We start from the raw sequence: 534,722 nt of genomic DNA, 5'->3' as shown, positions 1-534,722 counted from the left end.
GAGCACTCTATCCTAAGTTCTAGTCCCAACTCCTACAACTATTTTTGTACTTATCCAGGACTGAATATTTCTCTATTTTCTGTAAAATTTGACAACAGTTCCTCTTTCTCACCGATTTGCCACAACCGCGACACTTAAATGCTGACGGTGAATAGTGAATATCTTCTTTGGAAAGTGAAATTGAAGATGGGAGAATCCTTCCTACATTCTGAAAAGTCTGCTGCCTGCTGAATAAAGCATGGTCCAAAGGAGGACTTGAGTTCTTTCAGACAGACAAGGGAATTGAACCTGGATCTCATCCACATTTCTGTCCGTTCTAAGCACTGAGCTACAGTCTGAAGGGAAACAGATTTTTCCACTGTGGGGCCAGCTGTTGCTGCAGGGTCCTGGCCTACCACGCGTTTTCAGAGCTCACCTACTGGACTGAACTCTCGAGGGAGACATGCAGAGGAATGCTTCATTTCTGGACACCTACTGGGCATTAGCCTGAGTTAATTACTAGGCTGTTCAGTCCTATTAAGCCTTAAGTACCTTTGAGAGCACAAAAGAGCGATGCTGGAGTACTTTATGCACCTCGTAATAAAAAAACACCTGAGCTTCCAACCAAACGTAGGTACCTCCAGGGTTACGTGGCAGATGTGTTAACATTTTTAGGACTGCAATTTTGACCCAGGGCATCTAAATTCCACCTGACTTGAGCATCAGGTGTTTATGTCCTTTTCTGGGCCTCATCCCAGATTAGAATCAACTCCTCAGAAATAATCATAATATCTGCATAATGCTGATTTTCAGAACGATTTATAAATATTAAGTAATTAATCTTCATACTGCCCCTGGACAAATATTTCCATTTTCCATATATAAAAAATTGTGATAAATTGCCATAGGCTACAACTGAGTCAGTATCAGAATTAGAATGGAGGAATTCCTGGCTCTCAGACTAGAACTCAGTTCACGCCTCTCAGAAGAAAGAAAAGAGAGAAAATCTTACTCTTCGGAAGAAAGAGTTGTTATGCTGACATGTTTTAACTGACCATGGACTTTTTCTTTTGAAGTGGTTTATGTTGTGGGGTTTTTTTGTTCAAAGAATACACAAAACCTTACAGCACTACCTTTCAATTCTGGTAGACTATTAGCAACACTGATAGGTAAATAACTGACAAAGCATGATCAAAACTTATCTTTAGTAAACCTCAGTTTTTGAGTGGTGTTAGGAGGAATGATTGGAAATACTATATTTAATATTATGCAAGCTTGATGCATCAGTTAGACAATCACTCAAATTAAAGAAAAGGCTTATTAGATCACTTAATCACTACCAGTAGCAGGACTTTCTATACTACATAAACATCGAAGTATTTTAGGAATCTTTAACATTTTATGCTTCTGCTAAGTTTTTTAAGATGGAAAATCCAGAAGAAAAAACAAAAAAACAAAAGTAGGATGCTTTCTCCCTTCCTTGCTGAAGGAATTCTGTAATTCTGGATGCCTGCAAGAGTTGTTGCTGACTTGAAAGGATTGCCAGTTACCAATCCCTTCACATCATATTCTTGGCTTGAACAGTTAAAACACATCCTTCCCTAAGTTCTCTTGCATAGCTTATCAATCTACTTTCTGCATACACAACTGTCCTGGTTTCAGCTAGGACAGAGTTAATTTTCTTCCTAGTAGCTGGTATAGTGCTGTGTTTTGGATTTAGTAGGAAAATAATGTTGCTAACACACTGATGTTTTTAGTTGTTGCTAAGTAGTGTTTATACTAAGTCAAGGATTTTTCAGCTTCTCATGGCCAGCCAGCAAGAAGGCTGGAGGGGGCACAAGAAGCTGGGAGGGGACACCGCCAGGACAGCTGACCCAAACTGGCCAAAGAGCTATTCCATACCATATGACATCATGCCCAGTATATAAACTGGGGGAGTTGGCTGGGAGGGGCGGATCGCAGCTTGGGAACTAGCTGGGCATCGGTCAACGAGTGGTGAGCAATTGCATTGTGCACCACTTGCTTTGTACAGTTTAGTTCTTTTAGTATTACTATTGTCATATTATTATTATCATTATCATTGTTTTTCATTCCTTTCTGTCCTATTAAACTGTCTTTATCTCAACTCATGAGGTCTTTTTTTCCTGATTCTCTCCCCCATCCCAGGGGTGGGGGGGGAGTGAGCGAGCGGCTGCGTGGTGCTTAGCTGCCGGCTGGGGTTAAACCACGACAACAACTTAAGAGTATGTTAGCCACTATAAAGTGGCAAGTGCTGGAAAATCCTAACACATGAAAGAATTTCTAGGCTAAAGTATCAAAACTGACAAAACCTGTCAGTATTACTGAAATGACGAATTGCAAACTTTAACAACCATGCTTCAAGTGTTTCCATCATAACAATTTTCAGAACTCTACATCTTGATAAATGTACATTGTTTTACAACCAGTAATTCAGTATAACAGTTTAAATCCACAAATCTTAGTTGAGCATTGTTTGATACATGTTTACATTTACAACAAGCAACAGAAGACCAAGAGCACAAGTATTTCGTTACAGAACACATTTAATTTTTTTTGTGTAAAGATGTTGCATGTATTGCACATGATATGCACATGAAGTCTTACCACAGAGATCACACCTTGCAACAATGTGCATAATTTCCAGCAATAAAAGTTCTAATGTTAGATATTCAATAAATTCAATATGGTCATGGCTCTGACACTCCTTTAGTAAACTCTCACTTTAAGTATGCCTGCTAAGGATATTTGCATGATAGGAAAATTTTCCTATAATTCAAATACCCCATTCCTTTCCTTACAAAAACCTATATTTTGTACTTCTTTCCTGAAACCTCCAAATGAGAATACTAGGGTTTTATGTTTACATCACACTTGAGAATTTTGAAACTTCAGTCTCTTAAATATCAGGGCTTCAATTTTAGGTCGGCAGCACATCCTAGTGGTTAGTCACACTATTCTATGGCATTTGGTTTACACAATACCTCAGTCATAGCTGCATAAATATTCTTCCAGTATCCTTCAGTGAATGTACTTTTCTTCTTTCCCTTTATGGAACAACTAAGAATGAAGTTGGGATTTTGGAAGGAAGTATCAATTAATAAAACTGAGATAATTCAGGAACATGGAAGATTTTAAAATTGGTTCTATACATCTTTTAAGGAAAAACATGCTTCTGAATATGTATCATTTTAGCTATTTTTAGGCAGAACATACAATGAACAGTAGTGCAGTTTGTCCTTTTGTTTTCATTTTCCAACAGGAAAAAACAACATCTCTGTTTTTACTTCAGTTTCATCTGGGCAGCTTTACCTGGGAAATATGAGTAAAGGGCTATACACGTTACCAAGTATTTAGCTGGTCAATAAAACTATAAATTTAGTCATCAAAAATGCATCTATTACAGCATTTTAATGTGTTTTTTTGCCAGTCAAGTATGCAGCACAATCAGATAGCTGTCTGTTGAAGCAGGCAGCAATCAAGAGAAAATGGAAATAAAATGCTGCTTAACTATGTTAAAACAACATTTTGTAACAGCCCCATTCAGAGATTTTTAAATGACTTCTTATGTGGAGGGCTGTGAAATATGGGATGCTTATATGGAAAATCTTGAAGATATTTTTCCCCAGGTAAATTCACAATTTTGTGTGGCTGCAAAACCTTTCACACTCTCTGATATCATCATATTTATAATGTATATCTTCTCAGTAGTAAATATCAGGTAACATGTTTGTCTCTTAATGGAACAGATGTATAAACAGAGTACTATATCCCTGGCAGGCTGTATAGGCTGAATTGCTGCTGAAAGGGCTGGAAGGAATGTCCTATGAGGAGCAGCTAAGGACTTTGGGCTTGTCTAGTTTGGAGAAAAGGAGGCTGAGGGGCGACCTCATTGCTCTCTACAGCTTCCTGAGGAGGGAAAGTGGAGAGGGAGGTGCTGATGTCTTCTCCCTGGTATCCAGCGACAGGACGCGTGGGCATGGTTCAAAGCTGCACCAGGGGAGGTTTAGACTGGACATTAGGAACCATTTCTCTACCGAGAGGGTGGTCAAACACTGGAACAGGCTTCCTAGAGAGGTAGTCGATGCCCCAAGCCTGTCAGTGTTTAAGAGGCATTTTCACAATGCCCGTAATAACATGCTTTAACTTTTGGTCAGCCCTGAAGTGGTCAGGCAGTTGGACTAGATGATCATTGTAGGTCCCTTCCAAATGAAATATTCTATTCTGTTCTGTTCTGTTCTGTTCTATTCTATTCTATTCTATTCTACCATTTGCCCGCTGAATATCTGCTTCTTGCTGTGGCAGTATTAATCAGAAGGAAGCACACTTTTGCAGCAGAAGCTGATACCGTGAAGGAAGGAAGGTAATGATCATGGAGTTGACCCTTCTGCGTTGTTCTTCCCTCATATTTGGGTTCACATATTTCTTTCCCCTTCTTGAATCAGTTTCAGTTATTCTAGGGTAATGTTCTTGCCTGATATATTTTTGGTGTTTTGTTCATGGTTAAAAAGTTTAAAATCATATTATATGGGAGAAAAACATTTTCTGCTACTAATATACAGGTTTTCCAAAGGCTCAAAAATCAGAACTCAGTTAAAAGGATCCCCAGTTTTTAGTTTAGCTTCATGGTCTTCTGCTGCCTGACTCATGTTCAATATGTTACTGGCAATGCTAATGTCTTAATTTGGCTGAGATGAAAACTTGCCCAGAAATAGTCCCTATGCCCCATCTACAGGAGAGTCCATCCTTCCCGATAATGCTGAGGAACACATGCAGGTCCCACATATTCTCTTCTAAGAAGGGGAGTGAAAGAAGAGAGAGGTTCCAGCAGTCGAAACTCTGTTAACAATCCCAGATGGGTATGTATACTGTGTTTTAAAGCTGTAGATGCAAGGTAGGAGATGACAGAGAGTTTTTTTGATCACAGTTCACAAATATTTTCTGAATGAGCATTGACAGTGGCTGTAACAGCAGGTACAACCTAAGCAACAGTACCGCCTGCTTCTCTACCAGGCCAGATCATTTCCTGGCATAACTTACATACCAGAGTTCGGGGATCCTTGTCGTAAACAAAACCTCAACAGTAACAAAGGGAGTTCTCAATAAAAATCTGCTAACTTCTTAACAGAAAGGCACATAACAGGTAAAGGAGAAAAGATGATTTGCAGGTAATGCTATTTTCTATAAATTAATATATTTTTATGCTTAATGAAAAAAGTTGTGGTTGGAAGCGATCTCTTGTCATGGTCTGCATGACAGTTTTCTTTCTTCACAGGTGATGGGGTATGGGAGTGATTTGTTTATATGAACTTTGTCAGAGTTGAAACATTTTGTTGTAGAGAAGGTGTTGAGCAGCATCTTTTCTGCCATATTATGCCACCATATTATTCTGGCATAGATATTATTCCTATGAATGCCATAATCAAAATGGATGAGGTTGGAAGGGACCTATGGAAGTCATCTTGTCCAACCCTCCTGCTCAAGCAGGGCTACCTACAGCTGGTTGCCCGGGACCATGTCCAGTTAGGTCTTGAGTATCTCCAAGGATGGAGACTCCACAATATCTCTGGGCAACCTATTCCAGTGCTCAGTCACTCTCAGATTAAATAAGTGCTTCCTTAACAAATCATACCAAACAGTCCTCTTTCTTTCTAACAGAAAACAACCCCAAAAGTCTGTGAATTTTAATTTGTCCTTCATCTGGAGTGTGGACTTTTAGCAAAGAGGTATACTGGCTCATTTAAAACTGACCCTAAATGTTGTTTGTTCTTTACTGCAAGAATCAGTAAAGAACATACAACTTACGTATCTCATACATATCTGATAAAATTTTGGAAAAGTTTTTGTATTACAGAATTCTACAGGGAAATCCTTCCTTTGAGAACCAAATGGCACGAAGACTTCATAATAATCTTGCTGAATTTCCAAACATTTGGCAAGCATTCTTTCCATTCTTTCACAGGAATGATAAATGTGCCCTTCTGAAGAGTTGTGTTGAGGGTTATTTACACTTGAATATTTCATGTTCACTACTTCCTTTTACACAGCCTGTACTGTTACATTGCATAATATATTTTGAGGTATCATATATAAAATAAATGAATAAAACTCTATCAGTGCTTTGCCAAGCAAAGACAGATGTCCATTAACTCCATTCACTGCAATAGGAGCTCATGTTTTAAAATGCCGAACAGCCTAGTGATAGTAGGTAGCTAACAATTTCCTGGCTAGCTAACATGCAAAAATCTAAGTAACGATGAAAACAAAGAAGCCGCATCTTAAGTTACCACCCAAACTGCTGGTTACAGATGCTTCTGGATCTAAACAACAGCCATTTCCTTCGATGGTCACCCACAAAAGAAACAAGGAAGTAATCAGAATGTGATGGCAGCATTTCCATAACAAAGATCAATTTCTTAGAACAGATGACAGCCCTCTGACAGAAAACTGATGATGGAAAGAAAAAAAGAAATTAAATTGAGTTTTTAACTCTCATTAAGTTTTAATAAAATGAAATAAAAATGCACTAGAAAGGTTGCCGGTGTGAGTAAGCACCAGAGTGGAGTGTGAACTGATCAGCTGTATGCTATTGGATGCGCACCTCAAAGAGCTGACAGTAATACCATTATAATACGAGAGGGGAAATCTGTAATTTTCACTGTATGAGAATTTGAGTTTAATCCTTACTGTCCACCCCACAGTGAAATTCTGATCAGGCAAGATGAACAGCCCAGTTATCACTAAGGGTCTGCACTTGCATAATACAAAGAAGGAAAAATGAGGAAACCTATAAAACTAATGGCATATAAATAAAAATATAATTCATGAATAATATATACCACATAGTTTTCCAACCGCAATTATAAAATAGTCTATTTTCTTTGCCATTTTAATTTAGTAAATTATTTATAGGGTTCCATATACTAAGGAATAATCCCAGTTTATTATGTTTTGACATAACTCTCTTTTAAATAAATTTGAAATTCATGAGAGCAGAATGTACATAATGATTGACATCAACAATAATTCACATCAGTCTTTCCAGTAGTGGAGAATGATGCTAGTACAGCTGTTATCTCCAAGTTCTGGGGAGTAGCTTTGTTACTCTTTTCTCTAATATTAGAAGCCTTAATAGTTAGTGAAGATGAACTCTGTCGGTTTGGTTTTTAGCAATATTTCACATGTAGCCTCTTGCTGAAAACAAGGAAGCTTGTGTGTGTTCTGGAGATAGAATTAGTCCCACACAGTGGTGCTAGTTCACTGACAACCCATACAACACTTGGGAAAATGATCCCTCCTCTTATGTGTCAATTATGACTTTTTTACTGCACAATACTTTGAAAAATTATAAATTCATGAACATGAATCTATGTGCGAGGATGAGATTTCATACAGTTGTTTCCTGTGTTACTGAAACACGACTAAGGAACAAGAATATTTTTAACTATCAGCTCACAAGAATGCTATGTTTTGAGGGCCATATTGTTATTAACTCATATTCATTTCTGTTATAAAATCATTTTGGTCTATGAAGTTATTTTAGAAGCAGAATTGGTTCTTTACAATGGAAGCTTGGCACAACAAAGACAGAACATGCTCGCAGTTCTCTTAAAAGACAAGAGCAGTGAAAAGGGGATTTCCTAACAAAAGATTTCCTAACAAAAGACTAGAACCTCACAGATCAGAACAGTTCCTCTCCAGTTATTCTGATCAAAACCCAGAATAATTTCTGGGACATGAAGTGGAAGATTTCCAGTAAGAACCTTCAATGGTGGAGATCACTGAAACTAATATGTTTCAGTGCTTAAATATACACAATTCCTCTTGCTGTAGTTTCAGCACACTTGCGCTATCTACATCAAAAATAACAGAAAATAATTCTTATTATTGTAGCAAATATGTACACATTTATCATGTTTCCTTTAAGTCTTCTCTAAACACAATTATTTTAGTCTTTCCTGAAAGTGTCTGCATTTTTAACCTCTGATCATGCTGGTTGCTTCTCAGCAGACACACCTTTCCCTTTTTTTTCCTTTTTTTTTTTTTTAACATAATGCAAAATTTTCCAGTGAAGCCCTTACCAATGCTAAATAGAACAGAATGATTGTTTCACCTCTCCTATGAAAGATACTTTTATTTACGTATTCTAGTACAGTGCTAGCATTTTCCAAAGTTGTTTGAGCATTACTTGCTCACATATTTTGACTTGAATTAGTGGAAAACCTGCTTTCCTTCTAGACTGCTACAATATCCTAAAGCCTCGGATTTATAGTAAAACAGCAATCTACTTTTGATTTGTTTTCTAGAAAAATGTTCTGAAGGTATTCAAAACAATCTACTCGCAGAAATGCATTCCTTTAACCTTTTTTGGGGATTTATATTTACTTACATATTTACAACATGGCTTTATGCAACAACTGCCACTGGAGAAGGGCATCCAATTTAATAACCTTATTACCCCAGGGGGGAGCGAGTGAGCGGCTGTGCGGTGCTTAGTCGCCGGCTGGGGTTAAACCACGACAGTCCTTTTTGGCGCCCAATGTGGGGCTCGAAGGGTTCAAGATAATGACAGATTTGATTGGAATGTGCTAGATCGAATTTATAGCTGTTATTGCTGTTTAGCTATTAATTGACAGGCTTCTGTGCATGACATGGGGCTTGCTTGCCTCACTGTATATTAGAGTCTAGCGCTCGTTAGTGGCTGCTTTTTGCTTTCACTGCTTGCTGTACTGCTGTACTGCTGATCATCTTACTCTGCTGGTCCTGGGAACGTTTTGATAACAGCAATGGCGATGTGCCTGGGCTGGCAGATGGCCGGGGCATCAACGCTGTTTCTGTGCTGCTCTACTGGACAGGCTGGAACTCCAGTGTGAACTTCAGTCGATGGGACTGTGACGTGTGGATGAGTCCGCATGGGAGCAGGACACCCTGAAGCATCTGTGGCCGTGGTTATGTCTGTGCCGCAACAGGTATACCTCTGAACGGATTGTGGCCCAAGGATAAGTCCATGTTGGAGAAGGTACACCTCAAAGCATCTGTGGCTGTGGATAAGTCCATGCTGCAGCAGGTACACCTTCAAGCATTAGTGGCTGTGCATGAGGTCATGCTGGAGCACCTCAAAGTGTGTGGCCATGGCTAAGCCCACGACAGAGCAGGCACGCCGCTGGAGGGACTGCAGCCATGGGTAAGGCCATGTTGGAGCAGGTTTACTTCTGAAGGGACTATGGCTGTGGGTAAGGCCACGCTGGAACAGGTACATCTCTGAAGGCTTTGTGGCCCATGGAGGCGGCCATGATGGAACAGGTGCACCTGAAAGCGACTGTGGCTGTGGATAAGTCCATACTGCAGCAGGTATACCCCTGAAGAAACTGTGGCTCATAGATAATGCTCCACTTGGAGCAGGTACACCCCTAAGGGACTGCAGTCTGTGGATAAGTCCAAGCCGGAGCAGGGGAAAGGGGAGGAGTTCATTGCAACGTTAAACCCGATGGTCTGGTCCAAAGGGACCAGGGGTAGAGATTGTGATGGAAATACCTTTAAATTGTTGTAACCTGGGACTTGAGTTGCATGTTATGGGAATTACTATAGCAGGAACCACCCAAACCAATGGAGGACAAGCCTTACAAGAAGCAGTGCAAGTCCAGCAGTGACCCTACCTGAGCTGGCTTTGGTGCCCAGTAACTCCACGCAACACACCACCTCTCCTGTCCTGAGTGACCACCATAACAGATGGAGCCCAAAGTCATGGACTAAATGAACTCAGTGGACATTTGTGGGCATTTTATGGGCAATTTACGGGCATTTTACAGACATTTTACAGTGGTGGTCCATAGACTAGGGAATGATATCTGTGTATTATATCAAAGGATGGGAAGAGGGGTAGTGGGTAATGTGGGACCTGAGCATGATGTAAATGGCATGGAATAAGCGGTGGAGAATGTGCTGGTTTTGGCTGGAATAGAGTTAATTTTCTTCATAGTAGCTAGCATGGGGCTATGTTGTGGATTTGTGCTGAAAACAGTGTTGATAATACAGGGATGTTTTTGTCATTGCTGAGCAGTGCTTACACAGAGCCAAGGCCTTTCCTGCTTCTCACACTGTCCCACCAGCGAGACGGCTGAGGGTGCACAAGAAGTTGGGAGGGGACACAGCTGGGACAGCTGACCCCAACTGACCAAAGGGATATTCCATACCATAGGACGTCATGCTCAGCATATAAAGCTGGGGGAAGAAGGTGAAAGCAGGGGACGTTTGGAGTGATGGCATTTGTCTTCCCAAGTAACCGTTACGCATGACGGAGCCCTGCTTTCCTGGAGATGGCTGAATACCTGCCTGCTGATGGGAAGTGGTGAATGAATTCCTTGTTTTGCTTTGCTTGCGTGCACAGCTTTTGCTTTGCCTATGAAACTGTCTTAATCTCAAGCCACGAGTTTTCTCACTTTTACTCTTCTGATTCTCTCCCCCATCCCAACTGGGAGGAGCGAGCGAGTGGCTGTGTGGTGCTTAGTTGCCAGCTGGGGTTAAACCATGACATTAGGGCTGCTGCTGAGATGACTAACTCAGATCACTCTTCTAAGCTCTAGATAACGGTGGAAAAGGGCAGTACTAGACTAAATGAAATAGATTATATCCAGGTGGAAAAGAAAGGACCTCATAACTCGCCCTCTATTGTAGAGGAACCTACCAGTTACTGAGGATATCAATAACACCTCAGGTTGCTTTGCCTCCTAAGACATTGGATGGAGAAGGAAAATGTAACAGCCCGTTATCACAATCTCAATTTCTGGCTAAGCCAGCATAGTTCAGCTGTTGGCTTGTGGGCTGAGTTCAGCCTCATTGACGTTTCCTTGGAGGAGACAGGGAAGAGTTGCTTCAGCAGTTCATAGTAGCCAAACAACTGAACACTTCCTTCCGAGATGAACTGCTGCCTCATCCACGCATGTAGCCATGTGAACTATTAGATGCCACATCAATGCAGCATGTGAAGGGCAAAAGAGGTCTCACAAACAGGAATCTGGCCTCACACTGCTGATTATGGCAGCTCTGGGATAAGCGGTCTAACAAGTTTTGAGGTTTTGCATACTGAGTAGGAAATTTCCTTTCACCGTGCATACACCCAAGAAAGTATGTTTCTAGTCATTTCCACAATACAGAGACAGCAACTATTCAAAAAAACATGTAGCTTCATTATTTGAATAAAGGTCTGCACCACTGGTTAGTTAATAGTGGAAAGCCTGGGGAAACAATTGCAATGCAGAGAAAAAAAAAAAGGGGGGGGGGGGAAGTCAGGAATTTAGCTAGTGAGGGAAAAAAGAGAGACCCCAGTTCCTTAGTACCTCTTACTCCATGTGGCTTCTCCCAGTATACACTTTCCAGTCACGCCTCAAACCAAAATCTGCCTTTGCCTCCTTCCAAGAATTTACAGCTGCAGTTTCTTGGATATTTGGCAGAGTATCACCAATGGTCCTAATTTGGTTCAGCACCTGAGGTCTTGTGTTTTCTCAGTGACTACTATGGAGTTAACTGGCATTTTAGCAGTTTTTACAAGGCACTTCTAAAGCAAAAAAAAAAAATGTCCAACAAATACTTGAAATTTAATACATATTTTGCATTATTCATATGTCCACTGGAGTCTTCATGTCACAACCTGTCATCCATTCTTGGAATTGTTAAGTACCTCTCTACATCAGATTGCTCACTCTGCCCTGCTCTCAGGTGAGCATCCATGGAGGCGTTTTAGACAGGACCCTGTTACAGAGGCTTTGTCCAGCTGTGAAGTTAGTTGTCTCTGTTAACTTCAATTCCCGCAATTTCTCCCTGTCCGCACACTTCCTAACATAAATCTCATTAGCTCCAGCTCTCCTTAGCGTCCACAGGCCTTGCATCACCCAGTGTTTCCACGCTCCTCCGCTGTGACACACACCTGCTACCCGCGTAGGCGGCAAGCATGCTATGGTACCTGAGGAAACGCCACCTGCTTCCTCCCTGAATGGCTCGTTACTTGGTCACTTTTGCCAGGAAAGAAAAAGGGGGGGCGGGGGGGTGGAGGGGAGACTCTCCCTCCGCCGTCAGCAAGGCACGGCTCAGGAAGAGCAACGGAGCTGAAGCGCACCAGCCGCGCGACCAACGGCTGGGCGCGCACGGAGCCGTTACCACAGCCGAAATAACGGTCCCCACCGCCAGCCAGGCACACGCTGCGCGAGCGCGAGCGCGAGCCCGAACGCCCCTGCCCTCCCGCTCCGCGGCGGCCGCCAACCCCGCCTCTGCGCGGGAGAGACCATTGCCGGCCGGGGGGGGGGGGGGGGGGGGGAGGAGGGGAGACAGGCGGAAGAGACCACCCTTCCGGGGAGGGCACGGCCACGCCGTTAGCGGCCATTGTCCCAGGCGCTGGCCGCGCTCTCAGCGGCCCGCGGTGGGCGGGGCAGCCACGATAGGCAGGGCGAGAAGCCAATCGGCATGGCTACTAGGGTTGGGGCGGGGCAGCCGGAAGCGCTGCCAGGCGGAAGTGCTGCGGGGGCGTGTGCGCGGGGCGGTGCCGCGCCGAGCCGGGCCAGGGCAGCGCCGGGCGCCCTGCGGCGCGTAGGGGCGGGCCGGGACGAGCCGGGCTGAGGAGGGCGGTAGGGCGCCGAGCCGAGCCGAGCCGAGCCGAGCCGGCGGCTGATGTGAGCCGGCGGGGTGTGCGGGCGGCCCCACCGGTGATGCGCGCCCCGCGGGGGCTGCCGGGCCCGGCGCCGGCCCGCTGAGGCGCCGCGGGCACCCGGGTCGGTGTAGGGGGTGTCGGTGCCGGTGTGGCCGGCGGGGCGGCGTCGCCGCGGCCATGCCGTGCACCTGCGGGAACTGGCGGCGGTGGATCCGGCCGCTGGTGGTGCTGCTGTACATCGTGGGGCTGCTGGTGGTGGTGCCGCTCTGCGTCTGGGAGCTGCAGAAGCTGGAGGTGAGGGAGCGGGGGCGGTGGGGAGCCCCGCGGCTGGGCCTGGGGCGGGGGGGCTGTCAGCCCGGGCTCATCCGCCCGGCCGCTGCGGGGCGGCTTCGCTCCTCTGAGGTAGTTGGCAGCGCCCTTCAGCCCCGGGTAGAGACGCAACGAGGAAAAGGGAAGCCGGAGGAGTTCCGCGGTGTGTGGCTGCTGTGTGCCTTTATCGTGCTGTTAAAGCGCAAACGAAGCAAGATGGGACAGAACAAGATTTCTTTTCTCCTTCCGGATCAATAATAGTTGGTGTTTAAACAGTTCGTACGATGCTGAAGAAATTTGGAGTCGGTCTCTGTTAGGAGCACGGCTGGAGCTCTGCCGCTGCCCTGCCCAGAACTTAGGTTTTGACACTTAGTAGTAATCCTGGCATTGATAACCTAATATTTCAGGTAATTCTGTCTGATCAGGGAGAATTGAAGTAGTAGACAGAGAAGCTTCTCTTTCATGCTGGTGGTACTGTAGTATGTCATAACAGTAGCATATGAATTACACACACACGTGATAGCGTTACTTTTCTAACAAGTAAAATTTTAACCTTAAAATATATCTTGTCCAATTTAATACAGGCTTGTTCCACTGGAGGTAAGTTTTTTCATGGTATAATTTTAAGCACTTAATGACAGTAAAATCTGTCTTGCGTGTATTTTAAATTTCCGATTTTGAAACCCTGTTCTGATGCCGTCTTGCGTGTATTTTAAATTTCCGATTTTGAAACCCTGTTCTGATGCCTTTGTATGTTCAGCATAATGGATGTTTATATTGAAGTGGTATCTGACATTTCAAAATCATTAAATCTGATACTGGTAGAGAAACTACTCAGAAGTGCTCTTTGAACTGGAAAGCAACAGAAGACGTGGGATGTTGATGTACAGTAGAGCATCAGAGAAGAAATTCGCAACAAAAAAACCTGAGAAGAGTCTACTATGTTTCTCAGTTTTTGGTACTTAGGATTATTAATATAGTTATTTTTCAGAGAGCTTTGGTTTAAAATCGTAGCCCTGTGTTTTAGCAGGCATTACATATTTATATATATACATACATATCTATTTCAGGTTGTTAAATGAAACTAGTTGAACTTGATTACTAGTCGGGACTTGATTTTAAAGCTAAAAATACTTTAAATCCACAAGCTTTCAGAAACGTTATAATGAAGCACTGAACTGAAACAAGTTCCAGACCTAAAGCAAGGAATCCGTGTGGCTTTCATTAAATTAAATAGTGAGAATTACTGTGTTTTTGTAGAATGTTTTGTGTTTATTGGTGATGTTTTTGTTTGGTTGTCCATGATTTCTCATCTTTGTCTTTTGAGTTTTTAAGTTTTACTCTAAGCCACATCAACAGATTGCAGGGGAGACTTTGGGATTTTGTGTATTTGAAAACAAGAGTTAGAAAAACTAAACTTAATATTGAGATATGTACTTAATGTCCATCTTAAAACTTTATTCACAGTAAAAAAAAGGAAGATAAATTATTTTTCTTGCTATACTACTAAAACTTTATTAATACTGAAACTTTGATCTTGCATCCTTCTTTTTCTTTGCAAGGTTGGAATTCATACCAAGGCATGGTTTATCGCTGGGATATTTCTACTAATGACTATACCAATATCTCTATGGGGAATACTACAACACTTAGTCCATTATACTCAACCTGAGTTACAGAAACCAATAATAAGGTAACATTTCATGTTTTACCTGTGCTACAAATGTTGAATTTAATTCAGACTAAAAATACTTCTAGTAATATTAAATGTTCTTTTGTTATTGTAACAGGATTCTATGGATGGTGCCGATTTACAGTTTAGACAGTGTAAGTGTTCTCTTACTGTTAACAGCTCAATAAAATTCTGTTTGCTGTGGGAGTGAGGGAAAACAGTGTCACAGTTAGCAGAAACTATGCTGCATGGAAAGTCGTAGTCCTAGAAACTTCTGGGCATTCCTATTTATGGAGTACGTCAGAAGCATGGTTCTAGCGATACTACGTTCTTCTTGTGGAGCTTGTGGGATTGCTTTTGCTAACCCTTCTTAACCCTGTCCTTGAGTATCCTTTATGACAGATGTGGAAAGGGGTATGACAAGAGCCTGCTTTTGTCCTTCCATCTTCAGTAACAGCTGAACTGGAAACCAGACTGATTCAAGTACTGTCTCAAAATTCAGTGCCTTACCTTTCTTTCCCGAGTTAGGCTTAGTACTAAAATTCTTTCCTGAGTTATGCTTAGTGCTAAAATTCTTCCTTTTTGCTTCAGGGGGCAAAGGGTAAGACCCCACAAAAAATGCACTTCTGAATACTTTTATGCGATAGATTCTATTGGCCATACCAGATATGGTTCATGTAAATATGTTACCTGTGGAGATGATTTCAGCCAGAGCTAAGCAACATACTAAATCTGTGGACTGTACAGGATGTGCGTTTACGTGTTGTCATCACCTCTTGATATTGCAAATACTTCTCTCTCCCCCATAAAAGACAGCTTTCCAGGAACTTTTCCTTTGATTTTTCTCCCATCTCTCGAGTGTTTATGAAGTGTCACCCTTATGTATGTTCTCCTTTTTTTTTTTTTTTTTTGGTAAGACTAGGATTTAGATTATCTGAGAGTGAAGGAGAGTGGGGAAGAAAACAACATTATCTGTTTCCTATGGGGAATATCAACTACCTCAGGCTGATACTTCAATTTCAAGTACAGAATTTTCCTTTGGAAGAAAATTACCTGCTAATTAAATGAGCTCTAGCCAGGCATTCAGGGACATTTCTGACAGTGAAATCTTTCCACAGACTCCTGGATCTTATGGCCTTTGCTGCATATACGGTATCCTCCTAGAGTGCTTAATCTGAGCTGAACGTAAAGTTCTCTTGTCAGACTCAAATACTGTATTCTTGGTTTACTAGATGCAGTATTACATCTTCCACAAAGGTGTTGCAGCATCTGTCATCTCTAGTATTTCTTAACTATGATGAGGATGTGAAGCATCTTCCTGTAGTTCTAATGAGAAGGTCAGAGAAGGCACAACATTTGCTCTACTACAACCTAGGGAAGCAAAGTAAACTCAAAAGACCTGCCTCTATTTAACACACACCCTCCCTCCCCCCCTAAAAAAAAAAAAATAAGTAGGACAGGTTGCACTGAACAGTGCAACAGCAGTGTGATACTCAGCATTAAAAATTGAAAGATCTGACAGCTGATCCATAATCACAGTTTTGCAAAAAAATCACTTTCCTGTCTGAAATTCTGGTTTAGAGGGATGACTACCACATTAAGGCTAATCTGCTGCTTTTTTCTATATTTTGCAAACATGCCAGAACAAACATTTACACATTAGATACCAAAATAAATCAACTTTATACTGATGGACTAAAACCTTAGTTCTCAAACCCATATTGACAATGAATATGTGAATTTCAGGAAGCAGTTTTATCTTGTCTCCTCCTAACAGGTGCAGGTTATGTGTAGGGAACCATCTCTGTAGTTACTTTTAAATGAAAGACTGAATTGTGTGGTCAAAGATACAGAGCATCTGCTGCGCAGTGCTTTAAGCATGCTTCCATTTGAAGCAGCAGAGGTGCAATCTGAAGTTCTGCTTGTATTTTTTACAGAACGTTATCTTCTAGCTGTAGCGTCACACTCTTACTAGCCAAATGCTTCAAGCCCTGTTTAATTAGTGCCTGCTGTCTAATGAAGTATTGCTGGCTGAACTAGCCAGCCAGTGTTGTCATTGGAATCACTTTTGTCTTTCTTGCGTGTAACCTTTTGTGTCCCTCTCTTCTTACAGTGGATAGCTTTGAAATACCCCAACATTGCAATATATGTGGATACATGTCGAGAATGCTATGAAGCTTATGTCATCTATAATTTTATGGTTTTTCTTTCAAATTATCTTACCAACCGGTATCCAAACCTCGTATTAATAATAGAAGCGAAAGATCAGCAGAGACATCTGCCGCCTCTATGTTGTTGTCCGTCGTGGGCTATGGGAGAGTGAGTATATGATGACATCTTAAAATTTTAAGCTGTGTAATCAGATACAAACATTTTGTTTTCATATTTAGTAGTATAACTGTTGTTGCTTGGCAGAGTCAGTTTATGGTTTGCACACATTTTGTTTATCAGCTATGAATCCCTACTGAAAGCAGCTGTGAACTTGTTTTCATCTAGCTGTAAAACATCCTATAAATTGCACTTAGTTACTAACGTGCATTGACTCGGGTGGTGCTGAAGGAAAATTCCTTATTTTTCAAAAATATTGGAAAAAGGTCTCCTTGAATTTGCTTCCTTTGCTATCATATAATATTTGCCAAAACCCTCATGTAGAATTGCTGGTAGACCAGATAGCCTATTGCTTTTACTTCCACAGGTGAAGGATGAAAGGCCATGTGCTCCTGAACTGTTTGTTTCTGCATGCATATTAATCTGATAAGCGTCTCTCTTAAGAGAGATTTTGATAAAGCTGTTTAAAATGTTACAGACAACTATGAATGTAAGTCATTCTTAAACATCTTCAAACACAGTGAAAATTGCATTCTCTTTGTTTAGCCCAGCCAGAAGCTTTCCATGGCTAAAAGAAGTGAATCATCAAGTATTTCCTGTTATGCATCTATAAAAGTCTAGGTCTTTTGTGTATTGTGTATATACACACTATATACTGTAGCATCTGAAGTCCTGGAAGCAGAAGTTGAGATTACTATGAAATAAAAATTTAGTTTAGTGAAACTACTGAGAACAGGAAACTTCCATAAGTGAATTGTCTTTAAATTCTTGTACAATGAATTTTGTGTTTCTCTTGCAGAGTTTTATTATTTAGATGTAAACTGGGTGTTTTGCAGTACACTGTTGTCAGACCATTTACTACCATTATTGCTTTGTAAGTACGTTCATAAATAATTAATATTGATCTTCAGGATGTAATTTTGAGTTACACTGGAAAGAATTTTCATGCCCTTTGTATTGAATCAAGGCAGTTTGAAAGTAGACTCTTCGTGTTACATGCTAAATGGGTCCTGGCAATTTGAATCAACCTATGATTTCTTTATGACTTCTCTATAGCAAATGACTATTTGCAGAATTGAAATAATAAATACTTAATGCCTGCTGCTGAAAGCAGTGGGAGAGAATGTGAAGTACTGTTTATGTGGGAAAGACATTTCTATGATCTCTTAATTTTTAGAGTCTTTTTTTCCTCCTTCTCCATTTTCTCACTGGCTTCAACAATCGGGTATTTTTAAAGTCAGGTTTCATGTAACTTTTTAAATTTTATTCAACTTTGCATGTGACAGGCCTGACTGCGTGCCTTCATACATATATCACCTGTTGTTGTAAAGGAATAGCAGGTAGTTACGCATGTTGATGCTGAAAGCTTAATTTCAGGAACTTTGTATTGATGGTCATTACTGTTAATTCTGTGGGACTGTGGAAAAAGTTGCTACTCACAAAGAATATCCACATAAATATTTATATTAGCTGTATGTGTTCTAACAGTTAAAAGCAAAACAGCTAAAAAAAAAAGTTTAATTTTTGAATTCATTCAGCAATGGGATATGTTAACCCTGCATTCAAACACTGTTTCTTCTATGGAAAATACAATACGAACTTCCTATGCCATATGCTGTTGGAAACTGATTCTTGTGCAGACCCCCCAATGCCCATATTTGAGTACCAAAAAAGATTTTGGATTCTAACAGTTGATTGATGTAATGAAGATTTAGCACTTCAAGAAAGCGATCTTTTACTACATAGTGATTAACTCTAAAAATTCTTTCAGAATTTGTGAACTAGTGGGAGTGTATGATGAAGGAAACTTCAGCTTCGACAATGCTTGGACTTACTTGGTTATACTTAACAACATGTCACAGCTAGTGAGTATCAAAAGTACATTTTTCTGCTCTTTTAAGTCATCGTATTAGTATTATGTGAATCTTCTATGTGAACTATTGACAGTAATTGTGTTAATGTCTGGTAATTCTTATGGGTAGAATATTTCCCACTGTAAGTCAAAGTTACTATCTGTTAAATACTATATATGCAAAATACTAGGAAAACAGATAATCTAAAACTTTTATTATTTTTACTACAAAGCTCCACAAAGCAATAAAGTGTCCCACCTCTCTACCCCAAACTATTTGATGGGTGAAATGGTATGGCCCAGGCGTGTTAGAGCTGCAGACTCACCTCTGCAGAAGAGATGACTTCACTCACCCCTGTAGCTTCCTTCCAGCACACGTACAAAGAATCACCAGTGGCTATGTTAAAAATACTGTGTTACAAAGCTGGTGGTAACAACATTGACAGGAAAAAACGGAAACGGTGCATGCGGTGCTGAGATTCTGGCCTGCCTAACACCTTGTCTTGTTGGTTCAGCTGCCAGACAATGTCAGGGTAAGGGTAAGATGTCAGCCCCTAGACTTGAAAGTTTCATTTTGGAGGTCAGGGATTGCATTTCGTGGCTTGCTGGGAATGCAGAGGAATCATTTTCTGCTTCACCCAGAGCACATTACACATGAGCTGTTGCAAGAGGAGAGAGCAGCAGCTCTGGCTCCTTGCTGCTTAGCCTTCTAGCCTCCAAGCTTCTTGCTTCTCTTGGCAACAGCAGCAGGAGTCAGAACAGCATGACATCCCATCCGGAAAGGGTGTCCTCCTCTTACTGCCACCCCTGTGTTTGATGGGTGACTGTTACGGAAGGAGCTGTAACTGCTTTCTGCTGTGACAACAGTCCCAGCAGCAGCACATGCTTCTGCATGTCCTGGTTGACATGATTGCTTAAAGAAATGTAGTAGTAAGAGGCTAGGAGAACGTGTGTGAAAAGGGGAGATCAATTCCTTAGGTTTGGCTGTATGTCAGTTTGGTTGCTTGCAGTTGTCATTAACAGGAAACTTGTTCAGATTTGCAGTGAAGATTGCATTCATTGCCTCATCTCTCATGAAGAGGCAACATTTGAGGTGTTCTTAACAGAAGCCTGAAAGAACATGTGCTTTTTATGCCATTTTTCCTAGAGATGTGCTTGGCATTGAAAGGATTTTATGGGACCTTCCTATGCTTTGCTTTAGTATGTAGATAGATGACCTCAGTCTCTGTCTGCCAATAGTGTGCGTTTCAGAAATACAATTTCAGGCGAAAAAAAAGTCTGCTTTAAAACAGTAAGGCAAAGATTCCATAAATCCAGAGCCTCTTTTCTAAAATAGATAGCTTTTTAAGTTTGTATCATACTGTGATATATATTTTTAACTGAACAGATGCTGTAAAACAACTCCCTCACAAAATAAACAAGGATTTGAAAGCTTTTCTTCATTTTCTTTTCCTTGTTAGTTTGCTATGTATTGTCTGGTGCTGTTTTATAAAGTACTACGTGAAGAACTGAACCCTATCCAACCTGTTGGCAAGTTCCTTTGTGTGAAGATGGTAGTTTTTGTTTCTTTCTGGTAAGTGAATTATTTACTCATTACTTCTTGCTCTCGGGGTGAATCATAAAGGAGCTAAAAAGGCTGGATTTGTTACTGAGGTTAGAGGCCTCAAAAAACCTACCCATAATCTTAGTGAAGTACTGTGAGGGGAGAAGGGTACTGGTACGTTGGACAGAGCAGTCTTGCTCACTTGAGATTATTTTTTATACTTGCTATTTTGTAAGGTGATTCTCAGGAACGTAAGTTATTTTAGAATGTTCACTTGCAGTTATTTCAAAACAAAAAATGTTGGGTTTTTTTTTACTTTAAAAAAAAAATTAACTTTTTCAAAATAAGTTACTATAAGTTAACTATAAATTACTATTTAAGCATTGCTCACGCTTAGCTGCTAATGAGTGAGTGCATTTGACTACCTGAACATTACTCTGTGGGCTGCAGTAATACCCTGAATCAACTTGTTCTAATAACTAACTGGAACAACAAACTCTTCTTTGGTTGTGTTCTCTCTTGGTCTTTAGGCCCATGGATGAATGACATCTCTTTTTAAGTCTGTTTTCCTCCTCTTAAAATCTAAATATATAAACAGTAAGTTTTTTGTAAGATTCTTCCTATGTACACATACAAACAGGACTTGTTTACCAGATTTGCTTGCAGGTTTTTTGGCACTGCTGTTACAATAATAATAAAAAATAATCTTTATAGGCAAGCTGTGCTTATTGCATTGTTGGTGAAAGTTGGCGTTATTTCTGAGAAACACACCTGGGAATGGCAAAGTGTGGAAGCTGTGGCTACAGGCCTTCAGGTAGGAGCAGACTTCTTAGGAAGAACGGCTATATGTGCGACGTCATAGCTGATCTCAAGCAAATATTGTCATACTCACTTTAATTAACACCAGCTAGATTAGTACTGTATTTATTATAAGTTGGGCTAAGTTTCAGCCAGTCACCCCAAGTGAGTTTTATGCTCAACACTTCTATATCCATGTGTTGGGCAGAAGGAATGTGCCCCAGTTAAATACTTCTGTTGGATATCCTTGCATTTCTTCTTGCAAGAATTCATTGTAGAGCTGCTGCTTGTTGAATATCCGCTTCCAGCAAGTCAGTCCGTCAGGCAAGGACTGATTCCAATATGTATATAGTACACGTGGCGCTCTGAAGCCTGCCAAGAATATCCTACCTCTGGTGGAAAAGTAGCTGATGCCAGTATCCCAAGGCAGTTGCAGTCTTTCAACTGTAGAAGAAACCCAGGAACTATTTTTCTCCAGTTATGAATGATTAAGTCAATATCTCTCTCACTGCAGGATTTCATCATTTGTGTTGAGATGTTCCTGGCTGCTATTGCACATCACTACAGTTTTTCCTATAAACCTTATGTTCAAGAAGCTGAAGAAGGGTCCTGCTTCGACTCTTTTCTTGCCATGTGGGATATTTCTGATATAAGGGCAGATATATCAGAACAGGTTCGAAATGTTGGTAAGTAACAGACAGATTTGTATGATCTGTTAACAGCACATGTATTTCCAGCTTCGTTTTACGCTATTATCCATGTCTACAGTACCTTGAGAACGTTCCATACCAAATCAGTGGTAGCTGCATCCCTAGAGGATTTCATGGTTTAGCTGGCACTTTGCTCTTTCCAGTACTCCTGACTGATTTAGAGTCTAGCTTTTAATTTTTCTTTTAAATAGATAGATCTCAGGGTAAGTTTGAGGTGTGTTAGGTAGAAGAGAGGGATGTCCTTTTTGTTTTGTGTGTTTGGTTTTTTTTTAATGGAAAGACTTCCTTTTATTTATTAAAGCTAAGAATGCCCATGTAAAACTGTTGTAAAACAAAGACTCATCTTCTAATTTAACATGCCTATTTTAGAGTTGATGTGTTCAAAGACCTTGGTATAGTGCTTGAATTATTAAAAAGTATTTTCATTTGGCATAATTCTAGGAAGGACAGTTTTGGGCCAGCCACGGAAAATGTTTTTTGCTGAGGATCATGAACAAAACGAACATACAAGTTTACTGTCTTCATCTACTCAAGACCCAATTTCTGATGCTTCTTCAATGCCATCTTCACCCATGGGTCATTATCAGGGGTTTGGACACACTGTGACACCTCTCACAACACCAACGACAGCCCCTGCAGTTGATGGCATTTGTAACACTTCTGCTATTCGAGATGCTGAAGAGTCACCCGAACTAGAGCACAATTTATCAGAGAAAGCTTTGGATAAAAATTAGACTCACCTTTTCTTTGAATGTGTCAAGGAGTCTGTTATGTACTTGCCACACATGTTCTGTTAACATGTACTATTAATGACGAAAGTTGAAAAGCTTGGAAAAGCTGCTGCACAGACAGAAAGAGGATATGGCTGTAAACTGACATCCGAATTCTGAATCTGTAATGGATGTGAGTATCTGCAAGTACCCCATGAATATAAAACACGCACACAGTAAAGTTTTCTGTATAACTCCTTAAACTGCTAAACACACATCATGTCAGAATTACGCTGACTTTTATTAATACAAAAGAAACATTTGGAAAAAATACTCTGCTCTTCTAAAGATGAAGCGTAAGTACTACTAGCAGTGGGAAAACTTAATTTCAAGAATGTAATTTAAGGAGGGCAGTAGGAAAAAGTGTTTGTATTAGCTTTGGTTGTCCTCTTAATGATGGTAACTTCCATACCCCAATGCTGAATGGAGTGTGGACAAAATGGTAATTTCTGTACAGATGCCATCTTCTTCCCTTTCCTGCATAGCTAAATAAAACCCCTTCGTGAAGGTAAATATTACAGAGCATCAGCAAAGAATCTATACAAAGAAAGCATTCCCTACAGGCCTTGCTATAAAATTCCATGCCCAGAACATACGGTTGGCATATCTGTTGTCCTTGTAGCTCATAATTTATAAGTCTTTTACATTCAGAAGAGACAGCCAGGATGGTAGGTTTTGGATTAATACCTTACACTTGACTACTTTTTTCCTATCCTTCTAAAATAAGAATAATGGTTACTACCTTAAAATACATGGAGGGGGGGAATAAAGGATGTCAAAAAGGAAGTAGAAAACACAACTGATTTCTTTATTTTGGGCTGCAATAAATTCTTTAACACTTAAGGTTTTTTTAAGCTGTTAAAGCAGGATATCTTGACAATGTGTCTGTAGTAATCTGTATTCATAAATTTGTGTCTGTGTGTGATTATTGTATTATGCTTCTAGTATAGCCTGGATTCAAATGTAATAGTTGATTTTTCCCACCACCACCCCAGAAAAGACCTTTGCTAAGGTAAAACTAAGTAGCTAGTCAATACTGGAGTTACTAGCATTAGATTTCAGACCAAGAAGTACACTTGTATCAAAATGTTATTTTGCAAAAACTGACAAAATCAGAGGGGTATTGTTTTTATCCCATTACCAGATTTTTACTACTATTGCATGTTTTCAATCTGACAAAAAAACCCCTAGAGCACTGACCTTTTAAGTGACATCTGAAGTTTCTTTTTCAACATTGTTAGCGTTTACAGGATAAATGTTTAACTTCTGGCTGTCACCGTAAATTCATCTTAAGTGCTTTTTTTGCAGTACTAGTGTGATGTAAATATTGCGCCTTACTCACTAGGCTGCATATTTTATAGTTGACTATGTACTTGCTGTATCTGAAGTTAGTGGGAAAGTGTAAATCATAATTTTCAATTTGCCAAGTCATTGCCTTTGTTGTAAATAATCAATTAAAGATTTTATTTAAACTGTTCACCTTCTTTCAATTTGAATTACTGCTACAGTAATTTAAGAGTGTGAATGACACATGAATACAACTGTCCTCTTCATGGAAGAAGGGGATCTTAAGTATAACTAGTACAAGAGTTTGTGCTTTCAGTATTTTAAGGCTTGTACTGGAAAGGGAATTCTTGTTTGAGCTTACGAAGAATCAGAATCTACTTGCTTATGCTTGATTCCAGGTATCTTTTTATCCATGTAATAGCAATGTTCTAACAGGAAACAACTTGTAAAAGCTCACACCACCTGCGACTTCAGTGCCCACTGTAGCCACTATTAGAAATAATCTGATTTCTTGCATGTATACAGGTAAAAAGGGGCATTGGTAGAAATAATATGTGAAGGATCAGAGCTGCTGGAGGCTAAGTAGCTACTGTGCTCTAGGTTTTCAAAAACCTCACACTGAAGAATTTTTTTTAATACTTGAAGTAATACTTGTTTGGTGTAAAACTTAGTTAAGGTACAGAGAGGGGACTTCGATAGGAGAACAGCTAGTTAAGTGTCTTGGTTGCTTCTTTCACAGAATTTCTGGAAAGCTACTAAGTTATTTTATTATTACTCAGTTATTCCATGTGCACAGTATTCCTCCATTTTTTTTTCTGGGAGAAAAGCTATTTTTTCATTGCAGTAGCTTATAGGATCATACCTTTCCATTAAAGATTGCTGCTGAATTTCCAAAATAGATAGAAATCTTTCAATGACACCTACCCTGTCTTTTGAAAACTACAATGACAGTACTCCACAGCAAGTTTATATAAAAAGTTCATTTGCAAATAGTCCTTCATCTTTATATTAACCATATTTGTTCCTCCATTGTTTTATGCCTAATCTTCTCCCAGCTTTTAATCACAAGTCTTAAAGATTGCTCTTGCCTTAACACACTGCTTGAAAACTCCATAATAGTCATTTTCAGCCCTTTACTTAGTCTCATTGAGTAAGGGTAGACTATGTCCTTAATTTTTCTTGATGGGCAAGAAATGATGGGTGTTCAGCAACTCATTTTGCTGTCTTATTAATTGCTAAAAAGCTTAATAAATATGCCTACCCTGGTTTTGCTTTTATCAGAGGTCTTCCAACATGAGAAGCCTAAACACTTCTCTATCAAACTGCACTTTGGTGAAAATATCCTGCACCTACTAGGTTTAGTTGTGTCAGACAGTAACTTAGATTTTATGGATCATGGTTTTGTTTGGGTTTGGGGGGGCAGGTTTTGTTTGGTTTTTTAAGAAAAGCTGTTTTCTATATAGTATGAAAAGCCTCTGTCCTACTCTAATTCACTTAGATTTTGTTATGCATTGTACCCCTTGGATAAAGGATGGTATCCACTTACTTTATCTTCAGAAAACTTGACTTAGTGATTACCTCTGTTTTGGAAAAACAGAAAAAAAAAAATTTGAGACCTTTCCTCCACCCTTCTAGGAGGAGCTTTATTACAGCAATCTATCAGGTGCAGGTTCAGCTGCAGGCTGGGACAACCACAGCTCCAACAGTCCCTGAAGTTAAACTGAGCATGCCTATCTATCGGAAACATTTGACCTAATGAAGAGTACATATGGATCTTGCATGCAGTAAGATTCCAGAAAAATTATTTGTGGATGGCTCTTTATACAGGCTCCTGTTAAGGAAAGATCACAGAAATGTCTCTTCTACCTTGAATAGACAGCACAGTATAAAGAAACTTAGCTACAGAAATACCTTGCTAACAGTCTTCCTCGTATCTCTGAGGTAGAATCAATGCTGAGTTAGATGCTTTTGCTAGTCTTCCATTTGGATATAAATTTAATAGAAGGAACTTGTTACCTGCATTATACCAAAATGTAATGCTGTAGAAGAGATGCAGGAGTACTGTGGTGACTGATGTAATATTTTATACAACTTTCATATAGACAAGAGTTCAGGCCCATTATATTACCAGAAATGATTCTCTGAGGGATTCTAAAAAGTTTACTAGCTTTACCTTCCACTATACCACTTGAGTTATTCAACAGCACTCCTTTACAACTTTTTATAATTGTCTATGTGCAACACTAACTTGTGATACTGCAACAGGAATGGCGTTACAGTCCCTACTACAAGGCTAACATCTCAATACACTTAAGTAGGATGCTTTGGCAACTGAGATGCGGAACTACAGTTTGAGAAACAAGGACTATCCTGAACAGCCACAGCTGTTTATTTCTGGTACAGGCATCTGGATGCTTTTTTTCTTACTACAAACAATATGGTAGCAAGAGAAGTCTGTCCCACTGTTGTAGTCGCTGCAATAGCTAGCAATCAGGTTTTTGCTGCAGTGAAGACAGTACCTCCCCTAACTGCTTGGTAAGATACCCTTACAGTGCAAGTTTTAGTCCATCAGTGGAACCTAAGTATCTACTATTAAAGCAACAAAATAGCCTTTTTGATCAGTAGATAAAATTTAGACTTTAATATAAATTAACATCAGTGATGTTATCAACAGTCAATTTATCCATAGGTAATTATCCATAAATCAGTTTACACATGACATTCTTCACTGTTTAACTGTAATGCTAATATTGCTTTTATGGTGTTGAACATCAAGCACAAGTTCATCTCCAACCTGAACTTGGATGGGCTCATCGAGAACAACTGCAGCTTGTTTCCAGTGTGAGGACGCATCAGATGTATTCAAGCTATGGTCTTCATCTAGATGTATGTGATACCAGAAGGGAATTGCAGTGACTTTGCCAGACTTACAAATTTGTACCTAAAAATATTTAAAATATTAGTTTAATCAGTTACACCCTTTTCAAAGAAGAAAGAAAATATAGTAGTTCAAACCATTTCAATCCATTTCAGAAATACCTGCAGACAAGTAAATTTTGTATTGAAATTTTCAGCCAAGGTGAGCAATTAATGAGCAGCTCTGCAGAACAGCAGTTAAGCGCACTTCTAACTTTATGTATACACCACTCACCTTCACTTCTCTGCTGGAGCTGTTCAACAGAGGGTTCATGAGATCTAGCCTTAAAAGCTCTGCTGGCTTGCTCAAGGGTAGACACGGTAACGTAGAGAGATCCAAATACACGCGAACAGGTACCTAAGAGTATATACCATAACTTCAGGCATCAATAGCCATTAAAAAGTGAAAAGTTAAAAGACTCAATCATAATGCAGAAGTTTCTAGGAATTACTGTAATGCCTGTAAGAGACAGCCAAAATGCAAAATACACCCTTCTAATCCCTTTTGAAACATGGCTCGGGATACAAGGTGAAGGAGATAGTAATAGCACAGTCACTCTTCTGTACAGTAACATTGCATCTTTCATTACTCAGACAAAACTTCTCCCACGCCAGTTCTGAAACAAATGTTACCCGTTTTAGTTTATCTCAAGGTCCCTGTCTGGTCACATAAACCTCTCAATAACAATATGAAAAAGTTTCAGCTCTTCAGTTTTCTTGCAGTTTACACCAAAACTAAACAGCTAGACAGCTGCAGGCTTTGGAACTGTGCCTGGAAGACACCCACCAACTTCATACCTTGAACTGGTTGATAAAAGGGGCTATATTAAACCCAAGAGTTGGTTCTGTTCCTTGAACAGCGCTCTCCAGTAACAGAGACTCTGATTCTACAAGCATCCCATATACCAACACATACTGTGGGAAAATCTTCCCTCCACTGTGAAGTAAACATCTGTAAAATGAGAAAGATTTCACCTCTAAAGCATATCATTCAACAGTAATGAAAGAACATTAACTACATTTAAGAAAGGGACACTAGTTCTTCCTCTGAAGTCAAGTGCTGATAATCATTTGAGTTTGATCCCATTTGACCAGACAGCTGTATCACACAAAAAAGGAAAACTTGTCACATTAATATTAAAACTATGGAACTAAGTAATCTTTTCTCAGTGTCAGTATTGGAAACTGATATTTCAAGATGAAGATAGTGGGATTTATTCATAGCACCAGCATCTAATACTGAAGGACTGGCAGAAAGGCTTAATAAAACTGAAGTCAGGAAGTACATACTGTTGGGGGGCACTGGTTAAGGAGGCAGCATAACCATAGGGAAACAAAACCTGGTGGGAATTTAAGTCATCCTTCTTTAAGTGTTTAAATAAAGCTGACAGCAATACAGAAGACAGCATTTTTTTCCTGAAAAAAAACACACCTGAGCCTTGCTTGGTCTCTTGCTACAGAGTATCACACTGCTGAGAGCAGCAACATGATAGAAGCTTTCATTCAGCATAATATCAAACACCTCCAATTCAATACAGATTGTTTTAGGTTTCCTTTTCCTATAGCAGGCCTCTTTTCATAGGAAATGGGTAGCTAAGTAGTGTGCTATTGGATGTATTTTCATGCCAACAGATTTGAGTCTGCATATGACAGAAGTCAGAGTAATTTCCCATTTATTCTTACAGCAAAAAATCCTTCAAGTCATACAAAGATTCAAAATTTAGAAAGAGGTAATGAACATAAATCATCTGGAATATTCTGCCATCACTAAACATGAAGATGAACAGAGAAGATTCCCTAGCACCACAAAAGGTGATAAACCTGTTTCACATTTACTTTTTTTGCTACCTATTTCCATTATTTTATTTCTCTTGCTCTGCGTTCCTTCCCACCCCTCCTGCTGTGGGTTACAGCTAGCTTTGTTGCTGCCTCCCTGGCTGTTCTAACACCGTGTGTTTGTCTTTTAGGAATACCACGTTGTTCCAACAACAGTTTGACATGTACATGAATCTGGGCTTTTCTAACCTTGCACTAAAAGCTACCTCAGTTATTACTAAGATGCTGGCTATCCTGCGAACTTCTGACACACCAAGCAATAATATCTTCCATTTATATTCTTGCATACAAAATATAAAGAAGTCTATGAAAGTGAAATCTTGACACTTTTTTTAAAAGATACATGTATACAATGGTCACATCAGAAACACTCTGGGAGGTTCAATCCATTCAGAAAACAAGCTTTTCCTGCTCTACAGAACCAACATGACAGTAATTTTGTAGTTAGAAGGAATATTTTCAAAACTTTTTAGATAATTACAGATTCCTAGGAATACTTTTGTCCATTTATACTGTACCTGGATATTGCAGCCTTTTCCATCACCTCCTGCTGGATTAAACCTGATGTCTCTATAACATCCAAGATAATAATACTCCACAATTTGTCTGATTTGGGTCTCTGTAGCACCACACTTTCATCTTCTAAGTGGCTGAGCCAAAACTCTAATGTTTCCTTAGGGAAATGGTTAGCTTCTGAAATTACATTAAGTGCTGCCTGATGCTGTTCTTTCTCAATAGAACTGTAGGCTCTAACCGGTCCAAGTTTGCCAGCTATAATTGGCAGGATGGAGAAGCCTTCAGATACATCTAAAATGTACAAAGGATCAGGAGCCACATCTAGAGAGCTCTTGTTTTGACTCTCTTGGAGGTTCATCCCAGTGCCATGTCCATCAACATCCATGGACTGCAAGTCCTTACTTGGATTTAATGACAACAGCACTTTGCCCATGGCAGCTTTAAAGCATTCGTGGTATCGTACGTTGTTCAGCAGGGCTATTTCTGTGGATTCCAACACACATACTTGACCACTGCCATCCTGTTTGCTAGTTGTCTGAAGACCAGCCAGAGCATTACATAATTCAGCCTCATTGCCCAAACTCAGTGTGTCGTCTCTGTCACTGAAGTCCATCCCACACTCTGAAGTCAAAGAAGAAATCTTCTGGATCTTCAAGTAGCAATCTTGGCAGCAAACTTCCATGATCACAGTATCTCCAGTCTTCACAGAATAATCTTGGCAAAACAGCACAAAAAAGTCATGTCAGTTACTTTACAGCAAACATCAGTGAAGCAACCATACAGTGCTTAAAAAAAAAAAAAGCATTATCTCATTTCTTCATTAGTTGTTACTAGTGTGTATGAAAGAATTGTTCTAGTCTGTAGCCCACAAGCTGAAATCTGTGACTGTGCATTAACATTTACCTTAAACTGTCCCACACTAGGCAAAATCCATTTATTCTCAAAATAAGCCTTCCTATGATAAGCAGATATTAAAGTGTTCTGTCAACAGCAGAGCGGAACAGAAATATACTGGTAAAGAAACTGCTTTTGCTTTAAAATGCTAAATATTAAATATTTACATTTTAATACCTCCTGTAGACAAAGGTAAATTTGTAGTTACATAGAAAACACATCTACAGTTTAGAAAGGGTAATTTATTCAAAATAAATTTTACTGGAACATTTACGGCGTACAGCTCAAGATGGTCTTTAGATACTCTCTGTGTATGTTCTAGGAAAGTAAATCCACTGATACAGACCAGAATTTCAAAACAAAAATGCTATAGTTTGACAAACATTTCTTTCAATGGCAGTGTACGCTAGGAACCAGTCTATGGCACAGCTGCCCCTACTGTCCATCGATACTAAATTAGGAGGAGCGGCGGACTACTCCGAGGGTAGAGAGGCCTTACAGAGAGATCTGGATAGACTAGAGGACTGGGCAAATAACAACTGTATGAAATTTAACAAGAGCAAATGCCAGATTCTCCACCTGGGACAGGGTAATCCTGGTTATACATACAATTTGGGGGATGAGAGACTGGAGAGCAGCCCTGCGAAAAGAGAGCTGGGGGTGTGGGTGGACAGCAAATTGAGTATGAGTCAGCATGCCCTGACAGCAAAAAGGGCCAACCGTGTCCTGGGGTGCATCAAACACAGCATAGCTAGCTGGTCAAGGGAGGTGATTGTCCCACTCTACACTGCACTGGTGTGACCCCACCTCGAGTACTGTGTGCAGTTTTGGGCGCCTCAATATAAGAAGGACATCAAATTATTAGAGTGCATCCAGAGGAGGGTGACCAAGATGGTAAAAGGCCTCAAGGGCAAGACTTATGAGGAGTGGCTGAGGTCACTTGGCTTGTTCATCTTGGAGAAGAGAAGGCTGAGGGGTGACCTCATTGCAGTCTACAACTTCATCAAGGGGGGCAGCGGAGGGGGAGGTGCTGATCTCCTCTCTGTGGTGACCAGTGACAGGACACGTGGAAATGGAATGAAGCTGTGTCAGGAGAAGTTCAGATTGGACATTAGGAAAAGGTTCTTCACTGAGAGGGTGGTCAGTCACTGGACCAGGCTCCCCAGGGAAGTGGTCTCAGCACCAAGCCTGTCAGAGTTCAAGGAGCATCTGGACAACGCTCTTAGTCATGTGAGTGAGTTTTCGGTAGTCCTGCGAGGAGCAGGGAGTTGGACTCGATGATCCTTATGGGTTCCTTCCAACTCAAGGTATTCTAAGATTCTATGAGACAGGAGAATGGAAAATGGGTGAATGGAGAGTAGAGGCTGCTGGAAATGTGTCCTGGTTTCAGCTGGGACAGAGTTAATTTTCTTCTTAGTAGCTGCTACAGTGCTGTGTTTTGGATTTAGTGTGAGAATGATGTTGATAACACTCCGATGTTTTAGTTGTTGCTAAGTAGCACTTATCTTCAGCCAAGGACCTTCCAGTTTCCCGTGCTCTGCCAGTAAGCAGGTGTGCAAGAAGCTGGGAGGGAGCAGAGCCGGGGCAGCTGACTTGAACTAGCCAAAGGGGTATTCCATACCATGGAACGTCATGCCCAGTATATAAACAGGGGGAGTTGGCCGAGCGGCGCGGATCGCGGCTCGGGAACTAACTGGGCATCGGTCAACGAGTGGTGAGCAATTGCATTGTGCACCACTTGCTTTGTATAGTTTAATTCTTTTAGTATTGCTATTGTCATATTATTATTATTATCATTATCATTGTTTTTCATTCCTTTCTGTCCTATTAAACTGTCTTTATCTCAACTCACGAGTTTTTTTTTTCCTGATTCTCTCCCCCATCCCAGGGGTGGGGGGGCAGTGAGCGAGCGGCTGCGTGGTGCTTAGCTGCTGGCTGGGGTTAAACCACGACAAAATGTCACTGCCACTCTGTGTGTGTGTGTGGAACAGTATTCAAGTTGAGTCCAAAATGGGGGTGAGGGGTAAGCGGCAATGTTTAGTTTTGTTTTTGTGGCAGTAGCAGCTAGCAATTCCTACCTCACCTCCCCCACCTCCCTTTCACAAGTCACATCTTGACTAAGTAGAGCCAGTCAGGAGCCCCACTTTTTGGAGTTGCTCCACAATGCGTTTAATTCAGTATAGAAAAAAAACAACTTAATGAAAAGCATTCTCCCAGATCTTAAGCAGGTCCCTCATCTGCTTCATAGAGTCCCACGAACAAGCCCTGATGTAGGGACTGTGCACTGTAGTCCAGAGACATGATCAGGAACCACCTCACAGCTACTTGCTGTTGAACTTCTCCTAAACCTATTTGCTGCCACTTCCTAATCTCTGAAATAACCTAACTAGCTCAAAACCAAAACAAAACCAAGTTAATGTACCGCAACAATAAAATCCACAGGACGTACCAAGGAGACCCTGCACAGGATAGACTGCCTGTTCCCAGCAAGTTTCCTCACTGGGACTTGTAGATAGAGCATGCTTATCATCAAGCTGTAGTACAAACCACACCACAATAGCATCTAGTACTCCTCCTTCAGTGACTGGCAGGCTGAGCTTCCAGGGCTTTCTAGCTGCAAGGCTTTTCAGCTCCTGACCAAAGTGGAAAGAGAGAAAAAGTGTCAGAGTTTCTTTCCATAAATGAAAAATGTTCTTTATTACACTAAGTCACCCAAATTTCTGCACCAATCCATGAGGGCACCCAACAGAAACCTGAAGTTAATAAGCTGCTACAATACCAATTATCATCGTTAGTACTCACTAGCATAGGAACTGTCTTCCCACATGCAAGTGCAATTATCCACGTGACCAACCTGCATCCATCAGCCATTAAAGCAAACATGCCTACATCTAAGAATATACATATTTAAAAACACTGAAAACTGCAAGAAAGGCTTTAGACTAGCAAGGCTTGCCTTATAAGAAGTAATAAAAACGGAGCCAGTCTTTTGGGCTGGATTCAAGCCAATGCTTAGGCACATGCTTCACTTAAAACCTGTGTTCAATCAGTTCTAGAAATACTGTATGTGAGCACTGAATTCACTCGAACAGAAGTTCAGCAAAATCATTACAAAAACACTAAGTTGAACATCTTTGAGGATATTTTCTCTGCTACCTGGGCTATAGGCTTTGTGTAAAAGCTCAGGCATGTACAATTTCACTACTGGGAAGAACTAAGATCTCCCCTAAAGGGATCAGGTTATAAATTCTCCAATACTCGTAAAAAGTTTTGAATATGTAACAGGAATTAAGTCTTCTTCCATGTACAATTTATTTTCCACAGTAATTACCTTCTGCTACCAACATTCACACACATAAAAGGCCCAGCTCTAATGGCTTAGACAGTTCTGGCATAAACCAATTAACAGGAGGTCAAGCACAAGGGACCAAAGATTCTCTTAGTCACAACCATTCTGCTTAGTAACAGCCTTTCCTAAACATTTATCAGCTTCCTGATCTGCTTATGTTAACATTTGTCCTCTCTAAGTTTCAATCTTAAAACACACAGGGCAAAAGAGAATTTCCACTCTAAGAACAAGAGTAGCTCTCACATGCTGCATTTTTTATTTTTCCCTCTTTATTCTCATTCTGTGTTCTTCAAGAGTTGGTCTACCTCTCTTCTCACAATTGAGAGATGGCTGAACAATGCACGTGTTAAAATTACTGGATGCTAATAAAGTTCATAATAAGATCTCACTGCTCTTCAACAGAAGTGCTTTGCTGCTAGTAATTTTCTCTGTACATCCTCAACTGGAGAGGAAAAGAGTAGTAAGTTGAAGCTTTGCTGGCAGTAAGCCCCTTGAAGCAAGACAGCAAGAACACAAGCATGCATCTGTTTCTCAGTTTCTGGGAAGCTATAGCTGTTTAGAAGTGTATTTGATATTAAAAATATTCTTCCTGATTATTCCTCAAAAGCAGCAGGCCCAAGGTTCTCATCCACTGGTTCTAGTAACTGTAGTGTTACATCCCTATCTTGTGGCACACAACACTTAAAAACCCACCTGAAGGCAGTTATTGCAGCTTTCCCCACTCTCTACCATGCTGCTTATCCCATATTTATTCCTCACATTTGTCCACTGTATAAACCTTTTTCTATTATTTATGACAATTACAGACTTGAACAGCTCTAGCACATCAGGATGGCAATTTATCAACTCATGTAGTTAGAGACAGCAAAGAAAATAAAGCAATGATGCAGGAATAGGCAGTAAAAAAACAAAATGATGCTATGCCACATATATCCTCTGAATGAGAAAAAGATAATTTGCATTAAAAAAAAGTAAATGGGACTAAAAATAGAAGGAAAACCTACAGAAAGAATGCAGTTATCAAGTTTCCTATATCTTGATCCAGAATTTCTCAAATATTCCACACAGTAACTTCCCATGAAGACTAGAAAGAGCCAGTATCTGTAATTGTTGGCAAGAGCACAGTTCCTTCAGGGCCTGAAAGTGAGACTGAGCTTTAATTACTGGCTGCTGAGGTAAACACTCACTTCCACTCCCAGTGGCACTGATGTGCTGCCAGCAAATATGCACACAGGTAGTACCTAGCTAGGTGCTAGTGTCTGCAGCCTATAATTATAGCCACATCTCATTCCCCTGCCTGGGAGGAACCAAGCTGCTGCTAATAACAGCAGTAATGAAGTAATCAGCATAACTCAGCTGCTTTTTTTTTTTTTTTAATTTTTACTTATTATTTCTCTGATCTGTACTGATGTCTTTGAAGCCTCCTACAACTCAGTTTGAGAAACACTGAGGTACCGTATTTTAAGTCTTTTTCTCAGTTCTGTCAATTTAGGTCTGGACGGTTAGTACAAGCAGAATAAATGCAACATCCCTCTCATTCTTTGAAAGACAAGTTTAGAAAATGGGTCTTTGAAATTACCTTACTAGTGCTAAGTGATTTCTTATCTGAATCTCAATCTTTAGTAGGTAATTCTGCTACTGTTTGTAAGTATAGCAGGTTTTTTTAGTCCAATAGCAGCACCGACAATTTTTTATTATTATTTTTTAGCTGCACTGATTGAACATCCAAGTGTGGCCATGACAAAACAAACAAACAAAAAAACCCCACCCAAACAAAAAACCCCAGGTTGAAAGTCAGCTACCAGTGTTTGGAACTGCCATATTTGCCCAGTGACAAAGTAACAACAAACAGTAACCAATGATTCCAAATAAATTAATTGCATTTCTTCCTTTTACCTTTACTTATGATATCTTGCCATTTCATGACAGGAACACTCCATTAGTCTAACTGAAACTTCAAAGGAGCAGTTCTGAAACACTGTTTAAAGAATAACACTGCTCTTTACTCTTTACAATTATCTTTACATGTCTGCCAGCAGGCAGATGCTTAAGAGTAGGCATCTCTCAGATAAGAGTAATAGTTTCTTATTGATGCTAGAAGCAGAAGCAACATTAGGTCACAGAGAGATCGCTCCCAGTGGTATACTGAAGAGCCTTGTCTTATTTCATTTTTAATCTCAGGATGTCAGACAAGCCAACTAGGAAAAGCTATTGATTCAGAAACACTGCAATTTCTGGCCAAGCAGTAGCCAAGAATAATTTCATTTATATAACAGAATCTATTTTAAGCTCTGACTCAATGCTAACTCCTCACCACAGGTCAATGAGCAAGAAACACACCAGAGATCAGATGTACCATCTTTTTAGCATGCTGGCTGTGAGTGACTGAGGTCCTTGCCTTACAGTTCAGGCCTATTTAGCATATGCATACAAACATATTTTGTGCAAAATACACAAAATAATGCTACCATATTTTAGAATGCCATATTACAGAAATACCATAAGATACCAAAGGAGCCTAAGGATGGGATCAAACTGGTTGAATAGGATAATTTCTTCATTTCCCCTTTCTTTTACCCATCAACACTTACAGACATTTTTATGCCAAATGTAAAATACATCCTTTCTCTTTTGTCTTCAAGAGTTTCTTGAAGACTCTAACTTTAGAGGAATAAACTAAGTCAGCTCCACAACTGCATAAATAATTTAAGATGGGTCTATTGCATTCTCCCTCCCCCTCCCTGTACTGAGGCTGGCAGTTGTTTGATCCTATAGTGAGCTGGTTTAGCTCCCTAAACTATGCCAAACAAACAAAAACCTCCACCTTCAAAAATTCATAGACTGTTTTCAGGATTTCAGTGCAGCCCTGCCAACTTTGCACTTGTGAACTGTTCTGAACTTGAACCCAGAAAGCCAGTAAGATATGGGGCGCTCATTACTCATAAATAGATTACTTATAAAGGACATTAAAAAAAAAAATCATTACCTGCAGATCGTTGAAATCTACTGTCATCACTTGACAGGGTTCTGTCAGAGGTATGTAACCTCCAGGAATACGACTGAGCTTCTCAGTGGTGTAAGGTTCGACAGTTTCCTCTGAACCAGCAGAAGCATATGTTGGACTAAAGAACTGCACTGAATTTGACAAGTGCACACCAGCAACTTCTTGCGTTCCCACTCTGGGAATAAAAGAAAAAAAGGGAAGAAATGAAACTTCATATAATTTGACCACAAAACCCAAAGGAAATTCTTCCCAGGCTGGCTAAGTATTTTTAAATGCACAGAGTGTAAGAATAGAAAAACTAAAAAACAATAAAACAATTCTGTGGGGTTTTTGTTACGTTCAGAGCAGCTCTAAAGCATGGAAAATGCACATCACTTTCAAGAATCAGAACTGAATGCTGTCACTAGAAACTGAGAAAAAGCCCAATATGTCCTTTGTCAAAGGCCATAGACTTTTGCCCCCTTAAGTACAACCCATTGAGTCTTGACAGAGAACTAGAAAGAAGAATATACCCTGTGATAATAAGAACAAATTTTTTCTTTTCTTCTGCTGCTGCATTAGACAGATAATGAAGATGTTTCTTTCAGGTGAACAGAACAGTCAGACCAAAGATAGATAGATATGCAATAGGAAAATGCATTTTTTGAGTCTCTGACATAAAACTTCCATTTTGCAGTACCTTTATATATTTATCAAGCACAATCTATGCAGAATAAGGCATTTTTCACAGTTACATAGCTGCAAAGAAAGTCTCAGCATTGATTTCTTGGTGGAAAAGGCTTTGACAACTCAGAATACACATATCCTCTCTTGTAAGACAGAAGATCAATTAGGTTTCTAGAAACAATCTTACACGAAAAGCTTCAAAGAAGAAAGAATGCTATAACTACTTTAAAACAATTACTTACATACACTGTCCATCTCTTAGGTTTGAGGACTTAAGATATATTCTCATTTTCAAAGTACGAATCAGGAAGTTATATGAGACAAGTCTTGCACAAGCTACACTTTAGATTATTCTGAAAAAGTACATTTGTCTGTGAAGGACTTAGTGCTTCCCATTTAAGCGACAGCTATCAAGCAAACCTACATTCTTATAGTGAGATCTAGCACTCAGAAATTCAAATGACAACCAGTTAAATTTCTATTTCTAGAACTATTTTTAATTCTGAATCACTTTCTCAGGAACCTGCTCTCCCTGCAGAAGATCTCCCTACAACTAAGTATGACTAGACAGGCTGTCTGATAATATTCTCATCAGATACAGTCATCTCCTTGAAGCTCCCAATTGCAGAATTGGGTAAGTTGCCTTTTGTCATAACCTGGATTCTTAGGCAAATATACTTTGACCATTATGCATAGCTAAAATACAAAAATGAATCAAGACTCCATCTTTGGAGCAGATTCCCTAGCAATAGAAGTACAAGTGACATACAGAAAGCACAAAGTAGTAAAGTACTTCACAATAAATACTAAAAAATACAGCAACATTATCAACAATTACAATCTCACCTGCTCAGTGAAGTAACTTAGATATTTTAACAACAAGGATGAAAATGTTTTCTCATTCATTTGAAATTAAATCCATGTATTATTTTAAAAGAAATACTACAACTAAAACAGAACAGCTGCTGTACGGGGCCTATATTGTGGAAGAGGTCAGCAGGTTATTATATTATCATGAACCCTTCTGGCTTCAATACATAAGCACAGAAGTAGAGCCACTTTATTGCCTCTCTTTCTGGGTCCTAATCAACTAAAAATTAAAACATTGAAAAACCTGAAAACTGTAATTCTTCCAGTGACTGAAATTAGTAAATTAACCCATATTCTAGCATATTTTATTCAAAATGATTAAATGTAGATGCACTAACGTAGCAGACCTATGTTCTCCTACAATATTGTTTTACTGTTACATATGACTTTTGAAAGGTATCTAGTTCAAATTTGAAAAACAATATGTAGTATGCTCTGGTATCTTAAAAGTTTTGTGGAAATCTAAATTTATTCTTAGTAGAACTCAAGTCTTCTCACAAGTTTGTCAGTTCATTTGTTCTCCTGGAAGTAAACACATTTCACATGGATGTGAAGCAACCACTTCAAAGCGAGAGCAATGACTTCAGGAGAAAATTAAAGCTAACCATAAAAAAAAAAATTTAAAAAATTACGTAACACCGCAGCAGAGTTAGGCCCTACAGTCATTGTAGGGAACACAAGCAATGGGTACAAGCAGCACCAGCTATAGTAAAGAAACATTACAATTATCACTGAAACATCAAGTAATAAAGCTACAATAAGGGGTAAACCAGCACAAAACTTTTTGTAAAGTTGGCTTAAGTGCACCAAAAATAGAACTGCAAGAAAACTGGTATGATTTATCTAGATTTTCACTATATTCTAGGAAAAAAAAAACTAAAAAACAATCAGAGCACAAGAAACACAGCCTAACTTAAAATTGCTAAAACAAAGAGACAGAATACAAAGCAGAAGATCAGATCAGACACAGACAGATGACTTCATTATGCAAGATTATCAACAATCGGAGTGAAAGGGGATTCCCTCTCTCAGCAAGATGAATCAGTGTTTGACGATAGATTAAACACACTTTTAAATGTACTTCAGAAAAAACCCTCAGGTATTCATAGATTTCTGGGCTCTGCATCTACTTATAACCACTCAAAAAAAATTAAATCATGAGGAAAAGCTCAAAAAAAGTTGTATTAGTTGTACACGACAGAAACTGTGCTAGATGATATAAAAAGCATGAGAAAAGAGACACTTTCACACTGCTATTTCATTAGGCATCCTGCTCAGAAAAGAACATCCAAAACCCAAAGTTTTGCTGTAGATCATGAAAACACTTAAGGAAATGTGGAGACATGCATATCAGAATAATTCAAAGAGATCTGGATAGTTTAAATCCCAGAATAGGCAAGTGTTTTACATAAAGCTTAATAGCACTTGTTAAAATAGACTTAAGACAGGTATTCTTACTGGAGCAAAAAGGGATCTCAAACTACAAAGGCAGGAAATTTAAAAGTGAAATTTTTCTTCTTCCTACAGCATATAATTAATTTGTTGCAATCATTTCATCCTGCTAGCCACCTGACCTTAAGCTATACTGTTAGAATGGATTGTTAATTCAACAATCCAAAGTGACAGTACATTAACTTCTGTCCTGTTTAAATTTTGTAAGGAACACTCAATGCCATGTTTCAAGGCAAAAACCTATCTTCTAATTGATGAATAGTTAACTTCGCCTAAAAGAAAGTTCTTCTATGACCATCTACTATGGGTACTTCTGCCTCTTTCTGGCCATTGTCCAGGTCTACTGCATTAGAAAAATCACCGATGCAAGCTGGCTATTTTTCATCCAGTACACTGAAGCTCCTGTAAAAGTTAAGTGTTTTCTTTAACCTGCAACAAGATTAATCCTAAACAAAATACATCAAGTCCAAACCTCTGAGACAGAGACTGTCTCCATACAGCAATACTGCTCTAGAAGATGAGAATAAAAATTAATATGAAAGTAATTGATACACAGTCAGAACTGGTCTCAGTAAAGAAACTGTACTGTATGCTAGCTCTGAATCAGGCAAGGTACATATTCAGAAAGATAGTGTTCGGTGGGGTTATTAACACAGGCTTTGCAAAATCCTGTCCTCATCTTCTGAAAGGGTTAGATCCAGCAGCGAGGTATGGATCAGATTATAAAGAGAGTAAAATGAGGATAAAGGCCAAGTGTTAATCCAAGAATCTCCACTACAGAAATTGAGAAGTAGTTTTACTATTAAGGAATTAAATTTCTTTAGTATGTGTTAAATGCATGTATTTCAGCATAACTGAAAATCAAGAGTTTCTGATGAAGTGATTCAGGAAGTCTGAACCACGGGGGGTGGAGGGGGGCAGGAAGAGCCTGGAAAAGGGGTGGGAAGGGCGAGAGCAGAAATCTGTTTAGTGAAACAGATAATCAGCCATTCAAAAAATGAGAACAGTAAATGAAAAATCCTCAATAAAAACTACTGGTGTCTCTTCCCAAGTAATAAATATGGGTTCAAACTGTACTAGACTAAACATACCTGTGATGTCTACGTATCTCTTTGCATTCCACTGCCATCCCAAATATCGTAGCACTTGCAGGAATAACTCTGCCATAGTCTCCAGTACTGACATCTTGATTTTTAGGCTGTGAAAACATGAATAACAATATGCAATGAGACAGTGACCTATTTCTACCATTACTGCAAAGCCTAGGTTACATATTAATGAGCCATTCAAGATTACAGTCAAAACATCAGTAAATTCTTAGTGACTACTAAAGTTTCTGGTCTTTATCATTGCAGTTGACCGTTAAAGGAGTTTCTTAAATACTGTGTTTCGATATCTCCACGCATCAGGTTTACTTTTCAGTCTGCTACTTCCTCTGTGTAATTCTAAAAGTGTTCTTTAATTTGTATTCTGTTAGAATATATTGAAGCATTTGAGGACCTTTCCTTTATGCATCATTCCTTTACTTAACACTAGAGGTCATCAGTTTCACTTCAATACAATACAAAATCTTTCAGCCAGATAAGGCTTTTTTTTGAATTAGCTGGAATCATGGCAACATCAAAATAAAAGAGAAGTCCTTCTATTTCGTAAGACCTAACAGAGGTTAACCCATATAAGACTCCTTGTCATTTTACTTTGCTTAATGTATGCTAGCTAAAATGCAAAATACATAAAGTAAAATCCGAGACCCAGTGGAATTGTTCGGTCTTCCAATAAAGTTCAGTCAGCAAAAAATAAATTAAGAGCATAAGCATATGGCATATTTACTAAATTACAATTGACTATTCCCTAGTGTTATGATAAGAAATAATTCTACCATAATTCAGCATTTTCTGCTTAGACTGATACAACTTTCTGCTACTAGTTGGTATCTCAAAAAGAGCAGGTTGTAATCAAACTTGCAGGAAAATAGTGCCTTTGAAACACACACAAACTCCTTTGGTGTTACTTACAAAGAGGGGGGAAAAAGAAGCAAAAAAAAAAAAGGAATGAACAGTGATCAAGAGTGAATCATCTCTGTATGATGGAAGGTTACATCAGGGAAACATGCATTGCAAGTACCTGTCCACTCAGAACACGAGCTCACAGAAGTACAATGTATGCAGCTGCCTCATTGCCCTTCACCAAAATCAAATTCATAGAACAAACCCACATCACTCATTTTTAAAATGTAAATATTTCATGCCTATTGATAAGACAGTTGTTCCTCATTCACATATGTCTGTGAATGTGCGCACACGCATACATATATATGCACGAATATATATCAAACAAAACAGGAATCCCATTTATATGTATGTAACCACATCACCTACCTTTGGTTGTAAAAGTAGATGTTCCCAAGCATGGATCAAGCTCTCCACAATTCCTTCTCCAAATAAACCAGCATCAACCGTTTCTGTGACAACCAAGGAAACTCTAGATAAGAAAAAGAGCACCATGAAATATAATGTATAACACACATTCCTGTTAACAGTCATTCTTTTAAAGAAAAACACCCCACCATACCAATGTGAGCTTAGAGCAAAACTTTTCCCAGTGTTCTGAAGTTTCAATGCAGATGGGCAATTTAATTCTTCCAACAAATGACGTGTTTTGAATTGTTGTTAGAAGGTATTCAAGATGCAGATAAAAGAGAATAAATATTGCGCAAGAGTTTACCATAAAACTTCTTGTTCAGCATTTATAAATAAATTGTGTGGGAAGAATCTAGCCAAAAGAGGAAGATGTTTCAGCCTGGGCACACAGCCAGTGATACTGCAGAATATGTATTTTGTCTGAATCTTGTGCAAAAATATGCATCCATGCATGTGTGTTAAAAAGGAATTAAAAAACCCCTATAATCAAAGCACAATAATATTCCTACGCAGACTAATGGACCCTAAAATCCTAAATCCTTTGGATTTCAACCAAAAAACATACAGCATGATAAGACCAGACATTTCCAGAACAGTAACAATTTATTCCTGACAGATGACATCCAGTAACTCATCATATACACTAAGAGGATACATATGATCAGTTTCTGTAGCTCAGCTGACACAATTAGACAAGGCTTGACTGGCATGCTAAACCATGGGAGCTTCATCATTTCAGATTATGAGCCTGTACCATCACCAGACACTTTATTAAATATTAGTAATTAAAAGTAAAATGGATTATTTCCTTCCCACGTTTAATCTGCATCCCTAGTAACGGTGAGCTGAAGTGATAAACCGGTCCTTCACATATACCAAAACAAATAAAAATCCCCTCAGATTTCTACCTGCTAGAAATTTACAGATCCTCCTGAAGAACCCCTGCTGAATGGGACAGGGAGCAAGGAGGAGCAGGGTAGCACAAAAAGCCTAGATCACATACACTGAAAGCTGTAATGCTGATCAAATTGTAATTTGCCAAGAGCAATTCCAAGCTGCTGATTTGTCCCAGTAGCTCTTACTATGCTTTAGAAGAAATTACTTAATATTGGAAAAATAAGCTACTTAATTTTCCAAAGCACATGGATCTCTGCTATACAGACAGGTGGGCAGATGTGTATATACAAACAAAAAGCTCAATACAAACACAAAAACCTATTCTCACAGGACAAATTGCAACGCTCTTCCACTGAATTTTACTCCCATATTTAAAGCGACACTCAAAGCCCTGTGGATCCCTCCCATGGCAGGGTGCTGACATTCACAGCTAGAGTCAGCCCAGCCACCACCAGCCTTCCAGATGCAAACAACCAGGAACCCATGTGCACCACGTGGCACGTTCTCGCCTCCACACACAGCAGCACTCTCCTTAGGGGACAGAGGTGAGGGGAGGTTTTCCCTCGCTCCCTGATCAGAAGAGGCAGACAATCTGCAATTTCTGATCTGACAAATACAGAAGTTGACGTGGAGTTGCAGGGGTGTGGTATGTTCCAAAAACAGTCTTCCTTTGCAGGCCCTATTACATACCTCCATCCTATTCATTGGCTGCAGAAGTGAGCCACAAGCTGTTAAGTATAAAAGTGTGTTAAAATGACTTTTATGATGTAGTAACCTAATTTCTCTTTTCCTATTGCTGCAATATAATTGCATACGCCCCATAGCTCCCACCATCAAAGAACTAAACTCCTTAATTTATGACATTGTTGATCTACCATATAAAGTAGTATGATCTAAAGAACATGTCATTATTTCTGCACTGCTCTGTAAAAACATAAAACATACAGAGAACCGTCTCACCTTATGGGTAGTATCATAGGCAAAGTTACTTCCTGTTTAGGTCACAGGGTATTTTCTATTTTCTTGAAATGAAGAGCAAATTAAAAATAATATCACAACAGAGCGCAACAACGTACCTTTCAGGTATGTGCTTTGGAATTTCTATATCAAGTGACTTCAAATGCAGAAGTTTGATCTCTCTTTCCATATTATTTGCTGCCACCACATCACGGGCAAGTTCATACATGGTTTTTGATAATTCACAGGCATAGACAAAAGATGCTCCTGCCTTTTTTGCAAACATACTGAAAAACAAGAATCAGGACTTTTCCCCTCCAGTTTAAATCGTTTTAGGTGAAGAATGACAAGATACTGAGTTTTCTTAAGTTCTATTTCCGTATCTGCTTCATATTTCTAAGAAAACAGCTCAAGTCTAAAAATCATCATTAAGTGAACTACTATCTCTTGTGTGAACAATGATATCGCACAAATTGGTATCCTCTTGATATGCTATCACCAAAAAAAAAAAAAAAATATATATACAGGCAGCGTAAGGATACTCCCCTAGCTATGCTAAATCCACTCTTTATACTAGAGTCAATACTTAGAGACAAGACACATGACATTACAACTCCAAACCCAACATGAGTAATTCAATTTATACAGCAGTTATTGGCGCACAAAGCATCTGCAACAAATAATTAAAAAACCAAAGGGTTCAAATACTACTACTAGACACTAATTTCTAGACTGATTCCTGAAAGCTTTGTTTCCCTTCTTAAGTTCTGTCTCAATAAATGCACGAAAGCAAATTATTTTTTTCAATAGCAACCAAACTTTGTTAGACAACAAATATGTTTCTATTAAGTGCATATTTAACATGAACTTACGACACACCTCAAAATTCCTGTTCCTGTTCCAATATCAAGGACAGATTTGCACCCTGAGTGGACAGCATTCTCAATTGCTTTTAGGTAAGTAAGGTTCCTCTTGGTATCGTTGAGCATGATGAAGTGCCAGCGTTCCACAAGCCAGTTTGCAACGCGGTAAAAATTCTCCTTTGCATCAGCAAAATCTGGGTTAAGTTTCACTGCTTTATGAAAATATCCAGCTGCTTCATCTCTAAAGCCCATTCTAATAGTAAAAATGACAAATAAATACAAAGCATGCATTCAGCTGCCAAGTACCTGTAAATATCTGTGGGTCTGTAAAGAGGTCTTACATCAATTAAAAGACAATGGAAATATTTTGCATTAGTTAGAAAAATTATCTTTAGAAACAATGATATTACCTTATGAAAAAGAATGATTTACAGCGCTACATCAAATCACTTTGAAATGCAAAGGTAGTCCAAAAATACCATTGTGTGCACCAGTCTTCATCCACTACTACATCCTCTGACAGACTAGAACAGGTTTTACAAGAACTTGCTGCAACAATATGACAGCACGAACTCTGCAATCCAGTCTCACAGATTTCAAGTAAAGAGAATGTTACAAACCCCAAAACCGCTCTACCGTATTTAACTGAAATGTACCGTAAAACAACCAAATTTTGAGTTGCCAGTGCTTGCATTAAGTGGCAATTTTGAAACTAAATTGTTTTTATACCTATAGCAGACAGCACTGAAAAAAAACAAAATCTATGAAATGCACGAAACATGGACATTTTAATACAATGCTGGGAGAGTTGTTCCTTAAAACAAACAAAGTAATCACAAAAAGCAAACCTAATTAAAACTATCTGGATCCACGACCTATGATTTCAATCTTAAAATTCCAGTCTCAGAAGGCCTTATAACCCTGAGCAACAGCAAAGCATCATGTTTTGCACTGTTTGGCGAAAGCAGGAAAAGAATGCTTTACACTAATAAATAAAAGCATAAGCTCCAATCATTTAAGAACAGCCCTACACAGTACAGTATACACAACCAGCTTCTTCACTTCAAAGGTCTGTCATATGTGACCTCAAGAAGGACCAGAATTAAAAGACAGTATTCAAAGGCATTAGCTCTCAGGGATCTAACAGGAAAGAAAGGAAGAACTTCAAAAATTGTAGGTTAACCACAACAATAGTTAACACCGTGACTCTGAACAAGTTCGCTCTCTTTTTTGTTCAGCAATTCCTTAATAAATTGTTAGAAAAATATCTGAAGGCAGTGCTTTTACTTTTGAGTTTTTACTTTAGTAAAAGTGCTTTTACTTTTTTTTTTTTTTAACTTTTGCTGTGACTATCAACATTTATTTTAGCACTGGCTACTCTATTTTAAGCTGACAAACAGATCTGAAGTTCAACAGTATACACTATACAGCATTAAGCATATGCTTGCATTTACTTTTTTTAAGCACATTTTATGTGCTCTGCTGAATTGGGCCTTGTTTATCAACATACAATACTAAATGTGAACCTTACAAAAACTGAATATACATTACTACAAACCTGAAAAGATGTTCTCCCATACTATTACATATCACTTCATCATTTGGATACAGTTCAAGTGCTTGTTCGTAACAGTTAAACAGATCTTGAATCCGTGCCAGAGAATCTAGCTCTTCTGCCCATTTAAAGAGCGTAAACTGAAACGTTTCCTAGAAAATAAAACATATACCACTGAGTTGCTAGTAGTTACCAGAAGTAGGGAACTGAGCCCTGAAAACATTTAGAGGTATCCCGACACGCACCTGAACACCCTCATTTCCCTAAGCAGCAGCATACAATTGTTTGCTATCATCCCAAGTTAGCTGGCTCACTTGAAGAAGCAGAAATAAGCTCTCAAATATCCACACAGAGTATCATCACCCAGAAGTGTATACTAAGAGCCTGCCTGTATATTAATGCATGCTATACTACAAGCCAATACTAACAAGGCCCTATTTTTATTAAACTTAGTTGACACACACAGACTAAGAGTGTATCAATTCCCTTCCCGTAGGCATACAGAGCTTTAAACAAGTTACTGGCTGTCTCCATTATTACTGTTTTCTGCTTTTATTTTGAAGACTGAACAGGAAAATCAGTTACATACAACAAATCACAAGCACAAAACATGTCACAAAGCCTCAAGAGGAATACAGTAAATAAAATTGTTTCAAGCAATTCAAAGAGCACTTACTTTGACACTAGTTTTTAACTCAGGAGCTAGATTTAGTACCAGTAGATAGTGAGCATACGCAGTTCCAAAATCCTGGTCCTCCAGGCAATGCTGAGCACTCTGCAAAGACCTGGAAACCAACTCCCGCCTGCCAGCTTCCTGACCACCTCTATGGTTACAACGAAATTTAGCGTTGGAGTTGGGCATTCTGAAGGATGCAAATACCCGCTCTTCCTAAAAAAAAAAAAAAAAAAAAAGTTGTGTATACTGTAGGCCAAAAAGGTTGCACACAAAGCTGACACATCAAACAATATTTTAATTTTCACTGGCATTAGTAAAGACATCCTCCCTTGCCCCAAATCCTGAGCATTCAAAAACATGCTCATCTCTATGCCATTGATAATTCCATCAACTTTTAAATGAGTATTCACCATTCAATCAAGCGCGCATCACATTTATGTTAGACCAGGTCCTGGAAACAGGTTATACTTCTTTGCTTTTTAAAATTAATATTTGTAATACATAGTTTAGCATGTCTCTGACCAAATAGCTTTCCACACTGGAAGTTCATGCACTCATAAGTTTCATAATCAACCACAAGATGTGCAGGTTAAAACTCCTCCACTTCAACAACAGTATCTTCATAAAGGAAAGACTCCCAGAAAAAAAGCTAACGAGCTCAGTTTACTTTACACAAGGCAACATGACTACTTTTCCCCTTAATAAAACGTTAAGAGTTAACAGAATCAATATGCACATTTTTATAACTGCCTTGGCTACCACTTTAACTTTTAATGCTTACTTACATATGAGGGTCTAATACCGCCTTCAGGATTTTCAGATGTATCCTAAAGCTGAAGAAAGTGAACATTACATGGAGAGGGACTGCAAGAAACACAGCGCCATCACAACTAGCCTATTTTTTTTTTTTTTTTTGCTTTTTTCTTAAAAAAACCCACCAAACATCGGCCACGTCTCAACTGAGCACCAGTAATTTACAGAGGGGCATGCAAAACCAGGGAGGGTCGTGCAAACTCGCCTGCCGTGCGGATTTGGGGGCGCGGGGGCAGAGAGGACGAGAAGGCCAGCTCCGACCGGCGGGGACCCCGGCGCCACCGGAAAGCCTCGCAGGCCGCACTACCTCCAGACACTGCCCCACTCGCGGGGCGAGCCCCAGGGCCGCTGCCCCGGCGCAAGAAAAGCAGTGGGGTAGGGTGAGGGGGCTTCCCCTGCAGCCGGGCCAGGGCGCCGGGCGCTCCCGGGGCCATCACCTGCTCGGCACGGAACAGGACTCCCCAACAGCCGACTCGCACGCTACGGACCGCCGCCATCTTAGGGCCGGGCAGAAGCCATCACGCATGCGCAGGGCCGCATGCGCGGAGTGGGGCGTGAGCGAGCTGCCGCGGATGCTTTCCCGCGCTGTCGGCGGTCGGCTGCTGAGGGGGCGGCCCGCAGCCTGGCTGCCGGCTCTGCGGCCTCGGAGGTGCCCTGAGGCGGGGGCGGTCAGCGCCGGCTCTCCGGCAGTCACGGAGCCCTGTGGCCTCGCCGAGGAATCGCTCCCTCAAGCTGCTGCCGGCAGCTCCGGGCCCCGCTCGCCTTCGCCCCAGGGGTGGGAGGTGTGCGTCTCAACGGACGCCTAGCAATCAAATTATTTTGCTTAATCTTTATTTCTGTTCAATTTGCGACAAGAGGTTCCACCCCCACAAGCTTTTTTCTACAATTTTAAGGTGTAGACGTTCAGTTGTTTTACTTGCTTAAAGGAACAGCTGAGATTTACATGTTTAAGAACCAAGAAAAAAAAAAATGCCAGAAACTAGTATTACAGAAAAGTTAATGCTTTGAAAGGTGACAAGAAGGAGGCACTATGTGACTAAAAGAAAATTCATAACTTTATTGGTAAGTAAAAGGTTTGAGAAAAGTACAGACAAAACTCTGTAAACAATTTTTTAAATGCTACTTTAGCTTGTTACTTTTCAGGTGAAACATGGTGAATTGACTAGAAACTGTCTTCATATCTACACATGTGGAATAAAGGTATTTTCATTGTCCATGTTCTTTCTCCATCCACATCCAATCTTTTAAAGTTGGTAATTCAGCTCATATGAACACAGGACTAGAAGTGACCCACAGCAATGGTAAATGCAGTCCCTTGCCGTTCGATGCTGTTCAGGCCTGCTCTACAGATTAAGAACTACCACCTTAAATGTTTACCAGATGTCTAAGAACTGCGTGCTGTGCAGGCACTGCCTATGACTGCCCTGGAGTTATGGTGTTCCTAAACTTTAATTCCACTGTTGGTAAGTCCCAAGAATAACAGTTGAAGACAACATTCACACCACCTAGTTTTAAGTCATAAAGAAGTCCTAGTTGTCTTGGGCCTTTGACTAACAACTCTGCTCTGCAGCAACAGAGATTGCAAGGAGCAAAATTCAGAGGTTTGCTCCACATCTCCAGTCCCTTATCTTGCTCCCTCCCATGCCTATGACACCACTCTACCTTCTTTCTCTGTGGAGCCTGGCAGGCTGCCTGCTGCAGGGAACAACCACATGCAGGGCCCTGGAGTGCAGATCTTTTCTGAAGAAGGCAGAGTTAATTTGGTCTTGTCCTACTTCTGGGACAAGAACAGGCCATGGCATTGTTTACTAATTATGAAATGTTTCGAAGCTGTTCATCTTTACTTTCCTTCTCTAAAGCATGAATGCAGCTCTTCCAGGCCTTTAGAGCTGTGGATATTGTACATGCCTTCACTTTTGAGAAACAAATGAATACCACTTAAAAATGGCCAACATTTTGAACAAGATGAAAATAGCACATATGGAGGGGAAACATGAGTCTAAATGAAACACAGTGGCAACTAAACTGTAATCCATGGCAAACTTAATTACTACTCTATAATATATAAAAGGGGGGAAGTCTACAAACGTTTTGAGAGAAGTGACCCAAAGGAAAAAATTGAGAACAGGCAACCTGAATGACACCATAATCAGCTTCTGATAGAGGAAAGACATGCTACAAAAACATAAAATAAGAACTGGTAAAGCACTTGGGCTGGATGAAGTCCATGAGGATGTGCAAATATTAGTGTCAGAAAGTATTAAATATTTTATATGTGCACTGAGCTCTAAAGGAGGATGTAGTATCTTATTAAATCAACTGTTATCAACAAGCACCCAAGCCTTCCTTCAGTTTTGAAAGAAAAGCTACAAACTTTAAATTACTTACAGATGGGGAACAAGTTTCTCTGATTTTAGCTTAATTATGCTTCCCAGCTAGAGGATGATAGTATGGGGAAAATGAAATATTAGCACCTGTGGGATGGGGCGGGGGGGGGCAGATAGAGAAAAAGTACAGGCAATTATCACCTGTGGACAGTGAGGTGTCACAGGAGCTGGACTGTACCAAATACTGTCATGAGCCAGTATATCTGTAGCTCCATGATTCTCCAAACTTGTTCAGCTGTATTTTTTTTTAAGTCAGAGCAAATGCCAGATGGATAGCATAAATGCCTATTTGTAAGCATAAATTAAGTAGTACTGTGTGCTAATTTGACCCATTTGTGGGAGAAGATTACTAAAAAGTCTCAGTGTAAAATCCTTGCAATTCGCAAGAGTCAGTTCAGTTCAAAGGCTGGAGAGGATATTTGTTAATCTCATACTCACAACTTTTTAATGGAACACTTCAGAAAAAAGAAAGGCCACAGAATATAATGTTTGCAACACTGAAAAAGCATACAGCTGCATACTTAAAATAATTTGTTGGATAAAGCTTGTGCTTTAAAGGAGTGCCAGAAAGGAATGCCCATCTTATCAGATATATACATGATTGCCATAATAGTCATCAAATTGGTTGACAGTAGAATAAACAATGTTGGTCTGCATCATGGGTGGTCAGAGATCAGTCTATTTCTATTTGCACTCTTGATGGATGAGAGCAGAGGGAGCATGCAGCCTAGTGGTACCTCACATACACATAAGGCCCCTAACATCTCCCATCCAACAGTGATGACACAGTCATGAGCAAGATGGGAGTTAGAAGGAAACTCTATCAACCTTCTATAAACCCGTGACAGGACTTTCCTCCTAACGGAGGTAAAAGTGCTTAGACAAGAGAAGAAACTACAATACCTTGGAAGGATGCTGCTGCTAATGATGTTTTCAACAACTCAACACAGCTGCGTGTTGCAAATGGTGGGAGCCGCTATCAATGCTCTGTAATAAAATGTCAGTAAAACTAAGAGTTAAATTCACTAATTTCTAACCCATCTCTCCATAACATACAGACTGGAGACACAATCAGCCGCAGATCAGAACACTGTCTTTCATGAAAATCAGGATGTTGAAGTGATCAGACAAGAGCCTAAGGAAGGTAAGATGGAACAAAACATACGCTATGCTGGTGTATGCGTATTGCATAAAATGGCTTGAAGAGGTTATTTCCTGAAACCATGCTTGCCATGAATGTCGAGGGAAACTAACCAAAGCAAAGATAAATACACGATCTATGGACAGGATGTTGCCAGAGCTTCACATAGGCAATCTATGTCATAGTCTCTTAAAAGAGGCTACAAGAAGGCTGTAAAATTTCATGACCTTAAGTAGGGAATGGCAGAAAAGAGAAGAATTTTCTAAACTGCTGATATAAAAACACTTCTAGCCTTAATTAGTGAAGAAAGCACAACTCCTTTTTATTGCTTATTAGATAGGTAATTTTTGTCCATTTAAATTAATGGGTTATTATTTTTCCTCAGTCTTCCATCTCTTTTTTTTTTTTTTTTTAAATCACAACTTTCCATTTCAAGGTCTGACAATGTTTTGAACTGGTGGGTCAGGTTTAGGAAAAGATATATTTAATAATTTCGGTGGCAGGAATCCAGTATGTTGTCTGGATACCAATACTGGCTAAACAGTGTAGAATATCAACATAATAGTGAATTTGCTTTCTTGCTTTATTATGTAAATACAAGTTAACTCTTTTTATTCTGGGAAAAATGTGTTATGTGTATGTATGCATTTCTGTTGGGACTACCACTGCTCCTTTTAGCTGCAACTAGAATGGAATACATTTTTACTTCACATGATTGAGGTAGGTGGACCAATTTCCCCTAATGGGCCTGTCATGGTAGGACAAATCTAAATTTTAGACCTAGTGGTTTTTTGCCAGCTAAAAAACTCAGGGCTAAGCTAAACATTCAAATTTTTTTCTTCCTTTTTTTTTTTTTTTTAAATTTGAATGCAAGCAACTCCACACAATGCATGCAACCCAATTACTTTACAACACTTCAGTGGAATTGTAATAGGGAAATTACAGTAACTATAAACAAGCATGAAAAATATTATTCTAATTTTAATCCTGAAGACAACTACAGGACGAAGTAAACAAACTATTAATGAAGGCATACTTACTTTTGAGATGCTGCTCTAGTAATCTAAACAGAGGTAAGGATTTTTTGTTATTTCTTTAAGGTTTTTTTTTTAAATTCTTTTTAAATGGAGTTTTGAGTAGCATAGTAACTTGTCAGTTAAATAATATTACAAAATAAATATCACAGCAGACAATGTGATCTAGCAGGTGGGACACTTGGCTGAAAGGCTGAATGTTCAGGGTCTGCTCTCAATAGCACCTCCTGGCCTGCTGTGATTTCAGACAAACCATCCGCACTTTTAAGTAGCAGCTGATTTGGAGAGGCCACACTCTCTTTCCGGAACTATGATTACTCATCAGCCTCCATGCCAAGCCCCCTCTCCCCCCCCTTTCTTTACACAACTGTGTTTTCTTATTTTCCTCATCTACATGAACCATGAGGATATTATCTTTGCCTTTGATCATGAAATTCTGTGCTTACTCACTTGAGTTCAGTGACCGCTGTCAGGTGGGTAACACACACCCTCAGTCTGGTTTCTGAAGCACACTCTCAAGTGGATAGTTATTAAAAAGCTTAAGTGTTTGCAAAATTGAATCCTACCTGATACACTGATTCTACAAACAGGAGTAATTTTAAATGAGATTCCTGAAGTGCCCACCTATTTCCATACATGACTTCTGCAGGTCAGTGCCTGGGGTCATACAGAGGAAGGCTGATAGTAACACTGCCAGCTATCTTCATCTCAGTCATTTACAGAAATCTTAGGTGCAACTTTTTAAAAGAAAGGTAGCTTTTTTTTTTTTTAGTGCAAGTCTTGAAAATGTAGGTTATATCCAAAAAAGGCAGCTCTATCTTGTTTCTCTGGCCAATGCAAACTAGGCTTAACTGTGGGCCCAACAGTAATACATTTAAATTAATACCAAAGCTCATTGCTTCAAAAAGAGCTGGAATTAACACTGAATTTGCCAAAATACAGAAAATGAAATAGATTGAAGTTACTCCCAAAGAAGACATCCAGACATACATTCATGACTAAAATCTATACCGCCAATCATCTAAAAAAGTCCCACCAAATCACTATGAATTGCACTACTGTTAAACCATTAAACCCATGAAATTATAGCTGTATTATAAATACAAGTATAATTATAAGCCTTTTCTGTTTTCTTCAGGAGTTTCCTAACATTCTTAACCAAAACAATTCAGCATTGAGCGGTCTTCTCAAGGTCTTGCTCTTGCTGCAGTACTTGTTCATGAGAACTGTTTGTATTAGGTTATTAAATGAAGACATAAAGGTGAGGCTGTCTCTACTCAGTATTTCATGGCCGGACACACGAGCAGGACAGGGACAGGCGAGCAATGCCAGCCTGCTCTGCGGGCAGACCACCACCACAAAGCAGACACCGACACCACGACTGATTGTGGGTGCAGCAGCCGGTGTGCTGCTCTATGCTTCCTTCCACTGAGAGCCTGCTCTGCCCCTTCCTAAAGCCCACGGACGTTTCCGCGAGGTGAATCACCCACCCGCGGCAGCTCAAACCCGGCAGCCTCCCCACCCTGCCAGACGGGGACAGGCAACCCGCGGCCTGCTGCGACAAGCCGCTGCATTTGCGGTGCGGGCTCTCCCGCCCAGGCCCTGCCGGGCCCCCTCGAGCAAGCGGGACTTCGCCCGGGGGACCCGCCGGTGTCCGCCACACGGGGACGGCCGAGCGGGCGGCCCTCCCGCGGACTACGAGCCCAGCCGTGCCCCCTGCGCCCGGCCTTGTGTAACCGCCGCCGCGGGGCGGGAGGCGGGCCCCGGCGCGGCAGGCCGCCCCGCTCGGCTAGGGCGTGGCCCGGCGGTGGCGGCGGGGCTGCCGGCAGGGGGGCGCCCCCGGGCCGCGCCGAGCTGGGCCGCGCCGCCCCTCGCAGCGTGGAGGGCGGCTCCGCTCCGCTCGCCTCGCCTGTGCCCGCGCCTAGCCCTGCGCGGGGGGAGCCGCCGCCGCCGCCGCCGCCGCTGCTCTTTGTGGCTGCGGCTCCCGCTTACCGCCGCGGCGGCGCCCGCTGAGCCTCGACTGCCGAGGAGGTCGCTGCTGCTGTGGTGTAGCCGGGAGAGGTTCGCGGGGAGGCGAGCCCCGGCGCAGCGGCAGCCATGGGGCTGCAGCCTTTGGAGTTCAGCGACTGCTACCTGGACAGCCCCTGGTTCAGGGAGCGGGTGCGAGCCCACGAGGCCGAGCTGGAGAAGACCAATAAGTTTATCAAGGAGTTGCTCAAGGACGGGAAAAACCTGATCGCCGCGACCAAAAGTGAGTGGAGGGGTGCAGGGGGAGACGCCGGGTCGCTGCGGGGGCGGCTCCCGGCGGCTCGGGGCCCGGCGCTTGCAGCCGCTCGCCCGACGCCGAGAGGTTTCGCCTTTGAGCCGGCGGCACTTGCTTTTGTTGCAGTGAGTTTTGCACTGGCTTTCTCCAGCCTCTCCCTTGGGTCCCCCACCAGCCACTTAGGGGACGTAGGTCCTCTCCAGCCCTTCGCCGTGGAGAGGGGAATAAGGGATAGCGGCGGTAGCAGCGCCGGGTAACTCCGCTTCTTGTAGCGCCGGTTGCATCTGCCCGGTCTCTTGGCCGGGCCTGGCTTATGTGTTTGGCCGTGCCGAGTCCGAAGTGAGCTACGATGTTAAATCCGCTGAGAGGACTCGTTTTCAAGTTTTACCGGTGCGTTGCAAGCTGAGCGTCTGTGAATTGCGTATCTCAACATAACGATGTATGTGTATATGCATTTGTAGTCCGTGAAGAGGCTGCTGAAAATACACCTTTGTCAAAATTTTAAGTATGTTCAGGAATTACCAGACTTACGGTTCTGTGGTGACAGCACTAGTTACCAGTTCTATGTTTTTAGCCTTGTAAAACGTGACGGTGTCTTTTAACTTTGCATTTTACTCGTTGAATATATATATTTTTTATATATATATGGTTTGCTATGCTGTGGTTTTTGTGGGAATCGTTATTTTCCTTGAATGACCATGTTAACGCATATTCTTAATGTAGTATTGTAGTAATATTTCTTACATTTAACTTAAGATACAGTAGTGTAGTCCCATAAATATCTAGTAGGATGACGGACTATATCAATTATTCAACTGAAATACTAATGCAGCACTCTGGCACTGTGTTCTCAAAAGTGTACTGCATCTTTGGTATCATGGAAAACTTCTGAAGGCAGGGAACCAGGCTTTCAAGATATTTCGCTGAAAGTAAACTGAGAGGGATTTGGCCAATGGTTTTAGCAGTGCAGTTGCCTGTATATGGTGAGGGTTTTAAAAACTGAGATAATTAATTTTGTGCAAATAAAGAAACATTCTTTCCTGGTTTTTGTGTCTGATGTTTTGCCTGGGTAAAAAAAGGTAGAAAATGCCATATCAAATTTCACCTGTTTGTAACTCTTATTCTTTGGCCAGTTAATATTCAGTTATTGTAAATAGTGTTCCGTGAGGATTATTTGAAATCTGTGACTTGAAGTGTCAGTATAAATCATCTTAACTTGGAGTGCGAAGTAAAAAAGTGTCCCTAAACTTGGATAAGAACGATAGAGGGAATGCATTCCATTCACTTCTCTTCCTCAAGCATCTAGATAGTATTTTGGCAACTGCCCCAAACCCTCAGTTTCTCATGTACGGTTACATATACAGAACTTAATTTGAAAGTGTGGAGCTGATGGTGATGAGGAAAGCCCTAACTTGTATGAGCCTCCTATCCACAGCAGAATCCTGTGCTGTTAACTTTGGCTTGGTGTGCAGCGCTCGGCGCGCTTAGCTGTGTGTGGTGGGAGCCAAGGGAGTCAATGTGCCAAGCAGAGCCACCTGGCCTAGAGAGTGCTTGATGAAATACTTAGGGCTAGCCCATGAGAAATATTTAGAGAAGCTATCTGAGATCCTGCCTGGTCTTCAGGTCTAAGCAATTCCTTCCTTTCTGAGATGACAGTCAGAAATTTTCTTCTTGAGTTTAGGGGCTGTACCATATTTTAACAAACGTCTGTGCTTCAGCATACTTGTTTGAGAAGTGGAAACAGAGGTTAGATCCTTCCTTACACATTTCAGGTTTCTGCAGTTGTCTCTCCCCTTCAGAGTGCCCTGCATGACAGGTTTGAAGCTGAGTCGTCTTCCTGTGCCGCTGATGAAGCAGTGCCACTGTTCAACAGATACTAAAAGACAAATTGAACCGGAGGAAACACAAGGAGGAGTTAAAACCCATTAAAACTCCAGTGGTTAGGGTACTGGTTCTCCTTGTGTTTTCAGAAGAAAACATTGGCATCTAAATTCTTTGAGGAACCTGATTCATTCGGTGTTAGGAAGCCAAATGGGATTAATGTCTGTTCCAAAAACCAAGCTCAAGAAGTGGTCTAGACACAGAGCTAGCTATTCACCTCTGACAAAACTGCATTTTCTGCGCAAAGAGTGGCTTGCCACAATCTAGAGAATGTGATAATAAAGCAGGGCCTTTTGAGAGCTTAGATGACTGCCTCTTAGACAACAGTTGATTATAATTTTTGGAAAATTGTTTTAGTATTTTGAACAAAAAATGTCATCTTAATGATAGCTAAAGTATTTCTCTGTTTCTAGAACCAGGTAAATTACAAAATTTACATCTGTTTTAATTGATATGTGAGCATAATAAGCTTTTCTGAATGGGCTATAAAATATTAAATGTAGTGGGCACGCTATTGTTCTTAAAGTTGTGGGAAATGAAGTGAATGCAATAGAGAGCGCCTGCATTTCCCTCCCTTAGTGCTTTCCTTATTTCACTTGTAATGCTGCAACTTACAAGAAATGTTGTGAGGATTCTTTAGGTGTGAATAACTGATATGATTGAATAGTTCCCACTTCCTGCTTGACAGACAGCCTTGTAAATGACTTTGATGCTGCCTGCACTGGGTTACATCTTGAGAGGTGGGAAGCAGATACTGCTACCACTCCCTCTAATCATGGGAGTCGTCAGTGTCTTGCAGGACAAACCAGTAACATGATGTGGATCCTCTCTTTCTCTCCTTTCCATTTGTGTCCTCAGTTGTATGGGAGTGTATTTTCCACCTAAAACTCAGAAGAATTGATTTTGTATTAGTACAGGACTATGCTGCTTAAAAAAAAAAAGACTATAAAAAAGGAGGACCTTTTGCATTCTTAAATTGTTGAGTTTCCAGTATGAAGCATACTTCAAGTGTATCTTTACCCTTTAAGTTTCAGTTGTTTCAAGAATCTGATAGAAAGATAAACAAGACTGACTCAAAGCTGTCTCGTTTCCTGCGTAATGGTTTGAATCACTGAGTTGTCTAGTTCAAGCTAAATATTGGAAGAATGAATAAACAATAGGTGGCTCTTCCTTCTCTTATGACGATTAAATATGTTTAAAAGGAGTACAAAAGACAATTTATTTCCACTGTTAGTGATCGGTAAATACAAGCAGTATACACATAAGCCTTTTAAAATAGAAATGGAGTATTTCTCAGGGGATTCCAGTTCAGTTAAACAAGTGAGGATCAAAATAGTTTATAAATAACTTCTGGATGGAGTTAGTTGTTCTTCTGTTGAGAGAAACTGAATTTAAAGGTGCCTGATCGGAGAATCCTTATTCAGAAACATGAAAGGAACTTGAGAGGTTTAGTTCTGAGCTCTTAACATTTCTGAGATGCAAATTGTTGGAAGCTAAAGAATACACTGGATAAATACTACGTACTTGCTTCCGAATTCTCTCCCTATGTTGGTCAAACTCTTGGTCTCTTGAAATGAGAGTGAGATTTGTTTGGGGTTTTTGAAGATATTTTTTTGGAGGCAAGACTTTTCCCTAAACTTAAGACAGGAGCTACCACTTTTTATGAGACCTCAGGGTAGAGTAGGAAGAGTCAGCGTGAGTGTAGGTTTTGGCCCTGGGCGTCTCATGGGGCGTTTGCAAAGGATACTTGTGAGTGCGTGCTCACAGCTATTCCACGTGTGTGAAAGCAGAACCTCCCCATTCTTGGATTTAGGCTCAGATCAGAGCAGCATTCAGTTTGGGTCAACTGCAGTGACTTTGTAACGGGCTGATGAAGACAGAAGATGGAGAAGCCAGGAAAACAGGAAAGTTGAGTTCCGTAGGAGGCTTTCAAGGGGTGGTCTGTATGCAGTGCCCATCTAAGGGAAGCCTAGACAAAGTTTGATAGGGAAGGGTGCCCCACATGGGCCTCTCAGATAAAATGCGTCATAAAGCCTTTCATCAAGCCAGGACCATCTACTGCCACGTGGGCACCACAGTATGCAAATACTCTTATCACTTGTGCTAGAATGCAGAGCAGCCACTTTCCTCCACTTGCACCCTGAGAAACTTGCTACCCAGCGGCCCCATTGTGCAGTTTTCACTGGGGTAGGCCTGTCCCTCATTACGTTGCTGTCTCTGTTTCGGCTGAGAGCAGGATAATTCCTCCTGTACCCTGAGGTTTTGGGTTGTGAGCTCAGTTCTGTGAGGTCTTGGCCGTTGTATTTGGTGCAGCAGAGGAGGAAAACAGACATCCTTGCTACCCAGTGCTGGTCTCTGCAGGCAGCTCAGTGTGCTCAGGCTTCTGGTGACTATTTTTTTATTGCTATTTTTGTTTTATGTTTTTCACAGAAGAGTTATTCCTTGCATTCTTCCGGACAGAATACAAAACAAGAACCAGATTTCTTTTATCTGTAGAAAGAGTTTGTTGGAATATGAAGAGTTACTGATAATTGTTATTGAAGAATGCTGGTTTACTCCAGGGAGTATTTCTGCATTCGTGAGAAAAAAAATAGTGAATTCTCTTTCCTTCCCTCTGAGGTGTTATTAATCACTGGTCATTTACAAGTTTGCCATCAAGAAGTTAAGCAGACAGGAAATCTTCTCGGCAAAGGGAATAAGGCCGTTCCCAATCCTGTCTCTGACCTAGTAGAATAGGCTGAGTCTTTCTTTTAACGAAGTCAACTGAAGAACCTAATCCAAACCCAAGACCCAGTCTGATGTCTGAGTTGGCCAAACCCTTATTCTTTTTCTTGGCCAGTTCTCTTAGTGTGTGGTGCTGGTGGTTGACCTCTCAGATACTGGTCTAGGTAGTAGGCTTTTGGTCTGACCTGGTGTGGATGATATTATGTAACCGTAAAGGCCGTTGTAATCCACATAATAACACAGTATAAAAGCCACTCAGATCACTTGAGCCACGGTGCTTTTTTTTCTTAAGCACTAATTGTCCATTTTTTAAAGCTTTTCTTAGTATAATCTGCACTTATGAAACCACTTAGCTGAATGTATAATGTGTGCCAGCTCTCAAAGTCTTAGGAATTTTCTGCAGCAAAAATGTTGTTCTACTGGCACTCCAGTATGTGTCAAAGTAGTAAGGTAAAACTGTTAATATAGGACTCATTAATAACTTTTAGAAAAGAAATGGACATTCACTAAAGATTTAGAAAGAACCCAAAGACCAAGTAAAAACTAATGTCATTCTTACTTAACAAGGGAGGGGAGCAGGGCATACTGCGAGAGGGCCTCAGTTGAACTCGTGTGCAAAGTTTCCTAAATCAGCAGTGATTAGTTAGGACTCTATCTTTCATTAATTCACCTTGAATTCAGTGAGAGCTGTGGATTAATAAATCTTCACATTTAGCATTTTAGAAAGCCATTTTAGTTTTCAATTACTACCTCAAAAATGAGCTTTATTTCTGTTATAAGGCATGCTTTAGGTGTGATAACAGTAAGCAAATAAATGCTCTAAGTGAACACTCTGAGATTTAAATTTGAAATATACTCTGCTAGGGCAGTGTTAGATCCTGTATCATAAAGGCTACTGAGCAGTATATACCTTTAAAAAAAAAAAACTTTCTAGTGGAATTCAGTTCAATAATGGAAACATTAGAAAACTAAGGCAAACAGGTGCTTTGGGGCCCATCTGATACAGCTTTTGCTTAAGAAAGAACTGCTTATAAAAACATAATAGAATGTTGCTTTTCCCTTCCCTTCAAGATAATTGCCACAGCTAGGGCCTAATTAACTAAGACAGTACCTTTTTTTCTGCTTGTAGATAAAGTTGCTTCTGTATAAGGATCAGGGAAGTGCTTTCTTTTAAGAAAATACTCTGCAGAACATTGCGTGTAGCTCCACCCAAAGTAAAGCATTCATTACTGTGTCAGTAGCTATAAAAAGTGTCAAGCTCATTCTGTAGAGGATGCCAGTTTGTCATCTTGAATCATGTCTTTTCAGCTTGGATTACTAACTAGCTCCATTACCTTCTTTGTCCTGTAGATGTTCCACTGTTCATTTTTTTTCTGTATTAAAAGTAGAGCATTGTGCTAGTGAACTAGACGATGTGATTTCAGAAAATATGAATTTTCATGAATTTAAATGGATTTTCTCAGTGATAAGAGATGTGACAGGCTGTTGTTGAAGTGATTCTGTCTTTTAATTGTTTGGGGGAAATATGTAATTTTTCAGCTTAGATAAACTATGTAAGCGGTCATTAAAGAGGATGTCAGTGATTAGTGTCATTGTCAGTCTTCAGGACAAAAACAATAGAAATAAGTAGAGTGGTTTGTAATTTTTAGAGAAGTTGTCTGGTAGATTATGCTGGAAGGTTTTTTCCCCTGATATTCTTCTTTTTTAATGACAAGCCTTTTAGAAACCTAATATTGAATTTTATGGAATCTGAATCCATCTTAAGGAGTTGGAAAAAAGGATGGATTTGCCCTACAGCCTGTAAAGTGCAAACACCTGCTTGCAATTAAATAAAGAAAAACAGACCGACTGCTAAGGCTGCAGGTGTATGCTGTTCCTAAAATTATCCTATGCTTGCCAGCTCTGTATTGCAAAAATGTTGCAAATTTTAACAAGCAGAGTTTATGACACGGGTATCAGTTCTCAAGTCAGTCTAAAATCAACTTCATAGTCTTTAGTGAGGCAGAATGTCTCTTTCTGATCGGTATAGGTTTTTTTCTAAGGAGGCAAGGAGGGGAGACGACCTGCTCCAGAGTGTTATGGTTTTTTTTCCTGATGTACAGCAAGGGGAGTAGTGTACAGGCCAGGTGCTCTGCCCTCGCTTTGGACAGGGAGTGCCTGGAAACATGTTTTGGAACGGCACAGAAGAGCTGCATCCCAGTACTTCTCTCCTCCTCCTCGGCTGTTTTTTAACATTACATAATTAATGAATATAGTTTACATTGACTTTAGTGCTTTTGTTTTATAATACCAACTTCAGTCACTACTGCAGCACTTAACATGTTAACTTAAAAAACAGAGGCTTGGCTGTTTGAGGGAGATAGTCCACAGTGTGTGAATCTTGGCAATATGCCTAATGTTTTGATAGGGTGGGTTGTGGCTTTTTGAGATAATTTTTATGACTTGCTTATGTTTGATGGGGTTTCCTTTTGGGTCTAATGCCACTTTTCTGAGTTTCCAGACCAGATTTGCTGTTGTTCTATGACAGTCGTTCTTGAGATATTACGACATGCTCAGTGTTTTGATCATCTTTTAAAAGTCTTCATGTTTTTGAGGTGGCAGATTTAGACACTTTGAGCAGTTGAATGCTTTCCTGGAATATCTAGTGAATGTTAAATATATGATCAAATGAGCTTGGGCACATATTGGCAGAATAGTTTAAGAAACTACTGTTCAGGGAATTTAACATCTCTATCTGCTGGTGGTTGCTGCCACCCACTGTAGTTGTCAGTTTTAATCAGCAACCAAAATCTGTCTTGTTGCTAAGTCAAACCCATCTTCTTTGCCAAGTTTAAACTAAGCCATCACATTTTGCAATTAGTTGAGGTAGGCACATGTGCTCCATCCAAGCAGCTCCTGTGGAGGTTGTGCCCTCTGGGTGTAACTTTGATAGAAGAGAGGGCAGCTACAGTGGCTGCAATTTAAAACGCCTCATGTTATACATCTGTGATAGATGTATGCCTGCTATCCAAAGTGCATTTTTAGGTATCTCACTGGGAAAGAAGATACTGGAAAGGGAAGTCTATGGCTGGCTTTATGCTATCCTCTAATTCTTTTTCTAAACAGACGTTTTTGGCAATTTTCGGCAGACAACCTGAATGTCATGCTGTCGTTTTTCCATACCTGCTTGCACCTATGGACAGAGCTTCTTGTGGCCACCCTATTCTTTGTGAATGCCTTTTACTCCTTCTGCTCTGTTTTTGTTTCCTCCCCTTGTTGTTCTTTTCCCTCCTGTGTGTTTGCTCGTCTTTCAGGATAAAAATAGAGAGAAAACATCCAGGCCCTCAGAAGCAATGTGGCCATTGCAGGCCAAGGCCAAATCAGAAGTTCCTGTAAATCATTCATGCTGGGGTTATCCTCTGTGGGAAAGGAGCAGTGGGAGGGAAAAATTATCTACAGAGATGGAAAATCACAGTGTTATTAAACAGATTGTGATTTTACTACTACCCACAACTTTGAATAAACGTCCTGTTGTTGCCTTTTTAGTTGAGAGGGCTGGGCAGGTGGGGGTTATCAGCTCTTTAGCTAGGTCAGAGAGAAGGCTTTGCCTCTCAGTAGATCTGGTTGTTACAGCTTCCCTAGTTCTCTCCAGCTTTTGTATATACACCTGGCTGGTCGGGACTGCATGTCCTTGAAGAGGAAAAAAAAAATGCTTTATTTAATTTGGCAAGGAAAATTGAGTATCCAGGATGAAACTGAGCAGGACTGTGTATCAGACCTGGGCCTTGGAGGAGGATGTAGTGTGTGTGGTGTCCAGGAGTAGGTTCTCAGCCACTTTGTTGCTGGTGAGTGTTTTTTAGCTTTGAAATTTGTCCATTTCCTCCATTAGGCTGATGCGTGCGGCTTAGAAGTGATGAATGAATTCATGGTGAAGAGTCTGAAGCTTGTGTTGCACTTGCAGCGTTTCAACCTTAAGAAAAATTAGACTGTAATGTATCAAATCTCAAAAATTGGGCTCTCTTCCCAGGCAGAGGGAGAGCACCTTATTTTTGCTTGTTTGTCTTAATCTGTGATTTTGTCTGTCATTAGAAAGAGCTACATGCTTTGAAAAATATTAGTAATATTTGAATGTAGGTATGATGGAACAAAAAAAAAATTGATAAGGAAGCTTGTAGCAGATTTAAATGAAAGTATGATTGTGTAGAAAATGCTTCTTCAAAACAAATCCCACCGTCTTGCAAACAGGTGGAGGGAGCATGCTGCCAGGTTACCGAAGACTTGAGAAAAACTTTTCGAAATATCATTTTGGCAGTGGATCACTGTTCTTAGAAATCCATCATGGGGCTGAGTTTGTAGCTTGTGTGTATTAACAGACTGTGAATGCTGTGTAGTTTCAGCCTTTGAAACACATCAGTGCTCTGAGAACAAAACAGTATAATTTACATTGTCAATACTTTTTTCCTGTTAAAATATCGGGTTGTATGCTCTCTCTGTCAAAAAGGCCTGGTCCAATTGACAAGCTCAGTTACAAGCCGAAAGACTGTTTCTCTGAAGCTTTTGTCCGTTCAACTCTTCAGCCTGCAAGCTTTTCTGGAACAAAGCTGAGTTTCTTCCAGTCTGCTCTTAAACACTCTTGCTCTGTGGTAATATTACTGTACTTTTATTGTGCCTCATTTTCCTTTATGCTTTCAGTCGTTTCAAAACGCACAGTTTCAAATTTCTGTTGTGCCTCTTGCCTAGCTGTTCCCCTGTTCCAGCAGATTCAGCACCTTTGCTAAAAGAAATAAAACTACCTGGATGTATTGCATCCTTTGTTATTTCTTTTACTTTTAGAAGTAAAAGAATCTAAGGTTAAGAAGAATCTGCAAATACTCCTCTGTCCCATGGCCAATTTTTTTTTTTTTTTTTTTTTTTACAAAACACATCTGTGTGTCTACCAACACCATTACTGCTCTTCCTGTGGGGTTCTGTAGGGTTGCACCTGAGGGGGAAGGCTGCCCTCCTTAAGGGATAGGGAACTAGCTAGTCAAGCATGAAAATTTATTGTTGGCACCTGTTTCTCTCCTCTTACTGCAGTCTTTTGCTATGTTTTATGGAGGAATGGGGCTAAGCTCCAAACATTCAGATCAAGTTTTTATGTAGTTAATATCATGAACTAAGGAAATGTCTATCTGACACCCTTGAATCTCACGTGTAGCAACTTGGTCCTCTGTTCAGATGAACTTTGCTGAGGGCCTAGAGCAAAACTGAAGGAGGTAAGACAGTATACTATGGTTTAAGAAGAGCTGAAATGTGTTCTCTGTCTTGGAAAGACTCATCCATCTGTTGCAGAGCCCAAGCACCTGAGAACTGGTGGCTGTTATCTCTAGGTAGTGCTCAAGCAGTGTAACCTGCTCTGAGGGAATTGACGACTGGAAATGCCCTCCTGGAGGGTTGAGATCTAATGACTGGCAGCTTGGAAGACCCATGAGAAGGGTTGTGTCTGTATCTGGCCTAGTAATCATGATGATTGACCTAGCAGAAAATGAGTTTTAATATGTGTATTTAAGAAGTAGAATTCCTTCAAGCTACTGTCCTAGATGCAAATATTATTTTGAAAATGTAGCTTTGAGACTCAACAGAAATGATTCTTTGTGTTCACTTACCTGGAAATTTTATTTCCCTTCCTGCCTCCATTAACCACTTTCATATGTCTGTAATTGGAATGTGTCTTAGGTATGAATTCCTCTTTTTTAGTTACAAAAATACCTTATATTTTAGTGCAACATAATTTGTATTGTGTATAGGGCTTTGTTTTTTAATCGCTGCTATAGATTGCTATCAGTGCTGAGGATCTTTCTATAGTGGACATGGTTCATGTCTGCAAGGTTAGTGAAATTGGGTGAAATTTTCATCTTTTATATGACTAGATTTTTATCTGGAGGCAAGCACAATACAGTTTACATTTCCCCTCCACATCTTGCCTGTATAGATCGCTACTTACTCCTCTTGTAACTGATTTGAGTCTTTCATAATATAACATGAAAAAAAAGAACATGTAGTGATAGAGATTTTTATTGGCATGGTTCTGACCAGACATTAAGCAGCAAACAAGTGAATTAAATTAATGGAATAATGACATGTCTTCATCCCAATCTTCTTCCCTTAAAGCCAAAAATGTTTTGTCTTTTCATATACATGGATAACTTTATGGTATGAACAGAAGAGCAAGCTTTGTCTAGAGAAGTGACTTTGGGAGCAGCTTTGAGCGAGCCCTTCACCTTTTTATATTCTTCTTTCTGTCGCTATTTAAGCTATTGCCTCAAACTTGGGGACATTTATCTAGAAAGATTTCACAAATATTGAAATGTTGTAGAGAAGTGTTGTGTATCAGTCCCTTCTGCATCATGTGAGACTCACCCACTTCTTTTTTTTCTGTAGTCATTATTTGAAATGAGCAGTAGTTACAAACTTCTTTTTTATTCTCTTCAAGTAAATTAGCTTAATATAGAATCTGATAGGAGAATGTGCCATATTCTCCTACAGTCATGTTTTAGACATCTCAGTATGGAGGGCATGGTAGTGTGAACTCAGAAAGCAGCTGTTCTGCCCTTGCCATGCAGATTATTCAAGTGGAAATTTAAGTCAGCAGTTTGGCTTTTCTAGGGTTTATAGCATATCATCATTCACTTTTTTATAGAAAGTATCCATATGTGAAGAAAAACTTAGGTATGCTAACCTTGTTATAATGCTCCATGGACATACTGAAATCCACTTCAGATTTGTAAAGTTATTGCAAAGCTTGCTTCATTGAGAAGTTTTTTTTTCCTTATTGTACCTTTTGTTTGTAGTTCTTGAAGTGTTTACAAGGAAAATGGCTTTGATACCTTCTTGAAAATTGGTTTGGTATTATTGCTATCGATGCATTTTAAAATAAAATTAGGAATTAAGGTGTCAATCAAGAAAAGCAGCAGTCTTGTTTTGGATGGAGCAAGCAACTGGACCACATTAGCAATTAATCTGATAGCCCCCGCCCCCGGTACAGAGAAAAGTTTCTCTAAATGTAACTTGACAGTGTTTGTAAGCAACATGTAACAGAAACAAACAAGCAAAGCCCCTCCTGAAAGAAAAACCTCTGATGCCGCAAAAGCATCAAACAAAGCCCAAACAATTCTGTCAACATTTGTTTCAATTTCGGTCCTTTTATAGATAAAACTTTCTGTATATGTTTTCTGTTCCTGTTGTAATAGCTATGATTTGCTTGCATTTAGGATCTTGAAGGCTTGTGAGCAGACAAAAGGGATTGTATGCTTTTGATGTCTCAGATTTGAAAGTAAATCCTTGTGAAGAGAATTTGTGTCTTTAAGTGTAAAGAGAGTTATCTTTTGAGTAAGGATGCCGTTCTTCATCATAGAAATTCTTTTCCTGAGGCCCGCTCCTTCAGTTTCTCTTTTAAATATGGAAAAGTCCTATATTTTAATAGTGGTCAGGAGCTGATCTCACATTTCATGAGGACATTATTGAATGGCCTTATTGGAACATTGCTTCCTAGACACTATTATTAGTGTAGTAGCTGAGAGAGATATGAGCAGCTGCTGAGTTTCATTCTGAGTGCCTGGATGGGTGGGTTGGGGTGGCATTTCCTGAGTGACAAGCAGAGGCACGGGGGGATGCTGGGAGGGAATTTTGCTTGGAAAATAGTTGACGTTAGCTCAGTGGTTTGTGCTTCTGTCTCTTCTCTCTCCATCTCCCTTCTGAGAGGTCTTAGTAGCGTGACTTTTTAGATGATTCTTGCCATAGCCTCCCAGAGATTGCTGCTTCCTTCACCTCATCTGATGTCTTTAGCTGCCTGTTCTGGTGAAAATTTATAGAGCAAACTTATGTGAATGTTCTAGTTTGAATATTAAGGAAGAGCGGGAAAGGTCCAATAGCATGGGTTTTAGCACATGCTAGCATGGAGACATGCTCAGGGTTCCTAAGAGAGTTTGGGATAGAGCTACTAGGACAGAATAAAGGCTGAATCAAGTCCTCTCTGAAGTATGTACCTCTAATCCCTTGCTAGGCTTTGGAAAAGGTATGGTTTAGATTTTTAAAATATTTTTTCCTTTGCTTCCATGCATCTGCCATTGCTCTTTCCTACTTAGTAGCAATTTATTGAGTAGGAGTAATTTACTCAAAGAGCGAGAACAGAACGAATGCTGTGTGGTGATGGCATTGCCACAGGCCACTGATGTGACAGAGGAGAGGATTCTCTGCTGGCAAATTCATGACAAAACCAATAGGAATGTTGTTCCTAGGCTTTTTTTCTTCCTTTTCTTTCCCCAGAGTAAACTGCCATCTCTCCTAGTTGCATCCCTCCCTTACAAAACCTCCAGCGTTGCCAATGTCCGTTGAATTTTTACTCACAGGAGGACAATTAGGGGGGAAAAACCAGGGCTTTTGTAGCTCTAAAAAATAGCAGATGGAATACATTGATGTCAATAATTAGTAATGTCAGAGAAAGACAGCACGTCAGTTCTCTTCTGAGGAGGGGCATGGTGGGTTTTCTTGCTTGCTTGTTATTTGAAGTTACTTGCTTATTCGCAGTTGCTTTGCTTCCAGAGAGAGACCCATTATAATGCTCTCTCCAGTGCAGTTTTCTTCAGCCTTTTCGGTTGAAGGATTCTCTAACCTTTTCCAGGAAAAAAAAATCCATACTGTTTTGTACAAAGTTGTAATATTGCTGTGATAGCTTTCATTTATTGAACATTATTGAGTAAATTTACGCATTTGTTTTCCTTTTCCCCTGAGGTTTTTGTTTGCTTAAACCTGTTGAGTTTGGTTTCTGGCAGTCACTTCACAAATTGTCTTTTGATGCTTTATGGACTTTTGATGCTTTCTGGATCAAAGCCCCCAGGAACGTTTTAGTGGTATGTGCAGTACAGGGAACTGAGAATTCCTTGGTGTCAGTAAACAGTTTAATTTTTGTTTGTTTTAAGTTATAATTATGTTTGTCTGTTTTTTGGAATGGTTTCGATTTCAACAAGATACATAGTTACCATTGTAAGTGGGTAATGAATGCGATGGGGAGAATTGAGAGTTGTTGCTCTGTGTCTAAGTAAAATGAAGCATGTCTGTCTGGCAATGACTAATCCTTCTGCATACTGTTAGTGATATGAAATAATTAAGTAATTTCCCTTCTACTTGAATTCCTGCTTTGCCCTATAATCATGCAGTGAACGGCTTGATGTGGTAGGGATTCTTGATAGCAAGAAGTTCCTTGTTTAGGGCTGCTGCTAGAAAAACCCAGTAGAAGGAGCTATGTGCAGGAAATGTCATCAGGAAGATTAAAGGTGAGTTTGGTTACTTATGATCAGCCAAGTCACAACCTATTTTAAATTCTTGGTAATGTTTTCCAGTGTTCTGTTTGTAGCATTGTTTTTTCCTGTCATGTAAAGTATGTACACTGTAAAATGCATAAATACGAGATTAATCTGAAAAATAAACAAACAAACCTCTTAACCTATATAGCGCTTAAAAAACAAAAAATCCAAAGTGCGTAAAGCATTTTAGATGCTAGCCTTTCAACATCCCATGAAGTAGGTTGGGCTGCTAGTTCTGTTTACAGATGAGTGAAGTGAGACACCAAGGGATTAGATAAGATTGCTCATCAAGTCTTTATTGGAGTTAGTAATTAGGAGGCCCTGACATTTAACCTTATTACCCGTGCATTAGAATATTCTGTTTTGTAAGACAGCTTGCAGATGTTGGGATTGTATTGTGAATTGTACGACAGTTTCAGACTACCCGTTCAATTCCTGAAGCAGTGATCAGAACTGTTTTGGTGTAGGTGCTTGCAGATTTGAAGATGATGTGTTGGATTTTAAATGCTCGGTTTTAGCACGCCATTATGTTAAATGTTCCAGCGAGGTGGTGACTGCATCTGTTTGACTCTTTCTACTTTCTGGAATATGAAGGACCTGGGACTGTGCTTACCTTGGTGCCCTGTTAGAATCGGGAACGTGTGGGCTTCTGCTGGCTGGAAATGTACCCCAAATCCAGCAGTCAATTCCAGAACTACATCTAGTCAGGCAATAATCTACAGATGCTGTACTAGTTGTAGTACAGTGGCTCTGGTTTATCCAAACCTTGCCTTGTGCCTAGCAGTCCTTCCCGGCCGAAGGCGCAGGTGGCTGTCGCACCCTGTGCACATGCTAACCCTGCTGCTGGTGGTGGTCCCCTGACTTAGTCCTGCCTCTCTGCTCCTACTTGCTTCAGTCTGCCTCAGATGCAGGCATAGCCAGCTGCACCCTTCCAAGCTCACTGCCAGTTTTGGCTCACTTTTTTCCTTTTCCTATCTCAGTGACCCTACCAACTTAGTCTCTGTCCTAACAGACGGTTACTACTGAGACCAGTCCTAAATTTAGCCCTAAATTGTTCCTTCTGGACCCATCCTTAGTCCTAATTTGGTGACTGCAGCCTTTAGCAGATACAAGCCAAGAAAGGAAATTTTCCCTGCCGAAGCTAACATCTCTCATCATTTGGCAAACCCTCGCTGAACCCAGCAATAAGTATTCCTGCTGGCTGCTACCCAGCCCTAAAAGTAATTGACTGAATTTTTGGATCCTTCTCTTTCTGTGTCTTAACAGTGGTAACTAAAAACAAATAAAAATTATCTGAAAACCCTGCAAGTGAATCCTAACTCAAGTCTTGCCCTAACACAAAACAGGTGGCTCCCACTGAACTGAAATCTAAATCTTACTTGCTTAGTTCCAGTGTTTTAAATTGATTAATTATGGACAAATGTCTTAAATTAGAGTAGCATGAATCTTTGGAAACCAGGAGTGAAGATTATAAATTGTATGTAAAACCAGTGTGGCTTTTGTTTACGCCAATGGGAAAGAAGATGACAAAATGAGAATCAGAAGTGAGTTGGGGTTTTTCATGGGCAACAGTCAGCAAGCCAGCTTAATTGTAAGTTGCCGATAGTCACAAAGTTTTCAATTTATAAGGTAATTTGGTATTAGTAATATCACTTGCCTTATAAAGCACTTTCTTAATCTCTGTTACTAATAAGGAGAAGAGGATGATTGTGCTCTGGGTTGACATCAGACCAAGACCGCAAGAGGACTGTTTATGCAGAGGTTCCCATTTGCAGATGCCTGCTTTGGGATTTGGTCTCTGAATTGTGACAGATAGCTGGGTAAGATTCCACTCGCCTCCTCTTGCTAACCTTATATGAGAAAGAAAACATGAGCGCTTTTCCTTTCCTTATGTATCCATATAGCTAATTGTACGTGAACGATTTGTCTCATCTGTCTTGATGACACTTTGTTTAAAGTTTTAAATACAGAAGGAGTAGATAATGATTTTATGTATCTTTTACTGAGAGAAATTAATTTCTGTGGGGAAAACTCTGTTCATTTACCAGACTGTAATTAGGAAATCACCATCTATTTTCTGCCCTCAGTTGTATATAATCTGTGCAACTGTGAACATTGTTCAAAACTTACGTTACTACTTTTGTCCAAGGTTCCCAGGCTGGTCTTTAGTATGTTTTACCTTGTTTTGGTATAGGTTGTTGTGATATAGAAATAGGAAGGATCAGCTTGTGATACTCGGGTTTGTTTTTGATTTGCTTCTGTTATTGCTAACTCCATACTCTAAACAAATATGAGATCAAATCACTTATTTTGAAAGAGTGGGCTATGCTGGAGAAAAGGTGCAACGTTGTGCTGTGGGTTTTGGCCACAGTTACAGAGAGGTCTTGGCAAAGGAGTGAATCTGACCTTCTTTCTATTTTTCTTTAGAGGTTTCTTTCCCTTCAAACTTCTGCCTTTTTGACATTCCAGTGCATCTCTTCTTTCTCTTGCATCACCTCACAGTTGTACAGTAGTTTTGTGAGCATTCTTGTGATCAGTAACATATATTAGTAGAAGTTGCACTTCCAGCTTTAAATGTGCCTCTAAAGAAGTAAAGATGAAAAAACAAACAAATATTTGAGATGTACCGAGGGCCTATGTTCACTTAGACACACATTTGTATTCTGAGCCTTGCACACACTAGGTGCAAAACTGTGATGGTAGAAGGTAGAAGAATGCTGCTGGAGCTTCCAGAGGAAAAGCTAATGATGCTTTGCAGCACTGTGCCTGGGGTTAGATGTTATCTTTTGCTGTCAGTGCAAACTCTCTAGTCCCCTGTTAATACAACTTCTGTAAGGGCCAGAGCCTGTCGGTGAGAGACTTTGTCCTGTGCTGAAGCTTTTGGTGCAAAGTGGCAGGCACTGGAACTCCCTCCTCCTTCTCGACCTTTTTTCCATCCCCATCCCCCTCCTTGGCTTTCAGGACTTCCGTCTGTGGTTTAGTGACATAGTATCTTGGGTGTGATGGTAGTTTGTATGTTTAAATGGCTTTCATGCTGTATACAGTTGAATTTTAGTGTTACCATGCTATTGGTATGTCACCTGTCGTTAGCACAAATTGGTTTGCTATTAGACCCTGGATGTCTCACACAGGGAGTCTCTCACAACCTGTACGTGACTAACGATTTCAGAGCCATGCTTCCCAGTGTTTGCTCTCGCGTGTCCTTGCAGAACATTTGCTTTCCCTGCCTGCTCTGCCTCTTCTCCTGGAAGATGTAGCTGTCATTTCTATTTAAACAATTATTTTTATAATCTCTCCTTTCTGTGCACTGAAGCAAAGGAGTTGAAGTATAAATTATAGCAGAACTTTTATTGTAAGGTCTCCGGGGAAAGTGAATATTGTGCTTTCCTGTCTTGCACGTATGAGGCTGCAGCATGTATCCACTATACTGACTCTTGCTTAATCAGATGTGCCAATATGCTTCCCCTTGAATAATTTTCCTTGTACTCTTAAGTTAGACGCTTATGCTTGAAACATTGCCTGAACATTTAATCACTTTGGATGGGTATTTCTGCCTGAAAACAGTGGTAATATGAATAACGTTCATATTGTGATCCTATGAGCTCCTGCTGGGATTTGTATATGTGCTTAAGTGTTGTATCCTGATATCTGTGTCCCCCTCTTCCACAACAGGAAACGAAGGGAAGAAAAATTTACTAACCAGAAAAACTTGTAATTCAGTCCATATACTTTCTTTGATATGCTGTCCTTTCCTAAACAGGGTTGTTATTTGAATTGCAGGATTTAAAGTTGAGGGCACAATAGCCTGGAGCACTCTGTCAAACTAACAGAGAAACCTTCACAAGTGGTACAATTAAAAACAGTGTCATTTCTGTAGCAGTCGTCATGTAGAAAGAAAACCTCATGCATTTGATTGTGAACATGACGGGCAGTATTTCTTACACATCGTGGGTCACTGAATTCCTGACAGTGCTCTTACAGGCTTGCTAGCCAGCAATTATTTATGTAGAGTAATTTATGGAGAAAAACTGTCAGCAAAACTACAAGCCTCGACTGAGCTGGGTGAGATTTGTTATACACCGTGGCCTCCGCTAGGGCTTTGGCCAGTGCGCCTTTTTTGAATAATGTGAAAGACCTTGTCAAGCTGTCTCTGATAATTAAGTCTGACATAGCTAATATCTGAAATACAGGCAGGACAGTCATGTGGCCAAATCATGGCTTGTCAGCAGTGAATGTGTTTGTATTGAGTTGCCTGTGTTGTTTTTGGGAAGGGAGCATTGCATAAAGAACTTCTAGAAAAGTTTTGTAGATACTTTGTCCATTCTGTGCTGAAATAAAAGATTATCGTTCTATGCCAAACGGTTATTTATATATTTAATTAGAGTATAAGTGAGTTCCTTATTTGATAGGAAGAGATTGGTAGATGTGCAGACATTGTCAAATACTGCAAGCAGGTTGATTTTTCATATCTGATAGTCACAGGAAGTGCCTGTATTGTCAGTCCTTCCTAGTGCTGAGGGAATTCAGGCGCAGCAACATTTAACCATGTATCTTTTTTCTTTACTATTGACCTCCAGTGTTTCCCCTCTTTTTTTTTAATGGATTATAATGTTGGATTAAGTAACGCTGTCATGCAGTGCATTAGGTGCTGCTGTTGCTTTCTTTAATGGCAAGGGAAGCAATTTAGAAAAAGAAAGCAACTAAAGCATAAATGTGCAGAAATGTCCCTGTACTTGATAGCTGAAACTGCAGATAACATGACCAAGATCATTTAACTGTTGCATTAGATAAAAGAATCCTCTAGGAACCGAAGATTTCTACTGGCATTGTTTCTGCAGAAGAAATATACAATGCACAAATGCTGGCTTTTAAGAAAAAGCACAAAGAATTATTTTTTGTTCCCTTATTGCTTTCCTGTGTTCTGAATATCAAAATTTTCTCGTTTATATTAAGAAATGAAAATATATTTAGCTTACTAATAAATGAAAGAGAGCTGCTTTAAAGCAGTGCAGATGGAAATTATTCATATTGTAAGTAAATTCCTGAGAGAGACGCTAGGAAGATAAGTACATGATGCAATCTGGAGTAAAGAGTCTTTTCTCCTTTCCTTTAAAAGAGCTTTGCATGGGTATGTTTTGTTGCTTTCTAGCTTTAAGACTTTCTTAATTTCAATTTCCCACTATCAGAGGAAAAGTCTTTGTGCATTACTGTGGCAAAAAGGCTAAATGGATATAGTCGGAAACAGTTGTGGTTGCTTTCAACCAAATGTGGCCATTTGCTCGGTTATCTTCATGATTCTTTCCTCCGCTTTTTAATTTGGTTGGCCATGTCTTCTTTTCTTTTCTAGCTCAAAAAAAAAGTGTACAATTAAAGGAAAGAAGGGATTGGAACAGTCTTTGATATTTTTCTGAATTACACATTCCTGTAGGTAGCAGGAGTTGCACAAGTTGAGCAAAACAACTTTGCCTATTAATGTTTTTTCTTGGAGCCACAGAATGGATTATGAAATTCCTGCAGTCGAATAAACGTCAAATATAGAAAACACAAATAAGAAAAAAATGTGGTAAGCTTGTGACTTGCGTTATATGTAGTTTCCTTTTTTTCTTTGGTATTTCCAGTTTTCTCAAACTCCTTCAAGCCTTGGACACAAAGAGAACTTGAATGTCTGTGACTGAAACCCCTTTGAAAGCACAAAGAATGCCAAAGAAAAGCTAGGTTTGCAGCTGTCTAAAGCAACTTCCAGCTGATAACCTGGCTCTCTCACACCCTATTCTTTATTGTACAAATCTGGCTGCTAGATTGCTTCGGTGCAGTGCTGTGCTATGAGCAGCCAGAAGTTCCTTTGGTCCAGCCGATAGGAGGTTATTCAAGCTTCACTGAAGAAGTGTTAATTCTGGTTTATTGAGTCATCAACCCCATTACTGTTTCAAATAAATAGAAGATAAACTGGAACAAATGTGTGCATCTTATTCTTATTTGGTCTGTTTGGCTGTATCACAGCATATTATTTAAGTTGTATCACAGGAACTGGTACTGTGATTTCCCGCCCTGCCCCCCCCCCCCAGTGTATTGCTAGCTCTTTTGGTTTTTCCTTTTGTCGTCTTTTTGTTTCTCTCTGATTTCTGTGATGTTGTTAGACTTTTTTTTTTTTTAAAAACCAAGTGTAAATCAAACTTGTCAGGGAAAGGGAATTTCTTACTAGTATGTAAATACTAGGTACAGGAATGAAGACATGATCCATGAGAGAATTAGTGCTATAAAAATGTTAGAATATTATTTGTACAAGCTTCAACACTTTTTCCTGAAGATGGCTGGATATCCTGGAAAGTGCTATAATGCCTTCTGGTTTTGCCAGTTCATGTCTAGCTAATCTCTGCACTGTGAAGAGGGTGAGCAGAATGGATAGGGAAGCGTATTGCCTGATGCCTAGTGAAATTTCCTTCCCCTCAATTAGTTGAATCGTATCAGTACTGCAGAAGAGGATACCAACACTTGTAGAAGTTCCATATGTAGTTTAACTGTCAAAAAGGATATAGTGAACTTGTGACACAACATAGTGTGCAAGAGTGGAAACTGTGACAACAACTTCTTTCTCTAATTAAAGACTAATACTTAGAAAATGCCGGAGGAACTTCAGGAGTAGCTATGAGCAAATTAAACTGTTGCCAGCTTTCATGAGCCCTAAGTTACTAAAATAAGCCCCTTAATTGCTAACTTTTAGAAATTTTTAATGAATATTGACTTACTAGTCTCACATAATTGCACAATGTGAATGTGACTTGATGGGCATGCCTTCATAGCATGATGAAGAATTTGGCAGCTGGAGGATTAAACATCTGCTTAGTTGCTTGTGATCTAGGTCAGATAGGAATCTGGTGATCTGGATAATAAACCCCCAAACTGTTGGCAGTTACCACTCAGTAGACCTTCACTGTAAATTACAGCTTAGTTCATTTGTCTAACATTATGTAGAAGGGAGTGTAGAGTTGCAGCTTCATCTGTTTTTGTTCCGTTGTAGTATTAAAAAGAACTTTTTAACAGAATTCTTGAAAAATGTTGTTGTGAAATACAGCCAGGAAATGAAACAAAATTATACGTGAAGACACTTGCCTTAATATGAGGTTATAAGTTTGGTTCGTTTGACATTTAAAATGAATGAGGAGTAGTGATGAGGATACTAAATTTTTTATATGTAGTTGAAGCTACTGCTTCTTTAACCTTGCTATATTGAGTCATCAGGGTTAAGATTTGTAGCAGCTATCTATTTATTACAATGCAAGATCTGATTAAATATTTGTTATAGTTCTGCCTCCAAGTTGCACTGGGATTATGCCAGTACCTGTAGACTGATTTGCCTGAAAAGATAGATCCTTCAGTCCTGAAAGTGCTATTTTTTAATAATATAGATGTCTTTTTGAAAGGTTTTAATTGTGGTTTTGTGTATCTTTTTTCCTGAAGAATAACTAATGCTCTGTTTAACATATAGCCAGCGTAAGTTCTACCCATTGTTTTAGAAACCAGATATTTAAGATTCATAGGTATACTCTAGTGAAATAGCTGTAAGCTGTTTCATTACCAATGTACCTGTAGCAGAAGTGGTGAGAGTAAGACTTAGCGAACTGAATAGCTGGGTATGTTGTTCAGTAATAGATTTCAGCCTGCCGATACCCTAGAGGCTGAGGTACCTTCCTGTGTAATAGCTGGGGCAGTGTGAGTCAGTGACTTTGTTGAAGTCTATACATGGGCTGGAACGTAAAACAAAGTCTCGAGTCCTGTTCTTTCGCTTTGTGCACGAAGCCAGCTTTCCTAATTCAATATATTTATTTCTACTTCTAAACACAATTTATGCCAAGGTGCTTGCGTACTGGTAGACATGCATTGCTTTCATTTTTTAAAATTTTCTCAGGGCGTTTCACTAGCATGAAATCATTGCTCCCTGCTCCTTCAAAATTCCTGCCTAACCACAGCTGTTTTGAGCTTGGGATGCTCAAACCATGACACGTGTATGGAAGCTAGGCAGCTAGTTTGCAGCTGGAAGTATGCTGAGAGACCTTTGCAATGTGAAGTGTGCAGATACCTTTTTTTATTTGGGAAGAAGGTATGGCCCAGTGCTGTGGCAAGGCTGCAGCCAGCCAAGGGACTCTCAGCCACGCGGTGTGTGCACAGGACACCGACGTGCGCAGCATTTGCCAGCTGCTGAGCCACTATAAATGATGTCACCAGAGTCATCCTTTGTGTGTGTCTTGCTGTGGGTTCATGACTTACCTTTAACCAACAGCAGATTAGACTTGCTTCATGTCTGAATCCGGTTTTCCTTGCAATACTGCTACATCAGTTTGCTCTTGTGGCTTTTAAAAGAATGCGCACGGTGGGTCGCTTCCTCCATGTGCACTGCATGTCCTTGGCGGCCCTTTTCCCATGGGGGCAGGATTTGCACAAGCCCAGGGATGGCCGTTCACATCTTGGTCCCATGTTGAGTTCTGGAGTTACGTTTGCACGTGGGGGAAGTAGCAGAAACAAAGGCAGTGCTGCACGTTGATCAGGGATTTCAGGTATGTCTGTTGAATGTTCTATTTTGCTTAAATTACCAACTCACTGTTTCGAATACACAGTCTTTCTTGGAAAATAAATCCTGTTGGTGTTATGTGTACATGCTTTATGTCACAAAATAATGTCTAAGTTCTGTCGGTGTTTAAAAAAAATAAAAATATATTCTTTTGTTTTTTTAAATCTATTTGCACACATCTCCATGTTACTAGCGGGGATGGGAGTAATTGATACAAAGACTTCTAGAGATGCCTTATGAAATATTGGTTTGGGGCACTAACTGAATAACAGCTTTTCTGCATGTATTTCTGCGAGTTATACCCTTTGAGAAATGAATTCTGTGTTTCAGACTGCTTTTTTTGTTTGCACTATCATGTTTTCCCTGATCTACTTTTGGAAATACTTGGTGAACTGGTGCAGAGAGGTTTTCTTTCTGTGTGTAGGCCTTTCCCCAGCTCAAATACTCAGCAGTCACATGTGCAGGGGTTATCAACCTGGTTTGAACTTTGTTCTGGCTTCTGAATGTGTTAAATGCTCCAGGATCAACAAGACAGCAGTTAATGAAAGTATAGGTCATCAGTGTTTAGTTTTCAAGTGGAAACTGGCTGTGCGAGGGGAGGTGTATTTCATGTTACTTCATAATGTGGAAGCAAGGGAGCTGGCTGGACTTTTGTATGCTGCTCTTCAGAGCTGCTAGCCTGCTTTCACCTGAATGAACTGGTGGAGGAAGGGGGGGTTACATGGTCTTTCATGTTTTGTGGTGCAAGCTTAGTTCAAGATGCCGTTCAGTGCAACACTTGAGTGCAGTATCTCTCCAAATGCCTTATGTGAGTTATTCTCCTCATGTTTGGATCATGGTTAGGTGACATCTTCCAGTGTCATGAAAATAAAATTAAAAAAAAAAATTTCCATTCTTTAGCCCACAAGCACTTTGTTGGGCTGCGTGCTTATGACTGAAGTATAATGCTGTGATACTGACATAAAGTGTAACTCATCCTGGTACTCTAGAGTGCATAATGAAACAAAGAGATTATAGAATTGGAAAAAGTGCGATTACTAAGTGTTCTACGATAATCTCGTTCCAGTCTTTTGAACTATGCGTTGATTATTTCAGTTTGGGTCATAAAGGTCTGCTTTAAGCATGTTTACATAATGAATAGATTACACTGTTTATCCAGCAATACATTTTTATATATAATTAAAACTAGCCATGTATATATTGAGTCAGACAGATACTGTCCAAATTTGTGACCGTGTCCTGCCTTCATTTTTCTTTATTATTCCCTATTCCTCTTGTATTAATTTTGAAATTTCTTCAGGTAGTCAAAACAGACAAGACTATTTTTCTATTCAGTGAAAGGCTCTGGTCCTGTCTCTACCTTTGTTGATAACTAAAAAATCCTTGTAGACATGTATCATAGAATCATAGAATGGTTTGGGTTGGAAGGGACCTTAAAGATCATCTAGTTCCAACCCCCCTGCCATGGGCAGGGACACCTTCCACTAGGCCAGGTTGCTCAAAGCCCCATCCAACCTGGCCTTGAATACTTCCAGGGAGGGGGCATCCACAACCTCTCTGGGCAAACTGTTCCAGTGCCTCATCACCACCCTCACAGTGAAGAACTTCTTCCTTACATCTAATCTAAATCTACCCTCTTTCAGTTTAAAGCCATTACCCCTTGTCCTATCACTACATGCCCTTGTAAAAAGTCCCTCTCTGGCTTTCTTGTTAGGCCCCCTTTAGGTACTGGAAGGCTGCTATAAGGTCTCCCTGGAGCCTTCTCTTCTCCAGGCTGAACAACCCCAACTCTCTCAGCCTGTCTTCATAGGAGAGGTGCTCCAGCCCCCTGATCATCTTTGTGGCCCCCCTCTGGACTCGCTCCAACAGATCCATGCCCTTCTTATGTTGGGGGCCCCAGAGCTGAACGCAGTACTCCAGGTGGGGTCTCACCAGGGTGGAGTAGAGGGGGAGAATCACCTCCCTCGACCTGCTTGTCACGCTTCTTTTGACGCAGCCCAGGATGCGATTGGCTTTCTGGGCTGCACACGCACATTGCCGGGTCATGTTGAGCTTCTTGTCAACCAACACCCCCATGTCCTTCTCCTCAGGGCTGCTCTCAATCCACTCATCGCCCAGCCTATATTTGTGCTTGGGATTGCCCCGACCCATGTGCAGGACCTTCCACTTGGCCTTGTTGAACTTCATGAGGTTCGCATGGGCCCACCTCTCAAGCCTGTCCAGGTCCCTCTGGATGGCATCCCTTCCCTCCAGCGTGTCAACCGCACCACACAGCTTGGTGTCATCGGCAAACTTGCTGAGGGTGCACTCCATCCCGCTGTCCATGTTGCCCACAAACATGTTAAACGGTCCCAATACCGACCGCTGAGGAATGCCACTTGTCACTGGTCTCCACTTGGACATCAAGCCGTTGACTGCAACACTTTGAGTGCGACTATCCAGCCAATTTCTTATCCACTGAGTGGTCCATCCGTCAAATCCATGTCTCTCCAATTTAGAGACAAGGATGTCAGGCGGGACAGTGTCAAATGCTTTGCACGAGTCCAGGTAGATGACATCAGCTGCTCTTCCCTTATCCACCAACGCTGTAACTATGTAATGATGTAAGCTAGAAGATTCAAACAAAATATCCATGTCTTAGCTATGCATCTTACTAATTATTTCTGGTATAGCTGCAAATATCTTGACTTCAGTGGAATGAATTTGGGGAAAAAAAAAACCAACACAACAATTTACAGTCAGTTTTCTCAGTAGATCTCTTGCTTCTGGAGAGCTGGAGTAGTAATGCTGGTATGGAGAGTTTTATTAATGACCAGCAAAGACCCTTGATACCTGTTCTCCAGCAGTCGTGTATTTTCTCATCTTGCTCTCAGTCAACACAAATAAGGTAAAGAGGAGTCAGTGAGTCTGTGTAGAACTGGGGTTGTTGCATTTCTCTTAGTTGGACACTTCTGCTCTTGAAATAGCATTGCAAAACACCTCTGTCATAAGATGAAATGAAGTGGCACTTACAGGTCTGTGCATACTATTTTTTTTTCCCCATGGAGTTTGTACCATATGCAACTACTCAAAAAACCCCCCACATTTGTTTTGGCTGGTGTCAGCCCTCAAAATTTCTCATGGACCTTGGTCTTTTGGATAGAAAGGTAGGGGAGTTTATAATTTTATGGAGTCACAATGAACCACATCTAACAGGTTTTGTAGGTTACTAGAGGTCCAGTGGACTGCAATTGGAGATTCACAAGCATAGGGTAGGCGTACAGCTCTAAAGCTTTATCAACAGAGTGAATCCTGACCAAAAGCACCAATTCAAAAGTAAAGCAGCCTTAGTTGCTGAAGCTAATCATCATTAAAGGCTTAATGTTCTTTGTTTCATAGCTTCTGACTGATCCCGCCTGAGATTTTCATGCCAGCATGGCCTTCATCTGTGCAGGACAGTGAGAAACAATACTACCATGGTATTGTAATTTTTTTAAAATGCAGGTAACCCTAAATCATCATGATACTAGTAAGAGCAAATACAAACCAACTGTGGCTATATTAGTGGCCTGGCCTGTGCTACTGAGACCCACTGAGCTGCTTCATCCGCCTCTCATCTCCCTCCCCAGAGTCTGGAAGGTGCTACTTGTGTGACTGCACATCCCATCCCAAAAAAGAGGTTCTTTTTTGCCTACCTGCAAACTTTCCCCAGCAAAGTGTCTGACAGAAGCAGAGGTGTTGTATGTAGACGATCTGTGAAGCAGGCAAGGTACCATGGTCTGTGACTCTTGATACTGTTTCGTACTGGACGTACTCAGAACAGCAATGGAACAGGTTGGAACAGCCTAGACCTTGAACGAGTGCTTTTCATTGAGTTGTGTTTGTAGATTGTGTACGTGTATCGCATTTTGTTCTTGTAAGTCACAGAAAAGTTTAAATGGGCAGAGTAGAAAATGGTAGTCTGAGTTTGACTAATGAATGTAGAGCCTAATGCTGCTTAAGAATCCAATTTATCTTGGAATATCACAGCTGATGTGTTAAAATGGGGGTTCTTTTCCCCTGCTTCAGCAATACTTTTAGCATAAAACCTGGACATGAGAAGAAGCATTAGTAAATGAAGGAAGAAATGCATTGAGGAACTTTTAGTGTAGGAACTATTTTTTGGTGCTAACTGGGACTAGAAAATGATATTAACAAGGAATTTTAAAGCAAATGTATTAGTTGGCCATGGGATCTTTCACATAAAGAGCTTTTGTTTGTGAGGAGCAGAAGAAAAAGCAAGAAGCCACCTTGTCTTAAATTTTTATTTCAAATTGTATTTCTTCAGGGGAGCTGAGCATGCTTGACTTTTGAATGCATCTCTCATTTATTCATCCTAACATAAAAATGTTGCATTAGATGATGTGACCTAGTAGGATAGTTGCTACTACCAGTACAGTGCATTAGGTTGTTCACTGTGGTTCTGAGGACCAGCTGCAGACCACTTCTGTCTGCAGTCTGCCAGCAGTTCATGGACCGCAATTTTTTAGAAACTGTTCTCATTTACATCATTAGGACTAGGTTGGAAGCTCCTGCTTCCTACAGAAATCAACAAATATCTTTTCCAGCTGTCATTGGCAAATGCATTCACTGAACACTTTAGGGTTTCCAGTATTTTGCTGCCTTATTTCCATATGTGGTAGATTGAATGAGGCTAGCTCCTTTGTTGTACAGACTTTTTATTGACTTTTATGTTTTTTTATGGACATTTTATTGATAGCGTAGTCCCACAACTACAAAGCAGCAGTGCAGCACAAGTGAGATACAAAACTGGGATTCTTGACCCCTTTCTTTTGGGCTGTATCACCTTTCATGGCAAATGAGCTGTGAATTATCCAAAATAAGGTTTGAGCAAATGAAAGTGTACTTGATTTGTCTTGTGATAGACTCTTTCATCAGAAAACTACTGCCAGCTTTTCGAAAGCTTGCCGTGGGATACCTGCTTCACAATATTCTACTAATTATGTTTGGGTTTTAAATACATGCGTGTTGAGTAGCTCTTGAGCATGTTGTTGTTGCAGGACTGAACTTGATGTGGCAGAGCATCCGTGTTACTGCTCTGTAACGGCAATGTATAGTTGTTGTTCCAAGTTCTTGGAAGTTTTCTCATAAAGGTGGTGCTCCAGACACAAAGTAAACTGTTCCCAAAGCTAAAAATGTTCTTCACAGATTCTTCCAGTTAGCCGTCTGAAACTGCCTGTGCGAAATAGCAGTTTCCCTAGAAGAATTTCGGGAACAGGCTTTGTCAGTTGAAGAGCGGAGGCTGCCATGAGTTGTGGCTGGATCAAGGATGCTGCATTCATTCACGGTGGTTTTTCAGAGGAAAGAACAGACTTTTCAAGTATGCTAGTAGATGGTTATCTTGCATTAAGGAGACCAGCTGTGAGATATTTGCAGTCTCCTGGTGGATTTTTCTTTTTTTGTTGTTTCATTTTGGTTTTGTTTTTTAATGTAGAAAGAGTAGCAGGATGTCCAACCAGAATAACTGTCTATGTAGCTGTGCATACAACACATGCCTCTCTTGTGTGTGTATTTAAAATGAAGGTGTTTAGATTACAGTGACACTTGGAAAGGCAGGGTGGAATTAAATCCCTAGTTTGTATTCTGCATCCCACGTGGTCACCTTGATAGCTGTGTCTGCTGAGCAAGACTGGGCATGGTTGTGGTGAGACAGGAGACGAAAACATGAGGGAACACTTTTATGCCTGGTGTTACGGTTGCTGTTTCTCTAGCTACAGAACTTGTTCAAGTAGTTCTAGTAATGCTTTCTTTTGGGTTTTATCTTAGGGAGGGAGGAGAGGAGGAGAATACCATTATTTCAGTTCTGTAGGACAAGAAATGTGTTTTCCATTGGAAAAGTAACTTTTGATATTGCATCTTTTTTAATACTATGTTAGGTACTTAAAGAAGGGGGGAAATACTGCATTATAGCTAAAAGCCGTGCTGTCCTGTGACTTGATTTAGCTGAGTAATCACTGCACTGGCAGTCAGTCTGTCTTTCACTCTGTTGCTTTCAGCTTATGACTTCGAATATATGGAAAGTCTGTGCCTTTTTCATGTTAGCCTGAGTTGTAGGTTTTCTTTTCCCCTTGAGTGTGGGAAGGAACAGGCTACTGAAGGAGCCAGATTGAAAGGTCTAATTTAGGGAAATACATATCTTACATTGCCCAATAACTATGCCACTCCCATACCTGTTGAAATGTGGAGTTAATTTTATTACCCAGGTTAATTTTAGGGTGTTCTTCACTGCTCAAGTGCCTCTTAAGTCACAGTTAATTTCTGTGTTTTGATAAGGAACTTTGATAGGTATTTGTTAAAGGCTTTGGTTTTGCAGCTGGAATCAATGTAATATAAAGCTTATGAGAAATCAAGGGGTATTGTATTAGGAAAGACAGGTTTGTTTTTTTCACTTAAAGGAAAAAGTCAAAGAGAAGGGAGAGGACTAAAAAAAAAAAAAAAATACCCCCATCACCAGGATCAGATTCTTTTTAATGTTTGTAAGTAACTCTGTAGCAACGTTAACCAGTCTTCCTTATGTACATGCTACATGCTTTCAGGAATGTATATCCCGCTATGCCTCTATGACCATTCTTGTCACTTGTGCTAATTAGCTTTAAAAAAGGAGAAAGGGGTTTCTTCTACCATCCAGGGTAATTCCTAGTTTATTTTACATTATATTCTCCCATCTAATTTTTTTTTCTCCTTGAAAGAAAGTACTAAAAATAGAGAAAAAACCCCAATCTCCCTGAAATAGAGAGGCTGCAAATTGTTATAGAAGCATGCAATAAACAGAGTGTCCCAGCATGGCTGTTGTGATTCAAGTCCCTGAAGTTTGTCTTAAATGTGTCTTTGCTAGGTTAGGATTTTCTGCTGCGCCTCTCTTTTGCACAGAGTGCCCCATGATCCTACTGCTGTTATACCAAGATTTATGGGTTGTAGGTTCCTGGTATATGGTCAATTTATCCCGCTAATCCTTTCTCCTCTGGAGACCTGAGAATCTGTGACTCAGAGTGACTTTGCTTTCAAAACCAAAATGTTTATTTTTCTGAAGGCCTGTGATACACTGAAAAAAAGGTGGTTTAAAAAAAAAAAAAAAAAGACTTAAATGCATATTTTTCCTTAACAGCCTATGATTTTTTTTCTTTGCAGAGATCAGTAGTTTCCATGTAGCAGTCTTGTCACCTACATTTCAGTTTCAAAAGACACAGGCTTGGTCACTTGAGACTGAAAGTCTATTGATTTGCCTCAAACCAGAGATTGAGAGAGTATTTAAGCACCATCTCTTTAGTGGGATCCACAGAAAACTGTTTAAACCTAGTTATTATTTTTAAGACAGTTTACAAAAGAGCCCTTTTCACTGAAATGTCTGCCAAACAAATTGCTTTCTTGTTGATTTGTACTCTAAATGCATGAGCTGAGGTCAACCACATGGCAATTGGGTGGAGTTGAATGACGATTTTAACTGGCAACATTTTTTATTTTTTTGGTAATGTGTGTGGGGGCAGAGGGTGGGACAAACGGAGGACGAGTACTTAGTCTTCCCTATCAGCCTGATAAAATTTAGACCTAGTCAGGCAATTATACCCCACAGTTGTCAGAATATTTCACATTTGGTGCCTTTTTTCAAATTTTGTTGTTTGGTGTCAGAGATTGTTAGTTAATTACTTTCCTTTCTTCCATCATCTTAGTTGTTTTCTGCTTGCTTCCAAGCTTGATGTATGAATAAATAATCTGATTTAGAAGGCATGCACATGTAAAGTTTTGTGAGCAGCCAGGACAGTTTGTACCAGTGAGTGCTAAAGCTTGAGCTATAAAGCCAGTACAGCTGGAGTGCAGAACGCAGTGTTTGTTTTTTTTTTTTCTCCGTAGAACAATTCTGTGTATGTAGGTGTACATGCTGTGCCTAACTCCCTTCCTGTGTTGTACAGATACTATATCTTCACTGGTGAAAGCTGAAGCATTTGCTTCAGATCATTGCATAATTTATCATCCCTTACTTGTATTGTAGTAATTTCAGGCAACATCCTTGAAATTTGGGGTTCTTCAGTGAGTATTGTACATGTAACTGCCCAGGTAGCCAAGAAGGCCAATAGCATCCTGGCTTGTATCAGAAATAGTGTGGCCAGCAGGACTTAGGGAAGTGATTATCGCCCTGTACCCGGCACTAGTGAGGCCGCACCTTGAATACTGTGTTCAGTTTTGGGCCCCTCACTACGAGAAAGACATTGAGGTGCTGGAGCATGTCCGGAGAAGAGCAGCAAAGCTGGTGAAGGGTCTAGAACACAAGTCCTATGAGGAGCGGCTGAGGGAACTGGGGTTGTTCAGCCTGGAGAAAAGGAGGCTGAGGGGAGGCCTTATCGCTCTCTACAACTACCTGAAAGCAGGTTGTAGCGAGGTGGGTGTTGGTCTCTTTTCCCAAGTAACAAGCAATAGGATGAGAGGGAATGGCCTCAAGTTGCGCCAGGGGAGGTTTTGATTGGATATTAGGAAAAATTTCTTCACAGAAAGGGTTGTCAAGCACTGGAACAGGCTGCCCAGGGACGTGGTTGAGTGGTCACCCCTGGAGGTATTTAAAGACGAGTAGATGTGGCGCTTAGGGACATAGTTTAGTGGTGGACTTGGCAGTGCTAGGTTAACTGTTGGACTTGATGATCTTAAAGGTCTTTTCCAACTTAAATGATTCTATGATTCTATAACATAGATTGTCACTGTCCAAACAGCTCCTCATTTGAGCTATTAGGCTGGTAGAATGGATTTTTTTCATTTTGTCTTGTTTTAGAGAAGGGAACCCATGCTTAGATTTTTAATTTGACAATTGTGGTCAGTTGTGAGTCAGCTTTAGTCTTCTGCTCCTCTTTTGTCCACTTCTCACTCGCTCTGACACGTGCAGTTAAAGCTCTGAGTATGCTGAATATGTCTGGGCTTGCAAGGCAGAGTTGTGGATCCTTTGGCTGATGATAAGCAGGGACAGTACTTGAATATAAACTGTTGTTGGTGGGTCCAGGGAAGAGAGGCAAAGCAAAAATCAATACTTCCTGTTTTATAAACAAATTCTCCGAAGCTTAGTAACGCCTCAGCCCCAGAAACGGTGATAGAAACTTCACAAATCCAAACATTTTGTAAAACAAGTTTCTCTTTGGAAATGCTGGCTCACTCTTTTTTCCTCAGCTTCCATCAGTGAAACTCAAACACTACTGAATCAAGTACTGAACTTCTGTACTCCTACTCTATTATATAAAGCGTTCGTCATATCATCAAAGTGGTGAGAATAGTCACTTCCAGTGCAGGAAATACATAATAGTTTCTAAGGGAGGTTGTGAATACTTCTGTGGTATTGCTCGACTTATGCAAGAAACTGCATTATCTTCTCTCTCGTGAGAACACCTTATGTCTGAAATGCAGAGTGCATAGTAATGCAGCTGAAACAGTTAAGTTATGGAAAAAATCAAAAAAGTTATGTAGGCTAGTATTTTCACTCTCAAATTATACATGTTATGCTCACTTAGAAACAAAACCAGTTTGACTTTTCTCTAAAACCGAGATAGTAAATTTAAGCTAATTCTTGTGTCAAAGCATAAAGGATGTAAGTAATCTAAAAAAGATTCTTACTATGTTATATACTGTAAGTCTTCCTTTTGTTTGAAAATAGAATGAAATATGAAAGTTGCATTAGAAGACTAAACAAATGGCTTTGTTTCCTGCTTATAAATTATGTTGGTATAGCTGTGTAGGACTGCAAGATATTTCTTTCATGCCTTGTGCTTCTCGTGAGGATATTATAGTTGCTCTTGACTATCCTAAATTGCTTTTGCTCAATTGTTTTGTTTTATTTTTTGATCATTTAGTGATCTTTGATTAGGGAACCAATTGCCACTGATATCCAGATTGGAAACTCATTTTGGAGTAATGTACTGAAATCCCAGAGCAGTGAGGCTTTCACATGCTTGTGTGCCAGTAACTTTAAGGTCAGTCAGAGTTAGTAAGTTTGACTGTGTGTCTCTTTTACATATATAGTAATATCCTACAATTGATTTATTGGCCTCTTGTAAAATTTCTAATCTGAAACTGACAGAAGGATTACAGGATTTCTTTGCACATAGAGTTCAAATATTGCACAACTATCCAGACCAGAGATGAATAAAGCTTCTCTTTTGGCATATGCCATACTACATAGTTGAATATTTAAATAAGTATGTCGTGGCAAGCTCTGTTAGTGGTTATTGATGGCAGGAGCAATAACTTTATTGTTCTGCCCAGGCAAATAAGTTGCAATAATCGGAGAAGCTGGCAGGTGAAATGATGCTGGAGCATCAGGGCTTCCTCTAGCAGCCACTTTAAAAGAGCAACAGTGAGAGCAGTGAAAGGGGAGTGGGAGGCTCATCCTTTACTTTCACTTTTCATGTATTTCAGTGCTTTCTGCTGTTTTTATTTATTTAAAGGAATCCTGTATTCAGTATATGGATGTTGAAATACCCTGTGGTGTATGTATATGGTTTTGGTCTGACCTAATTAGAAGCTTCGGTTTTAATATGGTTTAGCCAGATACAGCTCAAGTGAGAGCTATCAGAAAAATTTTGACACACAACTGTTGTGTTGCCTTACTCGTAAGATCCCCATTTGACAGTTTTGGAAAAGTGTGTAGTAAAACCTTTTTTTAATTTGGGCATCTAGTTTAGCTACTCACTGCTATGCCGTCCAGTGCTTTTTCTGGAAACTATATATGACGTAAGTACAGGCTGTCCTCTGCACCACAGTTGCTGCCAGCTGTTTTCTCTGTCAAAACTTGGATTCATTTCACTTCTGTGTCTAGCTACAGCAAAGTTATTCTTGAACTCTTCCCTCTTCGGGGGCCTGTTGTGGTCATCCCATCCTTCTTGATGCTGAAGATTCACACCAGCTTGCCTACCATGGACAAAAAATTCTATACCTCAATAAAAGGAGTTTAATGCAAATCTTGCCAGAATATCTATCCTCTGCATTTTGAATTTGGATTTTAATTTTTTTTTTTCCTGTAGAAATGCACTAAATTGTCAAGTATTTTCCAAAATGCACTCATAGTCTCACCTTTTAATAACTAAATAAGTAAATAAATAGCCCGAAGGTTGGGCACTTGGCCATTACTTGTTGAATTACAGATCTCAGCTGCTCATTTGTCCGATTCTTCATTGTGTTTTCCTCCATCCTCTTCCACTTGAATCCTATTGCACTTGGAAAAATAAAGCTGTACTATCTAAGGTCTTTCTCAGGCCACTGGAACAATTTTGCTGAATTTTCATGACTCATGAGCAGAGGAACTGGTGAAAATGTAACTTTATTTTCTGAACCTTTTATGCTCTTACTGATGACAAGGTATTTGGTAGCCATTTCATATAGCACTCTAATTATACGTGTGCAGGTGAGCTGAGTGTGTGTTTGGACATGTTTTGTTGTGGAAAAATCACAGTATCTTGCAAGTTTGATCTCCTTGTGGGTTTTTGTCTACATATGCAAATGTTCAGACAGGCAGTAATTCCATACAAGTGACAATGTTTGGAGATATCTGCCATTTTGCAGAGAGAAAATATTGTGAATGATGCTTTTTTTTTTCCCCAAAGGTTTTCATGTTTAATGTTGACATTTCTGCAGACTTGATATACAGCTTCATAAAATATTTCAAACCGTCAGATGAACAGTATGTGCTTTTAAAGATGATAAAAATACTTGCTCTAGTCGTTCATTAGGGAGGTGGCTACCAGCTCTGCTCGTGTTTTGGCTGCCCACTTCCCATTATGGAGTTGTCTTCTGACTTCTTGTGAAAAGCACTAACACTTGCATCGTTTGCAGATGGCTGGAACTAAGCAGGCAGAGAGCTCTGTCTGGAAAAAGGCCTTTGTTGTGTGAAATCCTATTCAGGATTCATTTAGCTACAAACTGTGGGGAAAGGTGGTTTCTTTTTTTTTTTTTTTTTCTTCCCTCCCTTGCTTGCTGCTGTGGAGGAAAAAAAGATCTTGCTGAAACTATTTATTGGAAGTAAACTCTCTGAGATGATGTTCATGCTCAACGGCAGCAGATGCGGCATGTGAAAAACCTGCAAGCTGGCATGTTTGCTGTGACCTTCCCATCCCAGGCTGAGCTGCGCTCCCCCTCCAACTTTCTCAGCTGCATCAAGTTTTGGTTGCATGTGTGCTTCTAAGACAATAGACTTCAAATAATGAAGTCAGCCCTGTTTCTTGGAAGGGAGGAATCTCTGTGCCCTGGTGATGGGTCGGGTCCTCCTGCTGTGTTGATGTAACTTTACCTGACTGCCATGAGCGAATTTTAATGACTGAAGAAATCAGGTAGACATGTCCTGTTAGTTATCTGGATTTTGAAAAGTAAAGTGCTCTGAATTCAGAGAATATTTCATTTAAGATGAGCTGTGAGGGGTTAGTGTTTCATTGTCCATATTCAGAGTATAGATTTGATTATGTGGGGTTGTCCCCCAACCACAAAACTCTTTTATAAGTTGGAGAATATAATGGCAAAATTGAGTGAATTGGTCTTTTCTTTTGCAATAAAAATAATGTTTCAACACAGTATATTCTGTTTTACGTAAACATTATAGTTATTGTCTGGGAAATAATTCTGGGAAAGAAAGCAATACTCCAGAATTAAAACATTCAGAATGCTGATGTTGGATAAGTATCTGTACAATAAACACATTTTTTCCTGTAACTACTTTATTTCTTTTACAGAGTTTCCCAGTTGAGGAGAATGTTTTCAGTTATCTAGCACAATTTTTCATCCTTAAGCAGTATGGTCTTCTGATTTACTTGCTACTGAACACCCTTACTTGTTTGCAAATTGTCCTTGAGACATCAGTAGCTTCATTTAGGATATAAATGGTTTGTGAAACAGGAACGTAGTCATCCTACAGAATAAATATGAGTAAAGAAACGATGAATAAATGCAGGAGGGCCTTCAAATCTGTGGTGTTTGACAAGAATTTGAATTGAAGAATACAACATCTGGAAATTTATGTTCCATTTAGTGATCAGAGTTGTCTTATAAAAGACTTCAGTCAGTGTTAAATTTCTGCTAGAAAATTCACTACTAGAATGGTAATCTCACTTTCTGAATTCATACATCTTTACATTAATAATAGTAAAATCCTGATCTCTGAAAAGGAATGTTTTCATCTCACTTTTTCTAATTCAGTCACTTTTGGAAGACAGTCCCCAGATCTGTGCTGCTTATAGAGCTGAAGGTATCGTAGAGAGTTTTACCAGTGAAAGCTTTGATGGTACAACTGTTTCGGTGTTGTGTATTCAAACTGTTGCTTCTGGATTGATGCAGAGTTTTCTTTTGGGAACAGATTATATACATAACATTGGTGTCCATCGTGCTGCCATTTGGTGCAGTATGATATAGGGAAACCTTTGCAGCAAATCCTGAACTGCTTGTTTTTATCTTTGGGAACTGTGTGAATTTGCTGGAACGCTCTCATAGTTTTCTGCATTGCAAATTTGTTTTTCTTAGTCCTTGCTTTCTAATTTACTACTCCTTTTGGTCTGTTTTGTTGTCAGAGACATGGAGGTTGTAAGGATCAGGAAGATGGTTATGATTCCTTTGAAGACAAAATTATCTTTGTGGTACTCCACAGTTACTTCCATCACAGTTGCCTGACCCTTCAGCAGAGTCTTTAGGATACAGGTCGTATGTCAGGGTGGTTGCAGCAATGTTTCTCCACCCCTGAAACAGTGAATTTATTGGCAGGGTTGTAGGACCAGGGATGCAGCTTGTCTTTTTCTTTCATGAATTGTAACTTACGCTGTGTTCCTGAAGAGCAGAATTGAAAGATTTAGTCACCATCTGAGCTGGCAGAGGGGTGCACTTTTTTGTAAGAGCTGTTGGAGATGCTTTAGGAGAGCCTTAATCTGCGCTGAGATACTAAATGTGCTGTTTTGCCTAATGCCTGTGATGCAAAAAGGAAAATCCCCTTGGCAGGGTGGAGTAGGGCTGGCTTGCTGATTTCAAAGATGCAGCTAAAAAGGCAAATAACCAGAGCCCAAGAAGATGTGGTGCAGCTGAGGGACAATACCAGCATGATTTGGCAGTATGCCCATACTTGCATAAGATGCTACTTTGTGATATTTCATATATGGTAATTAACATGTTAATTAGTTGTTTCTTGATATGTTTCTTGATAGTTTGTACCCTTGTACTTGCAAGGGTAGAAAGAGGAGAAATGAGTTAAGTCTGTTTTCACTGGTGAAAGTTGGAGAACTAGAGAAGGTAGATAAGATGATAAGTGTTTTATGTTATTATGCGGCGTACTTTCTATAGGAGAAAACAATGGTTGGAGATTATGGCATCTAAAATATTTTGCATGTCTAGGAAAAGAAGTCTACACTGCTTAAATCTGAAAGCTTTCTTAACTTGCCTGTTTTGATCAGTGTGGAGAATAGTGGCATTTAGACTATGGGATTATGCATTTGAAAGAAGGAAAATCATAAAATATGACAAGTAACCTATGAAATAGAAATTTTGCAAAAATTGGGTTGTTCTCTTAAGAAGTGGGGAGAAGGTTAGAATATCTCTGTCATGCCATTTACATGTGGCTTGTTCAGGCTAAATAGCCTGTTTTTACTTGTCACTTAATTATGCCACAATTAATGACACCAGCATGCACTAAAACTGGTAATAGGGAATGTCAAACACTGTGGAAGAAACATTTAAGACCAATCAGTTCCTAACAGAGGCACTGTTCTGAAGTACACTGCCAGTGCCACTGTACTGGCACTGAATGATATTCATTGCCCCAATATTCAGTTTTCTCTCTTTTTATTAGATTGGACAATAAAAACATGCCTTTCTTTTTTGGCTTCTAGGCGGACTTTCAATGTAACAGAACAACAACATCAATTCCTATCTGTGACGAGTTAAAAAGAAAAATTCCATTAGAGATTAAGATTCCTAAAATTGTTACTCATTTCTTTAATTTGTATTACCTTAGGGTTGTTTGTTTTTCATTTTATTCTTGCAATTTCCTTTTTCTGTTTGATGCTAAAATGCAAAGCTTTTTTTTTAATTTGGTAACTAAAACCCTTCCATGTTAAAATTTGAAAGACTTTTCCTAAAATATTGCTGCTGCTGTTTGCTAGCTCTTCTTATTTTTGTTGTATTTTGAAAATTTAAGCTCTCATTTGTGTGTGCATGTGAGCGTGTAAACTTGACCTAGAGTAACATCATTCTGACACCAAATTTCTGAGGGTTTTTAGTAAATAATAAAACGCATCGTAACTTTGGTACAATTGGTGTAGATTTGTCTTGGACCTGAGCATATGAATGTGGAGGGTGTGAAGCTGTCAACTGCTGGATGCTTGGGAGCTGCGGCTGGAAAGGTGCTGTTGGGCCGGCAGGACCAGAATGCTGTGTCACTAGTTGAATTAAACTGAAATGGCGAGAGGTTGCGGTTTTTCTTTTTTGTTTTAAAGGTGTGGGATGGTCCAAATACGCTTACACTGTATTATGCTGGGGGGTGGGGGAAGTTGAGCTACTTGACGAGTCATTAATGAGTTGATTTTTAATCCTCATACCTGAATTTGCTAAGCTTTCAGAAACTTGTGAGTTGCTGTGGGTAACATGACATTGTCAAAATGGGACTCCAGAAACCTTTTAGTCTTTGAACTTGATTTTCATTCTGGTTTTAGAGGGGAATGAATAACTTTGTATTTTAGCTTTATTGTAATTTTCTTCTGTTTTGATCATTCTTTCAATATACTTAGCAGATAAAAATGAGTATTAAAAAGTTTATTTTTAGGGAGTTGGAACATGTTACTGCTCTTAAGAATCTGCCACATGGCTTGCATCTGCTAAGTTGATAAGTAAATCCTGTTTAGCCACCTTACTCAGGTAATAACTAAATCCTGTTCATGTTCTCAGTGTTGTGGATTATATTAGATTCATTGTTCACCTTGCTAAAGGGGACACACAAGAGAAACATGGAGTCACTTTTGTAAGCGTTGAGATGGCGCCTGTTTTGTACAAAACGTCATACAAGTCCATATTGCAGCTCTTGGACAAACTATTTTAAGTACTCTGTTCCTCTGAAGCTGCTTCGTTAGCTCTTGCAAGTGAGATTGATGCCTGGGAAGAAGAGGGGAGAGGCCGACTCTCGCTCAGCTTGTCCTTGCCTGTTTCACGACAGTGTGTAGCTTGCCTGATCTTGGCCTACTGCGAGGAAAATAGAATGAGAAGTCTAATATTAGTCCTTAATGTAGTAATGTAGCTTGAAGACGAGCTTGGTAGTTAAATCTAAGTATTTGTTAACCTTTTTAGCTTTTTGAGGAGAATGTTGTTGAATGAGACCAGAGCAATTTTAACCCATGTTAAAGCAAGCCGCTGGAGCGTATCTGTTAGTGTCAGTGAGATTTGTAGTTAGGGATGAGGAATGGCATTGTAATTCCACTCCTTCTTAATCATCATGATACAGTAAAAGTGAAGCTTGATGTAGAAATCTGTATTTTGCTGTAGAAAAATATTAACACTAATACAAAAGGCTGTTACAAGCAGGTAATTCTCCTGCCATGTAAAAGAGATCTAGGATAGCCTTAGGAAGCAATATTGTCTTGCTTCGTGCAAGAGTTTTAGTTCAGGTGGCTAACACTGAAGTTAGTACTAATCTTAAAGGGACTGATTGGAGTCTGGTGCTGTGAAGGCTGGCCACCGCCTAGCAACTAATGGTGTCGTGTCGGCTCGACAACTCAGATAAGGAACAAAAATATTTTCCTCCAAATCCAAATGGAAAAGTATAAAGGTATGTGTGTGGGGCACTGGCAGTGCGTTTGGCACAGGACAAACTGACAGGAGTGCTTGTTACCGAAGCATTTCAGAGCAAAGTAGGGGATCTGGCAGCTGCTCCTGTTTCTTCTGGTGTGTTTTTAAGTAGTTACATCAAACATGAAAAAATACAGTGTACTGATATGCACATTAACAAAGAGAGAAAATTAAAAGCCCTGGTGTCCTTATGTCCCTCCCTTCTCTCTTTGGAAATGTGTCTGTCTTTCTCTTCAGTCTTTTGGTCAAAACATTTAGCAGATGCTTGGTTTCTTTTCGTGTTTTAAGAAAGTGAGTCTTTGAAATGACTCTGCCTTAAGGGTTTGCTAGGATTATATTTTATTCTGGAAAGAGTGTTAGTGTTTGGTTCCTCCCTTTAAATGATAGCAGCAGCTTTCAACAAGCAACAACCCTATTACTGCTTCCTATATCTTTCTAGTTGGTGTTACTGTGTAGCATGTGGAGATTAAAGGGAATGAAAGAATTACTTTCTGGCCCCCTAAATTCTCACTGTGTATTTTCAGCAGGCTACAGCATTATTTGGATAATCAGTGTAACTGGCCATGCTGTTTGATACATACCATACTCATGTACTGTCTTATTCTAATATATGTAGTGGAATCCATATATGCTTACAGTCTGTTATATAGCACATACTGGTCTTGCAAGCTCTAATGCTGATGTGGAACAATACCGGGATGTATCTGTCAGTGCTACCTGAATAATTTTGCTGTAGTAAAGGTCTTCTGACACAGGATGAAAGAAAGCCAAGTTACATTTATGAAATTTCTAACTTAAGCAACAATGCTTAGCATTTAAATCGTAACACAATAGTAAGAGAGTGTAGTACTTATGATGATATCAGCATCTAGTTTGTTTTTATAGAGTTTTATAAATGCTTATAATTATGTGAACATCTGTGTATGTACTGTAGGATATATGGAATTTATCAGGGTAAAGGCTGGAGCAGTTTCATGCTGTTTGCCCCACAGTGGAAGGTTTGACTGCAGGCGGCCTCAAGTGTCTCCCTCTGGCCTTGGTTTGTCAGGCGACAAGAAAATCTAACACAGGGACATGTTATCTTTTTGAGCCTAGCCACCATCCTTGTAATTTTTCCTGTACTGTGGCAAAACGAGTTCAGTATTCTTGCTCTGACCTTTTAAGAAAGTTTTCCTCCATCTCTACTTGATACTTAGTTTTGTTTCTTTTAGTGTAGGCAAAGGCAGACCAGAGACTCTTCCATTCCTGTGAATAGCTGGGCCCCAGTGGTTCTGCCCAGCAAGGTACTAGTTTTATGTTAGACCAGTGCTATTTTGGCGTAGGGAATGAAAACAGAATGTGACCTTAAATGTAAATTTAGCTAAAATAAAACAAGACTGATGGATGATATATAAACATTGGAGGATGAATCTTGTAGTTAACATCTGCTGACTAAGCAGGATTAAAAATCTCTTTATTTTGGCAACAGTTAGGACTCTGATCATTGCAGCAGTCTGTTGAACCAAATGACTGGAGTGTTCTTCCCCCAGTCAGGAGGTTTGTTTCTTCCCAGTTACATTTTGCAACATGCGATTGGTTTTTATTTTGCTCCAGTGACTTCTCACTTTTGTTGAAAGTGCCAAGTTCTTAAAATCTGTCAGAAAATCTCTTCCTATTTCATTGTCTTTTCTTCTAGGTGTTGGTTCAAGAGCCAGGTATCTGTGGCTTTTCTTGACCCATCAGGTCATTCTTCTGTGTCCCAAACCCCCAGCCTCCCCCCACCTCCAGATGCTTTCCAAAATTTTCTGGAACAGTTCTTAAACATTTCAGAGATGATTTGTGGAAAGACATTGCAAAAATTTAATGTGTCTTCATGACTTTAATACAGGAACTCTGCAAATCTAGCTTTGGTGTGTTAAAAGGTTACTGCTTCCAACCACCTACTCAGCTCTTTGGTCAGTAATTTCCAATCCCTTAGCAGATTCAGTAAAGAGAAATGCATGAATGTGGCTTTCTGATCCTGTGAGAAGCTCAGTGTTTTGCTTCAGTCCCTTCTCAACTTGACAGAAGATGTTGGACTTTGCAGTGAAAGAGTCAGGGCGTGGGCACAGATTCTGTCTGCTGTCACTGTCACCAGAGAGGTGGCTTTTGGTGGAGAGGTGGGATATGCAGCCATGCAGGAGGCGGTTTCACACCACTCTAGAAAGGCTCATCAAAGCCCATAGCCCACTTCAATATTTTAGTAGCCTTTCAGTCTGTGAAGGGGAAAGGGGGGTGGTGCGTGCATGTGGTGCTGCATGCCTTCTCTTAACATGTACCTTGCTCAAGATTATTTGAATGCTTCACCTCTACAAGTGGGAGAAAACGTAATAAACAATTCCTTCCTCTAGCATGGGGCTGGGTCTCATGTGACAGGGCTTTGGTAGGGGATTATTGGATTCAAGAAAATTAAGTAAGTTTGGGAGAGTGTGTGGTGTTGGACCCATTCTCCCATAAATAAACTCTTTTCAGCCTTGTGTTGTGACCTGGCTCGCAAATAAGCGTAACATTAGATGTTTAAGAAACTTTTCCATATTTAAGCCTTTCACAGCTGGCAGAACTTGTTTCTTTTGCTGTCTGCTTTATGAACAGCCTTTTAGCCCACAAGACATTTGAGTTAAAATACCCATGTTTCCTTTCGCATGGGAATTATGTTACTTTTTCCTTCAACCTTCTTATCCTTCTTCCTTCAACCCTGTGCAGCATCCTGCTGCTTCATGTGTTGAAGGGTACATGTACAGGATTTAGAAGCAGTTGCAAAGGGGAGGTGAGTACCTGGCAACATGGCATCACAGGGAACAGCGTTGTTACACAGTAGGTGAGGAAAGGACTAATGAGAAATGGGTGAAAAGAAAGGAATGTGAAATGGCAAGGAACAGAAAACATTTTTTTTCATTTTGGGTTGTGCTTGCTGTTTGTAGAGTATTTGTGACATCCTTTTAAGTGGTTGAACTGAACTTTCAGTGCAGCATTGTATGTCGAAGTTGTGCTTGACTATGACACATGATAAAACATATGATGTGTTGGATGCAGGACCTATCAGAAAGTTGGTTTTTTTAAAAAAAAAAAAAACAAACAAAACAAGAACATCAAAAAACCCCCAAGTTTATAGTCTTTTAGCTCCAGTTAATATTAAAGAACAAAATGCTTAGCTGGTCTGTTAAAAGAGTTGTTCTTAGCCCTTCAGAACTGCATGTGATAAGAAAAAGATTATAGATTAACTAAATATTTCAAATTGTCCTTAACCTTGGCTGACAACAAATATGTGAATAAAACCTTTACTACTGGGTAGGAGTGTGCCAGGACATGCATCCTTTTTTTCCATTGAGCGATTCCATCCTTCCAGAACTTGTGACGTTCCCAATCTGCACATATCAGCACAACAGAAAAGTGTGTGTACACTGCTTATTTACAGCTGTATAAATCTTAATAAGGGTTTATAATGATGATATTGTGGCTGAATGTAGAGTCTGATTACTTCCTGAGGGATGTAAGAGTGCAGCCCTCTGACCCCAAATTGTCAAACACTAATAGGCAAAAATTGGGTTGAAGAAAATGTTTTAAGAATATTACAAAACAGTTACTATACAAAATTAATGCTGTGCATTTAACTTAACTAACCTTTGGCATAGTTTAACTCCATGGAATTTCTAGTTCCAGTGCAACAGTTCTTTTAAATTTGGTTTATGTATAACTGTTTCACTAGCAGAGCTATCTATGTAAAGTATATAGAAAATCCTAAGATGCATAGGTGTGCTGACAAATATATTAGTGAATTTAGGTTAACAGAGTAAGACAATCAGCACAACTTACTCTGGGTGTTGTGCCTTAAACTTCTGTAGTTACAGATCTGTTTGTATGGCCCGTGCCCTAAATTGTGGTATAGTGAAGCATAAGAATAGGTCTAATACTGTACACATGATCACACTTACTTTCTACTATATAGCCTTGTATAAAGAAATCTGTGCGACAAATTCCCAGATGAGATCGGAAGAGGGTTAGACAATATTGGATGTCTTGTAATGTCCTTAGGCAGACCTGTGTTAAGAGTTTCTTGTAAAAGTTGATTATTCTAGGGGTAGAGGGATCTTCCAGCCTTCTTAAAATGATTCCCTAACCTTCAATCTGTGCTTTTTTTCCCTTGCAGACCTTTCAGCAGCCCAGAGAAAATTTGCCCATTCTCTGAGAGACTTTAAATTTGAATTCATTGGTGATGCAGAGACAGATGATGAAAGATACATAGGTACGTAAGAAGTGACTATAAGTGGCTATATTTTGCCTTGCCATCCTGCAACATGATTAAACTTTGTTTCTGGTTTTGTATTACAGATGCATCACTTCATGAGTTTTCAAACTTTTTAAAAAATCTGGAAGAACAAAGAGAAATTTTGGTGAGTTGCAATAAAAATTTTAAAAAGCTGTACATATAGCAGAGAGTAAGATGAAAGTCAGTTAAAGTTGCTTACTGCTTTGTTAACCACCAAGATGTTGATATGAATAACTTAACAGTGAAACCTCTCATTGTGCAGCCTCTGATTCTGTAGTCTGGAGTTACAGACAGCAGCTAGTTCTCATTAAAGAAGAAAGCCGTTATGGTAAGGACAGATAAGTGTGAGTTGTTTTAAAATGTTAGTGCCCTGATAAATTATGGCTGGGGTGAATGGAAAAACCATCATAAGGTTGTTTACCTTTTACAGTAAAAAGCAAGATGAAAGACTTAATACTGCAGCAGGACACTCAAGGTTGGGAAGCTGGCCAAATGTGGATCCAGGATCTCTGTGGCTCCAGCTTCAACACTTATGTGGATTTGGGATGCAATCTGTTGGCTGGATGCAGTAGCAGACTTACAAACCTTTTCTTTGTAGGTGAGCTTTCTGGTGGAGGGTTGTATCTGCAAACATTTAGTTGCTCTGTTGTATAGACGGGAGTGTTCTTCATTCACGTGCCTGTGATTGCTTAGGGTTTTAGTGTAATACAGGTCAGTTAGGCTGCACGTAGACTGTGAGCTGAGAGCTCTGCAATACACCTTGCTATCTTGATTTCCTAAGTTGTCCAGAAGATGAGGGGTTTCTTTCTGAATGGTACCATGGTTCTCCTCTGCAGTTGCATGCCCAGCTTTTGTTTCCGAGTGGGGATTCACAGAGCAGATGATGTGTACCTGGTTTTCTTCTGAGTGTGGTCAGACCCTGCATCTAGGAAATGCTCTTAGATCTGCGTAGATAGCAATTACGTTCATCAGTATTTGCCATGTGATTATATCTTTATCTTCCTGGAAGTCAGTGACCACTTGGCATCGCTGAGAGGAAACTGAGACTAATCTGTGTTCTGTGCTTGTCTCTGCCAGAAGCTGTGCCTGCAGTGTAGGACTATGTAGATAAGTGAGAAAAGAACTCATGAACAATTTTTTTTTTAACATTTCTCTCTCTGGCAGTCCTGAGCCCGGTAATAGTCATGGTTCCTTGAGCGTGCTGTGTTATGTCCTGGTATGTTCTGATCTGGAACCACATTTGGGTCAGAATTAGGGTCTATGTGGTTCCTTCCACATTCCTGAAGAATACTGTCTTTACACAGTAGGGACAATTTTCCAGTATCTTGAGTTATTTTGCCAAGTTGTAGGGATTTGCTCAAGTGTGTTTGAATGCTTCTTTTGTTTTTTGTAATTCTGAAGTGTAGTCTTTACTCTGATTTTTCCTGCCATCCATAGCTGTATTTTATTTTAATGAAGTTCCATACATCTAATTAGTGAAAGTCTTTGGGAAGTTTTACAATGAAAAATACTTTATAGCCGGTCACATTATTTTCCACACTATTTTGATAGCAGGTTTTTGAGAGATGTCAGCTTCAGGACTTCAGAATTATGTGGCACGTTTCAGTGACTGTATCAATAGATCTTCAGCAGTGATAGGTTACCAACACAGTAGGCTGTGCAGAATCCAGTGCTGTCCATCAGTATAGTAAAACACTTCCGTTTTTCAGACTGGATGCCACAAAACAGTATTACTTTTTTTTTTTTTTGTATGATGCCCGTGCTTACACAGAAGGCATTATCACACTAAAAGCTAATTCATGTCAGGTTCTCTGTAAGAAAAGGATGAAATGCAGTATTTGTTAGAACAGTGACAGTTTCTTGAAGAACTGGGGAGTATAAAATATTGTGGGGCAAATATTTAATTCCGAATAGAAACAGAATATATTCTCTGAGTTACCAGATGTGTGGCCTTTTCATTGCATCTGTAGTCTAGCAAATGTTATGTATCATTTCTAGAGTGAGTTAATATAACAGTGGCCATAAGTCTCTGAGAAAATGATTGTGTGGTGACTGGTAAAGATCATTTTCAGTGGCTGCTGCTCTTGACTTTTTTTTTGACTTCTCAGTGCATGTTTTAACAGTGGCATGAGCTCTAGAGATACTCCCATGGAGAATATTAGGGCATGTTGCACTCACAGATGTTTGGAATCAGGTCAGGGATCCAAAGACTTTCCATTAAGATGCAAAGTATATAGCAAGATTTTTTCCAAAAGCGTTCAGTCTTCTTTGTTAAGAATGCTCTTTATTGAGCACTTTTCCCCTTACCATTTTGAAGATGATCAGAAGGTTTCTGACTGCTCACTTCAGTTTCAGTGCAGAATTGGAGATAAATTTCAGTCACATAAAGTAAAATTAAAGAAATCAATGAATAATTATAGAACTAAAGGCATTTCAGATACTGCTGTGCATTTTAATTTTAAAATATTTGAGAAGAGGGTTATTTTTTTCACAACCTTATTGTAAATGAAACAAATTTGCACTTAAAATACATTCTAAACTGAAATTAAATACTCATCACCTACACTTCTCATGGTTTTCTGAAAGTATGGTTTGTGGTGAATCCAGAGTCCATAAAACTTTCTGTTAGTTTACCATAAATTTACTTGTTTGGTTATCATTTGTCTGGTGAATATTTATTTGGTGGATATTTAATAATTTCATTCAGATGTTGGAGTCTTGCACTTCATGGTTTTACCATTTCTCCCATCTCCTTCAAAGGCTGCTGGAATTGTATCCCTGTCAAAGGATTTAGTTGCTTGTGAAAAGGGAAGTTGGCATTAATCCAAACATTTCACTGAAATTATTATGGAGTGGCCGATACAAAAACAAGTTACGTTTTTCCATAGCACCGTAGTTTGGTGACATTCCCCAGGGCAGATAGGAAATAGGTCACTTTGTCCCTGAGAATATTCTGGAAATGTTAAGGATGAATGGAGTTGCAGGACTTACATTCTGGTCCTTTGACATTACAAAAGTGTTGTGGAAGTGCAGGGATGAAAGGAAACTTCACAAGGCTAGTAGGAAAAGGTTGGCGACGAACAAGCACCAACATGGAGATGCTAAGATGCTCTGTCCCTACCGGGTGTGGCTGCACTACTGGTGTGTGACACACTACCGGTGCGGTCACCCTGATGTGCTGGCTGTGCATGCTTCCCCTCCTGGAGGTCCTCCGTCCTGCCCTTTAGCTGCTTCTAGAGTTCACCTGTTTCTCACATAACTCTCCCTTAATCACGCTGGAAGTTCAGTCAGCCCTCATGGCACTGTCTGTAACTTTTGTCAGTGTCTCTCATGGTTACGAGCTGTGTCCAGCAATCTCTCCGGTCCTGTCTAGTAGCGTTTCATGTCCTATTTGGTTAGTTTACTCCCATGCCAGGATTGAGTGAGTTGGTTGCATTTGCCTGCAGCCCTGCCAGAGATGTGACTTGCGGCATGTATACCTAGATGATCCCTGACGAGTGCTGGTCTAACCTATTCTTTAAAAAAGTTCCAGGAACAAGGATTTCTCTAGGTTTACTCCAATGTTTATTCTTCTATTTTTTCACCTGATAGCCATCCTAAGTCTCCTTTACTGCAAGTTAAGCTGGGAACTTCTTGGGAACTTTTCTACAGTAGTCATAGAGTGAAACTGATAACTTTTCCTTCATAGTAGTATTTTCATTGTTACCCTTTCAAAGTGGTGTTTTACATCTGTATTTTTCCTTATTCAATTTAATTACACTGACTTTAGACCATCTCTCTTTTATGTCAAAGTTATTTTTAATCCTGCTTTCTGAAAACACTGACATTTTCTCTTGGATTTATGTAACTCCACACGCATGTTAGTGTGGTGGAGTTATTGATAAGTCACTCCATAAATTGCTACTGAAAATTGGATCATGCAGGAAACTTGGCTGTAGTTTCCTATATGATGCTTGAAATGTCCTCTTAGCTGAACATGTATTTCTCAGGGTAGTTTTGCAACCAGGATGTTGTTTTCTCATTCTTCCTGTGGTTTATTTGTTAAGACCAGGTCACCACCTTTGCTTTTGAGAACGTTGTGTGGGTCAGCATTGAAGACTTTGTTGACGAGATCAGCTGACCTCAAAAAGGAAACTAGATATTGTTCTTAACAAATTCAAAGTAGCTTTTAACCTTCTATAGTGTGTTCCAGGACTTACTGAGTATCAGAGTTGCTACGTCTGGTCTGTAACTTTCTCTGTTCCTGCTTTTTCCTCCTCTTCTCACTTTTAAGTTGCTGCTGTGTTTGCTCTTCTACCATCCTCGGGGACCTTGCTGCCTCTCCCTTTGCTTTGCTTTGCTGAGTTCCTAAACTACTCTGAAGCAAAGCCCCTTCTGACTTGAATGCAATTAATTCTTCAGTTACATAATGTAGGAATATATCTAATTGTTCTTAAAAAATCCTTACTCTCCTTAACATCCAGTTTTTTTCCCACTTTGTTAGATGCTTTGCTATAATTAACTGAGATTTTTTTCCTTTGTGAAGATTATTAAAATCTGCTGTTGTCTTACAGTCAAATGTTGGTTTGTTTTAACTCTCTTTCCAGTTAAATAATAGTTTTATAGGTTCATTCCTCTCTGTTTTCTGAAATACATATGAAGAACCCCTTTTCTTTAGGGTTTTCTTTGCCTCTTGCCAAATAAAACATGTTTTTGCCTTAGTCTTTCTAACTTTGTCCCTAAGTACTTGTGCATTTCCTTTTTACTCCATCACATTTCTCTTTGTATAGGATTTATGATACAATTATATTCACCTTACTATGTTTCCTGTAATTTCCCAAGGCAATATAAACTCGCTGTTTTACTTTGATATGGTCTCTTCTATTTCCTGCTACAGTTTTGGCACACTTCTGTTCCTTCGGATATCTTCGAAGGAAAGGTGCTACATAGTTATTTTTTGAACTTTTTTCCCCCCTTTTTTTTTCCTTTTTGCAAAAAAGAAAGACTGTTGTTCTTATGCCATAGGTATCTTTGCAGTCCTGGCCTCTCAAAAATCCTTTTGCATTCTTTGTCAGTTTTACCAGGTTGTCGGAATCAAATTCAAAATAGCATCTCTTGCAAAAGCAGAATTATTCCCAGCATGTATCAGGAACGTGAGAAACTGTTTCTCTATGGATTTTTAAGGAAATATCTCAGTGAAGTCACTATTTTATTCTTTCTTCTTCTTCTTCCTCTCAAAAAAAAAAAAAAAAGAAAAAAAGAAGGGGAGAGGTTTCCCAGTTGTTGTTTCCCAAGTTAAAAGAAGTTGTTAAGGTTCAAAGGCATACACTCAAAAGGTTAAAGGTAGAATTTAAATCATCTGTGCAAATATGTACATATTATACTTACTTATACTTACCTCTTATGAAGTATTTAAGTGCATGAGTATTTATTTCACAGGTTAAGTGCTCACTTAACATACAGTGTTCATGAATAGCTTACTATTACCTTTTGTTCAGTGACTCTTTGTATTTAGTTTACACTGGTTTACCCTGCTGTTGAAGATGGTGGTATTAATTTTTCTGAGCTTTTCTTTCGTCCTCTGCACATGGGTATTTAAGGGTTCATGAATCTAATCTATCTTCACAGTAATCTGAAGAGATTGGTGTGAAGGAGCAATCAGTTTACTCACGGATTTAGGGTAAAAAAAAAAAAAAGTCCAGTAGTTTTGTATGTAAGATGCATTCAAGATCTGTTTGATAAGAGTTCAAGGCATTATATAGTACTCTGTATGTTCAGATCCTTTTAAGTTCACTGACAGTGCAGACTACTAAATAGATCTGCCAAGACAGTGGAAAAGACATAATTGGTGACCACTTCTGAAAAATTAGGCTGCCAACAGCATATTGAACATCTCAGATGCAGAGATAGAGGCACAGATAAAACGGAATTTCTCAGGAACAGCATTTGACTACCTTAATCACAGGACCTAGATCCTTTTTTTTCTTTGTGCAAATTGTCCAATTTAATAAAACATTTTCCAGTTTTAGAAACATGCAGAACAATTGCTGCCATATCTCGTTGCCCAGCCTTCACTTTTCTTCTGCGTGGCATGAGGCCAGATGGCAATCATATAATTATTGGAATATGGAACATGGATGCGGAACTATGACTATTTCAGGCACATCTCTCTATGTTTTGGTGATTCCTGACATTGAATGTTTGATTTTATTTATATATTTATTTTTGAATGTTATATACAGTCTTCTGAAATTGTTTTGCGAGTTACATAGGAACTTGTGCATGTTAATCTATAAAATAAAGATGACTGTTGTCCATACAACAGAAAAAACCGTACAAAGCCAGTTCTGGTTGCGTTCCTCCCACCTCTGAGTGAATATGGCTGAAAAGTTCTGTTACCACTAGCTTCCTCTTCCAGATAACTTTGTGGTCTCACATGCATCAACATAACTCACTAGAGAATTTTCATTCTGTTATTTCATCAATGGGAAATGTTTGGCATTTGCATTGTAAAGCTGTCACCAGTTTGGATTTTGCTGGTTGTTAATAACACCACTGTTTCTTGTGGAGGACAGTGCTGACAATAATCGAGCAGTTCATTCTTGACCGAACATTGAAGCCGTTGTTCACTGTTGGATTCCTTGCCTTTCAGTGGCATCTTTTTGCTCAGCAGTGAGCTTTGCCATGTACGAAGAAAATGAGCATTATGCTATTTCTTTTTCCTGAGCAGCCTTTTCACTTTGTCAAGATCTTTATACAACTGCTGATTTCAAAGCATGGACTGGAAGTGATTCTCTGGTCATACGAGAACCACACCGATGTTCTGGTGTGTCATGCTGTTCAGCTCTCGTGTATTGGGTTTGCTAAGGCAAGGTCTTTCTTTGGAGGAGTTATCCACAGCTTTCCTCCACTTCAGATGGGGCAAAGCTGATTTGTTGCTGTTTGTGAAACTCTGTCTCTCTTTATTTCTTTTCCTGTTTGTTATGTTTATGGCTTTGTAGTATTTTTCTCTTTATAGTGGAATGTATTTCATAAGAATAAACTTACTCAAAAGCCAGGACTATTAAATAGCTTTTATTAAGTAATCTTTACTAAAAACCACTGTCTTCATTTAATTCTCTTTTTCTAAAAAATGAAATAATTTTTTGTTTGTATTGTTTGTTTATGATACCAATTTAATTTTTGAGGCCAGTAGTTTCACGGCAAGTGAATCAATGCGAACAGTCTTTCAGAGCAGAGCACAGTATAGCAGATAGGTCGTAGGAGGCATTTTTAGCTGTCTGTCCTTTAGATCAGTCATAAACTTCTACTGAACGGGAAATAACCTTTGACTAAAAGGGGGGACTCAGGAGTCCTGCTATTACATTCTCTGTAAGCCAAGGCTGCTGCTTTTTAAAGAGCTAGAAAGTGCAGAGCACAGGAGTCTGCCTGTATTGCGGCTTGAGGGGCAGTGGACCAATGATCTAGGAAATTCTCCCTGGAACAACTTGAGAAAGTTGTCATCTTACCAAACCCCAGGGGTAGTTTTCTGGAACACCTAAGAGGAAGGTGGTTTGGTTTGTTAAGGGTGTCTCCTGGCATCTCAGAAATGTACAAAACAGATTGTCTCCAAGACAGATATATCTGTCTGCCTGACTCTTTTGTTACCAGATGGCTTCCTCCACAGCAAATGAATCCAGAGGAATGGACGTCACTTCTTTTTTATAGCTTCTGCACACATGCAAAGATACACAAGTATTAATGTGCTATGAGACCCCCTTAAAAATCCTTTAGTCTATACACTCCAGTCCTTCTAAAACCCAAAAAACTCAAACACCCATGTTTGTAGTTCCAGTGTGTGGCTGAGGGCCTTTCATTATTTAAGATCGTAAAGCTACAGGGAAAGCTCTAGAGTAGTGAGAAAATCCAGACACTTTTACAAGAAAACTTGCATTTGAAAACAAACGAGTTTTGGGTGTGGGTTGCACTGACTGCAATCATCAGTGCTCCAATTAAATACAAAACCAGTGCTGAGAAGTGGTTAGAGAAATATACCACTCTGTCTGCAGGGCATACTGGCAGGAGAGTTGGCTGTGCAACTAACCGGGAGCACATTCGTGTAACTGTAAGAGCAAATCATGTTCTCATGGGAAAAGAAAGAATAGAGATTAAGGCTTCGCAAGTAACATCTGATGTCCTCAGTAGTGGAATTGTATCTACAAAGTTACATAATACAGGGTTTCAGGCGTATATCTTAATGCTTTGAGAAATTTCAGTAACAAAGCAGGAAAGCTTTTTGGAGGAAAAAATAATTTTTATATATTTCCCTCTCCTCCAACACTGGAGGTATCAGAATCAGCTTTTTTATTAGGCTGAATGTTGCAATTTCTTAGGAAAAACACAGGCAGGCTATATCCTCTGTAAGCAGAAGTGCAGCTGTAGGTAGTAAATTTCTTTATTAAAAGTAATGTCTTTATTTAGCAGCAGTGTTAACTACTTTGTTATTGAATCACTGCTAGGTATGTCTTCCTTTCTGCATTCTCTTGCACTCAGTAGGGCAAAACTTCCTTCCCAGATCTAGTTTCATTGGCACTTGCTCAGTTTCATGAGCTCTGCCCTACTGACTGGCGGCCTCCCTCTTTGCTTTGTTGAGGGGAGAAACAATTCTGCCCCTGTCTGCAAGTAAATCTTTCCAGTTGGTGAGCTGAGAAACTTAAAACCCTCTTTTCTCTTTGGCATCTAATCTGCATTCCAGTTCCTGGGATGAGAATTGGGAACTCGGCACTCCTGTGTCGCTGTGCAGTCTGCAGCAAGGTGTATGTTTATGGCTTCTTTTTTTTCTTTCTCAGTAAACCTGTCTTGTACGGGAGAATGCTTAAATTCAGAATGGAGCAGAGTCAGCGTACATATTTACCTGACCACCAGAGTGGTTGATGAGCAATGTGTAATTTCCAGTTCTCCCAGTAAAGGCTGAGTTCTAAGGACGTTTTTAGGATGAAAGCTGGGAGGCTACTGCTGCATTTGTCTAATAAGCAAAACGAATTTTGATTAACTAAGGTTGGTCTAGCCTTTTTAGCCACAGGGGCTGGACTGAGCTTCTGGGACAGCTCTTGTGGATTGATACTCCTTTACAGCCCACGCAAGCAGCCTTCCTCCTCCACAAGACAAGCCTGGTTGTGCCTGCAAGGGAAGCGGGAACTTAGACTGCTCCTGCCTACTGCAGGAGGGTGAGAAAGCATGAGGAGCATTGAATGCTGGTGGATGGTGCTGTCTGTCAGGTTACAGTGCATAGGAGGAGGTGTTTGGGGAAGCAATTTCTCCCTAAGCAGCTATGCTCCCACCTTCTCTGAGAAGGGAATAAGTGACAGGCTAAAGGGAGTCATCTTGTGGACTGGCATTGACTGGTAAGTTACCTGTTGGATCTTGTTGACTTGACTGATGAAGTAGCAAACAGCTGTAAATGCACTTGCTAATGGCTTTAGTCTGTGCCTTTGTGGGCTGCTCTAGGAAATGTTGGTTTGGGCCCCTTAATCTACGACCTGTTACTTCTTTTGAAGAACAGGGAGCTGGAAAAGTCAGGATTATCACCATTCTGTACAATTTCTCTGCCTGAGCAGGTGGAGTTTTGTAAAGGCATATGAAATTAGGAGGTATACACAAAGCTGAAAGCCTGCTTTAAGATGTTGTTGGAAATGTTGGATACAGTGATCTTCTGAGGTGATGATGGCAATGATGATTTTATTGCTGCTATTGCCAGGTTTATGTTCAAGTTAAGTTAATTCTTTGACCTTTCCATAGGTGCAGCAAATAGAACAGGAATAGCATAAGCAGTTTCAGACTGTCTGCCCGAGGCACGTGTGCACATTGGGTTAAACATTTCTTAAAGCATTCCTGAGACTTTGACATTCATAAAGCTGGTTAAGATACTGTTACCTGAGACATGACCTCTTTGTATTGATTCATTTACGACTTACACTTTCCATAGTTTGCCTGCCAGATTTTAAAATTGAGTATATATTCCTTTCAGTTAGGTTTGGATAGATCAGAGATATAAAGAAAAGAAAGGATTTTTTTTTTTTCTGCCCTTTAAGTAGTACATTCCTATCATCATAATCTGCCAGGATTAGAGGAGCAGAGTGATGAAAATTAATTTAATAGTTAAGAAAGAAGTTGAAAGAGGAAGGAACGTGTAATTTTATATTACTGAATGTTTAACTTAAATGCCTAATATAACTTTTCTTGGAAATTTTACATTTTAACATGGTCCTAGCTCTTAAGGAAGGTGCAAGTGGTAATGACGAATATATTCAAGTGATCCTTAGCTTATTTCCTTATACTGGGAGAATTTTACTTTTTTTGTCTACTGATCTGTTATCCATGGTTTAAAAAAAGAAAAAGAGAAAAGTGTTGTTTTGAGTTCCCAAGTTATAAATAAACTAAGTTAACAATAAATAGCAGTGTAAATAATGTTTTTGTTCTATAAATAAGTGCACATCTTTTTGTAGCTTTTCATGACAAGCACTGGATTCTAAGTACTGGAAAACAGTGCGAATGCCTCCCTATTTAATCTAGTATTGTGCATATTTTAATTATGAACTTCATTTTTATTTCTGCCAGTCAGAAGAACAGCTCTGTAATTCACTGTTAAATTTACCAGTCATGTCTTTGTCGACAGTTTCCATTTATACACATATAAACTCACATACATGCTCATTTCAGTGAGGAGGAAATATTCCTCTCATATTTTTATGTATGGCCCTGGTATGAAGCTTCATGAGAATAACCAAAGATCTACAAAATCCCACTTCACCAAGAAATACTCAAGAGCCCCATTGTTTAACCCAGACACAGAAAGCAAAGGGGGTGACAAATCATAAACAGCTGTATGGCAGGCAAAATTCTGCTGGAGAGGCATCTGTTAACAAAAGTTTAAGTTGCGCAAAATGAGAAATGTCTTTTTTGGAAGGAGGGGGGGCTTGTTTTTCTTTTAATGAAAGAGTTACTGGCATATCATACCACTGGCAGCAGTGGAATCTGTTTGGCAGTCGCTGAGGGAACATCCCATTTTGATTTAAAGATTATTTTCTGCTTCAAACAAATTCCTGTAGTGGTTCCCATGGTTAATGCTGCACAGGAGTGTAGCAGACCAAGTGATTTGCAGCCAGCCCTGCTGGTTTATAAACCACAGCCTTTTCTGCGTGTGGATTTCCCCCCCCCCCCTTTTTTTTTTTCCTTTCTGTTACGTCAAGGTGCTATGGTTTTCTTTGACTTAGACTTCATGTTCAGCATACCTTCACTGCCTGTTGATCTTACACTTTTTTTGTGTAAAAGTTCAAACGACCAATAAGCAACTTGTTGTTAGATACTTATTTTCAACCTTCTAACCATTTCAGTGCTCAGTTGCTACCTTTAAATGCTTTTAAATGATTCCACCAACCTTGGTGCTCTTACCTCCTGGCAGCTAGTGTCATCCTCTCTGAGTTTTGCTCTGAGGAGGTGTCATAGCTTTCTCCCTCATTTTGTCAATATAGAGGAAACTGGCAGAAACAATTGAAACTTCTTAAAGTTTTCCAATATAGAAGGACTATCTGTGATTTCAGTGAGCAGTTCTCCACTCTGAGTTGTGAGAATCCTTGCGGTCAGCAAGGAGAGATCCTTCAGTCCTCAGGCACTTCTGCTGCATCCCAGGAAGCTGTTTCTGGTGCTTGATCAAATTATAAATCCAAATTACTGTTTCCTTTCAGCCCCAAAGAATTTCCAGGAAAGTTTTGGGAGCCTGACAAAATTTGAAAAACCTGAGTGTCCTAAAAACTACCCTGGAGACTCCTGGTAACTGCTTGAGTAGTTAGGATATGTGTGGACAGGCTGCCAGGTGGGCTAAATCCTTCCTAGAACCACAGTTCAGCTCCTGTTTTGGGCATTTGACTGCCCTGGCTCTCTTTTGGTGGGAGCGGAGGAAGCTCAGGGAACAAATGGTTCTCCAGCTGCCGAGAGCATTCCCAAAGCCTTGGGATGAGCTCTTCAGGATATCTCTTTGCTGGGCTGGAGACGTGGCAGAAGTTGCTCTGTTGTCCTTCCCCCCACCCTCCAGCTCAACGCAAGGGTGTCCTGTGTGGTGGTTAGCCTGGTGCTGCTGTACACTTTTGAAAGGCAAAATTGTCAGGTTTCCTTTTTCTTTTGTTCCCACCAAGGGTGGACTGAAGGGTGCTTTAAGTGTTTTTGACAAAATCAGGAAACAGATGCAGAAAGAAAAAGTTTGGGCCACGAGAAGAAGTGCTCTGAAGTTAGGAAGTATCTGTTGTATGGATGACTGTGCAACATGCAGTTTGGCCCAGACTTGCCAGATATTTGTGTTTCCAGTTAGCTACATAGGTTAGCATGCTGCCGTGGCTGTTTAAAAATCTGGGTTGCTCTGGTTACAGTGAATTGGCTGGATGACTCCCACAGTAATCCCTGCATGGCTCCGGGGGTGGGTGGGAGCAGACAGTGCTGTTCAGATTTGTGTTGTGCCAGATCTCTAATACATCCCTCTTGTGTTTTATGATAAGAGCTTTTCAGAAGTGTTCCAGAAGGCTGCTTTAAGCCTGCAGTGTTTTATCTGAAACTTTTCACATTTGAAGGGGGGGAAAAAACGAGAGAAAGCCTTCTGTTGTATTTAAGGTGGGCTTCCAGGGAGCTCTGCCTGGACTCCTGGCAACTCAGCCCTGTGGCTGTGCTAAGCCCAGTTCTGGGCGTGATTTACTCTGTGGGTCTGCCTTGGGACTGAGACCAAAATGATCCCACCTGCTCCTCCACACCTCTGACGCTCTTGCTATCTTTTTGTGTGCTGCTGTTGCATTCAAGAAGTTCCAACCTTTGCTGATATTTCAAACATTTTTTTAAATTTTAAGCCTTGTTTGCGCCAAACCCAACCCCGCTCCATCTCTGGTGAAATTTCATGTGAACTAGAAACTGTTTGCTGGCCAGATCTAATAAGCTACAGTTTTCTGTCTTATAATGCCATATCGTGTCCTTTTTCTTTCTCTTTAGTATGGCTATGAGGCCATTTATCGTAAGTACACCAGTGGATGCTTGCCCAGTCAACTAAACCTATTGTTTCTTGACTTTACACCTCTTGATTTTATAACTTAGGTTAACTTAAGGTTTTCTTAATGTACTTAAATATAAATATTTGGAAATATGTATATCAATGCCTAATGGCTTTAACTGTGTGTTAAAAGATTATTATTTGCTACTCAGTAGTCTATTCTGCAGTTGTTTGTAGTGTTTTTTGTTGCAGAAATTTTTGTGTCCCCAAATGAAAATCATTTGTCCTGTGTCTCATTCTGGTGTTCAGTCATTGAGACCGTCAACCTGATCTGCAAGACTGGCACAAGTAAAACAGTTGCAGTTTGGCTGCAGCCTGTAAATTTCTGAAATTTCTGCATTTGTTTTAGATTTAATTTTCCTGACAGTGGATTGAAATAAAGGATAGAAATTTTGAAAACTTGAATGAACTCAGAGATGTGATTTTTTTGAGTTAGGACTTAAGACTCCTAACTTGCATGCTTCTCCTTTATTTTACCCCAGAGCTTACTTGCTTTTTTCTTTTTATTGCTGATGCTAAAGTGACTTGTCAGTCCAGCTACAGAAACCTAACCCATGCTTTTTTTTCTTTAGGCACTCAGTGTTACTGAAACTCTGATCAAACCTTTGGAAAGATTTAGGAAAGAGCAGCTAGGAGCTGTAAAGGTTTGTCCCTCATTGCCTTTATGATAAGTTTGTTTAATTTCTCTATTTGGATTGCATTGCAGTAATGACATGTATTTGGCAGAGAGATACTGTTGTTTATATTTCATGTATTCACACTTACTTTTTTTCTACTTTGAGAACTTGCTTCAGAAACAAATGGAAAGTATGTTTCAAGAAGAGAAGAATGTGTCCTTTCCCTTCCTTCTCTCCTCCCCCTCCCTTATCTCTTGTGTCTGGAATAGGAGCAATCCTGTTAACAGCATGCCCGCCTTCCTAATGGGTAACTCTATTCTGCTTTGTATTTGCTTGCAGTTGCACAATCAAAGGCTGAAAAATATTAACTATCCAAAGGAGCTTGCTCATCCATATGCTTTTAACTGTATTTTTGCAACCTGCAAAGTGAAAATTGCCTTTTTTTTTTTTTTTGAATAAATAACTCATTGCCTCTGTATGAGTGGAAAAAAATAGGGATGGAGAGGCTAAAGACAAGTTCTCATTCAAAGTTTTTTTTTTTTGTAGTGAAAATGTTCAGTAATTTTTTTTAAATTGTCACTATGTTGTGTATATTTAAAAAAAAGGCAAAGTAAACTTCCTGTATTAAATACAGACTAGCTTTGGATAACAGTAACAAGGACAAGTTTGACCTCTTTCTACCTGTCTACCTTCCTTCTTCCAGTGAGAAATTTAAATGCTTATTCAAAAAAAAAAAAAAAAAAGGAAAGAAAAGGAAAAAAACCAGCTATTTAACACAGTTTTCTGTTGCAAAACTCAATTCATACATTTTTAAACTATCACTCTGCAGATGTTTTATTTTATAATTTCATGACTTCATCAGCAGTGATATTTAATAGCTAAGATAATGTTTCAGTTACGAGAGCGCTATACATTTGGACTTTAGCAGGAAGGATTAACATGTTCTGAATATGATTTCAGTGTTCATTAATGGAAAATGCTCTGTTGATAATAAATCATTACAGTTCAATAGTACAGTGAGCTTTGTGTAATTTAATGGACTTCTGAGAAGTATATCAGACATCCCAACGAACATACAGTAAAAACTTGATCTGTAATATAGGGAGTCTTCCAAGGAAAAAGAGAATTTGTTCTAAATGTAATCTATTGTCATAGAAGCAGCTGTAATGAATGAATTATTTCAACGGTAATTTTGGTGTTAAAGAACATTGCCGGTTTTGGGGTGAGAACTCCTAATGCTTTAAATTATCTCATGAACTTCACTCATTTCCTAGTCAGAATTCTGCCCCTGATGTTTCTAACATGACAAGTTAGGTTCACACAGTCTACATCTCGCATTCTGTTTGGATGGATGTTTCTTCCCTTGTGTCCCTGCATACTGTCTCTGTGAAGCTGAAGCTCTTATTTGTGATTTAGCCATTTTTTTTGGACAGAATTCTCAGTGACCTTAAATAGAACAGACTTGCATAACTGTGTAACATTTAAATAAAAATCCTCTAAAAATATTTAACTCTTTGAATATTCTTAACTGAAAATTTGTTCAATATAATCAAAGTACTGACACTGGAAATATAATACTGCTTAGCTCCGAAAACCAAGTTATGGCATCTAGTAGTGAAATATATCTGGAACATTGTGTAGTATTTGCTTTAGCAAAAACTTACACTCTACCATTACAAAATAAAAGTTGAATCTGCTGCCTCAGTTTTCCTGTATCTTACATCCCCTGCTGATGAAATGTTCTGAGTTAGGCTTAAGAAGAAAAAGAAAAGAAAAAAAGTTTAGCTCCGTAGTGCTGGAAGCTGAGACCCTTATTGAATTACCCCTTAGTAAAAGGTGTTGCTGCTCTCATCCCAGACTACATGGGTAAAGTTTCTGGCTTTGCCTATTTAGAAGTCAGTAGCACTCTTTTTTTCTGGCAGCTCTCAAATGTTGACCAGATCAATGGAAATTTTGCTAATATAAACACAAAGATTCTCCCCCCCCCCCCCCCAATTTCCCATATGCTAGTATGTTATCTCTAATTACACTAATACCATATGCATATCTTAATGTTTCTCAGTTGGTAATGAATATTGTGGCAGCTTTTTTAGAGGAAGTTGTTAGACTCATAATGGAGAAAAAACTAGCATTTTTGGTAAAAGCACTTGCTGAGAAGCAATCCTAAACAGCTTAGATCCCCTCTTTAATAGAATGCTATCTTCTGAATCCAATCATTCAGTGAACAAAAATGTGTATCACTTATAATGTATTATATATTGTATTATTAAAAATGAAAGGTTAAGAGAAAAAAAAGAGCTAGTACGTCTGTAGAGTCTAACCAGTACGTTGGGTAGAATACATTTAAATGAAATTCCAAATTGACAGATGATGGGAAAATATTTTAATTAAATTGGTGTCTTTCTGATGAGTAAATCTTGAATATGTAATTAAATACTCGATTTTACTTATTTTAGATTATTTTCAGCTGCAATTAGTTACACTAAAGATAGCTTCAAAACTGGTTGGTTGATTTCATCAATACTGATTTCTGTGTTAACACACAGAGTTAGGAAACTAAAACTGAGGAAGCAAAAGGGTTGTTTTGCAACCCTTTGCAATGTCTTCTACTAAATTAGATCTAAGAACTCAGATTTCCTAGAAACATTTAATGGCGGTCCCTCTTCCAATACGTTGCTTTTGATGGTCAGAGAAATGGATTTGCATGTGCAAATGATATTCATATGTGTCTGTGAGAGTTTCTCTTTTGCTAGCATGATTTTAGGTTTTATGAAGATTTTTCTTTATTTTAAAAAGTCTTTTTTTTTTCCACGGGCGCAGCAACAGTTTGGTAGAAGCAGGAATTCAGCACAGAGGTCTTTGTATGGCTTTAAAATCAAGAAAACCTATGGAATATGGAGCTGTATTCACTTTGGGTTTTGAACTGTGGAACTATTGGAACTTTTCCCCTGTCGATTCTAGAAAGTTCTTTTTTTCAGTGAAACTGATATTTCCCTTGAAGTCCTCTATTCAAGAACAAGATGATGTGGATGATCCCTGAAAATAATGAAAAATGCAATAAATCAAGAAGAGGTGGTTTTTTTGGCTTTTTTAACTTAGAAGATGTAAGCATTTGTGTGATAAGCTTCACCATAATGATGCAGTGGGATTTCATTTCAAGTTAGCCTTTAAATTAATTTAAAAAATGAGTGGGAAACATACTTTTCCGTAGTTATTGGAGCTACAATAGTTTGTTTCTCTTTGTTTCTGATTAAGTAGAATTTTAAAAGAAGAAAGAAGGCAGCTTTTCTTACATTTTTATATATAAACGAATGTTACTTTGTTTCTCTGTCTAGGAGGAAAAGAAGAAGTTTGATAAAGAGACAGAGAAGAACTACAGTTTGTTAGAAAAGCATTTGAATTTATCAGCTAAGAAGAAAGAGCTACAATTACAAGAGGTATCGTTGCCTCTCTTTTTTTATGCAAGCTAAAGGCTTTTGAATAGGTAAATATATTTTATGCAAATGCAAAAACAGCATTCATAGTGGTAAAAGAAAAATTTCTGTCAACTGGAAAGGTTGGTGAGCAAATCAGTATTTGCTAAACTTAGTGGTATACCCCTACTGTTTTCTGAATTGAAGGCTTTACTTAGCATGTGCATGAAGCACTGAATATCATGTTAATTTTTTTGTATAATTAAGAGAATAACAAAGAGCAAGTATATTGTGAAAAATTCTGCATTTCTTATGAGGCTTTACCATATATGTTATTTGCATTGCATTGTATGTATTGACTAAGTGTCCTGTGTTTAATGCTTAATGCAAAGTATAGCAAGACTTGTATTCCTGAGGGAAGTGTTTCTGTGCTTTTTTTTTTCTTTCCTTATGTTTTGAAGATATGTTTTTTTCAAGTAATGCTACAAAAAAGTTTGTTGACAATTTATAACTTAAAAACAGATCTGTTTTGCCTGGCATTCCTTTTGTCCCTGTGGGTTTATTATCATCATCCTTATTTGTAATAGCTTTTATTTCTGGAGCAACAGCAAATAGTATGTGAGAAGACAGCAGAGAAGTCTTGCAGAGACTTGCTGTAGGCAGAATGATTTTTTTTTTTTTTTCCCAGAGAAATGTAATTATGTCAGAATTATTAATGCTTAGTCTATTAATACTTTGTATCATTACACACTTAATGTTTTCCTCAGAGATAACTCTTCTTCCTACCCTCTACCCCACCCCAAATAATCTATGCCATTTTTCATAAAAATGGTTGATGTAACTGGCAAGTTAGCTAGGAACTTAAGAACTCTAATTGTTCTTGAGTTTCACTAGGATGTTACTTCTCCATACTGTATTTGCAACATAGGCCCTCATATGCATAAACAAGTGTCTTTTGGGGAGTTGAGTTGTCCCGGTGAAGTTAATGGGTGTGGCTCATGTGTCAGGACCTGTACTTTTATCAAATTGATCAGCTGCTAAAGAACCTGATGCAGAAAAAATGAAAAAGTATTAATTAGGATCTCTTACTTGATGATATTGAGAACCATATTTCAAAGTCTGAAATGAGACCTAACCCCAATGGAAAAACACAAAATGCCCACAAGAGGCATTTTGAAGCTATATCAAATATAGTCTGAAATTCTAAAGCATGTGTGATGACTAGAATGAGCGAATAGACTTGTTTTAAATGTCCTTCAAAGTTTCATGAAAAAAATTCTGAAATTCTTCAGTCAGGCTCTTTCATTTGTGCATTTAATTTTGGAATATAGATGTATAAGCAATTTAAAAAAAAAAGGCCTTGCAGCATGTTGTCAGAGTGCTAAATAGGAAAAACTTTCTTGCACAAGCTTAGAAAATAGGTGTATCTAATTGCACGGGAGCTTCCTAATATAGTTTTATACATGGCTAGTTGTGTCAGTTCCTGACCAGAGCAAATGAAGGATGTAGGTTTAAATTTGACAAAAATTTGATGAAAAACATGCCATGTTGTGGAGCGTGTGTCTTACATTAACATAGCCTTTGACTCTCTTAGTGGAGGGATAGTCCTGAAAATTCACTGAGGCACAGCGTGTGTCTTATTTCTGTATTTCTTCAGCAGTACACAAAGTACAATGCAACAGTGAGCAAACTTGCTGGGTGCATGGGGAGGCTCATGCATCAAAAAACTGAGGAGGAATGTGATAATTTATTTACAGGGGAATTGAGAGGAATTAATAAAATGTCTGTGTTGGGTATTGTATTCTTGGGGGGGGGGGGAGGGGAAGGCAACCAAAACAATAAACAATCAAAAAACAAAGAAGAGAGATCAAAACAGGCTTATGTGCAGCTTTGGTATATATAGGGCAGTCTTACCATCGATTAGCCAGATGTCCTAGTAGACCCACTTGATAGTCTTTTTCTATGGCTACTCTTCAGTCCATGTATATGTCATTAGAAGCTTTGCTGACAACTCAGACAATTCCTATGTTGCATTGTTTATAAGATACATTGAAATGGAAACATTTTCTTACTGATGTGCATATCAGTGCTTTATTTTTTTAATGGCATTTGTTGTTATGCCCCTTTAACTACTGACGGATTTCTAGCACAGAGCAGTAAAGCAAAGCACGTCTTAAGGCAAAACTGTGTTAAAGCTGATTTGACTTATCCTCTTAAAGCATAGCAGTCACTGTTCTGCCTGAAGGATATAGTCTCAGTATTTAAGAGAGAGTGTATGGTAGTAAGTCTGATCCTTTCACCTAACCCTTTCTCCATTCCCTTTTGTAATTTAGTGTAGAAGTGTTTGGTCTAATCACATGGGCAAAGACTAAGTGTTAATCACTTAGAGTATCCCTTTGTAGCCTTTCTTTAATGTATTTTAACAAAGGTTTCTGTTACCCAGTTCTTGAAGTTTTACAGTTTAATGAGGGCACATGTACCTTAAATAATAACTTAATGAAATAATACATCTATGCTAGAACTTTAAATATTTATGTACAGATAAATGGCAGCTGAAATATAACTGTTCACCATCAATATGGTGTTGGCATTTCAGCAAAGCTGAGCTGAAAATCAGCTGCAGATAATAAGGCTGCATTTTTAAATATTTGATGCTCTGTGGAAACTTGTGAAGTGTCTTACCGATAAGTGAACTTTTTTTAATTGCTTTTCTTGCCAGTCAGAGTGAGCACAGGTGTGGGATGGGTACAATAGCATTCTGGCTATTTACAGCAGTTATTGGGTTATAGAGGAAAGCTTACAGTACCAGCAATGTGGTTTTCAACAGTAACATTTTCTTCCTTAGTTTGACTGGAGAGATGATTTCCCCCTTTTCTAATGGAAGATGCTGCTAGCCCCCTCTCTCTGTTTGGGCAGGCACCTTTTCAATGCTATTAAAGCAGTGCACAGATACCTACTCTGATGTATTTGGCTTGGATTCCATACAAAAAGCTTGAAGAAGTGTTATTGGAATGTTTCTAAAAATTTAGCCTCATGATTCAAAACAACATACATTATCTAGTAAAAGGGAATTGCTGCTGCCATTTAAAAGTAAATGAATGAGCTGTGTTGTAAAGGAACAAATCCCAGTCTGGAGAAAATTATCTTATCGCTTGCCACTTGTATGCTATACATGTATCATTTTGAAGCTGTCTGCAAAATGTCTTTGAAACTTCACTAGCTGTATTCTGTGTGCAGGCAGATAACCAAGTGGAGCAGAATAGAAAACACTTCTATGAGCTGTCCCTCGAGTATGTATGCAAGTTGCAAGAGATACAGGAGCGGAAGAAATTTGAGTGTGTGGAACCTGTAAGTACCAGCGAATTCAGCCTACCCTGTCGTTCATAAGGGACGGAGAAGGAATGCAATTGGACAAAAGCCAAGGAGCTCTGTTTTCTGGGAAAACATATGCAATTGTGGGACTTAATAGAATTTAAAGCTCTGTTACATCTGTGCAAATTCCTAGTACAGATACACTTAACCAGGCATCTCAAAGCTTACCTCAGTAATTACAGTTGATTGGATCCATTGATGTTGATTTTCAGAAAAAGTGTGAAACCTTGTGCTGTACTGCAAAAACCTCAATTTATGGTGTGAGTTAGAATAGAGGATTCAAGATGATGATGTTGGGGTCAGACTTTTTGCATTTGTTTTTTTAACCACTGAAATGTTATTCCTGACTAATGTAAGGAATTTTGTTTTCAATGTGAAGGTTGCACTTGGAGGCCTGATAGTGATGAATTGCAGATATAAATTAATTAAGAGGGTGCTGCTGGCTAAAAAGCTCATTATCACGTAGTCTAATATATTTGATTTCAATTGCAGTTGAATCTGTGCAGAAATCAAGAGATTCCAGTGAATTTCAGTGAAAATCATACATGTACTGACCAGACTTAATTAAATCTCTGAGAAGAGCTTATTCTAAAATTTTCTGGAATGTGCATTAGCTTTGTAGTATAAATGCAACTTTATGAAACAAGAAAACAGTAAGTGTAATACTGAGATAAAGGGAGGATGGATTGTAGGTGGGACTTCCATTCACTCATGCTCTGAAGTCTGTGTTTTTGGGCCAAGTCTGTCCTTTTGTTCTGATACAATTATTTTAATGTAATAATGAAAAAAAGTCCCAAATGATCCTAATCAAAGTAGTTGGTCATTATGGAGTTAATGAGAGCTGTATATTTTAATATAGCTTATTCCTCTATGAAAAAATTGCTAAAATCCTTAAGTGGGAATAAGTTGCTTTAAATATATTAGCGTTGTTCAAGGAATGGGAAAATGTTGTGAAAAATGGTTGTGTGGGATTTTTTTTGTTGTTGTTGATGTGTTGGTGGGTTTTGTTTGGTTTTGGTTTTTTTTTTTTTTTTTAATTTTCTCATTTTTAGGTTTGGGGTTTTTTTTAAATCCTAAATAGTTTTTTGATTCATTTCTTGTGTTTCAAGCCATTTGAAGTTTCCTCAGAGCCAGACTAGAGTTATGAATCTTCGAATTATGTTTTTGAAACATGTCCCTTTCTCTTTTCTGAAAGCTCCCTCTGGATGGGGCTGAACTTTATGTTGCTCATTTGTATTTGAAGTTTACACTAGGGTAGTAAACTGAAATTATTTAGTACCAAATTCTTAACCCCTTTCCCCTTCATAATACTTTAAATTTATGTGGGTTTTGCATTTTTGAAAATGATTTATTTGCATATGACTTCAGACTTTATTAAATGCATTCTTTGGTTTGTTCTCTTTAATAAGGAGAGTTGTTCTTTCCTGTGTCACTCTCTTCTTTCCAACAACCTGAGCCAAACAGGAGAGGTAGGCAGTACTGCACCTCACTCTGTTTCCAATATAACTCGTTCATTCTTTTAAATTGAAACCCTGGAGTCAGAAACTGCAACCTGGATCATTTGCTGGTTCTGATAGAAGGTCAGATCTGCATACAAAAAGCAGTGATGGCTAAAGTTACTGGAGGGAAAACTTCCTTCTTCGAACAAACCAATTGACTCTTATGAAAGTCATCTCAGCGTGGTCATTAGCAGGGAGGGGAATGACCAGGGAAATGATGACTAAAAGACGGAATGATCATTACTTCCTTGTGCACAAATATTTGTTCCAGACATCATTGGTATCAGAGCAGCTGTAGGAAAACATTACATAGGAAAGTTTGGGAGATAGGCAATGTTGCCTATGGTCAAATTTAAAGTAGAGATCAGTTGTGAAATTCCAGAGACAGGACCACCCAAAAATGTCTATATACGTAGCTGATCATTTGGATCTAAATAGTTATTCATAAATTGTAGGCATTAGTGGAAATTTGTTTAAAAATAATCATTTTGTCATCTCTGCTCTTTCCAAAAAAGGCTACGTGCAGCAATCATATTCTGGTAAATGGAGTTTTTCATTCTAACAAGTCTTTTGTTTGTATTTCAGGTGCTATCATTTTTTCAGGGTTTGTTCACTTTCTATCATCAGGGATATGAACTTGCTAAAGACTTCAATCATTACAAAATGGCCCTGCAGATAAATATACAAAATGTAAGTTGAGATTGATATCTATGCCTTTTCTAATTTTTTTACTAAACCCACACACTTAAGTTACTGTATATACAGTATCTGTATTGCCGATACTTTCCTCGATGTTAGTGCATTGCCTGTGAACTTTGGGGATATAGTGCCATCTCCTGGCTAACCAGCCACATCACTGAACAAATCGTCGCTAATTCCAGTGAATTCTTCGTCATTTCTAATAGTCCTCTAAAAACCAAACACCAGGTAAAAGGCTCCCACTCCTTTTTCCAGTTTTTTATAGAGATATAACACAAGAATTATCATGGAAGAGTTTAAAAACGAATGAAGTCTGTTAAAATGACTACAACAGTGGAGAATTCAGAGCACGGGTAATGAAATGCCAAGGTTCTCAGTGGTTTAGGTGTGTTTGAAATCAAGTACGTGGTGGTCATGTCTGAGGGTCATTGCTTGATAGGGCTATATTATCCGTAACTAAGAAAAGGAAAGAAAACCAGCTGGGCTTATCAGCTTTTTTTTTGGCATCTCTGCGAGCAGAATGACTTGGAGTTTCTGTTTGTCTTGAAGCAGCCCTTTCAGACAAGAACATCCCTGTTGGTTTGGGATGCAGAACTGTATAAGGAGGCTTGGTGTTAGCACCGATGGCGTATTTGATGAAATGATGTGTTCCTTCAAGGGCAGGCTAACCGAGGCACACCACTAGTTAGCGTACCCTCACACCAAATTGCCCAGTGTGATCTACTTGGGACTGGGAGAGCAGCAAGCAACGTGACAGGCTGAAGCAGTGGGACTGACGGAGTCACTAGTCAGATGGTCTCTTTGCTTCCTTGAGATTTGCTGAAGAATAAAACTCGCTCAGAGGAACTTGGATGTGCCAGAGGCCTCTTGGTAGGGAATAAACTGTGTACCTTACTGCGAACAAGCAATTCATGATGGTGCATCTGTTTTGTTGACCTCTAAGGGCACCTGGAATTAAGACACAGAAACTACTTCTCAGAGGTTGCAATCTATTTTTAGAAATGGCTTAACTAGCAGGCAGTAGCAGGGAGACGGAAAGGCGTAAGAGAGGATTACAGTTGCTGTAATACATTAGTGACATGATTCATGTGTCATGATACCATTCCTTTAATTTTCTTCCCATATGTTTAAGTGTCAAGTTTCCTCTTGAGCTGTTGTTTGGTTTGGGTAGGGGAACTGAGTAGTGCTAACTTCATAAGCAGACTTCCATGGCAGAAGTCAGTGCTTCTGGAGGAAATTTCAGGACAGACTTGCTTCTTCTGCATGCTTAGCTTAACAGAATGAGGAGCAGCATGGAGCTGCTGTGGATAAAGGGGAGCTGATGCAAGACGAGCAAGAAATGAAACGTGAGAGGGAAGCTACGATACAGTTTTGAAGAGCTGGATTTCAGATTACAGATGGAAAAGAGCAAGTGAAGTGGTCTGAAGAAGTGATGAGCAATAAGAAAGCAAGCTAATCTCAACAGCTGCATTTTCAATTGACTGAATGGTGTTATAGTGTCCCCCAGGAAATCCAAAAGAGATTGAGCATTACAGCTCAAATTTTATGAATAGATAGAAAGAATGACCTGGATTTCAAAAAGCTGTAGAGAGAAAGGAGGCAAGGCTTAACAGCTATCTGAGGTAAGAGGAGAAGAGAAGGAAGCATCTGAAAAGATCATGAGAGGACATGACATTCTCCACTATGTAATGAACAAAACATCGCAAAGGCAAAATGAACTAGGGCTTGGCTGTGGTACAGCTGAACTGCTGGTAGAACACTGAGTTGACATGTTAGAAATTGAAGGGTACAAGATTCAGTACAGAGAGCCTAGGTGGCTATGGAGAGTGATTTGAGAGTTGCCAGCATAGCTGTAGTAATTGCCTTCCTTTTCATTCAGGTTGTCTTTACTTTGAGAATTATGCTGTGGATTGCCTCTCCACACCCTGCCCCAGACCCTGCCTTCCCCTCACTCCCCCTTAAAATGAAAGAAAGAAAAAAAAAAAAAAAAAAAAAAATCCCAGCCTTGTAGTCCAAGCTCCAGTAGGCTGATTCTTCCAACAAGTCTTATTCTCTTCTAAAAATCCTACGTCTCCAACTAGATTCCCCCGCACTCCCAGGACTTTTCGCTTGTTATCTCAGTTCTGTACCCAACCCCGTACAAGGATCCTTGTAGCCTTGACCATGCTCTCCTGCCCTGCAAGCAGACCTGGCCTTGCCTGGGAAGAGGAGGCATAGCCACGCTGGTGCAGCGGCTGTGGTCGGCCCCTGGTTAAGCTCAGCTTTGTCACAGCACAAAGGGAGATAAATGTTTTCTTGAGGTTTTTGGAGCCCGTGGTGCTCCATCCCACCATTCCCAGGGTGCATTTCACACACTCGGATTTGTGATCACTGCATGACCAAGACAAAGATCCTGGTAGGATCATTTAAAGCATCTAACCTCAGAGTGATCAGTGCTCAGGCAGGAAGGTTTAGGTATGAGCAGTCTGTCACTATCAATTTTTTTGCCTTTGTCCTCAGTACAGAGTATATTTTTTTTAATGCAGCTCTTCTAGGAAATTATGAAAAGGAGCTTAGAAAATTGTTTGGAGCCTTGGAAATGAGTTTATGTGCAGGGTCTAACTCCAAAATTTGCAAGCAGATGTGACCTGAAATTGAGATGATGGATATGGGGAGGGTTCAGAGCAGTTGTTTTGCCTGGAGGTAAGAAGGCAGTTGTTCTTAGTCACCACCTAAAGAATATCTTCAGCTTTCCTCTATAAAACATACGGGTATGGGTGGCTGCTCTGACCAGCTTGCATGGACTGTGTTTGTGCCCATGAATAAACTCCTTCCAAGCATAAATCTGGAATTTGCATGTACAGATGGCCACTCAGGAGCATAGTGTTAACTGTCTGTGTACAAGAATGGATACTTGCTTATATTCATTATATATTTGTCAGTGTATGCAACTGTGTGCTTGTCCTGGGGGGGGAGGGGGGAAGTGAGGCAGCATTTTCAGAAAAATAAAGGTGCTCTCAAAAAGCAACACGACACATAAGCATGCTGGAAGTGTGTGCTTTCCTCAAAACACATGTACCAACTGGGGAAAATACCAGCTTGGAATTTAAATGTATGTTTTCAGTTTGTGCAATTTGGGCAAGTGGGTATGTGGAGAAAACTAGGTATTGCCATGGTCGTTTTCGTTTTGTTATTTGCTCATTGGCCAATTGCCAGTGTTTTCAGACCAAGCTGAAGAGTTTCTTGTGTCAGGTGTGAGCTGCTCTGTTATTTTGTGTAGTCCTATCGTATAATTTGTGGATGGTGTGGTTACTTTCTGATTGTTTTTACTAATATTCTAATAACTATTTCTCTTACGGCTGCTTGCAACCTTTGGAATGAGTGACATTCAGGAATAATAATCAACTGGACTTTGGTTTGTTGTGGGGTTTTTTTTGTTTGTTTGGTTTTTTTTTTTTAATGCTTCTGCTTGTGTGTGATCAAAACATTTGGCATGTGTATAGTCTCAACGTGTATACATTGTTGGTGACCTTCCTGTCACTTTTTTCTCAATAACCACAGAAAATCCTCTCCTTCCTGACAACTAGCAAGAATCTAATGAATTAAGCCAATGTCTGTAGTAATATTTTTCTAAGGAAACTTGAATATTCAAATCCAAAGTAATTTTGCACTCAGTATTTCGCTTCTTTCTGAACAGGTCAGCGCATTGTTTTAGAAATCTACTCTGGCAATCTTTGTGTGCTTTCCACAGTTAGAGCAGCTAATATCTAAACCACACTTCAATTTTGAAGTATATCAGAAAACTTGAAGAGTAAACGTATATGGAAATTGTGCACTGACTGTCCTAAAATGGCCTGAATCATTCTCTCATTTTATAAATAATTATTATAACTCCTATCTGCCAGGAAGAGTAAGTCTTTCTTCCACCCTCTTTACTAATGGGTTTTTGCTGTCTTGTTTTAGACACGAAATCGTTTTGAAGGAACAAGGTCAGAGGTAGAGGAGCTCATGAACAAGATTAGAAGAAATCCTCAGGAACATAAAAGAGCAAATCACTTCACGATGGAAGGCTATCTCTATGTACAGGAAAAAAGTAAGATGTATTTCTGTATTGCTATAGTGCCCATATTGTGCATACAGGGAAGTCTTATTTCTACAGGTAACATGAAGACGCAAAGAGTTTACATTTTATTAAACAGAGTAATCTGAGTAAATGTTCAAAGTCTCTAATGGCAGTGTTACCGTGGCTCATAAAAAGAGCATGGTGCTGAAAATGTGACAGTTCTTAGCAAAGGTGACTGAATTCAAGGAAGTTTTATTTGACCAAAGGATGTATTTCATGTTATTTTTAATCCCTGACTAATGACCTCCCCTAGAACTGTCAAACATTTGTTGTCAGACAACAACATGAGTTGTCAAATTAGCCTCTGAAAATTGGGCTAGTTTAGTATGATGAAATTGACTGTCATTTCCTTGGTTCAGTGATACGCTTTCGTTACCTAATTGTGGTCATAGGGTCAAATAAAGCAGGGTATATGCTAGGTAGCTAGTGTTGAAAATCTTGCTGTGAAGGTGCATCTCACACAAATCATATCCTGTCAATACTTTGAACAATTATAAATCTTCCTCACTCTAGTAAAAAAGCTGAATAAGATGCAGAGCTCTTACCGCTCAAGGAATGACCACAAAGTAATTTATTTTTGTTTTTCTAAAAAACATTTTGCATAAATCATATTTTCAGATGTGTGCCCTTATGGAAAGTTTGTTTGCTTATTCTGATGAGAGATTTTACTTTTATGATATTTAATTGATTACTGTTTAAGTAAAGACTTCTGTAAAATGTTTCACAAATTGAAGACTCTACAACATTCTTGATGGAAACATCGGTATTACAGTGTTCAGAAATAAGTTTTAAGAGAACTAGCAGTAAAAAATAAGAAAAATGGTTATTCTGTGAGATCAGTTCACTGGTCTTGGTCATCATGAGCTTTAGAATCAGCTGAAAGGATTCAGAAGAGGTGGGTATGCCTGAAGCTGACTTGGAGAGGAGCAGGGCAGTGAGACCTTCCAGGTTAGGAGCACTGAAATCCTCTGTCAGCTTGAGCCACTCATGAAGGGCTTCCCCGATACTCTGGGGCAGAGTCCTTCAAAAGAGAAGATTCCTTTGCAGACTTTTTTAAAAAAAAAAGTAAATTAATAGAAGTGAGGTACAGAGTGTCAGAATCCAAGTTTTAACAGTTAACGTTATGGTGCAAATCTCAATAATACTGTATGCAGTAGGCTGGGCTCTTAAGTAAGTGTATTCTATGTAGGGTGTGCACTGATGAATAGTTAGGAGTGAGTTTTAGTGTCAGAAAATGTGATCAGACCTTAATCAGTAGATAATGTAGAGCTTGCAACACAGGTGCGTTAATCTGCAGTTATTTAGCTTCCAGTTACCAAGTGTAAAACTAAATTTCCATGTTCTGCTTAAATAAAGTTCCAAGGGATATAGGGAAAAATTATTTTGTATGTAGTAGTGAGACAAAGATAAGTTAATAATTCTTTCTATTTGTCATTAAGCATAAATGTGAAATACTGCATGTATCAGTTTTTAGAATAGTAAGTACTGGTTAACATTTGTATTACTTTGTATAATGTTCTTAATTCTACCTTTGTTTTAAATACTGCATTATTAGGGATTAAGTAGGACTCTTAAGTATCATTTTGGAAAGCAGGAGAAGAAAACACACAAACTGGAAGAAGTGCATACTATTTAATGCTTCCGTTTTATGCAGGGCCTGCTCCCTTTGGTTCCAGTTGGGTGAAGCACTATTGCACGTATAGGAAGGAGACAAAGAAGTTCACCATGATCCCATTTGAACACAGATCAGGAGGGAAAGTTGTAAGTATATTTTTATATTCTACTCTTATACTTACCCTGTATCAAGATCAGAGGATGTGTCAGATAAGATGTGTCAAGTACTTTCCCTCTCTACCTCCTTGCCCCTTTTTTTCTTCTTTCTTCATGCAATTCAGTCTGCCATTTAAGGACATTAACCTAAAGTAACGGATGGATTCATAGATAAGAATTCTGCAGACTTTTCAGTTGCTTCCTTTTAGAAGACCAGAGAACATGGTACAGATAACATGCAGTGTTTCACCATTTAGAATCTGATTTATCCATGAGGCATTTAACTTGTTAAAGTATAAATCAGGAAAATATAATAGACTGAGAAATTTCTTTCTTACATGCTCCAGTCAGGTTATTCTTTCAGAGATGTAAATACTAGAATAGGGACTAGAAAAGAGGATTTTAATAGGAGTATAATTTGTACTGACAACTGAATGTAATTTCAGGTATCTTTGATAGCATCTGAAATATTCAAGACCCAAGACTGTTGATCTTTAAATGGCTTTAATTCCTACTGAAATAGTTGGGAACTGAGGGCACTCAGCACCTTCAGAGATGATGCATTAAATGAATGCGTTAATATGGATGAAATGCATTTTGTTGCAAGGAAAAAGGATATCTGAAGCTGGAAAACAATGCTTGAGTCAGTGTTGCTGTAAATGCAGCACCCTGCCCTATCTTCAAATTTGGTTAGAAAATCATGTTGTTGGAATTTTATCAGGGTATTATATCCCATTAGTCTGAGCAGAGGGGAGATGGCTTTCATCATTTTGAGGGCTGTGTATATTTAGAAATATATTGAATTTGGAAGAATCTTTCAAAAGCTCTGGAAAACCTGCCATACTGAAAATTAGTGGCATTTGGCTTCCTTAATCATTTCAGTACTTCTATGAATTTTTTTATCCTGTTTTACTCTAATTGTAATAAGCCATTTTAGTTAATATAGTATGTGTGTAACCATTCGGCATTCTAAAACACTTATGAAGCCATTTTTGCTGTATTAAAAGATCTCCCATTTTGAAACCTACAATGCAATTACTCCTTCAGTGACAAGCTCCTGTGTCTGGAGATGTTGAGTAAGACAAGAAATAATTAAAATGCGCAGTTAGTCCTGATTAGATCTGGTACAAGTCATGCAGCATTCACAGATGAGTTTATTTGATTTCTGAATACTTAAGGGTAAAATATGGTCCTAGTATTGGTTGGTCTTGAAGAAAGGTCTGGTTCTGTAAGACAAATTACAGATAGTAAAGAACTTTTTTCTAGTTACTGTAGCAATAGCCCTTACTACAGAAATCGCTGTGTGTGACATAAAATGGGAGAAGTCTCTTACACTCATTGTGTGCTTATATTGTAACGTGCAAAATCTTTATAGCAAAATATTTTTGTTAGTTTAAATTACTGTGGTACTGTGTCATGCTGCAAAGTACCAGCTAAAATGGACTCAATATTTTTGCATTTATGTCCCGTCAATGACCATGGAATTTATGTGCTATTGTACAGAGACCTCAATGGCAACCACGAGTGAATTTTGCAAGTGTCAGTTTTCAACATAGCTTTTGCCATTATTTTAATGTAAATTTACCTTACTTGGTTTGTATAGCTGGCTTACTAAAGCTTTCAGTTACTGAGTCAAGCATATAAAAACTTTTCTTTTCACAGGGTGATGAGGAACTCTTTGTCCTTACGTATTGTACCAAAAGAAATATAGATACTATAGACAGGCGATTCTGTTTTGACTTAGAAACTTCAGACAGGTAAGCTCATGAAACACACTAGAAAAGACTCTTTCTGCCTAGTAGTTAACCTTACTGTAATATTACTGTTGTGTTTTCTTCTTATTTTTTCAATGCTTGTTCAGACTGCCAGTGGGAAATAGTCCCTGGAGGAGCAGGCAAACACTGCCATGGCTCACTGGATTTTACCTCAGTTGTGTGTAGCAGAAGCAGGGAGGATCTAAACTGAAACGCAGACATTGTCTGAGCTCACATAAAAGAAAAGCATAGATAAAGTTAGAGAAACTATTATGAATTGCTGTTATCGTAGTGAAGAAACGTGGCTTAAATTGAAGTATCTATAGCTATAGTGAAACACTACGATCACAGTAATAATTCATACAGCCATGATGATACTGTATCATAAGCCTGCTTTCCAAAATGACATGTTACTGAGTGTTTATGCTGGATTCTGAGATTGAAAATAAGATCATTGGGATTTTGAGGCTTTTTGTGGCTGGTGTTAATCATCCAGTACATCTTGAACATTGTTGCCACTGCCTTTTTGAAACACCACCATTTTGTTGCTTTATTTCAAAAGAGAAGAATTGCTTATTTATTTCGCTAAAAGGATCTTAAAATATGATAAATATTGCTTTTCGTCAGCATTGTAGTCTTCCTTCATTTATGAAGGTGAGAGAATCCAACTTAATAGGGTACTGCAAGTAAATACAGCTGTTGTAATGCTGTGTTCTTTTGGTGCAGATTGTATCTGTGCAGAACAGGATCATATCTAGCATTAAATGCTAGATATAAATTAGTGGACTGTTGCTGAGTTTTTGCATCCACCCCTTCTGAGCTGTTTTTAACCAATACATTTGTTCCTTACTTATACCAATTAATTACATTCTAATTTATCATGTAGTAGGTCTTCAAGTTTTATAGGTTCTTGTTTTTTTCCAAATTCATAGTGCCCTTCACTTTAAATGCAGTGTGGCCAATGCTGTCAGGCCCCTCTGTCCTGTGATTGCTAGTGGTCTGCAAATATGTCCGTGATAAGGATTGTGTGCACGTGCACAGTCTTAGGTCAGAGGCTATGCCTAGCTTGCATGGCCAGTTAGACTGGTGTGCCTGAGGCATGCCCGTTTCTGTAACAAGCAATGGGTAAAGGAATGTGAAACTACCACTGCATCTGAAGACTTCCAGCTCACATGGCAGATGACAAGATACTCATTTAGAGCTCAGGTGGCATTTGTCACAAGTCTACAGCATGGTTTGAACTTGCATTTTTGGTTTGAGGATGTGGCTTAGCTATTCTAGCACTGTGTTCCAACAGTAGGAAAGGGAGTAGAGATTTAAACTCTTGACATCAGCTCCTCATGGGTCAGTGTATTGGTCAGTATGAATAACAGATTTCAAACTGAGTCTGATACAGTTGCTAAAAAAGTACTGTGAGAAATGTCGGTCTACCCCCCTCTGTGTGTCATCTCTCCTCAATAGGGTATCTGGAGTTTGAACAGAAATGGATGGAGAGCAGTGCTTCCTTGATCCTGCAAAAATTTTTTTCATTCTCTTCTCTGGTAAAAGTGGGAAAAATCTAATCCATCTTTCTGTCCAGATATAATAGACACAACTGGTCCACTGTGACCTTGATATCAGACATTTTTCTTTTAATAATATATGTGTGTAGTACTGAGATGTTCCCATGGAGATTAGTTCTGCGCTGCAGGCCATTAGCTTGTTTCCTTGGTATCAGTTCAGGGCACACTTATCCCTCAGCTTGTCCAAGTTAAAAAATAACATACAGATTGATGGCTGGCCATGGGGTTTTCTTTGTTCCTGTGCTGTGGAAGGAGGCAAGATTGTAAAGTTTTAGGAAGGACTTTTCAGTAGCAAACGTTCAGCCTTGCATGTGACTTGAGCATAGTTTGGAGCTAGCTGAATATTTACAGATTTTTCTTTTAAAAAGAAAGCCGAGATGATTCTTTTTTCTTTAAATTCTGATACTTATGACTATAAGCTCTGAGGGTGCTAGGATCCTGGCTAAATTTCTGGAAAGGGATGTTTTTTCTGTTTCTAGTACTCCATCATGTTTACTTGGAGGTGACTGGTGGTAAATGTAGATAAATTTAAATCTTAAGGAGACAGCAGAGGTCTTTTGGGGTAGGAAAAAGACTTTCTATTGATAAAGAGCATTATCGTTCTGAAATACTACTTAGATTTTAATTTTACCAATACAGGACGAGGAGGAGGGAGGGCTTTGTCTCTTTTGACTTTAAATTGAAGACAAATAATAATGTTTCATGCAGCATATACTGAGTTTGATGCTGTCATGGTTTAACCCCAGTCAGCAGCCAAGCACCACGCAGCTGCTCCCTCACTGCCCCCATGCTCCCAGTGGCATGGGGAGGAGAATCGGGAAAGAAGGTAGAGATTGAAGGTAGATCTCGTGGGTTGAGATAAGAACAGTTTAATAACTAAAGTAAAATATAATACTAACAATAATAATAATGAAATATAATAATAATAATAGTAATGAAAAGGAATATAACAAAAAAAGAAGAGGGCAAAAAAAAAAAAGGGAAAAAACCAGTGAGGCACAATGCAATTGCTCACCACCTGCTGACCAATGCCTAAGCAGTGATCCACCCCTCTTGGCCAGCTCCCCCCTGTTTATATACTGGGCATGACGTTCCATGGTATGGAATACCCCTTTGGCTAGTTCAGGTCAGCTGCCCCGGCTCTGCTCCCTCCCAGCTTCTTGCACACCTGCTTGCTGGCAGAGCATGGGAAACTGAAAAGTCCTTAACTTAGGATAAGTGCTACTTAGCAACAACTAAAACATCAGTGTGTTATCAACATTATTCTCACACTAAATCCAAAACCCAGCACTGTACCAGCTACTAAGAAGAGAGTTAACTCTGTCCCAGCCAAAACCAGGACAGATGTATTGCCTCTAGGTGATGCTCTTTGATACCCTGACAGTTATAATTTTAGTGAAAGAAGGAAAGTTTGCCCTGCATAAAAGTAACTCGTTTGATTTTAGTTTTAACTAGTAAAAGAAAGTAGACAAGAAAAAAACAAATCAGCATGTGGGTTTTTTTAGTTAATTTAGCTAATTACTTAGGGTATTTTTTCCTACCGAGTGATTAAGTTTGCATGTTTATGATGGTTGCAGCTCTGTGCTACTGGCAAACCAGTTTGTATTGATAAAAGCTGGTATGGCTTGAGAAGCTGCTTTGCTTACTGTTATTACCAATACCAATATTAGCTTGTTTTAGTCACAAAGGTTAGTAGTTGCAGAAATCAAGGCAAGGCTTCCCTCACCCACTCTAAGAGCTCAATGTCTATCACTGAGAATAGTAAGCGATTCCATTTTTATGGCTTAATAGTCTCTTTGCTTTAACTAATCAAAAGAGAATGACTTGCTTGATTGCTGCCATTTTCCAAAGTTATAGTTGGGTCTCCTGAGTTTAGATTGGTTTGCTAGAGGGTGTGTTCATGCCTTGTCCTCACATGTTGTCTGAAAAGAGATTTTGAGCAGGAGGTATTTGTACCTATAGAGTTTTATGCTGCAATTAAATTGTGTGGTTTGATAAAATTTATGGCAAGGTGAAAACGAACTAGAAATGTCTCTAGCTGTAAAAATATGAACGTGTTGTGTAGACTGTTACAGTTTTAAGTAAAAGTGGGATTTGTGCTGGTTTTCTCTGTGCTGTTGTTTTTAGATAACATTTTCCCCTACAGCTATTTTGCTACTTGAACATAGATTTAATACGAGAGAGAGAGAGAGAAAGAGAGAGAATGTTATGAATTAGTTCTCTATTTCTATCCATCTCTATATAATGAGATTTACAAATTCGCCAAAAGTATTGGCAGACTGAATATAATGATTTTTTTTAAATTGGCAGAAAAATAATTACCCAAATAACCTGTTCTGCTTTTAATTCTTCTTGCTTTGTACATTATGCTGAACCACACAATTACTCTTTTTAGTTTCCCATTATATAAACACAAAAGTAGATTTGTGTTAATCTCTGTTCACTAATCCCTATGTCCCACAGTTGTCCATCATTGCTTTTTAGGAAAGTTATAATAGTGGAGTTTTGTAATGAGATAATGCATTAAGACTTGATTATTTTTATAAGATACTTACTGGAAAACTGTAATCATTGTCGCTGCTCTAAAGCTGAAGACTACACATCGAATAAGTTGACAAAAGCCATTTTTTATGTAACAGCACAGCAATGCAAGAGCAAGTTTATTTAGAATTCAGAAAACTCAGTAACTCCCAGCAAGTGTTGGAATCAACAAGCTATCAACAATGAGCTATTTCAAATAAATAGTTTGCAGATTACATTCACTTTCCTTTTTCCTCCCTATCCTCCCTATTTCCTACTGTGTGTATCAGTTCTATACCTTTTATTTTAAAGATGAGCAGTGTTTGGTAATTAAGCAAAAAAGCCAACCCTGACTTTTAGGACAATGGGCTTTTGCTTGTAGTTGGAAGTAGAATTTGACAAGACTTTTGTAGTTGCTGATGAATGCAGTTACTCTGTGTGTTGGTACATTTGCAGGCCTGGAGTTCCTGTGACTGTGCAGGCGTTTTCTGAGGAAGACAGGAAGCTGTGGATGGAAGCCTTGGATGGAAAAGAAGCTGTAAGCGTCATTTTTTTTTTTTCATATTCATTTGTAGCGTAATGGAGAAATTCTCTCACCTCCTGCTTCCTGATCCCATTTATACTTTAATAAACTGAGATTATGTAGTTTGCAAAATGATAGATTCAATGAAGAAAGAATAAAAGTGAAATAAAACTCAGGAGAGATGAGTAACTGTAAAGCTCAGCGTAGATAACTGCTACTGCTGCTATGAGATATTTTTCGTTGTAATGACAGCATTGATTTTTATAAATGGTTTCCCATCACAATGATGATATTGGTATTCTAGAAAATGTCTAGTATAAACATGTCCACTTAGCCTTATGCTGACATACTGCATTCCAGTGGCAAGACTTGGGTGAGTTAGTTATATGGTATTATTATTTTTTTTTTTAAACTAGATAAAAAAAATCCTTGTTAATGGGAATGAGGTTGTACTTGAATTTGCTTAATTTCTGGTTTGCATCAGGAAATGGGTCTGAACTGCAGAATTGAAACATCCTGCTGATTATTCTTACAATGATAAATATTATATTGGTCTTGTAGGCCAAAAATAATGGGGTTTTCTAGTCCATGACACAACTGTGTGTCTGTCCCCAGTAGCCAGCTACTGGGGATTTTAGCAGTAGGTTTTATTGACATCATTGTTGTAAAAATCTTGTTTCATCTGCAGAGGGGTTTATTACCATCACATGTTGTCGGAGCTGGACTCCCCAGTAAGCTTACAACTTCTGGGAACGCTGAGCTGGGATATAACTCCCAGGATTCATCAAAGCAGTTCACAACGATTTGAGTGAACTTGAACTGTGGGAAATTAACCTGTAGAGAAACATAGGAACATGGAGCAAGTAAATCACAGTTAATTTCAGTGGCTATAACTAACATTGTTCTGCTCCCCAAGGAACTGTATCTGTTGAGAATTTTTTAAAAACTTCACCCCTTAAAAAGTGCAATTATGTACTTTCTGAGGGGGCATGGACTTCTGGTCCTGCTGTTAGAGCTGTTGAAGTTAGAGGTGGTATGTTCTAGCTGTAAACAGCTGTATTTGTGCCTTCTGGGCATTAAGATTTGGGGTGTCTTGTTTCTGGTTTCATAAAATTCTTTAAAATAATTTGTGTCTTTTTACTCTTTTTGCGTTAGCTGTTCATCAATTTGAATAGAGCAAATGCAAAACGAGAGGGAAGTAAGTATTTGAATTACTATTAAAGCTGATGTTTATTAACATTTTACAATTGAGAAACGCAAAAGTAAATTTTTTTCTGTGGCTCCAATGTAATTAAATATTTTATTTTTAATCTCGAGTTCTGAATATAATTTGTGGATTTTATAACTAATGGGTTTTCACAGTAGTGCAGTTTAGTACATACGTAAGAATTGTAGGACTGGACATAAGCTAGAGAAACAGTCTGATTGTTTTTGCCAATTTACTTCAGGCTTGAAATTGACTCAAAAAAGGGCTAAATTGTATGTAAATGCATCACAATTTCTTAATCCAGCTTGTGTGTACACATCTGTTAGAATGCGTAAGTATGGTTTTAAAAGCAATCACAGCTGAACATAAAGGTCAGCAAAAAACCTGAATGCATGTATTTAAAATGTAAACCATAATACGGAAGTAGAAGAGATGGCTTTCTTTAAACGATGTTAGCTTTCTTCTGTTAGCAAAGTGTATAAGTGAAAACAGTTATCCTCTTTGCATTATCAGGCAATTTATGCTTGCTTTTTTTTTTTTTTTAATTAAGTTGTTGGTTAAAGCTGGATCCTGGTGTTATTAATAGAAGTTTTTCCACAGATTTTTATTTTTGTGGTGCAAGACCGAGTCCCCAGGAGCAAGAAGGCCAGATGTTCGGGGGAAGGGCAGTTTTGCAATATAAGCTTTTAAATGAAGTTTTGATGTGAAGAAAAAGAATAAGATAGGAAGAACAAAGGAATACTGGATCTCAGCTGTTGTCCTGTTAATGCATCTGCTTTTATGTAGTCAGATCATTAACTGCTGTGAAATGATATACATGTGTCCTGTATCTTTAGTGTGGGAATTTCTTTGGCTTAGGGTAGTACTCAGTAAAAGCCCTGCTGTTGATGATTATGTTTTTTCATCATAAGTACTTCCTTATCCCATTTGATTAACTCTCTCAGATGTTGTCGATGTTGCAGTGAGTACTGTTAAATTCCATTTTGCATCTGCCAACATATGTACCTAATCAGAGATCCCATTCTTCAAAGGCTGCTGCTGTGAACACATTCATTGAAGCCACTACCACCAGAATGAGCCTTTACTTGAGCTAGACAGGGTTGTGAAGGAGAAAAGGGGAATTTCTCTAGAAAAAGTGATGAAGTATTCCCGTTCCAGAATATTTACAGTTTTGCCTGAGAAGTACTAGCTATGTGATTAAGTGCAGCCTTATTTTTCAGTGAAAGACATAATTGTGATTGTGCTTTAAAACTTTTGAAACTTTTTTTTTCCTTGTAGGTGCACAATTGGATAAGATAGGGTTCACCATCATCAAAAAGTGCATCAGTGCTGTTGAAACACGAGGTAATGAGCAACCTAACATGTTTGTGGAGGGGGTGGAGCAGCTGGCCTGCTTGTCAAAGAAGGCCCGTGTGATCTAGTCTCCTGTAGATCCCTGGGAAAGACTTAACGTGGTAGATATTACACTGACCAGGGCAGGAGCTTCCTTCTGTCCGGTCCCAGCCTTTTATGTAAGGCTTTCCCTCAAGAAATGTATTTTCAAGAAGTGCTCAGAAGGGGGTAATAGCCTCTCTCTTGCCAAAGGAAACCAATGTTTGTGTGCAACAGCTGAGGAAAAAAGTGCGCCTTGTAGGCAATTCCTGTACCTTTGCTTTGCTGTTGGAACAGACTAATTATAGTATTCCATTTGTGGACTTTGAACAGAGGTTTTCTGTTTAGTCGCTTAAGACAGAAGAACAGGAACTGAGCAGGCAAGTGAATAACAAAAAGTATTGAAGTACTTCTGGTGGAGTTAGTCTCATACCAGAGACAAGGATGCTGTCAGGCTTACTGTTGCATATACTCATTGTTGTACCTCCAAAATTGGAGGCAGAAGAGAAAGGTCAGTATGCAGACAGTATTCAAGAGACAGTTGGGATTATGATTGTGGAGAGGCTCTGTGTCACAGACCCTGTGTAACTTGGGCACTGGATAATATAAACTTTTGATATTGCTGCCATGTGAGGAGACAACAATCCTTGTATGGACAGGCTGAAATGTGAGGTGACTAGCCACTCTGAGGCTCACTGCATTGTATGTGGCATTGCGTGGAGAACCTGCTTGTTTGGTTGTGTCTTTTTAAAAAAGAGGTGAAGAGATGAAAATAGGTGATTGCTTATGGTGTATTTCTTAGTTTGTTTAAAGAGATGTTGAAATTTCTCTCTGTGAATTTTGTTTTTCTCCTAAATTGTTGACCTTCCTTCCTGCTCCCAAAGGGGAGATTTACGATTTTTCAGGAGTTGTATCTTTTTTTCTAGAGATTAAGCATTGCACAGGGCAGAATATTTATATCTTTGTTTGTATCACAGTCCAGCTTAAATAAGATAGCTGAACAGAAGAATGGGTTGGTCACACTTCTGTCAATGCAGGGTCTTACTTAAAAGCAGTGTCTTCTGTGTATGCACTTACTATACAATATTATTAGTAAGACCAAGCAGCCTTTGTGATATTGAAAATTTAGCATTTAAACAGCAAGAAGTATCTGAAATCCTTTTTCTCTTGAACTTTTTTGTATCAGTCCTGTCTGATGCATTAAAGATGTTATTCCGAATTAGACCATATTCTATCCGGTGTTATTTTTGTTCATTCTGTTCTTTTGAATATTTTTCAAATAAGGTTTGCCTGTCTCATCACTTTAAAAATTTCAGTTACTGGCATTTACAGTCTGAATATTTCAGCTGGGAAACACTGCAGATAAAGCTGGCATCCTACAGGTAAGTTGCCTTCACTGCAAAACCCTGCTTCAATATAGAATGGATCTTCTCTTTGCACTGGATGAGGCACGTTTTATGAAAAGGGTAGCATGTGGTCATGTAATGAAAGGCTGTTTTTGGTCTACAGCACAGTGACTGGTTACCTTACAATACCTTATGAATCATGCTTACTGTAAGCAGTGTGGAGTACACTATATTTTGGTTTATTATCTATAGGTGCATTTAAATAGTTTTCTTCAAGTAGTCTTTTTTTTTTTTTTTTCTTTTTTTCTTTGATACCCTGCAAGAAAAGTGAAACAAGAACATAACTATGGAAAAAGTGTGAACACTTTCTTCATGAAGTGGCTACTTGGAAAAATGGGTTAGATATGGGGTTTCTTCTCATGGCTGTGGGTGGATAGGTTAAACTCAGTGGTGGTCAAGTCCACTCTGTTCTTTATGCCTTGATTTAGGGGCATGTAAGAAGGTGCAAAATGTATGTGTAACCCCACCTAATATTGTTGTTCAAGACAGATGATAAGCTTGCATAGATTAGAAGCATGTTTCCCCTTAGTGGGATCTGCCCTGAAGCATGCTTGGAAGAGAATTAAAGTTACCAAAGTTAGCTGCAGTATTTCCTGTCTTTGGAGACCTTGCACCTTCACTGTCCCTTGTACACAGCCTTTGTAAGACCTGCGGTCAATAGAGTGCTTTGTGGTAATTACTACCAATGAAAATGACTTTTATCTATTAATTTTGTTTTGGGCAGTACTTAAGAAAAAAAAAATCAGTATTCAATAAATATTTCTTTTACCAGAGTTTCAAGAATGGGTTTAGGTGAGGTACTACCTTCCAGGAACTCAGCAATCCATGTAGCTCTGTTTCAATGAACTTGATTCGTCCATTGCATTTCAAGCAGTTGTTGATGATTTTCTGTTTACCGATTCTGAACTTAACATCAACTGCATTTAAAAAAACAAAAAAAAAAAGCCTAACAAGCAAAATCCTGACTTCATCCATGAGACTAACTGAAGCATTCCTAAAGGATCAGTTTCTGTTTTCTGCAGAAGCTGCAGGACCTTCTGCTGATGTCTGCCGAGCTAAATGAATGGAGGGCCAGGAGAATATTCAGTTGTTTGCCTCAGAAGGGTTTGACCAAATAGTTGTATGATGAAGAAAATCCATCTTTCAGGCTGCAGATTTTATACCTATACTTGTTCTTAAAACAATTTTTACTTGATTATTTAATGATAACACATCAAAGGCAAGTTATGTTCGGCAGAAGAAAACAGGACAGATGCCTCTTCAGAGACTGTGCTTGTGTGCCATGTTTTTATCTCTTTTAATCATAATGGGTGTGAGATTGGCGTGGGTGGAAAGAGAGGACAGTCTAGTGTGGGTGGAAACTGAGAATAGTCTTGTCATGTCATAGCAGAAAAAGTCTGGTATTCAGAGAGAGAAGAGCATAACAGAGGTATTGAACATAAACTTGTCAATGGCTGGATAATTTTTTCTCAGTTACGTTCCCTTTTATAAAGCCAAGAAGGAAATTATTTGCTCTGAATGAATAGAAGAATCAAAGGCAGTGTCTTGGTTAAAACACATGTAAGCTGATTCAGCATTGCCTTATAAGACATTGGCTGTGCTTGACCTGGTAGGAGAGGCTGAGGCATCAAGATATGCAGCCTGTCTCTCACATACTGAGCATGATGCTGGTTGGATGCGCACCCGTGTTTTGTCTCTGAGAGAACATTTTGAGATTCTGTTTGGAGTATTTTATTTATAATTCTGTGCTGAGAATAATACAACAGGGTAAAAGTTTATAGAAACATCAAAGAGCTGTTTGCTCCGGTAGTAAAGAGACTGTGCATGTTTTTGTGTGGAAGTAGTTGGTTGTACCTTCTGGGAGGATGTGGTAGGTAAGTGTTTGCCAGAGCAGTGTTTGTCTTGATTTTAGAACTACTGGAGCTGCTAATCTGAGCTGCGGAGAGAGATGGCAGCATTGAGCTGTCTGTCCAGTCTGTCTGCTCATGAGACAGAAAGAAGATGGTGAGGAGGAAGTAGAAAACCTTTTCACGTAACAAAAAAAATCTGGCATTAGCTCGAATTTAGAGTGTCACTTGTATGTCTGTTTCTGTACTATGAAGTTTGATATAAAAAGTTGCATTTGCAGCTATATTACTAGTCTGTGTCAGCCACATGTGCAATGCCAGCCACAAAGTAAACTTGCCTACATACTTTGCTTACAATAGTATAAATTACTATTTTACTTAAATACCTTATTTTTCTAAGCATGTTTCACAAATTGTGTACCTGTGCCAAATTCTGGTATCAGACAGCCAAACGTCTTGAGATAATGTAAATATGAAGGAAATTATGCTGTGGGGCTTTACAGCTCAAAGTTGCCAATAGTGACTGGTTGAGCCGGCAGACACAGTGTCTCAGCCCTTCAACATTTTAGTCAGTGGTAAGCTATTCCTTGCAATGAGTCATCTTGTCAATTGTGTTCTGTAAATGCCAAGCATTATCAGTCTTGGATGTGCTGAAGATCTGAAATGTGCAGATTAAATCAGAAATAGTACTGTTTCAAACCAGGTTTGTGTATTTTAAATTAAAAATCATTTAAAGGTATGTTTAAAGGTATCATTTAAAACTATGTTGAAATATTAATTCCTCTTTGCATTTCTTGATGTCTGCTAGCAATTAACTGTGCTCTTCAGGTTGATGAATTTGAAACTGATCAATTATCTGATAATTGCTATCACAGGCTCATGATTATTGCTGGAGGATTGTCTTAGTTTCAATACTGCCATAATTTCAGAGACTTTTGCATATCACATCTGTTTTACTATTGAGCAGTAGTTTCTGTGGTTTGACCTTAATTATTTTTAAGCCCATAAATCTGTGTTTGGGGTCAGCACAGTTTGGTTCCCCCTAGTTTTAATGTTAGAAGTACAGGAGGTCACAAAACAACTTCTGAGATAAGCAAAAACTGAGCTGTATTTGACTGTGACAGTATTTCTTCAGCTTTTTAGCTTCTTGCATACAATGCAGGAGGCTTGTTCTGTGGTACTAAAAGTAGTGGAGGACATTGTATTAAAAAAGTGTGATGCATTTTGGCAGAGCATTAAAAAACTTGGTGTCACTTTTGTACCAGAATTTTCCTGGACACCTCTGAGAAATTTGAAGTAAAAAATAATTGCTGCTCTCAGGACAGATTCCTCGTGCATACTTGTTTGGAGTGAATCAAGGACTATGTTTATTTTTTGTTTTTTAGTGTTGGCAGTCTTTAAGTGGTGTATAGTATGCTATTGCACTGTTGTTCTGGGGATCATTGGAAAACTTACTTGGTTGGGTGGATAACTTCATATTTTGAGAAGAATAGTATTGTGGCCACATAGGTGTTTTTTGTGGTTCTTTCTTTTGTGCACAGCTAAACTGCGAGCATACTCTAGAGTTGTGGTTTTTGATGACCACAGATGAAATACTGGAGATCTGGCTTATTCTGTTAATTTGAGCCAGCTCTGAACATGACATCTAGCTTAAGACTCAGCGTTATTACAGTGGTGCCTGCATCCCAGGGAAAGAAAAGGGCCAGTTTTGCCCAGGTGGAGCAACCGAGAGAAGTAGCAGCTGCTGCCGTAGCCCATCAGCTCCCTGCTGGGACAGAGGATGGAGCAGTGCTAACAGGGAGGAGTTCAGCAGGCTCTCAAAGATCTGGGATGGCTGAGGAGGCTGCAGACTGTCTGAGGAAGAGGAGAGGGTGCAAGAAGAAGGAAAAGATCTAGCAAGGCTAGGCAGGAGGAGGAGGTAGAAAATGCGAAGTTCTCTCCACCGTATTGAGAATTATTGCTCTGTATTGTGGTTGTGTCTGACAGTAATTCATTAAAAGGCTAATGATTTTTACATACTTCGTCTAATATTTATTTGGGAAGAAACTTTTTCTCATATGACTGGTTTTAATTTTCCTTCTCTGGGTTGGAACGGTTTGGTATTGAAACTGGGAATTCTCCACAAGTCTTCCTTTGTTGAAGGATATTTTGAATAAGAATACCGCATAATCTGTTATTTGAAAAGATTTCCTTGGAGTAGAAACACAGGTATTTTGCGGCATTTCTGCTCTTCCAGGCCAATGTGAATGTAGAGATAGAGTGTGGTGGTGTTTGCAGATGGCTGCTTATTATGTGGCCTCTCAAACATCTGTGTCAGCTTCAGGACTGTAATATTTTACCTCGCACTATATGGGCTCTGAAACAATGCAGCAAAGACATACCTTATTTTGCCCTTTTCCTTCCCTGCCCCTTCTCTCCCTCCCATTTTCCTTCAATTTATATTCATAGTTTTACTTCCCTGGGGATAAAACTGGGTGTGGTGAAGGAAGGCAAAAGCAGGGGAAGAAAAGAGGTAGAGAAGTGAACGTGTGAGAGGATGGAAGGGCACAGAGGAATGACAGGAAAGTGGTCCAGGGTCCACATGAAATGAGAGTAGGGGACTGAAAATATTATGCCGGTTATGGCTACTCTGTTTATCCCAAGTAAAACCAGAAGTACCGATTTCAGTAACCTGTGGTGGTGCCTCTGGACGTGTAACTAGTATGTGGACCACAGTGGGTTGGAATGAGGCCTCGTATCTTAAATGAAAAGCATTTACAAACTTGAAAAAGCATTGGTTTTGAGGACTGGGAATAGGCTCAAGTTTTTCTTTATTTTATCCAAGCTCTTTTTTGTCAGCCACATATTTGGAAAAAAGCAAAATTACGTTTATTAAAGAAATCTTAATTTAGCATTTGTTGGTTCAGTTCTTGCGTTATTAGAATGTCAATGCTGATGTATCCAAAATGTCATTTAAAAAATCTGAAAACAGCCAGTGATTTCTTTTCAAGCAAAGGTTTGTCCCTGTTTGCTTCTACGCCCAGTTTCTGAAGTGGAATTGAGGTACATGAAACCTTTATCAAAACATAACATGAACTTGTCTTCAAAACACAGAAGAACAAAAGGATTCTTGCAATGCTTTATTTATAATGTTGTTCTCATGACTGTGTTAATACTATGTAGTCTGTCTGTCTTTGAGGAGAATTTGTTGCCTGGGGAAGAGTTTTAATGCTAAATTTGACTGTGGTTGATCTTCTGCCCTTTTTTTTTTTTTTCCCCTTCTCCTTTTGCATAATAGGTATAAATGACCAAGGACTGTACAGAGTTGTGGGGGTGAGTTCAAAGGTCCAGAGACTTCTGAGTTTGTTGATGGGTATGCCTCTATTTTACAATCATTTTTTCAATATTTTATTTCATGTTGTTTTACTGTCAATATTTAATTTTAAAAGCGTCTGCCTGTAGTTGTTCTTTATATGGGCCAAATCTAGTTTGCTTTAGTCCATGGAAATAATCCCCATATCATTGTAAATTCCCCTGATTTAGCAAGACCAAGATTAGTTGGTAGGAATAAACTAAGAGAACTGCTATGGGACATGTAGCAGCAAATCATGGGCTTTGTGAAAGGTTGATGTAAGTGGGATTAAAGCAGCCTAAGTTGAAGGGTCTGATCAGAAAATTCAAAATACCAAATTCAAGCAAGTTTGAAGCTTATTGCTTCATTGTTTGAAGTTTCCACCTTTCTTCTCCCTTGTCTGAGGTGTGCAGGTGTACACACCCATGTGTGTCTTCAGTTAATCACTGTGCAAAGTAAGACATTTAGTTTAAGCCTACTGGCAAAGAGCTCTTTGGTTTAAGAGGAGGAATATGATATACGTATTAATAATAACTATGTGCCAAGGCGGGAGACAGATGGAGAAAGGATTTGTTTTTATAAACTTAGTAGTATGGCTCTTATATGTGGGTAACATCTTAGACTCTCTTATACCTAGTTAGCCATGTGTAGCTTTTAAGATTTTTTGATTCATAAAATTATTCTCAGAAACTTTTTTCTCCCTTTTCTTTCTGGAAATTTTGATGCATCTTTAATCCCAGTGACTGTAGTTCTCTCTTGCCACTCTGCTGTCCCATGGGGGGGTGGGGGGGGGAAGCATTGGCACCTGGATGAAATCCCTCATCTGCCTGATACCTCTCACTAAAGTAGTAGCCATGACTGCAAGATGCGCCATGTTTCTCAATTTCTTGTCCTGAGCACTGACAGTACAAGCAGTCAGACAAGACCACTGGGATTAGTTCATTTTTATAGAGCTTCCAAACCTGTCACTTGACAGCAAAGGTCTGATTCTCAGGGATTCATTGGTATGCAAAGAAGCTTGTTTGCAGTTTGCACCAGGCTCTTCTCCAGAACCATGCATGCTCCATCTGTGCTGATAACACAGTGTTCTTTGGCACTGCAAACTGGAGGAAGCCAGAAAGTGAATTCATTTCATTACCCCAGACATTATGTGAATGACAAAGCGCTTTTATATTATATGCTGCTGTCAGTTCAGTGCCACCTGTAAGACTTTTTCTTTTCCTTCCTTTATTTTTTCAAACAGGCTGTCTCTTCAGAAATGATAAGACATCAGGCTTGAGGACCTGCATGTCATATCAATCTGTCATAATGACCTTGCTAAATATTAATTTATGATATCTTACTTTAATCAATATTAACAGCACCCTGAAGTTCTCCATTAGTGCACATAAACCTGCCTGTATCTTTGAAGTGTTGTAGCAAAAGACTCTTTTTGGAAATACAAACTGGGATTAATAAAATTGACTGATCTATAACAGATACTCATGGTTGTTTATCTGTGTTGGAGTTAGCCTCAATAAACAATAACCATCTTTAGCCATTGACCATAGGAAGAATGATGTGTTATCACTCAGAGTCTCGATTAAATGCATTTGATATCATAAGATGTTTTTCAGTTTTGTACTTACTGGCTTAGCTTGGGTGTGCAGGTCTGGCAGGCAAATTTTCCTCTCTGCCATTAGTGGTATCCAAATTAAATAGACTCAGGTTGCCAGTGGTTCAGTAGCAGCTGGAAGAGTTTACTGGGGATTCCAGCATCTGCTTTTAGTTATTTTTTAAAATTAGAAACATTTTTTGTCATTCCCAAGATTCATATATTTATTTGAAGTAGGAAGAATACAGTGGTATCAAGATGAGGCAAAATACTGAACAGAAAAAAGTTAGGGTGCAAGCAGGTGCTCTTTTTCTGATGATTTGTTGAAAGCGATCCTATCTGTGCTCTTTATCTGTCTGTCCTCAGAGAAGAATAAAGAGGGTTTCTTTTTGATATACAGTGGTACAGAGAATTTAAAATGACTGATTAATCTTTAATCCTTTGTCTCTGGGTATACTCTTAGATACCCTTTTATATGAAAGATATTTTCAGAATTATAAAAACCTCATATTAACTTTCTGTATTTTAAAATGTTTGATAAGATTTCAAAGCATTTTAAGCTACCTATCATTGACCATGAGATTCACAGTCTGAAAGGCCCAAAGTGCAACAGAAGTCTTTCAAATGGTAACCAGGGACATAATAGCATGTAGTTTTGTCTCTTTTTCAAAATATTTTCTATAAAATTTGGGAAGGTACATTGAGAGTCAAGAGAGTATGAGAAGACCAATATATGCTTTTCTAATACTGTCAACGCACAGATTTTAATCTTTAATGTAAAAATCTGGTGAAACTAAGTCTTCTGTAAAATGAGGCTCAGCAATTAAATATACAATTCTGCTTCTTAAAAAAAAGTTAATTTTGCAATTAACTTAGTATTTGAAGTTACTTGTAACTAGCATTGTGCTATGGTGATCTATTTTGCAGCAAAAATCTTGTCTAAATTTAAATGAGGCGTTTGGTAAGGAAAACACTCATTACATTTCAAGGGAAAATGTTAAATTAATCTGATATATCATTGTAAACAGAGATACAGAGTTAGGACTTCCAATGTTATGGGAATCTGTTATAAGCAATTCAGAATGCGTTGTCAGCCGTCAGGAGAATCAGTTCTTGAAGTGCGTCAGGGACCAATTCCTGTTTCATCTATGATCTATGTTATAGATATGATGTGGCTTATTTCATACAAGCTGCCTACATAGATTTCATACAAACTGCTACATAGATCAGCTTTCATACAGACCCTTGCTCGTGGTGAAGTGACTGCTAAGGACTTAGAGTTTCTACTGATGAGTTCAGTTTTGATTTGTGATACTGCCTGGTGTGAAAAATGCCAGACATTACATGTTGTAGAAGAACACTTTCAGGTACCTCTGCTTTTTCAAAACCAGCAGCTTTCAAAACAATTACACTGAATTCCTTATTATTTTATATACAGTAAATGACAGTATGCATACAACCCTACAGTGGGCATATTGCATATGAAAGCAGCGAGTCTCCTCCTAACCTAGTTTAGTGAACTGGACTGTTTTTATAAACTCTAGCTCCCTTATTGTCAGAAAGATTTGCATAAAATTTAGAGCTGATCTGTCAAAGGCTGTTCCATAAATGTGCACAGTTATTTTTATACTTGTAAAGTTGCCATTCGGTGCACAGTGGCTGCTATGTGAACAAGTAGCATGAAAACTAGTAGAGTCATTTTGAAATCCCGGTTGAAGTTCCAGTCCATATAATGGCCTGGGATGTTTGAAGTAGAGGGGGAAATGGAGCAGGAACAGTCAAGTATGTGGGGTGGTGGGGCACAGAGCTATGTAGGGCAACTGTCAAACCAAAAGTGAAGAAAATGTCTTTAAGTCTTGATGGCTTCTACAGTCAAACTAGAGATTGTTTGGAGTTGGTAGCAGGGCCAAATTTTGTTGGTTTTGGTTTTTTTTTCCCTGAGAGATAATGAAATATTTCAGCAATACCTTCTATTCTTTATTTTAAGAGGCTCGCTTTGGAGTTCAGATGCTTGTTATTTTCCTTCCCAAATTCATCAACAAATTTCACATAACTGAGTGCATCCTTTGACTGTAAACGAGGTTGATGATTATGAAGCAGTTATTTAAAACCTGGATATTACATAGTGGTTTAGTAACAAAGTCCCCATAGATTTCACTAGTTTCTGATGTAATGGCAGTTTTTATTTAATTGATTCAGTAGCAAGGTTTTCTTCTCAAAAAAGAGAATTTGAACACAGAAACAGCTAGCATGCTAAAAAGAAGAAAAAAGAAACTTTGTCCTGAGACAATCTTGAGTATTTTGGGTGGTGGTTGGCTAGTAACAATTTGGTAGAAAATGTTATCTGACTTGTATTTTAAAATGAGATATAAATAATTGATATAATGAGGGAGAATATTCAGTTACAGAAATAATTGCTTGGCACAGCCTTTAGAACAGAATTATTTAGTCCCAGTAAAAGGACTGCACCTTTAATCAGGGATCCTAATTTGATTTTTTAAATGTGTCTGTCGTTTGTCTGACAAGCAAAGTAACGAATGAATTCTGAATTGTATGAACTGGTCAACACGTAATCTGTGTCAGCTACTGCTGTAGTTTACCGTAGTGACTGACGGAAACATGTAGCAGTAATAATAACAGAAGCTCAAGCACTTGAAGTTACCAAATGTATTGGGCTAGTTTGGCCATATACATGTGATCTTGTGTCAACTAGCTATTGCTTCCTGTTTTGAGGCCAAAAGGGTTTTTTTGATTGCAAAACATTCCACATGCACAACACAGTGTGCTGTGTTGTTTTCTATGTTCTGGCAAAAAATCTTTCACCTGATGGGTCATTCAGGCATGCGACTGTTCAATTTGATCTGTCTTGTTATAAGACTCTACCAACTAACCTGGTAAAAAATGGAGGAGTTCTGTGAACCTGACAAATGGCCAAGCAAGCAAGTATTTTTTCCCTTTCGCTAAAACTGATCAAGTAAGGGAAACATTCAGGCCATCTTGTAGAGGAAACTTACTGATAAAGAAGAGTGCTTTTGCTACTTTTGAAGCACCTCTTAAAGGTTTTCACACAGTAAGGAGGGTCATACTGTACTTTGTTGGCTATTTTCATCAGCAGTCCAAAATAAGAGTTTACAAGCAAAACTATGGAAAGAATTTGAAAAGATTTCTCAGTGTACTTGCATTTTAAATAATGAAAGAAAAGAGGAAAAGGTAAGTTATGCTTAGTGGGTCTTTTTTCTAAACTGTTTTTGTACATCTTTCTGTTTAATGAAAGGTGTGAAAATATCAATTGCTATAGAGATCTTTTTACATGAAAGTGATTTTTAATCCAAAGGAAAAAACAGCAGTAAATACTTTTTAAAACAAAATATGGAAATAGACTTTATAAAGAGGTTTGGATATTAAGTCTTCTTAGTATTAACTAATAGTAAGAAAGACATATTACTTCTCTGAGCAAATACATAATGATCAAATTCAATGTGTTGCTGTTCATGTAGGGCATACTGATTTAGAATTCCCTTTTTTCATGTCCCTCTTCTCTTTCTGATTATTTTTCAGACGCAAAAACCTGCAATGAAGTTGACCTGGAAAACTCTGTAGACTGGGAAGTGAAGACAATTACTAGTGCTATGAAGCAATATCTGCGGTAAGCCTGTCTCTCATTTATTTATTTATTTTTTAGACTATGAATTCTGTATTCTAATTCTCCTATGCAGTGTGTTAAGCTACGTTACTTACTTTTCCTATATTTTGGAATAGAAGTTCATTTTGTGCAAATACTGTGTTTGTTATTTGTCTTGAGGGAAGCAAAATAATTTAGCAACACTAATACTCATGTTCGTATGAGACAAGCCCCCAAACATTTTTGTGTTAGATACAGAAGCATTTCACTGACGGTTCAGAAACCTGAATTGTTAGTAAACTTGCTGAGAGTCATTACTGAAAGTCAGCTAAGATTGTTAAAGAGTTTTTTGCCTTTTTGTGTTTTAATGTGGTAGAATGAAAAGGGAAAAGGTTATGAAATTTTTAATATTTTCTTCTTTTCCTTCTGGCCCTTGCTCTGATGTTCCAGGTGCAATAGTAATAATATTTTGAGTGTTAAGAGTAAGAATTTTAGATGTGTTCTCTGTTTAAATGGCTCAGCCAGTTCCTGATCAAGATATTTTACTACATTGCCTAAAAACATAGAACGTAGAACTTTTGTGTATCTCTTGTAGTGTAACACGAATACAGTATTCTTAATCTGCTGCTTTTATTAAATAAGGTATTACTGCAACCACTATCAAAGAACGCTGAAGAACTGTTAGCAAGATAAGTCTCTCTTACGGAGTGTAGTAAAGAATAAAAAAAATAAAGTAGGAAAGAAAAAGAAAAAGTGCACATGATGAAGTGTTTCCCGCCTACAGTATTTCCCATCTGAGTGTTTACTCCAATATTTCATAAGCATCAGTAAAGTCAACTTAATGAATGAAGGTTTTAACTCTGATATTTTAACTCTGATTTTCATTATTCAGTACGTTTTTCATTGATGACTAAGGTTTTCAATTTCAATTTTTCCATTTGAAATGCTTTAGAATTTTGATTTGTGGATGGCTACTGTTCAGCAAACTTAACTGGTTTAGGACCTTTATTTTTTTGCAGTAAGGCATTGACTTCTGATTCTTTGTATTTTAAAAACACTAATGAAGAATTAATTACATAGTGTATGTGTACAATCTTCTTCTGAGGAACAGTCTCAGTGTTGTAATTTAGAAAGGTGCCTTATGATAGACTGGAGGCATCACTTCAGCTCATGGAAGGTGAATGGATGTATTTAGTCTTATTTTCCTGATAATACCAAGTTTTCCATTCGTGCTGGAAATCATTGAATTCAAGGGCCACCGTAACAATGGTTGCCTCCAGTGTGAGGATTATACTACTGAATGTTAAAAAGGTTTCCTGCTTAGAGTAAATACAAATAGAAAAGAATATAGCTAAATTTATTATGTCATCCTTGTTTTGCAGAAGCCTTCCAGAGCCACTGATGACATACGAGTTGCATGGAGAATTCATTGTTCCCGCCAGTAAATATATATGACTGTAGTTCAAATAGAAGTCTTTTCTTATAGTACTGTTGTGGCCTTCGGAGTGTGCTGCAAATGCAATTTCAGAAAAATTCTTCAACCCAGTAAAAATATAGGAATAAGAAAAAGTAAATGTTGTAAAAATATGTAGGTTTTAACCAGTGTTCAGTTCTAGTATGTGTCATATATGACGTATCTATTGACAGACAAGCTTGTGACAGACTTAGCATCGCGCAATTTTTACTTTTATGGAAAAACTTTTGGATAGACATTGTAAACATTCATTCTTATTATCTTAATTATATAATGATAAACATCTACTTAGATTGTGATTTTTTTTTTTCTTCCATTTATAAAGACTATGAAGCTTAGTAAAAGAAAATACACTAATTTGGGCTCATTTGAATCCTTAAAGCACAGCTGCCTGACCCTTGTTTTCAGTGCCTTGTTAGCTCTGTATCCAGGCTGGCTTGAATGTTCCTCATATATTAGTAGAAGAAAGGAAAGAGCAGGCCAGATTACACTATGGCAGTTCAAATACAGACTTGGAGAAGACACAACAGCATTTGTAGTTCAGCTGTATGGTATCTAATGTACATGGAATTTTTTGGAAGAGGGTGGAGGGAAACTGTGTAAGAAAATTTTTGGCAAAGTATCAAACAGATATTTAGCTGATTTTCTTTCCAGCCTGTAGCACTTCTGGCAAACTGTGGAAAGCAAAATTAAAATAAACTTTGAGACAATTGCTTTATCTTCTTTGGATTGCTGTAATGACTTTCCAGGACTGCAAAATGTGTTCACTTGCGGTCCTTAATTCAAAATGAGAATTAGCCTATGAAATTCATTGCCAAAGCACATCTTAGAGGCCACGTGCTTAAACAAAATTCAACATACTTACCTAGATGGTGAGTCTGCCCGTTTGTATTGGAAAGTGTTAAAATAATTTCTTGACCTATGAAGTTTTGCCAGCAGTTTCTCACTTTATTTTCCTTTCTCTATTTTATAGTCTCTTTCAATAAAGGAATTCAGTTGAAATTACATGTTTTAAATAGTACAGTGTTCATAAGTAGTAAACAATTTTGTAGAGGGGTTGATTCTATGTAGTGGGGAGGGAAATTTAATCAACATTGCAGATTTGAGTTACGGTATACTTAAAAACAGGTAGTCAGTGTTGTTTCCTATGTTGGCTATAAAAAACCAACAACACCGTGAATAGTAAGGAATATCCTTTTCTCTGAAGCTATTGGGAGGGGAAAAAAAAAAAGAAAAAGCCAAAATTAAAAGGTTCTCCTTTCAATTTTCTTTATACATATCAGTGTAGATTGAAACTATATAAGCCTTGACTGTATCTTGTAATTAAGTTGCTTAGCCATTCTTTAATTAGAGTTTGTGATTTCACATATATGTAAAATAGTCTTGCTTTAAAGAAGGCTTATGTTCTTCTGGCTGTCTGAATTTTGATTAGCTGACTAGAAGCTAAACATTTTGCATTTTGGTAGCCTTTTTTCTTGCAATCTGTGCAGGGGTGTTCACTGCAAAAGAATAAAAAAACCAACCCTAAAATCTGTAGCAATATGCAGAGAAAAAAAAAAAGAAAAATCTGTAGCAATATGCACTGAAGAAATGTGGTGGTATTTTATATGAAATACACTTAACAATCAAAGTTGCCTTAGAGTAAATTGGGACCTGATGAGTGGTCCTGGTGTCAAAACTTCTTGCATTCAGAGTGGGTTCTAAATTTTTCTCTTTATGTACCTTGTACTAAGTATTATTATATACAAGAGAAATACTTCCACTCCTCTCATTGTAACCACTACTGAGATGTAATTTTGTGATTTAATACAACTTTGAGAAATAGGAAGAGGGATTATTTTCATCTTTTACAGATTCTTGTTTTCATCTGTGTACTAGTGAAACCTGTAGGGGCCAAAATTACTCAATTCAACACGCAACACACAAAAATAAAAAGCTCCTTGCTTATTTTTCCTTTATTTCTGTACTGTACTAGAGAGGGATGCCGTTGTTATTCAGGGCCCTTTATCGTAGTAATATCACTCAGTAGGTTTTTTGCATGATTATTCTTCTGTGTCTTCAGAGGTCATTAGATTTTCTGAGCGTATGAATCTTCTGCATGCATTGTCTTATGCAGTTTCCAATAGAAGGTAGCATAAATGCAGTATCATTAGCTGCATAGTACCAACGAAACTGAATTCTAATGATGAGGACAATCAATTAATGATGCTAAAATGTAAAGTAGTACAATTCCAGTCTGTGGCACCCAGTAACGTCGCTTCTCACCTTGCAGTATATTCGTAAGCAGATGAGTCCAATGCAGCAAAACAATAACTACATCTGTTGGTTTTTAAAAATAGATGAACAAAGGCATCCTTTTGCAGGTGGATTGAAAGACGAGTTCACAAAATAAGCACATAAATTGATAATTCTAGAACAAGATTACTTGTGAAAACAAAGCACATATGTTCAATATTGCTATGTTTGGAGATACGTAAGTGGTGAAGCAAAGTGTGTGCAGTATGTTTCTGTGCAAGGGTGGGAGAAGCTTTGTGTTTCTGTGGATTATATTTTATTTTTATTTTTTGAGATAGTTATTTATTTCTATGTCCCATAGAAAGTGGGAGTCCTGAATCTCGAGTTAATGCTGTTCACTTCTTGGTCCATAAACTCCCAGAAAAGAACAAAGAGATGCTGGAAATTTTGGTGAAACATTTAGCGAAGTAAGTGTTATGACCTGCTTTCCTACCTTTTCAGAACTCTTGTCCTTACCTTCGTTTAACTACAAAGGGCCTTAGTTAAGTGTGGCTGGAGCTGAAGCCCATCTCGATGCTGTCATACACAATACCAAGAACCAAACGTGCAAAAGCAGACAAGACGTTTGACTCATGCTGTGTATATTTTGGCGGGAAAGGCAGAAATCTAATCTGTTAATGAAGCCATATAAGTATTTACTTTAGCAGTCCTGCCAGCAGTTGAGGGTTTGATTGAAGTGAGAAAGGGAACATTATACTTTCTTTTTGCAAATTCTGGCAAAGTGAATAGTGGAGATCTGTTAGCAAATTTAAGTTGGTTTCACACTTGCCCTGGTCCAAGGCTAAGTGCATTTTATATATTTAAGTTCAGTAAGAGACTGCTTTTGTTTTTAAATTGCCAGTGGAAGAATGGCTTTTTTGTTTTCCAGAATTCAGTAAGACTTTATTTGAAGAAACTTTGCACAAAACAAACTTCTAAAACATAGATTAAGGAAATGTAATGTTTTCATTTGTAGACTGCAGTTTCCAACAGTAATGGAAATTTTTCATAACCTATTTCCTGTTTTTTCCTTCAATTCTTTTCAAAAAGTGTTTCAAAGCATGCCAAGAGGAATCTAATGACTGTGGCAAATCTAGGGGTAGTATTTGGACCAACCTTAATGAGGCCACAGGAAGAAACTGTAGCAGCCATCATGGACCTGAAGTTTCAGAATATCGTCGTCGAAATCCTGATAGAAAATCACGAGAAGGTTAGCTTTGATACATCTCTGCATTTCTGAGCGTTGTCTAAAATGATCTGCTAGGCTTAATGGGTAGTGTGGAGTTAAGTATGATGTTACAAATAGCTTAATTCTAAAGAATATCCTCTATACGCTGTATGCTTTTGGCTATTTATACTCAATAAGTATTCCTGTTCATAGGTAAACTGACATTTCAGAATGCATACTTCCTGGCAATAGCAGTGCTTCTGTGTGTATAATACACAAATAGATTTTCATTATGGTATTTGCACATGTTTTTTTCTGAGCAAAAGTGATACAAGACTGGAAAAGAGAAAGCCCAGGCTCAGTTTTTAGCTCTTCCGCTAAGTATTTTGACCAGGGTCTGAATGAATTGTTCTATGTCTTCATTTTTCTCAGAGTTTCACAGTGTAAAAAGAAGACTTTACTATACTCTGAATTTTCTGGGTAAAAAGCATTATGAGAGCGCCAGGTATTAACAGTTCCTTTGTTTTCAGCTGAATGTGTGTTATTTTAAGCCTTTGCATTTGAGGTAATACTGAAAATAGAAGTTGTTGCTGCTGCTGTGGCAGCTACCAGTTACTAACGTGCCTTACACGTACAAGGTACTGTCCAGAATATCACCGCATGTAATCTGGGATCTGAAATTAAAAAAAAAAAAAAAAAAAAAAAAAAAAAGAAAGAAAGAAAAAAAAAGTCCTTTACTGGTCTCTTTGTTTGCGTACTCCTTTGGGAGTTCCTTATGTCTAAGCTGACTTCTGGAATTGGATGTTTGAGGTGCTTTGCTTGTATTGGGAGGATGGGCAGCATCTCCCTTGCTCTTATTGTCAAAAAAAGTGCTTTGGAAAAATTCCAGGATGCGCTTTTTCCTCTCTTCTTTCTTAAGCACTCCGAGCGTTGAAATAGTTATTTCTTTTAAAGGTTAACAGTGTTGAAATTGGCTATCTAAGTCAAGTCTTATCAACTCTAAATAATATCTGTCTCAAGTTTTTCTGACACTGTAATTATGCTACCTCCCTGAATGATACAGGCTGGGCAAAGCTGCTGTTGGCATAGCTGTTGCCACATGGTGGGTTTTGTTGGCTTAGTTGACTTAGTTGTGTAATGCTGCCCTCACACATTGAGCAGATACGATATTGTTCTGTTGGAAAAATATCGTGCTGCAGATGTGGCTCAAGTTCTAAGTGATAAATATTCCAAGAGCTGTAAGCCATGCTGTTCATTTTGGACCTTATAAATGAAGGTAAACCTTGCAGTAAGCTCATGATTTTGAAGCTATTGCAGTGACCACACAAATTTAAGAAAGTGGAGAGAGTGAGCAAGCAGAGCCAGGGTGTTTTAATAACATATGGAGGTTGAGGTTGAGTTATGCTTATTCAAATCACCAGAGCATCACAGATTAGCACCATCTTATTCTTATGCCAGCTCAGTCACATGTCTTTAAAAACTGGACATCAGTTTCACGTTTGAAACATTAGTTGTAGTGGCCTTTCGTGTTCCTCTGAAAATGTAGAGAAGCAGGGAATGGAAAGTACATCAAAATGCTACTGCATCATTTTCCATAATTCCTTGTTTTTATGCCTTCTTTAGAACTAGAAGACTATAATTTTTTTTACGGGATTTCTGTCATTTCACTGTCGTTTCTAACTGAACTTGCCATCAGTGGTCTGCCTGCAGCAACCTCTCCCACGCTAGAGCTGCTTCCAAGATGGAAGGAAGCCCCAAGTGTGACCTCTTTGTATTTATAGCAAGGGCAATGGAGAGGTGTGCGTTAAGGCATTACAAAAATTTTATAGTTGAATTGAATATGTTGCTTTTACAAGTGAGCCTTCTTCATTTAGGGCAGACCAAGGACCTACTTTTAATGGCAAGCAGGCTTATTGTCAGTCTAATGTTCATTTTACATTGTTGTTTTGAATTTCTATGCATTTCAGACTTTCTAAGAGTCTTGCATTAGGTATTTTTATTTATAGCTCTGGTGAAGTCCTAGGAAAAGTCACCAGCTGTGGGTTAAAATACTTTCAAATATTTCATTCAGCCACTGTTCCGCCTCTGCTAATTTTTAGCAGCTTCTGCTAATAGAAGCGAAGTTTGGAAATATAGAAGAGTGGTGGAGTCGAGATGGAGGTACACTGACACAAACAATCTTGAAGCAACACTTCACACTTCATGCATATGTAATTTATGGCTCTGGCAGGCTGCAGAGAGGCTTTTCCCCTGTAGCAAATGAAATGACTAACAAAATTCCAAACTGTAGAAGCAATAGCCATCAATGTTTGTGGTTTAAATACAGTAACTTGTATTTAACTAGTAGGCAAAATGGTAAAAAATTGTTATGATTCCTCAAATACTTTTAAATTCCGTCAATGTTCATTATGTCTTGTGTGGATAGCTTTATTGAAGAAGTTCCACAATTTTTTAGGAGGAGACATAATTAATTGGGTTACTAGCTTTGAAATCCTGGTGCAGCCATTCCACTATCCTCACTCTGCTGAGTCCTAATTAGAGAATTTCTGTGCAATTTATGTGTGGAAACCTGGGTATGGGGACTTGCCCTGAGATAAGAATATCATGCTTAGTGCATAAGCTGGGTTTTTTTTTTTTTCCTAAAGCTTTGTTGATATGTACATTTATTTCCTGCTAGCTAGAAACCAGTCAGTACCACTTTCACTTTGTTTACAGGCTGCATATGTACTTCCAAACCATGACTGTGAACCAATTATAGTCGGTTAAGGAGGGGATGTTTTGCAAAATCAGACCAATGCTGAGACTTGAATGCTGGAACTAGACTGTGCAGCCTGATGTGTTGCTTAACTGGCATTAGAATTGCACAATCATTGAGACTAGAAGGGGAATAGAAGAGCATTAGTAAAATAATTGTTTAGCTTTTGTTCTTGTCAGTTATGGATAAGTCTCTTCCAGGCAGAGTATTTCTCAGTGTCCAGTCAGAAGATGAGCTGTAGAAGCAGATCTCTATTTTGAAAGAAAAAATAAAAACCAGACCCAAGCTGAGACAATATTTTACCTGGGACCCTCAGAACCACCTGCTGTGGAAGGGAGGCCAGTCCAGAGGAAAATGAGACCTGTGAATTGCCTTGCTTGTTTCTGTCATATGGCTCTAGGGGAAGGCCAGCCAGATATGCCAGGCAAAGTGGGAGCGTGTTCAGGTTTGATATTAAATGACCTCTCTATAGTTTTGCCTGGAATTGCCATGTTCTGTGCTGACTGGGCTGTGTGCACCAGCACTCTTATTTCCCTTCGCTTTGCAGGTCTTTAAGGTCAGTGTCATTTCATACTTGGCTGTCTTGTCCCCTTCTCCCTTGCCGTATCTGTCTGGTCGCCCTTGATCTCCATGTCTCATATCCTTCCCTTCACTAAAAAAGCATCAAGAAATTCATGTTTGTGCCTCATCATGTTCATTTTGCTTTGAAGCTATACCTTTCCTTGGTGTTCCTTTTCTTGAGGTAACGAACTCAGGGGCTGGCTGCAGCTGTGCTTGTACAATGCCTGGAACGGTCTTTGCTTGGCCTTTAGGTAACCCTCTGATGAAAAGTGGTAGTCAACTTGGACCCAAAAAAAAGGTTTTGATTTCTCTTCTCCTCTTCCCCCAAATGAGTTTCAAGGGTATAAATTAATTTTTCTTCTCAAGGGTTTCACAGCCTGGAAATCTTGGATGTCTCAGCTCTTCTGGTCTGTCTTTCTGACTTGTGGTGAGGAAGAAGGGCAGTCCACTCCATGGCAGCATGAAGAGCATGCACGTGTTCATCTTGCTGTTTGTTATAATGTTTTGGCATCTCGTTGGAATGAATGTCACTATTCAAAGGGCTTATTTATTTGCCATTTAGAGATGCCTCAGTGGTAATGTGAGCCATTTTGGTTTCTCAATTCCCTGAACATTATTTTAAGAGGGGAAAAAAAAAACCCAGGATAAAAAAAGAAGTCTAAGAAATGAAAGAAGATGAGGGAGGAGGTTGGAATAAAAATCTCAGTGGGACTGGAATATTTAAACCAGCATATGGGGGAGGAAAGAATAGTGAGTACAAATAGCAAGATTGCAAAAACAGAAAGAAGATGAAAATTACAGTGAAGGAAAATTAAGAGAAGAAAAGAGAGGGGCTAGACAGAAGTCCTTTATGAAGACTGGGAAGCTAGAGTCTGCTGAAAGGGAATAAGCATGGTAAAAGATACCTTTTTCTAGAATTCAGACAACCTATGGGCAAAATTATCTCAACAACGTTAATTCTGAAAAACTCAGTGGTTCCTATATGTAAGGCAGATACTGTTTTCCCTTGTGTTCTGTATTAATCTTTTTATAAAGGGCAAAGATTTTACATACTCTAGACAAAATATGTCTTTGTTTTAGCTTTGTTTTGTTCAAAACAGTTTTATGTAGAAATCTTTTTTTAATGAAATATAAATGTTTTAAGTTTTCTTACTTTAGGCACTTTTATGATTTTCTTTTTTTTTTTTTTTAAACTAAAGGGAAGAGAAGACTTTAATACTACTGAGCTCTTAAGCCAACATGAACTTCATGTAGTAATACTTGGAAAATCTTTAGCCTTAAAACATATTACAGTGCATAATACGTGCAATATTCGTAAGACAGAAGACATGGAAGCAGGTGAAGTCAGTTGTTTGTTTGAGAGTATGAAGTGGCACAGTCAGGTGTGGCACGTGTCTCCACTTAACAATCACTGCATGTTTAAAGCAATTCTGTTGCAGGTAAATGCTTTAGGGTACAGTGGCACTGCCATCATCTAAACTAAGGCTATTTTTTGACAACACAGCAGATCTTTTGAAGTCCTGGTAAAGGGACATATGAGAATACTAAAGAGGGCTTGTTTCATCTTTCATGTTGCTTTGCCTTTGGCTGCAACGGAGGACCAAGAAGCAATGCATTGTAATTGTGGTGGTTTGCTGTGGTGTAGCAATTTGAAACCTCCCCAAGCTGAATGTTTCTCAAGTCAAGAAGCGTTTGACTTGGAGGGGGAAAAAAATTACACTGAGGTATCTCCATTAGGGCAGAGTTTGCGAAGAAACACATGAGCGTCAGTTCAGGAAGGTATTCAGCACGTGCTTAACTTTAAGCATGTGACTAATCAGAAGTGTCATTGAAACTATTCGTGAACTTAGTTCAAATTACGTGCCTTGATGATTGGCTGAGTCTAAAGCAGAAAGGGCAGCAGGCACAACAAAGAAATTAATCATAGTTTCTGGTAGAAGTCACAGCAGCTTTTTCGTTCCACTATAGTGTGTGCAAACTCTTTAAACCCTTTCTCTGCCCTGTGGATAACAGAAGGCCCTTCCATGTGAGACACGCACACATGGTGTGGTAAATTGACTGCAGATCTTTTTGTTCGTTTGTTTGTTTAAAAGACTACAGTTTTCTAAATCTTAATGTAGTTCATGCATAGTAAGATGACTGTATATCAAATCTCCACTCACGTTTGTGACTGCAGTTGATGACATTAAAAGGAACTGAGTCTGGATCAATACCTGGATTGGTATGCTGTTAGACTGCTCCAAAAGAAACGAAACATGTACTGTGAGTAACCATGTTAGATTAAAAAAGAAAATCAAAACAAAAGTCATGTTCTCAGTGATAGAAGTGGTCTGCTGAGATGCTGCGCTATAAATACACGGCACGTACAAATAATACAGACACAGACTTCTGCCTTCTTGATTTGCCTACATTATTTCCAGTTAATTTTGGGAAACTTCCCTCAACTTTATATGAAATTTCCAAGTGATACAGATCTCATCTTCCACTGCCCACAGGCAGTGTTCCTGAGTAAGTAAACAGGAATGATGATAAGGGAGTGGAATTCAGTTAACTAATATTTGCTTCAGTCTTGATGGTCAGGGTGCTGTGCTTGCATGTGTGGAGGAGGAGGCAAGGGGGAAGTCCTTATGGAGAATGCTAAAATGGATGTTCTTAAATAAAATTTTGTTAGTCAAAGAAGATATTCTGTGAAATGCTGCAGGGGGCACATTGCACTCCTGAAGAGTTTAAAAAGTAAATTCTTATGCAGAAGCTGTGTGACGTAAGAATTATACTTTATTGCAGCTTTCAATGGTGAGTGAAGTACTGAATTTACAAACTTTTTTTTTCTTTATATTGGCTAAACTGACCTGAATGCCATCCTGTCTGATCAATGCGAATGGATAATAGTGCAATATGTGCTTGTGTTTTTGTACGTACTCTTCAGAATTCTAGTAAGCTTTTGCCTTACCAGAGAGATTAGTGTATTTCAAACCATTTAACAGATTTTTGCATAAACAAGATGTGGCAGTCAGCTGATAAGACTTTGTTTCCAATATTTTCGTGTGCATGCCATTTGCACTAATGAAGCATCAGTACTTCATTGCAGAGGGTGCTGGACACACAAATGAAAAATATGTCCTTTGCCTCCAAAGACCCTGCAGTCATAATGTAAGATAAAAGATGTATTTTAAGAGCAGAAAATATTGTACAAAGCAATGATGATATAAATCCTTGTAATGGCAGCAGGGAGATCTGTGGAGAAGAAAATACTGGTGAGGCTGCGTGGTTGGCTACAGTTGGAACAGTGTCATTTGCAAAGATCTTGACATTTCATTCTGATGCTTTGTGCAATGACAATGTGGTAGGGGGGTCAAATGTAGGTTTTTATTCTCAATATATAATTATTTATATTTCTGTTCATAAATTTTGTAGAAAACTGGGTGTGACATTTATTTGTATTTGTGTGTGTGTATAAATGTTTATATATGTATATTTATTACAAGTGAAGGGGAGATCATGTTTACCTGTGATGTGTTTGGCCATGGTTGCTTTTACTGGCTCTTGACTTAGGTTTGTAAGTGCCGCCTTTTATCTTCTCAGGACTTCTCACGCTCTTTTCAAGAGAAAATACATGCAAACATTCTCCTCCTGCATTATTTTCCATTTATTAACTAGGAGTATGTTATGTTTTAGAAAGGTAGGTAATTAGATTGAGTATTTAATCTTTTAATTTGAAGGCTTTTTTTTGTTATTGTAAGTGTTTCCTGTAACTAAACAAGATCCACAAAGCTATTACGTGTAGCTGTAATAGGGAAGGACAACCTTTTTAAAATATTCTCCTTGGTGTGAGTTACAGTAGGTGAGCATAGGAGAGAAGGTGAGTCTGCTGTTTCTGCTGGTGCAGTGGACAAATGTGTAGGTGTTTCAAGCCTGGTATATGGTTAACTCTCTCATTTCCTTCAATGAATAAAATGGATTGCTTGATAGCAGTGAATGGGCTGCTATCAGGAGCGTTCGTCTCATGAATTGTTAAAAGGTGGAGTGAGATGTGATATGGTGGAAGCTGCAGTCTTTGTATCAGGAGTGCTACTTTTAGAAAGGCTGAGTCAACAAACTCATAATTTGCAAGCGATCAAAGGACACACGTTTTTAACCTTGGTATGTTTTTTTTTTTTTTTTTTTTTTTTTTGTTTGTTTCATCCTTTCACAGCTGTCCTCCAGACTGTAATGTCATGTTTTATAGGCTATGTTTAGTTTCTTCATTAAAGCTCAAACGTGAACTACATGGTTCAAGGTAGTCAGGCCAAATGAGTGGCTATTAGGGTCTACAGATACATCAGGTTTGTCTGAAAATTCCCTTGGTTCTTTTGTCACTCTCGTAGTTTGCAGTTTGTCCAGAGCTCTAGTTCCTTTTGTATCAAAAGAAGCAGATAGCAGATATTCCAATTTTAGTATGAAATTGAGACTCACAGTGTCCGCAAATCCCTAAAAGCAGTGCTTCATTTAGTTATGGGTAGTCAGGCTGCTAGGCAGATGGTGTCGACAAATGATATCTTTGCAATGAAGAAAAGGCTGTCTTGGTTTTATTGTTTTATTTATTTATTTATTTGTAGGGCTTGGTGGTTTGGCTCACAGCCAAGGATGTTTTCTGTTTCTAGTTTTGACTTATACCTGGTTACTTTTCAGGCTGCATCCTCTGTTGCACTGTAACTAAATAGAGTGTGCCAGGCAACATCAAGAGCATTATTGATGCTTTCTGGTTGGTGGCCCTCTAGAGGCTTAGCTTCAGGTGTCTTTCAACTCTTGATCTGATTTCCACCCCCGCCCTGCCAAATACAATGATTGTGAATATTGTATAAAGGTGTTGTGTGGTTTGTAGTGGGATTTAAGCCTCAAAATCCAAAGTCTCACAAAATCTGCATCCTGTGCAATCTCATAGAAGCCAGCGCACAGCAAATCATATTTTACAGTGTATAGATGCTGAAGCACAAAAGTCAGGATAACTGCTTCGAGGCAGGCACACCTGTATTGGAGTGGACGCGATGGTAACCTTGGGGAGGTAAGTTACTTAAGGATTCTAATTAAGTTGTTGATAATTTTTATTGAAGATTTTGTAAACCTTTTTCAAAAATATTTAATATGATTTTTAGAAATAATCAATTTTATCACATTTTGTACACTGAACACAGATTCTATTTAGATGTCAAGAATTTCTAGTGCATGTATTTTATATTTATTGAATCATGTGTTTGAGAACTAGAAGAAGAAATGGATCATGTTGACTAAAACCAGAAATGAAACAGGTTGATCTAACATTGTCCATAGTAAAGTAAAATGCAAAAAAGTAAGAAACTACAGTACAAAGGATCATTTTTTAAAGATTTCAGTACACTAGAAATTTTATAAAAATGTTAGAATTGGTGCAGAAATCAGTTTTGAAACAAAAATTTTGTCCTAGCTCTCAAGAAGGTGATCTTTTGTAATTCCTATTATTATTAAACTTTTAATAGCTCCAGTTAGCTCCTGCAATCCCTTCAAATAGGACAAAAGAATAATAATTTAGAACTGTTCATCTTATCGAATGTGTTTTACTGTTAAAAATGGATTACAATTAGTGTACAATTAGTGGCTAGTGGTTACAATTAGTGGCTGAGCTACCGCAATGTATTTTAAGATGCTTATTTTCACCTTGCACTTCCTGAAATCTACAGTAAAATTATAACTTGACATAAAAGACATTGTTGCTTTATGTTTCAAGAAAATGGCAAAAAGAATGGCACAACCACTGTCTTCATTATCTTAAGAGGGGAAAAAAAGCTTAGAAAGTCTATCAGGGTAAGAGCACACTGTGAACTACTAAGACAGTTGGTCTCTTTTTGAGCATTTTTGTCTCTAATATAAATACATGTTTTTTGGTTTTGTACAGGTTGCTGGATCTAACCTGAATTGGGTTTGCATTACACTGAAAAGAAGCTAAGTCAAGGAAGACCATGGTGATGATAAGTTTCTCTTGCACTATCCCACTAGCTGCTAATTTATAAAATACTCTTTGATCGGCATATATTATAGCCAATTGTCATGGAAATGCAAGGAGTACCATAGCCATAAAATGTATAAGGGCAGAGCAGTATATGTGGTCTAGGTGGATGGTGTTTTATATTGTTCAATAAACATTAGTTGAAGTGTCTGTGTGTGTTTCTTTTATTTACCAACTGCAAATCAAGTATGTGTTGAAGGGAAATTACCCAAATAAAAACTTGTACTGATGTTGTTCTTGTCTTGAGAAATACTGTCCTCTAAAAAATATGATTGTAGTAGTGGCGGCTATACCACTAGCCGAATTTCAAAGAATTTGGAATGACCTTGCAGATTCTAGCCTCCTTGGCATTAGACAGCAACTTCTGGTACTCTAATTCTTGTTCATGTATTCAAAGGAAATAGATGCATGTTCTGTGTGGTTGGTGTTATGAGAGTGAATGGGGGTTTTGTCTTGCAACAAAATCATGGCACAGCTTTAAGCTGTTAATGATTTTTTATAAGTTTATCCTCATTAGCTCTATTACTAAGTCTCCATTTTTTTCTCCCCTCTTTTTCATCCCACTCTGTCCTTGCTGTTTGCCTCCCACTGATTTTTAGAGGAAATTTTAATTACCCCAGTGATACAAAGCAGACAGAGATGACCTGATGTCTGGGTCTTTTCCGAAAGTGATTCCTGGCAAACACACTGAAATTCATTAATTAGTTCTGCTTGAGACCAGAAAGAACAGATCAGTATTCTCTTGTAGCAGCAGAATCTAATCTACATTTCCATGTACAACTATACGTCTGGTCATAAACTTGTGGAATAGGCCAAGTTAAATCCTCCCAGCCATGGGTTTTTTGAATTTCTGAAATTGGCTCTAGTAAGAGCTTGGGATCTAGAGTCCAACACTGTTGTTGCAGATTAAGGGGAATCTGGCAAAATTCCTTGGGCTGCTGCCATGTGGATCTGCTGGTAGAATACAGTATGATAATATGTTGAATTTGGCTCATTACTCTCAAGAAATGCTTCCATAGACTTTGTGGGACACAGGTTTAGGAATTGGAATGGTTGTATGTAGGGATGGTCTTGAGCTCACTGCTCTAGACAGAGCTGTTATTAGCGGTGTATATCCGAGATGGTTTGTGGTTTGTTTAGCCTTGTAAAGCATCCATTTTGTACTATTGCATAGAGAGAAATAGGTCAAACATACCAGTGTTTTAAATTGCTCGACAAGAGTCTCATCTTTTTTGTTGTAACTTTTACACTGCAGGCTTGAAGACTGATCCATAACTTAAGTCAGTGTGCACTTTTAAATTCTGCTTTCATGTAATGTCAGACCTAAACAACCATTTAAAATACTGGACTAACTGGGACAGGACTGACTAACAGTCGGATTTGTTGCTTGATAAAATTTTGAGTGCTACATGCGTTAGTCTTCTCCCATATGTAAATTGTTTCACTTAGCTTCCGAGTTTGCCCCCAAGTAGGTCAACAGCAGGATGCCAGTGCTTTTGAGAACTAAATTGTAGAGAACTGATATTTTATAACTCTAATGCAGTTTGGCCACAGTCTCAAAAACTGTGTAACACTGGATCTGACTGTGAAGTCCTTAAATTTTGAGGTTGGTTTAGTACATTTTTATTGCTTCTTGAATGAGGTAATTCAATGAACGGACTTCATTCTTGTCTTTATACAGACATTAGTCTAAGCTGTGGTAACTTCTGCAATCCAGATGAGTGATGGTGGTAGATCTGACTTTTACTTGAAGGGAGGCTTTTTTGGAGTAGCAAAGAGATCTTCTATTAAATAGCAGGTTCCATTCCTGTTCTTCCATGGGAGGGTTTCCATCCGATTGGATATGTGTGGTTGCCTTGCCATGCATCCGATAGCAACAGCTTGCAGTGCAAGAAGATATGCTGAAACTTAGTCAGGTGTGGTCCCGTGCTGTTGTGCAAGTCAGTCAAAACACAACAATGTTAGTACCATTTCAGGTGCTCGCATTGTGTGCGTATGATTTTGAATTCTATCTTCTGTGCATACACAGTGTGCTTCTGACAACAGGTCACTCACAGCAGGCATCTTTTATTAGCTGTGAAACATTTATACTTCGATGGCATTTAAATAATTAGTAGGGCTAGAAGCAGATTACAATAAAACCAAAACCAAAAAACTTTTCTCCCCACAACTGAAATAAAGCATGCCTCCATCCCCCCATTCTCAGGCAGACATTAGAATGCTTCTGTCAGTGCAGCAGACAAATATCCATTAAGGCATGATGAAAAGTACTTGTCTATTTAAGTGACAATAAAGCAAGAAGGAGAAGCTGAATGCTCTATTTGCACTTCTTAGCGCAGAGGTTGACCTTCTGCTTGCTTTTCAGATGCTCACCTTTGCAAAACTGTGGTATGAGCTGTAGCTTTGGCCTGCAACAGAAAGAGATTTCTGCTGCTGAAAAAGCAGGTCCAGTTATGGATGGGCTGTACTGGATTTTATTTTCCTACTGAAAAGACAAAAAGAAAATACCAAAGTAGGGATGAACAGAAATAAGAGCTGCTTGAAAGAGCAAAAATGACCCCAAATACACTTTTTCATGCAACATATGAGGGCAGGATGTTTCCTGTTTCTTTTATATAAAAAAAACCCTAGTGATCTTTCTAGTTGTGGTTGTGTGTGTGGTTTTTTGAGGTTGGTTTTTTTTGTTGTTGTTGTTCGGTTTTGTGTGTCTCAGAATCCTGCAGGGCAACTCATGATACTTGGTGATTTCATTGCTGAATATGACAATTAATCGCAATTTGCTCTACATGGGTAAATTTGCTCCTCAGATAGTCAAGAGGTTGCATTCTCTAGTTCATATCCAAATACTTCTTTCAGGAATCCCTTTCTTCTCTGTGGAGACAGATATTGAATGTGAGCACAAGGAAAAAAGTGCTACAGCTTGTAACGTTGCGTCAGAGAAACGTAGGAGTGAGAGGAAGGAGTTTGTGTGGACCCTTGCCCTGGTCCCAGTGAGTGTGGAGAACAGGTGGCCTCGTGCTACCCAGGAGCTCTCTGCTCCCTAGAAAGCAATACACTACTTACTGACCTTATCCCAGAAATGAAACTTCCCTGCCAATCTGTTACAACAAGAAGTTGAGAGCAGAGTGAGGTAAAATAGGGGACGGGCCTGATGCCCGCCTGAGTGTCTTGTCTGCAGAAGGGAACTTAGACTGCCTGCCGTCAGCCCGGCGCTGTGACTGGGTAGCACTGGGTTGTTCTGAGCAGCGCTGTTGGGAAACATTCATGCACAGCTCTGCCACTAAAAAAATTAAAAGTAGAGATGATATGCTTATCCTGACAGTGAAAGAGAGGACTCAATACCCCTAACTTTTGTTTTATTAGGGGAGAGAGAACTATTCTGGGCAGCTCATGACTACCTGCCACTGGTATCACTATGAAGTTAGCTAGCATGTGCTGGACTGCCACTGTTTGAAGTGTGACTTCACTGTTTTCTTGTTATTTCTCCTGTTTATTGTACAGAGGTTTTTCCCCCATAAAACAGAACAAACCACCAACCGTTTTTTTCACATTACAATAGCTACTTGCAATTAGAAATCTACTTGGATTCATACCTGTCTCCAGTTCATTGTCCTGTTGCCTGTCTAGCGCTGAGTGTGATTGAGTAAGGATTGCCTTTGTGGTTTTCTTGATTGTGTTTTGCTTCTGTGACTCTCTTAGTTTCTCATGCTAATAGTTTAGAAGAGTATATTGAAATATTTGTGAGAGGCGAGGAAAAAACACTTAGGAACTTTACTGCAACCTGTGCAAGTCACCTAAATGCATACAAGAAAGCTCATCTCTTATTAAGTACTCCTGGGGAATACTTGTTCTTCTCACCATCATTAATTTCAGTGGAGAAGCATGGATAAGGCTGCACAAATAAACACAGCTGTGGAATGTGACATAGTAAACAACATGCTGAAACCTCTTGGCAGAGAGTTATTTATCAGAGAGCCCAAATGCAACACTTAGTCCGTGGAAAAGATGGCATTTAAAGTTTTGGTACTTTTGAATTTTTCAGAAGCAAATATTTATCCCTAAAACTGCTCAATCTAGCCTTGTATTTACACATAAGGGGGCAGTGTGGTACTGTTAGCCAAATGCCATGTAGGTGCACATTAGATTTCATTATTATATATTGCATCATGTTTTAAGAAATGGCTTTAGCACTCTGAGCACAATTAGAGCTTTGTCACTGTCTGAGAGTGCTGCTGTCTGTACTGGGGAGAACCAGGTTGGACTGTTTCCTTTCTTCTTTATAAACATTTTGTTTTTAGAGAGTTCCTTTCACTATTTTGGCGCTCTCTCGTAATCCCTTGTTCATAGGCATGTGAAGGAGTGAGAGCCAGTTTTCTTAACACTGGTATGGGGAAGTTCAAATTACATCATTTTACCTCCCCCACAGCAACATTCACTTATTGGGAAGGAAGGTAATATTTCCACTGGAGCTTTCCTTTGCACACCGTAGATAGGCTTCCAGCCCATTGCTCCCCAGTTTTGGCAATATGATCATTCTTCCAGAGTTTTCATGGCAAATGTGTTTCTAATTATTTTGTACCAGCACAGTCTTCTACCTGCCAGTACAAGAGTGATGATTAAGTGGCTATAAGCCAGTGTATATGTGGGTTCTTGCGTTATCTTATTCCTGCAAGTGTTAATATTCAGGGTTAACAGGGCAGGATGTGACGGAATGTAGAGTTTCTTATACTTTTAACAGGATGTCTTGAGTGCCTTGCCGCAGGATGCTTATGGTGTTTTTCTCACCTGTAGAGTAGCCTGGCTGGCTTTTAGCTTCATGCTGCACCTGACATGTGCTGTAATAATCAAAAAATGTGTTATCTGTGGTGTCTCTTTATACTTTCCGCATGAATTTCTACTTCATAAAAAACTTCTCCTTCGAAGATTCATTCCGAGTCTCCTCTTTATAATATTTCCTGTACAGATATGTGACAATGTAAAGTTGCAGAGTAAAAGAACACCATATACTGTTTCATTATATCTTGTTATATTACTGTGTTGCGTTGCTGTAAGGTGCCGTACAGACACAGGGCTTTTCTTGTACAGCTGCTGTTTGTGTTTTTCTTTATCTGCTAGTTTGTCTTGGATGAAATACATATTAAGCTGATTTGTTCATGTGACTCTGTCATGATCACTTGTAAAAGGTTGCTGTTAAATTGTACATCAGCATACTGATAATTTTCTAGAAGTAAATCAGCATCATTAGACTGTACCCTGTATGTGACAGTTAAACTAGAAATGCTATCAGGTTAAGCAAATCTGCGTTGCTGGTTAATCCAGAGAGAAATGACATGGTATTTTGTATGAGTGGTGATATGCTAATGGTCATGACTCAAAAGATAAAATGATGACAAGAAATGCAATCCTTTTTATATGCGTCTTTGTGAATATCATCATTTAATATAAATGTGACTCAATATGCAATAGTTAACTGAAAAAATTCTCGCATGGTATGTTACTATGGTATCTCTCACTAAAAACCCCTCCCTCAAAATTTTGCCCTTGCTGTTTTCAAAAGTATTGATTTTTTTAATTAAAATGGCTGATATTATAATGATATCACAAGTTCTGAAAATTAAAATAGGTATTCTGGCAAAATTATAGGTCCTAGCTAAAGCTATAAAGCTTTTTGGTTACTGGTTCATAAAGTTAGTATCCCCCTTTTTCCCCTTCTGCTCCATCCTAGCTGGCAAGTGTGGCTGCAAATATTTTGTCTTTGGATTAACTGATTTGCAGCTTGGTTAATGTGTAGACAGTGCTCTTGCTTATTTTCATACTATTATTTATTTATTTATTTATTTATTTTAAAAGCACTCATTAAAAACCCACAGCATACTCCCAAACTTGAAGGAATGGATTTTTGGCTCCTGCCTGCTTTGAATGAAATCCAAAACAAATGTTGTTTGATAATGGTTTACAGTTGCATTACACAGGTTGCTCTTCATGATAAATAATTAACACCCTTTGTGTTCTTGATTGCAGATTTTCAAAACCCTGCCTGATGCCACTTTCCCTGAGCCAATCTCTATGTCAGTATCTCCTCCAAATGCCCCACCAAGGCAATCAAGAAGACAAGGACAACGTATTAAGAGGCCTCTGGCTGTTTACAATCTCTGTCTTGAGCTGGATGATGGTAAGATGTTAGTAATAATTTCAGTCTTTGCAGCAGATGGGCTGTGTATCCTATCTTCAGCAGGTGTTTTCATGTGTCATTTGTATACATGTGTGCATGCACATGCATGCTTGTTTAATTGCTTTGGAACATGTAAAGAAGCAAGGAGAGCTATAGAGAAAGGAGAGTATAGAGAGTACTGTCCTGTGACATATGTTTAAAAGTAGGACAAGATGTCTTAAATATGCTTTTCCCCTCTAAAAAAGAAGCAGCTCCTGTTTCTTTGGGGAAATCTCTTTGACCTCTGCTGAAGATTACACAGCCATAAGATAAATGGAGAGAGAACTAAAATTAAAGCAAATCTTTTATGAGAAGAGCCAATGCACTCTACAGTTAAATTCATCTGGATTAAAGGCTCAAGTCACCACTGCACTAGAGAATACTACTACTTCACTTGAATCTTTAATACCTTGATGTAACTAGCAGTAAATACTTGTAAACTTGCCTTGCTGTTGAGAAGCAAATTAAAAAAAAAAAAAATCTTGCTTTTGCATGGAGTCTGCAGTAGCAACATACAGTGAGGCAAAGGGTGTATAACATCTTATATATTCTGACTCTTGGCCAGAAACATAATCATTTTCCTGAAATTTCATTGCTTGGGGGTACGTACAGTACTGAGAAGGCAAGTCAGGGCTCATTTTGTGTTACAGGTTTTCTCCACCCTATTCCCTTTCTCCCTCCTAATGTTGTTAGTCAATTGTCTTTTCACATGAAGAATCATGGGATCAGGGCACAAAGTCCAATTACCAGCAAGTGAAAATAAACAGGAAGATTTTGAACTCATGCAGTAGTATGAGATTCACTGATGAACTGTCATTAAATCAGTGGTCAACAGTGGTTGATTTCTTAAGGAAAGAGCACAAACACCTACGACAGCTTTTTAAGTGCAGGTTTTAGAAATAAACTCAGGACTGTTTATTGTCTCAAAGTCTGTTTTACAAAGTGTCTGCAAGAAATTCAGCATGCCTGCCATCAGATTTAATTCACTAGAGAGATACGTAATCTCTGTGCCTTTCTTTTCTTGCATCAAATATGAAACTAAATGCCTTGACTAGAAGGTGTTTAAGGTGCATCTACTTAAAAAGCTTAAGCTGTGTTAATTTGAATAATATGCTACCAAAAGCTAAGAAAGCTCTTGAGCTATATCTGCAATAATAAATGTATCCTCATTTGAAAAACAAAACAAAATTGAAGCCACTCACAGAGTTGTTTACATCTAATTTTGAATGTGAATCCCAGCAGGTTGCAAGAATTACCACAACTTCTCCAATTCCATGCTGCAAGGTGTGCCCTGAAGACCTGACTTTGACCCTAACACAGTAGACAGAAAGTATTTGATGGATTATTTTTATTGTAACATCCAAAAATACAGTATTACTGTTGAAAACTGTTATAAACATTCAGTTTCTCCTAAACACAGTTCATATTTTTGTTTAATTCAGGCATCTCAACAAAGAGAAGAACTGGTATTGTTAAAGGCTGTAATTGTTATATATTATACAGAAATTTGGTACTTGTCTGGGAGTTCTAGTGTGGTGAATTGCAGAATAACCTAATAAGTCATTATGTGTGGTAGAACTGTGATGAAGGCTGAATTGCTGCAGGTGAAGTCACAGTTCCAGGATGGATGGCACTGAGTTTCAGTGGGATCTGAAAATATTTCCCCTTGTAATTTCTAAAAAAAAATCCTCTGTAGTGTCTCCAGCCACTGCTGAAGGTAGTGATATTCTCAATCTGTTGTTGCTAGAAACTAGCTATTGGTAGGTCCTGACTACATGCTAGTGTTTATTTTATTTGTGTTTAGCCAGATAGTTGTGTCAGTAAGGTAGTCAGTAGTTGGTACAACGGTTGGTTGGCATGTGTGCAGTATACATGGCAATACAGTACCTTGAGCCCAACTGCGTCATTGCATTATCTGAGGAACTACCCCAATGGATACAGGGTGTGTAAATCAGCCAGGCTGATTAATTATCTTGTCACTGAGTAGAGCTCAGTGCCTCCAAATACGCGCCGTGGCCTTCAGTTACTTTGTTCTTCGGAGAGGGGGGGAAGGAATAAAAGTGAGCCTGGGCTTCGTTCCATATTTACCTAGTTTCTTGGCTAACAAATGCATGTTTTATAACTGCTCTTTGGAAGATTTTATCCTGTGTGTGTTTTTAACAGGAAATTAAACATTAAACCCCTTCCCTCCCCCCTCTTTATTCACAATGGCATGAGTTAAGCACCAGGCATAAGCCAGTGTTTTGTATTTCCTGGATATGGCAAAATTATCATAATCTTGTTTTAAACGAAGTAGCTGATACATATTTATATGTAAATATATTTGTAGACAAATATATCTCTAAAGTTATTGTAATTATATATAAATATTTTCTATGCCTTGAAACTAGAAGTATGTTGGAGACAAAATCTCTCTGTGCTGGAAAACTTCTTGAGTGTGTTTCTTTTAGGATTGTTATGCAAACCAGGAAATTGTTAGAAAAGCGGAAAAAAGTCTTTAACTATCAACTGCTCCAGGGAGTTAACAGGCTTCAGAATCCACTGCTTGAATTAGAAATGCAGGGTTTGGGCCAGCTTTTCTTTTTAAAAGCACGTTTGCAGTCAGGAAGCTTCTTGACTGCACACAAAATATATGCAGCAACCACCAAGAAAGGGCTGTAAGTGACATAAATATTGATAGATATAATAGCTGAAGAACACACACTATGTTTGATAAAAATCTTTATTTTGCCTTCTAGTAATTAGCTGTACTGAGTTCTGATAGCACATAGATTTTCCTTGTACATGATAATTAGATGATTAAACCTATTTGCAAACAATTCAAGTATTGTATTTACTACCGTAAGGATCTTCATTTCCTGAAAGACAAACTTAAGTCACAGATGATTCTGTTTTTCGTTCAACTTCTTTCCTCTGTGGTAAGCCAGTTACTAAATTTTCACTCTGAAGTTTTTCGACATCACAGTGTCTCAAGTAGAACTAGACTTAATGGGGAACTCTGAGCTACTTTCATATGTGGCCTAAACCCGAAATTCTTGTTTCAGCGAAATGCAGATTTGTCTGAGATTTACATTAGGATCATTTCCAGAGTTTTCCTGCCTTTTAAAATGAAAACTCCTGTGGCTTACAGTCTCAGCTATGTACAAATGACTTTGCATTCTCTCTCTGTCTCTCTATGCAGAGAGAGAAACACTGTTAGCTAGAACAGGGAGTTGTTTATCCTGTTCTTCTAAAACTGTCATTGGGTCTTTATTTTCCATTTGGACAGTCAGTATATATCAGAAGAGAGCTCTGTTTGTATTTCTTCTGGAGGGCAATGCAGAGTTACAGTTTTGTTCCCTCCCAATTTTATTTTAATTTTTATATACTTTTCTTGTAGCAAAATAAAACAGTGTTTTAATCTTTTTCTGTGCCAGAGACTTAGAGATTATGAAACTATTTTGCAGGGCTACTAGAGCAACATGGCAAGGAAAGTCCTGTGTAAGGTAGGCAGTATAATGCAGTCCATCCAAGATGAACAGAGAGTCAGCATGAGTTGCATAAATCACACCTGGAGTCAAGAAATGGGTCTTGCATGGCAATTTGTCGAACTACAGAACAACTTGTTTTCTAAACAGACCAAAATATACTACTTAAGCCACAGTGCTTGCTGATGCCTTATTCTATTTGATTACCCTCTAGGTGTCAGAATTTCTCATTGGTCCATACATGGACATAGCACACTAGTATCATATGGGGAGCTTCTTTGTTTTGTTTTTAAGGTGTTTGTCTCCTATCCTCCCACTCTGGAACTCAGGAGGCATATGGGGTGTTTGCGATAGCTTTCTGCTGCTGCTCTAAACTAAATATTATATTTATAGTGCTTTGGAAAACAGATTCTTGTGTAGAATTCTAAAAGAAATAAAAATTAGAACTGCTATTTAACCCTTTAAAACTTTATGCTAACTTGTACTACCCTCTGAAGTATTTAGGGAAACCAAAGTATGAATGGTATATTAGTGTTGAATAGGAGTAGCTCTTCTTGATTTTTTTTGTGGGAATTGGAGTGAGACAGTGTCTTAAATTGGGTGATAAATTAATTTGCATGAACTACTGTGGCATTCAGTTAAATTACTTCATCCAAGTAAAATGTGATACATGTAATGGTTACATAGCTTCCATGCAGTATTCCCTCTCCCTCCTCCTCCCATCCCTTCCTGCTCCAAACAAATAAGTAAAAAACCATGAACTTAATTTGGAATTACTGAACATAAAACCTGGATGTTAGAGGAAGCCTTGGATTTATAAGGAGACTGGTCTTCAGGGCTGAAACAGCCCAGAGCTGCAAGGTTGCAGGTGTGAAACCTGGCCTTGAACTCTTTCTATTTCTGAGGCTGCTGCTTGGAAGTGTTTCTGTAACCTGGCACATAGTAGGGGAAACGGAAAGAAAAGCAGCTACATAGGCATATCAAAAAGCCATAAGGGCTTGCAACGCTTGCTTACAAAGCTATTGTTAACAGCTGAGCAGAACACACAGCTATGCTGTTACAAAATAGGGGTACCAATATTAGTTGTGAGGGGAAGATCAGGATGATTGCTGTTTGCCATGTAGAATTTAAGATAGTTTGTATTTCACCTTGCTGCAAGAATAGTTCCTGCAATTCTGTGCGATCTATCACAGCTTTTTACATCTGATGGCTCTGAGTAGGATGAGTGTATACAAAGTAAAAGTCTTTTTGAGCTACTGCCAGCAAAGGTGAAGCTTTTTCTTAGGTAATAGTGGGTATATATAGGGTCCCGGTTTCTTGTCAGATAATCAACTTCTGCTTGGAAAGCTTTGGGTCCATAGAAGGTACTTATTTTCTTGGAGGTATGGAATAATTTTGTTCCTTGCCTTGTATACATAATATACATTGCCTGGCCATTGTTATACCTGTGAGTAATCTACTTGCTACAGCCTACTTGCTGCACAGTTATCTGAAATCAAATTTAACTGTCATAATGTAGTAAACATCTCCTAACTTTTACTTCTTTTCAAATGATGTGTGTCAAATCTTTATGGTTGGTGTGAGAATTGCCTTAGTATCATCGCCAGTGCTTGTCCGCTTTCAGTATATGAAATCTAGAGGCTGAAATGTTCAAAGTAAACACATCCACATGTGCACGCACACGCACAAAACAGGAGCCAGGTGTAGGGAAAGGGAATTTGAATAGACGTAAAACTAAAATCTGAATTTAAAGAAGGAATGGGGAGTTCAGGAGAAAGGGTCAGTCTTTCCTTGAAGCCAGGCATTATTAAAAATCTCTGATCTCCTGTAGTAATCCTTCATCTCTTTAATTCTCTACCTTCTGCACACAGACATGCAAGGGCACATAATACTGTAAGAAGGCCAGTTTGGCATGCTAAAAGCCATTAATCCCAGGCATGGAAGTCACTGACGTATCTTTGCTACATGCCAGCTGTGCCCTGGCCAACCTCTGTTGGTTGAAAGTTAAATGCTCTCACTCAGCACATGAGAGTACAAGTAGAATGAAGACTTGAAGCTGTTCAGCTCTTCAGTCAGTTTTCTATGGATGAGAGTGTGCATTTCACTGAATAAGGTGTTTCCTCACATGGGGTGCTCTTGCTTCCCTTCACTGGTGACAAGGGTAGGAGAGAAGATCTTGGAGGGGGGAGGTGGTGAACTTTCTGAAAGGCTGATAGGCAAGTTAGAAAATATGATTCCTCTTCCTGTTTTGCTCCCACTCCGTCAGTGTTTTTCATTTGGTCAGGAAAAAAAATGTATTCTTGTTCTTCCATTAGCTTCTGGAAGTCTTTGTCCTATTTGCTCTTCTTTTTCCCTTTTATTTTCTTTTTTCTTCTTTTGAAAGTTGCACTTAGTGCAAGATGAATTACATTACTATCACTTCTTTCCTTCCCAGCTGTACTTGCAACTTGCTGAACCAACAGGGAGATTGAAGGAGTACTTGGGGGATATCATGGAGGAGTAATAGTGGTGGGACTAGCTTGGCTAGGATTGCAGTCTCATCTAAGATTACTTGACTGGGGCCAAGCGAATTAGCCTCAGAGATCATGTTAACGGGAATCTGCAAGCAAGAAGATGCATGATGCCTGGCAACTTTGGTTATCCCACTGAGCAAGGGTTTTCGTTGTTCTGTAACGGGTGCAAATTCACTGATGACGAGTGTGTTCACTTCTTCTGTCTCCCCGGCCATTAACACTGCTTGGTGCTGCCTGTGTGCTGCACAGCCTCCTTGATCCATCTCTGCAGCGCAGGTGAGTCCAACCTGGAGCCCCTGCCAGATGTGGTAAAAAAAAAAAAAAAAAAAAAAAAAAATTGCACTTGCAGACTTCTAACCCTGGAGCGTCAGAGGCGTGGATAGTGGTAGAAGAATCCAGGCATGGAAGAAAATGTTGACCTAACTACATTGAGGTAGTAAAATCTGTCTCCCTAGTTGCTGCATTTTAAATCATCAGCTGGGAGAGTAGGAGGTTCAACAAACGTGTCACCTGGATGTTCAGTTAAAACTGCTGACAAAACTTCCTTAAGGGCTGCTTAGCTTGTTTTCAGTTGTCTTTTTAATAAGTCATGGGCGTCCTGCTTCATCCATCCCTCCATTGAAGTCACTGTTATGGCAAAAGGAGAGAGGTGAACAAAATGAGGAAGGAGGCACAGCTAAGTGTCAGCAGGATACTGAAAATGTTACAGAGTGGCTTTCTTATGAGAGACCTGTCACATACGCAATGTGAGAGCAGTTAGTCTTTGTCATTATCCAAGTACCACCATGGGTTGTGGAATTAATTGGTAAGAAACTTCTCCTTTTAATAAGTCATGGGAAGTAATTGCAAGTGAAGTAAGATAAATAGCAAGAGAAAAGGAGACAACAGGATGATATTATCTCTGTTTGACAGCTCAGGAAAAGAGGTTTTGAACACCTTACCTTTTTGGGGGTGGAAGGACCCTTACACAGACATTTTCCAGCTGATCAGTGGCTGAATTGCCAACACAACAGAAAAGGAAACATGGAAGAATATTTTCATGGAATTAGGAGTTTTTGATGCCATTTAAGAAGTGCTGCTGAATTAGGGAACTTTTAGCCCTGATTATAGTATTGTACCCCTTTTTGATCCGCTTTGGTTTTTCACAGTTCTCATTCTCATTGATTAGACTAGAGCTGTTCTGTTGGTAGGTTTCAATACAGGTCTGGACCCATAGGTAAGTGTTGCCTGGACTTATGGAAACCCAAACCACTCAGTGCTACCAAAAAACCATGAAAGCTGTGGGACCATCCATTTATCTTACTATTTGTCAGAGTTTTCAGGAAGTAGCTTCAGTTTGTCATTGCATTTTTCAGCCATCAAATTAATGTGTGGCATCTGGCCAGACTGGTAAGGCTGGAGGTTGTGTGTGGTTTCCTGCCAAGCAAGCTCTGGTAAAAAATGAGTAATCTTTGAGTTTAGATACTGCTCTTGTTATCATAGTATACACAAATCAAAAGAGGAACCCCTCTGCATGCTTGTATCTGATTTCTGTTGTGTTTCAAAATTTAATTATGTGATTTAAATTAACACCCCAACCTTGTATCCACGACTCTGTCTTGAACTGTTTTTCCACAGCTTGAGGAATAAATTGGAATTCTTTACCCATTTTAGTTTTAGCTTGCTCAGCGAAAGCCTTACCTACAATTCTATGTGTCTTTGGGATTTTATTGACGTAAAGAAGTAATCCAAGCAATATTTCTCCTGAATTTCGAGAGAGGACCTACAGTGAGGGAGATATTTATTGAAATAATTGCTTGCTATTACAGGTTAAGTGTATGTCTAGAAAGATGCTTGTTTAAAATTGCACTTTGCATTTTAGAAATAAACAAAAAAGTATCAAAAAGGAGGAGGGCAAGGGCATGGTCCCAAAGCCCCACTTGCCCCTAAGTAACTTGCAGATGAGCGCATTTCTTTCCCTTTCCTAGCCCCAACTCAGACACCCACCTTTCTGGCTACAATTCTTGAGTTGCATCAGCCAGTCTTGAGGCAAATTCTGTCTAGTGCAGCTTCCTCCTTTTTCTGACGTATCTGAATCATAATGGAGTTGGGAAAAACAATCTTTCTACAGGAAAGCTACTTTGTGCCTAAGATACACATGCTTGTACATGCACACATTTGAAAAATATATCAAAGTTGGTCTTTATCTAGGAAAAAACTGTAGTCAACTCTAATAGTTGTGTTAATTATTGTGTCTGAGAGAAAAAAATAGCTGGCGTAGAGATCTAATTCTTACTGTGTGTGTTTTGAAAGATAGCATGAAACTGATGGATATGTGGGCTGTCTGCTGTCCGTTTGCTCCATGAAAGCTCTATTCGTTTTAGGACGTATGAGTCTATGATGTCTAAATTTATGTAAGAACTAACTGCATAGTAAGGCAGTACTGCAGTGTATAGGATTTGCTACACAATGAGGATAATGGATACTTTTTGATAATGAAATGCGGTAATATAAAGCTATTTTTCTGAGTGTTTACAGGAATCTGACCTCCAATACCCATTATTCGGGAACAGTGAAATAACTCTCTTGTTTTAGCATTTTCTATGATTATTTTTAACCAAATAATAGATCATTATTAGCTTGCTTTTATGTGATTTCACCTTAGTTTGGAAACTTAGGTGTTTAAATAGCACAATTTCTGTATTCTGGAGGTGAGTAATAATTCTGTTGATCTGTTTCAGTGGTGTAATAAACAAAAGTACGTAGTTTCTTAATTTACTCAGAAACAGATGACTTAATTCAGAAAACTTTAAAAATTTGAAGAGGTAGAAGAATGTCTGAGTTCACCTGGTGCTTGGCGTGATTACCACAGGATGATTTGTACTGTAAATAGTGAACAAAGGATGCAGCCCTGCATCTGGAAAAGGCCGTTCTTGACTGCAGAGTCCTCTGATCACTGTGACTATCACATTAAGTTTTCTCCACTAGAGTTACTTCTAGCTTTCCAGGAATGGCTGAATTCTATCTGGAGTGATTGGTACTTTGTATCATGGGATCACTTCAAGTTTTATTAACTGTGTGAGACAACTTATCTTTGGTTATGTTTTTCATACCTGTTTTCTGTGGATGCTGAAGCTGTAGCACATGGAACTAAGTTCTCGCTTGGCAGAGGATATTTATGATACTCATATTTCTTTTCTATCCCTGATCTATGAGATTCCTATTAAAATGAAAACATAGTACATACCCACAAATTAACATAAGAGCAAAGCTAGTTTCTACTTGGTTAAACTTCTGTATTACTGTGGGAAGTTAGCTATTTACGGTGAATGGATGTTTGTTATCTCAGAGCTGGATGCAGCTGTGATGCTGATGGGGGAGGATAGGTGGCTGCACAGCAGTACAGCTGCTGCTTCCCCATCTCGTGATGCAGAAAATGTCAGACTTGAAAGTGGTAATAGGGATTTTGCAGCATCTTTAATTTACTCTCCTCAGTAATTCTCCCCATCACCCTTTGTCTACGACTACACCTGTGTGACTGTGTCAAAGTGGAATAAGATATGTCTTTTATCCTCTTATTTTGCCACGATTTGTGTATCCATTGAGCACTTAAAACATATACGACAGTTCTGTTCTGCCCATTCTGTGTATCTCAATAGAAACTGTCATACATTCCTCATTTACTCCAGAAACATTCATTTTCATAAACTGTTTTCATCCTCTGGCTACCCTCAAACTGTAGACATTGGTTGCAATGTTGATGTTAAAGATTAGTCTTTCTTTTAATAGTAAAGTATGTAATTCTTTAGTTTACTTAAGCTGAAGTTGGAAGAAAACTCTGTCACTCAAGCAAGTAACTGTGATAGTGTTAGCTCTCTGGTTTTCGTAGTTTTTATTACAAATGTTTTTTTCTTATTTAGAATTCTTGGAGTAAAGTAAGGATCTGATTATTGACACTGCCAAAGTATTTCAGTTTTTTTCAACTTTGGATGCCAACAAAAAATATTCTTAGACTAGCCAGATGGAAAAAGGAGAAAAAAAGGCAACTGGGAGGCATGTCATACTCAGTTAGGTAGAAGCTGAGTTCAGATTTCTGGTATGGAGGGTCTGAGAGCCTTTACTATCTGAGGCTCGTCCAGACAAAAGGGAGAAGGAATTGAGGGTTACATATTTGCTAGAGAGAAGCTAGATGAGGTAAGTCTTGGTCTATATAGGTACTTTTTTACCTCGTGGGGATTTTTCATTATGAGAAAGGGTGACACGAGGCGGGGGGGAAGGAGGAAGGATATTTGGGTTAGAAACCGAATGGTAAGTAGTACTAGCTAGACACAACCAGTAAATGGTTAGGATCAACCTAAGCTATCCTAGATAGGGCTGGTCTGAACTATGAACAGCCATAAAGGCAAAGCAAGGGTATCTGTTGCAGACGCACAGTGAAAGCTCTAAGGTTTGGATGAGTGTTGTGATTAGAACAGTGAAACAAGAAGATAATTTAGATGACAGTTTAAAAGGATCTGAGCAGTCAAAAAATTTAAAAACTATGCAAGAGGTGGTGAGAATGTGAAACCAGTTTTAACTCTGTTGAGAGTAAAATTGGATCTTACACCTGTTTGTGTAGGATGGAGGAGATGAATCGTAGAAGCAGCTTGGTGGCAACTCTAGAAAGATGGCCAAGCTGAAAGCCGAAGGCACTCAGAGGCTTCCCACAAATATAAAGAAGAAAAGGTGAAGAGTTGATGGCTGGAGTGTTGACAAAAAATTATGAGACATCATACAGACCTACTGCTTTTATACTGAGAACCCTCATGTCCTTCATCTGTTCTGGCACTCTTAGGCACCCAAAGATAACAGTGTAATGGGAGAGAAAAGGGAAGGGGGATTGGCATTTTTAGGGAGAGAAAACGAAGGCACCAAGAACACCAAACTGTATGCTTAAAGAATGATATAAATGAGCTTTAAAAGAAATCACATCTTCCCTATTTTATAGTGTAAGAGCTCATTAGAATTCAAGTGGTAGAAAAGAAGAATAGGAAGTTTCTGGAGGTCCTCTTCGAAAGGACCTGTCAGTCCATTGTGGCAGTCAGCCTTTTCATAGAAGTGGGAAACCTGGCAATGCTGCTCACTGGAGAACAATGTTGGAGGTAAAGAGGAGTGAGAGGAGGGAAACAGTAAAAATATCAGACTATCAATATTAGGGAGCCCCTGAATTCTGAGGTAAAATGAAAACCATAAAGCTGATTCAATTCCAGCAATGTCCTTAACACACTCTTTAACAAACAAACCATGCCAAAACTTTAAAGGCTTTTTAATCTCCAGCAGCTTAGGATCTTTACTGGCTCCACAAAGCAAAATATAGCAAAAGGGTAGGGGGGAAAAAGAGGAAATAGCTAGCAGTCAATATATGTTACAAGTTTTGAAGAATTGTTAAAAAGAACTTAACTATGAAAATCGATGTGGGATTTATAATCAGCAGGATCAAGCAGAAATCTTCACAGGTAGGCCTGTTGCAAGGTGAATATTTTGAATAATGTGAAGCCATCTAACTTGTCCCAAAAAAGTTCTCTGGTCATGGGGTTGTATGGCTTGGCAATGTTAATTTTTAAAACATCTTGTAGCATGCTGAAGAAGTCTGAAGGAACTGGAGGAATGCTAAGGTAGTAGCAGTATTTAGAAAGGTAAATACAAATCCTTGATGATACATTTACGTATGGGACAAAGTTAGGAACAATTGCAAATAATGACAATGGCAGTTATGTAGGAGTTGTGGACATGTGCTAAGCTGCACCCGTTCAAACAAAATAAGCTTGGTTGTATTGAGAAACTAATTTACAGATTTTAGAGGAAAAATGTAGCCCGTAGCTACAGAATGGAGGACTACATCCGTAAAAATGGTGTCTCTGCTAAGTCTGTTAGTCACTGTGGGCAATCAGCTCATCATAAACTATCAATTTAAAGCCATGGCAAAAATGTGGCGGCCTTGGATGTACAAATGGGATTGATGAGTAGGAGTAAGTGGTGGAATTAATGCTCAACATGGTACTCGTGGGACCACAACAAAAAATCATGAATTCAGATCCGATGTACACTCTTCAGAAAGAACTTTGGGAAATTGTAACAGGTTTATAAAACAGATGCATGATTCCAAAACTGCAAAATCCCTTCCAGTGAGAGATTTAGTGTTAAACTTAGAAAGGCGATGGTTTAAATACCTTCACACAGCACAAAAAACGGATATGAGAGATAGTATAATTATTAGCAATGCAAATTACATGGGTCATGCCTGAAAATAAAGCCTAACAAAGTGAAGGTACATGCATTAATCAGTGAGTATGTTAATTAGCAGCCAATTGATTCTCCATTACCTTTATCATCTGCTGATGTCTTCAGACAAAGACTCTTTGAAAGATACAGTTTGGCCCAACATGAGATGGGCATAAATCAAATGCAGGTTATTAAGCTTAATAGAGAGATACTAGATACAATTCTATGGCCTCTGCCATGTACAGGAGTTACTATAATTTCTGAAGTTAGCAGAACTTTTTGTCACCGACATACAGGGTGAAATCTTTGTACTGGTGAAATTAGAGCAATGATGCTGTATTTCGAAGACTTAGGTTTTGAGCATATATTGTTTTTAATCATGAAAATGTGCTAGATGATCATTAGTCATCTGTTTTTGCCATTATACAGAATTGCCTTTCCTGAATAAAAGTGTTGTTTTACTTTACAAAAGCACATAATTGAAAACATCAGAAAAGTAAAGTATCTTTGAACATGTTTTTAGAGCGTGTTCACTTAATCCCATAGAATTTACCAGGTATTTTCCTGTTTAAATACCTCATTTGTTTTTAGTGTTCAAAACCCAATCTTGTTCTTGAGAGTGCAACGCAGTATTGACTGTGAGAAAACACTGGCTCAGGAAAGAAGGGAAGGAAGAAGTAAAATTTGAGGAAAGATTTAACACACAGTTTCATTTATGATAATGTCAAATGCAATTGCCTGTATACTGCAGTCTCCAACGTAGACTCTAATGTGCGTGACTGACGTGTTTAGTATTTTTTTACTTTTTCTATGTGCTCCGAGAAATGATTCAACAGAAAAACCTCTGCTTTCTTTAGGGAGGTGCGGTGAATTGGTCATATTCATAATATTAAAGAACAGATTAATATTCCTTTCTACTTCTGTTTTAGTAATGTTAAGTGAAGGGTTGAGGTAAATATGTTCTTCTAATATGGCATATGTAGTTTGATAATCTGGGTTGCATTAATACTACTGCTTTGAAATGAAATTGTGATGAATTAAAAGGACTTAAGTCTGTTTAGTTTTAAGGAGTTCAGTTTCTTTATAAAGTAAAATTGCAGTATTACTGTCTAATCTCTCAGATCTTTATCATTGTGACACATACGTCTGGAAATGAAATGTAATTAATTAGTTTTTACCTGACACTCCTACAGTTCTCATGTCATGTCATGTAAGCGTGAGCGGCAGCATCGTGGCCTGGGTGCAGCGAGGAGGTGTGAGGTGAGCAGGATTGGGCTGGAGTGTGAGTGACTCACTTTCCCAGGTTAACGTTCTCCTCCTCAGAGCTTATCATACTTTGTTACTATGGGCTAATTTAGAACCTTAAATTAGCAGCTGCTTTAGGGAGAAATTTCCAGATGATCACTTTTATCATTTCGGTGTTTTTAGTTGTATGTCATTTTACTCTCTAGGGAAGTTGTTCTCTGAGCGTTGCTGGGAGGGAGTGAGGACGAGATGGCTGGGGAACCTGGCGAGTGCTTTGTTAGTTTTCTGCTTTTGAAGCAGAAGGAATTGAACTGGTTGAGGCAGTAATAAAGTTGTGAGAAGGATTTTATCCAGTGAAGGTGGCTTTTCATTGTCCACATTTCATTGTTGTTGCATTTTTAATTAAGAAAAAAATAATAAATGAAAGGAATCATTGCAACAGTACTGCTTAGCTTGACGGAGTAGAATTAAGCTCAGTTGTTCGCTGTGCAGGTGCTAATTCATTTAGAATTAGAAAGTAATATTGTACAGGACTTTGTCTTGTATAGTACTGTATATAGGAGATACAGCTTGTCAAGCAAGCACAATATTTTAACAGCTTTGGATCGTATTATTATGATGCTGTGTTAGGACTTCGTTGTTCATTTTTTCCCCAAAGCTTTTGGCCTCAAAAGAGCAGAACTCTTTTACCAAGACTGTGGGGTCAGTGGTATCTAATCCACTCTAGAGGGACTTTTGTGGTGATGTTATTTAGCAGGGCTGTGGGCCATGTTCACGAGTGCTAGTGGGAGTAGGATAGACAGAGGAGGAAAGGAAAGGATGCAGGGAGCCTTGTAAAGGATGGCTGGAGATGACCCTTATTACTGTTAAATATTAATACTCTGAAAACAGCCACAGGCCCCATTTGAGACTGTGGGCTTAGCTGTGCTGGACACTTTAATGTTTGCAGTCATCCTCATTTCATACACCTCCTTTAGAATTTATAAACTGTACAGCTGATGTTTAAATAAAAATTTAAAAGGGAAAAGCTATGTGGGTGAAGGTTAGCTTTTCAGTGAAGAATGTGCTGCTTGGCTAGATGTGTCAGCATAGTTTGCAGTGAGTGCTGTTGACACATTGGTAACTTTTTCTTACTGTCCATGGGATAGGAATGGTGTTCCTTTTATGTTTTCTTAAGCAATCATATCTGAATGTGTTGCCTCCTGAGTGATATTCTAAGGGTAGCCTATGAAAACAAATAGTAGACCAGAATACAATGAGTCCTCTTAAAAGTAACACTGTTAAAAAGGAGTAATAAAAGTAACATTCTTGGGTATTGCGTGTTTGTTAGAGATCTCCTGCTTATTCTGACCTTTCTAAATTTCATTGTTTCATGTTTGGTAGGATTGTGCTTATGGTACTTGAGAGCAATCATTTCCTCAAATGTGTATTAAATTATTTTTAGAGACTGTGTTTTTAGACAGACGTGCAAATATGTGTGGCTTAAATTATTTTGTTGTCTGAAGTGATGCATTTGTCTAAAAATAACCCCCCAAAATCTAGCATTTCATCTACGTAGAACACATGTTGAAAAGGAGACCGGGAATACGTTGTGTTGTAAAGATAGCCTGGTGATAATGATGGGGGAAATTGTGCAATGGTACCTTTTGGGGAAATGCTGGGGGATTGCTTGTCCTCCAAAATATCCTGTGAAGATGGGACAGTAAGGTTTCTTCTCATATATATTTCAGGACATTGTTACCAAAGCAGCTTCTTTGGCTTATGAGAAGATTCTTTTAGTAACCTTCTCACTTGTGCTCTCTTTTCTAGCTGACAGTCACAGCTCTCCCAGAGAAGACACCCCAACTGGGAGCATGGATTCTCTTTCTTCCCAGTCTCCGACACCTGCCTTCTGTAGTAGCCCCCCCGGGCTTCCAGACGGAAATCACCTTATTATGGACAGCGGCGATCTTGCAGGCTGGACAACAAATCTGTAAGTAACCTGAATATTAAGTAACAATTTTTCCACTAGTATGGTTGTGCTCATGAAACACATTTCCCTTTTCAGTTTGGTGGTGAGTGATTTTTAGAAATTATATATAATTGTGTTTGTTTTCTTCTGCTACAAAAAGATATGTGTTTATACGTTGTGGTGGAGCTTAGAGGCTACGTGAATGTTTGCAGTAAAGAAATGTTCTTTTTCTACAGAAACCTAGTGCATTTTACTGTAACCTGTTACAAAATTTTAAATGTTTTTTATTTAGGCAATGAATATGTAAATTATTCTCTGTATGATGTATTACCCTAGTTTTATTTCAAGACAGTCTTAAGCTACACTTAGATGCAGGGCTAATAAGATTTAGGGCCAAATTTTGGGTTTGGATAAATACACTGTAATGAGTGTGTGCTCAGATGCTGTTGTCTAAGAACATTATTTTGTTATTGTCTTCTTAACAAATTAAATGCCTGTTTTCCAATGAAAGTGCAGTCTGTCACTTTCAGTAGACTCTGTAGATGTTCAGTTTTTGAGCATGACTTCAGTTTAGCAAAAATTGACATTACAATGTTAGTCCTATCTCTGTAACAAACATATTCAGGTTTGATACACAAAAAGCTGAACATAACTTGTTTTTTAAATCAGAAGTTGAACTTGAATTGAATTCTCTGGTTTGCTATTCATACAAACTTTAGCATATCAAGACAAACTTTTCCAGCCTTCAGTGCCAAGAAGATGGAAGGAGCAAGTCTGGAGAAAAGATTTGTTACAAATATTTTCCATAATGGCATTCTGAGTAGCCTGTTCTGTTGATGAAGCAAGTGTGTGAAATATATGTGTAGGTGTATGTAACACATGAGAATATATAGATAGCCATATGATGGGTTTATATTTCTATATGCACACACATATAATTAACTGCTGATTAGAGTACTTATTAGCTAGAACAGTATTTTCTCATATGTATTGAAAGAATTCCAGATTTATAGGTATTTTACATAAATGTAATTTCTTCAGTAGAGGACTGAAGTTACTCTTTCCTTATCCTCTTGTACTGTCCACTAGTAGTGGGTAGGATTAACAATAAGTTGTATTCGATGAAAAGAGGTGCACATGTGGAAAACATGCTGTAGATGGTATAAAACTGGAATGTCTATTAAAGCAAGCATAGCTAATTAAGGAACACAGGGTTAGCAGAACATTGATAATGTCACTTCAGAGAATAAAAGAAGGAAGCGTTCGTTTTATTCAGAGGGTTCAGGAACTTCAGGTGTTTGAAAGAACATCGCATTTTTTGCATTTGTTAATTTTCATTGAAAATTATACTGTACTGCTGTTTTGGAAACTTTGTTTGATGGCTTGAGGTTTTGTGCTCAGTTGGAAACAGTACTTAAACAGTTCTGTTTGGAAGGGAAAAAAAAAAAGTGCATGGTATGTGCATCTAGATTATTTGTCAGAAGCAGTTTCTTTCTTCCACTCATCTGTCTGTGAAGTTTGCTTAAGAGCTACCTCTGTAACAAGCCTGGACAGTGACAGAGAGTAGTCTGTGAACGGTACATTCCTTCTTTCCTCTACTTTCTCACCCCAAATTGGCTTCTCTTCCCCTTCTGGTTCTGATGACTCAGAGGGCCTTGCCTTAACAAAAAAAAAACCCAAAACAAAACCCAAAACAGCCCCACTGTATTAATGGCAGAGGTAGATGTCAGCAACGGAGAATGTACTTGGTGGACTTCAGCAGTCATTGTGCATCATGGGGTCCTGTGGGCAGGGAAAGGCGGTGGTTGACTTGCCATTGTGTAGCTGTGGTAGCTCTCATAGCTCCAGGAAATGTAGCATTGGCTGTTGAGCTCTGCTTTGGTCGTAGAGTATTCTCATAAATTGGACTATCCCAGAATTAGGTGGAGAACAATCCTTTCTGTTTGTGCAGGATTTCAAAATGTTTTGCATTTTGTGCCAAATTGGAACAAAACCAATTCTTAAAGTCTCAGTATCCTCTCTAAAATGGTATTGCAGGTCTTCACTGAGGTACAGTAAATACCATACTGAGTCTAGGGGAGATGGAAATACAAGAGGAACCGGTTTCTCAAGTTTCTGCCGATGTTTATAACACATGGGTGTTACTTGTAAGAGATTGATCACTATGGAGTTATGTAGTCAACAAGGTGATGGTGACTTCTTTGTGGTAGAAGAGTTGCTTGCATTGTTTCCCGGGGGAGGGATGTTGCATTGTGGGTCAAGATAGGTCAGATATTCCAAGGTTGATTTATCTCAGTAGTTTGCTTTAAGCAAGAACACGTGATGGATAGCAAGAATACTTTTTGTGGTATTTGTTTTCAAGAAAGGAAAAGCTTTTTTTTTCCTGAATGATAGCTGTTGTCACCATGATGTTTCCTGGCAGAGTTTTTTGTGATGTGTGCCCTTTCCTTGTCCCACCTTTAACAACAAAAGGAGCTACAGCTTCCAGCATGGTGAGAGGAGCACCAAATGAAGGCAAATACACCCTCACCTCCTGGCTGGCCCTAGAAGGGGACTGCATGGCCAGAGTGGTGAAAGAAGCTAAGAGAGCAAGGGCTATACCACCGATTTGCAATGTCTCACAAAGCCCTGACTGCTCAATTGTTATGTCAGTATTTAAAGATGTACTATGCATACGGTGTAACTGGAAGGTGATGTTTCACATATGTGCCATTTTGAAGCCCTGCTAAGCTGTTGGTTTTCATGTCTGTAAGTGTGTGTCTGCCTGATGCTAGATTTTCTTTGAAAGCTCTGTGTGGTTCAGACATATGCCCTGTGTTGTCATGTACTGCTGTAGGGGTGAGTAGAGAGTTGGGTGATGGTTGACTCTTACTGCCCACGGCAGGGGTGGTTCTCTGTGGAGACCCAAGTTTGCTGTTTTAAGATTATCTTGCACCCTAAACTTTTTTTCAACCTTTTCCCTGAAGATATTTTTAACTTCACACTTCCATCTAGAGCCAAATACTATAAATAAATACATTTTATTTTTACATATGCTCTATGGTAGAGTGTAGAGTGTTTTTTTCCCCTGTCAATCACAAAGTTACAGAGTAGTTTATGTAGACATAGTATTCAAACTCCAAATAGCCCAGAATGGGCAAATACTTTTCTACTTGATGGAGCACCGTGTCATAAACAGGTATTGTTTGAAAATCCCTTCTGTCTAAGGATGCTTAGCACAAGCTGATCTCAGACATAATTATGGTAGTGAGCTGGATAGAGTATTCCTCCCTTGTATGTACCACTGGTATGGGCATTTTTTTCCCTTTAAGGCAGAACAGCAGTAGCAATCTCAGTTTAATGTTAACCAAAGCATTTGCATTCTTTCTTTTTCCTCTCTGCTTTAAGTGTCCGTACACACTTGCCCTCAAGCTTCAGAATTAACATTGTACAGCCATCTATCTTCCTCAGGTTCCACTGGAACCGCTGTTAAAGTCCACTTTGCTCAGACAGAGCTCCAGGTGGTTACTGTTTCTGTAAGGACAGCGTGTTTCAGACTGTTTTGGGACTGATGTTGGTACAGTTTCACCAGCAGTACATTCTTAAAATGCTCATTGTTTCCCTCAAAGCCACAGTTGGTTCTGGGTCAAAAAAAAGAGTTTCCATGTTAGCTGCACCCACTTCCTTGCACATTCCTTCTAATTCAGACTGCCACCATAGCTGGCATTCTGAAGGTAAGCAGTGTCTTCTAGATGAAATGTGGTTATCCATATAGGCATTCTTTAGCAGCTTTCTTTGATCTGTATCTTCTGCTATTTGAGACACTGGAAAACAGGCAATATTCCCTGTTTCAGGAATTTGCCAGTATAAAAGTTTGTAAAGTAGAATGTACAAATACAGTGATATTTGCCATGTTGTGCCTTGGATTCAACAAGTAGGTCATGTATTGTAACATGTTATTCCCTCCATACAGAACAGATATATTTTGTGGGTTGCCTATAATATAATTCTGACCTGGATTTAAACAAAAAACCCCAACCCTAACCAAGTGTCGTGGTTTAACCCCAGCTGGCAACTAAGCCCTACACAGCTGCTCACTCACTCCCCCCTGGTGTCATGGGGGAGAGAATCAGAAGAGTAAAAGTGAGAAAACTCATGGCTTGAGATAAAGACAGTTTAATAGGTAAAGCAAAAGCCGTGTGTGCAAGCAAAGCAAAACAAGGAATTCATTCACTGCTTCTCATGGGCAGGCAGGTGTTCAGCCATCTCCAGAAAAGCAGGGCTCCGTCATGCGTAATGGTTACTTGGGAAGACAAATGCCAGCACTCCGAATGTGTCCCCCCACCTCCTCCTTCCCCCAGCTTTATATCCTGAGCATGACATCATATGGTATGGAATATCCCTTTGGTCAGTTGGGGTCAGCTGTCCCAGCTGTGTCCCCTCCCAGCTTCTTGTGCACCCCCAGCCTACTCGCTGGTGGGGTGGTGTGAGAAGCAGAAAAGGCCTTGGCTCTGTGCAAGCACTGCTCAGCAATAATGAAACCATCTCTGTATTATCAACATTATTCTCATCCTAAATCCAAAACACAGCACTATACCAGCTACTATGAAGAAAATTAACTCTATCCCAGCTGAAACCAGGACACCAAGCAAACTTCCAACCATCTTTTATCTATAGCCATCAGTTTCCCCCAAACTGTTGTCTACCCTACAATTGCAAATTACCTGGGGAGTTCAGAACCCACAATCCACCCTTTGCTTCTTCCTTCAGAGCTGCTTCAAACCCTGGTTGATCTGAGGAAGGATTATTGCTAATCTCTCATGGTGAATGAATTTGTGTTTTCTTCCTCTCTCCTTCTTTCCTAGTAATATTTTTGCTATTTCTTCTGTTCTGGAAGCTGCTGCAGGTTGCTGCTCCCTGCAGATTCTGTGGCAACAGGCAGTTGGCAGTGTTGGTAAGGAAAAGTATTCATATAAAGGTGTCACCAGAAGCACCAGGAATCTGCTGACAATAGATGAGGGGAAGACATAGAGTAGAAAGGGGAAGGGTGACTAACGAAAAACACCATGCTGGAAATTCAGGAAATAAAATGAGTTGACATACAAAATTGAGCCATCAAACCAAGAGCGAGGGGAGCAGGAGGACAAAAATACAAACATGTGGCCAATAGCCCGCAGTAGTAGTAGTAAGAGGGAAATTTGAATTTATTCCCAAATTTCATGGAGGAGGGAAAAAAAAAAAGGCAGTAGGAGAGGACAGGGCTTAACAAGAATAAAAGGTCGGGAATGAATTACTTAGGATTTGCCTATAAAGGAAAGTGGGTGCTCAGTAAGCTATAGTGTGAGTTTATAGCATATAAGACGCTGTACGCTCCCTGTGTGAATACTTAGTACTGTGTCTGCTTTAAAAGTGGAGGAAGCCTGAACTTCTGTGTAAGGATGCACCTAATGCAGTGTGAGCTTTATAGTGGTGTTGCAAACTGTTTGGTGATTTTTGCTTAAGATATTGATGTTGCTACTTGATCCTCTTTCTCACTTCCCCAGTTAGTGCATGTGGATCTGGTTTGTGGGGTGGTGGTATTTGTTTCTAACTCTTTTTTGGTGAAGACCGTAAACCAGCTTAATTAGTTCCCTTTATCCAGCTCATAGTTGAGCCACACAGAGTTATGCAATGTTTCTGTGAAATACCTTATAGCGTCACATCACGGCGCAGAAGACTACACACAGGATATTAGTGTGAAGCATGTAATGTAGTGAAACTCATCCTTTGGCTTAATTTCTCTGTCCTACACAGCTTCTGGTTTTCCTATTGCATTTGCCCAAAAAGTAAATAAATCTGCCACATCTTTTTTGCAAGAGGCTTGATAGCTCTTTGCTGGAGGATGTGACCCTGACATTACTTTCTGCCTTCCTGATTGGCATTGAAAAATACGCACTTTAATCACTCAGATTTTTATTCCTATGGTGTATGAAACTCAAACTTTTAATAATTCAAAATATGTAGTTTCCAAAAAGGAGTTCAGGATTTCTGATACTAAGCAGCTGACTAGCTTTTCTAAGCTAGTCCCCAAGCTGTTTTGATAATAGTGATGGTCTTGGTTTTGGAGATATGTATTAGAAGCAGTTATGAATAGCTCTTAAAGTGCAATTGAACTATGGAACAATAGTTGATCTTCCCTTTTACATGCAGTTGAAAGCCAGTGATACATGGTTTGACTTTTACCCTATTATATTATAGCTTTACACATGCAAACAATATTAGATACAGTGATAGCTAAACTAGGTATATAAATCTGTCTAATAAATATATCTAAACAAGTAAAGGTACAGTGTTAGAGTCTGTAAAAGACAACAAATTTTTTCATTAATGTCCTCTTGTCGTGAAGTAGGTGATAGTGCAAAAGATGCAATATCAGATATGAAGTGATATAATTCAATTAAAAAAGGGCGAGGGGAACTTTTTTTGCGGCTGTTGTAGTTTGGTTATAGACTTTACTACATGGCTTTGGTTACCTATATCAAAATTGTTTTCAGTCTTCAGCCTGTTTTATATTGTTTAGGTACTATTAAAATACTTTTTTCCCAATCCTGTTTTATTATGTATTAGAAACTATTACTTTTGAGCATAGTTTTGGGCTTTTTAACATTTATAACTAACCTACTGTATGCCAAAACAGGTAATTATGGTAACTGATGTCTCCTCTTTGAGAAATAGAAGCATATCGTGTCTTAAACCATAGGACCTTGTATTTGAATCCGTCTGAAGTTCCAGGTCCTGCAACAGAGTTTCTTCAGAGAAAACATTACTTACTCTGTTTTGGTTGTAGGGACTGCGCACACTCAGTTCCCAATGCATTTTGATTCTCTGAATCTGTGTAAGGCTCAGGCATGCCCTACTTCCATCTCCTTCCAATTTCTGCACCTCCTATGACTCTTCTGACTGAGGTGTTACCTTTTCACGTCTAGGTTAGGTATCAGACTCTCTTGCTCCCATGTCTGGTCTCGTACGTGTCTGCATGCTCACATCACTAACCGTTCTTTTTTCTGGGGTGCTGCTTTGACAAGAGGTCCTTCCCTGCAGCTGTAGAGCCTGTTTCCTCTAATCCTAGCAGAAGGGGTCATAAGGCAGCTACTTCCTATTCTCTTAGAAGGAAAGGAGATCATGCCTAATACTGGTCTTGAGGATATTAAATTGTCTTAATTCACAAACTTAGGCTACCTGCAGTAATTCCAGAATTTCAGAGTAAGGACTAGTTTCGCTCGTCTTGACCTTCAGTAACCAGGATGGTGGCGTTCATCAAGCTCTTCACTGACTTCCCAGTGGGCCAGAACCATTTATTGATATGAGGTCTGTCTTACTCAGCCTTTCCTGGAGTGCTGGCTATAATGGCAGCTCACTTCCGATGGATTAGTGTAGGTTTCCCTTATCGTGATGACTGATTCGTTGAAAGGTGGATTACGAGACATGTCCTAAACCACTGTGGACTGCCATATGTCTGCGTTCACTTGACCTTGAAATGAACCAAAAAAGCTGAACACTTGGTATTCCCTGGACTCGGTATGTGTTGTAATTAATCTTTCTGAGGATCTTTTTCTGATAAGGACAGATTTGTTACTGTAAGCGGCCCATTGTTGTCATGAGATCTGTTTGTGCTTACAGTACAATGCCCTATGCCAGGGCTTATCTACAGAGCTTACAGACTCACCTGTGCTCCGTGCAGGCTTTGGGATTTTGCAGTTGGAGGGGATGGAAAGCATCCTGTCCCTCAAACCTCTTCACTGAGCATGTATATGAGTGAGAGTGCATGGCTTGTTAAAGCAGTTACATTTTGGGGCTCAGAATAGTAAGATTCATAGTTTTCAAACTGAATCCCGCCTTGGATGCTGCTGTAGGAGCATGTAAGATACAGTCCTGACAGTTCAAATACTGAAGATACTCAAAACCCAGAGGAGAAATAGAAGCACCAATGTAAATGGCTTTTCAGGAATATGCAAGGGACCAGTGGCAGAGGAAATAATCCAGTCTTTCTTTCATTTCTTTTGCAGTTTTTCTTTATAGGTTCTCCTGACACTAAAATATTCTGTTACCCAGCTCAGTGGTGTATACGTGCTACACTATGGGCATCGTTTTTAGGTTTTTAATATCTACAGAGGCTTTCAAAGTGGTGATGAGAGCCGTGCTGCGCAGCATCCTGAGTGCTTTCAGGGTCTTTGTGACCAGACTGGGAAGAAGCTACTTGTTCTTTGTGAAATCTCAGGCTGTTCAAATACCCAGTGAGAAAACTGATGCTAAAAGAGCCATCAGATGGCAAGGGAGGGCAGAAATAGTGGTGTTCTGCACATAACAGAAGCCTTGGAGGTAGTTATTAATTTTGTTTGACTGCTGAATGAATTCCCATCAGCCTTGTTATATCTACATCAGTAGACTGCATCTATAGTCTCCTTAAAATTCGAATAGTTTCTTTTTGTACTTTCTGGCAGTGATGTGAATTTGCAATTTTACATAAATGATGAGTGACTTCAGTTTCAGTGTCTTGAAAACTTTTTATAATATCTAATGTCATCATCTTAAAAGAAGATGCTTTAACAGCTGCAGAAGGCACAGTACAGGTATGTAGCAGTGCTCTTCGCTCATTGTGCTTATTTTGCAGTTTGTTTTTCTTTCACCTGCCACCTCTTCAGTGACTCAGCAGTTTGAGAGCAGGTTTAGCGGAGCAGGCACTTCTTTTTGTACCCTTTTGTTATGCAAGCAGAGCAATAGCCCTCATTTTGCAGCTCCTTTGAAACAGGCATGATATAACTTAGTCATGTGGTTTATACAAAATAGACTTTGCCATCTCCTTGTCTTCCAGTGGGCTAGGCAGCTGGGCTTGACAGCAGCAGGGCTGTGTGAGCACAGGGTAAGTGGTATGTGTGCTCAGAGCAGGGAGAGATGTGGATGCAACCATTGTGATGAGCTGAAGTTTCTTTTTTTTTTTTTCCTCCTCTTTTTCTTTTCTCTTTTTTTCTTTGCATGATTCCAGGGAACACAGCCCCCTCATTTTTTTCTAAAAGGAACAGCAGTGTGTTATAAGCTTATAGATATACATACTTCATTTTTGCTTTGTCTGAATTATCATTTAAAAAATCTTTAACTTAGGACAGCTGCTGTAGACGTTAGCTTCAGACTTACCAGACTGGCGTGAAAGATCATTTCACTAATGTGTTAGCTGCTTCACTGAGACTTCACAATCCAAGTTTAACAAAACCTCTATTTCAGTGCTGGCTGATGTGTTTTGTGTAAATGAGGGTTCAGGAATGTTGTGTGCATGTTACATACTTTAAATTTTGGGAGTGGAGTTTCTTTTCAGAGGGAACATGGATGAGGAAATTCTGTCCTGTCTCCAGCTTTGCTGCAACTATGACAATTTGTAGAATTTTGTCCATGTATTTTTCTGCTCCTCAGCCTCACCAAAGCATAGAGGTTTTAACATGCGAGAAGATGTGGTGGAGAGTATTGGAGGTGGTGGAGAGTATTGGATTGCATATCGAATCAGAAATAGCCGACACCTTTTGATATACTGTGTCATCTTATAACGAAACCTTTTAAGAACACTTTCATTGAGTTTGTCAGCCAGACACTGTGATACGACAGCCATGGGGCTGTGAAAGTCGTCTATGAAACAACCCTTTTTTTCTCAAGAGTTGCAGTGTAGATTCTTTTCACAGAATCTCTTCCTCGCTCTCAAGATAAGAGGCTGCTCTTTAGCTGTGTTACCTTAGGAACCAGCCAGATAAACATCCAATAAAATCTTGTTTTCAGGAGTTTGTTTCTGAATATCAGTACAAAATCTCTAGCTTATTTTCAGTAAGGCCATTTCCCTTTGCTCCCTTCTCCCAACGTTCACTATGCCAGAAAATAGCATTTTTTTCTCAAAGAGAGATGGTTATGTCAGGCTTCCCCCCCCCCCCAGGAAATGCATTGACTGCGTTTTAGCCGTTAGGAGAAAGGATTTCTTCAACATACTTTCTTAAAGTTGAAATGCTTATATGATAAGATATGCAATACTTTCTAATATATCATCATCTTGATAAACAAGGTGTGCAAAGCTTTATAGCAAGGTAAGTTTGCTATCACAGGAATCTTTTCAAGAAAAAAAAAATCCAGCAGTTTATTGCTTACACACAACAACATTGGAACTGATTTTTCCTATTGAGTAAAACCTTCTGTTTTAATAATAAAATTAAGTGGTTCCTGAGATAGCCAAGTACAGTAAATAAAAAAACCCCTGAAATTCTAGATTGTGCTTAATATTTCAAGCTATTTTTTTTTTCTTAACATGGTGAAGCTATTGCTATTGAAAAATGTTTTTTTGTTCCCCCCCCCCCCCCCCGCTGGATCCTAGAGCATGATCTTTTGCTCGGTAACCAGGAGCTGAAAGTGACAGGCAAATTCAGGAGCCGTGCTGCAGTGCTTTTGCTACAGCTGAAATGTATTAAGGGAATTCATCAAAAAGTGGGGGAGAGAACAGCCCAGCGCTCCACGTACCTGCACTTCTGGAGCGTTTTTCCATTAGAACTGTTGGAGTGGCTCAGAATTCGTAGAAAACCTGCCAGTTTTACATGCTTTTATATAATGCTGCCTGGTAAAGGGCAGTGTAGTCTTACTAGTTGATAGATTACCCTTCTTGTTGAGTCTCTGTAACTTGAGAAAAAGGCATGCCATGACGTGGATCTGAACATTTTATTTCATCTTCTATTCCTTTATTTGCACACCTTTCCTCTTTTTTTCTTTTTGTTTCCTCTCCAAGTCTCAGCAAGAAACCATCTGGTATTTATTCCAAGTATTCTTATGAATGACCGTTGCTTTCCTGGGTCAGAGGGTATCTTTTGTGTCTTCTCTGTTCTGAGTATTGTTTTGAAATCCTTAATCCCGTGTCTTACACACGGGCGGTGTGTGTTGTTCTAGAGCTGATCAAGTAAGTTGCATAGATTAATATAATGCATGTTTCAATGAAACATTTAACAAATGGAAGATTTTATTATTGACTTCTTGAAAACCAAACAGCACACATCTGAGGTATGCACTAGAGAAGACCTCTTCGTAGAATATTCTTGAATGGTGATTAGTTTGCAGTAGAGACATTTTAATACTCTTCTGGCAATATACTTGGAATATTATTTTTCTATTTTCTGTAGTTTTACAGGTTTCAGAAATGAGCCTGACACCAATCTTAATGTAGGAATTGATTTGAATTGAATAAATGAGAGCACAAGGAAAATGTTTTTTTTCTTTAACTATCAGGATTATTTTAACTATAGTAGTTTAGTCTATGCAAGTAGGATACTTTTTTAAATACACTTTTGAAAAACTTTTGTCTTAGTTTCACCTTTTGTTACTGAGTTAAAATTCTGCACGTATACATTATGTGCGGAATGGGGGCGAAATAATCTACTTTCTAGCAAACTTTATAAACTTTACAGTACCATTGAGAAATTTTTTATCCTCAGTATTTAGAGAAAATAATACAAATGCTGGTGCTCAGTTTTTCTTTTTCTTCTCCGAATGAAGTCACTTTTAGCTGAAGGTTTTTGTCTTACCTGAGGAAAATTTTTCAATGTTTACATAAAAATGGGAGGAAGAGGACAAGCTTAAGTAAAAGTAAAACCCAAAATTATGTAGGTGCTGGTCTTCAAAGGTATGTAATTATTGGAAGATGTAAATAATTGTGTAGTGGAAGATTCAGAAGTGGTGAAGCAGACTAGATGTCCTCTTCCCAAAGTTAAGCACGAAATATGTTTCTAGTCAGCACAATCCAGCTTTTCATTCAGTTTACTACATACGATTCCTTCCTTTATTTGGTAAATCTGATAGTTTTAAAAGCAGAGCATGTTTTGATAAACCCTTCTGGTTATGATTCCAGCACATTTAAGTTTCATTTTTATTAGTGGAATTAACTGTAGAATGCTGTTTTCATACACTGTGAATTCCAGTTTTCATCCAAATGCTGCTTGACACAGATCCAAAGGAAAAACTATTGTCTTGTTAAATAAGGAATGTGTCATTCACCATTTTATAATGTACTAAATTTAAAAATTAATAATAAAAATAAATGTCTGCTTAACTATGTAATTACTAGAATGACTATGAGATATATTGGCTAGGAAAATCAGTTTGTAAAAGTTGAATTTGGTTGTAAACCATGTTATGCAAACCAACAGTAGTGATCCTTTCTTCTAGAAATTAAATACCCCAGTGCACAAGATGATTAAAATCAGCTATATAAGTTAGGTTTCCTGCTTTCTTTTATTCATTTACAATTATAACTGGGGTGATTGTTGATCCCTTTTTTGCTTTTGGTCAATCCACCTTGATTAGGTGTGCATTTACACCCCCACAAAAACCTTCTTGACTAGATTCCTAGATTTTGGTGGTACTTTGCAGATTTATGCTATCTAAGAGGTTAATCTTGGAATAAGACAAACTGATAAATGCTGTACTGTGAAGTCTGTACTTCTGAGTGATGATTCCTGTGTGAAAGCTGTGTGCGAATGATTTTAATTCTGTTTCTGCTTAGAAACTGCTTGAAGTCCGTATCTTTGTTCCAAAGATATGCTGACATTAAATGTTTGGACTATTTGTTGTTTTGTCCATGCAGTGAAAGAAAGCCTTCCAGTGCTGGAACGCTTTAGTTCTTTAAGGTGTAAAATTAGGAACATCCTTTATGTTGGGGAGGACTTTGTATGTTTTTCAATGACTAATAAAAGTTTTAACTTTGGCTGCTATTTCTTCTCCTCTTGTGGCAACTATGTGTTCAGCCATTAATATAATACATACTTGAACAGTGTGTTTGTCAGGGCAGCCACTGAGGCAGTATCTATGCAGTTATGCGAATGAGATCTCAGTCCAGAGCCAGCATCGTGATCCCAATGTTGTAATAGCTGCAGCCTCTTTTGAAATCTTCCCAGTCATACATGCCTTAGTACAGCACTGAGATTTTTAAATAGATTCATCAAAACTTGTAAAGGCAAAGTGGCAGCTCAAATAATAGCCTGCTATATGCAGTTTCATTGTATCTGTCTTTATTAGATGAGGGATGTGGAATTTTGTCTTTTTATTGGTTATGTCATACATCTCAGGTAATTCGTCTTAGCTTAGGATGTAGGGCATCCTAAGGAGAAATACTTCCAAGGAGGAAGTGCAGAATCATACGATGGCCATGTCTCCAAAATCAGCTTGACATTATTATTGGTTTTGACTTTGAGGATCTAACTAGTTAGCTAGTTATAAAGATTCAAACATTTTGGTATGAAAAGAAATTTGATTCACCTTCTTAATTCTGCCTTGAATATATTTCCTCTTAGTCCTGGTCAAAGCCGCCCATCGATGGTCTCGTGGATGAATACTCCGTCTGCTAACCCAGCTGCCACAAATACTGCACCATCCGCTTTCTTGTTCCCTAACCCTGCCATTGGCAGTGACAGAGCAGTGGAAAGGTATGATGTACACTCAACTTTTGCTGGTTATTTATTTGCCTCCTTTTTTCTGTATCTTTTTAAAAATAGCTAATTCATGTCTTCTGCAGTATGTGAGTGATTATCTCAAATCAAGAAATTGAACCTTAGCGATTTTGACAGAATAAAATAACTGTCTACTTTGTCTTATTTTTCCTTTGAACACTTTCCTTGTAGAAGGCACTCAGATTGAGCTAGCTCTCTATTGCAGTGATTCTCTTACAGTGTCTTTTAAAACACAGATTCTTTTTTTTCCATAGCCACCCCTGTCAAATATAAGTTTCTCTACCTAGCCTTGTTGCCTCTGAAAGACTTTCCCTTGTCTTTACCTGTCTCTGCAGTTTCATTCTTTTCTTTCACTCTTTTGGCCTGCTTTCCTTCCATCCTGTTTCTGCTTCCTTCCATCCTGTTTCTGCTTCCTTCCATGTTGTCCATCTTTTGAAGTATTTTCACTTTTTTCTTTGAAGGTCTTCACCATCTTGGCTTTTTCCTTCAAGTTTCATAATATTTGCTTTTCTAATTAAAGTAGTTGGGTATATTCATAAATTCTTTCCAATGCTTGGTAACAAAATTCCATTTCTCGTTACTGGTCGCATTTTGCACCAGAACTGCATTGTCAGTCTGACTGCAAGTTCCTTGGGGCAGGGAGAATCTTTCCCAATGTTTTATGTGTAGTTGTTGCCTGGGCTCAACAAAAGATGATTTAATGTTGTGGGTGCTGTGTCTATACAAAGCATCATTGGGCAGCAGCAAACTGTCAGTTCGCAAAGGCGTGATTAAATAAGACATGCCAAAAATACTTATATATTCCAAGATCTCTGCTTATGGTACTTGGAGAAATGAGTACTTTGGACAAATTCAGATTGATGGCTTATTACTGAGCATCCTGAGAACACCTCTAAAAGACTGCCCGAAATGGTAGAAATCTTACTGCGTTTAGGACAAAACAGCATCTTCAGTAGTCTAGTAATGTCGTATTTTAAACAAATATAAAAAGCGAATTCTGTACGGTGATAGTGAAAAGCTGAATTGCAAGATTCATGAAGAAATGTTTCAGAAGTTATAATAATGATTAGTCTATAAATTAAGTATAGTATGCTTTGCCTACTATTGATTTCATTGCTGATTAGCACTTGGCAAAATTTTAACTGTAGTTGAAAGTTGAGTTTAACTATCATAAAAATAAGTGTGCTTAAAGTTGGCAGTATAATATTCAGAAATGCCAACAGTAAGCTGTGAAGCTTCAGCTTTGGCATTTGTGTGTATGAATTATAAGCCTGTAATGATGCATGTGAGATTGTGTTTAAAGTTTTAGTCATCTCCAAAGGAGAATGGAGAGAGAATGGTTGAGAGAGTGTCTTCATAATAGTAAAAAATTACTATAATTCATAATTTCATTTTTCAGCATTGCCCACCGAAAAGCAAGAGCAGTTTATCCATGTGAAGCAGAACATAGCTCTGAATTATCATTTCAGATAGGAGCAATTTTTGAAGATGGTAAGTACTGCTTGAGTAAATATAAAGCAATGAAAAACAAATTGACAAAACTGCTAAAATGGCTGTGGATAAAAATACAAGCCTAACTGCTATTCTGCCAACGTTGCTGATGGCACGCAGTTGGTGACGTAGAAGATTTCTGGTACGCAGAAGCTACTTAGCATATACTTAGCACTGTGAGGCAATGCCTTTGATTTCTGGTGAGTAGACACTTTCAATTGGTCTAATTTTTCAGCAGCATTTAAATGTGTTGCAGTACCAAAAAAGGTTATTCAGCAATAGAGAAAAACATCTTGGCCTATGAAACTGTATTTTTTTAAATGTGAACTATCGTTGTAAAATAACATACGGGCTTTCATTTAAAGAAAAAAAAAAAATCTGTTTAAGGATTTTCAAGCAAGCAGAGCTCCACGTAAATCAAGTGATCACTGGAGAGAAAAGGGAGTGTTTACTTTTTGGATCAAGGAGTGCCTTAGTGTGTGTATGTACTTGTAGAAAAAGGAATATTCACTGAGGTGCAGAATGAAGGCCTGTGTTTAAAGATTTCTATGGACCCAAATGTAGTGTTACATATGAACATCCAGAAGGTGATTCCTGTGGCTCTACGCTTCAGCAACTGCACAGGGCCTTCAAACTGATAGGAACGGTTTTAGTTTTTAAACCTTATGCCAATGACTACTGTAATACAAACTCTGACGATGCAGAAGATGACATTAGAGCATAGTTTCTTCCTATTGCAAGGAAATGCCTATTATAAGAAAGAGATGGTATGGAACGGCTCAACAGGGCCTGGACAAATTCAGCAATTCTTCTTACTTGAACGCAATTTAATAATAATTCTAAGCAGAAATTCATTCATAGCAGCAGCACGGTAAGACCATTGTTTGTTACAAGACCCTGATAAAAAATTACATTCATACTGAAAACCAGGAGACTCTTAAGTTTGGCCAAATCTTCCTCCAAGTTTTGTGCAGACCGGGGGATTCAAAGTGATCTGAGAATTACATCCCTAATAACCTTGTGAGTACTGAGACCAGTATTTCAGTCTTTCAGTCTGTCTAGAGGCGGGGGGTAGTAAGAGGCATACTGGCCTCTAAAGAATCTGGGAATTCTGCAGTGATGCCTGTTTTCTTCTCATCCATTGTCAGCTTTTAGCTTGCTACCAGGTCAGAAATCTGATATGTGCTTTCCAGAGGGAAAGTGGTATTTAATTCTGCATGACCAAACGCACTTAGGGGATGTACTGCCCAGTCATTCAAATACCACATGTGAGAATCTTTGGTTGGATATCCAATAAAAGAGGAGTATTCCAAATTCCCAGTTTACATCCAGCAGGAAAAAGAGAAAACTACACAGTCTAAAACAGCTGGAAAACATCAACCTGCAGGCATTAAAAAGCTAACTAAATATGTCTTATATTTCCCAAAATGCACCCTGTTAGCTCTGTTAGCACTGGATCAAAAGTGTGTGTGGGAAAGTTTTTCTCATAAATGAAAATCCTTTCGTCCTGTCCTCCCCAGCCCCAGCAGAACGTTCCTAATTTGTTTAACAAGCTGAAACAAATGGGAAGCTCAGCAGAATCTTTTTTTTTTTTTTTTAGCATGTATAACAACAACAACAAAATAATCACACATAGACATCTCCTTCCCCTTCTTTGTGATGCTTATTTTAAAGCAGACAGAGCATAGGACATTCCTGTCCTCTGCCTCCTCCCAAACAAGTAAATAGTAAGCTTGGTCCAGACTTCAGTTCTGCTTTTTTTGCAGTGTAAGGTGGTCTGCGGTCCCCACTAGTTTCCTCCCTACTAGCACCCACTTTACAACATCATACTTGATGTTTCCTATTAGAGCTGCCTTGCAGGCAAGTCACGTCTGAATCAAGTTAGGTGGGAAACCTTTTAAAGATGAATTAGCTAAATGATTGCTCTTTTAAAAGTCTCTAACACCAGTTATTTTAATTTAAGTTTTTTAAAACATGACTGATAGGGATCTTCAGCAGACATAAAACTGTGTACAGGAAAAAAAAATCTAGCGCATGGGGGAAAAGATCTGATGCATAGAAGAGAGGCATTTCTGACGCAGAACAGCAAGGGTTGCCCACCTGTTGTGTTGGCATGGGATAAGAAAGTCTTTCAAGAAGCAGTTGCTTCTGTGTCGCGCATTTGTGTGAGAGCAATGTTAAGATTCTTTTCTTGTGCAAAGGGATCGCTAGAAGTTATGGCAAAGCTACCATGGTTTTGGTGCGTTACAGCCTCAGTTGAGTTTTTCAACTAGAGTGTTGAATTATCTGAGAACAAGTACGGAATTTGACTCTTTGGCAGCTGCGGAGAAGTGTTTCAACTGTAAGACTCTTTTTCCATATCATCATACAAATAAGGTTGGAAGCTTGGGAGAAGGTTACGTGGATTGCATTTTGAAAACCTAATTGCAGATTTCCAATGGGAAAGATCACATTTCCTTAAATACATTTGTTTTGATTTATTCCACTGTATCCTGGTTATTTTATAGGCATTGTCCGTGCCCTGCAGGGCTTTCAGCCTAACGTAGGCTGTGGATTGGCAGAAAAAAGGAGGAGAGCATGCAAGTAATAAGGCAGTAACTGGACGTATGTAATAACTTAATGGTCATTCCATAATGGTTCCCAATTGGTTATGTCATGGATGGCTCTGTCAGTATAGAAGGATATTCTCATTAAAAGTGCAGACCAGTCTCCATATTTGAAACCTCTGAAATGCCTTCACATAGGCCTTTTCTTTTTGCGCTAGGCACCCTTGTGTCTATGCTGGGATCAGATTCCAGTGAATCAATTCAGGTTCTTTAGTTACTCAATTTAAATTCCCATATGCCCTAATAAAGCCCCCAAATGAAGAATTAAAGTAATAATACATCAATTCTGCAGCTCTACCAATAACCCCTAACTATCAAAGTGACAATGCATCAATCAAGTTGACATACAGCTAGTATCAACCATTAAAGTAACTCTTAAATTAATGTCTACTAAAAAGTGCTGCTTCCATTAGTGAAGGTTTTATCCATCTCTCCTTTCTCCACCCTGCCTGTCTCACTTTTCTAATGCTGTCTCTTTCACCTCTCACTGTTTGTTTGTTGTGTTTTTTTCCTTTCTCTTCCCTCTCTTTTCTGCTTTGTTTCCTTCTCTTTTTTGTTTCCCTTCCCTGTTCTTCTGTTTTGTCTCTCTTGGTCCATAGATGTTCTGCAGCAGTTCTTTCTTACCTGTTATTATCCTGGATGAATCTTTCTGGCTGCTCTAGCCTGAGACAGGATGACGGCATTTAGTGAAGTACAGTCTTGCACCTGTCATAGCTGCTAAATGTAATATTGGTGCAAGAAGGTAAGAGTTTCACCTTTGCTCCTGTCTCCATTTCCTGCTTCCAAATGGGGAAAAAAATATCTGCTTGTGTCTCAGACTGTGAAGGTTAGATTTACTAATATTTTAAATTAACCTTTACACACCTAATAGGAATCTGTATAGAATCTGAACATTTGCATATTCAGATGTTTTCAGTATTGCATCTACGTTGTGCTACCCTGAATCCCACAGTCTTTCCATTAAAGTGTCATAGAATATAAACGCTAAGGTGCCATCTGGTAAGTTAAAAAGAAAAGGCAAAGTTTTCTATTTAATTGAATTGTGTAAGAAAATGAATAATGTAATCTGAACAATATCCACTGGATTTTTTTTTTTTTAATTTTCAATTCAATTTACCTTAGGCTGTGCCAATATTTTTATTTCCCAGTTGTTACAGGCTATATTATTGACAGCACATAACAATATAATTCAAGTGGTTAGAGGCAAAGCTTGAAGAGTTTGCAGCTGGATAAGGGCACATATGGGAAGAAGCAGAGTATGATCTGAGATTGTGAGAGACATATGCTGGCTGTATATTTTTGTTGTTGTTGTTGTTGTTGAAGCAGATATTCCCAATAATCATGGAAAGAATAATCACGACTTCCTGGCATTGAAACCTTGCCAGCCTTGGAGCCAAGTGTTATTAAATTTCTGGTTCTTGAAAGAGACTGCTTAGAAGTCAGTAAATGGGAATTTCACTAGGGAGAAGTGTTTTAGATAGGGTAAATGGTGTTTACACAACAAAATTCCTTGGCAGTATTGCTAGCAGGAAGGCTTCCTGAAAACTTGTCAAGATAGCTCTCATCGAGGCTTTTTACAATTTTTAAAATCAGGTTTTAGGGGAGAGAAAATATGAGGAAAACTGAGAAGGTGTTTTGTTATAGTAATTTTCCTCAGGAAAGGTGTGGCACCCATCATCCCTACCAAGCATAGAAGGAACACAAAAAGCCATGTTCACACAGCCGTTGTCATCCCCCTCTATCTTTCCTACTGTAACAAAGTGCCAGCCTTAGTTAATGTCCCTGGTTTTGACTCCAAGGCACTCTCTTCCCTCTTACTCATGCTGTGGCTTCTGGACTGTCTGTCTTTATGGGACTGACAAATGAAGGATTTACATCAAAGAGAAATAGTACTCCCAAAATACTATATTGCACTATATGTGCAAATAATTCTTTTGTTGAGGCAAAAATGAGGATAAAGCTACTTCTTTGTGCACCTTTCATCTGTGGATTTCAAAGCACTTGGAAACATTCATGTGCGTTAATTATCTCCATTTTACATCTGGAGAAACTGAGTGTACAGGCTGTGGACAGATGTTGTCCTTTTCAGATACCTCCATGCCATTTGGAGGTAGTTACCTCAAACTGCTGCTGAAAGTTACTTCACCAATAAAAAGTACCAGATGAGCGCTACCAAATTCCTACTGACTTTGCTAGAAGTTTTAAAAAGTCACTGAAGGTAGTTTGACCTTAACCAGTCTCACTTTGCTCCTGCCAACAGTGTTGTGGAAGCAGGGGAACATTTCCGAAAGAGAAATGTTAAAATGGAAGGTGTTTAAACTGATGCGTTTTACCTTGTAGTTGGTGTGTGTGCGGGACTGTCAGAGATGTTCAGCTGTCAGGTGGGATGGGAATCAACTCAGGGGAAAGACCCCAAGTCTCAATGCCTACACACGGGTCACCAAGTTACAGCACAGGGAACTCGGCAGCAACTCAGCTGACTAACCACTTGCCTCTGTTTTAGAGTGAGCCAAATTATTCTTTGGGCGCTCTCTCTATTCATTGTATTGACTAGATCTCCACCAGCTGTAAGAGGAGCTTAGACACTTCTATATAGGGAAGTGTCGTGGTTTAGGCCCAGCCGGCAACAAAGCGTCACGCGGCCGCTTGCTCACTCCTCCCTGCCGGTGGGATGGGGAGGAGAAAATACAACGAAAGGCTCGTGAGTCGAGACGAGGACAGGGAGGGATCACTCGCCAATTATGGTCACAGGCAAAACAGACTCGACTTGGGGAAAAATAAATCAATTTAATTTGTTACCAATCAAATCAGAGTAGGATAATGAGGAATAGAACCATATCTCAAAAAACACGCCTTCCCCCATGCCTCCCTTCTTCCCGGGCTCGGCTTTGCTCCCGATTCCTCTACCTCCTCCCTGCCAGCGGCACAGGGGACGGGGAATGGGGGTTGCGGTCAGTTCATCACACGTTGTTTCTGCCGCTTCTTCCTCCTCTGAGGGAGGACTCCTCATACTCTTCCCCTGCTCCAGAGTGGGGTTCCTCTCACGGGGGACAGCCCTCCATGAGCTTCTCCAATGCCAGTCCTTTCCACGCGCTGCAGCCCTCCATGAACTGCTCCAGCGTGGGCTTTCCCACAGAGTCACAGCCTTTTCCAGGCCCAGCCACCTGCTCCACCGTGGGGTCCTCCATGGGCTGCAGGGGAATCTCTGCTCTGCCGTTAACCTCCCTGGGCTGCAGGGGGACAGCCTGCCGTCTCACCAGGGGCTGCAGGGGAATCTCTACTCCAGCGCACCTCCTCCCTCTCCTTCTTCACTGACCTCGGTGTCTGCATGGTTGTTTCTCTCACATTCCACTCCTCTCTCTGCTGCAGCTCCTTTTTTTTTTTTTTCCCCCAGCAGTCTTTTTCCTTTCTTAAATACGCTATCACAGAGGCACTACCACTGTCGCTGACTGGCTTGGCCTTGGCCAGAGGCAGGTCCAAGTTGGAGCCAGGGAAGCTTCTAGCAGCTTCTGACAGGAGCCACCCCTGTAGCCCCTCCCTGGCTACCAAACCCCGCCACACAAACCCAGCGCAGGAGGTCTCACTCTGCAAGCTGAATTCCACCTTCACTAATTTGTCATGGTGTTATCAGTGTGCTTGCTTTTGTTCACAGGCCTGAGCTCTTATAGGCAGACCGTTTTATTTCTGATCACACAGTAAATCTCTAGCAAAGTCAGGAAGAAGGCTCCTTGACTCCTAGCCCTGTGTCCTGTCCACAAGATAATTCTGCTTCTCACACCACACTTAAGGGAAACAGCAAGTTTTTAAATTTCAAATTCCACGCTAACTCTAAGCATGCTAAATGTTTGTGTATTTCTGTGGTCAACTTTACCCATAGGGACTGTTTCAAAAACCCATAGGGATTTCTAAACACAGAGGGCTTGCAAGCACATTTTGTTGCTTTAATTTAATTTCTTGGTGAAAAATTGGCCAGCGTGATTGAATTCTATGGAATTGTATTCTGGTGTTGTAGTGGTTTTAGCAGTGAGATTTCTGTTGCCCACAAAATGCAATCCTCATTTATATAGCTTGTTGGGGTCATTACTTTGTTTGGCAAAGTAGTCCATCAGAAAGGGAGGCCCTCTTGTGCCAGGCACCATGCATGTTAGATTTCCTCCCCCGTTTCTGTGTCCTCCCAAAACAGCTAGTTTCCACAAAGGTGTGGAAGTCAGTGTGAATCAGCGTCTGATTCAGTCCTGCTAAAGTTAGTGGCACCTAGGCAATGAACTAATACCACTGTGGAAATGAGTCTTGCTCTCATTTGTAGTCCAGACCCGTGAAACTTTTGAGCTGCCAAAGCAGAGCAAGGTCTGCTTATAGCATTGGGTCTCTGGGAAGAGCTGCTTGCAAATTCTATGTATTTGCAGTTAGATGACCATAACATTGGCAATATTGAAGCTATTTCCTATGGAGAATACAGAAAAGTAAGAAGAAATGCTGCAAACGCCAAGTTGACCTATTGTGTTTCTTGATTAGATGAAATCAGAAAAGCTTTTACTTAGAGATCTCATTGCAAGTTGAAAGTCTGTTGATTTTGTTTGCCCATTTGAGTTGGGGTGATTGTTCTGCAGCACTTGCCGTCACACTGATGGTCAGCCATCCTCCTCCTCTACACTTTGCCTCCACTGGAGTGAGGCTGCTGAAATGGCCTTGCAGCAGGTATTGAGGAAGCCGCCGTCCCACTCTGGGCTCTCAACTTTGCTGCTATTTCCACTGTCCTAAGAGGCGATGGCTTTTGGTGGTGGTTCTTTGGTTGGTCTGGTTGTGCAGTCTTGCTATACACTTGCTAAACCGTGCTGAAAATATTTAATTTTTAATTCTCTGCTCTGTATCTTTTATACTACAAGTATTTTCCCCTCCTGTGCCTAGCCAACATAAGACTCAGTCATATGGGATGATTGGTCCAATAATGAGTTGTAGTTTTAAGGCCAAATGTGTAGTTTCTGCAGCAAGGTATTTTTAAATGAGGCAGGCCTGAGAAAGTGCTAAGAACTGTAATTGTCGTTGATGGAGAAGAAATGACAGAAAGGGGACACTACGGAACATCTTCTCTGGAGCAGGGTATTTTTTCAGAACTAGCCTGTGTCCTGGGTTTAAGAAGAGCCGTGCACGATAGCAAAATATCTTTTGTAAGGTAAAGTGATTTTTATGTTAAATGAATGCTGTTGTACACTAAGCAGCTTTACATTTGGACAGCTTCCTCATTAATATGATTTGCCTACAGAAGTCGTCAGTGATGTACGTGGGTGTCTTAACCCTTCTTGCGCAAGGTGATTTGAATGGGGGCAGAAGTCTTACCCAACGTGACAGTCGCCACTGCTGCTGAATATTAAGAATTACTGCTTGGTGTGTTTTTTAAAAAAAGACTGATCTCTAGAAATGGTGATCTGACGTGTAATCTGAGCGCTAATTCTTTCTTCAGTCTTCATAGAGTCTACAAGAAACTTCCACTAACAAACAACGAGGCCCTGAGCTGTGTTACGTACATGTACGATATTTAATTTCCCAAGCACAGAGCTCAGTTGTACCGTCCATGTCTGGTCTTCTGGGGTGAAAATGGTATTTGTCACTCAAGTCCAATTGCTCGGCCATATTGCATTATCTCTGAACGTGCTGCTGTTTGCAGAGTTCAGGATTATGTTATCAGACTTGTTCAGAAAATATTTCTTTTGTAATTTGCTGTTGTGTTGAGCCAAGTGATTCAGCATAGTTTGAGCATTTCCTCCCCGGGTAAATTTTAAGTAAATTTAAATTTCAGTGTGATCTCGTCAGATGAGGGCTACCCTCATTTTAAACAGGCCTTTGATTTAGAGACATTCACATGCCAGTAATATTTATCCTCTCTCTAATGTAAATTGAGGTTGCGCTCCAGAGGACAAGTAGAAATTTCCTACTTCCAGTTTTTCTAGTTGTTTTTCTTCCTAATCTGTCATTTTTTGGAGTTTGTTTCCTGTAATACAGATGTGCTCCGTAGGCATGGGAGACTTCAGGGAGAGGTTTGGCTGCCCGCTAGAGCTGCTGGCGTATTTGCTGGAAAGGGTAGAATTACAGCCGCTGCGGTGGAGCTTCTGGAGGGAGGTTTGTGGTGGTGTCAGCGATGCAGTTTCAAATGCATGTGTACTCTGTAACTGTGGAATAAAAATGACAAAGGGAGAGGAGGGCCTGCTAATTACTAATAGTAATGTAAGTTACTGTGTGCGCAGAGATCCTAAAAGGTAATTTTCTATGTATTTTTTTCCTTTGGAATCTTTCTGTCAAACATATTCATTATAAATATAAGCCCACACTTTTGATCTGGATCTAAACCATCAGTATCATTTGAAAGCAGTTTTGTTTTCTGGATTCCTTGGAGGTGTAGCTGTTGTTTAAACCATGGTTTCTCGGCACAGCTGCTAGCTTTGCTGTCTGACAATAATAGGACACAAGGAAAAAACTAGGGGAGAGTATGTTTTAAGTGCTCAAATTTAGAAGCTTACAATGCTTTTGAAAGTGAGACTTAACATGTTGCTCTCTCTTAAGTGTTATTTCCCTGATTTGTAGAAGGCTACAAATAGCACATTCCCCAATGTGTTAATGTGTTTTAAATACAGCACTGACATGGCTGGCAGCATGTTTCGGCATTTGTCTGATCTCTTCGCTAAATAATGTCTGTTTCAGAAGCACTGTGAGGATAAATTAATATGGTAGAGAATATCATAGGTTGCTAAAAGTGTGGGATTTTACAGTTACATAGGTAAGCGGGTACCTGTATGATATTCTTTAAAGAAATTTGATAGGGGAACTTGAGGACTTTTTAGTCTGTTTTCCAAAGAAATGAGGCTTATGCTTCTTTTTCAACTTCCTGTCAAATCTGGTCAAAATATATATAGGAAGCCAGATTTCATTAGTTCTGTTGCTCACAGAATAACTTGTGGGGCATTTAGAGTCTGAGCTGAATTTTTTCTTACTTTAAATTCACAGATACTCTTGCAAAAACTTTGGGATCAGCAGCGGTAAACACTTAGGATGGCAATAAGGAACAAGGCGTATCATTCAAGCCTTTCCTTCATGTTTTGTGAATAGCGCTATGTATTTGAATTTGAGAGAGAGGATTTAACCAGAAGAATGATTCAGATTTTGTCCATTGGTCTCTTTCAATAGCAGCTCTACTCTGTGAAGAGATGAGAACTTGGAGGGAGACCTGGCTTGTTTCTATTTCCCCTATAATCCTTTACACGCTTACTTTTCATGCAGAGTAAGGTCCTGTGCCATTTTCCTGTGGCTCTGAGCTTCCAGATTCATCACCTCTGCTCAAGACAAGTTTTTGGTCTTGCTTTGCCCCCAGCTACTGAAATTGTTTCCCACTGTTTGATTTGAATTCTAACTTTTTCCCAAAGGCGTCTAGATTTTCTATTTTATAAACCCACCCTAAGTTCCATTAACTGTTTCTTTACTGAAGTCTCCGGCACCTAAAAGCTATTTCACCATGTATACTTTGCAGAAGATAGTTCAAGCACCTATATTATGCAAGTATTTAAGTTAAGTTAATCATCCTCTTCACCTTTCCTAGCCAGATTCTTAAACTGGTCATTGCCAAAGACTGGATGTTTTTATGGATGCTTTGCCTGGTGTCATGGAGTTAAAGCTAAAAGTACTAATTCAAGCATAAAAAGATGCAGTAATCTTTTTCCTTTTCTTTTGCAGTGCAATTTTCCAGAGAACCAGGATGGCTAGAAGGCACACTAAATGGCAAGAGAGGACTTATTCCACAAAATTACGTTCAGTTTTTATAGCTTTGTGCATTGCACGCCAAGGTGGTGTACATGGTATCCATGGATTTTTGTTATAGTCACTTCTCTCTACTTTTGTGACTGCTTTTAATCAACGAAGAGCCTGACTATGGGTTGAAGATCCTAATCTGTATAGAGACATTAAGTATTGCCAAATATGAATCACAAAAAAAGATTCTTTAAGGGTTGGAATGGGTGGGGGGACAAGAAAGGGGAATGGGAGGGATAGGCTAATTTTTTAATAGGGTGCTTTTTTCAGTTGTAAGGAGCAGTAGTAGTATGTTTGTTTGCAAGATAACTAGCATTTTAAGTCAAATATTTGGTTGATCTGTGGCTCAACTATCAGTTGAAGAAGATTTTTATAAATTTAGCGTCCTGGAGATTAGGCATCGATAACTAGCATTTTTAACAGAGTATTATTTGGGTTTGGAAAATACTGTTGGATACAAAAAGCTATCATGCTGACAAATTATATTTCAAAGTGGAATAGACAGTATGGAACAGACACCAGTAAGTAAAATAATAGGTATCGAGACATGACATTTTTCAAATGTCTTCAAATAACACATTCGTCTATGTTGTGTGTATGATTTCATTTATTTCATAAAGATAAGACGTGAGCTTTTATTACAGGCCTCTATATGTCATGGTTCCTTTGCTACTCAAAAATATCACTGTAAATGAAATAAAATGTTATTTGCTATTTGACCTAAGTCATTCCTGTGTTGGAGAGTATTTTGCTCTGGTTCTGTAAGTTATGATGTGAAATAATTATTGGCAGCTGTATGCTGTCAGCCTCAAGCAGGCTCCAAAATGGATGGGGAACTTCCATCACTTAAAATAGGCAACTCTGCAAGCTCAAGCCAAAAGGAAAAGAGAATCTCTGGCTATGAGCCATGTGCATCCCGGAGGCATCTTGCATTTTATCTGTCTGTCTGTCTAGCTCTACCTTGAACTGCCCTTTCTTCCTCCTCTGCAATTGTCAGTTGTCAGGTCTTAATGATACTTCATAGTATCAGAATTCTCAAGTAGCTGCCTCATAATTTGTAGAACTATTTGAGTAGTAAGAGTTATCTGTGGTCATAGGAAAAGCTTCCAGGAATCTTGTGGTGTATAAATCTGTGCCTTGTGATTAAAAAAAAAGAAGTTACGTGCAGTTTATCATTAATCTTTGTATTTTTCTCTCCTTCAAGTAAGACCCTCTGGGAGGCAGTGGAGAGGATGCAGGAAAATATGACGGGATGACATGCTAATACAGGCTCACTTATTTGTTAAATTGGACTCTGTGGATTTTGAGTCATTTACTGCAGATACTTAGCTTGCAAGTTTTTCTAACTAATGTGATTAGTAAACCAGTTAATGGTTAATACTGCCTTAAGGTTGGGATGGCTTTTTTCCCCCTTAAGATTTAACTCCATACCATTATTTTGTTTCTTTGCCCAGACTGCGTAGACCATTGGAGTATGCACAAAGCATTTCCAGATGGAGCAATGGTGGGCCAAGGCAGTACAGCTCTCCAACACTCAACCTCGTAGCTTGGAGGAGTTTCATCTGGTGTGTTCTCGTGGTATTTGAGCGGTGACGCTCTGCCATACAGCTTTTAGGCAATTCTTGTCTTGGCATAGTGGCTAAGTGACCCCAGCACTGAAGATGATGACCTTTGGACTTCCGTGAAGGAGATCAAGTTCTTTAATTTGCTGCTTGACTCAGTATTAAGGAAATAGTTGCACCAGTACAGGCAGGAACAGATCGCAGGTTTCCTTACTCAGAGTTGGTCACACGGCAAAGCACTCTTCTGGCTGGGTATCGTGTCGCCTGGGCCCACAGCTCTGGCAACTCATTTGTGGCCTTAAAGAGTTATTCTGGAGGCAGGGTGGTGTTTGTGTGGGCAGACTCAGTTTTCATGGCTACCAGTTGGTGGAAAATGTTGAAAGAAGAGGGAGAATGTAAATCTGTGGTATTAGCCTAGTAGGTGTGGCAGCTAGCTTGTCAGATAGTGACGCTGTGATAGCTTGAAGCTTACAAGCTTTGTAAGTTGCTTCCATTTGTTTTGCTGTTGTTTTAAACATGCAGTGCATGTTTGATCTTGTTCTGGCTGCTGTCTTCCAAAAGTCTCAATGTATTTCTCCGCTCTAGCTCTGTGGTTTGGTTTGGGTTTTTTTTCTTCCTTTTAACTGAGGTGTTTTAAAAAGGCAGATAGATAGAGAAGGAATGAAAGACCGTGTCTCTTCCATTCAGTCCTGTGACCCTATTTGCCTTTAGGTGAGGTGTTTTGAAATGCCTGTTGCTTCTGGAGCCACACAGAATCCAAACAAGAAAATTGTTCTACTGAGAAATGATAGATTGAGCAGAGGTAATACTAATCCAAACTTTCTCATGTCCTAGATGTTTTCTAAAGGCAGTGGTGCGAGCTGAGCCAGATCAGATCTGGCTTTCAGGCTAACCATACTGCCTCTTAGGAATTTAGTTGTGGTAACTGCTACCCACCGTACGGGTTTCCACATCAGCCTGGTCATACTAATGCCGAGTACAGACTTGCACAGCCCAGTAGCCATGGCACATCTCATTCTTCATGCTCACTGCTGAACAGCGCTGTAAACGATGCCCTCGTACTGACTGCTTGGAAGTAGAGATTAAAGGATGCTAAAAATTAAGAATCATGTAAAGAAAGTCAGGCCCCTTTCCCATCATCTTCTGAGATGATTGTTTTCTTTTGTGAAGCTGGGCCTTAGGGCATGCCTCTTGTCTGTCTTTTCCACGGCTTGGGAGATTTGGGAAGAGCAGAGTACCCAACTGCTAACTTGAGGCAGGGAGGAGGACAGGGAATCGGTTGTGGAGGAAGCCAGTTGAAGAGCTCTTCTCTTTTGGCCTGGCAGCAGGAGTGGTTGTTATCCGTGGGTCTGGCCTGACGCCATCCTCTCACGGGGAGCTGCTCTTGTGTCACAGCTATGGGTACAGGTTCAGCTTAATCCTCAGGTTGGGTTCCCCCTTCCTTGCTACGCGCTCGTTACTGTCCGTGAGGGCATGTACTGGTCAGTTTTCAAAAGCTGAGACTCCTGGTAGTGAATGCATGACACAGGCTGAAAATCCGAGAGGGTGAATTAATTAGGAAGAAGCCCCATTTTGTGCTTTTTATGCAAAATGACGTTTGCCTTGCATCACTATGGGGCCAGAGACTGAATCCCTCAGCCTGGGGATTAAGGTCAAATGTGTGTTTGCTGAATAATTAATGGAAAAGCTGAGACTCCTGACTAGCTGGGATCAGTAGGAATTTACAGTCTGTGTTAGTCACTGGACGCTGCGCAGCTCTGCGCCTTGGCCGGGCAGCATTTTCACTCTGCTGGGTAAAAAAACCCTCAGGGTTTTCAGGCTGCTGAATGTTGTTAATCATCATCCCAGCCGATTTTCATGGCAGGTTTCCTTCTGATGCCCAGTCTTTCATCAGGAGTGAAAGAAAAATCTCATTGGCTGATTTATCTGCCCTGTAATGAAAATAAGTGTTCCTGCTATATTGCTTACAGCTTTTGTTAGCTGAGCCTCTGTAATTGTATCACAGAAAAGACTCGGGGAGAAACTTGCCTTTCTCAATGCTCTGTTCCTTGTTCTCTTTCTCTTAACCCATTTCACAATTCTTACCTGGTTTGCAATTTAAAGAGAAAAGTTGCTGACAGAGGGTTTGTGTAGGCTGTAAATGCACCAGCGCTAAACACGGTTTAACTGAAAGTCTTCACTGGAGTTTCACCTTTCAAGCTGAATGTGCCTTGGATGTGGTTTTCTACATCGGAGTTCAACACCATGCCCTCCTCTGCGCTTGCAAGTAGCCACAGGTAAGCACCAAATAAACTTCATCCTATCGACATCTACAATTAAAGTGGTCTTTTAAAAACCTTACGGCATGGCATGTTTTACCAGTAAAATCTCTGAAATGAAAGGGCATTTTTTCACTCCTTTCTGTCTTAGTAATATTGTACTCATCGTAAACTCCCAGTCTCTGGAGATACCTGAAAGCGAGCAGTGTCCCAGCTTGAGGTCAGATTACAAGTTTCGTTATGTTTTTAAGTAGTGATAGCGTTTTCTTATTTCTAGAACAGCATATGACAGATACATCTGCTTGTAAACATATGGGAAATTTTTCTTAACACTGCTGATCCTCTACTATTCTTTCCTTCTGACAATTCAGCAAACAGAAGGCAGGTGCAAGGATTTTTGGCAATAAAAAGTTTGTGTAACAAACTTGTTATTAAAAAAGCAAAATGCAATTAAACAGTCGTCTTACACCACAGACATAGCTTCGTGCAGAACTTAGCGGTGAATTTTTGAGGTAGGTAGTGCACAGAACAAACCAGGATAGCAAGAGTTTTATTCCCCCTTCTGTCTTACTCTAAATTATAATTGGAAAAGAGCTGACCCTGAGAAGGCAGTTTGATTGACTCACTGGGGAAACCTTGTGTATATAAAATAGTGAATCCTTGTTTCCAGGAGGGAAACTCTAACTTTGGGCAGTGGGTACAGCAGCGCTGGGTTAACTGAAACTGGAAGCCAGACTTGGCTGGCTGTTGAAGGTTGCTGGGTTTGTTTCTCCGAGTGGGATGTAGCTTGTGCGTGTAACAGCGTCAGCACGTCGTTTGGCAAGCGCAGTTATCCAGGTCAAGTGAACCAAATTCCTCACGGTTGGGCATTCCTTATTCTACGGCATAAGGAGCTGCTCTCTGGCTGAAGCCATCGTATGTGCTGCATCATCCGAATTAACAGGGCTTGATGAAACCACATTTCTAGATGTATGAATGTTGTCTTACATTGTTAGTTACTTTGTGTTACCTACTGTTGTTTCTAGATGAGCAGAAGCTTGTCTCTAAGGGTATCACTGCACCAGCACCTATCTGAGATTAAAATGCAAGAAATACTTGCAATCAAACCAGTTTAATTCATGTATATTTGTACAATTTGTATAAAAAAAGAAAAAAAAAATAGGTACTTGCAGACATTAACATAAAGACCAAACAATATTTTCTATTTATTTAAAAAGCTTTAAACATACAGAAGCAAACCCCTAATTATAAATGCATCATTATGCATAGATTTTACTGTTTACACCATACTGCTGGCTGCTTTTATTTTTCATCCAGGAATCTATTTAAACTCCAAGAATTCTTAAACATTCCTCTGAGCTTCCTGGCCTCAGAACTGCTGTCTATCTTATCAAGTCATAGACCTCCAGCTGAAAACATTGCTCTAAAAAAAGAAAAAGTCAAATCTTTAATAAACAATTAAAAGTGCATTAACTGTAGAATTGTTTAATTTCATAAATGTTTAAACAAGTCAGTGAAAAACACCACCCTGTGAATTAGCTTTTTGCATTATTGATTGTAAAGTATCTTTTTAATAAGATTTTGATATTGCGAACTTTAGTCTTTTCTATTTTATTTTGCGCAACTGCTCAGTCGCACGGTGTGTAGTATTCCTGAAATACCCACTGCAGTACATTAACACTATTTTACATTTTTAACTGTGTATACAATGCTCTTGCTGTATATCCCCGTTCCTTCTTACAACAAAATAATTTAGCTCAATGAACAGAAGCCCACTTCTAAAAGGTGTTTTAGTTTGTCTTGTATTTTGCAGGAGACAAATGCCTATTTCATTCTAAACAAATTCAAAAGAACCTAACTTCCTGGTCGCTAAAAACTAGGGTTGTTTGGTTTTTTTTGCTGTACACAGGTTTAGATAGATAAAAAAAGTGATGGCTATTCTGCTTAAGTGTCCTTGATAAGAGAATACTGCCTCTTACAACATCTATATCCAATTGTATCTATTACTTCAATGATCTCTAGCAAAAAATAATCATCAATGAATGGTTTCATAAACAACAGGTGATTAAAGTAAAGGATTTATTATAATCTGCTTACAGTTGTTTGCAAAGACAGACATACGTTTTTGCATAAAGATATAAATTGCTTTTTAAAACTAATTTAGTGTGTTTAATTATATGAAGTTTCTGTGAATTATGAATTGTACCAAACCAAGATTAAAAGTAATAAGGTACAAAAATAGGAGCAAACAGACAACAATTTGGACTGGGACAGGCATTTAACAGTGAAGTGTAGAATATGGCTTTGCTATTTTAATCAAGCAAAGTTACTCTGAGACAGAAAAGGAGGCAGTAACTTTGTTAATATAAAAAGCTGCTGCAGACTGTATTCACCCAGAACCTGGCTTTGAGATTTTCTATTTTAGACTTTAGAAAAAAATGTAAATGAAAAGATGGATGTATGACTGCGTCTTTACTGTAAACAACCAGTCTGCATGCTGTGTATCTCACGTTGGAAGTTTGGCTTTCATATTGCTGTGCAGGTCAGTATTTAAAGATCTGCCTATGAATTAGACTTCCAAAATGCAAATAATATACGTATGTATATATTTATATATAAAAAAACCTCTCTGAATACAGTCTTTACAGATTACTTGTTGCATAAGGCAGGTGTCATTTAAAAAGACAAGTAGCACTGACTGTCTTCAGTGCACCAAAGCGCACCTCAAAATTTGGACTCGGAAAGGGTGTAGAATTCTTAATTTGACCACCATTTAAAAGAAATGCTACATTCTGACCGGCCGAGGGACAAACTAGAGCTCAAAAATACCAGTGGCACCCAGAGAGAACACTATAGATTAGAACTCTGAAAAACTATTCTATTTAAACATGAGCATATGGCAGCAACAGTTGAGCCTCAGAAAAGTTCACCTGTCCTCTATTCTACTCCAAAATTTTGTATTTGCTTATAAATTGTGAAATAGTGAAAATCACCTCAAAAAATTTTTTTCTTTGCAGTCTTAGTCTAGAGAAAACATTTTTGAGACAAAATCAGACCAACTGAGTTGAACTTGTAGTGTGAACATTTGTCTTCTCAGATGTACTCTGATTATTACAAAAATGCTTACAAAATTACATACGGTTTTAGTTCATCACTAAAAATTCTACTCAGCTCATCTGCCCTTTTCAGTACCTTACCATCCCTCTCACCAGTACAAATCTGTTCCAATATACTTACTGTAATGATCTGCATGTTCCCTTCATCGTAATCAGAAATCGCTCTCCCCCATCTGAAATAATAATCTGACCTTTTAAGATGTTTTATGTATCCAGTATTCAAAGGAAAAATAAACAATCTGGGAAACCTTAATAAAAAAAGAAAAATCATTCGACATCTTATTCACCCCTGTTCCCCTGAGAGAGAAAGGGAACGGAGGGCAAGAACTCACTATATCATTAAGCTGGCAAAAGCTTTGGAGAGACCGTAATTTGTCTTGTTAAATGAAACCTTCGTAAAGTGGCAAACACAATGTAGTGTAGTTTCCTACAGAAACATGAAGCAGGGTTTCTAAGATGTGCTCAAGTCACATACGCTTGCAAGCGAGACAAAAGGGAGAAAAAGAGAGAGGAAAATAGAACGGCTTAAATACAACTGAAAAGGTTAAGTGTGGTTATTTACAACAGATACTGTAGGATGGTAAATTAGATATGATGCTAAAAAAGGCACAGCTTTCCCTTTCTTAAATACACTGTAAACGGTTCATTATGCATGCAGAACATTTCACTTTACAAAAAAATTACCTTGTTTGTTTAGACAAAGATAGTACTTAAATAGTCTCCAGCAAAATAGAGTTCTTTCAAAAATACTTTCCCATTCATCCTATTAACCATTAAAGATTTTTTTTGTTTGTCTCATTTACAAAAGTTCCTTACACCTTATTTCAGGTCCTTCACAATTTATACATACAGCAATGTACAGTACAGCAAAAGACTGCAAAAAATTATTTGTAAAGCCAGCACAATAGGTACTATAAATTGATACCAGGGCATTTGTTTTCACATCTTATCCTTTTTAATTAAATAGTAAATGGACACTTAACACAGTGTATATCATCTATGATGGGATAACATGGGATAACAAATGCCACAGGTGGGGATAACAGAGTATTCCACACCAAATGTTCTGTTATTACTTTACACGTTAGGGTTTGTGTGTGTGTGTGTGTGTGTGTATATATGTGTGCATATATATAGTTTTCGTTTGTTTTTTTTACAAGAAAAGAATATTAATGCCCCATATTGACTTTACGTTTTATGTGCAAACCAAGGGTAAGCTTTAAAAAGTTCTCATTAGTTCTCGAACCCTTTTAAAACAAGCAAACAATACCAGAAACTACATGGCATATTTAAAACTCCATCTGTTAAAATATCAAAATCAAAGAGTTATTGACTAGATATGGCTTTTCATCCAGAGGAACAGGAACATTTTCTAAGTGTTTGAGGGTTATGGGGTAATTGCCAAACATCTAGGTCTTGCCACATCCGAGTCAACTGCTTTCCATTCCCCAAACCCTTCATATGATTTTAGACTATTCAAAGACTGCTGAACAAGTGTAAATAGCATGTTTAAAATATGGTTTCTTGGGTCCTTCATGGGTGTGGAATAACACAGGGAAACTTAAGGCAAAGTTCTTCCATTTAAGACATTTTCTATCACTTCCTGTGAAAGTACAGGGGCTTGGCATTCCCAGATTCCACCTTTGGTAGCTGGTCACTGATGATTTCCACCAGCATGGCTGGAAACTCTACTTTCAGTGCCTGAGACTCTCGGAAGGTGTAGAAACAGAATTCCAATAAGTCACTAACAAGCTGAAATACAGAAAGAAACACTTTTTAGGAAAAACACGGAGAATTTCGCATGCGAACAACAGCTTATTGATAATGGATTATTACCAAGAAACGGCATCTTACTCTGACTTGGCAGTCCATTTGCAGGGGTTAAAAAGCAAACAAAAGAACTCAAATCCCAAAGCGCTACTTAACTCGTGAAAAATGAGCTAAGAAAAACCAAGATACCACAGATTTGATTTTTCAGCGTAACTGCACTTTTCATTTCACTAACAGGCAACTGGCCACCATGAAAACTATAGGTGCTCAATGTCTATGAAAATAAAGCCGCCTGCCCAGAAGGAAAAGATCAGCTGTAAACTATTGTATCTCTAAATTTCAGCTGGATACATGTTCGTTAAATCAGATTATTTGGCTAACTTCAGTGCACTCTCCAGGGGCTGCAACCTACAACTGCCAGAGCAGCTGATGTTTTTAGCTCAACAACACGAATGCTGTGTCACGCTGTAGCATTTCAGGTTTCAGAGCATCACAGTCCATATGAAATTGTTCATCTGGTAAAGCACTTCTATTTATATATAAATGCATTTTTTAATACACACAAGCTTGTTTTCTGCTTATTACTCATTAAGCTACAGAGGCAATATTTAGGGAAGTATTTCTTTTTGGAAAAAACCCTAAGTTCTCTATTTTTGTAGTGGTGGCTAACAGCACACTTCTGCGTTCTCTCAGTGGATTAAGCATAATGCTGAGAATTTTAAAGATGAAAATTTCTAATTAGCTCTTCAATGACAGAGAAGGAAGCTTTGTTCTGTAACACCACAAGTACCGAGTACATCTGTTAGCGCGGGACCACCTCCACCAGCAGAACAAAACTGCACCTTACGCTGCACCGTGGCACTCCTTCAGCTTCCTCTGGGTGGCCAAGGTTTTCACAGGTGAAACCGTATCACAGTTCTCCCCAATGGCAACCGACAGCCATTTTGTAATCCTAATAAAGGCGGTCTCCAGCTGTAACTGGAACGCAAGCTGAAGTACTAAATGGCATACAGGTACCATGAGCTTTTTGCTGTATGGAAAAAAATACCGTGTGTCTTGAAAGCACCAATAAATTCTACCTTGTCTCAAGTTGTGGTGTTCTCATTTGTCAGTTACAGAGCTTCGTTTTGGTCTACATGTTACGGGAAACTTAATCACACTACAAGAATGAACATTAATTTTGGCTTTTGAGCATTTTAATTTGTTTTGTCTCTTGTTTTGTGCTATTTTCTCCACACAAAATTGCAAACCGCAGCTCATCTTTCTATAAAACACCACGCCGTTCGAGCGAGAGAACTGTGAAGACAGGAAGACCTCTTCCAGCATCACTGCTCGGGGAATTACTTCTATTTTAATGACAAAAACATGGCGAAGCAATCTCATGGCTCAACCTACACGCATGATGGGATAGTTTTACATAGTACTTTGATACAATCGAGGAATACTCGTTCATGACCTTTAGTAACAAGAGAGTGTTATTTCAAAACTAGTTTTTTAGTTGCTGTGATCCAAATGAATCTCCTAAAGCCTTACAGTATGTTGGACCCTTTGCAATCTCTAAGAAAAACATAACGCAAGTCAAGAGGCAGAGGCAAGGCAGCTTCTGAGGCACCCGTGAATGAAGTGCGTCTAGGTTGCAGTTAGCATACCAATTTCCACTGCAGTTCACCAAATTACTGCGTTGTACGACTGAAGAAAAACTAGAGCCTCTGCTGTTTAAAAATTCAAGTTATGTGCAGCTTAATTTTGGTGCCTTATGTCCTTGCAAAGGACTTCAACCACTTCTGCTTGCGTAGTTTATCAAACACAAGTGTGTCGTTTCACCTCTTAACATGTAGAGTTGCGCTCCGCAGTAAAGCCCCTGTTAAAGATAGAGTAGATAAAAGTGGACTTCGGGAAGGCAGAAAAGGAAATTAAAAAAAAAAAAAAAAAAAATACTGGCAGCAACAGACTACCATCCTGTAGCACCATACCTTATTACTTATTTTCAGGACTGTCACAGCTGTTCTTGCAAACATATAAGCAATTTATGAACAACACAGCGAAGTGCTGAGATCACTCGAAGACATGACTTTCTGCTATTGAGCACCACATGAGTCTGTCTGCTGTTGCTTAGTTCATTCCCGATGATCTGGCATGTCATGAAGCAATGCTAATTAATTAAACAGATGCATGCTAAATAAGTAGCATAGACATAATTTGGTTTTCAAGGGGAGAAAAATGCTGATGTTCAAAGGTTTACTTTACCCGTTAGGAGGAGGTGGTTTCTGCATATACTGTGTGCCAAAAACATTCCAAACATAACACAAAACCAAACAAAGCGAAGGAAACTGTCTCTTGGTGTAATCACCACTACCTCCTCCCTGCCTGCGTCATCAAATACCAGCACCTAAGCAAACTAAGCCTTGCACCCCAACGCAACCTTGATAATGACCTGATGAATGTACTCCTTTTCCTAAACTTGAACACGAGTAGTTTCACATCACTGAATGTAAGTGAGGGGGTTGGGGTCATCTCGTGTCACACTGCCAACCGTCCTCGCTGTGCTGATGGGCTCCCCTTCTGTGCAATTCAAGCTAATTCCTGCCTCATCACACTCGTCTGAAGCTTCTGAATGCAGTGAGAGAAGTGTCACAGAAAAGCCTACGTGGAAATTATTAATTCTGCCTTCTTAGCAAGCTTGTAGTAGTATCAAGTACGTATGTATGTCTGGTGAATATGTGGACAAAAGGGGAAATGAAAAATAACAACATTCATGAAGAGAGCGTAATCTATTCTATACAATAAATGAGTTAGCAGTCCAGTGGGGGAAAAACAGGATGTGATCGTGGATACTACCATAACATAGCACATTATGAGTCTCACCACAGAGGAGAAAGGTTAAGTTTACACAGCAATTTAGAAGAAAATACCTAGAACCCCCTATCACGTAATACTTGGGTTTGGAGCCTTAAGGATAATATATATTCTATACCTATTTAGTCTGCTAAAACTTTTGTTCTTCTCTTTCTTAAGCGAAGTTATCAACTTTAACATACTTGACAATAATCAACTGCTTCAAGAAAACGGGAGTATTAGGAAGCACACCGCGTGTGTCGCAAGGAACACGGGACTGCACTCAGGATCTTTTTAACTGCAACCTTAAAAGCTGCGTGGCTTTTGGGGCTGGGGAAGTATTTCCAGCACTGATGTAAAACAAAGAGGAATGAATGTAGGAGAATCGAAGGCCAACTCAGAGGTACTAAAATGTAAACAGTATGATAAGGTCAGCTAGAGAAGGCTGCAAGACCGAGAACTGAGCCGCAAGCAGTGCTTTTTTCTGCAGGCACGTTCTCATACATTTTCGAAAGTACCATCCCCCCCCGCCAGCCCAGCAGCCTTGGCATGAAGATGCACTGAAGGGATGAAAAATTCAGGTTCCACGGGCAATGTTAATTTTGAAATTTGAGTACCTCCCTCTGCATCCTAAGCAACATTCGTCTGATACAGTTTTGATTTCTAACAGGTAAATAATTTAGCTAGTCTTTTGCTTTAAAAGAGAAGTTCCCTTTTCAGTAAGGAAATGAAAAAGTTTGCTTTCTTTTGTAACACACAAGCTCTGTCATTGCAGTGACAGTGACTGATACGCCATAGGCTACAAGTGAGGTAACGCAAGGCATCCAGCACCTCTAAATTCGGCTTATGAATTTTCTACATCAAATATACTTCTGATTGTTCTTCAAAGGCTTGTAAAATCCCTGTGCTCTAAGAACTCCTGACTACATTTTACCTGACCGCTTTTACCCTCTACTTGTGGTAGTTTATATTGGAAATGCGACACCTCCTCCAGTACAGCAGCGTGAAAGGCAACTCTAATTACGCAGTGTGAATGAAAGCACCACTGTTTTCACAAGCAGTGCAACAGTGACTAGAAACGTATTTACTTTTACAATCTCCAATTATTTCAGCTACTGAAGCACGCTTCTGAAGAGTTACAGCTTAGCAGAGCGCAGACAGTGCAGTTAAGGCCACAACTAAAATAATTCCCATTTCCTTGGGATGCAACCAGGACATCGTTCTTACCGCTTTAGTAAGTAGTTGTTCCGCTCTCTTTGGAGCTGGCAATAAAACATGGCTCGGTACCTTTGACGGCACTGCAAGCCTCCCGCTGCACGCGGGGGAATCGGGCCAGCGCCGGGGGACGGGAGCTCGGGTACCGCCTGCTCCCCGGCCGGGCGTTGCCCAGCTGGGTCCTGGGTATCTCCCCGACTGGAGACTGCAGCCTCTCCGGGTGGGCACATACCATTAAATAAATTAGTATGAGCTGGGTTGCGGGGATGCAGACACACAGGTCAGAATTATCACGTCCATGTCACCCAGCCTGCTGTAAGACATGACAGCTCCTTTGCCGGCAAGTGGATCAGCTGTTAGCTATAACCCTTCACCACTTCACTCATTAATTACGAAGCTTTCTCTCATCGCTATCGTACAGAGAGTGTGCTGCGATTAAACGTTTTCAAGGCTACAGCAGTCTCAGTAATTCTGAGATTTTTACTTAATCAATCTTCGCATTTGTATGCTGTATTAAGCACCTCTGAGAAATAGGAGTATTAATCAAACATCATTTTCTGTTACTAGGGTGGGGTTTCCATAAAACGGACTTTTTCACCCATACTGTTCTTCATAATTGAAAAAATGAATCCTTTAATGGAAGTCCCTGAAGTTAATACAGTTACAGTGACCTTCGAGCACTTGCAGAATTTTTACAGCAAAAAGAATTGATTTTAGTTTGGCAATCTCACCATGCCCTTGTATTTCCAGAAATGGTAAGAACTGTCTGATTTGCAAGGGTGCACATTTCTCAGTTAGTTTTCTGACTTCAAAACCTCTCACAATCGCCGAGTGTGGTATGAAAGCCCAGAGTCACTTCTCTATCAGGAGCATCTTTGCAATTAAGCCTACTGATACAGCAATTAAGACAGCAGTAGGGTAACAACACAATGCTGAGTAATTTCTTCCTATTATTAGCTACAGCTATTACTGTCAGAAACCTCAGTGTTCTCATACAAAAATGACACTCCAAAAACTTTCTCTGCCCCTTTCAGGAATGGGTCTCTGCCTGTTTCCTACAGAGCACGGAGCGGGTGTGTTTTGGGAGCAGGCAACCTTGCAGCTCTACGCGATGCAACTGTGCAGCCTTGGTGACTACCTGCAGCGAGCCAGGCTCCCTGAAAGCACAAGCTGCTGCCCATCAGCTGAGCAGCGGTATTTTGCCTCTTGCTTTCAAAACCTGCGTGTTTCAAACTGTGCAGGAGTCAGGAGCCTGCTGCCCTGCTAAGGTAAGAAGGAGCAGCCGAGGCCAGCCAGCCTCCTCTCCCCCGGGGCAGCAAAGAGCCCTGGGCGAGTGTGGGACTATTGCAACCTCCTGCTCTTTCCCCTTCACGCTGTAGATACAAAGCTCCTGCTTCACAACTGGTAAGGTTAAGGAAAACCATTGCCAGCCAGGTCTTGATTATTCCATTACCACTATACTCCCTTTTGCTCCCAGTCCTATGAAAATCCCATGATGTAAATTAATTATTACTCTGAGGGCTCAGGAAGTAAATTGTTCCCCCCTGGGATGGCTCGCAGGCTGATTCTCAGAGGTACAGATGTCCTTTGGTGCCACAGTGGCTAATTCCTAGCTGCTTATGAAGTCTTGAACTCTAACCCAAAGAGTAAAACCTCCCACGAACACAGGGAAAACGAGGCAAGACCAAGGGATGAAGCCTCTGATTACACCTATGCGGTGTATTTACCTCATGCTAGCAAGGAGTAAAAGGTGGATAAAATGCATATGGATTTAGGCACTAACATTATCTGACCAGAGCAAATGCGGAACCTAGTTCTGCCTGGAGAGGTGCATTTATCTAATTTAGGAACTGCACTCATTTCTTTGAGTTTTCTTCATAAACATGTGCACAGTGAAACCACAGCACTTGACACCTGGACATGACATGGAGGAACCTGAGTTGAACTCATTTTGTATGCTTGGAGGATGCACGCAAACCCACAGTATCACACACCAATGAAGCGTCCTCAGCCCTTGGCCAGGGTAAATTTTAGGCCAAGTCTCCCTTGCTCTTCTGTTGACAGTAGCGGGGGATTCTGTCCTCCTCCAACACACAGCTATCAACGTGAAGGAGAAGAGATCCAACCATCACAAACGGAGCAAGACGACCCTCAGAGTAGCCCCTGTCTACATTAGGGAGCTGGGAATCAATTTCTCACTTGACAGACGCATATTAGCTGCTGTGACACACACCCATGCACACTCTTACATCGCTGCTGCTTTTGTAGGGGCCACACTGGGAGCAGGGACTGGATCTAGCCTCTGAGTAAACAGAGAAAATGCCTTCTCTGAGAATTCAGGCACTGGGACTAAAACAAAGCTCCGAACAGCTCATCAGCTGTGGGACACAACTTTGGCAGATCAGTAGCAGGAGTAAGTGCACCCAAAGGTGTTGGCAACAGCAGAGGGGCTCATCTGCGGCTTCATATTTGTGGGATTAAGCACCTGCAGAGGCACATTTGCATCCACCACAGCGTGCCTTGCAAACCTGCCCCTCGAGGATCTGTGCCCTTCTTCCCACTGTCAGCTTTTTCAGTGAGCGTAATCCTGGCGCTCTCAGCCTATGGAAAGATCCACCTCAGCTATAAAGTATTCCCTTCAGGAACCATAAAAAATTAATTATTCAGCAGCATGAGCCTTAAAGAATTTATTTTTGTTTGGCAGAAAACATCAACAAGCAAGTGACAGTGCAGTGCTCTGCCTTGCCAAGACAAGGGGAAGGTTCACATTAGGATTTAATGTCATGGCATCGAAACAAAAGCCCTCTTAACTCAAAGTCTGTTTAGTATCAGCCAGATTGAAACCAAATTCAGCTTTTGTTCTGCAAACCGCCTGACCATACACTACACTCTCTATATGAAATGAGGCTTGCCATGCAAGATACAACCCTTCCTGCCAAAGCCAACAGGAGATGTTGAGGCGGATCCAAATGAAGTTTTTGATACCATGTGTAGTACATCTGTTTCTAATGTTCCTGCATGCCGTTTGTCTGATCACATAACGCAGTTCACCTACATCCAAGCGCTGCATATGCATCTCTCCCTGAAATGCCCATGGCCATTCACGGGCACAAGACCGAAACCTTTATGTCCTGGGTAGAGGGGTCGGTTGTCCCTGCTATGCTATGGTTCTCAACACATAACGCTGCTCCGTGAAATGATGCACGCAGGCCAGCCACAACAGCAGAAATACAATCCCTACACAAAGGAAATATGTTGGTTACGTTGCAGCCCTCAACGCTCCCCAAAGACACCCACGCTGGGGTCCATCCGCACAAGCAAGGCTGAGCCATAGCACAATAGCAAGTAAATGGCAGCAACCTACTCCTCTCCGTCATCTTGTGCCGAGGGAGAGGAAGGGCGCACTGTGTAACCAGACCGACGCTGTCATCCAGCGCCTGCTGTATCAGCAACCACTGCTTCCACACAGCATCATGCAAATAAAGAGCATTTCGGTGCATGGCAGCAGTGACGCAAACTACACAGCAGCCTGCAGGCACGCTCCTAAGGCCGAGTGCAGGTGTGCGCACGCACGTGCGCAAAACCGTGTTTATCTTGTCTGCTCGGGATGGGTTTCGATCTCTTATTTTTCGGTTGCGCTTTTGGTGCTTTGAGGCTTTATGGATCATTAAATAAAGTTGCTGATTTTTTCAAATACTTAAGTGCCTAACTGGCCTTCTTGAAAATTTCTTTTTTCCTCACCTCAGCACTTTTCTACCTGCACATATGTTTACTGTGCGGATGAATGATTTAGTATACTAAGCAATGTAAAACCATATTGTTTGGGGTTCTTTTCTTCCTCATATTATATAAGCCAAGCAGACTGTAATTTGATATTCCCATGCACTTTACTTCACATAGTCCTCAGACAGACTACTTAAAAATGAGGCCGATGAAAGCAAGTGTGAAGGTGCAAAGGAGCACTATTTTTTTGTTGTTTATCGCTACACTCAGGTAAAGCAAACTCCACGAATGACGAGATCCTGCTTTGCTCTGATGGAAAAGCTGGAGGCAGCAGGAGGGCTGAATAAGCACGAATTCTGCACCAGTCCCTTCGGGCTTGCACTGCAAATGCCACTGCTGTGGCTACAGCAGCATGTAAACGTGGGGCTCGAGCTCCAGTTAGACCTCTCAGCACCAAATATATTCTGATCCTCTAAAATTATAATGGAGTAAGTTAAAAATACATAAGTGACAGCTGAAAAAGTGTTTCTCCTATACTAAGGAATCAAGCAGAAAATTTGCATTTACATTGATAGAATGGAGAAATTCTGCACTAACAGGCAGTGGGGGGAGAAGAGTAATTCTCACTTCTCATTATCACCACTCTAAATTTATTCTGATGGATTTCAAAAACCAAAAAATCAGTTTTAAAGAGAAAAAATAAACAAGTGCCTTTGTTGAACAAGTCTCCAATATCATCTCTGAAAGGAAGCACTATTGTGCAGACAACCAGCCTTTTTAAACGGAGAATGCTGACAATGGGACTTTTCTTTAAAAAGTCCTTTGTAAGAAAGTGCTCTATTAAAACAAAAGTAATGTAAAAATAGCTTAATTAAAAATTAAATAAAATGCAAGAGCAGTCTGCTTCCTCTGGTTAGTTCAGCTCCCAATGGTTAATGCTGTGTTTTGGAAAATGTCTGTAGGACATGGTAGCATTCTCAGTAAGCGCGAGTCTGTCATCCAGTCACCTTAACCACACAAACACACCCATTTAAATAACAAATCATAGATACTGCCTGTTCTGAAGAGGATTAGAAAACTCCATAAATGCAGGGGTTTGTTACGCTGCCTTGAGGTTCAGATGTGAATATCTTGCAAATGATTTTATCACCCATCCCCTTTCTTTCCACTAAAACACTACAACTTCCTTTGCTGGCACGAAGCAAGTGAAACCCGATCTCTGAAGAATGAGCTATTACTGCAGTACTAATAATACTCTCCCTGCCTCCCACTAAGATTTGCAATGTTTTAATGAACAACAGAACAATATTTGAAAAATAATTCCATATGTACATTCTGTAAACAGACCTCAGGCTCTTATACAGATTTGACCTGAAGTGCATTGTACTGTACTGTCTCTACAAAAATGAAATTTAAGTCGAGTACAAAGAAGTATGTTTATATGCAGGCTCTGAAAGCAAGTGCTGTAGGTTTTCATGCAGCAAAGTTACTTCCCTGCCCACCCAGGATGGAGTAGGACAGCTTTCTCCTTTGCTGCAGTTTACCAGTTTTTACTGGGAGGTGATCAGCGCGTGCTGCTGGGCTTCAGCCTCTGCTCAGGAGACCCCTCCTCTCTTGCACCCAAACACGACTAAAGGTCGCTCTCGCTGGCCCCACGAGTCTCCTGTCACTTGCTGCACCGCAGCGCAGCCTCAGAGAGGACGGGCGCCAGCCCTGCTGGCCCCAGGTGAAGGGCCGGTGCCCAGGGCACTCTCAGGGGGCACTGGGCAAAACCCCTCAGCTTGAGGAGGCCATTACAGCTGCGTCACTGGCTTCCTCTGTGGGGACGCCAGCCTCTGTTACAGAGAGCACAGAGATACACCCCTGCTGCTGCTCAAAGCATCTGGAGAGGTAAATCTCTGCACTTATCATTTTACCGGCTAGGACTGGGTTGCTCCCAACTCAATAGCTCAACATTACGGATACCCCTTCTGGTATCACGAGCTGGTCCCATGCACTAGGCACCTACCACAACCCTTCAGAGTCACTCTGGGCTGAGGCACCAACAGCCTGGGTGTTTTGGGACAAAACTTTTAGTTTCCCATGTCATTCATCACATCTCACACCTGACGCATGTAGAACAAACACCTCGCACTGGAATGAGACAGGGCAGTAGAAATAACCTAACAATACAGTGAATCTTATATTTGAAAAGCTCAAATAAAGCTTCAAATACCCAAGATGGCTCCAAGGTCTTAAAACGTCTTTTAAAGTCATCATTATTACAATCCCAGCTGTAAAAGACCACCAAATTAATTCAACATTTATTAGCACATCAGGCACGTTAGATGCACGACACACTAATCCGGCAATGAAGTTGCTTCATGGAGAAGCAACTCGCGGGATACTCTGCATGGTGCACTTGCGCTGTGTCTAACTTAGGGTCACAGCTAACATCACTTCTCCTGCTGAAGAGCCTCTGACCCCATTAATATCTCTACTAACCTCAAGTGCATCACTGGAGGAACACACTACCATTTAACACAGGAGAAGGCAGCAGGACCCAGCCCTGAATGACTTATATTTTCTTATTTTACTTGGCAGTTGTCCTTAAATTCATCTAACAACTTCTCTCAGATGTTCCTTTAAAAAGAATTTCATTTTTTTGCTCCCTGTTAGTTAACACAATTAAAGACTACTGGTTTACCTTAATGGAGAGATTTTTGCTTAACTTGCCTGCACTCCCTGAGGAGTTATACTTACATCATGCATGGAGTCAAGAAGTTTAGTCAGTTGGTAGAATCTCTGCCAGCTTTGCCCAGAGTTACTTGGACATTTAGTTACCATCTTCTTTAGTTCTTTAATGTAATTTGCCCTCATTTCTTCAAATGCAGCTTGGCTTTTGAGACCATCCTTGGGAACTGTCATTGAAAAGACAGTCTTATATTAATATTAACTGTATTGCTTATTCTTTCGATGTGCATACTTAAAAAGTTACACTAGTTAATGGATGAAAGAATTAAACCTTTAAGCAAAGTCCATAATTTTACAGACATTGGTAAGGCATCAACAACATCATACAGATTTTCAAGTGATTCAAGCATCCCCTCCAGATCTATGATTGCAGAAGCTGTGGCAGAGGACAAGATAACATCTCAGAAATACAACACATGCTAACCTCATGCTGAAACTGTTTTTAATACAACCCAACCACACAAAAAAAAAAAAAAAAAGGCAAAAAAGCAGATGGAACAAGGATTTCTTTTTAGAAGTTGAAGATGTAATTTATCATTCTTGAATGATTCCCCACACTTGACAGAGGAGAGGAAGGTACAGAATTACAGCTGTTATGTGCAGAAATGCTAGACTAAGTGACACATTTTTATGCCATCAAGTAACATCTAAAATTTCTTTGAATGTTAGTAAGCATTTGCATAACACCTAGAACAAACAGAGCCATTATTCTGCATGAAACAGAAGACTATTTTTCCAAACAGGCATCCTGACCCAGTGTTTGACCACGACATACAGTTGCAAGCATTTCTAGTGTCCTATCAAAGTTCCCATCTGCCAGAGGGATCATTTCACAAATGGGCTAAAAGTAGAGTTTTCTGATACCTTTTACTGTGACTGGTATGAGCAAGGCTAATTACAAAAGCAAATACACTGCTTCTTTACAGACTGCAAATACCCTTGCAATCCAGCAGGTTCTGCCCCAAACAGGAATGGCTTATAGGATCAGATCTCTAGGAAAACCCCGAAGAGGTTATTAACAACATTACACAAAATGTTCTGGTGTTTTAATACCTGGATTGGTTGAATACTGCTTAACTATCAAATATTTTTCTACTCTGCATCTCTTAATGCTAGTCCACAGAAGGAAAATAAAATACCACACTGTACAGGAGTGAGTTTATTTTCTAAGCAAGCCAGAAAGCTATGTCAGAGTAAGCTAAATGGGGAGTTACTTATTAAAAAAGGAAAGGAAAAAAAAGGTGATCTTCCAATTTAGCTTACCCTGACTTAACATCTTGACAGAAATTGTCTTATTCATCCGTTCCCTTCTTTTTGAAATCCTGTGCACTGCCTTCTATCCCACTGCAATCACATCACAAGCATGTAACAACCACCCAAATGGCTCCAGAGTAGAGGCTTTAAGAAAAGCACCAGTATCTTCTATCACCAGTATCTACCAGAGCAATTTAGCAATGGAAAACAAGGAGGAGCTCTACCACCACATGAGCAGCAAGGACTTGTGACCATCAAGTGCTGGAAGGGGGCACAAGGAGGAATCTTCAGAAAAAGCCTAGGAGGTAACGCACCAACCTGCCTACCATTCGGTAAATATTATATATTTACATTATATAAACATAATATTTAATTTTTAAATTCTAGATGCCAAATCTCTCAGTCAGTCAGCTGACAGAAGAAACTGTCTGGAACAGATGTACAAATTCAGTTCAAGCTGAATGACTATAGAGACATCAATCAAGATGAGTAAAGCCATCAGAGCATACTGTGGCCCTTGCACAAAATGCACGGGCTTTACAGTTCCTTTAATATTTACAGGCCTGTATTCCTACATGCTGCTTAAAGACTGTTAGAGCCACTCCTTCTTTGTCTACTACTATGTATTTTACTGTTCTGTCTGAAAATTATTATACCGTCACCCCAGCCAGATTATTAAGAAAGAAAGAGAGAAAGACCACAAATAAAGAGTACTCAAGCAAAACATGAAATTCTGGAGGTTTGCGCAGTGGTTCTGATTTTACTTATTAAATGCAGCAACGCTTTTGGCAAACTCCCAAAATCTATGGTCTGTGGAAAGCAAGAGAACAATTGAGTTGTAATGTGTGGTTTCTTCCACATGTAAATGGAGTGAAACTTCCTTGATGTGGTCATCATGAAAGTTTCAGAATAACTTGTACTCTGCTCATCACACAATTCAATAAAAAATTTTAAATGAAAACAAACCTGGTGTTTTCTGTCATAAGGTTGTATCAAGGTGCAATCATTCGAAACCAGGTTTGCTGCCCTTCATATGACACTTTCTGGGTTTTATCACTGTCTTCATTTCCATTATGCTCTCCTCTCTCTCCCTCTAACGTAAATATCCCGATTGTCCCAAAACAAACTATTTTTAGCAGGTTTTCTAGTGACCGTGGTGTGCATTTCAAAGGGACCCAGCTAGCTGAAGTTAATTGGCCAGGCTGATCTCGCCTAACAGATTCTCGCAATAACTCAAGTCATTAGTTAACACTCTCAAGAGGGTAGAATAATACCTAGCTTAAAAGAATTTTGCTACATTTTTAGAACGCCTTTAGGCTCTTTTTCTAAAGATTCTCCCCCTTTAGGGCCGATTAAAAAGTAGCAGAGCCAGGTCTCCAATCCAGACACTCTCTCAAGAACATTTTGGGAGTTAGACCCCCGCAAGTACGTCCACGTTAAGCACTCCTAGTTGCTTCTGGAAAGACTGCGAGTGACAACCTTCAAAAAAGTCCATTTACCCCCCAGGGCTACCCCGGAGCATATCAGCTCCCCACAGTCCCAGTTTCACCAGCAGACCATCTCCTCGAACCCTTGGTGGAGCAGGACATGGGGGTCAGATCCCACAGGCCGGGACACAAAGCACTCCCCAACTGGTGTCGTCTCTCCCCGTTCCGGGGAGCTGGAATGGCTTCAACGGGAGGGAGGGAGGGAGGGAGGGAGACAGCCGAGCCCAAAAAATTTACAGCCCCAGGAGGTTTCTGTTAGCAGATCCAAATCCCCTCCAGCTGGGACGGGAACTGCAGCTTCACATCCTCCTTCAAAGGCAAGTACTTTAACCAGAGCTACCGGCTGGGTGGGACGGGCAAGGTCTGAAAGAAAGGCACTGCAGACGGGTAGAAAGCACCCATCCCGCCACCTCGCCTGAAGGGGTTGCCACTTGGCTTTGCTAGATGCTGCAAATCCCTTCGTAGGCACCTAACTCTGCCTGCAGCCAGCGTGCCCACGCCACGGCTGGGGACTCGGGAGGCTCCTGGCTGTGTAAATCTGCCACTGCATCAGCCCGCTCTGGCGTCCTTTAGTGGTTTCGGCGATAAGCGCCTTCCAGTGCTGCACAACTAATGCCGGTCGCTCGCCATTTGTTTCTTCTCTTGGCTTGCTCGGACAGAAGATGGGGTGATGGGAGAAGACGGCAAGATCTCAAAGGGTGCGCTGGGCTCCGCTCGCTGCTGAACGGGGAGACGCTCTGTGCAGCACGAGCCCGGGCAGCCCCCGGCCCCGGCAGCCTCGGGCGTGCGTCCTGCTGCCGACAGCTTGCAAGTGAAAGCCAGAATAAGCGCAGCGGCCCCTTTGATCTCCCGCTCCTCCTCTCCCCGTGCAATGCCCCCACATCCAGCCTCCTTCTGCTGGGGAAATTCTTGCCCGGTGAGTTCACTGAAGTGACATCACAAACACCCACCAATCAAGCTGATGCGTTATCTCATCATGAAGCCACTGAGCGGATCCCACAAAAAGAAGCAGGATTATACAGAAGAAAGTTTGTTTACAGATAATTGGCTTTTTCATCAAGACTGATGGAAAAGTAATGTACAAACTGCCTGTGTATTTATACAATTGTACTGGGATGGGAGTTTTTCAATATTTTCAGTAAGATAAGATCAAGAGATCTGCTAATTACTACACAGTGCTGTAACAAACACCAAGATGTAATTTTGTATCTTAAGAAAACTCAAAGCATGACACTCGAGAGAAAAATAAAGCATGCACTGTCATTTATTAAACTTTCAGAGCCCTGTAAAAGGGCTTACCATTCTCAATTCACTTGGCACTGGAAAATTACCCATTTTGCAGTACAGGCAATGTACATCTTTTGATCTTGAAGGTGACGTTAAGTCACTCAAACCAGTGGCTTTGAGTGTTGAGTGGGGATTTCTCCCCAATCCCCACAGCTGTTGCACTTTCTTGGCACGCCTGGCCAACTCCAGCAGTTCCTGTAGAGAGCGGGGCCAAAGCCCCTTGCCCGGCCACTCCTGTCCTTCCAATGCACATGACACATTCAAACTGCAAAGACACTTCCTCTGCTAACGGAGAGTGAGATCTGCAGATAAACCCTGAGACATAAAACCATGCTTATTCCTGCGGCCCTGCTGGAAACAGTTTGGCTCTTTTGTCGCATTAGTTAAAATCACTGCACCTCTTTGTGAATTGGAATATTTTCAAGTATTCCCATGTAACCATGAATCTAACTTACCTGTGCTTAACAGCAGCAAAACTTTCATTATAGTGTACTCCTCAAAGCTAAGCTGCAAGCGAACAAACTGCAGACTGATCTGGTGCATCCCCTGGCACAGTTCAAACATAGCAGACTGGCGCATCCGTTCCCTGCAAAGAGAAAGAAACAAAATCCAGAGGATAAATACGGGAGAGCGCAACATGCACGGGGCAGCCCACACGTGAGGAAAGCGAGGTGCGACCTGGAAACCAAGCACTGATCGCGCAGAGGTCAGTAAGATACACCACAGCTGCAAAGTTCAGGTTAGGTAAGGGAGCTGGGGACTACGGAGGCGAAGCTGGAGCCCTGCCAGCCCCAGAGGGCTGCCTGGTCCCTGTGCTCCCGGGCTGGCAGAAAAACCCACTGCCTGTGAGCTTTGGGGGACCTGGGCATCGCCTCGCTCAATGCCTATGTCATCCGCAATGGATGGCTGAGTTCACTTTGCCACCCGGCAGACCACAGGCAGTATTAACATCAATGCCCCTAAAAGGAACAGAAACAAATGTAAGTTGAGTTTTATACACTGACAATGTTAATGAACTGGCAAAAATGTTTTAAAATGTGTTTGAACTGTCAGTGTTTGTTCAGCTCTGCCCTGGCTGACAGAAATGAGCCTGCTGAAGGGGTCAGAACTGGTGCAATAGGGGAACCTACACCCATTGCATGCACGTTTTAAATTATACATCCCCCATCAGCTGACGTACAGGTGGAAACGGGTTTCAGAAGTGTCTGGTGCAGAGCTAGCTGGGGGAAAGGATGGCTAAAGAGGACTGATAGCCTCTCATCTGCAGCCGGCACCACTCAGGGCGGTCAGCCCTGGCCCCAGCCCAGCAGCCTCCAAGGCTGCCTGCAGCCACGGACAACAGGAAAATCCATGGCAAAGAGCTCTGCTGCCCACTGCGCACGGTCGGGTCCACAAGCCAGCAGGGCCCTTGGATCAGCGACTTCCACCGTGCCAGCAGACATCTTGACTCTTCTCATCCTGAATGACACAGTCCCGTAAAAATACGGCTGGCACGTCTGGAAAACGGGGAAGTGGTTTCAAATGCAACAGGGCTAGCTCCAAGGATGAAAGTGTAGGAACAACAAGGAGCAATGATTTCCCAGTCACTGAAGCTCTTGCTAATATACTACACTGGACCTCCTACAGGGAATTCTTAGTCAAATTGTTGCAATGGTCTCTTATTCGAAAACTGAAATATTCAAAAATTCTGTACGTTTTTTCCCAAAATAATAATCTAAGATAGTCTGGAATAAAGGAGTATATAATAAGACAGTCTTGTTCATTAATACTGATTTTTGCCTGTTAAATCGTATAATAGTAAGTATACATGACTTGTATCCAGTTTACTCTTTTTTTTCTTTAAATATGCTTTGAAAAATTTAGCTTCAAGACGCTCTCTCTCTTCTCTGAGGCAACCCCAGGCTAACCTATCCCACACAAGTTTCAGGCAGAATTAGTTAGGATTTTGCTATACTTCTAAAGCCGCTATCCCAAACCACAACAGCTACAGCAAAGAGTCACTGAGAACTGCCTGTCTCATTTTGAAACTACGATATATATGCGGGTATTTAGACAAGGCGCTATAATTGTTCAGTGACCACCACTTTTTTTTTATTTTTTTTAATTGCTCAACAACAATTGTCTATATTTCTTCAAACATTTTTTCACATAATTGGGGAATTGGATGAGGTTCAGCTAATTATTTTAACCAAGCAACTGCCTTTTCAAATATACAAATTGGCTGGTGAAAGAGAAGAATCATACTGTGTGCAAACAAAGACTGACGTAATCTTCCTGGTGTTTTATTTCACTACTGCCAGAGCAGATTTTATTTTCCTCCTTAACACTAATAAAGCGGACTCCCCATTGTTATATGGGCTCTGCACTTTTCCCCCGCTCCACCCTCCTCTTGAGACTAAGAACCTCCAGCTTCTTCTTTTTTTTTTTTTTTTAATTTAATAGTAGTAGTAATGCCATGTTTATTTATTTTTATTATGCATCATGCACTGCAGGGAAGTAAACGAATAGAAGAAAATAGTCTCTGAACGCCTTGGACGGTGACTGAAATACCACTTGGCCCTCTGTTTGAGAAGAGCAGCCTCCGCTGCTGGACGCACACAGGCACGAGCACGCAAGCCCGGTTGCGTACTGCAGAGGACTTACAGAGGCCACTTGCACACTCAACACCAGTTGCATGCTATGAACGCACACAGAGTGACCCTGAGTAACTGGGATCAGGTGAAACAGAAAAGGATTTGCAGAATTAAAAGACGTCAGATGCACACAAACGGGCATTTCTGAAGCTGCTGTCCCTGGGGTCCCGCTCCAGTCCCGGGTCTGCCCGAGGCTGGCGGCCACCATCCAAGGGTTGCGGCCAACCCAGCACAGCAGCACCTGGATCTCTCCTGGTGTTTGGATGTGCCCTTAGCGTGGATGAGCGAGTGTGCCAGGGATGGGGCTCCTTCACATTTGGCTACTGCATGACTCAGCATACCCGCCTTCGGGGACATCACCCTAAACCAGCCCGAGGTCCTCCTGCCTGATGGGTTGTTATTGCCCAGAGACCAAACGGCTGCAGGCACCTCTGAGCTGACCCAGAGACAGCTGGGGAAAAAGACCCTGAAAGATCCCAGAGAGTGGTCTCCCTCCCGCTGCTCCTGCTCCCCTCCCTCTTCCCAAAATTACCAAATCCAAGTCTAGGACACAGATAATGGTGGCTCCTGACTGACATCCTCCCAGGAGGCTCAGAGGGATACGTACTGAACTTGAAATGCAAATGATTAATAAGGGACATTTGTATTTTAAAAAAATACATTTTAAGGTATATCTCAGACTGCTAAAGACTAGCAGGATTCAAAACAAGAACAGTTTATTATATCCATTGTTACTTTTGCAGGACACCAAAGTTAGTTTCTCCAGCCTCAGAACATAAAGCAGCTGCCACCATCCCTGCCTGCATTTGACCTCCACAGACAGGAGAAGCGCCAGACCTTTCATCCGATACCACAAGCCACACAGCAAATAAAACGAAACATTCTGAGGTTTTGTCTCAGGTTTCTTATGCTTTCACTAAACAGCGTGGCAAAACACTCTCTGTGACAGCTAACCTAAAAGTATTCTGACTCAAAACCTTTTTCTTTTTACATTGCATTGCACTTTTTCTGACATTTTACTTTTTCTCTCTTCTGTTTTTCTTTGTATTTGTTTTGCTTTTATATGATTGCCTAAATAGAAGAATTTTAGTAAAAGTCAGGTGTGGTGGGTTTTTTTTTTTTCCTTTTAAAGATTTAGTCTTTTATCTACTTACAAACATTGATCTATAGTTTACCCTCAAGGAAAACCTGATGGCATTGTTTGTAGTGAGATAAAATTATACACAGAACTATTTACTAAGTAGTTTATTTAACATACAGCAAACCTGTAATTTCAAATCAGTTTCCCTCCTGAAAAATCAATTCAGTTGATTTATTACTTATTTACAAATTATTACTAACGACAAATTATGTTAGTTAATTAATGACTCTGTTTAATGTAAGATAAGCATTTTGAGGCAGTTTACAGTATTCAACTTTGCATTTGATTTTTGACCCACACAGTGTATAAAATAAGAGGCTGCAGAGCTTTTGGAAAATTCAGATGCTGACATCGCAGATATCCCAATACCAGGAGAGTAACAACAAAATAAAGCAATAGAAATGGCTCATATATTAAAAGAGATGGGGCACATAGAAATTAGGACATGTCAACATAACATGAACAAAGTTATTTCTTCCTTAACAAATGCCTCATCTAAGAATAAATACCATCAAGTCATCACAAATGCCATCACCACCATAGGGAAAAATTAAAACAAACTTCTATGTTGCCTTCCCCCTCGCCTTTTTTTTTTTTTTTTTTTTTTTTAAGAAAAAAAAAGGCAAGGAAAAAACCACCCAACTAAAACCAGTTTTACCCCGACACAGCGTATAAACTTCTCGACATGGAAAATGGAGAATGTGAAGATCTGAAATGAGTAAGGGCATGTATCTTTATACATTTAAGAAGGTAAGTACATTTAAGTAATAAAAGGCATGGAGCCAAAGCTCTGAATCCGCTGTGTGGATATGCATTCAAAAGTGGTGTCATTAGCTCAGTTTAGCTTAATCCTCCTTCATAATAATACGCTTTAAACTTTACACCTTAAGTTAATCCATCTTAAGTTCCCCAAGTGTCTCCTTACAGGCTTAATTTAATGCCCGGCTCACATTCTGCCTGACCTTTCCCGCAGCACTGTGGGCAGGCAGAGCGGCCGCAACCAGCCCATTCCCCACCAGCTACTGCTCTGCCCAACTTCTATCTGCTCCTACAGAGCCTCTTTGGCCACGGGTACCTTCTGTTAACTGGTCACCGAGTTGCTCACCACATCCCCACTGGAACGGAATGGCTGCTGCTTTTCCCTGCCTTCCCCCGGGAGGAAGACGAGGTGGGTACCTCCGCTGGCAAAGCCCTCCAAGGCACCTCAACCGCCTTGGCAGGAAGAGGGGTTTTGTTCCTGCTGTTGGGTTTCTCTCAATGAACTGCAGCAAACATGTTCCTAGTTGAGAGACTCCCTGGTACTTTCCCTGAGTTCACGTTCTCGTTCTCCCCACTTTATCTGGGGTCTCCCCGTAACCCTGTGCAATTTCTACGTCCTCACCTCTCTCATCTCTGCCACCCTTATTCCCAAATTGACTCCAGATCTCCTATCTTCCTTCCATGGGCAGGCTGCATGGAGACCACCTCTGCGGTACCAGCCCAACACCTCAGCCTGTTTCATCCTCAACATCTACCCAAGGAGAGCTGAATACACGCATGAGAAAGTGGCAAAACAACCCAGCTCCTCCTGTTCCCCTGCTCCATGGAAGTAGCTGTCCTTTTACACAGGGGCAAGCGATGAGGCAAATGGCTTGAGCACCCAGCCGAAATGGGACTGATGCCCCAAATCACCAAGGGATGAGCCACCCAACTACAACAGAGAAGTAGGATTTGAGCAGTCACACCAGGGGAGGAGGGATAGTTTAAGGAAACTGTTTAAGACAAGGCGTCCTAAATACCAAACCAGTCATATATCTCATTAATACCTTTATATGACCTCCACAGAAACCAAACAGCCACATCAAAAATTGTGAAACTACAGGCACACTGTACAGCAACAACTTGTTATGAGTAACTTATAATTTATGAAGTCATCATAAAGTCTAGTATCATACATCTCCTTGTTGAGAATGGAAACTGCAACTCAACTGACCGTAACCAAAGAGAGGAACCCACGCATTGAGGAATATTCACTCACAGGTGAAACTCAGCCCCAAATCAAACCTGATACCATGCTTTATTTACTTTCTCACGGATACTATTCAAAGCCGCAGCGCAAGGCATCTTCCTAAATTAGACAGGGAAGCAAAGAAAGGGAAAGCTGTGATGGTTTTTTTGAAGTTTCGCCAGTACTCAAGGGAAGTGAAGAAGGGGAAAGCTGTGGTGGGTTTTTTGAAGTTTCGCCAGTACTCAAGTGGCTTGCTGATAATCCCAAGAAAAACTGGGCAAAGGCATCCCCTTCCACAGCACCTCAGAGGAACAAACGTGCAGCTGACTTAGTCTCTTGGCCTCTGCAGCTCAGAAAAGACTGAGGAAAAGACCAAGCAACACTTGTAGCAAAAGTCTGATGTCAAAGATATTCTTTGTGCTTCCTGATTTTGCATTTTTTTCCCCCTAAGAACTGTTTCCAATTTTATAATCAAGAGCCTTTCCTTTGCTAGACTAAAACCTGTATCCATTTGAAGCCTGTCCATCATTTAAAATGATTTCAGGGAAATTCAGAAAGCCCATTACACTGTAACAAAACCAAAACAAATAAACAAACAAATGCAACCCAACAAGAAAACCTGCCAAAGGCCTGAAGGTCAAAACCAGTTTGGAACCCTCAAAAAGCAAGGTATACTTTCCACCATGCCAGAAGGGGTCAGTTTGAACTTGGCAGAGAGAGGAGTGAAACATCATCAGACATCTTTAGGGCAGGGCAGGTAAGCTGTGGATAAAGGAGGAAAAAGGCCAGGGACATGGGATCACAGAGTCCCTTTTTCAGCTGCTCAAACCACCTAATCAGGAAAGCCCTCGGCCTGAATTATCTTACCTGCCTTAGGAGGGGTTCACTTGTCTGGAAAAAGTTTCGAGGTTCTTGGGGAAAGAAAAAACCAAACATATTATTGTAACAACAATTTACTCTTTCTTGAGGGAGTATTCTACTTCAACAGCTCTAGCATGAAGAACGGTGGGAACGGAATGACACTACCTAGCAGAAAACTGAACCTGTTCTTCCGTGCAAAGGGGCAATCACTGCCCTGCTTTGTGTGTGGCGGCATTGCGAAACACTGCGCATCATTCTGCTCAATGGACTGTACCCAAACACCTGTTTCCCATCTTGAAGCCATTATAAACGCAACCAAAGTCAGCAGTACTGGAGTAGCATCATTAAGTTATTGCACTGATCAAAACCCAAGCCAAAATACACGCAGAATTCAGGCAAAATTCAATTATGACTTTACATTCAGCACTTATTTCTTATTCAGCACTTTCTAATCTCTGCTCACTCTGCAAGCCACAGCAGAAAGAGACAAAACCATACTCTCTTCAACACACTGCCTTCAACTCTTAAAGCTTTAGAGCCATCTCCTTCCAGGAGGAAAAATACCTGTTACCTTGCATCAGTGGCCAATGCGGGCACTCAATCCTGTTGAAATTAATGGCAGTTTTGTCATCAGATGCTACTAGAGAGACATTTGGGCCATGCCCATTTTTCCTTTAACTTGTCAGTAAGCCAGCAGAAATAAATACCCCATCTTCGGCACCACCAGCGACCTCCTCCTCGTACTGATAAGGCAGCAGATGCTCCCCCTTAAGCAGTAAGGGACAGAGAATTCAACTGCTACCCTGTTGGTTAAATTGCCATGGATAAACATAGGCTGGGAATTAGGTGGTTTATCCAGGAAAGTGTTAGCCTAGAGGCAGCATAAAGGTGACAGCCTCAGACGACCACCCTGCTGCCTACACAAGCAATGGTGGATCACAGCCAGGTTACAACATCATAGCCCCTGGCTGCCTGCTCTATCGTGCTGCTGGAAAACAATGTCCTTGTACCAGGCCCAGGGAAAAAAAACAAACCAAACAAAACCAAAAAACACCAAACCAAAAACAAAGTGCCATTGCCTCAGCCCCCAGTGACAGTCTGGGTTTTCAGCATACTCCTACATTGCCAGGCCATTTTGGCTGATACCACTGAACTGCCTGATGCAGCTATTGCCCATGTACACGCTCCTTTGTACTGCAGGTGCCAGCAGTCATGTGTTAAAGCAAAGCTGCAAGACCTGCCACCAAATGTCACCTCAAGTCCTCCTGCTGACCCCAAATCCCTCTGCCCTGTCCTACCTGACTTTAGCCACTACTGACAGTCAACGTTTCTTCTCTACCTAGAATGTGGGGAGAAAAAAAACCCTGTGCCTTACTAATCTGACACAGCAGCAAGGCCTTGGCACTACCTTCTACTTTGAAAATAAGGAGGTTTTATGGCGAGATCCTCCTGCAGCAGCAGTGAATTGGCTTGAGGGTCCTGGAGATGCCTCCTGCTGCTGTGTTCCTGCAGGAATCTAACACGCAACAGGAGAAAGCTGTTCCCTGCAAGGAAGCACAGTATGCATAGAAGACAAATTTCCTGCTCTAAAAGTTGCTGAAAGAGAAGTACTTCAGTAATGATTTACCCCCACCAACCCTGCCACAAGGACATGTAAATCCACTGTTACCAAAGTAAAACATTTAATCCCACAAGCTTCTCTCCAGGTGACTGTGATGCTGCAGACTGAGGGGTGCGTAGCTGGTAGTACTGGCACTACGGCAATAACCTTGGCAGAAGAAGCTGCTGAACCCAGGACAAAACAGGGATTAGACTGAGGGATTAGACTGAGGACCACCAAGCTGAACACTGATGGACAAGGAAGTGTCATTTCACATGAAAACAGATCTACAGACATAGCTGGTGTTTTGTGGGCTTTAGCCACCCAGGCATACAAACTTGGCAATTTTTACACGGAACTTAGAGTCAATTCTGAAAATTAGTTTTCTCCCAAGGAAGTCCTCCTGGTGATCCTAGAGAATACAATCCCAGGTAACTGATACTAAGAAATTTAGAACTGCTTTAAAGTTTCAGCTAAGTGTCCTCCTGTTATATGCTTATCAACAAAAGAACTGGCAACAGCTCATGGGTAATGATTGCCAAAGGAGTTTCAGCTCCCAATCAGTAACAGAGAACTTGCGCTAAAATCCAACTTAATAATCACCCAGTTATGTAATCCTAAAATCCCAAGCACATCAATAGCAAAAAGCCCCAAGTATCTGCTGGAATTAACAGTTAATTATGCAGTTAGCAGAATGCTGATACCAAATACTCTCTTTTGGTTTGCATTTGCATTCCAAAAGAGACAAATCACAGTTTAGATGAGAAAATACATAATTACGCCTTTACCAAAATGCTTTTTCAATACCACATTCAATAATAAGTGATGATAATGTACAAATGACAATAAATACTCTTTTAAAGTTCATCAGAGAAAGGTATCACCAGCCAGAAAAGGTGCCCATTAGGTATCGTTTTATACATCCATTATGCCAGGGCTCACTGTCACTTGCAATGGTTCATCAGCAAAACTACTGCTATATTCCACATGCAGCAGCAATTCTCCTCTTGTGCCAACAATGCCTCAGAAATCAAGACTGTGCTCACGCTGTCATGCAAAGCCTGGCATTTTCTGGAAGTCAACCGAGGCATGCCTTCCTCTCATACCAGTAGAGAAACTACTTCCTAATTTTTCTTTTAATCCGGAAGATTAACATTTAACTCTATAGGGGAAGTAGCAAAAGGAAGCACTATGCATGTGAAAGGCATTTGGAGATGCCACCAAACAGCTCACTGATGTGCAGAAAGATTAAAGCAGCACCATGTTCAGACAGACACTTGAAAGGAACAAACCCCTTCTCTATCTTAGCCCTTCCTGCCAAGGACCTCGAGAGAAGTGAAAAGACACCCTCCTACAAGGCTTGTGGATGTCCCAAAGTCACGCTGAGACAATGGTAAGAGAGCATAATTATGCCAAGTTAAATGTAAAATCATTGGGCAAGTCTTCATGCTGAAGTCATAAAAACTAACAGTCAAACCCTTTCAAACACATCACAAGCTGGAAACCTGCCAGAACATCCACTGGGCCAACAAATGATCAAGATGAAAAAGAAGTGTTTGAGAAAGATCAGGCCATAGCAGGAAAGTTAAAAAACCAAACAAACAACTTCGCATCAGTGCTCTCCATAAAGGAGTCCAGGAAGGCTCTGCACCAGAGTCTCCCTTTTTAGCAAGTGAGTGTGAGAACTAGTTTCAGATTAAAGTGCGAGTAGAAGAGGATTTAGAAAGAAAAAAACCAAAACAGTAAAATGACTAGTAATAAATCACCAAGACTAGATGGCATCCGTCCATGAGCTGTAAAGTAACTTAAATACAGAACTGCTGAACTACGAACTGTGCTGTGCAGCTTATTGCTTCAATTGCCCTTATAAAAGGCATGGAAGGTGACAAACATGACTGATTTCTTAAAATGGGTCTTGGAGTGGGGAGGGAGCACTCGAGACCAGAGCTAAGTCTCGTTTCTACGTCTAGCAAAACAATTGACAGAGAAGCATTAATAGATAAATAAGTATGCTATAAGGGAAGAAAGTCAGCGCAGCTTTGGCAAAGAGAGGTCACGTCTCATGAATCTGTAAGAGTACTCTGACGATAGCACAAGGATGTTCCGGTCGACACAGGCAACGTCTGTACAATGGAAATGCTTTGCACATGCCAGGTCTAGCTGCACCCCACGGCCATATGGGGTGAGACCTAAGCAAACACCAACCCTCGCCTCCTCCTCTCCTCTGCCCTGGTTTCCACACAAAGGAAACTAGGGCATGCAGTTTGGGTATGGGCTGCAATACCGTCTGTCGGTGTGCCAGCATGGGTAATTACTGGTCTAGGACCTCCTGCACACCGCGCTTTGCATCAGGAGGTATGCGGGGATGCAATCATGGCAAAGTTGGATTTTAAAGCTATTAAAAAGATCTCCTGAAAGCACTTAAAGAGAGCTTAGGGATAAGGAAGAGGGCTCTTCATGGATTATTAGCAGCTTAAAAATAGGAGACTAAGGGTAATAATAAATGGACATCTCTCACAAGTAATGGAGGTTACCAGGGAAGTCTCACAGAGCTCTGCACTGGGGCCTGGGCTGAAAACTGTACTCATACATCATCTGAAAAAAAAATCAGACCTATGGAAGTCACAGAGCTTGCTGATGACTCCAGACAATGAAATCAAGAGCTGCCTGTGAAAAACTGCTGAAAAATCTTGCAAAACTGTGTGGCTGACTGACAAAATAGAAGGCGAAAATCACTAATTGCAAGACAATGCAGACAGTATAATCATCTTCCACCATACATACAAAATAACTGGCTCTAACTTAACAAACATCACACAATAAAGAGATCTAAGTGTAACTTGCAACAGGATTTTGATGCTTCTGTCTTTTGAAAATGCTTGTTCAGTGTTTACTAAGGTCAAAAAAAGCAAAGGGTGAGAGAAGAAGACAGAAATCATAATTTTGCTACTGCATAAATCCACTGCGCTCTGAACATAGTGTGTCAGTCTGGTCTCCTCCCAAAATTAATACAACGAGCTAGCAAAAGCACAGAGGGAGGAGATGAGGACGGCCGGGGTAGCAAGCAACTGATATACAAGGGGAGACTAAATTGACTAGCTGATTCTTCAGCTCACAGGAGAAACGATGGGACTTGACAGAGATCTATAAGTGATAAATGGCATACATGGGATGAAAAGTAATATATCCACTATTACTACAAACACAAGAATGAAGTGGCACTCCATTAAATTATCAGCTACCTGCTTTAGAAACATCTTCAGCAAACAAATATGCATAATTAAATTGCAGAAGCGACTGCCACAGAACATTTTAGATGTCAAGATTATAAAGGTATGCAAAAAGGTATTAGGCAAATTCACAGAAGAAAGATACAGAAGAGTTATTGAGCACAATTGTCTGAATGCAATGTCCCGTTCAGAAAGTACCTAAATCACTGACTGCTGGAATGGGCAAATGAAGAAGTATCATTTTACCCTGGTCCTGATCTTACGCTTTCTTTGCAACTGGCCAGTTTGAAGGATGACAAACTGTGCTAGATGGACCTTTCTTCTGACAGTTTTCACATTCTTATGGATCTCCTTAAAACTACTTTATCTCCTGTTTTCCTTTACAGTTTCACAGTTTTAATTAAAACACCCTAGAAATTTAAGAAGTGTTTAGAGATAAAGGCATTAAAAGGCAGAGCCTTTAGAAATTTATGCAAAGAAGTTGAATAGTTGAATCTATTGCTTTGCCCAATCATTGACCTGTTTACAAAAAAAAAAAAGGCAAAATAAGACGCGGAAAATCTAGCTGAAGCATATTACATCTATTATGTACACGTATGACAGTAGTTCTTCAAAATTTCCTTCTGTGTATGCACTCTTTTGGCGTGGGTATGTGACAAAATCCTTTCATATACTTCTCTGTATGGGACCTGAGCTGCATTTTACGAAAAATTAAATAATAGTAACAACGAATATAAAAATTCACTAATCAAGATATCCACTTCTCACTGCACTGACAGTTTAGACTGTATGAATGCAGTACTCTTCAAAATAATATATGCAAGCAAAAATCATGCAGGGAGGAATATCAAGGAGTGCTTGCTGACCTTTTAGCAAAATCAGTGATCACACACACAATTTATTAGCAAAGAATGAACACTGACAACTCTTATCAACAATCACTGCGGCAATGCTAATTAAAAATGAGGGATTTTGAGACTGCCAGATGAAAGAGATTACAAAAATGTACCTAAATTTAGACAGTACAGGATTAACAGAAGCAAAAGAAACTAAAAGGGTTAACAGCCATCATCCCGCAAATGTAAACGGGGAAAGAGTAATCTTTTAAACAATAAAAGAAGTTAGTTACTAGCTTTATCACCACTCAATGACGATCATAGAATGATAGAATGGTTTGGGTTGGAAGGGACCTTAAAGATCATCTAGTTCCAACACCTTCCACTAGGCCAGGTTGCTCAAAGCCCCATCCAACCTGGCCTTGAACACTTCCAGGGAGGGGGCATCCACAACCTCTCTGGGCAACCTGTTCCAGTGCCTCACCACCCTCACAGTGAAGAACTTCTTCCTTACATCTAATCTAAATTTACCCTCTTTCCGTTTAAAGCCATTACCCCTTGTCCTATCACTACATGCCCTTGTAAAAAGTCCCTCTCTGGCTTTCTTCTTAGGCCCCCTTTAGGTACTGGAAGGCTGCTACAAGGTCTCCCTGGAGCCTTCTCTTCTCCAGGCTGAACAACCTCAACTCTCTCAGCCTTTCTTCATAGGAGAGGTGCTCCAGCCCCCTGATCATCTTCATGGCCCTCCTCTGGACTCGCTCCAACAGGTCCATGTCCTTCTCACGTTTGGGGGTCCCAGAACTGAATGCAGTACTCCAGGTGGGGTCTAAGTAATCATCCCTCCCCCCTGCCCCAAGGTATATAAGGTTAAAAAAAATCTGCTGTGCTTGAATATTCAGCTTATTTTATTACGTTTATCTTCCTGCTGTTACCATAGAAATCAGAATATCAGAAACACTTACAAGCTTCAGCACCGAAAGGGCACAGAGAGGCAGCTGCATCCTTGCACTGCCTTATGCAACACCAAATCCTAATGGTCCCAGCTTCCACAAGTATATTATGAGAGGATATTAGGAACATAATGAAAAGACAATGACCATGCTATTTACTAATAAAATACACATAATTAATAAATGCAGATTTTAAATAAAATCTTAGCTATTCAGCTGAGCTACAATTTAATTCTTAATTTAATTTTATGACTTTCCTCAGTGTTACAAAATCGTCTGCCCATTCACATCCCATGACAACATTAGCACAGAAACTTCACAGAAATCCCCATGTACTGAAGGTGTTTTTCTGTCTCTCTCTACCTCATTTGCTCTACATTGACTTTCTCATTTGAAAAATGTATTCTCTGTTTTTCCTCTATTGCTAATATCAACCTCTGTCTGCTTTTAAATTTTAAAATTTCACACTTGGGGCAATTACCACAGGCCTAGCATGAAAGATCCCTGCAACACTACATTTTCATTTTACTGGAAGTTAAATCTTGCATTTTAAAGGAAGGATTTATATTCATTTGTAGTAACCTTTGTTAGTTTGTTAAACTACATTACATATATAGTATTATTGAGTTATTTAAAAATATCTGGAGTAGATGATTGAATTTGATAATGAAAAAGCCATCCATATTGCACTACAAACTAGAATAGTGGCTAGTAGTGTCACAATTGCCCAAAATGGCAATAATGAAAGGACAGCCACTTCTTAGTTCAAAATCCATAGCCTGAAGCTTTGCCTTATCAGTCCAAAGCACCAACCAATACATCAATCGGTATTTTCTGCTCTTAATGTTTTGTACATAATATTCACTAAACTGCAGCCTCTACTGAAACCTTTTTACTGTAAGGATTGAGCTGCATATGATGTAATACAATAATTTCAGAGATGGAAAAAAGACATCGCTGATCCAAATGCTTGTGAAAACTGGCCCCAGTTTTTAGACATGGTTTTTCAAGTCCACTTTAATAATTTTGGGTATCTTGTGCAATGCTTAGTGCTGTTTTTATCAGGAAACCCTCAAGTCCTTGACTAGGGTAAAATTCTCTGTAAAAATCCAATGACACTTGGAAGAAAGTACAACAGCCAGAAAATTCAGAACCTGCACACTTATGCACCTACGATTTATTCTATATGCTGCAGATGACAAACCAAGAAAAATCAAAGGAGCAAGAAAACACACAGCACATTAGTCATTCGGTGCATTTGCAAAATAGTGTTGAAATATCGATGCTGTACTTTAATGTACTAAAGTGTCTCAACACAGTGTCTCAGCATTACCGAACTCTTTCAGTATCCCACATCATTGCTATTTTATAGCTAGATAAGGCTGGAATGGTAAATAAGATAATTTGGGTGAGTTTCCTAAAAATAGTAAATGATTTTGGAATTTGAGTCTGTTCTTCAGAAGTCCCCAAGGATTTAGAAGTCTACAAAGAGACCATGTAAAACCTAAAATCAAAAGAAAAATTGAGACCTGTGGGGGAACTCCAGCGTCAGGCTGGCCCTCTGGTTTCTTTACACCAGCAGAAACCAACGCATGCCAAAGAGGACACATGGCTTGATTTTTAATATTCATCAGCAATACCATCAGCTGGGTTTTTGCCCTATGGAGAGATGAAAAGCCACCATCTCTCTTCCTTAGGGAAAGGGATGGATAAGTAGGGCAGCTTGTCACGAGGGATGCAGTTTCTGGCCTCCAGCTGGGAGAGGGATATGTGCTGGGAGCACAAGCTGTGGCCCCGAAGGCAGCCCATGTCCCACTGCTCCCACTGGTTTCCCACGTCAGGGGTGCGAGCATCCTCACCACACCACATCTTAGCTCCTGCCGGGTTTCTGTTGGCAGTGCTGCACTCATAAATGCTTTTTATCCCTTCCTGAGCCTCTGAAAGGTTGCCAGCCGGTGCCCTGACTTAAAGTATGGGTGGAAGCAGATACCTGGGAAGTTGCCACCACTAGCTGGAGGGACAGCAACTGCCCGAGCCTGTCACAGAAACATGAGCAAGAAGGAGCATCCCTTGCCTTCCTCTGGGATTTAGGCATCTGACTTCTGCACTGTAAACACATAAACTCCTACTATCGAAAGATTCAGATCATCAGATTTCTTCTAAGACCTAAACTGTCATGCTGTGTCTTTTAAAAAATGTTGGGGACTTTTCCTTCAAAAGGACACAGCCAGAGAAAGAGACTTTTTAGCTGTTAGTTCAATGATTAATTCATCCAGTAAGGGAGAGACCAAGGGAATTTGAAACTAACTTCCCTACCTTCCAGGACTACGTCTTAAAAATAATGTTTTAGACTGTCCCCTGTAGCAAACACTTCATTTTGCATAGCTTCAGACAGAAGCCCTGAAAATAAGCTAGCATTAAAAAACATTGTATTTTGCTACATCCCTTGCTTTGTTCTTGCGCCCATTCCAAGCAGCACCGCTCAGCTTCCTGCTTTCAATTGTGTATAATTTTACCAATTTAATGCTCTGGACTTAAATTGTCCATGCTTATGCCTGCCTCAGGTTGAATTAGATTAGAAAATTTCAGCTAAAGTCTTTGGTTAAGTCTTAAGAGAAATTTTCTCCCTCCCTCGAGTTAAATAAACAGCCATTTTTTTCTGTGGGATTTCTGTTACTTTGCAGTAGGAACCTGAAATGTCTCAGAGCTTAGGTCTTGAATCAGCGATAGTCTTTTGCTATGTCTTAAGAAAATCTTCCCCATTAATACCTCTCTGTTCTCCCAAATCCCTAGATCCATTCAAGGTAAGGCTTCCTCACTGGCAACAAACGAAGCAACAACCCAACAGTCTCTCACTACATAATCCTGTATCATCCCTACAACTCATCCAACCTGATCAATACAAAAAGGAAGGAGTCACATGGGGAATATATTACGGGATGACATAACTTAAAGGTTTCGTTATGGATACAGTCTTCAAAGCACGTACCCAAAGGGCTCAAACTATGATTTCACAGACCACCTTAATTTTGGAATTTTGCAACTTCTTGGATTTGAGCTTGCAGCCTTAAGAACATTATTGCAACATCTTTTGAGTGTTATTACATATGCAACAGTCATCCTTTAAGAGTGTTTACGTGCAACAGGAATTATGTGGTGTCACATATATGACTGTCTTTTAAAAATTTACTGTGGATTAAAACTAAAGCTATATATATATAATATTAGTTTTGATTACAACTACTATGCTACGAAAGAAATGGATTAAAAAACCCCCACATACTGTAACTTACACACACACACACAACATAAAATACACTGGTCTATGCCTCTTCTCAGGCTGCTTTTAGGCATTTCTGTAACAGGCTGAGCGGCCATTTTCTTATCCCTCAGTTCACATCTTGGCATTTACTTAAGCCAAATTAAAGCAACGGAATATATGCATGATCCATAAAGACAAACAGTACACTTAATTAGATATGTAACATGACTAAATGAAGGCGGGCAAATATTTCCAGCCTTCCATGAGCCTAACAGGAAATCAAACCACATATTAGTAGGGAGGCATTTTGCACTGTATTTATATAATCAAAGGTACATTTAACAGCTATTAACAACAGAGATCCTCATTTGTTATTCGCCTTGTTTATAGGCCTTCAGAATAAGAAGGAAAACAAGATCATATATCATGGCCTTCCAGAAACATTACGACTTCCTTTTATTCACAGTAGTTAAGAGTAAACGGAAAATTCATTTAACATAAAACAAAGCAACATAATTCTGCTAATGCCAACCTCTACTTTCACTCTTTTTTAACCGTTCATTGAAGAAAATGCTGAACCCTCTGGGGCACCGAGTGCATGCTACTGGCCAGGGACCTTCCTAATTACTTCTTGCATAGAGACGGCAAATGACCTCTCCAGACACAATATGAAAAAATACCATTAAAATCTTGGCCAGGTCATAACAGGAACATAACTCTCTCAAGCCAGCAGAGAAAAGTTATTTTAAAGCATCTCCCTTTCATTCTGCATCAACTAATACATTCTAAAATGCCAAAGGCAATAACACACTCAAAAAGTTGCACCAAGTGAACCTTAGGGAGATCTGATAAACCTCATGGCACAGAAATGAAGCCCTGTGTTTATAACTACACACCACATTTCCAAGTTTATGGTACTCAAAAAGTAAAGGTAAGATCAGCCTTCAGCAATTCCAGAGCAAAGCTTCAAAGCAGTGTATTTTTACAAACCAGAATATATATTATGTTTTGTGCTTATCTGAATGCTTTCTACACTGAATGGTATTGGCTGACTGGTACAATTCCAGTAATTCACCTCTGACCTTCTGTCAAAATTGGGAAAAACACTGCATCTCTTGAACTTGGAATCACAAAATAATTTAGCTTGGGAGGGACCTCTGGAGGTCTGAAGTCCAACCCCTTGCTCGCAGCAGGGCTAATGTCAAAGTTGGAGCAGGCTGCTCGGGGCTTTGCCCAGTCAAGGCTTGGACATCTTCAAAGACAGAGACTCCAGGGTCTCTCTAGGCACCAGCTCTGCTATTTCACCATCTCATTATGAAATTTCTGCTCCTGCTGCCCAGGAGGCAGTCTGTTGTCCCAGACTTGTGATTGCAGTCTCTCATCCTTCTGCTGGGCACCTCCATGAAGAGTCTGACCTATCTTTTCTACAACAACTCATCAGGAAGCTGAAGGCTGCAATTAAATCCCCACTGCACCCAGCACGGTCTTCTCCTGGCTGCATGAGCCCAGCTCCCTTGCTGTCCCAGCCAGCTCTCAACCACCTTGGCCAACCTCCACGGGGCTCTCTGCAGTTTCTCAACAACTTTCCTGTGCTGAGGAGCCCAAAACTTGGACTCCAAATGCAGTCTCACAACTACCACTCTGAGCAGCAACGTGAGAAACTTGGAACAAATGTCTCCCACGACTCCTATCGAGTGTGAAACACGAGCAAAGTGAGAAAAACCCTCTCATTCCAGACATGTCCATTACTGTTCTGGAGTAAGCACTGAACTCCTACCCTTTTACCTCCAAGGAAATTTCTTGCCCTGATTAGCTACTTCAAAAGCCCCTGTCCCACATCTCACAGCTCAGCACAGCTCCTGGTAATTTATTTTTCTTCTCTTTAGAAATACCTGCCTTCTGCTACCTTTGGTAGCTCTGCAATGAGTACCTTGTTAAATATGTAGAAGACTAGACCACTATCTTACATATATATCTGGTTTTGGATGTTTTTATTTTGCACTCCGTGACACTGCACTCCTTTTTCTGACTGCATCCCAACCTCAACCTCAGTACAATTCTGGAGGCACCTACCTTCAAGGCTTGCAGCATAAAACTCACAATTGATCTCAACTTCTGGAAGCTGCTTCTAGCTGCAGTATCAAGAGTGCTAGCAACGCACATACACTTTTATTTGCAAGAGGGATTGATTTCCCTGTCCAATAAATTTTGACCCCCTGACTGACTTTCTTCAGATGAGGGAAAGCTGCTTCTGTGTTCGAACTTTTAGTCTACGTTTCCCCAGGAGAACTAAACTCTTTGAAGTTCAAATTTTCACTTAGCTTTAGCTACAGATACTTTTTCTGTGATGATTCTCTAATGTCCAAGTCACAGTGGAGGTGCTTTCAACAAGGAAAATGGCTGACACTACATTTACAACCACATGGAGTGAATCACCAGCTCCTCCTCTTAAAAACAAACAAAACCCCCCCCCCCCCCCAAACCCCCCCAAAAAACAACCAACCAAAAAATCCTCCTTTGATATTGCTCACTGCTTTGGGACCAATCTCATACACATTAATTATTTAGGAATTCCTAAATCAAAGAAAGACTATTAAGATGGACAGGAACAAAACATCTTCTCCAAGAAAAGCATTTTAGAACGCTTCAGGAGATTGAGCGGTAAGTTATTTTTTGTTCATTTTTTTCCTGTTTTTTTTCTTCAAGAGCATCCATATCCTATTGATTATGTCTCATTTTTACCTCTAGAAAAAAAAATACCTTCTGGAATAAGCATATGAGGTGACCCCAGTTTGACTGCCTGTGTATTTGCTTAAATTTTGACTTTACTGTCTTGGAATAAACACTAGGCAAATGGAACAGAAATTAAATTATACTCATCAAAAGCAAAGCACTAAAACACAAACTTAAAATATGAAGGAAGACATATACTCAGAAGGAATGGTTCCTTGGTTGATCCTTCTTTTTGTCTGAATGCATCATAAAAGAAGTTATGTTTCATTAGTGAAAAAACATTTTGGCTTCTTTCATGGTTGCAAAGAAGGGTAATTAAGACTGTCAAGAAAACACATTGAACAGCTGCATATTGTTAACAAAAGCAACATTATATGACTGCTCTGAAAAAAACCTGGCAATTTAAACATTCACATTTCCTAGAAGTCAGATATTTTTCCAAGCTCCAGTAGACACCAAAAAATGTTTTTTTTCTATAAATGTTGGTCATGTATCAGTCATATTTCAAGCCAGCAGGATGGTCTTAGTTTGAGAACACATCCACATACATAAGGAGAAGTGGATGGCAGTATCAAAGCTTCGCCAATTGAAAACTGAGTCACTGGAAAAAAAAAAAATTAAGCTACTTTTTATGCTGGAATTAGCTGAAATTTTCTTAGACTTTTCTTAGACCACTACACTTCTTAGCTATGCCTGAAAACCAAATAAAGACAAGAGTAATCCTTCCAGTCTGCACTGAAAAGGACCATTAAGGAATACTTACTCATCGAAGATCAGGTCAGGAGCAAAATAGAGGAATTGGCTGTTTGTATGTTTGTACGATCTCCAACTCAAGGCAAACGATGACAGACACATCCATGAATACTGAATTAAAGTAATTTGGTCCTCGAGGGGCAAGTTTCTAAATCCTAGAGATCAAACCAGAAAATATCGATGAACTGCACTGTGCTCTCCAAGGTTTGGCCAAACCAGAACTGAATACGTTGCTCATTATTTTTCTAGTATTAACGAACAAGAGCAACACTCCCACAAAGTATACTTCTGAAAAACAAAACTGTAATTTTTTATTCCAGTGACAAAACATTTTTTCTTCTTAAGAGGCCATTATTCAAAATGAAATCTTTTTAAATATCAATCACAGACATATGAAACAAACACTACATAAATAAAAAAACCTAACAATCTTCTCTCAGATGTTCATCTCGCACTCCCCTGTGAGGGTTTTCAACACAGCCCACGGATTAAAGATGCAATTTGTCAAGCAAATAGTTCATCAAGCTAAAAGAAACAGTGAAGAGAAATTTCACCAAATGCCTCATGGTCCTACCTGGAAGTATCTTTGCCCACTTCACCACCTGAATCATCTGCTTGCCGGCCAGGCGGTTTAAGGTGGAAAGCAGGTACTCTGCTGTGTCAGGCTTCGAATTGTCGTATCCTGCATACACGATCTCCGGTTCAATGCTTTCAAGGATCTTAACAGGAGAGGGAGTAAGTGCTGGTGAGATAGCAGACATGTGGGGGACAAGTGCTGTGTTTACAGAGGGCTCAGTCAAGGGCGCGATATACGTCGTCCCTTCCTCAGGGCTCTGGGGTGGTGGCTGCTGCCGCTGCTGTGGCTGCTCCTCGTGCATCCCTTTCAATTTCCCCAACTTTTTGGACTTCCGGGCTGTGAAGATGAGCAGCACAAGAACCAAGTCAGTACAGAAAGCCAGCATAACCCTGGCTTTATGGAAAAATGGAAGCAGAAGTATAATCGCAAAGTTCTCAAGTGAAACAGGTGCAGGACCTTAAGAAATACCTCACTGCCTGCAGCATTACCACACTGGAAAAAGGACCAAAAACCAACATAAGCTCATTTTCACTGCTTTACTGGATGTTTTTATAAGTGACAGAATGTTCAGTATCTGTCTCCATACAAATATGCATAAAACATCCTAGTTACTGCGGTCGGTGCCGATTAAACAATTCAGAAGTTTGTTTTGTAGCTTAAATGAATTACTTATCACCTACAAGTCTGCAATTCATGTTCTCTGTTGCATTTGGTCATCGAAAGAAATCTCCCTGGCAATGCCTAAAATTAGCAGACCTGGAGACCTCCTAAGCTTTTGAGTCCTAGTGCCCACCCTGGCTGCGCCTCAACTTGAAATGCGGTCAATCCATTTTGAACAGCCTAAGGTAGTCAAATCCCTTTGCTTTTGCTGCTTTGATACTTCTGCAAGAGCTTCGTTCCCTTCTCGAGTAGTTCTGAAATAACACTAAAAATATTTACCCAGTTAAAGAAAAAAAATTAAGCCTCATGTAACACCTTTCTCACTGCTATCGACATTTCTCTAATGATTTGCCTTCCCTTTTCTTTTCCTTTTCTTTTTTTCTTTAATGCTACCCTCCCTACTTTTCTTTACTAAGTATTCTTAGAAGACAGCAACGCTAGTGTGCTTCCACTCTTTGCAGAGATGCCAGCCATTCTCTGTGGGTTGCTTTCCCAACTTTGTCATGTGAAGCACAGATATGTAAGCAGGCAGAAAGCCCTGCTCCCGCCCCAGCAAAATGATCTTGTAGCGTGAGGAAAGAATGGGGGATAAAAAGCAAGACAATTAACTTAAAAAAACACACACAAAAAACCAAACCAAAAGCCCATCACGCACCTTTTCGTGATAGGAAAACGTAACCAAATAATCTTTAAAATCAATAAATAATGAACTAAATATAAATGTTCACAGCTCGTTCAGAGTAACTTCTCTCAAATATAGTCTTTCTTATCTATCTGTACACAGCTAAAACCCTTGTCTGGACCTTTATCTTCCTGTCTCTTGATTATTGCAACATCTCTTTTACTGGCATCAGTAAATACAAGTGTCTCTCACTCCTACTTAGGACACTACTGCAAACACCCTTCTTAGTCCATGCCCTGTCCCAAGTCTGTCTCCTTGAGTTTTTTTCCCTGTCATCAATTCCCCTCCCTATCTTTCCTTAAATATAGCACCTTTTCTGCAGTTTCAGGATCCTTTCTGGCAAACCTCTATCTCACCCCTCCTCTCTTCTCCACTATTGAAACGTTCACTTCCACTCCAGCTCAGCATGCCATGCCACTGCCTCCTGGGAAGTTTTCAAAGCTTGCTCTATGTGCCTCTTCCTACTCCTCTTATTACGGGGCAGAAAACTCCCCACAAAGATCCACAGAACTACCTCATTACTCTTCTACAAAATCAACCCATGTTTTAAGAAAACCTTCCTCAACAGCGGAGCTGCTGTTGCCCTGAGACAGCCCTTAGTGTTTTACTGTTTCCTTGAAATTGGGGCTGCCTGCCCAGAGCCAGCGGCTGCAACTGAGCTCATAGTGCCTGCGAGGCAGGATATAGACGCCCATGGTCCAGGACAATGCACGCCCAAGTGCAACAATAGCCTGTTGTTTTCAACACTTCCTTGCTGGGACAGTACCTTGAACTCTGAGGAGCTGGCTCATCCCAAGATCCGAAAGAAAAGCTTATTTGTTAGGGTAAACATGGGACATTGCTGTAGAAAACTGCGATGTTACCACTCATACACAAGATCCTGAAGGTGCCCAGCCAAACAGCTGCTCCTTGACTATCATCTTCAAAACCTGAATACAATTCATTACTACTGCAGCACATATTGCAACGAGCAGTAAGTGCAAAATCTGAACATCAGTTTGGTGTCGTTTCCATCACACAATCAAAGAAAAGATCTTCCTGGCTGATTTCAGCATCAACATCGCTCATGGAGATCTACAGAGAGCTTCAGAGATCATTGCATAACTTTCATCACTTTTCCTTCAGAGAGCTAGACACCATTTCATTAATTCACCTACAGCATGTATGTCTGCTTTCAACAATTTCTTAATTTCTCTATGCCTGCAAACATCCAGACCAAGTGAGGCAGGCTGAATGTCTTAATAAAAGGATTAGGTATGCAAATAAAAATGTGCCAGTCCTAATAAAATTTAGTTTAAAATTCTGCTGTTCAACTATCCACATATACTTAACAAAGACTTCCTAATTACCTGACACATTAGCACAGATTACATAGGGAAACACAGGAATCGCTGTCATTTGAGGTTATAAAGAAGAGGCGAGACAAGTATCTGTCAGGAAAGGTTTCACTGCAGCTGATTCTGTCCCAAGAGACAGGACAGATGAGAAGACCCTTATAAAAGTCCCTTCCAATCCTATTTCCTACTTTTCTATTATGAAACTCTCAAAAAAGCTCATTCAAACAATGAGGCACAACTGAAGGATTTTTCATCCTCCGGTGCATTAAGTTATACGGATGCTGACATCCATTCTTCAAGATGCAATTTCCATTCCTAGTACCCAACAAGCCATTTTACAAAGCAGCAGCTGATCAGATATTTTGTTAAGCAAGCTTTTTCCTCACTCTGCAAAATAAAACGGAGGGAGTTACAGACAAAGCAGACAACTCTGATAAACTTAATTCTGAAAAGTGAAAATGCTGTTGTTCCCCTTTTGGTGCAGTCGCACCTACATGATGACGTCCTGATGAAATCACTGTGAGCACTAAATATAGTTTGCATTTATCTTAGAAAGGTAAAGCTGAACTTACACATTTTTCAACAAAATAAATCCCAAAAGCAAAGCAAGGATGGCCAAGTTCAGCAGAATACCTGATGATGAGTTAACAGAGCTACTGGCCACTGAAAAGAGAGTTTAAAAATAAGCCGGAAGGAGTGGATAGAGATTAGCGTTTGCTGTTATTATTCGTTAAGTTTTATCAGGCACTACTTTTTTTTTTTTCCGTTATCACAACAGGACTAAAAAATAAAGAACTTTACATATATTTCATGTTTGCGGAGGGAAGGGGGGGGGAAGCATTCTCACCATAAGTACACTAGAATAAGAAATGTATTGGTTTACCAACTCCATCAAGTATCTAGCAACACAGATAACTGATTACATATTTATTAAGACATAATTTTGTATGTTCTATTCTCTAAGAGGTTTTCATTAAAACAGAAAAGAAATAACATTCTTCCATGCATAATACTGGCATAAAAACATGTTTTAGTTTCATTTTCTTCCATTATAATGCCTTTAAAATGAAGCTGAGAAAAACATTACTGCTTGACAGTCATGTTTACAGTGAAGAAAACTGTATTTTTCATTTGGCTTCATGCCAGTGCTATAGCTCAACTGGTTTGGTAACTCCCACAGAAACCAACAACTAAAGATTAAATACAAACTCTGAGCAGTACATACTCCGAGTCCGTCTTTTGAAGCTGTTTTTCACATTTGCTCTCTAACTGCAATACCAACTATAAAACCAACAAAGCCACCTCTGAATCGGTGGGTAAAAGCCACGCTCATCAGGACTGCTGCGTGGAAATGTTCAAGAAATCACAGGCTCTCAAAGAAGACCAAGGGATGGGGCATGCATGGGGCACCTCATGTGGCAAAGCTGAAGTCTGAAGCCTCTTTGGGGTTAGGACGTGACTTCAAATGGCTGCACAGCCAGCGACTGCATATTATCTCTAATTGCAGGACTTCTTGCCCCTCCAGTTCAGCGTTATTGCAGCCAGAATATCGTATTATAATCCTTGTATTTTTAAATCATCTGAGATAGAGTAATAGTTGAAGAAAAACAAATAGTGAAAGACACACTGCAGATATACCTGAGGTTAACACCTCAAATATCTGACACGACTTTTGTTGAATAAGTATTTTAGGTCTCATACGTTGCAATAAAAATAATGAAAAATAAAGTGTAGTATCTGAAAAGTCACATAAAGTTGGACTTTAAAAAGGCATATACAACAGACCTCCTCTGTAGCTCTAACAATAAATTACAGTGTAACAGAGGAATAAATAAGCTACGAGTCTGACCACAAATAGCAGTCCCTGTTCCTCTGGAAGCAACAGGCAAACTTCTACCCGGATTTAATATGAGCAGGCCTGTGTCCAACGTGTTCAAAGAAAAGCCTGTAAATTCTGCAAAACCCCACGTTGTTCCACGCACTTGGAAGACCTCAACGAGAACAGCCTGCAAACATCAGCTTGCTTATCACCCTCAATGCCAGTCCCACCTGCCTAGAAAAGGATGATGGTATTGCTGCAGAGGCACTGAGGAAGGCTGAGATGCCATATTAAAACCAGTTTAACACAGTCTTGAGCACTGTTAAGACTGTAAGGCAAATTCATATCTTTCCCCCCTTACTACAGCCTCAGCCTTATGATCTAGCAAACAGACGGGACTTAATCATTTGAAAACAGTTATTGGCAGGAGACTGGGGTGAATGCAGATTTGGACAACTGGTTCCTTGGTATTGATCCTTCATCTGTAAGACTCCTGTCACAAGGCCGAAACAGGGAGGCCTGCGATTTCAGGATCGGGAGTTTTCGTGCCATTTATAAGACACTGAATAGGCTTCTGGTCATCTGCAACAGTGAATGCTACTCTAGGTCAAATAACAGGACGTTAACTGGATGTGACCTTATTGTAAATTGTTTTCTGAATACAAATTAATGTGAACACCAGCTACAAATCTATAGCATTCCCGATTTTTAAGGGTTAAATTTGAGGTTTGAGGGTAATTACAAGACAGGTAAGCTACTATACGCTCTTTTTAAAAACACCATTGTAAACTTACACACGCTACACAAGTTGGGTCTATAGGGAGCAAATCTATACTCCCTTTGTCCCCAGGGAATATACACAAATTAAGTTATGTACTCCACACAGCCACACATCTGATAACTATTTTTCATAGGCTCAGAATTAATAATTTTCATCAGCATTGTTGTTAAAAAAATGGGATCCAAAAATGCTAAAGAACAAAATGCTACCAATAGTAGATAAAAGAACCCATAAATATTATAATTTAACTCAGCAGTTTTATAACAGAGTAATATCTTGTTTGCAGAATTGTATCAGTGTTCAAATTTAGCAAATGAACACTCTAAAATGCTCTGCGAATTCATGCTGGCATCCAGTGCTCTAAAGTGAAATCTGAAGGTTAGAAAATTATCCATAGTTCTATCTAGAGTGACTTACAAGACTTGCAATGATAATCCTCTGGAATCAGATCTTTTTTTAAAAAGATGATATTCAGAGCTTGCCTTGCTGCCTATCAAAACCCAATTATTATTTGCATAGCTAAAGACATGATATAGATGACTAAGAGCTTTATTTATCACATATGTAAAACTCTGCCAGAGGCAGGACCAAACTGATCCTGACCCAACAGATCTTTATTCTATCCATGTTGCAGAACATATTTGAATTAGTAAGTGGTATCAAAAGCACGTTATAAGAACATATGCTACCTCTAGTGTAAAGCAGAGAACATCAGCGGAAGGAAAGGGGAAACCAAAATGGACACAGCACAGAATACAGAAAGTGATGGAGGTTCATAAAAGAGGTAAAGAAGAAGAAGAGAAAGCAGCAATTTGAGTAAATACGTGTAAAAGACAAAGGGAAGAAAATCATGATATGCACTTCAACCGAGGTATAATTTGGGATTATTTCAAAGTATGTACAGTACTACCAGTGATCTAGGCAGTCTGAGGGTAGACAATATGCTGCAAAACAAACACACTCCAACCACCTTTAACTGTGCCAGCTCTATACGGCATGCCAGTGTACACCTGCATTTCAAATACTCGAGTTCCTCCATCCAGGTCCCAACCTCACTGCTCGAGCTCTGCACCTGAGCTACAATCACCACCTCCTGCCCAACCTCAACAGCTGCCAGCTTTCTCCCTTCCACCCGATGCCAAATGCTTGAGGGCTTTCCCGCACACCCCTCCACTGCTGCCTGCCTCTCCTCTCCAAAAGCAACCTACGGCACCTTGCTGCACCAGAGTCACCAGAGGATCAAGCTGCCAATTCTCCCCTTGAGGCAGCCGTAACAGCCTTTGGGTAGACTCTCCTCTGAGGCCTCACCAAGCATACACACTTTGTCGCTTGCTTCCACCTTTGTATAGATAAATGCTCCATCAAAATGCCACTTTTTCCTCCTCTGAATCTTTTCATCATGTTTGCCTGGTGCCTTTGCCTCACTTACTTCAGTGAGCTGACATCTGTTCTCATTAGCTATTTTACTGCTACCACAAATAGTGTTTCCCTTCCCCCAAATCTGTTGTATCTTGACATATATGAAAATTTTGAGCTATCTTGGTACAGACATTTTTTCACTTAAGCGTCTAGCACAATGGGTATGAGATTTTGCCGAGAAATTTCTAGATAATAATACAGACATTTTATATATATACACACACACACATATGCACGCAAATGCATGGAATAAAGTGAAAAGCAGTAATGCAAATAAGATCTTACAGCATCATCCCATTTGCTCTACAAAGTGCATTCAGGCATGCACCCTTTATTCTTCAGGGAACAAAGAAGCGACCAACGAAGACCGGACCCTAAAGCTTCCATAAACCAACTACCCACTTTGGGAAGCAAACCACTGCTTTTCAGGTAGAGCTGTGGTAGGTGAAGAACCTCTAAATGTGACCCCGAGTGTTGTCCCATGTGTAAGAGGAAGGGCCCGGTACAAATCTGGGAGACACACGGACAAGTGGATGAGTCACTGGTTTGACTGGACAGACCAAGGGGAGGAAGCAAATGAAAAGCAACTACCGAAGCAGGGGACAAGTTGTACAGGGACTTAAAAGGAGAGCACAAGACTACTTTATCATGTAAGACACACTACCAAAAGGACTTTGCTTTTGCAAAGCAGTGGCCTTTCAAGGGTGATTTCTGCAGTGGCATTTGGGATATGCTGAAGAGACCAAGTAGTTTGTCTAAATATACAAAGAAAGGAAGACTGCAGCTGGTGAGGAAGAAAATAAAGGTCACCCCTTCACATAGCAAAATAAATTTTAAAATCTGTTTCTGACAGCTGTGACCCAGAGGAGGTAGAAAGTGATAGAAAATGGTATCACTTGCCGTGAGCCTGAGGAATCAGTATAGTTTAATTAACAAAGCAATGAAAATTTCCTGATTTCTTATCCTCTACCAGCAGAAGCAAGCTTTTACTGGAGAAAAAGCTCAAAGCCAAAGACTGAATTCAGTAGAATGAAATGGTAGGCATAACTGAAATAATAACATAGTTTGGCATTGCCAACATCATTCACAACTGCTTACTAATTAATAAGTAACACTTTAATCTGACAGGACTGGACAGCTTAAAGACAAGGAATAAACCTATATAAAGTCTGATATATGGGTATGTCACATTTTATTTGCCTTTGGTCAGACCCTGCAAAGATCCAGGCACATCCATAAGTGTAATTCTTGTTCTTGGTTCACAGTCAGTATACCAAAAAGGGGAGGTACAGCACAGATGAAAGAAAGAGCTTCTAATGCACATTTTAATCTACATAATTGTACACTATTTTCATTGTGTTCATTTAAACATATTTTGGTTCTTTATGCTAGTTGGATTTAAACTACTAATAAAACTGACTGTAACTAGGTAAATATTTCCTGCTTATTACTTTGCTTGCTTATACAACAATTTCAGAAGTCTTTGCATTTTGTTTTGTTTGGAACCGATTTTAATATACAATGCAGTGCAATGCTGCTCCAGTACAGCATTGTAAAGCACAGAAACAATATATGTGAAGCAGTTTATCCTCTTGCTTTGAGCAGAATCAACTATACTTTGCCCAACCCAGTATGTTATTAATCTCCAATAAAGGGAATTCCGCAATATCCCCCATCTTCCTCCAACATCTAACCACTCAGTTTTCCCCCAACATCTCCAATGTCGCATCATTTTTTTCTGCAGTAAAGTCTCTTCATCATTCCCCCAGTGGCCATAAAGAACAACTTATCATTCCTGTCCCCTTTTTTACACCACTTTTTGTATTGAAAGACTGGTATCATGGCCTTCTTAATATGTTTCTCTTTTCTACACTAAAATAAATTGAGTTTCTTCAACTCTTCCTTACAGATTTATGTTTCTTCCTAAGCTTCTTATTATCCTTGTTCTTCCTTGGGCGGTCTCTAGTCTGTATACACCTTTCTTCAGGCACACAATATGAAATTTCAGGAAGGAAGATGCAGTTTAGATATTAAGGAAACCTTTCTAAATGTAAAGGTCTGTGAAAAACTGGAATAGGTTATCAAGGGACACAGCAGAGACTTCCACACTGGAGATCTTCAAGAAGAGATGAGAGATGTGTCCAGCAGGAAGGACACAGGTACCGCTAATCCTACCAACTGGCACAGGAATGTAGGTGACAATTTCGTAAGGTCGCCCCATCTCCACCACCCTGACCAGCAGTGCTGAAAACCAGACACAATCATCAGGCCCACGCTTGCCAGCTCTGACAAGAACAGAATAATGCCTTAGTATCAAACGAAATGCCTATTTTTGCAACAATTTTACATCACTGACTCTAAATTCAACATACAATCATCATGCAACCGTGCTTCTTTCTTCACTGCAGTCTCTAAACAGCTGCTCTCAGGTATTTCATTCTTGCACATCTCAACTTGGACTTCTCAACATAACCCTCTGCACTTTACTGAAAATGCCATCGTGCTGGTTTCAGACACTAGAACTGAAGATGCTTTTGAATTGGTTCTGGCCACAGAGGAGAATTTCCAAATCTGTAGATTTATGTATTTACTCTCTACTTTGTTATGCAAGTAATTAGTAAAATTGTAGACCCAGAACTAACCCTCATAGGACCCTACTTCAGATGCCCTTCCAGTGCAACAGCAAACCACTCAGCTACTTTTGGAGAATGCTATTTCAAGTAATTACGCACCCACTTAATGAGAAATCTTACCATATTTGAATGAGAATTCTGCATTTCCTTCTGATTATACTTATGGCTAGAGATATCGAGCGGTGTAATACACCTACAGGGAGGTGGCACCTCATGACAGCGCTTGCACACATCTCGTGGAACAGACACGGTTCCTCTGCAGTGCCCTGGCTTTTGCACGCAGGATTCAGGACTGTGGATCCCTAGCCACAGAGATCTGCTCGCAGGGATGGCCTCTGTAGCATGGATAAAAGAAGCAGCCTTGCAAAGACAACACAGAAGCCATCACAGTTGCCTCAGAAAAACTAAGGTGAAAGCCCAAATTAAATCTTGCGTATTTTGAGGTCTGACTCAATGATGAAGCTCAGGTTACCCACTTGCCTGATGAGTGGGACAGTGATGTCCACAGCAATCAAGAAGGGAAGGCACTGGGGAGGGTTTGGGTAAGAGACAGAGAGAATTAATCCCTTTTTTAGCTGTGCTGAGCTTCAGGCTACACATTCGTGAAGAGATAGCGGACAAAAGTGACAAAAGAAAGCTGAGTTCCAAAGTGCATTTTACAGGAATATTTAGGTTGTCAGGGAAAATGTCTAACACATTTGCTTGTTCCTCAGCAATCCTCAAAGTGATAATTAATTGAAAAATAACAGTTTCATAGGGGTACTCCTCCCCATGTGGGAACAACTTTTACCAAATGCCAATTAGTGGTTTCCTGTTAAATCAAATCAAGCTGTTTTTGATAAAGCTTTTTAATGAGAAATGGCTGAAGTATGAAAATTTCCCCCACATATATTTCATATAAAATCCGAAACTGACATAATACAGTCTCACAGCTAACATTTTTGGTACACAAAACTCCCTCTTGTACTTCTTCATTAATTTCAAAAGAAATGTATTTACTAAATATTTAAATCATCCAATAAACAAAGCCTTAAAAAAACCTTACAAAAGAAAATTATGATGTTGATGAAAGCCAATCTTAATCAGTCCTTTTCAGATGCTCCCAAAACTCATATTTTACTGATTTTTTATTCATTCTTCAAACGTATAGCAAATTCAATGATTTTTGAGCTACGCTTTGTCTACTAAATGCATCAGTAGTTTTGACTATTCATCAAATATATTTAAAGACTAGCAGTAAAATACCAACAATGAACGTGAAGAGCAGGTCACCTACAATTCCAGTATTTGTCGCCTACAACTCTAAGACACCTGCAGCAATGAAACATCAGCAGCTTGAACTGCTAGCATTGGTAATAATTTGGCTAAAAATAAAGTTAGGGAAACTTTGGAGAACAGATTTTGAAATCTTCCACTATACCAGACTGAATGCTCTTGGCTATGATCACTGGTTTCTGCCTTGTGCCAAGTGACAACCTTCCTCCCAAGGCACCCATTCCCATCCAACCTTCTGCAGGCGTTCCTCGTCCAAGTCTTCTCTCTTGCTTTTATTTGGGTTAATACCCAATGCTAAGTCTGTTCCATGATTTATGTGCCCTTCATCCTGATCATAACACTAAGCCATCTCGATTTCCCCTGACACAGTCCTGTAGATATTTACTGCGTGTGAAATTTCCTCTTCGTATTTACATTGGAGACACAGGTACTCAACAAGCTTTTCAGAGTTTTTCAAAAGCGTCGATAAGCAGACTCTGCCACAGCACCTCTCATCCTGTACCTCGAGTGCTCACGCTTCCAATCCATGCTAAAGAGCGTGCCACGCTTTAAATGCTTCACTTTTGTTCTTGCACTACTATTACTAGAACTCAGCTTAGTAAGTGCTGCACCTCCCTCTGCGGTCTTTCTGGTTACGTCGTAATGCACCACATCCCCACTTGTATTTTTCCCAAGTAACAAAAATTTTGAGATTCTTCGTCTCCTCACCTGTACAATTTCCACATCCCCAGTTTTTATCAACTCAGATTTATCTCAAATGACCTTATTTCTAACACATTCAATGCTGCTGGTCTGTCCCTCATCTTCTAGAAATCATCTACCCCGCTTCCCAGAACAGCAATGCTATCTGTGAAATACAAGCTGGCTGTTTATCTTCTGCAGTCATCTCAGTCATATTTTTCACCATCCAGTTCATGATTAGTCATTTAAAAAAAAAAAAAAAAAGAATATAACCATGTTAATCTCCTGCTTTAATAAATCACCCTGAACATCAATGAAACACCCTGTATGTGATATTAACTACCTTTCCAGGGAAAATGCAACTCTGCAATATTACCCATATGTATGATCTGAAACCAAGTATCTCTTTGCAACTGACAGTGTGGCACAATTCTAAATTCTCCTGAAGTTGAAGTAGTTGTGTATGAAATGCCAGTAATGACTAAAATTGACAGATGCCTCTCTAAAAAGATGTCTAAATGACATGCCTGAATGTGCCTGGTCTGTATGCAGACAGACCCAGAAGCCACACCTGAGTTTTCTCAGCTCTTTTTTTCCAGTACGACAACTGATGGTTTTGAGGGCAGGAAAGTTGCCCCACATCAGTATCTTCTCTACTCCCTACTGACAAATCCCCTTACTGTCCGTGCGGGGTGGACTAGTCTTGTAAGCTCAGGTTTTACAGTCTTCCTCCTCTTGCACCTTCTGCAGGGATATTCTGCAGGAAAGATTATTTCCGTTACTAAAATGTCACAGCATTGGGGGAAATGGGAAAACTGATGGCAGAGAACCACAAAAGCACACAAATCACCAGCACCAATTTGCAGGAAGATGTGTGGTACTGGATGGCTCAGGAATGCTCCAACTGGTGCCTTCACCTTGCCTTCCTCTTTGTTAAACACAGCCTTCTTGCCTCTTGTGTATTTCTAAGGCTTAAACGTGCTCAACGTTTCCTTCATAACCTGCTGTGGATTGTTCTTTCTACTAACATCAAACGCCAAAGTCTGCTTTTTGAGCCAGGTATCCTTGCCACTTCTGACACTTATTTTAGCAAAACACATACTAAAATGGAAAGGCATGCACTTAGGAATTGGTGGGTAAAAAAGTAGGAAACAAGATTCAAAACAAAATACAAGTTACTAAGGTAATTCTGAAGTAAAGTGCATACGAGGGGACAAGGGGAAGGAACAACAGATTCACGTACTAAGGCACAATCTGTGATGGAATAAATTTTCCTTGTGACATTACTGGAGTATACCACAGCTCTAGAGTCAATTTAAAACCTGTGAAGTGCCAAAGTAGCAGACAATCAAAAAAGCAACACAATGTCAGAAGAAAGAGCACATGACTTGCATAGTCTTAGCATCATTGCTTCTTCAAAACATACTGTCACACAGAGGACAGAGATACAGAATAGCTCATTCAATGAAGACCAGTGATGTCTGAATCTAAAAAGTCTTTTTGTACATGAAATAACATTTTCACATTTTTTTTGATTTGCACACAAATTATCCATCGTAACTCCACTTACCTAATATTAATCACAGTCTGGAAGAGACCTGGGACAGTCACACAATCCATCCTCTTGCTCAGACCAGAGCCAACTGTACCCTCATCACTTCTGACAAATGTTTGCCTTACCTGATCTTTAAGACGCCCAATGACAGACTCCACATCTTCCTCAGACCATCTATTCGAGTGCTTCCCTGGCCTTACGGTAACAGATACTTTTCCATTTCCTCACTTGCATCTTCCTTGCTGCTCATTACTTCTTGTCCTGCTTTTCACAGACATGGAAAGCAGATCATCTCCTTTTTCTCTTTACCAACGCTTGTTGCTAAAGCAACACTTGTTGCCCCTCTCTTCAACCTTCCCTCCAGCCTTTTCTTGGACTAAACAATACCAAGTAATTCACTCTGTCCCCACCAGTGATGTTTTAAAGACTTCTGATCGCTTTCATTGCTCTACTCCAGGCTCTTCCAAATTGGTCCACAGCACACTTGCAGGCAACTAACGAGGGTTTTAACAAAAACCACTATTCAGCATAGTGAGCCCACCATACTTTGGCCAAGGTTGTGTCAGGCATGGCAAGTTAAATCTTCACGCCCTCTTATTCAGGTGGAAACTCTCTGAAGCAATGGCTCGGCAGAAGCTAAAAGGACAAGTTCCTCCTGCTCCTACAGCTCCTCGCAGTGATGGGGAAGTGAGTAATGGAAACACACCACCACAGACCACAGGGGGAGGTTTCAGAAGGGCTCTGGCGATAACTAGCAGCTCTGGAAAGAGGAACAGGAGACACAGGCATGCTTTCATAGTAGGGACTACACTTTTACTGTGGGATAGAGTAAAAAGGATATGGGCTTAGAGCACTGTGGAAGGAAGCATGATAATTTGGTGATTCAGGAAAAAACAAAACATCACCAAGAGCTGCGTGTAACGAATTTCGGAAATGCTGAAGCACTGGTCTGCTCCAGCACGATGAGACAAAGCAATGAACAGAGCTGTTACAGGCTTGCTTGCTTTTATGCATCTGTATGAGCAACAAAGATAAACAGCAATCCATTTCAGGATCCTCAGGAAAATAGGTCGTTAAATTTAAATGCCCTACGAGACACAGAAGTGGTGTACCAGGACACAGGGGGAAAAAGGGGGTCAGCCTTGGTCCTGGGGAGTCAAGAGGCCACAAATGTCATCTACCCTGGGAGCATCCTGGAGGTGAAAGCTGGAGCCCTGACAACAGACAGAGAAGCTTAAAAGCTCATGGGCACTGTACAGGGGATCCCTGCAAGCCAGCCAGCAAATGCCTGTCAGAAGGCATCCAAGCAAGAGCCACTGCTGTGCTTCAGTCGTATCACCTAACAACAGCAAAACGGTGGGAGATTTTTTTGCACCTCTTCTGGAAGGACCTAAACCTTCCTCTCAGAAAGCTGTGATTGCCCCTCTCCATTTTGTGTTTTGAACCAAAGCAAGACACCACATATAGAACATGAACCGCTCAGGAAAGAGCAACCTCTGAGCCTGTACAGCAAGTGCTGTATACTGCTGAAATCAGACAAAACCCCATAGAGCCTGCACGCACAGTGCCGCCACGTGACACGAGGCAGGCTGGGACACGTACTCCCAGCAGGAGCCCAAAAAAGTTGCAGCTCCTTTGCAAGGCTGGCAACCAAGGGTGTTATGCCGTGAATGGTACGATGGAGCGTCCAGCAGATAAAACAGAGAAGTCTGGAGTTCAGCAGACCTCTGCCAAAAGCCTGAAAGGCTGTTCCTGGAGGAAAGACAAACATTGCTGGCAGCTGGGTCCTCATCAGAAGGCAGAGCTGAAACCAGCAAAACTTGAAAAAATAAAGGAGGACTGAGAACATGAACCTGATTAGGAGTTTGATCAAGGATTGCTAAATGCGAGCTGTGTGCTTTCGGACTACTGCAGTGCGTCTTCTTGAGCTGCCTTCACATATGAAATAAAACCATCAGCAAAATGCAAAGTACAAGGACATGCTTTCAATACCGTTTTTTTAACCAATGCCTGAGAGATTACTCTGACATTACCAGCCCTCTTCAGAATTCTGCATTTTTAATCATCATTCCCAAATAGTTTCTTAATAGTTGTGGCAAGTGACTGCTCTGATAGTTATCTACTATATTCTTGAGGATGGCTCAAGTCGAAAAGTTAGAGGGTCACATCGAGAGCAGGGCAAGAGCAATATCTTGTAACATGGAGGAAGACGGACACAAAAGTAGGAAAAGTTCATTGCTGAACAAATTGACTTCTACAAGATCCGAAACAGCAGGACTGACTTTTTTTTTTTTCCTTTTTTTAAAAATATTCACGAGGTGTGGGGTGGTGGCGCAGCAACAGCAGCGCCTTAAGAACAACTGACCCTTACTCAGGCAGAAGGATGTCCTCTTCTGAAGAGTCACCAACACGGACTCCATGCAGCAGCACGACTTTCCCTGCTGATCCCTCTTATGAGTACACCCACGAGACAATTTGGGAGACCTAACAAAATCACAGCACAAGGTAGCATGGTTGCAGGCTACGTCTTAAGGTTACATTACTCGCTTGGGCTCAATACACTGTACATGCAAATAAAAGTAGGTAAATCAGTGCTTCACTTCTCTGCTAAGAAAAAGCACAGATTTTAACACAATCTCGTAACTTGATGGATTTCTAACACAAATGTTTTCTGAAATTGTCACATCTAGAAAAATACAAATGTTCTTTGAAACAATACTAATGATAACCTAGACATTGGTAGGTACCACAACTAAGTTGCCCAGCTAAAATGCGAGAAAAATTGACAACATGAGGTTTTGCTTCACAAACCCCACAAATAACCTTAATATACTGCTGTATATTGGTAAAAGTCACTTGGAAGAACTGACACAAACCCAGCTGAATGTTCAAGTTAAAAAAAATTGACTAGATTCCCTCAGAAGAAAATGCTACACAATAAACGCAAATAAAAATGCAGTTAAAGTTAATGGGCATTTCAAAATACTTTGCAGTTAAAGTTTAAATGAAAAATAAAAGTTAACCATACATATACCCAAAATTGCTTTAGTTTCTTACACACAGGGTTTTTTCTCCCTTTCAAATTTATGAAACCTTGGTTAGTAGAAAGTTGGTAGAAATTCTGAAAGAAAACCAAGAGGATACATTTTTGCTGTATTTAAGTTTTTCTTGGTTTTCAGTTTTTTAATACTCATAGTTTTTTCCTCTTCCTTTTCTCCCTATTGCTTTTTCTCAAAAAGATAGGAACAATGATAATATAAACTACATAAGCTGCATAATACCGCAGTTTTAAATCCCTACTAGTATGAGTTATTAAACAGAAAATGGAAAGCTGGGCAAAAAGGTGAAGTACTGTATCTTATTACTGATTCTCTCATTTAATCTATTTTTCAGATTACTGAAATATTTTGATGTATAAAAAATAAGGATATCTGCAAGTGAAGAGTACAAATCACACACAGCATCTTGTGCATGAAGTGTCTTACATATGTAAATGTATGCAAACTCAAGACTCAAATTTCACAGGCAGTCTCTGCAGACAGAGCGATGAACGATGTAATTTGCAAGGTGAAATCTATTTTATTTCCCTTCGATATCCAAAGGGTACTTCAGCAAGCTGCTTCTCACTGTTGTGGGAGAGCACTACCGGTAAGTCTCAGCAGTGTTTTATATTGGAGCCAAGGCAGGAAAGGATTGCAGTCCTACACGGTACAGACCTCTCAACACTTTTTTGTCCCCTAAGAATGTATGGCACATCACATGGCAGAAGAGGGATCTTCTCTGATCACGCAGCAGAAGACGGAGGGATGCCTGGTCACTAGGTCACATCAGAGAGGCAAGGACTAACCTGCCAACGAAAGGGGGGTGCGGGTCCCCTCAAGTCACACCATACAAAACATTTCCCTTCTCCAGGCTTCAGCACAGAGCGCGACACACAGCAGGACTGAAACCAGGAGGCTCTGCGCCATCCCCGGCGCTGCTGTGAGCCACCAGCTACCTCGCTGGATGCAGCTGGCGGTGGCATAAGAAACCACGCTGAGCACCAGTGTGGGACTGGGGGGTCTCACCGCAACCCGCCCGCCCCCAATGCTGCTGTGGGGACAGACAGGACTAAGGAACAGCAGCATGAGGTGGGAGTCAAATGAAAATGTCTCGTGCGGAAGTGAGAGACTCGACAAATCTGATCACAGCGTATGCTGGAAGAAACTTCACAATTCATGAAGTCATTCTGGTCCATAATTAACTGAAAATTAATTACAGAATCTTGAAAAGAGCATAAACCAAAAATGGGCCAGCATACCTTCATAGTGCAGTTGCTCACTCTGAATCTCTTCCAATAATTAAGTCTAGCATATGGCACTGGAGTTAAAAAAAAAAAACAAAACAAAAAAAACCAAACAACAAAACAACAAACAAACTATGATTCCCAAAAAAGTTTTGGAGTCCTACTTGCTGAAGGGATATGTCTGTCTGCAGTGCACACACATACTTTCTAGAAATGAGGAGGATGAATTAACGTGATATTTGGCAATTTCAGCTTTGCAGAAATTACAGGTTGCAGATGCTTCTTACAAAATCAAAACAAAAGTTGAGAAAAGAACATAATTAGGTAAATTATTTGCTGACTTGATGAATAATTTTCTAAAGATTATTAGAGGATATAAGAGCTTGGAAAACGCTCCAGTTTTTCAACAAACAAAAGGAGGAGGTAAACAATAAAACTGCCAAATTAATTTGGTTGAGCATTCGTGAAAAGATGTATTTTGTATCACTGAATTACACATATTTTTTAAAAGGTGCTTAAAGCATGGCATGCTGCCACACATAAAAATATTATTTTTTTTAGAAAAAAGAATGTTAATATGCTGGGAAGTAGAAGATACGCCATCAAAACAAACCTATAACATTTTGACACAGTAAAAAAAAAGAAACGAACATTTTTAAAATATTAAGAAAGAATATAACCAGAAGAAAAAAAAAACAAAGAAAAAAGATCAGTAGATTAATCAGAGATTTTGCAAAAATGTGCTGCAGGAAACATGGAAACTCTCTTTCTGCTTTCTAGTTTTCCACTATAGAGATTAATATCTTCAGTAACAGTAGGAAGACAGTCACAAACTTTCAAATTACAAAATTTGCTTTATAAACCCCTTATTGCAGTAATTGGGAGGAGCTGGGTGGCAGCCTGGGGTCTTTCACTTTCATCTGTAGATGGGCAGAACTGCAAAGGAGAATCAAGTTCTGTTCCAGACCATGGGAGACAGGACCTTGTTTCCTAAGGCAATATTTCTTCTAGATCAACTAGAGGTTTGTTGTTTTTTTTTTTTAAATGAGAGGATAAAACATTATAGTTATGTAAAAGTGGAAAAGAAATGCCCATGGCTGCAGCAACTTGCACACATTTCAGCCCTGAGCTATGCTTATGACCCTTTTGCATATCATCTTACTCTATTTCTCACGAACCAAACACATAGGCATCTCTGATAGTTTGGTTTTTGTGTTTACCTTTGCTTCCATTTGGAGGGTGAGAGCTTAATTAGATCTACTGCACAAAGAGCACAGCGCTGTGCAGTGTGACTCAGCTATAGACAGTACTATGCTGCAAATAGGACTTAAACTAAATTGCATTTATAAATTAATTTTCCTCCAGCTCCTTACTGATCACACTGCCTAACAAAATACCTGCACGTTTTGCCTATAAAGCCAAATTAGAAACAGGTAAAATTCCTTTTTTATTGGAATAATGTATATTCTTGGCAAAACTAGGCTGACTACATGAAACTATAAGCTACTATGTATCTTCATAATAATATGAACATACTCGGTCTATTCAAGCTAATTACGAAAAAATGGTATTTAATACCAAACCTTGGAAATTCATATTAAGAGAAAATTACTGTTGTCAAATACGCATTAATATCTCTTCTTGCCATTTCCACCTCCTGGCTCGTGATCATCTCCACCATATCAGAAACCCCCTGCAACAGCACACAGCAGTTCCCAAAATGAAGTCTGAGACGCTGTTTTGCTCTTCCATGGATGCCCAATGCAAAGCTCACCACTAGGGAAGAAAGATGGCCTAAGCAGCAAATGGCTGCAAGCTACCAACCTTTCCTGCCAGACCTGGGCTGGCTCAAAGGCTGAAAGGTCCGTTAGCATAATCTGGCAGCCCTTGGGGCCCTCTAAACAGTGCCTGGGCTGCAGGCACTTTACCTCTCTCTGGCAGTCCTCCCCTCTGCCTCCAACCTGGCCTTTCTCTCCTGGACCACGCAGAAGGCACCATATTGCACTGACACCCAGAGCCGTTCCCCCACTCTCTCATTCATGGCAGTGACGGAAAGACCTTTTTATGCCATTTTAGCTCCTTTATGTGGCATAAAGGGATCAAATCAGGAATGAGAATTTCACCTTAGTTTCTCTACGTGAAGAAAATCACCAAAACAGCTAAAGTGCAAAGCTCAACTGCACGCCAGCTGTACACTGCAGAGGCAGATTTGGCCTTCTAGGTCATTAAATGCAGATCACTAATTACAATTTCCAGCAGACCACCAAGCTCTAACACAAGGGAAGATTTTTCAGTGCATTCCTCATTTACAGCATTCCAGCCAATATTAAAAAAAAAAAAAAAAAGCAACCCCCTCAAGCAAAGTTTACCTCCTCCGTTCTTTTTTTGCAGACAACACTGTGTGAACACATCCTTTGAAACACACCAGGAAATCGCAGTGATGAACTCATGACATTGCAAAATGTCACATGTTGTTGTTTCAAAAGGTTATCAGTTGGGATGGCAGCCCTGTATTTTGCTAGAGTGCTAAGCACACACACCTGTCCAGGAAGGCAGGCTTGCAGGAGTGCTGCTGGTGCTGCGCAGGGCACGGCAACGGAGGACGCCCTGCACCAGCTGCTGGCGGGCTGCAGCAAAATTTCCAGCACTCCAGGGATCTGGGCTTCCAGCTCCACACACATTTGCAGCACCTTTTTTTGGGAAGAAGGAGCTACTATCATGGAGCTCCTGTTTCATCAAAGGTGCTGTTCTGCTTCCTTTGCTAGATTCAATAGCGCAGATCAAAATCAAGGGAAAGCCGTCAGCCCCCAGCATACCACAATCTGGCCCCCTTTTCCTTTGGGAAGCAGAAACAAGGGGCCCAGGGGGCAACGCAGCATCTCAAAATTGGGAAAGGGGTTGAAAGAGGTCTTAACAAGGCTGCTCTCCCCAAAAAAGTAAGGAGCGGCTTGCTTGAGTATTTCTGCCAGGAGACAAGACAGAAAAAGAAGTCTGGGAGGCAGAAAAATGTACCAGGCAGCAGGCAGGAACCAGGATTTTGCATATAACCTATGAAAGACAATAAATCTATCTGCAGAACTAAACTAAGCTACTAGGAGAATAGGTCCAGGAGGATAAAAAGCAAATTGCGAGTCTGGAGGAATTAATGTGACCATGTTATAATTTTCTGGAACAGTGAAAACACTCTAAGGGAAGGGTTACTCTGTGCATCAGGGAAAGGACCTGCAGCAGTATCCAAACCCCCATTCACAGACAACATAATAAACCTAAGAGTGGTGGGAAAAAGTGATTTGTAATACAATTTGCTCAGGTGATGACTTGAAACAAGACGCCCACTGAAGCACAGCCAGAATTGTGTAGACATTGCAACTGAAGAATTAAAACAACAGAAAAAGCTATTATAAGTTTTGCTATCACACTGTTTTCAAAATACTTTTGATAATTATTAAGAGAAGGTTTTGCCTTTTTGTTGTTGGTATATGAATGATGGAGTAACATCATCAAAATTATTACATATCCAAACAGTTGCAGAAATATATCAATATAAATGTTGAATAAGCAACAAAAAAAGTTGAGAGGTTTCACTATGTGTGAATCTGCTTTCATGATGGTGTAAAATGTTTTTCGGTATTTGAGAGAATGCTCATCACCAAAAAAAAAACCCCAACAACAAAAAAAAACCGAACAGGCAATACTTGAAACCTGAACACTTTTAGCTGTACGAGATTCCACTAAAATTACTGTCATCATAAAACACCCACTTTTCTTTTTTCTGAGCCATAAAATACATATCTCCAAAACCTGATTTAGAATGACAATAGTTTATTAGCTATTAAGCACTTCTTCAGGATAATTCCACCTTAAACTTTTGAGATTATGCAGCTGCTAGAATTATAAAAAGGCTGCACATTTGCAATGTTTTTGCCTAATCAAATTAAGAGACCAAACTATTAATATTCTGCTTACCTCCTAAATTCATTCCAGCTTGCAGACATTTCTGTAATCGACAGGCTGGGCAGTTCTTCCTCCGAATCTTATCAATTATGCAGTCATTCCTTCCCGCACACAGGTAATTGTGCTGTCCTGAATGAACCAAAACCAAAATGCATTATTAGAGGATGTATTTACATAATTCCAATTTGTTCTTCTCTGTTGTTTTGCTGTCATTTTGAGCTTCTTATTAATGCAGACATTCCTAATTCCATTCTTTAGCCTTCCCAATAATCTTGGTGACTTGTCATTGGCCTTACTATGAGCACCTCTTCTGTTTAATTTAGGAAACAGTTTTGGTGTGTCACTCACAAGAGAGACCTCATTACTTTTTTCTAAGCAGCACTGGAATTTTTCTTTTTGCAAAAAACAAACAATTGGTTTGAGCCTTTTCAAATCTTCTTACACATGCCATATCACAGAGTAGCCTGAAAACTCTTAGTTTTGGTACAAAACTGGGGGCCATTCTCATGCTAAAGAAGTTCACAATCTAAAGCAGAAATGCAAAGTAGAGGTTAACTTTCCTAATATACTCCCCTCTCTTCAACCAGTTCGCTGAGTGCTTGATTTCTGATTTAATCAGTTACCTTCTATACAGCAGGTTTCTGAAGGGTTTACCAAAACAGGTTTAAATCACAACCGTATTATTTCAGTTCTGTAAAGCCCCACAGAAGCACTCCTGAGGAGACAGCAGGTATTTAACATACAACATTTAGCAGAAGGGAAATACATGGCAACCAGGGAAATAGGCTGGCATTTAACAACTTGGAGACTCAAAAAGCATTTTGCTTCGTGGGAGGAACATAGGTAGAACAAACGGATGCAGTGTTTCAGACAAGGGCACTGCCACGTGGACTTTTCAAAGCAAGGTGCTTGAATTTGATGTGGAAGAATAAAGGAAGCCACGAGGGGTTGGTGCAGCGTGACAGCAGAAGCAAGAGGAGATTATTTTAGCTGCCTCGATCCAGAGGTGGCATACGGGGATCTGGGGCGGCCAGAACAAATGGGTTGCAGCAGATGTGACAAAAAGCAATGCAGAGGGTTTCCAGAGGAAGGATGAAAGGAGAGGACACAGCACACAGAAGTATAACAGACTGTAAGGCAAGCCGCAGGATTTGCCAGCATGCGAAGTTCAAGAAAACAGTCCTGTGTAAAATACAACGGCATGTTGCAGGCTTACGTAGCGGGCGCTGTTAAGAACTACCAAGTCTTAGGTACAGGCATTTTAGACATAAGCTAAGAAACCCATTACTCTGTAAACTAAACACAAGTTTGTAACAAACTTGTCTGAAAGGCAAGGTAGAGGAAAAAAAACCTCAGATTGCAAATGCAATAACACCAACCAGCAACTAAGCAGAGAGACTCCAAAGCAGGTCATGAATGATGCAGGCAAGATGTGCAGAAATCCAAGAGCTGTACAAATAATGTTAAAGTTGACGCCAATGACCAAAGCGAGCACCAGCCATGAGTGGGGAGGGGAAGCCTGAGCAGGTCCCAGAAGCAGAGCTGAAATGAAACGCATGGGAGGCTGACGTGTGGGGAGAGGGAGCAAAGATGCAGGCTCAATAAGGGGCCAGAGCTGCTGTAGGACAAGAGGTATAAAATGTTTGCCAAGATATTTTCCATAATACATACATGCTTCCTCGGGAAAGACAAAGAGAATATTCAGGGGACACAGGAGACCTGGCTTCTGTTGTGGGCTCTTTCAGGAATTTGCCTTAGAACTTCAGATAAGTTTCATCTATCTCTGCATCTGACTCCCCTTCACCCTTACCCAATGTTATCTATTCAGACAGTGAACTGAAGTTTGGGCTGTTTCTTGCATCTCTTCAATGAGCATCTCACACAAAAAAACGATCTTATTTGAGTAAGCTAAGTGTTACTGTAATATCACAAAGGTATCATCATTTAGATAATGCTTTAGATGTTTAAATAACAAGCAGATGGACAAATAAGGGTTTTTATTAAGGCACCTTACCTAGCACTGTGACACAGATGAAAAACAATAAAACTTAGGCAAAATAATTCATGAATATGAGCTCATGAAGTTACATCAGGCATAAAATCAAGTTGTACAATATAGTGATGGCACCAGCGTCCAGCAGCTGGCCTTTAAGTAGGCCTGCTAAACAATAAGAAGATAAAATTCTCAGCTAATCACAAAATGAAAACCTGCTTATCACACAATGTTTATTTTATGATGTGATCTATACAAAAACCAGATACACAAGAGAAAAGTTAACTTAATTCCTATTTACATTTTTGCTCTGTACTGACTTGAGCACATCTCCTAAAGAAACACCATGCAGACAGCATGAAAGTAAAATTAAAGTAGAAAACAAAAGTGTTTTAAATAATGATATACAGTATAAAGATGATTTATATGCCCTTACAAATACTGGTATACTATCTTTTTGTGGGGAGAAGGGAAAAATGGTTGTTTTCTGCTAGGAATGTAAGTATGATTGCTCAGTGCTCATACAATGTCCTTTGTACATCACAGAGTACTGCAATACCATTTTTAGGCTTCCACAGGCGGGTGCAGGCTATTAATATGACAAGTCTGCTCTAATGCTGCAAAATGAACCCCACTGCAGAATTACCCTGAAGGCAGTTTGCTCTACAAAACTGTACACCTGTTAAGTCAACATTTTTCACTAGTGCTTTCAAAAGCTAATGGGTTTAATAAAAAGAGGTTAACATTTATGTACTCCAGGATAATTACTTGGGTCACATTCTTAAATATTGTGAAATGTTTATTTGATTCAATCACTGTCACACTGTGACTTCATAAGAAATATTCCCACAATAGCAGAATACTTCCATAAGTCACCCTTCAAATGGTTTAGGTAGCCTGCAATTATTACTTTCTGGCCTATGTACTCTAGACCAAATAACTTCAGAAAACATAACTTAGTAAAGGTTCATCAATTTTTGAATCATGCATCTCTGAATACTAATGTATGGTACAAAATCTGTAAGTAGTTTTTCTAGTAAGCAAGGCAAAAGTCTTTCCAAAAATCAAATGTCTTCTTGTCAATTTTTTTAATTTCTAAAAAAAAAAATTAAATAACCACAGTCATCTTAAAGCTTACATTAATGGAAGTAACTTGAAAACCCTTAAAAAACAGAATGGATCAGTATTCAGGCAAACCCTCTATCTAGAGTACAGCTATGAAATAACAATGAACAGTTCTTCAGTTAAAAAGGTTGTCCTCTATGAAAAAAATGGCTTCAGACTTCCATGCAGTCAAATATGGTATGTTTCAAATAAAACCAATTTTGTAAAATAAGTTAGTAAAGCAAAGACACTCATAATGAATCAGTATCTTCCATTTGTGTAGCATGAGCCTCACTCATGCTCCTCAACTTCAGAATCAAACCAAAAACCTACACATCTGAAATTGATGCAGCTCTCAAGACCTCCAGGGCTCTTCAGGATCTCAGTGAGGTGATGGAGACCATCCTGCAAAGAGGCTGATGTTTTTGTGGTGCTAGATCTCCGACTCTTTCAAGACACATATTGATCTGCTTGTGTAGTTTGTGTTTAGCTTAATCCAGTTGTTCTTTTTATCCAGCTGAATCACCCACAAGTGGGCTGGAAGGTGACAGAGTAGATATCGAATTCTCATCTCCCATGTGCTAAATGCATTAAGATGAAAGTAATTTTTACATATGCCACCATTAAGTGCACTTATACGAGCTAATTCCTGTTCCATCTAAAATACAGAGTTACAAAAGATGCCAGGAAAATTTCCTGTTCAAAATAAATAATTAATAGGTACTACACAGTTACATACTAAGAAGAAATGCAGATCTGTCCTATTCACAGTAGAGCTAGAGGAATATTTGAGTTTGAACTTTCCAGGTTATTGTGTTACTACATACTACAGAATGACACATCCAAATGTACGCACAAAAATACTTTAATGTTTCCAACTCTCTAACCTGCAAAGACTCTTTAATTCCCTGCTTTTATAAACTTACAAAAGAAAACAATAAGGGAGTATTTAGGAAATTCGGTCTTCCCTCTTACTACATTTTCTTGAACAAGCAATATTCAGCAGTAAAGGAGTGGAGAAAAAAAGCTGTTCTTATTTGGCCTATGAATTACTGCCAAAATGAGGTTGCAGCAGAAGTCGTGCCTTTCCCCATTTTAAAACTCCAGCACAATGATTGAGCCACTGGTCCCCAAAACTGACTTGCTAAGATGAGCTCATATATGTCTGCAGAGCGCTGCTGCACTCTTCAAGGGGCCACGCTACTTCCAGACATGTAAGGCTGCAATAGGAATGGAGTATAGATACTTCCTGTCACTAATATTTCTGTTACTAAGGCAAAATTAGAAAATTACAGAAATTTCTGAAAGATTCCACGTTTTATCTTCCTCCTAAAAATTATTTTTTTTTCCCCAGTTTTGTGAAGTCTAAGTCAGGAACTGCAAATCATTAATGACTCTTCTACATTTCTGCTCTCTTGTTAAAATAGCAACTACTATGATCAAATGTTAAATTTTGTAAGGGGGGGAAAAAAAAAGCATAGTGCTGGAAGAGGATCCAAAGACTGTTTAATTCAAGCCCACTCATGGAAACATAATAAGACTAGCTTAACAGTTCAGGCAGGTTTGTTTTTTTTTTTTTTTCCTTTCTCTAAATTTGTCTTAAAACCTTCTGAGGAAAGGTATTCTGCAACTTCCCTACAAGCCATGTGATTAGGCTAGTGATTAGCTAGCCTTGAAGCTGCGTTTTTTCCCTTTGCATTTAACCCAAATGGGAATATTTTGCAACTCAAAGAGATGTTAGCACTCCCCCTAAGACATACAGAGTAATAGATCCCCACCTTCTTACAACAATCTCATGCCTATCAAAAGATTGATGTTCCCCACCTCTTTGATAGACTAAACAAATCTATTTCTCTCAATCTTTCCTCATAGGTCATGTTTCCTAAACCTGTCCTCATTTCTCTTATTCTCCTCCAGCTTCTTTCATAAAACAGAGTGCCCAAAACAGGGTGCATCTTTCTTGCTGAGTTTCACCACCACTAAGCCCAATAAAATAGTTACTTCCTGCATCTTGCACACAACAGCCCTGCTAATGCAATCCTGGACCAGATCTGGCTTTTGGCAATGGCATTAGGTTGTTGACTCATGCTCGCTTGTGTGCCACTAACGCCCAGCTCCTCCTCTGTGGCACCCCTGCCTTCCATGAGTTCTTTCCCGCTTTCACATGGGCAGGCAACTCTCGTTTTTTCCTCTGCTAGAGCTACATGCCTACTGCAACATCCCCTGGGAAAGGTAAGGGAAAAGTCCAAAAGCCACTCCAGGTACACCTTCTGAAACCGGAGCATGCTTTGGGTGCCAGGACAAAGACGTGATTGAGGAAGCCTCGCAAAAGGACGGGGAAGTGAGAAAACAGGAGTGGCAGCTAAGGACCAAACAAAGCAGAAGTTGTTTGAAAAAACCTCAACTTGTAAAATAGCATTTTGATGTGCTTCAGTGAGACGCATGTAAAGTGCCCAAACTTTCCTTCTTCCTCCACAATGAGAATTAATACTTTGACATAAAATTGCAGGCAAAGTTGTCTTCTCCCTGCAGGCTTCCAGAACAGCCAAGCCTTCTTCCAGGGTTTGAGGAGAGAGGAGCTGGAAGCCACCTCCAGCCCTGCCTTGCAGATCTGCACATCGGAGCTAGGATCCCTTTTGCGGCTTCTAGGCTGGAATAAGGGCTTAGATTTCTCCGTACTTCCCAAGTGGAAAGATTATCTCCACGATAACAATGATATGTGTAAAAGCCTTACGGCTTGGAGTACCTATTGGCACCTGCTCAAGCAGGCATGTATAGGTGTTAAACACTATTACCTGGGCATCCTTAGTGCAGGGAACTCCTCTAAAGATCCTCCTGCTGCTCCTATCAGTATTTACCAGCATAACCACCCATTTTACTGAAGTTACTCCTGATAACACTAGTGAATGAGGGGGAGAAAAAAATCTGGATTGAATGGCTGTAATTCTACACTAAGTTTCCCTCAATTCCATAAATGTTATTTACCACTCAACTCTGTCTCCTCCCTTTACCCACCAGCCTGTCAGACCGCACAAGTCCAGCCCCTGCAACCCTTCTGACCTGGGCTACAGAGCTTCCCTGCTGAAGGAAAGACAAAGAAAACATGCTGCAGAAAATTGTCAGGATTTTCTAAGGGAGGCCTCTCACCTCAAGAATATCTGGTCAGCAAACAGAACTTAACACCACGCTTTTCTGCTTTCTGGTATAGCCCTAATTAAGGGCTTTGCCTCCTCCAGCAATCTCAACATCGCAACCTCTCGTTTGTGCTCACTGAGCTATGTGATATGTTCCTTTCATCCAGCTCTGAAACCCTCACAGATTTTGTGAAACGGATGTTATCTTTGTAATCCATATAAGCTCTTTTAATTAATAAAAACAAACTATTTCTACCTTTTAATGGCCAGTATACAAATAAAATTACTGTTAAGACCTGCCACAATGATTTTCCACATTCAGAAAAGGATTTTGTGTTTGACAGGAGTTGTATCACATTATCAAGAAACAAACTGCATATACCTGAGGTTTTTATTTCATCATCTGCAGTAGGTAGGTACTCTCAAATAAATCAGCATGATAAGTACAATGATGAACCTCTTTCCAAATTTCAGTTTTCACAGAGCCTCTATTTCTTGAAATTTAAAAAAAAAAAAGGAAAATGCCTGCTATTCAATGAAAATCAGAACTGCATTTTCATTTAACAGGTCCATTTGTTACACAGTTGAGGGCTTTTTTTTTTTTTTTTTTAACAGTTGACAACTGCCCAGCAACAGCAGCCTATGTTTGCAGTCACTATTTTAGGCTACATCACATGTCAATTACATAACCTTGTTTTACTGCTCTTGAACTGGTTCGAACAACCTGGGAAACAGATTAGGGCAGTCCCTCCCAGCCGGCCATCCGCATGCAACGGCAGGACCTGTCCCCCCGCTGCAGCTCCAAAGGCTGCAGCCACGGCGAGTCCCTCTCTCCATAACTAGTTACTTATTGCTAGACCCACCTGAGACATTTGATAATGAACTTCCTCAGCTCTGTTTAAACCAGTCCAGTCTGACCACAGTAAACTAATAAACTCGATTCCTCACGCTGAGATTTATGTATAATGCAGAATAAGCTTATAAATGCCACAGACAAGGTACAGAACTTAGATATGAATATTGCCCCTTCATTTTATATAGCGAATGCTCGGGGTTTGTATTTTAGATATTGAATCTCAGGGTTTCTCAAAATTCAGTCTGACTTCAGGGTCCATCTCCCTTATTACTCCACAACTTTACTCATCTGACCGTATCATTCCCAGACAATATGCTTTTCGGCTGCAGACAAAGGCTGTATCTGCCAATCGCTCAAGATGACAATATCCATCTATTAACAACATTATTACAGAGTGTGCTTATAGCATAGGTATAGTCTAAATCCTTCTCTGAAGCAAGAATTTAGAGCTTTCCCTCCTTTATGATGAATCAGAGACTTAATTAAAATTTATTTTGATTTTGGCAAAATATTCACCACATCTGGGATATTTCCTGCTTGCTTCTCATTCTCAATTACCTTCTGCTAATTCTAGATCCCGAGACATCTTTCAGTTTCTTTACTCTTTTATATTACTGGATTAATTTATCTATCATTTTCATGATATTTTTGTAAGTCTCCTTACTTTCTACTTCCCCCTCCTTTTTCTTTCCTTCAATAAAATTTATTTTCTAACCTTCTCCTTTACCTACTTTCATCTTCAGCCTTGTACCCCCCTCCTGTTTCACAAGTCTTTCTTCAGTCTTCTCATTTACCTTCTAAATGTATTATTTCCTCTATTCAGCCACTAACCGGTGATTTCACAGGGCACATTTACACTGCAGTCAAAGGTATGGCTACAGCTCATTTCATATATCCAAGCAAAGTATTTTAAAACTACCTGGGACATGGATAAAAACATAGTCTCAACAGCATCATCCTCTGCAGGGTCTACAAAACCCAGCTAGGGCTCTTTTAAAAGCACAGGCGCATCAGCTGGTGCTCAAATAGTGAGGATAATCTATGAACTTCTGCAACACCGTATTTTTCTAATTTTTCTATGTGCTTTAAACGTTGTGTTTAACTGCTATTTAATTATAACATGTTATAGTTAAACATATAATTAACATGTTAATGTTGACAAAAACATTCTCAAATCCAGCGTGTTGGCCTGTCATCACCTGATCTTCCTCCGTCTAATTTGAAATACGCTACGGATTCTTACTCGGTATCCCAGAGAAAGAGCTGCAGGTTGTCCTTAGGTGGTGATTATGTCATGAGCAATGACTTAATGCTCTGCACATTAACTACCACACTTGTTTCCTCCAGAAAGCCAAAGTTTGAAAGCACAGATGAACTACCAGCGCTTCCTCCAACGGTGACTACAGATATAAAGCTGACTCCTCTTTTTTCTGGATTTGGAGCAGGGAGGGCTGTGTCCCCTGATGCTTTGTATGTGAAAGTTTTCGAATTGCCATACTGTTATGCACTCCCTATGCACATCTAAGAGCACAGACTTCAATGCTCTGCTAATTTCGACATGGAGACTGTCTCCTGCTCCTTCACCTTCCTAGGAAACTTGCTTTCACACTGGGCTGAGACCAGGTTAACAAAAACAATTGGTACGGTCTGGTGATCCTGGCAAAGGAGACAAGAAGTTATAAAAATGGTTCTCGCTCGCTATTTTAAGCGGACTGAAAGGGCACCGATGAGAGGGATCAAGGAGAGAGAGGAAATTTGGCAAGGGAGCATGGGATGTAGCCCAAAAGAGGCTACTATTTTCTGCAGGAGAAACCATCCAGCAGGGATGAAACCTGTTAACAACAGTGAGACAAGTGAGCAAGAAAATATATGTAAATATCTCATATTTGACGTACATGTGTGCATTTTCTTCTGCCATGCTTAAAACATGCTGCAGAATTTTGAAAGCCTCTCCAAGCCTGTGCCTGGTGCTTCGGCCATCCCATTATCCGGAGGGACTGAGCCACCAACACAAGATATGCCCCAAACTGGTACTGAAACCATCCCCAGGGCTCCCACTGTCATCTCCACAAAAAAGGCAGAGTTCGTACCAACCAGCCACAGCCACAGCCAGTCACAGAGGACAGCTACGGCCTCCTGAAATCCAGAGGAGCTAAGAAAGCTTTCGGTTCAGCACGTTGGAAGTCTAAACATGGCCACATGACTGACTATGCAGTAATTCCCTTTTCATGTCGTCAAAAGAAATGCTGAATGATACTAGATAGCACAGAAAAGGAAAAGTATCTGATCTTTGCAAAGCATTTCCGATTCAGTGGAATCACAGAGCATTAGAAATCTGTTTAGGAGGAAAACCAAGGAAAAATAGCTATAAACACCAAAATAATCCTGTTATCGAGCTAAATCATTTTGTTTCTGTTTTGAAATTAGTTTTCAGTTCAATTTCTTTTGATTTTAGATTATAATGAATATAGTAAAATGAAGAGGGAGAATTAGAGCTTTAGAGGATGTTGTTTTGACAAAATCACATATCTAATATTTCACAGCATTTTCTTTCACAGCAAGTTTCCAAATTTTCATTTTGGTTTAAAATCTTAACTGAAGACTAACTTTGAAGTGTCTAGATGCTGTTATCTGCAGAGTAGTACATATGATAGATTTATAAGAGATCATGTTGCATGCATGATGCCTACTTCTGCTTTCCCATGCTAAAAATCTGATAAGGCATTCTTGACATACTACAAATTTCAACGCACTTTAGTGGAAAATTTCAATGTACAAGAAATGGTCTAGAAGGACTGGAAAGACTTTTTAAGTAAGCATCATGCAAAAATCTTAAACTGCAACTGAAATGCCCTTCCATTTTCGCTGATAAAAGTGGTCAACCGCTCTGCAACATTTACATACATGATGTAGTATCCTGCTCTACAATTAGCTCACTGTTACAACTGGATTTCAGGAAGTACACAGTGTAAAATAAGATTTGTGTGAAATATCAAGTTCATTTAAGGGAATGTTTGAGAGGGTGTGGGGGGTGTGCATTCTGGAATATGGAGCACTAATTGGTAATGTAAGGATTTCTAGCTGAGTGTATGGCTCCCTAAGCCATGCTCCTTCAGTGAATACTCTTCTGAAAATATTCAGCTCCATAAAAATATTCATATTTGTAAGTGTATAGGGGGCTGAAGCCTGTTACACTCTATTCACTATTTCAAACTGCTTAGTCTGCCCCGCTATCCTACAGGTACATTCAGGCATGTATCAAACTGTCATTGTAGTAATCATATGGAACAGGCAAACTAAGAGAGAACTTCTATTCTCACAGGACAGACAGAAAAATCAAGGTATACAGCATTAATTCTGTGTTTTGCAACTCCATTTTATAATTTGCAGTTCCGGGCCCATTCCTTCAATGAGATGCATGCTATTTATATAAGATATTACAAGAAAAATATACAGTTTGTTTCACAAAGTAAAACTTGTCCCAGCTCTTGATCTCAGTGAAAATGTTAACTTTTTTTTTTTTTAAAAAGTAGCTACCCTTTGGTTTTTGCAAACATTTTGAAGTTCAAGTCTGCTATGTTCTTGCATTTAGCATGCTCAGCAGATCATAAATTTTATTCTGTGTGAATGACACATTATCTTCAAAGCATATTTTTCTCTTGCATTTTTCATGTACAGTTTACTACAGCTCAGACTGGAAATATGCTAAATTCATAATAATGAATATTATTATGAATAATAGCGACAATTTAAAATATTGTCAGCACACACATTGACAAATCTTTTCCTCTGGATCCCTGGTCAGTAATAATTTTATTTTAAAGGCTGCAAGCAATACCATCACAACAGAGCCTTTTAGCAGAATCTCTTGAGATCCCAAACACAGACACGTTGACCAAAGTAATATTAGACCCTCACCAAAGTGAACTCAAAAGTTTTCTGCATTTGTTTGCTGGCTTTTTAAAAAGGAGTCTGTTTTACCCTTTGAAATATGTACATGTTCATTTTTCTCTCCATTTATTTATTTTTATCAGGAACCTCAGCGCTCTGTTATTCCAGGTAAATCTGAAGAAACAGAAGAAAGAGGATGAGGAGATAGCAGAAGGTTTGACGATTATAATGAAATTTCACAGTACATTTACTGTTAAAATACTGTAACAACCTAAAACAAAAAGTGTAAATTAAGTAGCAGAAAGGGTATTACACCAATTACGATTGCTATTTTCATCTTTAAAGGGATGAGCAGGTCTTTCCAAGCACCCCCCCAAAGCGGGTGCAGAATTTCCAGACTGCAGAGCCATAGGTCCCAGCCCTCTCCACCCCCCGAATTCAGTTCAGGCTTGTCAGGTAACTTCGTCCACAGTCCTTGTTCACAAACCCCTGAACAGGACAGGGCAACCCTCCCGCACCCCCGAAAACAGCTACTTCACCCTTCGCTTACTCGTCCGACCTCAAGAGGCTTAGCAAAGTATCACATAGCAGCAAAAACACTGATGAATCGAAGCTTTGTCTAATTATCCTGAATTTTATTGGAGATCATCTCGCAAGCGACAGCCCCATGGCCCCCTTCAGCCAGGTGTGCTGGATCCGACACCTCCGGCCGCGGCACCCGCATCAGGATGACCTCAAAGCAAAAGCAAAGCTTGCCTTTCGGTAACAGCCATCGTGCTCGGCACCGGACCCACGCCTTCACTGCCGCACCTTTTCACTAGGAATTGCAATTTGCTTTGCCACAGAAATAAATCAAGCAGTGATCTTTCACACTGGAATCATCCTAGGTCTTGAACAACTAAAGCCACGGATGACTCGATCTGCATCCAGCATTTTCAACACCTATAAAGTTACCACTGGGAGTTAAAAAAGAGAGTCATCTTTTAAAGCATAGCAAATTTTTCAGCACATAGTTCATATGCCAGAGTGAGATCTTGAAGGGATCAGGCCTTTCCTTCATTATAAGGGAATGGATATTTAGGTAACAACAAATATGTCAAATTTCAGCCCAAATGACGGTGGCCACTAAAAACAAAACTGAAAAAAAGAGACATAGGACAACAGGAAAAAAAAGTCATCTCAAGGGCATAAACACAACATCACCAAGGCATAAGTCGAATTATTCCATTCTACTTTCAGAGATCATTCTGCCTAATTGGCGTAATTGCTCTTTCAAAATTTGTTTTGCTCAGTGAAAACTGAAGACCAATTACTATATAATTTATATCCAGAATTCACCCCTGGATTAGGGTAGCTGCTCCTTCATGGTATGTATCCTCATCCCTTACATTCAATACGTTTAAGAAAAACAAAATAAAAAATTCCTCCGTCTATTCACATTTAACTTCACACAGGGCATGTTTGAATACAGATTTTTTTACAGTTCTAATTCAATTTTCATAATTAAAATTCCAGTAGTACTAAGCAGATTGAATTAATTATAGTTTCCTGCAAGTCGCTATTTAATACAAACTCACGTGAACTGAAATGTCATTCCTTACAGCAAGCGTATGAATGGCACGAAAATCTTTTGGGCTAACCTTCATAAAATACAGCAATTTTCTCATTAAAGTGACAGAAGTTAGCCATTGCCAAAACCAAATCTCTTCAGCAACAGCTATCAGATCTAAAGCTTGCAAGAGAGGTCAGTGAAGCAAATGGACAATTGAGGGTGGTGGTCATTTAGTGTAAAGCCATCATACGAGCTTAACCTCAGTTTCACGTGGCTGACAATGTATTTTTGTATTCTGTAAATTGTGGGTTTCACTACTGGCATCAAAACAATTGTTCTATCTTTGAAAAATGATAGTGACTAAAGGCAAAATTCCACTTGTCTGAAACATGTTTTGTAAGTAAAAGTGATAAAATTTGAATTAAGAAAACAGAAATTTTAAAAAGGTCACTAACATCAAAAACCTGATCTTGCCTTCTACTTACACCAGACTTCAGTGTGATGTAGTGCACCCCAATTTATAATTCTGAGAGGACAATCCAGTCCTATGCTTTTCCTAATACATTCCAAATTTCCTAGCTCTGTTTTGCCATCTTCAGAAGTAACTTTGAAACTGCCAGGCACCAGCATTAAAAGCCTCCCTGAAAAGGTACACTCGTGTCTGAAAACACACAAAGAAAAGATCAAAATGAAAATTAAAAGCAGATGCACTTAATGTACTAAAAGGTTTTTCCACTTTGATAAGTGGATTATAATGAAGTGTGGCACCATGTTTCATACAATTTATTAATCCAGTCCCACTTATTTACACTCTGAAGCAGCATAATGATTTCAAAGTTGGAGCACAGCCAAAACTCACATGCAGAAATAATTAAGAAGTTATGTGGAAAGATGGGTCGTTGTTGGGTTTCGGGGTTTTTCCAAAGAGACAGACTAACTTTTAGTTAACCAGAAGACCAAAGATAAAGTAGTTGTAACACAAGACGAGGTGTGGAAGTGAACTAATCTTTGAAAGGGAATAGATGCTATGAAAAGATGACTGGAGCCTGACTTGCCCTGCCATTACAGCCCCTCTAAGCCTGGAGAAGCTGGTACAGAAGACCTCTCTATGCTAGTGCTGATGCAACTGGGGAAACTCTGTTTTTTCCAGATGTCACCTATGCCCTGGTCTTGAGTCCACGCATCAGCTACTTAACTTGGCAAAAAATGATAAGAGAATTAAACTCAAAATATTGTAGAAGCACGGAAGGCATGAGTTTCAGGAGGACAAAGAAAAGCTGGAAAGCGGAGCACGTAGGTCACGGTGGGGAGAGCGTATGACCAGATGACGCCTCCACAAAGCTTCTCCAGCCTCTGAAAGAGGCACACCATTGTCCCCATGGGCTTTCTTGGGCTCCCTGAAGGTCCACACTTTCTCCTGCAGTAGTGTTTTTGGAAAGGCAAAGCTGAAACTAGTCCAAGAGTACAAAGCCATTTATACCTATACAAAGCAAGCAAAAGACACTGCAGGATAGGAATGACAGTGCTTTACCTCTGTTTTACCCAAGTTTAGATGTCTACACCAAGCAAAAGGGGAAATCAGGCTGTAAGTGTATAAAATCCACTATTTCTTTGCAGAAAAAAATAGTGCTGGTCGGCAGTTCCCCCTTGGGCACAGCATACTCCTGCCTCTAGGAGCGTCCTTCCCCCTCATATTTCCAAGGTAATGGTCCCTGAAGATTTGAGCTACCCAACAGATCAGGAATACTTACTTTAGAGGGTGAAGTACACAGATATGGAAATACTGTTGGAGATGCACTCATGCAGGAAATGTATTTTATTTACTCACTGATGCACAATGCCCAGTTCATTTTATCCACTACATTTCTCATACACCAACCTCTCTCTCCTTCTATTCCTCACCTGAGAAAACTGTTTATACAGTAAGCGAGAAATCTAGAATCCAGTTCATTGTTATTATTTGGCAAGATTTACTTGATGAGAAGACCCTATACCAATTCTGCCATTAAGAACTTCTACAGCAAATTCCTACTGAGGATAAGCTACTGCCAAATGCAGACAGTTTAGCACAGTGGGAAAATATCCTGTGAAGTATCAGAGGGACTACTGCTTATTTTGATCTTTTCATTGGAAGTAGGAATAAAGCAGGAGGAGTTGTCAGCGTAAGTGTGGATAGAAAAACAATACAAAAGGGTGTACAGAAATTAGAAGCAAAGACAGGAAACAAGCAATAAAATTGCAGTTGGAAAAATGCTCCTGCATGTACCAAGGGAGCAATCCAAAATAAAGAGTTAACAACAAAGCAAAATAACAAAGCAAAATTTGGAAAGCATCAACATTGAAAGACACCTAGGAATAAGAGGATAATCTGGATGTAAGAAGCTATGCGGCAGAGGACAACTAAGCGCCAATAACACCTCTGGCTCTTTCTGTAGGAGCATTACACAGCGGAGCAGGTTGGCATGGCAGTGCTCTCTTTATGCATTTCTTTTGCAGCCACACCTGGAATACTGTATGCAATTCAAGCACTTCATTACTGGAAGATATAAACAAACTGGAGGAAGTCCAGAGAAGTGGAACGGAAATGATTAGAAGCCGGAGGGAGTGATTTACCAAGAAAATTTAAAGTAGCCCTTTACCCGCCTATAACTTCTCTGATAATTAGAGACGGGAAATGATAACAGTCTAGTTCAAGTCTCCAGTCACGTGCCTTAAGCCCTTTTGCCTTGGGCACCTAAGCATGTGCCTAGTTTTAAGAATAAAGAGCACACAAAGATTTTGACCTGATGAAGAGAATAAGATTAAGGAAAAAAAATTTAGGCTACATACCACTGAAATCCTCCCAGGAATGAATTATGACTGAGCTGCCATAAAAGATGGAGATTGTATTGCTTGAGATTTCACATTTTACTGCTGATAATGGAGTTATTCACATCTAAGGTTTATCTTCTGTGAGACAACAGGACTATTAAAAATAAACAGTGTTACCCACGGACACAAGTCTTTGCAGTCCTTGCCACAAACATATAGCACCAAGTTACCCTGCCCAGGTAAAGAGACCTGACGAAGCAAACATTTTTACCCTGGACTGTGTAAGCCAGGTGGAACGGTTCTGAAAAATGGCAAGTTATATCCCAGCAGGAAAGTAACTGGATTCTCTTAGCTCCTCACGCACTGACATTGCTGGGAAGTGATTTTTAGGAAGGCAGCATTTTATATAACTGTTGAGCTGTCTGCAGGGCTCTACTGAAAGACACTTTAAAAGTCATGTAGACACTGCCAGGGTCTGGTCTAGGGAACGGGTGATTACCATTCACACAGGTTTTGCATGCAATCTGGGGGAGGGAAAAAAAAAAACCCAACCAAAAAAAAAACCAAACCCCAGCAAAAAGAAAAACAAACAACCCCAACCAAAAAAAAGCAAAGCCCAGCTGCAGGCAGCCTGCAAACAAGCCTGCTGGGATGCAGCTTGCTATATAATCCCCAAACAACATTCCAGGCCAACAGCCATGTTTGGGCACGTAGGTTTCCCGAGCCCCTCTACCGATAGGCGAGGCCTCCCAGAAATGTTATCTTAAAGGTAACCATGTGCCCCCACGCCCCACCCCAACCCCCTTCACCTAGCTTGTGCTTAAAATCACTTCTTGATGCTCCACAAATAAGCAAAGTTCATAGTTCCATTCCAGAGAAACACCCTGGACAGATTTTTAGCTCATAAATGGGGAAAAAAAACAAACTACAGAAGAGGGAGACCTGGAACAAGACAGAAGTCTGCAGTGTTTACTGGAAAGTCACCGTTTATTACTAAAATTGTGTTGGATATGCATATCTGAATAGCATGCTAGCCTAGGCTTTTGTATGCAAGTAATGCAAGCTTTATGTTACAATTTCTGCAATATTTTTATAATTCAACATTTACCTGCAACTTACATTTAGATTTATGAGAACGAGACAAGAACTGGCACAAAGTCAACAGGTCTCAGCTTCAGTGCATCAGTGCCTTGATTTTATACTACGATTTTTTAATGGACTTTCTGCAGCACAGTTTTAAAGGTTTGGCAGAAGGTAAAATGACTGCATGGTTGATCACTGCTTTCGCTACTTACAAGGTGGTATCTATAAGCCTGAGAGTCCTACTCCAGGGACTTTTTTCCCCTTTCTTTGTATAGTATATGTCAAAATGAATCTGCAAATTGGATGAAATCTGTCAAAAACCAGATTATCATCACTGGATCTTGTAGGACTACATATAGTTAAGGTTGCCTGACACTTCTCATTTTAAGACCTCGTTTTCTATTGCTTATAACTTTACCACACATCAGCAGTTAGGGCTGAAATTTTCCATGCTGGATGTCTGCCTCAGGCTGAATTTTATTTTGTGAGTGTAAGAATGTATCAGCTAGAAGTACTAAGCCTAGTGCAAAGTAAGTTTGTGAATAAGGGTAGGGAGAAACATGTTGGTTTTCCCCCGTGTTACATTTTGCGCAGACATATTTGAGAAGCTCAAGAGCCTTCACACTTTGAGACAGACCCTTTGAAGCATCACTGCTCTGATACCACAGATGTGCCTTTTGCCATCTCATACATTATCACTTAAAATTATAACGGATCACAGTATAAAACACTGAAAAGTTGCAGTTTGTACGTGATATGATTTGCAAAGGTTTTGGTGGAGGTTGGCTGCCAACCTCCAAAGTTTCCTTCTGCAAAGAGTATGGACCAGGGCAGAGGATCTGAGCTGAGCTTGTCCTCCAGCCATTTCTTCCACGTGCCAGGCAATGCTTTGGCACGGGGACTCCATGCAGAAAATCCCATCACGCTCTCAGGATGCAGCAAGAGAAGAACTTAGAGGGAAGAGGAACAAGGCACAGGTTGCGAGAGCAAAGGGAACCACCAGGAGCTTAATGAGGAGAGAGGACAGAAGTTTGGGGAGGTAGTAGACTTGGAAGGAGAAACACTTCCAAAAAAGCAGTGGAAAAAGGAAGGAGGTGTAGGCAGTGGGGTACTGGAGAAGCTGGGAAGAGGGGAAATGGTCAGGACAGTCTGACAGTGCAGAAGGTGATGACTAAAGCAGTAAAGAAAAGGTCCAGAGGTGAGTGCTGGCCAGAAGCAGAAGGGGCAGGGGATGCAGATGGGTGGTAACTGGATAAACAGAAGCAGCTGAGAAGAAAATGATTTGGGGGCAGAAAGTCAAGAGAATATCTATCTCTATGCTGTTGGGGCTGAATGCAGGAAACCTAAGGCTCAATTCCCCTAGAAGATGGTGCGACCATCTCTACTTTACAGACTGGAAACTGAAGCCAAAAGAGAGTAAGGCGAAAAATATTAAAAGTGTCTACTAATGCATTGAGCCTGACCTGTCACTCCCACAACTTGATTTTTCTGAGTGTTTAGCATTCTTGAGAGAGATTGTTTTCCAAGGAGGCTGACAACCCCCTGGTTGGGGTACCTGTCTCCATGCGAGGCAGTGGCTGCCAGTAAGGCAGCTGGAGCCAGGTGCCCGTGCTCCCAGCTGTGCTGCACGCAGCCCCGGCTCTGCCCACAAGCTTTCACAACCCCTGAGCCTATCTCAGGGAGTGAGCCCAAAACAGGCCTGGTGCCAGCTCTGCTGCTCTCTGTAGGCATGGGGAAAACAGCTGGTGGCAGCCACAGAAACTTATGGATGCAAGAAAGACCCCAAGAAACACTGTCTGGCCCCCAGGTTACTTCTACCAGACAGCTACACGGCCTGACAGTGGCCCATCAGGCGCTGCTGTAGCAGACAACGGATGGATGTCCCACACACATCCCGTTTCACCTCTCCCTCTTTGGCCCGCATGCTCCCGAGAAGAGGAGCCGAAGACATTACAGCAGCTCCACAGCACCTGATACGCCGTGCTGGTACAGGACACTGCAAAATCTCCCTCATAACCTGGAGTTCAGCTTCAGGAGTTCAAATAAATATTTACTTCAGAAAATGATGACAACATTGGCTTTTAATTTATGTTCTCTGTTTTTCTAAAACTTTGTAGGAAGAGGAAATAGAATTTTAAGGTCCTAACCACTGAGCAGAGCAGCTCTGGAGGAGCAGGCTCTATGCTCCCACACCCTCTGTGCAATCCAGCCTCCCCCCACACCTCTGGCTGGCGGGCAGAGGCAAGCACACCATACAGCTGATGGGAGGCAGGCGAATGCTGGCTGTCCGCCCCCCTCAGTGCACACTGCCTGCCCAGCCCATTCAGGTAGGGGGGTAACTTCTGCCCACCTCGGCATGGGCGCCCACTGGCCAGCAAGGCCATCCACCGTGGCACCTAGCATGATGTCCCATGTACGTGAAGCTTGCACAAACCAAACACAGTAGTAAAACTACAAACTTGAGAAAAAAAATTTGAAAGTATCCTTCAAGATGAGTTCGTGAACCAGTACCATCAAAATCTGCAAGTAAGGTGAACTATGGCAGTTTCTGTATCCGCATGCAGAAATTAAACTACGACACTTGGAAGGGACATGGATTACTGAACCATCATAAAAATGTTTGGGCTGGGGAGCTCCAGTGCCGCATCCACATGTTACATTACAGCTGTAACTACACACTCCTAAAACAGACTTTGCTAAATCGAACAATGTTTTCCCGCACATACGATTACATCGACTTTAATTAGGTAACTGGCTCAGTGGTTTTGATTGTTTCGACTGGGTAAACACGTGACATGGATTGATCTATAATTAAGATGAACTTTAAAGATAAGTGTTCATGTTTAAGTGGTAGAGCAGACACATTTGTCGCTGCCCGAGGACGAAGGAGTAAAAGTACAAGTCAGAAGAGATCCTCTCTTTGCTCAGTCAGTGATTGCTGACCTCTGTTTTTCATTATTACTAGGAAGTGGTCAGTTAACCCTCATCATTAAGCAATAAAGCGTGACAGAGAGTGCTGATTAATGCGCTGTTCACAAATACGGTCAGGCACGAGAAGAAACCCACGGCAGGCTTCTGGCAGTTTTAAATGGCCATTAGTTATAGTTGTGCAAAATGAAATGAACCCAGCTGATCAAGCACTGAGAAGCCACGGTTCTGCTGAGGGTCAAGGGTTCCCAGGAAACAAAAGGTACAGTATGCTTATATACCATTAAAAAAAAAAAAAAAAAAAAAAAGGAAAAAAACCCTGACGGGCTGATGAATGAAAATGAACACATACGATAACTTTGACCAAACGATGAGTAAACATAATACCTGCTCTGCACATATTAACTGAGAAAAAGTCCACATCTTAAAGAAACGGAAGCAACAGAGTGACTTCAGCCATCAGCAAGTTCATGAGCAGTCTACTAAAATGCGCTACAGAATAGCTGTTGTACTGCTGCAGATGACCCTGCTTAGACCCCTGTCCCCAAAATCCTTTTTGACCGCCCTCCTCTGCAGACAGGTTTGCTATTTTACCCCTTTACTGACTCAGCCACATGGCTCCCTATGTCCCTTAGGCTGAATTTTGGCAGCGCCTGGATTATCACACATATTCCTCCTGTTCTCAAATGGGTTTGCCATTTTTAAATCCTTCTCCTATCAGACCCAGAGAGCTGAGAAAGCACACAGAACAAATGGTAAAAACACAGGAGAAATACACAAGCTAAACATGCACACGAGCATGTGCCAGCTCGTTCTGTGACAAACACAGGACGGGCCTGAGCACCAGGAGTTTTTTCTGAACAAGTATCCTTCTCTCAGTTTAAATTTAATCTTCCTTTGTTAGTCTCAGCAAGTCCCATTTTAAGACATTACCTCCATGTCTGGAACGGGAGAAATGTTTTTACTATGGCCTGTTCTGCGCCCCTTTTTGGATGCCAGAGGTCCTTCTCCCCTCTCTTTCTAAACCTTTGTTTCTGATTTCAGCTGAAATCTTAATGTGTCCCACATCTGGATGGGAATAGTTTAATTCTAAGGATTTCCCTCACTTCTTCAGTTGACAATCTTCATTTTAAGTGAAGCCTCCAAGAAATTCACATGCATACTGATTTTGGATTATGGATTGCATAATCCACATAATGCACATGCATACGGATTTTGGATTACCCCCACTTGCATTATATGGCAATACCTTAGATCTATCTTTGCCTGCTGAATCTAAGTGGGCACCTTTGCTTGTAGAAGCACACATAGCATTTCCCACTTTTCGTTCTTGGTGGCTTATTGTTCTTGCATTGTGAGCTTGTTATTGAAGGCTTCAAGGACAGAAAGAATGGTGACGGTAACAAGGACTTTCTCCTGTTCTTAGTGGAATGGTAATAGAAAATACTGTAAGAATGGCAATAGGAAGGGCTGAAATGAAAGTCAGAAAGATGATACTGTCCTTCAGCTCTCTATTTCTGGAACAGTTTCTAGCTCTATGGAAAAAGGGATGCTCAAGTAATCAAATTTACCCAAATACTGTTCAAAAAACCTCTGCTGTTCAACCCTGTTCTGTCCTGTAACAGAACTCTTTGAGCATGTACTAATACATATGTTTTGCTTGCGCTTTTATGTCCTTCACTTTTTCATAAGCTTTCCACGAATAATCTTTTATTATTAAACAGTCAGTGAAAGATCTCATCCTTGTCATATTTCCTCTTCTTACTTTTAAATGGTTAACATGGAATAATTGGTAGATATTCTTTCTAAACTTCTTACATGGAAGCAGATTTCTTCACAAAATAGAAGTGAAACAAGAAAAGATGCAGCTTGGTGTGACCACTGTATCCAAGTGCTTGCACTATTTTCCAGCACTCTAATTTGTTTTATAAAGCTGTATTGCAATGCTGCTGTATTAAAATATACACTTATCTACTGTACTTGACAGACTGCCTGCTGCCCTACATTCAGCACAGAGTACCTGCATAATGACACTGCAGAAGTATGAGAATATGAAATATCACTTGTAGTTCTCAGGGCTCTATAAAACACTTTAATATCTAGAATTCAACTGTCTGGCTGTGTGCACCTTGCATATGAAGTCATTAACAACTGCCTTCCCCCCCCAAACAAACGAACATACAACCTGATAGTTTCATTCACGAATACAGTGCTATCACTGTAGGAATACTGTCTTCCTGTTATTACTCAAAAGACTGCAAGTAAAGGCATCATTTTTAAATAGGTTAGTGTCTTTTCATTCCCTTTTTTAATTTTATGAATAGTTTAGTATGCCAGTGCACACAACCTAAGTAGTACTTATTATTATTTTTTCCCAGTAGTCCATCATTATCATTCTGTTGTATCAGAGAAAATTAGCACCTATCACTTACATAATTTCAAGTAGTATTGTTAAGAGTGGGATTTGCATGCATGATATGGTGTATACGCTAACACAAGTCCATTTGCTAAGTCCACGTGGTAAAATGGATGAATAAATAATTGAATGCTTAGCTCCAAATATATAATTACTCTTAGAAAAAAAATTAGAGCACAAGTCTGTGAAAATACATATAATAATACTCATTTACAGCTAAATACTCTAGACAAAAAATGCCCTTTCAGAAACGCGATAATATAGTTAGATTCCTAAAATGTTTATAGAAAACTTGCATAAATGCCCAAGTTTTGAAAGTACAGGACTATTGCACTTTTTCCCCACAGGTATTAGCTTCAAATTAAAAACGTTGTCCCAGCCTAATGAAGAAAAGGCTTAGCACAGCACTTGTGCAGAGCATGCAAAAGGTTTGTAAAACTTCAAACTGCAGTTTAAATTGTTCCTGTTAGAAAAAGTTACAGCTTGGTTGTTCTGATCTGTTCCCACACACAGTATCATACAGTCTGTCCCTAAGAAAGTAACATTACCTTTTTTAATATCCTCCATCACCCTGCTCTGTAATAAACGTCACTGTTCTGACGTTGCGAGAACCGTTTGCCATATGTCTACTTCCAATACACGAGTCGCATTAGTTATTTGTCACATGTAAAGAAATGAGGGAGCGGGCTTTGCAACAGTAAGTATGAAACGTCAAGTCCAGTCCTTTTCTGTATTAGAGTGCAACATAAACCAATTTCCAGATGAAGTAAAATAAATAGGCAGGTACAACTGAGAAAACTATGCTCTAGTTCTTATGCCTGGTAGTAGCCCAAATGAATGCAAATATGCCATGAACAGAAAATGAGTGGAGAAAATTTCACTGTTCTGGACACGTTTTTCAGCAAGAATCAAGAAGAATTAAAGGCAAATGAGACAAGATGTAGAAATCTGATGCAACTGCATTAATGCTGAGTAATGACACCTTTTCTGGAAAAGGTGTGAAACATTAAATTACAAGAATTTAAAGTATTCTGTTTATCAGAATGGTCAGTAACACACAAATGGCAATGCCTTTTGTTCACATCTTGCAAGAACAGTACCAAAAATTTCAAAGAAACCCAATTTTCTTCTAAACCGATGTTATACTGTTTTTCTGTTTTATTGACATCACATTGTGTTTTAAAATAATGCATCTGTCTTTCTATTGCTGAGGCTATTTCCATTTTGCTATTTTTCTCACCCTGTGACTTGAAAGTCAGCCTATGTTCTAAATCTCTAGAATAAATTTCTAAAATATAACCTTTCCACATTTATTTTATGAGGCATTTATTTAGTCCTTTCGAATTTCTTCAGATATTCTTTTCCAGGCGAGAGTCATTGGGTAGTTTCAATAAACATAAAAACCTACTGCCGAAAACAGTAATTCCATTACAGCTTTTTGCTCTTATTACTGGCCATCTGGTGTACTACTGAAGAAAATCTGTAGATGGACCTTTTTTTTAAATTATTATTTAATAAATCAGGAAAAATAATCTGTTAGGAAGCATGGGAGTCAATCTTGAGAGGCAGAATATCATTCAGACTTGACAGAGCTTTTAAGTCTGTCTTTCCCATTTGCAACCACATATTAACTAGCAGTGTGAGTCAGCGGGAGATCTTCATTAGGTCCAGGCAGAAGCCTGAGCTCCTCTAGCAGTTAACCAGGCTCTGAGAGGGTAACTCTTGGCTGTTTTTCTCCTGCACTCACTTCCTTTGGTCTGAGCTATTTACTTCTCAACTAATAGATTGCAAAGCCCATCAGTGTGAAGTAAAGCAATTTGATAGAGCAAAAAATGTCGGGGACATTTTCTAGATGAGAATCAACTAAATCCAAAGCAGAATTTTTTGCTTTGAAAAGCAACAGTGGAGAGAAAGTCTGGAGCAAGGAAGACTTACCCTGGGAGGAGGAGGATCAGCCTAGGGAGCATATAACAAATGGGACATCATGGGCTGCATCCACAAGTGCTGAGGGAGCTGACTCATGTCACTGAGAGACTACCCTTGATTATTTTTGAAAGGTCATGGCAATCGAGTGAGGTTCCCAAGGACTAGAAGGATGCAGGTGTCACTTTCGTCTTCAAGAAGAACAAGAATACTTTTTTTTTTTTTAATGGTGAGGATGGCCAAAACGCTGGTGTGTTATCAGCACCTTTCTACCTACCAGTACAGAGCACAGCACTATGAAGGCTGCTGTGGGGAAAACTAACTCCATCTCAGCCAGACCCAACAGAATTAACCACATCATAATAATGCAATTCGGTGACCTGTGCAGAAAACTTATACAGTGTAAAGGTTCAAACTGAAGTATTAAACATGTTGGGATGTACTGTGTGAACAAAGGTAAGGAAGGATGAATTTGAGGAACCATAACATAAACTCCCTCTAATGCAAGTATCAGTATGTACTAGAGAAGCTGGATTACAGTGTTCCCAAACTCACTTCAGTCAAATGGTTTAGGCACAGCTCCTAAGACCTTGAGGCACCTTGTCACTATTTAGCAGCAAGTAGCTTTCCTAGGAAGTACCACCATCATCAATGTTTCCTGCACACGACCACCACCTAGGAACCTTGCTCTGGTTGCTGTCGCTGAACAGGTAAGTCTCAGACTTCCCAACACCTCAAAACCTGAATTCTGATCCTCACAACAGGTTAACAGAAGTCTCTTACTACATTATGTCTTACTTCTTCACTCTCGGTCCCACCTTGCCAGACCTCTAGCTTATCCTGGGGACAATGTGGATGGTGATTTAGGATGAATCGGGACCACAAAGTCAAAAGGACTCTTGTCCTTGGAGTCCACATTCACATGCTACCAAAAACAAACTACATAAAGGATTATTTAAAGAAGAAAAGAGAGAGAAAGAGAGAGAGAGAAAGTCAATGCCTGAGGCAGTTGAATGGTGCCCTGGAGAACCAGACTGCATCTCCTTTGCCACAGACTTACTTTATAATAATAAGCAAGAAAAATCACTAATTATCCTCCTTGTTTTCTGAATATCCAACTTGAGATCCAGAGTCTGATTTGCAGTGGTTTAAGCCATCATAGCTGCAAGTACAATCAATGGGAACTGCACTTTGGACATGTTAAGTGCTATAAATCATGAACCCCAAATCAGTGGGTATGTCTGAGCTTAATCTGTGTCTTAACTCCTCGACTGTAAAACAGAGGTAATAGTCACTCATCTTATCTTGTATTGCAAGGATAAATTAAACAATGTTTATGAAGCACTTAGATATTATAGTGATGAGCACCACAGAAAAGCTCTGCAAGAAATGAGTAATTATGTATTCTGAGCAAGGGATGAATAGTAATCAGCAGTGAAGGCACAGGACCATACATTGAGCAATGAGAAGAATACAAGATATTGAATAGCTGCTCATTAATTGAACGTTATCCAATCTGTTCAATGAACAAGGCAGAGGTCTAATGGAAAAAGTTGTATGTGATTCTGTAATTAAGGCTGAATTAGAAATCATTACATGCAGTGCAGATGAACAAAGACCACACAGGCCACTAGCATTCATCATTTTCATATTTAGTTGTGATTTTGCAAACTTAATTTTTTTTCCTCCCCAATAGGTTTTTAAAATAGCAAACTGAAACACCCCCAAGGAGCTCAAAGCCCCTGAAACCCACCGTTGCACCTAATATAAGAACCCACATACAGGAGCAGAAAGGGGTGGGAGAGGACACAATAACCTCAGGCAGCCCTGCCACTCCAAACTCTGAAATGGAAGAAGAAAGGGTCTGCCACACTGCCTGTGAACAGCAGCAGGACATCAGCAAGTTTTACTGTGCAGGAACCACAGCATGCACGAATCCCAAGCACGTGCTCTCATCTGCTGCATACAGAGCCTAAACACAAACTTTAGGCTTCAGCTACACCTACATCACACAACTGTGGGTGACGTACACACTACAGAGAAAGCTCACGTACTGGCCACTCCAACAGCTGCCCGAGCTGCTGCATCAGTTCTGCAGCAAGTACAGAGCTCCCCGTTACAGTGTCAGCGGCTCCTGGCAGCCCTTCACCTGACACCTGAGGAGACTGAACAGAAGACTGCTTGTTTCTGCTTGCTCTTAGTGTGAACAAGGTGCATACAAAAGCCCCACATCATCATCGTTCTTGAAATAGGTGGGAATGGACTGACTCACCCACATTCTCTTTCTTACGGCTCTGGATTTGGCAACTCAGCTGTGAGAGATGGCACCAAACAATTTTATAGGTTAAAACCAGGCAACAATTCTGTCCTACAAAATTTCCTCTCCTTAAACAATAAAGAGCTGTGGGCTTCGAAGTTGACCACAGGCCATTATTGTTTCTAGAAAATCTGACAAAACTGCCTCAGTCGAAGTCTAGACTTCAAGCTTAACAGAGGCACTCCCAACCTTCAACAACCTAAAACTGTGCTGCAAAAAAAGGCTGAAATCCTGGCTTCCTTTAAGGCAATGGGAGATTTGCCATTACCTTTTCCCACTCTATTTATATCTGAGATGCTAGCAGATGCCTTGTTCCCTCTGTCTATAACAGAGCTGTATGTACATTTTATCTCTTTTTTTTTCGTCTGGAGACTGTTTTCCCACTCTCTTATTTAAAATGGGATTAGGAGGTACAAAAAGATGTTTTGTTTCTGGCTTTATGTATTTATGTATTTATTTTGAGGTTTTATCTATTTAGAATTTCTTTCAGCCATGACACTGCAAAATTCCGTATCTCTAACATTGTTTCGCTGAAGGCACCTTGCAGGATTATCCCCTTTTCGCTCTTAACTACTTAACCTGAGACTGGAAGAGCCTTTTCAGGCTCTAAAAATTTTCTGAACCTTGAGGGTTGTAGAAGAGAAGTGCTATTTGCTACTAAAAGTGAAAATTATAACACTGCTTCGATAGGCTGCCAAGGCAGGTAGATAACAGCATTTTAAAAAGTGGTATCTCTTAAGAAGCAGTACCATAGCTTTAAGGAGCTAAAGCATCTGACTAAGGATGTTTTATGATATTTGATATGCTTTATGCTGTTTGATATAGAAGATCTTGTACATATATTTATGTCCAATTGCAAACTCCAATTGGAATGTTTGTTCATGCTGTAGTTATCCATTTACAGTTGTATTGTACTAGGCATTACAAAAAACCCCAGCAGCACAGCGTCCAAGAACCCAGACCAATTATACTTCAATGACAGACGATTTCTCAGTAGCCAGGCTCTCACTTGAGGGGATTACCAGCAAATGTAACCAAGCATGAGGTCACCTGATGGGGTCTGGGGGTACCTGCAGAGGCTTAGCTGGATAGGATGGAGTTATTTCAAAAGGATTTCACTCTCCTGAGCTTTTTTCTGAACTCGAAATGAGAAAAGCCATCACAGGAGACAGACATTCATCTGCTAGTACAAACACACAGCAATTCTGCCTTATGCAAGATCTGAGCACTTTACACCGATTTTTAAAAACTGGAGTCCTGTATCCCTGTGAAGATCTGGGCATCCACCATCATTACAAGTGGTATATCCTAAAAATGTATTAGTTGGTTCATCCTCCCTTTTACTATTCCTGCTTCATTTTTGGAGTCAGATGAACTCTCCAGCCTTACCAGGACACAATATTAACCAAAAGAGACCTCTTTGGCTTATCCTTTACTATCACAGGTAACCAAATCATATTATACATCAGTTACTACTTTTACACTCCATTTCAAAGTAGGTACTTAAATCCTTCTGACTCCTTTCAGGAAAAGTGCCCCTAAAAGTCCCTCTTTTCGGTGGTTTGCAGCCTTCTCAAAATATCACACTAATGTCATTTTTACCCATTTGCTCTTATTTCAGCATAGTTCTTAGTTCAAAATAAATTCTCCTCCCTCTCAGTTGTCTATTCCTCAACTGTGAAATATTTATAGACAGCAATCATATCCCAACTCAGACTCTTTTTGGGTAAGCTAAAAAAAGCTAAAAGCATTTAGTCACCTGACATAAAATAAATTTTTATTCCCTAGATCATTTCAGAAGCTCTTCTAATGTGTTTACTTGACTCTGAATCAAACTGTCTTTAACATGCTGGTGATCAGAAGTATACACAATACTCCACATAAGCATTCCCAGCGTCATTTGTACCATGATGGTGTGAATACTTCCCTGTTTGCTTGAAATATTTGGTGCATCTGAACATAGGGATTTTGTGTAACTACATTACACAAGTGGCTCAGCCATCTTGGAACTATTACCTAAAAAGATGAATTTCCCAGGAAGCACCCTGTCTACCTTCCCTATACAGCATATGGAAAAAATCCATTCCTTTTTAAAGAAAAGTATTCAAGAAAACACTGAACTAATGACTGTGACATTTGAACTTTTGTTAGCCAAAATATTGTGGCTACCTTAAATCAGCATGCATTCACAGGGCCATCCCACCTCTATGAAGACTCTCATCTACCAGAATGTTACCCTGTGATGTGTTAAAAAAGAAAACAACTAAAAAAAAATAAAATTACTGCAACTCAGTTCCCTGTCACATCATAAGAACGCCAAAATTTCCCCTCTCTTATAAGGATGTAGAAGGTAAGCACGTGAAAGCCTGTGTGATGCTTGAATTTGTGGCGATGGAAGACTGTTACCTAAGATAAGCCAACCTTACCACTGCATATATGTTTTGTTTACTGCATATTGTGCTTGTGCAGGCTGGTTATCACCCACTGAATACATTATTTTATAGATGAAGCAGTCTAGAAATTAGTATTCATAAAACAAAGAACAAAAGACAAATAAAAGAGTGCAGAAGAATAGTTGCACACAGACCTCCTAGCATCGTGTGAGCATTTTTCAAGGCTAGACAGCAGCCCATATTTAAATTCTTATCCTTGTACTCATCTCTCCCTCTCCACAGCAACATCCGCTTACACGATAAATAACAGTTACAATCAAAAAAACTGCGAATGTTGGAAAGTCTTGGGGGAGGGAGGAAATTATTAATGCTTTTAGAAAGGAATGAATGCAGATTTTTAGCTTCCTTGATATAAAATATTTTTTCAAATCATTTTCCCGGCCATTAATCAACTTGTGGTTCTTTGTGGCACTGCAGCTGCTAAACTCACCCATTCTTTGCTTGTTTCAAAACCAAGACACTGTATCACCTAGATGGTTCCCAAACCTACCCCCTCCTTTCTGAAACGCTACCACAATATGCTTCCTCTATTAGCATTGCACTCCACATTCAACGTGCATCCAGCATTTATTCTTGAGGATCAGTCGGAGTTTCTCATGCAGGCCACATATTCCAAGAGCCACAAGGAAAGCTTTTCCTCCCATTCCACCTCTCCCCAGCTTTAAAATATTCAATTGTAATACATGCTCCATCCTTTATTAATCTTCCCTTTTTTTTGTGTCACACTACTTGCTGCTTATTATTTCCCCTTTTTGGGATCCCAGTGCAAACTCTTCTAGCTCCTTCCTCCTACCAGCCTCCTGAACTCCAAGCTCCTAGAAACTAAAGCCAACCAGGAGCAGGAATGAAGACTTCATTTCACTGAGCAATACTGCCTGCCAGAGCGAAAACCAGGAAAAGTCCTTTTTCTATCTATGAAAGCATGGAAGGCTGGTGGCAGCTTCAAACCTACGATGACTTAATTATTTAAATTTTATTTTACACCTATTAACCATAGCATATCAAGTAAGAGTAGCAGCTGCTACATGAATTTGACCAGCTCACTTGCCCTCAGCAGATCACCCATCTGCTTGCTCTTCACCTAATATTTCTGTTTGATAGGTTGTAAAACAGATTCTCGCAACAGGTCAGGAACAGAGTCAACTTCAAATCCCACATAGAAATTTCTATGAAAACATATGGACATCAATACTGAGTGATGTCAAATTTAGAGAGGCCACTGACCTTATGAAAGTGGATAAAAGGAAAATTGCAGCCTGTGATGAAAAAACACTGACTCCATTACAGTGAATGAACAGAAGAGTGGATAGTGAAGAACTGTATGTATAATTAATTCTAGTAATACAGACCTACAAAATTCATGGGTACACACACTGCAGAATGGTGTGGAAAACGCCTTTCTATAATGTATCAATTTCAGCTTCTACAGCATAGAAAATATTGCTTCTTTAAATGATCAATAAGGTCAACTTTCCTGTTCATCAGTAGTATTTTATAAAAATTTAAGTTATGCTAATTAAGCAAATTATTCAAGAGTTATGTATTCCAGCATTTAAATTCTCATACCTCGGTATTTTTTCCACCTCAATTCAAATGAAAAAATTTAGGAGGCACACACAGAGGCTTTAGTTTCTCTTTATTTTCTACTGGGGGGTGTAAAGCCTTGGGAAGTTCTTTCACTTACACTGCATGGGAAAACCATAGGAAGATTACCTGTTTCTGAAAAAACAGGTTACACATATCACTTTCCCTCTTGTGTGGCCTTCTGGAAGCAGAGACTACAGAGCATTTCCAAAAAAAAGAAAAAAAAAGACAGACAGACTATCCCTGGGATATTATGCATCTGGCCCATTGCTAAACGGTTGCACAGTGCCTTTGCTTGCCAAAGAACTGAATTTATCTACCACTGAATTTTCAGGCTGGCAATACCTTGCAATCCTTCGTGCAAAGATGAGCCTCTAGAAGGCTGTTGGATCCCTTTGGTTATGGCAAAAAGATTGGCCTCTGTGCCTGGCAAGGCAGACTGGGAGTTACCCCAGGTGACTGGTGGGTTGGACCCTCGATCTTGCAGCCCAGGTTGTTTTGTTTCTGTGTTTTCAGAGCAGCCTGGCACAAAGGGAGATGAAGAATGGCACTTCTCTTCTGTAACCCTATCTTTGAGGCAACCTCAGTTCCCACAGCTGTGCTGAGTCCCTGCAGATTGCTACACAAGAAATTTCATCCCTTCCACGACTGAAGAGAAGTCTTGGATAACCTGCTGTTCAAACCTGCAGCTGAGGTAGGATTTCTTTGTTACTAGGCTGCTTGCTGAGGTGCACAGCACATTCACTATATCCAGGAGGCCATTTAAATAAGACAGATTCAGATTAGACTTTGAAAAATTTTCTTCAGCCAAATTTCCCCCTACTTTAAATACACAAATTGCAAACATTCAGGTGAAAAAGAAATGCAACCCTAGAAACTTCTGTTGCTGTGACTGTGTTTCTACTTCAGAGGTGAAAAGAGATCTATGTTTCTGACTTAAAATAGCAGAACAAGCTTTAAGGCGAACCTCCTGGAGCAGAAATCAACAGCAAAATCTGAAATTTATTGAACATCACATCTTTGTATTTGAAAGAAGGACAAGCTTCCCTGTAACTAATACGATACAATTTTTTAATTCTCCCATTTTAAGTAGCCAAAAATCTCCCAGCAAATATGCAAAATAACTGAAGATGGTCATTTTTGCTGTAGTCTTTAGCACCATTTGGAGATGAAAAAATGCCTTCCTTTTTTTCTTACCTTCAAGCCAAAGAAAGAATGAAAGATTAACTTTAGCAACTTAAGAAGCGATATAAATTTTGATTTAGGACAGATTACCTCATACTTGTCTGGAACTTGAACAAATGAAGACTAAAAATGCAAAGCATACACAAGAACAGCTGTGATTTCTGACTTCAAGCCTGTTACTCTCCTTAGAGAAAGCTGGTTCAGTAGAAAAAGAGAAGACAAGAATGGCCAGGTGCTTTAGGTTCCCTCACAGTATAGTGTATTTTCTATATATGACTCTATTAATGATCGTAAATTAAAGTTTAAATAACTTTATGATTGGCCATATCCATAATTTAGAAAATCATACAATATAGTTATCCTAGGTAAAAATGTATTATAAATACAAATGTCTTAACTTTTGCAGTAACACCATTTATCAACAGTTTTATGGTTAAAGGATTTTAGTGTTTGCAAGGCAGATAAAATTTATATTAATGACACAATCACATTTCTTCATACCAGACTCCTGCTCACCAAGTCAGTCAGCAAAAAGTTCATGCTTACTTGATACCAAAATTTTGCACTTCAATAATTTACATCCCTGTAATGAATTCCATCTGAAATTACTTTTGAAATTTCACCAACAAACCCATTTTAATACTTTTTTGTTCTACAGCTCTCCTTCTCATAAATTCATTAGACATTTCCTCCAAGTCCCCAAAACAAGATTCATTGGGAATACCATTACCAGATTTATAATTGGAAATGCAAGCTTTAGTCTCTTTGTTGTTGTGTACTTTCTTGTTTTTAAATTTCAGTGCAGTTCTTTTCTGTTATAATCCCTCTGTTTTATAATATTTCAGAGGAGTGCAAAGGAATTGGCACTCAAAAGCCGTTCAAGGTGGGCTGACGACAGTAGCAATTCTAACCAAGACTGAAAGAACTGGGTGGTGTGCAGCAGTCCCTCTCTCCAAATCTCCCTTCTCCCTCTTTCCATGCTTTTTGACACAATTTGTCCACCGGCTTCATAGAATCATAGAATGTTTGGGTTGGAAGAGACCTTTAAAGGTCATCTAGTCCAACCCCCCTGCAATGAGCAGGGACATCTTCAACTGGATCACTTGTTCTTGTCCTTCCACCTGAACACCAGGTGCTCTCTCCCACGATTTCCATCGTATCTTTTGAAGGACTATCAGTATGTAATTTTTTAAATTAAACTAAATAAAACTTCCATTTAATCAGTAGAAACTAATGACCAAATGCCTCTTTCCCTTCAAGGAGAAGAGTTGCTCCATTCAAAGAGGGCACAAACTGAAACACAGAGGGGTCGGTCTGAACATCAGGAAGCACTTTTTTTACTGTGAGGATGACCAACCACTGGCGGAGGTTGGCCAGAGTGGTTGTGAAGTCTCCACCCTTTGAGATACTCAAAAGCCATCTGGACACGGTCCTGGGCAACCGGCTCTAAGTGGCCCTGCTTGAGCAGGGGGGGTTGGACCAGATGACCTCCAGAAGTTCCTTCCAACCTCAGCCATTCTGTGGTTCTGTGAAAATGGCACCAGCTGTAGCTACCATATTTAGTAACAATTGGAAGAGGAGGCCATTTTTGAAAGAATATAATTTCTCGTGCCACTTGCCACTGAAGAATGTTGAGTGGATCAAGTAAGAAATGTGTGTGTGTGCGTGCGCATGCATATGAAGTGTGTAAAATATAACTGGAAAAAATATTCATAAATGTTTAAAAAGTCTATACACATGATTTCAGGGAAATGGTGAATGAAACTTGAGGAATCTCTTCTATTCTTTTACTACAATCTTTTAGAGAGGGAACAATTCATTTTTACTCAAATAAATTAGCCACTGTATTTATAAATTCCCCAGAAAGTTGTTTCTATGTTCACAGAGGGAGTTTTACTGTTTTCTTTGTAATAAAGACAAGAATGCAAGCACTTAAGTAAAGAACACAGCTTTAGCTCAGAACTGAGACAGGTATGCCCAGGATCTACATTTAAGGTAGTTCTTCCACTTTGATATATTTTTTATTTATACCACGCACTGAACTACCATAGTTTTAAAAACATCCTCATGAACATATGATACAGAGTAATTACTACAAATATTTCATTTAAAATAGGAAACCTCAAGAGGGGGTGTTTTATTGGTCATGTACCTGACTGAAAAATTTATGACTCTACAAAAATTTTTTGTTGATACAAAACTACCTACACAAATTTTTATTCACACTGATAGTTTCAGGATGTTTGCAGCCAAAACGTGTAATATATTTTTGCTATGTCCTTTTGTGACTAATACTCTACAATGTACTTTTATGCACATATATACACACACACACACAAAAAAAAACTATATATATAATAAAACCAGAAAAGTGCAAGCCAAATTTTCAGTGTTTGCATAACAACAATGCTACTGGTAGCATCAAGAGCTCAGAGTCATGTGCATACCAAGCAGAAGTCTAGACAGTGTTCACATACCACTGGTAGGAACATGTATATTAATACAATAATTCTAAAAAACATATTTTAAGCTAATTTAAAACTCCTATCTTCAGTTTTTAGGGATGACAGCATTGTTTTGTCTTTCTTTTTTTGAATTTTTTTTCCTTAACTCATAAACTTTCAGTAATTACTGGTAACTTTTAAATACATTTTAAAAATGTATTTCTATGTCTGATTACAGAGTAATCCTTTCCTAGTAATTTTGGCTTCTGAGGCTTGGAAACGTAGTCTTGCTGCTTTGTTAACTCCTAAAGGAATCCTTGGTAATTTTTCATACATTCCTGTAAAGTTGGATAGGGATATCCATCAGAGTATGTCAGAAAGGACATGAAAAGAGAGGGACGTGGTAAATGCAGATATACAGTACCTTGAAATTGCAGTGATTCAAGACTGGGATGGAAGCTTTCCTGGAAGGCAGGAAAGGAGGAAGGAAGGTAACAAAAGGTGCTGTCACTTCACACAGTATGTGCAGGTGTATGCAAAACCTCAACACCACCGCCAAAACAAAAAAAATATCCTCATGATTCAGAGGCCAGCTTAGACATGGATGTCTGAAGACCCATCCATGATGTGGCGTGGAAGCACATGGAGGAAATCACTCAGTGAAAATAAGTAAGGTTTTCCAGTTCACGTGCTACATTAAGTGACTAAAAACTCAAGGAAGAAGTTAGGGAATGAAGGCATCAAGGTCAGCTATTGCACAACAGTAAGAGAAAATGCTTTCAGAAGGGGGAAACCTTTTCCATGTCCTTATAACTTTGGGAAGTTCATTTCAATTAGATTGACACTTTTGATGATAGATAAATAGATTGATAGAGAGATATTACATGAGGTCTTGACTTCAATGACGCACAAGCCCTCCAGGTCTATTTAGCAGAGAGCTAAATCCTTATTGCCATCAGCAGGAGATTTAATGATCACAGAAGAAATTAATCACATCACACACTACTTCACTCTTCTCATTGCACAAGCTGGACACCATATTAAAATCCTATTTTCTTCCCTCTAGGTTTTTCTTCATGAAAATAAATCAGTAAGTAGGTATTGCCTACTTCCATCAGTGGTTGTAAGAACATCTACTCATCAGCAAAGACTTCAAAAAAACCTATACAGTATTTATGTTCTTTGCATGCCATGAACTCTTATTCTTTATCAGGTATTAAAAACTTCACTTTTATCACTTGAAGGAGTTGCTTACGAAGTCTGTAAAGGTCAAACATTTTCTTTTATCCTAACAACCCAAGTCACGGAGAGGCAACACTTACCAGAGGTCCTGTAGGACTCAGAGATCCTAACTTCTTTCTATTGAGGTGCCCAGGAAACACTAGCTATACCATAATTACCATAAAATAGGGAGAAGTCAGCAAAACACTCCTGTGATGATAAAGCTATCAAAATACAGTCCTCATGAAAGTCCTAGTCCCTAATGAAGAAAACAATCTCTAAGAAAAGCACCACAATAAATTCCTGTTTCCTCACCAATCTACCACAGTACTGTAGAGCCACTTCTCTTTTGCCAAAAGATGAAGCAGATGCACTACTGAGTTGAAAGCCCTGGAGGTACCCACAGGGAGATAACTGACCTGAGTGAATTGTACTGTCTTATAAGGCTGGCAAAGCACAATGAGACAACGGTATTCATCCTCTAGTACAGAAGCAGAAGTATGTTTACATCAATTGTATCTGTGTTCATTAAAAATTACAAAAAATCCACTTGTAGGGGTGGAGAAGCAGCCTGATTCAGCAGTGGCATGAAGTAAAACAATGCATCCTTTAGAAGGTGTTTAGAGGGTGCAAAACACCCTGGCATATTCTACATAAATTACACCACACGTAATTGGAGTTCATTCAACATTTTTTTTTTTTTCAGATTAACAACACAGAATTTTATCAATGGCAGAAAACACATAGAAAAACACATATGTGCGTGTGTGTATATATATTTCTATTAAAAAAACCCCCACACTCACACGTATTTTGTCTTTTATTTTTTGTTGATGTTTTTTGTTTTGTGTTTTCTTACCTTCTACTGCTCTCTTGAAGAAAACTTTACAGCTGCCGCATGTAACCACCCCATAATGACATCCAGATGCCTCATCTCCGCACACCAAACACACTTTGGAAGGTCTTGAAGATCCCGTTGATACACTTCTCAATGAAGAGCTGGAGTAAAAAAAAAAAAAAACAAACAAAACAAAACAGCTATGAATATTTCAAATCACACTGGCCATAACGCAAAGTTCAATTAAGAATTTATAACAGGTATATTGCTCAAGGCACCTAACAATTAGGAAACCACAACTTTCTGGCAGTGCCTGGTTGAATACATGAATTGCTTTAATTACTAAGTGCAATATTTTTATTGTCTGTTTTAAAACACCCATAATATATCAATGTTAATGTGAGAAGTTACCACAAGGGCAGTGGAATTTATTGGTAGCAGATGATTAAAACTGAAAACAAACAACAAACAAACCAACCACTCTGGCAGCGACCTGACTGCTATAAATTTTCTGTTTGTTTGTTTGTTTCAAGCCTTTACAGCTAAGGAATACCTGTAATAAAACCCCTAAGACCATTTCATGAAGTAGCACAGCAAAGTGGTATGCACGCTCCTGTCTGCATTCCTGCTTACCACTACAGTGGTCCTTGAGCTTATATCTAATATTTCTGCAATTTCACAGCTTACTTCCAAAGTAGTTTTGAAGCCTTTTTACATTCTGCAAGTGCAGAAGACCCTTCCATATGACTGTAGGTGCCAGACAAGCAGCACCGGAGGTTCAGAAACCATCCCGAAGTTTTGCAGACTGATGCATCTTGCAAACCCAGCTTCAACCATCTACCGCCTTCTTAAAAAGACAGGGTATTTCTGTTGTTGGGTTTTTTTAAACCATGACTCTCTGAAGGTATCTTTAGGAAGTATTTTCCACTGGCAACTCTAAAAGAGCGCTCTTCAAAAAACAAGTCACATTTCATGATGCAGTGAGTCTCCTCCCTCCCTTCTTCCCCCGGGAACTGGAAATGCCACCTTAATGTAATCGGCACGCTCGGAGAAACGTGCCAGATACTGAAGGAGATGAAAGCCTTGGATCTCTCCCACGCCTCCGGAGAGCTGGGGAGAGTCTTTCCTTCCACACAGCCTCTCTTCTCCAGGTAAACGTGACCTCTTGCATTTCTCCACACGTTATCTCTCTGAATGCTGCCAAACAACTACAAAAACAACCCTAAAAGACTTTATACCGGTGGTGAAATAATCTGATAGTTCAAATTGCAGGTCATAGGCTATTTGTCGGTCAGTCACGGGGAAACGAAGTTCACAGGTAGTCTTATTCAAACATAAGATAACCAGCTTGCTTAAGAAATTTCAAGTATGCACCCTTTGCCTTTTTCCAATTTTCTATCTTCCTTTAAAGAGGTATACAGAGGCCAAGTGATTTATCCAGGGGCACACTGCAAATGTCACTCCAGATCAAGGACCACAACTCTCCTGGCCTGCAGCTTTACTGTAACATCAAATCTAAATGTCTTTTTAAATGACAGCGTTCAGATGCTAATCAAAATGTTTCAAATAGTATTCCTGCTCTTGTCTGCTCGCTAGTCTGTTAGATTTACTAGTTTTAGTCCTCGTGCTATTTATACTTTCATTACATAACATCACACTACTTGATAATTGCTAGGTGACGGCATTAGCTCATCTGTTAGAGGCACAAAGGAATGCCTCATCAAATCTACGTTAAAGTTCTGTGTGCTCAAGTCACAGTCTACCTATGCACACTGCATTAATCTACCCCTAAGGAAAGGTACCTTCCTCAGGACTTGCCAAGACTGTGCTGGTATTCAGCTCTGCATTTGGATTTGTTTAGACAACGAATGGGACTTTCTCCCTCTAGCACATTTCATACTGCATGAAAAACATTAAGCCTCTCATTAAACAAAATTCTTCAAAAGGTGTCTGCTTTCTAGAGAAAATGTCAATAACCTGGAAAACTAACTCCTCAAAAATTCTTTTTTTTTTGCTTTTTGATTGCAAACGGCAGTACTTTGTCTGAGAAGGGAAACATTTTGATTCTGACATACCACCAGAATGTCTCGGGGCATTTGTAATTTTGATGCTGCATGTTCCCATTTCTTCATAAGACTAGCAAAAATTTTCCCAGTCTTTCTACTCTGAAAAAGGTCAGTGTATTTTTTTTTTTTTTAATACCTAAAAAGGTAGTTCTGCTAGAGCGCTCTTCCTGTGGAGAAATGGAGGTTTCCAGGGTATCACAGCAGTGTGCATGTTTATTTATTTATATATATACACACACACTCTCTCTCCCTCTATATACATACTGTGTATATAAGTATGTATTACTCTTAGTTGAAAATAAATTGTCATGTAGTATTTGCAGAAGGTGGGACAGCCTTTTTTTAGATACAAGCTACCCTATAAAATTTCACCTACACAGAATTATTGGGTAAAAAAAGCCAGTAGAGACACATTGAGACACCAGCTGATCCATGACTACTATTAAATGCCTACCTAAGACATAATCTATAGCATATTTTATACAGTGCTTCTCTAAATGACGGGCTTGAATATAGCTGAAAGGTGAACGTACAGCTTGAATACAAAGCATGTATTCAACTACTCAGCCACAGCATCACAGGTGGAAAACTAACATTCTGGAATAAAATTCAATTAACTCCCATACATCCTTTTAATCAGTTTAAAAGTGGAATAGGTTAAAACACAAATGAGGTATTTTCATTCTTAATAAGAGTATCCAACATGGAGCAATTCTCAAATACTCTATTGCAAAGAAACATTGATATTAGCTGTTGGTACTTACATCTCCTCCAACTTGTGCCAGCTCTAGCTATGATTGTCTTCTAATGAACAATGTTTGGCTCGGTTTTAAAATCTCTTATGTTGTCTTTCACCCATGCTACACCAAAGTATTTGCCAATTCAAAATCCTGTTATATTACCTCATACAAAGGGAAAGTGGTGTTTGTACACACCTGCAAATAATAAAAGGCTGAGTCGAAAAAATATGCTCAAATCATATTGCTAAACCTCAGACTAAGTCATTCTCTCCATGGAAGCTTTTCCTTCTCAACAAGGCATGCACGGATGGTTACATCTTTTCCTCCTGAATCTCTCTTACGTTCAGGCTGTCATTCCTTTCTTAGCGACGTGACCACGGTGAACAAGATCTGCATCAATATCTGACTGGTGAGCAAACTACCTCTCCGCCTTCATTTCAAGGCCAGATATCCCGTGTTTATGACACAGAAACACACTTTATTTATTAATCACTTTTATTAAACCAATTATTTAACTGATCAGTATAACTCTATTTCCCATAACATGTATAGGGAGAAATGCTACGCTAAAAAAACCCACTTTGAAAGTGCTTTTCATGCATGGTCCAAGTTAAGTACTTCCCTTTTCATTAATTTTTCACAGAAACATCCCATAAATGTCTATCAAGTAACCCTAATGTAAACTAGTATGTGGGAAAAGTTATAGGCAGGTAACAATAAGTAAAAACTAAGTGTTAAATTCAGTTGATTATAATAGATATATACATTAATTTAATTTTAGGGTTTTTTTGGCTCATTTTGATTTTTTGCTCTAGATGAGAAGTTTAGTTACAATAATCCAGGTTATTTACATAATACATCATTCTCTCTTTTGAAAAATACAAGAGTTGGTCCAAATAAGAACAGATACCATAAAAAAAAAAAGATCAGGAACTTTACAATTGTTTCCCTGGACAACAATTAGCCTACTGCCAAATATCTATTTGAATGACAGGCTAAATCTAATGACATCTGAGGGCCACAGCAGGATTGAGTCTTAAACTTTAGACCAAGTGAAAACACTGTGTTTACACATTTGCCCAAATCCAAATCAGAGTCTAACAACTATTGCTCTGATATTTAAGAGGTTGTTTTTAAACTTTCACACCATGGACTATTGTTGACCTAGGAAATTTCTTGTGGGCAGCAACCTACCCTCAATATAAACTTCTAAATGAAAACGTAAAAAATATGAAATAGTGCCACAGAACTGGCTCCTCATCACTGCTTTCAGAAGCCAGTGGTTTCCACAGGTTGATTAGATGTTATTACTTTCATGCCTCTTTCATTATTCCCAACACAAAGGAAAAAAAAAAGCACACCACCCCACCCCCACCCCCCCTACACCCCCCCCGCAAGATTCAAATACAGGAGATCTAACAGGGCACGCATATTTTATCACAAAACTTTTACGGCCAAGGGCAGCATGGAGCAGTTTAACAATGCCAAATGTATCTTCTAAATGATTTGTAAAATGGTTGCTTAGATGGCTCCACTAACATTTGTCACGTTGTAGGGTATGTGATTAGGAATAAGCCTGATTTATTATCCTCAACAGTGCAAATGCTGGCAGTTAAATGCTGACCTTGACGAGCCATTGCCATCAAGCTCATTTGTGTCTCTGCAAGTTGGCTTTAGTAATAGGTATATGGAGAATTAATTAGAAATAACAGATTTTGTAAAGAAGAGTCAATAAACCCACAGATAATGCAGCATTTTAAAAGCTGATTATATAGGTTATTATGCTTTTCAAACCAGATGTCATACAGAAGCACAGTTTAAACAAACGATGCCTCTCTGATGATAAAATGAAGCACTCCAAAGAAGCATAAGCCACAATATGAATCCCAAATTCATTTGTTCCAAGCGCTTTTATTATTACGAGATCTAGATGAGTCCTTTTTAATTCCACGTCATTGACTTTTCTTTTTCATACAGAAATTTTCTGGTAGTAAAACAAACAGAAGGAACCTGGGTACACCACAATAAATAAAGTTACGCAAAAACAAAGGTAAAAATAAGTTGAGATCAGCATCATATTTTCACCAAAAGAAAAAAAAAAAAAAGCCTTTAAGAGGAAAAATAATCATGAGATTCAAGATGCAGAGACTGCCAGCATCTTCCTTCTACCCTCTCATCTCATTTCTGAAGGGGCGTAACCTCCAGTGAGAGTCATCTTCTACTGGGGACTGGCACATGGAAATGTGATAGTTAACTTTGCACACACATATACTGAAACCAACCTTCCTGTGGCCCAAAACAAGAACTGTGTATTTCAACGGTATTTCACAACCATGACGAGGATGGTCTGGCTGAGCATGGAGACCAGAGCTTGGCCCACCTTTCACACCCAAGGAAGCTCAGACGGTCAGGAGGCAGCAAAGAGTTGACCAGGAGCTGCCCAAGGGCCCCTGGCACCGCCGAGCCGGTCGTGCCGCTGCAGCAGCACAGCCACATACTTGGCCCTCACCAACCTCAACACAGCAGGCCAGCCGACGCCGCCCAAGGGAGACAAGAAACTCCCACACTGAATGACAATACAGCTCCTTGCAACCTGGCACTAAAATCAAGAGACTGATTACCAAGTTTATGCTACCCTGGAAATATACTCTTTTTCCCCTCCAAATAGTCCCCTGAATTCTTCCTGGTTACCACAGCTAATCTTACGTCCTTAAGTGCTTCCTTTGACTGGTCACTTCTCTAGCAGCTCTCCTAGTACCTTCCTTTAACTCGTTGTTCACTCAGCCATCACAGTAGATAGCATAACCATCTCCTCTTCACGTTACCTCCATTATTTTTGTGCGTGTTCACATAGAAACAATAATTTCACTGCCCAAGATAACTCTACTAGTTATTTATAAAAATGTTATACCGGTCAAAAGTTGTCCAATAGATTATTTGACCGCTACCAATGATGTTGGTTACGACCTCCACCAGTGGCACGTATCACCTCCCAGATTTTGCTCCACGCTGCTAGTTTTAATTGTCAATATTAAGGTTTGACCAGTATCAGTTTTGCCTTGTGTAGCCCCAATTTTTTAAAAAGTTTCACTGCAGGAATGCACCCTGGCTCTCTCCTATAACTACTTGCATAAAGCAGATTAGCAGACTGGAAAATGGTATTTCTTAAATGTCAGACTATATAAACCAATCTTCCTGTCAGCAGACCTAGAAAACATAGAGAAGTGAAAAGGTGCAGAGATGAAACGATCAGATTTTCAGAGGAGAAGGCAGTCACAAGGGACCTCGTGAATGCTGAGCTAAGGAAGGACCACTGAAACCAAACCACCCGAGCCTCAGCAGCAACACTCCTGCATGCAGGCGGAGCAACATTTACCCTCTGACATTTGGCAGAGCTGCATACAAATTGCTAAATATCCTAGTTGCAAATTCTGCTGGCTGAGTTTCTCAGGGCATTATCCTGCTCCTATGGAGATGAAGACAGACATACAGAAACGGTTATGTTTCCTTGGATAAAAAAAATAGGACTCATATGGCCACTACCAACCCTTATACCTACAGCCTTAAAAAAAAAAAAAAAAAAAAAAAAGAGGCTAAGATGGTTTTTTTGAAAGACTAAGCCTTAAAAAAACCCCCAAACAAACAAAACCTTTAAGACTCAGAAGTCTTGAACAAAGTCTAAATATTTTAGGAAAGCTAACTGTGTACTTTAGTGCATATTATGGATGATAGACACTAAACGTAACATCTGAAGCAGTGCACGCTTACTGTGATATCTGGAGTATTGTGTCAGTGCGTAAGTAATATAAGTGGTTAGGGAAAGAATTTTTTTCTTTAATGTCTTCTCACTACTAGAATAACAAAGGTAACATAAAAACATCCATTGAAAATACATTTTCAATGTGAAATATTCAGGAAATTCAATTAAGAAAAACAACCTAGAAAACAGTATCTTCTTGTGCTATAAATCAATTATTTTTGAAACGTCCCAAACTTCAGGATCCTGAAGCTCTTATTTGTATTACCATTTATTCACTTTTGTTTGTTTTGTTTCAGCTAATGATGAACTCCTCATGCAATCCACTATTACTCACTGTAATTTTAAAAAATGGACCAGTATCTCACCAAAATAAACTTATTTTGCTACCTACAACTTTGAAGGTGTATTTTTAAGAAATTTAAAAAAAAAAAAAAAGCCCAGATAAATTCAGTAGCTGTGATACTACATTTAATTTAGTGGTTAGTGTCTTTTTTTTTTTTTTTTTTTTTTAAGCACAGAGGTATTCTATTTCAAGATGGAAAACTTTCAATTGTTTGAACTTCAAATACTACAACCCTAATACAGATGTATAGATTGCAAAGTTAATCCAGTATTTAGACTTTTTTTTTTCCCTCTTAAGAAAGGCTTAGTCCGATGAAACACGTAGAAATCAGAGGGGAAATCGCATTCAGTTAAGAGAAAGCAAACTGAGAAATCAGATGGTTTCTTTCCTCAGCAACTCCAGCTTTCACATTAAGTTACTTTATTTAACAATGCCTAAGGGTCATATATCACACTTTCATACCTGGATCTTAATTATGGTAATAAGCAAACTCTGACATGCACTGCTAACAGAAAAGACTCCACTCTTTCTCCCAAGCCCCCCCAAATCTAAAATGATTCACTCGGGATTTTAAAAAAACATTTAAATTGCAGTGTTTATTCTGCAAATAGAAGCTGATGGGTTCTCTTGTGCTGTAGTCACCAGTGAACAGGTTCCTGTATTTAGTTTAACCTTAAGGCATATGCTGATTTTACAAAATGAAGCAAATGTCCTAAGCTCCTTCAGTTTCCATTTACCTTACTGGACGCTGACAGGACCCAGCATTTTCCTCAATCCAGCTGTAGGCCTTGACTTTTCCTTGACCTTCTCTACTGAAATCTTTTGGTACCAACTATAGTTGGCTATCCAAATTTTACCTCAAAATAATCTGTTGACTACAGAAAAATAAACATAAGCATAAAAGTGTGTTCTGGTGGACTGAAACTGAGGAGCCCTTATCTCCTAGGGAAATAAATCTACTTTTTACCCACTGATTTAGTGATCAGAGAAGTATAACATCCTCCTAATATTCTTCTGCAATGCACTTTTCTCCTCTAACTACTGCCACAATGTACCAAGATCCAACTGCCCCAGGGAAATAAAATTGACTTGTTCTGCAGGTTTTTTTAGTACATAAATATAGTTATCTATTGAAATGGAATGGTTAAACTAGATGGGAAGTTTCCTATCAGGAGCAAACCTCCAACTTTGGAAGCCAGAGAACAACAGCAAGCCTCACAGCGCATTTGCTCTAACTTTTCATATTTGGTCCACTTATAGAATTAGTGCAGTTTAAATGCATGCAATGTTGGTATTTGTGCTGCTAATTATAAATTGCTATGTATTGTATAGCAAGATAAGGCAGGAACAGTTTATCTGGAAAATAATCTAGTTAATTATTGAAAGTCTATTGGGGGGGGGGGAGCAGGGAGTTCGTTTAACTCTTTCTTTTCCTGCACATGCTCACCTGCCACGACTAAAAGAAAAGAGACACAGCTTTGAAAACCCCCATCTCATCTTCCACCACTGAAAAATATGTAAACTAATTATGCATCCTGATCACTCTCCTATGAGAGCACAGTAGTGTGTACTCCGTGAGGCTCTGCTGCCTTCTTGGTCAGCAATATTTTAAAACTGCATAAAATGCAGTGATTCAAGTGAGATTCACCTGCTGATGGGGGCACCCGTGGGAAATTATTACCATGAGGAACTGCAGGCAAGACAAGACTGCATGACTATTTTGCTCTGCTATTGAGGACTTCTAAGACAAAAAAATATTGAACAAGCAAGGAAGAAAAAAAATATACATAGAAGCCAAATGCAGGGAGATGCTACCAGTAATAAGAACATCTCTGTAAAAAGCCTCCTCTTTTCAAAATAAAACTCTCTACTTTTTTCAAGTTCTTCCCTCAGAGTCTAAACAAGCAAATCCTAAAAATACCTGCCCTTGCTTGAAAGCTTTATTTTATGAAACCCTTATTACAGCAACCTGAAGTAACACTGATGACCAGAGTCTTGACCACTTTCAACCTTAAGAAATGTCATTCTGTTGCAGAGACAGAAGTCTACCTGGTATGTCCAGCAAGGACTTGGCCCCTGTGCTGGTTTTGGCTGGGATAGAGTTAGTTTTCTTCATAGTAGCTAGTATGGGGCTATGTTGTGGATTTGTGCTGAAAACAGTGTTGATAATTCAGGGATGTTTTTGTTATTGCTGAGCAGTGCTTACACAGAGCCAAGGCCTTTTCTGCCTCTCATCCCACCCCACCAGCGAGCAGGCTGGGGGTGCACAAGAAGTTGGGAGGGGACACAGCTGGGACAGCTGACCCCAACTGACCAAAGGGATATTCCATACCATAGGACATCATGCTCAGCATATAAAGCTGGGGGAAGAAGAACGGGGGGACACACACACACACATGCTGAGTGATGGCGTTTGTCTTCCCAAGTAACTGTTATGTGTGATGGAGCCCTGCTTTCCTGGAGGAGATGGCTGAACACCTGCCTGCCGATGGGAAGCGGTGAATGAATTCCTTGTTTTGCTTGCGTGCGCAGCTTTTCCTTTACCTATTAAACTGTCTTTATCTCAACCCACGAGTTTTCTCGCTTTTACTCTTCCGATTCTCTCCCCCATCCCACCGTGGAGGAGTGAGCGAGCAGCTGTGTGGTGCTTAGTTGCTGGCTGGGGTTAAACCAGAACAGCCCCGTAAGTCCTAAAAGAATACCTATATCAAAAATACTAGTTTATAACAGAAACAGCTTGGTCCAGTTGTACGTACTTTCCCATTACAAACTGTTTGCTTTATCTTCTGAGTGCATGATATGCTTACAGAGAAAGCCACCACACCATTAATGCCCTAACCACACAATATAAAAAGTTTACAAGAGCTCCATAATCAAATAAAAAAAATAAATAAAATATTTCATAATAGCAAAAAGTAAACTGAACTGCTATCCCCAGTCTACTGGGGATTAAAATACCACAATAGAAAAACCTCCAGAGTAACCATGAAACCATAGGGAAAAAATGCACCAAAGCACAAAAAAAGGTTACCATGGGAACAAAGGCTATTTTCCAACTTGTCAAATAAAAGCCCCAGTATGGCAGACCTTTACTCATAAGAGCAATCTCACAGGATTCGAAAGGCAACATCTATAATTATTGCTTGAGCTGAAAGAATCTAATAGGGGGACAGAGGGGGGGTTTGCCCTTTCAACTCCCTTGGGGGGGGGGCACAAGACAAAATTAGTATGAATGTTGAAAGTGTATTAGCATTATGGTACCAGTGTATGCTATACTGTAATTCCACATAGGAACACAGAAAACAGAAGTAGGAAGGTCTGCACACTAATCTAAACTTCATAAACAAGGCGTAGAGAAAAATGAAAGGCAACAGACAGCTCAGAATATTATTTAGTATGAGTTACCAATGCAGAACTGAGTAATAAGACTCAAGCCCATAAGCATATCAGAGGAATTCCTGACATGAACAGACCTAAATATCTTGCAACGTGCAGCGAGTTCTGCGTGCATTTGTAAAAGGAAGGTTGGAAAAAGAAATAATCCGCCAAAGATGATCTTACTAATCAAAAGGTAATAATCCTTAATAAGGTTAGGCACAGTGCTTTACATTTTACTGGAAGTTTCCAGCTTGGCACTTGTTTCAGATGATACAGTAAAAGCCGAATTCCAACTTTACCACCATCTCTGATTAACAGATACCTTAAAAGGCAAATAGTCACATTATTTTGAAATATCTTCTATGACTTCTAAAAACACTATTTGAAATAATTAAGGCTTCATTTTAACTAACATTTTTCCACTTTAAGAAATTCAAGCTGTTCATGGTGTTTAATGCCTACAATTATTACTTGATACAAGAAACAAGACGACTCTGGCAGCTCTAGGCTGGGGAACTACACAGATGTTGGGGTAGTTTGTAAATTTGTCTTTTCCACCTTCCCACGGCCCCAATAAAACATATTCCTGAAACTAGAAGGTGGAAAAGCCAGGGTGATTTCCAATTCTATCTCCTTTACTGTTCCCCTCTTGTCACCTTCACAGGCTTTTGCTACCTTTTGACAGTAATAAAAAAGACAGTCGTGATGTCTGAGGAACATGCAATAGTTATGGTGAGCAGAATATGCCTGCATTGAGTAGGCAACACAAGGCAAATAGATGCAGGATTCACACCTGTCAGCTTCTGGGAGAAGGAGAAAAAGCAAAGAAGGAAAAACAGGATAGGAACAGGTATTCAGGCAGACCTTCATGTGGCCTGTTTCTATGAGTGGTGAAGCTGGCCCTCGTGCAACAATGCCTAATTTTTCTGACTGTGGCTTCTTCACTTGGCCTGTTACATCTCCAGTGGCCTTTGTCTGTGCCTATCTGCAAGTATCATCTGGCCTAGGACTCACTTCCCAGTCTCTCTGACTCTCAGGATGCTTACTAACAGTTTGCAATTGGATTTCCTCCAATACCTTAGCAAGTTCTCTAGCCATCATTTCTTCAAATGATGTATCTAATATAAAGGTGCCACTCTAAGGCTGGGGATGACAAGTTGATGCTTTGGAAACACAAAACGAAACCCAAACTCATCACATCTAGCTTTAAGTTCTAGGTGTGCAATCCCACGTATAACCTAGTTTTCAAATACAACCCATACATTATGTTTCTTCACCACTACACTGTGAAGTTCCTCTGTTAAACTGTTCCCTATAGGCCAGCTTTCCATACAGGATTCTCTGATGTTTTCACAGAGTATTCACCAACCAGGGCAAAATAAGAAAAACACTCCCATTTTCTCTTCAGTGCTAACAGGTAGCTATGCAACCCTCCTCCTGCTTTACCTTCAGGAAGGAAACATCTACCCTGCACAGCTCTAGCAAGTATGTGGGAAACTCCTTGGTCTAAAATGACTAGCTGCTGGTAAAGGGCTCTGTGGTACCTTGTCAGAAAATACACTGAAAGAAAATCAAAGTTTTAAAAGTATTCTGATGCCAGTCCAACCTGTGAATTTTGTCACAGGTGAAACAGCCTTCTCAAGCTTCGTATCTGCTTGTAAAAATTGTGCTTAGCAGGGGACATGGCAAGTAGCAGCTCCAGTTCAGACAGGGACATCACTTCCCACTTGTTCCACCTCTGCTACTCAAAGCGAAAATCTGCAGAAATCCTTACTTTTATATTTACAACAAGGTAAAGTACAGTCATTACTGTTGGTGGTGATATTGTTGATTACCACATTTATTTGTACACTTCAGCTCCCTCTGTTTTCCCTTGCCTGTAGTTTATGTGGAGGGTCAGGTAGTATGGGTCAAGAGACAGATACATTAATGAGTATTCAACAGCACTACTTCTCATCCTACTATTGTAGAAGGAATGCAGACATTCTTTCCATCCTTCTTCCCAACTTAGAAAGCCAGATAAGTTGAAAGACTGAGGGGGGCGGGGAGAAAGATGTAAGCCACTCATCTTTGTAGAGCCTTCCTCTCCATTTTCTCTCTTGCAAAAGAGCTTGTTTTGAAATGGACACATAGAAAAAGATATTTTGAACTAGTCATCACCATCACCAGTTAGAAAGACACTGCATACTTGCATCTGCAAGAGCAATTAGGAAGACAGTATTGCTAGAGCACCTGATCTCATACTCCAGCATACACATAACCTGCATGTGTGCAAATGCACCAACTGCACTCATGCTGTACAGCCTTAGAGTGATTTGCAATTTTTAATTTTACGTACCCCTTGGATCTGGATAGAATTATACCTATTTTAGACACTGGGAGATCATGACAGAGGAACGTTTTGGTCATAAAACAAAACAGCATCAGATCCGAAACACAGTTGTTCAGAGCTCACCACAAAAGTGAAGACTTTTGAGCAGAAGTACTACTGAACCTTGGAAGATACAGGTTTTAGAAACTAGATGCACAGTTAACATTCAAGAATCCCTTTTAAAATCAACAATAATTACATAATAGGAAATCTCTGCTCCCATTAACTAAATAAAAATTCTATTGATAGCCTGTAGAAGAAGGCAAAATCAATTGCATGTGTACTTTTAAAATATTCCAAACCCCAAGTCCTTTCAACTCCTCTTTCCCTATTTTCACAGCAAGTGTAACCACTGACATTAACACAGTTATACTGTATTAAATAGCTATAGATTTTAACTTTTAAATCAATTAAAATACCCCTCCGTTATGTGTCAGAGTGACAAGTAATAGCCTGCCGGGTGCCACAGAAAATTTTGGTCAAATAGCAGATGAGGGCTGCAATCACTGACTGATACCTAGAGCAAAGGCTTTTGGTAATTCTCCCACAAGCAATCACAATTGCTGACAAAGTTCAAATTTGTCTTGACAGGATTGTCAAGGCAAACTAGAAATGTTCACAATTGCAAGTCAAAGAATTCATTTTTATTCAGCTGAAATTCACTCTACTGCTCACATACTAATGATACACAGTACTGTACCTATCACTCTCTCTGGCTGAATAGCTGAAACCCATATAGAAAAGACTAAAAGAAAATGGGAGTATTAAGCAAAACACAGACCAAGGAAGTTATGTTCTGCAACTAACACAGCCCCACTTCCTCTCCTCAATCCTCTGCTGCATACTGTCAAAACTCTCTTCCAATATATAGCAGGCCTTGACTTTGGAAGGCAGCTTGCACTTAACTTCAGTGGGAATAAGAGCTGGTACAATAATTAAAAATACCACCATCTCTCCCATTTCAGGAAAAGGATGTTTAACTGTTTATGCACAAAAGCACGTTACTGTAGAAGCAAACTGACAGTTGAGTATGCATAATTATGTGCTTATGCATAAATTTACACAATTTACATAGTAATCAAGGTGTATAGTAGAGCAAGCAAACATTATTAGTTGCTAAGCCATCACCCCCCAGATCTCATTTATGCAGCCTGTCTGTGGCACAGACTTTCAATTGTCTGTCGCAAGGACTGTGATATTTACATTCATTGTTAAGCCACAATATCACTCTGACACAACAGGTCCCACACAGAGTGCAATTAAAACCAAACAGAAAGAACCTGACGACACACATTCTTTGCTCCATTAAGTAATTTCATAGAATCATAGAATGGTTTGGGTTGGAGGGACCTTAAAGATCATGTAGCTCCAACCTCCCTGCCATGGGCAGGGGCACCTTCCACTAGACCAGGTTGCTCAAAACCCCATCCAACCTGGCCTTGAATTTCTGCCTATTCTAAAACAATCTGCTTCCCCCCCTCTCCCCCCTTGTAGCTGCCAAAATTATTTCTGCTATAAACAGGTGTGGAATATGCAGAATAAGCACTCGGGGAAGAAAGAAAACTCAACAAAGAGTAAGTTTTGAGGACGCACGGTTTCGAACGCTGCAGCAATCACAGTGTAACTTTATTACAAGGCCAGAGGATCCAAGAAGCCCCTGCCGTCCCCACTTGCACCCCTTCAGACGACTTCACTCCATGCAGCTCCTGGCACAGGAGCCCACCGCAGTTACAAAGCGTTAAAAGACCTACAACAACTTCTTACTTCCAGATCTGCTTTCCGTATTCCCAATTAACGTATACAAAATAAAGCAAGTGCTGAGCTCCAAAGTATACGAAAATCGTTTTACTATTTTTTTAAAATTATTAAGTTGTTATTCAGGAGCAGGAATAATGAAACTTTGTTTCCTAAGGCCTCCTCTTTCCCGCTTGCAACGTTTAGTAGGAGAAAAATGCAAACTATCACCTTTCCTCTAGCAGGGGCACTAATTGGGTGCATCTCTTCTATCCAGTCACTTATTTTAATGGAACTGGTAAGAGATAACAGCTAAAATTGAAAGTGGTAATAGCTACCCACTGTCAAATTTAGTTGAAGTTGGCTGAGATTCAAAACTTATTAGGTGGGAACACATAGACAGCTCAGTTACATAAAACTTAATTTCCTTAGGCTCTGTCTAGGGTTCTACTGGACTTGCTACCATAACCAATAACTTGATAGGAAGAAGTGCTCAAAAAGCTATCATCGCTTTAAAGCTTTGGACCCTCACACATACTCGCATATTTAAAAAGTGTCATCTGCTTAATTAAAGCACACAACCCCTTCAGAAGAGCCTGCCCCCCATCCCACCAAGCGTGTCCAAACACACCCTGTGAGCCAACACAAACGCTTCTGACCCTCCTTCTTGTTCCTCCAGGTTGCCACCTCTCTCCCTTTCGTGGTCCACAGCACCTGCCTCACTGGCACGGCAGCACCCAGGGAGCAAGGGGCTGGGAGAGCAGCCTGCCAACGTCGAGGGGAGCCCGCTGCCGCTGGCACAGCTTCGCCACCTTCTCCCTCGTACCCTCCAGGCCTCTTCAGGAAACGGGGTGGGGAGTCCTACTTTGTGACAGGAGTGAATATTTGATTTAGTTCATTCAAAACTAATTTATCATCAGTGAAACCAGCAATTACGAATCTTGCTAGCAGCCCTTGCCCCACCTCATCTGAATTAAGCTCACAGGTAGCTGTGCTGCTGTACCGCAGCCCACGACTCCTCTCTTCACCCCCACCATGAACGCTGCCCACAGGGGCCAACCCCTCTCCTCAGTTCAAAGCTAGCAAAAGTCTTAGGCCCAAACGGATCGGATACTGCTTTGTTTCATACTTTTTTCTGTAATTCAAAATGACTGAAGCGAAGTATCCACTTCCTCTAAAAACAGCACACACAAGATGGCGGGCCTGTCATGTTGCACGTTAGACATGGCACTACCAATGATACCTGTGTATCTCTGAAGTTCTTCTGCATGCTTCTGGAAGAAGTGTTTCCATTACGACGATGAATTAAATCCTACTATATTCTGTGCAGGAAGAATTTGCTTTTACTGACTTAAGTTGGCAAGAAATTAACCGCAGTTTTGCAGTGCATTAACAGCTACAGATACTCATTTGAGACACGTATTTTTGTTCTGCTTGTTTTCCCTGAGTAATGTGTTCTAGTTTTGCATATACCTATAGAAGTCTAGTTATAGAATCTGCAAAAGCTTGACCACAGTGGAGAGTGTTGTCCTCTTTTCTGTGGTTTTGGACTCCAAATGTGGACTTTTCTTGAACACATCTTTCCAATATTTCCTGGACTTGCCTCGGAGCCATTCTGATTTTAATGAGTCCATAGAAAGTGGCTTCAGGCAGCACACCATCCATCCTTCTCTTTGAAAATCTACACCTGTGCTCCTGTATCTACAAAAACAGTGTTTCTAAGTTGAGTATTTGAAAACACTTCTAAGAACTTGACACCTAAAACCTTTTCCAGGCCTTTTACACCAGTAAGGACTCAAAGACCGTCCAAGAGGAACTGGTTAATGCTTGGAAGAAACAAGGCTGTTATCCAAATTTCACAGTCATACAGAGGAATGTTAATAAAAGTAAATGCATACCAAGCACTTGTTTGAAGTTCAGCGCTTCTTTCATTCCAGAAACACTGCTTTAATCTCGCAAATGCTGCTCTGCCTTTTGTTATCCTCTTTTGTGACTGTGTTGTCAAGCACAGCACTCAGGCAACTTGCTGCAGAAGTAGCAGAAATTGCCTACAAATGTCAAGCCTGCGCTGCTAACGTGCACGTCTTCTAGTGGAGCAAGGCTGAAGCAGGACCTCAGTTTTCCTCACAAAAGTGCTCAGGCCAAGCTGTTTGGCAGAATAATCTGGAGAGTCAGTCCCTCCTGGCTCTCAAGCATTCGGGAACCAACTGCAGTTGCTGGCAGAGAGCGGGCTGCAGGTTATCAGCTGCATGACCTTGGATTTGATGCAATATCGCTGAAAGTTGAAAATTCCCCTAATCCCCTAACATGGCATGCAGTTTCCCCTATTGCAGTCTCCAAACATGTCAAGAAGCAGCTCTGCCTACAAGATACCAAGGCAGACCAGGGCGAGGACGAAGCCTTGCTTTGTGCCCTTCTGACAGCAAAAACCTGCAATGTTCTGCCTTGATTGAAAACACTTGCCAGAGTTGCCAATTCAAGAGCTTGCCCAAACAGCTGAATTTTGCTGAAGCCTGAAGAAACCCTTGAGATTAATGGTATTACAGGCTTTGGTTTACTTGACAAAGACGATATACAGGCCTTTATTCTCAGCTTTTCTGAGATTTTCTTGGCTGCAAAATTGCATTAACTGTTCCTCAACCAAACCAAACCTCCGAGTCTGCTGACCATTATTCCAGCAAAGGTAGAAGTTTCTTTTTCCTGCAAGTAGAAGAATGATTACACCAGTTTCCAAAGCATGAGCTCTATTCTTTTTGTAGAGTTGAATCTCTGCATCTTTGAACTTCTGAGGAATCATCTTCTTGTCCTTGATGGCTGTAAACGGTTGTGCCTTTGTCAGGCCAGGTGGTGCCCTCCGACCAACTTCTCCAGCAGAAGTACCACGAGTGCCTGCTGCCCTTCTCTGCAGTATTTACAGGATAGATACAATAGTTTGTGCTATTTTGCTGCCAGCTGCTCTTGGGTGGGTAGGCTAGAGAACTTCATTTAATGCTTCATCAGAGATGCCAGATGGACGTTTTAATAAACTGGTGATTAACTGGCGATGACACTGATTTGGGATTTCCTTGTAGCTGGCTCTCAGTGTTTGACCATCTTGACTACGGACCGATGCAGCACCACTGAATTTACAGCCACAGACTAGTTTTAAGCAGTCACAGAAGCTCACATAAGTTCTCGTGCCTTTTCTGCCATTATAGTTACAGTTTAAACCAATGGCAACTCCCCAGGTTTTTGCAGGAACCGCTCGTGCAGCCACAACAAATTCATGGTGGCCACAGTCAAAGCATAGCTGATAAGCTTTTACCAGGCAGCCACAAACGCAGGCCCCTAGGGGCTGCCTGCGGTCACTGTGATAGCTCCTAAAAAACACTGGTCCCAACTGCCAGCAGAAGGTATAACAACTAAGTAAAAATGCAGGAAAAGAACAGAATAGAAATGGCTTTCATAAATACTGTAGATACTGGTTAAAGCCCCCCAAAATAAATAATGCAACTGGCTGTGCTCCTTAAGACATTCACTAGCTATCTTAAAGTTACTATGGTTGCATGAAAAGAGGAAAAAAAACAACTATGATACGAAGAGAGTCTAAGAAGTCTATGAATGAATATTGATAAATTGCTGATCATGATGTGCCATAATTATTCTTAGAGGATGAGGTCACAATCCTAAATTATGAAAACTGCTGAAATAATATTTTTAAAGTTTCATCTTTCCCTTATGCATAAAAATCTCTGCTAAGACTGCAAAATCTTGACCTCAAATTTAAGGACATTATGCTACTTCAATAAATTATATAGAAGGCTTGACTTGTGATCAAGAAAATATTAAGGCTTGGTTATTATATTTTACATTATTTCTTTACTCATTAAACCTGAAGAGCTTTCATTAAAAATACAGTAATTCAATTCACTGCCATATTATTAACAAAACATGATATACATATTGAATTCCAATGCTGTGAAAGAGACGACAGGGATAAACTATACACTGAATAGCTGAAATCCAGACGATGTAAAAGAAACACACAATCTTTTATATAAAGCAAGGGCTTCAACATTTTAACTTAAGTCCAAATTTATTTTAATGGGTATCATGTCCTAAAAAAACATTTACGGAAAAAAAATTTGGATTACTTTGAATACTGTTGTCTTAAGCAAATACACTTCAGCTTTATACTTAATTAGAATTAGATGGAAAAGTTTGTGATTGTCTCCCATTCCTCCTCAAAATTTGGCATATTGTTGCTGTTCCTGATAAGGCTGCAGTGCGCCTGTTTGCATGATTGAGAAATTATCCACCAAGACTGTTACTCAAGTGCACAAGTATGGCTATCGCTCCAATTAACTATTTAAGCTGTTCCACTGCTCTAGAAAAAGTGCACTGCTATCAAGAAATAATTGCTCATTAGAAACCAGCCTGTTAAGGTATTTTTAAAATATAACAATGCAATTTCAGTAGACATATGCGCATTATTTTTTAAGGAGAAAAGGAACAGAAGCATTTTACTCTGGAGCTGAGTGGTTTAAAATTTTAATGAAGAAAGGATTTAAGATTGCATTATAGGAAACAATGTCTCATTGACAGAAATGTGGTTAAGACAGTCCTGCAAATCTTTTCCATCTCTTAGTTCTGTGCCCTTTTACCTTAGGCATGCATATGCTTCCACTCTCTCGCCACACAGAACCAGGGTGGGTGCAGTCTGAAGACTGGCAGGGAAGCAGGGACCTGCTGCTTCCAGGTGGCTCCTCCTGTAAGGGAGGATCTCTGCCACAGCTTCTCTTTACATCCAAAACGCTACTGGGAATAACTCTGCACTCCAAATCTCAAATTCCTCCCCTTTCAAATGGAGCAAAAATTAAATTATTTAAGTGAAGAACTGGCAAAATTATTCTCTTTTGATTATGCTAGGCAGATGGGGGAGGGGAGGGGGGAATGGCAAACCTGTCCTGGCCTAACTTTATCAACCATTGAGAGTTGCTAAACTCTTCAGGTGCTCTGAGGTGCTCTGGTTATTACTGATAGTACAGAAAGATTATATACACAACTTTTGTATTAATGCAGTTCTCAAGTGTTTCAAGAAATTCACATATATAAAACAATCACTACTACTTGAAGCTGTGCCCTTCATTCCCAGTTTTCTGCAATTTCCTTATTAAAAGTACCCAAGTAGCCATGTCATCTGATGCTCTACCAGGCAGAGATATTTTGGACAAATTGCAAAAATATTTCATAACTAAATTATCAGATTGACGAGTGGCACTAAAGCACTACCTGTCAAATTGTTACTGAACTTCACCACCTGAATTACTGTCTACCCAGTTGTTTCAAATGCATGCAGTTATGTTAGTCCAAATGAGCTTGTTGCTTAAAATACTACTGCATCCCACACATTTGTTCCTGGAAGATAACATGATGGAGCCCATCTGAAATACCGTCTGGCATGTTTACCTGTCTCAAGCCCTCACTTTATTTTGCAGTATCCTCCTCTGCTGCGAGTTCATCAGAACAACATTTTCATGCAACAAAGCATGCGATTAATCATAATCTACATGAGGACACATTACCTGAAAATGTAACAAATGCAAAACCTTGTTATAAATTGCTAATACTCTGATGTTAACTTATTGCTCACACTTGACCTTAACATTTACCCACCCACATGTCCACATCTCTGAGGATGACTCTAGTGACCTAACTCTTCACCAGCTTACTTCTGTATGTTAAGGTTGTTAGTCCAACCACCTTTCTTTCCCTCTCTGTCTCCCACCCCTCTTCTCTATGTCCTCATAAACAATGCCACCTAAAAATAAGATTATATGCAAGAATAACAAAGGGCAATATTGAGACTTAGCCCAGCAATGGAGCCAAAGTATGACATTTTCTGCTGCTGTACGCTGCTAACTCCAATCCTGTTACGGCCAATGCGATTCACTTCAAAACAGTCTCAGATTAGATACAGAAATGCAATTCTGAGCTACTCCAGAGTTTTGTTATAGTTTGCTGTCAGCCTGCAGAGAGGAGCTAACAGAGTAGAGGACAACTGACACGCATAAAGAAGAATAATCCTCCCTCACCACAAACCTCCTTAATTCACTACAACGAGTGTATATGAAATACAGAATGGGTCATACAGGGACCCACTAAAAGAAAAATCGCTCTCTCCTGGTTTTCCCAGTAAGACAAAATCAGTGCTGAGATGTGATCAACTCCTTAACATACTACCATATCGTTTATTTATATAGTTATTCTCTCCCTGTATTTTCCAATAACCTTCTAGCTTTTTGCTTTTCAGCTGAAGGCAATCTCTTCACATTTTATGCATCACGGAGCCAGAATGAGTATCAATGTTTAACAATGATTCCCTGAAATCTCCTGGGAGAAGGGAGGGAAAAGATAGGGAAGAAAGGAATTAAGGAGTATATTTACTCCCATCTCTTGTCGTTTTACGGTAACATGGAGGGGAGGGGGGAAAGGAGAAAGTCTAATTTAGTGGTCTGAATGATATATTGGAAGCTCTACATGCTTCCAAGGCTACTTCTAAAGAAAGTTTTATGCATATGCAAGTCTGTTCATGGAAAGGTACCATATGCTTATAATCATTTATCCTTTATACAATGCATACTTCATGAAATTTGTATGGTCGTCTTTTTTTTCTTTTTCCTTTTTTTTCCCCTCTAACAGTGAGATTCACAGATCTGAAAGGATGTTAAATACTAAATCTGTAAAAGTTCATGACAGTCTATGGCAAAACTCCCATTCAGTTTGGATTAAACATATTTGGTGAAATTCCAAACAAGCCCGTCAATACGTGCACAAACGGGACTGCTGGTTCCCCAGGAGAGAGAGATACCACTTGTTTGCTCTATGTTTGCTCTATGAAGACCTTTGTGTATAAATTGACAAGGATGCTATCTTGATACGCAGAATACTTCCTCAAGTGCTAGAAGTCGAATGTATCTACTTAACCAAGAAAGAGACCAAACGTCCCATGCAAAGGTTACAAGCACTAACTGTAATGCTGTACAACTTTTGCTGCAAATTTATGTATGAATTGAAACACGTAAGAAAGTCTCTCTCTTGACTGGATGTTTACTCCTTTTATAGCTAATTTTCAAATTATTTGAAGAGAGTTCACAGACGGCAAACAATTCTTCACTCTCTTTCCATCTCCCTATTACGCCTAGGGATGAATACACAAAATCTTTTAAACCTTTTCCCTCCCCAGTCTTTAGTCAATATTTGTTAATTACTTTATATTGAACTATCCCTTCTGCAGTGTTATACCATAATTCAAGCGTTAAACTTCAGTAAGTTAAGGAGACTAGAAGAGTTACATATACTTTTCACTTCTAAGCTTTCACTTCAAGAGTTTTCCCCTTGTGACTGCCTTAGTTTGTATTCCCTTCCTCACTTCCTCAACTTTTCTCTTAAGGTTCAGACATTTTCTTCCACTCTTCTGCATGCTAAACACATCTTTGGGTAGGATTTAAAGGGCTCAGATGTCAGGTATGTAAACTATTTTTCCTTTAAGAGCAGAATTGGCACATTAGGCTATTCCAAAGATAAGTGTATTTGGGGCAGAAACTTGCCTTCGAGTTTTATTCTCTTCTATCAGCAATGCCATCTTGATAATCTTCGCTATGGTGAAATAAGAAATGTTGTATTCATTGGCTAAAAAATTTTTTTTTGCTTAAGTGTGTTATCATGAAGTTTGAATATACAGCACTGTATGTTCATATATTGTTCTACACAATTCCCTAGGTTTCTTCTAGATTTCTTCATGAAAATACGAGATTTGGAGCTAGTTTTTCCTCTTCCCGTCTCAGTCAGAAATCGTATATGCAATGCCTGCACTAAAGTAAAAATACTGTCTTTGGCATTTGTGGTTATCTGCTGAAGCTTACTTCTGTGAATAACCCAAAGCATTTTATCCTAGACCTTTATTCAAACTAAAGTGACTGTGTAATCATCCATAATTCAAAAGCAGCACCTATTGGGTTTGTATTAACAACTTGATACTTAAGTAAAGAAAACTCTTTGGAGCTGGAGCTGGCAAAAATACCCTGTACTAACAAGTCTTATACTGACAAAACTGAGACTGGTTTCAGTAAATTGTGCCAATATTTTCACTTTCAAAAAAATGGGTAATGAATAGGACAATCTCCAGGCAAGATGTTCAAAAGTTATAAGAAATCAAATATTAAAAGATACGCTTAGAAAAGTTAAGATACCAGTTCTGTGAAAAAAGAAAAACAACTCCCACCCTGTCGTCATTTTTCCTCTTTCTAAACATTTCCTCAATTTCCAAGAGTACATCTAGAACTAACCTTGTCACCGCGGTGGGCATTGCTTTTCAGGCAGCCACACAGAAAGCAGCTATGTAATATTTCTATCAATACGCTATATTCAACATAATGTCAGTTCTTCCCGATTCACATTTGAAAATTATAAATGCAAATATACATACAACAGTGTAAGTAGTATATCTCAAAAATCTAGCTTGGACAGTCAGACACATTTTTGTTTGGGAATGAAGACTGACAGCTCAGTTTTCTGGCACAAATCAAGGTCAAAATTCTGCACACTCGCTTACTAAAAAGTAGTAATTGAAGGTTTGGAAAGCTAGAAAAATCAGTTTTGATGCCATCACAACAACTTCGTAGTTAGCCATGCTAACATACAGCTTATTAGGTACAGTGCTCTTAAATTACCCCACAATGCAGTGAAGTCAGAACACAGAGAAGAATAGCCAAATTTTCCAAGTGACTTCTACATACAGTGAGGGAGGCAAGGTAATTTTTAATATCATCTCTGATCACAAATTAAAGTCATCACAAGCCTGCTGTAAGTTATTGTGACTTAAAAGGCCAGTCCAGAAGTTAAGGAGCCCAGGTTGGATGGAGGATCATCAGGATGTCTTGGTGCCAATGGCCATATGGGCTTGTAAAATGGTTCTACATGACCAAGCTATTGTATGCACACCAAAGGCTGCTTTGCATTAGTGTCACAGGTTCGATGATCATGCCCAGACTTAATATACACATATTTATATAACTAAATTATAACAACAAATACAATAAATATGTACACATATAAAAGATACAGTACCACACAGTTGGGGTTTTTTTTACTGTACAGTACCATTTTACTTCTAGGTCTCAAGAGAGTTAGGAAAATATAATAAAAAAAAAGTAATTATGGAGACAGGTGGGACGCAGCAGTATTTCCTTTGTAGTACTGGTTTCCTTGAAGATTAATAGTGGATGCAAGCACTTAAATCAACTTGATTCTACACTACTTATAAATTTAATGCTGCCATTTTACTGTATAAATAATGATCAAATTAAGTGGCTATGAAATATGGAGTCTGTTTCCTCTTTTTTTTTTTTTTTTAACCTTCACCTTGAGATAGACCACTAAGACATCAAATACGGAGATAACAATGAAATATCACAGGGAACTTCTACTGACACGAAAACAACCACGCCCAGAAGAATCCACCTTCCCAAGGCAGGTGATAGCTACCAGATGACCTGACAGTGAGGTGCTCCCACCTCACCAGATAGGAAATAAATAATAAAAAACCCCAACATTTAAATATACAGGAAAGGGTCCCATGCTGGCCATTTCAAGGAAGAAGGCGTAACAAGAAAAATCAACAAGAGAGAATGCTGCAGAGATTTCCTGTTCAGGAGGAGATACTGCAGCGTCAGTCCTCAACTCTCAGGATTGACCCAAACTAAAAAAAAGAAAAAAAAAATATTCTGAAAACATACACTTATTCCTTCATCACTTATTATTCTGTCTCCACGTATTTCTTGTATAAAACAAAGATCACATTCAATGACAAAATACAGCCCAGATGCTGTAGAAAGTCATCTCATTTGCCACCCCCTACTGACATGTTCCTGGAGAGACAGAAAGTAAGACCAGAAAGCCAAATAAACTGTAGGTCAGGGAAAGGTTTTCCCTTGAGAATTCTGAGGGAACAATACTCCTCTGTGCCAAATGGACATGATTTCTGTTATAGGCCCTTTGAGATGGGATAAGCCATTGGTTTAGTTAAGAATAGGAACAGAATCCCAAGTCATTCATTCTACAATCATATTAGAAATTTTCTACAAGGATTCTTATTTCTATTCAGCAGCTAAAGTTGACAGATAGGTCTTGAGCTCTTTTTATTAAAATCTCCAGGGACATTTCCATTTCTGGTTTATGGTGATGTGAATTTGCTCTATCTCTGCTTAGGGCACTCACTGGTTTTTGACCCTCAGAATTAAAAAGTTATTGATTACAACCAAATTGAATATTCAATTTAAACATTGAAGATTTTACTTTTACAGGGACTGTTAGCACAAGCAAACCCAGGGCTCTGCCTCTGCAGCCGCTCTCAGCTGTGGGATCAACCACTGCTCCCAGTAGAGCGGTCCTGCCATGGCATTACAGAGGTGAGCAATATAACCATATGTGTGTAATCTCAGATATGTAATCCAATAGCTGGATGGATAGGAAAATCTCTGAGCCCAGACTGAGGCCCAAGTTCCTATTATTAGTCGAATACCCAAACCCTGAAGATCACAAGAGGAAAACCTCTTCAGCATAGTTATATTGCATCCAGCCAGAATGAGAGACCAGTTTAACCACCATCAACTGAAAGGAACAAGCAGCAGGGCAGGCTGAAAAACAAAACAAAACACGCAAGCACTTAAATTCAGAGGCTTACGCAACAGTATTTATAGAGTGCTATATCCACCCAAATCCAGAGAGCACACTTCTCAATCTATCAGGAGTCACAAACTATGAAGTTAAGAGCATGATGAAAAAGCAAAAAATTATACAAAAAAAACTCCTGATACAGGAAGTATCCTGATACAACCTGAAAACAAAGAATCAATTTCATTCAATTCAGCAAGCTGTGAACACTTAATTTAAGTCTTGGTTTCATAGTCTTAAGTAAGATCTGAGTCTTACTGAGATCCATGATAAAATTTCTACTGAATTTAACGTGGGCCAGAAATTCACTTCATGATTGATGTGGTATGCCAGACCAGCTACTGAGCTGCGTTACAAAGAAGTCCTTCCCTTAAACCAACCCACAGAAAGTTTTAGCCACAAAGCCGGAGCAAGAACCTGACCAACATCCAAGCAAGCAGCCAGGAGGCACACATACTCCTGACAGAAGTCTTACCCTCACAAAAGAGCACTTTTTTGCAATTAAGCAGAGACCAGTAAAATTAAGCTTAAACATATTAAGTACTAAAGAACTACACATACGTTTTTTTTTCCCCCCCAAAACTTTCAAGATCAAGGCAAGAAAAGGTTAGTATTTTGTTTTTTAAATGAAATTTCAGTTATAGTCCCTCTTTCGTACTGCAATCTTCTCCGGTTTAGCGTTGGAGAATGAAAAAAAAAAAAAACCCAAACCCAAAACCTGAAATTGCTTCAGGATACAGGTTTCTTTAAAACACACATTTCAGTGTAACTCGAAGCTAGGGAATAGTTAAGCAGTGATTATAATTTACAGTATGCAGAGAGGAACTGTAATAACTGTACGTCTGGGCAGTGGGCTGAAGTGGCAGAGAATAAATAAAGGCCAGGGGATGTTTTATTCTCTCTCTTCCATATTCTTCAAGGACGTGGCAGCTTGCATTAGAGGACAGCAGCAAGGCAAGCACTCTCAGCGTGACAAAGCTTGCACATGAACTGCATCTAAGCCTTTTCTAAAATGATATGTATGTATGCACACACGCATATATAGATATGTCACCAAATAAATTGTCTGCAGAGTTTATTCCTCCATCGAAGATGCAGGCTGTCATTGCTGGGAGCCAGAAGCTAAATGCCATTAGGGTGTACACTCTGATCACAACTTGCCAAGATTCAGGAGCTGCAGGGGGCCCTGCTGCACCCGAACTGTATAATGCCAGTACATAACTCTCCACAAGGTTGTCACATTACAGAGTTACCCTTACTGAATCGGCAATCCCCACCATCACCCCTATGCAATTGCCTGCCCTCCTGTGGATAGCATATGATACACTAGGGTCGGTTGAAAGAATTTGAAAGAAAAAAAAACCCCCCAAACCACAAATCCTCATGAAAACTAACATCTGGTACATGCTCAGGATGACTACAGGTTCTACAGTTACAACTGCAAAATACCATAAAATGTTAAGGATAATATATTAACTACTCCTGCAACCTGCTTTGCCTTTTTTAATTTTGTGGCAAAGTTAAGTAACACCAGTAGAACAGCAGCTACAACTAAAATGGCCAAACATTTCTCTTTCTATCAGCAAGTGGAGAGAAGTGTTTGTTTGTTTGTTTAAAACTAAGCATTAACATTTTCCAGCATGGGTGTGTTTCAGGCTGAAAAAATCTGTGTTTCAGGAAAAACGCTATAGCTGTTTCTGAAAAACCAAGCTGGCAGTTCTCAAATTTCCTACAATTGACCCTTTGAAAATCAGTATTTCCATGTTTTAGTGTACAGACTTTGAATTGACCTTGGAGTCACAGGTGGTGCTTTTTACAGCTGGGGGAAAATCCACTCAAACCCACCCCCTAAAAGCAGTGTTTGCATGCACTTGATAGTGGTTCACAGTATTTGGCAGTATTGCCTCCACATTTTATCTACGCTGAGCAAGCTGTAGATGAGGGCTGAACAAAGTTAATTCTTCTCCCTTCCTCCCTCTGTACAGATGCTCATTCTTGCTGTTGTGAACTGCTGCACCTGAACTGAGATGAAGGACACTTAATCCCACCTCATCTCAGCAAACGCATTGGTGCTACATGGACTGGAAAGGAGGGTCCCAACCTGAACACAAAGAGACTAGGATAGGCAACGATATTTACTCAAGGCTGCCGAGATGCAACGAGTGGATGTAAATGCAGTATTACAAGGAGAAGGGCAAGGTGAGAATGTGCCAGCTGAGACAGAAGGCAGCAGCAGAAGAAAGGAGGGGACAGACTATTGGAAAGAGATGCAAAAAGCTCTGCAGCAATGTGTGTGGAAATACAGAGTTATTTAGACCAAAGTCTGGGATTAGGCAGAGAGGTGAAGACCCTGCACCTTACTACTTAGGGCCTCTTTCTACAGCAAGTCTGTTAGCAAAAGCAGCAAGGTCCATTTGAAAGGTTCAACAAGCCACATGGAAGCAACACTGTTCCATAAAACGCAATTTATTTCATCAACTTTCTTAAGAGGTTCCAGAAGTACTTGTGACTGTATAGCTTTGTGACTGTATGCAACCTTATCTACTACAAATCTGCTTTGTGCACAGGATGAATGAACCATTATCTGGACAGCAAATTTGGAGGAGCAAATCCAAGTATATTCTATAACTGAAAAATTTATCATTAGGAAGGAGACTGTGCCTCCTGCATTTCAGGAACCTGAACAAGGCTGGAAAGTTTTGGCAGAAAAAGACCTGAGTTAAGGAAGCACAATGTCACCACGAAGAACTGACTTTATCATCACTTTTTCACATGCTATATAATAGATACCTTTCATACAAACACATGCATTTGCCACAGATTTCTCTCACTTTTATCTTTGAACTGTGAAAAGACTCCAAAAAGCTAAGCTAGCCAATAGCCCACATTTAAGGCAATTTGCGAACTGTGCACCAAGGTCATTAATACTGACAATTTAATGAACAACGTAGCCTTTGAATAGCCACATTGATTACAATTTTCTGCAATTAAACTCCAGTTGCATACTTTGAAAATGCTTACAGAAAACAGTATTTACACCTTTACGCACGTGGAGTAATTGTAAATACACGGAGTCCAGAAGAATTTATGGCTTGCTTATGGCACCCCAAACTGTCTGAATTATTTTGGACCACATTTTCTCCGGCTCTTACACGTATGTAAAAGGAGAGGCAAGAAGAGAGCAGGCCAGAACAAACACGCCATCTACCACAAAGGCGGCGCTGGGAAGGGGAAGCGCGCAGCTCCTGAACATCAGAGCGCACGAACAGTTCCCGCTGCGCATCCACATGACCCACCGTCAGATGGTAACAATTACGAGATCCTCCTCGCTTCATTTCCACAGATGTGGCAACACTCACGAGGAAGAAACGAAGGGGGAGGGCAATGGGAGTTGGAGGAGAAAGACCGCTACCTCCTTCCAAAGAAAATTCAGCTTGCTTGTTTCCCCTCTCCTCTTAAAAGTTTGAGAAGTCTGCCTTGTCCTTACAAGGCACGATCTGTTAAATCCATCAATAAAGATCTCGGAAAAAAGATTCAAACCTGTTAATGCTCAGATTTATATGTAGAATTTTAAATATCTTTTAAACATTTAGTAACACAAGACTCTCCATTGGACTTCTGTGTCTGTACTTTAAGTATTATGAAATATAACATTAAGTTCACAATCTAGTATTTTTGTCATGGGAATGGTTCTCAAGTTCCTAGGCTTAGCAGATGGTCGATAACAGATTTCACTATTTCCTGTTTTTCCCCCATTTTCTTGGATTTCAGCAACAGAATAGATCTTTTCCTGAGCAATCTGTTCAGTTTGATTGCGTGTCTTTTCTGAATTATATCCAGTACTTATTTTTCTTTTGTAGTTTTCCCCCCCCATGTCCCTTCTCTGAACACTGAAAGTCTTCTCTTTGGTTTGTAGTTGCTGGACAAGAATAAAAGCAAATCTCAGATGAAGCAGACAAAATGCATGTTAACTTCTATGCCGCTTTTCTCAAGTTGTTTTTATTATGCAAATTATTCCCAACAAGTCACACACACACACTTCCTAACCTGTAATTGTGTTTTCACAGAATCATAATTCACTTCTCTCTGTCTCGGCTCCACCACATTTTCCAACTTTCAGGATTCCTCCGCAGAGTTACTCCTAATTATCTCCATACACGCATTACAGATAAGTGCTCTGTTCCTATGTAACTAATTTCAAAATTTTCTAATTCAGAACAAATCTACCTACTGCCTTGGAACTACCTCCGCCCGCAGAGAGAGGACTGAGATGCTTTCCCTGTCTTTCAAGATGCTCCCTCAATGTCAAGCTATGTCTCCACTCTGAGGTTCACTTTGACGCAGTGGCTGTTCCCCGCTATGCAATCTAGATGTGATGGAGAGGAACACGTTCAGCAGATTTATAAAAACTTTGAATTGCTCTTGAGAACAGAGTCATACGCTGGCCTCCCTGCTGCCATAAAGGGAAATGCTTACAGCAAAGCAACAAGAGAGGAAAATCCCAGGTTTGCTAGCTCTTTAAGCCAATGCAATAAATCAAGAGTTATGTAACTTCTTTTTTTCCCTTCCTAAAAATACATTCTTAGCTTGAAATATAATTATTAAGACTGAAAAATTAAAATTATGTTTCCATGGTTTTTACTAGCTCTTAGGCTGGAACATGGAGGCCTTCCCAAGAAAGCTGCTCTCGGGAAGCGGGAAGGTAACACAGGTGGCAGCATGCCACCAGGATGGAGGAAGATGCACAGTACCAAGAGCTGACAACCGTGCAAACCAGTGCTCTGGCCTTTATCTGAGGGTGCTGCACCCAGGGCAGACATGCCCCTCCTGGCCCTGCACACCTCACACCACCCTGAGGGGGCTTGTGGGTCTCCACGGATACGTGCGAGCAGCACACAAGGTCATCTCCAGCAACGCCTGCTTGCCGAGCACAGATGGAGGCACTCCAAGGGAAGACGACTATTTCTGGCCTGCCGGTTCGAGCTGCTATTGCCTGTCCCAGCTGAAATGGGCCATGGTCCTTTGCTGCCAACCCCAGGAACGGGTGCTGCTCCTAAGGAGAACCAGCAGCAACCCTTGCTGCCAGCACCGAGGGGCTTTGTGCCCTGTTACTGGCAAGGACAAACTTCAGCAGTGCAAAGCTAGACCTCCTTCATCTAGGGAACATCAGAAACCTTGAGGGTCTGCTTCTTGGATCAGAGGAGCTGTAATCTTTTTATAACTAGTTAAATGATGTCATATGCTCATTAGCTTTCCAGACTCTATTTGGAAGGCAATTTTTTTTTTTTTTTTTTAATTCTCTTGTTCTCTTTTTTTTTCTTGACTGCTTAGTTTTTATTCAGCACGAGTGCTCTGCTCTGAAAATACTGCCAAAGGTTTTCCACATTCTCTGCACAGCCCTCTAACTGCATTGCAGAAAAATAAGACTCATATATACACATTCAACCTTGCTCCTCAAATGTCTTTAAAAGTTTCCTCTTTATAATTCAAGTTCCTACTGGAAAAAAATAAGTTGATAATCTACCCAGAAATACAATTCTGCATGTTCCTGCACCAAGCCAAAACCACAGAATTTACTGCCACAGAAAACACAGAAGTAAAATGAATGAAAAGAATCTATCATTTTTTTTCTCCAGTCTCTGCTGGGTCATTGCAGTAATCCAGGAAAAAAGTCTTCTGAAATCAAAACTGAAGCACTAGATTCAGCTACACTGCTTCAATGCATAAGAAGTGCCTACTCACACACAGCCTTTGTAAAATTAAAAGCAATTATGAAATGATACAGAAATTACCTTGTTCAGTCTGGGATTAAAAATATTAATCTCAGGTAGGATGCCAGGAAAAAAAAATACTAGAACAATCACTATTCTGAAATTCTATTTAAATTCATTTGAGAGGACTGTAGGGTTGTCCAGTATGACTATCTGAACTGTTTCATTACACGGTTTGCAAGTTGCATTTAGACAAATTAGAATACACACTCTAACATTTTTGACCATAACTGGATTGTCCAAATTGTCCTAGACTAGCTTTTTTCTGAGGCATTTTCTTAATAAGTTAAACAGATATTTCTCTCACTGAATTGTAATGAATGACAAGCCTGAACTTCATCTTTTCCCTATTTGACCAGAATGAAAGAAACCAGCAGACAGGTTATCTTTCTGTTATAGCACTGAAGTTCTTCCATGCTCAGCAGAACTGGTTATGAAACTGGATGAGACTCCAGGGTTTGCGCAGTCCTCCACCTTACAAGGTAATCCCTTTTGTAAATTTGCAAGCCCTATTTTAAAACTAATCAAATATTTTTATCTTATTACTCCTGTTCAAAGAGCTGTTTCTGAACGTTGCCTCTCTGATGACTAGAAGCCTTTTAATCTCCAGGTTAAATTCACACAACCCAAGCTATACGCACTCATCCTTGTCCCAGCATTATTCTTCTTCACCTTACAAAAAAAAAAACCAAACCCCACAACAAACACCACAAAACTTTTTAGAACAGTCCTCACTCCCTCTAAAAATCTTATTTAAAAACAAAACACACACCTCCCCCCCATAACCATCCGTTCTCTCAGCCTTCCTTTCCCTCAGATAGATATTACCTGCTTTACCAGTCTCAGGTCATAAGAGGGCTGCTCTTCTCCTGAGCCTGCAAGTAGGACAGGCTCTCTGGAGTGCTGAACACTGTTACTAAACATCGTACAACCCCTACCGCATGGATCTTCTTATTTATTTTCAGAATGTTACTTGTATGTGGTCTAATGGTGTCCCAAGTCTTTCTTCTTCGCATTTTCATAAAAATAGTACTGCTCTACTAAAACGTGCTCCCTTAGCACAATGTTGAGGATTATCATCACCACACAAAAGGATCAGTAGTGTACAGGCACTGAATACCTAATTATAGAAGTGGGACAAGACTCAAACGTAGGACATGCAAGATTATGCATTTAGTTGCTCTCGACTTCTAGTTGTTGCCATAAGCTTGGGCAGAAGAAAATGACAGAAGACAAATACCAGTTGTTATCTACTAATAAGCAGTCTCTGGCACAACCAATTTGTGTCTCCCCATGAGACAAGTCTTAATCCAACACATCTATTTTTTTTAATTCCTTTCTAGTTTAAAGTCATCTATTTTCAGTTTGCCGCTCTACCAAAGGCTCCACAGAAATTTAATCTTAGTATGGTACGACTACTTTTGGCAAAAATTTTATTTCAATTACTTTGCATCTACCTGCTTTTCTGACCAATGTTATTCTAGTGCTTTGCATACTACGGATCTCAGGTTTGTAGGCTTGCAGTTATGCGGATCAACGTATTCTGTTTCTCAAAGTTTAGTATTTCATGGTAAAGGCTTCCCATATTTGCTAATGAAATGAGCCTCTAGAGGAATTTGAAACCTCTGCCTCCAATCCAGGGCTGAATCAAAAAAGGAGCGGGTCCACTGATTTTGGTGCAACATTAAGGTCTCTGCCAGCAAAGATCCCTAAAACTTTGTCAGGACACAAATGGAAGAGCAGTCTTAGGAATTACCGCAACTATATTTTATTACTTCTTCAAAGATAAATTTCATCCCATGGAACTTTTGCTTCCAAATAAATTCAGTAATAAAGACCTTCTTTGGAGGTTACCTAAATGCATACACATGCAACAGTTTCACTTGCAACTGCTACTGACCTGAGCAAGAACCACAACGTTTTATTGATTCTGTTCTCTAGTGAAGGAAGATGTGTGAATCACACAGGAATTACCTGCCCAGTTAGACACATACTTTTTTCTCTGTCTCTCCCCCCACAGATGCAAATACATAATATACCAAGGTCTGAAATCACAATGAAATACCATTGCAGGAAACAAGTTTTCAGACAGTGAATTCTGAACAGATGGTTTTCTAGTTCATACAAATAGCTGTGCTCGTATGTCTTTTAAGAGATCTGCAGCAATATACGTTATGCTCAGGAAAAGATGCAGTAAAAGATTCTACCACTTGACTGACTGAATTAACTCATGCCTGAGATTTGTTTACAAGCACTCTTAAACACTGTTAACAATTGAAGTTTAACAATGGAAGTACACGAGGTGCAGTATATGAATGGCAATGACTATTTTTTAGTTTCCCCGTGCAGGATGGAAACTTGATCAGTGGCAATACCTTTTTCCTTTGAATGAAAGTATTCTCACTTCCCCTTTGGCACAGCATTTTCTTCTTCATATGATAAAATGTTTATGTTAAAAATATACTTGAAATTAGATAAAACCATTGCAGAAACTAAACAGGAATACAACATCTGACTAGGAAGAAAGATACTGTTGAAGCACTAATATCCTGCGAAACTTCCCCAAAGTCATTAATTTCTCTATCAAAACCAAGAAAACTCGTGGATTCCGTGTGTATAAAAAGCTGCACTACCTCACTCAGAAGCAATGAAAGCAAGAATAAATTTGAGAGAAAGCAACTTTCTCAGCGTAGCAAACTTACTGAACTTCAGCCTTGGATTTTCATCATTTGTTGCCAAGGACAGAAACCAGCCAGGTCTGGCTGTGCAACACGCAGTCCAAACAGTACAGGATACAGACTGCTCAATCTTTATGGCTGGTTTTAAATAAGTGACATTAAGGAAGTTCCTTTCTAAGAAAGGGAAAGGACAACGGCTCATGGTAAATTTCAAGGCAAACAAAAACCCCATACAGCAGAGACTGATTTTTATATATATGCCCTCTGTACCTTGAAAGCATTGGGGTTTTTGTTAGAATCAGACAAGCAGGAAAGTGTTATGCCCCACTTTCTACAAACCAGTAGCTACTTTCTGAACCATTCAAAGCAAATATTTATGTTTCCTTGGGAAAGTTTCTGCAATATTCAGGGAAGAAAAAAAGAAGCAAATCAAAACTGAATTCATGAATACAAAACAATTCCTGGAGAGGCGTGTTCCCCCTCCCCCAACTATTTTTTTTACAATCAGATTTGTAATGGGGCCATTTGGCATTTTTTAGTATGAAGTATTATAATCAGCTCCTTCTCTCTGTCATACGCCACTGTCACCCTGATGTATTTTTCTCACAGAACCATCACTTTTGGGACTACTCTATCATAAGAGCCACCACATTACATTTGACAATCTGTACTAGATAAAATGAAGGGCATCTGAACAGGGACAAGGTCATTTAGACTTCTGAATCTTTATGGAGAGCATATAAATTGTGCGTTAAGTATAAAAAATGTACTGAAAAAAATCAAGATTGCATGAATAGTGCTTTAAGTTGGTATGATTTGGGATAAAATTAGCGAGAATAGTATCTCTGCCAAGTGCTATAAAATGATGATGCAATAATTTTACCCTTTCAAGTTAGCACATGTATGGAAGTGATTAAAATGTTTCCTTTTTAAAATTAAAAAGGAAAACTGCAAACAGAGGATATTAAATAACTTCTTGAAGTTTAGGCATGGAAAGGAGCAGTACAAATGCAACCACTTATATTTCACAGACTAAGGTCTGTTGTTTTTTCTCTGAAATCCATAGTCAACTGTTTTGCACCGAAATGAGTATGGCATGCATTTTCTGGTTGCGTCTCCAGTATCACTAAATTCTCCAGCTGAGGATTAAGTTGACTAGCCAGAAGGACACCATACTGAAGGTAACAGCTATGGTACAACGAACTACTGTTGTGACACAGAAAGCAATGCTGCTGAAAATATTAACATTCTCCCCACCCTTTCCCCAATTGCTTATACACCAATGCCAGGAGTTTGGCTAAATGGGAAAACTAAATGAAAATTCTTGCTTTATAGAAGAAGTTTTGATGACAACAGCACTACTGAAAAAGGGTGAGATAATTCACATCCTCCAAATATTAAAGCTATGGGTTCTACCCTTTCTAAACAGGTTATGAGACATATGACATTTTACATGAAACCTTATTTTCTGTCTTACATATGCAAATGACTCAGTTGCTTACTTGATCTTGCACTTGGATCTGCAGGCTCTTTGCAGCACAGGGGGCACTGAGAAGAGCCTGTGATCAAACTGTGTTAGAGAATGGATGTCATTGCCTAAGCAGCTATCAAGTAAATGAAAAGAATTATGCTATAGAAACAGAAATCTTCAGATTTGAAGATACATGCTCTAGACTTCCCACAGCCTGTAACAAGTCATCTGAGTTTCTAAATGCATGGGTTGCTTTTCAATGCAAAAACTAAGCAACTAAGCTACTGCACTAGTAATCAGCAATTGTCTATAGAGAACCACCACCACTGTCTGGTCACACATGCACGAGACAACACTTAGCTAAACCGCCATCTTTGTTGCTGCCTGTCTAAAATAAAATACTAGGGGGACAGTTAACAAGCTTTACAGATGCTAGTAAGCCCACTGGTGATTATATCCCCCAGCACTCAAATTTCTGCAGCTATCCATACCCAGACAATGCTAAGCTGCTCAACCCTCTCTGACATCCAAATCCAACTGGGAATCCCAAACACTTAATGCAGGGTCATGCCCAACCTAGTAAGTCTCTTCAGGATTGGCAAGACTTGCTCCAAAAAGCATAGTGTCCATATTGCCAATGGTCAAGCCATGAGAGATGGGGAACCACCTAAATCAGCTGGACAGGGACTCCAATCCACAGCTCTACTTTGCAAAATAATGCCCTAGACTTTGGGTAAAAGCCCATCCTAGTTTGGTAACAAATGAGAGGGCGCACCGAAAAATAAAGAATACCAAGTGACAAATGACAGAACGAAAAAGTACAGGAAATTCATTAGGAAAAATAAAGATGTTGGCCAATTTTCCCCAAATGACATGGTTTATGAACAAAACTGTCAACAAGAATAGAAAGCCCAGGAAAACCCAAAAAGAACAGACCCTTTGCTAGGTAACTTTGTTAATGATTATGCACAGAGGACAGATATGCCGAACAGAAAGCAGCAGATTACTTACATCCAGAATGAGAGGCTTGCATCATGGAAATTAATAATTTCCAGCCCATTGGTTGTTTAAGCATCCTGCTAATTTACGTCTATCAGGGATATGCATATTTAGATTAGCAAGCCTGAGCAAGCTGTAACAAGCCCGTATTGAGGAGCCTGACTAAGAGATCTGCCCCAAAGAATATAGTTTTTAAAGACTTTCTGGGAAAAGCCAATAAAAAGAAAGAAACGCAATGAAAAGCTTTCAGGCTGTTGGAAGACAAGCCTTAAAACGCACGCACGCAGTTCGTTACTGACGTAGGCTGAGTTTAACTGACAAAAGTTCATGCGTAAATACGGACTCAAGATTTCTCTAAAATGTATTCTCTTATTCTTTAAGATATTTTAACTTAGATTATCAGTGTACAAACCGGAGAAAGTACACATTAGAAAACAGACTAATAATAGGCTGCCATCTCCACACGCAGCTGCAGGTGAAGGAGCATCACTGCATGCCACTGCATCTGGCTCTGCAGGACTCAGGTCTAGGCCTGGCACCGCACTGTACTTACTCTCACATCACCTAATACTTTTCTGGATATTTGATTAACAATTAATTTAAAGACTGGCAGAGGATACAGCATTAATATGGTAGTGTTCTGGACTGGTATCCAGTATCAACAAACACTTTTTAAATTTTGCCTTTTGATACCTATAGGACAACCTCTCTCTCTCTTTTTTGCTGCTGTCTTCTTTTAGGGTGGCTAAAATGGGCCAGAGCAACCCAGCAGGAGCTCACCATGAACTGTTGGAGTAAACCAGACCATGGTAATCTCTAGATGAATTTGTTTGGAGTACTCAACTATGAAATGAGTGAAAGCAAACTAACATGCAATACGCAACACAAACATCCACAAGCGAATACATTTGTGGGAGAGGTGCAGAAGAGAATGATTTGAGGACTGAAGATAACAGAAAATTTAAAAATAGGTCACTTCGCTTTTCTTAAGAGAGACTGTGCATACTAAAAGGACTTTTAAAGAGCTTTTAAACAAGCATCTGTGACTGAATCAGGAGAAAAGCTTTTAACAGGCAGGGTAATAAACCACAGAAACAAGCTGGGAAGGGAAGCTGTAGATCCTCCATTTTTTATTATACTCTAAAAAAGACAAACGGTCTCATTTGGAAGATACCTCAGCTAAAGAAGTTGAACTTTCGTTAAGCACGCCGTGTTGAGTTCAGTGTTGCGCAGTGGTGGGGTCAGCAGGCTGAAATTCAGCAGCTGGGATGGGAACATCTACTGTTGGGCTCCCAAATGCCTTCTGCCGGGAGCTCTGGCTTTGAGCTCACCGTCTCCCTTCAGAAGGTTGACTTCTCCTGGGCTCATAGCCTTGTTTAAATGTTAGAATGCCATCTCAGTTATCTCACCTTAATCCGATAACATCACAGAGGCAACAGCTTTTTCTGGCTTAAGCTGTATGCATCGACTAATTTTCTTTTATTTAAAAAAAAAAAAAAGAAAAAAAAAGAAAAAGAGACTCCTAATTTATTATTTGCTTCATTTCTATCCACAAGATGAATAAAGCCAAATGAATGCTATTTCCGCAGTCCTCATGCTTGAAGAAAGCATATTACAGGACCATATTTAATGTTAATTTAATATTCATAAAACTGATCCTATGTAAATGACAGAACATATTTATGCAGAGAAAAAAATTTTTGCTCAACTTTCATTACTGCTCATTTTTTTCAAAGACAGCATTAAGAAACTTGCTAGAAATGAGCTTATTTCACAATGCTAAAAAGAAACGGAAGTATATACCAAACCTCTTTCTGAGTACAGTGGAATCCCCATTATTGACAGTGTCATGGTGAATCCTCCATTCAAAACAACATAGTTTCATATCACCAGCAGCAGAAACTGTTCTCGTAATCATTCATTTAAATGGACACTATTATTTTTCTATCCAGCTAAGTAGGAAATTATTCCTGGCTATCTGAAGCATAATTTACAACAGAAAGGTCCTATAAAAGCTTCAAGTCAGATTTCCTCAATGAAGGCCTTCTTGTTGGACTTGCAAACAACTTATCAAAGTCTCATCATGTCTCCCCTCTCTAATATCTAAAATAAGATCTATATTAAATATCTATATGTAAATATTTAAAAATTTACCCTGTACTATCTCCTCCTGATTTTCTCCTGGTTCCCCAAGATGTCACAATGATGTTTCAGAGAAGTAAGGCACTGTCACACAGAGGAAGTTGTTTCAATGAAAAATGCTTCATGTCCATGCCACAGCTCTTGATGCTGAACAACCGACATTTCGTACAGCCTTGCTCAAAGCAATCATCAGCTTGCAGTCACATCTATCACACTCATATGCAGATCCTCAGTTTGCAAACATGTTTTCAGTAAATGAGATCAATATACAAATATTAACCCATTAGTGACGGATCTCTAAGTAAGAGTCCACAAACTTTTCACAAAAACTGACGTCCCACCAAAAACCAGCAACCTTTTCTTCCTTAGCATGCCAGCAGCTCCTGCAAGCTACGGCGGGTTAAAATCCTCCACTGCATGGCTGAAATTGGTTGGTGTTAGGAGCATCAGCAAGTAAAACTCGAAGCCAGTGCGTATTTGCCACTGTAGAAGGAATATTTAACTGCTAAACTTTAATTTAAAACTAACACTTCCTCAAAATAAAGCACATCTATATGCATTAAATAAGCACATACACATCAACTGTGGTACAGTCTCAAAAGTCTCATTTAGGGAAAAAATACCTTGAACCCAACAACTCGGCTTCCTGTGGGCACCACAAATAACATCACTCACCAGTAGATAAAAAAAAAAAAAATTAACCGCAGAAACATCTTATCTTTTACTCTTGCAGGCCAACGCCACTCTGGGACAAATGAAATACTGTTTTGCACATCAAGGAACCTGTTAATGTAGTCCCAGATACCTGCTCAAATGTATCTATATTGAGGTCAATAGTGTTGCCTCCTGCAATGTGCTCCTTCCACTCAGCAGAGGAGAGCACGTCCCAGCCCCGTGGCTCTGCCTCCCACGGGGCAGGTGGCCAGCGCCACCTAAAAGCACCTCGCCACGGCGTCATGGGCTGGGCGGGGAAACAGCCTCACCTTCAGCTCTTTGCAGTGCAGGAAAGAACAGCCCCGTGAATTTAAAATGCAAAAGCTCTGGTTTGAAAGAGCAAGAATCCTTGCTCTTCGCATTAAATTACATCTTTCCTCAAAAATCTGCGAGTTGCATCCACTTTGAGCTCTGAGTCACGATGCTGACAGGTCACCTTAGGTGATGGCAGCAACAGAAAAAATAAGCCTGAATGTGTGCTTTTTTTTTTTTAATAAAGTATATAAGCCTTTGCAAGATGGTTTTAGTTTGGAGAATTCATTTGAAGATGGTATTCCATACAGTAAGCATTCCAGTATTCAGCTTTTTATTTATTTAAAAAACAACAACAACAAACATTAAAGAAAAGTGACAGATTGCACCTTTTCATTTGCTTTCTCCAGCCATTAAATTTGGGAATGGAGAGAAATATAGGTCGCTTCCATATACTACAATGGCTTAAGGAGAACTTACTGCAGAAAAGATCAGAACGATGAGAAAGAGTCTCTCAAAAAAATGTAAGAGCATTTAAGGAGATAAATCATTAAATGAGAGAGAATTCTTATTTTGCAATACACTGTAAATAACTTAGTCTAATCCTCCTGTTGTGACCTAGACAAAAATTCCTACTGCCTCAATGTAAACTATTCCCTAGTGAACAATATGAGCAGCCTTGAACATTTACTGTGGATATTCATTTACATATTTATGAGAAATACAAGTGACAGATATTTTGCCTATTGACTGACATCAGTCAGTCACACACAGAAAAACAAAGTAAGAGATGAGCAGTGGCCACATGAGATATATTTCTACAAAAGCCTTGGGAAGTTGAGAAGGCACAGGACAGCAGCGATGCTCTCTTCAGAGCTATAAAAATCTTTAAGCAGCCCAAGTTTAAGTGTCGCTGTGCCAGCAAATATGCTTCAGAGATGCTTGTTTAGCAGATCCAGGCATATCTCAAAACACTACCCTGAAATTGCAGGGGTAATAGCTGCCCACTATGTATTTTCTGCACACACTCAGGCTTGGCAGGGTAGTTACATCGCTCCAATACCAGTCAGTTACAGGAAACAAGTCCACACTATCAACAATGTTAATATATTCTCTACCCCTTTAATATACTTAAGATTAGAATAAACCAAAGTTGCAACAGACATTTCCGAAGTCTTACAGCACCATTCACTTAGCTTTCCTCAGTGCTCCAACCCTATCCCCAAAACACCTGGTCCTTGAGAAGCCCTTCAGCTCCAGAGGTAAAGCACCAACTACTGTCTTTTAAGCCAAGCAGGTATTGTGTATGTAAAAACCCATTTCAGATTTCAGAAGGGAGACCTTGCAAATAATGGATGATGAAGCAGGACATTGTACAAATGCCAGCTTTTGCTTTGTGGCATCCTCTTAGGTTTCTGTTATAGTTTTAGTGACAGAATTGCAGCAGCTTGCAAGGGTTTGTCAAAATCTGGACCACGGTCTCACTCTGCTAAGAACGGTACCCAACACATACAGGAAAAACATTTCTATACCTCTGTGGAATCAACTCCTCCATTAGGTAAACCTCATAAAAACATAAAATTAAGATAAGTCAATACATTTTTGGCCTATTTCCAAAGTTTTGCTTTGCTTGCGGTATAAAGCTTTTAACGTGTTGTGCGCTATATGGATTGTTTTAAGTGTCTCCTTCCACACACAAATAAACAATAATCTCTGTAAAAATATTTTCCATGGATTTACTGCTCACTATAAATAAAGAAAACTACCTGTAAGCTCATGAAAAAGACAAAGCCACCAGAAATATTTTTTCAATGGAAAATGCATCCAAATACAGCTTGTAGAAAAAAGCAAGACAAAACAACCGAAAGTCCTTCCTGGCCAGGAGATCAAGTCAGCTCCCATCATCCTGGGTCTCAATCCCAGTCTTCCCTTCAGCATTGTCTCCTTGCTCTCAACCCAAAGGCCTAATTCTTAACATGGAAGAGGGCACAGGGAAAGCTGCTATAAAGTCCTTATATATTGTAAAGGACGGCACAACTGGAACGGCAAGGATGAACAGCTGTAGATTGCCTAGGAGATGACGCACAGAAAAGCAGCAGACGGTATGGGGCCTTTATATTTCATTGCTTAGCTTGATCTAAGCAATCGAGACAAACATTAGTTGTATTTGATAAAGGTCACAAACACTCTCCACCCCCATCTTTCCCAAAATACACAGTAACAGTCCAGTATGACCATCTCCTTCAGATCCAAGTTATTGTATGTTACAGAGAAAAGGCCAAGCTGCTGCTTTAACTTTTTAAATTCCAATTAACAAGTTACTGCGTAAGTGCTATGAGCAATAGCACTACTTGACATCCCTGTATATTTGGGCACCCATTTTCTAACTCAATAAATATAACGCTCGAAATGCAGAAAATTTATTGCAGGCCCCACTCTGGTTAAGATATCAATTCTCACAGTATAATAATTAGTGGTCACATATAAGAAAGCAAAATCAAGTCCAGTTCTGTAATCTATACACAGTGCTTTACTAGATGTAGTTCTGTAAAACTCTGAACAGTTCTGAGATAAAAATACTGAAGAAATAATTAGAAATGCAAATGGTAACTTGGAACTTTTAAGAATACTATACATTGCATTGCAAAATCAGCAAGAAAAACAACTTAGTTAAGTGTAGTAGGAAAAGCAGCTCCCAACTACACTTCTCACCCTGGTATATATGTGAAAAAATGGAAGCCAACAGAAAGTTTTATTAATTAGAAGCGTTAAAAGAAAAAAAAGGCAAAGTACAAATCATCATTACCATGAATAAAACAAAAAGGCTCGTTTAACTTTACTGGAACAAGCAAAAAGAGATACCAATAGCTATATTAAAATTGTGGAACTACTGCAAATGGAGGGGGGGGAAGGCAAAGAAAAGCAGAGACATACAACAGATATTTTTGTTCTGTATCTGAAGAGCTAAACAATGTTAGACAACAGCTATTAACATGCAACTTCCTGAGATCGCTAGGTCCAAATAACTTGTATCCAAAGTAACAAAAAACACCCAATAGATTTATCTGACTTATTAACACTCCTTTTCAGAAAGTCATAGAGCACCAGGGAAGTTCCAAAAGCCTGGAAGAAAACTAGGGTTGCTGCAATACTTAAAATGAGTAATTGAGGAGATTAACTTTATGATAGCCTGTCATCTGGATACTGAGCCCATCCAAAATAATGAGAAGTTTGATTTAGGATTTTATTAATAAAGACTTTAATTAATAAGCATCAAGTAATTAAAGCAATTAATATCAAACAAGCTCATGGAAAGTAAGTCCTGTCAAACTAATTAATTTTTTTTGACAGAACTTTAGTTTTTGACTTGTTTTTAGCTGCAAAGACAAGCATTGATGAGATATGCTACTTCTGCACGGAACTTGACTCAGTTCCGCACATCTTGATTAAGAAACTATGAAGATTAAAAAAACACTAGCAAACACTAAAGCAGACTGGGAGGCAGACTGAGAGGCAATGGGCAAGCCTGAAAATGCAGCTGTAATAGAGACCAGCTCCGAGGTGGTCTGCTTCAACAGGGTTCCTACAGAGCTGGTTATCGACACCATGGGAAGGAGACTAACGGAGTTCTGTCTGTCTGCCTCAGCCCAGAGCACCTTCACCAGCCTCTAAGCACTCATGTGAGGAGCAAAAATTTGATTACAGAAATGTCGTCTTTTACAAGCGCAGTAAAAATCCAGTGTCTGGAAGGCGGAAAAAAATTCAGAGTAAAATTAAAGCATGTTTTGCTTTCCTTCAACAAGCTTAGAAAAAGTTGCTTCTCACACACCGGCATAGATCGTAATCCACTGGAGCATGGCTTCAGTAGCTTTCTCTTTGCTTTTGTGGGTTGTCTGTATATATTCCTAGTATTTTGAGGCACTGTGCAGTAGCTAAGCATTTGTCTAGAAAACTCAATTTACAAAAAAAAGCTGAAAATAAAACAAAAGATGAGAACAATTCCCTTTTGCTTCTGCAACCGCATGTAATTGCCATTCTCATTTTCACAATATCCTCTAAACATACCTCAAAAGAAAATATTGACTGAATTAAATACCCAATCAACTCATCAGAATAAAAAATCCCAGCAGCTTCCATCTTTGTGCATCTTGTCTTGCACTGTTTCCACATCTACTTAACTGAGAAGTAACTTTCCTGAAAGATAAAGGTTGCTTACAGTTTAGTGTTTGATACAGCGATGGGCACCATCCTGAAGTCTTGCTTTTGCAGTGATTTGCAAGACCTCCCTCCCTTCCCTACTTTGTTTGGGAGCAGAGACACAATTTCTTCGTTTAGCTGTAAACCTTTCCTGCTCTCCTCCTCAATTAAAAAAATTCCAAACCTAACAGCTTGGAAGAGAGCGTTTGGAGACTAAACAAAGCCCCAAATGGACTTCTGGATTCCAACTAACTTGTGATTTTCAAGTGGCAAAACGGTGACTTTTAAGCAAGAAGATTAAACACTCAAAACCAAAACTGACAGGAGAGAAGCCAAGACAAACTGAAAAACCAAACAGCCAGAAATAAGGTAGAAATTGCACTGCAAAATTCAAAAGAAGCTTGAGGAACCTGTATACCAAATTACTGCGCGGGGGTTCAAACAAAGTAAATGAGACCCTCTGCAACTGCTTGAATATTCTGCTTTTCCAACTCTATGCTTGTTACCTGGTGGATAAGTATATGTCTGTCTTTCTCCTGCATTTTTGAGTTCCAAAAGTGTGACTAAATACCAACATAAATAGTAGCAAATTATACATTGTCAGAGTGTCTAAGCAGTATAATAGAACCCCCGCTAAAATACAACCTCCTCAGACTTTTATTTTATTATGCTTCCTCATTATACATATTTTTGAAGTTAAAGATCTCTGGAAATAACAGAATTGTTCTTAATACATATAAAACATGCATTCTAGGTATACCAGTAACAGTTAAAGCAATACGGTCTATAACATTTTTCCAACGTTAAAAGATATCTTTGAAAAGCAGTTCTAAGTACTCTTAAGTCATCTTGAAAACTACTGCCAGAGGTAAAAGGTATCAGCTTAATTATTTTTTCCTACACAGCAAACAGTATACAGTGAAGTCTACTCAACCTTTTCACAGTTTTATTTCAAGGTGGAAGTGAAACTAAATTAGAATGCCAAAAATAATTACAATTTCACAGACTTTTGCCAAACACACAGGTGCTATAGAAACCTACTGACATTACTATTTCAACAAAACACTTTTCTGATATGCTCTTAGAGTATAACTAGAACACTAAGGACGTGTGTGGGAAATTCCACATACCAGACAAGAAGAAGGGATTTTGGATCTACTCTGATTTCAAACTATATCAGTTGCTCTATCAAATAAGAAATTACCAACTCCTACAGACCTTATATAAACCCCCCCCCACCTTTCTGTTTCTCAAAGTCTCAAAGCAACCACAGAGAAAGAGTTCTGCAGTCAGCCTGCTGGATGCCTATAATCTTGATCCAAATTACCAGAGCTGAAAAAAGTTCAAGTAATGTTTAGGCATAGGTTTCAAGAACAGCAAAAAAATCTACTTTATTGTAGTTATAGAAAGGGGAAAAAAACAAATGATGGGATACTGTTGAACACAGTTATCAAAAAGATGCCATTCTACTTGCAAAGTCAAATGCATAGCAACAGTGGATGGATCTACAAGGACATCCATGCAAGAGTATTTCACAAAAACATCATGAAAACAGAATGGATAAGAACAAAATTCTTTAAATATGCAGCTCTAGCTACTCTGGACATACAAAACCTATTAGAAACTGTATCAGTTAAAAAAAAAAAAAGAATTACAACTCAAGTACAACCCAAATTCACTGTATTCAGGCCTTACAACGTCCTCTCTAAACACCCTTTTAGCCAGAGGTTGCCTGCAAACTAGCCCCTACAAATTAGGACATCACCAGAAGGACACGTTCTGCTACCAAAATATTATTTTACTAACACAAAATGAACAGATGTCTTATTTAGACTGAGAAGGGAGACAAGAATACACAATTAAATTCAAGCAATTGCAGCAACAGAATCCCTCCTTCTGACTACGTAACAGCTTCTAATGTGGAATATCCCTTAAAAAAAAACCACCCCAACAAGCCAATAGTGTCCAAAGCCAGGTGTCACCACACCCCTCTTTTTATGACCGTAATTCTGCTGGTCACATTGCCAGATGGCATTTCTTGACCTGGTCCCTTCTGATGAGCTGTTTCTGTAATGTAGATGAAGACAGTATATAATAAAAACATCAATGCTTTAAAGGTATCTTCATAATATTAGTACTGCCTATACCATGTATTGCCACACAATTCTCCAGATTCACTTGGGTCGGGGATTAGTTCCCAAATGACTGTCACAAAAAACTGAAAGTGCTGGGTTTTGACCTTTTTTCCTTGCCTCACATTTTGCCTAAGTAATTATTTTTGAAGTAGAATAAGTCAAGAAATTAATGGCGGTCGGATGAAGACCACTTCTTACTACCTTTTAAAGGATCTTACAAACTCTGCTCTTCCATGGGCTGCTGGGCCTTTTAAGATCCCTTTACCTGTGCCTTCCATTAATCTGCAAAGTGAAACTGCCAAATGGACTGGGATATGCAAAGGCAAGACCTCAGAAACAGAATCAAACTAATTTAAACATCTAACAAGAACATGGGCATCAATAACTGAAAGAGAATAAATACAGGAGTAACAAGTCCAAAGAGTAAAAATTCTCTAAAGATGCAAAAAATTAACAGTGATTAATAAATGACCCAGCACAGATTTGAGATAAGCTGTAAACATTTGTTTGTAAAGATGAACCTTTTCTTCCCCTTTTTACTTTGGGATTAATAAGGAACTCTCCTCTCAGACAAAAAAAAACCCAAACCCACCAAACAAAAACCGAAACCAAACCCCACCCAGCTGCCCCTTCAGGAGCACAAACCTTCCAGGTTTTCCTTCAGTACAAGGAAGGAAAAAGCAAGTTCACAGCCACCCCTCTCCATAACCTTTTGCTGACAGCACTCACCTCCACAGAAGGCAAAGCCTTGAGAAAAGCATTGCCCCAACTACTCGAGCGCACCCAAGCATGCAGAGGGACGGAGGGCTGCTTCCCAGGACTCCTTCCCAGCTGAGAGGCTGCAGAGTGCATTCTCCGTTTTGGTGGTGAGTTGTCAGACCAAGTGGCAGCCACATGAATATAGAGTATTTTTATTTATTCTATTTTCATTTATTATTATTTATTGTTATACTTCAAGAAGCTTGCTTAGGTCACTTATGAAGTTAGTCATGTTCATTACATAAGTAACAAATACTGATGTGAATACAAACTGCTTTTAGCACAGTATCATTATAGTATTTCTAATAAACCAATCTACTCCTCCAGCAAATCCTATTTTATACCTTTCTATCCAACCAAAGCAAGCTGGTATAAAATACCAATGCTTTCAGAGATGTCACAACAAAACAACTTTCAACAGAGAAAGAAATGCAATTACATAATATTTTCTTTTATTTTTATTTTCAATCCTCCTCTTTGTTTTGGCTTTGATGAAGACTACTGATGGCCTGTCAAGTAAAAAAAAAAAGGCAATGCTGAATTTTCAACTAAAAATTTCAGTTTATGGGTTTTTAACTCCTTTGGTGATACCGAACAAATGCAGAAGTTCTCCAACTCCAGCTGGCATTGGGTGCTAACCCTTACCAGCACTTGACTGCCCTTCCAGCTGTGGCACAGAGCTGAGCATGGCTCCTGCAGTGAGGAAGGCATGCTCAGACTCATCGTCCTTAGTGATGTCCCTCCTACACAGCCCAAAACCATAATGCAACCCCTGGCTCTCAACTCGAGCACTATATAAATATCCCTATGCAACATGTTTCTACACCCCGTATGCACAACAACGCACTTTTATTACACAACTGTAGTAACATACCTTCGTCCCTCATGCCAGATTTCCTGCCTATACTTCCACTGAAGTCCCCCTAAGGATGGTAGAGAGACTCAAGCTTTCACGTAATTTTTTTGAAATTAACAAATCAGTAACAGAATTAACTACCCTCAGTAGAAAGACAGGGTCTTTCAGAGATTTCAGCCACTCCATGCCAAGGCGACTGCAGTGCAGGGAAGCTGAAGAAGGAAGCAAAAAGGGTAATGCCGCTTGCCTATGACCCCTGCAAAAGTTTCCCTCTGGGCAGCAAAACACTGAGGCAGCACAGGGTGGCTGCTCAGGGGACCCCAAGAGCTCTCAGCTACAGGACAGATCTGGCGGGGCAGTCAAGAGACACAGAAAATGCTGGGTTCAGCATCTCCAAACCAAGGCGTACCTGCATGGCTTTTCAAAGGGATAGCCACTGGTATCCGCGGACCCTTGCCCCCCAACCCCTCTGCAGCGGCCACAGGTCCCCCCACTGAACCAGGTCCAGCGGCAGCCCTGGATCCCCCCACAGCCCCACACCAGCTCCGCTGAACAACAACAACCACCACAAAGCCCTCAGGCCCTGTCTTTGGCACTGTATCATCCACTTAAAGCAATGACCCAAATCCAAATTAAAAAAAAAAAAAAGCCTTAGTGCTGCAAATAAAGTTTAACTTACTTTCACTGCAGCTGCTTTTCCCACTGTTTTTGAAGTTGTGTTTAAAACGCCACGTATAAAACAGAAAGCAACCCAGAAGCTCCACATTAGACATCCTGAGCTGTTCAGAGATATTTCTTCAGACACGAACATGAAAGGCTCCTCTATTTTCCAAAAGAAAATGATAAAGGAGGCTTTTAATCCAGAAACACACACACACACACAAGAAAGCTGGCCTCATCCCAGATGGTTTCCCAGCGCGAAGCGGGCCACATCCTGCTCTCCCACCCCTCCAACAGACACAGACCCCATCCATGGAAACGCAGCAGCTCAATGTCACAAGCGAGCATTTTGATGTCTGAGTGCCATTTCCAATAATCCAAAAATAGATGCAGTAATCAAATCTGGTTTAGCTGAAGTTTTCACTTTGTTTGCAGCATTATGGACTTTTCTGCTAGGAATAATTTCAGTGGGATGGAGGCGATGCTTGGCACAGTGGACACAGCTACAGCTCCCAGCCCAGGAGGCTACCTGTCCCCGCAGGGGGGAAGCCAGCTGGTGCGGCACTCACTTTGGGCCAAGTTTTCAAAGGCTTACAGGTGTCTACAGATGCAGCCTGTAATTTTAAAATACCGCCACCTCTGCTGAAAGTTGGGAAAGACCAAAAAAGCCCCAATAAAATACTGTGTGATAACAAGTTACTGTGAATCAGCTGACGAATACGGTAATTGCACATGCACGCTCTTTAACTCAAGCGACCCTGCTTTTGCCAGGGGCTAATAATGCACATACAATTACCATAAGTAGCTGATGAACTGTAACTTGTTTGTGCATCTGAAACGGTGGGTGTTTCTGGAAATCCTATCATATGCAGAATTACATACTCAGGCACCTTAATTACTTTTTCAACCCTGTCTAGTAATACCTGCTTGTTTTTTCCCCACTCTTGGGCAGCGGTGATAAGGTCCTGTGACCTATACTATTTCCATGTGCTCAGACAAAAGCCCAAACGCACTACCAAGGAGCAGCAGCAGCAGCGGCTCGCTCTCACCTCGTCACACAAGCCAAGCGGCCCAAAACTACACTCGTCCCAGAGAAGCTGCCTGAACGACAGACATACTTCTGGAAACAGAGGCTGAAGCAATAAGATACTACAAGTTATATATGCCAATAGTCCCCAAAGTACTCCTGTGCATTTACACGTGATTTTTCCACTACCAGTTCTAAAAATACTGCAGCGAGAGAAAAAACTTTTGCCATTTTAAGAACTGACCTCCAGCCAGGAGGACAGGACTAAACACTCACCCAGACATAAGGCACATCATGTGCAATAACAGCAGCTCTAGCCAACTTGCCTTTAGAAGTATTTGCAGTGATTTTAAACTCTGAATGTGTGTCACGCACATTTAAGCCCATTTTAATAAACTGTGTCAAGAGGCAAACGTTACTTCACGATTCCAGCTCAAGACAGTCTACAGCAAGACTCGGCAGTAACCATGCCGGCATGTCAGCCTTCGCAAGATGGACTCGCGGAGAGCACTTTGATGGGCTGACTCACCCGCTCTGCTGTCTGTTATGAGCCAACCGCAATTTATTGAATGGATCACAACTTGTAGGGAAACAAACAGATCATGAATTTACACCCATGAGAAACAGTACTATTCTTCAGACAACAAAAAAACCCGTTAATTAACTTCCCAATGTTGAGGTCTTACACTAGCAGTAGAGCAAGTTTACTGGCATTTCATACACGTGAAACCATTAACACGTAATATTCCAAACTGTGAGTATTAGTAAGTGCAGTGATGAGCCAAAAAACTGCAGATGCCAACCGTTTGTTCATTTTTGGCTTAGGGAGGACTTTTCAGATCCTTTGCAACATAATATAAATCATATTTACAAACCGAAAGACATGAGTAGTCTCATATGTCAAGCCACAGTGATTTACAGACACTTACATATTCTCACTTTTCAAAGTATGTCATCAGGGGGCTCAGCAATGAGTTAGAAATACAAAGAGAGGCAGATAGCATCCTAATTATTTCTATTTGCTTCCATTTTAAGTGTTGGACATACAGAGTAGACATTCTCATTCATCTCCACTTCAGCAGCTTTTTCTGGGTTTTCAATCTCCCTTCTTTCAACATGTTAGGGTACAGAAAAAATAATTAACAGATGTAAGTTACAGCTGCCTCAGTGACAGAAGTAGTGATACTGTAGAAGAGATGCTAAACAGAGATGATACAAGCAGACTGAGCAATGGCACCAACGGGAGCAACGTATTGAGATGCATTTCCATGTGTTGTTTGATTCGCGTCATCTTTGCATGAGGATGCGTGCAAAGAGCACGTGAATCAAAAAACACAAGATGCAATCAAATAGCATCTCCAAACTGGCATCACTGAAAGAGGTGACGCTTCCTGAAAGAACGAAAGAGAGGTAAAGGTTGTTTTGCGAACCAGCAACACAACAGTGACTTCAGTAAAAACTGCGACTTGAAAAAGAATTTGCATTCACTAGAGGTATTGCCCTGAGGCTGCCTGCACTCCCCAGACAGCTCAATTTGCAGCGACCTCCTCTAAATGAAACCAGGCCCAGACTCTTTTTGCTCTAGCACCAGAGCCCTGCAGTAGATTCAGCCATGGCACAGGCTCTTAGCAGCAAGGCACGCACAATAATTGAGCTGAACGCCATGAGCACACGAAGTAGCCTAAGCGAAGAAATTCAGAAAGAAAAAGTGAGGCCCAGGTGATGAGTAGAGATCATTATTTTGGCACCAATGGGTGCATTTAATCAAAATGCAAAAGGAGTATCATCACAGGTGTGGGGAAGGAGGGCAGCAGCTTGTTGGTGCCTGTACACAAGTGCAAAGGAGTGAAAAGATAACCAAGACAGAACCACAGAGATAAGCAAGGAGAGTGGTCACATCTACACAAAGAGAAGGAGTGGCAGAGGTTTATCCTGGTTTTAAAGGAGTGCCAGACCAACACTTGCAGCATGTCTATACAATGAAGCGAGAGCTGGAATGACTCTGCAGGACTGCCAGCAGTGGCAAGGATGCAGCAGCCAGGGCTGGCAGCCAGGACATGTACCCCAACATCCTGGGGCACTTGCATCCTAGGTGCCAGGCTGATACTCCCATGTCCCTAGATATTTGCTACTTCCATTATCCGCAGCAGCTAAACTGAGCTAGCACAGGGATGCACCCATGTGCTATAAACCATACCACCCTTTTGCTGCTTAAATATATACCTTAAGGCAGCAGAAATAAAATGACAGATCAGACAGCAACAACGGCACATCAGCTTACAAAGGCTGTAAGTAACTTGGTATTAATCAAGTCACTCACAGAAAAAAAAGGCAACAAAACAGCAACAGGGTGCAGGGCTGCCCAGCACTGCAGAGGCCCAGCAGCAGGCGAGGGCATCCCACTACTGGGAAGTAACATGGAGAACTGACCACACTGAGCTGCAGATACCCAGGGGTGGGGGAAAGCATTTTCATGGACATCCAGTAAGAGACCCCAGCATAGCAATTAAAAAAAAAACCACACCAAAAACCAACCCACTTTTTCTGTAAGGTCAGTAACAATGATCTTCTCATAGTCCTCTCACAGGACATGGCCCCTCACCCGATTTCCCTCCATTTTGAGACTCTGCCCTCATGCAGCTGGGAGGTGAAGTAGCAGTGGGATTAAAACAGAACAGGATAAATAACAAGGTAAAAAATAATCATCTCCCCCATCAAAGACAAGATCTAACTTCCATAGTTTTGCTGGTTATTTAATCAGAGTCCAGAAAACCTGAAGTGATTTGCGAAAGTTTTAAATGGACAGATGAAAATATCTTTGTCACATGAAGAGCAGGCCCAGTGCAAATAATTGAGTATGCTTATCTCTTACCAGTTTAAGTTTTCAGCAGGTTAACAGAAAACCTCTTAATCAAAACTACAAGCTAAAAATTCTGTCAGTGGAAAGGCTGGTACAGAATAATCACGTTTTTTGTCAGGCTACCAGAATACATAGACATTCAAGTATTATTTTTAATACAGTAGAGCCTGAGGCCCCCAGTGAACCCAGTGTTACATTATGTCACATTTGATTTTATTTTTCTAATCTTGGAGCTTATTAAAAAAAACAAACCAAAAAATCCCACAAATTCTCTATCTTAAGCTTCCAACCAAAATATGATGTTCACATAAGAGAGAGTAGAGAATTACAACACAGCTCAGCACGGCTGCACAGCAAGACCAAGAGCAATCCTCATACCATGATGCACTGCTGCAGTCCCAGGTGTAATTTCTTATCACCTTTTGTTTAGCTTCCCGGCAGCATTCGCCAAGTCAATCAATATATCAATACACTCATTTTTAACTGCTCAAAAAACCTGGCAATATAGCACTGAAGTTTCATTCTGATCCTGCCCCCACAGGATCTGCTGCCTTACAGGGAGGGGAACCACCGTGGCAGCCCAACTGCCTCGGGGAAGGCATCACTCCCAGGCTGCCCTCCCATACAGAGGCACGGCACTGCAGTTACCAAATGTGCCGCCAGCTGATGAAAAACCCCACCACACTCCTGAATTTCTGCATTACTTGCCAGACTGAGGGGAGAGGCGGTAGGAACCGACCATCGGAGGTTGGAAGCTCACAGGTAGTACACACTGACCACCCACAAGGGATGCAAGCACGTCTGCAGCCACAGTTCAAAGAAAAGTGGTAATTCCCAAGCCCCCAGAATCTAGGGCATTGGTTTTAGCAGGCAGTTGCCTGAACAAGGCTAGACCCGCACCGTGGTGCATTTGCCACTTCGTCAAATGAGTGCTCTGCGGATACCTGCCACAGCCCAGAGAGACCCAGTATACTGACGAAAACCATTTCCAAGTCTTCCCACAGAGAGCAGATTACTAACCTGACCTCCGCAGCTCAGGAACACCACCAGCACCGCTCCTGCTCCTGATCCCACAGCCTATATGGGGAGGAGGCTGCAGGAAATCTCCTTTCCTCCTCAACGGCGGTCTGCATCCCACAGCTGCCGTAACTGATCTCACTCACCCCCTTGCAACCTCCTCCCTCCCAACTGGAGCAGGTCATCCAGCAGAGCCAGCCCACCCCTCGAGAGGGCACTTCACTCCGGTACAAAGCAGCCTTGCAGCCGCTGAGGATTTAGAAAATTGGCTGCAGTACCACCAGTTAAAAGGAAAAGTTTTTAAAAAAATCATGACAGCTGCAGAGAGCAAGCAGAGAAGTGTAAGACACATGTGAACTTGGTCCAGGAAAAAAAAGTGATTTGAAGGAGAATGCAAGCTACGATTACAAAATATTAGAGATAAGTGATTTCATTACTCGCACAATTTTCTGTGTGGATGAAAAAGTCAGTAACCTGGTAAGAGCCTAAACTAGGTTTAAATTCAATTATGAGTCTGTTTTTACCACCTGAAAATTACATTGGTACATTTTTCAACCAGCAGTAATCTGCTATTTCAAGACTTTTTTTTTCCTCCAGCCAATAAATACAAGACAATGATTGTCCAAGATTTGAAATGCAATTTTTCCTAATAAACCCATCTAGTGATTTAAAACACATTCACATCACAGAATCTGAATGACAGTTTTTTTAAAATGAATTAATGGACTGTGAGATAATGCATTTAAGTTAGCAGATATGTTGAAAACATATTAGTGAATATGAAGATCTAAAAAAACACCTACCAACAAAAAACAATGTCTTCAGTTTTATCTTTAAAAAAAGCTTGAAAATTTATTTTGGAATTTTTCCAAATTACTCTAAATTTAAAATAACTGAATAAATAGAGCTGGATTTATTTACTTAATTCATTAGCAACCTGCTCCATCTACATTGTCACTCATAGTTTTGTCATTTCCTGCCTCCATTCATACTATTTATTTCTTTTAACTTTGTCCCTCAGTCCTTGTAACCTAAAACCTTAAGGACTGAGGTTGCGTCCTTCCAGACTAAAACAATATAACAGCCGTAATTATGTCACTGTGACACAGTTAATGTCTGAATCCTATTTATATTTAGCATCCTGGTTTTTTCAAAACCTCTTCTTGGCCCCTCTCCACCCTGCCTCTCCAATCTTGTGTCCATCATCCCATTACTGCCCACTCATGTATTCCTCCCCATACCATCCTCATGACTACGCAGCTGGGGTTGCCCTTCAGTGTGTGCTGCCTCATCTGTCTGGAATTCCCTTTCTCCAGCCTGATTCCTCTTTTCGGTTCTCACCTTTATGTGTGTACGTACACGTTCGTTTACAGTCGCCACTAAATCCCATGGACCTTTTCTATCTCCATGACAGTGGTTTTTATCTTGCCTTCACTGAGATCATCACAGACAAAAAAAATACTTGGGCCTTTTCCACTTTTGCATTTCATTTCTGTTTTCTTTTATTCCATTCATAATGTATACCATTCCCTTTTTGCCTGCAAGGTAGCCGTCGCACATCTCTTCGTAGCTTTACAGTTAAATTCTACCTACGTCCACATTTTGCCAGTATACGTAAATGTGTGCCTACATCTTGCAAGGATGTATACTACACCAAATACAGTAATTTCAACCATATTCCCTTAACACTGAGTCATACACTGACACTGTATCACACTACCAAAATAGGACAGTAATATCTTTAATAATGCCACTGTACTGCTCCAGTCTCCCTCTCATTCTTTTGCAGCTGAGCTGAAATGAGGAACGTACTGAACATTGCCAAGTTTCTCCTTGCTACTTAAACAGCTCTCTGCTTTTACAGAAAATATAAAGGATTTGTAGAAATCACCTTCACACTTTTTTTTTTCCAAGCAGAATTACTTTCTGTAAAGTACCAAGATGCCATGCTGAGCAGAAGGGGGCAGTTAGACATGAAGCTGAATGAAGAAAAGCCCATAGTCAGTCCCAGTGGCACAGACAATGAATTTTGAACCAGGGCAGAAAGGAAGAGGTTTTTTTGTTAAACCTTTCTTCTTTATGCTAAACTTGCTTAGAATCTAATGTTTACAACCTTTTCCAGAGTGCTTGTGCTAAGAGGTGAACCTTTTCTGGCAACTTTTATGCTTATTATGAATTCTTTTTACATATAGCTCGTTGGACAGCACATACAAAAGAAGGAACCACTCTGGAAAACTTTACATTTCAGCTGTTTTGCCTTCTGTTTCATAAAACCAAGTCTGATGCACGTTAAGTGTATTGAATATAGCTGGATTTGGTATTTACCTTTTAAAATCAAGCAGCTTTTTATCAGCATATATTTAATTGGCACTTTAGAGTACAAAATTAAAAAATTTCGCACTTAGTTCTTTTATTCAGACATACCTCCTAAATCTTCGGCATGCAAAGATGGCTATGTGCTTTTTTGGTCACCTTCCTCTCTTTTTATTCTAGGTGACTCATGTAGCTGTGAGCTTAATTGGCATCACTTAAAGTAGTCTAGGAAATTTCATACTGCTGAATGTGAATGTGTTACTACTGTATCTGCCTGAGATCTAAACAAATTCTACATTTGGCCCAATGAAGTAAGACAGGCAAGATTTCAACCTGTTCTTGGAGAGTAAGAAAAACAGCATTCTAGATTTTAGTAAAGTAAAAACAGATTCCCTTCCCTGTGACCCCTCGCTATATCTCAAATAATACTGACACAACAGTAATTTTTGCCTAATTAGCTACCAGATAACTAAAGGCTGCTTCTCCATGGAACATTCTATTCATTAGCAAGATGTATGAGAGAAACAGAATTACATGGCATGCCAATATTAAAGTAGAAAAGCATAGCTGTGAATTAAAATCAGCAATATGTCTTTATACTTTTTTCATTAGCGTCTTCCATCAGGGCAGCATTTGCCTTTGGCAGCAACTCACAATGTAAAGAAAACAAAAGAAAAACATTCATTAATGGCCTTCCTCAAATGAAAACATTGCTACAGGGATATATGGAAAGTGTCTTCATGATTTCACAGACAACGTTCTTCCAAATACGCACTCTTACAATCTGGGACATGATCCTGGGAGTGTGTTGGGTGCTTCTTCATGTCCTGTGTACTGCTTTGTACTAAAGTCATGATGACAGAAAGCATTCAGATCCTTCGAAAGCCATTTGATACAATTTGGGGCAAATACACAAAACCATCAGCTTGCAAGACACATCGAGACTAGAAGGGTTGCGACATTCAGGTACTGATGGCACACTTCACAAGCCAGCATTTCCTCAGCTGGAGGACTGTAAACTTGACAAAGAAAGTACAGAAAATAAACAACCAGCATCAATCTCTAAGGTGCAATCATTGTATTTTAATCAAACCAGTAACATTAACCTTTCAAGCACTGCATATCATTTTCATTATTGCATTATCACCAATGGCAAGGAAGCCACAAAATTACAGAATGAGGACCGTGAATATGAAACACTAAATAACCGCACCGTTAAGACTTAAAACGTGTGCTTTAAATACAAACATACTGTTTCCAGCAACAGATACATCTTAATACTAAACCCAAAGATGTTTCATCCATCTCAAATGTCCTTAACTTTGTATCTGTTCCTTTTATCACGAGAAATAACACTTACATATAGAAAACCCAGCACTGTCTATTTATCAAAGTTCCCCAAGAGTTCAAGCCAATCTCCGTTTGTATTCATGATTTTTAACCTAACATGCAAGTAAATTAGAACCTGCCTAGGAATAACCTGATCTACATAATTTGCATGGGCACTCTCTTTTGCCAGTGGAAGATTGTACAAAAGATGTTGATCACTCTCATTTGCATTCAAGTAACTGGCGAAGTTTTGAAAACATGCCTCTATATATTTAAAAGTTCTTGAATACACACAGAGCTTGCTGCAGGAAGAACATAAATGATAATGGGCAAGAGGAAAAAAATACGACCTAACACCTTGCAAAAGTTTACATGGCTTGAATTCCTCTATTGCATAACACCTGAACGAGTTAGCAGGAATGTTATTTTTCATTATGCTGTACTACTTACTGTGCTCTTTCTACCTCTCTCAGCCACACATTCAGAATTACACCGAACACGGTGCCTCCAGGAGTGACTGACTGGTCCACCGCCGGAGAAGGATGACATGGTCTAGAGGAACAGGCAGGAGCTGGGAACACAAGTCACACCTCCACAACTCCAGCCCTCCCTGCAACTTTGAGCGCATCACTTCTCCCTTCCCACTGCCTCACTTTCTCCAAGGATAGCGTTCCTTTATAATACATTATAAAATATTCTATATTCTGACGCTAATTACTGTATTGCTAGACCACTTAAGTCATCATTACTTTTACTACGTTACTTCCTTTTCAGATGCATTCAAATGGACTGGAGGTATCCACTTTGGTTTTGCGTACATCTACTTGCAGTGCATAACAGTAGTTCACAGGATCTAGTGAGACTGCATGGGTGCATGTAAGGACAGAACCGGTCCAAAATGTTTAAACTGGCTCCTATTAGGTATTATTAAAATTTGCATTTACTTTTCTCCAGTATGGAGTTTAAACTGGGCTGCAAAGCTGTGGAAGCGTGATTAATCCACTAACCTAGCCAGTTCTCCTTACATAATTTATTCAATACCCCTGATGTTAGCAATTCTTTATGTGTACTTGGTCTCCAACAGTTAGATGAGAAATGTTAGATTAGGGACACTATTAAGGAAAAGCTATTAAACAGGCCTTTGTTTTAAGACAGAGAAGGTAAAAGCATTCCTTGATGCAATAAAAAGTGAGTATTTACATACTATGCCCTGATTAAGATTTTTTTCCTGTAATTCTACTGGCTGTCCTGGAAGAGCCATAAACATTTAGTAAAATAATCTCAATTTATACTGCTTTGTTCTATGCCTTCAAGTACCGTACATGGCTGTACTCCAGATCAAGTAGTTGTCCTCAAATGCCTTCCAATGAGCCCTGCCAGATTCTGTGGTTCAGAAGTAATTTAAAGGCAGAAAACTGTAGCAAATGAGACCTAATGGAAAACAGAGAATGCTTTAGTTCATCCTAACAGTTTGCAGAAGAGAAATGGAAAACCACAAAGAAAGAAAGGAAAAAGAAAAGGAAGTGCCAGAATGTTGTATTTCTCTCTGCAGATGAAGCTAATGGTTCACCAACATCATGACATAGCATGTGCAAGTGCCTTTTAATGATTTGAGAAATTTATGATAAAAAAATTGAAACAGAAAAATACTGTCCTTGTGGAACCATAACTTTGTTTTTAAACAGCTTTTTTCCACTTTTCTTTTTTCCCTTCCTTAACTCTGGCGTGTTATTCTTCACTTTCAATCACCTGCGTTGAATAAACTAATTCCTCCTGGTTAGAGCAGAGACCATCAACCACTGGCTGTTAAGTGCAGCCAACTGTTCGTAACTCCAGCAGATGGTTCTCTTCTGCTGGCCAACAGAAACTTTATGGTCCTTTTCCTAATTTCTCTCAAGAGATACAGAAATTCTTTATTTAGAAAGCAATCATTCCTGCAATATAGTGTCTCCCCTATGCAGTCTATTTTCAGTTAAGCCACACTTCTTTCCCCTTCCCGCCCCCTTCAAAGTACACTGAAAGCATCAAATAGACTGACAGCAGACCTGATCTAAAGCCATCAGATGTCACAAGAAGTCCTTCCATCCATGTATTTACGATGGGCTTTACTGCTTAAGCCTAATTAACACCATGGCCAAACCATGCTGCATATTCCTACACTGTCTGGTACTCATGGCACCGACGGGGTGCAGCGGTGCCTGGGGGAGCTGTGAAGAACGTTAGCTTTCAGAGGAACCTTCAGGGGCAAGGCGCAGGAGTCCCATGGAAATTAACGTCACTTTTCCTGACTGCAGAGGATCTTAAAAGAGGGCCCTTAAAATATGTCCAAAGAAAATTGAAAATAAGAAAAAAAATTAAGAAACCCAAAGGTAGTTCAGAAAGCTACAGATTTAATTATTCATGACCACCGAACTACTAGACCTTCCTTGGATTCTTGAAGGTTTTTCCTATCTCCTTGTACGGCAGCACACAAAACAAGAAATCCTTGTGGTGAGGGCGTCTCTCCTCACAACTCTTGGCCCAAAAGAAGGTGGGATAAGTTCATTTTAAGTCCATGCTAAACAAAATGCTATTCCCCATCCTGGCCTGTTCTGAGGACTCGAAATCAAGATTGCTATGGTGAGGGACTATCCTACAACAGCGTCCAGAGAGCTCCCCTTAGCTGTAACGAAGCTCTGCCGCACACATAGCTGTGATTCATCCTGTGTCCGCCCATCCCAGGAGGGACAGAGACTTTGTTCTTTTTTTCCTTGAAACTTTCAATTACAACCATTAAGAACTCAAATTGATTATTTTTTTCACAGAATGCTTAAACACATTTTTCTCAACCTTCCCCAAATAATTCTTTTCTTGGGATGAATGCAAGCATAACAGTTTTCAAACTGAAAAGAATTCATCTGGCAAAGTACAGAGAAAAACAGTTAACATTGCTATTAAAAATACAGTTGAACTTCAGCATATGCTACAAACACACAGGCATACACATACATTCTAGTAACAACTTAGAAACAAATTTTAATGTAGCTGAGCTATTTCTGCTTCCAAATGAAACTTTTGCAGAATACTTTTTTACAACTTCTTATGACACAGTTTTTGAGGATAGCTGTGAATTACAGCTTAGTCGAAGTTCTGGTGTAACGTGCCCAATTTGGGAGAATGTACTGTTTTTAATAGAAAACAGTTTTACATATTGCAATTTAAATTATAGACATAAACTCTTCAAAACAGTAACTTTATGCTCAAATAAAACAGGTGCACCAAAGTGTAGTGTTTCCAGTTATTTATTTAGCTGTTGAATTTTTGGTAGTTTATTAAACATTCTGTAAGCTTTTAGGCAACTAAGTATCTGTTACGTTATTTGTATCTGCTCAACCATGGAAAAAGCATGAAATCTCTCTGACGAGAGTAATTAAATGCTCACAGAATAATTTTCTACAGTACAACAAAGATGTTGGATCTTGGGGCTAATGATTTAAAAGATATCAGTAGTCAAGACCAGTAGGCTGATGAACTCCTACAGCTAAAAATTCTAGGACACAAACTAATTTTCAAAGTTGGTACTGGCTATTTCAGTAATTCTCAGTACTGAGCTCAGAGTGGGATTTAATTACACTGCTCCTTCACATACACGAAGGGTTCTGTCCAGAAGCAAGGTATGCCCTACTTTCAAGATGCTCAGTCTTCAAGATAACTACCGCAGCTATACAGTCAGTTAGCACAGATCTAAGAGAAGTCAAGAGGTAAAAAAAATGTATTTTTAAGAAAGCAAGGAAAGAAAAGTTCAGATTACTGAGCTCCTTCTCAATCTTATTGTGAGCCCAGTTCTCAGATCTGCTGGGGGTAAGGGAGAAAAGGCCAGGGTCCCTGTGTTTCTCTAGAAATTGGGGCTCTTCCGTCCCGGCTTCTGCTGGAAAGACTCTTAAAGAGTATGGGAAGCAAAAACATTTGCACAACAGTCAATTATTCAGTAGCCTGAAACACAAGAGTGTGTGGAAGGAGGAAGGATCTACAGCTTTATTGGGTTGAAAAGGAGGGTTTGAGAGCAGTAAGTTACCAAGATGTTCAACAGTGCAGAAAAGGAGAAAAACTAAAACACCTAAGAACATATCTCAAACTTCCCTAGGAATCACACAATCATGTATTTCCAAAAGTAAGCGCCAAAGAAGCATTTCATTTAACTATGATTCTTTTCCGTATTGCCATATGAAAGCAACTGGTACTTCTAAACGACATGTCAGAGATCGTCATTTAACAACAGAAGACCACAGGAAATACAGTGTAGACAGCAAACGCAGTTACTCTGTAGATATTCTCACCGAGACCAAACTCCACTGTTAAAAGACATTTTATTTCTGTATTCCAATGTGATGCAGACAGCCCTCTCACAATGCCACAATGAAGACTTCTGAGAAAAGGCACACATGTGCTCATCCTTACCTAAAAATACACACAAATACATTCATTTCTCTATTAAAAAATAAAGTAAAATAAAATAAACCAATCCCACTGCAAAAACCACAACATTCCTTGGCTGGATAGCTCTTAGTGGAATACATCTGTCAAAGGGAGGAGTCAGCTGAAATCAGAAGGCTGAGCTTGTATCACAGTACAAGTCTTTAGTGTTTTAATCTTGCGATGGTCATGTTCTCTTTAAAGAGCTTATTTTCTAAATATGTATCAACTACTAAACTTTTAGTAATACAAAAAAAAAAGTAGAAACACTGCTGTAACTGTTAGAACTGTTTATGAAATCCATCTAAGTTTTTGGATCACTTGCTGTTGTGTTACAGGCAATTATTTCTGGCCAGCCGCAGCTTTACTGGCAGGGAGACTGATGGGGGGTGTGCAGCTCCCCTTGTCTTAGCGCTGCCTGATGCGGCGCCTTCCCACATGGCTGGTGACAGCCGCACAGCATCCTCCTGGGGTCCCCCCTCCCGGGGTCCCCCCACCTTGGCCAGCAATACAAACAAATCTCAAGGTCTTAAGGATTTTGGTAAATGTAAGCTTTTGAAAGAGATACCCTTTTCTATATAAAGCCTAAGTAGCATAAATTAGCATTTTCTCCACTAGCTGGATACTTTTGCTTTATTTAAAAATGTCAGTAAGGTAGGTCTTTGAGACAGTCAAAAGTGGTGGAGAAAGACAGGAAAATATTTAGTCTCAGCAGAAAGAACGGTTTTGACAGCTTTTAGAATTAATTTTGTTCAGCTAAGCACTTTTTTTAATACGTTGCAAATGTTGTGAACCCAATGCCATATCTGCAAAACAATAGTGTTGAAATTCTGCATTCAACCAATGTGTGTGATTTTCAGTACTGTGTAATGTCTAAAGAGACTCGAGGACTGCGTACACTTGTTGTTAAAACACACACGTAGACTTGAAATGTTTACAAAGTTAATCACTTTAAGCCTAACTTCCTTGGTCAGGTAACACTGCTAACAAGAAGCATCAGGACGACATATAAACAACCTCTATTAAGCGTGACAGTAGAGTTATATTTGCATGCTACAAATACACACAGACAACAGCCACCTTATTCATCAGCTAGTATGAACACAAAAATACCAACCCCAAACCAACAACAACAACAAAAAAATGCCGCTTCTTTATACTGTGGCTTATCAAACAAAAAGCAAATAAAGAAGTATTGTTTCTGTGTAGCAAGATCTTCCACACTGCCACCATGTGTAGGGAAATTCCATTGAAACAGTGTGCCACAAGCTCCCTGATACACCAGGAAACGTGTATCAGCAGCAAAGATACAGCCTTTACAGATGTCAATAGCAAATTTATGCAGCTGGTTGAAACGGAGGAAGGTCATGATCAGCTAATTAATTTATAATGTACTCTTCCTTGCTCTTTACAAATATGATTATCATTTAATAAATGCAGAAGCTCTAGCTAAACAACATGGTGATGTTTATCTGGAATATTATCTTAATAATAATAATTAGCACTAACATCATCTTCTCCCATTTAATATTATTTTACTTTCATTAATAACTTAACTGCCCAATTCCCTACATTCTAAAATGTATTTACCAAATTCATTTACACAAATGTAAATAATACTTGTCTCAAGGGCCCCTAATGTAGTAAGTCTTCCAATCACTCAGTACAGATGTTAACAATAAAATTTGAATGGATTAGCACATCAGCACAAAACTCTACAAGGCTTTTTGCAAATGCTGTTTCTACTTTTATTTTGTTGCGTGATTGATAAAACATTGCTATTCAGCACACCTCCTTTGAAATCCAATAAAATCCAACAAAAATAACTCTACAGTTTTTTTAAGCTACTTTTGAAGTTCAGATTAATAATATTAAAAGTTAACATTGCATGTTTATTTATATTTCTATGCTGCCAGGGAAGTGCATTTAAATATTGCCTTAGAAGAAGTTTACAACGTTCAGCGTCTACTGCAAACCAAATTCATTTGGAGAACATTGATGTGGCAGACTTGAAACCACAAAAATACATTTGTTATTACTCATCAGTGCTGTTTTCCTAACCCTTTGTATAAATAAATAGGTAAAAGTCTTCAGAAAAGCTACAACAAACTGGCATTTATCTTTTTCTATAGCAGGAATATTTATTGATTCTAAGATGTTACCACAGGCTAACGTTTCAAGTAAGAACAGGGATGAACTCTGGCATCCTGTCAAGCACAATCTTTAAATTAAGGTCCTAATCCTATAGTCCGTTTCAGGCAGGCAAAATCACACAACTGCACTGACACCCATTCATTTAATTAGAACTATTCATACGCTTAAGATTATAAATATGTTTAATTACATGCTGAATTAAGCCCAGACTGGGGTAAACGATGCCTCAAATTCAATAGTGACTTGTGCTTTCCCAACTAAATTCATGTTGATATTAAAACATCCATTTCATATGGAGAGACACTAATCTAGCCCATCTCCCAAAACAAGGCCAAATAGTTTGGGAGGTACAAAGACTGAAGCTGCTCCTTATGGAAAGTGAAGTATGTAACAAATATTGGTTAGAAAGTTTAATGTGCTTCTATGGGGCCTCTAGGGCTGGATTTTCAAGTTTTTTCAATGCCTCAAAATCCATATATAGGGAATAAAAAAGTCGAAGTGGGCTAAATGCCTAACCCCTAATGAGCCCATCTACTCTGCTTATATAGATCAAAAAAAATTTGACCAGGAGACTGTTGTCATCTGGAGGTGTCTGGCTACCTTAAAAATCTAGATCCTATGAATTTACCCTTGGATACAACGATGACGAAGACTGTTGCTGAATCAACACAGAGGTGAAGACATTCACTTGCCTGAGGTGGGCAAATACAGAATAACATAATCCTAAAAATCTTAACCAACTTGGGATAGCGTTAAGTTCTTTCCTCTTTTGTCCTTAATTCTGACAGAGACTTATGTGAAGAATGATTTGTTTAACCACGTTAATAGAAATAACGTTAGCACAGGCCCATGAAAATTTATTTTCTAATCGATACTTAAAAAGTATCTGATTGATACTTTCTAATGCCCGGTACAGAAGAGGGTACTGCCCTACCCGAGATGAACTAATCAGACAGGCCCAGTAAAATAAATGTGTGAACGTAACTAATCTTCTGCTCTTTCCGGGAACATCGGGTTCCCGCTGCATCTTGGGCTCTTGGCACAGGAACATGCTGGGATAAAAAGACCCTTCTCGTTTGTAGGCAGGGAACCTCTGGTTTTGGTTTGTAGAATCAGGAATGGAGTAGCTACTAACTGCCTCTTCCTGGTGCCGAGATGCTGCTCCATCCATGACTAATCCAACTTGTGCAACCAATATATACTAGGGGATTATTTAAGTTCTTGCTTTTGTACAGCTCTCTGTATTTTATTATGTATGTATTATCCTTGCTGGCCCCAGAAAAAGCCAGGGAAGAATTCTGACTCTCAGGTGAGTCAGATCACAACATCTTTGGGAGCTCCTCCTCCGGTACGGCACCTTCCCGATGGCTGCTGCCAGACCCAAACTCCAGCCCTTCATTTCAAAGTCAGGGGGCTCCTACTGAATGCAGCATGGCAGCTGCTTACGCATTAAATGCAGGAAAACCCCTCCTTTTGGTGGCTTGCCATTTTGTGTTCCCTACAGCTGGTATGCTAGAGATGCAGAATGTAATGGATTACAACGTCCAGAAATTAAATACAAAGAAATAAAGAAAAAAATAATCCTTGTTTCAATACATAGTATTAGTCTCAGGGCTTCACGAGTACTGCTCTAAACATACATATTCCAGTATTTGTAATGATGCTACTTTTTTGTCTAAATAGAAAAGAACTAATCTGAAAGTCAACACTTGACCTACTGTAACAAGTCCTCCTTCTCGTTATTATTAATCTAATATATTACTTTGTAATTCAGACAATCTTTCATAGAGTTACTTTATTAATCAACCATTTGTTCTATTATCTCCCTTAAGCACTGAAAATAAATTTAGGAATGTGATTTTCATATTCAAAACCAGGTCTTTATCCCTGAGGTCTGTGCTTTACAAATAGACTTACTAGAAATTTTTTGTGTGCGTTCTCCCATATCTGCTATTAAAGACAGAGGTATTATGTTCTGCCACTAAACCACAAATGTAATTATGAGGCGGAATTTCTTGGCCCAGTTTCAACATTTAAACACATAGTTAACAATGCCTAAGGAAATGCAACTAACCCCCACCTACCGCTCCCCCCAAGCCTACAAAAACAAACAAACTTTACTAGTGGTTCTACATCGTATCCCATGGGATTAGACAGAGGAAACAGCATGAAAAATGAAAATACTCCAGGAGTATTTAAATTACATTTTGAAAAGCAAATTAGAAATATTAGCCAGAAAAACAGCAGTATCTGTATGCCTAACATACATATGGGGACAGAACGGCGTGAAAATGTTATGCTGGTTGGCATTTTATCTCCGTGATTTTCTTTGCGAGTTAAGTATTTAATACAGCCATAAAACAAAACGTGCTAAGTGTCTTTCTACATCTTTCTATTGCTGAATAAGTTTTAAGAGCAGATCCTAAGAAGCCAATCTTTCAAAAACTGCATGCCTACTTCAAAAGATTAAAAAAGACGAATAACTAACAAGCTAACATACGGGTTCTTCGTATTTTGATGACTGACCTCCAGTTTTTTCCTCCGATGAGTTTAAATATGACTTAACAGCTGGGACTCAGACTTCGGCCAAAGACCGCTATTATTTTGCCAGCAAGTTCTCATGTGGAAGTATACTGAACTTTTATGGCTTTCATCACAGCTAGTAAGTAAGAGCGAACATGATTTAGAAGAGACAAGACTCAACTACACAGCAAAACCTAAACTACAAATAAACCAACGTACCCTGAAATAACTCACACATAACCGAAGAATGGTGGTTAGTCCTTTTTTTTTCAAAATATTTATTTCAACTTTGGCTTTTGCCATGAAAAATGAATCAGTCTCCAAGTATATCCTAAGCTCTCTCTGCTATGTGAAGAAAAAAAATAATTTAGATTATTTTAAAAAGCTTCTACTGAAGTGATAAGGAGCAAAGCTGTATTTTTATTCAGCTGAAGTTCAAGATTGGCTTTTAGTTATTTTTTTCTCATATCAAAGGATATTTGAGATCATAATATATAAAGAGCACTATGAACTAACATTTTAGCTATAACCTCATTAACCATTATGTGATGTTCCTTTTCTTGGTAAAAACTTTAAGAGTTCTTACACTCACTGTTATGCATTTTTATTTTAATTGAAAATGTTAAATTAGCAACTAAAGTACAATGACTCAGATAATATGTTCTCATCTTTTTTGGTGAAAGGGTGATGGTTGGCAACTGGAGAATGCACGTATTTTCTTAGTTTACCCAGAATAGCAATATTTCCTACCATTTTGATTGTGCACTGTATTTATGCATTTGTGTTTTATACTTTTAAATATATAATATTCAGTGCGATAAAGAATGGATATTACAAACTACACAAATGCATTTCATTATTAAGATCAACATTTTGGTAAATACTATGGACTTTTTCTTTTAAAACGCATTTGACCTTCCACTGAAATCAAAATAGTACAAATACTGCTTAAAAGTTTTAAGATCTTTTACATACACAGCAGTATCACATCATATATTCCTCCCTTTACTTCATGAACACAGACTGTTTATTCATTACTTTTAAATGCATCACTGTCTTATATAATTTGAAATGTGCGTTTTTATGTTTTATTGCAGAAATTATCAAAATTACTATAAAATATGTATGAATATATAAGGATACACATAATACAAAAAGCCCCCCACCAAACAAAGTGCCACCTAGAACATTCAAAATATAATTTTGTTTTTCATTTCAAGGCAAAATTCAGCTCCTAACTGGTCCCTGTAAATGAAATGAAAAATGAATGTGTGAAGAATAATAAGCTAATGAATAAAATCAAAGCCCCTCAAGGTCAGTAACAAAACTTCCATTTGTGGGGAATATCACTATTATAGCAGAAGCAACATTTTTCCCATTGAGATTTACATCTGAATAAAGTATAGCAAACCTAACAATAACACTTCTAATGAACTTTCAAAGTTCACCACATCTTTCACTAACCTACAGGAGAATAAAATTCAGGAGCAAATACAAATCCTTGGAAAATAAATAAGATAGAAAAATATATTTTAAAATCCCCAAACTCTTAATTATGTAAAGTAAGGCATAATTAAGTTTTATTTCTACTGGCTATTACCTGGTTCAGATTTCTTTTAGCACTTCAGTGCTCCTTCTCTGCATTGGCAAGTCTTTCTCAACTGAGTATTTACTGTGACTGTGAGTTACAAACTAACATAGGCAAAACATTTGGATAATGGAATGGAAAATGGCCTTTATATATATTTGGAAAAATAATTTTTCCCCATCAAATCACGAAAATTATTTTACTTATATCAAGTGTACATTAATATGGAGCAGACAGGGAATTGTGGAAAAACTTCCATTCTTCTCCCCAAAGAAAAGCCCTCCTCTCACGGGCTCTCCCCAGTTATATGACTCTCTGCTGACAATATGAACCTCCTTCACACAGGCAGGTCATCTTTCTCCTCTAGCCAGAAACATAAAACTTAAGACTGGGTGGGACCTTTCAGGTAATCAAGCCCAGCTCTCTCCTACTAGAGGTAACCCTGTCCTGCCATCCCTTTTATAAGAACTGATGAACCTCCATCTTCAAAATTATAAAGCTTTCTGCCCCTTTGCCTATCAAAGGGCTACATTAAAGCCACATCAGTTACAAGTGAACAGGCAAATTTTTGCACTTTCATTACACAATAATCATTCCCACCCCGGCATCAAGATCTAGAAAGTCTTCTGAGAAACCACAGTTCTTCGTCCAACAGCTGAATAATTTGCCTTATGGCAGGTTCCTTTGTCCAATGGACTGACTATATTACCTGAAACTAGCCCTCTCTTACCGTTTCATTTTCATAAAATTACAATAATTACAGAAACTGTCATATAGAAACCTGGGTATCGAGGTTGTTTGCTATCATAAATAGCACAGGGAGCGTAAGGAGAGCATTACTCTACACTTGCATTTCTCGATTAAGTGAAGTATGTCTAGGTGGTGGGTGACTACAAAGGGTAGGTTAAATTCACCTGCTAATTCAGCTAAAACAAACATAAATACTGTATGTGTAAGGAGCAAAAAAGGGGCAATCTGCTATACGCAAAATGATCTAGGTTTCCAATGAAGTATTGAAGCAGCATTGACGATGTAGCCCCTGAAATGGATCTTCAACTGCCCAACTCTCAAAAACCTTCCTATGCTCTGTAGCCCAACTCTTCTAACAACACTCATCCAAAACGCTGACCTTAAACCATGTCATCCCCTCCACAGCTAGTTCTAAAAGCATCACAGACTGCCACTGGACTTATCACTTGGTAACACCAAGGCTATTTGCAGACTCCTTTAATGTGTTTTCAGTGTTCATCTTTAGAAAGAGCAGCAAAATTGCACAAGTCCAGTCACATTACAAATGTCATATGGCCAGGTTAGTAAAGCATGCTGCAAACAAAGCAATCTGTAACATACAATTAGTAGAGACATTGCTCCTGAAAATTACAATTTCTGAACTAATGTAAGTGCAAAATTATTTGGAAGTTAACGTCCCTCTTTATACTGGCATCCTTCTGAAGTTTGTATTTTATTAGTGTTTAAAGTTTCCAAGTGCCATATGCTACTGAGAATATTTACTGGTGATAAAGATCCACCCTATTGCTCTTACAAACCTCTGTATGGAGGAAGATTGCGTAGCCAGAAAGTGGCTTGCAATCAAATCTTTCCATCAGTAGCCAGAAGCAGCAAAAGACAAACTTTACAAAGTGTATATGCTAGCACATCTGAATCTACTTCACATCTTGAGTGAAGGAGCTTTGTGTGGAAACAAATTTGGCACTTAGTTTTCAAGGAGCAACCACAGAATTCAAGACTCAGTTCATTAGTACATGACAGGGATGCAAAAATGAAGCTTTGCTGGTTGTAGATACAAAACAGAGCAAGATGCCAACCTGACAGTCGCACTATCAAAGCTCTAACAAGAAAAAACAACAGTATGAGAACAGTATCCTACACAGACTAGGCTGTGACTGAGCAAACCTCTCTGGAGGTAGGATGTCAAACCCCACTGCTGAAAAGATGACTACTTCAGAATTAAAAAAGAAGGGAAGGGCTTTGCTCTCTTCTTCATTATCTGTGCACTGAAAACAGAAACAAAGGCACCTGCAAATTACCCTCTGGCAGTACCTCTCTGCTTCTATGGATTACAGATAAAGACTACAGCAGCTGCATTGCTAACTTGGATGCCTCAGTTTAGTCCAAAAATCCACCTGCGGGATGAATGCAGACCTTTAATATACCTACCAAAGTATCTATATGTTATATGCAGAGTTAAATCAATTCAATTCAGTCAACTCTGGAAAAATAAACAAGAACAAAAAAACCCCCACAACCACCTGAAAACTCTTTTATAAACATTCATTCCACAAATCTGTGCGCTGTGGCTCACATCCAAAGAGAAACATCACTGTTTCTCAACAATGATGAAAAGCAATGTCACACGAGATCCTCCTTTACTAAAATATTACTGTTATGAAAGATGCCATACAACAGTTTTAGTGCACTGAAAGGCTCTGCATAATCAGATGTAAACTCTGCTCATAAACTTTTTTTTTTTTCATCAAATGCTATGCCTGATCTTCACTGCTCGAAAATTCTCTGAAGTTATGAAGTGAACAAGGGAGGTATCAGTACAGTGAAAATTAGAGAATTCATTTATCTTAAAAAGGTACAAGCAAATTCTTTCAAATAACAGAAAGTCCCATTTGATTCATTATTAAATTCACCCCATGTTTGATATGAAAAATTCTGAAGTACCAAGAAATATTCTAGGTAAGTGAGTATTCATGTATGAGCAGTGATTAGCTAAAAATTTCAGACAGGCTGGTGGGCTGAAAGATGAGATCATCAACCTGAGTCCTTCAGCTCATTACCTTAGCCACTATCCAAACCATTAAATCACAACTGGAATTTCATACTATTCGTATTATAAAGGAGTCACACTTGAGATTACTTGAAAATGACAGAAGACAGAAAAAGAATGGCTGTACAGACCATTTACTCACTGCTGAGTTATGAATATGGACAACTTAAAAAAAAAATCCCACTGCGATTCGAATATCCCAGCCACAACAGAACCACATACAGTATTAACAATATATTAAGACAGAAGAGGGTAAAGGTAGCACGGTGTTGGTCAGAATCATTTCAAAGCCCAGGACTCTCGCATGCTTTGGCTTCGTTTAATGCCTGACTTTTTTTCATACGCAACATTGGCTTCCGCACAGCATGACAGCCAACACCAACCAGATCACGCCAAGGACCTTACAGACGCAGTCTCATTTTGCTTTCCTAATGAAATGTACAAGTAATTAACCATCAACACTGATACAGTGCAGAAATTAAAATACCTATTAACTAAATAAAAATTAAAATGTTCAATTAGTCTCTGAGACTTCAAATAGCTGTGCAGATCTGCAAGCATCTCCTGAAGGACCAGCACTTCTCTTGTCCAGGCTGGTGAGTACATTCATGCCCGTTGCGGAAATACCCTCCTTGCAAGTATCTGTGAGACCTATATAGGTCTGCGACCTGTAACTTCAGTTTCTCAAATTGTTGCCTCTTGTGTCCAGTTCCGACAAATTCTAGAGGTTTTGCTGAAGTTAATCCTAGTTCTTGCATAGTCCCTGAACTTCAAGATTTCAGCCTCGAAGCCAGTCTTCAACTGATCCTTTGCCACACTCTTCAGCCCTACGTTTGTCACAAATCTCCCCATTTTCGGTTCTTGTGCCCTGAGCAATACAACTCAAATTTCCATCATGCAGATTCCCGATAAGCCTCTTCTACCTGAGCTAACTGAAAACAAAACCAAAAACATGCTTCAAACCCATTTATTTTCCCTCCCTTTTTGTTCATGCCTATTGCTTTAACATACAGGGCACGTTAAAGGGTTTCATATACGCTTTCCTGCAGTATATGATCTCTAACTTAGTAGCATAGTTTGAAATGACCTTATGCCTAACATGGCAACTCATTTTACCTGGTCCCCTTGACAAACAAAGCTCCACATAGGTATCTGTAAGTCACCTGCTATCTCCCTACAGATAGCTTCAGCCTCTCTCAGGACATGCCCACACCCTTGTCTGCCAGGGAGTTCACATTATCCCCCTTTCTCCAACCTCTAGGTCTCCCTCCTTGGCGAGTCGTTCATAACCCAAACACCTTTATTCTCCTCTTCACTCTCGATTGCTTACAGGCAGGTCTCTTACCAAGGACCTCAGCAAAGTTACTAATATTATGGGAAATAAAACCAAGTATGTTAACATTGGAATAGGACTCAGAAAGCCTGCATTCATTTCCAAGCTCTGTAAGCTTCATACACAAAATAGAGCAAATCACTTAAACTTCTTGTGTCTGAATTCTTTACCTAAAAATTGCTTTTCCACACACACACACTTCCCAGGAACACCATTAGGATAAAAATCATCATGTTTTGCTAGTTGCTCAGCTATTAATGTAGGTCACAAAGTACGTAAATAAGAATTGATTATGAAAAGCAGGAAGTGAAAACAGTCCATATGTAGCTAATATTGCTACCGAAACCTAAACTTCTGCATTTCCTGCCATTGTGACTTTAATTATGAAATCCTAATGTTGCACTAAGATAACTGTCATGTTTAGTTTCCTAGCTATCTTTAAAGGAAATATTAAGGAGAATTAAAAACAAAACAAAACAAAACAAAAAAACCCAAAAACAAAACACACAACCCAACCAAACACAACCACCCCAAAAAACCCACTCAAAACAAACAACAACGAACAACAAAAAAAGCCCACACTACTCCAAAGTTTTGCAAGTTCCTCCAACTCATCAGTGCATTCTCGACGGAGGTTCACTCGCAGACTTCACTTTGAGCTCTGCTCTGGTCCCTTCTTGCTGCCTGGGGTCAAAGGGAACAGAAAGCTGATGGACTGTCCCAAAGGAGAAAAGTCTATCCATTCTGTCTCTGGATAATCTAATCTATCTCTGTCTGAAAAGAAACCCTGGCATGGATCTGCCTATGAATTTGTACAGAGCAGAAAAGGCTGAAGCAGAAACAGAACTAAACCAAACCAAAAAACCCCAAACAACAAAAAACCTAAATTTTTTTGCTTCTGTGCTCACTATGGAAGAGGTTAGGTAGATGATTCCCTGACTGGAATCTTTTTTTTTTTTTTTTTGTGGGTTGAGAATCAGTCTGAAATCTAAGCGTCAGTGATAAAGGTCAGAGGAGAAATACGGGCAAAACGAATGGTAACAGATCACAACCATGAGATGGTGTTCCCTCAACTTCTGCAGGAACTCACGTATGCATAGCTGAGCTATTACTGCTCATGTTAATCTTATTTAAACCCATCTCCATACCAGAAAAATGTGAGATAGCAAACACAGTGCCAATCTCCTAATAGGGCTCTCAGGGGGATCGGGAAAACTACAAAACAATTAATGACGTACACATTGAGCAAATTGATAGGAACTGTTACAAAGAACAGAAGTCTTTGAACACAGACTTAGATACAGCATGCTGGGGAAGAGTCAACACGGCATTTGCACAATTGCCTCATAAATCTGTTCGCATTGCTAGAGAATCAATGTATGTGAGGACAAGCATGATCGGATCAATCAACTAGTTTGATCTCCAAACAAATAACTAACTTGTTGAAAGATGGGAAATAAAAGATGGTATTAAACATTCAGTTTCTCTATGAAAATAGGTCAGTATCAGCGTTCCCCAGGAGTTTTGTAGGACACAGCTGAATAAATGGTTTGGAAAAGGGGGAAGAATGGTGTGCAGAAAGAGTACCCTACTGATACTACGTCACTCATAGCAATACAAACAAAGGCTTACTGAGAGAATTGCAAATGATCTCACATAGCAAAGGACTAGATAGTAAAATGGAAGACAAAACTCAGTGTTGAGAGGTATAAAGAATTGTAGGGAGTGGTGGTGAGGATGGGTGGGGAGGAAAACAACTCCAACCCTATGTATACAATACGGGCTCTGGGTGAGCTGTCACCACTACAGAGAAAGATCTTGCGCTCACCAGGAACATATTTAAGAAAATGCTGGTTTAGTTTCAGCAGCAGTCAAAAAAATCAAATACTGTTAAAAATTATCAGGAATGTAGACCACCACAGAACACACCATTAAGCCAGCATTTAAACGACAGACACTGCACACTGAATATATTACCTAGCTTGCACGCAGTCCTCCAGTCTCAAAAAAGACATAACAGAACTAGGAAAGGCAGAGAGAAGAACAAGGATGATCAAAGGTATGAAATGGGTTCTATTCAAGGAACTAAATAGACATGGATTTTCCAGCCTGGAAGACAAATGATCAAGGTGGTATCAAAGAGATCTGTGATAAATGGAGCAGCATAAAGGCAGTGTATAAGGAATCATTTGTCTCTTACAAGATAAGAACAAAGGAGCATCAAATGAAATTATCAGGTAGCAAATTCAAAACAAACAAAAGAAGGTACTTCTTAACACATACATTGTTCTACCGTAGACCTCACTGCACAGGATATCGTGGATGATAAAAATGCACATGGTTTTGAAAACAACCAGACAAACTAATGGAAGAAAAATCTATCAAGGGCTATTAAACCCAAGATACCATCTCTGTTTCAGGAAGTTTGTGAGATGTAGATTGCTGAAAGCTGGGAAAATATACTGGGAAAGCACTACTACGTGCTTGCCTTTTACCGTCTTCCCTAGGCATCTGCTATCGGTCACTGGCCGAGACAGGACAAGCTATGACAACAGCCAGTAGCACAACTCCATAGGAGTCGATCTAGGGGGCAAAACATATGATACCGAGGACCAAGTGTCCACATTTTGTTCGGATGGTTTCACTTTCAGCTAGAGCCAAGTCCGGTCCCGCTGACTGAATGGGTATTACCAAATTGAAAACATCTTTTGGTTTAGCGGCGCCCAAAAAGAAACCCATCTGAGCGCTCCGAGCCCGTTCTGCAACATGCGCACGTCTGCAGGAAGCGGGGACAATGAGCGGACTTGCTTCAGAAGTGCACTCCTGACCCACACCAAAACGTTCAGGCAGATACACCTGTGCCCAATGAAACAAACGCTTGCGCTGACAGTTTGACCGCTCTCCTGAATCAGTGACCCTCCTGAATCCAGCAGGCCCTCTCCAGAACGTGCCATGCCCCAAAGGGTGACCCGAGGCTGAACCGGGTCTTGCTACAGGATCGGTTCTGAAGCACCTTCACAGTTACATCCCACTCTGCTTAATGCTCTCTGGGTACAGCTATAGAATTAGGCCTTTAAGTATGAAGCTATAGACATGAGGAAACTGTCTACTGCACATTTTTTCAAGCAGTTTTTAAACCTTAATATCTTTAACGCAGCAAACAGCTACTTTTCACCTCACAAATACACATATACGCTGATCTGTAATGACGAATATACTGATACCAGCTTTTAACCATCTATACACTAAAAAATACAACTGGTACCTTTCCAATGAGAAATTTATAATTCTATTCATATTTTGAAAATTATTAAAGACATCCATGCCTCCTTCCAAGAAGACAACCAGTATATAATTCCAAGTGACAGATGTTGAAGAAGGTTATAGACTTGTAAAATATATTTTTATATTAGAAACTTTACTGAAATTTTCTCATCACAACAGCTTGACTCTTACACAGTAGTTAAATATAGCATTACATTGCATTTCTCTTCATGGCAAACACTATTTTTATGATATTATATTGCCTTTAACATGAAGGCACCTTTTAAGTAAGATGACAAGCCAATTTTGCAGTTTACAGTCAGACCTGGTATTTACCCAAAGCATATTCTCCTAGAAAGAACAATACATTTTAAAAACAAACAAAAAACCCTCAAAATGTGTCTGATCCTGACTTCTGTGACTTAATTTTGCATTTGTCTAACTATGCAATGTGGAAAACCTCAGTTGAGTATTAAATGGAACTTCTTCACATGTATAAAAAGCCTTTTGATTTACTTTTAATTCCTGATTCTACCAATTTAATCTTTTGTATAAGTCTCTTCCAAAGCAGACTACTACTTCCTTAAACAAAAGGTTATGTGTTCATTTTTGAAGAACAGTGATACTTTTGCCCTTGATAGAGAACATACAATTGATGGGAAAAGTCACTGCAGAAACTTCCAACAGATTAATGTGACAGAGCTGAACCTTTGTTTCATCTGCAACCTAATTAAAAAGAAAGGTTCCCACCCCAAAAAGCCTTGTGCAAGGTCCTTGTCATGAAGTATTATAGTTGTGCATAAGGGGGCCCAAGGGCATTCAAAATTATTGCAAAAAACTCTATTTTCTTCTGCAGAAGTAACTAACAATACAGGACCAGAATCTTCTCTTCAGAAAGCAAAATAAAAACTGTTACAGTATTTTAAAGATCTGTAAGTACATATCAGTCTTGTTTCATTTACACTGGATCCGGGAAAGCGAGAGAGAGAAATACAATTTTTTTTCCTTATCTTGGTCTGTCTTGTACAGGCTAAAATAAAATCAATTGCCCTGTGGAAAAGCCTTGTAAAGAAAACTCATAAATCCTATTTATTTATCTATTTTTTCATCATGATAGAGCAACACAAGATAGGGTATTTTTGTCACAGTGCCAAATGGTAAAAGAACCATAACAATCGCTGTTCTTCAGCCCCAGGGACCACATTCGCTGTACTAAAGATGAAACGATACCTAGCAATTCACAAAATTATTGGACCCTTTGATTATCGTAATTGAACAACATTAAATTCCATCAATGATCATCCATAGCTAAAAGTTATGTGCTTATTCTTCCTAAGCAATGTCCAAGGAGAATGAAAACTTCAGAGTAAGATCCCCCAAAATTATCACACTAAGTGGAAAGCTTTTTACATTTGCTAGCAGAAAAAAATGCTGGGAACGGGTCTTAAATCCTTCCCGTATCTGCCAATGAAAATTCATCTTAGCAGTACATCCTTCCACTTAGGGTCCACATCTTATCCAATAGCTAATGCATGTCAAGTCTATGAAAGGTCTTCGAAATAGGAGCTGGAACACGTGAGTCACCTTCCTCGTCGCGTGGCCAGAGCAAGTCTCCATCTCCGCCTGTGATAAATGAAGATTTACGGGGTCAAAAGGAATTATTTTCAATCAGGTGGAGTGAGCATGCACTTGCTCTGGGATTGACTCACCTGCGAAAAAATGTTTGAACACCCTAAAGTAAAGGCAGTAACTGGACCTCGGACCCCATATACCGGGCAGCAGGTCTTACCGCGGTGTATCCATCTAACAGAGGCACTGATATCCCTTCTTCCCATGATTTTTCCAAAGAAACTAGAAACGTCTCCTGTACATTTGGGCGGAATCCAATCCCCTGGGCACGATGACTGAGCAATTCCCAGAAAAAAGACTCTGCAGTCATAGAGGAAACGGAGATTTACACACCAAAAGACCCAGACGAAGTCACTTCCAGTCACTGTGTCATCTGGAATTTGGCAGGAGGCTAACCTGCTGGTTTAGAACTCATTTTTGTACTTGTGCAGTCAAATCCTACCTGCACCCCACCTAAAAATCCTACTTTGTTTACTTTTTTCCCAAGCTAGCCTTGGACTCTTCAATCTTTTCCAGTGACATTTCAGCAGAGCTCCATTTAGGATCTGAAGGATGGTAGAACATTTTCTTTCTGTTCTTCATTATGAGCACACCCGATCTGAAGGCGGCTCACATACAACAGATACATGTGCTCAAGCAGCAGTGTGCCACAGATGAGATATTTTTGCAGATTTTAAACAAGGCCACACCCGTAATAAAGATAATAATTAACTAACATCCCTGTCACCAAGGTGTCGCAAAGTGAACTTCACATCAAAGAAAAGAGCCTGTAAGTTACTTAAAGATTCCAAGGTGTTGTCACAAGATGCTGCTCATTCACGTAGGGAAAGAACCTATTAACTGGTTTGCACTGTAGACAAACATGAACAAACTTTCATAGATTTCTTTTGTCTATGTATCTGGCAATGCTTTTTTTTTTTTTCTTTTTCTTTTTCTTTTTTTTTTTTAAACAGATTTTGTGGTTGTCCTCCAAAAGTTGAAATGTTACTTTGCACTAAGTACACCAAAACATCTTTTATGAATATTATTACCACAAACATAAAATTTCTATTTCTGTGTAAAAGTTTGTTAGAAAAGATTTCACCACCATATGATTTAAGGAAACTCAATTAGTTGTATTTTTAAATTTCCCATTGCCAGATGGGATGTTACTCAAGACTGGCGTAATGATTCAAATACCACCAGTAGGTCCAGCCACCCAGAATTACCAAGATGGCACCGTGGGTAGAGAAAACAAGTTTCCCCCAAGATGGCTCTAATACTTCAAGACGAATTTGCTCAAACCAAAACAAATTCTTCACAGCCACGAAAGGATTTGCTGAGACACTGGGTCACAGGAGGCTAATGGCACTGTGACACACCTACTAAATCTTCTCTCACAAGCTTAATGCAATAAAGAAAATCCCTTTGTGGCTGATACCGCCGCGAGTGCCGCGGTGGAGAGGAGGAAGCCAGGGAGGTGAGGGAGGTCCCGGGGCCACAAGTGTCACTCTGCCCGGCAGCCCCCAGCTCTGGACAGGGAGTGAGGAGCTGGCCGGGACTGTGGTCGGTCTAAGCTCTGTTCAACAGGAGAAAATCAGGCGTGACCTGGCAAAGGAAGGGAAAGAGTGAATGGAGTGAGTGGTATATGGCCTCACCAGGGGGATAAAACAGAGAGCAGCTTACACCGTGACCTGCTGAGAGACGATCAGTGGAACATCCCTCCTCCGGTTTAAGGGGCTGGGGAACAAAAGTGGAAGACCTACTGGTGAGGACAAACATGAACTCACTGAAGGGAAGGAGGAAGACATGCTTTTTCCTCCCTCTCCAACTTATTTTCTTGGTTTTACTTGGACAAATCAGAAATGACCCTTGTTAGGATGAGAGAAAGAGCAAGATGCAAGCAGCTCATTTTTGTCCAGGAGAGGCAGACATTTAAATTACCAGTCTTGCTACCGATTTTGGACACTAGCCATGGCTGGGGATTTTACCCGTAATTCTCACTGACGTTAATTCACAGACTGACTCCCTGACCAGAAAAGGTCTTGCTCTGGCCTGACCCGAAAAGGTCTTGCTCTGGCCTGACCCATAACAAGGAACCGGGGGTGGAGGGTTCATCTGACTCATGATAATTGCCTTACAGGTATATCGGATAAAAGATGGTTTCTGAGGTATCAGGTCTACATACAGACACAGGATCTGCAATCTCCTGGCACACACTGCAACAGCCAAGGAAAACCGCTACTGTAAGAACTGAGGATGTCAGTAGGAAGCAAGTGATAAAACCGTATTCTTTTTCTTCCAAATATATAGCTAAAGGAGCACAAAACCCTAGCTTTTGAGATCCACAGAACTACCTGAACGTGGTAAGAATCATTCTGAAATACTACTGCAATACACTGTTCTTCATTAAATAAAGTCACTGTAATATTTACCTCAAGCACTTATTCCTGCATTTTAAAAATATATACTGAAATCTGCTAGCTATTCAAGATAATCTGCTCACAGTTTCAAAGGAGAAACACATATTAGTAGACTCCTCTCAGGTCACATGGCCACATTAAAACTCAAACTCTGTGCAGACATTTATTTTCCCCTAATGTGGGTGATAAAATAGGGCTGAAACTAATGTCACTTACACTTAAAATAAACAACCACATTTACTAAAAATAAAGACTGTAAAACACCAGTGAAAACAGAGTTGTTACCTACTTATTTCTCCCTTTAACGTCGGGGATCCTTGAAGAATGAATTTGAGTTTTTCCCTGTGGCGTGCTACACTGAAAAGGCAGCAAAACCGAAACTGTATTCAAGATAATTACGCATCTTATCCAACACCGTTAAAATGGTAACAAGTTTGTGATAGTTCTACCTGTCATTTTTCAAGAAATCTTCCCTACATATCTTGAATGAGCTCGAGATACAGTTTCAAGACAAAAGAAAAGAGAGAATGAGGGGAAGATTTCTGACGGCTATCATTGAGAATGGGTATATTTTCTGACCCATGCTTTTGCAGGAGAGGTTTTTTTAAGTTATTGCTTAGAAAAGTTGCTCTCAGTTCTTTGGATTATCTCTCAAATTTAATCATCTTGAAATAGTTTATTTACTCATTATTTTTTGTTCCAAGTCACCTACATAAATGTCCACAAAAATGTGCCCATTCCTTTTATATTCAAAAATAATTTACTTCAGAAATCCAAACTCATCCAGCAGAGTCTGAAAAAAAAATTTCTTTCTAACTAAAGAAAGGAAGGAACCAAGGGAAGGAAACTTGTAAACTACTAAATTTCCTGCATAAATATTTCTTATGTCCCTCGTTTGGGCATTGCGGACTGGAAACTAAGCCTCAGACATTCTCTGCTTCTGGGAGAACATACTCCCAACTTTCGAGTTCATGCAGTTTTTCAATCCTTCTTTAACATGAATCATTAATGTGAATAGTTATGCTGAACCCATTAAGTACTACTGCATTGTCCCACAAACATTCATGAATTTATCTGTACCATACTGCTGTCTGATAGGGGAAAAGGATTATCTCCATTTTACAGATGAAGAACTCGGGGTGGGGGGGGATCGACAGGACGGGACATGACACGGACGACGACGGACGGAACCAAACAAACAAAAAAACCACCAAAAAACCAAAACCAACTGATGACTTGATTGAGTTATTTCAAGAAATCTGGCAGATCAAGTCCAGATTTCTTCAGTCACAGTCCACTGCTTTAAAAACAAAAATATTCCTTACCATTTCCAAAAACCTTAACTTCCAATTAGCCAAGAAGTATAAAAGAAACGAAATATGAATCCATGTTTTCTTTCAACAATGCCTTTAATAGAGCTGTACATACATGACCTATATGATAGGTTCATCAAGTCAGCAATAGATATACATTGATATTACTAAATGTTTAATATGTTTTAAGTAAGATAGACAGACCTCTGAACGAACCACAGTACGCTTTGGGATTTAAAACAATCTGTTGTGGGCTGATTTTTCACATTAAGTCTGTATTTAACAGCAACAGTAATTTTTAAATTTAATTTGACCTCCTGTATCATTCATGTAGAAATGTATTTCTCTCCATAGAAATCATTAAAATGTGCACAATATCAATATCAACATAATTATTTTCCTTGGGGATAATTTTGCAAGTAATTTAGCGATACAATTGTCAGAAAAGCAATAACACCGATTCCCTTTCTAGTGCAAAAGCAAAGTAGCTTGCAAGGCATGCCTTGGATTTGAGAAGCAGCAGAAGGAACTCCACACCCCTCTACCACTTATATATATAACAGCAAAACAAAAAACTCAGCAGCTATTTCAGGAAGCTTAGTTGTACAAATAAGAAAATACTTACAAGCAGAGGCTGGGGGTACACTTTACAAAAAAGTCTTTTCTAGAGACAGAGTACTCATTATTAACACAAGTTTGGAAGAAAATCGGGAGGAAGTACATCTAAGGATCAAATCAGAAGCAGTCTTGCAGCTTATTTTAAACTATGCATGATGGATGCATTCTGCTCTGTCCTCCTTTCAAACCCTGCACAGACTTTTCCCTGCGATAATCTATTCCAGATGAAGTAACTGATATTTCCAAAAAGAAATGGAAAAAAGGGGGCAAAACCCCCCCTAAACCGGTACCTCTTTGCTATTCAATGATTAATCAGTACAAAACCTTCACTCAACATTTAACTTTCTCTTATTTACTGAGCTCTTTAATACAGAAGGGAAAGTAAATAAAAGGAAGAACGGCAATTCTTGATTTCTTGCCAGTTTACAGTATTAAAAAAAGAATCTGCGCCACGGGTTGGCAGCCAGCCACACTTACAGTAAGCTATCTACTGTTTCACCCCGCAGGAAGGACAAAGGATTCAGTGTGGGGCTGCTGGGTTTCTCTCTGTCAAATGTACCCTTCAAAACAGATCCCAGGAATATTAAAAACTGCGTGCAATTAAAAGCGTGTTTTTCGTGATCCTTCCTTCTTTCGGTGGATGTTTTTAAAAACCCTGGAGTATCGTCATAAAGAAAGCAGAGAAAGGAAATGGAAGTGTTAGAGTCACAGCACTGACATTTTAACTTATTAAATCAAGTTACTCCAGCAGAAATATAAGGTGCTGGGTTAAGTAGTTTGGTTCGTATTTCTATTTCCCCATGACATGAGTGCACATACTCTACTGCTTCATGTTCTCTAGACCTGTAGAGATGCCAGCACCCAGTTCTACAGGAGAGCTTCAATAGGACTATGCTACAGGGAACCCCATCTTCTGAGGGCTTATTCCTAAGGCTTCCTAGTCTATAAAGGTAGCTGTTTGCCAGCAATGAGGAAATCTGAAATTAGTACTGACTTCTGAGGATAAATTTCTCAGCGCGCTGCTCCACTGCACTATTCCACAAGCGTCATGCAAAATTCCCAGATCTTGGTTGCTCAAAACCATCCGACCCAGTGGTAGGAGGCAGGAAGGAAGGAGGAACAGAAAGATGGGAGGAATTATGGGCCAGGGAGAAAAGGAGAGACAGGGTAAAAAGCAGCAACAAGAGGGAATTAGAATAGGCTAGAGTTAATAGAAAGAGCCAAAAGGAAGTGAATGAAAGCATGACTGAAGAGGAAACAAGTCGTTAAAGGACAAAGAAAATAGCTATGCTGCATTATGAGAGAGAACGCATATGTAAATACAGAGAATATGGATGAGAGTTAAGGATCAATGATTATAAGTAAGTACAGCTTGAGTGCTCCTTCCACTATTAAAACAAAAATAAAAGGAACGCTGATCCCACCTACATGAAGCGAACATCCATGTGATGTGCCTTTGTTTTATTATGTAACCTTGAAACTCTCTATGAATTTCCGACTATTTCACTCCTACCCTGCCCATTTTATGTCTGGAGACATTCTAAAAATCCCCAGAAGCTTCATGACATTTTCCCAAAAAAATCTTACTTTCAGAAAAGGGTTATTTTCTTTTAACCAAACTGCAGCCTCTTTATCTGATTCTTTGACTTCCACTTCCAATTTCCAAAAATTAAATGCTTTTTTTAACTCTGCATTTAACAGTATTCAATCTTTAAACTTTGATATCTTGCAGTCTCTCTAGTCTAAAAATGAATTTTCAACTTACACAGAAGACAACGGAGGGATTCCTAGCTTTCCAGCAAACAGACAGCTTTTGCTTTCAGTCCTGGAAGGGCTGGAAACACTGATTTTCGAGTTCTTGACAGTCTTTCCGCCCCTGGGTTAAGGAACTCAAATTGCCCAGAGCAACTACTGCAACTCAGCGACAGCCTTGTTTAAATGACCTTTGCATCTTACTAAACATCTCATGTTACATCCCAATTTTGAAAGATACCAGTAAAGGTTGTAAAGATATGAAAACCACAGTTTGACATGCATCTTGCTTTACCAAGTATTTGATTTTGGCAAGTCTAATGTACAGGATAAGTACACTTTCTTTTCACACCAAAAAACTAAGATGCTAACAGTAAAACTGCTTTGATACAGAGCACAAATTCTGCACATCATGTGGCCAATTCCCTCCCAGACCGCACAAGTGGACAACAAAAATACAGAAATACTCCAGAACCAACAATCCTTAATAGGGATAAAGAAGTCTGAGCACCGCTTTCCCCCAAACAGGATTTCTGAACGGATGACCAAACCTATTTGCTCCCCGGAGGCCTGGCTGCTATGCACCCTCCTGGGACAGGCGCGGATCAGAGCAGGATACAACGGCACCTTTCCCATTGCTGGGGCAGGCGAGAGGCTCAGCTGGCAGGTACCCACCGGTCACGGGGAGCAGCGCTGCCGACGGACACAGCACGGGGCCAGGCATTACCGTACACAGGCTGATAATTTAGTTTCTGCCCCCAACCTGCCAGTCACCCCAGGATGGTCTTAGGAAAACCACTTCTCCACGTCTCCATTTCTGCGTTCACAGAACTGGGAAGATTTCCTTTTGTTCAAGAACTCTCACGTACTTCTAAAGCAGACTTTATAGGACTTAGGCATTACTATTTTGTTTCTAGCGCTGGTATTGCTTTCATAGACGCAGTATCTATTACACGTATATTATAACTGCTGCAGCTACTCAGTAGCAAGGGAACGAACAAGCACCAGATACAGTGTCAAGCAAAGTGCAAATTTGGTTAGCATGAAAACAAAATTAAACCAGCTTCCCCAGGAGCAAAAATACTTGCTCTTCTACCAAACTCAGGCAAACGGGAAACAATTTTTGCTGCAAGTAGCATGTAAACAAAATATTTTGGGCATGTTTTTCAGAAGTTTCATAATGATTGTGAAGCACAACTTCTACAGAAGGTCAGTTTTTACCTTTCTAATCTTCGTCTATGCCATAAACGACAGCACAAGTTTTGATGTGTTCACACACTCTTTTTATCTTTGGAAGAGTTTAGGGAAGTTACCGGCATTAAAGAATGATTTATTCTCCCAAATGAAGTTACTGATATCAAAACAGTAGCTTTACATATACAAAATTTTAGTTTAATGGTAGTAATTGGAAAAAAAAGCATTTTCACTAAAACTGCTCAATGCTTTTCTAATGTCCCACACAAATATTTTAACTTCAGTTACAAAATACAGCAAGTCCTGGTGAGTCTCCCAACACCACGCTCGAGTTAAAAAAAAAAAAAAAAAAAAAAAAGAGAGAGAGAAAGAAAATCTGTTTTCAATGTATGCATGAAAAGCAGTCACTGATTTACTGATTTTTCAGCTTCATGGAAGTGTTCCTGTATTTTATTTTTAAATGAGATAATGGAGAGTAGGAGAAAAAGAAAAGTCAAGAAAAAAAATTATACCTTCAAGATTAACACTTCCTACTTTAAAAAATATTCTAAACATAAATTAAAGCTTTGATTAAAAGTTTTGATTATTGCTTAAAAACCCATAAACTTGCTTACATAAAGCTGAGAATTTGCAAATACTAGCTCCAATTCTGCAAAACCCCAAAACGCCCACCGACTTCAAGGAATGCAGACTTACAGTCACTATCTGCAAAAATATATTAACTTCAGCACTGGAAATATTTATCCTCCGTAATCTGATTCCCCTCCCCAACAATTATAAAGCAATTACATGAGATAAGAACACATTTCTAGGCATCATTTTTACCTATTTTGATAACCATGTCCAATTACAAATTTCCCTCACTGCTTAAAAAATAAAATAAACCTTGTAAAGACTGTTCTTTTTTTTTTCTTTTTCATTTTTTTTTTAATTATTCTGACACACTGCTGAAGCGTCTCCTACAAGGAAGAAAGGAATTCACTGGAGCTCTGATCCAAAACGTATTAGAAGTTAACAGCCTACTTGCAGTTAACTTCAGCGCGCCTCTCATCAGGCTGCCAGAAAACTGACCTGGGTAGCTTCGAGAAAGGAACTGTGTGTTAATCCATGGAAATGCATGAAATCAAGGAATTTTTTACCCCGTTGGTCTTTTCAAGGTTTAAGATTCTCTATAAAGCCATCAGCTATAACAACACATTCTTTTTTATACAAACAAGTGACCTACAAAATACACATTTAATCTTGCCAGCATGCAATTTTCATTATCTTGCACCAGGTTACGCACCTCTCTTTTGCCTGAGCCTTCTGTCAATTAAATAAAAGTGAAACGTTATTTTAAACTACAAAACACTAGAATCTGTCAAATTTCAAGTACTCAGTGTCCCCTATGAAAACAGACTTTCACTTCTTAAAAAAATTCCACTTATACTGTGTCTGGAACATGAAATATTTGATTTGCACTCATTCGTGTTTGCAAAACTTTATGGGGGAAAAAAAAAAAAGTTGCTCCAATCTGGTAATCTTTGTTTGCAGAATTTCATAAAGGCAGAAATGCTAGAGTTAATTTTAAAAAGCAAGAGCTGGAAAAACTTAAATAATGATGTGGCTTACACATTATTATATTACACAATTATACAGTACATATTATACAATTGTATGTATTTTGCTATTATACAATATTTGTAGTATTATTCTATAAACATTATTATAAAACAATGAGAATAGTTTTTAAAAACACTGAAGCTTCTAACTACACTACTAATTATTTCGGTTCATTAGATATTTTATGAAATGCCATTGATTTCACCTTAGGCAATGAATTGCTATAAGCAAAAACGTCCACATTTTTAGTTAAATATACTCACTAGGTTCTCTACCTCATTTGTTGTATCACGTGCATGACTATGTTGCACAGTACCTGCTGCAACTATTCTGAAGGATTTCAAAACTCATTTAAAATCAGTAAGTCATCAACATTTTAATGCAATAGCTGATAAATACCCTGATTGACCCACATCTTTTTGCCATTAAAACCATAAATTAAATTGTCTGTCCCTTTACAACTGAAACGTGAAACTCACGTAGTAATTAAGGGCTGGATGATCATGCCCCTGCCAGCAAGCAGGGAGTACTGAAGCAGGCAGCCGCAAGAACCTCTGGATTTGCTGCAGACCAGGACCCTACTGTGTTCCGAGGCATCCCAGCCCACTGCAGCCCTTCTCCCTCTAGGCAAGATGGCTCAATGAGCAATCTTTCTGCAACACTTTTCTGCTCTCACCTGAAGCTCACTCCCTGCAAATATGCATAACTAGAAAATAGAAAAAAAAGAAAAAAAAGGAAAGCAGCGGTGGAAGCATCAACTTCCAGCAAGACTCCCACAGCTTGGTGAGGAAGGGTGCCAAGCACAGAGGCCAGCCACTCAGCAATACTGCTGGGGCGGTGAGGAGTCATAGAAAAATGTTTGCAGCCCCTTATTGACACTAACCCTTGCTTCTCCTTTCTGCCTCATCAAAATTTTCAGAGAAGCATCTTCCTGGGCCTGACACGACTCCCCGCAGCTGCATGGCTCAGAGGGGCTGCACAGCTCCCCTGGGCCAGCAGCCATATGTTGCATTTCTCTGGAAAGGCCCCTAAGAAAATACTGACCCGAACCATATTCCTCACTGATTGTCTCTGGCACAGAAAGCAAAACACGTTATAAACGCATTCCCGACCGAGTAGAGCGGACACTCGTCCTAAGGAGGGGTGAGACACTCCAACAGCTGCTGCCTGTCACTGACACCAAAACACCCAAGCTGGCCGGGCACAGGGCTCGGCGGTGCCTGACGGGGGACACGGGCGAGAGGCAGCATGGTGGCATGGGGGGACATCTCCTCCAGGATGCCGACCGGGGCGGGCACCGCAAATCCAGTGGGCACCATTTCCAGTGGGCACGCCAATGAAGGTGGGGAGCAACAGCAGGTTTCGCTCTGTCCTTTGCTGGCATGCGGCTTCCCCGGGCCAAGCGTTGGCTGGCTCCTCCTGGGGTACGCGGGCGATCTCCTAACCAAACGATGAACATAACATCAAATGCACTAAGAGTATTGCTCACTCCGTGCACCTCCTCTTCTCCTGCCCTCACACCAGGAGGGACATGCAAGGCCCCGGCAGCTGAGCATGGACTTGCCCACTGCTCGACAAAGGAGGTCAGCCGAGGTAGGGATGAGCCTAACCGATTAAAAAAATAAGTTATCCAGTATCACAGGGCTGTCTCAAGCACCCCTGCTGCCAAGAGAGATGTATTTCACCTTGGCCTTAAGCCAGCCTTAAGACATCCCATTTCAGTTCCTGATACTTCGGGCATTTGCTCTCCCTACACTCACTTTACAGATATAAACACAGGCAGGAGAAAAAAAGCATTCATCTTGTGCAAACACCCAAGGCTCAAAATAAGCAGAATGCAAGAAAACGCTTCAGCCAGGAACCAGGGACGTTGTGAAGACTTTGCTGTATGGGCTACTCCGATGCTGAAGGAATACAAGCACATACACTACACACTCCAGAGGCAGCGGTTCACTCCCTTGTCATGCAGCATTTTGTCTGTGATTCATTAGAAGAAAGAGCTATTGGATTACACAAACGGGGAACAAATACATGTAATTCTAGCTATTGAAAAAAAATTCTAAATGCTACAGTACATATATATACACACAGAGACACTGGATAGATATGTATAGATATGTATGTAAGTAAACACTAGAGTAGTTAATTTCACTTTATAAGCACAAATAATAAACTGTTTGCAAAAAACTGGTAAAAGAGGATCATTGTTACATCCTCTAACACATTTCTAGTCTCTCATTAGACTGCAGCTACAAATTAAGTTGGTCCATCATTGAAAAAACGTGGGGGACAGGGAGGCACTAAGGTCACAAGACAAGTACAAGCTATAACTCTCCTAAAATGCCACAGGCAGAGAAAATTGTGTTTAGTAAACCAGATAGTGTTTAACAGGCCCAGTAAACACACAATTGGCAAATTTCTTCCCTTTGTATGAATACCGTAATGCAAATTAATTGCAGTGTGCTAAATCACAGTTCTGATTTAGTAACGTTCTTTGCAGTGTTTGGGAAATAAATGCAAAAAGAGTAGGGAATGTCAGTGGGATAACTGAACAATTTTGCAAGTAAAGGGGATATGCTATAAGTCGATGGGACACTTTTACAACTGCTGACTATTTTCTGAAGGTGTCTCGGATGCCAGGTGTCATTTATGGTATTTTGCGTTTGATTTTTTGAAGTGCTTTTTAGTTTCACCTCTGGATAAATTCAGCAACAACATGGTATTTCATCACTATGAAGTGTGCTTCAAGTTAAGCAACAAATAGAGGCATCTAAATTCTTTACCACAGAAGAATCTATAACAAATCATTGTCTTTATGCTTCTGGATTTTTGCAGTAGTGTATTTCCTGTAAGTAATAAAATAAAATATCTGCCAGTGTTTTTGAATTCCCTGTTCTAGTACAAGTTGATTAACGGTGCTTCCTCTTAAGGAGTTAATACTATTTTTAACCCAATGATAGTTTTGATAATAATTATCATTACTTCTAATCTACTGTTTTGCAGGGTGTATAACATGGTTAGACGATGCTTAATTTTGCTCATGCTCTGAGACTGCATTCCTGATAGCTCCTTTGGTTCATCGTGATTATGCATGCCGCACCATGCAGTACCTTTCCTAGCTGACTTGAGAAAGTATGTTTCCAGAATATGTTATTCAAATACTTGATTAATTTGGGTTCGAAATCACAAGTTTCTTTAAAGTCAGCATTTGGCTTCTTTTCAGGTGAATGTTCCAATAAGAACATTTTCTGATGGACTCAGACATCCTTGTTTGAATTTAACGATACACGTCACATTTAGATCATGAATGCAAACCTGCTGAAGACCAACAACAAGAAAACCCTTGGATGGTATGACAAATAACGTACATAGACAAACAGCAATGTAAGTCTTCAGAACGACCTTGTTACTTCCCAGTTCTTACTCTTGTCTTCTGCTGTAGCTACTTGCTAAATCAAAAATGCACAAGGGCAGATGGATGGTCTGCTGAACTCCCCACAGCCCCAAGCCAAAGCCAGCTATTAACGCCATTTCATCACTGCTTTGCATTTCTGCTTTTTCAGCATCTGCATGGTGCTGATGGTGCTAGAAAAGGTCCAGTGGGACCAGCCAGTACACTCCAATACAACCCTTTGGGTTGGTTTCCTCTTCAGAGGCAGCTCCCTCACCCAGCCTGTCCCACCTCCAGCCCCTGGGGAGATGGGACATCTTCAGAGGAGCAGGGAGACTGTACGGCCTCCACTCTACACAATACATTTCCATGACTAAACTGCCTTCCTTTCTCAACAGATACAACATATTGATATTGTTGCAAGTGTTAATCCCTCCTTCGCGGAAGAGCTCTGTAATTAACTGGGCTCATTTTGATCAGCACTACCTCCTCTTCTAATGCTGTCAGTAACTTCGACAATCCTACGGATTCTAGTCTTCCTTCTGATCATAAAGAAGTTAGATAAGTATCTATTTAACCTTTCTGAGATATGTGTAAGTGGGAAATCACTGAAAGCAAGCTGAATGTAACTAAACAACACAATTCACATGTTCAAATCAACTTAATTCACTGCTGTACACCCCTGAGCACTGCAAAACTCCACTTTCATTTCATGTGCTTCATATCTTCTACATCCGCCAACACACCCTTTGCTCCAACGATATGAAAAAAAGGGCTGCACTGGGAGTTGTTACTTCAAACCTCAGGTGAGCGAAGAGGTCCCCCACTGCCAGGAAAATCACCAGCCAGTTTGGGTGCTTCACTTCTCTGTGTTCATGGCGCTCAATGCAAGTTACACATATTTGTGCATGTCACAGCCACACCGACGACTGCCCCAGGTCGCCCCAGAGACCACCACACCATCACAGCTCCATCACTCCCTCAGCCACCTCCGACTCTTTAGTTAGCTCACTATCTTTGGAATAATAATGCTAAAACATACTTGATGGTTACCATCAAAAGGCTTCCGCTTCCACTCACATTAATTAGTATTTGGGGAAAAACATTCCAACCTTATTCATTTGGGAACAGGGAGCTCCCCACAGAGCGCAGGGCTTACTCACGAGCATGAATGACAGATCTGATTCTGGTATCTCTTCGCAAGAAGACAGAAAATGACATGCTGGATTTTCAATCATAAAAGAGTAGAGGAAAAATATTTCTATGTGACAATTATTGGGTCTGCGGATTAGCAAAGGACAAATGAATATAACTCACAGCAATGACTTTTTTTTTTTTAATCTACAGGATGCGGCACATTTTAAAAACTCAAATTATTTCCACAAAACAGCTATTCATGCAGCTCAGTAAGGGGGCACACCAGAAAAAAGCAGAAATTGGGATGAGCTGGGCCAGTCCACTGTGCTCCTGATTTACAATGACCCAAACGCTAACGCAGGCTTAGGAGAAGGCCCATCAAGACTAACTACCTCAAAACGCAGTGGTGCATTTTCCTGCAGGAAAACCCAAGGACATTACGCCCGAGGTTGGAATAACGTGGGGCTGCAACTGCAAGATGCTCAGCTTCCACCTGAGCACATACCTGGTACCCCTCTTCCTCTCCACCAGAAAATGGGGGGAAAGCCGAGCCACTGCACTGCCTTCTTCCCAGGGAGCCCCTGGTACAGGGAGGGCACTGGGACGGGGCTGAGGGGCAGCAGGCTCCATTTCTGCGATTTGCCCCTCTTTCTGTCCCGGTGGCTCAGGCCAACCCTGCTCCCCTTGACGGGGACCTCTCTGCTCGGCCAGGCTGGGCCCAGCGGCGGCTCAGACCCTGCCCCGTCGCTCCCGGCCGTCGCCTCCCAGGCCTGCAGCCCGCTCCCGCTCTCTCGCCGCGGTACTGGCTGCCGGCGCTGGTCAGCCTTATCTATCCATCAAAGTACACGCTCTGCTGGCGGCCCTTCCTCCCCTGCTTCCACCCCTTCCTTAGGAACAGGCAGGCCAGATCGGAGCGTCGTTTCTGCAGGCTGCTGGCAGACGGGCGAGCTGAAGCTCTCTGCTCCAACCCCATGCATCGGCAGGCTTTTCTCTTTAGATTATAAGCAGTAGCAAGGTAAATTTTACCCTAAGAATTATTTATAGACTTCCTGCAAGTGACTGCCCATAGCATAGATGAACACAAGACAATAGCTCTGTTCATCTTCCATCAGCGACCATGCGAGCAATAAATGTTTCTATCAACAAACATTTGAGCAAACAACTGATTCAGTCTGTTCCAAGCATCTTAGGCTAGAAAAATAATAATGGCAAGTAAACTTGAAGAAAAGAGAGTATACACTGGCTTGCTCCTCCCCACCACCATTTCTCTCTGAGCAGGCATCTCTACGCTCTGACAAAAAAAAAAAAAGTTGAATACTAAAACATTTACTTGTAGAGAATTTAAACTAAGATTTGTAAACATAAATCCTGACAGCATTTGGTGTTTACCCAATATATATTTTTAGTGCCTACCTATGCAAACACTAAAATAGTAAAAACAGAGTTACAGTATAAAACTAGCAAAATTTAGTAACACTTAATTCCTCGCATACAAGCCCTGGAGCCTCAGATGCCACAGAGGTTCGCTTCAGCACGGGGAAAACCTGCAGGCTCCTATGTAGATGCCTTCATGAATTGAGCAAAGGAGAAAAGTCATTATTTGTTCTTTATATACACAAATATTATTAGGAGCCAAAAAATCATGCCGAGACTTTACAGTAATACCTTTTTATTACAATTCAAAACCTGTCACAAAAATCCCACAGCAGAAACTGCTGACGTTTGCTACTGTACTACCTAAAACCACTGTCCTACAGGATTACAGTAGAATTGCTCTTTTAAGATATGATCCCAAAAATCACTAAATATGGAGAACAAATTCCTAAGAAAACAAACCCTTACCACATCAGCATTCTATAATATTAGGAAACTATTTGCATCATGCGGCTTGTGCTAAAATACTTAATGATCTCATCCTTACCATAACAAATTATCTGCCAGAAAAAGACCTTGAAGGTCAACACTGGCAACAATTAAAAAGTAATGAAAAACATTCATCCCTTAGGCAGAGTTACAATTTCTAAGTTTGTAGCAATGTGCTGTATATTTTATTAGCTATCACTTGTTTAATTATTCATTGGAGCTCCTCTTATGCTCCATAGAGCAACCTCACATTGCTAAGATTTCCATTTGAATGCTATTACCAATTCAAGGACAAATCTCGTTTAAACTTTAGCTTTTGTTTTTATTTTCCAAAATATAAATTATGTTCACAAACTAATGGGTCTGTCATACTTGCTATTTTTAATTCTGTTCACACTAGCTTCAGCCTGGGACCCTACACACCATCTCTCCGACGACGATATTTTGAGTGTCCGCATTCATCTGCTCCAGTATTCCTACAAAACCACACAAGTTTTCAACCAACTGCATCCTTTCCTTGGCCAGCTGGAGTAATTTTTATTCCTGTCTCATTTGCAGTAGCAGCTCACTCGAGCACAGTATTTTCTTAAAGAAACTCACTGAGTTCAAACAAGGCGATAGCGCTGTGAAGTAACTTCTATGCTTTAATTGCCATTTAATTCCACTTCCTGAATTTCCTAGCAAGTAAATAAAATCTTTCTCAAGGTTTACTGGAGAAAGAAGGAGCTGTAAGAACACGGCAGGCTTAGATTGGTATTATCTGCAGTTCTTAATTTATCCTTCAATGTGGTCATACACATGTATGCCCTGCTGGGGATTCACAACAAAAACAAGGGAAATTAGCTAGAATAGTTTTTGAGGTAAGAGAGGAAAAGGCTGTTTACTGTTTTGTGGTCAACAACTTGAGACAGGTTCCACATTTAAAATTTCATTAGTGGAAATACGTATGTGTATTGTATTGAAACAGTGAAAGAGGAAAGAAAGGGAATAAAATAGAAGAGAACAACAGATCTGAAATGGTTTAACAATGTGCTTTATATAAAATCATTTTGGTAGAATAAAAAAAAAGGAAAATGTCATGAAAATTGATATTAACCCTTTTTTTTGCCTTTCTCCCCCTTCTTGCAAAAATATACCCACTTCCTGAACTTCACGTACAAATGAAAAGCTGCCATCTATGATGCCAAGGTTTATTAAAATTGAAAAAGGGCTGCCTTTATGGGGGAGAATGAGCAGTAAGACTATAAAGAAAAGGCTATGTATTAAAAATACATATTAATTTTAAGGTACTTCGAATTTCATGACACATACGGTAGCCTGAAGAAAAATCATAATGAGCACATATTTCCATATAATGAATAGTCAAACTCTATCTAATGCTCTCAAAAAGTATTGATTTGGTTTAATTAAACCCAGCAGCTCCTAAAAGAAAAAGACAACACTGCTCTCTAATACTGCTTGGTAAGAGTGAAAATATACTTTGAGCAGAAAGAAGAATTGAAATCTATCCTACAAGAGAAACCTTCTTCTACCTCTCAGGCTTGGTTTCGTAACACTGTCAGTATCACCAGGAAAGTGAATTGTTTACATAATGGGGAAAATTATTTACAAGCGTTACTACATTAGTTTTATATAAATAAAGGTGGCAGCAAAACCAGCCTTAACCCATTGTAAATTAAAACTAATTCCCAAGATCAGATAAATTTTGGTTTTATGACATCACAAAATTTGTTTTAGGTGAAAAACAGAAGTTGTATAGTAGCTGCCTTAAAACTTCACTTGCCAAGCTCAGGAAAGCAAAGTGGCAGAAAGGGGGTGCACTGCCCGGGAGCTCTTGTGCAGAATGGGGCACAGAGAGGCTGCACCCCCATCCCACCCCTGCCAGGAAGACAGATAGGAATATATTCTAAATATAGACACACACCTAAACATAGAATCTTTCTGTAAATAATCACATTTTTGTATCCAAAATTTCCTGTTGACTACAAAGACAGAGAAACTTCAGACCTAAGACTAGCGGGAGACTGCTGTGCACGTATTTTGCTTTACCGGTGGAGAACACACTTCTGCAGTGTGTTTCAGACCCAGCACACGTGGAAATTACTGATAGCTAGATCACACGAAAACTTCATTGCTTCTCACCCTCCTTTCTGAAGGCTGACAGTAGATAGGACACTGAAAATCCAGCAGATGACCAGAGAAGACTGTACAGATGGATCAGTGTGCTCTGCCCTTGCTGCTGCTAAGGCAAGTAAGTGCACATACGCTTGCTTTTGCTGCAGAGAAAGTCTTTTAAAGCCTTCCTGACGAGACCAGAAAATCTGGACAGACCTGTTCCTTATTGGTCTAATTAAAAGGCCAACAGGACGTTGATCCACTAGTGAAACCTGAAGGAACACATATGGGAACATACACAGTCTTAAATGAAGACTACGATAAAGGAACACCATTCACAAAGGTTGTATTTGGCCAAGAGTCCCCTTATTTTCTTCCTTCACGTGGATATGGGCTCCTCCTGAGGGCAACTCTCAGCCACCACTGAACGGGGAGAGGGAGAAAGAGTGAAATCCATACACACAGACAGGAACGAAAGGTAAATTTCTGGGATACAGATCACAGAATAAATACGGACTCCATTTCGGCACCCTTTATCCGGAGTTACTTCCAGTAATTAGCAACCTCCTATATCTGGTTTGCCCACTTCAGTCAAAACATGCTCGAGTCCATCATCAAAAAGAAACATGGGGCTTTTGCCCAGATGTAAATGACATCTTGCATGCCAAAACTGTGTCCCACCTCGCAGACATGCTCTTTGTCTTCAAAATGTCTGCCTCGCCCAGAAGGGAGCACTGAGAACACCTCCAGCCTTTCTAGAAGTTTCTAAGCGGCTCTGAAGGACGGAGCGGACCCCTTCTCGCACGTTTCCAGAAGTCAGTAGCGCCCAATGGTAAAATCTGCTCCACTAACCCAAGCCCATCAGCAGGGCTCATGTCCTCATGGATGCCGAGGATGAGGAGGGCTGGTCACGATCGCTGCACAAATACCTTCAGCATGTCACTGGGAATGCCCGGCATGAACTGTCTAGTAAGGAAAAACAATTTACTTCTAGATTTTCCTGCAATGGTGTTAAGCAGTAGCCAGATGAAAATGGAGGCACAAAACTGCCATCCATTACAATACATCTTTAAGATGTCTGCCTGCTTTCTTCAAACGGACCCATTTCACTTCTTTGTTTAAAGTAAACCTTAATCCCTTCTACCATTAGGCAGTCTTAACACTGTCTCTTAGCCCCCCTTCTGCAATCTGCTTTGTCCCAAACCATGTGTAAGCAGTACTTTAGCTCTTTGGGACACGTGCTAAGGATGCTATCCCAAGCTCCTGGGATAAACCATCACCTGACAGCAACACAAACTTCCTTTTTTAACCCGATCTGCCAAACTTTTCTAACATGTCCGTGTGAGCCATTTAGCACTCCAAGGCTGGTCATCAAATCAGGAAAACACTTACCAACTTAGGTACACAGAACACTAATGCCAAGAAGGCTACTGACAGTAAACATATTTCTGTTGTTAAACACTTACAACCAATAGGCTTTTAATTTCTTGTCAGGCTTAGCTGCTGAAGACTTAAGATTCACGAGACCAGTTCCTTCAACATTTGCATCCCAGGCAACAGGATTTTGTGAGAAACAGACGTGTTCTGTGTACCTGTACATTAATTAAATTAGACAGTTTTAAATGAATAAACTCTGAAAAATGACAGACTAGATACATAAAATACGTCCATCTTAAAACTGCTTTAAAACTTATGATGGGGATTTCACAGAACTGTATAAATACGGGCAAAAAACACTGTTACCTACATAAGCCAGTAGTAAGACCTTTTCATAATACAACTTCCACAAATGAAGCGAGGAGCTGATTTTATCTGGTACACCACAGTAATTTGCTGTGCAGCTTCATGAAACTGCTACAAATAGCATTACAGCCAAAACCCAATTGTTGCTGAAATGCATTCAGTAAAATGGAAAATACAGAGAAATAAAACACAGTAATTGTGTCTCAACCCACAATATATATTGTGTTTCTAAATTATATAGTATTATATTTTCTAGTTTTTAATATAGTTTCCCATTGAGGAATTGATAACACAGGAGACATTCTTTGACCTTTTCCCTCTGAATATCTAAATAATATATCACACAGGTTTATAAACCAAATAACTCTCTAGCCTTTTATTAGATCCCAAGGGATAAAATCTGTTTTAAAAAACCACCACATGTAGCAACGCATAAAAGAGCTAATGCAAAGTGCTTTCCTTGCCATGCTACTTCTCACCTGCATCACAATTTTCCCCTATATAGCTACAATTGTAGTTTATGAGTTTACACGTATCTGAAAGACAAAAATCAGACTTCTAACACTTGAAAATCTGCACTGAACACCCTAATACAATAACTGACAATACAAACCATGATCCTGCACACCCACCGATTCGTACTTAATGGATTCAACACTCAGCGCTGTCGCCTCTTGAAAGGCTTGACCCAAGCAATGGACGAAATAACTTATCAAGCTTTTCTATTCCCCAGATATTGCAGAAAGTATTTCATGGACTTGTTCCAAATTTAGCAGGATGTTAAAAACCACACAGCCACCAGATAAGTAATTTGTGGGGCAGCTAAATCAAAAAGCTAGGCAGATCCTTTAAAAGAGGCCTTTCGGGGATTTTGATTTGATAATGTTTGTATCTCTACAATTAATCACAAAATAATGAAAGATTCAAGCCATCACAGTCAGGGATCAGGAGTGTGAAAAGATGCATGCTGTGCATGACAAGAATCAAAGTGCCAGAACAACTCGGGGAAAAAAGCATAATATAAACCAGTTGATGTAAGTTAGAAACATTGGAAAATTTCAACCTGCAGCAGCTTAAGCAAAGCCTTTGTATACGGCCAGTCCCACTGATTTTAATGGGGCCACCAGTGCAAATACAAAGCTCCATGCAGGAGCCTCGCTGCCAGAGCACGCATCAAGCAACGTGTCAGGAGAAGCCATCAGGACTCTAACTGATGTGAGATCAAATCCTCCATCTAAAGACACAATTCTGTCTGCTTCTAAAACTTGGAGCAGATGCTATTTCAGAAAACGAGGATTATAAACCACCGTTAAATCCAGAGCTGACTTGAGTTTTTTGGGGGGGTTGGTTTGGGGGGTTTTTTTGGGTATGTGACATACATCTTAAATGTACTGCTCTGGAAAGAAGTAAAACATCTGCTGTCATCAGACCTATTTACAAGCATCATTTTAGAACTCTATTCCGATCTCATTCCAGATCAGTTTATCACACTGGTTTGCATAATCTAAATTAACAAGCGGCACAATGAATAGTTAACATGAATTTTGAGCTGCTTCCTCAAATGAGACCAATATTTCAGTAAAGCTTCCAAATGCATGACAGAAAATTATCTGAAAAAGAAGTAAAATATTAATAAGTTGTTTATCTTCTGTTTCCAATTTCTCAGTTTTTGACAAATGGAATTGTAAGCTGAAATATTCCTGGAGCCTTTCCAACACAGAAAGCTGATATTGGTAAGTTTTTTCAAACTTAGTGCATTATTTCAAGTTAAATCTACCTTGGCCGTACATAGGTTGATTTCTCCCCTCCTCCCTCCATCAATGAGCTGTTCCTCAGCATTTCTTCAAGGCAATACACACGGTCACAATGAATTAGAGTTTTAATTCCCACAGCCATCCTCTGGTGAAATGCCGAGTGAAATACTAGCCCTATGGAAAGCGAGTGGGAATGGTCATTGATTCTCATGAGGGCAGATGTCAACCTCCTGACAGATTTTCCTCCTTGTTAATTCAAACGGTAACAATTTTTTTTTAAGGAGCTGTTACATCTTAACAAAATAAAATATTACTTCTTTACCATTTTACCCCATTTTCTTCAAGAACTGTCAATAACAAAGTATTTATTGACATCATTTCCTCAAAAACAAAATGCTTGCCTTTTGCTGATTGTCTGAAGAAAATTTTACCTACACTTGCCCATTTAAAATCACTCAAGAATGTCTAAAATGGTTCTACTGTTATTAATATTTAAATAATCAAAAAAGCTTAATAAGACAGCTGAGGAAATCAGTTAGTGCAAGATTTTATTCCAACTAATACAGAGAAAACTGAAGTACTTACTGATGCAATAGAGTTAAAAATGCTTTTTAAGTTTCACGGTTTATTACAAACATAAAGATGAAAAAAGTTATTAAATTTATAGAAAAAAAAAAAAAGGTGGCAAAAAAACCCAACCCCAGAACAAAGTTAAACACTGGTGTGACCCTTTTATCTAATGTTTATGGACATCTAGAAGCAGCAAGTACGCGTCTTCCTGGTACATGACACCGATGAACATCAAAAGGCAGCATGCACCTCTGCAAAGCACGAACACTGCTCTATCCCTTATCCTTCTGCCATAGACATTCAATATAACCACTTTTCCCAATATCTGAAAAATGATAAATGAAAAAATGAGTTGCCAGCAAAGCCTGAGCAGAAAAGCAGTTGTCATGAACACTTTCATTTTCAATGTGAGCACAGATTTTTCTGGGATTAGTTCAGCACTGAAAAAACTCATTTACTGTTCAGTAATTTCAGCTCCTATAAACTCTGACATGTGAATAAATGCTCATCTGAGTAGTCTGGTTCAGCTTACATGCATAAAGCTATTCATTTGACCAAAGCTACTTTTTCCACTTACAGTATGAAGGATCATCCTTCTGTGGTTAGGTGGGGGGGAGGGAGTTTTGCCGAAAAGTTATCTTTTACCGTTACTATAAAAACCCTCTAAAAATACTACAATTTTTAAACTTACTAGCTATTTATACCCTAGCCGTACATTGCGTTTAAATCTCAATTCAGAGTATTTTTCAAGTATATAATTTATATTTCCTAGAAAGCATCTTAACTGTTTGCAAAGCTCATCATGGCTCCCTTAAATGTCTATTTCTGGCATCATAATATAATTCAACTAGTTTGCACATTAAATTATCAGCAAGACCTTTCTCTTTTTATTTAAAAAAGCCACAGTTTACATGATAACTTAATTTTATTAGCTCAAAATTCAGCTTTCATTTTCATTTCTCGGTTTCCCTTTATATAATGCATCTAACCCAGAGAGAGGGCAGGCTGTCCAGGCTAGCCACTGCGGCATGAAATGAGGATAATACACCGCTTCCTTCTACTTCCATACTCATTCTTGATATCAAGATTTAGTCCTGGCTTCTGAACTATGAACCCTGCCAGGTGCTGCGTGTGGACCTACCTCCTGCGCCCTGTTAACTTGGAAGCTCGTACTAGGCTACAGAGAGAATCGCTCTGCAGACTATCCAGCACTGACACAGGCTGCAGAAAAATAAACTGAAGCCCAAATACAGGATCTTCCAATTTCTTGATTTCACTGGTGTCAGTTGGTAGATTTTCAATAGGCCTCCTATCATACTTTTTTTTTTTCCTTCCCCTCCTCATTCTGGGAGCACAGCCAATCCCCAGCACAGCAGCTGACTTTCCCCAGAACTAACTAGAAATATTCTGATAGACTCTATTTATAGACTCAAAAACTTAGGACTGGAAGCAGCCAACCAAATTTTTCCATTCCTTGCTCCCCTCTACTATCTATCTATCTGTCCTGGGCTAACCTAAATTCCAGCCTTCTATGTTTCTCAAGGGGGAACTATCCTACCCAGAATAGGTATACCATAGGCACACACACCTCTTACACATCCAAAGCACCTGTGGAGACCCTTGCACGCAATTTACTGAACAGGCTAAAAGAACATGAATCCTCTACTTTTATGTTGCTGTAGAAAGTATTCATGCTGATCTTCTCTCCTGTCACTACAAATCAAAGTTGAAGAAAAATCAAGATTTCTGTAAGAGATTCTACCACCTGTATCTCAGACCTCTGCTAACTCAAGAGACCAGTTTGGACGTGCACATAATTTGTTTACTTTGACAAAACCAACAATAAATGAGAACTTTTTTAAGCAGGCTTAAACAGTGGAAGATACCTACTGGCTTTATTTTTGTTGTATTTTTTATATATACACACGCACACACATATATAGCTAATACTTGCAGAAGTCAAGTAAGGTTAGTCTCTATTAGTTTAGGCACAGTACAAACACACAGCAAAAGAAAAACTGTGTCCCAAAGTAAGAATAATATTTCAGCTGACTTGTGCTTGGACATACAACTCTCAAAATTATTTATTTACAATACCATCAGATTCTGTTGAGCATGTCATACTGCAGATAATGTATCAAAAGTATAAATTTTGAAATAGACTAGTGTGCTCTGGGAGCAATACCTGGCAAATCTGATTTTTACTTAACCTTACAAATGTTGCTAGGAAACCCTACTCAATATTTACTTCAAGCCTTTAAAGAAACAGACTAATTCATACTAAGCTACCGGTGGGAGCATTGAGGACTTGGCGAAGAAGCCCCAACCTAAATTTACTCTTGACATCTCACTTTCCTAATCCACAGACCTGACGTAATATAGAAATATAATTAAGAGTTGGATGTAAGTTACCTTACATTTGTGGGACCTGTAACAGCACGGGTATTTTGGACATTGCAGGCACTGCAGACAAAGTAACAGAGACGAACAAAAAGTTCTGCTCTTTTGCTTGGTTTTGTGTATATTTACTTTAAAAAAAAAAGCCACAACATTAATGCAAAGTCTTCTACAAATGGCAGATGATTTTTACATTTCTGTCCTCTGAACAGTGGATAGTTTAACATATTCTATCATCGACTCTTAGGCCTGGTACAGAGGTACCTTAATCTTCCCATGTGAAACATCAGACAAAGACTAGACTGTACCAAAAACAGTAAATGGGAAACATTTGTATATTTACTGTTGTCTTTCAAACTGATTACATGAAACATCTATAAAAATCAGTCAAAGCTACTTCTTGTAAGCCTAACTCATGAGATGTTGAATAGTCTCAATTTTTAGTCATGTCAGACAAAACCACAAGTTTTCCTAGGATCTGGTGCACTATATTAAGCTTACGTCCTCTTGTGCCAATACCTGCTATTTTCCTTGCTCCTATAATCCTTCTCTTCTTTTTTCATTAAATCATATTTTTTGTTCTTCTGCATTCCTGATCTCAAGCTCCTTCCTATTTGGTCCTGAATATTTTTTCCGCTCAGCATGAAAATTGCGTTCATTTCTATTGACTTACTGATTTAAGTCATGCCAACGTCAATATCACCTCTGAGTTTGGGGTACGCCGCATGACGGAAAAAAGCCAATATATATCCCTATCAGCAGTAACTCTTCCTATGGAGTTAGACCCAGCACAAGCTCAAAGCCTCCGGTACTTTGAGCAGAATTTGGAAAGAACTATAAATGTCTACGCTGCCAGCACTGGTGTAGAGAAGTCCGCAGGAGCACCTACTGACCCCCACCACTATCGACCAAAAGCATGGCTGGGGCTGCCATCTCCTCACGCCTTGAAGCACACCGGCTTTGAACATGAGCTTGGCAGATGGAGGACCCGGCTTCTGTGTTGCACCAGCGTCAGCTTCGTGGACCTTGCTACAACCTTAGTAAGACTTTCTTTTAATAAGCACAATATCAGGTGTTTGTGCTGAAGCAAGCAGAACCTGAAGCATCTTGAGATCATGGAAAGGGCTAATACAGGTGGAAGGACATGGAACAATGGTGGAGGACATGGAGTACCTTGTTACTCACAGTATATAGGGTATGAAAATAAGAAAAACATGAAGCTCCTTTTAAGAAGTTAGTGAAGGAGCTCAAAACTCATCTGGATCCTGGTATTACAGTGCTGATTCATTAGACATTAAGATAGGTTTATAACTCTTTTTCCTGTATCTATCTTACAGACTTAATGGCTGTAAGTCATTTACAAGCCTCTAATATATCACCTATTCAACCCGGCCTCATATTAAAATTAATTTATCAGACATCTGCAATATATAATTAGCTGCAAATCAATAGGTTTACTTTACAAAAATTTATTGATCCACAAAGTAGGTTTTTTCCTGAAACGACAATTCTAAGTTGTTAAATTAGTTTGCCTAAGTTACAGCTGGCTGTAAATACTTAACACAGCCGCCTATAATAAAAACAATTCTGTTTTCCTTTACAGATTAGTATTATAATAAATACGAGAATATCTGCAAACCGTATCTAGATCTTTCGACTAGTTGAAAAGAAGTGAAATTCACTAAAGAAAAAACAGGATACAGCCTATTTGTCACTTCAGTTTCATTTCCTACTTCCAGGATTTAATTCAGTTGTTTTTAAGATTTCTAGAGTGCTGTGAAGGAAAAGTAGGTACTCTGCTCATTCTGGACACAACTTACGAACAAACACATCTGCTGAAAATAGTGCCTCCAATTTTTCTGTGGAATAATTTCCTCTGCCTGTAACCCTGAATCTTTTTTCAATTACAGATGCTTGAGCTAACAGGTGAAAATGCAATTAGCACACAGGCAGTATCTACATTACAGGCAGTGTGGTACAACAGAAGGAGATCTATCGAGAGGAGCAGTTGGTCCTCAGGATCCACTATTCACTTCACAGGTGTCGCAAGGGTTACGCTTCAGGCCAGCTCCAGCGGGGTCCCATGGACAGAAGCCATTAGGGGCTGGAGTGCCCTAGGCAGTTCCTGGAGCGCTTTTTTCATTCACTGCTGCCTAAGAAGTATCTGGTTTTTCACTCCAGCTGCCCCGTGATGTGAACCGCAGCACAGAAGATGGTGGCAACAGGAAGATTCACTTCAAAAGCACATTTCTGATCCAAATAAAAATGCTAACACAAACCTACCAAGTTTGTTAGTAGCCTTCTGCACACAGTTAACTCTTGTTTACATTAGGAAAGAAATGCAGGACAATTTGCAGACCCACAATGGCTGTAGTTTTGGTCCCAGGGGGAAAAAAGAAGCAATCAGCAACTCACTCTTTTCACTTCTATTTCTATATAAATTAGCTCCTCTGATTTTTTTTTCCTTTTCAAAATAACATGTCCATCCAAAACACTCATCCTCCTTGCTTCTTCCTCCAAATGGGTTTAATATGAAGTGAGCAACAGTCCTTTATCTCATTATCTGCATGTGCAGTTTGAAGTTGTCATTACTGCGTATTTAATCAGTCAAAATTTTCAATGCCTAATCTCCTTTTTACTGTCAAATCTTCAAAAACATAAATTCCAAGCAGTCTCAAGAATCAGAAAGGTTAGTTGGGAAACAAGTGCAAATCAAGTGCATTGTTTCATTGCAACATTATCTTATGTCATTAGTTGGCAGCAGCCATAAAGCTCTGGACCACTTCCAATATTTACTTCCATACACTGAGTAGAAGCTGACACGTCTAACCCCCCCACTTTGTTCATCTTCCAGCTAGTTTACATGGATTCAGATTAAAATAAGGATTTAAAAATCCTAATCAAATCAATTGGAATTATTCTGTTTTGCCACCGCATATCTTAAGGAAGAGTATGGTAAAGCCGTATAGGGTTTGTAGAGCTAATCCTGCAGCAATGTGGTTTTACTTGATGCATTTTACAGTGGGGCAGTCTGCAACAAAGGTTCAATGCAGAATTTTAACTAGCCAGTCACATTCAGTAACTTTTTCTAATCCTTAAGGAATATTTATTGGCCAATATTTAATTATTAACTTAAGAAAGCCTTAGTGCTCAAAAACAAACAAATTTAAAACTAATATAACAAAAACAAAACACGGTGCACCCTAAACCCAAGCGAACAGGCTACCATCTGGGGGGCATTCCCCAAGAAACAGGGGAAGAGGATCTCCGTCACAGCATCCCACCAGGGCATCCCGTCCTCGCCCTCTCAGGCTCGGGGTGCCGGGAGAGCTGCAGGAGCCCCCTGCTGTGCACAGCTTCAGAGAGCAGGTTTACTGCCCAAATGTATGGACATGCACATAACAAAGGACTGTGCCCAACTGTGGGACAAGACCTCTTGCTAGTTATGAAAGGCGACACCTGCAACGGTCCAGAAGCGTGCATCCCTTGACCAATGGGCCAGAACTGATGACATGTGTTTATTTTCTACTAAACAATAAAAAAAAAAAAAAAAAAAAAAAAAAGAATGGACCTTGATCCTTAGACATGGCAAACATAATACTATATTGTCTTCAAATGAGACTAATTTTTCCAGAAAGTTTTCACATATCCCAGGATCAACACCTGTGCAAGGTGTTTGTTGTTTTGGGTTTAATTTATCCAAACAGTTTGGAAGTTAACGAAGTTAGATCTAGCAAAGTAGACCTGAAGCTACCATTAGAGGAAGAGCTCCCTAACTGCTCTAACATACTGCACTCTCTAGCACAAATTTAATTTAGTTTAAAATAATGAAGCTGACAGCTCAGATAGTCTGCCTGGAAACAGTGCAAATTTCCCACCCACCTTCATTTGCAAGGTCCCTGGCACTCCAGTCTTCAAAAATGCTGAAGTGCATGACAGGTTTCTAGAGACAAGCCTTCAGCAATGCTAAAAGTGAGATCTCCGACCTTTCGAAGCAGATCATATTTGAACTCAAGCCTCCTGAGGGAAAATAAAGGTTGCTGCCTTGATGCCCCGACCTTAAGGCACGCTTCCAGAAGCAATCCCTTTCCTGCTCCTAGTCTGAGGGCAGTGACATGAAACTTGACTAGGAGACCAGGTCCCACCTCCAGCCTTGCTTCAGTCAGACAAGTGGCCGTGTTTGAATGGGGAATACGGCGAGCCACCTGCAAAAGAGCCCCCTCCCCACTCTCTTACCTGCAGCAGTACTAACACAGAGCTAAAGATACAAACATGATTGATTTTTCAAGGTGAGACATTGCCAGAGTAAACCGGGGCTAGCCAGTTGTGAAACCAGGTTTCCAAAGGGCTCGGAGAGCACAGGTCTCAGTAAGGACACGCCGGGTGACGCATTCACACGGGTACACGGACGCGGCTGTCTTGCGCAAGCTCAGAGGGATGCACGGGCGAGGCAGCTGCCTGCCACGGCAGGGCAACGCACCTCTGATGGTGCGGGCGCTTCAGTCCCTTCTCATACCAGCCAAACTCAGCGGCTGCCCCTTTTCCTATATGGCCTGGATCTGCCATCAAGAAGCAAAGCATGACTTAAAAATTAATTGAGCAGAGCACTGCTTTGCCTAGAGAACTGCTCCAATCTCCTTGGGGGACTCCCAAGCCAAGACGGGGACAGTTTCTGTGCACCCTCCATCCCAACCCTTCGAGGCAGGTAGAGAAGAGCAGCTGGCAAACAAAAGAAATGAAGTACTGTACCAATGGGTTTCACAGGACTGTGCTATCATGTTAGCACAACACAGTATTCAGAAAACCATTGCCAAAAACGCTAGCAAGACCCTATAGTTAGACAGCTGGGGCAGCCAAAATCCTAGTCAGGACGAACATAGCTACTTACTTCCCAGTTCTGACCTGTGATTAAAAACTCTCAGACCACTGATAGATTACACTGCCCAAAATAAACCTCTAAAATACGTGTTTATTTTGTAGACTTAAGACTGAATATGAACCTGAAATGGTCATACACACACACAAAAATGGAAGGAACATATTCTCCCAAATCCAAAAGATTCAGAAAACATTATTAAAGATGGCAAATCTTTTTAATGTCTTTTTCAGAAACCTAATTGCTAGGGAATTGGTTTATCAAGCCACGATTTTTAGAAACTTGGGATAGCGCCCCTCAAAAACAGACAAGGAAAGAAAAGCAAAACAGAAAAGATTCGTGTGTCCAGTCCAAATTTTAGCCTGAAAGCCCATTCAAAAAGTTATTTCACCTCCAGACGCAAGCAGAAAGTATTGTTTAGAAGAGAGAATGGAAATGAGTGAAGCGATATAAAAATTGTCAGAAACATTCAGCAATTAGTCTGAAATTTGCTTTTTAACCTCAGGGCTGTAGCTCTTTGATCTATTATTAATTATCACTAACCACAATCAGCAGCGTATTCATGCATCTTAGGAGAGCGTACAAATTCCTATAAGCCATTTTACATATTATTCACAAATACTTGATTCTGTTTCTGCTCAAATGTTCCAACCAAAGTTTAGTTTTTTTCTTTTTAGAGAAATACCTTTATATATTAACCCTAAGTTACCCCACCTCCAAATATGAAATTTAAGCTATCATTTGTTCATGACGCAAATATGCAGCTTACAGATTACAGATTTACAGAAATTTAATTTAGGAACCAGCTAACAACACATTCCAATGTAATTGCAGGAGCTTAATTCATGGTTTAAGATAAAGAAATAAAATTCAGCTTCAAGTTATTTTCTTGTGACCTACCACCAATGTGGGAACTTCTGCCATAATACAACTCAGTGAAGAAACAGTGTCTAGCAAAAATATTTGTTCACATACTGAATAGATACAACCAGTGCTACTTATACTTTTAAGAATCCAGAATCATCAACAGCATGGTTTTGGTTTTCAGCAGCTTTTTTTTTTGTTTGGTTGGGGTGGGGGGGGTGGGGGTGTGTGTGGGTGTTAGTTTTTGTGTTTTAAATCCTTCAGCATTGATTTCAGTAAAGCAGAGAGAGACAACCACCCAGATCACATCCTTTCAGAAAACACATTGGTAAGCTCTGGTAAACCATGTTAATAACCCTCAGCTGCAAAAAAAACCCCCAAGAACAAACAAGGTCAAAGCTTCCCATTTAAAGAGACAGTTTATTTGAAAACTTTGTCCTGAAAGTAAATCAACTCTCAAGGTTTTGTAGAACTCTGGGGTTCCTGAACAGAAAGATGCATATTACTAAGGATGTGCACGCACCCTGCTTCCAAGCGTGAGAAGGGAGTGCCTCCTCCTGCACACATGCACAGCCCGGCACAGAGCCGAGAGCTGCTGCCGCTGCCCTTGCCAGTAGTGGTACTGGAGCAGGCTACGTTGGGAACTGCTGGCATGGATAAACAGGGCCTTCCTGACCTACGATCCCTTCCCCTGTAGCGTAAATCAAAAAAGTATGCCTTCCTCCAAGGTCAGCCTGTCTCCTCCAGCAGCAAAACCAACGTGGCTCCAGCAGGAGAAGTCTTTCGTGAGGGCCCAACAGACGGTGACCTCCCGCTGCAGTTTGCACTAGTAGGGCAGCACGCAGTCAGATCATGCCATGGTCTATTTAGGGTGCATTCAAACGTGCCCAATAATGCTGCAAGGACTTGGACAATTGCACACAATGGAAATATTCCTTGTTTTTTCTCCACAGATCTCGCTCACTCAGAGGAGACTGCAGCTGAAGTAAAGTAATTCATATGCTGAGCACCAAGCACTGTGTAGCAACCAGCTGCATGTGAAAACTGATAAAAGTACTAAACTTAGACGTATTTAATACCTGTTTTTCACACACTCTTTTTAGTTTCCTTGTCAGACCATTTTTATCACTCTTATACAGCCATATTGTAAGACACATTTGCCAGAGAACAAGTTATGGTTCTATATTCATCCTAAACTGTGGTATTTTCTGGCCTCTTAGAGCTTACATCTGAAATCACAGCACTCCACCGAAGTTTTGGTTTAAATCAGTCCATTATTAATTCCAGCTCCTACAACTCTGTTTGAAGACTCAATACATACAGGTAAAAAACCAGAAACTGCCTTTTAAAAACATACTCTGAAAATACAAGCGCCGAGATTATGGCTCGACAACGCATTATCTTTTAGCAGAAATGCGCGTCTTAGGATATTTCATAGGCTCCTTTCCCTTTCCATCCCTTCAGTTTGTTCTCATGTCTGTGTCACACCATGCTGCTCACCAAGTTGCATTGACCTGTTGGTTTTTAGAGCTTCAGAGTGAACTGGATCAGGAACCTGACCTGGCTCTCACATACAACGTGCCCAAACAAAGGGCAAAACCAGAGTCAGACCAGACAAGGCATGGCCCAACAGTGTACTTCGCCGCTGCAAACAATGTATCATTCAGCTACAAACAACACCGAACAGCAACTGCTACTCAAGCTTGGGTTCAGCAAAGCACCAATACGTATCTAGAAATCTGATTCAGCCTGGCAGAGCGCTTTGCAGCAAGTTTAAGTTCCATCAATGCTTAAGTGTTGGTTGGTTAAGGACAGGTTACTGAACCACAACTTAACAAGTTACTCCCTCTGCAGACAATATGAGTACTGCACGAGTATTGATACCACTGCAGCAATCCCTACGCATGCTTACCTGCATAATTGCAACGCATATCCCCTAAAATAGGATGGGAAGATTTTTACACAGTACATATTTCAGACATCAGTGTCTTCCAGTCCTCATGAAAATGGACTGATCCATACTGTTGGCATATGGATAATCAAAATTTCTTCTGCTTGCTAAAATCTGTGCATGAAGGTGATCCCACCTTCCCCTTTTTCAGAAAACCATCAAAGGCAGATATCATAGTGGGATTCTAAATCACCAAAAGTGATATAAAAGCTAGGAAACAATTATTAACTATTATCAGAATAAACTATGGCAAACTGATTTCCAACAGTCAAGTATTGCAAAGTTCAGTGGTATCAACTGGCAATAGAAATGTTTTAGTAATACACAACATTACTTACCCCCACACACAAAGAAAGAAACAACCCCTAGATATTGGCATACGGATTGACAACGGAGCTCGTTTCCCCAGATTTGGAAGTTCCACCCATTTATGGAACACAATTTTCCAGCAATGTGGACTTCTCACTGCCACAGCACAGGAGTCAATTGACGTGTATAATTTTAAGGGAAAATACAGCATCATTAGCAGTCACATTTTCAACAGATACTTTATACAGATTTTGAATTCCGCAATAAAAAGAGCTAAACAAAAAAGAGCACCCTCAACAAAATAACAACAAAGGAAGCTATAGAAAGTATAAGGCTGTTAAATGCATGCTGGTATGCTAAGGAGAACCTTTAGGCCTCCTGGCCTGACCTACTAATACAGACTCCTAACTTCTTCAGTGAGAAATAAAGACATACATATGTAGAGGTCCCTGTTGTATCAAGATTATACCCAGAGCTGTTAAAAATTACACAAAATTATACAAGAACCTACAAAAACAAGTATAACTTCTCAAATTGAGACAAGAAAAAGTACAGATTTAAGACTATGGTCTACGAGATGAAAGAATCATTGGTGAAAAAAGTTTGCACAGTAAATTTGTGGGAAGCTAAAGGGGAAAACAGTCCTGCCAAGCATGGAGAATATTTTAACAGCATGGTCTTTTTCCCATAAAGTCCATCAGCAAACAAACAGAGGTCAAGGCCATTCATAAATTCTAAAAATAATATTTACCAGACCTTTATCTCTCTGGCAGGTATAATTCTAGTAAGTGACTATTTTAGATAATATTTAACATAAAAGTTTATTTACAAAAATACTTGCAATAGCCTGAAATCAGATTTTAACCAGAATCACCCATTCAAGTCAGTAAAGGTTACACGTAAATGAAGATCATGTTGTTGGGTTGGTTTTTTGTTTTGGGTTGGATTGGGTGGGGGGTTTTGAGGGCTGCTACAAGTAGGGTCTATGAAAAAAATGCTGATCCATGTGAATGGCTCAGGAACAGGTAGGTATAAGAAGTCCCTAAAATATTGTCAATGTTTGATCAAAGATTTGACCATAAATCCTAAGAAGTCAATGACAGTCTTTCAACTCCTTTTAACAGGCATAAATTAGACTGTAAAATATCATGAAACACTGTTTTGAAATGTCCTCGCCTGAATGACAATTGCAACATAATTATTGATAAACATATGCAATTTATGTTAAAATAGTAAACTTTTTAAATAATAACACATCAAACTTTGTGAATTCATCCCACACTGGATTACACCAGCAGAACTGCTAGGAAGAAATTACAGTAGGACTATCAGCCCTTTGTTTCCACCACAACTGCTGAGAAAAGCAAGTATGTATGTCTACATACATGAGTTAATACGGAAATTAGAGGGAAAACGCACATTTGCAGAAGAAGCTTTAGGTAAGAGCTAATGCAGCAGAAAGGTCATCCTCCTCAATTTTTACTGTTGTTTCAAGCAACCATGACATTTTCCTAGGCCATTTTGAAAATTGCATAATTGGCACGATCATGAGGCTTAGGCTGGTACCCTCATTCAGATAAGCAATCACCTTAAAGTGAAATCTTATCTGGATTCGTAGCGCAGGTTTTCATAAATGACATCACACAATCACAGGTACCTCCTTTTTCAAGCCCACTTTGCTATTGTTTAGTTTAGAAACCATTATTTCTTAGAAATGTCATTCACGAAGGGGGGATCTATACGCACAGACAGACAGGTATGATTCACTCTATTAAAAATTAAACATACAAAAATCTTTCAAAAACAAAGACATGTTCTGCATGCACATGAGCAAAAGAAAAACATTTAAAAGGGAATAACGGAACTTGTTTTTGCTTAAGAGGCTCTTGCTCCCCAAACACAAGTTGCACTGTTATAAAGAAGGTAACCACCAACTAACTTAAAAAGAACCATAACTGTGCACGTCTAATAAAAGTGACTGAAGAAGAAAGAGAAATGTTCTAGTTGACAGTGGGTACTTGGCACAGTCAATAAGGTAGCAAGGCATTTTAAATGCCTAAACTATGTTTATTAGACACTATCAGGAAGTATAACTGACTCAAGAAATGTGATATTCTAATAGGAAAAAAAATTAATTTTTTTACACTGATATTCTGAAGAGTCATTCTCAGTGTTTAAAGTCGTCTTCATTCCTGGTCACCCACGCCTTTTCACCATATAAGCTGCAAATCAGAAGCAGTCTAAAAAGGGTAAGATGTCGAGGTTCAGAAAATAATGCTGCCAAAACAAGATATATTCAATGCCGGTCATCTATTGGCTTTAGAGAACCATGTAGCCTATTTTTTCCCTTCACCTTAGTCTTTGCTTATAGCAATTTATATTGCAGGATAAGTATACCTGAAAAAAGATGAAGACTTAGTATACCAGAAAATTTAAAATATTGCAGACTTTGAAGGGTTAATCACATGCCGTAGAGGTTCGCAAAATGTATGATGCCTGATATGGTTGACACATCAGGAAAAAAACCTGACTGGAAGTAACAAGGACCTGGTTTAGATGTAGAGTGCAGAGGAGCGACGCCACTGTTCTGACAGCACGAAGGAAGACTTTGCAATCCCCATGTGTCCTGGTTTCAGCTGGGATAGAGTTAATTTTCTTCTTAGTAGCTGGTACAGTGCTGTGTTTTGGATTTAGTGTGAGAATACTGTTGATAACACACTGATGTTTTAGTTGTTGCTAAGTAGTGCTTATCTTAAGGACTTTTCAGTTTCCCATGCTCTGCCAGCAAGCAGGTGCACAAGAAGCTGGGAGGGAGCATAGCCAGGACAGCTGACCCAAACTAGCCAAAGGGGTATTCCATACCATAGAACATCCTGTCCAGTATATAAACGGGGAGGAGTTGGCCGGGAGGGGCGGATCGTGGCTGGGGCATCGGTCAGCGGGTGGTGAGCAATTGCATTGTGCATCACTTGTCTTCTCTTGGGTTTTATTTCTCTTTGTTATATTCCTTTTCATTACAATTATTATTTATTATTATTATTAATTAGTAACATATTTTATTTTACTGTAGTTATTAAACTGTTCTCACCTCAACCCACGAGTTTTACTTTTTTCTCTCCCGATCCTCCTCCTCATCCCACTGGGAGTGGGGAGGGGTGAGCGGCCGCATGGTGCTTAGTTGCTGGCTGGGGTCAAACCACAACACAGTACCATGCTGACACGGGACAGTGAAACCCACCTCAGGACGTTGGGTCTGACATGGTTTTAAACTATGTGTGTTTTATTACAACACTTTGAAGCATGAACAAACTTGCATGTGATTTCCTCTGTTTTAGCTGGAATGCGGTACAGAAATGAAAAGTAAAGATCAATTCGAGGTTCATTAGCAAGAGTGAGCTTTTACATGTGTGACATCCTATGTTGAGTTTTTATGACTGTCTCATCAGCAGACAAATATCTGAGCAGGCATCTACGCATTCAAATCTGTACTGCTAAAATGACCTCTACATGAATTTACCTTCAAACTTGTAAGAGCTTTGCACAGGTCCCCAGCTCCACCTGTTAGCATAAAGCCATGGCCAAGCAGATTAAGAGCAACATTTAGAATCATAGAATGGTTTGGGTTGGAAGGGACCTTAAAGATCATCTAGTTCCAACCCCCCTGCCAGGGGCAGGGACACCTTCCACTAGGCCAGGTTGCTCAAAGCCCCATCCAACCTGGCCTTGAACACTTCCAGGGAGGGGGCATCCACAACCTCTCTGGGCAAACTGTTCCAGTGCCTCACCACCCTCACAGTGAAGAACTTCTTCCTTACATCTAATCTAAATCTACCCTCTTTCCGTTTAAAGCCATTACCCCTTGTCCTATCACTACATGCCCTTGTAAAAAGTCCCTCTCTGGCTTTCTTCTTAGGCCCCCTTTAGGTACTGGAAGGCTGCTATAAGGTCTCCCCGGAGCCTTCTCTTCTCCAGGCTGAACAACCCCAGCTCTCTCAGCCTGTCTTCATAGGAGAGGTGCTCCAGCCCTCTGATCATCTTCATGGCCCTCCTCTGCACTCGCTCCAACAGGTCCATGTCCTTCTTATGTTGGGAGCCCCAGAGCTGAACACAGTACTCCAGTATTTAACTATTTAGTTCAATAACGGGGCTGAGTTAAGAGATTTGAAATGATGACATGTCCTAATCTGAACTACAGATTAGGATGCCTGAATTGTCACAACCCTGCAGATCTCCATCACCTGAACAGAATTCCACACGTGCAGTAATAGCTCTGAGTGCTAACAATTTCAGGATTTCAATCCGGCAAAGTAACAGCTACACTCACCTGCATATCTTACTGAGATATCAGCTTAGAGAACAAAGACAGAAAAGTGTATCAAGCCTGTGTCATCATCAAGCCTGATGACACAGATTATCCATTTACTGGTCTAGAGGTAAATAGATCAGAAGAGCTACTGTGGACTAATGTCCGATCAGAAGACTCCTTCAAAAGCCTTACGAGAAACTGTCATTCAAAACACAGCTATTGATGACAACCATGCTCCTACCAGCATTTCCCTGTTTATTGTGTCTGTCCCTGCAATGGATGACAATCTTGACTCAGCGCAAGCAGCACTTACGCAAAAGCTCTCACGGCTGGCAGGAGCTACTTGCCCGAGTAACAATGCTCAACCACAAAGGCAGTAAAATATTGGGTCTTTATTTTCAGGCATCCCATCACTCTTCTAGTGAACCTTTCTCACTATATAAATAACACAATTTATGAAAATTTCATCAGGTAAAATAACTAGGAAACAGTAACTTCATCCTCCTTGATCCAAGAAAGCACATTTAAGCCAAGCCTGGATGATAACAAACATCCAGCTACATGCAAAGTTCAGCATGAAGGTGGGATACAGCCCGTTCAAGTTGAGAAAGATATATTAAAAAGTGCATTCTTTAGAGACCACATTTGAAATGGCCAAAGAAAAAGTGAAGTATGGCTTGCAAAACGATAAGGAGATTGTAGAGGTACTGGACAGATCTGAGAATAAAATGGAAATACTTAAAGTCTTTTTTTCCTCGTGTGTAGACAGGCTGTTTTCCCTCCTCAAAAGCATCATTATTTTAGCTATTATGGTTTCCACTGCAACACTATTTTTTCAGAAATATTTAGCATCATACAAATATGGAAAACATTATGCATCCTCTTCACCCCACTCCAAGAATAGGGGAGTTTCATTCACTGAGGGCAGTTGCGTATCTCACAATGAGAAAAAAAGACTTGAGAAAGGTAAATGCAAATCCTGTTACTGGCTATTTTGCTGAGCTTTAGCACAAACCTTTGCTGAGCCTCTCTGACACATGAAGAGGCTATGTAACTATTCTAACGCAATCATGTTGTCAGATGCACTTAATAATTTGTAATATTGACTATGAAACTAGATAGTTTATGAAAGTAAGCATCCTTTATGAGATACATTAACACACCTGTTTGCTGAAGAAGTATGTGCTTCCACGAATCAGCCAAGAAACACAAATTCAAATAACACTTGCATATTTCTCTTCCACCAAAAAATCAGGAGATCAGTTTATCCATTTATCCCTTTCAAATGCGTCAAGTTTTAACAGCCCTCCTCCTTCTGGAGGCATTTTTCTATATATACAAACCAAATGTTCCTACAGTTAAACTACAGAAATAATATGTTGCCACAGGCTTGTAAGGTTTAGTTTTTAAACTTAACCAGTTGAAGTCCAGTGCAAACTTGTAACCATGCATCTTCACAAAAACGGATTCCCGACACTATCGTTTTCTTATCCTCATCTCAGTATTTCATCTGAGGTACAACACATTCAAGCACCAGCTAAGAACGAATAACCATTATAGGACACACGAGAGCAATTTTACTAAGCTCTCATTATGGGAAAAACAACGTTTATAGTAGTAAGAGCTCATAAACATACTAAAGCTACACTTTCAAATCTAATAACAATAGAATATGATATGTTCTTTTTAAATATTAAAGCCAGTACTTTGTTTTTGTTAAAGGCAGAGTAAAATACAGCAAGAAACCAGCAAATCTAATGATAAAAATTGAAATGCAAACAAAGAATTACACATCAGCTTGAGAAATATCGCCCTGGTCCCCATTTTAATTCACACCTTGTTTGTTTAATGCAGGGGAAGAAGAAAAAAAAAGAAGAAAAAAAAAGACAAAAAAAAGAAGTAATTTGCCTGCTCACCTGGACACGTTTTCTGGAATGTACTCTAGAACTGGATACCCATCACTTCTTCTGGAGGCCAACTCTGAATGCGACTTCCAGGTCTCCACTAGCGTGCTGACGGGAGGGAACGAGCTCAAGTGCTGAAACGCCTGCTCTCGAGCAACCGGCCGCGACAAAGATATCGTGCCTTGGGCACCGATCCTGTAGTGAAACGACTGTCCACCTGAATTTACACCCACAATGGCAGAGGATGGTATACTGTTTTCTTGGTAATAGCTGCCATCGTCAGGCTCCTGCTTAATTCCCACACGTAGGCCTGGATTTGGAAAACCGCTACCTTCACAACTTCCATCAAACGAAGAAACAGGTGGTCCTAGAATCCCAGAAAGAGAGTAATAGTCTTTGTCATCCATAAAAGAAAAATACGAGCCATCTGTAAATGGAAAAGGATTTACTGTTTGATTCCCTTTAAAAGAGGCACCAGAACAAGGATGCTTGGCCGACTCTTGCTTCACTGGTACTGAAAAGGGGGAATCGGAGTTTATTTTGCTGCTGTCACCAATACACGCGCTGCCGAACGAACCATCTGGCTCGGGTTTTATGAACTGAACAAGGTTCATCTGACTGTTGTTGGAGATGGCATTCTCCATTTCCTCCATCTTAGGAAACGTGAGTTCTTGAGCACCTTGTCTTTTGTTTCTGGACTGGGAACTGTATCTTGGCTTCTGCTAGGTCCCGCCGGCGTGCCGGAAGCCGGGAATCCTAGGGAGTTGTTTACGGGGCTACAGATGGATGATCCCACAGTGCTAACCGCTGGACTAGAACGAGTGGACCTATTATTGGCATTGGAAGGGCTGGCAATGGAGCTCCTCGAGTTCAGGTTCGCAGGACTGGACACAGAAGATCGCATAGTGATATTATTGGGACTCGAGACGGGAGATTTCACGCTGCAATGACTGGGAGGACTAGAAATCGGTGATTTCATGCTACTTATAGGGCTAGAAAGCGGAGACCCGACGTTGCTAACATGTGCGGGACTGTGCAACATAGACCCCCGGTTTTCAACGTTCGGTGAGCGCGACAAAGGGGTTCCCTGGCCGATGGGGCTGTGCACGGCAAAGTTCCCAAAGTTAGCAGTAGTTGAGGACACAGAGTTAACTCCCGCAGGACTACACACCGAGGAAGCCATGTTCTGAGGGCTGCAGCCTGAAGGGCTTTTCTCTTGACACATGATAGGGCTTTTGACAATAGCGTGCATGGCACCACCGTTCACAGCACTCCCGGAGTCCGACATCAAAGACCTCAAGGGCCTGCTGCCGCTGTGGAGGGGAGAAGAGCAGTGGCCGTTCTCCTTGTAGAGCTTCACCAGCTGCTCCACGTTCTGGTAGATCTTTCCTGGGCTCCCCTGGTTCTGCTGATCGTAGGGGTAATCGGCATCTCGTATCGAATCCATATATAGACCCATGGATTCGGCCACTGTTGCCGACAGCTCCTTCGACTCCGTTTCGGTTTTGATGTCGGAGGGCAAAAGACCAGGCTGACTGCTGTCTTGCTGCAGGCAGGAGAGTAGCTCAGGTTTTTCTTTGTTGTTTCCTTGAGTGCTGCTGTTTGCAAAAGTGCCGGCAGCGCAGCTTACGTTTACAATCTCCATATAGTTACTGTCATCAGTCTGCTCTCCAGCACCTATAGAAGAATACTCCACAGACTGAGAAACTTGACCCCACCGTCTCTCCATATCTAAGCCTTCTGGGTAGCTGTGGTATCCTTTTGTCTCCATAACTAGCAAAGACATATACAAAAAAGTAAAATTAATGACAGGACAGTGTGACTTCCTAAGGAAATTTCCTAATTTCCTAAGGAAACGAGGCGTATCCGCTCACTCTGTCTATCCTCCTCTCTGTCTGCCTGCCAGTCCCGTTTCCCTGCCCCATCCATCATCTCTCAACCATTTGTCCAATTTCCATCAAACCGAGGGAGAAGGTGTCATGGATATGACAGCCCTATGGGTTCCGAGAGAAAACTGCTCAGCAGTTAGAAAAGATCCAAATTATTGCTCCCCGCCCTGCCCCAAAAGGAACAGCTCAGCAACATCAGCACAACAACCGCCCACCCTCACCGGCCACAGCCCTGTGGCCGGTGCCAGCAGCACCGTGGGCCACCCCTCACCTAGGGACCTGGGAGGAAACAAGGGAAGGGGGTAGCAAGGAAGGAGGGGACCCAGAGAGGTCCTGAAAGGAGGACATGTTGGTGGTAGGCAGGATGTAAATCCCATTGAAATTGCTCATCACAGCTCTGCTCCTCCAAGGACAGCTCTGCGCCTCCAAAGACCTTCCACTGCCATGCTACAGGGACAGCAAAGCAAGGGAGGCTGGTGTGCTAAGAGGGTTTCTCTTCATCATCCAGCGTAACAAGGAAGCTTTAGAAGGAAGCAGCAGTTCTGAGAGGCTGGGAGCTGACCTGCCCCTTCACAGCTATACAACCTGCTTGTATAGCCACCTGAGGAGACATGAAGGATGGGCTGAGCAGGGAGAGAAGCAATGCAAAAGTTGAATGGGAACCGTTTCTGCCACAGAGGAAGGAGATCGGATTAGGCGGGGATGCGTGGCTATTAAATGGATCCGTAATTCTGCAAACCTCCATGGCAGCCAGCAAGAGCAATATATAAAGAAAAGTAAACCTTGTTCTAAAATAGACCCTAAAAAACCCCCTCCCATCCTGCATGCCACTCTCTCGAGGCAAGGAGCAAAATGCACGACCTAGCCTCCATTATTCTGAAAATCACATATAAGTAACAACAGTTGGGGTTTTTTTTTAAGGAATTGGCTCATAGTATCATTAGAACTGTAGAAACTCAAGTGTCAATAGTTACAATATCAATATTATGCAAATATCTTTTCCTTTCAGAATGTATTAATTTTCCAATATTTAATTTAGTGTTTAATCCCTTTACTTAACACTACTTAAAAACGCTATTTCAAGCAAAAATACAAAACCAAACCAAACTTAAAATAAATGACTCAAATACTTCTTTGCTCTTACTTAGAACTATGGCCCTATGCCTACATTCCCCTCAAGCACAAATTTTATTAGAACATCATCATGTGTATCAAATCACATTCCTATAGCCTAAAATTTTCAGACAGAAGTGCCTACTTTCACATAAAGTCACTCCCAGATAATCACCTACCCCTGATTTAAGTGCTGAGCAAGCCTAATTCCTAGAAAAATCAATTGCAGCTGTGAGTGACCAGCATTTCTGAAAACGAGGAAACTTAGTTAAGGCTTCGAATTAGGATGTAAGTGAATTTTAACCCTCAGAACCACTAGCAGAACCACTGCCTATAAGGAAATCTCAGTTATAGGCCTAACATTACACTCGTGCACGAGCTTTGTAGCCATCTCTCCCACAGCAGTAAACTTCAAACTTCACACATAATCAATAGGCAAGCATACTTTAAAACTTCAGCAAATAAAAATCTGGGTCACACAAAGGAAAGAAAGTAAAGGAAAATGCCCTGGTCCTGCACTTCCAGAGAGAGAGGCACTGTCTGGTAAATATATCCGAGAGGATCAAAAAACAGCAGAGAGGTTATTTGTGGCCTGGTAGAAGTTTGATTTAAAATGACAGATATAAATTAGTAAGAATGCAGCAGCAAAGAGATTTTTTGGGAGTGCTGGTTTCTGTCACCTCCGAGCGCCTCGGTGGATAGTAGAACCAAATAATCATCTCACGGGTTCCTGATAGCATAAGGATTTGGTTTTGTTCGTCTAAGCAGAACTTATTACAACTTGACTAGCATGTTTATCCACAGTATCCACACTTCACCTACTGCACAAACATGCCTTTTTACTAACTTTCACTAAGTGAATTTGACTGTGGGCTAAAACATCGACGGATCACAACAGAAGCTGAATCGTGTTACATATCAGAACCAAGACCATCTATGTCTAATATTTTGCAGAAGGAAGTTTATATTATGAGCACAGCAGTTTCTCTAGACCCCCCCGACAAGTACTCGGACGCTGCAAGTTATATATTTCACCCCCAAACATATCAACAAACAAGTCCTCTGCAGTACAAGTCTCCGATCAATCAGGCATGAAACCAGTTTCGCAGCAACAGTCAAATAAAAAAAATTAAATGGTACCTGGTATCCTTGCAACCAAAAGGTCACCTAGATACGGGAAAATCTGAAGTAAATCCAGTTTCATAAAAACTAAACCGATAGCTCAAGCGACCACCCACTTCTTATTTCTCGGTGTTTGTAAACGAAATTTTCTTTAAGTTTCACTGCCTGCCAGCCGCTTCGCTGACATAAAACTGCCCAGGGGACCAGAGTTTCATCGTCAATGATGAGCTGGGGTTTTCCCCCCTTTCTCCAGAGCAGCGGAGCACGGCTGGCAGCACGGGCAGGTCGGCTGCCGGCGCGGCCCCCCGCACCGCGGCCCCCGGCACCGCCGCCCGCGGACCCCGAGCGGAGCCGGACGCGGGCCCCCGCGGCGGGGGGTGGTCCCTCCGTCCCCGCACACACACGCGTGTTAACAACCACGCAGGCAGCGCGCACGCTTATTTCCCTATCTGCCCTACGCTATATGGAGCATCACCGCAGCTCCACGGGCAGAAGGCACCGCTTTGCACCCCTAACCGCGTCCCCCCCCGCGTCCGCCTTCCCGCAGGTACAATCCGGATCGTCACGCGTCGGGGAACCCGGCAGTGCCCGGGACCGAGCGAGCGAGCTCCCTCTCTCGCAGGCGTCCGCCGGGGGTCGGCCCGGGGGGGGGGGAGGGATCCTGAGAGCCCAAACCCGCTTTCGGCCGAGCCCGCCTCGCCTGCTCCCTCCCGCCGCCCGGACCCCCAAGCGATACAGAAAAGCGCTTTTTTCCGTGCAAACGCCGCTCCCCACCCCCCACGGCAGAGAGAGTCTGGGTTATCACCGTGACACCTCCCCCCTCCACGGAGGGCACGGGGGGGGGGGGGGGGCGCCGAGCCCTGAAGTACCCACCCCGCCACACCCCGCCAGCCCCACCTCCCGGTGCGGGTCGGGGAGAGGAGCTGCCCCGCACCTGGCCCCGCTGCCCCCCGCGTCGGCCCCGGCCCCGCGGTACCTGTTGCGGCGGGGCGCGTCCCCGAGCCCCCGCCGGCGCGGCGGGCGGCGCGGAGCGGAGCGGAGGGCGGCGCGGAGCGGCGGGGCGGGCGGCGCTCACCCCCCTCCCCCGCCTGCCCGCCCGCCCGAGGCGCGCTGCGCTGCGCCGCGCCGCGCCGCCCGGTGACACGGAGCGGCACCCGGGAGGGGACGGGAAAAGGTGCCAAGTCCTTTAAAAACATGTCACATGCCCAGATAAAGTTCAAGTTTACGTCCCGCCCGCCGCCCGCCCTCATTGGCGGGCGGGACACGGAGCGCCGCGCTGCTGGGGCCAGGCCGCCGCCCCATTGGCTGGGACGCGCCGTCAGTCACCCGCCGGGCGACATGACTGATACAAAGTTGCTGCGACACAGTCTGGAAAACGCATCTCCTTAAAGCCGCAGGGGCCGCCGCGGCCGCGCAGCCCCGCGCAGCCCCCCCCGGGCGCCAGCCCCGCCGGGGAGCCGGGGGCCCCCACCTGCCGCCCCGCCCGGAGGCGCCCCCGGGGAAGGGTCGCGGGGCGTGAGGCCGGGGCCACCCGCGGGCAGGTGAGGTGCGCGGGGTGCGGCCGCCCCCGCCCGGTGCCCGCGCCGGCGGCAGGGCCGGGCATCGCCTCTCCGCCGGCCCGGGATTTCCGCCTTTCAGCGGCGCATGAATACGCACGGTACCGATGCAGCGGTGATTTAACCGAAAAAGAAAAAAAAAAAAAAAAAAGCGGAGCGGCGGCGGCGGAGGGCGGGAGGGTTCAAGGACTCGTCCTCCGCTCTCCGCCGGGCTGGCTCCGCTCCGCGGCAACCGCACATCCCGCCGGGCGCCCCCGCCCGCTGCCTCCCCCCACCCAGGGGCAGCGAGAGGGGCCGCCGGGACGGCCTCCGGCTCCGGGTGCTGCCGGCCCCCCCGTTGTCCCCCCCGGTGCCCGCGTCCCGGCTGCAGGAATACCCTTTTCCCAGGGAAGCAAAAGAAAAGACGCCGAGCAAACTTTCAGGCGATGCGCTCCCAACTCGCTCCGTAAATAACGCCCCCAGCCCCCGGCGAACGGCCGGGAGCCGCTGACGCACGCTCCCAAAAAGCCCCGGCCCCCGCCGAGCCCCGCTCCCGGCCCCGACCCGACCCCCAGGTGCGCCCCCGGCCCGGCGGGGACAGCTCCGCGGCCCCGCAGGGTGACAGAGGTGCCCCTGGGAGCGGGGCGGGGGGGGGCTGAGCCCGTCGGGGAGCGGCAGCGCCGTGCATCGCGCTGGGGCACCGCGCACCTTCGCCCGAAATCGCCCCCTGCGCGCGCGCAGGCACGCACACAAACGCACAGATCCGCGTATTGCTCCGGCGAGCGGGGTTTGTATTCAATAATCACAGCGAAAGCGCAAACGTCCCCAGGATTTGGGGTGTCACGTGCCCCTCTCATTTTCATATTCTGCCAAATATCGACCCGCACTGGCGGCCCCGGCGGGCACGGGCCGAGGCGGCGGCGGCGGCTCCCAGCGCCGGCGGCGCGACCCGCGGAGCAGCCGCCGCCGCCGCCGCCGCGCTTCCCCGCGGCGCTGGCGCGGACGCTGCCGAGCAATGGACGTGTCCTTCCCGCGAAGTTTTCACTGATGGGGACGGGACTGGCCGTGACCTGGATACGCCGGCTGGTGTGGCGGACACCCGCCCGGCCCCCGCTGCCCCCCGCGCCGCTCCGCGCCCCGCGCAAGGGTCCGCGCTGCACTCACCTCCCCTACGACATAGTGGCGCGGCGGGAGGAGGCACGGCCCCCGGCTACTGCCAGCAAACCATCCGAGAGCCCGCACCGCCACCAAAAAAAAAAAAAAAAGAAAAGAAAAAAAAAGTACGCGGAGGAAACGCCGGGAGCGGGGCCGGGCAGCGGGCAGGGCGCTGCTGGCGGGGGCTGCGGGAGGGGGCTGCGGCGGCGGCGGCAGGCGGCGGCGGGGCGCCCGCGGCTCGGCGCGGCGCGGCTGGGCGGACAGCTCCCACCATGGACGCCTAGGTGGGTGGGTGTTCCCGCGGGTCACACCCTCGCCCGCCGGCGGAGGGGAGCGGGGGGTGGATCCAGCACCGGCGGGAGGGGGGGGGGGGGGGGGGATTTGAGGGAGGGGGAGAAGAGGGGGCGGGGAGGGAGGGAGCGAGACACCCTCCCCCCCAAAAAAAAAGAAACCAAACCCGAAAAAAAAAACTTATGTCATTCCAGGTAAAACTCCCATCTGCGCCACCAAGGAAGAGGAGGGAGGAGAGTGGCGAGGGTGTAAACTTTTTCCTCTCCCCTCTCCCGCCCCCCCCCCCCCCCCCCACCGGTGCCGCCCGGCCCCTCGCAGCGCCCGGCGGCCGCGCCGCCCCCGCCGCCCCCTCCTGCGCCGCCCGCCCCGGCGGCTCCCGGCGGCGCGGCGCCGCGGGGTTTCTCACGCACGGAGCCCGCCGCCGCCGCCGCCGCCGCGGTTCCTGGTTCGCGGAGCCGCCGGAGGAAGGGAAGGAGGGCGGGCGGCAGGGAGGCAGGGCGGGCGGCGGGGGAGGAGTGTCTCCCCGCGCCCTTCCCCAGGCGGAGCGTCTCTCCCGGCCCTGGCGGCGGCGGAGCCCCCCCCCCCCCCCCCCCCCCCGTTCGGCCCCCATGCTGGCTGCGGGGAGCGGGGCGCCCCTGGACGGGATTTCGGGAGGAGGCTGCGCCCCCCCGCTGGGCCTGCGCCTTCCTCCGCCCCCCTCCCCGCTCCTGCCAGACGCGGGGAGCCGAGCCCCTCTCTGCCGCCCCCCGGCCTGCCCTCGCCGTCCCGGGGTAACGCCGGGGAGGGGGCGCGTCCCCGCGGCACTCGTGCGGCTGCGGTGGAGCAAACCCATCCTGATTTCAGACATAAAAAAAAAAAAAAAAAAAAATCGGCGCTAACATCGATACTGGTTTTAAATTAATGTTTCGCTTGTGGCTAAGATCTTTTAAAGCTGATTATTTTTAAGTTCGGGGCATTAAATGTCTCTTCATTTAAACATCTTAAGGAAAAAAATCAGGCATTGGAGGGAGGAAAAAGTTGGCCCTATTTTAATACCCTCAATGAAGTCTTTAAACATGTAAAAGGACTGCTCACAGAGAGGGAATTTTACCTGCGCCGAAGCCTCTGTAGGATTGGGGCCTTGGAAAAGGCGAGTATTTTATCAGCTGTTATTTGCATCCGTCAAAGTTTGTGGGTAGCTTGATAAATGCTAAACAGGGAAGCATAAAGTGCTGGTAAGTCCAGACTTGGAGATAACGGCGCATTCAATAGCTTAATTTCACAATTAGTTTGCTATATTATTGGAAGCAAATCATATTTCACTGTGCCTACACTAGTGCTCTATTTATAGCCATAATGTAGCTAAAAAGGAGGAACCTACTGAGATGTATTATAACATTGAATGTGAACAATTCTGTTCTCTCTCTTTTTACTCGTTTCGTGTTATACATCTGGTTTGGAATATAGCTAATTTATTAATCGAGCAGAGCTACCGTAGATGGGTTGGAGGCTGCAATTCCAAGGCAGAGGAAAGTTCCACGCAACTCTGCGAGTAACCCGGCAAATCACAGTCATGCAAAAAGCACGCAAGCACGTTGGCTGGTGTAGCAATAACTGCTGTACCAAGCACAACTATTTTATGTTAATTTATAGTAATGGTGTATTTGGCTGATTGGTTGCACTGCTTTTGTCTTACTCTTCTGGCTATTCTTTTTTTTTTTTTTTCAGAGCAAAGGTGTAAATGAAAAAGGCATCTGAAATGCCTGGAGGTAGCCTCAGTCTTTGTGCTGCATCATCTTTTTTTTTTTTTTTTTTAAGAACGAAAAAGAGAGAGAAAATAAAATCGGGGCAATATATCTATCTTCTGTCTTAATAACAAATGTTTGATTCCCCCCCCCCCCCCATTGTGTTACATACAGAGGCGGCTGCTGGAAGAATAAAGCACCTTTCCCAGTACATGCAAGATGCTCACAGATTTTCCACAAATTCAGTAGAAACCTCGTTTGTTTTTTGCTTGTGGTTCACAGGAGCACTTAGCTTTTTAGTGGTTGACACTATATCTATTTTTAGCAGCATTTTAACAGCTGTCACTAACAACTAAGATCTCATCTTGAACGGGGAAGGGAGATTATCTGTTTTATTTAAAAAATCAAACTACATAATTGTCAGATTATAAAACGCAATTTGGATCTTTATCTGTGAAGAGAAAAGGCTATCTCTTCTCATTATGCCAATTCCATGAAAAAAAGGACCTATAGTGGGCTTGATAAAATAACGAATGGGCTTTGCAAGGTTTGGAAATAATGCTATTCAAAGGCATACAAATGTATATATAGCACATTTCGAATTCTGTTAAAAGTGGTCCTGTTGCTGCCTTCTGCAGCTGTGTCGCGATGGGGGAAACCGCAAAGAGTCGAGTTGTAGTTTTCCAAGTAGGTCAAGAGGAGCAGCACGGACACCTCCGATGAGCAATTCTCTTCCCTCGCATTAGATTTTATAAGAGGTTAACTCATGTCAGACACATGACACTGAAAGCAGCAGACAGACAAGTGTAAGCCACTCTGTAGCAGATGTCATCTCTGTTCCTAAAGATAGTGGTAACTTTGCTATGGATAATGCATTACAAAACAAGATAACGCTGAAACTCGGCAAGTGTCAAGTTTTACCTCCTCCCATGCTCGGTAAAGCGAGCGAATTGGTATCAGGGGCTGCAGGAGCAGCAATGTAGCGTAAAAGCAGCCTACTGTACTGTCTTACTTAGAGGTCATGTGCCCTATTTTGAGAACTGAACCAAAGCGGATGAAGTTTTGAGTCAGTTCCAACTAAGGCAGCTGGGCATTTCCCACTTCTCTCCAGCTCCAGCCCAGGAAAGCAGGCAATCACATGGTCACATATATTATTCCTTTACCCAGTATTATTCAGCGTAGGTTTAATTTTTATGCCGTTTGGCTCATGTGGTTTTGATTATTCGAGATTTATAGCTGATCAGGAGGAGTTGCATTTTGGGAAGACACTGGAAAAACGTTGGGGATGACAGATGAGCGTTTACTTTCCCTGTCCAACAGGTGCGAGTCTTCCGAGAGAGGAGTCCACAGTCTTCTCTGACTCACCAGTTAATTGTGTTAAAGCTAATTTCCTGAGCCATGCTGAAAGTCTTTAGAATTCTTTACAAGCCCTGGGAAAACATAAGTAAGCATGTTTTCTATATGGTATGCTTATGTTCTCTCCGAGATACCAATATTTTATCTATTTAGTCTAGTTTTGAACAATTTTGTTTTCTAATTATAGATAAATCTTTTAGCTGAGCAACAGAACATGTTCCCTTTTAACCTGGATTCCTTCTTTTCTGTCTTTTTTTTCTTCTTTTTTTAATGCTTCTTAATGGCCCATGTTATAACTGTGGTTGAACCACATCTAAGTATAGTACAATTGCATTTCTAATGCACATTGGCATTAGCAACCACTTGCTTGTGTAAGGGGCCAAGACATGCATTTGAAAACACAGATTTCCAATACATTTAAAATCACAGGGTTTTTTGACGATTAGCACCGATACTTTCATCCGGTTCAAAACGAAAACATCTCATAAAGAATTACTTGTTGTGAGTAGTAGGTCTCGTTGACAATGGTAGGGCAAACGAAGCACAAGGGATAACACATAGGCAGTACTTTGTGGTTTTTTGTAGCTTTAATATTGCCATATCTATTTATGTTGTTTATAGTCAACTTCTGTCTTGTTTACTGCTTGCACTATTACTTGTAAGAAAATGCAATTTGTAAAAAAACGGAACATTAAAAAAATTGTCATTGCCACAGAATGCAAACTTATCTCGATATTAATGAATTCCAAACAATAAAAGGTAGTGGCAGCTAATTGTATCTTAATATTTATCTGCTACCTACTGGAATTTTTACAGTATCAAATGGTAACTCATACCATAATCTGATTAAAATTTTGTAGTAACCATAATAGTACTGCACCTATGCCAAAAATACAGACATAATGTTTAACAGCAGTAAAAATAAGAGAGCAAAGAATACCCTCCAGCACTTAATAAACATATCAAATGCAAATTGGAGGAAATTATTTAATCACTCTATAGGCTAGTTAATTCTGATGATTATTCACAGTTCTAATAGCAATACTTAGTGTGGAACAAGTTAGTACCAAAATTGTCATGACACCAAGGTCGTAAGTAGAATTTGAAACTTGCTGTATAGTGGACATTAGCTTCCTGATTGAATGAAGGTGCAGCTTTAAGGCTCCTACAGCAAAAGGAGAATTCTTATGTAATTTTCCAGATTCTTCTATAATCCTGAAATTACCTGCTCTCAGATATTATGCAATGAGAGACCGTTTGGGATTAACCTGCATGATCACGTTCATTTTGAGACTCGAAAGACCTTTGTTTTCTAAATTTTTAAAAATCCTTATTTCCTGGAAAAGAGAGATTTCGGATGGGTTCTCCCCAAAGCGTACAGTGAGGAAGAGACTGAAGAGAGCGACGCTATGAAGCTGAGTTAAGAGACTGCTCAAGAAAAGTGTTAATTTAACATGTGCCAAGACAGAAAAGGAAAAAAAATCTATTGATTTTGGTGGAAGTTGCACTACTTTCCTAAATAGCTGTAGTCTGTTCATTTTTTTTCATATATTAAATACTCGCTTCCTATGTAGGCTATGGTCTGGCTTGAGGAGTTCATTCAATGTGCCACCTTGGCCCAAGCTGGGCAGTTGATCTTGCATGACATGCAGAGTTGGTCCTTGTCGGATGCATGTTGATTTACACAGATTTGGTTAAGAAAGGAATATATTTGCCACAAGGAACCATAAGTCGGTGTTCTGAGAAAGTGTCCTGGCTTTGAAGATGAAGGTCATACCAGAATTTGTCTGCTAGACTAATACTGGTAACCAAAGGTCATGCATTCCAAAGTTTTCCCACTATGCTCGCCGATACTTGGCCCACAAGCCAGGAGTGACAGAAATTTTGACACATTGGATAGGTTTGTCCCTAATGGCCCCAAACACATGCAAATAAACAGAGTGATTCGCAGGTGAGAGTAGATAACCTTACCAACCCAGTTGCCTGGCTATGGTTTATTCTCTTTTGGTGTGAGCGTAAGTGACAGTCGCTCAGCTTGGTTTCCAAAAACAATGCTGTCAGTGTATCAGTGCTTGTACAATCCTGGTGCCTGCAGCATCCAAGTACCACACAGACATATTTCTTCCGAGCTCTGGAAAGAAGAGAAGCATTATCGCCATTTTATAGACAGGGAGTGAAGGAACAAAGAGATTGCGGGATTTATCTCAGGTCCCCTAAGAAGGCTATGACAAAGCTTGGTACTTCCCAAATCCCAGCTTGCTGCCTTTCATCACAGGACCAGATTTCCTTTTCAGCCGTTGCTTTCCCAAGATTGCTGCGTGAGCATGAATGACGTATAGTTAAAACACATTTGGTTGTTGTCTGGGGAAAGAAAACATGCCATGCTCTGTTTGAATGTATTCATTATTGAAATGAATTTAGAAAACCCACATTGTCGGCGCTTTTTACCGTATGGATTAGCAGCAGCCACTAAAGATTGACATTACCTTGCCTGCTCAAGCCTGGTCAGAAGAGTCACATTCCATGAATGTGCAAGAATTTCTGGCATGAATTCTTGTACATGCACATTTACATTTTGGCTTCTGTGCATGCTGTTCATGCGCTCACCGCTTTGAACTTTGCTTTTCATGAGTAATTCCAACAACAAAATTCATTCCTTCATATATACATGGAAAGCAAACACAAAAGAGGCAGGAATGTGGCCAAATTAAAGTAATTTCAAATGTTTTTTTCTTTCTGTATTTATTTTGCATTCCATTCTCAGCTCTGGCTAGAGAGTCACAGAGTAGAAATTATGTACCCCCTCAAAATTTCTGAAGGAAGATCAGCCAGGACTCAAAGGAAATCTTGTTTGTTTAAGAGTCAAAGTTGGTCCAGAGCAGCAATGATAGAGGGTTTAGCAAAGAAGAATTTCTCCCTGTGTGGTTTGGTTTGTCCCCTATGCGTGACTTAAAATGGAAAACATGAGCCTATCAATCAGAAATCTTTTGTGTTCAACAGGTGCACAGAAGTTATGACTACTCCTAAATGTAAGATGAGGTACTGATCTTTTAAATCCGGTTCCTTTGGTTCTGTCCTAGGGAGAAGACACCCATCATGGCGATGCTAGTCCTGCAGATGAGCTTCACTTTTCAAGCCCTGAGCATTACTCTTTTCCATAAGAGAAATGCCTAAGAATAGTGAAAGGAATCACAGGATTGTTTAAGGAACTAGAGATGCTGAGCTGCATTTGCAGTATTTATACTACTTTTATATAATTGTAACAGTAGTGATTGTAACACGATTTACACTGTCAGGAGAGAAAGAATTAGACCTTCTTTTACTGGGAATCATAAACAAATGAATAAATAAACTAGGCAGTACACTACATGTGTGCATTTTTATTTCAGAGCTTATACTGAAGGGTGTCTAATTCTAAGCAGGTGCTTCCTTGTAAACCCACTGTGGAGAGCAAATGAGTCCCAGGGACTGTCGCTCCTTGTTGATCATCAGTGGGCGTAGATGCAGTAGATGTAAAGGTCTATGACTCACTGAGCTTGCTAAGGTGAAACCAGAAGAGAGTAGATAATTGCACCATTATAAAAAGAATTATCACAGTTTGATTACAGAAAAAAAATCTTCTAATGGTGCCGTGACTCTTGGGAACTAAAATAGGGAATGGGACCAAAAGTGAGGAGTTTATGTCAAGGAATGGCAAAGTGTCCCCTTTAATTGATCCATTTTAATCAAACATGCCAAAAAGATGATTTCTAGGACTGAAGGTATAATGGGTCAAAGCAGCCTAAGGTACTTCCCCATGCCAGTTCTGATTAAAATAAAAAAGAAGACAAATCAAAGAGACAAATTGATACGGGCAAGAAATTTTTGAATCCAGAGATTACTGGAATACTTCATAAAAGGGATGATGCAACCTCCTGCCTTATGTACGAAAAAGATACCGAGTTCAAAATAGCCCTATCTAGTTTGATAATCCATAAATTGAAGAGTGAGAGGGAGGGATTGCAGGTAATCCAGATTGATATGAGAACTTCAAATACTCAGGGAGGTATGAAGAAGGCATTTCCTTTTGACGGGCAGTGAAGAATAATTTGGTGTCATGTAACCCAGAAAACATGTATATAAAATGCGGAAAGTATTTGGGCAATTAAGAACAAAAAGCAAATGTGGTATAAATTAATGGGTACCTATGACCTTTATAGAGTACATGAAACTTGGCAGGATGGTTTTCATACCAGTAATGATATTATAAGATGACAATTTAGGCTGCAAAGGCAAAATGAAGAAAACAATGAATGCAGGCATGGAGGACAGTGGTATCTGCTCATTAATGGTGGTGTGGCACAGAGGGAGACTCATCCATCCATCCCAGCCGTATCGAAGACTTGAAGCACACCAACAAAAGCCTGTCATTTTCTCTTTCCATTTGGGTCTTTGTGGAGGTTTTAGTAGTGGTATCTAGGGTGGGTAGCAATACTTGGGGAGGTACCACAAGTCTTTGTGGTACCAACGAAATGGGGGGCTTGGAGCACTCCTTCAGCAGGGGAGAGTCTCCATTTTTACAGGACACTGAGCTGAAAGAAGGCCAGTGTCAGCGTTGAGATGGGGGGCTCAGCATCCTAGCTGGGAGAGCAGGGGGATCTCCTCAGTCTCGAGCTGGTCCCTCTCCCTGTGAGACCCCTTCGCCTGCAGCAGGTAGAGAGTCAATGGTGAGACAGAGCTCTAAGTACAGGGTGGGTGAGATTGCTGTAGTGTGTGACCCAGGACCACTGCCCTAGGGAGACAGAGAGTTGAGAACAGTAGTGGTCAAAACAGGATAGAAGTGGAACTGGAGAAAGGAGGCAGCAGAAATATCCTTCATTTGAAGCATCGCTTTGATAATTTCCTGTTAGCTCAGCCTGGGTCTGGGGCTTCAGGGGTATGGTTTGGTGGGAAGAGACTGGCAGGAGTTTTTGAATATCGCCTTAGGGATTGTAACAAAGGGCAATAATTCACAACTCTCCTACTGAAAGTTTAGTTCCATGAAGGTGGGAAAGGATTGGTGAAGATATATTGATCCTCAGGTGGAAAGGTAACGTTATATAGTTTACGTGAAGTGAGAAAGGTGTTTCTTATGAGGTACCTTCACAGCCAACATTTGAGGCTCTCCAACACTATGTCCCAGTGACATTGGTAAGGAATAAGACATGACGCTCCACTGTTTTTATGGACAAGTAGGGAGAGCAGTTCAAAGAAACCTTAGTTAGAGGTGACAGATAAGAGAGTCTGTCAAAACCAGAGAAATGGCTCTCCCTCATCCTCATTTGCCTCTGCTTCACCAGCTGCCTGCACCTCTGTAATAGCTGAAAGGAAGAAGGAGTGATTGCAGACTTCCATGTTACAAATCTTATCCAAAGAGCATCTGTAAATGACAGCATATGCCTTCAAGGGTGTTCAGTGGTTATTCCTTGTTTGATGCAGCAGTGGCCACATAATTATGTTGCTTCGGGATTTGCTAGAATGTAATATTAAATATGATTCCAGTTATTGCTGTGCATCCCTGCTATTTTTACTTGTTGGATTTAAAGTTAATAATATTCTGACATAGTCCTGGTTCAGGTGAATGGATATCTTCTTTTCAAGGGCAATGGGGTTTCCATAAGAAAAAACAGGAGATTTGTCCCACAGCTAATGCCTACAGACTGAAATGAGCACTGTTCAAATTGTTGCTCATCACAGGAAAAGCTTGCTACAACAAAGGCATTGATAAGGCAATCGAAGGCATGGCAGAAATTACTGTAAGGCAACAACACATACTCACAGAGCAACGAAGTTTGTGCATTGATCCAATTAGGGTGCCTTCTGCTTTCAGGGCAGCGGACACATCTGGAAAAGAGAAGCTTCACTTTATTAGGATGATGAAAAAACAAAGGAACGTTTTGGGAGTGTGATACTGAGCAGACTGATAGGGTTTCAGTTAGACTGGAAGTTTTAAGGAAAATCCCAGCACTCTGGTGGAATAGGTTTTGGGGTGCATTATGAGGACAGGCAGTGACCAGACAAATGGGTGGCCCAGAGAATTAGGAGACACCACTTCTCTGGATTTTCCCCTCAATATCAGTCTAAGTCAGTTGGCACCATCTCCTGTGAACGTTCTTTTCTGAGTGGCATATGGATAGTGGTATTGTTGATACTCAGCTTTAATTTGGGGATGATGTATTTCAGGGTCTCTCACTCTTTACCTGTGGAGATCAACAAGTGGTTTACTGATCAGTAGCGTGACTGATAAGTCCTGTCAGCTAGAGTGGTCCTGCCAAAAGCCGCAGCCCCAGGAAGGGGGCTACAGCGGTTTTAGCTTTTCCCCAAGTACCATGGAGTAAGATAGCATCTCTGGCACAGCGTGCAGTGGTTTCGCTCACCCCTTCAGGTTGCCAGTGGCTCTGGGTGTTTGGTTGCAGACTGGCAGGATTTCCTGAGCGGTGCAGGGGATTTCTGGTTAGGAAAATCTTTGACTGATGATGTGTTTGCATCTTCTCTGGGAATGTCCCCTCATGTGAGCTTCTCAAGCCCAAGAGGCCGCAACTTACCCTGTCTCAGTACTTGGCAGGCGTTCTTTGTGGTTTTCTGCCTTGTCTTTAACAATACAGTCAACTGAAACGGCGTGGCCCTTGGAAGCTGTGTGCAAATATATATATTCTTTGTGCACAGCTGGACTGTAGCCACTATAAAAGCAAGTAAAACAAGTTAGAGTACATACATTACAGAAATGCATATCAATTTATTTTACAGGGTACGTTAACTCAGGAGGTACCATACTTTTGGTCCCTCACTTGGTTTCTGGAGACAGGTTAGCTGTCTCTGCACTGCTCTTTATCCTGTAATGCGCACATGCAAAGTGTGTTATCTTTCTTGTAAAGATATTCTGTTAAGAGCAAGAAAAGGAAAAAAAAATTGGGAAGACTGCTGTCATTTGCAGTGTAGGGAAGGGAATGTTTTTAAGCCAACCAGTAACACAGATAGAATAGCTGACCTGAGGCTGGGTAATGCGCACTGTTTCTAAAATAAAGCCCAAAGTTCCCCAAAAGAAACCAAAGAACTATGCAGAAATCACCTGGGTTTTCCCACAGCTCTGTCTTGAAGCTGAGATAGGTGAATAGGGGAAACCAGTTGGTTTAGGAGATAAATAATGACTTGTTAAGAGCTTCAGATTGCAAGAAAGAGGAATCTCATAAAATTCAAACCCCAAGATCCTGTGGCTGTATATTGACTGGACGATATGGACCCTAATTTTTCTATCAGTTATATATCTGATCAGTAAGCACACAACCACACATATATAGCTAAGCAGAAGATACACATGCGGATGTGGCTAGATGCTTACTTTACTGTATATATGTATGAATTCATGATACGTTTATGTAATACCATGCAGACATGCAACTAAACATGTGGAGATAAATGTGGGGACAGAAAATCAGACCCAGTGTATGTGTTTTAGGTAAACAAAATTTTTTACTTTGAGTTCAGTATGCCATCAGGCATGGTAGTGCTTTGGCATGTCACAGCATAGATTAGCAATAGAAAAAATAGTTATTTTGATTATTATTAGAGTTTTGCTTTTCTGCTACTTACTTTAGCTTTTATTTTGTTGCACATCATTCCACGTTTGGTAAAGGCTTAGTATATCTGTACAAATACAATGCTAAATACTATTTTTTAATACTTTGAGCAATACATTTCCTCGATGTACCCTCTTTAAAAGAAGTATTTGTTTCTTTGAGTGACAGTTTCAATAACATGTGGCAGATTATTTTAATAAAACAAAGTGAGATAGATATCATGAAAGCAGGATTAAATATCTTTAAGAAGGTGCTTGCATCCTAACCCTTTGTATGTGATTTTATATTTTGAAGTAGAGAGATAAATAAATGAGAATCACAGAATATGATTCCCTGATTCACTTGTATTCAGGAAGGTAAAGATTGCTTGAAATATGCATGATGAAGCTGGATTCTTCATAAGATAAGATAGAAGAGATTATTCAGTGAGCCCAAGAAAGCAGTCTTTCTGAAGGAGACAACCAAGAGGCTGCAGGTGATGTAAACAGATTATATTTCTTGGAGATTAAAGTGAGCTTTCTGACATTTGAGAGACCCTATTAAAAATTGGACTGTGCTCACTATCATCTGTGGACAATATTGATTGCTGAGCTGTTTACTTATAAAAGGTATTCTTTCTAGTCAAATGATGCAGTTTTAGGAAAGGGAATGACCTCTGCAGGAGGAGGGGGAGTACAATTATAAATCATACCAAATGTGATTGAAACTCTCCCACAGGCAAGAAAGAAAATGAAATTAAAGCAAATATTGTATTAAAGGAGTTTCAGTGGATGCCTTGGAGAGCTCTGATTTTCATGTAAATGCTCATTTAGACTGAGGTTTACTGCCTCCTCAGAATAATGGAGAAGAAAAGAAAAGCATATTTAATCGGAAAGGGAGGGAATGCCAAGGAAATAGATGAATTGCAATTCACTTTCTAGATTTTTGCCTCCAGATCTAGTGGCTATAATAGCTCACTGTCTCAAATTGTACAAAGGAAAACAGTACTTGAACTTCAGTCCATATAATTTGGGAAATCTTGCTTTTTTTCTTTATCACATCTTCTAGATTATTGCAGCTTTAGATAATTTCCCTGTCAGGTCCTTTTGCATGTCCTTGTGGGAATTGCCTGGTGATTGACAGCTTTGATCTGGAAATTATTGCAGCTAAACCGCTACAATTCATATGGAGAGAACTGCCAAATAATTTGACAGATAGATGCCAAGAAATGACGTATGTGGATCTGTCAGACAAACTTTTTTAGAGGAACCATCCTTTGAGTTTTGCTACGTGGGTATGGTGAATACTAGGCACGGCTTGTTTCACCAGCCTGCTTCTGGCGGGCTACAAAGAGCTGGTGGCACCTGTGCTCTGCGAAAGCGGGGTGCTGGATGGGCAATGGCTGCTGTCAGTAAATCCCAACAAAATGATCATCAGAAATCAGAAATTAAGGATTTTGCGGTCATGGCACCAGCTCACAGGCAAACAGTTTCGTGCCTGAAAGAGTGTGAAATCGATGTAAAATGTTTCCTGAAACGAGAGTCTTAATAAGAAACCCAAGAGTAAATAAGATCATTTTAACTGATCTCAGGGTGAACCTAAGAGAACTCAAACATATTGTACTTTTGCATATTTTTTCTTTTTTTTTTTTGCATTTGCACACAAAAAATACCCCAAAAGTTATAGTATTAAGATTTTACCCAACAGTAAGAATCAACGCAATTATAAATGTTATGGTATCATGTAGGCTATCAGGCAACTGAGGCAACACATGTTCAAACCTAACTGAGTAAACATATTATATTTGTATTCAAGCTAATGCCTCAAAACTGGAGTTAACCTCCCAGTGCTAAAATCAGGGCAGGTGCAAGGCCATTTCCCTAATCTAACAAATTGATATGTCGACTGTGTAGCCTGAACTATGTCATTCTTAAACCTCTTGTTGCATTTGTCTATGTACATGGAGATTTAACGCAGCGGGGTATTGAAAATCTCATCGAGTTCAACAGAATAAACCTTAAAAAGAGCTTTCATCATTAAATGTTTTCATACTCTATAAAGTGCAAAGTTATGTGACCATATTTTAAGGAGGCTTTAAGTAGGAGAAAGTGTCCTGACGCCTGAAGCTGGCAATGTGCTAATTAAGATACACAGAAGAAAAGTTAAGCGATTAACTTTAAGGAGGGAGGGAAGGAAGGATGCCATCCCATACAGAAATACATGACGCTTCAGCCACTGAGCCCAATCACTGGGGAGGAGGAATGCATAAACAGGAAGAGGCAGTAAAGAAGAAGTCATTTAATTGTGGGCTAGAGAAGAAAAACACCTCCCAGGAGATTTATTCTGGACAGCTGAATGTCTGTGCTTATGGGAGCAGGGAAGATGTCACTAAGCTCTCTGGGTTGTGCCTTATCCTGGAGTAAGTTAGAGGCACCAGTCAGCCCAAACGGTGAGATGATGTAGGAGCAGGGGAAACTAAGCGTATTCATCAACATTTTAATAATATGTCCTGCCATTTTATCCTTCTCATAACTTTTTAAATTATCCTTCTGTCTTGACAAATTCCTTCTTCTAAACCAGCCCATGATAGATTTTTCTAGGATGTCCAACTGAAAGTGAAGGCATACTAGAAAGTCTGGAGCACATGGGGCCTCAGCTGAGCATTGCACTGCAGGAGCTGGTTCTTATTCTGGCTGTGCCAAAGAGTCCCATTAGGACATTGGCTTAAAACAATTTTTTCACACATTATTCTTAATTCAGTGTTCCTTATTTTATGGACACTTGACCATGGCTTCTGGATTTCAGGCATATGAGCAGCTACATCTCTAATGAACTTTGAATGCCTGAAACATTATGTAGTGGTAAATGCTCTGAGAAAAACAAATACATGACTCAGAACGTACACTGAGAATAGTAGAAACTTTGGACCCACATCTCCCCAGGTTTTAGATTGCCATTTTAAAGTGTTGTTAATAGTATCACCTCAGTTCACAGTGTGCTGTGAAAATGAAATAATTGACATTTGTAAAGCACTCAGGACTGGTAGTGATGAGCGCCATGTAGAAGCTTATGAGCAAATTACTCTGCCTTCCTTGTCTTTTCTAACTTGTTCCTGTCTTTGTGCTCCCTCTCTCAGTGTTGGCCCCTCATGCTCTCCCCAGTTGGCTGGTCCAAGGCTTAATACCAAGGTCCCAGCCCCCGACACGGGCTTCTTGTTTTGATAGATACCTCCTATCTCCCCTCTCCAGCCTCCCCATCCATGCCTTGCTCATTCTGGTTCCTCCGGCAGCGGTCCCCGGGCTCCTGTCCCAGACTCCATCCTTCCTGTGCCACAGCCACTTCCCACCCCCTTTCCATCCCTGGCGCATGGTGTCATCCTCACTTGGTGTCCGTGTACTGCAACAAACATGGTACAAGTGACAGCAACTCCCGGCTGCTCCTTGTGACCAGACTTTAGTCCCCTTGGCAGCAGGGACTGGTGCACAGGTCGGCCTGTGCCTTGCTTGTGCTCGAGTCCTGCCCTGGCACACAGCTAGAGTCTGCTCTCCAGAAAAGTGGAGGGAGGTTCAGACATGCTCCATGGGGCTGGCATCCTCACAGACAGCATCTATTAAAGGCTAGCAAGTCCACACTGAATGGGTTCAATCACAATTTTTATAAGGCTCATCCTTTAACCGAATGTGGGCGGACCTGCACAGAAACTGCACAGAGAAGCTGTTCTTTGACACAGCTTCTTGTCCTTGCTCCAAAGTTATGGGAGAGCACTAGTTTTTTCAGCAGAAAGCTTGTTCCTGAGTCTGCTCCTTAGAAACACCTGAGCTAATTCAGCTGAAATTTGCATTTTAAACCAAAAGCAAAGAAAAGAATTCACTCAGTATGGAAATGTTTTGTAGTGTTTGGAAATGTTACGCACAATTGGAAGTGGGCTTTTCAAGGCAGTTGGCAGTCTTACTAATATGTAAAACTACTGCCTGTGCTGATACTAGCAGTGCAGGTAGGAGTCACAAATCTAAATGCACCCAAACTGGGGGTGTTCCTGATGTAAGCTGAAGGAAGAGCTGCATTTTGTCATTTGGAGCATTGGAAAGTTTGGGAAGTAAGCAAAATTTGCTTACGTGAGATCCTGAGGTGCCTGACAAACCTTTAAAGTTAGTACTGCCTTGAGAAGGAGATTGGGCTAGATCAGCTCCCAAAGTCCCTTCCAACCAAAATTTTTCTATCGTTCATATTTTCATCATACAAACTTCCAAGTGTTTTATATTCTAGTTTTCAGGACCGTTCTGTTTCCTAATAGTGGACCACTACTCTCTATTTAGAAACTTGCTTTTGAAGACCAACTATGACACATTTTTAATCGATTGACCTTGGCTAAGAGGGTCGAGAAACTTAAGGAAAGAAAAACTTTCTCCTGTCACCTGTAAAACCGTACTACATGTAAGTTGTGGTTATTTGTGGACTACGTTTGCCACCGAATTGTTTAACCGTGCTGTGAATTCTTCCCATGATTTAAACTGCTTTGTATGAAGAGTGAATACCATCATGATTCTAGTGAGAAGAGCAATCACAATAGTAATATTCTGCCATTTCTAAGAACCAGAGAGTGAACCCTAATAAATAACAGACTCGGTCTCAAAGCAATAAACATGCCAGGGTATGAAAATCATCTTTTTTCATAGATATAAGAGTAAAGTGTGATTTAGTGTTTCATATCTTCATTGTATCAGTAACGTAACATCCTACCAGCAATCATCCACAATAAACTATTACATTATTTCAAACTGCATATAATATTTAGTGTTGAGGAAGCAATGTATTTGAGAATAGTCAGGCTGAAAATCTGTTCACGACAAAGAATTTTCAAGTACTCTATTCCTCATATATATATATATTGATTTTTGTTTCATATTTAGAATCACTTAGCTGCTAAAGAAGTCAAGTACTAACGTGCCCTCAGCTCTGCTGGCAAAATACTAACAAAATGGAGGCTACAGGTATGTTGTGACTCCCGCATAAGGAGTATGTGGTAAGAGAATGCAGACTGTAACTGCCTGCTGCAAATCTCTGAATACACCCTGAAAAACTAAAGCACGCAAGAAATGTCTGGTTGCTAGTACAACCGGTTGCACAACATTGACTCCCCTTTGGTCTAGGAGACCTCAGATCTGTTGACCTGGACAATCTCTTTTAGTCTGAGTGGAGAAGTTACGAAAAGTACTTTCCAGTAAAACCCTGAGAATAAGGAGAGATTTGCTTAGCGCACTTCTTTATGATTTTATAAACATGTGTCTGTGCCGTCAGAAAATCCTGCAAAAAATTATACTGAATAGTCTCTTGGGAACGTATGACTATCTGAGTAAAGTGTCTTGTCCAGAGCATTCAAAGCTGATCCCAAGCGTCTGAACCCGAACCAGCCAGGTGTTACAAGCTTTTCTGATTTCCCCAGCGACAAATGTATTCCCTTTCTTCCCCCTTGCTTCTGCACATTTCAGGCAGGGGGATATGGTGCAATAGACTTTGTAGCACAGAATTAGCACTTCCAGAGCAGAATCAGTGACAACAAAATGTACGTGGTATTTCCTAACTACCTTCCCAGTCAAGCCGTAATGAGGCTTCTTAGTGAGCAACAATTAGGTCTGATTGTGTTGGGAATCAGAGCAGATAAGTTATTAGCAAAACAGTTATATTAGGAGAATCAAATGATCTTTTTTTAATCACAATACTCTGTTTTCCCGGGCAGGATTTTTTCTTTCGCTTCATAGGCAGTGGATAAAGAAGCAACATGGTTTCCTGAGTCTTCATAAAGATATACTGTGGGGTAATAAACCTGAATAATATTCATTTCTATTTTTTATAATGATTGTAATAAATCTACAAAGCATAGATGAAGGCAGTTGTACTAGCCTTACAGCTCGCAGAAGATAAAAAAGCTTCTAAAAAGGACAGAATGGAGAGTTTATTATGCCTTCTTAATTTTAAGTACATTTAAAAGAATTGCCATTTCCTTCTGTTGCCTCATTTACAAGCACCAAGTTAGGTGGTAATTATAAGATAATTCAGTAACACTCTAAAATAATGATTCAGCTAATTAATGCTGAATTACAGAGGCAGTCCTACACAGACACTTATAACACCCCCATTATCACTGACAGAGTTCATCATGATTATTCCAGCAAACACTGAAGGAACTGAATGTGATTAGACCATTTCTTGAAAATGTTTACTTTTTTTTTTCCTTTTTTTTTTGGTATAAAACTGTGGCCTTTTATAGAGTTCTCCGTAGTGCAGGTATCTTAGGGAGGAAATGGGGCATAAGAACCCTCCTCCTACATGCAGCAGTCACCAAGCGCGATTTTCACAAGGTCCCTAGAGCTTAAATTGAGATATCGCGCAGGCCACTGAAGTCATGACCACAAAAGGGTGTAGTCTTTTGGTTACGAGCTGTGGACAAGGGACATGTTACCATCTGCGGTATCTTTGAATTTGGCTGATGCTGATGTAAGGCAGAGGACAGGAAGGACCTCTCGCTCAGGGTCAGTGGAGAGGTTTTGTTGCCTCAGCATCACAGGGCCTAGCATCCTTCTTTTTTATTTCTCCCATTTGCTCCAGAGAGTTAAAGTTATTCTGGATTACAGTCTTGTGTTTACTGGAGCTTTGTATTTTGTAAATGCTGTCACCTTTGTATATTCTGCATTTGTGCCTCATTGCGGAAAATGGAAAGGGGGGCTCTATGAAGGCTCTTAAAGTAGACTCAGCTATTTTTTATTTTAAAATGGGCAAGAAGATTATTAAAAAAATTGGTTTAGTTGTTTTATTTACAAGGAGAGAAGCATGGGTCAGGGTAACACAACATATCTTAAGGATTTCAAGACAGCATGTTCAGAAATCCCAAGCAAACTTTGTTGTCTTCACTGCCTGCGAGCTGATGTCACTGTTTTGAATGAAGTGTAACTCATTGCTGACAGAGATGACTCTGGCAATGACATTAATCTACCCATTAATGCCAGCTGCCTGGACATCACCACCCTGTGCGGTGTCTTACGCAGGCAATATTCACAAGACTTTTATAAAATTGTAACGCTTTTCTTCCATAAGGATCTGCACACCCAAATGTTAAATATGCACTTGAGAGGAAAAAAGTTAGAAATTGTATATAAATATACTACACAGCCACTGGGAAATTGAATACAAATTCATCCAATTAAGGGGTCTTGGCAAATACTTTTTGCCCCAAACTTGCGATTTTTAGTTCTAAGTGGGAGTTCTGCAGAGTCTAATGTGTGAAAATTCCCACGGCGAAGCACACGGGGCCCTGTGCATCACTGCCGTGCTCAGCCCCGGCTTCCGCTCTCGGTGGTGGAGAGCAGGCTCTTGACGGAGGCAGGCCAGAAGCAGCACAGCATGAGACGCCAGCAGAGCTGCTTCAGCCCCACGGTTCTGGCTGCAAGATAGGAATAGTCTGGCGATGGTCCTTGCATCCCCGTGGGGGGCAATGGGTGATGGATCTGCGTGCTGGCACTGCGTCCGCAGCCCAACGATCTCCAGCTGTCATAGATGGCAGCCGGCTGTGTTATAGCCAGTTCGGAGCTGGGCTTTATGGTTTCTTTGGGTTACCAAAACCCTTTTCATTCTGGCCAGAAGAACTTAAAAAATGCAATGCTATGGATACAGAGGCAAATTCAGACTTGGCAAAACAGAGTTGCTTTCGCTTATGTAAGGGCTGAATCTGCCTCCCGGTGTTTTACTGGCCAGTTACTTCCCCTCTCTTCAGTGTAAAAGTATTGCTTTTGCTGTCCCAAGCAGCTAGAGGTACCGCTAAAGCACATTCATCCAGCCCTTCAGAATCAGTAAGAGCTGGAATGGGTTCAGGTGGAAAATTATGGGATTACGATCAGGATACCGAACTCGAGGGACTGAGGATCTGCTTGTGACTGTGCTGCAGACTGTGAAGGAATAACCTAATTTTTCCACTCTCTCACTTGTCTAACTGTAAAAAGGGATGGTAATCTTTTATTCATCTCTTACCTATTCAGAGTAGAACATATACCAAAATACTGTAAGCAATGATAACAGAACATTAAGCAAATGGGCCTGGGAGTACAGAAGCGACAGAGGTGGATAGACAGAAAACAAGTATCATGAGAAAGAGAGTAGTAATCACAAATGCAGTTGGCTCAGTGAGAATCCCTGCTTAGAAACACAGCTGAGGGCAGGTTTTGGGTATCTGTTTTTTTTCCTTGCCTGCCAAAGTGGGGGGGAGTGGGGAGGAGCTGACTCCTCTCCAAGAGCTGAAGGTACAGTGCTTTTGCGGGCTGTTGGTGGGGAGATGCTTTGCTAAAAGGGGAAAAGCCTGGGCGTACATAGGGTAGTGCTTGTGTGACATCTGGAAATCCAAGATGGGTGAGGTCTTAGAAATGCCTTTGGAAATTCACTGAGTGCTTACTAATTGCCCTACAAAGGGATAAATTTATTCCCTGATGAATGAACCATGGTCAGCCAAGGAAGAGTTTCAGAGATCATATATCTGTTGTAGAGACTAGTGAAAGAGTGGAAGAAATGGGCCAATCTGGCCCATGTAAAGATAAACAGTGATTAGAGAAAGGAAACAATCCAAGGAACAAGCTGAATTTGGCAAGAATACATCAACACTATGTTTTCCAACCCTGCAAGTGTACAGCCCCTAGGCAAGACCCACTCCAGTGGAAAGCTTCAGCCAGTAAACTGCAAACACTTTAAAAAACTGATGATAGGCTCTTTGGGAGCCTCTCTGGGAGGAAGATTCTTGTCTGGCAAAGTGACTTGCATACTTCTGGCACTAAACAAACCATGTCTAACTATGGTGCTTCTGTGGTCACCCATTGCCACGCTATTTTTGTGCCTCTCTGCCTTAACCCACTCTACGCGCACAGTCCCTGCGGTAGAGGAGGCAGCTCTCCCCAGCTTGCCGACAGAATGCAGAGGCTTAAATTTGGACTTGAGGAAGGACTCTTGATGAAATCCAGAATTATAAACCAAAGCCCTCTCTTGGCATTAGTCATACGAGTCAGAACCGCCCAGCATCACTGCCGCAGCAAGGGCTGAGCATGATTTCGGGACTCCAGCAGCAACCCACGCCGCAGGAGCAGCACCCCATCTCCCCAGTGCCCCCAGACTCAGCAGCCACCGCTTCCCCCACTCACACTGGCCGTCCCCACTGAGCACTATGGGCAGCAGCCACCCTTGCTTGTCTTGCGGCACACCTCTGCCACCAGCTACGTTGGCCAAGCAGCCACCTCCTGCCCTTTGGCAGCCTTTGCCACCCAGCACCATGCAGGCAGAAGTCCCAATGCATGCTCCCCACCTGGAGGTCAGCTCTTTCCTTTTGGCTGGGGAAGAAAGCCAGTCTCTTTGGGTGTCCCTCCTCCTTAATGAGGAAGGTTTGGGCTCAGAGCATCCCATGCTTTATTGGGCTGGGATCTCCAGCTTCGGCCGGCCAGCTGGCTACAGGGCTGCAGCAGGCTCTGGGGGAGGTTGTATTCCCCATGGCCTTTGCCGAAGCAACGTAGTGCAGACAAAGATGTCCAATGTCAGTGAGATTGGCTCTGAAGCCTGGTGTTTATGGCATCCCTGGGTGGGAAGGAAATCCTCATTTTGCTTGATTTCTCTTCTCAGAGGACTTTTTAAAAGTGAAATGTATCTAATTGGGCTGTCAGGGGAGCCAAGGAAAAGCTTGTGTGAGGTTTAGGAGTGAGATATCAGCACTACCGAAAGAGTCTGGGATTGTGCAGAAATAGCACTTAAAGGACAGCGAGGCAGGGATTTGGGGGTTCAGGCATCTGAGACAGTCCTGCTCTGCGGTCCTGTGGGGCAGGTGAATGATTTGCCCGAGATTTCACAGGCAGTCTGTGACTGATAAGGTAACTTGCCAGGTTTGAGGCTGCTTCACTGGTACCTCCCAAATGATAATATCTGTGTCATGGTATCAGCCATACACCGCTTACATTTGCTGTGAATGTAACGTGATTTCTACCTTTGAATATACACATGCTAAATAATTGAAATCCAACAAAATCCATCAGTCTTCTTCCCAGTGTGGGAAGGAGGTGTGACCTCCCGGGGACCGCACGTGCCAGCAGAGAGAGCCAGAGGCAGGGGAAGCGTGGGGCGGGAGCGGTGCGTACCATCATCTCTGTGAAGAGAGACCTCCCTTTCAAGCAGCTCTATATCTTCCCCTTGTGGAGTAAGGTTTTTTTTTTCCCCCTTCTGTGTTAGATTCCCATTGTAGACCAGCCTTTTTGCTGAACAGCTCATGCTGCTGTTGAGCCAGGGCTGGGCCCTCACCGTGTGCGTTTGAAATTCATTAAATGTGTGACCATGTTATCAAATTGACCCTTGTATGGATCCTGAACACCTCCTTAGACCAACACGCAGGCCTGACTGGCACTGCCTGCTTTTGTCATGTTTAAAGATTTTGTGCCTCTGTGCTGTTACATGCTTTTTATAGATTCGCTGGAAACTCTAAAGTGGCGACTTGTAGCTCGGTGTGATTTACCCTGTTGTTTTCTGCTGTGCAAAACTGTTTGTCAGTGGAGCCGCGATTTCAGGAGGATGTTTGCACAGAAATATAATGAGGCTTGGCTGGTCCTCGGGAGCGGGAGCAATTTTGAATGGCTGCTGACCTCGCGGGGAATCTGGGCCGCACTCAGGCAGAAACTACTGAGCTGGAAACAAAAACCTGGAGAAACTAAAGCAGGCTCTCCATCTTCTGCTCCAAGTAAGTAAAGAGGTAGTTTATCCAAAAGTCTGCGGCAAACACTAGAAGATGCATTCATAGCTTTTTTTAAAAATTATTTTTAACAGTAATACAACTTTTTTTAATGAGTCTGTGCTTTTTGGTGTGTTTATGTAAACTGTTCACTTGCAAATGAGCTGGCCCTCTCTTTGGTTCTGTCCTGATGAGTAGCTTTGAGCTTGCTCTTTCTCCTGGATATGGGACCTGTGGGTTAGGCCCCTGCACAGGCTCTGCAAAGTAGAGGGATGCTTTTACACTCTTGAAACTACAGAGAGAAAGATTTATTTGTTTTATAGTCAGGTTTGTTAGCTCCCATTCTATAAACAGCTGTATAGCGGTTACTTTCTGATTTCCACTGTTGCACAATGCATACAATTACAGGAAAAATGTATGCAGGAGTTGTGTTTGAATAAGAAGCAGGACAAAACCAGTATTTTTGTCCGATAGCACTTTTTCTGGCCTTTTTTAGCAATTAACTATCTTATGGTAATAAATCACATTTGGCACTATGAGAATGCAAAGGCTGAAACAAAAAGGCTGTGGGTTACAGAATTGTTCCTCACAGGGTTGCTCTGCCCTCTTTCCAACATCTTCGCTCCTCTCAAAAATGGAGGGTTTGCTTATACTTAAAAGAAAAAAATAAAAAAAGAAGAGTTGCCTTTGGCCAGAGATCAATCATGGAAAATTTCAGCCCCATCAGAGAATGTTTTGGAAACATGAGGCTGTAAGCAGATGATCTGATCCTGATCCCACTTAGCTCACAGCTGTTTTACTCCTGCCGTAATGGCAGCGACTGCCGTGGATTTACCCGTGATTTGCCACCGTAAGCTGAGATCAGGATCGGGCTGCAGGTTATAATGGCATCTACTCAGCGGCCTCGGCGCTAGCAGTTGCTAATGGTGAAAGAGACAGTGAAAGATGCTGTTACGGTCCTTGTTCTCCTGAGTAGTGGTAGTGAATGGGACTATTCATATGCTTAAGGCTGCAAGACCAGGATCTACCTAGCTGTGCTATAAATAGAGAGACGCAAACCTCAAAAGATAAAGTGCTTTAATTCACATGGAAATCCTAACTTTCAGGTGCTTATCTTGACCGGGTGTATTTGGCCCACCACATGCATTTTGTTTTGGTATTTTAGCACTTCAGGTACTGGGCTGAATCGCTATGAAGGGCAAATATCAATTAAAATAATATTAAGCTGCTCTGCCTAAATCATCCATCCCTTCTTATAAGCATAAGATTTTTATAAAGGTTGAAGGCTTTTGCAGAAGTTGGTATTTGGAGTACACTGACCATTGGGACAAATGTGTTCAACTTACCAACACTCCTGAGACCGCCTTTGTTTTGGGCTGCCCAGTGGCTTTGTGTGGCTGTGCCCACCACTGGCATCGTGGGTGGCAGCGCCTTGCACCGCTCCGCTGGTGGGTGCAGTTTTCTCTCCTGCCCAAAAGAGCCTGTAGAGCTGTTTGTGCGAGGAGGGAGGCACAATTGCCTGTCTCTTGAGGGAGAGATCACACCGTCATGATCTTACCTTCTGGAAGCAAAGAAAATAAGATAAATGGTTTGGTGAAGCTGATTTTTTTTAATAATCATGTATCCTCTTCAACCTCTAACAATACAGCTGTACTTATTTCAAATTACTTGGATTACAGCATTGAAAATGACATCTCTGCTTGTATATCTACTCATGAATGTTTCTGAGGAAAAAAGTGTCCTTAAACTTGCTGCTCCAATACTTACTTTGAAGCACAGAAATTCAGGATCTGGTCTTTTAAGCCAAGCTAGCACGTCTTTATACTTGAGCTGTTGCTTATTTTACTCTTCCCTGGACATTTGTTAGAGCAGCTGTTGGAGGCAAGACATTGGGTGAGATGTAGCTTTGGTCTCACCTGCTAAAACTGTTTGTATGCCTAAATTTTTATAGGTGCAGTACCTAGCACAGATATCCAACATAATCTGGTCCTCTTCTTAGTCAACCTGTGCTGTACAGTACTTTCATGTTATTTGAACTACAAAATTAAATTCTAGTCTGGTATTTTGTATACTCTGAAAAGAACTCCCTATCAACAGCTCTGGTGCACTTGTGCTGCAATTTGGGCAGATGCTGGCTCCACTTGTTGCATTTCCCCCATTAGTTATCTAGATGCAAGCAGTCTTTGAGGCACCTCCTTCTGTTATAGATAAAACTTGAAATGAAAGACTATTGTGTAACTGTAGAACATATTCAATTTATACCACTCCAGGTCTTGGGGAGCCGAATTGGACAGCTTCACGGATGACTTCCAACCTGTTGAAGATGTTACTTTTATCATGCAATTAGATGTGGCTGAATATGTTTGTTAAAAACATGGCAAAAAAGTTTCCGGTAACTAAAGAATCAGGACTACTTACCTATTGTCCCTAGTCACAAGTTATACTCAGTATTTCTTCAAAAAATATCCACCTGACAGGATGGATTTTGTTAAAAACATGGCAAAAAAGTTTCCAGTAACTAAAGAACCAGGACTACTTACCTATTGTCCCTAGTCACAAATTATACTCAGTATTTCTTCAAAAAATATACACCTGACAGGAGATGTTTGTTTATTTTATTATTAATTTTGCCAATATGCTACTCGAAGTGGGTGTCTGACCTGATTTTTGGTCATCAAAATAAACATCAAAGTCAACAGAAAAATGCAGGCCATGATGGAAATGAAAATGTAGAACTTCTTAAGATTTTGTAGCTGCTAAATGTTGTCTAAAAGTATTAATCTTAAATTCTTAAATCATTAGCAACGAAGCCCATAGCTCTAGCAGAGTTGTCAGTACTCTACCGGTTGTGAAAAACTGCATGTCACTAGTTGTTGCTGGTGAATTAAATCTTCACAATTGCTGTACAGATGTCATATTTAACAAACATTTAGTGACATGTCAAAGGAAGCATTTTTTCTGGTTCTTTTCCTATAAAATCCCTTCAAAGAGTCGTCTCTGGATCTTGCAGACTGTTGATCCTGGGAAGTCCCAGGGAGATGGCTGCATTTCCAGGGCTGGGTTTGGAGCCTGTGCAGATCCCTGCAGATTCATCGGAGTCAAGGAGTAGCACTTCTTTTCAATGACATCCTGGGGCCAGGACTTCCATCCATTAATTATGTGAAAGAGGACCTCCTTTAGTCAAAGCTGCCAATTTTTAATTTAATTGAATGTCACCTTGTCATATGGCTGGGGAAGAAAAGCAGAAGCTCTTGCTCAACATCCATTTGTTTTATGCCCTTACATATTTTTGTGTCACTCGGGGCTTTGTGTGTCCGATAAAAGCAGGGAGAGGCCTTATTTACCAGAATTTGAGCTAGAGGTACCAGGAACTAAATTTGTCTTCTGCTTTTTTGGCTGATGGAAAACCTCAAAGCTGAATGGTTGCAACTGGTGCTCCCTCAGGTAAAGGACACGGTCTCGTGTGTAAGGAGGTGCTGTGGCTCCCTGGGGTCTGGCTGCTGGTGATCATCGAGCAAGAGACCCCTTGTTCTGCACCATCTTACAGCTTTTTCTTTGCTGATCAGACTTGTCCCGACAGATCAGTGAATCAGGACTATCCTTGTTAATAACATTCAGTGTATAACTTTCCTACTGTGAGGATTTAAAAAACTTTTATAAAAATAAGAAAACATGGCCTGAGAAATCTTTCTGTTGTTGTGTGATGTTTGAACCATATTTTTCTTCCTTCCTTTGGGAAATAAAATGAGTGAAAATAAATATTAGGAAGTATGCAAAATAAGCTTACATTTGTAAGTGAACATGAAGTAAACATGTGTTGCTTTAGGCCAGTTTTATAAAGCTGAATCCGACGGTTTCAGTTCAGTAAATATTGATAAGCAGACAGAAAAACCCTTTATTTCAAAGTTTGGGCACTGAATCCAGGTGTCACCTTTTTGATGGTAGCTGGCCAATTAAACATATCTCAACATAATTTCACAGAGGAAGTTGGCTACAAATAGGATGAGTAAAACTCATCAAGTTGCCTTATGAATTCTACTTCTTTGTTTTTAGAATAACTCTGTCTTACAAGATGATGAACTGACAGTCACACAGGAAAAAAAAAATCAGACAGACACTTCTTTTCTGGATAGATTAAACTCTCTAGAGGCTGGTAAAAACAAAGCAATCAAGTACATCATCTTTCATATTCACATCAACCCATCTATTGTGGAAAACATCAGAAGTCAGCGTGTTCTCATTCAGCTGAAGTATTATTTCTGTGCTATTTCTAGACTGAAGAGACAAATATTGGAGAAGTGAACACATTTAATAATCACCCAAAGGAAAGAGAAAAACACCAAAAAAGCCAGAGCACTAGGTCCCACCGTATGTCAGCCAATGTTGCTGCGTTCAGAGAGGGCCGATGGGAAGAACAAATGCTAGTTCCCGGAGTCAGAGAGCTAGGATGTTTCAACAGTAGCTGTCTCCTTGTCTCTCTCTCTCAGGTATTTTTGTTTGTTTGGGTTTTTTCCTGCTTCTTTTGTGAGAACATGGGTGTGGAGAAGGACTAGACAAAGGACTCCAGGAACTGGGTGCAAGGAGGTCAACTAGTGTTGCTCCTGTGCCATTTAATGAAAAGCAGACTGACCGCCAGATAAACACAGGTGACAAAGGGGATAGGTGACAGATTGCCTGTGCTGCCAGGCAGGTGGTCACTGCCAGCATGTGATCCTGTGGCCTGAAGGCTTTCACAGAACAGGCTTTTCTTTGGTGGGCCACAAGCTCTTTTCTGTAGTTGGGCGCTAGCAGACTAGAGCACACTCCGTGTCTAGAGCACCTGTTCAAAGCAGCGTGCATGGTTGAAATGAGGTGCAAAATGCTTTCGCTTAGTCATTAGATCTTTACCAGTACCCAGCGATGATTTAACGGCTCCTGGGTAAACACTGGTACTTCAAAGAATGTTTGTGCTGATTTGGCTTTGGAAATGAGAAGACAGGTAAGATGCATGACCTCTGCTGAGACATCTTTTGATGTCCTACATTAATACTAGGTGTGATGATTGTTCATTTTTCTGTCTCAAAGGGAATCCTCAGTAACGTCTTATTCTGCCCACCTGTGGGCTTGGTTTCTCACTTGGACTGGTGGTTGTGAAGCGGCATACATTACAGAGCAAAGCTGAGCTACTTTTTGTAATGCCATGAATGGGACAGAGTAAGATGTAGAAGAGAAATCAGTTGCGTATTCACAGGTATCAGATGTGCTTGAGATGTGAGCGTCTCTTTCAAGAAGTTTAAGTTAATATTCCTAAGATGACCTTCCTACAGCTCTTCTTTGCACGTCTACATTTATTGATGGTATATTGCTGTATGTGCCTATAGTGCAAGGTACCTATATACAAGGATCCACGAGTCTCAGACTTGTGGGTCATCTGTAGCCATCAATGGTGGTATCTCAATAAGCTTTCTAGCCTTTTATGTCATTAGGATACAGTGAAATACTGTTTGGAATGTATGCAAAGATTTTTCTTTGTGGCGTCAGAGCTGGTTACAAGGCACAGCAATCCACCCATCTCATGCATATATGGTGAATCATTGTCTATTTTTCCTGTTAATGACTCAGCAACTCAAGAAGTGGGAGTGACCCCTTGTGTTTTTGATCTGCCAAATGGCATCTGGCAAAAGCCATTCTTGTGCAACATATTTGGCTAAAGTGGGCTTGCTGATGTCAGGAAGTCAGAGATGCAGTTGGATGGCCCAGAGACATGCCTCATCAGTGGCCACATATGAAATGTTGCTATTTGCATACTGATGGCAGCGTGATGTGGACTTACAACAAAGAGGACCGCAAACCCGGTGATTATATCCTGCTGCAAGAGCCTGTGCAGGTGGTCAATTATGGCTGTTGCATTCATTTGACACCTTTTTGTGGCCATTTTCTTGTACAAACACAGAACTATGTAGGCTGTGCCAGTCATCCTGTTCGATACAGCTTGCTGCAGATGACACTGAGGTACCACGGGAAACTGGGATGTATTTTTCTCATCAGAACTGTTCATCCTTCAGCTTTCCAGCTTCTGCAACTGCCTGCCTGAATAAGCGGCTCTTCTTCCCATGCAAGCTCTGTCCCTTTTTCTGTTGAAGGTAAATGGCTGTGTGGGTGAGCTGTTGATTGATCATTTAATGCTCTCTCAGCCAGAATTAAGTGGGCAGATCTTTGTGCAGCATTGTGCACCGAGAGCTGCATTTCCAAGAACACCTCAACTTTTCATCTATTCACGTTCATGCACTTGCTTAATCATGCCTATCCTCAGACTGACTCGTCAGTAGCTGATAAAGAATATGGTTTTTCCATGTACTTTTGTACTGAAACTTGGTCCCCGTTGCAAATCGAACAGCTTGGATCAATCAAAAAATTGTCAGGAAATTTATGGCTTGTGTGACTGTGCCCCTGTTAAATAAATATTAAGCATGTTAAATACAAGCATGTTAATAAAACGTCATTTACCATGCTTACAGCTGCAACAATCTTTGGTGGCGTACCCTTGATCCGGCATAGTGGTATGTATACCCGTATATAGATGACAGTAGGTTATAAAGATTGTTTTCTTTCTGGAGTTTCAAAATTCAGATTAACTAACTGTTACCCATGGAAAGATTTCTAAAGAAAGGAGTAGCTACGTAAGCAAAACGAGAGAGCTGTTCAATAAGATGTGTGTTGAAGGTGCATGTCAGAACAGAAAAAGGATTTTAGAAATGGAAAATCTTTCATTAGATCCATTATTGATATAATTCCACCAAGCTTTGCATTAAAGAGATTAAAGATGTAACTCTAGAAATCAAAACCGAGGAAAACTGTCGGTAAACATGGCATATATAAAGTACTTTGTGTTCTGATAAGAGGATGTCTAATTTTATTTTTTAGCCAGTAAAGGTCATAGTTCACATCTCAGCACCCCTGTGCTTGGGAATCCACCACAGGACTTCAGCGATCTGGATTCTGTGAAATATTTCCGTTCTTTGCTTTGCTTGAGACATCCTACCTGGCTTCTGGGAAGTCATTTAGCTTCTTGGGACCTTAGTTCCTCTTCTGTAAAATGGAGATAGCACTTCCACTCTTCACGAGGGCATTATAAAAAAAAAATCACCCTAAAGCCTGAGACATGCAGGCAGCCCAGTGGTAGGACCTCAGATAAAGTGCATTGTTTGCTTGAATCTTATTCTGCATTACAAAAATCTACATAAAACTTGCAAAGATGTAAAAATGTATGCTCACAAATACAAAAATGGTCAGTTTTAGAAATAAGAACCAGACACACTGATGTTATCATAATTGTGATTATGTTGATTCAGAGCATTATACTGACACCAACACTGCCTAATCAGGATCAGGAGAAAGCCTCAGTCTCTGTACAAAGAGCTCGCAGAGTGAAAAGTCAAGAGAGCCAAACCATAACAGAGTAAGAATATGCAAGCCAAATATGAAGGTACTATTGTATATATGTCTTTTGATTTCTCCCTCCCTCCCTCCCTCCCTCCCTGCCTCCCTTCCCTCCCTCCCTCCCTCCCTCTTCCCTTCCCTCCCTCCCTCCCTTTCCAGACTGCACCTTGCCACGTTTCCCACCTTGCTCCCTGCAGGGGGGCTCTGCCCTTCCTCTCCCCCAAGTCCCCCACTGCTTCCCCGCTGCGTGTTCTGCAGGGGCTGCGGTGCCTGCCGGAGAGCGGCTGCCCACCGCCCTGCCACGGCTCTTTGGCGAAGAACCTGCACTACAAGTTTCAGCTCAAAACAAACATTCATGGCTGAGTTATGAACCCCCAGAGGGATAGATGGTGAAGTGGATTAAAGCACTAACTCTCTGCCTTTGGCTCAAAGCCACATTAGGACAAAAGTTAGAGTGAGTTTCGGAGTTAACTTTTATTTGTCGGTATGGCTTGGGTTTGGACATGGCAAAAAACCCCCAGGAACGAAAGGACACTGGTTAAGACATGTTGGCGAGGTTTCAGGAGGAGCCTACGCAGTGCTCCAGCCAGTCTGACGTATTTAGTGATGACAAGTTTTGACAGCATTTCAGGAAACGTTTCAACTTCGGAAGTGAAAACCAACACCCATGGACAGCCCTCTGGAGCAAGGGCCTGTGGGAAGAGGAGACACCCAGCATGGCACTGCTGCGGCGGCTGCCCTGGTTGGGGAAGGCTCTCCCAGGGAAACGCTTGCAGTCCTCCTACACCACGCCAGCTGTAGCGGTGGCACAAGGGTGTCTGGGAACGACCTGTGCCTTTGCAGTGACTGGGCTGTGTCCTTCATGAGTGGCCTTTTGCTGTCCCATGTCTGCAGCTTGGTGTCTCCTCGGGGTTCTTGGTACCTCTGTGCACTGCTTTGCAGTCATCCTCTGGTGCAGAGCTAGGTTTCTCACACCTCGTGGACCCTAGGGGAAATGTCTAGAAAAATCTGTGTTCTGTTAATAAGTTTTTAGGCTTTGCCCCTGTGTGCTTGAGTCAGAGAGGATGAACAAAACCTTAGCTGTGGGTCCAGGGCTGCGTGGAAGGCGTCTACTCTCCTCGTGTCCCCGCTAGGGAAGAAGGAGCAGTGCATCACTCAAAAACTTTAGTTTAAATCATCAAGACTTACTAAGGCTGAATAACAGATGATTGGTTTTGGTAAAATAAGAGGCAGATCCTTAAGAAGTGTGTATGTACAAGTCAGTGTTTGCTCTTCCTCTCCCACATCGACAGTTATCTGAGAGTTTAATTCCGTTTGCTGTTTGTAAGGTGGGAAACAGAGGAATAAAAGCATTAAGGAAGGCTTACCTGAATAACAATAAATATTTTCCTTGGGATAAAGAAAACTGTTTTCAGTGTATGGGAGCCACCGCATTTGAGAAAATTTCATAGCCATTCGCTCATGCAAAGAGCCCCAAGGCTCCTTGGGACACCAGGGCTAGCCCAGAACCCATGCTGGGGACCAAGGCGCTCTCCTAGCTGGCATCCAGGGAGCCCTCACCTGCTTCAAGCCCTTGGCTTGGAGTGTGGGAGGGGGTGGGAAGGGATGTGTCCAGGCAGGGAGGAGGAGTGGCTGGAAAGGGGATGAGGCAGTGAGCTGGAGAGAGACCCAGGGAGGCAGGCTTTCTCTAAATAACATCTTATCTAGAGAGATTTTTAATTTTTCTAATATTATAAGCCACAGGACAGGATGCACAGGTATCCACGCTGGATGGGAGAGAGGGAGGGGTGCACTGCACTGGACTGATGTTTACTGTCCTTTGGCAGTTGTCCTGCAGCACCCCAGGTCCTGCAGGCTCAGTGGCGGCTGTGGGGCTGAAATGCTCCTGCTTAGGAAGCAGCGAGGGACAAGTATTCGGTACTGCTTTCTGGAGCTGAAGGAGTTTCTTCCAAATGAAAAAAGTCTCTTGCTATATAAAAAGATGCTACACCTTTGAAGGGAGCCGTTTGAATGGAGGCTTGTGACTCAGAATACTTAGAAAGGGTTTTTTCCCCTCTGATCAGGAATGCTGTTAAATGCATGTTGTGAAGGAAATAGGAGGTTGGTGGCTGTTTTCACTGATCTTCTCTGTCAGAGCATTGAGGCTCCTGATGGATAAACAGCTGGTCGATGACTTTTAGAGCTTTGAATAAAGCACCATGACCTCTTTCTTGATTCTTAAACTGAAAAGAAAGCCAGTGGGGAGGAAAGGTAGCTGGGATTGAAACCATTTTCCATCCATTCCCTTCTTCATACACCCACAGAGGCTGCACTCAGGTGTCTTCTGCACCCTCTAAATTTCTTCCTTCTCTCTTCTTCCAATCCTTCCCTTGCTCCTTTAGGCCAACATTATGGGCACTATTTCTCACTAATGGTGTATTGTCATATTTGATCCACCAGAGAGGAGAAAACAGAAAAGAAAGGACACAGCACTTTTTTTTTTGTTAAATGCAAGTAGTCAGCTTGTTCCGACTTTGGTTAGGCTTCTGGAAACATCTAACCGATGCTAAGTTAGAGGCTAACAAAAATCTCACACTTATACTGGTTCTTGTAACATGTTAACTAGTCTTGCAGGCGTATTTGGAATTGCAAGAAATGCTCTGCCAGATGCCACTCAAGTAAAAAAATAGCCAACCTTAATCCTACCTACACCCATAGTCATACATACATGCCCTGAGAGATTAGTGCTGGTAGGCATTTCTACAGGATGAATTTCTAACTGAACTGAACACCTGAAAATATGCTAGGTACAGTTTGTGCCAGTCACCCAAATTAATACACAAATTGGGTAAGAACTATTCACAGTGGTGATAAATACCAAGCCAGTAGAGCAAATATGTTGCAGTACCTATGTATTGCAAGTAGAAAGATAAAGAGAAGTGAACCAAAAAGTTATCATTTCAATTTTGGTTATATAGGCTCGCTTTATTTTTGAGAACCGGCAACAAGCAAACTGTATAGTACATGAGTATAATAAGCTGTTGCTATATGCCTCAGGACCATTGAAAGGAAAGCTAGTGAACTGCATTGTATCTGTGCTTTAAGCTCTTAAAATGCATTCTGAATAAATGTGTCTGCAGGTTCATCTAGATTTATATCACTGTATTTTCATGTGGTATCCTCTGCAGAAAATTGGACTGTAGAAAAGAGAAAAATAGGTATAGTTATTTTTAACAGTTCATAAACACCATGAAATTAATTGTTTCCTAATGTCACACACCCCACACCCCCCTCCCCATATGGAAGTCTGTGGATTTATATCAGACCCTAGTTTGGCTCCATCAATGAGCAAAACTTAATAATGGTAGAGTATACCATGTGAAAGGCAGCAACACTTTTTTATTGTTAGTATAGTATTTTGTGACAGGGGTGTGTTTTGCAGTAATAGCTCACATACTTGCTTTTAAAACGTGGCAGAAGAAGAACAAACACCTGATCCTGCACAGCTTGGCACACACGGGTAAAAAGCTGTTGCCTGGCGTGACATTGACATTAAAGACATATTTGTCACGAGCCTTGCAACCTGTATTGCTTTGTTGTAGAAAACAACCTCTGGAAGGAAATGGCCATAACTCCTCATTACAGCCGGCTGGGAATTTTACAAGAAAATAGCTTTCCACTGGAAATAATGTGTGTTTGTCAAAACGGATATGTTCTGGGAAGCAGAGAGGTTAAACCCTTGCTGGATCCTAGGCTGAGCTCCAGTGGATGGATGCACGCTGTGACGGCCCCGCGGCCCTGGGTCCCACCAAGGGATGGCCGTGCTGTTGATGGCAGGTGCTGGGGGGACCCCCTGGGCATCCCCGTCCTCGCACAGGGCTGGGGGTCCTGGCACAGCCCTGATACCTGGCCAGGAGGGTCTGCTCCGGGGCAGTCCTGCCACCCTCGGTCGTCAGTGGCACACCTGGCCGCCAGCAAGGCTCTGTGTGTTTCTCACTCTGGAAGCAGAGTTGATGGCTACTCTGTCTCACTTCCAAAACTATCTGATTTTCCCATAATGATTTCCGCCCCCCCCCAGGATTTTCTTTTTAAAAACATCGTCTTCAGCATATGTATTTTTCCTGCTGTTGGGAAAAACATCTTTGCCAAACCACCCCAAATTTCTCAGAGTGTGAGTATTCCATGTGTTTCATGGCTATACATATATGTTACAATATAAAAAAACCCCAACATTATTGTGGAAATCTTCTCTACCTCAGATAGAAATATAATATTACTTTATATAGAGAAGTGATGCACATACTTTCATTTAGTAAAATAACTCAGAATGTGATTTATTTATTTATTTCCAGAAATTGACAGCTCTGTGCACTCTGAGTTCATTATTTACACATGCATTCACAGCCCACCAATCTTTCTATCACCAGTGAATTTCTAACAAAATATAACCATTTGTAGTAGCAAAACACTGACCATGTCTTTCAGTGGTACAAATATTAAAATTATTTCACATGCCACAGCAACACACTAAGCTATGATTCTTTCAGCATAAAATAATGTAGTAAAAGCTGTGACTATTTCAGTGTTTTTAGAAAGCTTTGTTGAAGTAGTTGTTACGAGCAAGCATCACTCAGAGAGAACCAGCATAGATTTAATAATTCAGAAATTTTTTTGCATTGTGTATTGAGTATCTATTTTCAGCTTTCTCTATTTTGACCATATGCAGCACTCAAAATGCCTAACTTCTTTTTCTGATACCATGTCTGTATGTTTGTTACCCTATAGGATACTGTGTTTTAAGTGCCTGTAGGTCCCTTTCTGGCGTACTTACAATAATATTTTGTGCTTGAGTATTTTTTTTTCTGATATAATCCTTCAAATTTGTTCTTTTGTAATTTTTCTCAAGCTATGTTATTCTTTTTTTAAATGGGTTGCACAGTGATACCTGCATAATTCTGCAAAGAGCTGGTTCATAGTAGAAAGAGTTATTCACACCAAACTTTTTTTATTGTAGGTGTTTCTAGGGAACCTGGTTTGTATTCCAGTACACATTTAAATGTGCTGTACAAACATGTTTCTCACAGCTTTATTATATTTGACTCTTTGCACTCAGCATTATTTCTTCCTGAAGTTGCTTAAATGATGCTGTTATTAAGAGGAAATTTAGAGGAAAATAAAACACCAGCTAAATCCACCTGTTGAACATCCATTGATTTTTTATATATAGCCAGCCTGAAAAGACTTTCACTGTGCCAAATGTTGTGCTGATATTTTGTATGTGAGTATCTGTACATTAACAGAGAAGTCTTGCACAACACAACTCTTCCCTATTGCTAAATAAAACCAATAAATAGCCATGTGCAACACTCGGAGTGCACTGAGAAGTTGTTTCAGGATGCAGTCGGAAAGGAAGAGGTTAGTGGCAGCAGAGATGGCAAAGAAAACTGGAAGAACAAGAACATGCCTTGTATGAGCATACAAAAGAGTGTCAGTTCATGCACAACTCAAAATATCCCTAGAAAGGCACAGATGCAAAGGTTAAGATTCTCATATGATTGAAATAACTCCCATTTATGTGTTACTTGCTGACAAAAGCTGTTGACTTCTTTTCTACCATGTATTCCAAGATTTTAGAATTTGCCTCTGTCAAAACTCTGAAATGAGACATTCTAAAGATATTTAATGTTCAGCTTTTAAAAAACAGTTTGGTTTGAATTGATTGTTTTGATTTGTTCTCTCTCCCCTTTTCACTTTCTATTTTCTCATATGTGGAGTTCAACAACTATAAATTTTGAAGCTAGTATGAGGAGGGCTTAAAAATCAAGATATGGGTGGTTTTGTGCTTCAGATGCAGCAAAATATGATAAAGCCTATTATTACTGAGTGATACGAACTAGGGATTTTAATTAAAACTACAAGGAGATCTTTATAGTACCATTACTTTACTATTTAATGACTTCTGTCTTGGGAAATTTTTCTCAACACTTTCTCTTCAGGTATTGTAGGTTTCTAGATGCTGCTTTTCGATTTTCTCATTTGATCTCTGATCTGATGCTGACATGAACAGTGTAAGATCTACTAATAGGCAGGCAAAGAAAGTATAATCTTTCAATTTTTTGTTTTATTGAAACAAACATTTCTTAAGAAAATTATGAAGCAGACACTCACTTTTCCATTTCCATTCCCCTGCACTGTGTTATACAGTTAATTACCATCACAACAGTAACTGGCTGAAAAAAGCCCTGAACCTTTTTTTATTTTTGTAGCATTTCTCTTCATACCTTCAGTGCAGGAGGGTGTCTGGCAATATTGATAGCCTTTTGCTTCACTAGTTCTTTTTTGCAGGGACATTAAAATTGATTTTCTGCATCTTGGCATATGAAGACTCAAAAGTGTGTTACATGCCCTATTGCCCAAAAATGTGCAGTCACAGAGCAAAGGTTCCAATGACAGAGACTTTTATGGTACCAGGAGGCCTGAGCTGCTGAACTGGAGGACCAGAGAGAGACAGGCTTATTTATAGTGCTACTGAAGAATTAGCCTGCCTTTGAACTGGCTGCCCAGATACTCTGATGATTGAAAAATCTGGTTTCCTGACAGGAAGGGAGGCAAGGGTAGAAAGAAGAGGCAAACTTTCAAGACACACCTAGTGATAAAGTGAAAAAGGCATCGTGCCTTACAGCAGCAGCTTGCCACGGGAGCTGCTGGAGATGTATTTACAGCTCTGAGGTAATAAAGGTGCGAGTTAATGTTGGAAATGGAATTGTTAAAAGAAAGCATGCAAGGAGAAATTCACAAATAATGCATCACCAGAAACTGAAAGAAGAATTCTGAGCATGAAGCAGCCAAAATACTGCCACAGCTTCCCAGTCTCCAATTAAATCAGCTTCCTTTTCTAATAAAGGTCCCATAGGTCACTCTAGACATCGGTGTCTAGAATAAGCATGACTGTAGGCAAAAGAAGGCTGGATGGAACAAAGATGTAAGACAATATTTTAAAAGACCAAGAGGAAGATTATACAGGAGAGACAATCTGTCGGGATCGCCTCAAAGAAAAAATGAACAAAATGACCGGTCTGGTCACAGCTAATCTGTCAGTGAATTTAAAATATTCTGGTTTTCTTTACAGGGATAGAGAATATGTCCAGTGACCTGGTGACTGAGGCAACCAGGGTGCTGTCTTGGGTACAGCATTGTGCTTTTGTGGCACCGGATGACTCTACTGGCTCTTAGAGAGAAAAACAGACCTGGAGAGAGAGCCTGTTCATACTGAAATCAATGGCATGGTTCTTGTTAACATGATAAAATCCAGGTTTGGGTGTTTCTTAGACTTATGGATTGGGCTTTATCTGGTGTTAATAATGAGCTTTACACAGAATAGAGTGAGCGTGATACTACATTTGATCAACTGGATCGGCGCAAGAATGTGTTTTGGCACTCCTGTTGTTCCATCTTCAGGCAGTAGGAAAGCTAATGCCTGATTCAATTCAAAGCTAATGGGAACCTTTTTCTTGAGCAAAAGGTGATTTGGATAAAGTCTTTAATAAGCACAGTTATCTTAGAGTTAATAGGAAAGGAACAGAGAAGAGAAGTGAAGCAAAGCAAAGCAAAGCAAAGTGAAATGTCTTTCTGTCACTGTCTAAATTCATGATCTTGCTACCATATGCAGTTCTGATCCTTCTCTCAAAAAAGATAAAGCAGAACTAGAAGAGAAACAGAGAACAACAGTGATCAAAAGAAAGCACGGGATAGATCCTGAAGGAAATAACTCAGTAGAGTAAGACCTAAAGAAAAATATGGTAGAGATCTGTGAAATTAATAGTGGCAATGGAGAAAATGAATCAGGAACAATTGGTCATTGTTCTGCATATGATAAGAATTAGGGTAGGCCAGATAAGATTGTCATCCAGCAAGGTCAAAAGAAACAGGAGGAAGTACTTTGTCATGCAAAATACAGCTGAAATATGCTTGTCAGGATGCTGCTGATGCTAACGGTTTCAATGTGCTCAAGAAGTGATTTGACAAATTCATGGAAGAAAAGACCTACCATGTGCAAGAACATTATATGTAGCTTAGAATAGGCAGAGATACCTGGAGCAGAAGAGATTGCATGGGAAAGTACCATCATAGGTTCACTCTGCTCCTCTGCTTTTATCTATTTTCCTTATATTCCTTGTCAGCTAGTATTGGAAACTTGGGACCTTTGGTCCAGCACAGCCAAAGTGTTATGGTGTTAAAACAACATTCAATTTCTCTCTCAGCCTCACTCAATCCAGACAATTTTCCTTGGACACAATCAGGATATAATCAAGAGCAGTCAGGCTTCTGGGGAGGAGGAGGTGGTGGTAGGAATGGCTATTACAAATCAATTCATAGAGGATCTGTTTCTAACATATGTGACAAAGCGCACAGATTTGGAGGTCTAGTTAGATTTTCAGTTAAATAGATATGGTACCAAAGATATTTATTTCTACCCTTGCCTATAGCTAGAGAAACAACATTTTACACAGACTCAGCTTAACCATTCAGTGGTTGCACCATCTGAGCAACAGACCTGGCTAAACACAGAAACGACAGAAGGATTTTTTGTTATAAGTGAGGAGGCTTAATGCAGATGAAGTGGCCATATGGAGTGAAAAAATATAACCATTAAGAAGATGGAAAGATACTATTAGAACAAGGATTCCCAAAGTTTGTTTATGGAAAGCTGGCACAACAAGCAGGGCATCAAGCAGCAGGACCTGAAATAATTAACCTGTAATTCACAGGCCCTCTCCCTTCTCAGCTCCCCAAAACTTTTGGTGTCCCCTTTCCTACCACTCTTGAAAGCAGAAGGATGAGCCACAGTTTCTTGCTACCTTTCAGAGAAAAGGGGGCTACTGAGGGGTGCAGTTAGGGTGTGACACATCCAGCTATCCGGACTCTTGGGGTCCCCAAACACTTGGCAAACTCTTTGCATGTGTGGAGGAGACTTTGCAGCTGCAACAGCTTCAAACAACACCTGAATTCACTGAGGATGGCTGCAGCTAATGTCATCTTGTGAGTCTTACCCAAAGGTGTCTCAGGCTGCCCTTTGGGAACTGCAACAGAAGAGGCGTATGGCAAAAGGCACCAAGGCAAGTCTTGGCATGGGAACATAACGTCCAGAAGTAAAAAAGTGGCTGAAACTCTGGCTGGATAAAGAAGAGCTGGGTAACATAACAAAAATGATTCCTTCAAAAAAACCTAGGATATAAAAGAGCTTACATGAGCAATTTAGGACTTCATTCACAGTGTAGGGAAGTGACTGTTAAGACTCCACTGATTGCAAAAGGTGTTGTATAACACTCCTACAGCAGGTATGCTCTTATGCAAAAGATATTCCTAGCCTGATGAGAGACTTTTTTTTCATGAATCACAGAAATAATCACAGCAGATACAGCATTGTAGGCAGTTAAAATGGACTGATCAGTAGCTGTCAAAAGTATTTTTGGGGACCAAAAAAGAGAGAAGCTTGAATGGCACCTGCAAACTATTCATAGGCACTCCAATAACTGTGTGGACAAACAGTCATATATTCACAGCATGGATGACAGTCCTCAGAGCCAGAAATTCAGAAACAAATGAACCTTTTGGCATGAGCTTGTAATATGAAATCACTTTAAATAAAAAGACAAAAAACCATTAAGCCTTCTGGTCATTTATTTTGCACCATGCAGTGGTACTGTCTCTGCAGCCTAGAGGTGATTAACACAAAATACCACTAAATCTCTACCTGTTACAGAGAAAACCCTTTAAAATCCTCTTAATTATCTGTCTGTGCCAGAAAACACAGTCAAGTTTTTCTACATTTTTAATCAGTGTTGTTACTGTTGAGTCTTCTCATGTTTATTTTTCATGATTTAAATATAAAGATTTTGTTGAAATAATGCTCTTTGATACAAATAATTTAGAGTAAAGCATGTGTGCCAGCAAAGCTAAGTTAATTGTTTTGTCTGAATGCTTGGCAGATGAAAATGATGATAGACCTGGGACATGTCTACACTGGGCAGGAAGGTGTGGTGCAGAAATCCCCAGACGAACACTGAACCATCTAGCTCCAGACCTTCAACCAGAACAGCCACGTTTGCATGGAGCTACTGACAGGCAGCTTCAATAAGCTCAGGACCAACCTTAGGAAAATGCTGCTGGATCACCAGCTTCCCAGCTGGCCACCGTGTGATGCTGCGCTGGTTGGGTGATGCTGGGACTCAAGGCTCCAAGTCAGCCTGAGTCTAACTTGAAGCACAGATCAAACGAAATTATGAAGACAAGCCATGGAGAAGAAGATGCTCCTCCCCTAGTGGTAGCTGACTCTGGCTGGAAATAAAAAATTGGCTGAGTGGTTTGCTTCCTTAATTTTTTCCCCTCATTTTTCATATTTTCAGCCTATGTGAGGAAGAAGATCAAAGCATGGCTGAGTTGCTTTAATGACCACTACACATCCTTGCTATTCCACAGTAAAAGGCATGGGAAAGCTGGTTGGACTTCATTCCTTGAATCAAATGTCAGAAATGTTGTTAAATGGAAGGTTAGTTAATCATTTCAGATTCCATTTATCTTATCGCATGCATTTACATAAAGGTAATTATTTATATGGTACACTAATTTGTTTGTATTCCCTATGGGAAAAATCCTAGTTTAATAGGAAGGAAACCAGCAGTCACCTAAAAGGTGTAAAAATACTCCAGTGCCACCTTGTGCTACAGCCTCCACCAGGATGTGAAGATGCCCCCAGAGTGGTCCCTGCCTCCTAGGAGGAGTTGGATTGATAGGGGACAGGTGAGGAAAATAGAAAGAGAATGAGGGAGAGAGAGCGCATTCACAAACATCCTCAATATAGACCTGTTCCCTAAAAGCGGAGTTCAACCTCTTTGTAAATTCTTTGCTGCAGAGACCACAACTGAGCTGCTTTCTGTTTTTCCCGTCTTTGATGGAAGACCTAGTTCTCGTAAGCTGCATTACAGACTGACCTGTCCAGCTGGAGAAGAACCAATGGAGCTTTTTGTATGGCTATTAGTAGGTAATTAGTAAGTAATTAAAAAAAAAAAAAGATCAACAATGAACTTCCTTGAGTCCATGCTGCAGAGATATAATGGTCTTCATTGGGCAGGCAGGTCAGGTGAACAGCTGCTGTGGCAGAGCAAAGCTGACGAGGGTGTGATTGCTAGGAAGTGAGATCTCACTCCAATGGAATCAGATCATGCTCTCACGGGTGTGGCAAGGAGACTTTTATAGCTTGATAAATACTTGGACTATTGTTATTAGTAGTTATTTATATAACAATATAGTCTGCAAGGCACCACTAGTGATTTGGTTACCAATGTTTTAGGTAGCGTGTAAAATGAAAAGACAGCCCCTGCCTACATCTCTGAAGGGCATACCTGCTGTGCCTCTGATGAGGAGCCATGGGCAGGTGCAACCAACACATCTAGGAAGCATCAAGGATATGATTAATCTTATCAATTTAGGCGTCTAAGGCTGCTTAGTCATCCATGTGTTTGGCAGGAATTTACCTTCGTGACTTCTCTCGCTTCCATAGACAGCACAGGCCCTAGGCTAGACGTCTAAATACATGTCGAGCTTATATCTGCAGGAGAGCAGCACCCCAATATTCAAACATACAGAGAACCATAGATGCCTCTCTTACACGTGTGTCAAACAGCCAAGGCTGCTTAATCACCTAATCAGCAGCCACCTCCTAAGGCAATCCACCTCCTGTTTCTAGGCCTCTAAATTCCTTGTTTGCAATCCACTCGTACTTACATGTGTGAGGTCTGGGGTGAGCCCAGCTGGGTGTCTCTGGGATGGGACTCTGGAGGTGTCCCTCTGGGACGTGGCAGTGACAGAGAGCAGCTGTGGTGGTGGTGGCTGTAAAATCGTCTTTCCTTTTCTTCTTGGCAAGACCACGTGAATTTTGTGTTTCAGGGAGGATTTGAGGTATGCTCATGCCTACCTGCAGCGTGGGAGGTGATGAACACGGGCCCATGAGTCAGCTTGTAGCCAGGGCTGTAGCCACCTGAGCATCTGCTCAGGTGTTTGACTCGGTTTCAGCTGTAGCTTCATGACATGCTGTGCTGTGAGGCCAAACGCTGCAGCAGGCTCTCTTTCCACTCAGCCTCCGAGATGGACTAGTGAGCAAATTTCCCTAGAGATAAGACAGAAACAGGGTCTTTCCTAAAGAACTACCTCTACTGCAATGAGCTTACCACATCTAAGCCCTGGACCTGATTGCCAAAATTGCCCTGTCTTAAATCTCTTGATGTTTTGTAAGTATTACTACACAACTTTTATCCTGGTTCTCTGGTCAAATCCAAAATACCGAGCAAGACCCAGAGCACTGCAACTTATGACGATTAGCATCCAGCCCTCCACAGTGCCCTAGTGCCGCCTGTCTCCTCGGGAGAACAGCTTTGAGAGGAGACCATGGTGGCTACACTTGGGCAGGCCAGCATAGGGTAGCAAGATCACTACTTATTACACCAAACGTGTCCCGTGTAAGCTGTGCAACAGGGTCATTTGGCTTTGAAAACACTTTTCAAGCTGCAAGTATTGCTGCTCAGGCAGTACTGTATCACCCAAAGCAGTAGCCAAAGTGTCCTGAGGTACTTCAGAGCCACTGCTGATGCTGCCACACAGTGCCTGCTGAAAGCAGGTCAAGGCAAGGGTTACTTACTGCTGGACTTTCTTTTAATCTTAACCAAATCGTATACGTTATAGCAATGCCTGAGAATTTCAACAGGCAGCAGAGCAGCCAAGGTGTCCTGGTAGGAGGCAGGACAGAAGCTAGCTCACACAGCAAAATGGAAAACCAATTGCTTTTGCTCCTCATTACTTCTTTTCAACAGAGGAGCAAATCCCAACTTGCCTCTGCCACCCAGAACTCCTTAGACCAGTCTTGCCACACTGCTGGAAAGCTGGTTCAAATCCTAGGGATGCGTCCTCCTTCCTAAGGGCTCCGTGGGGCATGTGACAGCCTGGAGGAGCCCGTACCAGCCTAGAGGAGCACTCACAAGGAGTGGGTGTGAAACTGGCCCCAAAGGAGTTGTCAGCTCAGAAGAGTTTCTGGCTCCTGTTCAGAGCTGAAAAACAGTTGTCAGGTGGGAAGGATGGGTCCAAAGTCCTCCTGGCTCTGGCAACATGAAGAAGGAAAGGCAGGCCATACCTTCATACCCAGGTGCGGATGCCCTCGTCATGGGAAGTTCGCGATGTGGCTATCATCTCTGCTGGGGAACAGACTGGCATTAGCACGAGATAGCCAAAGCGTGAGGGCAAGGGCAGAGCTCAGCCACCCTTGCTCAGTCACAGATTCAGGTGGGAAATGATGTAGATACAAAAGTGTCTCCTCCAAGGTCTTTTCCTTGACATGCAGTTGTCAGAAGAGGTGTAAGCACGTGTGCCTACACAGCCAAATACAATTAGGAGCCTCTGTTAAAGTAAATATTAAATATCTGCTGTATGTTTCCAGGAGCACTCAGGTGGAAATGCAACTTGGCTGCTAGACAACATTGCGAACAGCCTCACAACTTGCTCAAAAACCAAGCGAGGGTGCTGGCCCCCTTTATCAATCTGCAAGGATGGCTCAGAATACAGCTCACGTGGGGAACCACAGGTAATTTTAGCACCGGTGTCGTTCCTGCCCCCAGCCTCTTTTCCTCCCCCCTCTCTGGCACTGCAGAAACAGGCTATCAGCTAACTGGGGACAGACTTGTATACAATCTCTGCAGGCAGAGGTTGGACAAGGCTGTAACACACTGCTCTTAATGAGGTACTTTGATCTTACCCCTCCCTTTTATATTTGTTTTACAGCCCTTTGCCTCACTTTCATCCACAGCAGACAGCCGTCGAACTTCGGAGATCCTCCCTTCGCAAATAAGTTTACAAGGATGGAACCTGTGAAATCAGGCTGCATTTCAGGGAACTTAAACCTGTGTAAGAAAATATATGTGAAAAATTATCTATAAACTAACAATTCGTAGGATTCCTGGGAAGCCATTCAGTCATGAAAGTGTTGTGAACAGTATTAAAACAATCCAACTAACTAAAGAAAAAAAAATGTTTTTTACCTGTTTTTTCAAGTTAACTGAAGTATATAATCATAATTGTATGTAGTCAAAAGTTTCCAATTTCAGTGGTAGTTTTACCATGCACTAAGGACTGAATATAGTCCATTACCTTCTCTATGTATCATTGAAGATCTTGATATTCAATACTAATATCATGAAGAGCTTGACTGTCCTTTAGCAATTTCCATTAAAATAAATATCTCTCATGGGAGCCATAGACAAATCTCAGATACTGGAAATATATATATCTTAATGTCCCTTCTCTACACATACAAATATACGTACTTATTTACACCTTTATGCTCAAAAGATAATTTTATGAGCAGGACTAAGACATCTTCTTGGATATCAGCAAGTCTCCAATAGGAGCATTTGCACTCACCATATTGCTGGAACAGATTCTATATCTTCAGAAATTGTTAAAAAAAAACCTAAATAATTAAATAAAAGCCAGATCTTGTGAAAAAGACCTCATCAGCTACTTAACAGCTCTAGCAGATGCAAAGGCATTGGGCAGTTGCCTATAGCAATTTCATACACGTAGAAGTTTGGGAAAATTAAAATGAGACAGAAATGCTAACTTATTGACTAATCAGGAGGTGGGGGACTGTGACTCGGAGTATCACTTCTCTTCCCAGACATCTCAAGATCATGGTTATAGAAAAGATGCAGTTTAGTGCCGATGTGCCTTCCTCTAAATATTGATGATGCATACAGGTGTCTGACACCAGCACCAATAAACGCCCACTTATCTGTCAGCATCGGGGCACACGTGCATGCCATTTACATGATTCTGGGTTTGTCTTTTAGTCATACCTAACTGAGCAGCCACATGAGAGCCGTGGCCCATGAGTCACTGTCAGACATCAGATATCACATGTGGGAGAATCGCAAAGTATGACAGATACTGTTACCATTATGTAAACTTCCTGTCATAATCGTTCTTGGATGTTCATATTCATCAGTTACCCTCTGCACGCTTTGAGCTGGAGGTTTGCTTTCTATGTAGGCACAGGCAAACGCAGTTGTTCCAGATTATGAGATAAAGCCTGTTTTGTTCTATTGTTTGGAGTCTCAGTTTGGTTTTTTACCAAGCTAGGAACACACTACACGCTTTGCTATTGCTGTATGTTAAGTTTCTAGTGCTAGGATTGTCAAAAGGCTCAATTATTAATTTGCACCTGCTAATATGGAGACTACATATGCAGACCACATATTCAAACTTAAAATCAGTTTGACAAGTAAATAGTTGAGGGGGGGGTTTGTCCTTAATTTCCCGGTGTTCGTCTGACTTCATCATATTGCGCAATTTTTTTTCCCCTACTGAATGAACAGATCTATAATGCCCCTTGGCACTATTATTTTCTCACATTAATAAGGAGAGCATCTGTGTGTCTCAATTCAGAAGATAATCTGTACACATACAGCCTGGTAAACAGAAAAGGAAAGTGAGAAACCTGTGTTTATCTGAAAGGCTGTGTTTTATAAGCAACGTACACTCAGAGCCTGAAATGATATATTGGGGCAGCTGATGGTTGAACTGGGCCATGTGCTGAAGGGGTCCAGGATGAGAGTAAAATGTCCTGCCTGGATGACTGTCCTCCCTTAGCAGGTATATACTCAGCCTCCGGACAGCCACATATTACACACTGACCTCAACATTCAGAGCAGGTAACTTGGAGCGAGTTTTACAACCTGGCAGCTGATGTTTTCACCATCTTTTCAAAGGCTTTTGTATTCCTTAAAATTAAAGCGAAAAGTGTTATCCAATGCCTTGAAACGGCACAGAGAATGGCAAAAGCAGCTTTGTTCCTGCAGACTGTCTGAATAATGTGTTAATCCTTACCTTGAGAGATCACCTCTAGAAAACAGAGGAGGGTTCCAACCTCTCTGTCAGTGTGAGCCAGTTTTTCTACTGTTGCAGCCAAAAAAGGTGCCAAGTGACGGCAAACTAGGTGTAGTTTTGTGATGAATAGGTTTGAGCAAACCTTGGCTTTGTGCATCTCCACAAAACCAAGGACGTGGAAAAAAAGCAGAGTTGCTTAAGTGAAGGTGGAATAAAAATGGAAAAAAGTATTATTATTTTTGTTATCAAGCACCTGCTAAATGGTAGTGCCCCCATGCAGCTATACCTGAGCTGATGGTGCAGAAGAGGACAGCGCAGTCTTGGCTCTGTATCAGCACCAGTTTTGGTGTAGGCAAGCCAGAGTTGCCTTGGAAAGCCCACCAGAGGCGGGGAAGCTGAGCTCCAGGGGTTTGCAAGGCTGATTAGGGTAAACTCTTTGCCCAAAAGGAATGGTAGTGGGTTAGGTATCACCTTCACTGTTTTTCTACAGCCAGGAACTCATCATGCTGCCCACACTCCTCTCAACAAATGTGGAAACCTGGACTGCTGAAGTGTTCTCTCAGTTTTGTTCAGAAGTTCATTTCCCTAAGGAGGTTGTTGGAGGAGAATGGCCTTTTTTTTACATCTGAATGTTTTGCAACAGAAAAAAAAAATCTTTTTGAAACGTTTCTGTCCCATTTAAATATAAGTGTTAAAGAGTCTGCTGTTAATTATCCATCCAGGATGATGGCATCTGTTATTTCTTTTTAAATGCTCCATTTACTTTAACTTTGTAATGAAGTGTGGGAAATGTATTTGCAGTGGTTGTTAACTCTTTGAAAGACTGTTTCAAATGGTTTTTTTTAATACAGAGGTTTTTTTAGACTTTTGCCACACATTGTCCTGTTGAAAGACTGAAAAGAAAGCAAATACATAACATTTCAGGGAGGTTTAATTCTGACCTGTTATGAAATCTCTCCTGATGCTTCATAAAAAAAGAAGAACTTTAGAAATTTTGAAGGAAACAAACTATGTCATTCCTCTCAACATTTTATTTTTTGAATTGCCAAAATTTCATACAAATCTGCACTCCCAAATCTTTCTGTTGGAAGCTATTTACATCAGAAAGGAAGAATTGTGAAGCTGGGGGCTGAAAAACAGAATTTACACTTTTTTCCATAGCATTTCACATATATTTAATGTTTCTTTTTTTTCCCCAGGTCTTTGTAACACACTGTGTTCCAGATCTCAAGCTGGATAGATTAAGTGGCATGTACTCTATTTGACATGTCAAATTTCTGTTACTGCTGCCTGCAATACATGGGAGCAAATGTCGCTTGTATTTTTTGAACATATGCAACAAATTTCAACCTTGAAGTCAGCTCATGTGCGTCTGGTTTTTTTTTTCTTTCTTTTTTTCTTCATTCTAGTAATGCCAAAAGGTCTTAGAGCCAATCTAAATGTAGTTGACATCAGTTCTGTGGTTCCTTACTCAGAGTAGTTGCAAGGGGAACTTCAGTAAAAATGAGAATTTTTCCCTCAGGGATGATTCTCCCAGGATCTGCAGCCCTGGAGAGCTAAGAAGCTTGGAGCACTCCGTATTTTCTCAGTTTTGTTTGAAGCAGACAGACAAAAATTGAAAATCTTACCCTTTGTCCTAAGAACGTGTATTAGGTCGCAGCTCTGCAAATGAGGCAAAATCTGGCAAAGCTGGGGGAAGAAGCAGGACTGCCTTTGCCCTCACCCGTACCCCTTACCGCAAGTGCCTGTCCCCTGTGCCCACTGACGTGTGGGGCCATGCAGTGAGGAGCGGGTTTGGAGCGGGTTAATCTGCAATGACTCCCTCCCTGGAGGCAGTGCAAGGCTGCACCAATGCTTGCGCTGGTGCCAGCTTAAAGTGTTCCCAAAACCATGATCTTACAGTTGATGATCGATGACCCCTGAGTAAGTATATGCCTTGGTCACTTCTCTTGGCCTAACTTTTTTTGTTCCCTTCTTGCAGTAGCTTATGTTTTATTTTAATTTAACAGGGTTGTTCTAAAAAATATCTCTAAGATGTGATTCCTATTGCAAAATCTTGCTATCCCTTTAAATTGCTACCATAAGTTATGTCCTTCTCAAAGCTGTTGTTATATGTAAGCTGCAATTAATCAAGGAAATGGGTTATCCTTTCTAATTCCAAACTGGTTTAAAAATCCTTCTCATGAGTTTGAAAAAGGATATTACATAAAATATCGGTATACTATAAAAGGCAACAGTGCAGCAATACTTCTACTTCTGACCATGATACACTGATAACATTGTTATGATGGTCTGTAGAAGTTAAAAAAATACAGAAGTGAAAAGTTATTCTATGCGGGAAGGAAACAAACAGCAAATAATCTGTAAGTGCAGTTTTTCATAAAAATATTTAAATAGTAAACAATTTGTTGAAATACAAAAACTGGCTGACATCTATTACAAAATGTAGCATTTTTGTAGTACTGTGTAAATTTGGCAAAAAAAAATATCAATCCACACCAAAGATAATTTTGTGTAAGTCAAAACAATATTTGTGTACAGTTTCATAAATACTTGGGAGACTGCTTCTTCACTATGAACAAGTATTCTCTCTGGAAAGACTTAGTAGACTAGAGATACTTATGAATGTCTTCTCTCCTCCAGGAACAAACTGAACTTACATTTATTGCAACTGGCTGACCAGTTCCTCTGAAATTTCCTCCAGGGCTGTGGAAGACCTTTGAGATGTTCTCCCAATTTTACTGCTTAGCTTCCAGATCTGGTGGAGGACGGAGGCTTCATTTTTTCCCATTAGTACCAGTTTTCTCTTCCCCAGACTCCTGTCACCCAAAACCTGCAAAGCCATGGAGATTATTTATTTAAATATTAAAGCTAATCCTACTCAAAGTGGAATTAACTGCTGTGAAAGCTCCTGATTAGCAGCCTGGCGTCTGTGCAAGGACAGGAAAATCTCTGATAATTAAAAAAAAATCCTTATTTCCAAAACTCCGTCTCTCCTAGCTTAAAGTAATAGAATTTCTCTTTCTCTTTTAGCATGTTGAACTATCCTTTAAAGCTTTCCTTTTTTAATTCTCTCTCCCTCTTCCACCCCTCCCTAGACAAAAAAAAAAAAAGAAGAAAAAAGCGCCTACTTTAGCAGATATAAAAATTGCATTCCATATAATTTGAACCACGCTTTTCAGCTGAAGAACTCTTACCTCCTCAGCCCGCCTTGTGAGCTGCCTGCCCGTGCTCCTATTACCCTTGGCTTTCTGCCGAAAGTTAAAGTACATGTTTAGTATCTTTTTAATATTTCATGTGTCTCCCATCTGGTGGACTATGTTCTAGTGTCACAGGAAATGGACTTAATGAACTGAAGTTAGGTGGCCATTTCTCACTACGTATGGGTATTTTAAGCCGGTCTGATAATATACTGAAGGATTATTCGTTAATAACTACCTGGCTCTTTTCTTTTTCAGGGTACTGTAAGATTGCTCCACTAAACGCTACAACCCACGTTTGGATTATTTTTCTTACCATCATTATTCTATATTTATCTGCACTGAAGTATATTTTTAGCCCATATCTTTCATCAGTTAGAGGATCTGTGTCCCTTTAGACCTATTTCATTCTTCCCTGCCATTTGCCATATTTAGATAACTGACATCTCCATGCCACTACTTATTCTTTCGGGGATTGTTACACTAGTGCTAAGGTTTTGCTGATGAACTATGGCATAAATTTTCTTGCCCGTTAATTAATACCAAGCATTATATTTTACGGCCGGTTCAGGATGAAATAGGATTTCCGCTTCCTACAAGATACGTCAAGGATATATGGATTTTAGAAATTAGAGACAGGCATGCATGCACTCTGCATAAAAAATATATTCCCAGGAACCAATTTCCTGGTGGCAAATTATTGGCTGAATATATCAGTACAGATGGCTGTCTAAAATGCAATAATGCTAGGCATGTGTCACCATGATGTGGGAACTCATTCAGAAATGGAATACTGCAGCATTGGAATAAATAGACATGTAGCTGAAATTACAGATTGTGGAATACAGGATGGGCGCAGGCTGCTGCTGCTGCTCAGTACTGAGGCTGTAAGTTTCCTTCCTAAGAAGCATAGCTTTCCGTAGGCATTTTGTCATGTACTTGGTGCAATTTCAGCTCTTAATTGCCTATTACAGAATGGAGAGGGGAAAAAAAAAAAAGTTGGAGTTTGGCATAGCCAGGAGCTAATGCTTGAGGTCCATCATAATCATTACAAGCCATAAGGAACCAAGCCAGATGGCTTTGTCTGCCTGCGGTCAGAGACTGAACTTGCGCTGGGGTGTAGCGTAATGCCTGGCTTGGTGCTGGCAGCTAGCGGCACGTGTCAAGCAGTCACTGGCTACGGCAGGCAGAGTAACCACGAAGGCATGCCTTGTGATCAGAAAGAAATGGTCTCCCCTGGTATGGAGGCATGTGTCCAGCATGAAGAAGTAGGAGTTTCTGTCAGTGACGTCTTCTACTGAGAAATAGAGGTCTCGAGACAGATTCGATCCAAATATCCTAAATACTGAGATGAAGTGGGATGAGGTGGTAGATGGTTATACAAGATTAAAGAATGACAAAAAGACTCTGAAAAATTATTGAAATGGGGCATGCAGATGCACTTGCACAAGGACTAAAGTAAGGAAAATTATCAGGTGGTGAGAAGCTGTTCAGAGATGTTACCTACCCCATAAACTGGGTCTGGAACAGGAACACTTTTACAGGTCTCTCCATCTGTGCAATATTTCTTTTTGTGTGAGCAAATTTAAAATTCAAACTAGACCAATCGGTCTATTGAGGAATATGGGAAGTGTTAATGCAGGTCAATGTCTTCCCAAGCAATCAGCATTCAGTAACTATGAAGTCCACTTTGGTAATTGTTTTATTTTTCGTTTGCATCTTTCACATCAGAGAACAATAAACTGCGAAGTATTGTGGATATCCGAGATTTTGAAGAAATTCCTTTCAGTTATTGCATTGAGAGTTTTTGGTTTAGAAGTATAATCCTTGCAAAGGCTAGCAGTGAAGACACAAAATCACTGAAGCGCTTTAAATGGAAGAGGGAAAGAAATTCTTTTCTCAATCTCCGTATGTTTGTATTTTGAACACTGGTTTTAGTTTTATGTTGGTAGCCAAAGAGATCCAGTTTTCACTTTGTATTTTTGCTTCTTAACACAGCACTTTAGGCATCTATAAATGCTATATTTAAGCTATATAAATGCCTAAACACAGAAATAACTCATGGTTCTGAAGGTCAGTAGTGAAGCAATTGCTTGAAATCTTGAAAGGCCTACTTTAAGGGCCATATGACAAATTTTGAGTTTACAAGAAGCCCTCTTAGATTTTCAGTGAAAATGAATAATGGGGCACTTACAGCTTTTAGACTTTACTGCACTTCATGCTCTTCAGTGACACCACACAATTGGTCATGATTTGCTATAAGAAATGTAATGATTTTAATTTAATTCTTTTCTATTGAATTTTTGTACTCTTCCTGTGCTACAATAGAATTAAAAAAGGGAAGAGAGATCAGACCTTGACAGCTGTGCCATTCAAGTACCTGCATAAAAATTCTTAACTTTTTCACCCTTTCAAGATGTGTAAAAGTCTATTTGTGTAAAAAGGGGGAACAACTCTGATGAACAGTAATTATTTTTCTAATTGTCTTTATCATATATCCTAAAAGCACAAAGCAAAAGAAGCAAGGAAAGCACATGCCATGTACATTGCCGTAATGATGGCGTACATGGTAAAGGACCTAGCTTGTCTATAAAATAGGTATTAAGCCTAAAAAAACCCAAGGACTATGGATTTTCTTTGATTTCATTTGAATAGTGATCAAGGAGGAAATCAATGGTGTTTCCTTTGTATGTATGTATAAAACACTCTAATATCCTTATGCCAAGTTGTCTTCCTTAATGCTGTTTAAATACAAAAGCTCCCTAAGGTACAAAGATCAGACTATTCTTTCTGTAGCAGACTAGTTAGATATGTTATTTGTAGGCCTGTCAATAGATGCTGAAAATACAGATATTTGGCATCAAATTCAACTTCCAGTGACAGATTCACGCAATTTGTGGGCATCTAAAGTGTTGCACTGAGAGCAGAATTTTGCCATCCAGCTTTGCCTAGAATAAAATTTGCTTTTTGGATTGATATAATTTTTGGAAAGATCACAAAAGGGTTGCAGTTCACTAAAGATGTTTAAATTTTTTTTTAACATTTAACCAAGCAAAAAGTCCTGCCAGAAGCTGAAACTTCTCTTGTCTCCCCCGCCCCCCCCCCCCCAAGACCTGTGAAGGTTTGTAAAAGCATCATATGAAAATCTGAGAATTCATGATGTATTTGGGGAATAGCAATTATAATTGCTTTTCTCACTCTCTCTTCTTGTATGGGCATACTTGTACATGCATCTGCTAAATATGGTACATATATTTCACTCAGATTAGAAACCAGGCTGACCTTCATAACCATGTGTACTTATGTTCTGCCTAAGGATAAATACATTTTCCTTAGCACTCTTGGAAGAGTCTTCTATTTAGTTAGGTAAAGACAATTCATACTGTAAGAAATATGCAATTTTGTTTTCATATGGAAGCCTTTTCCATGAGAAAGGAAGGAAGATTAATCAGTTCAAGAAATCTCCAGTTATTCTTTCATCTTAAATATAGGAGTTACTCTGTCCTACAGATTTTTTTCTCAATTTTTCAAATTAATAGTACTTTTAAGTGTTGAACAATAGGAGATGAAATACCACTCTCATTTCCTATGTCATCAAAAATACGTTACGTTAGATTTTGTTTCTAATTCAGTTTTTAACGCTAAGAGTGAGATTTACATAGAGTTGAGAAAGGCTCTAATAAATTGGAAACGGGTCAAAAACCATTTACTACTACTACTAAACCACCACTACTACTACTCATCTAAATATGTTCCTGATTTATAAGAGCTGCCCCTAGAACAATTTCTTAGTTGGTTTCCTAGTTGGATTAAATCTTATTAGATGATTGACTATATATTAACTGAGAAGTGGTCAAGTCTCTTTTATGGGACATAGACATTTTAAAGATTATTTTCAAAACTCTCAAATGGGTAGGACTTTTAAATAGAGCTTTGAAAGAGCTTACACTTTAAACAGTGGCTGAACCAAGAAATTGCTAAAAATAAACAAATGGAGAAAACTAGAAATCTCTCCTTGCACATTTGTTTTTCTCCTCAGCACGCACACATGCCCACACACAAACACAAACTGCAGGCTGCATCCTCACCTGCTATAAAGTTACACCGTTTTCAAAGCCGCTGGCGCTACGTTGACACCTCTATGATGGTAGTTTGAAAAAGCTTAATAACACCCTCTCTATACAACAGTGTAAGACATACTGAAGGAAGAGAGGAAGGAATTTGAAGTTGCTGCGTCTGGTCTAAAGCAGACTTCCTCTGCTGCTTTAATTCCAGAATCAAAAGATTATCACTCAGATGTAACCCCGTATTTCCATTAGAAATGGCTGTCTCAAATTAGGGAATGTGTGATTCCACTGAAAGGCAATTTGTAGGAAGAAGGAAACAACTTCCTTGCATTATTCTCAGCTTGGCTGAGATATTTGTAGATTTATTGAAAAAACAAACTGTATTTCCCTCCTTATACTAAAGGGCTCTACGTTTTCCTCTTGGCTTTCATGGGCATTTTGCCCAACTACAGGATAGGGCTCTGAGGTATTTAGTACAGAATGAAGGCTAATTAAATTGTTGCATGTTGACATACTATAGACTCCAGTCCAAAACCATTCTGAAACGTTTACTACATTACTGATTTATTTTCCTTGTGGGCACGGCTCTCTAACTGCTTTGGAAGCTCATAGCTGCACCGAGTGACTGGTGACCGTATCTATATTGCTTATGGGGCATTCTGCTATATTCTTCCCCACTGTTCTGGTGACTTACTGCACGTCAGGATCTATCACATCCATTCTTATTTTTGACAAATTATTGCAGCCATTCAGGTTGGTAGGTTCTCCTAAAATTTTTTGGCTGGCACATTTTGGGACAAAGAAAGAAATCCTTAGTTTGTATATAATTGGTGCCTCCAGAGCCCTTGACCCAGGAACCAAAATAGCAAACAATTCATGACAAAAAGAATTTCCTTGTCCCAAAACATGTCATCTAAAAATGGTAATAATCATCAAAGATAAACCTTTTTGTGCTTATTTGACAGCAATTACATGTTTTATACTATAGCCTACCCACAACATTTTTGTTTGCATAGGTGAAGACAGTATGCACCTATCACGTCGCTCAGTAATTTTGCAGTGATTATTTCTGTAGGAATCTTAATGCCACACACTAGTGACTAGTCCAATCACTTGGGCCCACTGATATTCATAGGTATTCCAGCAGAAGGTAAAATTACTCTACAGTGCCTTTTTTGATACAACTTTGCAAACCTTTCATCCTCAGGGAATTTTTTTCTGACCTTATTTTATGCCCTAACGTGCAGGGATTGACAGTTGTCATTTCAATGTAACATCTATAAGTGAAAAAACTTTTAATTCACGCCACAGTACAACTTTTCCCTGAAAATGCTCTTTATGTCTAGTGTGTGTGCTTTGTTTGGTGATCCAATGCAGTAGGAAAACCTTTCTCAGATTTACATTTTTTTGCCTTTTAATCTCTACATTTTCAAAAGCAGTGGGACACAGCTGGGTCAGATCAGACCGGTTGGTCCTCAGTTTAATTTAGGCTCTGATTTGGCCAGCTGACCTCAGTACTCCTTGGATTGTGCTTTAGAGATGGTCTCCCATCTGCAGAAGCCCAGAGCCTGGGTATGCACGCCATGAGAATCCGTCCCTGTGAAATCCAACAGGAGCTGCTCCTTGCTTGTAAGGACCACTGGAGGAGGAAAAGACCACCTTACAACCTTCATATAATATGCATATGGACCTCTGCTCAGGGCCAGCAAATGGAAAGTCATAGTTTAATCCGTTCTCAGTCCCCAGGCATTCAAACATGTACCTCCCATCTCTAAACAGAGTACCCCAAGCAGTAAGCAATAAGCAACTTCAAGTCAAGAAGTACGGCTCTCTCCACATTACTTCTTGAAATCCTTCAATGACAGTGAAGAGTACAAGATTCATTGATCTTCATTGGACCTGGCTATAGGTCCCAGATACATTTAATTTGTGTTAGATTTACAGATGTAGTTGTAGCCAGTTATATGTGCTTGATTTATGAGCAGACCATCTATATAACTTTGGAGAAGATGAGGTTACCATGAAATTTTGGGGGCATCACATTAACTAGCACGGGCTAGAAATCAATGGGAGAGCGACTGTGGCCCAGGATGCCCATTCGATTTAATGGACAGGAGAAGAATAAAAATGGTTGAACAGACCTGACACGAATTTCCAAAATAGCTATTAGCCAATGGTGTATTGCTGTAGCAGCATAACAAGATTCACAGTGTTTTCCAGAATGTGAAAACAAAAGCTTTTCTTTCAGAAGACAGAAATAGCTAGTGCAAAACAGAAATCCGGATGACGTAAATCCATGAAATTGAGGTGTATCCGACAGCGCAAGACTTGTTGAGGCCCAATCTGAATCAGAAACTACAATTTGCCAATTCTTACGCTCTCGGAGAATGAGTCTGTCATACAAGCCGGTGTGCCAGCAGCGTTTTGGCTCGTGACTCCCTGTTGCCAGTGGGAGCTGCGGTGTGAGGTGCGGGACCTTCCCAGCGCTGGAATGTGCTTCTGGCCTTGGTTCATGTCGAGATCGACCTTGTACTGCTATGTCTGCCAGTGTGCGGCTGCAGGAACGCAGGCTGCAGTAAACTGAACGGAAAAATTGGGCAAACCTCCATAAAGGAAAGAACAAGGAAACGGATTTTTGGTTTTGAATAGAATAGAATAGAATAGAATAGAATAGAATAGAATAGAATAGAATATTTCAGTTGGAAGGGACCTACAATAATCATCTAGTCCAACTGTCTGACCACTTCAGGGCTGACCAAAAGTTAAAGCATGTTATATCAAAGGTGTTTTTTTGGGGAAGATTGGGCTAGGATAGTCTAAGCTCTCTGATGTGGTAGGCAAATAAGGCTGTTGGCAAAGGCAGTGCACGTGAAGTTCCCTCTCTAGGCTTCACTGAGACTTTTAGCACAGTGCTACATACATGTTTAGTTTTAGAGTTACTGGGTGATATACAGAGATGAGGCAGGTGTACAGCATTTATTTTTAGATAACTTAGAAAAGAAGAGGAAATCTGCATGGAGCAAAATTTTACTCTGGCAGCACAACATAAAAATAATTTGCTTTCTGTATGCAAACAAATTTAAATCCTTATTTTGCAGTATTAAAAACAATATAAAATGAACAGTTAGCACAAATAAGTCTCCTTATTGCTCAGTGGACTCTCAGCTACATGCGATAAAGAATGTAGATGCCCATATGTTTATATGCTGCAAAGTGAATATTTAGCCAACTGGTCCCCAGAATAGAAGCAAAAATCTAAAGTTAAGTGCTTGGGCCCTTCAAACAGCACACAGGCATGTCGAAAGGGCTTGTTAAAAAACCCCTCATGGCTAAGCAGAGACCTGTCTAGAGCTAGCTAGTTGGGAACACTAAGCACAGGGCATGGCTTTAAATTTGTCCATCTCACGAGACTCAGCATCCATGGAGGTAGTCCTGTTCCCCTGGGGTCTGAAGCCAAGGCTGATCCCGGTCTGAAGCCAGGGCTGATCCCGTTGCTGAGCTAGAGGGTGGTGAGGGGAGGGCTGATGCAGACGGCAGGCATCGCTGCCAGCGGCGCAAGGGGAGGAGAGAGCGCTGCGCTTGCTGCGTGAGGAGTGAGTCACAAGTTCAACGCTAACATGTTGCAGCACAAGTGAAAGCAGAAATCTCCCATGGGAAAACGCACTCTGTGCTGCTGGTAGCTGCAGGAGGCAGCAGGAGAAGCAAATCAGGTGCTTTGGCCACGCGAGCAATCGTGCAGGGCAGCCTTCCCAGGGACCGTGCACCTCCAGCCTCCCGGTACATCCATCTGCTGCTGGTTTGACGCTTCCTCTGCTTTTCACACTTTTGGGTGCTGTGTGAGATGCCATAGTGCTTCGCCGGTGCCTGCTGGCAATCGCAGAAGGATGCAGCCATAGCGGCAATTTCTTAATTGCCATTCTCCTGTGGTCACAGCTTGCTAAAATACTCCTCCATCTTATGGGAGCAGTGGTAGTCAGATTTGGAAAGGAAGTCTGTGTGGTTTTGCAGGAATTTGCAGCTAATAAAATGATAATAAGGAAACCAAGAGAGAAAGATGACTACGGATCTGACTATTTGATGACTGATCTGGTCAATGTGGTAAGGCAGACATGATTTGTGAATTAAGGTCAGTGGTAATCTCCGGTTATGACAACTAAAAAATAAAGCTAAATTGACTGTATTTTCAGAATGAGAAAGAGGAAACTTTGATGGTGACATTCAAGAGTCACAAAATATTCCTATAGCATAAAAGTATATTAATAAAGTGCTGGCTGTACTGCGACTGCCAGCTTCAGGTGATGCACACGTGGCTTTTGGAGAGGGGAGTGTTTGAGCTCCAGATCTTAACACAACTGTCGTGAACCACAGAGAATAGATACTTACCATGTATAAAACAACAGCAGCATCCATATCTATTCCATATCTTGACTCCAGTAATTGTTCTCAACAATGATCACCTGTCTTGCTGAATTACCTGTTTCTGGCAAATATGGAACAAATTGTGTTTGGAATCAAAATATGATTAAACAGTCAGTTCTATGAGTTCAAAATATAACTCTTTCAGTGAAAAACCGGAATATTTCATGTTTACTGAAAGAAGTCCTTGGAACACTAAGATGTCTATGAAAAGCCAAGCTGATCTCAAGAAATCTCCAAGATATAATCAATTTACATTGAACTCCCAAGCCATATCAGGCATTGCACTTCTTGCTTCCAATCGGAGGTTATTCTAGAGAGCATAGAGGCCAGATTTTTGAAGTTTCTTAGATGTCTACTTCCCACCAATTTCATAACAAACATCTGTAAGTCTTGCTTTCAAAGGGATATCAGCACCTACCTGCTTCAACCAGTGTGGTTCTAAATTTCCTGCACATAAAAGCTGTGGCAGGATTGAGGAACAAACCCAAACTCCAACTGCTCTGCAAAATCCTTTTGAAACATTCATTTTAGGTCTTTTAATAAATAATTACAGAGAAGTAGCATGCCAGAACCTGGTAACCTGCAGATGTGACAGTATCAGAAGCAACATGCTGAATCTCCAGGCTTTTGCCACATATTTGAACAGCATAAACCTCACAAATTGCTACTTATTTTCCTGTAATTCATGTTACATTTTCCTCAGATTGAGAAGGAGAAGGTTTTTTAACAGAAATTATTTTATTACAATTGTGAACAAGTATTGAGAATTTCATGGTATTACAGTAGTTTTTATGAAGGCACAATACATCTCTTGGCAACCCATCTGTTAATGGTTATTGGATTATGCAGTAAAAAAAAATTAAAGGCCAGACTTTTGGGTTGAATTTTAAGTGGAAACGTGTACCTACCTTATACATTTGCCCTTTTGATGAGGCAAATATTGCTAAACCTCATCTCTGCTTCTCCCTTCAGTTAGACTAGTTTTTAATACTAGGGAAGTTCAACTGATTTCAAACAAATGTGTATAACCAATTTGCATCACGTATGTCCACGCATTGGGAAGAAAATCTTTAGCTACTGCATATTCAAGACTTTGTGAGCTGAGATAAGTTAGGGCAAGAAGGAAATCTGCAGGACTCACAAAACTATTCCAGGCACTCGGTAATTAGATTTATACTCCCAGACACGAGGGGTACGATAAGCTCTAGGCATTTTGAAGTCATTCTGTAGGGGTCAACATCCTACTACTTAGATGCATATGCATGCATGAAACAGACTAGCAATGCAGTGACACACCAAAGAAAAATGTTATACTGTATCTTTTCTTTTAATTACATACAGAAAAAAAGTTATGTGAGCCTCTGCAGGGATTTTTTTTTTTTTTTTTTTTGGTAAAATATTGAGAAATCAGTTTGTTTAAACGTTAAGCTGTTCATAGGAAAGTAAGACCCTGGAGGTTAGAGAAAGTGTTGTCACTCAAATCTGTTCTCCCAAAGAGCAATTACTGTAGTCATTAATGTGCCTTGCTCCAAAATCTAGTCTGACATTAAGTACTGCTTGAAATGTTCGGAAGACAGTTAAAAGGTAGGGATGGATTCTTTTCTCACGTAACATGTGCTGAAAACCTTCCCTGTGCATTCAATCATCTGGCTTCACAAATCCTAGTGGTACTCTTCTGAAGCTGTTATGGAACATATTGGTTGCATATTTCATTTGTTTCTGGAAAGAATAATTAGATGAATGTTTAATTAGGAGTGATTTTCTTTCATGAATCATGGCCAGCTGACTGAAGGGTTGATGACAGTCCATAATAACCAATAATACATATATCAGAATAACTCTGACTCGCTAATATAACAAAATTATAGGTACTTTAGAAATACCCCAGCAGAAGGATAAATCCCCAGTCAGTATAAATCAAAGATTCACTGAAGTTGACAGGACTATTTTATTAGAAATCTCTTAAGAATCTGGGCAAATTTATTGAAACACACTTCAAAAAGCTTTCTGCTTCATCGCGCTCTCCGGCTTGGATTCAAACCCGTGTGCGGTGAAATGCATCATTCCCCCTCACGCCACCAGCCTCTCCCTGCACCCAACTTGCTTTGTCCACCCGTTCCTGTTCCTTCGGTCCTGTTCATCTCTCCCAGCCTGGGATGCGTTTCCTCCGTCCACCTGGGGTAAGGTGTGTCAGGACCCCACACGTCAGGGAGGAAACACCAGCTCCTTTGTCCTCTGTAGCTAAATATGCCTCTGCAGCAGCACGGCCAGGACAAACTCACCCTCTCCACTCCCACTGTACACTTACTGTCACCTTGCAATAGCATGATGTGGCTGGTGGGACGCAGGTGAGCTGTCCATGAAATGACACAGAAGATCTTCAGAAGAAGGGCCCTAAAGCTGCCTATGATGAGGGCAAGTGAGATCTGTGGGCAGTTGAACCTCTTTAGTCACCCAGTATGAGCACCCCTGCTCGTATACTTTGCATTACACTTGTGTACTGAAAATGGCTGACTTCTTGCCAAAGCTACTTTTGCCTGCATTTGATGCATTTGTCTGGCAACTCATAGGTTACAAGTCTACATTATTTAGGGATCTTTCATGACCTGTTTTTTATATAAGCGCCAAGTAAAACATGTATATGTTTTCTGTAAGCTGGAAGATTCATGTTCTTTTGTGAAGAAAATTCAGTTATTTTAGAGTCCACACTTCTTCCAGTTTTTCCAATTAACCTTATTAGTTAGTAGGACCAATACGTACACGTTCGTTCCCAGTCATTACCAATTACTTTGGACCGTGGAACATTTGCTCGCTCTGAGCTACCAGCAAGGAAACAGTAATTAACTGAGATAGTTGCTGCTTTCCCTTGAAAGTTAAAGAATAGGATTATGCTCTTTTGATAAACTAATAGGCTTAAATCAATTTAATGTATTTAATAGGAACCCTTGATAACAGGAAGACACCTCAAAGCCTTCACTGTGAACTTTTCCCATTACTTCAAAACTGCAGACAAGGAAGATAAATGAAATTGCAATTCAACAATTGTAATAGAAAGGGTAGAGGATGAAATCTGCCTAGAATCAAAGACTAAGTTGAATGATCATTTTCTAATTAATGATCATTATAATTCTTCTGACATCTGCAGAACGCTTTGCAAACTTTAGCTCTCCTGTGAGTTAGGCAAGTGGTATTATCCCCATTTTACAGACCTTGAATACAACCCACATTAAACTTGAACCTGCTCCTTGCCTCAGAGGCTCTTTGCCTTTTTCCATCCTACATGTTTAATATCAGATCTAATGAAATCAGTAAGGGTGGCAAAGGCAAGGCATTGCTCTCCTTTGCAGAACCTGTTAAAGAAATGGAGCCACAGTTTGTGATGCAACTTCGTGGGCTTTGGCAGGCTTGAAGCAGTGACATATTTGGCTCAATAAGATCAGTTGTCAAAGATATGTCTTGACCAAGAACTTGGTGCCTACAGCAGGATTTAAATGGATTCTCCTTCTGCCCCAAAAATCTTTGTTTTAAACGTTCACCTGGAATTTGACACTTTCTCAGGAACTGTCTCAAATGTCAAAGGGATGGGCACCTCACAAAGACACCAGCTGTAGATACTGTTTTTTTAAATTGCTGCTGGTGCTCTCTTTATCCTCTTTAAACAGTCACCCAGCTACTGAGACCTGTGGGTTCAGCTCCTTTCAACAGGAGTCCATACTTCAGTCTGTTTCAAGCAGGCAGGACCACAGGACATTTGGGGTGACTCACTGGCACATCTCTTCTTGTAAAACAATGATTTCCAGTGTAATCCAGCTGGATAGCAGAAAGGCAGACAGGAATTGATACTACCTGACTAAGGCATTAGTGGTGAAGACCTGAGATCTAATCCACAATTTTAAAATTGTATATAGTCCTTCAAACAACATGAAATGTAGAAAAAGGTTACCTGTAGGTACCAGAGTCCACATGTCCACTGGTTTGTGGATTTCGGGTGAACAGAAGTGACTCCTTAAAGCCTCAGCTGAGATGACTGAGACCTTGGGAGACAGTGGTCCTCCTCTCCCATCTGAGTTTCTTTTCTGACAGTACCCAAAGTGACATCTGTTTTGGATCCTACTCGGAGCGTCTCAAGGGTCCAAGCACTTAACGCGCAGCTACATTTCACTTAGTCCCTTCTTTTTGTATTTATTTGTTAACTGTGAACCTGTTACAGGACCATTAGGCTCCTGGAGGAGCCTGAAGTTGAACTCACACCTCTAACATCCAGGATGAGTAGCCTGATATTCAGAAATACTGGCTGTTCATTTTACTCTGCAATACCGTATATAATTGCTCTAGTTTATTTGAATGTCTGTTTATTACCATGTCTACTTTTACGGAAGCAATTTGCCCCTCCTTCCTTTGATTTGCCTACTGGCTGTTTCTGTTTCAATCTTTCTAACAGTTGGCCAAATACTGTCTGCTTGTACAAAGTCCTTTTATTCAGAACCCAGTTCCATCAGAATCAGGAAATTTACCCAATACTCCATAATACTAAATACAGTGCCTTGTTCCTCGCATGTTAAATTGGACTAAGAGCAGTTTGCTACTTCATAGAAGTTTTGTGAAGGTTTATCAGTAAATATTCTGAAAAACTCAAAGTTAGTGGGATAATACTAAACAAGAAACACTGAAATGGGTAAAAACCTAATACACCAGTCTGAAGGCTGGAACACAGCCAGGGAGAGGAGTGCTGTGACAAAGCCTGAGCTCAGAGCAGAAGGGTGACAGGGAGGAATTCAGAGCCATATTTAAAAATTTTTGGAAGGGTATCTCGTCCCATGAATTGACAAAACTGTTTTCATGTAAAAATGGGCAGGAACTATATTTACTAGGTTTTACTTCTTGTCAGCTGCAAAAGGGATGAGTTAGGTAAGCTCCATACAGTGATTTACAGCTTCTGCTTAATTTTGTTTTTCATAGATGATGGGGAGGGAGGAGGGAGGGCTGAAAGGGAGGGCAGTGATCTAAAATACAAACAACCAGAACAATTACATAGCTTTATAAGGTTAACCTAGTTCTGCCTTCAGACAGGAGGGAGGCAAAAGAACTTATTTATTGCCTTAGATTGTCTCTGTCTACAAATCTCAAGCGCACTTAACTCCACCCTGTCTTCTGGGCAAAAAGTAGCTGGCATTAAGTACATAAATTTAAAGCTTAAGTAATTCTTATGTTAAGGTAAGCCCAGAAACCACCCACTGGTGGGGGTTAATTGCTACTGTGCATTATTAGGAAGAGGACTAGCTCCTGTAAAACCGTAAGGTCTTGTTTTTCAGGGGGTTGAGGGGGTGGAGTTTTTTGTTTTGATTTGTTTTTTACTTTTTACAGTAAGTACTTTTTGCACACTCTAACCTGGGAAGAAGCATGTCTAAATAGTGAGCTTAAACAGGTGCACCTGCCATGCCAACAAACAAGCCACTGGTGTTTCTTCAAGCTGCTGCTGAAATATTGTTTTAAATTCTCTGAAAGAAGATGCTTTAGCTTACCATGTCCAAGTAAATTAATATTTTTCTGGCCACCTTTTCCCCATGCCAGTAGAAATACAAATATATATAAATAAAGCTGGCTTGAGTCGAAAGGCATGGTTGCTAGGTAGCCACTGTCATGATAGTGAAGGTACCAGTGAAGCACAGAGAGGTGAGTCCCTCATAATTGCAGAGATCCATTTTTCATTCTCCTTGAAAATGAGTCTTTTTTTCTATACAGACGACAAGATTACCAGCTCAGCAGGAAAAAGTCTGCAGAAAAACACAAGCACGAGTCTTTATTGTGTCTCCCCATAAAGACACAAAGATTTTCAGATGCTTCCTAGAAGTGGGTGGGGAAATGGGGGAAGGAGCCCCTGCACTTTAATTATGGGAGGATGGTTAGATGTAATAACAACGGGTGGCAAACAAGCGCTGCTTCTAACTGTCAGTGCTGCGTGATTACCAGTATTAACTGATAGAGCAAGAATAAAAAATCACCGAAGCACAAATCTGATTGCTCTTGTTTCAAGAGCTATGGGAGCAGCTGCGATCTGTGGCCCTCATGTAAATCCTGGCTTCTGAGGTTCTCCTTTGCTCCTCTGGACAGCGAAGGTGTTAAAAAGACAGTGAGGTATCTGACTGTTAAAAGAAATTCTGCTAACCAAGTCACACCTTAACTTGAGCCCTTTCTGGGCTCTTTGGTGTAAATGGGTAACAGTCAAACCACAGGTTGGCTGGAAATCCTTTCTCTTTTTAAAAATCACGTTAGGCCCACGGGGCCGGGAATATGTGAAATTGCTGCAAGCTATTTACTTTGGTCCTGCTACAGTCCTCCTTGGGGCAGGGGGTAAGTATGCTGGGGCTCTGTCGAGCTACAGAACTCATCCTCTGGACAGGGGAAGTACTCTGCTCATTGCACTGAAAGGGAAATGAGATACAGGGAAGATTAATTGGTTTGCTCATAGGTGGACAGAAAATTTGCAACTATACCAGGAACTGAAACCAACCCCGGGCTGGATCTTCTAACATAAGCAATTATTTCTATTTATTTACAGTTTGTGTGCACGTCACATTTTATGATATGTTCTTAAGAGATGGCTGCTTTTTTAAACATTTACTGACTGAAACAATAAACCATAATTGCTCTGGTAAGGAACTCCTTACTTTGCAATTTGCTTCAAAAAAATCCTGCCCTATCTCCTGGGGTGTGAAAGATTCAGTCAGATTTCATCCGCAGGAAAGATAAAAGCAATGTATGAATAGCAAGTACAAGGATTCAGGGATCCCTTTGCAGCGTATGTTTTGCAGAGGCACGCTGCAAATATTATGATGTAGTCCAAGGCAAGATGTTGATTAGTCAACAGGATGGAGCTATCAAATATTTTGTCTTTGTAATTGATGACTTACTACAGATCCAAGACTGTTATAATATATACAAGGTGGTTTCTCAGGCTCTTAAGTCTGCAGGGAAAAAAAATGCCATATTTTAAGCAGCAGCAGTTGTACACCATAGGTTTGGGGCCCTCTGTGGAACTCTGGATGAGCAGTCTGAGAAACTGAAACTTGCTATTCATCATCCTCCAAACTTCAGCAGATTACACAGCAAAGACTGAAGGTTTTGCAGGAGGGAGATTGAATCTTGGGGTTCAACTGGACTTTCAAAGGTTTCCCCTGTAGCGCATCTTTTTTTTTTTATGTTATCCTGGCAACATGCCTCAGTCCTGACCTGAAAAGACAACTCTTGTGGCAGAGAAGCTGTTATGTCCACTCAGCCCATGGTTTTCCGAGAAGACAGCAAACAAGCCTGACAATTACGTCTGGGTCAGCTGTAAGGCCACAAACCTCTAAACCACCCAGTCCCAAAGGTTTAGCTGAACTGCTGTTGGGTGGCTGGCGAGGCGGTTGGGTGAGGAGGGGTGCGGGGGGGCTGGCCAGGCAGGGCAGGGCAGGGCAGGCAGCGGGGGGCCGCCCCGGGCAGGCTGCCACCGGCAGGTGCTGGTGACAAAAGCACCTCTGTGGAGAGCTGCTGAGGGAAAGCGGACGCCAGAGGCAGGCTGAAAGACGACTGTAGGATACCCAGAAGCAGAGCTGGATTTGGGTCTTGAAAGCAACCGAGGTTTGACAAGGCTCTTGCAGGCTCTTTAGGCAGCGGTGTCTCCACCCCACCAGTGTTACAGCAAGCAGGCTGCTGGGCGGAGCACCTGGAAGGGAGAAAAAGCAAAAGTGCCACGTTTTCATTTTGGGCACAGCGAGAGAAATCTCGAGGACTTGCACAACTCCGCTGGGTAGGGATAACCGTGTCTTGTCCGCTGTAGCATGTCGTGACTGATCCATGTTTTTCCTGCCGTAAAGGAGAAAAGAGGAGACAAGAAGCGAGATAAGAAAGTGCGTTCGCATGGACCAGAGGACGGGGCTTTTTCTGAAGGCCGGATGTCTGGGGAGCCTGAAGGGATACATACAGTCATGGTGAAGGTTTGGTTGCAGATGCTTACAAAGCTAGTTGAAACAGGTGCACGCTAACAGTGGGAGATTTACTCAGTAAACACTCAGGAACAGCTGGAGAGGCCTGCACTGCATTTCAGGTGGCCTTAGTTTCTGGTCAGCTTGTAAAACTCCCTTGTTGATTGGCATGTAGGGAGTTAATGACGTTACCAGTCAGTTAGCTTAGTGGCTTTATCAGCTTCGTGTCAATCTTTAGTTAAGACAATGGTTAACCACTTATCTCACTAGAAGTGTGAGGTGTGGCCTCATGAGCAGTTATTTTCACTGGAAATAGTATCTAGAGCAAATATATTGATTATGCAGCTCCAGCAGATGATTCAGCAAATATGGGTAAGCCTCTTGCTTTGGTGATGGCATGAACGAGAGGAGAGCTCACAGCTCTCCAAGTTGTGTGCTGAGTGGTGTGCTGGTCAAATGTATGACTGACTTAATGACAAGGCAACCCAGTTTATCAATGTCGTTGATCTCTAGCACAGCATTAAAACAGTAATTCAGAGAATACTTTAGTTTTCAAAGCACTGTAACACACTCATAAAAAATAATGCTCACAACGTGACTAAGAGCTAAATAGGCCCTATCCATATTTTATGGCTGGTGAACAGAAGCCAGAGAGGAAGAGAGACACGCAGCCCAACACCTCGGGGGCAGAGCCCCGACCAGGAAGGAGGAGGTCTCCGGTCCTACCCACATCAATGCTCACCATCTCAGGACTGCTCTGCCAGCACGCGACTGCCCTCTGCTATTTGTCTCTTGGTGGTAGGCCTCAGATAAAAGAAATGAGATAAAAATGCCACCGACAGTGTCAGTGACCCTTTGGTGTGACGGCCGGTATGGGTGCCAGGCTGTCTCCCCTCCTCTCCGAACCAAGGACGCTGCCTTCATCCTGGGGTTTGTTTCTAATATGGTGGTACCCCTGTGTCCTGATGGTGGCACGTGTGAAAATTCACACTTCTGATGTTGCAAAAGCTGACTGAAACATGTCGCAGTGGGACCCCAGGTTTCTCACTCGTTCTAAGATTCCCAGTAGATTAATCTCGTTTCCAGAGCTCTGTGAAGTATAATATCAGCATCTGAGGAAAATCCAAACAGATGCTGATAACTGAGGATCGTACATGTGGTGACTTTGTGGTCTTCTCATGGGTAGGAAAAGATGTGATTTCCTATGGGATCACCTCCTGCACATCAGTGCTGAGCACTTCCAGACAGAGATGCCCCAGCTGCAGAAGCGCAGCCATCATCTGCACTCTGCCAGGGCCGCTGGTTCTCTCACGTACCACCACAACGAGAAGCAATTGATTATGCTGTGACATCTGGTAAACTCTCTCCACCTAAATGTGTATTTTGAAGAAAGTATCTTTCTGATCAAACGGTGCCTCCTCAGATTACTGTCGATCCGAATGAGTTTTCTTTGAATGAGCCTGATACTGCCTGACACAGAATGATCAGATTTTTCTCAAACTGCTGGGACAAAGTGGAAAAGCATCGTGCAATTTGACAGCAGCCTCAGTGACAAACAGCACATTTTATAGGGACTTGTTAACCGCTCTGAGTCTTTGCTGAGTAGTTTCACAAGTGACCAATGCTTGCCAGGCTCCCAGCAGAGTCGTTTTAGCTGAGGTATGGAGATTTCTACTTAAGAAACAGCATATATTACAGATATTTTGATGTTTAATCTTCAGAAACAATTATAAAATGTAACAGCAACATTTGTCTGGGCTTCGTAATGGATGACTAAATAAAGTTGAATAAATTCTGTGAGTCTGGATAGGAAAGACTATAGGAAAAAGCTGGTTAAGATAAAAAATCAGTCCACAGTCATCAACACATTAATGATTACTAAGGCTAAAATCTGAAATCAATGTACAGTCCCTTTTAGGAGTGTCTCTGGCTACCTGAAATATTTATTTTTCATTTACCTGCTTCCATCACAGCCTTTCACAACACTGGGAAATGCACTAACATAGCAAATCTTTCAACCTGTCCTGGTTTTGGCTGGGACAGAGTTAACTCCCTTCTTAGTAGCTGGTACAGTGCTGTGTTTTGGATTTAGTGTGAGAATGATGTTGATAACACTCTGATTTTTAGTTGTTGCTAAGTAGTGCTTATCTTAAGCCAAGGACTTTTCAGTTTCCCATGCTCTGCCAGCAAGCAGGTGTGCAAGAAGCTGGGAGGGAGCATAGCTGGGGCAGCTGACCCGAACTAGCCAAAGGGGTATTCCATACCATGGAACGTCATGCTTAGTATATAAACAGGGGGGAGTTGGCCGGGAGGCGTGGATCGTAGCTCGGGAACTAACTGGGCATCGGTCAGCGGGTGGTGAGCAATTGCATTGTGCATCACTGTTTTTTTTTTTCTCCCCCCCCCCTTCCTTTTTTTGTTATATTCCTTTTCATTACTATTATTATTATTATATTTCATTATTACTATTGTTAGCATTATATTTTACTTTAGTTATTAAACTGTTCTTATCTCAACCCACGAGTTTTACTTTTTTTTCCCCTTTCCTCCTCCTCACCCCACTGGGAGGGGGGAGGGGGAAGCGGCTGCGTGGTGCTGAGTTGCTGACTGGGGTTAAACCACGACACAACCAGAATAGGAAGTCTGTGAATGCCAGGGATGGACCTTTCTCAGTAGCTAGATGCAGAGTGTGAAACTCGCCTCACAGCAGGTAAGAGTGATTATTAACCTCACCATACTTAGAACTGATAAATACATCTTCTTGCTTTGATTTAGCTTTTAATAGAAGTAGTTGTTCACATGTAAAGATAAGAGCAACAAAAGACAGCTAGTAATTATTACCAAAACAAGATATGTTCGTATTTATTTAGGAAAAGAGGAGAAGATTCTTGTTGATATTGGTATATAATTCTGGCAATTAGACACTGTGTCATGATTATCTACCTTTATAAGACTTCAGAATAATTTTCTAATCTCACCCCCATCCTACATCTTTATTAGCTCCTACTTCCCTGTCATTGACTCCAACTGTAAGAATCAACTTAAGCTAGGATAGCCAGATCTCAGACTGCTTCCTCCAGCAGCTTGTCGTAAACACCTGTAATAATGTCACCTTTTACTGTATCTATCAACGTTATGCGGATGTTAGCCATCAGGTACTAGCCATCTCTCCACGCTGCCAAGTATCTTGCCACTAGTTCTAGGCAACATTTATAAAAGACGTTTTCTTCTGCTATCACAGCGTAATAAAGGGTTATGAGTGCAGACTTTCAAAATGAAATCCTTTCAACATGAAACTTCTTGATAGACAATCCTGGGTGCTAAAAATTCATGAAATTTGAGATTAACAAACCTTCCACAAATGGTGAGCAAGGATGGTCATAATCCTGCAGTAATAAAACTTGTTGATTTTCTTGTAGAAAGCACGCATGCCTCACTTTTAAAATGAGACAGTCAGTAGTGATTGGTGGTGATAAAATACAGAGAGCTTTGAGGGGGTGCCTGCCAAATACATTTTTTTCCCATTGACGTATTACTTTGAAATAAGTGTTAGTTAAAAAAAAGTCACAGGTTTGAGGAAATGAGTTGCTGGGAGATGCTTAAATTACAATGAAAAAAAAAAAAAAAGCCTCAGCAGCTGAAGGGCAGGGGAATTGCCTGCCCCCAGAATACCAATTTAGTATTATTATGAGTGAACTGTGAAGGTCACTGGTGCAAGACAAGGCACTGAGCAAGCAGAGCAGGCAAGTTTTGCCTCCCAGTAATAAGTAAACCCAAATCAGACAGTGATTATGAAAGTGTTTCGTACACTCTAGAATCTGAACACATAATAAACCAAATGTGCAGGAATGGCTTCTGTACTTTCAGTATTAGTCGTATACTCTTAGATATGAATGCAAAAATGAGTCATCATACTTGAATATGTTTCCCCCTCTTAAAGTAATTTACATACATTGATAAAAGATGCCTATTTTTAATAGCAGAAATGCATATAAATTCTTTTTTCTATAGGTGGCGGTTTCACCGTGTGAGCTGACGGTGCAGGTGGCTGTGCCGGGCCCTCCCAGGGGGCTGTGGCTGCTGGGAGCTTCGCCCTGACTTCCCCATGCCCTTCCTTGCAGCATGTCCCCGATGCAGCATCACGGTGACGATGTTTATTCTTAGATGTTTTTAAGCTGTCGTAGCTTCACGCTGTGCGATTTAGTGCTACAGTTGTCTTTGCAAAGGTGCTCAACAGTAGCTCAGCTAAGTAATGCCATTTTCCCTCTGTAGTAACTTCAGCAGAATGGAAGTGCCTTAAGTGCAAATGCTGCATGGTGCACAAGTCAAACGGTGATGCTCTTCCTGAAGTTAGCTGTCATTACAAGCTCTTTTTTTAACTTGAAACTTTGTAAGGAGACAGATGGAGGTTGCCTGGGAGGTTCTGTCACGTTTTGGACAATATGTACATGCATATAGAAAGCCAGTTCCCAGTCACACTTAGTTTCCTGTGACTTTGATAGTAGTTCCAGTACTGAACTGCTGTGGCCAAGATCAGATCCTGGCACCTAACGTGCATTGCACCAATGTTTGGAAGCCTGCCTTTGGTTTCAATGTGGCTTTTACCATTTTACCCATCTCCTTGACTTTCCCTGATATCCTAGAGAGACTGATGCATAGCATGGGGTATAGCAGGCCATTGCTGAATGCCCTTAGTAGCGCAAGGGAATCCACTCTGCTGTACCAAGGTCCCTGACAAACCCCTCGGGAGAAGGTGCGTGGGGCATCTTGTGCCCGTGGGGCTCAGGTACACATGAGAAGCTGGATTTCCACAAGTGTTCAGCACTGAGAGCCAGGGCCAGATTTTCAAACAAGTTCAGCTGCTTGCAACTTTTCTTTTGCAACCAAAGAAGAAAAGGATCTGACTAAAACCACAATGGGAACTACATGTCGAGGACTTTATAAAGAATTGCCCACTTAGTGCCTCAGCGAGAGGTGAGCTCATCTGAAAATTCAACTCCAGATGTGGGGCTGAATACTTGAAAATTTAACCCGGATCTCCTTTGAAAATCTGGTTCTATGTTAGAACATCTGTCGCTGAAATGGTAATCAGACTATTATCCACGTACAATTTTACCATTTACATATTTTAATGACTCTTGACTCTTTCAAGCAACTTCGAGAACGTATTTTCTTCAAGTGCAATGGATACGTTTTCAAAGGCAAACCCAGCTCAAATGTTAAAGCCTCTGTCTGTCCCGTGGACCACTGCAAACTGACCAGGTGCTGTTACCTGGGGCCTCCCCCTTGTGGATGGGGATCGTGGAGGCAGGAGGGAGCTATGAGGGATGTCTCTGGCTGTGCCCGGCAAGGAAGCCCCTGGGCTCCTGGGCTCCCAGCCAGCCGACTTGCCCACCCCACGGGGACCAGGGGCAGGGTTGCTGCTAGAGCCCCCGGGGGCCATCCCTGATTTCTCCAGGCTCCCTCATGGGAAGATGCTGATGCCCGCGTGGGCCAGGGAGGAGGCTACCTACCTCTTGAGTGACGGAAGAGGGAGTGTGGGAGATTAGCCTCACCTACTTGTCAGGTTTTCGTAAATTCCTCCCCTCCCCACGTGCGTCATCTGGCAGAATATCAGGCAACAAAGAGAATAAACTAGTTCCCGGAAACTCCTCCCTGTACATTTTCTCTGGATGGGGCCTTATATGCTAGGGGCAGGCTGAGCCTTGCGCTGGTAATAAATGAGGGAAGTCATCACATTGCCTTCCTGAGGTACTTGCTGCAAACAACAGGCAGGATTGTCTTTTTTGTTATATTCTGCAAACTGCTGACAAATCCAAAGGCATTTTGCTGCATGAGGAGAATTTGCATACACGTGTTTATTTGTATAGTTGACGGTCTCCTTTGTTTTCACAAAATAAAATTTGCATCTCCAAGTCACTCATTAAATGCACACCTTTATCCAAAACTGGCATACAAATTGTAGCGTAGCAGGGGTTAGGGATATACAACATAACTTTTATTACTGGCCAGATCAGACATGGGGACGTCCAATTCTCAGAGGCCAGCTTGTGCTTGCTGAACTGACAGTTCAGAAAGAGTCTTTTTATTTATAAATGGAAAAGAATATTATACCTGGAAGTAAATGAAATGTAAACATTATCCAGTCTAATGCCATTTTTACAGTCACTTTTAACCACACTTTAGAGGAAATAATATGTCTTGCTTCTGCTTAGCTATAAAATAAAAACAAAATGTGAACATATGCCAATTCTGTAAGCTTCCTATTATCCTACTTAGTTGCTGTACTAACACTTCTTTAAGCATGCCATTTCATTCATTTTATGGCTTCTTTCAAAGTTTATGTTCAAACCAACACCAAAATTCACATAAATGTTACTTTGCCTCATATGTTCACATACGTTTACCTGCATTTGACCCTGACCTGCCAATCAGGTGCACAAATCTCCATCTTAGCACTCATGCAAAGCCCCATTGCCTCCAGTGGTGCGCTGTGCCGAAACATCAGCATCTCCTTGTGCAAATGGGTCTCCAGGTTGAGGGGCAGAGCATACGTGAGAGGTGGCATCTCTCATTGTCAGTCACACTATTGTCTGCTGTTGCTCTGACCTAGCCATGGCACCAGTCCTTGCTTCAGCTTCGGTTTCCTTGGTTTAGATGAAGTCTTCACCATAGGTGCCTCCTGAGCAGTGAGCTCTCCTCAATCCCGTGTTCCTGGAAAACTTCTGTTTTGTCTGGTCAGCAGCTGCATAACCGCCCTGGAGAGGCACAGGGCTGCAGCCCGCATCCCCCACGGCGTGGTGCACCCCTCGACCCCGGCTCAGCGCTGTCTTCAAGCACTCGCTGCAACTTCTGCTACAGCATTGCCTTACACCCGCTTGCCCAGAGCTTAGTCCTTGCCTGCAGAAGTACTCTGAAAAATACTCCAAGAGAGCAGAGGTATTTAAATATGACCTGTCTCTTCAGCATTTCCTGGTGGCTAAATGAGCAATGACACCCATCCTGATCTGACTTCTGTACGTCACATTTGTAGGCACCACAGCTTTGGCGCCTTACTTAGGCGTTTGGGATGGTGGTAGATGGCAAGGTACCTAACATCAGTGTTGCGTTAGAGCACCAGTCTCCTCCATGACTATAGCCTGAAACCTTTGTTTACTGCTGTGCACCACAGCATATTTAAAACTGACTTGTGAATGTGCTAGAACTTACTATAAACAGGTTTAACAGTGTGCTTATTCAGCTTTAAATTGAAATTTAAAAAGATAAAAATAACAGTATACTTGTGTGGTACAACAGAAGACAATGGAAAATGATAATTGAAACGCAGGTCTATATAGGGAGTAAAAAAACAAAAGGCATTTATAGACAGTCCTCAAAATGTATTAATAGTGAGCAACTCATTAAATTCAAGTTATCATAAGTCCAAATATCTTAAAGCTAATATTCGGATTTGTACTGCTTTCTCTGAAGTGGTGTTATTATTCAATGATGGCTATTATTAGCAAACAAACCAACCCTGATACTAGTTAGAGAATCAGTGTATGGCTACTTTAGAAACAAAAGTCTGCCAGGTATACTGCCTGCAAAAATAAGGACTTGTGCCATTTTTCGTTTGAGGGAGGGAGCCCTACCATTCACGTTTTGTTTTGGTGTGACACGACCTGCCGCTTTGCCAGCCATTTCCACCTGAGCAGCATTTACCATGTGGTTTGAATAACATAACTTGCTCAGTTATGCTGACAGTATGTCAGAAAATATTGGACAAACTGATGCCTTTTGATAGCATTTTATAGAGAGACCTGGCCAACACAGATACAGAGGCTGAAGCAATATTTTGAAGTTAATGAGACAGCACAAGGGAAAAGAGTTACAGTTCAATTGCATTTTACAGGACGAAACACAGAGTTTGCTGGGTGGTTTGAAGGTTCCCCAGGGCCCTGCTAATACAAGATTTGCACAAATTATAACATTTCTATAAACTTCAACCTCTAGTTATTGATGAGGAGTTCAGACTTCAGAAAATAAATCAACGCGAAGCTGAAGCCATTAAGAAAGCCATCAGCATGCCACCAGTTTTAAAGTAGTGCAGATTAGCACAGAGATTCCAGGCTGAAAACCTGGTGGGGGTAAACATGTGAGGCAGGACTCACATTTCACTGAAACCTGGAAATTTCAGTACATGTGGATACAGCGGTAACAGATGCAGTAGAATCAGGGAGTAGAGAATCAGAGAGAAGGATGAGGCATAAAAATGATGTGACCAGCAAAGTGTTAGGCAAGACTCCATGCTGGCAGACATATATTGATTGAAAGAAAAATATCCGTACTTTTTCTGGATGCAAATTTAGAGACAATTAAGACAGAAGGTGAAGTAGCAAAAACTAGAAAACTGCTTTTTGAGGAAAAGAAAGAGCCAAAGAAGTGAGTATATCCAAGAGGAGAATGAGAACAGAAAGAGACTGCTTGCACGGGAAGATAAAGCTGATATTGGAGTTGGCTGACAACTTTTCAGTCAACCATTTTTGAAAAAAAAAAAGATGCATTTTTCTAATTATGTTATATATTACCCTGTGCACATTTTCCTAGAAAAGTTTATTTTGATAGCACTTCCTTAATTAAAAACATGCTCTGTCTTCTCCCAGCCAAAATGAAACACATTTTTTAGCAGCTAATTATTCCTTTGAGGTGGAGTGAGTAGGAATGGGGGAAGTCCGTGAGGAGTGTGGCATGAGAGAAAATACCTTTGCTGAAGTTTTTTTTCCTACATTGTTGATTCTCCCTGGTCAAAAAAAAAAAGAAAGTGAAGGGAAATATTTTCCTCAGTGAAGAAGGCAAAAGCTTTTTGGAATTTTAAGCTGTTTTAGGATTTAAGGAAAGTTTTTAAGCAAAAAAAAAAACCCTATTGAACGTCTTCAAAGACACCTTTTGTTATATGTCAGTCACACAGATGAAGACAGACGTGCTTCCAGAGTTGCACATTTCCCCTGCTACATACAAGTGACTTTGCATATTATGTGCAGAGTGGGTATGAACCATTTTATATCCATTTTTCATAGGTCTAAGTACAGAGACTAGAGGAAAAGCAGAGGAGGATCAGACTCAAGAGTTATTCGCATTCGTTGTTCTCATTTAAGTTAGTAAGTCAGTCCTGACGCATATACCCTATTGCTAAAGCCATGTAATGGCAAAGTAATTTCTGTTTGACTGGTGATGGAGAACACTACAATAACTTATTTATCTGCTCTGTACACAAGTGGGAAGCAAAGCATCGCTATCTGAAGCCATAAATGGTTCTCAGACTTCAGCAAATTTGGCACTCTGTTACGGTGCTTCAGTGACTCTTGCTGCTCAACAGCTACACAAATAGCCCAAATGCAAACATGTTACCTAATCAGGTATCTGTGTACTCAGAGATATCACAGCCTACAAATATATACTTTGATAAAGGAGAGTTCACGGTCCAGATATTCATTAGTATAGAAATGCATTAAATAAAGTTGAAAATGAAGAAATAAGCACATGACCATGCAGCATGTCAGCAAATTGCTGCAAACAAATGTGGCCTTGAATATACAAAGATGTGTGGACATGCATTTCTTCCAAAACAGGTCTCTGCCCATGCTTTAAAAGAGGAACAGCCCAAAGAGGGCAAGAAAGATATTCGAAGACACACAAACGGCTTTTTATACCGGTAAAATGTTTGGGCTGAGGTAGAAGCGCAGCAGAAATGATGAGGCCATGTATATTCTGGAGGGAAAACCCAAACAAATAAAGAAAAGACTCCAGAGGAATGAATGGAGATTTTACTGGGAGATCTGGTACTGAGAGCCACAGAGCAATTTCTGCTATTTTTCAAAGCTCTGTTTATGACACTTTCTGATAAATTAGTGGCAAGTCTGCCTTTCTTTATTAATCTTTTTCTATCTTCAACTGATATTTAAACAGATGTAGAGGCCTATATTATACTGTTCTTCCAACAAATAAATGATTATACTAGCAGAAATGCACAGGCTCTGCACCTACTTTTGAATAACAGAATAGGCATCATGAATTTCTGTTCATCCTTAGATATCAATATTATTCACATCAGATTATTAAAGTGTCTGCTACAGATAAGCAGACATAGAGTATTAAAAAAGTGGAAGTTAAATACAAATATAAATAAAGAGAATGCCTGCATACAAGCACTCGTTTCAAAGGTGAATCTTTTAAGAAGTGTGGATCATGGGCATTTTATTGATACTTAAGAAACACAGAGGTTATAAGAGAAACAGAAAAGCTATTTATATTGCATCTATTAGCACATGCAATGCTGCAGCCATAATCACGATTTGGGCAGTTCTATGGTTGCTGAATAACATGGCCATGGTACAGACAGCCTTTACCCAAACGCTGCATGTCAGAAAATGGCCACTGACAAAGTAATCTGAAAGAACTATTTCTCCAACACCAGCCTGCAACGGGTGGCTGAAACAGTGTGTCCACTGCCCCAGTTTCCCTTTCTCTGCTCCCCGTGAATATACAGAAATCTATATGGCTATCCCTTACCCAGACTGGTTTATTGGACAACATAAAATAAGCATGAATAATATATTTTTTTCCTTTCACACACTTAGAAAAATCCTTTCCCAGTTAATTGTAACTCATATTTCTTCTCTCTTGAATAGCAGCGAGCCGAAGAGACCAAGGCAGTGTATGTTTTTCCTTGTTTCTGCTTGGCTTTTCTCTGGACCCAGTAAATTCATTTAATCCTTTTCTGGGCTCAAAGGCTTCTTTGGCTTTTTTATCCAGGCTTCTGACTCCAAGACGTTTTGCCTCAGGGCCCTGGCCGAGGGTTTTCCACATTGCACGACCCTTCACTTCCTCTTCTTTGCAACCAAAGGCATCGTCATTTCGGGGGAGTGACGCCAATTTACAGCCTCACCCAACCCGGCATGAGCCGCAGCGAGGAAAGCGTGTGGGTCAGCCACCTCCAATCTGCAGCCGTCCCCGGGACTGTCCATTTGCAGAAGCTGCCAGCAGCTGCAAGTCAGGGAAGCACCGCAGTCTCCCGGCAAGGCGTAGAGCATCACCCGAATGACGTGGCAGCTTTCACCGCTGAGGCTTGGCTGGCACATGGCAGTCCTCTTGACCTGCTGGGCGCAGGTCTGCTCTCTCACAAGGAGACTGTTGCAAAGCGGATCGAACGCTCGCAGCAATTCGGGGCCTGAACGTTGCTTTGGCCCATCTTTCACATGCTGCTGGTAGAAAAGTTATTCCAACTACCTGATTGCAATCATGTGTCTGGGCATACATCCGCACTACGGATGCAGCTTACAGCAGTGTACCACAATCCCCTTAAAAGGCTCAGTGGATAAAAGGCCGCTGTCCTTCCCTGCTTTCCTGCCTGATTTGGCTGCTGTTTCTGAAGTCCTTGGTGCAAGTGAAGAAAAAGTCCTCTGATCATACTGCTGGCGCTGTTCTGATTTTTTTTTTAGGATTCAGACTGCTTTTATCTTTTGAAATGAAGGGTTGAATGTTGACTGGAAAATCGAAAGCATTTTATTTAAATTTAATAATTCCCAAATGTTGCAATTTTAGAAGTTAGTACCCTGAGGATAAATTAGATGATTGCAAGCCTTGTTGACGTGTGTGCGGGCTGATCTAATCAGCCCATGGCATTAGATGAGTTGTAATGGAAAGAAAGAATCAATGTTAAATAGGTTCTACATTAATATACATTATCTTGTCGAAATATTTATTTTTCATAAAGTATTTGTGATACTATTGGGAAATTTTTCGATATGGAAGATTAAATATACTGGAGGCTAAAGTACTCTGTTAATGCACAAATTAAGGGCTTGATCCTGGAGGACTTAGTCTTGCTAGCTTCAGTGGGGACTCTTCCTATGAATAAGAAATACATGAGAGTAAGCATAGAGTTTTAAAACACCATTATGAGAATACAGGCACCTTCTCTTTCCTGATCAGTTCCTGTTACACAGTAAAACAATAGCACCATACTTGTACAGAACAATTATTTTAACGCAATTCATTTTTACATGCATCTGTTTTATTTTCTAAACTACATGTGTGTTTTGGATTTGCCCGGTGACTACATATTCATACGAATGCATAGTAACGGGCCAACTGTCCATTCTATTTACATTTTTGATACTGTGCAAAATGGCTTTCAGCTGGTTAATTTTACTAGACAGCATTATTTTGAAAGAGCATTGTTGGATTCTGGCTTGATGCATGGAAATATTCTTGCTACAAATAATCTTTTCAGTGAACTCCACTGTTCCTGCCAAACTGGCAAGTTAAGGGCGAGCCAGGCTCCAGCGCCTGGTACGGAAGGAGATGCAGGGAGAATCAGGGTACAGCAACCTTGTCTCACTGGGCATGGGGAGCTTCACCACCATGGCTCTTCCAGACTGAGTCAAGCAGTGTCTGGTATTAGGTAGGGGCTGGTCGATGAGAAGGGAACAGAGGTGCAGAGCCATGCCGCAGCTGATTGCATGCTCCTGGAAAAGGTGCCTTTCTTTATCCTGCTCCAGGTCTTCCCTCCCCTGTTGTCAGGGTGCACAAAATGTCTCTGCAGAGTGGAGACTAGAGCTGTCCTCAGCTGGGATGTAAGTCTGCATTTTATTTGCTTTTGCAACATGTTTCACATTTATGGTATTTCAAGTACAGCTGGTCAAAATGCCTAAAAATTTTGAATCTGCTTTTTTACAACACAACTCTGGTTATTTTTCCCCATTTGCAGAAAAGCAGATTTTTATTTAAAGAACTATATCAGGCAGCTTGTTGGTCCAACTCGAAATGCAACAGTGTCCAGGTGGAGTTGTCCTCATGGCAATTTTCTGATAAGTAGAATATGTGTTTATAAGTAGCTACACCTGACAAAGTGATATCATATATCGCAGATCACAGAAGCTGCTCTTATGTCTGAGTCCATAGGATGCTGGTGTCCCCTTTGCGAGACTCTCTGTCCTAAAATATCTGTATTTACTCTTCCTAGGAGATGGCAGTTCAGTAATGCATTGCTGCAGCAAGGCTCATTTGTGATACAAAGGAGCTGTGAGAGTAGCAAGTTGTGTAGACAGGCATGCCTGAAGCGGGGAAGAAGAGAGACATACATTGTGTGACCTTGTTTAGTGATCCTGTCTCCGATATATAGTGTTTGCAACTACCTTTTCTTATAAGAGAGCACTTCGCTCTGTTGTTCTGATTACAAGTCAATGGGAACTTCATGGTTATCTTCCCTAAGGAAGGAAGAGGCTTTTTGTAACATGTAGCTTCATCCCAGATCAGTTTGTTGTCTTTCAATTGAAAAAAACACCTTCTTTTTTGGGCAAACTCCTCACTTAAAATCAGTTGGAACATTTCTGGAAAGTAGAAGAAAGATGTTATTTTTGTGTGTTCACGCAAGAGTAACCTCAGAGCTGATACAAAATAAATGTAATTAGGCCCAGGCAAGTTCTGAAAGTATCATTAAGGTGATCTTTAAAGCCAAGCTAAACTCAAATCAAGCTCTGTACTGACATTAAGACTTTAATTAATGACTTTGGAAACATACCTGGTTTTAGATGCCAAAGTGGGGGTGTCTACCTATGCAAGGGCAGTGTTACAAGACTCTGGCTAATAATTCTTCACTATCTGCACAGGAAGAGGGAGAGGGCAGCATCCATTTATATTTTCATTGATGGAGGTGTTGCCTACTGTCAAATAACATTTCTTTAGACTTGCTGATAATTACCAGTTTATGTCTAATATCTATTAGATTGGATAATAATATTACTATTGTATAACTAATTAAAGTTTAACAAGTGTATATGATTTTTTAAAAGTTCTTATATATATTTTACTCATTTACCCTTTTCAGCTGTCAGGGTCGTATGCAAAGACATGACGTAAATAATTAATCATAAGATTCTATTAATCTATTATTCATTCACTTAAGTGGGGCTTTAGTGTAGCGATTTCCTTTGTTATGTTTATGGGAGGGGACCTCTCTTCGGTCTTATTGCAAACAGTCAAAAATATTTGAAGGACTCCCCATAAAAAAATTTCTCAGACGTGCCACTGTTCTTGGCTCTGCTGCTGGGGGGAAGGGAGTGCATGTAATAGCCAAAGTAAGCAATTCATTTCATATCCTCTTCTAAAAGGAGTAAGATTGTGTCAGCCCTTTTTGAGGAGCCCTTTTGAAATCCTTCACAATATTACACAGATGTTGTTTCCATACTTAATTCCTGTAAGCAGCAGGGAACTTAAAGAATTAAGAAAAAGGTCTTAATATATTTTCCAGATTCTATACTAATTTTTTTTTCTTAAAACCCTACTCAGAAGCAAATTCTTTGGTAGATATTTGAATATGCAAATCAGATGTTAAATTAAGTAAATTACATAAATGTACTCTTACGCAAGTTATATATGGTACCTGCGATCAGGACAAATCAGCATGTCAACCAAAGGGCATATGTGGTTGCACATCATTTTAGTATCCTTAACTTTAGTGGTGCTAACCCTGCTTTCTCTTAGTGTAAATGTTATTCAGAAAGGCATGTACAGTGAGCTGGTGTATTTGAAGGTGAACTGTGATTTAGCCCTTTACCTGTCTGGAAAATCCCTCAGGTCCTCTTGCAACAAAGGTAAAGTGACCTTTATTAGCAGCATGCTGTGTTTTCTAAGCACAAAATGATCAGTTAACTACCTCAGCTTTTTGGCACATGCAGAAATGAATTGACTTGCCTTTTGGATGGAATTCAAAAAATGACCAATGTCCGCTTCTGTCATTTTTATGCAAACCACAGACTGTGGCAACATGCCACCCACAAGCCTCCAGCTTTTCCCTGGGCTTGGTATGTGAACTGGTGATTTAGTGGAAATAAGCGCAGCTACCTCCGAAGACTGAACTCAGCCTCAGTTAAAGTCACTTCTCACCAAGCCTGGATTTGGATCAGGGCAGAGTAGTAGGAAAAGAAAGAAGTGATCAATCATATTTTCAGCATGAATGTTACTCTCCTGCTTCTGGTGGTTCTTTCACGCTAACACAGCCCTGCTGGCAGCTGTTGAGTTGCTCTTTGTAGTTTCAACCCCCATAAAAATGTTATCAAGATGGAGTTTTGGCTGCAGGCTCTCACAATACCTCCTTCAACTCGTACCTCCTGGGATGTGGGAGAATAAAAACCCCAAACAAACATTAGAAAACCAGGAAACGCTCAGTTAAGATCTCCCCACAAACCGCAGGGTTAGGGAGAGCGGCAGCGAGGCACCGCACTGCTCAGGTTTTCGTTTTCACTCATGGCATTGGCTCTCCCCGGGTAGGGGTGAAAGCCAGGCGTTTCGATCTTAGATGTTCTGAGGGGAGCTTATTGGCTGCAGGATCCTTCGGAAAAGCCTGTGTGTGCCATCAAGCTCCTGGCTGTGCAGCTGGAGACCAGGAGAGGCAGCTTGCTGTCTCCAGCACGGCCAGGGAGTCAGCAGCAGTTGCTACTTGTGATAGACCGGCCGCAGAGAGCTGCTCAGAAACCAGGGCACAGCCAGGCCGAGAAGTTAATGCATTTCTTTCTTTTTTTTTTTTTTTTCCAAATGGGGAAGGCACGAAGGGAAAAGACCTGAACAGGCTGGTTGGGGGCGGTTTTGCATCCAACACTAGTTAGCTCCACTAAAACAAGCTAAAACCTGAGGGCGTTTGGGGGACGTCATGGTTTACCCCCAGCTGGCAACTAAGCACCACGCAGCCACTTGCTCACTCCCCTCACCCAGTGGGATGGGGGAATCAAAAAAAAAGTAAAACTCGTGGGCTGAGATAAAGACAGTCTAATAGGACAGAAAGGAAGAAAATTATAATAATGATAAAAATAATAATAAAATGACAGTAATAATACTAAAAGAATTAGAATATACAAAGCAAGTGATGCACAATGCAGTTGCTCACCACTCACTGACCGATGCCTGGTTAGTTCCCAAGGAGTGATCCACCCCTCCTGGCCAACTCCCCCCAGTTTATATACTGGGCATGACATCATATGGTATGGAAAATTCCTTTGGCCAGTTTGGGTCAGCTGTCCTGGCTGTGTCCCCTCCGAACTTCTTGTGCCCCTCCAGCCTTCTTGCTGGCTGGCCATGAGAAGCTAAAAAATCCTTGACTTAGTATAAACACTACTTAGCAACAACTAAAACCGTCAGTGTGTTATCAACATTATTCTCATACTAAATCCAAAACATAACACTATACCAGCTACTAGGAAGAAAATTAACTCTATGCCAGCCGAAACCAGGACAGGGGGAAAAGTTCCACACTGAGGTCTTCCTCTTTTTGTCCTTGCTTCAACCTCATGCAAATTTGTAGGAGAAACCATCTTGATCTTTCCTTTCTTTCTGCAGCCTGGTTAAAGCTGGGGTAAAATGCACTGCATGGAATAATGTATATTGAATACCACTAGGAGGTAGCCTGGAAATATCCCTAAAAGGGAACTCTGCTGTTTAGTTATCTTGTTGCGATTTTCCTGACACAAGGCAAAGACAAGACTGTGGTGAACTTAACAACTGCAAAATAAAATGATGAGGCACTGTGTGCTATGTTTCTTCTCCAGCTTATTGCCAGGGATAACTAAGGGCTTTATGAGCCTTTTTAGCCACACCAGCATGATGCTGCAAGAGGGCAATCTTATTTGGTGCCCATGCAGCCAAACTGGGGATCACGAGGGGGCCCAGGGACTTTAGCAGAAGCGAGGACCAAGGCGACGGTCAGGAAAGCTGGCTCTCAGCCTCCTGGTCAGAGCAGGGCACACCTCCACTGTCAAGGTTTCTGTAATTTCAGACCCTGCTTCCAAAAGGCAGTCCAGCGATCGGGGCAGGACTGAAAGCAGTCATAGCCTGGTGCCGCAGGAAAGACAAATTGGGGGGAAGATAAAATTTCCATCCTGTGCCTGCTACAGAGGGGTGACGGCAAAATGGTATGAATTTGGGAAAATGTTTGGGTCTAATGCCAGTAATGCTGGAAAAGCTCAGACAAACCATTCTTCAAGCAGAGGCAAATGAACGTGCAGATTAGCAACTGGAAGAAGAGCAAGCGTAAAAATGTTCTTCCTGGCAGGCACATCCGCAGTATAAACACTGACCTCCCACAGGAAGAAAATAAGAATGTGGTATGTTCCTATATCTGCGAAAAGTGGCGTATTCTGGTTCTGAGTAGTGCTTACATTTTTAACCACTTCACATGTTTCTGCCATTTCACAGTCGCTTGTACCCAGATCTCTGCTGATGGCTTTTGGGGAAAAACATCAGAGGTGCATTTCTCTGGAGTATGATCATGCTCCTACAAGGCGCTTTGCCATTGACTGCAGGAGGAACAGGACTTCGGTGCTGTTTTGTGTTTGGCTTATCTTCATCCATTTTAAAATGAAAGCCATTGTGGCTTTTTGCACTTTGTGAATGGGAAAACATAATCACTTCCTTTCAAAATTATGGAAGAAAACATATTCTGCCTTTAATACACTGAAAAGAAAACTCCTAGTGTAAGATATTGATTTCTATTGTAATTGTGTGAATCTAGAGAAAAAGCATTTAAATCTGTATTTGGATTACACTATTAGTCTCAGTATAAAAAGAGAATATTCACAGAAGTCCAGCTGTGTTATTTTGGAGTAAAGTTGCAGTAAGTCATATGAGAATCAAGTTTGATGGAATATAAGTAACTGTTTACCACCCTTGTTTACTGCATTAGCAACACATGAATCAGACCCATACTGATTATTCAACTTCTCACATTGATCAGCCCTTCTTCCTTTAAAATTTCTTGGAAAAAAATACTAAAAATTTAGTTCCAGTTCCAATACTGTGATATGAGGCATAGCTGAAAATTTTAAACTGTGCTTGGTGTCACAGATATTCATATCTCCAACTGAAAAACAATGGTAATTTATTCTGTTTCACAGAGGAGAACTCTATGACCCCAAATTATTTTGGTTTTGTACCTGTTCTTCATTTAGATAATGCATTTCAAAAACAAGAATAATAATACTCCTACATTATCTGAGTGTGTTTCAGCTCTGTGATTTGGTATTGCGGCTTTGTGTCTCAGTCAAGTAGCCTATATTCCAACTGCTGTAGAGGAGAAAGAGTGCTTAGGAGTTAGGAGCTCTTACACAGCTACAACAGCGGTCCATTGCCATGAAAGCTCACAAGTCTCGCTGACTTAACTGGGGCCAGAAATAGGGTGTAAGTGTGAAATCCAGGAACCTGGGCCACAGGGTACATCGAGTTAGAAATTTCTTCAGGTGTTGCTGTTGCAAAACTGAATAGCACATCACTGGAAATTAACACTTGGAAATACAGTAACTTGGAATCATGGGTTCAAGAATTAATTATTTTCTTCGTATAAATAAAAATATCCACTGATTTATGACAATGAATGAAGTGAATGAAGATTAAATACGAAGTTTTGCACAAAATTGTACTATTAATATACACAAATACAGGATGTCTTTTGTTGAATCACATACTAATTATTAGAATGCAAAATAAAGAAAAAATTCACACAAGTTTTGGTGACAAGATTTTAGAATGGAAATGTTTAATTACAGATACACAGAAATTTGTATTGGTATTTTGTTATACTCTCTGCAGAAGCAACAGCTTCTGTGCAAACTGACAGCTAACACATTGCAAAGGAATTAGCATAATGACCTCGACTTAAGAAATCTAAGTGGCCATGGATCAGGCCTTCTTACCAGAGAAAATTGATTCTCATTATAACAGACCGTGTGGTCCTTTGAAAGTGGTGAAACATTACTGATGCAATGTGACATGTAACCTCACTACAGCTGGAACTTACTTTTGTGGAGAAAGCCCATGTAAGCCGCGAAGAAAGAGACAATAATCTAATTTATATACCTTATTGGTTCATAAGAAAAGTCTAAAGTATGTAAAGCTGGATTTTCATGTGTGTTAGGGATTTTTTTCTTTCATGTGATTACATTCATGAAAATATTTAGCCTGAAATATATATACAGGCATATCTAATATTTTAGGAATCTTTTGGATCATCTCACATGATCTTGGCTGTTCGCAGCTGAACTGAAATTGCCAGAAAGCTGTCTAAGATTGATGCGGCTTGGAAAGAAACTGACCCTTTAGTAAAGTCAGCAATTCAGACATAGATAACTTTTTTCTCTGTTTTATGATTTTTCTTTGACAAAATATGAATTGAAAAGCCATACGAAAGAGCTAAAAAGAAAAAGAAGAAATAGACATTAAACTTAATCCCCAACCTTAAAATGCTGCAGAACTTAATCAAGTTTGACATTCTCACTATCAGGTAATTAAAACATTTTACAGAGTAGTGTGCTTGAGATGTGTATACATGTACATAAAGTTAAGCTGTGGCATGTGTGTAAAAAATGTTTATAGAAAAATTTCTATTTCTGTTAAACTTTACAACAATTTTATGTGAGGACATGCATTTCTGTCTGCTCTGTGTTCTAGTTTTTTCTAGTAAATATATTTATGGGTTATAATACTACTAGTCTATACTAACAAAGAATCCAGTCTGTTTATGGTGGAATTGCCAGGCAAATTCAGTTCCACTGTAAATCAGCTTGATGGAGCAGTAATTACTTGCATCAGTTAGGAACCTGGATTTATATATTTGATGGTATATTAAGATGGTGACTGCAGCTGTGCAACTTAAGATGAAATCTTCCATCCGATGAAATCTGCCTGGTCTTTTCTGTGCTTACTGTCATCTAAACCTAAGCCATCATTGTCAAGGATTTCGTGTCATTCAGGTCCCATGTGAGCAAATTTTGGCTCAAATAATTTTCATATTTCATGTATTCATATTTCATATTTACCATTTAGCTTTGAAAGCCCTCAGAACTAGAAGCTATATGACGTGTCAGGCGAGGAAAATCAGTGGTAGAGATTCCTTCAGCTGTAAGGAACTGAGAGTCATTCTGCTCGTCTCAGGATTTTTCTAACCAACCGCAAAAAACTAGAAGCAGATCATTTGTGCTGCTAATGGCGTGCCCCATGTTACCGCCCAGGTGGTGGCTTTTGCTCTGTCAGGGGCACGGCACATTGCCTCAGCAGTTGGAAACAGGCTTTCTTCCTGCTCTATCCTGAAACTGTGCTTCAGAGTGAAGGGAGGGATGCTCGGTGCAGCTCTCGTAGCTGAAAAAACTTGGTCATAGCCTAAGCAGGCTGGCTGGGAGGCTGCCCCCTGGCCGAGACATCCCTTCTTCTCTGTACCCCTTTCATAACTGTATCAGGCTGACTGGTATCTAAACAGAAATCAGAATAAAGCTCAGCCAGTACCTCACACCATCCTGCTTCCTGATTTTCCTCCGTTACACGCAATCTCCTTAGCAGGAGAATGCACTACTTTCTGATTTTGTCTCATCTGACCAAAATTTTAAATCGTGCACTGCTAGTGTATGTGGTTGCAAGCATTCAACAACCCAAATTCAATCTAAGCTAGTTTTGATCTTGCAGATCACATACATTCCTAACTTGAATGGATGAGGATACCTGTTTGGAATAAATTTCTGGTGCTGGCACCTATATTTCCAAGTTAAAAATTCATTTCCCATGTATATTGTCTAATACTTGCTTAAAATTTGCTGTTTCTACAAACATTCTTGCCAGTAAATGCAATAGCTAGAACATGCACAGTAAGCAAACACAAAAAGGGCATTGAAACAGTTGAAGAGAATATGTTTATAAACTGAAATGAATATTCATTGGAAACTTTTTTAACAGTACTCACCAGTTCTATATTGGAATACTGTGTAAAGTTTACACTCCATATAAAGAGTTACACTGTTCCCTTGTGAAATCCGTCTTCTCCACTACCTCCATATTGGATATTTGCATTTTTAGAAATACCATCTGCCAAACCCCACACAGACTGCAAGTGATTTCCTGGTTATATATTTTGGATATTCTGTGGTTAGAAAACTATGGAGCCATATTACATGTCCTATCCTCCAGAACATCTGTGAGACTAAAACCACATGAATGTAAGCAAGTCAGCATGATAAAAATGATGGAGAATTTCAGTTATATTGTATAGGCATGCTTGTAAAATTTTTTCAGTTTTATAAATTTATCTCTGTATATGTGTTACTTTCTTCTTGTCTGTACAAATAGCTTTTAAATATTATTTTCTCACATTGGATCAAACCAGCTTCAAAGCTGTTCTCCCCTGACAACCTGCACTGTCTATTTTCCCTCCCCACCCCAGGTCTTTTTGGCAGCATCCTTCTAGGAAGGCACCTGAAATGTAGGAGCTGGGCTATTCATTAGCCAAATATTGGTTTGACTTTCACTTCTTCTGTGTTTTCTTTTCTCCAGATGCAAATAAGAAATGGAAAGCATACAGGTAATTGAAACTCAGCTTTTGGTAGACCTGGTTTACTATGGAAGGCAATCCTATGTTGCATTTAAACACACTCTCTTTAATCAGAACATTTGCTTTAATGTGAACTGGGTCAGCAGCTGAATGCTGTCTGCGGGGAACTAGTGGGATATCCATGATGCTTCAAGTTCAGTAAAACCTGAGACTAACTTTTATGCCAAGCCATTTCCTCCCTGAAAAATGGGGATCTTGGACCTAGTTTCAGTTCTGTCATGGCATTGCCGGCTCTTCTTGACAAGTACTTCACTTGTCAAGCATTTTGTGCTTCGACTTCTTCATTTATGAGACTTGGATAATATTTATCCATCTCACAAGATTGCTGGGCTCAGTCATCTCTTGTTTCTCAGGCACTTTTGGAGAAACAGTTGTTATGTTGCTACGTCAGTAGATCACGTTATTCACTATCTTGACGCTGACAAATCGGTAAGACAATTGAAAAAATGAAAAAATGTAAGTGCGTGCAAGGAACCCCATCCTGCTACATAACTTAGAGCAAAATCACTATAAAAATCAAATGGATATACATCTGCTTAAAGGCTGAAGGAGTAATCCAGGGAGAGTAGCAAAATGTCTAAATATTAAGTACGAGTTTGGTTCTCTCATTTGCTTCTGGGAGCATTTTAGAAAAATGCCATTGAGAGGCAGATCACAGAGACTTTACAGAAGGCTGTTGTAATTCATTATAACAAAGGATCTGCACCTACAAACAGGAATATTAGTCATTTTACTAATGTGATGAGTCTCTCTGGAATTTATGGTGCTTTTACCCGGGGCCTTAAGCTACAATTTTGTCATGACTAGTTTGTATGATCAAGCCTCTGACCACAGAATTGTTCATAAAGCCATTGATTGCCATTGTGGTCTCTCTCTGCTTCATTAAAACTTTTCCAGAGAAGTTGCGTTACTTAAGGCTTTTTTGGTATTTTACTGTTGTATGTATACGTTGATATGTATATGAGAGAGTGAAAGAGATTCAGGGTTTTTCACTTATATATATGTAATGGCTATATATATACACACACACACTATCTTTTTAACTGTTGTATTCTTGATTTCTGTGGGAAAAATGACTATTTATTATAGAAATGGTTTAACTGTAAAAGGAAAGATAATGGTCTATTTAACTGGATTTCTATCAAATGTATTTAGTATTTGAAACTGTATTTATGCATATTTTATTTTCATATGTGCATGTGCATCTATAGATACATTTAAATATACAAACCCAATTGCTTGCAATAGGAGTGCTGTAGCAAAGAAAGTGAAGCCTAGTTTAGTTAAGAAAGGAAGTACCTATATTTTGATAGAGATTTTAAAAGCAAACTATTTCTATTAGTTTGCTACCCTTATCAAATGGAAGTGTATGAAATATGGCCCTACTGAAGTCCATGGCAAAGCTCCCACTGTCTTCAAAGGGATCTGGATTTCACCCGGTGTATTTTCTCAAAGAGAGCTGCCAGTAACAGCTGCCAGCTGGAGATCCAGTTAGATTTGGGTTAAGACAAAAGAAATGCCTGTCAGCATTTCATTGCATGACAAAGGATGGAGGCTTTAAAAGTCTGCTGTGGTAGATTAGCACATAAAACGCACTTTTTCCTTTAAAACAAAATAGGGGGAGCACTTGACTGATATTCCTGTTTTGGTGCATCTTTGTAGGCATAACCACATAAGGCACAACTGTGAAGTGAGTGTCCCTCACCTGAGCTACCAGGTTTCAGACCGTTCGTGGTCTCATTTCACTTGAAATTTCACCCCTGCCACCTCTGGAGATTGTGTACATACTTTTCTTTTTTGTACTCTCCCTTTACTTTTCCAGGGTACTGTCCCATTTCCTGCAGCTTGCTACCTGGATCCTCACTGAGTAAGGAGGTTTGTTGTCCGTAGCCTCTTCAAAACCACTTGATGCGGTTGTAGAAAATGAGCATTATCTAGGAGAAGTCTGTCTCCTGGTCGCGTTAGATCTGCGGTAATTTCACTTATCTCCATCGTTATTGATTAAGAAAAGAAAATAACATATGATCTTAAGTTGGAGAGTGCTGGCACTGCAGCAGATGTGCTCTATCTAGAAAGGGCAACCTGTGACACCCAGGTTGGAGGTTTGGATTTTGCAAGATCCCTCCTGTGTGCTCATGGGCAATACTGATGATGGCTGCTGTATATTTACAATTTAGTCTCTTTAAAATTCTACACATGGATAGGAATAGCTTTAAAATATTATTTTTCTGATTAACAGGCTGCACATGGGTAGGAAAAATTGGAAAGTGTAAAGTCTGTGTTCCTATAGGCCATGAATTAAAAATGAAAACCACAGGTGGTTTGGGTTTTATCCTTCTAAATCAAAACATGATGAGTGAGGCTTAGCCAAAACCAAAATATGGCTGCCCGTGGCCATTTTTCAATAACAGTCCCCCAGATTTGTTATACATTCCACTGAAAATCTTTATTGTTAGCATGTTAGACACCGTGAGTGTCCTGCCCAGAAAGGAGTTTCTCATTTGACTGTTTTTAAACATTTTTTTTGGTTAATATTCCGAGCATTTTGCAAACACAGTACTTTCTTTTTGAATAGGGTATATCTATCAGATTGCCTTCTGTATTACATTCTGATATTTCTTTAAGAGAGAAATCTTTGTTTTGGCTTCTAATAAACATTATATTATGATAGCCTAAGAACCCCGAAGTCATGCAGCTAAAGCATTACAAAGATAAGAATTCACTCTTTTATCTTCTCTTTATAATATCAAAAGATGTTTTGCTTAGTTCATTGTGTCAAACATTTAATAAGATTAATCATTTTTTGACCTTGGAAATTCAAACACTTCAGTACATTGGAAAAATGATCAGGCATATAAATGGAAAAGATTTACATTGTTTGTGGTGTCCAAGAAGATATAGATCTGTGCAGCAACAAATACCCAAGCTATTTCTCATCATTATGGATAGTAAACTGTAGGCTTTAGAGGGTCGGGAAAAGGCGAGTGTTAACTTATTAAATCATGTTCCAGTGTAAAAAAAGTAATCAAGAATTAACTAAGTAATAATCCTGCCTAAGCTAGTTAAAAAAAAAAATCACTATGGCTATTGGAACACTTCTCTGCAGGAAAAGGCTTTTGCGTATATTCCCCTCTCCCTCTTCTTATTTTTTACTTATTTATTTTATTAACACGTTATTTCAAAACACCTAGGAACAGAATTATAGAAGATTTCTGAAGTTTCTCATTGAAGTTTTCCGAAAATCTGTCAAGTGTCTAAAAATTGCCCAAGGAAGTCAATGACAACCAAATAATAAATGAATGAGGAGCCTGAAAGATAGAGACTGGCAGCATTTACAAACTGACTGCCTCTTTTAGGTTTCTACAGTAATAGAAACTGAGTAACAAAAATATAAGTGTCTTATTTCAGAGAAGTGCCAAACATCCCTCAGTACAGTGAAGACGAGATTTGCGAGTGCTCAGACTACTTACCCATTGACCACGAATGTAAGGCTTTAACATTAGACACACAGACTTAGGTTTTTTGATTATAACATTATTTAGCTAAATGCTGTTAGAAAGCAGGCATTTTCCTAGATGCTTATAATAAGTGTAAATTTAATGTGGAGAATTAAAAATCATTTGGATCCCTGTATCTGTTTGAAAGTTTGAGGCTCCTCTAAAGCTTCCCCTACTGATTGCATGTCCCTGCTGATTACACTGTCGTCTTTTTTCAGGAATTATAATTACTGCTACTCTTAGGTACTGGTAAGTCAACTAATCTAAGAAAACCTCGAGTAGATCACCAATAATACAAAAAGAACTTCTGCATGCCATAATTTCTAAATTTTTCAACCAACTTCTGTGTCTTGGTGGTCAGTGGCAGGGCTGCCATGCAATCAGTTGCCAAAAAATACTCATGTAACTTTGGCTGAAATTCATTGCTCTGTACAGAGCCAGCTCAAAAACATGAACTGAATATCAGTTTTGCTCCACTGCCTAACAGCAAATTTAAAAAATCAGTATCTGCCATTTTTGTAGCGAGCTTAAGACCTTATTTTTATACACAGGTGCTGCTTTTGGGCTTCTTACCAGGAGATGTTTCACTGAAAAGATGAAGTAATGGAAAGGTTCTAGCCGATGAAATGGAGGAGAATATTGTGACTAAACACCACAATTCTCTAAGCAATCTACTGCCTTGTCAGTGCCAAGGGATTGCCAGGTGAGACACTTCAATTGTAGGAATCCATAGTATTCAGTTGCTGTGTCCTGCATAAATAAGTACAATCAACAGCTAGTTAAGGCATAAGGCATAGTAAAGGGCTTTCAAGGAACCATTTTTTAGGCTGCAGACTGTTATGAGATTTGAGAGGCATAAACCTCTGTCATTGTTAATTGTTGTATCTTATAGCAATGCATAAAAGGTGGTGGTCTTCTGCAAGTGCTTTGCTTGCACCGAAAGCTCTGACGTTAGCCATCAGTGAGGAAGACTTGTAGATACAAAGAAAACATTTTACCTGTGGCTGAGGCAATATCAATTTTTTTTTTTTTTTTTCAGAGTTTAAAATCAATAAGGTCTACCAAACTTGAGCCTTCAAGTCTCCTTTGCTTTTTAAAAATTAAAGGAACTTTCAGCTAGGAAAAGGTAGGCTTAGAAAACTGACTTTCCTTTCTAATAAATAATTTAAAAAAAAGAAGCCAAAATACCCTGATGTGTTTTAGATTTTACTTTAAACCACAGTAATTTGGAAGGAAATGTGTCTGAAAAAAGAATCAGCAGATTTGGGTGGATTAAAGATAACCTTTTCTGTTAGAGTAAGGAGCAATATTTTCAAAATACTGAGTTGAGTTCTTTTTATTTGTTTCTGGTAATTGAATTTTTAGGCATTAAAACTGACATCAACTGTTTCTCCCTAGTATGAGGACAAAAAACCTGTTTTTAAAAAGCTGAAGTTGGAGTTTCAGGAGCTGAGACTTTAGAAACTGTCAACTAATGAGAATTCATTGAAATCATGGGAAGTGGCAACACTGTATGCTTTGATTTAAAAAAATCCTGTCACTTATGAATGTAATGAAATTTTCAAGAGGAATGCCTACATTTGAAAGTTCTGTAACTTTTTGTCTAGTGTCTGGTAGAGAATAAGAAAATATTTTTATATATAGGATTTGATTGACTGGGTGTGTTGATAGATGATGTTGTTGCAGGTTTATATAAGTATATGTAGATTGTATAATTTTGTGTTTTAACTACACTGTATATCTACTAACATATGTATTTTTATGTAGTGAGTAATACTGTAGCATATGTTCATGTTTTAGTACTTTGGAGATAGTTCAGCTGAAAAGGAAATGGGATTTTATATCTCCTGGATGTTTATTTTGACCTTTACATGTACTTCTGCAAATTCGAGGGGATAAAGTTAAAGTTAGATGGGCAGTAACAGTTGTGTGAGTGATGAACATTGCATGGGAGTTAGTTAGGAACACTATGTGTCTTGTTTCCGTATCTTATAGTGATTAAGTTTTAGTTTCCAGCGTAATGGTGTTAAAGGCAATTATCCTCTGTAGTATATGTTGACGTTGGCTGAACTTGGTTAAAACCTGGCATGCACACATTCCCACACCACCCTTGGCTGCAGAGCGGGCTTGTGGACTTGCTCCTGGGGCAGGACCAGAAGTGGCACCCTCTCAGAAGCCCACCACCATGAGGACTGCACACAGTGTACCAAGGCCATCAAAGTTAGAACATATCCTTGTGACATATGCATATTATTTGACATATTTACATAGAAATGCTGACCTGGAAGACTGCATCTTAAGTAGTTACTCTAATAATTTGCATTTGGTAGTCTGGTGTAAGGCCCAATAATAGAAAACTGGTATACGTTCCAATTCAGTGTGCAACAGCTGCAGATACTTTAACGTGCACTATAAATTAATGCAGAAGTAGTATGTTAGTTATTTAGTGAAAGACCTAGGACTTTTTCCAGCTTACCTGTCATGATTAAGAGGCCAATAAGTTTTAAATCCTTTTGTCCATCCTAAGGGCACCAGACAAGAGGCCTGGCCTCCTACACCTATTTCTCATCTGAACTCCAAAGTTTCACAGCTCCAGGAGATTTCCATCCCTGGTATCTCAATAGAGGAAACATCACAGGTCAAATGGAGTATGACATCAGTAAACCTCTTTTCCTGGGAATTTTTGATAGCAGTGATTAAGGGTAAAGGAAGACCTTCCTTGAGAACAAAGAAATTTGCTTACTGAAAGGCAAATTAGAAAGTTAAAACCAAGGCAACCTATGTCCCGCTTAATAAAACCTCAATTTTTCCTTGCAGCTAGTGGTGAGTTCCACTGTTGGGACAACTCCATCTTGGAGGTGGAGGAAGAACCTGGTTTCTATGCTTTCTCTGGCTGCTGCCAGCTCTCTCCCTTGTCTTATTTCCAGCACCTCAAAGCTCGTAGTTATGCTTCTATGCTAGGTGTAATCAAGGAAAAGTAGATGTCTCCAGGACACATGGAGCCAGACAGGGGTGTGCACTAACATTATTGTGCTTCCTTGTTGCTTTTCTGACAATCCATGATATCCTCCACCACGGTCCCTTAACTTCGTCATAACTTCCTTTCCTGTTAGCCCTCCCCTTTTGATATTAATGCAATGCAGCACGTACTGTACATGTGCACATACATGTAATAAAATAATGCAGCAAGATCATAGCTAAAATGAGTTAAACTGAAGTGTATGTAATATTTATTTTTTTAATATATATATATATATTCCTTTAACTCGCCACAGCAATCAGTGTATGATTTCATTGGCATTCTGTTTTACAGTCAATTGAGCTGTACTGGTTTCCATTTGCAAAACAAACATCTGCTATTGTTACCTAATTCAGGCTTTGGACAAACATTCTAGCACATAAATCATTTTTGATTAATTTTTTACTTCAGCTTTAACTTTTAATTAATGTCACCACATATTTTACAAGAAAGACAATGGCCTTCAAGGAAACCCCAATAACACCATAATGAAATACTCAGTTATTGATCTCATTGAACAGATTTCTGTAAATGTTCAAGTCAAATCAGTGTGACTTTTACATCTCTTGTTCTGATCATTAATGACATTACTAATACCCTCCAGATAGCAAAAGCAATAATTAAAATCACTTTCTTGATTTTCTAGCATGAAGGGAATACACAGGGAAATGTCTTGGATAGCACAATGGAGGAAGCGTTTATCACAAGAAAACAGAAGACTAGCTGCTCCTTCAACGTGCAGATCAATATGTTTAATCATTTCCTATACAGTGGAAGCTGTGATACAGATTAATCAATTACTTGCTGCACATGTTCCTATCTGACATGGATATTCCTATCTGACTTGGATTTCCATAGCTGAGTTCCCTAGAATAACTAAGATTGACAGTACTTGGGAGACTGCTCTCTTCCTGTGGAAATCCTCTTTTCACACGCATTGGGAGCTGCAATTTAACAAACGCATTAACATTCTTGCTTTTGGCCTTTAATTCACTTAATAACCACATATTAAGGCAGGATTAAAAATCTTCTTTCCTTTCTATAATTAAAATGAAGCTCTTTGGCTGTTTTTCACTTAGTTTTGTAAGATTTTCCTGCTTAACGCTGTTGTGATTGATAGGAAAGAAATTACTGACAAATAACAATGTAACCCGGTCTACAGTACCAATATTTTCCAGCATAGCTGTAACTGCCTATGCCAGGAGGGGTTGACTGATGTACCTGTGTCTATAAAAGCCCTACCACTGCTGGATTTGTTATAGAAAAGCTGCACTTCAACTGCTAGTGCTTGTATTTTTCAGAGTGGGTAGTAAGAAACTGTTCCTGCTAAAATTAGTTTTACTAATACAAACAATGTCCACCTTGTATCATACAGTAATATGAACCTAAATTCTCCTATTCTAGACCTGGCCTTAGGGAAACATAGAAAGCAGATAAATTAAATAGCAGTTTTCGTGACACAATGGAAAAAATAAAGTGAATAGCTTTTCGAAGTGATCCTTATTTCATATTTTTCTCCAAATTTAATCTATGACTTAAAACTACTTAACACTATGAGCAGTCCAACTTTTCTTCTTTTGTTGAAGTGCTACTTCTGCTTTATGATCTGGAAGCTGTGCAGATCGTTCCCTGCCAAAATACAGAAAACAACAAACTGGGTGGAAAAAAAGCAAATGCAGACTTTCTTCTAACGTTATGCTCAAAATGGTACTGTATTATAGGGTCCTGTCCATGAAAACAAATCCAGTATTAGCAGAAATCAACAGAATTTACGTTAGTTAATTCTTTCCTTTGTCAAACCAAGGGGGACTCCCTTTATACATTTCAGTATTGAATGTCATGAGAAAATGGAATGTTTTCATTTGCTATGCTACAGTGAGGACTACAATTCAAGTAGTATAAGCGAAGAGAAACTCACTTGAATAGAGATTATCTGTAAGATATTTCCTAAATATATGAGCCTTTGAAGAGATTTGCCTTCTCAGGTGCAGGGTCATGGTGCTCAGGAGCTCTTGCTGTAGGCCAGGAGCCCTCGGCTCTGCACTGCGTGAAGGTGGGAAGCCTTCTCCCATCTGCTTACAGGCTGTCCTTGACTGCTTTTTGAAAGTGTAGTGATCTTCTCCTCATCTTATTCATTGTCAGGTGAAAAGCTTCACAGGCTGCATTAAGCAACTGTGGTGACCTATTAGTATTATTATTTTGCCACCCATACATCTCTTGTTTTATCTGCTGTAGGTCATCCACAGACAATGCCTGGCTCGTGACAGCTCTTTAGTCTTCACCTGTCCACCCCCAGCCCCATCTCTAACACGCAGTCTGGACTCTGGTCTCAGTTTCCAGGGCAACCACAAATTCCTCTGTCATTCCTTAAGATTCATCATCTAGGTGCACACTGCTTCCAGGATCACTTCAGGGAAGGACTTGAGGTCTAGTAAGTAAGTAAGTCCCCCATGCTGCCTGTGAAAGTCTTGCCATATACCTCCAACAGGATGTAGGGAAAGAGGTAGGGAGCTTTCCTCCAAGCCTGTGAGAAGCTGGAGTGCTACCACAGCAATGAGATCATGCAGCTTAGTCTGTGTTTAAGAGGAAGCCCAGAAGCCGCAGCACAACTACACAAAGTGCTCTCAAGCTTTAACGACTACCAGCTGAGCAGTAATGGTAACAGGGCCTCTGCACAGCTATGGACAGGAGTGATTTTGTGTGCGTGTGTGGGAGGAACACCAAAAAAACCCCAAAACCCAACCCAATACTGTTAGCCATCACTGAGTACTCTGGGAGTACAGGGGAAAGGAGGGATAGAGCTTTCTTAGGGCAGTACCCTCTCACAGGCAAGGCAACCCTACCTTGCCGGTATAAGAGGAATCTCTCAATACACCTGAGCACCAATTTGCCGTATATACTATTGTCACTAAGAAAGCAGCATCAGCAATGGGATAAGCACAGGTTAGAGATGACCCTAGTGATACCTGTGCAGTGTCATTATTTGCTAAAACGCTAATGCAGTCCTCATGACATACTTGTGAAGGACAAGAGAAGACACAGCTAATACTAAACCAGCAGTATGACACACGATATTGTAAGAGAGAACGTCAAATGCATCACTAAAGCTTTCAGAGGTTTGCAGCATTTTAGACTTCTCTTTCTTTAACTCCTTGTCTTCCCTAACACATGCATGTTTTGCACTTGGATCTTATTGATCTGGCCTGAAGGCTGGAAAGAAGTGACACACTCTGCCTCAGAACTGAATTGACAGTAGTAGAGAAATGAACACTTTCTCTGCTCGCAACCAGAGAGAAATATATATTTCCTCATGCCTAAATGCACAACAGATACTGCCATGAAAACAATTGGACAGCTCTGGGAAAGTCATTCTGTGGAGGAACACTACATCATAAATGTAAAAAACATTCTTACCAGAAGATGCAAAACCTTAATCAAAAAGTGTGCTGTCTCTCAGGAGATGCTGAACAAGGAACCGGGATTACTACCAGTGAATATCCCATATGAATATCATATGGGTCTAAGAGCTGGTGATCCCTGTTTCTGCGTCCATCCCCACAAGAAGGAAATGTGGGTGCGTCATATACAAAGGATCGTCAGCGCACTCTTTTTATGGCCACAACCAAGACCATTGGGGAAGGAGAGCCTATCATCATGTTGTCTTGCACAATGTCCACAGTGTTGACGTAGGGGAGGAAAAAAACAAACATTTTTTTCAAGAAGGAGTCATATGAGTTGTTCTCAGTACCACTGAGTTGTATGAGGTCTTTCACAAAGGAAAAGTAGGGAAAGGGAAGAGGGAAAAAAAAGTAAAGGTTCTTAACTTGAAGCATTAGTGATGTGAGGCGCAGTCTTGCACTGGAACACAGCCTCCATACATGAGATGCCCACTTGTTCCCTCTGTAGAAGTGAGCTTTAGTAGATGTGTAGCTAAGAAACCACAACAACATTCAAAGGTAATACCAAAGCTCATAATAAATTGCTTTGTAACAGAAGTAATCGGGGACACTATTAGAAAACAGGCAAGGTTTGCTCTCCTCTGCAGGACGTGGCAGGAATGGCAGAGCTGCGTCATCTCCCAATACTCTTACTGAGTGACAATAACTGCAATTAATGGGCAGGATGCTGTCTGTGTAGGAGACACTGTGCTGTAGTGCTGTGGAGGAGGACGCTCCCACATTTCAAACAGTTGCTTATAGAAATGGAAAGCAATTAAGTGTCTAACACTGAAGAAAGCTAAATAACAACATCAAAGACAACTGGCTTGTTTTTTCAAAAAGAAAAATAAGTTTTTATAACTAGTGACCTAGCATCAGGACTTTGAACTGTTTGCTTCTGTGACTAACGACCTTTCCAAGGTGAAAATCTATTAGGAGAAAGACGTGGTAGCAGGGCAGGAGAGCTCGTCGCTGCCAAGACAGAGGGCTGGTGGAGCAGCCCAGGAAGTCAATGGCAACGCCTGCAGATCGGTAGCTGGGAGAAGCCATGGTGTAGCACTTCTCCCCTGCTACTAGAGGAGTCCTCTTCAAAAGCATTTGCAGTGGTTGAGACAGCTCTGCAGCCCTGGGTGATCTCAGTGTACAACCCACTCTTGAGGGCTACATTCCCAGTCAGCTTCAGAGATGAATTTGTTTCAAAAGGATTACGGATGTTAATTAATGGAATTATCCCTTTTAACACAGACGGTCTTGGATCCAGACTCCTCTGAGCCAGAAAGGTTGTTGTGAAAGTGGTCTTTTTGCTCAGTGGTGGATTTTTGATGTAACATTCATAAACTTTCTCCTCCCAGCAACATGACTCTCAGCATGGTGGCTGCTCTCTCTGGGTCACAGGGCTCAGTGGTGCAAAGGGAGCTGGAATCTGTAAGACTGATCTCCTGGATACTGGCCTGAACAAACAGCTTCTTTTGCCACTTCCTGATGAAAACGATCAGTCCAGTAGATGCTGGGTGGAAAATTTAGCAAGGAGACTTAAGGAAGAAAAATCTATTTTTCATATTAGTATCTCTAATCTTGTGTAGCTGGAGTATCTAGGTCACCAGAAGCTGAGCTTCCATAAAAGGAACAAAGCATTAGATAAGTATATAATTTTAAGAAAAAATTTACTTATAGGTATGTAAACCATAAGATCCTCCATACTGGCTCAAAGCAAAGGTCAGTCTAACCTCCAGTCTTGTAGGGATGATGGTGCACATGTGCAAACCAACCACAGAGGCTGGTTTAAGTGATAATTTCCACACTATGGTTTGCACTTTGGTTGAACTGGTCCCTTCAGCTTTTTTGGATGAGTATGATTTTCCTTAATAGAGCACTTTTCAGTTTTTCAAGATTTTTGAAAAACTACTTCTACAGACCCAGTTTGAGATAGGCCCTTCAGTTCATTTCTCCCAGGGTTCAGCTTCGGTTTGGGAGCCTGTGTGACTGCCACTGCAAAGACAAGTTGCAAATAATTCATGTAACATTTCTGAGAGTTTTATTGTCATCAAGAACTTCTCTTCCCTCAGATGTGGGATTCACCCCACTGACTTTCTGACAGACTTCCTGCTCCTGAAACATTTGAAAAAGGTTTTATTATTAACTTCTATTCCTTTAATGAGTTCCTTTAACAAGTTGCTCCTCAATAAATTGCCATGCTTTCCTGAGGTTTAACATTTAACTTGTCAGGATTTATGTGCTTCTCCTTTTTTGGACGTCATTTGTCATTTCTGAAGGGTATCGTTTTTACCTAAAGCCACCTTTCCTCTGCTTCCTGAGCTCTCTTCTGAGCCTTCTTGCTGGCGGTAGACTTTGACAGCAAGTATAACTTCTGAGTGTCTCGTCTGGCATCGTTAGACATGTCTCCTGATTGCAAGCATTTTACTCTTTTTTTGCTCCTCCTTTCACTGACCTTTTACCTACCTCGCTCATTTTATGCAATGTCCGAATATTGGATTTGGGGGTGTTTCTCGCCTCCTGTGACAGTGCTGAATTTGAATACAGTGCGGTCATTATTACGTATATGGAGTGTAGCTTGTCGGCGGTCACACCTTCGACATGATCCGGTGCACTACTCAACACACAAATTAAGAAAGGCTGCTCCTGTCGTGAGGTATATCTCACAAGTATCTCTAAAAAGCAGCAACATGGGGTATCTAAGAGTTGCATGGACACTGGGTATCTGCCTTTGTTCGCTTCTGTGTGAAACAGTGCCCATGATTCCGCTGCTACCCGAGATGACTGGCCCTCCTGCCAGACGAGGTAGCATCTCTGAAGGTGGCTTCTCCTGACCTTCCTACCCCAGTGTGCAGCTTTGGGTCTGGGGGAGCGGTGGTTGCCTCACTGCTTTGTGTAGGTTAAACGCCTGGGGAGCCTTGCCAGCCTGGCACAGGGGCAGCTTGTATCTCCTGTGCACGTAGGGCTGATCCCTGCCTGCGGTGAATATTCATCAGCGACAAGGCACTGTGGCTTGGGCTGAAGTTGTGCCGTTCCCCATTCCTTCAGTGCCAGTGAGCCGCTGCCCCTCATCCCCACCCGAAATCCTTCTCATTTTATGTGTAATTCAGAAAACTGAAAAACAGCCAAATGTGTTTTTTTTATAAAATGGTGGTGATAAAAAAGTGTTCCAGGTTGGGATTTCGCATGCCAAGTTTCAGTGTAGAGTGAGTTTTTATGGCTGAGTTATAAACCCCCTAAAATATGGTTTTATAATGGAAATGCTGACACAACCTTTATACACACCCAGCCATAATTCTAGATGATGTAAAATACCTTATATAGAAAGCCAAGATAAGTGGATTTTTGCTATAAAGAGCAAGTAGAAGATGAAAAGTATACCTTTTAGCTAAGTATTTTCATTCTTTGTTTTAATTTTGACCAAAGAACAAACCATATATCTAGAAGGGCAGGTTTTTAAAGTCATACTTCATGTTTGTATAAGACTAAATTATGTTTTTAATCTTTCTAGCAACCCAAAGTAATTCTTCCAGGAAGATCACTCTTTCCCAAGGCAAAAGTCAGGCTTACGCCTGCTACTGATAAATAGGCATTTTCAAAGGAATTTTATTAAAAGTCTGGAGAATATCACAGCAAACATAAAGTAACATTTTCAAATAATAGATACAGTGCTCAGAGGAAAGTGTGTTGGAAGTAACAGACTGGATATAATTGAAACTGACCTCATAAAATCTACAATGTATTTTTGTGATGCTGCTTTTCCAGGTCATTTCAGGATAACTGAGTATCTGGGAAGTAATGATACTCATCACCAAACAACACTCGGAGTTTAATTCAGCTATAGATCCAAAACTCTGGATATTTACTTACAGATTACGTGCAATATCAGAATCCCTTCAATTTGACAATCAGCCTGATAACAACAGAAAAGATTAGAACAGGTTACTCCTGTGATTTTTTGTACTTCACACTTATTTCAAACTAGATTTTTTTTAAAAACAAAGTTTCATTTAAATATTTTAGTTTGTTTTCTTCTATATGTGTTCTTCTATCTAAATTCAGAAGGACAGGAAAGAGGAAAGGGAAATTTCTAGGCTTTTGGTAACTTGTGATGTGCGCATTAAAATTTCAGACCCTGTACTGCACTGTACTTCTGCATATACCATAGTCTTAGTTTTCAGGCTGTTCAAGAACATACTGAGAATTTTTTTTTTCACTTAGAAACGATAGATTTAAAATATATAAATATTTTAATAGTAACCTATAAATTGATTTAATTGGTCAGATTTGCGCCTCAGTGACCTTTTCAAGGCTTCAGCTTTTCATCTGTATTTGAGAGAAGAATCAGTTGTGAAATATTGACCGTCCTTATCTTCCTGACACCATGGTTTCTGTCATCAGCTGGGTGGAAGTGCATATCCTCTGCACAACAGAAGAAGCTGGGCTGCTGATCGAGCCTTCAGCTTCCTCTTGCTGGGAGGTTTGCAGAATATTTTGTGCTATGCCTCCAATTGTATCTGCTGAAATAAAAGGGGGACTTCAAACTTGAAGCAGCTGAACATTTGTTTGCCTTGCCCTGAGCAGGTCCTCCCCAAATGCAGTGATAAAGGTGTCCATAAAAACCTAGACAGACTTCAGAGAGGAAGAAATGGAGGCACAAACAGATTATGTCACTCGCCCCAGACTGTGCAGGAAATCTGCGGTGGGGCCAAGAATAGGACTGAGGTGCTCAGCTTTTGTATCTCGACCACAAGACCATTTCTTTCTTCCTCACAATTAATGTAACGAATAATGTCACCACTACAGGGGCTAGCAGAGAAAGTGTTGCACTATGCTAAACAGCTGCTCTGTTGCAGACTGGAGATCAAATATTTCTCCACAAATGTTCAGCAAATCTCTGAAAATTGAATTGAGGGCTGCATATGTTGATTACAACCATAATTATTTTCTTAAAGAAAGATACATAAAAGAAAATGTTTATTCAATTTAAAACAAAATATTTTCTTCTTTACATGAAGTTCCATTTCTTAGTTTTTGAAGCAAACAGATGCTAATACAGAAAGAAATATTTTTTTCTTGGTTTCAGTATACATTTTCAAATGTTAATTTACTGTCTCTTTGATTTTGAGTTAGTCATAAAACATCCTCACAAGAAACAAAGGTTCCTATACAGCAGCATGCCATAGCCATAGCAGAGCCCATGCCCAGAGATGGCTTTTCTGCAGGGAGCAGATGCACAGCCAGCTGTGGTCCCTCCTGAAACTGTTCGATGGACAGGCAGACAGCACGGCCTGCCAGCCTTTTAGTGTCCACAGCCTTCTCTAGAAATCATGCCTGTCACGTAGAAAAGGGCAACACAGAGACAAAAAAATTCAGAGTACCCCAAAGTTAGCAGAACAAGGATGGGCACACTGAGAAACAGCAACAACAGACAAAAACCTTGAAGGACACAAGATGTCTGCTGACAGTGCTGGCTGGCATGCTAGTAAGTCTTGAAAATTTTAGCGAAAAGGTGGCAGATGCAAGAGATGAGAAAGGTGAAGGATTTGAGGCACCATCAGCACTCACTGGCTACAGTCCTGCCTGCCAGCACTCTGATGGGGCTGGGGAGACTGAGACTGGGGCAAGTTGCAGTTTGTGAATATGGCTGAAACCTGCAAGAGGCATCAGAGGTGAAATTACTTTGAAGCTGTGTAAGTTAGGGTGAAACCCAAAAGCAGATGAATTCCTTTTGGGCAGTTCTGCGTGAAATTCTGTGTGAGGTCATGAAAACTGACTATACGTTTTTCTTCTACTGAAGACAGAGCGAGCTGGCAGGTTGCTGCTCCTGAAATGTCCAGGCATGAAATGAGAGCTGCTGTCAAAGTGTTTACAAAGAGCACCTACAATAAGGAGTAATTATAAAAAACAACAGAAAATCCATTGTAGGCTGCACCACTTACAAAGAAAGTAGGAACCAAGGTTCATATGAAAACAGAAGCATTTGCTTATACTTTGAGATTCTAAAAAAATGTACAGTTGGCTGACACTACATATGCAGGAAAGTGTTATCCAAAAAAGTTACAGAAAAAGATGAATCTATTAAAAGAGAAAAGCTCTGGGTTATGTGATAATGGTGCAGGTTTTGCAGAAGACAGACTGTAGATATTTCTGACAAAACTAGATTATTTTTCTACCAATGAACATGCCTTCATTTGTTGAACCAACGGACCAGAGAATTATAGCTACCTGTTAAACACAGCCCCACGCTTTGCTCCAGTGAGGCTGTGCACTCCACTGAAGCTAGCAGTGATGAACATGCTGTTGCACTGGCAAGATAATAAAACTGTGTAACTCTGCAGTTTACAAGAGAAACTTGCCTCTCTCTATCACTCACAGAAGCTAAGGAGAAAGGGTTTTACTAAAACTATTGCCTTCTGTTCTGAATCATATGTAGTAGTTCAGTTTATTCTGGGGTAGATAGAGGCCCCATCTAAATAAAGTGGCAGAGGTACATGTCACATTGAGCAGGGATAATGGTGGAAAGCAAAAGTTTCCCTTTTCTGTCTTCATATTTCCTCACTTTCCATGGCACGATACGATAAGGCAAGGGAATCAACTTCAGAAAGAGTAGAAATCTGTTGGTGCCTATCCCTGAAATACAAGAAGCTGTTTTAGCTTTAAATAGAATAATAATGTTTATTAATTTTATTGATGTTTCTGTTTCTAAAAATTAGAAAAGCAACTCTGACAATGTAAAAAATTGTGTAAAAGTCTCTTCTACCTTTGCAGAAATGAAAAATGTTATATGCAGGTCCTCCTAGAAACAGCATGGAAAGGTTTCAAATTCTTGAGTTGCGTTAGGTTAGGGAGAGTTACATGAGAGAAACAGCTACATATGGCCTTTGTGTGGACTGCATAGCTGTAGTACCCAAATATTTAATCATCTTTAATGTGCTTAATATGTCTAATTATTAAAGATAATTTGCTTTAATAACAGAGGCTTTTTGTCAGTCCAGAAGATCTTGGTTCTGAATGAATTGTGGTGAGAGTAGTCAGGGATGAAAACCTGTATAGACTTCCTTTGCTATTTACACCAGTTATTTACTGACTAACCGTTTGTTAGTCAGAAGAGAAGCAGATTTAGGGACATTAAATGGCTACAAACAGTGCAATCAATCTCTGGCCAACAGTATTTCAGCCTGGTGACCATATCATTGGCATATTTTCTTTCTGCATTACACAAAACCACAATGGATTTGTATTTGTTGTTCTCTATCAGTTAAATTATCCTTACAACCATTAAAAACATACATATATTTTTATAGAAAAACAAACCAAGGATTTTGTTCAGTAATGGGATAAAATGAGAATTTTACAGTCTTTGGTGCTGTGCGAAACACAGCTAGGATTTGGGGCAGATTCTTGGATGCTGACGAGTGTATTCCAGGACTGTGGTAGAAGTGAAGAGTGTTCAGTAGCTCCCAGGAACAGACTTGATCCTGAAGTCACTATTTATGCATTGCTCTTATTCCAATCTGTGGGAGTTTTGCATGAGTTAAGTGTCAGTCACTTTGACATTTAGCCCAGCTGGTTGAATGATGTACCATGACTATATGGTGCATTTTAATCTCAGTTTTCTTCTCCATACAGTATTCCATCTCTCGCTTTGCTACCTGTCCTCTAGCTAGTTTATGAATGCTAAAGGCATCATTTAGCATGTCTGGTTTAGAAAGCAGCCTTACAAGGAGTTGCTTGTAAGGAACAATTGATAGGTGGGTAACAGCAGGGGTGAAGGGGAAGTCAGCTGGAAAAGGAGGCAGGAATTTCTGAACACAGCTTTATCACTAAAGTACATGTGAGTACACCCGCCTTTGCATGATTCAGCTCCCTGATTGTAAAAACAAGGACCAAGACAGCGGGGTTTACCTTTGCGTCAGGCTCAGAGGAGCATGCAGGTTCAACTGTAATACTCAGAACAAACTACATTAGTAGCAGTAACTATAAGGTGAAGGAAGTGTTTGCTGTGAAATGTTACTTGACAAATCCATACCATTTTCTTTTTGTGAAGAGAACATAGCAGCTTGCAATTCACAAGTGTATTCACTATAAAATTTATAATTTGCCTCATTACTTATGCTTTGTCTTTTTTTTTCCCCTGGCAGAGCATCTCAGTTTCTTAGTTGATTTGAGATATCTTGCTTTATTTGGTCTCCACAGATCCTGTGGTATTGCAGCTCATTGATGGGGTGAACATAACTCATATGATGAAATACCTCAAAGAGAACCTGAAAATGCTTAGTGCAAAATTCATCTTCAGCAAATGCTACCTTCTATTTGCTTAAAACTTTCTCCACCTGAACATTCACCCACAATAAACACTGAGAATTAACTAAAAAGATCTCAGGGTTTTTTTTCCCAGAAAATAGTTTCAGGTTCTTTCCCCTACCCTTACCCCTGCTGATTGATCAAACTTTCTTGCTTTCACCTTCTTGCACTGGTTTCCCCTCTTACTCTACATTTCCACTAACATGTCTTTCTTGTCTCTGTTCTATACCTATTTTCTTTGGCTTCAGCTTAATGTAGCATTTAAGAATATGCTTATCTTGGAGCACACAAGCAGTCCTATTCCTCTGTAGTGGGATTACTTAGGTACCCAAGCACTTTGTTTAGCCAGAGTTTTGCTTCCACAATACTATTCTATA

The 534,722-nt window shown here is 40.2% G+C and overlaps 4 protein-coding genes across 5 annotated transcripts; 2 read left to right on the top strand and 2 right to left on the bottom strand.

Annotated features, from left to right (window-relative positions):
* Positions 1-12,692: 12,692 nt before the first annotated feature.
* On the top strand, positions 12,693-24,096 carry TMEM184C (transmembrane protein 184C). Its single transcript, XM_050895654.1, has 10 exons — positions 12,693-12,931; positions 14,509-14,639; positions 14,737-14,773; positions 16,732-16,937; positions 17,746-17,820; positions 18,718-18,811; positions 20,259-20,371; positions 21,056-21,155; positions 21,654-21,825; positions 22,291-24,096. Exons 1-10 carry the CDS (start codon positions 12,815-12,817, stop codon positions 22,581-22,583), a joined length of 1,338 nt encoding a protein of 445 aa, XP_050751611.1. The 5' UTR covers positions 12,693-12,814; the 3' UTR covers positions 22,584-24,096.
* A 2,429-nt stretch (positions 24,097-26,525) lies between these two features.
* PRMT9 (protein arginine methyltransferase 9) lies at positions 26,526-48,048 on the bottom strand. The gene is made up of 14 exons (XM_050896274.1): positions 48,028-48,048; positions 47,563-47,610; positions 46,778-46,990; positions 46,105-46,253; positions 44,563-44,799; positions 43,803-43,970; positions 41,788-41,890; positions 40,501-40,607; positions 36,404-36,596; positions 32,518-32,701; positions 29,177-29,888; positions 27,621-27,774; positions 27,058-27,180; positions 26,526-26,847 (listed from the first exon to the last, which is right to left on the bottom strand). The coding sequence occupies exons 3-14, from the start codon at positions 46,961-46,963 to the stop codon at positions 26,632-26,634; spliced, it is 2,532 nt and encodes an 843-aa protein (XP_050752231.1). The 5' UTR covers positions 46,964-46,990; positions 47,563-47,610; positions 48,028-48,048; the 3' UTR covers positions 26,526-26,631.
* Positions 48,049-54,193: 6,145 nt separating this feature from the next.
* ARHGAP10 (Rho GTPase activating protein 10) lies at positions 54,194-208,705 on the top strand. 2 transcript variants are annotated; one of them, XM_050895608.1, is made up of 23 exons: positions 54,194-54,403; positions 97,887-97,982; positions 98,069-98,130; positions 111,624-111,695; positions 115,004-115,105; positions 118,319-118,429; positions 120,538-120,642; positions 124,594-124,723; positions 126,408-126,514; positions 128,186-128,280; positions 132,816-132,897; positions 134,038-134,080; positions 135,368-135,433; positions 141,991-142,065; positions 147,197-147,284; positions 148,643-148,701; positions 151,331-151,436; positions 152,059-152,218; positions 167,533-167,683; positions 182,997-183,159; positions 196,461-196,592; positions 198,016-198,107; positions 208,436-208,705. In XM_050895608.1, the coding sequence occupies exons 1-23, from the start codon at positions 54,250-54,252 to the stop codon at positions 208,522-208,524; spliced, it is 2,340 nt and encodes a 779-aa protein (XP_050751565.1). In that variant the 5' UTR covers positions 54,194-54,249; the 3' UTR covers positions 208,525-208,705. The 2 variants fall into 2 exon arrangements, with proteins under 2 accessions (XP_050751565.1, XP_050751566.1); XM_050895609.1 differs by lacking the exon at positions 141,991-142,065.
* A 4,806-nt stretch (positions 208,706-213,511) lies between these two features.
* On the bottom strand, positions 213,512-428,347 carry NR3C2 (nuclear receptor subfamily 3 group C member 2). Its single transcript, XM_050895297.1, is given in 10 exon segments — positions 213,512-217,198; positions 227,732-227,889; positions 232,206-232,336; positions 251,747-251,891; positions 252,311-252,649; positions 273,407-273,523; positions 309,149-309,288; positions 423,226-423,895; positions 423,898-424,986; positions 428,314-428,347. Coding segments are annotated over 9 exon segments (2,943 nt in total). The 5' UTR covers positions 424,985-424,986; positions 428,314-428,347; the 3' UTR covers positions 213,512-217,042.
* Between the last annotated feature and the right edge of the window lie 106,375 nt (positions 428,348-534,722).

Source organism: Gymnogyps californianus, chromosome 4 (genome assembly GCF_018139145.2).
Source record: "Gymnogyps californianus isolate 813 chromosome 4, ASM1813914v2, whole genome shotgun sequence".
Taxonomy (NCBI): domain Eukaryota; kingdom Metazoa; phylum Chordata; class Aves; order Accipitriformes; family Cathartidae; genus Gymnogyps; species Gymnogyps californianus.
This window is presented reverse-complemented; position numbering and strand designations above follow the sequence as displayed.

What these genes read in the sequence shown, in the direction of transcription:
- TMEM184C (XM_050895654.1), top strand. Translation starts at nt 12,815, where the DNA reads ATGCCGTGCACCTGCGGGAACTGGCGGCGGTGGATCCGGCCGCTGGTG. An exon ending in TTACAGAAACCAATAATAAG is followed by an intron (nt 14,640 to 14,736) that starts GTAACATTTCAT and finishes TTATTGTAACAG; the next exon opens with GATTCTATGGATGGTGCCGA. An exon ending in CCGTCGTGGGCTATGGGAGA is followed by an intron (nt 16,938 to 17,745) that starts GTGAGTATATGA and finishes TTTCTCTTGCAG; the next exon opens with AGTTTTATTATTTAGATGTA.
- PRMT9 (XM_050896274.1), bottom strand. Translation starts at nt 46,963, where the DNA reads ATGCCCAACTCCAACGCTAAATTTCGTTGTAACCATAGAGGTGGTCAG. An exon ending in TAGATTTCAACGATCTGCAG is followed by an intron (nt 32,702 to 36,403) that starts GTAATGATTTTT and finishes CACTTTGGTCAG; the next exon opens with GAGCTGAAAAGCCTTGCAGC. An exon ending in CTTTTATCAACCAGTTCAAG is followed by an intron (nt 27,181 to 27,620) that starts GTATGAAGTTGG and finishes ATATACTCTTAG; the next exon opens with GTACCTGTTCGCGTGTATTT.
- ARHGAP10 (XM_050895608.1), top strand. Translation starts at nt 54,250, where the DNA reads ATGGGGCTGCAGCCTTTGGAGTTCAGCGACTGCTACCTGGACAGCCCC. An exon ending in TGCAGATAAATATACAAAAT is followed by an intron (nt 120,643 to 124,593) that starts GTAAGTTGAGAT and finishes GTCTTGTTTTAG; the next exon opens with ACACGAAATCGTTTTGAAGG. An exon ending in GCTATGAAGCAATATCTGCG is followed by an intron (nt 147,285 to 148,642) that starts GTAAGCCTGTCT and finishes CTTGTTTTGCAG; the next exon opens with AAGCCTTCCAGAGCCACTGA.